General features: G+C 46.1%; 1 protein-coding gene across 5 annotated transcripts; it reads right to left on the reverse strand.

The window, feature by feature from the left end:
- Nucleotides 1–130,272: 130,272 nt before the first annotated feature.
- ZMAT4 (zinc finger matrin-type 4) lies at nt 130,273–397,222 on the reverse strand. 5 transcript variants are annotated; one of them, XM_081921383.1, is made up of 8 exons: nt 396,790–397,219; nt 324,702–324,803; nt 267,849–267,938; nt 227,831–227,987; nt 197,603–197,830; nt 185,448–185,525; nt 159,579–159,675; nt 130,273–132,193 (listed from the first exon to the last, which is right to left on the reverse strand). In XM_081921383.1, the coding sequence occupies exons 2-8, from the start codon at nt 324,801–324,803 to the stop codon at nt 132,175–132,177; spliced, it is 771 nt and encodes a 256-aa protein (XP_081777509.1). In that variant the 5' UTR covers nt 396,790–397,219; the 3' UTR covers nt 130,273–132,174. The 5 variants fall into 5 exon arrangements, with proteins under 5 accessions (XP_081777509.1, XP_081777511.1, XP_081777510.1 ...); XM_081921384.1 differs by lacking the exon at nt 130,273–132,193 and adding an exon at nt 132,532–132,697 and having other exon boundaries at nt 396,790–397,217; XM_081921385.1 differs by lacking the exon at nt 185,448–185,525 and having other exon boundaries at nt 396,790–397,207.
- Nucleotides 397,223–463,456: the final 66,234 nt, after the last annotated feature.

A 463,456-nucleotide genomic window follows, 5' to 3' on the forward strand; every position in this document is an offset into this window, starting at 1 on the left:
TCCTCGCCAGGGAAGGTACCCCGGCAAGCGCCAACTGCTGGGTGCCATACTATGAGGTGGAGGAGCACTACCTCAAGGACGAGTTCCACGCACTCTTCCCACACAGACCTATGCCAGCAGATTATTTCGACGAATATCTTTTCACACCCACACTTTCCGCCAGCACGTTCCAGGGGTTCTCCTCGGACGAGGAACCAGCACCCGACACAAGTTCCCCAGAGGGATCACCCTCGGGGTCTGCCACAGACCGCTCTTATTGGTGGGACAATCGACCTGAGGGGAGCTGGAGCAGGGAGCTGCTGGAAGGGCCTTGGCAGCAAGCATCCCCCGGGGCGACGGGGGGGGGGGGGGAGACGGACATGGACGTGTTGGGAGAGGACCTTGGGTTCGAGCATGGAGGCCAAGAGATGGAAGCAGAGGAGATCGATGTCGACGAGAACATGGAGGACGATCTGGACTTATCCCGCTGGATGCACGCCACGGGAGACGAACTGTATCCGGCACTCACCCCCACAACGATGGAGCGCCCAGTACCCACACCTGAAGAAGGGGAGGGGGGAAGGGGGGGCTTCGAGGGGGGGATGGATGTCAGGGGCTCAGGAGCAGAGGCACAGGAAAGGGAGGAAATGGAGAGCGAAGGGGAGGAATCCGAAGGGAATGTAAGCGATGACAGTGGTCCGAGGTCTCTGAGTCTGTCCAGCGAATCGGAAGACTCATAGAAAGGGGCTCCCATGGTCAGAGCAAGGGGGACACCCCAGGGAGAAGGGACCAGAGGAGACTCAGAGAGCAGCAGCTGGAAATCGGGACCAACTTCCCCACCAAAGAGCAGTAGGGAGGAGGAGTCCCAGGCATCGGGATCAGGCTGCTCACCGCCAGCGGGAGGAGATGAGTCAGGATTGACCACGCCTCCATCGTAGAGCGAGGAAACGGTCGAGAGGAAAGTTGGAAGCTGGGCGCGCGCGCCAAGTTCAAATGTACAGGCAAGCGGCACAGTTGGTAGCCCGGGTAGGGAGCCAGGTCCTAAAGCCCGCCGAAAGGAGGGGCAGGAGTCAGGGGGGTCAGCGTCAGAAGAGTCCAGGAAGGAGGAGACACCGGGGGGCAGAAGGACCCAGAGGAGAAAGGAGCAGCGGAAAAGGTGGAGTAAGGCTAGGGTCTTAAACTGGTGTACAGGGAGTGGAGACTCAGACGAGGCTTCGCCGATCTAGCATCTAGACGTAGGGCTGCACGCTGCGGCTGGTAAATGGAAACTGAACCTCAATAAAGACTTTGGCACATTACTACCGGCTAGCGTTGGTCCTCTGTGAGCTGGGACCTGGAGGCAGCCCTGACAATAACCTTGTTAGCATGTGAAATGAGTGCTGTCAGAGCTGCCTCCAGGTCCCAGCTCACAGAGGACCAACGCTAGCCGGTAGTAATGTACAAAAGTCTTTATTGAAGTTCAGTTTCCATTTACAAGCTGCAGCGTGCAGCTCTACGTCTAAAAGCTAGATCGGCAAAGCTCCGTCTGAGTCTCCACCCCCTGTACACCAGTTTAAGACTCTCGCCTTACTCCACCTCTTCCGTCGCTCCTTTCTCCTCTGGGTCCTTCTGCCCCCCGGGGTCTCCTCCTTCCTGGACTCCTCTGACGCTGACCCCCCTGACTCCTGTCCCTCCTTTCGGCGGGCTTTAGGACCTGGCTCCCTATCCGGGCTACCCACTGTGCCGCTCGCCTGTACATTTGAACTTGGCGCGCGCGCCCAGCTTCCAACCTTCCTCTTGACCGTTTCCTCGCTCTCCGATGGAGGCGTGGCCAATCCTGACTCATTTCCTCCCGCTGGCGGTGAGCAGCCTGATCCCGATACCTGGGACTCCCCCCCCACTGTGCTCTGGTGGGGAAGCTGGTCCTGATTTCCAACTGCTGCTCTCTGAGTCCCCTCTGGCCCCTTCTTCCTGGGGTGTCCCCCTAGGCACCCCCCTTGCTCTGACCATGGGAGCCCCTTTCTGTGAGTCTTCCGATTCGCTGGAAAGACTCAGAGACCTCGGACCACTGTCATCGCTTACGTTTCCTTCGGATTCCTCCCCCTCGCTCTCCATTTCCTCCCTTTCCTGTGCTTCTGCTCCTGAGCCCCTGACAAGTGCAATTGTGCGGTAGTTGGAGCATACTTTAGCACTGCCCTTCTTTGGGATTGGGATGTAGACTGATCTTCTCCAATCCTCTGGCCACTGCTGAGTTTTCCAAACTTGCTGGCATATTGAGTGTAGCACCTTAACAGCATCATCTTTTAAAATTTTAAATAGTTCAGCTGGAATACCATCACTTCCACTGGCCTTGTTATTAGCAGTGCTTTCTTAAGGCCCATTTGACTTAACTCTTCAGGATGTCTGTCTCAAGGTCAGCAACCACACAACCTGGGATGTACGAGACATCCATATCTTTCTGGTATAAATCCTCTGTGTATTCTTGCCACCTCTTCTTGATGTCTTCTGCTTCTGTTTATGTCCTTACTTACCACTTTTGTCCTCTATTATGGTAATCTTTGTACTAAATGTTCCTTTCATATCTCCAATTTTCTTGAACAGTTCTCTGGTTCTTCCCATTCTGTTGTTTTCCTCTATTTCTTTGCATTGCTCGTTTAAGAAGGCCTGCTTGTCTCTCCTTGCTATTTTTTGGAAATCTGCATTCAATTTCTTGTATCTCTCTATCTCCCTCGCATTTCGCTTGCCTTCTTTCCCCCCTATTTGTAAGGTCTCATTGGACAGCCACTTTGCTTTCTTGCATTTCCTTTTCATTGGGATGGTTTTCGTTGCTGTCTACTGTATAATGTTGCGAGCCTCCATCCATAGTTCTTCAGGCACTCTGTCCAGCAAATCTAAATCCTTAAACCTGTTCCTCACTTCCACTGTGTGTAAGGGATTTGATTTAGATTGTATCTTACCGGCCCAGTGGTTTTTCCTACTTCAGTTTAAGCTTGAATTTTGCTATAAGAAGCTGATGATTCGAGCCACAGTCAGCTCCAGGTCTTGTTTTTGCTGACTGTATAGAGCTTCTCCATCTTTGGCTGCAGAGAATATAATCAATCTGATTTCGATGCTGCCCATCTGGTGATGTCCACGTGTAGAGTCATCTCTTGTGTTGTTGGGAAAGCGTGTTTGTGATGACCAGCTTGTTCTCTTGGCAGAACTCTTTGCCCTCCTTCATTTTGCTCTCCAAGGCCAAACTTGCCGGTTGTTCCTTTTATCTCTTGATTCCCTACTTTAGCATTCCAATCTCCTATAATAAGAAGAACATCCTTCTTTGGTTTCACTTCAGTAAGGTGTTGTAAATCTTCATAGAATTGGTCAATTTCAGTTTCTTCAGAAACTGAAAAGACACAACTTAAGAACTACCGCCCCATCTCCCTTTTAAACGTGGATTACAAAATATTTGCTGATGTTTTAGCAGGCAGACTTAAAAGAGTTTTGAATGAAGTAATTCACAAGGACCAGGCCGGCTTTCTCCCAGGTAGACATATGTTTGCAAACACAAGGAATATTATCGACATTTTGGAACTTTTGCAAACAGACATAAACACTAAAGCAGTGCTGATTTTTATAGACGCGGAGAAGGCCTTTGACAACATCTCTCGGAAATTTATGAAGGGAAACCTAAAAGAAATGGGAGCGGGGCGGGGTTTTCAAAATGGGATTGATGCAATATATTCAGAACAAAAAGCTAAATTGATAGTTAACAATGTGGTAACGGAAGAATTTAAAATTGAAAAAGGAACACGACAAGGCTGCCCGATTTCCCCTCTGTTATTTATTTCAGTTCTGGAGGTGCTCTTGAACTTGATAAGAGGTGACCGGCTGGTGCAGGGGATTCAGGTCGGAGCGAAACAATATAAACTTAAAGCTTTTGCAGATGACCTAGTTTTGACACTGCAGGAGCCAGAATCTAGTACGAAAAGAGTATTACAACTGATACATGATTTTGGTCAGGTGGCGGGATTTAAGCTAAATAAACAAAAAACGAAGGTGTTAGGGAAAAATATGACAGACACAGAGTCAGAACGGTTTCAGAGAGAAACAGAATTATCATTGGTGAAAAAGGTAAAGTACCTAGGGGTCAACATAACAGCCAAAAATCTGAGTCTATTTAAGGATAATTATGAAAAATGTTGGTCTGAAATTAAGAGAGACTTGGATAGCTGGGTAAAACTGAAACTTTCTTTGTTAGGCCGAATTGCTGCCATTAAGATGAATGTGCTGCCAAAGATGTTGTTTTTGTTTCAAACATTACAAATTGTGGACAAAACGGAGTGTTTTCGGAGGTGGCAGAGAGATATTTCCAAATTTGTCTGGCAGGGCAAAAAGCCCAGAATCAAGTTTAAGATATTAACAGATGCAAAGGAAAGAGGGGGCTTTGCCCTGCCAGACTTAAGGTTGTACTATGAAGCCGCAGCTTTCTGCTGGCTAAAAGATTGGCTACTTCTTGAAGACACCGATGTGTTAGATCTGGAAGGCTATAATAATGCTTTTGGCTGGCATGCATATCTGTGGTATGATAAAGCCAAGATTAATAAGGCCTTTAAGAACCATATTGTCAGAAAAGCAGTGTTTAATGTCTGGACAAAATATAAAGACTTATTGGAAAATAAAACTCCAAGGTGGCTCTCACCTTTGGAAGCTAAGGCTTGGAAAAGACCCAATATGGAAGCCTATTGGCCAAAATATTGGGAACTGTTAGAAAAAGAAGGAGATAATTGGAAATTGCAGAGTATGGAGAAAATGAAGGATAAAGTGCGAGACTGGTTACACTACGCTCAGATTAAAGAAATTTTTAAAAGTGACAAAAAGTTAGGATTCCAGGTGGAGAAATCGAAGTTGGAAACAGAATTGTTAGAACCTAAGACTAAGGTACTTTCAAGAATGTATAACTTGCTGTTGAAATGGAATACACAAGACGAAATGGTTTAGTCGGCTATGATAAAATGGGCTCAGGATATTGGGCATAACATTATGTTTGAGGACTGGGAAAGGTTGTGGACCACTGGGCTGAACTTTACTGCATGTAATGCTTTGAAAGAAAATGTAATGAAAATGATATACAGATGGTACATGACCCCGGTTAAACTTGCCAAAATATACCATTCGTCTGATAACAAATGTTGGAAATGTAAAGAAAATGAAGGAACATTCTTCCACCTCTGGTGGACTTGCCCTAAAGTGAAGGCCTTCTGGGAAATGATATACAATGAGTTGAAAAAAGTATTTAAGTATACCTTTACCAAGAAACCAGAGGCCTTTCTTCTGGGCATTGTCGACCAGAAGGTGTTAAAGAAAGATAGAACATTTTTTATGTATGCAACAACAGCAGCAAGGATATTACTCGCCAAGAACTGGAAAACCCAAGATCTACCCACACTGGAAGAATGGCAGATGCAACTGATGGACTATATGCAACTGGCGGAGATGACTGGCAGAATCCGAGACCTGGGAGAAGAAAGGATTGAAGAAGATTGGAAGAAGTTCAAGACTTATTTACAGAAATATTGTGATTTAATGGAATGTTAAGAAGGATGCTTGGTTATAAATAATTGGCCATCATTAAAATAGTTTAGAATTTGATGATAAGAGAGATTAAGAGAAACAAATTTGTAGGGGAATTATTTTATTGTATTTAAATAAGCGATTACAAACTTGGAAATAAGATGATAAATTGCTTGACAAAAATTTATTAATGATGCAAATGGGAGCGGGAGACGTGAGGAAGTTCAAGGATGTTATGAAATATTGTTAAAACAAAACAACATTGTTTATTATCATTGTATTTTCTTTTCTTTCTAAAAACTTCAATAAATATCTTTAAAAAAAAAATCAGTTTCTTCAGCACCAGTAGTTGGTGCATAAACTTGGATTACTGTTATGTTAAAAGGTCTGCCTTGGATTCGTATCGAGATCATTCTATCATTTTTGAGATTGCATCCCAGTACAGCTTTTGCCACTCTTTTGTTGACTATGAGGGCCACCCCATTTCCTTTGCGGGTTTCTTGCCCACAGTAGTAGATATGATGGTCCTCCGAACTGAATTCCAGTGAGCACTCAGGGCTGATTTCCTTAAGAATGCATGGGACTCTCAAGAGTCTCCTCCAGCACCATAATTCAAAAGCATCAATTCTTATTCAACCGAACTGAATTCGCCCATTCCCATCCATTTTAGTTCACTGATGCCCAGGATGTCAATATTTATTCTTGCCATCTCAGGTTCATGGTTCTTACATTCCAGGTTCCTATGCAATATTTTTCTTTACAGCATTGGACTTTCCTTTCGCTTCCAGGCATATCCGCAACTGAGCGTCCTTTCAGCTTTGGCCCAGCCGCTTCATCAGCTCTGGATCTACTTGTACTTGTCCTCCGCTCTTCCCCAGTAGCAATGTTGGATGCCTTCCGACCTGAGAGGCTCATCTTCCAGTGTCATAACTTTTATATGCCTGTTGTCTTTGTCCATGGAGTTTTCCTGGCAGGGATACTGGAGTGGTTTGCTAGTTCCTCCTCCAGGTGGATCACGTTTGGTCAAAACTCTCCACTATGACCTGTTCATCTTGGGTGTCCTGCTTGGCATAGTTCATAGCTTCTCTGAGTTCTTCAAGCCCCTTCCCCACAGCAAGGCAGTGAAATGAAGGGGTGAAAGTAATATATTAAGATGCTATTATTGAGAGAGAGTTTACTAACTATAGTAAAAGTTGAATTGCATAAAGGGTGTGTGTAACCAGCGACACACTGGTGTCAAAGTCTTGCATGTGCTGTTAAAATGCAATCAGATTCTTGGTAGAGGTTTTCATGAGTAAAACCAGCTTATAAAGAATTCTGAATTAAGAATTAAGAATATAATATATTATAGATCAGCCCTCTTTTTGGCTGGCTTGTCAGCTAACCATAAATTAACAGCAAGAGTAGGGACCTGGAATATTGTTTGTGCTCTTTTTAGTATGTCCCTCCCATCTATTAATTGAAAATTGAGATGGGCCTTTTTGATTTCTAAGTGTACATGCCAGGAGAGGTCGTAGGCAAAATAACTTTTATTTCCCTGTTCACATTAGGCTATGGAAAGTGTCCAATGCTTTGGAAATTTTCTGAGACACACATATACTCAGGGTAGTTGCCAGAATCAAAAGTGTCAAATGCATTAGTTACAGCAGAATCAAGATGTTGATAGACAAAATACCCCAATGCTTATTGATAGTTACCCAGTAGGTGATTCCTCCTAGGTTTCACTTGGGTGAAAAGCAATATTGAACAAAGTTACCTTATGTATGGTTCCTTTGAAGGAAAAGTGATTTTTAATGTTTGCATGCAAATTGATGTATTAAAGTAAATGGAGAAAGTATGTACAATGAATGAACTGGTATGCTACTGAACCATGGTGAATAATTGGAAGAGGAAGAATTTTGTGTTCTGATTATAACTGCATTTTTTCCAGAACCATTTCTATCTGAAGTATGTAAGGTGTAAATGAAGTATGTAAGGAGTACAGGGATAGGAATGTATCAAAAGATTTTCAAGTTTATATTTGCGACCACCCAGGGGAAAATGATATGAGTTATCTGGGCATTGTTTGAAATCTCCGAGTAATATCTGCCAGTTTCTGACTCCTGGTGGGGATTATATGTTCTCTTGGAAAATTGTCCCCTTTATTGTTTAATAATATACAATCTTGCAGGAAGTGCAGAGAAAGTGGAATTGGGGTTTCAAACCAAAATGCTAAGTAAAAGAGGATGATGTGAACACTGACCCAACTGAATGAATGAATGAATGAATGTGTGAATCCATTTTGGAAGAGTGTTGGGGTGAAATAGCAATTGTGTGTATTGGGAAACTGGGACCTTAATTCATAACGCAAATAACATACACCAAGCAAGATGCCTGACTGTCTGTATTTGTTCGTGTGTGGTTTGTGCCTTTCTTTGTGGTTTCAAATATGAAAGTTATCAGGCACTTCTTATCAGGGCTGCTGATGTCATATGCTTTCGTAGCCTTCTCCGACATGGTGGTGTTCCCTAAAATGTTCCTAGTTTCACATTATGAAAAGGAAAAAGCAGGACCCTTTCCCCTAACAGTGTCTTGGTACCTGCTCTCTCAACCCCCCCGACCCCCCATCTAATATATATATAGGATTGAATTGAATAGAAATGCAAAAAAATTGGTGTTAAAAGTTGTTGCACCCTTTCAAACTGTTATCAGATTTTTTTTATAAGAAAATTGAGCCATATAGCAGGTGACACAGCTGTACCCTAATTTAACTGAACCACTGTCCCAAGTCAATTAAGTACATGTATATGTATGTCAGGGGCTCAGGAGCAGAGGCACAGGGGAGAGAGGGAATGGAGAGCGAAGGGGAAGAATCTGAGGGAAGCGTAGGGGAGTATGACAGTGACCCGAGAGATTCCATGAGCTTCTCCAGCGAATCAGAAGATTCCCAGAAAGGGGCGCCGATGGCCAGGGCAAGGGGAGTGCCAGGGGGTACGCACCAGAAACAAGAGGCCAGCGGGGACTCCCAAAGCAGCAGCTGGAGATCAGGACCAGCTTCCCCACCAGAGCGTAGTGGGGGGAAGGGTCCCATGGATCAGGGCCAGCGTCTCCCCCAGCAGGGAGAGAAGATGAGTCAGAGCTGGCCACGCCTCCATCGCAGAGTGAGGGAACGGAGGGGAAGGCAGTTTCAGCTAGCCTCCCCGAAGGGGAAAGCAGTGATAGGAGCAGTGTAACGGTTAGGAGGAAGGTTGCCGGCTGGGCGCGTGCGCCAAGTTCAAATGTGCAGGCGCGCGGCACAGCAGGAAACACGGATTGGGAACCAGGTCCTAAAGCCCGCCGGAGGCAGGGGGAAGACTCAGGAGAATCAGCGTCAGAAGAGTGTAGAAGGAGCGAGACCCCAGCGGACAGGCGGACCCAGAGGAGGAAAGAGCAGAGGAAGAGGTGGAGCAAGGCTAGAGTCTTAAACTGGTGTCTGGGGGGAGGAGATTCAGATGGAGCTTCAGCGGTCTAGAGTTTGAGACGTAGAGCTGCGCGCCGCGGCTTTGAAATCGAAACTGAACTTCCATAAAGACTTTTGTAAATAGTAACTGTCAGGGGTTCAGGAGCAGAGGCACAGGGGAAAGAGGAAGTGGAGAGCGAAGGAGAACAATCCGAGGGCAGCGTAGGTGAGGATGACAGTGGGGGAAGAGATTCCATGAGCCTGTCCAGTGATTCGGAAGATTCCCAGAAGGGAGCACCGATAGCCAGAGCAAGGGGGGTCCCAGGAGGGACACACCAGAAGCAAGGGACCAGCGGTGACTCCCAAAGCAGCAGCTGGAGATCGGGACCAGTTTCCCCACCAGAGCGTAGCGGGGGGGGGAAGAGTCCCATGTGTCAGGGCCGGCTTCCCCTCCAGGGGAAAGAGAGGATGAGTCAGGGCTGACCACGCCCCTATCGCTGAGTGAGGGAACAGAGGGGAAGTCAGATCCAGCGAGCCCCCCCGAAGGGGGAAGCAGTGACAGAAGCAGCGTAACGGTCAGGAGGAAGGTTGCCGGCTGGGCGCGCGAGCCAAGTTCAAATGCACAGGCGCGCGGGACAGCTGGGAGCAAGGATTGGGAGCCAGGTCCTAAAGCACGCTGGAGGCAGGGGGAAGAATCCGGGGACTCTTCAGCATCAGAAGAGTCCAGAAAGGGCAACACCCCGGCGGGCAGACGGACCCAGAGGAGAAAGGAGCAAAGGAGGAGGTGGAGCAAGGCTAGGGTCTTGAACTGGTGTCTGGGGGGAGGAGATTCAGATGGAGCTTCAGCGGTCTAGGGTTGAGACGTAGAGCTGCGCGCCGCGGCTTTGGAATCGAAACTGAACCTTAATAAAGACTTTTGTATATAACAAGAACTGGCGTTGGTCCTCTGTGAGCTGGGACCTTGGGCAGCTCTGACAGTAAGCTCCGTCTCCCTAAAACCTTCGCAGCGTGAGTTGGCGCAGCGGGGGGCAAAACTTGGCGTTTTGCGAGCTCACGAAGATCGGCAAGGATGGCTACAGAGGAAAAAGTGACAGCCCTGCAAGAAGCAGTCACGAGGCTTTCCATGGAGGTAGCAGCATCCAGAAAGAGAGAGGAAGAAACAGCAGCGTTCTGCCAGGATCTGCAAAACAGGTGGGAAATTTTAAAGAAAGAGGGGCTGCCGGGGCCCAAGCCGGAAGGAGTTGGCCTCGGAAAGAGGGGGGGCAGCATCGTATCCCATTTCGACGGGAATCTGCAGCAGTATCCTAACTTCAGGGCAGACATAGTTTTCGTGCTCAAGTTGCTTCGGAAAGACTTTAGAGATGAGGAGGAGAAAGTGGGGTTCATAATAACTCATCTGCATGGGGAAGCTAAATCGTGGGTGCGCAATTTGTGGCGCGAAAATGACCCCGCCCTCAAGGATTCAACAGCTTTTATCAAGGCGATGGACGCTTGTTTTCAATCAACAGTTGATGTGGATTTGGCCAGAAGGGAAATGCATGGGTTGAAGCAGGGGAAAGCCACTGTGAGACAATATCACTCCCGCTTTTTTGCGTTGGTAAATGCGCTGGGCTGGGAAAAGGACTCAGCAGCCGTCCGAGACCTGTTCTGGGAGGGGCTGAAGGGGGCTGTGAAGGATGAAATTGCACGGGGGGACAGACCCAGCAGCACCGCGGAAGTAGTCCACAGAGCGCTGGCGATAGGAGTGCGTCTGGAAGAACGCCCTTGGAGCAAAGATGACGGACGTTTGGGACACACACCAGCCAGATCAGCTCCTTTCCTACCCAGAGAGCCAGCGCGCGCCCAGTCCACGCCTCCACTGGGAGGGGGAGAAGAGCCGATGGAGATAGGTGGTGCCAGGGCTGAGACAGCAACCAGAGCCCAAACACCAGGAGCGGTCAAGGCGAAGCCTCCTAGAGGAAGCAGGAAGTGCTACATCTGCGACAGTGCACAGCACATGGCCAAGGAGTGTCCCCAGAGGCTCCAAAAGCACACTGCAGCCTCAGCTACAGTAAAAGGAGCAGTGCAGCAAGAGGAACAGCTACAGGGAAACGACGAAGCCTGGCTGGAGGCGGAAGCCCTGGGGCCCAGCCAGGCGAGTCAGTGAAGCAGTCCCCAGAGATTTTACAGCCCACAGACCCACTCCCGCCCAAACCAGTGGTGCAACCCACTGCATCGCTCCAGCTACCCAATGGATTCACTATGGAAGTGCCCATTACCATTGACTCTGGTGGTAATGCAGACTTTATAGGAGTGGATTTCATCAAGGAACATCGCATAGCGCTCCTGCCAGCCACGATGCCCCTGAAAGTCGTCACGGTCGATGGAAGAGAATTGCTGGGGGGACAGGTGGTCAAGCAAACGCCACCGATGGTGATGCAAATTGGAAATCACCGGGAAGTCATCAGCTTCAATGTCACCCAGCTGTCGGACACGCCCGTAATATTGGGCATGAGTTGGCTGCACAGGCACAGCCCGGCATTGGCATGGTACCAGCGTCAATTAACTTTCGGCTCCTCCTACTGCGCAGAACACTGCATCCTGACTAGCCCGGAGGAAGAGGGGCAAGAGGATGACCCGCAGCTACACTTAGGCACGCTGCAAGCGGTACCCCACAAGTACACGGCGTTTTTGGAGGTTTTCTGCGAGAAGGAAGCGGACAAGCTGCCTCCCCACAGGCCCTACGATTGCAAGATTGACCTCCTGCCGGGGGCGACGCTGCTGACCGGGAAACTGTATTCCATGTCGGAAGACGAACTGCAAGAACTCAGGGAGTTCATAGATCAAAACTTGAAGCGAGGTTTCATCCAGGAGTCCAAAGCAGTGGGGGGCAGTCCCGTGTTTTTCGTGAAGAAAAAGGACACGCCCCAAAAGAGGCTTGTAGTTGATTACAGGGTCATAAATTCGAGGACGAAGCCCACGGCATTCCCCATGCCCAAGATCGACGACCTACTCGCGACGGTGAGGAAGGGACGCATCTTCACCAAGTTGGATCTTCGAGGGGCGTACAACCTCATACGTTTGCGAGAGGGCGATGAGTGGAAGACGGCCATGTTTACGCCTTTGGGCACCTATGAATACAGAGTTATGCCATTTGGTTTACAAAATGGTTCCCATTGTTTTCAAGCCTTCATGCACCACGTGTTGGCGGGACTCCTTTACAAGAAGTGCATCTGCTTCCTGGACGACATCCTGATTTTTTCGGAATCACAGGAGACTCACGAGAGGGACGTCAAAGAGGTCCTGCAGAGACTACGGGAGCACAGACTGTACGCCAAACTGGAGAAGTGCCAGTTCGACATGACGGAGGTGGATTTCCTGGGCTACAAGCTGTCCGACAAGGGGCTCGCCATAGACAGCAACAAGGTCCGCTCGGTGTTGGACTGGAAGAGCCCGCGCAATCGGAAGGAGGTCCAGAAATTCGTCGGCTTCGCCAACTTTTATCGCAAGTTCATCAAGGGGTTCGCGATGGAGACGGCAGCCATCACGGACACCCTCAGCTCCAAGAAGAAGAAGTTCACCTGGACGGACCAGGCGGAACAGTCCTTTCAGAGACTCAAGCGTCTCTTCACGTCCGAAGAACAGCTGCTACACGTCAACCCCAGCAAACCAATGAGGGTTGAGACGGACGCCTCGGACAGAGCGGTGGGGGCGGTCCTGTTGCAACAAGATCCGCAAGGGGACTGGAGGCCGTGCGCATTCTACTCCCGAAAACTCAGCAAGTCGGAACAGAACTACACCATCTGGGACAGGGAGTTGCTGGCCATTCATGCAGCCTTCAAGGCGTGGCGGCACTTCCTCGTCGGAGCCAAACACACGGTGCAGGTACGCACGGACCATAAGAACCTGGAGTACTGGTGCACGGCGCGGTTCCTGAACCAGAGACACATCCGCTGGGCGGAGTTCTTCACGGATTTCGACTTCAGGATAGAATACATCCCGGGAGGCAACAACGTCATGGCAGATGCGCTATCCAGGAAGCCGCAGTATCTCGAGGAAGCGGCACCGGTGGCAGCCAAACACATTTTCGCAACGGAAGCGTGGGCGTGCGCTTCGGCCACCGTGGACCTGGACGCCGTACGTCGCGCGCTGCAGACGGATTCCTTCACACGATCCAAGATGGAGGAGGTGCGGAGAGGCACAGCGAAGGACGACGAATTCCAGATACGCGACGGACTGCTCATCCGCAAGGGGGCCCTCTACGTGCTGGGGGATGACCTCCGCGCGAAAGTGCTGTAGCAGTTACACGACGCACCCAGCGCCGGGCACTTCAGCAAGGAAAAGACGGCGGAATTAGTAGCCAGAGACTTTTGGTGGCCCAAGATGAGGGGAGAAGTCGTGGATTACGTCACGAGGTGCGACACATGCCAAAGGGCCAAACCAGTACACAGGCCACCAGCGGGATTGTTGGAACCGCTACAGACGCCTCTCGAGCCGTGGGAGAAAGTGGCCCTGGACTTTGTCACAGATCTGCCCAGCTCGCGAGGCAAGACAGCGGTACTAGTGGTCGTAGACCTCTTCACCAAGATGGCACACTTCATTCCTTGCGCGAAGGTAGCCACAGCGGAACAGACAGCCAAGGTGTTCATAGACATCGTGTTCAAGGTTCACGGCTTACCGCGGTCCATCTTGTCCGACCGGGGTCGCCAATTCACCTCGAGCTTCTGGCAGAAGCTGCTAGGCATCCTGAACGTCAAGATCAACTTAGCGTCGGCAAGACATCCGCAAACCAACGGACAAGCGGAGAGGGTCAACGCCATCATGCAGCAGTACCTGCGATGCTACGTGAATCAACAGCCCTCGACCTGGGTGGACTACCTACCGCTAGCCGAGTTTGCCTACAACAACACGAAGCACGTATCCACAGGGGTGACACCGTTCTTCGCCAACAATGGACGGCATCCCTGAACCTTCCCGGGATTAGAGAAAGTGGGGGAGGGGGAGACACAGGGAGCAGAGGCTTGGGCAGAGGAATTGCGGGAGGTCCACGAGCAGCTCCGAAGGCATTTAGAACGGGCAAAGCAAGCATACAAGGTGCAGGCAGACAGGCACAGGAGAGTCGGGGAAGACATACGGGTGGGAGACTGGGTCTGGTTAGCAGCCCAGGCAGTGCCGGCCAGGACGTTAGCTCAGAAGAAGCTCAGACACAAACAGCTAGGACCTTACCAAGTCGAGGCACAAATCAATCCGGTAGCCTTCCGGTTGACACTCCCGGAGGGCTCCAGAAGGCACCCGGTCTTTCATAGATCAGTGCTTACACCCTACAAGGAACCCCACAGGTTCCAGGCGCCAGGGAACGTACCAGACCCACCCCGCAGTTCTCCAACAGGAGGAGGGTCGCCGAGAGCAGGGCCACTCAACGAGGTCACGGAGATTTTGGACTCGAGATGGGGGGAAGAGGGGGGTTGAGTATCTCCTCGCCAGGGAAGGTACCACGGCCAGCGCCAACAGCTGGGTACCGTACTATGTGGTGGAGGAGCACTACCTCAAAGACGAGTTCCATGCACTCTTCCCATACAGATCTATGCCGGCAGATTATTTCGACGAATATCTTTTCACACCCACACTTTCAGCCAGCACGTTCCAGGGGTTCTCATCAGACGAGGAACCAGCACCCGACACACGCTCCCCAGAGGGATCACTCTCGGGGTCTGTTACGGACCGCTCTTATTGGTGGGACGATCAACCGGAAGGGGGCTGGAGCAGGGAGCTGCTGAAGGGGCCTTGGCAGGCAGAATCCCCCGAGGCGACCGGGGGACGGACGGACATGGACGTGTTGGGGGAGGATCCTGGGTTCGAGCACAGCTGCAGAGAGATGGAAGCAGAGGAGATCGACGTCGATGAGCCCATTCCGGACTGGCTGGACCCAACCAGCCGGATGCACATCAGAGGGGAGGAACTGTATCCCGCACTCACCCCCGCAACACTGGAGCACCTGGAACCCGCACCCGAAGAGGAGGAGGGGGGAAGGGGGGGCTTCAAAGGGGGGATGGATGTCAGGGGTTCAGGAGCAGAGGCACAGGGGAAAGAGGAAGCAGAGAGCGAAGGAGAACAATCCGAAGGCAGCGTAGGTGAGGATGACAGTGGGGGAAGAGATTCCATGAGCCTGTCCAGTGATTCGGAAGATTCCCAGAAGGGAGCACCGATAGCCAGAGCAAGGGGGGTCCCGGGAGGGACACACCAGAAGCAAGGGACCAGCGGTGACTCCCAAAGCAGCAGCTGGAGATCGGGACCAGTTTCCCCACCAGAGCGTAGTGGGGGGGAAGAGTCCCATGTGTCAGGACCGGCTTCCCCTCCAGGGGAAAGAGAGGATGAGTCAGGGCTGACCACGCCCCCATCGCTGAGTGAGGGAACAGAGGGGAAATCAGATCCAGCGAGCCCCCCCGAAGGGGGAAGCAGTGACAGAAGCAGCGTAACGGTCAGGAGGAAGGTTGCCGGCTGGGCGCGTGCGCCAAGTTCAAATGCACAGGCGCGCGGGACAGCTGGGAGCGAGGATTGGGAGCCAGGTCCTAAAGCACGCTGGAGGCAGGGGGAAGAATCCGGGGACTCTTCAGCATCAGAAGAGTCCAGAAAGGGCAACACCCCGGCGGGCAGACGGACCCAGAGGAGAAAGGAGCAAAGGAGGAGGTGGAGCAAGGCTAGGGTCTTGAACTAGTGTCTGGGGGGAGGAGATTCAGACGGAGCTTCAGCGGTCTAGGGTTGAGACGTAGAGCTGCGCGCCGCGGCTTTGGAATCGAAACTGAACCTTAATAAAGACTTTTGTATATAACAAGAACTGGCGTTGGTCCTCTGTGAGCTGGGACCTTGGGCAGCTCTGACAGTAACACACTGGCCTTGGTCCTTTATGAGCTGGGACCTCGGGCAGCTCGGACAGTAAGCTCCGTCTCTTAAAAAATTGTACCCTCGCAGCGTGAGTTGGCGCAGTGGCGGGCAAAACTTGGTGTTTTGCGAGCTCACGAAGATCGGCAAAGATGACTACAGAGGAGAGGATGAAAGAGCTGCATGAAGCAGTCACGACGCTTTACGCAGAAGTAGCAGCATCCAAAAAGAGGGAAGAAGCAGCAGCAGCGATATGCCGGGATCTGCAAGCCAGGTGGGAACGTTGGGGCAAGGAAGGGCAGCCAGGACCCAAACCGGAGGGAGTTGGCCTCGGGAAGAGGGGGGGGGCGCATCGTAGCTCACTTCGACGGGAATCTGCAGCAGTATCCTAACTTCAGAGCACACATAGTTTTCGCGCTCAATTTGCTTCGGAAAGACTTTAGAGATGAGGAGGAGAAAGTAGGCTTCATAATAACGCATCTCCACGGGGAAGCTAAAGCGTGGCTGCGCAATTTATGGCGCGAAAATGATCCCGCCCTCCGAGATTCAGACGCCTTTATCAAGGCTATGGACGATTGTTTTAAATCAACAGTAGATGTGGATGTGGCCAGGAGGCAAATGCATGGGCTGAGGCAGGGCAAAGCTACTGTGAGACAATATCACTCCCGCTTTTTTGCGTTAGTAAATGTGCTGGGCTGGGAGAAGGACTCCGCTGCCGTCAGGGATCTGTTCTGGGAGGGGCTGAATGGAGCTGTGAAAGATGAGCTGGCGAGGGGGGAGAGGCCCAAAAGCACTGCAGAAGTCATCCAGAAAGCGCTGCAGATAGGGGTGCGCCTAGAAGAACGCCCCTGGAGCAGGGATGAGGGACGTATGGGACGCACAACAGCCAGAACACCTCCTTTCCTGCCCAGAGAGACAGCGCGCACGCAGTCCACGCCTCCACTGGGAGGGGAAGAAGAGTCGATGGAGATAGGTGGTGCCAGGGCTCAGACAGTAACCAGAGCCCCAATGCCAGGAGCAGTCAAGGCGAAGGCTCCTAGAGGGAGCAGGAAGTGCTACATCTGCGACAGTGCACAGCACATGGCCAAAGTGTGTCCCCAGAGGCTCCAGAGGCAAACTGCAGCCTCAGCAACAGTAAGGGGAGCAGTTCAGCAGGAGGAACAGCTGCAGGGAAACGATGAAGCCTGGTTGGAAGCAGAGGCACTGGGGCCCAGCCAGGCGAGTCAGTGAAGCAGTCCCCAGCAATTTTGCAGCCCACAGAGCCCCTCCCGCCCAAACCAGTGGTGCAACTCACTGCATCGCTCCAGTTGCCCAATGGACTCACCCTTGAAGTCCCAATTACCATTGACTGTGGTAGTAATGCAGACTTTGTAGGAGTGGACTTCATCAAGCAACATCGCATAGTGCTCCTACCAGCCACGATGCCCCTGAACGTCGTCACGGTCGATGGCAGAGAGCTACTGGGAGGACAGGTGGTACAGCAAACACCGCCAATGGTAATGCAAATTGGAAATCACCGCGAAGTCATCAGCTTCAACGTCACCCACCTGTCGGACACGCCCATAGTGTTGGGCATGAGTTGGCTGCATAGGCACAGCCCGGCATTGGCATGGTACCAGCGTCAATTGACCTTCTGCTCCTCCTACTGCGCAGAACACTGCCTCCTGACCAGCCAGGAAGGTGAGGGGCAAGACGATGAACCACAGCTACACTTAGGCATGGTGCAAGCGGTACCCAACAAGTACAAGGAGTTTTTGGAGGTCTTATGCGAGAAGGAAGCGGACAAGCCGCCTCCCCACAGGCCCTACGACTGCAAGATTGACCTCCTGCCGGGGGCGACGCTGCCGACTGGAAAACTGAATTCCATGTCTGAAGACGAACTGCAAGAACTCAGGGAGTTCATAGATCACAACTTGAAGTGGGGATTCATCCAGGAATCCAAAGCAGTGGGGGGCAGTCCCGTGTTTTTCGTGAAGAAGAAAGACACGAACCAACGGAGATTGGTTTGTGATTACCACATTATCAATTCCAGGACGAAGCCCACGGCATTCCCCATGCCCAAGATCGACGACCTACTCGTGACGGTGGGGAAGGGACGCATCTTCACCAAGTTGGATCTACGAGGGGCGTACAACCTTATACGCATGCGGGAGGGCGATGAGTGGAAGACGGCCATGTTTACGCCTTTAGGCACCTATTAATATCGAGTTATGTTGTTTGGTTTGCAAAATGGCTCCCACTGTTTCCAAGCCTTCATGCATCACGTGTTAGCGGGACTCCTCTACAAGAAGTGCGTCTGCTTCCTGGACGACATCCTGATCTTCTCGGAATCGCAGAAGGCTCACGAGAGGGACGTCAAGGAGGTCCTGCAGAGACTACGGGAGCACAGACTTTATGCCAAACTGGAGAAGTGCCAGTTCGACATGACGGAGGTGGATTTCCTGGGCTACAAGCTGTCCGACAAGGGACTCGCCATGGACAGCACCAAGGTCCGCTCGGTGCTGGACTGGAAGAGCCCGCGCAATCGGAAGGAGGTCCAGAAGTCCGTCGGCTTCGCCAACCTTTATCGCAAGTTCATCAAGGGGTTCGCGATGGAGACGGCGGCCATCACGGACACCCTCAGCTCCAAGAAGAAGAAGTTCACCTGGACAGACCAGGCGGAGCAGTCCTTTCGGAGACTCAAGCGCCTCTTCGCGTCTGAAGAACAGCTGCTACACGTAAACCCCAGCAAACCAATGAGGGTTGAAACGGACGCCTCGGACAGAGTGGTGGGGGCGGTCCTGTTGCAGCAAGATCCGCAAGGGGACTGGAGGCCATGCGCATTCTACTCCAGGAAACTCAGCAAGTCGGGACAGAACTACACCATCTGGGACAGGGAGTTGCTGGCCATTCATGCAGCCTTCAAGGTGTGGCGGCACTTCCTTATCGGAGCCAAACACACAGTGCAGGTCCGCACGGACCATAAGAACCTGGAGTACTGGCGCACGGCGCGGTTCCTGAACCAGAGACACATCCGCTGGGCGGAATTCTTTGCGGATTTCAACTTCAGGATAGAATACATCCCGGGAGACAGCAACGTCATGGCGGATGCGCTATCCAGGAAGCCGCAGTATCTCGAGGAAGCGGCACTGGCGGCGGCCAAACACATTTTCGCACCGAAAGCGTGGGCGTGCGCTTCAGCCACCGTGGACCTGGGCGCCATACGTCGCGCGCTGCAGACGGATTCTCTGCTCATCTGCAAAGGGGCCCTCTACGTGCCGGGAGACGACCTCCGTGCAAGTGTACTGCAGCAGTTACACGACGCGCCCAGCGCCGGGCACTTCGGCAAGGAAAAGACGGCGGAATTAGTAGCCAGAGACTTTTGGTGGCCCAAGATGAGGGGAGAAGTAGCGGATTACGTCACTAGGAGTGACACTTGCCAAAGGGCCAAACCAGTACAGAGGCTGCGGGCGGGACTGCTGGAACCGCTACAGACGCCGCTCGAACCGTGGGAGAAAGTGGCCCTGGACTTTGTCACAGATCTGCCCAGCTCGCGAGGCAAAACAGCGGTACTTGTGATCGTAGACCTGTTCACCAAGATGGTGCACTTCATTCCGTGCGCCAAGGTGGCCACAGCGGAACAGACCGCCAAGCTGTTCATAGACCACGTGTTCAAGGTTCACGGCTTACCGCGGTCCATCCTGTCCGACCGGGGGCGCCAATTCATCTCGAGCTTCTGGCAGAAGCTGCTGGGCATCCTGAACGTCAAGATCAACTTAGCGTCAGCACGACACCCGCAGACCAACGGACAAGCGGAGAGGGTCAACGCCATCATGCAGCAGTACCGGCGATGCTACGCGAATCAACAGCCCTCGACCTGGGTGGACTACCTACCGCTGGCTGAGTTTGCCTACAACAACACGAAACACGTGTCGACGGGGGTGACACCGTTCTTCGCCAACAATGGACGGCATCCCAGAACCTTCCCGGGGTTAGAGACGAAAGGGGAGGGGGAGACACGGGGAGCAGAGGCCTGGGCAGCGGAGTTGCAGGAGGTCCACGAGCAACTCCGAAGGCACTTGGAACGCGCAAAACACGCCTACAAAATGCAGGCAGACAGGCACAGGAGAGCCGGGGAAGACATCCAGGTGGGGGACTGGGTCTGGTTAGCAGCACAGGCAGTGCTGGCCAGAACATTAGCTAAGAAGAAGCTCAGACACAAGCAGCTAGGGCCTTACCAAGTCGAGGCACAAATCAATCCAGTGGCCTTCCGGTTGACACTCCCGGAGGACTCCAGAATGCACCCGGTCTTTCATAGATCAGTGCTCACACCCTACAAGGAACGCCACAGATTTCAGGCGCCAGGGACCGCACCAGACCCACTCGGCAAAGCCCCAACGAGGGAGGGGTCACAGAGGGCGGCGCCACTCAACGAGGTCACGGAGATTTTAGACTCGAGATGGGGGGAAGAGGGGGTTGAATATCTCCTCGCCAGGGAAGGTACCCCGGCCAGCGCCAACAGGTGGTTACCGTACTACCCCGTGGAGGAGCACTACCTCAAAGACGAGTTCCACGCACTCTTCCCACACAGACCTATGCCGGCAGATTATTTCGACGAATATCTTTTCACACCCACACTTTCAGCCAGCACGTTCCAGGGGTTCTCATCAGCTGAGGAAACGGCGCCAGACACAAGCTCCCCGGAGGGATCGCTCTCGGGGTTTGTCACAGACCGCTCTTATTGGTGGGACAATCAACCGGAGGTGGGGTGGAGCAGGGAACAGCAGAGGGGGCCCTTACACGAAGCATCGCCCGAGGCAACAGGGGGAGAGACGGACATGGACGTGTTGGGGGAGGATCCTGAGTTCGGGCACAGCTGCAGAGAGATGGAAGCAGAGGAGATCGACGTCGACGAGCCCATCACGGACTGGCCGGATCCAGCTGGCCGGTTGCACACCAGGGGGGAAGAACTGTATCCCGCACTCACCCCCACAGCACTGGAGCACCCAGAACCCGCACCCGAAGAGGGGGAGGGGGGAAGGGGGGCTTCGAGGGGGGGATGGATGTCAGGGGCTCAGGAGCAGAGGCACAGGGGAGAGAGGGAATGGAGAGCGAAGGGGAAGAATCTGAGGGAAGCGTAGGGGAGTATGACAGTGACCCGAGAGATTCCATGAGCTTCTCCAGCGAATCAGAAGATTTCCAGAAGGGGGCACCAATGGCCAGGGCAAGGGGAGTGCCAGGGGGTACGCACCAGAAACAAGAGGCCAGCGGGGACTCCCAAAGCAGCAGCTGGAGATCAGGACCAGCTTCCCCACCAGAGCGTAGTGGGGGGGAAGGGTCCCATGGATCAGGGCCAGCGTCTCCCCCAGCAGGGAGAGAAGATGAGTCAGAGCTGGCCACGCCTCCATCGCAGAGTGAGGGAACGGAGGAGAAGGCAGTTTCAGCTAGCCTCCCCGAAGGGGAAAGCAGTGATAGGAGCAGTGTAACGGTTAGGAGGAAGGTTGCCGGCTGGGCGCGTGCGCCAAGTTCAAATGTGCAGGCGCGCGGCACAGCAGGAAACACGGATTGGGAACCAGGTCCTAAAGCCCGCCGGAGGCAGGGGGAAGACTCAGGAGAATCAGCGTCAGAAGAGTGTAGAAGGAGCGAGACCCCAGCGGACAGGCGGACCCAGAGGAGGAAAGAGCAGAGGAAGAGGTGGAGCAAGGCTAGAGTCTTAAACTGGTGTCTGGGGGGAGGAGATTCAGACGGAGCTTCAGCGGTCTAGAGCTTGAGACGTAGAGCTGCGCGCCGCGGCTTTGAAATCGAAACTGAACTTCAATAAAGACTTTTGTAAATAGTAACGCACTGGCGTTGCTCCTTTGTGAGCTGGGACCTCGGGCAGCTCTGACAATGTATATCAAGGATTAAATTATTTGCAGATAAATAATAAATAATAATAGGGAAAACTGGGAAGGACTGTCCTACAGTTTATCGAAAAAGTCAATCAACTTTCAAATGCAGCCCAACAGAACCCCCTTTCTCAGTGAATATTCTGCAGAAAGAACAGAAGCATATCTTAAAAGGCAAAGGAAGGGTAATCACGGTTATATGCTACCTTCCAAGAGGATCTCATTCTGCTTGCAATTTGTGCGTATATGCTACAATCACATTTAACCCTGAAGAGCTTTCTGTTTGTGTGAATGATTTCAGATGCCAGATCATCACCTGTGTCACCTTGTTAACGTACTTCATCTTTGTGTCAGTGCAAAAAAAAGAAAGAGAGAGAGGATGAGAAGGGGAAAAATAATAATGATGATGATGTTGGGACTGAAGAATTTAGAAAGGACCTAAGAAAAGGGGGTGAAGTGGACAAAAGGACAGTGCAAAAGGGTGTTTCAGTATATAAGATCATATAGTGATAAAGTGGGCATAGCGCCTTTGGTCCTGAGGGCAGCAGAGTACAGGGATAGGAATTGGCTGAAGAAACAGAAGGCATTAATGGGGTAATGGGGCCCTTTGGATGTCCAGCAGTCCTTTGTTGGGCTCAAATTGTCGTTTTCTTTATTGAATATATGTTATATGGTGATTTGTGGACCTTGTAGGTATCCAAAGCCATTTGCACATGGCGAAATATGTTTTTTATCAAGGTAATTCTATCAAGGTAATTGTTAGACCCTGATGATGACCAACCCATAGCCTATTTGTCTGAAAAATTAACCACTGCGAAACAAGGTTTGCCTCCCTGCATGCGAAGAGCAGTGACTGCTGCCACTGATTAAAAAAGCTGACAAGTTCACCTTTGGTCACTCCTCACGCTGGGCCAGCATTGTTGAAAGGAACTTATTTTTCTATCTCCCTTTGCCAAGCACTGCTCATGCACCTGCAGTTGCAGCTTTGAGTTACTTAGGTTCTTAACCCGGTTACGCCACCACCTATGGGAGAGAATGGGCCTCCAACACCTGACTGCATATATTCCAGCAGGCCTGATTTGGATGAAGCAAACCCCAGGCAGTACCAGATTGGACTGCTACGATAGATCTAAACCAACCCCTTCGACTCACCATCTCTCGATGCCCTATAGACGCCGCCTCACGCTTCTCCTCACCACATCAGCTCGGCGCCCACCAGATGACCGCCCTGCAGGTTCCACTTATGCACGGCAAAAGAAGAATCCAGCGTGGACTAAAAGAGGACATTTTCTTTTCTTTCCCTTTGAATATATAGCTTTGTATGTAGCTTTGTGGGAGGTACCCCAGGTGTTAGAAAAAGAAGGTATTAGGAAATAGAAAGATCCCTGTGCCCAAATGATGCAGGTAGGCATGAAATGGGAATCACCTTGTGCTGAAATATCTATTGCCTCTGAGGCCACAAGCAGAGTGGCTATCCAGAAGGAAGCAGCAACAAGGGTACTGATTGTTAGTTGACACCAAAGATTAATGCCTAAATGTTGCTTTTTTGCATTGACATGTGGGAAGATGGAGCAGAGGGCACAGGATGATGCTCTCTGCACAGATGGAAGAGAGGGCTGCTGGTTTTGATGGGAGGCAGTTCCACCCAGATCTCCTGAAGGCTATTGTTGACCACAGAGGCACTTTAGCATCCAGCCATGAGATACTTGGCTCCTCCACTTTTATACCCGATTGTTGAGAATGACAGACATAATGGTCTTTCTTGGGTGGGAGTGACAGAAGCAGTGAGAAAGAGAAGAAAAGGTGAATGGAAGCAAGTGAGAGTAAGTGAGTGAGAGAATGAGGATGAGAAGGTGTGTTCTGGAATATAAGCAAGGAAGTGCACGAATGTGTGAGGGAAGGTGGAACAGAGGAGGAGGAGGGAGAAGTCTAGAAGTCAAAGAGGAATTAGGCAAATACAAAGAAAAGCCACAGGAGATGTGGTGCTTCACTGACCACGTAAGGAATTACAGAGGATAGTGCTGGAACAGAAAAGGGGTAGATAAGCATTACCAAAGTGGACAAAGGCAGAGGGTAGAAAGAGATTTGAAATATCTGTAGCAGCATACCTTGGTGGCGAGCCAATTATTAGAGGAGGTATCTACTGATCTATTGATTCATTGATCAGTTGATATAGTGGTTGATATCTGTCTCAGGAGACACATACATATATAATGCCTCCTGGTGACAAGAGCTTGCCAGGGGTCTCTGAATGTAAGAGGCATGCTGGGGGTCTTACACTTTAAAACCCTTAAATGTGTAGACTATGCACATGTCTGAGAATACATTCAAAGAAAAAGAAACAAACATGGTAATTACTTTACACTTCCCCATATTTCCTTTCTCCTTTCTGTTCTGTAGGCTGTTAGATCACCTCCTCTTAGAAACAGCGGGTCACTGCTCAGCCTCTGAAAGAACAACAAACATAATGGTCTCCTGCATTATGTAGGAGCATTAATCCAATGCCTGTGGTGTTGAAAGGCAGCGAAAGGTGTTGTAATTTTTTTTATTGTTTTTCTAAAAAGCCGGTGCAAAACAAAACAAAAATTCCAGGAATGATTATGTCAAGGCGGCAATGACCATAGGTCATGCAGAAGGTACCAGTTTCAAGTTCTACCTGCCTCTCAAGCTGCAGGTGATGAGAATACTTTCATAGAATCATAGTTGGGCCATCGAGTCCAACCCCAAGCAGGAAACGCCATCAGAGCACTCCTGACATATGGTTGTCAAGCCTCTGCTTAAAGACCTCTAAAGAAGGACTCCACCACACTCCTTGGCAGCAAATTCCACTGTCAATCAGCTCTTACTGTCAGGAAGTTCTCCTAATGTTTAGGTGGAATCTTCTTTCTTGTAGTTTGGATCCATTACTCCGTGTCCGCTTCTCTGGAGCAGCAGAAAACAACCTTTCTCCCTCTATATCCTTTTATATATTTGAACATGGCTATCATATCACTCCTTCACCTCCTCTTCTCCAGGCTAAACATGCCCAGCTCCCTTAGCGGTTCCTCATAAGGCATCGTTTCCGGGCCTTTGACCATTTTGGTTGCCCTCCTCTGGACACGTTCCAGTTTGTCAGTGTCCTTCTTGAACTGTGGTGCCCAGAACTGGACACAGTACTCCAGATGAGGTCTGACCAGAGCAGAATACAGTGGCACTATTACTTCCCTTGATCTAGAGGCTATACTATTGATGCAGCCCAAAACTGCATTGGCTTTTTTAGCTGCTGCGTCACTCATGTCAAGTTTGTGGTCAACCAAGACTCCCTCCTAGATCCTTTTCACATGTACAGCTCTCAAGCCAGGTGTCACCCATCTTGTATTTGTGCCTCGCATTTTTTTTTGCCCAAGTGCAATACTTTACATTTCTCCCTGTTAAAATTCATCTTGTTTGTTTTGGCCCAGTTCTCTAATCTGTCAAGGTCGTTTTGAAGTGTGATCCTGTCCTCTGGGGTGTTAGCCACCCCTCCCAGTTTGGTGTCATCTGCAAATTTGATCAGGATGCCCTTGAGTCCATCATCCAAGTCGTTGATAAAGATGTTGAATAAGACCGGGCCCAAGACAGAACCCTGTGGCACCCCACTAGTCACTCTTCTCCAGGATGAAGAGAAACCTTTGGGTTTGGTCAGTCAGTTACAAATCCACTGAGTGGTAGCATAGTCAAGACCACATTTTACCAGCTTCTTTACAAGAATATCATGGGGCACCTTGTGAAATGCCTTTCTAAAATCAAGGTAGGCTACATCCACTGCGTTCCTGAGTTCATTCTGTGCTTTAGCTTTTCTGACTTTGTGTCTACACGTGCTGTCTATTTGTTTGAATTCCTCTTTGGTGGTTTCCCCCCTTTTCCATTTTTTTTACATATCCTTTTTTAATCTTAACTCAGTTAAAAGTTCTTTAGATATCCACCCTGGCTTCTTTAGGCACCTTCCATGTTTCCGTCTCACTGGTATTGCCTGAATTTGTGCTTCTACTATCTCCCTCTTAACAAACTCCCAGCCATCATGAACTCCCTTTCCTTTTAGTATTACTGTCCATGGGATCTCACCCAGCACTTCCCTAAGTCGGCTTTATTAAAGTCAAGAAATTGAGTCCTAGTATGCTTGACTGTATAGTATGCTTAGTATGCTTAGTATGTATAGTATGCTTTCCGCTGTATAGTAAACTTCAGAAGAGCATGATCACTCGCGCCTAATGATCCTTCCACTTCTACCCCACTAACCAGGTCATCAACATTGGTTAGGACCAGATCTAAAATGGCTGTTCCTCTTGTTGCTTCTCCCACTTTCTGGACAATGAAGTTGTCTGCAAGGCCAGTGAGGAATCTGTTTGACCTTATGCTCTTGGCTGAGTTTGACATCCAACAAATATCCGGGTAATTGAAGTCCCCCATTACTACTATCTCCCTTCCTTTTGCATGCTTGGCCGTTTCAGGAAGGCATCATCTTATATCCTCCGTTTGGTTGGAGATCTATAGTAAACTCCCACAATGAGGTCCCTGTTATTCTTCTCCCCCTTAATTTTGACCCAAATGCTCTCACTTTGGCTTTGAGGTTCTAAATCTTGGATCTCTTCACAGGTATACACATCCCTGACATATAACCCCACTCCTCCTCCTTTCTTGTCTGGTCTGTTTCTCTGAAATAGATTGTATCCCTCCATTATTACATTCCAATCGTGGGACATCCCATCAGGTTTCAGTGATGCCTATTATGTCATATTTAGCTTGCTGTACCAAGAGGTTTCTGAGATTTTTGGCAAAAACATTCCTCCCAACTGTTGTGAGGTGCAGCCCATCGCTTGCCAGAAGTCCATCTTCAAGAAACTGCAGACTGTAATCTAAGAATCCAAACCGTTCCTGTCTACACCATTTGCGAAGCAAGCTGTTCACTTCCACTATTTTTCCCTCTCTCCCTGGGCCACGTCATTCAACTGGGAGGACAGATGAGATGACAATTTGTGCATTTAATTGCTTCAAGTTCCTGCCCAGAGCCTCGTAGTCTCTTTTGATCTTCTGGAGGCTATTGCTTGCAGTGTCATTGGTTCCCACATGAACCAAGAGGAAGGGGTATTTGTCAGTCGTTCAGTTACATCTTGGATCTTAGCCCCGGGGAGACAGCACACTTCCCGAGACATCTTGTCAGGCCCACAGATCACTACTTCTGTTCCCCTCAGTAGGGAATCCCCTATCACCACTACACGCCTCCTCTTAGGTTTGGTCGGGGTTCTTCTGTGAGCTGTCCGTTCCAAGGTCACCTGCACATTCCCTGAGGACTGACTTTGCTGCTCATCTTCATATACCTGATCGACTGTAATGAGGGAGAGATCCTCAAATGGAGTCTGCCTAAAGTCTCTGCCTGTCCTGAGCACTAACCAGAGGTGTAGTGGGCGGGGGGAACTGGGGTGGGTCCTTGCCCCAGGTGCATTGCGGGGTGGGGGACATTCCTCACGACACCCTGCAAAGTGGCATGAGGTTGCTCTGGGAGATCGATCGATCTGCCGTGACACCTGATTACTTTATGATCGTCAATCAGCAGTTTATAACGGGTCCGGCACACTTATTCACAGCTGCGCCACTGTTGCTCCCTTCAGGTCACGGCTTAGCAGAGTTGAACAGCGGTGTAAAGCAGTCCTTTTCTCGATGCAAGCATACACAGACAGGTTCGTCTATTTACAGCTCTTTATTAAAACATTTTACCAACAAAGACCGGGGCTTCTTTCAGCCATATCCAAAGGCACGTCTTTCTCTCACAGATACACAGAGAGAAGAAGTGAAAGTACAGGGAAAAACTCCTCCTTCTTAGCTTCTAAAGCTTCTGTCTCCGCCCAGCTGTAAGCTGACGTCAGCAGGTGACACACACCAGGGAATTTAACCAGATAACTTCTGAACCATCACACCCCCCCTTGTGTCCCTGCGTGATACCTGTGCAACATCTTCAGTAACACCTTGTGAGATCGATCCCTTCCCCAATGCCTTGTGCCCTCCCTTGGCATACCTGTTTGGCATTTGTGGAACCACCTCACAACTCTCAGAATCGCACTGTGCGAAACTTACCCACGCACCTGTGGCCTGATACCTCTCTGGTGGGATACCTTTAGTAGTGCGACTGGACCTCCTAGGCACAAACTCAGGTGTTCCCTCTGACTCACTTTGATCAGTAGGTGTGTCCTCTGCATCATGGGACTCTCCTTCTGACTTAAAGCGTCTTCGAATCCTCTCCATTACATTCACAGGAGAACTAGGCGCACTCTTGGGCTGTCTCTTAACAACTTGTGGAGATGCCACTTCCTGCTCTTGACCCTGGTCAGTGACCTGGTCGTCATCAGCAGCCTCAGCCTCCTCTTCCGCCTCATCAGAACTGTCTTCTGGGTCAGAGAGACATTCTGAGAGAACATCACGCCTGACAGGAGTCTTTGACTTTACCTCCTCCTCTAAGAACTCAGCGTGTTTACTGATCAGCACCTTACTCTGATCACCTGACGGGTAAGCAAAACGCCATGCACGGGCTTCTGGCTCATACCCACAGAAGATCATTTCCCGGACTTTGGCTCCATCTGGCCCTTGCAAAGCCTTAGGCAAAGCGACAAGCGCAGGAGTCCCAAAAGTCCGCAGAAAGTGAACCTGGGGTTTTCGGCCATTTAACAAAGAGAACGGTGTGTCGCCTACCAGTGAGTTGTAGACACGATTCCAGGTGAATGACACAGCCCTAGTAGCCTCCAGCCAAAACTCAGGAGGTAACCTGGCTTCTTCCAGCATCACCTGTGCAGCCTTAACCAGAGCTCCACTCCTCAGCTCTGCCACCCCCCCTAGCTGGGGTGAATTAACTGTGTGACGTATCCCTCTCTTCAGCAAGAACTTCTGCAACGCAGAACCAGTGTACTTAGCATTTCTGTCACTGATGATCACTTGAACCCTGGTGGAGAACCTCTGTTCCACCCCCTCAATCCAGCTCTTGATCAGCTGTGCTGCATCCTCCCTGGATTTGAGACCGTGAGTCCAGGAATTCTGCGAGAAAGCATCCAGAAAAGTTAGCAGAAATCTGGCCCCCCCTAGACTCTGTGCCTTGACAGGACTGGACAAATCTATGTGTACCAGATCAAAAGGTTTAGTGGCTACACGTTCCACCTTTGGGTAACTGCACCCTCTCGCCTTTGCTTGCTTGCAAGTGTCACAATTAATGGCACTTCCACAATTTTGAATCCTACACCCCGTGGCAACCTCGGGCAGAGTCTGCAAGTCCTCCACCGACCCATGAATTATTCTCTGATGCCATACGCATGCACATGTAACATTATGAGCGGGAACTGTAGTACGCTGGTTGGGAACTGTAGCACGTAACGCTTGTGCTTTCTCAACCTTCCCCTCACCCCCAAGAGACGTTTTAAGAATGAAAAGATCATTCTGTCCCTTCCGCACTTTGGCCAGTAACCTCCCCCCTTTGGAGATTGTGCAGACATCATTTTCAAAACAAACTTTGAACCCCTTACTTAACAAATAAGGCACAGATAACAAACAGTGATGAATCTCTGGAACAATACAAAAATCCACCGTCTCCTGTAAAACAGAAAGATAGGCATTAGTACATTTGAGAACTCTAGTTTTCTGTCCATTCGCGAACTTAATAGTTTGTCCCTTCGGAACTGCCGTGCAATTCCACCTCTCGACTGCAGGGGTCTCTGGAACCATGTTGCGGTTAGCTGCAGAGTCTATTACAAAGGCCATCTCGGAATTTTTCACTCGATCGTCTTCAAACACTGCCATACTCGCAGAAACTTGATAAGACTCTTCCTGTTGTTTACCATGACCACCTGGCTCAGCTCCACGCCTGCCTGTCTTCCCAGGCCTGTTGCCATGGAAACCTGCCTGATTCCCATGGGAAAAGTCTTTGCAAACATCCTGCCTTGGCTCTCTGCTCCGGTGGGGGCAACTGCCACGCCGACGTTGAACTCCAGTGGAAAAACACTGCCTGGGGCTCCTCCCAGCTGGCTTGGCCTTCCTCCTTCTGGAACGGCGCCTTCCACCAGTCTGGCCCCCCCTGAAGCTCCTCTCTGCTTCAGCACAAAGGGAAAGTTGTTTAAACTTGCCTTTGGAACTCTTCGCCCCCCCGATCTGCTCACTAGCGCTCCTAGAGGCTAAGACATCGGGAACAGGGCCTGCCAGTCCAGCCTCTCCAGGACTCAGTCCATCACACAGACGTGTAGAAGCATTGCAACAGCTCCCCAACACTGTCTCAGCCCCCATTGGGCTTTCTGGGCACCCTTCAGCCTCTCCTGGGCTCTGGCCTTTCGCTGATGCCTCACACAAGCCCTTCAGCAAATTCCAGGCAGCCCACGCTGTCGTTACGCCCTCCAAATGAGGCCTCAGTGATGCATCAACGCATGCTTTGAGCATCTCTAGCTCTTGATGCAGCCTCTGGCTATCTTCAGCCAACACAGCCCCACAGCTTGCTTCACCTGCTCCAGCTGCTGGCCGGCTAAGGGGTGATTTTGGCTCCCATTGGCTTGCTTCCCAGAGCCCTTCGACCAAGAACCATCCCCTTATTTGTCTGGACCACGTTGCCCAACTCTTTAGAGTGAGCTTTTCCAGCGGTATATTCTGGCTTTCAGCCATCTTCTCCCGTTCTCCCAAGGTGCCCCAAGCTGTACTTACTCCGTACCAGCTGCTTGGCTCTCCCTTCCGTGGAGAAACGTTATCGGCTGCGTCTCAGCCTCCAGCTCTTAGCTGCTTTTTAGCTCCAGCTCTCTGTGTATCAGAAGCTCTCACTGTCTCTCGGAAGCAGGCAATTAATCATCCTTGCTCTCCGGCACCCACGCTGACTTCAAAGCGTTCCTGGAGCTCACACCGACTGCTTTACGAGCGTTGGCTGACCTCCATAACCTCTGGGAGATCGATCGATCTGCCGTGACACCTGATTACTTTATGATCGTCAATCAGCAGTTTATAACGGGTCCGGCACACTTCTTCACAGCTGCGCCACTGTTGCTCCCTTCAGGTCACGGCTTAGCAGAGTTGAACAGCGGTGTAAAGCAGTCCTTTTCTCGATGCAAGCATACACAGACAGGTTCGTCTATTTACAGCTCTTTATTAAAACATTTTACCAACAAAGACCGGGGCTTCTTTCAGCCATATCCAAAGGCACGTCTTTCTCTCACAGATACACAGAGAGAAGAAGTGAAAGTACAGGGAAAAACTCCTCCTTCTTAGCTTCTAAAGCTTCTGTCTCCGCCCAGCTGTAAGCTGACGTCAGCAGGTGACACACACCAGGGAATTTAACCAGATAAATTCTGAACCATCACAGTTGCATGGTGTGGTGAGAAGGATGCAGCAGTTCACAGCTCTGAGCTCGCAGGGTACCCCGCCACGTTGTGTCTTTCTCACCTGCTCTCGAGCTAGAGGGCACTGTGAGAAGGATGCAACACCTCACAGTGCCCTGCAAGCCCAGCACTGTTTTTGTGAGTCTTGCAGCATGACGTAGGGCTCATAGGGCGCCATGAGCACATCCCTCAATGCAGGGTGGCATCAGCTGCTGAACTCTCCTTTGCATGGCTGGGTAGGCGATGCAGCGCAGCCCCGCTTTGCTGCAGTGGGCGGGGGTCAATCCCGCAGCATGCCCTGCCCTGGACAGGGAATGCTCCGCCACTGACAGTGACTGCTAGTCAAAAACAGGCTAGATCAGGCCTGCACAACAGTGCCCTCCAGATGTTGCTTACAACAACTCCCATCTTTCCTGGTCATTAGCCATTTGTCATGTGACAAAGGTATTTGAGAGCAGAAGCAGTAAAGGAAGCAGTAAAATAGAAATGTTGTGAAATGCTGAAAAGCTGCAGAATCATTCAGCATGCTGAATCACTGTGAGTCATCTTGAGGATGATTCATTCTCTGTATAAGTATTGTATCTGGTTGCAGGCAGACTCAGTCAGTGTGTGTGCCTGTGCTCTGTGAAGCCTGTGCTCAATGGAGACTCTGTGACTCAGTAACTCTGTGTATGCTCTGAAGCTAGTTTGCACACAAGTTTATTTTAACAGTAAAGCTTTTATTTTTTTTAATGAAGAAAACTTGCATTATTAATTTACGCTGCGCATCACCATGGGGGAAATGTGTTGAGCTGTGGAAGCAACCTTGACAGGCTTTACAAATGGAGAGGCCAAGGAAAGTCCATCATTATTTGCCTCCTGATTTTTTTAAAGCCCGGAATTCTACTCTGCCTTGGATTTTAAATCAATGGGAGCATTGAATTCCAGGGCTTACAAAGCTCACATCTGCTTTGAGGCTTTAATTAGTCCCGGAGGTTCCTTTCCTGTCTGCTTGGGAGACCTTTGGATCTCTACTAGGGATGCTTGAGGCATTTTATTTTTTTCAAATTCTGCTATTAATGACTTGATCTGCACCTCCCACATATTAATATCACTACAGCATTTCAGAATTTAAGTCACATCCACATGATATATTTAAAGTACTCTTATAGCACTCTGACAGTCCTAAGAACTGTAGTTTGCTAATAGTGCAGAGCAGTGCCTTTTTTCTAGTGTTACAGAAAAATTCCGGGTGCGGAGTTACCCTTGCCACCTGGCTCGTCGGACGAAGTCCGCGGGTCCTAGCGGAAGAAAATGAGCTCAGCCGGAGACAGGAGCAATAAACGGAGATCCAAAGTTTATTGCGCAACAGGTTCAAAATGGAATTGAACCCCGAGAATGGGGCGACATAAACTTTTAAAAGTTCCCTCCAAGTCCCAGAATACAGTGCAACAAACGTCATGAATACATTATGAGAAGGTTGGGTTTCACAGATTACATCATGAATATATTACAGAAAGGTGGGGTTACATGGATTAGCATTTTAAGGAAGGGAGGGGGGAATATGCAGAGTAAGAGATATGCATAGATAAACATAGATAAACGTTTCCTGAGTACAGGTGATGGCAAGACAATGGCGCAGATATGCATCGTCTGCCACCTGGCATTGCCCGGAGGAAGGGTTTGGCAGAACGATCCAACAGGATTAGGGTCTTCCTGAGTACGTGACTTGCCGCTCTGGGGATTATGGAGGTAGGGGCAGCATCATGGAGTCCAGAGGGAACTGAGTAGAATGACGTCAAGATGGAGAAAATCGGAGCGTTGGTTGATTTTATATTATTTTCCAAAGTTCCAGCACTTTGCCGGTCAAGTGTATATTGAAGATCAAAAGCGGAAATAAAATGGATACATTGTAGCAAGACTTTGACAGTTTTACAAGGTCGCTGGTTTCGGTTCCATTGTTCTCGCAGCGGGGAGCTGTCAACAGCTTGTCAGGAGGTTAAATGAGGCGTGCAAGAGCTCCCTGAGCTAGCTCCTGCAGGGGAATGCATGGTCCTGATTGGCTGAGGCGCAGCCATTATAGTCAATGGAGAATACAGTTCGATGCGGTCTACCCATGTTAGAAATAGAGTGAAAGGAAGGCTTAAGAAAGAAGGGCTTATTTCGCCCTTATATAGAAGGAAAAGGATATTATTTTATAAGGCCAAGGGGTATAGTGTGGTGCTTGTGCAACAGTGTGGGGGCTGAGGGGTCATGGCAGAGTTGGGCGCTGTTGAGGTCATCGCCTCGGGCCCCTTATCAGGAGGAGGAGGGGTGAGGAAAGGTATGTTGGGATTTGCAGGATACTGGATAAGCCTGCAGGCTTCAGGATGATGCAATACTCTGCTGGGTCAGAGTGACTCAGCAGGAGTGTAATTAGTATCACCTGCTTTAAAAGGAAAGCCTGTGTAACAATGGGTGTGGTTGGTGTGGTGGTTGTCCTGTATGGTGGTTGTGCTGTAGAGCTGTGGTGGAGGAGAGTATTCGTTTGTAAGTACTCTGTATGGACTGTTTCTTTTGTATATGCCTGTGTAAATAGCTCACATTAAAAAAGACTGCACTGGAAAACCCTGGAACTCTTAGCGTCTCTGCTGAAAGCTTCGCGTAGAATACGCGACAGGGTTATGGGCCCAGTTCGCTTCCGCTGCGCAAGAGTACAGGTGGCAGGTATCTAGCCGTGGGTGCTGGAGGTGAGCTGCAGGGATGGAGCAGTCCAGAACTGGCGTGTTGCTGGAGAAGCTGACGGCCACTAACTACAGCATCTGGTCGGTCCGCATGCAACACTTCCTCAAGCGTGAGGGACTGTGGAAGGTGGTGGAAACTCCACCGCAGCCCCCTGAGGAAGATGAGGACGACGACGAAAAGCTGGCACTAGCAGAGGCCCAGCTAGAAAAGGATGAGAAAGCTTTGGCTACAATCATCCTTGGAGTGGACGACAGCCAGCTAGTCTACGTAGCTGATAAGGTGACGGCAAGTGAGGCGTGAAATGCGCTCAAGGCTGTCCATGTGCGAGAGACAGCTGGCTCACTGATAACACTGACCAGGAGACTGTACCGGTGTTGGAAGAAACCGGGGGACTCCCTGGTAAACCACCTAAAATTCCTAACAGGCTGTTTCCAGGAGCTAGCCTCAAGAGGGAGGCCTGTGGGGGAAGAGGACAAAGTCTTTATAGTCCTGAGTTCCCTTGATGACAGCTATGATATGCTAGTCAACTCCCTCGAGTCTGTAGAGACTGATAAGCTGACTCTGGAATACGTTACCGGACGGTTGTATGCAGAGGAGGACAGGCGTGCAGAGCGAAAGATGACCTCAGCCCAGCTGTTGGAGCATCCCAGAGGGAACAACAGCCGGGAAGAGCAGAGGTGTCGGGAGCCGGAGAAACAGCCAGGAGGAGCTGCTGCAGACCAGCCGGTGGTCAACAAAGTAAAAAGGTGTTTTTGCTGCAAGTCCAGTGGACATCTGCTGCGGGACTGCCCGAGAAAACAACAAAAACAGCAGAAGCACAAGAGGCAGCAGAGAGAGTCTACCGCTTGGGTGTCTGCAGATGGTCAAGAAAATGAAGAGCTGTGGGTTCTGGACAGTGGAGCTTCTCAAACCTTTTGTAAAAGAAAAGGACTGCTAACTGATGCTAGGGCTTCAAACAAAAAACATGTAAGTCTTGCTACGGGCCAGAAAGCTAATGTGGTTTGTGAGGGGGAGGTTGTGTTCCCACAACTGGGACACACATTCAGGAATGTGTTGTGTGTGCCTAGTTTGCAAAACAATCTCCTAAGCATTCCTGACTTGGCAAAAGCAGGCTTTGAAGTAAACTTTGTGGGAGACCAGTGCCAGATAAAGCAAAATGGGGCAGTGTTGGCAAATGCTAACCTTAGAGCTAATATGTATGTACTGCAGTGTGAGTCTAAGGTTGCTAATGTGCAAAATGTCCCAACCCATGATATGTGTATTCATCTCCTGCACAGGCGTCTGGCTCATGCTAGCTATAAGGTGCTAAACAAAACATTGGAGTTGTGTGGGGGGATGAAAAACATAAAAAGTTGTGATAATTACTTAGACTGTAATATCTGCAAGGAGGTTAAAAGCAGGGCTTGCCCAGTAGCAAGAGCAAGCCAGAGAGAAACCAAAAAACCACTGGAGTTGATTCATGCTGATGTAACTGGTCCTTTTCCACCAAGTGTCTCCCATAACAAGTACTGCTTGATCCTAGTGGATGACTATTCTAGATTTGGCTGGGTCTATCCATTGAAGCAAAAGTCTGACGTTGCCCAAACTTTGAAGTTCTGGGTAAGAAGGGTAGAACGGCAACTTGGCGAAAAGGTGTGCTCTATTCAGTCAGACAGGGGAGGAGAGTTTATGGCAAGCTCCCTAAGAAACTGGTTGCGTTCCCAAGGGATCAAACATAGGCTTACCAATGTGGCGACGCCTCAGGAGAACGGAGTAGCAGAACGTAGGGGAGGTGTCTTGCAGACACAAATGAAAGCATTGCTAGCAGATGCAAATCTCCCAATTAAGTACTGGGCTGAGAGTATTAAGACCGCAAATTATATTGGGAATCGCTTGTGGTCAAGGGTACTAGATGACATACCCTATAAAATTCTCTATAACAAAAGTCCCAGTTTGCAACATTTGAGAATCTTTGGGACAAAGGCATGGGTTGACATACCTGTAAAGAACCGAAGAAAAGGTGGGAAAAGGGCACAGCAGTTGCTATTTCTTGGGTATGAAAGTGGTACGAAAGCTTACAGGTTTGAAGATGATAAAAATCTTTTGAGTTATAGTCGATCAGCCAGCTTTAATGAGCAAAGAAATTGGCCCAAGATACATGCAAACCTGCTGCCAGAAAAAGTTTTACTGCCGAGCATACCTGATAAGGCAGTTGAAACAAAGCTGAGAATTGGCAACTCTCCCAGAGAAACTGAAAGGGAGGAGGTAAAGGTTGAGCATTTTTCTCCAGCTGCTAGTATGGAGCAGGGGAGAAAAGAAAGTGCAACAGGGACAGGAGGAGGTAGATCTACAGAGTCAATCCACCCCAAAAGCAGTCCTGAAGGTAGCCCAAGGGATGAGATTAATGAACCAAGGAGGTCTGCAAGAAGTAATAAAGGTCAGCCTCCAGACCGTTATGGGTTCCCAGCCACCATAAACCAGGTTTGTGTAACTGAGCCAGAAAACTTTGAAGAAGTGCAAGAGTTACCTACTCTAGAGAAAGAGGCGTGGTTAAAGGCAATGCAGGCAGAGTATAACTCTCTGCTAAACAACAATGTGTTTGTCCCTACAGAATTGCCTGAAGGTAAAAAGCCCATAAGCTGTAAGTGGGTTTTCAAAGTGAAAAAGCTGGCTGATGGTAGTTGTCAGAGGAAAGCCAGGTTGGTGGCAAGGGGCTTTACACAAAGGAAAATGATACATTATGATGAAGTGTTTGCCCCAACAGCAAAGGCTGAAACAGTAAAATCAGTTTTAGCAATGGCAAGTCTGAGAGGGTTAAAAGTTAATCATTTTGATGTTGCCTCAGCATATTTAAATGCTCCTATAGACGCCGAGGTGTATTTACAGCAAATACCAGGTTATGAGCTGGAAAAAGACAGCATGGTGTTAAAGCTGCAAAGGGCACTATACGGGTTGCACCAAAGTGCACGTCTATGGCATGAATGCATAGACACAACTTTGAAAAAGATGGGATTCAAACAAAGCCTGGCTGATTCCTGTTTATATTCAGCAGTGGTGCAAGGAAGTGTTTGTTATTTACTTTTGTATGTTGACGATATCTGTCTGATAACAACTGCACAAAAGCAAGTGTCTTGGTTTATGAACAGCCTAGGTAACAAATACAAACTGAAGTATTTGGGAGAGATTCAGAATTACTTAGGAGTAGAAGTTCAGAGAAATGAAAAGGGCATCTACTCTCTGAGTCAGAAGGAAAAAATCGAAAAATTACTAAAGACATATGGAATGGAGAGGGCAAATGAGGTTGATACTCCCATAACTACCCAGTACAAAAATGAACCAGAAGGGCAAAAATGTGAGAATGCAACAGCGTTTCATTCTCTGTTGGGTTCTCTGTTATATTTAAGTTGTTGGACAAGACCTGACATAACATTGGCAGTGCACATGTTAAGCCAAAGAAGTGCAGACCCAGCTCAGAGAGATTGGCTAGCACTTAAAAGAATCCTAAGGTATCTGAAAGGCACAAAAGATTACAAACTGGTGCTGGATACAGGATATGATCAGCAAGTGTATGCATACGCTGATGCCAGCTGGGGGGACAGAGAAAATGGAAAGTCTACCACTGGCTATGCCATATATATTGGAAATGCCCTGGTTCAGTGGAAATCCCAGAAACAAACATTTGTTGCCACAAGTACTTGTGAAGCAGAGTACTCAGCCATAAGTGAATGTGTATCACAAATAGAATGGTTTGCTTGCCTAACAAAAGAACTTGGAATACCTTCTGAAATGCCAATCACTGTGCTAAGTGACAACATGGCTGCACAACAGCTTGCTAACCAACAGAACTTTAAAAGCAAGAGCAAACATATAGCTATAAGATACGGAAATGTGAAAAATGCTTTGGAAAGAAATGTGTTAAAGGTACAGCACTGTAACACAAAATGTAATGTGGCAGATTTGTATACAAAATGTTTGGATGCTCCTAAATTTCGAGACTTAAGAGAATTATTAGGTCTCAAGCCTTTGACTTAAGGAGGAGTGTTGGGATTTGCAGGATACTGGATAAGCCTGCAGGCTTCAGGATGATGCAATACTCTGCTGGGTCAGAGTGACTCAGCAGGAGTGTAATTAGTATCACCTGCTTTAAAAGGAAAGCCTGTGTAACAATGGGTGTGGTTGGTGTGGTGGTTGTCCTGTATGGTGGTTGTGCTGTAGAGCTGTGGTGGAGGAGAGTATTCGTTTGTAAGTACTCTGTATGGACTGTTTCTTTTGTATATGCCTGTGTAAATAGCTCACATTAAAAAAGACTGCACTGGAAAACCCTGGAACTCTTAGCGTCTCTGCTGAAAGCTTCGCGTAGAATACGCGACAAGGTACCCCCCTCTCCTTCCGTATCACTAGCAAAAAGGAGCCATTACTCCCCATGAACAGATCGCACTGTGGGTTGGGCTCAGTGCAGGATGAGTGCCCACCAAGCACCTGGATCTGAGCTTGCTGCTACCAGGAGGTGAAGCCTTCCACCTCTGCACCATCTGAGAGGCCTTCGAGGAAAGCAGTCCTCTTGGCGCTGCCAGCCTGGTTGCTGCTGCCACCATGGACCCAATCCACCTGATGCCTGCCAAGCACCTTCCACAAGCCTTGGAGGTGGCTGAGTGGTGGTAGTGGGTGCAGTGGTACAGACTGGAAGCTTCCTGCAGCTGTGCTACTGTTGCAAAACAGCAGCTGGGCCGAGGGAAAACATGCAGCAAATGAGGAATAACAAAAGGTTTATTGCTTGGCTAGCCAGCAAGCTGACTCAGAGGAATCAGTTCCAAAGTCTGAGCCCCCTATAAAGGGAGGGGCTCCTTCAAATATACATTTCTGTTATCTCTTAAGGCACTACATATGCATAAAATGTGGCAAAATCCTTCCAAACCTATACTGCCAGAAAAAAGCACTAGAGCTGAGAATTGTAAATTGGAAGGGGTCTCCTCAAAACTGACACAATACAAAGCCGTTTCTAAATTTGCACTAGTGTTTTCTGATTTGAACTGTTGTGAAAAATTTCTCATTTACAGAAACTTTATTTCTCTCTCCTCAAAACCCTTCTGCTATGTAGGAATCCACTTTGAAAATGTTGCATTAGGTAAAAACTGATGGCAATTGATAAGTGGGATTTACTTTTGGGCAAAGATTCTTTGGATCAGGCTTTTACATCATTCTCAGTCTGTTTGGCCAGCCTATTATTTTTTCAGATGTTTCTACTTTGGATATTTCAGTCAATTTATAAAAATATAGGCCCTGCAGAATTGTGTAATTATCTGGAAATGTCATGGACCCCTGTCCATGCCCAAAGGCCAACATGAGCAGCAGATTGGAAGACCAAGGCCCTTCAGGAGTAAGCAGGACTGTTCCTTCCAAAATGTGGATGGTATGTTTTAAATTTTAATTGAGGACAATGGCTTATTTATCAATTTTTATTTGGCCAAGAGCCAGGTCACAGATGCAGAAAACATACGAAGGAGCATGGCTCATGCAATCTTTTCAGCCTCCGTATACAGTATACAGGCTAGTTCTTGGGTTCAGGCCCTGTTGCATGCATTCTATCCCCCAGGGGCGCAGAAGGAACCACCAGGAGGCTAGCTGTACTGGCCCTGCCTCCGCCAGCATCTGCCACAGGCGGTGGTCCCTGTACTTTGCCTGTCTTGCCCAGCACTGTCCCCTCCCCTCTCTTTCAGTCACTTGCTCTCATGGTCCCAAGGTGGGTTTCAAAAATACTACAATTATGCATCTTTGGTGGTATTTTACATACCTTATGGCCAAACATTTTAACAGAAATAGGTCAAATGTACAACACAGCTATTACTATGTCCCCTCCCTAGCACTATGAGACATTAGATGCTACTAACCAATATGTGTTTAACAAAGAACCACGGGCATGCCTGATTGTAATGGTGGGACTGGAAATTGCCATATGCTGGAAATAAGAAGATGGCCTGTCAATTGATTTGTGGCACACACATCACAGCTGTCTCACCAGGACACTGGAATTCCATCTGGAAATTACAGATCTTGTGAAATCACAGCTGTAAATAATCCTGGAAGTAAGTAAGACCTGGAGAGCAAAACAAAGCTATATTGAAGCATTTCTAGAGTGGAATTTAGTGGTGCCATACAGTTGCTTTGCTGTGTCAGACCAAAGGTCCACCTAGTTCAGCAGTTCCAACTGGCCTACCAGATGCCTCTGGGAAGGCCACAAGCAGAGCCTGGCACAATAACACTCTCTTGCTCATGATCTCTGGAAAGTGGTACAAATATAATCCCACCTTCCACAGTCTTTCTCAGTCATGTTAGCCTGCTTGCTTGGGAAAAATAATAGTGTTGTAAACACCTTCTAATTCCTGGACCCAACAAAGAACCAATTGCTACAATAGCCATACAAGTTACTTGGAATCATAGAATTTTAGAGTTGGAAGGGACTATGCAGGAATCTTTTGCCGAACATGGGGCTTGAACCCATGACCCTGAGATGAAGTCTCGTACTCAGTTATTAAATTGAGCTATCCCAGGTCACTTAGGCAATGGTCCCCTAAGTTTGTGTTCTTAAGGTAACAAAAGAAGTGGCTCTGTGCCAGAAAACAAATGGGTGGGGCCCCACTCCCTCAACTGGCTTATCGTTGGAAAGTGTCATGGACATGACAGCCCAAAACCGAGAAGGGCAACCTGAGGTAGAAAGCAGGCAGGCAGCAGGAGATCAGAGAGTCTTGCAGAGTTCCCAGACAGCTGGAAACAGTGGGCTGACACCTCCCCCCCCCGAAGCTGGCAGGAATGCAGCTTATCAACATAGGGAAGGTGGGCAAGATGGGAGCCAGCTCTCTGAGGATTCACAGTCCCTTACGGCACAAGGAAGGGAAGGAATTTCCTCACCGGAAGAGGAGGTAGATGACCCTATCAGTCCCAGAACTAGGTGAATGGAGAAAGTCCAAGACAGACGATGAACCCAGAAACGTAGGGGGAGGAGGTTTACGATATTCTGCAGTATCCGGAAGTATTCTTCAGAAGAGTCAACTTGATTATGATAGATGGTCGCTTGGACAGTGGTCAGAGGCTTGAGGAGATTTCACCCCTCCCATACCCAAGAATCTCCTGATAATCTCCTGAAGTCTCTGCTGACTCTACAGAGAGGAGGAGCAATGTACTGCTCTCTACTTAATTAGTCAAGTGAGTGAGTCTGTGTGTGAGAGAGAGAGTCAGTCAGTTTGTCGGAGAGTGAGTGCAAGAGATAGTATTTAGAGATAAGATTGCTGCTAAGAGCAGCTGCAGGCACTCAGAGTAGCATTGATGTATGCTCAGAATATTTAGCTCTGTATATAGTTTGTATTATAGCTGTAGTTATAGAATAAAAGAAGATACTTTACAGAGCTGCTCTCCGAGTGGTTTATACTCTGCAAGACTCTGCAAAACGCTGCTGCGCAACGACTGCATTATTGAGACAGTGAATCCGGTGCTCTCAGCTCCAAGCTGTGAGTCCACAGCACTGTGACCAGTTCCTGTGGGAAAGGAGGTCTCCGGCAGTGCTACCCAGCTCGCCTAGCCCTGTCGGGGCTGTAGTGCATGAGTCCAGTTGGTACACTGGCTCAAGGGCGATGCTGACATCGGTTATGGGCCCAGTCGTCTGACCAGTCATTGTTCCAGTCATCCCAGTCGTCCCAGTCGCCAGAGGTGTCTGTTGCTGATTGCTGGACGGCGGAACGGAGGCTGCATGCTGGACTGATTTGTGGTGCCTAGAAGCAGAGCTGTGTTGGAGCAGAGTGCTCAAGCTGCCGCTGTTGCTGTTGCTGCTGCTTGAGGTATGTTGCTGACTGCCAAAGAAAGAAGATAGCATCCCTGTTTGCCTGTTAATTGCGCTTTGAGTGGGGGAGAGAGTGGCTGAAGAAGTTCAAGGCTTTATCTGTGTTTGCACGAGGGAAGTGTCTTGCTCTAAGTAATAGCAGACATGGCCTGTGCACATTCTGGCCAGATGGCTATGTCCTTTCCCCTCCTCATGCCTGAAAACTATGCAGTTTGGCAAGTTAAGATGAAAGCGCTTTTACAGAGGGAAAAGCTATTTCACACCATAGAAGATGACCCTCCAGATAAAGATGATGATGATTGGGCTGAGTGGCATGCTGCAGATATGAAAGCCCGAGGGACAATTGTTTTGAGTGTTTCAGACCACTTGCTGGTGAACTTAGAGGGTCAAGAGACTGCACAAGCTGTTTGGCATAAGTTGAGAGAGATGCATCTGAGACAAAATGCTGGTGTGTGTGATTTTCTTCAAGAAGCTGTGCAGGTTGCAGTTGCAGAAAGGTGGTGATTTGCCTAGCCATCTATCTCAGTTAAAGCGTCTCAGACAGGACCTTGTTCAGCGAGACCTGGCTATTTCAGAGGCTGTGTTTGCAATGCTGATGATAAATAGCCTAGATGAGTCTTATGATGGAGTAGCTGCCCAGATTTCTACACTGCCTTCTGACCGGCTAACAGAAGATTATGTGTCTAGCGTGCTCTTGAATGAGTGGTGTCACGGCCACCCAGGACGGGTCCCAGCTCACAAGAGACCTCACTCCGTTGCAGTTTATTTACAGGAAAAGTTTATTGAAGATTTCTGCTTCTCGTACAGTTCAGCATCGTGGCCGTACGTCTGTCACGTTAGACCGCTGAAGTCCCCTCTGACTCCTCCCCTCTTCCACACCAACTTAATAGCCTGGCTCTAGACCACCTCTTCCTCTCCTTTCTTTTCCGCAGGGTCTTCCTGCCCCCCTGGGTTCCCTCTCTCCGTGACTCGCCTGAGGCTGAATCCTCTGCCGCCTCTTCCCCCCTCCTTCTGGCTTTAGGGCCGGGCTCCTCCCCTGAGCTCTCTCCACTTCCGCGCGCCTCTACGTTTGAACTTGGCGCGCGTACGTTGCTGCTGACCTTTCTTTCGACCGCTACACCACCCCTTGTTCTGCTCTCCACCCTTTCCGGCTGAACACCTTGCTCCAACCCCCTTTCTCTGTTCTCTCCTAATCCTGCTCCCTCCGAGAGGCTGACGACTCCACCCCCTTTACTCCGTTCCGGCTGAGACGCCTCTTGCTGCGTCTGTCTTCCACTGGGCTCCTCTCCGCTTCTCCCTTCTCCTCCCTTTTGCTTGATTAAGGTAACCCCCTTTTGAGAATCCTCTGACTCGCTGCTCAGACTCGTGGATTCCCTCAGAATTCCGTCATCTTCTTCCTCATCCTTCTGCCCCTCCTCCCACTCGCTCTCCGTCTCCTCTGTCATCTCCTCCTCTCTCCCAGAAACCCTGACATCCATCCCCCCCTCGAAGCCCCCCCTTCCCCCCTCCCGCTCGCCGGGTGCAGGTTGAGGAAAACGTGGTTCTTCCGGGGTCGGTTCAGGATACAAGTTGTCCACTTCAACGTTCTCCTCTGTCATCTCCGTATATGTGTGTTCGAATTCGGGTTCCCCACCCACAGACCTCACAGCCTCTTCCTCCATCACTGCTTCTCCTGGCGCTGCCTGCCAAGGACCTACCATCCATCTCTGACTCCATGCCTCCCTTGGCTGATCCACCCACCAACAAGGGCCTGTCTCCTCCCCCCCCAGTCTCGGATCCCTGGTCGGGCTTGTTTCGGGCGTATGGCCCTCGGGTGAGGAGAAACCCTCGAACGTGCTGTCTGACAAAGTGGGCGTGAAAAGCCAATCATCAAAATACTCCTCGGGCATGGGCTTGTGCGGAAAAAGTGCATGGAACTCCTCCTTCAACAGGGGTTCGTCCAACGCGTAACCCGGCACCCAGCTATTGGCAGAGGCCGGAGTGCCTTCCCTGGCTAGAAAATATTCAACTCCCTCCTCCCCCCATCTCGAGTCCAGTATCTCTGTGACCTCGTTAAGAGGTTCTGGTCTTGGCGATTCCCCCCCCTCAGGCGCCCTCCTACGTGGCTCTGGGAGTGCTCCTGACTCTTGAAACCTGTGTGGGGTTTTGTAGGGAGTGAGCACCGACCTATGAAAGACCGGGTGCACCCTGGAACCCTCCGGAAGGGCTAGACGAAAAGCCACCGGATTGATCTTAGCCTCAACTTGATATGGCCCTAGCTGCCTGTGTCCTAACTTCTTCTTGGCCAATGACCTGGCCGGCATCGCGTGGGCTGCTAACCACACCCAGTCCCCAATCTGGATGTCCTCTCCCGCCCTCCTGTGCTTATCGGCCTGCACCTTATACGCCTGTTTTGCCAGCTCCAAATGTCTCCGCAGCTCCTCGTGCACCTCTTGCAACTCCGCTGCAAACTGGTCGGCATCTTGAGGCCCCCCCCCTCCTGGTGCCGCAAATCTCGGGAAGGTTCTGGGATGACGGCCATTGTTCGCGAAGAAAGGCGTCACCCCGGTGGATGCGTGTTTCGTGTTGTTGTAGGCGAATTCAGCCATCGGCAGATAGTCCACCCACGCCGCAGGTCGCTGGTTGGCGTAGCACCGCAGGTACTGCTGCATGATCGCGTTGACCCTCTCCGCTTGACCGTTGGTTTGTGGATGTCTCGCCGATGTCAGGTTGATTTTGACGTGCAAGATGCCCAGAAGCTTTCGCCAGAAAGTGGAAACAAACTGGCGCCCCCTGTCGGACAAGACGGACTGCGGAAGTCCATGCACTCTGAAGACGTGATCGATGAAGAGCTTTGCGGTCTGTTCTGCCGTCGCCACCTTGGCACAAGGGATGAAATGCGCCATCTTGGTGAACAAGTCCACCACCACTAACACCGCCGTCTTACCTCTGGAGCTGGGCAGGTCCGTAACAAAGTCCAACGCTACCCTCTCCCACGGTTGCTGCGGTGTCTCCAGCGGTTCTAGCAATCCCGCCTGCTTCTGGTGCACTGGTTTGGACCTCTGGCAGATATCACACCTGGCGACGTAGTCCGCCACCTCTCCTCTCATCTGGGGCCACCAAAAGTCTCTAGCCACCAACTCCATCGTCTTCTCTTTGCCGAAATGGCCTGCACTAGGGGCGTCATGCAATTGTTGCAGAACCTTGGCTCGAAGATCGTCGGTGGGCACGTAAAGGGCACCCTTACGAGTCAAAAGTCCATCTTGCAATTGGAACTCATCGTTGTCTCGCGACCCTCCGCGTAGCTCCTCCATCTTGGACTGTGCAAACTGATCCCTTTGCAACGCGCGTCGCACCGCGTCCAGGTCGACTGCGATGGTAGCGTACGTCCACGCCTGCGGTGCGAAAATGTGCTTTGCTGCGATTGGAGCTGCTTCCTCCAAGTATTGCGGCTTTCGGGACAGCGCGTCTGCAATAACATTGGAGTCTCCTGGGATGTATTCTATTTTGAAGTCGAAATCCGCAAAGAACTCCGCCCAGCGCATGTGTCGCTGGGTCTGTAACTTAGCCGTCCGCCAATACTCTAAGTTCTTGTGATCCGTGCGGACTTGCACCGTGTGCTTGGCTCCTATTAAGAAGTGTCGCCACGCTTTGAAAGCTGCATGAATGGCCAACAACTCCCTGTCCCATATGGTATAATTGCGCTCCGTCTTGCTGAGCTTCCGGGAGTAGAACGCACCCGGTCTCCAGTTGCCTTGTGAATCCTCTTGCAAAAGAACGGCCCCAACCGCTCTGTCTGACGCATCGGTCTCTACCCGCATGGGTCTGCCGGGATTCACGTGGAGCAGCTGCTCTTCGGAGGCGAAAAGACCTTTAAGCGTCCGGAAGGACCGCTCCGCTTGTTCGGTCCAGACGAACTTCTTCTTCTTGGAACTGAGGGTGTCAGTGATAGCCGCCGTCGCGTTCGCAAAACCTTTAATAAACTTGCGGTAAAAATTGGCAAAGCCGATGAACCTCTGGACCTCTTTCCGATTTCGAGGGCTTTTCCAGTCCAACAGCGCTTGAACCTTAGCCCTGTCCATGGCCAGTCCCTCGTCGGACAACTTGTAGCCAAGGAAATCAACCTCTCTGACATCAAACTGGCATTTTTCCAACTTGGCGTACAACCTGTGGTCCTTCAGCCTCTGCAGGACCTCCCTCACGTCCTTATCGTGATCCTCCGGCGATTCCGAGAAAATCAGGATATCGTCGAGAAAGCAGACACACTTCTTGTAGAGGAGACCTGCTAGCACGTGGTGCATAAATGCTTGAAAAACGTGGCTGCCATTTTGGAGACCGAAAGGCATGACTCTGTATTCGTATGTGCCCAGAGGGGTGAACATGGCGGTCTTCCACTCATCTCCTTTCCGGATGCGGATGAGATTGTAAGCTCCACGTAGGTCCAGCTTGGTGAAAATCTTGCCCCTCCTGACGGTCGCTAAAAGGTCGTCAATCTTGGGCATGGGGAAAGCTTTGGGCTTAGTCAAGCTGTTTATGAACCTGTAATCCACTATAAGCCTTTTTTGGGGCGTGTTTTTCTTCTTCACAAAGAACACAGGGCTGCCACCCGCTGCTTTAGATTCCTGGATGAAACCTCGCTTGAGGTTATGGTCTATGAACTCCCGAAGCTCTTGCATCTCGTCTTCCGACATGGAGTACAGCTTGGCAGCAGGCAGTTGCGCCCCTGGCACTAAATCAATCGCGCAGTCGTAAGGTCTGTGAGGCGGCAACTTGTCAGCTTCCTTCTCACAGAAAACCTCCAAGAAGTCCTGGTACTTGTGAGGCACTGTTTGCACCATACCCAGATGCAACTGCTGCTCGGCTTCTCCTCCCTGATCGGTCTGAAAGCAATGCTGAGCACAATACGATGAACAAAAGGTGATCTGCCTCTGGTACCACGCAACCGCGGGACTGTGCCTCTCCAGCCAACTCATGCCTAACACGATGGGTGTGTCCGATAAGTGGGTGACATTGAAACTAATAAGTTCTCGATGGTTGCCAATCTGCATCATCATGGGAGGGGTTTGCTGCACCACTTGCCCCCCCAGCAACTTCCTGCCGTCTACCGTGACCACGTTTAGAGGCGTCGTTGCAGGCAGGAGCGCCATGTTGTGCTGCTTAACGAACTGCAGTCCCACGAAGTCGGCGTTGCTTCCCGAATCGATCGTTATTGGAACCTCGAGGAGTCTCCCATCAGGCAACTGGAGTGTTGCTGTGAGCAGAACTGCCGGTCTGGGAGGCAAAGGGTCCACGCTCTGCAGTGATGCTGGGGGCTTGTCTACAGATCCGCCTGGCTGAGCCCCAGTAGCTCTGCTTCCAGCCAGGCACTGTCGTTTCCCTGAAGCTGCTCCCCTGGTTGCACCTCTGCTGTTACAGTTGCCAGTGCTGCAGTGTGCTTCTGGAGCCTCTGGGGGCACTCTTTCGCCATATGGTGCGCACTGTCACAGATGTAACACTTCCTGGTTCCTCTAGGAGGCTTCGCTTTGGCTGCACCAGGGACAGGGCTCTGGGATGGCTTCTGAGCCCTAGCACCACCAATCTCCATTGGCTCCTCGCTGTCCTTCCCCATTGGCGAGGGGTGCGCACGGCTGAAATCCCTGTGCACAAAAGGGAGAGTCCTCGCTTGCGCACGCGCTTGGGGCCCGTCCTCCTCGTGCCACGGACGTCCCTCATGTCGAATTCCAATAGCTAAAGCCCGGTGCACCACGTCTTCTAGGGTCTGGGGTCTGTCCCCCCTAGCGATCTCATCCTTGATGGGGGGGCTCAATCCCTCCCAAAAAAGATCTCTGACCGGCTTACTGTCCTTTGGCCAATCTAAGGCGGTGAGCAATGCAAAAAATTTAGAGTGGTATTGGCGCACAGTCGCTTTCCCCTGCCTCAGCCCGTGCATTTGACGGCGCGCAATGTCCACATCCACAGAGGATTGAAAACAAGAATCCATCGCTTTGATGAACGCAGTTGAATTGCGACGGGCCGGTCCATCTTCGCGCCACAGATTGCGTAGCCAAGCCCTGGCCTCCCCATGCAGGTGCGAAACAATGAACCCCACTTTCTCCTCCTCATCTTTAAAATCGTGACGGAGTAAATGCAGTGCATATACGACGTCCGCTCTGAAATTGGGATAGTCTTGCAAGTTGCCATTAAAATGCGGAACCAGGGCACCCCCCCTCCGTCCAAGCGCAATGCCCTCCGCTCTGGAACCTGGGGCCCCCGCCCTGTCCGCGTGTTCCCACCTTGCCTGCAAATCCTGGCACGTCTTCTCCAAGTCGTCATTCTTCTTCTGCGAAGCAATGACTGCCGATGTGAGAGCGGTAACCTGATCCCGCAGTGCAACCAGCTGCTCCTCAGCGCTCATGGCTGCTCCCGTTCGTGAGCTTCGCAAAAAAAATTTTTTGCTTTCAGAGAGGGGACTTACTGTCACGGCCACCCAGGACGGGTCCCAGCTCACAAGAGACCTCACTCCGTTGCAGTTTATTTACAGGAAAAGTTTATTGAAGATTTCTGCTTCTCGTACAGTTCAGCATCGTGGCCGTACGTCTGTCACGTTAGACCGCTGAAGTCCCCTCTGACTCCTCCCCTCTTCCACACCAACTTAATAGCCTGGCTCTAGACCACCTCTTCCTCTCCTTTCTTTTCCGCAGGGTCTTCCTGCCCCCCTGGGTTCCCTCTCTCCGTGACTCGCCTGAGGCTGAATCCTCTGCCGCCTCTTCCCCCCTCCTTCTGGCTTTAGGGCCGGGCTCCTCCCCTGAGCTCTCTCCACTTCCGCGCGCCTCTACGTTTGAACTTGGCGCGCGTACGTTGCTGCTGACCTTTCTTTCGACCGCTACACCACCCCTTGTTCTGCTCTCCACCCTTTCCGGCTGAACACCTTGCTCCAACCCCCTTTCTCTGTTCTCTCCTAATCCTGCTCCCTCCGAGAGGCTGACGACTCCACCCCCTTTACTCCGTTCCGGCTGAGACGCCTCTTGCTGCGTCTGTCTTCCACTGGGCTCCTCTCCGCTTCTCCCTTCTCCTCCCTTTTGCTTGATTAAGGTAACCCCCTTTTGAGAATCCTCTGACTCGCTGCTCAGACTCGTGGATTCCCTCAGAATTCCGTCATCTTCTTCCTCATCCTTCTGCCCCTCCTCCCACTCGCTCTCCGTCTCCTCTGTCATCTCCTCCTCTCTCCCAGAAACCCTGACAAGTGGGATCGCAGACAGGCTGTTAGAGAAAGCCGGGACAATGGTGCTGTTAAAAATGTGCCTGAAAATGTGCCTGAGTCTTCAGCAGGGGAAAGTGAAAGTGAAACTGCTGCTGTTAAAGCACTAAAGTTGAAGCGGTGCTTTTCATGTGGAGCACAAGGCCATTTGAGTTTCCAGTGCTGCAAGAAATCTTCAAAGAAGAAGGGAAACTTCAGAGGCAGAGGGGGAGGAGGACGAAATCCCCAAGCACCTGCTACTTCAAAGGTTTTGCTCTCTCACTGCTGCAATCAACGTGGGCGGAGTTTCTTCATGATCGACTCTGGCTGTACCAACCACGTAGCCAAAGATAAGGATCTCTTTGTTCAGCTTGAGAAGCAAGAGAAAGAAATTCATCAAGCAGATGGGACAGTTCTCAAGAGTGAGGCTAAGGGAACTGTGTTCTTAAAGAGCCTGAATGCAACAATTCAGAATGTCCTGTATGCGCCTGATATTCAGGACAATTTGTTGAGTGTTTCCCAGCTTGATCATCAGGGTTTTAAGGTGGTGTTTGCTAAATCTCGCTGTGAAATTCGTCGAGATGGCAAGCTCATTCTATATGCAAAATGTGTCAATGGTCTGTATCAACTGCCTTTTGTTTCAGGTACAGGTACTGCAGAAGCAACTGAGAAAGAGTGTTGCAATTTGTCTGTTGATAAGAATGAGAAGATGCATGACCAATGTATTCATTATTACCACCGTGTTTATGGTCATTTGAATTTCCAGGCTGTGGCAAAAATGCCTGATATGGTTCAGGGTATGAAGCTGAAAGAATGTCCCTACCACATGAAATGTGTTTCTTGTGCTCAGAGTAAGGCAAGGCAAGCTCCCAAAGGTACAGAGTCTGGGAGAGAGGCCAAGAAACCATACGAAGTAATTCATGCAGACTTAGTGGGGCCTCTAGCGCTCTCTAGAGGCAATTCAAGGTTTTTCATGGTTTTGATAGACTCCTACTCTAAATATGCATGGGTCTATATGCTGCAGAAAAAGTCTGAAGCCTTTACTAAGTTTCGTCAGTTTTGTAAATGGCTCAGAAATGTACATAATGAGAATGTACATTGTCTTTTCACTGACATGGGTGGAGAGTTTTGTTCAGAAGAGTTTGAGGCTTTTCTTTCTGAACAGGGCATTGAGCATAGGACCGCCACGCCCAGATCGCCCTGGCAGAATGGTTTATGTGAGAGATTGAACCAGACCCTGCAGCAAGGAATCAGAACACTGTTACATGATTCGGGGCTGCCCAATCCTTTTTGGGCCGAAGCTCTTTCGTTTTTCTTTTACGCGTATAACAGGAGGTACCAGTCTAGTATAAATTGCACCCCATATGAGATGCTTCACGGAAGGAAGCCATGTGTGAAGCACTTTAAAATTTTTGGTTCGAAAGTTTGGGTGCACACCTCGCAGGGTGACAAACTGAGTAAGCGTGGAGAACATGGTATTTTCCTAGGATATGAGAAAGGGTCTTATCGTGTCCTGATCACAGACACGAAAACCATAAGGCTGACCAGGAGCATTGACGACAATCCACAATGGGACAAAGTTGGCGTTTTTCAGTGCCATCCCATTTGTGATGATGGTGCAAAAGGGGCAAAGAAAGTTAAGAGGGAGGCAAGTTCTGATGTGATTGATAATTCTGATGCCAATGTTGATCCAGATGATGGCATAGATTATCAGAGCCCAAAAGCCTCAGGTGAGTCTGACGCTGATTTAGACTTAGCAGCTTCATATACTTTAGCTCCCCATTCTCCCGAAGAGGAGGAAGCACCAGAACAAGAGGATCAGAGAGTTTTGCGCAGATCTGAGAGAACAACCAAGGGGGTACCACCGAAAAGGTTTTCTGAAGAGTTTGCAAAGGCTGCGGTCACATGCAACTCTGGTGGGGGTTTTAAACTTAGCATGAAGTGTGCTGAGAGTAGTGGCACAAAACGCTGCATTTATTTCCTTACCTGACATTTGAAGAATCAGGATTGAAGGAGCAAGCATGTGTTTAAAATGGTTTGTTCAAATCTGCCTAATTAGAAATGTCAATTTGTATTTGAAAGGAAGAAATGTGTGTGAAGTTTTTCCAGAAGCTGCTTATTCATTTGTGTGTTCACAATGTGTATTTTGTGTAAGCTACAGGTTAAGGTTTATGTTTTAACTCTTTCCTAATAGACACAGAAAGGTTGAAGTAACTGTTTAATGATGTGATAAAGTGTCTTAGATAAGGGGGGAGAGAGATACCTGCAGATATGTTAACCAAGGTTGTAAGCAGAGAACAACTTTTGGAGTGTGTGTGCAAATTGCAGTTATGTTAAAGATTCTTGAATGGTCGGATGAAATGGGGGAGGATGAGGAGATTTCACCCCTCCCATACCCAAGAATCTCCTGATAATCTCCTGAAGTCTCTGCTGACTCTACAGAGAGGAGGAGCAATGTACTGCTCTCTACTTAATTAGTCAAGTGAGTGAGTCTTTGTGTGAGAGAGAGAGTCAGTCAGTTTGTCGGAGAGTGAGTGCAAGAGATAGTATTTAGAGATAAGATTGCTGCTAAGAGCAGCTGCAGGCACTCAGAGTAGCATTGATGTATGCTCAGAATATTTAGCTCTGTATATAGTTTGTATTATAGCTGTAGTTATAGAATAAAAGAAGATACTTTACAGAGCTGCTCTCCGAGTGGTTTATACTCTGCAAGACTCTGCAAAACGCTGCTGCGCAACGACTGCATTATTGAGACAGTGAATCCGGTGCTCTCAGCTCCAAGCTGTGAGTCCACAGCACTGTGACCAGTTCCTGTGGGAAAGGAGGTCTCCGGCAGTGCTACCCAGCTCGCCTAGCCCTGTCGGGGCTGTAGTGCATGAGTCCAGTTGGTACACTGGCTCAAGGGCGATGCTGACAAGGCTAATTGCTTGTCTGCAACAAATCTTCTGTAATTACTCTTGTGTGCTGTTTTCTCAAGCCGGCTGGTTAGCCCCGCTGAACCTCCAGTTATTTCCAGACCCTGGGATCGATGGAAGACTGGCTATTCCTCCTGGCAAACTGCCTGGTGCGCGCTGGATAACCAGTCCTTCCTCGCTTCCAGAATCCGGGTAACCAAAAGTCCCTTCGTGCGTGGTCGCCATCTGTTGTAAATAAAATATGCCCTTTTCCCTTATGGGGTATCCAAGAGCCCATATAGAGTCCTTACATAGGTTCCCTATTGGTAGGAGAAAATAACAGAGGCCAACCAGAGAATATTGAGAAGCAAAGCAGCTAGTAAGCTTGATCTTTATTGATCTGTTGCAACAGGGTACTCCCCTCACACGCAGGAGAGGAAGAGGACCCAGAACAATGCTGTGCAAGGGTTTATAAAGACTTTTGAAATTCCCATTCTGTAGATCAAGACCACCCCCAGAAACATTATGCATACATCACAGAAGGGGTGTAACCTAAGACCACCCCTCAGATACATCCCACCTACATCACAGAAATTTAAATGTTGTTTTTCTCTTGTCCTTGTTTATCTCCTGTCTGGCAGGTTACTTGATTGGATTTCCTGGGGAGCCTGGCCATTCTTTTGTAGTGGTAAAATACTTATTTCCTGGGCCAGGTCACAGGCTCACACCTTGTATCTTAAATGTGTCCTTAAGACAGGATTTGTGAGGAAAGAGACAATGGGGAGACTTTTCCATTTTGACCATGCAGAGAAACATTTGCTCAGTTTAGGAATCAAAATGGTTCCAGGTTGGCTTTCCTGTGCTGATCTATGTACATGTGGTTATGAACGTTGCCATATATCTAAAACCATAAAATTCCTATCACATTATCCCTCCTTTGGGGCTAGAATTTTTCTTAAAAAATTTTGCCCCACAAATAATAACATCGTATGTTGTAAATGGATGCCTTTGTATAAATATATCTTAAAAATAACATATGTTGCATTTTGTTACTAAATTACTTGTGGCATTCTAGCTCTTGGGAGAAACATTTCTCAATAGTGGCTATGCTTTACATTTAGCAGGAAGGTCCACTACTGACTGAAAAATGCAATTGGTGTTTTGTCCTTCGCCATTTTTGTGTGTTTCTCAGGTGTCAAGCTAGCTCTTCTGTGGTCTCACACTGGCATAGTGCTACAGCAACACATCCTGTCTGTTGAATCCCCTCGGGGCTTTCATTTAACCATGTCGTCTGGCACTCACCATAGCTGCCACAGGTTTGGACATATCATGAGAGAGATGTCTTTGCCTTGGCCTTTCTATGGGATTTTATTTTATTGGCGTTGGTCTTGCACTCATGGAAAGTTGCTCACTTGCACTTAAAGGACCAAAAAGCTAATTGCAGCCTGGATACACTTGCCCAATTCAAACTGAGTCCAATTATAATTTATATATGCCCATGGTTCTCAACTTATCAAAACAAACTGTTAAAAGAAAACCATTCTTAAAAAGGGCACTTGTCCAAATAAGTCAATTTAACTCTATAAGGGATCATTCCTGCTAAACCAAAGCATATACACTTTTCTTGTTATCTGGGCTTTCATGGATCCTGAAGCTTCTCCTTGGTAAAATTAAAATTCGGTAGAGAAGAGTAAGCACACAATTTGGTTGTCCAATTGAGATAAAAAAAATGAGAGCAATTATGCGGAAAAAACCTTAAGATTCACTGTGTGCAATCTGGGGGAAATACTATATGAAAATGATATGCAGATGTTAGCAAAATAAAATAAAATAAATAATGTGTTGGAGATATAAACAAAGTGAAGGAACCTAATTCCACATATGGTGGACGTGTCCTCAAATAAATAAAATTTGAGACATGATCTACACCCATTTCCATTTGGCATTCTAATCAAAACATCCTAAATAATAATAAAGAGTGTTGCTTCAAAACTACCTGATAAAATATGGTTCCAAGAATAATACTTGGTTGTGGTTAGATTAATTTCACAGCTATATGGGAAATCCAAGATTAATAAATAAATACAGAACAATTTGCTACTTAAAGACAGTACTGAATCTGCAAGGGATTCAGAGAAGTCATAGAAGGGATTCAAAATAGTTTTCTGGAACATTAAGAAAGTGACTGCAAAGAAAGAAAGAAAGAGTAAAAACACAATTTCTTTCTGGGAACTTTGTGTATAGAAAAAACAAAGCAGACAAGCAAATATGATCAGTTGACTTAATCTAAATATAGCCTGATCTATCGGAAAGCATGTAATATATGAGAATCCTCCATGAAAAAAACTTGGGGTGTAAGGAATAAGACATTAAACATAAAAACAATTACACACAAAAATAACCCCCCCCTTTTGTGGAAATAACACACTGTCAGACACATTTCGACATTCCTACGTAATAACACATAATACAAAACAAACTAATTAAATATCAGTTGCATAGCTTGACACAATTGTGATCTTTTACGTATGTATCTTTTGAATCTTGGAGCACAGAGGCTTGAGGTTCCAATGAAAAAAACGTCCTTGCAATTCAACTCCACCCCCCCCCTTTGTCAGCCCCCCCCGTCAGTCTATATCCTTTGAAAGAGATAGCTGTGGGCATTTTGAAAACTCTGGTGTCTGTTGCAGGTCTTGTGATGGTGAAGAACTGAGTTGAGGGGTTGTTGCTGCTTTTTCATCATTGCACATCTGTAGAAGTGATATCCTGTAAGGGGGCAGGGTTTTTTTGAGGACTTAAGACAAGAGTTAGAAAAGGAAGGGGCAAAAGCCCCCCCAAATCTCCTTGAGTTATTAGCTGCAAATCATAAAATCTTAGCATGTTAAGCATTTTACTCATTTTAATATTATTATCACATTTTCATATAATTACTGTTATTATCTGCTAAGTTTGTTTGCTTTCCTTCACTTAGTTTTTTTTGTTGTTGTTTTTTTCATATTATTAAAAAATTACTCCACATGTAAAAAATACAACAAAGGTTAAAAATAAATAAAAAGAAAGCCAAAAATTAGATTACCAGTCAGATGAAAACAGACTTGACACAAAGACATCAGATTTAGAAAGGAATTATTATTAAATAATACAAAGATATTATCAGAACCACAGATTACTACTGGACTGAAAGAATGAGAAAACAATGGAAAAGGGCTTAAAATGACTTTCAATATGTGATGGACATGTCCCCAAAGTAAAACACACACACAATGACCTATGAGGAACCAAAAATAATAATACTCAGGCAAAAAGGTAAACAAATACAATTCCACAAACAATGTTTGGTTGTGCTTTGATTAATTTCATAGACATCATGGAAAAACTGATTAAATAAATGAAAAGAGATTATTTGTAACTTAAAGTGTCCAAGCCACAAAGAGATGGAAGTCACTTATATAGCAGGGATTCAGACTTGTTTCACAGAACAGAAAGAAAGTTGCTGTGGGAGAAAAGGGACAAAAACTTTTTTATCGGGGTTCACATATCCTGTTAAAAAGGAAAATTATTTCATGTGAGAAGTCTGTCAGGAGATGCTGTTCCTAAAATGCACACAAAGTCTGTGATTTTAATCCCTTGGGGGGGGGGTGCTCTGATATTTACCTGTGAAAAGAATTTGGCATGTTAATCATGTTAAGATTTGAAACTACTTAACACCTTTTGTCTTACGTAGCCCCTGGAGCAAAAGAGACATTAAGGGTGATTTCCCTCAGTGGCTCCAAGTTTTTTTTACATAAGGAAATTTGGATAAATTTTCCCTTTCAGCCCAAGCTCCTCTCACTCCCTACAGTTCCCCCTCCTTCCTCTATCTCTCTCCCCCCTTTGTTGCTGATCTAGCCTCTGTGCATGTGCCGAGTTCATATCTCAGCAAACCTTTTATACTATTGAAAATGTTGAAACCTTTGGCTAAATTACCATTTGAATAAAGGAAGGGAAGGGTAAGGAGTAGATTTTAAAAATAGGGTTAGATTTTAAAACAAAAAAGAGAAACTCAGCAATTTAAGCTAGCAATTGCAGCCCAAGCAAAAGACTGCTTCCTTTATGTACAGGAAAGGGCTAATATCTCTCTGGCCATTCGCGGAACAATCTGCCACGCCCTTATATATGGGAAAAAATGGCCAGAGTCAGAATTCATAAGATTTTAACATTCTCAGTCATTTCAGCCTTACCATTTGCAGACAAAATCTTCTGCCCTTTATTTACAGGTATGGTCAAGGCGCATTCTACCTGATTATATTAATTTGTATGTGCTTAAACTTTGAGTAGACTTTTAAGTCTGATTTTTGTAAATAATAGACAAAATGATAAACACTGTAATCACTCAAATGCCTGATATCACCAGTTCTGCTTCAAAACATCACGGCTTTCACCTCTCACCTTTTAAAACCAAAGAGCAAATCTGGGCTGAATTTCAACTCATCAGCCACAAATTGAGAAAGTTGAAAGGGACCTGGGGTCATCTAGTCCAACCCTAAAATACAGGGTTCATAGCAAGATTTGTACTACCAGAAACACACACATACTTATGTACACAGACACAACTGGGGAAGAGACCACAAGCCATGCACCTATCACAAGCCATGCGCCTATCATGTACTAAGGAAGAGGAAAATAAAAGTACCCAACTTTATACAGAACCCTTTTAGCAGATCTTGAGATTAGTTTGAGTTTACTTCCTTAGACGTGCAAGTTCCTTAGAGTGCAAGTTCCTAGACAAATGATCTTTAAAGGAAGATTGAAGTGAACATTTTTCCTAAGATAGGGAGAGGATCTCTTATAAAACATAGTTAAAACAGCCATAGATTTGATTTAAAAGGAATACAAAAGTGACAATTTTTCCTGAACTTGCAGAGGAATAGTAAGCCTAATCTATGCCCCTCCCTTTGCAGTTTCCTTTAAAGGAAGCTTACTCGGGAGTAAATTTACCTGGCACAGAAGTAAGAAGAAAAAAACACCCTGAAAGAGACAGAATGAAACAGGGGGGGGGGCATTTTCTAAGAAAAGAGGCCAGGAAGTCTTATAGAGACTGATATCAGGAGCCTTACAATAACTCTTCTGTCCAACCAAATTAAAGTTAAAACTGGACTCAGATATTTTTCAGACCATATTGTCAGTCATATGCTTAAGGAAATACAGACACTGCATTTTAGCTTGAGAGAGCAATTGTGCTCAACTAGGCTTTCTGCAGCAGAAACATTAGGTTAACTTCACATTCCAAAATAGACTGGAACACAGGTGTACTCACAAACTCAAAAGTTACAACAAAACATTTACCATTAGACTTAAAATCACCCTCCTCACTTAAACTAGAGGAAGGAGGTGGGGTAATCCTCCTTTCAGAACACAAGTAGCACGTATACAGGATTTTACCACGTGGGAGGAAAACTCTCTTTTGGAGCCTCTCTCAAATAACAAACATTTGCACACTTCATTCTCCATTTTGTCTTGTTTAAGATTGATAAGGCCCAACATGGCTTTCTTACGATTTAGAATTTGGAGCAAGCTTGCATTTTTATTTTAGATGGCACATTTAAGATAAGCAGCTGCTGGATGTTACCTAAGTACAATTTAAACACAGAAAAAACGTTTCTTAAACACAAATTGAAGGGGACTGTCAGAGTCCAGGCCGGAAATAAGCACCACTAGGCTTCTTTCCCATCAGGAGTCTGCAGGTTCATTTCTTTTGATTGAGGTGCACCCATTTTAAGAATTTTAATAGCGCTAGCTTTTACTTTTATACTGCAGCCGGGGTTTTATCCCCACTTTTCAGGAAACACAATAAATAACCCACAGTAGACTCAATTTGGACAACTCCGAGAATTAGTACTGTGACACACCGCCGTTCGTCTGGCCTGACTTACTAGGCTGGTACAGCTGTTGGCCTTTCCTGGCTACTAAGCTAACAGTGCGGTCAGCGATCTCAAACCCCCCTTTGGTCATTTCTCAGCCAGGGAGCCCACAGCAACCTCCTGCCTCTTACAATCTAACCTGAGAGTTCCCTACTGGACGCTTGCGTAGCGCAGTGCCAGATTGGGACTCAGAAATGACAAAGAAGGAAAGGAATCAGGTGCCCTTGCTTTCTCTGCTCACAGGTCATCTCTAACAAAGATCGCCATGGCAGAGGTGCGGCTGCACCTGGGAGTTATAGTTTTCAGTACAGAAGAAAAAGCACGACCTTTTTTCTGGGCAAAACTCCGAAGGAGTAGGTCGGCATATAGACTGTAGAAGGGAAATGAAAGAAGTCACACACAACTTTTGCCTGGGCATACTCCGAAGGCTAGGGCTGGTGTTGAAATCAAGGGGACAGAAAGGAGGAGAAGGCAATTTTTATATGAGGAAAAAAGTAGAAATTTTAGATTTGAAGGGAAAAGGAAGAATTAAAGAATTTTGGTTGCTGTGGTTTAGAGAACCCAACCCACTACCCGTGTTTCCTACTTAATACTCACTTCCGCATGCGCTGTTCCTGGTGATCCCACGATCTCTTGACTGGTTGTTTAAGGCTGGCCTGATCAAGCGTTGCTTCCTCTGGTTAGCCCCGCTGAACCTCCAGTTATTTCCAGACCCTGGGATCGATGGAAGACTGGCTATTCCTCCTGGCAAACTGCCTGGTGCGCGCTGGATAACCAGTCCTTCCTCGCTTCCAGAATCCGGGTAACCAAAAGTCCCTTCGTGCGTGGTCGCCATCTGTTGTAAATAAAATATGCCCTTTTCCCTTATGGGGTATCCAAGAGCCCATATAGAGTCCTTACATAGGTTCCCTATTGGTAGGAGAAAATAACAGAGGCCAACCAGAGAATATTGAGAAGCAAAGCAGCTAGTAAGCTTGATCTTTATTGATCTGTTGCAACAGGGTACTCCCCTCACACGCAGGAGAGGAAGAGGACCCAGAACAATGCTGTGCAAGGGTTTATAAAGACTTTTGAAATTCCCATTCTGTAGATCAAGACCACCCCCAGAAACATTATGCATACATCACAGAAGGGGTGTAACCTAAGACCACCCCTCAGATACATCCCACCTACATCACAGAAATTTAAATGTTGTTTTTCTCTTGTCCTTGTTTATCTCCTGTCTGGCAGGTTACTTGATTGGATTTCCTGGGGAGCCTGGCCATTCTTTTGTAGTGGTAAAATACTTATTTCCTGGGCCAGGTCACAGGCTCACACCTTGTATCTTAAATGTGTCCTTAAGACAGGATTTGTGAGGAAAGAGACAATGGGGAGACTTTTCCATTTTGACCATGCAGAGAAACATTTGCTCAGTTTAGGAATCAAAATGGTTCCAGGTTGGCTTTCCTGTGCTGATCTATGTACATGTGGTTATGAACGTTGCCATATATCTAAAACCATAAAATTCCTATCACAGCCTTCAGGTACTAGACATCTTCTACAGTTAATATGTGTAGGATTTCCCTAGTTCAAATCTCACTGGGACCATGTAGTCACCAAGGAGCCCATTAATCTGTATATGCATCACTCAGATTCTCCAGGAGGCTGCCTGTGAGAGCAATCTTAGAGCAGCTTTGTCTCCTCTATGCTTCCCCTTTCATCCGTCTGTTGTTTTCCTTGTACTACTCAGGACTTTTTAAGAAGGCATCAGTTTAGGGAAATTTAAGGAAAGCTTCTTATTTTAAAACCGCATTAGAAGGGGTTTGAAACACCAGGGTTTGTGAACAGGCACCAGTCAGAGGGCTTACCTGCTTTCAGTCAGCCCATCACTTTTTGATTCTTTCCCCCTGGAAGTTATTTCCCCAATTTTTAGGCTGTCTGTGAATATTGAATGCTCTGGGAGAGGCCTCATTGCAAGCTGGAAATTCATCAGATGAGCTGTTCTAAAATAAATTGGGACTTTCACAAAAAAAATTGCATTTTTTTCAATCCGTTGCAGAGCTAAATTATTCATCTTCCTCATTCATAAGATGGGACCCATTTGGTGGTGTAGGTTATCTTCCATCATCCACATAATTTGAAAGTCTCTCTTCTGGGACCCAAATCCATTGCCAGGGCACAGAAATAACACAACAAATATAAGCAGAAGAAGAGCTTATTTCTCTGGAAATTACTGGGACTGAGCATGTTGAATATTCCAAGATTTCACCAATGAAAATGTTTTTTTTCTATCTGCTTCACCCTTCACCCTTCCTTCCTCCAGGCTGCCTCCTGGATGCTGTTGAACTACAGCTCCACCATCCCGACTGTAGGTCATGCTGGCTGGGCTGATGGAAGGTTATGCAGCAAGAAATAGTGACATTTGTTCTTGGCTAGGAAAGGTGTGGGGCTTGTGGTCTCAAGCATGTTGTGAGATGGACTGCTGGTGGCAGCCTGATTTTGGAGCTGGCATACCAAGGACCAAAGAACCAGAGGTGGGTCCCATGATTGAGGTGAGGCCAAAGGTCAGGATCCAGATCAGGAAAACAAGGATCAAAGAGCAGAAGCTGGAGACATGGTCACAGGCAGGCAGGGGGTCACATATCAGATTGGGGAGAGACAAAGCCCTGCTGGTTCAGATGAAAGGTTCATCTAGCACTGTATCCTCTTCCAGGTACCTGTCTTTCTTACTCACACCCAATCCAGCTTTCTCCTCCTTAGTCTCAGTGCTGCCTTTGTAGGACAGCAGGATGGAGATATTAGTTGGCTTCACCTATATATGAACAAATGAAATAAGAGCCTGCTGGATGAGGGCAGTGACCCATCCAGTCCAGCATCACGTTCTTACTGTGGCCATGTAGATGCCTCTGGGAAATCTGCAAGTAGAACCTGCACACAGGAGCACTCTTCCATCCCGTGCCTTCCAGCAACTGATATTCAGAAGTGTTTGTGCCTCTGACCATGGAGGCAGGGCATAGCCATCATAGCTTGTAGCCATGAATTTGTTCAATCATATTTTACAGCCATCAAAATTGGTGGCCAGCACTGCCTCTTGTGGAAGTGAGTTCCATAGTTTAACTATGCACTGCAAGGGAAAGTACTTTATTTTATCTGTCCTGAATTGTCGGCATTGAACATGGAATGACCCTGAATTCTTATGTTATGAAAGAAGAAAAACTATTCTCTATTGTCTCTTTGCCACCTCTCTCTCTGCAGTTTCTGTGCAGTTTCCTATTCTACCAATCTGCTAGGGATGGTGGAAGAATTTGTTTGACCTACTTTTCACAAGCAGACCAACCCAATCTGGAACCAGGAAACTTGCCTGCATATTAGAATGCAACTCCCATGGGGATTAGGCAGTTCTATGGATTTTCCACTGAACTTTCAGTGGGAAAAAGTGTGTGCAAAAATAAAAAAATTATGGTGAATGCATTGAAAAGTGTATTTAAATTTTTAAAAATGCACTCAATAGGACAGAATAGCATACAGTGGAACCAAACAGGATGAAATGTAGATATGGCATAGTTAAAGAAAGACCAAAATGCTGTTTAGCCCTTCCCTAATAACAACTCATAGGGACATGGGTGCCACTCTGTCTAAACCACAGTCTAGGGCTTGCCAATCAGAAGGTCAGTGATTTGAATCCCCGTGACGGGGTGAGCTTCCATTGCTCAGTCCCTGCTCCTGCCAACCTAGCAGTTTGAAAGCACATCAAGTGCAAGTAGATAAATAGGTACCGCTCCGGCGGGAAGGTGTCAGGGAATTGGAGGGTGCAAGGGAAACCACGAGGGAGGGAGACAAATATAGAGAGCCCAAGTCGGTATTCAGCAGTGTCTCTTCCTCGTCAGAAGGGGAGACTGGCAGGGGGGAGCCTAAAGCAGGACCCAACCATTCACAGGGCAAAATGAAAAGGAGGCGTCATTTCCGGGAATGGGCATGTTGGCAGCATCACAGACGAAAGTCAGATGACTCATCTGGGTAGCTGAGTATGGATGTATGTGTTTGATCTCTCGTAAATGGCTTTGAAGCTGAACAATAAATCTTGTGAAGAGATGGCGCGAAGCCCGGAGTGTTGCTTTACTAGCTTATCAGCACCCTCACCCCTCACAGAAGGTAAACGGCATAAGGGGGACTTATTCCTCAGCCTCTGTGGGCCTGAGGTGTTTGCGACGGCCCAAGCATTGGTTGCACCTGTAGCAGTCAAGGCAGCACCGTGGGACACGATTAAAGAGAAGCCCTGCAACCACTACACACCAAAGCCGTCCAAGATTGCTGCCCGCCATGCGTTCTACCACCAGAACCAGGCAGAGGGGGAGTCAATCAACAACTACCCCACCGCCCTCTGACAGGCTGCAATGCACTGCGAGTTCCGAGACTTAAATGATGCCCTGATGGATCGAATCGTCTGCGGGGTTTGGGACATCTGTCTGCAATGGCGTCTCCTCGCCAAGCCAGACCTCACGCTGCAGAAAGCCATTGAGGAGGCCGTGGCCCCCATCCCAGGAGATCCGCAACGCCAGCAGCCCGTCTCTTGCAAGAAGCCAGTTCCAGTGAAGAGGCCAGCAGTGATGAGGCATCCTTCAGTGAAGACGATGACGTGCACTAGACAAAGCGGGAGTGCAGGAAGTTCCAAAAGAAGTCCAAGGGCCAATCGGAATGTGCCGGCTGCAGAGGCAACCATTCCCGTGCCGTGTCGATTCAGAGACGCCATCTGTCAGAGGTGTTCCAGAAGGGGCCACATCGCTAAGGTCTGCCGATCGGCTCCGTCTGACACCCCCCCTCACCGACTTGCAAGTCCAAGTCTTCACTCCAGTCTGCCAAGGAAAGCTGTTTCGCTCTCACCAACTGCCACTGCCCGTCTGGAACCACGATTGGCCAAACCGACTCGCCTACTCGACGCAAGCTGAACGTCACAGTGCACATTGAAGGAGCTCCATGTGACATGGAGATCGAGACCGGGTCTGCCCTGTCCATTGTGTCTTGGAGCACCATCAAAAGACTGGTACCCAGAGTGTCCAAAAGGCAACTCGACTCTCACCGCGTACACCTGAGAGACTACCAGGGAAAGGACATTCCCGTGGTAGGTGTTGGCTGGTTCCGGATCGCCTTCAAGGATTTTTCGGGCCTGCTCCGACTGGTGGTGGTTGAAGGTCAGCGGCCAAGCCTCCTAGGGCTAGACTGGTTTGATGCCCTCGGCCTGGAAGTCACCAGCATCAACTGCATCTCTAACGCAGAGACTGAGGGTCTGGTCAAAGACTTTGCCGAGGTTTTTGACGGCACTTTGGGTCAATATACAGGTACGCCCATCTCCTTTAGCCTTGATCCACAAGTCGCCCCCATCAAGCTAAAGCCACGCCGGGTTCCCTTTGCTCTCAAGGTGGATGGACAACTGGAAAAGCTGATCGCCCAAGGAGTTTTGGAACTCGTTGACCATGCCAAGTGGGAAACCCCCATCGTAACGCCTGTCAAGCCGGACGGGTCGGTGAGCATCTGTGCCGACTACAAGTGCACGATCAACAAGGCACTTCAGCAGCATGCTTACCTGGTTCCTGTTGTCCAACACCTGCTGCATTCCCTGGGTGAGGGTAAGGTCTTTGCTAAGCTGTACCTTGCCCAAGCCTATCCACTGCTGAAGCCCAGACAATCGTCACCCACCGAGGGGCATTCTGTTGCTGCCGTTTGCAGTTCGGGGTGAGTGTGGCTCCTGGCACCTTCCAAAGCCTTATGGAGTGTCTCCTGCAAGGGGTTCCGGGTGTGGTGCCGTATTTCAACAATGTCTTGTTGTCCGCAGACTCACACCAGCAGCTGTTTGAGCACCTCCATGCCGTGCTGACCAGGTTCCAGGAGGCCGGGCTCAAGGTAAAGAGGGAGAAGTGCCAGATCACTGTTCCACAGGTGGAGTTCCTGGGCTATCTTATCGACACCTCCGACCTTCACCCGACCACATCCAAGATCCGCGCGATCCATCAGGCCCCCATCCCAAAAAACAAGACGGAGTTGCAGGCGCTCCTGGGACTGCTGAACTTTTATAACATGTTCCTGCCCCACAAAGCCACGGTGGCTGAGCCTCTTCACCGACTCCTCAGCATGAAGACACCTTGGTCCTGGGGCCATTGGGAGACGGCGGCCTTCAACGCAGTCAAGGCTCTCCTTTCAGTGGACAGTGTGCTGGTACAGTACAGTGAAGCCAGGCCGCTGGTCCTTGCCTGAAATGCCTCACCTTTTGGCATCGGCGCTGTCCTTAGTCATCGTACAAAATAACTTCAAACATTTGCTTAATTGCACAGAGGAAATGCATGTTCTAGGTCTCATGTAACAACAACAACAACAACTCTTTAAACTGAACCAAAGTAAAACAAAAGCTTCTTACTGGACACCAGACATTCCTGTCTGGAAAAACTGCTACTTCCACAGAACAAACAAGTTTCAAGTCGCTTGGTTTGAGATGCTCCTCTGCAATCCATGAATGCTAACATTCCTCATTACCAGTTTTCATTCCCTTCTGTGCAAAAAGCTGCTGGTTTTGTAGTTCCCTTATCATGTCTGCTGCATCCTTTACAAACACCATATGGATGCTAATATGCCACAGCTGCCCCCACAGAGTGGGAAGCCAGGGGTAAAGGAATTGTGTGTGCTTAATGAAAGCTCTGTTTGGCAAGGAGACACTGAGTTGGCTTTATCTTTAGAAGCTCCATGTGGCTTGAGAACATATTACAGTAATTGAAAGCAGCTCTACAAACCTGTTGGGGAAGTTTAAAGGGTTGTTGAAAGGTCTGGTCACAGAAGCATGCCCTTATTTGAATAGCAGGTAAAGAAACTGTAGCAGGGCAGGTGGTGGCATGGCAGGGGCTGGAGAGAGGTGTTGGCAGGTAATTCAATCTACACTTCTCCATTTGGGATCTCTTACAAATTCCTCTTAAAGTTACCGGTATACCTGAGATACAGCCATTCTTTTGAAAGCCACATTTCCTCTCCATTTCCTACCGTCTTGGAGTGAACAGCCTGGACTGCCTCTTCCTCAATGCCTCCCCTGTTTGCTGTAAATAGGGGTGTAATAGCATAGCCTTGCAGAAGGAGAATAGCTTCTCGTGGGTTTATTTACAGCATTTATATCCCACTGTTTAGCCAAAGGTTCTCTGAACAGCTTAGAAAAAAACGTTTCTAAGGCACTCCCTGCCCTTCAGCTAAAAATATATTGCAAAAAAGAGAGAAAAGAATGTGAGGGTTTGTGTCTAGCCAGGGGACAAAATGGATGCATAATATGCACTCTCACCAACATACTTTGCACAATCTTTGAACAAAGTTAGATGCTTGGTTGCTTTCTGCAACTTTAAGTAACATCTGCTGGGGAATGCAAGGGAAATCACAATTAGTGAGTGAATGAGGCCGTGAATTCTTCATTTTGGCCCTAGAGAGATCTAGCAGCCTTGACAGCTCCATAGAGAAAGAAATTGATAAACCCAATAGGGTGGGTGGCAAAACAAAGGCAGGAATGGCTCATCCGAAGTGTCTGTCTGAATGTAGCAGCACAGATCTAACAACTGCACCTAGATCTCACTACAGGCTGGCAAGATGCTCTCAAGCTGCTCAGATTGCCTTTCAAAGATATGTCTGCTGACATCTCTATGATACCAGAAATATTCATTGAACTGGGTCTTTGTCAGAAAGTACATCTAGATACATTAGCGGATCAAACCATTGCTATATCCAGATTTGGCTAGAAGATCAGAAGGATCAAAACTGCAAGTAGAAACTTAACCTAAGAAGGGTCCCAGAGAATGAGTAGAAAGGAAGTTGTGGCTTTTGCTGTTGACATGGCTCAAACCATGTTTGAGTCACATAGAGAACTAGGGTTGCCACCTTTGCTCTGGCAAAATGCAGCACAGGACAGTGGCAGGTGGGCAGTGACCGGGGGGGGGGGAGAGGATGTTGGGGGCAATTTCCCCCCCACCTGGTGCTGAAATGATTTAAAGGCAATCCATTACAATCTATTTCAGCCTAACCAGATGGCCCCTCTGGAATTTGTCACATGCACACACACACACACACACACACACACACACACAAGTTTGTAAACCTGTGCTTTGCTGAAACACATGACCTTTCAACACCCTTTCACACACATGCAGTACAGTGGTGCCCCGCAAGACGAACGCCTCGCAAGACGAAAAACCCGCTAGACGAAAGGGTTTTCCGTTTTGGAGGCGCTTCGTAAAACGAATTCCCCTATGGGGTTGCTTCGCAAGACGAAAAAAATCTTGCATCCCCCTGCGGGTTTCCCCCCGCTTTTTTCTTCCTTTTTTTAAGCCGCTAAGCCGCTTATCAGCTGTTCCGCTGATAAGCCGCTTAACAGCTGATCGCTGGAAGCCGCTTGACAGCTGTAGCGCTAATCCGCTAAGCTGTCAATGGGCTTGCTTCGCAAGACGAAAAAACCGCTATACGAAGAGCCTCACGGAACGGATTAATTTCGTCTTGCGAGGCACCACTGTACTGTAGAGAAATACATGCAGGCCAAGGCAAAAAATAATTGGGGGGCATATTCTGATGTGGGGATGAGCTTTGCTCCATATGTTATATTTCTGAAGGAGAACAGAAATATTAGGCGGGAGGGGGAAAGGCAGTCCTGGTGAGGAGCTACTTCTCCTGCACCCTCCTCTCTCCAATGTAATGCAGAGAACCATGTTGCGAATAGGGACTTCTGAGCCTCGGATCCTATTGCTCTCTGAGGGATGGGGCCTAGCGCTTCTAGGCTGCAGCTCTGCAGATGGCCACCTTAACCCAGCTGGAGCTGACAAGAAAGCTGTGCTCTGGTTTGCTCCACCTTAGGGGTGGGATGAGAAGAGGGAGCAAGGAGAAAAAAGGAAAGTAAAGAACTGAGAAGCAGGGATAGCAAGAGAGTGCAGCAGCAGAGTGGAAACAGGGGAAATACAGGACAAACAGCTTTCTGAAGGAGCGTCTCCACCCCCATCGTCCAGCCTTGGGCACTGAGGTCCAGTTCCGAGGGCCTTCTGGCAGTTTCCTCACTGCGAGGTTACAGGGAACCAGGCAGAGGTCCTTCTTGGTAGTGGCGCCTGCCCTATGGAACCCCCTCCCATCAGATAAACTTTCCAAAGGCAACCCTAGACCAGGAAGTTTTTAATGTTTGACATTTTATTGTGTTTTTATATGTGTTATTGTTACTGTTATTCCTGTATTGAATCAATACACGACATAGCATTTTACATTAAAATAAGGGGCCATACTGTATTATACTGGACAGGTGGCAACCCTAGAGAGGGCATGTTATTGTCAGCAGCTCATCCTACTCTCAAGTAGGACCCTGGCAGAGACACATGCCCGACTGACATGTTTTCTCCCTCTTGGTCTTTCATTCAGGAGCTCCATAAGCTTTCTTCTGCCTGAACATCACAGGACCGATTGCAACAGACATCGGCACACTTAGGGATCCACAGAGTATGCGCAGTTCGCGTGACAGACCTCTGCAACTCAGCATTTTGGCTAATCTACTTTATCTACATATAAACATACAGAGCACTGCAACATGGCTCCCTATATCTCTAGCACCAGACAGCAAAGAGAGAATGAACAAAGGACAATAGTCCCACTTCACGGAACACAGTAACACAAACATCCTGATTCTGTCACTTCCCACTTTGTGGAGTCAAAATATACACCATCATGTGATAGACAAAATCCCATGACTGCAATCATGGAGCAGGAATTCTAACAGTCACCCTGAGGCATAAGCTTCAAGATGGTGGACCCCCAAGAGACATTGTTATTCATTTTGAAAGTTATTGAATGTGTGAAGAAATCTATGCCCATTCGGCAGCTAAAGCACATTCCCTATAAGCATGCTGAACTCCAAATCTACCAGGATGTATGTCTTGAAACTGCCGCCTCAAGAAATTTTAGCAGGTTCACCAGAAAGCAGGTATCCACTACCACTGGGGATATCCTTTCAAGGGAACCCACTTTCTACAGCATTGTAAGTGGGAGAGGCAGCTATCCTATTAAATGATCTCATATTGGACTTATTTGATCCCAGTTGGTGGGCAGTCACAGGAGTGAACCACAAAGTGAAAAAGTGGGGTTCCTCCAAAGACCACAGGGCCCATTGAACAACAAATGATTCCTTAATTAACCAGAAAACCTGATGATCCTGATTGAACGGCAGTAATAGATAATTTATTACCCTTTTGAGCTAATGCTTCTTCAAAGGCTAATCTCTCTCGTGCATACTACAAGGACTGCTCTCCTTGGTTTTTTCACACGTCTGCCTCACTCTTTCCAGGCACAGGTCTGCACTTTAATGCTACATGTCCAAATAGTTTTCGTTTGGTTTTTGTGGCCTGAGCTATCCCCATGTAAACTTGCTACTTAAAGCTGAATTGGAACAAACGTCAGATTGGGTTTTCCATGGATTTACATTTGCTCTGATTGAACTTGTAAGAGCAGGTTTTCAGGGTGAAAGCTCTGGAGGAAAAAAAGAGGGGAAATGAAATTTAAAAGCATTAGGATATAGAGCTTTAAATTGTAGACCCTGCCTGGAGAGAGCAGAGGAAAGGTAACTATGGCTAAACTTCATGAGTCCTACATGTGTCTACTGCTTTTTGAAAACAATGCTGCTGCACTTTTTTGGTATTTGCCACCCTCTCATTTTGGTGGATGTAGACCTGTGGGCAATACCAGTCCAGCAGTCTGCATTGTGAGACTTCTCCTTGTCTGAGACTTAAAATAATAATATTAACAACAGCAACAACAACTGTTTTTACAAAAACTTTTCCAGTTGTATGACCCTCTCTTCCTCAGCTGATCTGCATGAATCAATTGAGGTAATGGTAAAGGACCCCTGGACAGTTAAGTCCAGTCAAAGGTGAATGTGGGGTGTGGCGCTCATCTCGCTTCATTCTGAGGGAGACAGTGTTTGTCCACAGACAGCTTTCTGAGTAATGTGGCCAGCAGGACTAAACTGCTTCTGGCACAACGGGACACCATGACGAGTGCCAGAGCATGGAAATGCTGTTTGGAAATATGGAAAGGCTGTCTACCTTCCCCAACACAGCAGTACCTACCGTATTGGCCCAAATATAAGCCACACCTTTAAAATTGGAGGGGAAGGGGAAGAAAAAAGAAAGAAAAAAAATACCTGAATATAAGCCACTCCATTCCTCACTGCTCCTGGCCGCATCAGTAGCAGTGTGGTGTAGGGTCTGGGAGACTAGGGATCACATCCTGACTCAACCAAGAAGCTGACTCGGTTGACACTGGACCTGTCACTGTTTCTCAGCCTAACCTCACAGGGTGGGAGTGGGGAGAACCACGTACTTCACTTTGAGCTTATCGGAGGGAAGGTGGAATATCAATGTAATAAATAATATTTTTTTTTAAAAAAATAATACTTTATTTTGCAACACACACAACACTAAAAAGAAAAAAGAAAAAAGAAAAGAAAACTAAAAAAGAAAACACAAAGACAAATATGAAACAAATAATGAACATGTAACATGCTCGGGTTCATGGGGTCACAGAGAGTTGAACACAACTAAGATGACTAAACAGCAACAAACCATATTTCAGTTCTTCTTTTCTTCTATTGATTTCCTTCATCCTCAGCGTGGTTCTGCTTTCATATTTAGTATGTTTCCTTCTCACTTCATCCCCCCTTTCTTTCTATTTTATGATTTTACACCATATTTTGTTTTGCCAAAGTTAATCAAAAGTCCAGGTATTAATTTGAGGGCACTGCTTTTTAAGGTCATCTCTGTATTTTTCCCATTCTTTTTGAATTTTTTGTTTAGACTGACCCCTAATTGCGCCTGTCATTCTAGCCAACTCAAAGTAATCACATATTTTTTCTTGCCATTCTTTTTTTGTTGACGCCGTCTCATTTTTTATTTTTATTTTTTGCAATTAGGGTTCTTGCTGCCACTGTTGTGTAAAGTGATGTTTTCTTGTTTTTCCTAGTGATATCTGAATCTAGTATACCCACTAAAAAAGCTGTTTTTTAAACATAAGTTTGTTCAAATATTTTCTTTAGCTCTTCATATACAATATCCCAGAAGCCCTTAATTTTAACACAGGTCCACCACATATGTAGTAGCATCCCCTCTACTTGGCTGCACCTCCAACACATTTTTTAATTTGTTTTATACATTTTGAATACCGGTATTTTGCTTGGTGTTAAATACCATCTGTAAAACATCTTTAACAGGTTTTAGAAATTACCTTTGTCTTATTTTGTATTAATCATTATCTAATATTGAAATGTCACTTGCAAAACCTTTTTAAAAAATCTGCTTTAAACACCTCATTTAGCTGGTGGTACTGAATCCACCCTGTCAGGCAATGCTTTATTTCCTTATAATTTTTCAATTTCAATTTGTTATCATTTTTTGCCCAACTTCCAGAACATGCACTCAGAAAACGGGGCCTTCCCAATAGGACGCCTGGTGCAAGCTAATGACTTCCTAAAAATTATTGCAACCCCACCTCCCTGCCAACATGACCTGAGTTGCTGTCCGTAAGAGAGACCTGGTGGACAAGCAGCGGTAAGGACAGGCCCAATAAAGTTGAACTGTTGTTGTTTAGTCGTGTCCGACTCTTCGTGACCCCATGGACCAGAGCACGCCAGGCACTCCTGTCTTCCACTGCCTCCTGCAGTTTGGTCAGACTCATGTTAGTAGCTTCGAGAACACTGTCCAACCATCTCGTCCTCTGTTGTCCCCTTCTCCTTGTGTCCTCAATCTTCCCCAACATCAGGGTCTTTTCCAGGGAGTCTTCTCTTCTCATGAGGTGGCCAAAGTATTGGAGCCTCAGCTTCACGATCTGTCCTTCCAGTGAGCACTCAGGGCTGATTTCCTTCAGAATGGAGAGGTTTGATCTTCTTGCAGTCCATGGGACTCCCAAGAGTCTCCTCCAGCATTCAAAAGCATCAATTCTTTGGCAATCAGACACCTTTATGGTCCAGCTCCCACTTCCAAACATCACTACTGGGAAAACCATAGCTTTAACTATATACAGATCTTTGTCAGCAAGGTGATGTCACACTCTTAAAAATAACTGGGACATAATATGCCTACAAGAGACTCATGTAATTAGAAAACATAAAAGAGTGCTAATTAAGGGGGAAAAATTAGGTGATGAATTTATTTCCTCAGATGTTGTAAAAAAAAGAGGTGTAATTGTTTACACAAACCCAAGATTAAATCTGGAGTATGTATTTAAGGATGAAGAAGGAAGAATGATGGTGATAAAGGAAAAGAAAAAAGAAAAAAAAATTGTTGGAATATATGCAGCAAATGATAAGAAAGTGGAATTTTATCAAAAACTGGAGGAAAAGTTACTGGACGAAAATATTATATTAATGGGATATTTAAATGGAGTTACTTCGCTGGAGATGGATAGGACAATGCATGAGACAGAGAGTAAAGAAGGAAGATTGCCGCTAACCTTTTTGCAGTTGGTAGAAAATCTCAAGCTCCAGGATGCATGGAGGGTTAAACACCGAAATGAAAAGCAATTTACACACCACTCAGAAGCAAAAAATTCAGTGGGGAGAATTGATGCAATATGGGTATCGAAAGGTTTATTATTAAAGATTAGGAAAGTGGAAATCTATAAACAGTATCGGACCACAACCCTACTACATTAGAAATAAGAGAAGGAAGGAAAATAACAAGAAGATGGAGAATCAATGAATCCATCCTAAATGATGAGAAAATATTAGAAAAGGCGAAGGCGACCCTAAGAGAATATTTTGAAAACAATTTGAATCAGGAAACAGATCTTAATATCGTTTAGGATGCAAGTAATATGAGGCTTCTTCATCCAGCAAAATATAATCCAAAGAAAAGAAAGGGAAAAGAATTTGGAAAAAATTCTCAAGGAGATAAGGGAGAATGAGAAAGAATTGGCTAAAAACCCAAAGCAGGAATACCCCCCCCCCAAAAAAAAAAATTACCATAAGATATTACAAATGCAGCTTTCCATGATTTTGAATTATGAAATAGAATAAAAGATAAAAATATTAAGACAAAATATTTTTAAATTTGCCAAAAACCAGACAGGCTGCTTGCTTGGCAATCAAAGAAAAAACAAAAGGAGACAATAATAGAGAAATTGATAGAGGAAGGAAAAACAATAGAAGAACCCAAAGAAATTTGCAAAAAATCTGCAAACTATTATAGGAAACTATATCAAGCAGAAGAGGGAGATCACAGAACAGACTTCCAATGATAGCTTGTGGGAAAATGGAGCAATTAAACTTACCAATAACAATGATGGTGGTGCAACAACCAATTTCAAAAGCAAAGACAGGAAAATCTCCAGGTACAGACGGCCTGTCGGCAGCATATCATAAGAAACTAGAATATATATTGTCAGAACCAATGAAAACAGCTATGAATGGAATTTTAAAAGAAGGAAGCAAAATCATGGGAAGAAGCATTTATCACTCTGATACCTAAACAAGGAATGGACCTGACGTCAATCAGAAATTATGGACCTATATCATTATTAAATCATGATAAAATATTCACTGATATCCTAGCCAACAGATTAAAAAGAGTATTGAATGAAATCATATATAAGGATCAGGCAGGCTTTCTCCCAGGCAGACATGTGCATAGCAACATGAGATATAATAGATATCTTAGAGTATCTGGAAGGAAGAATTGATTTTTTAAAAGGCCAACTTGATGCTGGTAGATGCTGAAAAGGCCTTTGACAACATCTCTTGGAGATTTATGAAAAAATCTATAGACACAGGATTCGAGGAAAATTTCAGCAGGGGTATCAAGGCCATATACCGAAATAAGAGAGCCAAACTGATTTTAAATAATGAGGTAACAGAAGAATTTAAGATAAGCAATGGGACTAGGCAAGGCTGCCCTCTTTCACCCTTATTATTCATTATGGTATTAGAACCTCTAGCGATTGCAATAAAGAAAGACCAAGACATAAAAGGTATAACAGTGGGCACGTACAAAAAATAATAGAAAGGATCCTTGAATTTGTAAAAGTGGTAGGTTTTAAATTTAACAAAAACTAGACCAATATGCTAGCAAAGAATATGCCTGTACAGGAAAAAGAAGAATTACAGAAGTTTTCAGGATTGACAATAGTAAATAAGAGTAAGACTAAATATATGGGAATCTCATTGACGAATAAAAACAGCAACTAATTTAAGGATAATTATATACAAATCTGGAAAGAAATTAAAAGGGATCTGGAAATTTGGAACAAACTAAAATTCAGTGGTAGGATATCAGTAGTGAAAATGAATGTGCTTCCTAAAACGATGTTTTTATTTCAAATGATACCAATTATTGGAGGGGTAGGATGCTTTGAATTATGGCAAACAGATTTATCAAGATTTATTTGGCAATATAAAAATACCAAGAATTAAACACAAATTATTAGATGGAGGGTGAGGGAACAGCTGCAGTCACCTGCGGTTCCTGCGCAATGTTTGCCATCTTGCCAAAGGTTGCAGGCAGCTTTACCTGCAGCAATTGCATGTTGATTGCCCTCTTAGAAGACAAAGTCCAGCAACTGGAGGAACGTGTAGCTACGCTCCAAAGAATTAGAGAGCTGGAGCTCTTCTTGGAAGCAACAGAGCACACCGTCTCCACCAAGGAGGAGACAGGAGACTCCCCTGAGAAGGAGGCTAGTTCACCAACACAGGAGCCAGATATATGGAGAAATGTGACTCAAAGAAGTAGGAGGCTGATTTCCTTAAGAATGGATAGGTTTGATCTTCTTGCAGTCCATGGGACTCTCAAGAGTCTCCTCCAGCACCAGAATTCAAAAGCATCCATTCTTCGGCAATCAGTCTTCTTTATGGTCCAGCTCTCACTTCCATACATCACTACTGGGAAAACCATAGCTTTAACTATATGGACCTTTGTTGGCAAGGTAATGTCTCTGCTTTTTAAGATGCGGTCTAGGTTTGTCATTGCTTTTCTCCCAAGAAGCAGGCGTCTCTTAATTTTGTGGCTGCTGTCACCATCTTCAGTGATCATGGAGCCCAAGAAAGTAAAATCTCTCACTGCCTCCATTTCTTCCCCTTCTATTTGCCAGGAGGAGATGAGACCAGTGGCCATGATCTTCTTTTTTTTGATGTTGAGCTTCAAATCATATTTTGCGCTCTCCTCTTTCACCCTCATTAAAAGGTTTTTTAATTCTTCCTCACTTTCTGCCATCAAGGTCATCTGTCATCTGCATATCTGAGGTTGTTGATATTTCTTCTGCAATCTTAATTCCGGCTAGGGATTCATCCAGCCCAGCCTTTTGCATGATGAATTCTGCATATAAGCAGGGAGACAATATACAGCCTTGTCATACTCCTTTCCCAATTTTGAACCAATCAGTTGTTCCATATCCAGTTCTATGATATGTATTTTGTATTGTTATAACTCTACCCTTGTAAAATCAGATAAAAATTATCTCAAAAAAGGAAAAGAAAAAAACTATAAATCGAAATCTGGAGCAGATCCCTGAGGTCAACAAAGCAGCTCAGATAATAACTAAATCAATAAAGAACAAGCTACTTTAAACACCAGTTGATGGGAAGACCATAGAACTTTAAAGGTTGCCTTGAAGAAAATGACTGGGTTTCTATCTTTTGGAATGCCTTCTTCATCTTGACCAGCCGTAAAATGTGCTTTGCCCTCGTGCCCCCCAAATGATGCTAGATTGCAATGCTTGTCAGCCCTGCAGACTGGGATTAATGGAAACTGTAGGTCAATAACATCTGGAGAGTCACAATTTCCTTGCCCTTGTAGTCTTCCAGATGTTGCTGGACCGCTATTCCCACCACTTATTACCATCTGAGCTGCCTGGGATGGGTGCTGGAACCACACAACACCTGGAAGGCCACAGGTACTGTAGGTCAACCTCTGCCCTAGTTCCTAAAGATATCCAGTGTCACTTTGCTGTGGGCAGCAAAGGAAATTTGACAGTACTGCTTGAGTCCGAGATGCGCAGGGATGGGAGTGGACAGATTTCAAATAAAAGGAATGCAACCATTGGGCTAGAAAAGGTTCTTGCTTTGTAAATTGGAAGCCAGCAAGAACTGTGAAAATACCTCTTGCTTTTCTGGATGGGGAGGTGAGTGTAGAAACCTTTGGCTTCTGCATGGCTGGGTTGTAGCCTTTCATTCAGATTGGTCAACCCACTTTTATCCTCTGGGCCTGGTCACCACTAGCAGTTGGCTCTTGGAAGGATGCTCAGAATGGAATGCTCTCCTTAGGATGATATTCTAATTAATCCCTCCATTTTTTTATTTTTTATTTTTTTGTTGGCTGTCAGGGAACTGCCATCGGAGAGTCAGGTGGTGGAAGGGCTCAAGGAGGCTAGCAGACCTTCGGATGCTGAGGAAGGAACCAGTAGGGGGAGAGGGAGAGTTCCTGCAGAAACTCAACCGGAGGAATGGCTCCAAGATGTTTCCAGTGAGAACAGCGGGGAGGGCTCAGGACCTCCGCTGGGGACGCCTACTCCGTGCAGGAAACTGTCACGCAGAGAATCCAGAAGGAGAGTTTCCGTCAAAGAACTCTTATGTTGGCGTAAATTCCGGAACCGCCCACTGACAGATTCTGCCAGCGATTGAGGCAGCCATGCACCCATGGCTCCGCGGACTGGGAAAGTTTAGGAACTAATGGTAAAGCTTTGAGGGCTTAAACGCTTACGCACAAGCAGGCCCCTTTTCCCATTACAGCAATCCGTCAGTCCTTGACGCTGCTTGTGCGAAGGAAAGGCATCATGAGCAACCCAACCGGAGCCGGAGGAGCAGGAGGAGATGGAGGGGGACCAACTCTGGAGGAGAGAAACAGAGCTTTGGAGCACCAGCTGGCACTGCTAACGGCGCGGCTCGAGGAAAGGAGGGCGCAGGATGCACAGGGGAAACCCACCCCCATCGCAAGGAAGGTACTGCAGTATGCACTGAACCTGCAACACGATGACTTTGCCGATGAGGAATCGAGAGTGGCTTTTGTGATTGGGCACCTCGAGGGAGGGGCTAGAAATTGGGTGAGGCCCCTGATGGCAAATAATAATGACGCCTTAAAAGACTTGAGGAAATTCTTTAGTGCGGTGGACTTGATGTTTTCCAGCCAGATTGAACAGGGCGCGGTACGCAGACAGTTAATGGCGTGCAAACAGGGAAATCAATCCGTCCGCGAGTATTGGACACAGTTTACCATGCTTATACATAATTTGGGGTGGGACCTGTCTTCGGACCCGATACAAATGCTATTCGAAGTAGGCCTAGCCCCAGCGGTGAAAGATGAACTTTCCCGCGCACCCCGTCCGGAGTCCATGGATCAGGTGACCAAGGCAGCGCTTGCGATTGGAGCGCGCCAGGAGGCGAGAGCGCTGGAGACGCGGGAAGGGAGAGGAGAGCGTTGGAATGATTTCCGCATTCCTGAGATGCCGGCGCAACCTTCCCCGCCAGTGGAACCGATGGAGATTGGAGGGGCGAGTGCGCGCGGAACTTCAAATGTTAACGAAGGGCGGAAGAAGGAAGGGAAGAGCGCCAAGAAATGCTTCCTTTGTCAACAGCCGGGACATTTTGCCAGGGTCTGCCCGCAAAGGAAGGGGTGGCAAGGAATGGTGGGGGCTGTTGGGAGTGAGGAGGAGGGGGTTAAGGAGCAGGTAAAAGCCAACGCCTGACTGCCAACGACAGGGCACAGCAGTCAGGCCAAGGATCAGTGAACGTGCCCAAGCCTGAACCCCCAAGAGCTGCTCTAGTCGTAGAGGTGCTGCTAGAGCTACCCAACGGACATCCACTCACGATAAAAGCCCTCTTAGACTCAGGCAGCTCCTGCAATTTCATGAGCAAGGAGTTTGCGTCAGAGCACCAGATACAAACGCTGTCCTTAAGTCCTTCCTTGCAGGTGACAACGATTGACGGGAGGGAACTGCTGGGAGGGGAAGTAAACCAACAGACGGTCCCCATGACTATGAGAGTGGCAAGGCACACGGAAGTCATTGCATTTCATGTAGCCACACTAGCGGGACCTCCCATCATCTTGGGAATGAGCTGGCTGGCGCTACATGACCCGCTAGTGGGATGGCACCAGCGGACAGTCTCTTTTGGGTCAGCTCATTGCCTAGAGCACTGCAAGGGAAGAGAAATGCAGGGGCTGGCTAGGGCCAGTCTTGCAGGGATGGCGGTGGGGGAAAAGGGAGAAATACCCCGACAATACGCCGACCTGAGTGACGTCTTCAGTGAGAAGGAAGCAGATAGACTGCCCCCGCATAGACCCTTTGACTGTCAAATTAACCTACTCCTGGGAGCCCAGCTACCAGTGGGCAAGCTGTACGCCATGTCAGACAGGGAGATGCAGGAGTTGAGGGAGTTCATAGACAAGAAACTTAAACGAGGTTTCATCAGGGAGTCAAGAGCGGTGGGGGGCAGCCCAGTGTTTTTTGTGGACAAAAAAGACACTAATAAACCCAGGCTGGTCGTGGACTTCAGGGCCGTAAATTCGGTGTCAGAACCTGTGGCCTTCCCCATGCCAAGGATTGACGACATTTTGACCAGGGTGAGGAAGGGAAAGATTTTTACCAAGCTGGACCTGAGGGGGGTGTATAACCTGATACGGATGAGGAAGGGGGATGAATGGAAAACTACCATGTTCACCCCCTTGGGGGCCTTTGAGTATCTCGTTATGCCCTTCGGATTACAGGGGGGCTCAGCCTGCTTTCAATCCTTCATGAATCATGTGCTGGGACCTTTGCTCTATAAGAACTGTGTGGCCTTCTTAGACGATGTGTTGGTCTACTCAGAGGACGAAGAGCAGCATGTCCGAGATGTCCGAGAGGTCCTAAGCAGACTGCAAGCAAACCAGCTGTGGGTCAAACTGGAGAAGTGCCAGTTCCATACCATAGAGGTGGAATTCCTGGGATACCGTTTGTCAGACAAGGGATTGGCCATGGATCCTAGCAAGGTCCAAGCTGTACTGGAATGGAAGACACCCAGAACCAGGAAGGATGTGCAGAGATTCCTGGGGTTTGGAAACTTCTATCGAAAGTTCATCAAAAACTTTGCCCACTTAACGGCTCCCATCACCGATTGTCTCAGTAGTAAGAAGAAATTTGCATGGACGGAAGAGGCGCAGCGAGCGTTTGAAAGGCTAAAGAAAGCGTTCACTTCGGAAGAACAGCTCTTGCACGTGGATCTACAGAAACCGATGAGGGTGGAAACAGATGCATCAGATCGAGCGGTAGGGGCGGTTCTGCTCCAACCGGGGAAGGATGCGTCGGACTGGAGACCGTGTGCCTTCTTCTCGCGGAAGTTGAATAAATCCGAAAGGAACTACACAGTGTACGACAGGGAACTGCTTGCCATTTATGAAGCGTTTCGACGATGGCGGCACCTGCTAATAGGAGCGCAGCACAAGGTCCAGGTGTGCACGGACCACAAGAACCTGGAATATTGGCGAACGGCCAGAGTACTGAACCAGAGACAAGTGCGATGGGCACAGGAATTTTCCAAGTTCCATTTTGAAATTCGCTACGTACCGGGACCTGAGAACGTAAGGGCGGACGCTCTGTCTCGAAAACCAGAGTATATGGAGGGGGAGGGAGCGCCCAAAGAGAGACATGTCATCCCCGAGGACCACTGGGTGTGTGGGGCAGCATTGGTGGGGCAACGAGAACTGGTAGAAAGGACAGAGAACGATGAATACGCCCAAGATAAGCTCAGAGGGCTCAGGAGAGCCGGGGAGATCACCGGGGAGTTTGAAGAAAGGAACGGGGCCTTGTACATACCAGAAGGGGAATTGAGGGGTAGGGTACATACCAGAAGGGGAATTGAGGGGTAGGGTACTCAAACAACTGCACGACAGCCCCACTGCAGGGCACTTTGGGCAACACAGAACAATGTGGTTAGTTACCAGGCAATTCTGGTGGCCCAAGGTGAGGGAAGATGTACGAGAGTATGTAAGGGGGTGCGACCGCTGCCAGCGAGCAAAGGGGGAGAGGGCAGCACCGGCGGGGTTGCTGGAACCATTACCCACACCCGAACGGCCATGGGAGGCAGTTTCCATAGATTTTATGACGGATTTACCAAGATCCAAGGGGAAGACTGCGGTAATGGTAGTGGTAGACCTGTTAACCAAGATGTGCCATTTTATAGCTTGCTCACATGCGGTAACGGCGGAAGAAACCGCCAGGTTGTTTGTAAAACACATTTTTAGGTTGCATGGCGCCCCCTTGAGGGTGGTCTCAGACAGAGGGAAACAATTTACGTCCAGGTTCTGGAGGAAGCTCATGAGCTTACTGCATGTGGAGGTCAATTTCTCAACAGCCAGACAGCCAGAAACTAATGGACAGGCGGAAAGGGCAAACAGTATTCTGCAACAATATCTGAGGTGTTATGTAAATGACAGAGTGAATGATTGGGTAGAGAAATTAGCCCTGGCCGAATTTGCCTACAATAATGCGGAAAATGTGTCCACGGGCATGAGTCCATTTCTGGCTAATTATGGGTGTCACCCCAGGGCCTTTCCAGGGGAAGGAGGGGAAAGATGGAGCGTACCGGCAGCGGAACATTTTGTGGAAGAAATGGAAGCAATACATCAACAGCTCAAAATGAATTTGGATAGGACCAAGGTAGAATACAAGAAGCAGGCAGATAGGAGCAGAAGGGAAGGAGAGACCATAAGGGTGGGGGACTGGGTGTGGTTTTCAACACAAGGGTTGCCGTTCAAAGGGGGTTGCAAAAAATTGCGGCCAAAACGACTGGGACCCTTCGAGGTTATACAGCAGGTCAATACGGTGACCTTTAAACTCAGGCTGCCAGACAACATGAAGCTGCATCCAGTATTATATAGGTCATTACTATCGCCATACTGGGAGGGGCGGGAATTTTGGGGACGTGAAGGTGAGGTTCTTGCAGCACCGCAAGTAGAAGAGAGGGAGCGGAGCAGTCATGTAGCAGAAATACTCGACTCTCGATGGAAGGGGAAACAGGTGGAGTACTTAGTGGCATGGGAAGGGGAACCGGAGTCCGAAAATACCTGGTTACCGGCAAAAACGGTCAAGGATGAGGTCTTAGTAGGAACATTTCATCGCCGGTTCCCAAGGAAGCCCCAGCCCTTGGCTAGGTTCTGGGAGGAATACTTCGGCACCACTGATGAGGAAGAGGAGTTCGAGGGGTTCCCAGAATCAGGACAGGAAGAGGAAGAAGAATCAGATGGGGAAGAATATGGGGGAAGAAGGGACAGTAGTAGGTGGAGAGCGGTTTTCGAGTCATCCGAAGATGAGGAAGATTCCTTCTGGGGGTTCCCAGCCTCACCACCCAGAGAAGAGGGGGGAATGGGGGGTGAGGGGGGTCCTGGAGGGGAGGTGGATGTCAGGGAACTGCCATCGGAGAGTCAGGTGGTGGAAGGGCTCAAGGAGGCTAGCAGACCTTCGGATGCTGAGGAAGGAACCAGTAGGGGGAGAGGGAGAGTTCCTGTAGAAACTCAATCGGAGGAATGACTCCAAGATGTTTCCAGTGAGAACAGCGGGAAGGGCTCAGGACCTCCGCTGGGGATGCCTACTCTGCGCAGGAAACTGTCACGCAGAGAATCCAGAAGGAGAGTTTCCGTCAAAGAACTCTTATGTTGGCGTAAATTCCGGAAGCGCCCACTGACGGATTCTGCCAGCGATTGAGGCAGCCATTCACCCATGGCTCCGCGGACTGGGAAAGTTTAGGAACTGATGGTAAAGCTTGGAGGGCTTAAACGCTTACGCACGAGCAGCCCCCTTTTCCTATTACATTGGCCAACTGCTTGGCAATATTCAAAGAAATATGAATTGCAAAAGATAGCTAACCATTATTTCAAATCACATGATAATTCAGATGTAGGTTAAAGTAAAGGGACCCCTGACCATTAGGTCCAGTCGTGGCCGACACTGGGGTTGCAGCGCACATCTCACTTTATTGGCTGAGCCAATACAGCTTCTGGGTCATGTGGCCAGCACGACTAAGCTGCTTCTGGCTGTTTACCTTCCTGCTGGAGCGGTACCTATTTATCTACTTGTACTTGATGTGCTTTCGAACTGGCAGGAGCAGGGACTGAGCAATGGGAGCTCACCCCGGCGCGGGGATTTGAACTGCTCACCTTCTGATCGGCAAGTCCTAGGCTCTGTGGTTTAACCCACATCGCCAGCCGCACCCCTAGGTTAGGGGTGTGAATTAGATGGGTTCATTTTGAAATGCAAACAGAAACAAATTTCTCTCCCCCAATCCTCAGAAAGGCCTCAGAGCCACATTCAGAAATTGTTCTCTTGCTCTGTGGGAGAGGCAGAGTCTTGTATCCAAGGGAGCACTAAGCAACTCAATCCACTTGTGCAACAGGTCTAAATCCACCACTAATCCCCCACTCATGCACATTTTAATCTGTCCTGGGGTCCCACCCCCTGCAACCCTCTGGAATACATTTGGTGAGGGCACAGTGCCTGCATGGGGGAAGGAGAGGGGAGAAAGTTCTGTTGCAAATCTTTACGCTAATGAAATGAGTGCATTGCATACCACAAGTAATGACTGTGAACTAGAGCAGTGTTTCCCAACCTTGGGCCTCCAGCTGTTTTTGAACTACAATTCCCATCATCCCTGACCACTGGTCTTGCTAGCTAGGGATGATGGGAGTTGTAGGCCAAAAACATCTGGAGGCACAAGGTTGGGAAACACTGAACTAGAGCATATTACCAGCATCATAAATGACAAATCCTTTGGGGAAATGTGGCAATATAATGCCATACATGGCTTGGAATTTAAAGAATGTTATTAGAAAGACAATATTGCAGAGAACATTGTTCCAAGTTTATGTGATCAGTGTCTTCATTTCCTCCACTCCGTCTTGGTTTGGAAGAGAATGTTTCATTCTTGCAGGTGGGCAGGCGGGAGAACAACCCCTTCCTCTTCTTAGATTTTTTATCAAAGTACTGCTTCTATTTTTATAATCCTCCAAGGAGAAGGATGCATACTTTATCAAAATTACCAGCAGAATATGTATAATTCCTGTTACAATAAGTGAGATCATATGGTGCGGGGGGTTTAGTCTGCCTTGGGGCATCCCAACTCTCACCCAGCATCTAATCCAGCTTCTATTCACCTGGTTCCAGTAGAGGAGGAAGCACAATGTGTTTGCCTAGGAACCAAAAGATCTAAGGTGGCTGAGGAGCATGTCAGCTAAAACAACATGTTATCTTCAGCAAGTGGTTTTCTGGGCCAGTGGCCTGGGCAAGTGGTGTGACTCAGAGTGAGTTTCGAGAGCCAGACAAAGAGGCATTTGGCCCCTGGCCTGACCACTTGGGACTAGAATGTGACTAAAATTAACAAGGACATGAACCTAGATCAATGAAACCATGGACATCATTTACAGATTTTAGTGGGTCCTGTATCTGTTTCTCATTATAATAAATGTTTCTTGCTAAATGGCCTGATACATTAGAACATCAGAAAGAACAACTGGGGTGAGATGATCTGCTCCCCACCCAAACACACCTACCCACAAAAAGTGCCCTGGGAACAATTAAGTCTGATTTACTCAAATGTAGGTATGGATTGCCAAATCCAGAGACCCAACCCCTTTGAAAGAGAGCTCTTTATGGGCATCAGTTGCCTGAGGAGGTCCTGGGCTCTTCTTCTACTTCCAGTTGCCCAAAGGACTCCTGCCCCTTTAATGACTGCCAGTTCTCCTTTGCTCTTCCTTATGGCCAGAACTGTATATAATACCTTGAAGAACCATCTCCTCTCATGTCTGCCTTTTATGATCTACTGCAGAGGGCACCCTCCTGCTAATTTTTTTTTGCCAGACCTCCAGTACAATCTTTACAGAATTTCTGGATAATGGGCTCTCTTGGTCTTTTTCTCTGGGGTGCTAGAGTTATTGCACGGATATCATTAGTTTAATTCACAATGGGAGGCAATTCATGGAGGGGAACTTGGCAGGATAAATTGTTTCAGCAAACTAGGCTGACGTGTAATGATGCTCTGAGGCATTTGCTCTAATCTGGCACAAGGTGAATTCAGTCTCTGTAAATCTGCAGCTTAAAAAAATCATCTCTTAACCTAACTGGGGAAATAAACAGCTATCAGTAGCCAAGATGGGCAGGCAGCACACATGCAGCCAAGCTGATAGTGATCCTCCATTCATTCCAGTTGGATTTGATTGCCTACTTTTCAGCCAGGTTTCATAGCCATGGTTTGATTTCCAGGTATTATAGTGGTGGTGGTGCTTATGTTGTGAAAGCACCTGCAGATGTATGCAAATCAGTCCACTGCAAAAGGCAAAAGGCTCAGGCTGTTATTTCCTGGTCAGTTGACAGTCCAGTGGGCCTTGCTGTGAGATATTTACAATGCAGTCAAATCAACAATGCCTGTTTGCTAGACAGGTACATGATAGGAGCTGAAGCTCACAGAGTTTTCCTCTAAATTTGCTAGAGAACTCTGAGAATCACTCCCACAGTGCCATGACATGGCAAGGGTGTAGCCACATATCATCTTCCCACCTAGCTGGACACTTGCTCTTTGCTCTTTGACCTGGTTTCAGCAATGTAAGAACACTTGCATGGTTGAGCTTCATTGCTCAGGCACCATCTTAAGCTAGACTTAAGAATGTCTTTGTAACTGAAATACCATTCTAAGCGTGCCTGAAAAAAGTTGCTGCATCTGCTAAAATATTATTTTTACCTTTTACAAGGTTGTTTGTGTAATCATTGTTTTAAGGGGGAGAAAAGGGGAAAATAGCTGGAGAATCCAGTTTGCCTTAAAGCATCCTGGAATAAACAAAAAAGAATGCACTCTGCTGAACTCAAACATGAGGAAGGAAGGAAGGATAGCTCATAAATCTATTCTCTCCTCAGTGGCAGAGCTTCATGCTCCAGCACCGGGGGGCGGAGAGCAGGTGGGGGTGGCTCGTGTCCTGGGAGCATGGCCCGCCTCCTGTAGGGGCATGGTGTGTGTCCTGGGGGTGTGGCACGCTGCCCATAGGAACATGGCACCCAGCGTGGGCGGGGGGGCAGCCATGATGGCACCCCGCCAAGATCGCACTCCCATGGGCGGTGCACTCCCCACACATGCCTCTTCCTCTGCCAGTGCCTCTCCTAGCATCTATACACATTCCTCCCTACATTTGCATGTCAAAGAACTCACACAGAGATATTAATCTGGCAAAGGAATTCCCATCCCATTTACCTCCATGTCAGTGTTACCTGTTTAATTTGGGGGACCCTATCACTTTGTCACCCTTTCCAAAATTGTATGATTGCAGGGTCACCTGGTCAAATTTCAACATATCTCACTGCTGATAAAAACAACATTCTTTTCTTGACAGTTGGTAAACCTAACAGCACAATCAGGTAAAACTTTTCCCAGTGTGAAGATAATAAACCTTAGGCCTGCATGTCAAGTTGCTTCAAAAGGCACAACTATGGACATCAGCTGAAAAGTCAAAACAGAAGTCAAAACAGATTCTGACTTTTCAGTGTTTGCCACGTTTCTGCCTGCTGGGGTGGGGAGTTCAGTGGCTCAAAGCATAATCTTCTCCAAAATGTTAAAATGGTGCTGCCCATTTGAATTAATTTGAGCCAGATTTTTGGTTACCAGATTTTTTTCAATTAATCCGGGGACACTTTTTTTTTTTTTTAAGCTGAGTGGCAGCAGGGAGTCAGTAGTGGGGAGGGTGAAGCAAAAGACCCTGGGCCCAAGCACACATGCATATTGTATAAAGGTGCAAAGCCTTTCTTTCGCACCATATGAAACATAAATGCGCAGAGTTTTTTTAAAAACTGGGCAATGGCACGCCGCACGCCCATGACTCCCAAGCCTTCCCCAATCTCCTTTCCCCTTTGTTTTGACAGATATGGGGAGGCTCAGGAGTCACGGGCTGGCGGCTGTTGTCCAGGAGGGGCCAGCCTGATAGTGCAGTTGGCTCCGGCTGGCTTCAGGAGCTGCCCACTGCCGTGGCACCACGGCAGCGGGCAGCTCCTGAAGCCAGCCGGAGCCAACTGCACTATCAGGCTGGCTCCAGGCTGCTGAGGCTGCCACTGCCACGTTTCCGGGGGATCTGTTCCGGGGGACAGATTTGCAAATCCGGGGACTATCCCCGGGAACCAGGGATGTCTGGTAACCCTATCATAAAACCAGCCACAGAAAGCAAGTTTTTAATTTAGGAAATGTGTGCTCCATTCAAACTGGGCTTCTATTGAGGCATCTGATCAAGGCCTGTATTTTAAAAATAAGCTTAAAGATGTTTTTATGCCAGGCAGAAGACCAGCTGGGTTTGGCATATGTTTATCTTCCTGGACAAGGGCCCCCTGATTTATAGCAGGAGCCAAAATTCTCAGTTGTAAAAAGGGAATTACAGGCTGAGAGCAAAGGTTACTAGGTTGCTGACCCTACAGAATACAATCAAGCTGCAAAAGCACTCATTGTTTAACAAAATATAATACCATGTGTCTTCCATTAGAGACTTGAGCCACAGGTTAAAGGGCAAGAGCTAATGGGAAAAGCAGCTGGCCAGGAAAGGGGTTGTAAACTGAAGAAGTTTTTACTTTGAAAAGGCCTTTGCTTCTAAAAAAATCTATATATGTCATTGTCAGGGGTTCAGGAGCAGAGGCACAGGGGAAAGAGGAAGCGGAGAGCGAAGGGGAACAATCCGAAGGCAGCGTAGGTGAGGATGACAGTGGGGCAAGAGATTCCATGAGCCTGTCCAGTGATTCGGAAGATTCCCAGAAGGCGGCACCGATAGCCAGAGCAAGGGGGGTCCCAGGAGGGACGCACCAGAAGCAAGGGGCCAGCGGTGACTCCCAAAGCAGCAGCTGGAGATCGGGACCAGTTTCCCCACCAGAGCGTAGCGGGGGGGAAGAGTCCCATGTGTCAGGACCGGCTTCCCCTCCAGGGGAAAGAGAAGATGAGTCAGGGCTGACCATGCCCCTATCGCTGAGTGAGGGAATAGAGGGGAAGTCAGATCCAGCTAGCCCCCCCGAAGGGGGAAGCAGTGACAGGAGCAGTGTAACGGTCAGGAGGAAGGTTGCCGGCTGGGCGCGCGCGCCAAGTTCAAATGCACAGGCGCGCGGGACAGCCGGGAGCGAGGATTGGGAGCCAGGTCCTAAAGCACGCCGGAGGCAGGGGGAAGAATCCGGGGACTCTTCAGCATCAGAAGAGTCCAGAAAGGGCAACACCCCAGCGGGCAGACGGACCCAGAGGAGAAAGGAGCAAAGGAGGAGGTGGAGCAAGGCTAGGGTCTTGAACTGGTGTCTGGGGGGGGGGGAGATTCAGACGGAGCTTCAGCAGTCTAGGGTTGAGACGTAGAGCTGTGCGCCGCGGCTTTGGAATCGAAACTGAACCTTAATAGAGACTTTCGTATATAATAATAACTGGCGTTGGTCCTCTGTGAGCTGGGACCTTGGGCAGCTCTGACAGTCATGTATGAAATATATTGGCTTAAATGTAATTATGCAAAGGATTTAGAAAGTAAGAAATGTTAGATTCTTATGTTAGATTCTTATTTCATAGAATCATAGAATCATATAGTTGGAAGAGACCACAGGGGCCATCGAGTCCAACCCCCTGCCAAGCAGGAAACACCATCAGTCCACTCCTGACATATGGTTGTCAAGCCTCTGCTTAAAGATCTCCAAAGAAGGAGATCTTTCATTGATGATGTGTGAGAATGTGAACCCAAGATCTCTGACCTCTGTTTAAGATAAAAAATTAAAACCATTAACCATCTGTTTTGGAGGGCAAAAGGGCAAGAAGGGCAAGAGGTGAGCTGGTAATTAAGGTGCCTTGTTGAGGCAAATGTAAGATATATGATTACTTATTTGCCATTTATAGATAGAAGGAAATATAGCTCTTTGTCTCCCATAAAAGGCAATAGGAAATGGGTGTATCTTTTATGATTGGTTCTAGCAAACAGCCAATAGGAATTTCAACCAGGCTGATTGGACAGAGGCAGCCAAAGGAGGAGCAAGGGGGCTGAGCTGAGGAAACATAAGTGCTGACCATCAGGGCTGGAGTGGGCAGAGCTTTGGTAATCATATACCACTGTGTCTCTCATTTATTTGTCTGACAAATAAATTATTATTTTAATTTCCCTATTGCTGCGTTGAATATTTCATTCCAGCTAAGCCTTAAACACAAGCAGGGTGCTACATTATCTCAGAAATTGGCAGGGCTCAGAACTCAGAACTCAGAAATCAAGGATCCTTTGAAGTGAAAGGTAAATTACAATGAAGTCAGTGTCTGGATTTGGAATACAAAGTAACAGTGCAAGAACAATCATCCTGTCTCTCTCCCCAACCCACCTCCATCCATGCACACACACAATTCCCCCCCCCACTAAAAAAAACACTTCACACATGCACACACAATTCTCCTTTTAAAAACCTCACATGTATACTGTTATGTATTCAGTGGTCTTTGTTTGCCTGAGCTTGAGTCTGGACTAAGGATTCTGAGCTCCTGTATTCTAATTCGATGCATGATGTCCAATCACAGAACATTTCAGGATTTGGGCCTCTGCCATTGGCCCTTGAATTCTGAGTTGTGATTCACAGCTTGGAAGTTTAGACAGCCAATCACATTGGGAGTGATAGTGGCCCAGGCTTTCAGAAATGTAAATAAGCAGTTGCTTTGCCCCTGTTTCCCAGTTATGTAGTTCAGTAAAGGTTCTTGCTGTTATCACTGTGTCTTGCCTTGTGGGAACCCACCTACACTTCATATACAAATACAATTCTCCTAAAAAAAACAACCATGCATGCCAAACACAATTCTCCCCCAGGACAGCATACAGTTAAATTCCTTCTGCAGTGTCCTTGCCATTTGTTTTGATCAGAGGTTTTAAAGTCCCTTCTGCCAGTGGCAGGAAGAATTGGAATAAGATATTGGGTGGGGCCAAAGTGGGTGGAACTACAGATGCCACTCTGATCTTCATATCCCCACCCCCACCCCATCTCTCCATTCTCCTTCCAGGAAAGCAAGAGGTATTATTTCAAGGACACATTCCTGCCAGTCTCATTTTCGGAGTGGTTCTAAAATTGCCCATTCTTGCTGCTCCTGGAAACAGAAATATCTCTAAAGGACTTTGACTTCGCTCTGCTCTCAATTTGCTTTCAGATATGCATTGCACTGCCTTCTATCACAAATCATGGAAATTCTATTTACCATCCCTAGGCAAGTGCAAAATGTGGCCCTTTGCCCATCTGTACTTACCTATTTTGGATAATCCCTTCTACTGCTTAGATCTGAGGAACAGCAGGCAGTTCCTCCACATAAGGAGACCAGAGGCATCCTTCAAACACCAGAGCAGCTGCATAATTCATTCCCCAAAAGGCTGTTGGTGTGGAAGACTCTCGCCTGGAAATGCTGCTTGTTATTTTCCCAGTGTTTATTATTCTGCAAGCACAAGGGAAATCCACCCTGGTGGGTGTTTTAATGAATGCAAAAGCTACTGTGTATCATTCCTAAGTAGTTTTAAATATTCCTTAAAACATTTAATTAAATGGGACTCTTGTGCTTTGTATTAAAATCACATCAGTGAACGAGGGTTTCTCTTCCAGGCGCTGGCTGAACCTCTGAAGGCGCCTGCTGGAGATTTCTGGGAACAAGGAAGCTGTAGCTGATCATATCAATTATACAAATGAGCAGAGAACTGATGACGCTTGCACCAGACATCCTATTGGGAGGAGCCAGTTTTCTGAGTGCATGTTCTGGAAGTGGGGTAGTAGAGGATTCCCTGGCCAAGCTGCTTCAGGTCGTGGTGGATGTTCTCTTGGAGACACCTAGTTTGTTTGTTTTTTTTTAAATGATATTTTATTATATTTCACAAAATTTAACAACAGTAAAAACAACCCAAATCACAAAAAACCAACAAACACATATGTCAGAGCTGCCCAAGGTCCCAGCTCACAGAGGACCAACGCCAATTCTTGTTATATACAAAAGTCTTTATTAAGGTTCAGTTTCGATTCCAAAGCCGAGGCGCGCAGCTCTATGTCTCAACCCTAGAAGCTCCGTCTGAATCTCCTCCCCCCAGACACCAGTTCAAGACCCTAGCTCCACCTCCTCCTTTGCTCCTTTCTCCTCTGGGTCCTTCTGCCCGCTGGGTTGCTGCCCTTTCTGGACTCTTCTGATGCTGAGTCCACGGATTCTTCCCCCTGCCTCCGGCGTGCTTTAGGACCTGGCTCCCAGTCTGCGCTCCCGGCTGTCCCGCGCGCCTGTGCATTTGAACTTGGCTCGCGCGCCCAGCCGGCAACCTTCCTCCTGACCGTTACGCTGCTCCTTTCACTGCTTCCCCCTTCGGGGGGGCTAACTGGCTCTGACTTCCCCTCTGTTCCCTCACTCAGCGATAGGGGCGTGGTCAGTCCTGACTCATCTTCTCTTTCCCCTGAAGGGGAAGCCGGCCCTGACACGTGGGACCCTTCCCCCCCGCTACGCTCCGGTGGGGAAGCTGGTCCCGATCTCCAGCTGCTGCTTTGGGAGTCACCGCTGGTTCCTTGCTCCTGGTGCCTCCCTCCCGGGAACCCCCTTGCTCTGGCTATGGGTGCCCCCTTCTGTGAATCTTCCGACTCACTGGACAGACTCATGGAATCTCTTGCCCCACTGTCTTCCTCACCTACACTGCCCTCGGATTGTTCCCCTTCGCTCTCTGCTTCCTCCTTCCCCTGTGCCTCCACTCCTGAACCCCTGACAACATACAACAAAAAATACCGACAAAAGACAAAAAAAAACCAAAAAACATAACAAAGAAAATTCAAGATAAAAAACAAACTTTGTTTCGAATTAGTAACCTTCCAGATCTTATTTTCCTTGCTTCCACCCGCTTTCCTTTCATGTATTCCATTTTAAAATTAGTTCAGCAATTATCATATTATTCAAATTCATTTTTTATCTTTACCTTTATACTCTTATTTATCTTAATCACTGGAACCCCTTCATTTCATTTACAATGCCCTTAACATTCATAAATTTTACAATGTTTTTGTAGATAAACTTTAAACTTCTTCCAATCCTCTTCCACCTGCTCTTCTCCTTGATCTCGGATTCTGCCGGTCATTTCTGCCAGTTCCATATAGTCTATGACTTGCATCTGCCATTCTTCCAGGGTGGGTAAGTCTTGCGTCTTCCAGTGCTTTGCGATGAGTATTCTTGCTGCTGCTGTGGCATACATAAAAAAGTTCTATCCTTCTTTGGCACCAATTGGCTGACCAAGCCCAGAAGAAAGGCCTCTGGTTTCTTCAGGAAAGTATACCTAAATACTTTTTTCAGTTCATTATAAATCATTTCCCAGAAAGCCTTAATCCTTGGGCAGGTCCACCAAAGGTGAAAGAATGTTCCTTCCATTTCTTTACATTTCCAACATTTGTTATTGGGCAAGTGATAAATTTTTGCTAGCTTGACTGGGGTCATGTACCACCTATAAATCATTTTCATAATATTTTCTCTTAAGGCATTACATGCCGTAAATTTCATACCGGTGGTCCATAACCGTTCCCAGTCAGCAAACATAATGTTATGACCAATATCTTGTGCCCATTTTATCATAGCAGATTTAACCGTTTCATCCTCAGTATTCCATTTCAACAGCAGGTTATACATTCTCGACAATGTCTTAGCACTGGGTTCTAACAATTCTGTTTCCAACTTAGATTTTTCCACCTGGAAGCCAATTTTCCTGTCCGAGTTATAGGCCTCTCTTACTTGAAAATAGTGTAACCAATCCTGCACCTTATCTTTAAGTTTCTCATAACTCTGCAATTTCAGTTTGTCCCCATCCTGTTCCAAAATTTCCCAATATTATGGCCAATTCGATCTCATATTAAGTTTTTTCAAGGCCTTAGCTTCCATTGGTGAGAGCCACCTTGGGGTTTTATTCTCCAAGAAATCTTTATATCTGACCCAGACATTAAACAATGCTTTCCTGACAATATGGTTTTTAAACGCCTTATGTGCTTTGTCCTTACCGTACCACAAGTATGCATGCCATCCAAAAACATTGTCATGTCCTTCCAAATCAAGAATGTCTGTGTTCTCAAGAAGTAGCCATTCCTTCAGCCAGCAAAAGGCTGCCGCCTCATAATATAGTTTAAAGTCCGGCAGGGCAAACCCCCCTCTATCCTTTGCGTCAGTAAGAATTTTATATTTAATTCTGGGCTTTTTGCCCTGCCAGACAAATCTAGAAATTTCTTTTTGCCACTTCTTGAAACAGTCCATCTTGTCAATTATTTGTAAGGTTTGAAACAAGAACAATTTTGGCAATACATTCATTTTAATAACTGCAATTCTACCCAGTAAGGAAAGCTTTAGGTTTGTCCACATTTCAAGATCTTTTTTCACTTCAGACCAACACTTTTCATAATTGTCTTTAAATAAGTTGGCATTCTTCGAAGTCATGTTCACCCCTAGGTATTTTACTTTTTTCATTACTGTTAAACCTGTTTCTCCCTGAAACCTTTCCTTCTCTGTTGATGTCAAGGTTTTTTCCAGAACCGTAGTTTTTAATTTATTAAGTTTAAACCCTGCCACCTGACCAAATTCTTGTATTATTTCCAAAGCTCTTCTAGTACTAGGGATTGGCTCCTGTAATGTCAAAACTAGGTCATCTGCATAAGCTTTCAGTTTGTAATGTTTGGCTCCAACCTGTATACCCTGAATCTGTTGGTCCCTTCTAATCATGTTCAGCAAGACCTCCAGGACTGAAATAAAAAGCAAAGGGGAAATTGGGCAGCCTTGTCGTGTCCCTTTCTCTATCTTAACTTCTTCTGTAACCGCATTATTCACTATCAATTTTGCCTTTTGTTCTGAATAAATCTCCCCTATACCGTTTCCAAACCTTTCTCCCACCCCCATCCCTTGCAGGTTTTTCTTCATAAAACTCCAAGAGATGTTGTCAAAGGCTTTCTCTGCATCAATAAATATCAGTACTGCTTTTGTGTTAATGTCAACTTGTAATTTTTCCAAAATATCTATTAAGTTCCTTGTGTTATTTGACATATGTCTGCCTGGGAGAAAGCCTGCTTGATCTTTATGTATGATTCCTGCCAAGACTTTTTTTTAATATTTTAGCTAAAATGTCAGCAAAAATTTTGTAATCCACATTAAGTAGGGATATGGGGCGGTAGTTCTTGAGTTGTGTCTTTTCTGATTCATTTTTCGGTATAAGCATGATATAAGCATCTTTCCACGACTCCGGCGCTCTTTTCCCCTTCATAATTTCATTGCAGACCTCCATTAATGGTTGAATTAAATAGTCCTTCATTACTTTGTAATATTTGGAGGAAAGCCCATCCGGGCCTGGAGACTTGCCAAGCTGCATATTCTTAATGGCACCTTCAACCTCCTGTTCAGAAATTCTCTCATTCAATATTAATTTGCTCTCTTGAGATATATTTTGTAATCCATTTGTTTTTAAGAATTTCTCAATCTTGGTCTCATTCTGTGGTCCATTAAAGTCCATTAATCATTCCCCGGTGTCTCTTATTTAAGAATTTTTTCCTCCCACCACTAGGTCTGCGTGCTGTTTGCTCCATTTGGTCTATGACATTTGGATGATCATCTTCATCAATTGATAGACTCCTACTTTCAGGAGCTCTGTCTCCCTCCCCCACATGTCAGTTTAAAGCCCTCCTGATGAGGTTTCTGAGATTTTTGGCAAAAACATTCCTCCCAACTGTTGTGAGGTGCAGCCCATCGCTTGCCAAAAGTCCATCTTCAAGAAACTGCAGTCTGTGATCTAAGAATCCAAACCGTTCCTGTCTACACCATTTGCGAAGCAAGCTGTTCACTTCCACTATTTTTCCCTCTCTCCCTGGGCCACGTCGTTCAACTGGGAGGACAGATGAGATGACAATTTGTGCATTTAATTGCTTCAATTTCCTGCCCAGAGCCTCATAATCTCTTTTGATCTTCTGGAGGCTATTGCTTGCAGTGTCATTCTTTCCCACATGAACCAAGAGGAAGGGGTATTTGTCAGTGGGTTTTATGATTCCTTGCAGTCGTTCAGTTGCATCTTGGATCTTAGCCCCGGGGAGACAGCACACTTCCCGAGACATCTTGTCAGGCGCACAGATCACTGCTTCTGTTCCCCTCAGTAGGGAATCCCCTATCACCACTACACGCCTCCTCTTAGGTCTGGTCGGAGTTCTTCCATGAGCTGTCCGTTCCAAGGGCGCCTGCACATTCCCTGAGGACTGACTTTGCTGCTCGTCTTCATATACCTGATCGACTGTAATGAGGGAGAGATCCTCAAATGGATGCTCTTCGTCTTCCATGCTCGGGAAGAGGACCTCAAAGTGATTGTGTATTTCTAAACAATCAGAGCGAACCCAGAGCCTCCTACTTCTTTGAGTCACATTTCTCCATATATCTGGCTCCTGTGTTGGTGAACTAGCCTCCTTCTCAGGGGAGTCTCCTGTCTCCTCCTTGGTGGAGACGGTGTGCTCTGTTGCTTCCAAGAAGAGCTCCAGCTCTCTAATTCTTTGGAGCGTAGCTACACGTTCCTCCAGTTGCTGGACTTTGTCTTCTAAGAGGGCAATCAACATGCAATTGCTGCAGGTAAAGCTGCCTGCAACCTTTGGCAAGATGGCAAACATTGCGCAGGAACCGCAGGTGACTGCAGCTGTTCCCTCACCCTCCATCTAATAATTTGTGTTTAATTCTTGGTATTTTTATATTGCCAAATAAATCTTGATAAATCTGTTTGCCATAATTCAAAGCATCCTACCCCTCCAATAATTGGTATCATTTGAAATAAAAACATCGTTTTAGGAAGCACATTCATTTTCACTACTGATATCCTACCACTGAATTTTAGTTTGTTCCAAATTTCCAGATCCCTTTTAATTTCTTTCCAGATTTGTATATAATTATCCTTAAATTAGTTGCTGTTTTTATTCGTCAATGAGATTCCCATATATTTAGTCTTACTCTTATTTACTATTGTCAATCCTGAAAACTTCTGTAATTCTTCTTTTTCCTGTACAGGCATATTCTTTGCTAGCATATTGGTCTAGTTTTTGTTAAATTTAAAACCTACCACTTTTACAAATTCAAGGATCCTTTCTATTATTTTTTGTACGTGCCCACTGTTATACCTTTTATGTCTTGGTCTTTCTTTATTGCAATCGCTAGAGGTTCTAATACCATAATGAATAATAAGGGTGAAAGAGGGCAGCCTTGCCTAGTCCCATTGCTTATCTTAAATTCTTCTGTTACCTCATTATTTAAAATCAGTTTGGCTCTCTTATTTCGGTATATGGCCTTGATACCCCTGCTGAAATTTTCCTCGAATCCTGTGTCTATAGATTTTTTCATAAATCTCCAAGAGATGTTGTCAAAGGCCTTTTCAGCATCTACCAGCATCAAGTTGGCCTTTTAAAAAATCAATTCTTCCTTCCAGATACTCTAAGATATCTATTATATCTCATGTTGCTATGCACATGTCTGCCTGGGAGAAAGCCTGCCTGATCCTTATATATGATTTCATTCAATACTCTTTTTAATCTGTTGGCTAGGATATCAGTGAATATTTTATCATGATTTAATAATGATATAGGTCCATAATTTCTGATTGACGTCAGGTCCATTCCTTGTTTAGGTATCAGAGTGATAAATGCTTCTTCCCATGATTTTGCTTCCTTCTTTTAAAATTCCATTCATAGCTGTTTTCATTGGTTCTGACAATATATATTCTAGTTTCTTATGATATGCTGCCGACAGGCCGTCTGTACCTGGAGATTTTCCTGTCTTTGCTTTTGAAATTGGTTGTTGCACCACCATCATTGTTATTGGTAAGTTTAATTGCTCCATTTTCCCACAAGCTATCATTGGAAGTCTGTTCTGTGATCTCCCTCTTCTGCTTGATATAGTTTCCTATAATAGTTTGCAGATTTTTTGCAAATTTCTTTGGGTTCTTCTATTGTTTTTCCTTCCTCTATCAATTTCTCTATTATTGTCTCCTTTTGTTTTTTCTTTGATTGCCAAGCAAGCAGCCTGTCTGGTTTTTGGCAAATTTAAAAATATTTTGTCTTAATATTTTTATCTTTTATTCTATTTCATAATTCAAAATCATGGAAAGCTGCATTTGTAATATCTTATGGTAATTTTTTTTTTGGGGGGGGGTATTCCTGCTTTGGGTTTTTAGCCAATTCTTTCTCATTCTCCCTTATCTCCTTGAGAATTTTTTCCAAATTCTTTTCCCTTTCTTTTCTTTGGATTATATTTTGCTGGATGAAGAAGCCTCATATTACTTGCATCCTAAACGATATTAAGATCTGTTTCCTGATTCAAATTGTTTTCAAAATATTCTCTTAGGGTCGCCTTCGCCTTTTCTAATATTTTCTCATCATTTAGGATGGATTCATTGATTCTCCATCTTCTTGTTATTTTCCTTCCTTCTCTTATTTCTAATGTAGTAGGGTTGTGGTCCGATACTGTTTATAGATTTCCACTTTCCTAATCTTTAATAATAAACCTTTCGATACCCATATTGCATCAATTCTCCCCACTGAATTTTTTGCTTCTGAGTGGTGTGTAAATTGCTTTTCATTTCGGTGTTTAACCCTCCATGCATCCTGGAGCTTGAGATTTTCTACCAACTGCAAAAAGGTTAGCGGCAATCTTCCTTCTTTACTCTCTGTCTCATGCATTGTCCTATCCATCTCCAGCGAAGTAACTCCATTTAAATATCCCATTAATATAATATTTTCGTCCAGTAACTTTTCCTCCAGTTTTTGATAAAATTCCACTTTCTTATCATTTGCTGCATATATTCCAACAATTTTTTTTCTTTTTTCTTTACCTTTATCACCATCATTCTTCCTTCTTCATCCTTAAATACATACTCCAGATTTAATCTTGGGTTTGTGTAAACAATTACACCTCTTTTTTTTACAACATCTGAGGAAATAAATTCATCACCTAATTTTTCCCCCTTAATTAGCACTCTTTTATGTTTTCTAATTACATGAGTCTCTTGTAGGCATATTATGTCCCAGTTATTTTTAAGAGTGTGACATCACCTTGCTGACAAAGATCTGTATATAGTTAAAGCTATGGTTTTCCCAGTAGTGATGTTTGGAAGTGGGAGCTGGACCATAAAGGTGTCTGATTGCCAAAGAATTGATGCTTTTGAATGCTGGAGGAGACTCTTGGGAGTCCCATGGACTGCAAGAAGATCAAACCTCTCCATTCTGAAGGAAATCAGCCCTGAGTGCTCACTGGAAGGACAGATCGTGAAGCTGAGGCTCCAATACTTTGGCCACCTCATGAGAAGAGAAGACTCCCTGGAAAAGACCCTGATGTTGGGGAAGATTGAGGACACAAGGAGAAGGGGACAACAGAGGACGAGATGGTTGGACAGTGTTCTCGAAGCTACTAACATGAGTCTGACCAAACTGCAGGAGGCAGTGGAAGACAGGAGTGCCTGGCGTGCTCTGGTCCATGGGGTCACGAAGAGTCGGACACGACTAAACAACAACAGTTCAACTTTATTGGGCCTGTCCTTACCGCTGCTTGTCCACCAGGTCTCTCTTACGGACAGCAACTCGGACATGACTGAACAACTAAACAACAACAACTCAGAGCTCATTCCCATCCAAGTTCAGCTGGATGTGCCTCAAGGTAAATGGGTATAGGATTGCAGTCTTAAACTGTAATCCGAACCCCCTTTAACTGTGAGTAAACCCATTGAATTAAATGGGACTGACCTCTGAGTAGCCATTGTTAGGATTTATATATTTATTTAGAGCATTTGTACCCTGCTCTTTAGCTCTTTATTGTTCCCTTACAATAAATTCCTGCACACAATATCAAACTCAGGCCCCAATTCTTAAACAGCTGGTACAATTCAGAAGTAGGATGCATAGGGTGACATTAACTAACGCGAGGTGGTTCTATCATTAGGCAGATAGGCTTGAAGCTGCTCTGTCTCATTGCAGAGCATGCAATCCTAGGTTAGAAGTGAGTAGTTGCAAAGGAGCTTTCTGACATTTTTGAGTAAGACCCGTTTCTATAACTCCTGCTATTTCCATAAATGATATTTTTACTAGAGGTTTATGTAAATTGCTGAAACAGGCTCACAGCATACAAGGTAAATACAAATATATGTGTATATTGCCAATTTTAGGGCAATTTACTGTTTGCTTTGAGCCTTAATTTAAATCTCTAAAGTTCAGTTTACATTGCTAGACATCATGCAAGAGGAGTTTTTCAAAACTAAAATTAATCAAGAGTTATCTTAGGTCCAGTATGAGTCAAGCTCGGCTCTCTGACTTAGACATCTTGTCAATTGAAAACAAAGTAGTGAAAGGAATTGATTTTGATGATGTGATTTCAAAATTTGCAGAGAACAAACTTGGGGGGGGGGGGAAAGGTTTTAAGTGCTTGGACTGCGATCATTGGCCAGTTCAGTCCAGGCCTGGCAAATGGCTAGCAATTGCCAGAAGGGGAGATCAAACTAAATTTTCACATTCTTTGGATTTATGGAATGTGCTTTTTAAAGGTCAGGAGTTGCTAATTAAGTGGATGCAGCAGGAAACTGACAAAGATGAACTGCTTAAAATAGTCACTAAATAGAAATTAATCATTGGAGGGAAGCAACATCATAATATATCACAGACTGGAGTTACTTTCATCTACTGTGGCCGCGGAGTTCTCTGTCTTCCTAGCAGCAAGACATGGGTGGCTAATAAGAGGGAGTTATTATTTCTGCTAAGCTGTACTAAGGCAAAAACCTCTTTGTGGAGTTTGGAGCCAAACTTACCTGTCAGGAGCCCCTGAAAAGAGACGCAGACTTCCTGGATGGGCTCTAAGTCTGGTCCATATTTTTAAGCAAACCAACCAGATTCGCACATCCCAAAATAACATTCAGCATGGAACGGAGACGGGATGGGCAAATTTCTGTTTCTCTAAGTTTCTCATTTTTTCAATCTTCCATTCTCCACATTTCAACATCAGCCATGGTGTGGATTTCTCTTTTTTGTATGCAGCTGCTTAATATACTCATTTTTACAAAGCATTTCCCCCTAATATAATGATTTTTTGTATTTTATATTTACTAGTATGTGCATGTATATGCACTGTCAGTACTAATGATTTTTGCATGTCTTAATTAGCTGGAGATTGCATTGCAAAATTAGGAGATGTGCAGATTTTGAGGGCTGACTGTGTTTCTGTTCACATATTGTTTTAGAAAGTGTGAATTAGGTAAATTTACCTTTTATTGTGAACTGAATGAGATATATTCCCCATGCCTAGAATGGAATTGTCCATGTGGTTTTGTGCATCTCTGAATTTTGCAAAACAGAAATCTAATACATCTCATTGTAGGAAAGATTGTGACAAGATGGCCCTTGTGCCTGCTCACTCTTCTGCTGTTCACTGTTGATGGGCAACTTTGAGGCACCTACTTAACAAAGAAGTTATGGGTTTTTTTTGTGGGATGTAACATAAGCAGTCAAATACAGTGGTACCTTGTTTTGCAACTGTCAGGGAACTGCCATCGGAGCTAGAGGTGGAGGCAAGGCTCCAAAGTGATGCTGCAGAAGGGCCCAGCAGGGAGAGAGGCAGCTCATCGGCTGGGGAAGGAAATCAGCGTAACACCAGGGATAAAGGGGGGCAGATGGGGGAATCGGTGAGGGGGCTCTAGGACTCCTTGCCGGAGACCAGCGGGGAGAGCACGGGTCCTCCGCTGCCCACACCCACCCTGCACAGACTTCCGTGCAGGGAGAGTAGGCGGAGACTTGGCATCAAAGAACTTCTTTGCTGGAAGAGGTTCAAGAAACGCCCACTGATGGATTCTGCTACCGACTGAAACAGCCACGAAGTGAAGGGCTGTCCAGACAGAAAAGGTTTAACCAGGCAACCTAGCCAGGAGTGGCAGCAACTTACGCACGAGCAACCCCTATAACCATTACAGCAACCATTTTGGATTACAACTGTTTTGGATTACAACCATGTCAAACCCGGAAGTGCGGGTCCCTTTTTTTTGGATTACAACCCACTTTTTTTTTTTTTTGAGGCCCCATTGGTGAAAGCATTCCTTGGGTTACAACCTGTTTTGGTTTACAGACCTCTGGAACGGATTATGGTTGTAAACCAAGGTACCAATGTACAACATTTCCTGTTTGCCTAGAGTGGACATGCAGGGGAATGTTGATCCAGCCAGTTGAACTTCCTGTTACACCTGGTCTGGAGCATCCTTCCTTTGCATGTGACCAGGTAGGAGAGCGTGACCCTTCCAGACCCCACAAAATGTCCAGTCACACATCCATCTTCCTCTTTTGATGCCTTTTCTTCTCTTGGACTGCACTGCTGGCTCTCAGCCAGCAGCATGTGGTATGAGTTCCTATATGGGATGAACTCAAACCCTCTTCTGTAACTTTAAGCTAAAGCCTGCCTTCAGGGATCCAACTGTGAACTGAATGTGAGTAAACTTATTATTACTTTTAAAAGACTGTTGTGTCTTTATCCTTTTAGGAGGGAATCAAAGGGGTCTCACCAGGAATAATAGAATTTAAGAGACTATGACGAATCTGCAACTAGCTTCCTGCTGTGTAAAAGGGAGAATGTACTCTGATGTATGAATAAACTCACCAGCGTGATTTAGGAAGTATAATATTTAATCAATATATCCTCTCCTGCTACCTACAGAATTCCCTCATTTTTTTCAAACTGAGCTTGGACCAGGCAGTTCAGAAGCTGATGCTGTGCAAGCAGAGCTCGCTCCTGAAAAGCAATAGTGGCCCACCTGCTACTAGGATAGTGGTGGCCTTCCCCACCTAGGGAGCCCCTTCTGAAAAAGGATTCCTTAAAATAGAGGACTGCCATCTGACAGATCTCCAGAGAGAGGATTGTATTGTGTAAAAGACACATGGCCATCCTACCACTGAGGTGGTCCCCCAAAGAAGCCTAATTTCTTAAGAAACATGAAGTGTTCACAGTGTGGCTCAGTGGCAGTAAATTTCCTCTGTATGTAGAAGGTCTCAGGTTCAGTTCTTGGCATCTCCAACTAGAACTAGGAAAGTGCCCTGTATGAAACCTTGGAGAGTTGCTGCCAGTTGGTATAGGCAATACTGAGCTAATGGAACATAATAGGTTCCTATGTTCCTAATGAATATTTCAGAGGGGGTTGGGCAGAACAGGTAGTCTGTGTCCCAAATTTGTTCAAGCAATGTGTGGATGGCCTGTGTTTAGAGGGAGAATTGTGTATGCAAAAAAGGAGACATTTTCCATAAAAATGGAGGGATATTGCATTTTATAATCGTAAAACAGTTTTCTCGAACCTGGCCACACATATTTACAGAGTTTTGACTGAATTGTAATGGCTTTAAACATGAATGCACCACAGATTGCATAGCCTGGAAAGAAGAACCCTGGGGGTCAGTGAGTTCTCATTAGGACATTTGGCCTGTGATGCTGGGCTTGGGAAGCCTTTGCGCAGCTCAGGCTTTCAAGGATTTGAGATCAAAGGCCTAATGATGCTCCAGAACATTGCTGGCTAGCAAAGGGCAAAGATCTCACTTTGGCAGACGGGGAGGACCCAAGGCTGTATCTCAGCTTCTCTTATTCTCTTGGACTTCTCTTTGACACACATGATCTCATGAGAAATGGAAATCCTGGAGAATTGCTGTTGATCCAGGAAATGCAAGTATTTATTACATTTACTGGCATATTAAATTTACAACCTGCCTTGGCGGCAGCATGTTCAAAACAACATCAGTGATGGTTCTTCAGCTGATTGCACAAAATCCATAGGGAAGTCCTTGGTTTCTTACTTCTGCCATAGAGTGGCTAAATATGCTTTACCTTTGCTTCGCATTTCGAGGCACAGGTCTGGCCTGTGTGGTTTTTTTTGCCCTGGCACTTTCCCCGTGAAAACCCACTCTTAAAAACAGAATCAGAGCAAACAGCAATTGACAGAAAACCAAAGTGTGTGTGTTCCTGGGGAAAGTGGTGGGATCTGCGCCAAGAAAGCGTGGAGCAAAGGAAAGTGGGCATGAGCCCTCAGTTTTTGTTCCCCATCACCTAGGTAGCAATCTGAGATAAAGGCAGGCTACTGGTTAAGAACTGCTCCTCTATTGGTCAATAATGTTTTGAATATTCAAAGTATCATAGTGTAAATGTACAGTGCGGTTCAAAGTATAAGAGTAATGATACATATACAGCTCTTGCTGGTATCTCTAGGCCAGTGCCCATGAAATCACTGGAAGCAAGGAAGGCATTCTTTTCATGGCACAGGGCACTTTCCCAACTGTTACAAATGGGCATGTGAGATGGAGAGGATTATAGAGTGAATCCTTCACCCCAATTTTGCTTCTATCTGGTTCAAAGGCTTTTGCACTGCATATTCTGTGATGTTTTTGTTTTTTTCCCTTAAAAGCATGCCTCTTCTAGCACCACATTTCCCATACTGCACTGGGTTTCCACACATTACCTTTTTTTTAAAAAAAAAAAGATTACATGCAGACAGTTCATGTGAGATTTTCCACCTTTCAGGTCCCAGGGCTCATTTCAGTGACTGCCCTCTACTTCTGCAAACAAATCCAATAAAAGGCCACACTGGCAATGTCATGAAATGTCATAGTAACACTGGATGTCATTTGGTTGCACCCATTGGAAACAATAACTTAGGGACTTCCGGGTTGGCGCCATCGTTTAATGGCGGATTCCCTCCGAGCTCCGGAGGGAATCGGCTCCGTAGAGTTTGGGTCTTGCCGCTGCGGCGAAGCGGGGACCCTTAAAATCACAGGCGCGAAAGCCTGTGAACACAGAGACTCGGCGGGCACCATTTGTGCCCCCCAATCCGTGAAGGAGCCTTTTTAAAGGCTTCGGAACGGGGACGGGGTGCGGCGCGGAGCTGAGAGTACTCCCTCTTCTACGGAGTGAAGCCGCAAGCCATTGACGGAGAGCGCTGACTTTTTCCTTGGATCAATCAGACTTTAAAACATCAACCCGTGAGTAATACGGAGATTGGAACTTTAAAAAATTTCTTTTTTGGATCAGGAACGAGCGGGGAAGGGTTAAAAAGGAAGTCCAACCCCCCCTCTTTGTAAACAATCTAAAGCAAAGGACCTGTTAGCTAAGGTCAAGATAATTTTTCTTTGTTTTTTAGTATAAGATTTTAACTTCATGGTTCTGACATTATAAGAAGATTTACTGGAGGATAAAAGATAAATTTTGGGAGCTGAAATTTCACCCCCCCCCAGACCCGGGAGCATCCTGCGAGAAAGCCTGCTGATGTAATATTGAAGAGTTTGACAGCTGTCAAGTTAGCTGTCAGACAGTTAGCTGTCAGCCGGAAAAAGATAACTTTGTTTCTCTTGCTTCTGCTGGTTTATTTGTTACAACTTGCTGAAAATAAGGAAGGGCTGATACAAAATAAGTGGACTTTCGGTTTTGAGCTGAAAGGAATATTAAGGAACTAAAATCCCCCTAGAGGGGTTTTAGTGACAGTACAGGAATGGCTGGAGGATGGAAAGTTCAAGCAGAATTGGACAGAGCATTTGTTCTCTTGGGAAAGTTACAAGGTCAATTCAATGTTTTGGCTACAGAGGTTTCAGTACTACGCTTGACAGTAAATAACAGTGTTGAATCTGATAAGGACTTGAAACAGGAAGCCCATCCAACTGAACAAACAGATGAAACTGAAAGTTTTGACAAGATGGAGCAATATGTTGCTTTAGAAGAAAATGAAGGAGGAGCTGGAATTCTGCAGATGCCAAAGGAGAGCTGCAATTTGAGGCCTAACATGATGACAAAAAAGGAAAATAAAAATTTGATGTGGAAAGCCTGGCCTGAATTGGAGACTGAAAAATGGAGAGATCTCCTTTTGTGGAGATCTGAAGACCTGAGGATTACAAATTTGCTGAAGGTGAAAGTTGGAGCTTTGGGGACATTTGGATTTGAAAGGAGTATGAAACAAGAGTTGGAGTACCCCACAGGCTTCGTTTTTAAATATGGAGGTCTGGCTGGAAGCAATATGGATCCTGTTGGGCTGGAGCTTCTCCGAGATTTGGGGTTTAATATCAAAGACTATCAAAAAGACTGGCATAGAGGAACTGAGAGAGATTTAAGTGCCTCGGACGTGAGATCTCCAGGCTAAATAACATATAAAGACTGATGGATATTGGTTGGGGACTGGAACCGGGAAAAGGGTGGGTGGAGTTTGGGAATCCAAAGGGTATACAAATATAATTTGCTTTGTTTTTATATTTTTGTTAGTTGTATGGAAATTGGGAAAACTGTGGAAGGGAAATTTTGGTCGACTTTAGGAAAAAGGTTTAAGAATAATTAATGAGGTATAAGTATTGATGTGTAAATTTGGATAAGTTAAAATTGGTTTTTAAATCAAAGAGAAATAGGTTTGCAAAAATAAATTGAGGAAATGGAAGAAAGAAGAAAAGTAAAATAACAGCAGGTTAGAACAAATTATTAAGTTAAAGTGGAGAAATAAGGACTTGCTGAACTGACAATTTAAATTGGAATACAAGAAGGGGAGGTGTGAGGAGGTCTGAGAAATAAGGTAAAAGAAAATAAGTAATTGAAACTTTATGTGTTTTTAATTGTTGTTAAGTTTTGAATTTTTTGTATTTTTGTGTTTTTATTTTGTTTATTTTTGTTTTTGATTTTTATATGTATGCTGAAAATACCAATAAATATTCATTAAATGGAAACAATAACTTAGATTAGCCATGTCTATTAATTTCAATGTGTCTAAGCAGGACTAGCAGTGGATACACCTCATTCTGTTCTACTTACACAGAAGGAGTAGCAAAAAAGGAGTAAATGTGCCACTCAATAAGAGGACATAGAGCTGTACAAAATTTGGCGAAGATTGTGACTAGGTGACTTGCATACTGTCCAGCTGCTAAATTTTGCTGGGCAGCTTCAAGCCCCTCCCCTCTCTCTCTCTCTCTCTCTCTCTCTCTCTCTCTCTCTCTCTCTCGTTCTCTATCATGAAACCTGATGTTCAAATAAGGCACTAGTGGCCAGTATGGTGCCCTCCAGATGTTGATCGGCTCCATCTCCCACCAACCTTCACCAGCATGGCCAATGGTCATGGCAGCATCTGGAAGGCAGCTATCCCCAAAAGAGCCTTCAAATAAAGAGCTGTCCTCTGTAAAGCTGGGCACCTGGCTGCGCTGTTCCAATGTGGCTTAGGACCAGAATATTTGAAGTACTGACGATTATGGTGATCACCCAAGGCTGCTGTCTTCTGACGCCAAGAAAGGTGTGGATGGTGGGAACACAAAGCAGGGCCTTGGCAGCGTCAGCCCTAATTTATAGAACTCTCTTGCAAGTTAGTTTGTCCTGCTGGTGGTTTTTAGGTAGGCATCAGAGACATTTTCATTTCCATAGGCTTATAATGTGGGCCAGATCCTGCAAAGCGAAATCACAGAGCAGAGCAAAGTGTCAGTTGCACCCAACATGGGGGGGCATTGCACGTGCATAACGTAACACATGAACAAAGAAGAACAAAGAAACAGTGGGGTCACTCAGAGGAGAAGATGGTGAAATGCAAACAGGGGACACAGAAAGGGCTGAACTCCTCAATGCCTTCTTTGCCTCAGTCTTCTCCGATAAAGAAAACAATGCCCGACCTGAAGAATTTGGAGCAAATGATTCAGCAGAGGAAACACAGCCCAGAATAACTAAGGAAATAGTACAAGAATACTTGGCTAGTCTAGATGTATTCAAGTCTCCAGGGCCAGATGAACTGCATCCAAGAGTATTAAAAGAACTGGCCGATGTGATCTCAGAACCACTGGCAGTTATCTTTGAGAATTCCTGGAGAACAGGCGAAGTCCCGGCAGACTGGAGGAGGGCAAATGTTGTCCCTATTTTCAAAAAGGGGAAAAGAGAGGACCCAAATAATTACCGCCCAGTCAGTCTGACATCAATATCAGGGAAGATTCTGGAGCAGATCATTAAGCAAACAGTCTGTGCGCACCTAGAAAGGAATGCTGTGATCACCAATAGTCAGCATGGATTTCTGAAAAATAAGTCATGTCAGACTAACCTGATCTCGTTTTTTGACAGAATTACAAGCCTGGTAGATGAAGGGAACGCAGTGGATGTAGCCTACCTTGATTTCAGCAAGGCATTTGACAAGGTGCCCCATGATATTCTTGTAAAGAAGCTGGTAAAATGCGGTCTTGACTATGCTACCACTCAGTGGATTTGTAACTGGCTGACTGACCGAACCCAAAGGTTCCTCTTCATCCTGGAGAAGAGTGACTAGTGGGGTGCCACAGGGTTCTGTCTTGGGCCCGGTCTTATTCAACATCTTTATCAACAACTTGGATGATGGACTCAAGGGCATCCTGATCAAATTTGCAGATGACACCAAACTGGGAGGGGTGGCTAACACCCCAGAGGACAGGATCACACTTCAAAACGACCTTGACAGATTAGAGAACTAGGCCAAAACAAACAAGATGAATTTTAACAGGGAGAAATGTAAAGTATTGCACTTGGGCAAAAAAAATGAGAGGCACAAATACAAGATGGGTGACACCTGGCTTGAGAGCAGTACATGTGAAAAGGATCTAGGACTCTTGGTTAACCACAAACTTGACATGAGCCAACAATGTGACGCGGCAGCTAAAAAAGCCAATGTGATTCTGGGCTGCATCAATAGGAGTATAGCATCTAGTTCAAGGGAAGTAATAGTGCCACTGTATTCTGCTCTGGTCAGACCTCACCTGGAGTACTGTGTCCAGTTCTGGGCACCACAGTTCAAGAAGGACACTGACAAACTGGAACGTGTCCAGAGGAGGGCAACCAAAATGGTCAAAGGCCTGGAAACAATGCCTTATGAGGAACTGTTGGTGCTCAGAACTTAACGGGTTAAGTTGTTCTGAGTAGTGCGTCACATTCTGACGTCAGTTTTCGAAGGTGGGAGGAGTTTTCTCTGTTCCTCTTTGTCTTTGAGGGAGAAAGCAGCTTTTTGCCATGGCTGCGAGAAGCCCGGGAGTATTTTGCTGAGAAATGTCCCAATAAAGAACTGTAAATGGACTCACAACGTGCTTGGTATGTTTGTCTAAGCTAAGCGACAGCTTTCGCCGCTGTGTTTACTCTGCAAGGCATGACTGGACGGAGCAGAATTGCCACAGCTTGTGAGGAAGCGCACCGGGCGGCTGTAAAGAGCTGATGGAGATCGTAAAGAAATCAGCTACGTCACGCCAAATTAATCAATAAATCTTCACAGGAATGACTAAGGGAGCTGGGCATGATGCAATCAATCAAAATGTTTATTCGGCTTTACGCCCATCATGAAACAGAACAAAACAAATCAATAAAACAGCGGACTCATACAAACCACAAATAGTATAACACAATTCACAACTCACAAGGACAGTGTCAGGGGCTCAGGAGCAGAGGCACAGGAGAGGGAGGAAATGGAGAGCGAGGGGGAGGAATCCGAGGGGAGCGTAGGCGATGACAGTGGTCCGAGGGATTCCCAGAGTCTCTCCAGCGAATCGGAAGATTCACAGAAGGGGGCGCCTATGGCCAGGGCAAGGGGGGTGCCTAGGGGGACACCCCAGGAAGAAGGGGCCAGAGGGACTCAGAGAGCAGCAGTTGGAAATCAGGACCAGCTTCCCCACCAGAGTGCAGTGGGGGGGAGGAGTCCCAAGTACCGGGATCAGACTGCTCACCACCAGCGAGAGGAGATGAGTCCGGATTGACCACGCCTCCATCGGAGAGTGCGGAAACGGTCGAGAGGAAGGTTGGAGGCTGGGCGCGCGCGCCAAGTTCAAATGTACAGGCGAGCGGCACAGCAGGTAGCCCGGATAGGGAACCAGGTCCTAAAGCCCGCCGGAAGGAGGGACAAGAGTCAGGGGGTCAGCGTCAGAAGAGTCCAGAAAGGAGGAGACCCCGGGGGGCAGAAGGACCCAGAGGAGGAAAGAACAACGGAAGAGGTGGAGTAAGGCTAGAGTCTTAAACTGGTGTACAGGGGGCGGAGACTCAGACGGAGCTTCGCCGGTCTAGGTTCTAGACGTACAGCTGCACGCTGCGGCTTGTAAATGGAAACTGAACTTCAATAAAGACTTTTGTACATTACAACCGGCTAGCGTTGGTCCTCTGTGAGCTGGGACCTGGAGGCAGCTCTGACAGACAGATATTAGCCATTCATAAGAAAGGTTTAAGATTAAGATTAAAAATTTTAGGCACTACACTAAACTCAATATCTGATGTCATTATAGAAAATTCTTATAACTATCAATAATCAGCTAACATTCCATTCCGTCTCTTGTACAAGAGGACGGCTGTTAGGAATTTGGCAACCTGTAGGGTAATATAAGGATCCACATCTCGAAGAACCCAGGCAAGCTGTAGGTCTACTGGTTTGTCAGCCATAGGCTGGATTATGGAGTTTAGTATACTGGCACGGGCTGAACTGTACAAAGGGCAGATAAACATAACATGATGTAGAGATTCAGATGTTTTCATTTCACAGGCACACATTGAAGGGACTTGGCCCTTTGTGAATCTATGTCTCAGCAGGTTTGTTGGAAAGACATTGAACCTAGCTCTAATGAAGGCATATCGGTGAGACGCGGTCATAAGCGATGTTAAGTAGGACGGAGCGCGGTAGATAGGGGTTATGCCGAAATTTAATGGCGAGCAGGCTCCACCACCAGCTACGAAATTTTGGTATAGCTCCGTATCATGCAGCCTTTGATTTATACACCTTTTTGCCACATTTAGATCCAGTTTGAGCAGATCAGTGGGCGAGATCTCATAGGACAGCAATTTGGCATGGATTTTTCCTGACCACAAATTTGTGAAGTCATCTCGCCACATGCATTGAATGAGATAGTGGTTCGGGAATTTATGCCATAGGGATATCCAATAAATCAAAACTCTCCTCCATATAACTAACTCCACTGAGAGGATCTTCATTTCTAAGCGAATAGCCGCATTACTTACGCATGTTGGTAATTTTAGAAGTCGGCGTAAGAATTGGCTTTGAAGTGACTCTAAAGGTGAGAGGTTTGCAAAGGCAGCCCATAAAGGTGCAGCATAGGCCATTGTGGCCATCACTTTGATGCTATACACTTTCAAGGCCGCAGGGATGAATAAGGCCCCCTCAGAGTAGAAAAAACGGAGGAGGGAGTGTGATAGGGCTTTTGTCTTGTTTTGAAGATATTCAACGTGCGCTTTCCACCCTAAATTATATTGAAAATAAATTCCTAAATATTTAAATTTATGTACTTGTTCGATTTTCGTGTCCTCCAGTTTCCATGAATAAAGTTTTCGACTCCTTGAAAATATCAGTACTTTGGACTTGGTGTGGTTGATAGACAGATGATTAGAATGGCAATATGTCGCAAAAATCTTTAGTGCCCTCCTTAAACCCACTCTGGAGTAAGAGAGTAGTACCGCATCATCTGCGTAGAGAAGTAAAGGACAACAATAATCTGCTATACGAGGTGTGTGGATAAATTTTTGTGAGATGACTAATGGGTTCCTCATATCACTGATAAATAAGTTAAAAAGAAGAGGCGCTAAAATACAACCCTGGCGTACACCCTTATTTACTGGCAATGGGTTAGTCAGGTCTCCAGCAGGGGATATTCTCACCCTGGCCACGGTCTTGGCATGAAGTTGGGAGATAAGCCACAGGAGCCTTCTATCTATTCCCCAACAGGCAAGTTTATCCCATAGTAATTTCCTCGGAATACTATCAAACACAGCTTTCAAATCTATGAAAGCTGCGCAAAGTTGGTCCCGTCGAGGTGTCGAGTATTTACGGGCTAGGTGATAAAGAATAATTGCCTCGTCTGTTGTGGATCGGTTTAATCTAAATCCAGCTTGCTCATGTCCAATCAGGTCAGCCTCAACTGACCACTTCATCAACCTTGCCAGCAAATACGGGCATATATTTTCCCAATGGACGATAGCAGACTGATGTTCCGATAATTCCCTGGGTCACCGGGAGGGCCTTTTTTGTAGATAGGAATTATAATGGCCTCCTTCCACATTCCTGGTATTAAGCCCGTGGCATTTATTGCGTCGAACGTTTTAGCTAAAATCCCTGCCCACCATGCAGAATGAAGCTTTATAGCCTCAACAGGGACCAAATCTGGCCCAGGGGCCTTACCAGTTTTCAGCTCAGCTATCAATTCTAGGATTTCAGCAGGGTCGGTATTGGGCCAGACAGGAAGGGGATTCGAAGGTCTCCAATGAGTGGCCGGAGCTTCTGCCACTGAGAAATATTTTCTCAGGAACTGCTCCCATGTAGGGGCCGGGATCACCGTTAAGGGATATTTCGTGTTTCTTCCCTTTATTAAGGACCAAAATTTCCGGGAGTTATGAGATTTTGAGGCAGAAATTATAGTCTGCCAACGATTTAAATGCCATTCCCGTTTGGCTGATTTCTGGGCCTGTTTGTATGCTTTTTTACCCAGGGAATAAGATGGAGGTAAGGCCGGAGCGCCAGAAAGTTTATAGTCATTAATTATTGTATGTAGATGAAGTCTGGCTAGTTTGCAAGCAGAGTTGAACCAAGGGGCGCCAAATTTAAAATAATCATTTTTAACTCCATAGGTTGGAGAAGTAAAAAAGCGAGTTAAAACTTCTATCAGGCAAGAAAAAAAATTCACACAGGTAATAGGATCACGCGGGACTGTTCCTACATCCGGCTGATCACCAGAAAGCTTTTCTCGGATAAAATCCGTATATCTATGAGCGAGGGCAGGGGACCATGTAGTCCCCTTTGTTTTAGTGGAAGACTCCACAATCACAGGGATTGGGTGGGAGCGGTCGAGCAACTGCCAGTCAACACATAACTTGGTTGTCAGGGGAAGATGGTCACTAAATTGGGCATTATCAATTTTAAAAGAGGTGACATTCAAAAATAGATCCCGGGAAACCAATACATAGTTGAGAACACTGTTTGATTTTAGCCCCAGGTGGGTGAACTCTCCTGGTATGTCTGGAGGACACCTGCCATTTAATATAATTAAATTAAGACGTAGAGTCATCTGATATAGCATCACTCCCGCCTTATTGACTTTTACATCCTTTGATATTCTAGAGGGGGTGTATACTAGATCGTAAGTTTGAGCGCCGGGGTCAACCCACCACTTGGACTTTTTAAGAGCCTCCCGATTTGAGGCTATCCGAGCGTTAAAATCGCCTCCAGTAATGGAGGGGACATTGGGATATTTAAGATAACAAGAAAGTAAAAAATCCTCTAGGGATTCCCATCTAGAAGCTGCTAACCCTCCCGGAAGGAAATAGACATTTGTAACCAGTAAAGAGAAGTTTCCACCAGAGATCAGTCCGGTAATAGCATAAGGCGGAAGTGCATGCACTAGTGAAAGTTTAGCCCAAAGTTTAAGGGAGATACCAATTGTAAGGCCACCTTTAGGGCGGCCACCATTCGTTGACGGGCTAGCAGGCAGGCATATAAACTCAAAGCCATTTAACTCAATTTCCTCCTCCACCCAAGTTTCTTGTAATAGTATGATAAGAAATGAATTAATATATGTCAGAGCTGCCCAAGGTCCCAGCTCACAGAGGACCAACGCCAGTTCTTGTTATATACAAAAGTCTTTATTAAGGTTCAGTTTCGATTCCAAAGCCGCGGCGCGCAGCTCTACGTCTCAACCCTAGACCGCTGAAGCTCCGTCTGAATCTCCTCCCCCCAGACACCAGTTCAAGACCCTAGCCTTGCTCCACCTCCTCCTTTGCTCCTTTCTCCTCTGGGTCCTTCTGCCCGCTGGGGTGCTGCCCTTTCTGGACTCTTCTGATGCTGAGTCCGCGGATTCTTCCCCCTCCCTCCGGCGTGCTTTAGGACCTGGCTCCCAGTCTGCGCTCCCGGCTGTCCCGCGCCCCTGTGCATTTGAACTTGGCGCGCGCGCCCAGCCGGTAACCTTCCTCCTGACCGTTACGCTGCTCCTTTCACTGCCTTCCCCTTCGGGGGGGCTAGCTGGCTCTGACTTCCCCTCTGTTCCCTCACTCAGCGATAGGGGCGTGGTCAGTCCTGACTCATCTTCTCTTTCCCCTGAAGGGGAAGCCGGCCCTGACACGTGGGACCCTTCCCCCCGCTACGCTCCGGTGGGGAAGCTGGTCCCGATCTCCAGCTGCTGCTTTGGGAGTCACCGCTGGTCCCTTGCTTCTGGTGCGTCCCCCCCGGGACCCCCCTTGCTCTGGCTATAGGTGCCCCCTTCTGGGAATCTTCCGAATCACTGGACAGACTCATGGAATCTCTTATCCCCCTGTCATCCTCACCTACACTGCCTTCGGATTGTTCCCCTTCGCTCTCCACTTCCTCCTTCCCCTGTGCCTCTGCTCCTGAACCCCTGACAATATATTTTTGGAATTCTGGATCTAATTTTTTACTTTTCCATCCAGCAATGTTCCAACTTAATATTGAAGGCTGGGGTTTCCCCGTTCCTCCAATTGACTGCCATTCGGAAAATTGGCTCGACTTTAATACGGGAAGACGGGAGCCAATAAAGAAATCAGTTAACTTCCTCTGATGAAAAACCTCTCGTAAAGGCTGAGTGGGATTTACAAGGTCATCTGACTGTTGAGCTTGGCCACTCGATCTACTAGGAGTAGGACCTTGAACAGGGGCGGACCCCTTTTCCAAAAGAGGTTGGTGGGCCACCCGGGGTGGACCAGCTATCTCGTCAGAAGTTTGGTCTCTCTTTAGCCCGCTACTGGTCTTTTGGGCTACCTGATTTATGTGGCCTGTTGGGTCTTCAATCAGTTCCATCACTGGTCTTGCTGTTGAATCCATAATACTCCGCAAAGAGGGATAAGGCTGGGCGAGAGGGCTATTTGGGAAGGTTGGCAAAGGCACCTCTTCTCTTGATTGGTCAGTGCTATAAGAAGGTTCCAAGTCTGGCATCGATGAATGTGTAGAAGGGGATTTTTCCTGTTGTGTGCTGCTTTCTTCAGGTATGTTTTTCGATGGACGGTCATGTAAATCTATTAAGAGCACAGAGGGTTGTTCTGCTTGGAGGGAAGGACTGGTAGTTGCTTCTTGGGGTTGTATCTTATCCTCCATTGCCGACATACATTTAGCATTAGATATTGAGAGATCCATATGATCTGGTTCTTCTAGGGAGTCATGTTCGCTGTACGTGAGTATTCTGGTGCTGAGCTTCCTAATAAGTTGGGTTTTAAGCGATTCCAGTCTATTAATAATTTCTTTTTGTTCCGCCACTGGTAAATCTGCAAAGGAGGCAATGAGTTCGATCTCTTCTGGTGGTGTCAGGCCACTTTCCGGATGGTCATTGTTCTTTGCTAGGGGAGTGGAGGCCACATAACTCTTCTCCTGGGGTAGAACACCCACTCCGGTGTCCACTGGTGGATCGGGTTTAGCAGATTTTGAGCCCTCTTTGGTTATTGCTTCCAACAGTAAGGGTTTAGGCGTAGGGTCTATAAAGGTTCTCGTTGGTGCTATCCCCCAGCGAAACAAAAATGCTTTCTTTCGTAATATGATAGTAGGAATTTTTGTGGATTGGAAAGCAAGCAGGACTCTCTGGGATTTATGATGATGGACAAGGGGGAGGACTGCACAGAGATCAATTTGTGTTGCCTCCATATTTAAAAGCACCTTTAGGAGTTCCTTGGCACCACCCAGAGTTCTCCATCTTGGGTCCCCATTTTGTATAGTTAGGCTCACTTTCCTTGGTGTTAAGATCAAGGATTGATGACCTAATTGAAGGTTAAGGTTGTATTTAAATTTTCCAGTACGTTTGTTATTTAAGGACAAACTCCTCGTCCCCTTCCTCTCTTCAAGGGACACCAGCTGATGCTGGGGAAGTAGTAACTAGCTTTTGTTGGAGGCTGTGCAGCTGGGACGAAAGATCATCTAGTCTTTTGAATATACAGTGCAAGGTTTTGATTATTAAATGGGACAGTTCAAATGTCATATGATTAGCCGTGCCGAGGACCAGTTCCTCCTTCTGAGGAGAGACTACACTCTTATTGTTGGCCACATCGCATGTTATTTGTGGAATTATTCGCTCTTCGTCTTTAAGTGCTGACGCGCAATCAATCAATGGGTTGAAACGGTTCTGAGTTTCTACCATGTAGGAACAATCCAGTAGATTACTCCCTTCTTTAAAGTGACATGGTTCCACCCTTGTTTGCTTAGATCTCGGAAAGGGAAAGGGGACTATCTCCTCAGAATCTCTAAGACGTTTCCCATATCCCATAATTCAGATAACGAGAAGAGGGGGGATAATATTTCAACGTCAGCTCAGGAGATAAATATTTCCTTCTAGTCTACCAGCACTTGCAGTGGGGGTATATTTCACTGCCTGTTCATATGAAAGTCGGCGTCTTCACCTTCACCCTCACAAGCCGGCAAACAGGGAGACTACCGGTAAGCAACACAGACCATTCCTTTGAAGTCCTACTCTGACCAGGAGTAAGACTAATATAGGATTCTCCTTCAAAGCTTATCGCAGGGCCCACCACGGGTCGGTCTCAGATGAAAGGGAAACTCCCAAAGGCCTCACCTTAAACAGGGAAGTTTCTCTTCGTGTAGCTTAAAGATTTTTCTCCAACATCTAGGTCACCAGGAACAGGCTGACAGAGGATGGTGAAGGGGTGAAGGTCCTTTCTCTGACGACTTTCTCTTGCTCAGCGAGTCAGTAAAACAATAAAACAATAAACTAAAACAATAAAACAATAAACTAAAGGCAAAGAGAAGCGAGGAGGTGATAAAACAGCTGGTAAGACGTTAAAACTGAGAGTTTAAAACCAAGAAGTGGCTAAAAACTACTTAAAAACTACTTAAAAACTTAACTAAAAGCAGAGGACTCTGACTAGGCTGCTTTCTCCGTCGCCATCTTGGTTCCTCTGCAGCTGGGCATGTTTAGCCTAGAGAAGAGGAGGTTAAGGGGTGATATGATAGCCATGTTTAAATATATAAAAGGATGTCACATAGAGGAGGGAGAAAGGTTGTTTTCTGCTGCTCCAGAGAAGCGGACACGGAGCAATGGATTCAAACTACAAGAAAGAAGATTCCACCTAAACATTAGGAAGAACTTCCTGACAGTAAGACAGTGGAATTTGCTGCCAAGGAATGTGGTGGAGTCTCCTTCTTTGGAGGTCTTTAAGCAGAGGCTTGACAACCATATGTCAGGAGTGCTCTGATGGTGTTTCCTGCTTGGCAGGGGGTTGGACTCGATGGCCCTTGTGGTCTCTTCCAACTCTATGATTCTATGATTCTATGATGCCCAGGCCAACTAGGCCTGCCATCCCCCTGGTGAAGCTGCATCCCCCTTTCCACGAAGCCTGCCAAAGCGCTTTGGCATGTTTCTTTGAGATTGTCAATGTGCGTCGCCCCGCTGCATCCCAATGGAGTTTGCCAATGCGCCTTCCTCGTAGGTCCTCTGGCAATTGTCAAAGGGATGCACCAGCACAAAGGCGCCCTCAACATTGAGGGGGCTGGGCCCCTGCCAATAGATCTTGAAGGGCCAAAGACACCTTGGCCCCTGGAGTTGGCACACCTGATGAATGTCCTGGGAGTAGCAGTTGATCCTATCCTCTGCTGTCTGACCTGTAGCGACTGCCTCCTCCATGTCTGCATGGCACTTGCAAAGTGGGGTGACAATGAAGGTTCCTGGTTGCACATGCCTCCCTGGCAGCCATGGTGCCTGAGTCCCTGAAAAGTGCTTGTCATTCTTGCAGTATGCAGGGTTGGGAGGTGTTGCTGGGAGGCCTCAGCATACCCCTCCTCACAAAGGAGTAGCTCTTCTGGACGCTGCAGGGCAGCCTTGGGGCAGGGAGGTTCATTGCTGTCGTCAGCCCACTATATTAGGGATGGGAGTGTTGTTGGTCCTTCCATTTAGGACCATCTCTCCTGAACTGACCTTATTTTCAGGCTCTGTGGCTCCTCCTCCTTGTGGGTGGTTGCTGGTGTTTCTGGGTGTGCAAGGTGCAGCTGCTGCCATGTTTCTATTTGTGGGGAAAGCTTGGGAAAGACAGGTTAGTAGGGAGGCCTCCTTTACTCCCCATTCTCCATTTTGGAAGTGCTCAAGGTGCCCAGTGTTTGTGGAGCATGTTCCCTGGGTACAAAGTGCCTTTTTCCAGGTGCCCTGAGCTCCTCCCACAAACATGCAAGGTCCTAGGCAGCATGCCACACTGCGGGAGGCAAAAAGTAGAACCTGACTGGAGCAGGTTCATCTTATATCCCACATACTGCTGCTGTGTGAACGACCAGGAGTTATGCTGGATTCTGAGTTCTCCTTTGGAACTGCGCACACAGGGCTATCAGGAGAAGCATGGCCCAATTTCTGATTAGGCCCTTGCCATTGACTGTACGCTTTGATTTAACACCACCCTTTTTCCCAGGTGGACTTAGGCCAGGTTGCCAGATCACATGCCTAAGCTGTACAGACTTGGGATCCAGTGCAAGCCCCCTACTTCTGCACCACCACTGACTCTCTCCTAGAATCTCAATTTTTAAGGGCTTATACAAGTTTAGGATCTGCCACGCTCAGCTCAGCCAGCTGAGCCACAGCTGAGCCTGCCTGCAGAAATTCCACTGGCTGAGCTATAACAACTTTTAATAACTCTGTTTGGTCCAACAGCCTTCTCAGCTTCTGAGACACCAGAAAGACTGGAGCAATTAGATAATTCATTTGAAACGTTAAAAAGTCAGTGATTATTTTTTATGGATATGTATTGTCAATAAATAAGTTTGATAACCAGACTTTAAAAAATGATTGGAATGTTCATTATTACCCAGACAGTGAGAAAGTGTTTTAGCTTCAGTTTTGAATGTGTCGATGGATCTTAAAGACTTATACAGCAGAAAATACTATATTGAATCTATTCGACTCCTTTATACTTGCATAAGAAAGGACTATCTAATGTAGCCCTTTGCTGGAGATGTAATATGGATAATGCTTCTTTGAAACGCAAGTTTTACAATGTTCTGCACTTACTAAGTTTTGGGAGAAAGTGTTTGGGAGAAATAATATGTTACAGAGGAATTTAAGACTTTCAGAGGTGAACATTCTTTTGAACTATATAACTATTGTATGGAATGTAACAATGGGAGAGAAAATGGATTCTACATGTCCTGGTGGCTAAGACATTGATACTGATGAACTGGAAGAATAGAGATATGATTCCCCTTAATTACTTGACAATATGACAATATTAGGAACATATGAATGGGCTGCAGACTTTCTTTGGATAAATGAAATTATTCTAATAAAATATTAATAATAATAAAAATAAAGATTTCTGGCAGAGTCAGGGTTGGGGCCTCATGCTGGCATGGTCTACGTGAGCCAGAGATTCATTGGCTCCTCAGCCCGGAAGAAGTGAGCTTAGAATTTATTGCCCAATGAATGTGATGGACAAATATCAATTCATAACATTTTCTTCTTCTTCTTCTTCTTCTTCTTCTTCTTCTTCTTCTTCTTCTTCTTCGGCAATCCCTCATAGCTGAGTAAGATTGTTTTCCATGGACTTCCGGTGCTAACCGCTATGGCAAACAGTGGGTCCCAAGATAGTGGACACCGGCCGTGCAGCCAATTAAGGATAATTTGAGAGTAATTATCCTTGCAAGCGCCCCCCCCCCCAGGGCAAAGGGGTGAGCTTTCATTCACAGATTGTCCAATAACTGAAGGAGACAAGATAACCTGCTAAATGAATCAGCCACTGAGTCCCAAGGTTTTGATCTGAAGAGGATTTTTGTCATAACCGGATTGGTATGTAAATGAAGTTAAGCCTTTGTTCTCTTTTTACATTATATTTGCTGTTTTATGATTCGGCAAGCCTTCACTGATGAAGAATTAATTACTAATGGAATGTAAATATGAATGGATCACAACTATTAATGGAATGCAAGAGGGAATCAACAAGAACTTAATATTTTTCAATTGATTATTTGAACAAATAGACTGTTGTGAGGATTGGTGGCATTATGCTGAAATTGATTGATTGATTACAACATGAAGGGAAGGACAAATGTAAGCAAATATTTCCCACAGAAAGGATATAAACTCCACTTGCAAATTAATGGAGATGGAATAGTTAAATACAAATGAAAGTCATCACATCAGTGGCTGTTAAAATAAAGGATTAAGATTGGAACTGTTGTATTTGGATTAATTAAGAGGATTGGAGCAGGACCAAGGAATAACATCATCTCTGGATAATCAGAACACAGGAAGTCATCCAAAATTGTTTAATTTGGAACTGGATAATTGGCTTTTTTATTTGTATTATGATTTGGTATTGTATTAATGTGGCTTACATTGGGTTAGGGTTATTAATGAAAAATTAATAAAAATGATAAAAGAAGAAGATTGTCTTCCATGAACAGGGTTTTAACAGTTTTAACTCACAGGTGACTGTGGATGTCAGTTCTGCATCCGCACATCCTTCCACAGTGGGGACAATAGGTTCCAGATGGGAGTTGATTATGGTGAGGGTTTGCCAAGCGTGCCTTCCTCTTAGCATGTTTCTCCCCATTGTCCTGAGTTTGAGCATCTTCAAAGTCCATGACACCTTTGGTATAAATTGTTCTCCAATTGGAGCTCTCGCAGGCCAGTGTTTCCCAATTGTTGGTGTTTATACTACATTTTTTGACATTTGCCTTGAGATTTGTCTTTAAACCTCTTTTGTTGTCCCCCTGCATCATGCTTTCCATTGTTAAGTTGGGAATAGAGTAGTTGCTTTGGAAGACGATAATCAGGCATCCCAACCACATGACCAGTCCAACGAAGTTGATGTTGAAACACTGGTGATCTTTGCTTCTTCCAGTACACTGGCATTAGTTCATCTGTCTTCCCAAGTGATATGTAAAAATTTTCAGTGACACCTTTGATGGAATTTTTTGAAGAGCTGAAGATGGCATTTATAAGTGGTCCATGTTTCATAAAAGTAAAGTTAGTAGTACAATAGCTTTGTAACAGTTTTATCTACTAATCCATAGCACTGAAGAGAGTGAAATCAACTATCAGCATTTGCAACTTCTGTTGTCCTGGCATCATCAGAGATCAAGGACCTTTCAGCCAGGCAAAAACACTCAGCTAGATGCACCAATAATCTGACTTGATACAAAGCAATTTCATAAGTGTCATTATGCAAGCCTGAACTCAATTTCATTCTGCTTCACCCATTAAAAAGAGATAAAGCAAAAACTGTTGATGACTGTGTGCTCGTCTTTGTCCATTTACAAATGTGCTCCAGGATGTACTACAATACAGGAGAACCATTATCCTATTTCTGAGCTGCCTCCTGCAGTGTGAAGAGTAACTTACTAGCAGGGAAATAAAAATAAATCAGTCATCATTTGGGATTATACCCTTTTGGAATTGCTTTAAAAGTGCTTATACTTGACCGTCATGTGTCTGTCTGCAGGGTTCCAAAAACACTTTCTAGAAAATAGAAGCCTTGGGAGACTGAGCTGTAGTGACTGGGTGAGAGGCTCATAGGAAGGGAGCCAGAGAAAGGGGGCCTGGGGGCAAGACAGAAGGGGGAAGCAGGATTGAAGACCCTTCTCCCATAACAATGTGACCTTTACACAGCTCTTATTCTAGTTTATGAAAGGGAAAGTTTTTCTTGAGGTCACATCCTCCCTGGCTAGAGAAGGGCATTAAGATTAATTTTATTTGTATCCCACCCTTTCTGCCAAAAGAGCCCAAGGTGACAGGCACAGCAATAACAAAACATCTAAAACCACAAACAAAAACAATTTAAAAACATGCTTTAAAACCAGTTTAAAACATTCTCAACCAGTGGTCTCAGAGTTGCCAGGAACAGTTGTCTGTTTATTGAGCATTCATCTTGATTTCTTTGCAGGAAGCTTTGATGGCATTGATTATTCCCCCCCCCTCAATTTTTAAATTGGTTTTGCAATAATATTGCATTAATTGAACACAGTAAATCCCATACAATATATAAAGCCTCTGTTGCTATGGATTTTCCTGGCAGTACCGTCTTTGGCAGGCAGTAACAGTGATACCAAGTAATTTCAATTTCTCATGGTGCCCTGGAGTCACATTGCACATTGCACAGGGGCATGGAGGAACATCAGCATTGCTGTTCCCCCAGTCTCAGCCACTCAGCACTCAGAGCATAATGCCAAAGAATAAAGAGGTGTGTATCAAAGATGGCTATTTTCTGAGACCCTGGCAGCTGCCCAAAGATGACATAGGTTGATGCTGGAACTGGTTTAAACAATTAAGGAGGCCACATTCCCTCATGGGGAACCTTCCAGAAGCTACATGTTGGTGGTGGGCACCACCAGAAGTAAAAGGAGGTGGATGCTACTTTCCCCTTTGTAAGGAGGCTCTTTTCCAACCATGAAAAGCTCAGTTTGGACTTCCGGGTCAGCGCCATCGATCAATGGCAGATTCCGTCTGAATCTCGAAGGGACCAGCTCCGCGGGATCGGGTCTTACCGCTGCGGCAAAGCGGGGACCCTTTAAAAATCACAGGCGGGGGAAGCCTGTGAACGTGGGGACTCAGCGGGCACCATTTGCGCCCCCCAAACTGCAAAGGGACCCTTTTAAGGGCTCCGGAGCGGGGCGGGGGTGAGCGGCGCGGTGCTGAGAGTTGACTGCTTCTTCTGTGGAGTGAAGCCACACAGCTGTTATCGGAGAGTGCTGACTTTTTCTTGGGACAATTGGACTTAAAAGCAATTAACCATGAGTAGGATTAAATTGAAATAAACGGAGAAAAAAACGAGGAAATTCGACACTGAAACGGGAAGGTATAAACAGGAAGTCTGCCTTCCCTGCTTGTAAATAGATCAAAGCAAAGAGACTGTAAAGCGGAAACTTTGAAAGACGTTCAGAAAAGACTTAAATCTTAACATCAAGAAAGTGGTTTCCCCTCCAGATTGCAGGAGAGGAGGGGAAAAGAGTTGAGTATATTTACCTGCAAGAAAAGGGGAGAAAGAAAGTTAATATCCGCTGCCTAAAACCTGGGAACGGGCTGCCCCCAGACAGGAAAGCCGACCAGTGGAAAGCCTGTCGGCAAGTTAATGACTTTTGAATTAGCTCTGCGAGAGAGATACAGTGTTTCTGGACTTCTCCTGATTTTAAAGTAACTTTTAACTATATTGAAACTGTTGTTTTTAAGTGAGTTGGGGGACTTACAAGGACTATTTTTGTTTCTAAAAAGTTGCGAACTTTGGCTGTAACTGTGTCCCCCTAGAGGAGCACTGACATTGTTGTAACAACAACTGGGCTATAGGAAAATTCCTTTCCAAAACAAATCTTTCAACCGTAGGATTGACCTTGGATTCTCATGAGAGTGTTATGGCAAATGAGAGAGGAAAGTTAGAGTTGGCACAGGAAAAAACTACTAGGTCTGGCAGACACTACCGGACTGATATTGTGCAGCAGTGAAGGGCTTCAACATCTGGAGCATCTGGCACATCAGGGGCTGCTCCTCCACAGGTTAAACCAAAAGTTATGTCGTCTGAAGATGTTTTGGCACAGGCACTTGGAAAAATTAATGAATTTTTGGAAAATTTAGCTAAGCAAGTAGCTGAGACAAATAAACAAGTAACTGAAGCATCAGCTAAAATTGATTTGAACACCACAGGCATTAACAATTTGGGACAGAAGGTGAATTCCAATACACAGTATCGAAAAATTATTACAGGAATCTGCTTCGACCCAAAAGATAGCTGAAAAAGCAAAGGAAATAGCAATTGCTACTCAAGAGAAGATACCACCAGTATATAGGCATTTGGAGGACCACAGCCTGACAGAAATTGACGACTCAAGTGTGGAGATTTTTAAGGACATTCCAAAACATCTTTTGGACTTAAGGACCAACTACGGAGATCTAGTTGCCCTGCTGAGAAGAAATAGAATCCTCTTTAGGTGGGAATCTCCCCAAGGCCTATCTTTTAAATATAAAGGAAGAAAGATAAAAATAAGAACAGTTAACGACAAAGACAGGTTTTTGAAAAATCACGAAGAAGACCTACAAAAAGAAGCGGAATCCGGAGAAGACCCAAGAGCACTGGAAAAAGGAATACTAGACATAGCAAACTTATCTTTTGGATTGCACGGTCCAGGTAAAGAGACCCGACCGACAGAACAAGAACAGTTACTTGGAGCAGTCGGAGGTAAAGTGAAGTAACCCCATCATGGCTCTGCAACTTCTAAGGAATACTAGACATAGCAAACTTATCTTTTGGATTGCACGGTCCAGGGAAAGAGACCCGACCGACAGAACAAAAACAGTTACTTGGAGCAGTCGGAGATAAAGTGAAGTAACCCCATCATGGCTCTGCAACTTCTAAGTTGGAATTGTAATGGCCTTAACTCCCCTCGGAAGAGAAAAAGTGTTTTTCATATACTAAAAAAGGAACAATTGGACCTGATTTGTTTACAAGAAACACATGTGTCAGAGCTGCCCAATGTCCCAGCTCACAGAGGACCAATGCCAGTTCTTGTTATATACAAAAGTCTTTATTAAGGTTCAGTTTCGATTCCAAAGCCGCGGCGCGCAGCTCTACGTCTCAACCCTAGACCGCTGAAGCTCCGTCTGAATCTCCTCCCCCCAGACACCAGTTCAAGACCCTAGCCTTGCTCCACCTCCTCCTCTGCTCCTTTCTCCTCTGGGTCCTTCTGCCCGCTGGGGTGTTGCCCTTTCTGGACTCTTCTGATGCTGATGCTGACGAGTCCCCGGATTCTTCCCCCTGCCTCCGGCGTGCTTTAGGACCTGGCTCCCAGTCTGCGCTCCCGGCTGTCCCGCACGCCTGTACATTTGAACTTGGCGCGCGCGCCCAGCCTGTAACGTTCCTCCTGACCGTTACACTGCTTCTGTCACTGCTTCCCCCTTCGGGGGGGCTCACTGGATCTGACTTCCCCTCTGTTTCCTCACTCAGCGACAGGGGCGTGGTCAGTCCTGACTCATCTTCTCTTTCCCCTGGAGTGGAAACCGGTCCTGACACCTGGGACTCTTCCCCCCCACTACGCTCTGGTGGGGAAACTGGTCCCGATCTCCAGCTGCTGCTTTGGGAGTCACCGCTGGTTCCTTGCTCCTGGTGCCTCCCTCCCGGGAACCCCCTTGCTCTGGCTATGGGTGCCCCCTTCTGTGAATCTTCCGACTCACTGGACAGACTCATGGAATCTCTTGCCCCACTGTCTTCCTCACCTACACTGCCCTCGGATTGTTCCCCTTCGCTCTCCGCTTCCTCCTTCCCCTGTGCCTCCACTCCTGAACCCCTGACATCCATCCCCCCTTTGAAGCCCCCCCTTCCCCCTCCTCCTCCTCGGGTGCGGGTTCCAGGTGCTCCAGTGTTGTGGGGGTGAGTGCGGGATACAGTTCCTCCCCTCCGATGTGCATCCGGCTGGTTGGGGTCGGCCAGTCCGGAATGGGCTCGTCGACGTCGATCTCCTCTGCTTCCATCTCTCTGCAGCTGCGCTCGAACCCAGGGTCCTCCCCCAACACGTCCATGTCCGTCTCCCCCCCGGTCACCTCGGGGGATGCTGCCTGCCAAGGCCCCTTCAGCCATTTCCTGCTCCACCCCACCTCAGGTTGATTGTCCCACCAATAAGAGCGGTCTGTGGCAGACCCCGAGAGTGATCCCTCCAGGGAACGTGTGTCGGGTGCTGGTTCCTCGTCTGATGAAAACCCCTGGAACGTGCTGGCTGAAAGTGTGGGTGTGAAAAGATATTCATCGAAATAATCAGCCGGCATAGGTCTGTGTGGGAAGAGTGCATAGAACCCGTCCTTGAGGTAGTGCTCCTCCACCGCATAGTACGGTACCCAGCTGTTGGCGCTGGCCGGGGTAACTTCCCTGGTGAGGAGATACTCAACCCCCTCTTCCCCCCATCTCGAGTCCAAAATCTCCGTGACCTCGTTGAGTGGCCCTGCTCTCGGCGACCCTCCCCCTGTTGGCGATCTGCGGGGTGGGTCTGGTACGTTCCCTGGCGCCTGGAACCTGTGGGGTTCCTTGTAGGGTGTAAGCACTGATCTATGAAAGACCGGGTGCATTCTGGAACCCTCCGGGAGTGTCAACCTGAAGGCTACCGGATTGATTTGTGCCTCGACTTGGTAAGGTCCTAGCTGTTTGTGTCTGAGCTTCTTCTTAGCTAACGTCCTGGCTGGCACTGCCTGGGCTGCCTACCCGTATGTCTTCCCCGACCCTCCTGTGCCTGTCTGCCTGCACCTTGTATGCTTGCTTTGCCCGTTCTAAATGCCTTTGGAGCTGCTCGTGGACCTCCCGCAATTCCTCTGCCCAAGCCTCTGCTCCCTGTGTCTCCCCCTCCCCCACTTTCTCTAACCCCGGGAAGGTTCTGGGATGTCGTCCATTGTTGGCGAAGAACGGTGTTACCCCTGTGGATACGTGCTTCATGTTGTTGTAGGCAAACTCGGCTAACGGTAGGTAGTCCACCAAGGTCGAGGGCTGTTGATTCGCGTAGCATCGCAGGTACTGCTGCATGATGGCGTTGACCCTCTCCGCTTGTCCGTTGGTTTGCGGATGTCTTGCCGACGCTAAGTTGATCTTGACGTTCAGGATGCCCAGCAGCTTCTGCCAGAAGCTCGAGATGAATTGGCGACCCCGGTCGGACAAGATGGACCGCGGCAAGCCGTGAACCTTGAACACGTGGTCTATCAACAGCTTGGCTGTCTGTTCCGCCGTGGCTACCTTCGCGCAAGGAATGAAGTGCGCCATCTTGGTGAACAGGTCCACGACCACTAGCACTGCTGTCTTGCGTCGCGAGCTGGGCAGATCTGTGACAAAGTCCAGGGCCACTTTCTCCCTCGGCTCGAGCGGCGTCTGTAGCGGTTCCAACAATCCCGCCGGTGGCCTGTGTACTGGTTTGGCCCTTTGGCATGTGTTGCACCTCGTGACGTAATCCGCGACTTCTCCCCTCATCTTGGGCCACCAAAAGTCTCTGGCTACTAATTCCGCCGTCTTGTCCTTGCCAAAATGCCCGGCGCTGGGTGCGTCGTGTAACTGCTGCAACACTTTCGCGCGGAGGTCGTCCCCCGGCACGTAGATGGCCCCCTTGCAGATGAGCAGTCCGTCGCGTATCTGGAACTCGTCGTCCTTCGCTGTGCCTCTCTGCGCCTCCTCCATCTTGGATCGTGCGAAGGAATCCGTCTGCAGTGCGCGACGTACGGCGTCCAAGTCCATGGTGGCCGAAGCGCACGCCCACGCTCCTGGTGCGAAAATGTGTTTGGCTGCCACCGGTGCCGGTTCCTCAAGATACTGCGGCTTCCTGGATAGCGCATCAGCCATGACGTTGTTGCCTCCCGGGATGTATTCTATCCTGAAGTTGAAATCCGCGAAGAACTCCGCCCAGCGGAGGTGCCTCTGGCTCAGGAACCGTGCCGTGCGCCAGTACTCCAAGTTCTTATGGTCCGTGCGTACCTGCACCGTGTGTTTGGCTCCGACGAGGAAGTGCCGCCACGCTTTGAAGGCTGCATGAACGGCCAGCAACTCCCTGTCCCAGATGGTGTAGTTCTGTTCCGACTTGCTGAGTTTCCTGGAGTAGAATGCGCACGGCCTCCAGTCCCCTTGCGGATCTTGTTGCAACAGGACCGCCCCCACCGCTCTGTCCGAGGCGTCCGTCTCAACCCTCATTGGCTTGCTGGGGTTGACGTGTAGCAGCTGTTCTTCGGACGCGAAGAGATGCTTGAGTCTCTGAAAGGACTGTTCCGCCTGGTCCGTCCAGGTGAACTTCTTCTTCTTGGAGCTGAGGGTGTCCGTGATGAAATCCACTCCTATAAAGTCTGCATTACTACCAGAGTCAATGGTAATGGGCACTTCCATAGTGAGTCCATTGGGTACCTGGAGCGATGCAGTGAGTTGCACCACTGGTTTGGGCGGGAGTGGGTCTGTGGGCTGTAAAATCTCTGGGGACTGCTTCACTGACTCGCCTGGCTGGGCCCCAGTGCCTCTGCCTCCAACCAGGCTTCGTCGTTTCCCTGTAGCTTTTCCCCTGGCTGCACTGCTTCTTTCACTGTTGCTGAGGCTGCAGTGTGCTTTTGGAGCCTCTGGGGACACTCTTTGGCCATGTGCTGTGCACTGTCGCAGATGTAGCACTTCCTGCTTCCTCTAGGAGGCTTCGCCTTGACTGCTCCTGGTGTTTGGGCTCTGGTTGCTGTCTGAGCCCTGGCACCGCCTATCTCCATCGGCTCTTCTCCCCCTCCCAGTGGAGGCATGGACTGGGCGCGCGCTGGCTCTCTGGGCAGGAAAGGAGCTGATCTGGCTGGTGTGCGTCCCAAACGTCCGTCATCTTTGTTCCAAGGGCGTTCCTCCAGACGCACTCCTATCGCCAGCGCTCTGTTGACTACTTCTGCTGTGCTGGTGGGTCTGTCCCCCCTTGCGATTTCATCCTTCACAGCCCCATTTAGCCCCTCCCAGAACAGGTCTCGGACGGCTGCTGAGTCCTTGTCCCAGCCCAGTACATTTACTAACGCAAAAAAGCGTGAGTGATATTGCCTTACAGTGGCTTTCCCTTGTTGCAACCCATGCATTTGCTTTCTGGCCAGATCCACATCAACTGTTGATTGAAAACAAACGTCCATCGCTTTGATAAAGGCTGTTGAATCTTTAAGGGCGGGGTCATTTTCACGCCACAAATTGCGCAGCCACAATTTAGCTTCCCCATGCAGATGAGTTATAATGAACCCCACTTTCTCCTCCTCATCTCTAAAGTCTTTCCGAAGCAAATTGAGCGCGAAAAGTATGTCTGCCCTGAAGTTAGGATACTGCTGCAAATTCCCGTCGAAGTGGGATACGACGCTGCCTCCCCTCTTCCTGAGTCCAATTCCTTGCTCCTGGTGCCTTGCTCCTGGTGCCTCCCTCCCGGGAACCCCCTTGCTCTGGCTATGGGTGCCCCCTTCTGTGAATCTTCCGACTCACTGGACAGACTCATGGAATCTCTTGCCCCACTGTCTTCCTCACCTACACTGCCCTCGGATTGTTCCCCTTCGCTCTCTGCTTCCTCCTTCCCCTGTGCCTCCACTCCTGAACCCCTGACAATATGTAACGAGGTTACACAGGAAAATACTCATTAATAAGAGACTGGGACAAGAGTTTATCTCATCTGATAAAGTTAAAAAAAGAGTTGTGGTATATGCAAAGGAGAGATTATTACCGAAACTAATTTTTAAAGATGAGCAAGGAAGGTTTCTGGCAATTGAAATTCAAGTTCAAGGAGAGAAATTTTTGATTGTAGGAATTTATGCACCGAATGAGGGGAAATCTGAATTCTTCAAGAAGTTGCATGAGACTTTATTGGACTATTTGGGCTATAATTTGATTCTGATGGGGGATATGAATGGAATAGTATCTACAAACATGGACAAGGCACAAAGACAGGTAGTCACCAAAGATGGTAGACTACCAAAAACCTTTTTTGAGATGACAGACAATATGGACTTAGTGGACATTTGGAGAACAAGGAACCCCCTGGGGAGAGAGGGAACCTTCTTTTCTGAAGCCAAGATGACATGGACTAGAATTGACCAAATATGGGTAACTAGAGGAATGGCACCAAAGATAAAGAAAGTGGAAATCTGCCCAAAAACCTGCTCCGACCATAACGCTGTAAGGATGGAGATGAAGCAATTAACAACTGGCTCCTTCAGATGGAGGATGAATGACACCTTATTTAGAGATGAAGAAGTGTACAAAAAGGCCCAAAAAACTTTGAGAGATTATTTTGAAAAAACATGAACACTAATGTTGAAAAAAGAGTAATCTGGGACGCAATCAAAGCTGTTATGAGAGGGTTTCTGATACAACAGAATGCAGTAAAGAAGAGAAGTCAAAATGAGAAAAAAGACAAAATTCTGGAGAAAATAAAAGAAGGGGAGAAGAAATTGAGAGCAAAACCAAAGTCGCAGGAGATTTTGAGAGAAATAAAATTATATCAAGTACAATACATAGAATTGATAAATCAGGAAATAGAATGGAAAATTAAACAAATGAGACAAAAGACATTTGAATCAGCGAAAAAATGCGGGAAACTGCTGGCTTGGCAAATGAAAAAAAGACAAAAACTAAATACTATTACAAATTTAGAAGTGGAAGGAAAGAACATACATAATCCAGTTGAGATTAGAAACTGTTTCCAGAGGTACTTTAAACAATTATACCACAGAAAAAAATGGACATAGACCGATTTCTGAAGACAAATGGATTACAAAAAATCTCTCAAGAAAGTAAATTAATGTTGAACGATAAAATATCTGAACAGGAAGTAGAAGGTGCCATCCAAAATATGCAATTGGGCAAATCTCCAGGACAGGATGGGCTGACTTCCAGATACTATAGATCTTTGAAGGAGTGGTTACCTTTGAAGGAAGTCTGCAATGAAATCTTGGAAGGGAAAAGGGCACCAGAGTCGTGGATAGAGGCGTATATCACACTTATACCGAAAACAGAGACTGAAAAGACTCAACTCAAGAACTACTGCCCCATATCGTTACTAAATGTGGATTACAAAATCTTTGCTGACATTTTGGCCAAGAGATTGAAAAAAGTACTGATGGAAGAGATTCATAAAGACCAAGCGGGCTTTCTCCCGGGAAGACATCTGTCTGATAATTTGAGGAACATAATTGACATTCTGGAAAAATTAGAAGTGAATATAAACACTAAAGCAGTTCTGATATTTGTAGACGCGGATAAAGCTTTTGACAACATCTTTTGGAGTTTTATGAAAAAGAACCTACAGGGGATGGGGGTAGGCCAAGGTTTTGAAAATGGTATAGGTGCAATATACTCTCAACAAAGGCTAAACTAATTGTAAATAATGTGGTAACGGAAGAATTCAAGATAGAAAAAGGGACACGACAGGGTTGCTCAATTTCCCCATTGCTCTTCATTTCGGTCCTGGAGGTTTTGCTGAACATGATTAGAAGGGACCGGTTTGTCAAAGGTATACAGGTCGGAGCCAAACAGTACAAGCTGAGAGCATTTGCAGATGACTTAGTATTGACGTTACAGGAGCCAGAATCTAGTACTAAAAGGGTTTTAGAACTAATTCAAGAATTTGGTCAAGTGGCAGGATTTAAACTGAACAAGTTAAAAACTAAGGTTTTAGAGAAAAATTTAACATTGATTGAAAGAGAGAGGTTTCAGAATGAGACAGGTTTGACCGTGGTTAAGAAAGTGAAATACCTGGGGATTAATATGACAGCTAAAAATGGGAACTTATTTAGAGATAATTATGAAAAATGCTGGACAGAAGTGAAAAAAGATTTAGAAATTTGGTCAAATTTGAAGCTTTTCTTGTTGGGTCGAATTGCAGCTATAAAGATGAATGTATTGCCTAGAATGTTGTTTTTGTTTCAAACACTGCAAATTGTGGACAAGATGGACTGTTTCAAGAAGTGGCAGAAAGATATTTCTAGATTTGTCTGGCAGGGCAAGAAGCCCAGAATAAAATTCAAGATATTAACTGATGCAAAGGAAAGGGGTGGATTTGCCCTGCCAGACTTTAAACTTTACTATGAATCAGCAGCATTCTGCTGGTTGACAGACTGGCTGCTTCTTGAGAACACAGACATTTTGGATTTAGAAGGCTTTAACAATGTTTTTGGGTGGCATGCATATTTGTGGTACGACAAGGTTAAAGCACATAAAGCATTTAAAAACCATATTGTCAGGAAAGCATTGTTTAATGTCTGGATAAGATATAAGGATTTATTGGAAAATAAAACCCCGAGGTGGTTGTCACCAATGGAAGCAAAAGCTCAGAAAAAGCTCAATATGGCCAAATGGCCGAAATATTGGGAAATTTTGGAACAAGAAGGAGATAGACTGAAACTGCAGAGTTTTGAGAAATTAAAAAACAAAGTGCGAGATTGGCTTCATTATTATCAGATAATGGAGGCATATAATTTGGACAAGAAAATTGGCTTCCAGGTGGAAAAATCAAAATTAGAAACAGAACTGTTAGAACCTAAAACTAAGATTTTGTCAAAGATGTATAACTTGCTGTTGAAATGGAATACTCAGGATGAACCGGTGAAATCTGCTATGATTAAATGGGCACAAGATGTTGGCCATAACATTATGTTTGCTGACTGGGAACAGTTATGGACCACAGGTATGAAGTTTACGGCATGCAATGCCTTAAGAGAGAATATTATGAAAATGATTTACAGGGGGTACATGACACCAGTCAAGCTTGCAAAAATATATCATCTGCCCAATAATAAATGTTGGAAATGTAAAGAAACTGAAGGTACATTCTTTCACCTTTGGTGGACGTGCCCAAGGATTAAGGCTTTCTGGGAAGTGATCTATAATGAAATGAAAAAGGTATTTAAATATACCTTCCTGAAGAAACCAGAGGCCTTTCTCCTGGGCATGGTCGGCCAATTGGTGCCAAAGAAGGATAGAACTTTCTTTATGTATGCTACAACAGCAGCAAGAATACTTATTGCAAAGTCCTGGAAGACACAAGACCTACCCACCCGGGAAGAATGGCAGATGAAGGTGATGGACTATATGGGATTGGCAGAAATGACTGGCAGAATCCGAGATCAGGGAGAAGAGTCGGCGGAAGAAGATTGGAAGAAATTTAAAGACTATTTACAGAAATATTGTAAAATTAATGAATGTTAGAATGAGGTTGGATAGAAATTAAGTGGTTTCCAGCTGTAATGCTTTAAGAGAATATGAAAAAAAGGTTTAGAAATAGGTAAAAAATTAATGGTAAGGATTTCCTGAACTAACAATCCGAATTGGAATACAAAAAAGGGAGGTATGAGGAGGTCCGGGAAACAAGCTAAAGGAAAATAAGTAATGGAAAATCTGTGTGTTTTTAATTATTTTTTCTTTTGTATTTTTGTTATTTTTTCTTTTTATTTTCATTGTATTATTATTGAAAATTTTAATAAATATTCTATAGAAAAAGAAAAGCTCAGTTTGCACCCACAATCACACCCACGCGCCCCTCCTTCAACCAGACAGGCAAGAAACTTTCTTACAGTTCTATCAAGGATGCCTTCCAGCAGGCAAAGCATCTGTGGAGCGTACAGACCAACGCTAACCACAGACCCAGGACCTTGGGTTTCCCATCGTTGCTGCAACAGGGCATGAGCTTCAGGATGAGATTAAGTAGTGCATTAACCACCAGATTCCAGCTAATTGAAGGAAAAGCAGTATGGTGACCTGTGTAAAAGCTTTTGGTTCAGTCTGGCTCATTGCTCTGGGCAATGAGGGGAGTTTGTTGTATGTTGTGATAGAACCTGACTGCTTTTGCTTTGGTGCCTCCAACAAAGCATTCAGCAAAGTTGAGCAGGTCTAATAAGTTCACTTCCCTTGGATGGCATTGGCAATCACTGTACATGTAGAAACATTGGCAGCAATCCTGATTTTAATTTTTCATGTTATGTCTCCCTTGCTGCCAGAAGTTCTTAAATAGGTTTAAAAACATGTGTCCAGAATGTTTTCTTTTTAAGTGTGCTGTACTCATTTAAAGTTTTAAATGGACTGTTTAAAATCTGGCACTTTATCCTCGGGATGGAGGAGACTCCACTGCTTAATGTTACCTGCTTTTGAAGTACAGATGTTCTTGCATTTCCCCCTAGGTTAAGTGCTTTTAAAAAAAACCCTGCACACAATTGCTCTCACTTTCAGAAGCCTGTTATGCCTGCAAGGATGAATCAGCACTGGGAAATTACACTGAAATTCTGGGTACCCCCTTGTTTCATGGAAAGCAGCTGCCTTATTAGAAAGGCAACTAAAACAAAGCAGGTCCTCAAGAGTAAGAAAAGCAATATACAAAGTCACAAGAACTCCCAAGAGCAATGAATATTGCATCTGGAGACCCAATATTTCAAGTATTTAGATAAATTGTAATTGTTATGCAATTGTGGCAATCATTTCTGCTTGTTGATATATCTCTATCTGTATGTATGTATGTAAAACATGTTCATTTTACAGCCCAATTCAAACCTAAGATCTGCCAAGATGAGCTTGGATTTGGTGGATCTTGGCCTCTTGGGCTTTCCTGCCTGTGTCCTTTGTTCAGCTGGCAGAATTTACATGTGACCTAGCAACCCAGTGGAAGAAGTTAGCAAAAATGGTGGTGTGTCAAATTCCTCCCAAACAGAGAACTTAAACTGGCATCAGTTATGACAGCTTTCTATAATTAGGACTGCTCTTTCAAAATGTTCAATATAAAACCTTTTTTAAAAAAATTCCATGACTTTTTGGGTTCCTGTGACCTTGTCTGCTGATTTTTTTTTAATTAGGACAACCATTGAAGCACATCGTAACCCATCAATTCTCTAAATTCCAAAAGAAGGTGGCAGAGGGCCCTTGACCCTAAAGTCTCCTTCCTTTGTAACCACAACTCAGTTAATGATTACAGGAGAATCAAGCAAATTGGAATATATGTCTGCATTTATAAATTATGCAAAATTCCAGAACATTTACAGTATTTCATATTGCATTGCTTGAAGACAGAGATGTGGAGAGTTCTGCTTTTGCCAGAATCTAGACCATAGTCCAGGGTCCAGGGTCCAGAGTCCAGAGTGCTATTGTTTCAACAATAAATCCAGATCTCACTGGCTCTAGTAAGTTCTGAGTCTGTTCTGGAAACAGCTGGCTATATGGAGAGTAGCACAATGTTGCCACATGGGGCAAATAAGTCTCTTGTCACTACTTAGGTGAAACATCTGAGAAGCTCAAAAGAAGCCAAGAGAGTTTCAATAAGTCTATTGACATTTCTCAGGGGCTGGTTATGCATCTTGCATCCCTAACTGCAATTGTTATGTGGTGGTTGTTTCCATCGCTGTGCAAAATTCTGGAGGAGCCTGTAAGTGCACCCCCTGGAGAAAGGTAATAAATACCTTTTAAAAAGGTTTGAAGGTTTGAGAAATGAGGCATTGCTCATAAAGTGTACACACATCCCAGGCTCACCACTGCTTAGTGATGTAAGAATGTATTGTTTTCTGTTTTGCACTGTATTTGTCACATGCAGCAGTGTTTCCGTTCTGCTGCAGTTTGTCTTTTGCCAGAAACTTAGTTCTTCATCTCACTGCTGCTGTGGCAAAATCACATAACTTACTTAATCATGTAGTTAAGTTATATTGTCATTAAATCATTCCACTCCATTAAACTCAATGCAAAGGAAACACAAAGCAGTGTGCATAATCAGTTACTGTGTATATTGTTTGTGGGCTGAAAGCAACAACAGAAGCAGAGAACGACTGTATGGACAGATTAGATTCCCATTCATGGAGCAAATAAGCAAACCTCAGCCATTTCCACTCCTACTTCTGTTTTCGATGGTTTTTGCAGTGTTTCCAACACCTTCAATATCCTGTTTGACCAGAAGTCACAGTGTTTCGGGGGGAGCAGGGCACTGATAGGGATGGCAAAGCTGTGGTTTTCCACATGTTGTTGGATTGAATTTTCCATCATACCTGATGATGGTTCGTCATGCTGCCTGGGACAGATGGAAGTTGAAGTCCAACAACTTCTAGAATGACACCAGGGGGCATGACTCCATTATGTACTACAGGGAGTGATGCTTCTCTCCATCTACTTCCAAATCTTTTCTACCTGTCTCCAGTCTACATTCCAAAGGTCAAGAGCCATTTTTTTCTCCCCCTCTCAGTGCAGATGACAAGAAGTATGCAGAATGTGGTGAAGACATCATGTTTATTTCTTGCTGAAGACTCGTTATTTACATCACATGGACTATTTAATAGGATCTTATACTCTCTGAAGAAATCTAAGAATAAATATGAAAAAAGAAAAAAATATTTTATTCCAATGGTCTCTGAAGATATATTTTACATTTTTAAACATACTCTCTTGATTGCATGTTGAATATATATAGACTTATCTCCAAGGGTAAAAAAATCCATCTGAATCTTGTTATGCACCACAAAATAAAAATAAAATTAAAATCCATTCATCATTAGTAATGTAATGTAAAAGTGTATTTGAAAGTTGGATTGTTTATTCTTTCTTTTTTTCTTGTTTGTTTCTATTTTCTACCTGTTCTCTCTAAGATTTTATATCTCTGACTTTGTAAACAGAAAATGTAATAAAAATTTCTTTAAAAAAAAATCCATTCATCGTCCAAAGCAAAGATTAGCTACACATTAATGATGCCACACAGGAAGTGCTCATTGTCCCAGAAGGCCTCCTAGTCATAGTCAACATAGCTCTTCTCTGGAGAAGAAACTGTGGTGGTAAATTGTCTTGGATGACCTCCTACTGGTTCTTCAGGCTGCAAAAAAAAGGGGGAGGAAGAAGCTTCTTACTCATTTGCAACAGGAATGAAAGCACAAAATTTGAGGTCTCTCTGGAGAGAGGTGGGCCAAAGAACAGGCCTTATCTGTAGCCCTTTTTTATGGGATGCTCTCTCCAGGGAGGCTAACCTGGCACCAACCATGTCATCATTTTGGTTATTGAGAGCTGTTTGTTTTCCAGAGTTTTGGGGCAGCACCATAATATATATATCATTGCATAGTTAAATCCGCTTTCAATCATGTTTCTGTGGTTTTAATGTAACATTTACATTTTTTATTCTAAATTGCTTTGGGACTTACTTAGTGTGAAGTGAGGTACACATTTCACAAACCTAACCAAATGATAAGCTAAGTGGCCATGCTGTGGCAAAGCCCACACACTGTTTTTGTGAAATGCTTCACTCCCCTGGGGAGGGGGAGAACTGGCATATTAAATGTTCAAATTACCTGGGGATGGGGGTCCAACATCTTCAAAATGCCCTTTCCATTCAGGTTCCTTGCCTGCAGGACTTTTAGCCATGTGACCACCAACCCCCCTCTGCAAAATTTCCTTTTAAATTCTCAAATTAACTTATGTTATGGCATAAACAGCTTGCTGGACCATTTCAATGTTTCCTGCTTGTTTGTATCTTCCCACTGCACTTCACGCTACAAACAAACAGGACCTAAAAAACTCCTCAAACTTATAGAACAAAAAAGGAGAGAACTAGACTCCTTAGAAATCAACAAAACAATGATCAACATTCTATACTCTAAACAACGTTTCTATGAATACGGAGGGAAAAACTCCAGATTACTAGCAAATAGATGTAGGAAAAAAGCACTCAAAACAAGAATACACTGCATCACCAAAAAAGACGGCAACATAACATTCTCCCCCAAAGAAATAATCTCAGAAACCTATACACCTCCCATAACCCACCAGAGAGGGAAATCAAAAAATTCCTAGCAGGACTGACCATGCCTACCTTAACCAATGAGGAACAGGAATTCATGGACAGTCCTATCACCCCAGAGGAAATAGATGCAGTCCTCAAAAACCTGAAACCACACAAAGCCCCAGGCCCAGATGGCTTCACAGCAGAATTCTATAGGAAATTCAAAGAACCCTTGATGCCCTACATGACCCGCCTATTCAACGACATCATAAAAGGGGGCCCCATCCCCAAAACCTGGACCCACTCCAAAATAGTCTCCATCCCAAAACCACTAAAAGACAGCCTCAAAGTAGAATCATACCGCCCAATCTCATTAATAAACCAAGACTACAAGATATTCACATCAATCTTGGCCAACCGCCTAAAAATCTTCCTACACAAGTTAATAGCCCCAGACCAGACTGGCTTTGTCCCTGGCCGCAATATAACAGACCCCATCAGGAAACTACTGAACCTGATCGAACACAGCAAGGCAACTAAACTCCCATTGACAATTATGTCCTTTGTTGTTGTTGTTGTTTAGTCGTTTAGTCGTGTCCGACTCTTCGTGACCCCATGGACCAGAGAACGCCAGGCACCTCTGTCCTCCACTGCCTTCCGCAGTTTGGTCAAATTATGTCCTTAGACATCCTCAAATTATGTCCTTAGACATCCTCAAAGCCTTTGATTGCTTAGAGTGGAAATACATATTAGCAGTACTAACTAACATGAAATTTGGCCCCAACTTCCTACAAATCCTCAAACAAATATACTCCCAAGCCTCAGCAAGATGCAGAACTAATAATATGGATTGTAATACTATAGCTATCCAAAGAGGCACGAAACAAGGATGCCCACTGTCTCCCTTCTTATTTATCCTGGCTCTGGAACCCTTAGCAATCCGCATCCGAGCAGCCACAGACATCAAGGAGTGGAAATAAAAGGCAGAACCTATAAATTAGGGCTCTTTGCAGATGACCTAATGGTCACAACACCAGACCCCATAAGCACAGCAACCTCCCTAGTCAGAGAACTCAACACATTTGCAATGGTGTCGGGCCTACAGGTAAATTTTACAAAGTCAGAAGCTATGTGCTTCAACACCCCTCCTCACACCCAAACAGAACTCACTAAGAACTCACCAAAATAAAACTTTGCCACACCAAGTTCAGATACCTAGGGGTACAAATAACCAGAAACCTCAATAAATTGCACCTCCATAACTACAAGCCCCTGTGGCGACAAATTAACAAAGACCTAAAGAGATGGAATAACATGAATTTCACTCTCTCAGACAAAATAGCCATGATCAAAATGATCACACTCCCAAAACCTATTCCAAACCCTCCCAATCTGGTTCCCCCCAACCCAACTCCGCAGTTGGCAGAGAAAACCACTCTTTTATCTTCTCACATAAAAAACCAAGAATAAGCCCCAAATACCTGCACCTCCCCACCTCAGAAGGAGGATGGGGAATCCCCAACAGAGAAGCCCTAACCCTTTCCCCATGTGCATGTGAAGACTGAATGCAGCCTGAGACTGGGGGAGAAATGAGTACATTTTAGGCGCATCCAATTGACATGTGACTGCCAATGCACAGGTCCTTTTGGACCCAGAAGAGGGAGGAATGGGGGGGGAGAGGGTGGGATGCTACCAGAGAAGAGCAGGCTTAGGCAAACACTGCCGACCCACACAGGGGCCAGGAACCAACATGTGAGCAAAATGGCTGGTGCCTGGTGCAAGTAGGCATTTAAAGATGAATGCACTTTACAAAACAATATGAAAACAGATGCACGGCTATCCTTCAAAATTCACACTTCTTCCAATTTTTGCGATTCAGTTTTCCAGCCAAGTAACTGGTAAAAAAAAATGCATATGCTGGAGTAGTGTCTACAAAAATGTCTATATTAGTGAAAATAATATGCAAAAATGCATATATAGGGGGAAATAATTTGCAAAAATTACACACAAATATATTTGGAGAAATAGAATCTCAGGTAGGTGAACTGCCCAATTCCTAGAGGGTTGAATTAGGACGTGGGTGACCAGGGTTCCAATCCTTCCTCAGCCATGAAGTTCACTGGGTGGCCTTGGGTCAGTCACTGCCTCTCAGCCCAACCTCCCTCAAAGGATTAAATGAGCCAGCCTGAGATCCTTGAAGGAAAAGGTGAGGCATAAAGGCAAGCAAAAAAAATTTTCCGTGCTCTGCTGGTTTTGCACCAGCAGGACAGAAGGGCCAGAGCATAAGGTCCCAGACACCCCAGAGGACACCCTGGAGAGCCACTGCCAGTCAGTGTGGAAAATAGTGAGCTGTATGAACCAATGGTCTGGCTCAACACAAGGCTGTTCTCTATATTGTTCCTTCTGTGGGGTTCATTATTTTGTCTATTCTTCTTTTCTCTGGTGCTTTCTGTCCCAGTTTTTCCCTCCCACTGGTTGCAATGGGGAGAACAATTGGCACGCCAACGCTGATGCACTTTCCCCCCATTCTTGGTCTGTGTGTCTGGTGAATGGGAGGATCCAATGAATGCTTTCTTCTTGATGGTGCCACTGTTGGACCACAGATGGCAGATTGGTGTAGGGCAGATGGTGTAGTTGGTGATGCTGGACATGAACATCATCTGTGAACATCTTCTCTGGGGTTGGAGGGGAGACACACTCTACCTGGTGGCCCCTGGGCTGGGATGCCCTCCCAAAAACCACAGGAGAGCATCTAAACAACTAACAGTGAGAGAACAAATGTTTTCTTTTGGGTGCAAAAGTCATTCCATCATTATAATATATATGCCTCTGAAATCCATTACACATTTAGTGATTTTCAAAATGTGATCAAAATACTTAAACAAATCAAGATAACTATTTCCCCCTTTCAACAAAAAAGAAAGATCTTTAAATCTCATCATGATGGAACTATTCCAGCCTCTTTCTAGCAGCACAGTATTAAAGTGCCTTTAAATCCCAATTAGCTTTTATAAATATTCATCTGCTAGAGTTATTATTGCACTACAGACCTCTTTTTCATATATTAGTCAGTTCTCTGCATGAAGCATGAAGCTCATCGAATAAACGTGGCTATTAATAAATGCTGCAGCAATTCAAATTACCCCCCAAAATAACAATCTTTTAGAAAAAAAATGGGGCAGATGTGCTTTAATGCTTTGGTGCTTAACAAAATTTCCTTAAGTTTTATAGAAATCTAACTGGGCAGAGTAACTTGAACATCTCTCAGGAATATATTTTGATTATGTGGGATTTTTACTTTAAAGGCAAATGAAGATGAAGGCAATGGAGGAAAACATTGTCTGCCTAGAAATGCAAGGTTATAAAAGCAGACAATGAAGACATTCGATTTTAGTGGCCCTTGTAAAGGTATAATGGGGAAGCTGAGCAAACTCTTTGCTTGACAGCAAATTTTAAAATCTGGGGGGTGAGTTAAGGAATAGCATCCCCCACTCTTTTTTTCTGTGTAGTGGAGCCGACTTTGGAGAAATCAAAGCTAAATCCCAGAAGCTCTTAGCAATGGTGCCATGGGCTCAGGGTGCTGGCCTAGGGATGTGGGAGCCATGATGCTCACTGGGTGAGCTTGGGCCAGTCTCTGTCTCTTAGGCTTGTTGTAAGGATAAAATGTGAAGGGGAAGAACTATCACCACAGCGGTGGTGCGCGGGGTCCAGCCCCAGGTCCCGTGCACCACACAGTCCAGAGGAGGAAAGGAGCAGGGAAGCTGCTGCCCTCTTCCTCCTGCTCCAGAGTAGCTGTGAACAGGCGAGAGGTGCACTGCGGCTGAGGAGGATGGGTGGCAGGATTGCTGCCCACTCTCCTGCTCTCCTCCCCTAGAAGGATGAGGAAAATTGCAAAAGAAGCATCCCTAGAAGAGTGGATGATCTTGGATTAAAGCAATCAAGTGGGCACATATGAGGCAAGTAGACTGATTCCAAGCAGTGGAGGGTTTTATATACTAATAGTTTCTTGGGTTCTTCTGTGCTGCAAGTGCTGGCTGGATGCCTGGCTGCAGGTAGTGGGAGACTCTCAGCTGCTCTGTATTAATTCCATCTCAGGGTCCTGGGCTAATTATGAGTAATGCCAGGTGCACTTCAAGGCAGGCTATAAAAGCCATATGTGGGAGGAGCCCGGGGAGCTTCTGCCCAGGTCAAAGGACCTGATGCTGGGAGAGTGACAGTCGGGGTCTTTTTCCTGGAGCTCCGGGCAGCTGAAGGGGAGATTGGGTAGCCCCTGTTGGGTATGTTTTAGTTTATGCTTTGCATGCCTGCTGTTTATTTGTTAATAAAACTGTTTTGGTTCCCCTTCCACCACCTCATTCCTTTTGTCCTGATATCCTTGGAAAGAACTGCTCTATTTGGCAGCACACTTGTTGAGCAAAAATGACAGCCCGAGCCACTGCCAACCTGTCGGGGAAAGGGGCTCCCGGTTTGGGCTGGCAGCAGCCACAGCATGTCAAGCAGCCGGAGCTGCCCGAACCGGAGCCCAGGCCACCTGAGCCCAAGCCCCCAACCCCCTAAAAACCTGGACATTTCCTTTAAAATGTAAAAATCCACCCAGATGGGCATGTTGCCCCCCCCAGAAGAGGACATGACCAGGTTTCCTCAGATGTATGGTAACTCTAATGTGAAATTACTAATGCCTGAACTACAGTGGTAGTCAATCCCAGCTTGGCTAACAAAATCCACTCCTCAAGACCTGGTACCCTGAGAAGACTCTCTATCCACAAAGACCCCTTAGCACTCTTCATGGTTCTGAGGGTTCCACTTGGCTGCTGTGGTGAATCCAAGGGGCTCCTGGCACATAGAGGTGTGCTATGCAGGAGAATGTGCCATTCTGGATAGTGACCCTTGAACATGACACGCACGGTGCTCTGCCTCACAGAAGGATAGTTTCTCAGTCATCACGCGGCTGGAGTTATGTGTGAAGAAGCAAAGTCTCCCTTCTGCCCTGCAGCGTCTCTGCTCCACTACAGTTCATGTTCCATCATCTTGTTATCCACCGTGGCAGAATTACATAATTAATTACAGACATTACATAAGCCACATTCCACCACATATACTACAATGCAAATGCAAGGCAAAATAAAAAATATACAGTATCTTATTTGTGGACTGAAAGCAAAGCAGCAGCAAATGTCATTCGTATTCACTGGACACAGGACAAATAAGTGAACATTAGCAATTTTTTCTCCCCTTTCTGTTTCCATTGGAATGCTCCAATGAAAGACCAACCCCAGAAATTTTGGCACCTGAGATTTTTCATTATGGAACTGAATTCAGTTAAAATATAGCATTAGTATTATTAACTGACAATGCACTGCCTTTAAATATTGCTCTGCAACCGTTGCCTGAGGTGACTGAATCATTCCTCTCTTAACAGTAGGCTTGGCCTTGCATGAGTCGCCTTCAGCATGGTTTCTACTGCCTGCCCCTCCCCCTTCCCTCAGAAAGTGGGTCAGGACACAAGGGCTTGGGTCTCTGTCTGCCAGCTATTACCAAGGAAGAAGATTCCTCCAACTTCTGCAGCCTGCCTGACCCTATTGTGGGAGTGGCACATGACTCTTGCCGTCCACTGACTGCTGGTCCCCATGGAAACCAGGCTGCTTACGAGTCCTGCGTTCAGCACAAACAGCCCTCTCCACAAGTGGCATGGCCTCTCCTTGCCCCTGTGTCTCACTCTGCTTTGTCTGCAGGGAAAAGCCAATTTCAGTCCCAGTCACCATGCCCAATTGACAGGGGTGATGGGAGTTGTGGTTCAACACCTAAAGGACTCCAGGTTAGCCTGACTAGCAGCAGTTCTTCAGTGTCTCAGTGAGGGTTCCCCCCCCCCACTCGTGGTCTTTTCAACTGATTATATGAGGGACTGAATCTGGGGCCTTGTGCACATAAAGCATCAGCTCCACCACATGGTTCTGTGAATGTCTGTGGGTATTCCTGTGCAAAGGGTTTGTGTGCAGAGGACTACAAACATGCAGGGGAATGACTGCACTCTACATTATTTTTAAATTCATCCCCCAAAATAAACTTTCAAAAGCAAAAATTACAAATGTTTGAAATTCAATCAGTTTGAATTCCAAAATGTTTCCAGTGTCATGTGTGCAAATTGTTGCTTTTATATAGATGAAGATGGACCATGTCTTTAAATTGTGACTATTGCACAATAGCAATTATGTTAAACATCAACTCATGTTTAAATCAATGATTAATAAAATGATTAATAAAATATATTCTAGTTTTCACTAATCTATTGTATTGTTGTGCGTGTGTGAGTGCCAGACTCCCCTGTGTACTGAATTTCAGACTCCCCTGTTGTGAATATCTGGGTGCCAGATACTGAACCTTTGGATTCAGCAAATGTTAAAATATAAGCCAGGCCAGTTTTGTGCTGAGGAAATCACCTGGGGTCATGGGCCATTAGGAGAACAAAAGGTGACATGCCATGAGGAAAGAGATGGGGCTCTGTGGTACATGGCAAATGGGATGAGCCCCTCCCTCAACTCATAGTTAGTTAGAAGACAAAGGCAGAGTTTGAGGTGAGCTTTTAGAGTTGAAGGGAAAAGGTTACAGTTGGGTAAAGGCGGTAAGCTAGAGCCATCAGAGCATGATGGTTGATTCTGTTTTGAATCTACTGCAGTGGGGGAAGCAAGACCCTCTTGGAGTGATTATGTTGTGAACCCCTCCATTGTAGGATCAGGTTGTATATATAAACCATATATCATAAAGACACCACAGTCTCTGCTGTGCCTCATTCCCAAAAGGAAGCACCAACTTCCTGGAACCACTGGAAATCTTGCAGTGCTCAGAGATTGGGGTGTGCAACAACAGCATGTTCACCCGTCTTCTGATTATTAATTTGGGGATAATAATGTATTTTCCCATTCTCCAAGAGAGTTAAGGTCAGCTAGGGTCTACTATTTTTATTTCTTATTCAGGATGTTGCAATCATAAGAAATCCATTCACCAAACCTTGTATGAGTCATCAAAACCAAGTGGTAAAGGAGGAGCTGTAAATCAGACATTTTAGTAATATTTTTAACACTGTTCCCATTTTTTCCAAGACACTTGGACGCATCCATGATTAGTGAAAATAATTCTCTTTGACATTCCCAGTGCTCAGGTGGAGCACTTAGTTTATGCCAATTTTAAAAATTAATGTACTACATTATTATTATTATTATTATTATTATTATTATTATTATTATTATTATTATTTAAATTTCTATACTGACCCTCATCTGAAGATCACAGAGGTGTTTGAAACATAAAAATACATCATCATAATAATTTATATCCCGCCCATCTGGGTTTCCATAACATAGTAAAAAACAAAAACAATAATCCACAAATACAGTTTAAAATGCTACAGATTTTTTTAATTAGCCAAAGGCCTAGGAAAAGTGAAATATGTAGTAAAGACACTAGGCAAGCTTTCCTGGGAAGAGCATTCCACAAGCAGGAAGCCACCTAAGTAAGCTTCTTTTTTTAAAAAAAAAATCCTCAAAAGTTCATCAGGTATACCTATTTAGGAATATGGGACTGGGACGGGAACACAAACAAGCTTGAAAATGTGATGTGATTTTGCCCAGACCAAACATGAGCTCAAGCAGGACCGACTCAAGACATTTTGGTACCTGAAGAAAACCACAAAATTTTGCCTACCCCCAACCTGGAAAGAAGGGGAGGGAGTGAAGCTCTACATCAGGAACAAGGTGAGGAGTGGAGAGCTATATCAGAAACAAAGGAAGGAACATTCACATGTTCCTAGTCTTTGGAAGCCAAATGTGCTGTCCCCTACCTTGCCTCATTGGTGGGCCAGCCCTGAGCTCAAGTGCATATTATAACAGTCTCCTTCTAATTCTTTCAGTTCCAGAATCTATCTTAGGCTGTGCTGTGAACCAAAAAGCTCTTCAGACCCATCCAGGAAAGACCCATCCAAAGACTCTTCAGAGAAATGTGTCTTCAAATCCAGGGGCGGGGGAACAGGGCAGCATATGAGGGTGTGCATATGAAGTGGCAGCCACAGCCTCACAGAAGCCATGTTCTGGGACAGGGATGGAGCAGGGGTGAGGCAACACAGGGGATCCCCAGGTCTTGCTGCTACCACATCTCCAGCCCAGCACCACTGCCAGGAGGGTGCCACTTCTCTTCTGTACCCCCTTTCAAGTGCCACTGCTGGAGGCAGTAATAGAGGGATAAAATGGCTCCTGAATTTTGAGTGTGTACACATTCCTACTGATAGACAAGCAATAGATAAGGCATTAGCAGAGAGTGGAAGGGAGAGAAGTCAGCTTGCTCAAGAAGCACAGGCAGCTTCAGAAAGCAGGGGGTAGCATTCCTCACTGGAAGAGGCAGCAATTAATTCCCTGAGCCCAAAGAGTAGATATATGGAAAAGGTATTAGACAGGAAACAAACCCAGAAATGCAATAAAACTTCTAGCTAATTTCAACTTATGCGCTGTGTTATCAAGACGGCAGCCTGAAAGGGAGAGTGCTCTTTTGCTTGGATCTGGGTCGCCAGATTCCCACAGGCATCTGTTTGGCCACTGTGAAACTAGGATTCTGGACTAGATGGGCCATTGACCTAACCCAAAGGCTCTTATGTTCACATAGCATTAACCCAGAGGCACTGGAAGGGGATGGAGGTCTAGGGCCTATTTGGACATCTCTTCAGGTTCCGGCAAATGCCAGTTCCCTAGCAGTATGAGTCTCAAGAATATTGCTTTAATACCATTGGCTTTTATCTGTTCTCTCTCTATTCTGGGAGGCTGGAAGTTGGTGTCATGTCACATTCATGGTTTTTGTTGAATGCAACAGTCATGTATCTTCTTATCTTCTCAGCAATATAAAAACCTGTGATGGGCACTTCCGGGTTGGCGCCATCGTCGAATGGCGGAGTTCCTCCGACTGGAGGAACGGGCTCCGTGAAAATTGGGTCTTCCCACCGCGGCGAAGGTGGGGAAACGCTAGAAACCCCAGGCGGAGAAGCCTGGGGATGTGGGGTTCGGCGGAGCACCGAGAGCGCCTCCCCTACTCGCCGGGAAACCCTTTTTTGGGGCTCCAGAGTGAAGTGGTGTGAGCAGCGTGGTGTAAATGAACCGATTGCTATTTTCACGGAGGGAAGCCGCACAGCCATCGACAGAGAGCGCCGGCTTTTTCCTGATGACATTTGGACTCTAAACAAGCACCCGTGAGTAAAAACGGAGGATTGGATTAAGGAAAAAAAAAATTTGGAATTAGGCATGAAGCGGGAAGGTATAAAAAGGAAGTCTGCCTCCCGTTTTTTTTTTTTTTGTAAACAGATTGAAGCAAAGATCGTACAAACTAATTAGCCTTGAATTTGATTTAAAGATTGAAATTTCCGGCACTTATGACCAATAAAACCCCCTTGACAGCAGGAGGAAAGGGGGTAAAAGAACTTTGATTATCTAATCCTGCAGATAGAAAATAAAGGAATAAATTTCCATTGCCCCCAACCTGGGGACGGGACGTCGGGACAGATTCTTTGAAGGAAATGGATATGGACAGATAGAAACAAAAGAGAAACAAATAGACTTTAATGTCGCTTTCTGCTTGTGCTTTTTGCAAGGAAACAAAGTATTGGAAAATTGAAAGTAAACTTTCCTTTGTTTGAAACATTTTAAAGATGGAGGTTAACAGAAGTTCTGCCCTCTAGAGGGAGTTTGTTAGCTTTTTTGTTGCAGTTCACAAAGAGACATAACAGCTGTGGAAATCAGTGTGAGACCAGATATTTGACCTTGACTAAAAATGAGCAGGAAGGAAGTTTTTCTTGCTGCCCTTGGTAGAGTGTATGCTATGCTACAGCAGCTGCAGGAGGATATGAACTTGGTAGATGAGAAACTGGATGCCATGACTGCTGTAGCTAGAAAGGAGAAGAAGAGAGTGAAACCTTACAACAACTGACCCAGGAAATTGACCTAAGGCAAACCCAAGGGCAGGGGGAGATGGAAGAGACTGCTATTATACCTCAAAAGTTACAAAACGAGAGACCTAACGTTGTTGAACCCAAAGGGTGTCTGCAAACTTCTGGAGTTAAGGGGATTCTTAGCCCTAGTGGGACTGTGAAACAAGAGAAGAAGTACTTTTGGAGCAACTACCGTTTGGATTATAAATTTAACAATGGGGAGTGGAACTGGGGGGAATGGAACAACCTGACAAATGGAAATGGAGACTATGACTGTATGGAACTTCCCAGAGATGCACTCCCCAAAGAGAAGGGGAAGAAAGTACGAAAGACTTTAACAAGGGACAAAAAAGTCACGTATCACAACCAGGAGCAAGAAAATCTGCAGAGGTGGCATGGAAGTGGCTTGAGAGCCTCAGACATTAGAACACTGGACTGAAAATTAAGATTAAAGGGTAGAAAGGACAGACGCAACCCGAAACCAGGAAGAAAGGGACGATGGACAAAACCAGAAGAGAACTTTTCTTTTTATGTATATATATTTGGTTAATTTTGAGTAATATTTGTGAAATAAGAGATTGTGGCGGAAAGGAAATAATTGGCTTTAGTAGAAAGATTTATGGGTAATAAGTTTAAATATAATTTAAATTCTAAATTTAAAGGTTTATGGTTCGGAAAGTAAAGATAAAGTTAAAGATAATATTGATAAATTTGAAATAGATCGTTAAGATAAACTAGTCTATTTTTGATAAATATGGGAAGAATTTGCTGAAACATTGATTAAATTGGAATACAAAAAAGGGAGGCATGAGGAGGTTTAAGACACAAGATAATGAAATGAAGCTATTTTGAATCTTGTATGTTTTTTTTCTTCTTCTTTCTTCTTTCTTTTTTCTTTTTTCTATTTTTGTTTGTGTATGTTTTAAATGTTTTTGTATTTTGAAATTTTTGAATAAATATTTTTTTTTTAAAAAAAAACAAACCTGTATTGGGATTGGGAATAGAGGAGGAATTTGCTTTTTGCAATAGAACAGCTTGCTCCAACACTCCAAAATAAATCAGAATGTGACTCCAAATTGGATTATATAATCCAGATTTTGTGATGCAGTGTGCCTGAAAATATGTATTTTAGGTTTAAAACTGTAGTTCATTGAAAAACATTGAAAATGTACATTTAAAATAACAAATACATGCAAAATGTGTAATTTAAATAGAGATTTTTCATGCATTCCTCCAAAACATCTGCACACAACAGGATGGAAAACCTAAGACTGAGCAGCAGCAAAATTAGAATTAGGCTATTCAGTGCATTTCTAGATGTGGTATCATTATATTGCAAACTCCTCAACTCCTAGGAGTGGCACCAATGAAGTGAAGTTGGGACACAGAAACTTAAATTTAAGAAGAGCATTCTGGAACAGTTCAAAAGCCCGTCTAATTCAACACCCCCCTGTTCTTATAGTGTCTGACCAGATGCCCGGGGCAAGCCCCAAAGCAGGATCTGAGCACCAGAACACCCTCCCCATTTGTGCTTGCCAGCCACTGGCAACTCAAAGGCATGCTGCTTCTGAACCTGGAAGTAACATAAAGCCATCGTGCCTCGTGCTCACTGATGGACTCATTTTTGATGGTGTTGCCACGTGGGAGCTAAGTTCATAGATAATATGTGCTGGGTGAAGAAGTCCTTCCTTTTTCTGAACAAAAAAATTTCCTTCCAGTAGCACCTTAAAGACCAACTAAGTTAGTTCTTGGTATGAGCTTTCGTGTGCATGCACACTTCTTCAGATACTTCTTCTTCAGGTGTATCTGAAGAAGTGTGCATGCACACAAAAGCTCATACCAAGAACTAACTTAGTTGGTCTTTAAGGTGCTACTGGAAGGAATTTTGTTTTGTTTTGACTATGGCAGACCAACACGGCTACCTATCTGTAACTTCCTTTTTCTGGTCTTGGATCCACTGTCCATTTCATTAGATGACCCTAGCATTATGTCAGATAAATTAAAAACACTTCTCTCCACACCATAAATCATTTTTGGTAACCTTTAATCATATCCATTCCCACCACCCGCTGTTTGCTTCCCCCCCAAACTAAAAAGCCTCCGACATGGCCTTTCCTCATGTAAGAACTGCTGCAGCCCCCTGATCATATGGGTTGCTTCTTCTGAACCTACAACTGAATCATATTGTATTTATCCATAGCTCTCAGGGTGGTTCATAGCATAAAAACAGAAGATCAAAACATAAAATACATAATGAAAAGAAGAACGAAAACAAAACAAACCAATAATGCCCATCACCACCTTTCACAAGCACATTTAAAAGCATATCGCCTGATCACCTCATCTGTCTCCTGAGAAATCTCTATGCAACAGAACTGGATATGGAATAACTGATTGGTTCAAAATTGGCAAAGCACGACAAGGCTGTATATTGTCTCCCTGCTTATTTAACTTATATGCAGAACACATCATGTAAAAGGCTGGACTGGATGAATCCCAAGCCGGAATTAAGATTGCCAGAAGAAATAACAACCTCAGATATGCAGATGACATGACCTTGATGGCAGAAAGTGAGGAGGAATTAAAGAACCTTTTAATGAGGGTGAAAGAGGAGAGCACAAATTATGGTGAAGCTCAACATCAAAAAAACAAAGTGTTGGGATACTGCCAGGGGGACAAAGGCCATCATGCCCCCACGTCGATGCCGGACGATACACCGATCTCTCGTAGAAACGCAGTATCAGTCAATTAGTGACACGAGCCTCAAGAAATAGCTTGCCACATTCCAGAGCTCGTGCACGCTCTATCAGCATTCGCACAGCAAAAGATGCTCAGGAGAGTATTATTTACAACTTTATTCAGCGTTGATCAGAACAAAGAAAAAACATGACTGCCTGCTTCGATGTCTCAGGCACAGAGAGAGAAACAAAAGCAATAGACAAAACAAACTTCCTGTGAACAGGAAATACGCAAGCTGTGACACAACAACCTGCTGCCTTTTTAAGGTGGAACGGAAATATCCTAACATCCTCCCCCTTTCCGTGTAACCTGTAGTACCTGTGGTTCAACCCAATTGCAACCTCTGTACATAAACCTTAAGTTGTTCTCTGTTAACAACCTTAGACAACAGATCAGCAGGAATTTCATTTCCTGCCATGTAGGACACCTGAATGAGTCCTTTCTGAATACACTCTCTTGCACGATGTAGCTTAATCTGCAAGTACTTGGTTCTTTGCTTGCAACTCTCTGAGTTCAGCAAAGCCAATCAGGATCTATTGTCTTGATACACTTGTATAGGACATTTCACAGAAACTCTGATGTCCTTAAACAGTTGCATCAACCATTCACAATCCATGAGTGAAAATGACAGAGCATTGAGTTCTGCTTCACAGGAACTTAGGCTTACTGTCATCTGCTTTTTGCACAGCCAGTCAAACAGACAGTGGTTGTACATGTAGCATACTCCAGAAGTGCTTGTACCATCCGTGGTGTCACTTCCAAAACTAGCATCTGCAAAGATTTCAAGACCTCCAGTCTTCTGACTGGTGAACCTCAGCCTGTAGTGCAAAGTCCCTTTCAAATAGTGGGCTATGCGCTTCAGAGCTTTCCAATCCTGAACAGTAGGATTGTTGGCATGTCTGCTAAGCAGGTTAGTGCTTACAGCTATGTCAGGTCTTGAGCATCTAGCAATGAAATTCATCTTGCCTAGAATGCATCTGTACAGCGTAGTGTCAGAAAATGCTTCAGCAGTACTATCTACCTGGTAACCTGTCACCATTGGTTTGTCTGCTGGGTTTGCATCAACCAAATTCAACCTGGTTAATACATCAGCAATTTTCTGTGTTTGGTGTACCAGAAAATTACCTGCTTGGTCCCTCTCCACCTGCAGAGAAAGATAGTTGGATACCTCACCAAGATCCTTCATGTCAAAGTGCTCCTTCAGCTGAGCTAGGTGCTTTGGTACAAAGCCTGATTCTTCCAAAACATCAGAAGATCATCAACAAAACATAAACAATACAGTTTGTTTTGCCCCTCCTCTTTGACAAACACACATGGATCAGCTTTGCCCTGGTGAAAACCTAACCCTAACCCTAACCCGGATGGGCCAGGATGGGGGCAGAGGTAAAAGCCTCCTTCAGGAGCTTGAAGGCCTCTTGCGCTGCTGGCGCCCACTGGAACATGGCATCCTTCTGGACCAGGGTGCAGATGGGGGCAACCACATGAAAAAACCCCTGTGGCGGTGGAAGTTGGCAAACCCGATGTACCGTTGCACTCCCTTTACATTCCGAGGGGGGGGGGCTGCAGTCCAGCACCATCTGCACCTTTTGGGGGTCCATCTGGAGGCCAGCAGGGGAAATGATATAACTCAGGAACTCCATGTGCTCCTGGTGGAACACACACTTTTCCAGCTTGGCATACAGCTGGTGCTACCTAAGGTGCTGCAGGACCAGACGGACATGCTGGCGATGCTCCTCTGGGGACGTTGAAAATATCAATATGTCATCCAAGTACGCGACCACAAACTGGTCCAGTAAGTCACAAAAAAACGTTGTTTACAAAGTGCTGGAACGTGGCCGGTGCATTGCACAGTCCAAAGGGCATGACTCGGTACTCAAAATGGCCATACTGGGTTGAGAACATTGTTTTCCATTCATCCCAGCCTTTCGAACAATTCAGCCTCACGAACAATTCAGGAATTAATGGCAAGGAGTAGCGATTCTTGATGGTAACCTGGTTCAGCTTTCAGTAGTAGATACATGGACGTAGCCCATTGCCCTTCTTTTTAACGAAGAAGATGGCGGCCCCAGCAGGGGACGTGGAGTGAACCCCCTGGCAAGGTTGTCGTCTAGCTCCTCTCAAAGGGCCCCTAGCTTAGGAGCCGACAAGGCATAAATGTGGCCAAAGGGAATATCTGCTCCTGGCTGCAAGTCAATAGGGCAATCGTAAGTCCAATGGGGTGGCAACACCTCAGCCCCTTTCTTCTCAAATACATCCGCCAAATCCCGGTAGTGCTCCAGGATTAGGTTGGCATCCAGTGGCCCTGCCCCGTCTGGGGCAGTCCCATGCAAAGTGGAAGAACTGGGGGATGGTCAGTGGGACTGAGCAGGTTCTGGCTGTAATGGAGGCAACATGGGGGGGGGGGCTGGGCACAGATGTTGTGGCAGGAAGATGATGAGAAACACAGCGTTCGCTGTGCCCAGGAAATGGCAGGGTCATGCCAGACCAACCAGAGGCTCCCGAGGACCACCGGAAAATGTGGGGTCTGGACCAGCTCAAATGTTAACAGTTCCTGGTGCCAGGGTGCCACTAACATGGCCAGCAGACAGGTTTCATGGTTAATGAGTCCCGATGTGAGGTGGGTCCCGTCCAGGTCACCAGTGGAACAGGTGATGCTTTTACCACCTGGTACTTCTTGGCAAAACTGATGTCCATGAAGACTCCAGAGGCTCCGGAGTCAATCACTCCTTACACTGAGGCTCCAATACTTTGGCCACCACATAAGAAGAGAAGACTCCCTTGAAAAGACCCTGATGTTGGGAAAGACTGAGGTCACAAGGAGAAGGGGATGACAGAGAACGAGATGGTTGGACAGTGTTCTTGAAGCTACGAACATGAGTCTGACCAAACTGTGGGAGGCAGTGTATGACAGGAGTGCCTGGCTTGCTCTGGTCCATGGGGTCACGAAGAGTCGGACACGACTAAACAACAACAAAAGGTTTGTTTCCGGGCACAAATTAAAGTGCTGGTGATTACGTCAATTAAGCCCCCAACAGCTTGGGGTCCAGACACTGGAAGGACCACCTTCTACAACATGGTAGAATCATCAAGGGCTTCTTCATATTGCCCTTTCTCCACAACCAGCAGGCAGATACAGTGGTACCTTGGATTACATACGCTTCAGGTTACAGACTCCGCTAACCCAGAAATAGTACGTTGGGTTAAGAACTTTGCTTCAGGATGAGAACTGAAATCGTGCGGTGGTGGCGCGGCAGCAGCGGGAGGCCCCATTAGCTAAAATGGTGCTTCAGGTTAAGAACATGTCAGGGAACTGACATCGGAGCCAGAAGTGGAGGCAGGGCTCCCAAGCGATGCTGGAGAAGGGCCAAGCAGGGAGAGAGGGGACTCATCAGCTGGGGAAGGAAATCAGCGTAACACCAGGGATAAAGGGGGGCGGATGTGGGAATCGGAGAGAGGGCTCCAGGACTCTTCGCTGGAGACCAGCAGGAGAGCACAGGTCCTCCGCTACCCACACCCACCCTGCGCAGAAGACTTCCGTGCAGGGAAAGTAGGTGTAGACTTGGCGTCAAAGAACTTCTTTGCTGGAAGAAGTTCAAGAAACGCCCACTGACGGATTCTGCTAGCGACGAAGTGAAGGGCTGTCCAGCCAGGAAAGGTTTAACCAGGCTACCTAGCCAGGAGTGGCAGCAACTTACGCACGAGCAACCCCATATAACCATTACAGAACAGTTTCAGGTTAAGAACGGACCTCCGGAACAAATTATGTAACCAGTGTAGTGGCTAGGGAAGGGGGTCATAATAGCTCAGATTTCTTCAATTTTTAAACCCTGTCCACATTCATGTCCAGAAATCCAATTTAAGGCAGGCTAATTTTTTATAAATCTCTTTGAAGTGAAGGTCAACTTCCTCTTAACAGAACAGTCACTGCTGCTTTGGCTCAGAGGCAAAAAAGCTGAGAGAGAAATCGTTTGCATTGTCTGAAGAATGGAAGGAATAAAAATGCAGTGAGGGGGATCTAGTCTAGGCCTTTCATACTCATAGATGCTGAGGAAAGGTGAGGTGTGCAGAGGAAATTGCAAGTGAAAAAATATAGAACAAGAGAGCAGAAAGGGAAGATTATTGGTGCATGTGATGTTTCCTTTGCCAAAGGCAAAGTGAGAAACCTTAAGCACAAGTGGAGCTCAGTGGTGTTGCGTCAACTCACGGCACTCGGAGTGGGAACGTGCATCTGGGGTGTGTGCATGTGGGTTGTGAAGGGTGAAGGATCCTGCCATGGCAGTCCAGGCCATACTGGGAGCACCTGCTTCATGCTCCCTAAAAAACCCACGGGGGCTGACTTAAAATGGTCAGCTGATGAAACAGTGAAATAGTGGGATTTTACAAATTATGGGGTGGGGGTGGGGGAGAACATAAAACTGTTATTTCAAAGTTCTCTTTAAGTTTTCATGAAGAGCCAAACAGACCATAGAAACTTCTATCTCCTGATACCTGTTGTCAGGGGTTCAGGAGCAGAGGGACAGGGAAGGGAGGAATTAGAGACCGAGGGAGAGGAATCCGAGGGAGAAGTCAGCGATGATAGCCGTCCGAGGTCTCTAAGTCTCTCCAGCGAATCAGAGGATTCACAGAAAGGGGCTCCCGTGATCAGAGCAAGGGGGTTGCCAAGGGGAACACCCCAGGAGGGAGGGGCCAGAGAGGGCTCAGAGAGCAGCAGCTGGAAATCGGGACCAGCTTCCCCACCGGAGAGCAGTAGGGGGGAGGAGCCCCAGGCATCGGGAGCAGGCAGCTCTCCGTCAGCGGAAGGACAGGAGTCAGGGTTAGCCACGCCTGCATCAGAGAGCGAGGAAACGGTCAAAAGGAAGGTCAGGGGCAGCGCGCGCGCGCCAAGTTCAAATGTACAAGAGGGTGGCGCCATAAGCAGCCCGGAGAGGGAGCCGGGTCCCAAAGCCCGCCGAAGAGAGGGGGAGGAGTCCGAGGGGTCCGCATCCGAAGCGTCCAGGAAGGAAGGCACCCAGGGGGGTAGTAGGACCCAGAGGCGGAAGGAGAAACGCAGAAGGTGGAGTAAGGCTAGAGTGTTGAACTGGTGTACAGGGGGCGGAGACTCAGATGAGGCTTCGCTGGTCTAGGGTCTAGACGTAGAGATGCACGCTAGGGTTTGAAAATGGGAACTAAACTTCAATAAAGACTTTGTACAGTTCCGCTGGCTAGCGTTGGTCTTCTGTGAGCTGGGACCTGGAGGCAGTCTCTGACAGTAAGCCTCATCTCAGATTTTCACCGGTTTTCTTCGCCTCAAGCATCGCTACGGGAGCGAGGCAGGGAGGGCAGAAGACTGGTGCCTTGCGAGCTCACAAAAGTCAGGCGAGATGACTACAGAACAGAAAATAGCTTCCCTGCAAGAAGCGGTGACACAACTCAGCGCTGAAATAATCGCATCCAGGAAGAGAGAGGAAGAAGCGGCGGCTGCCTGCAGAGATCTTCAAGCCAGGTTAGAGGGGCTTGCGAAGCAGGGGCTACCGGGACCCAGATCCGAGGGGATTGGGTTGGGGAAAAGAGGAGCCAGCATTGTATCTCATTTTGATGGGAATTTGCAGCAGTACCCCAATTTCCGAGCAGACGTGCTGTTTGCGCTGCAGCTGTTGGAGAGAGACTTTAGAGATGAGCAAGAGAAAGTGGGGTTCATCCTGTCCCATTTGCATGGGGACGCGAAAGCATGGCTGCGAAATCTGTGGAGGGACAAGGATCCAGCGCTCCAAAGCGCAGATGCATTCATTAAGGCGATGGATTCCTGTTTCTTATCAAACATAGACATTGATATTGCCAGAAAGGACATATTTGGGCTAAGACAAGGGAAAGCCAGCGTCAGGCAGTATCATTCCAGGTTTTTTGCATTGGTCAACGCGCTGAATTGGGATAAGGATTCTCCGCCAGTTAGAGACCTTTTTTTTGGAGGGATTGAGCCCACAGATCAAAGATGAGATGGCACGGGGAGAGAGACCCACAACCACTCAGCAAGTGGTGGAAAGAGCGCTGTCGATTGGGGTGAGGCAGGAAGAACGGCCATGGAGCAAAGAAGAAGGACGTTGGGGACGCACACCAGGGAGGGTGCCCCCCCTCTTGTCTAGAGAGACAGCGCGTGCGCAGTCCACGCCTCCACAGGGAGGGGGCGAAGAGCAGATGGAGATTGGAGGTGCTAGGGCTCTCTCAGCTAATAGAGCCTTAACACCGGGAGCAGTAAAACCGAAGCTGCCTAGAAGGAACAGGAAGTGCTATATATGTGAGAGTGAGGAGCATCTGGCGAAAGAGTGTCCCCAGAGGCTCCGCAAGCAAACTGCAGCCTCAGTGACAGTATTGGAAACAACTCAGCAGAGAGAACCACAGCAGGGAAACGACGAAGTCTGGCTGGAATAGGAGGCACTGGGGCCCAGCCAGACAAGTCAGTGAAGAAGTCCCCGGAGATTTTGCAGCCCACAGACCCCCTCCCGCCCAAACCAGTGGTGCAGCTCACCGCATCGCTCCAGCTGCCCAATGGACTCACCTTAGAAGTGCCTATCACAATTGACTCTGGCAGTAATGCAGACTTTATAGGACTGGAGTTCATTCAACGACACAACATAGCTTTACTGCCAGCCACGCTGCCCCTGAAGGTTGTCACGGTGGATGGCAGGGAACTGCTAGGGGGGCGGGTGGTGCAGCAGACGCCGCCGATGGTGATGCAAATTGGGAATCACCGGGAGGTCATCAGCTTCAATGTCACCCAACTGTCAGACACGCCTGTAGTATTAGGCATGAGTTGGCTGCACAGGCACAGCCCAGCGTTGGCTTGGTACCAGCGCCAACTAACGTTTGGATCCTCCTACTGTGCAGAACACTGCATCATACCCAGCCCAGAGGAGGAAGAGGAGGACCCGCAGTTACAGTTGGGCACGCTGCAAGCGGTACCCCACAAGTATGCGGAGTTTTTGGAGGTTTTCTGCGAGAAGGAGGCGGACAAGCTACCTCCTCACAGACCCTATGATTGCAAGATTGACCTCCTGCCGGGGGCGACGCTGCCAACGGGGAAACTGTACTCCATGTCTGAGGATGAACTGCAGGAACTCAGGGAGTTCATAGATCACAATTTGCAGCGTGGGTTCATCCGGGAGTCGAAAGCGGTGGGAGGCAGTCCAGTATTCTTTGTGAAGAAGCGGGACACCCCCCAACGGAGGCTGGTGGTGGATTTCAGGATCTTAAACTCGAAAACCAAGCCCTCAGCTTTCCCCATGCCCAAGATAGACGACCTGCTCGCGACGGTGCGGAAAGGACGCGTTTTCACCAAGTTGGATCTACGTGGGGCGTACAACCTGATTCGCATGCGCGAGGGCGACGAGTGGAAGACGGCCATGTTCACGCCACTGGGCACCTACGAATACAGAGTTATGCCCTTCGGATTGCAAAATGGCTCTCACACTTTCCAAGCCTTTATGCATCATGTGCTGGCGGGGCTCCTTTACAAGAAGTGCGTATGCTTCCTGGACGACATCCTGATTTTTTCAGAATCGCGCGAGGCGCACGAGAGGGATGTCAGGGAAGTTCTGCAGAGACTGAAGGAGCACAGGCTGTACGCCAAGCTGGAGAAGTGCCAGTTCGACGTGACGGAGGTGGATTTCCTGGGCTACAAGCTGTCAGACAAGGGGCTCGCCATGGACAGCGCCAAGGTTAGCGCAGTTTTGGACTGGAAAAGCCCACGCAATCGGAAGGAAGTCCAGCGGTTTGTCGGCTTTGCCAACTTTTACCGCAAGTTCATCAAGGGATTTGCCATGCAGACAGCGGCCATCACCGACACGCTCAGCTCCAAGAAGAAGAAATTCATCTGGACGGAGCAAGCGGAGCAGTCCTTTCAGAGACTCAAGCGGCTCTTCGCGTCAGAGGAGCAGCTGCTGCATGTGAATCCCAGCAGACCCATGAGGGTGGAGACAGACGCCTCAGACAGAGCCGTGGGAGCTGTCCTGTTGCAACAAGACCAGCAGGGGGACTGGAGGCCGTGCGCCTTCTACTCGAGGAAGCTCAGCAAGTCGGAGCAGAATTATACCATCTGGGACAGGGAGTTGCTAGCCATCCATGCAGCGTTCAAGGCATGGCGGCACTTCCTTATCGGAGCCAGACACACAGTGCAGGTCCACACGGACCACAAGAATCTGGAGTACTGGCGCACGGCTAGGTTCCTCAACCAGCGACACATTAGATGGGCGGAGTTCTTCGCGGATTTCGACTTTAAGATAGAGTACATTCTGGGCGACAACAACGTGATGGCGGATGCTTTGTCCAGAAAGCCGCAATACCTGGAGGAGGCGGCACCGCCGGCGGCCAAGCACATTTTCGCACCGGAAGCGTGGGCATGCGCGTCGGCAACCGTGGACCTGGAGGCCGTCCGTCGAGCGCTGCGGGAAGACCCCTTCGCACAGGCCAGGATGGAGGAGGTGCACAGGGGCACAGCGAGGGCCGACGAGTTCCAGATACGTGATGGGTTGCTCCTCCACAAGGGAGCACTCTACGTGCCGGGAGACGACCTCCGCGCAAGGGTTCTGCAGCAGCTACACGACGCTCCCACAGCCGGGCACTTTGGCAAAGAAAAGACTGTCGAACTAGTAGCCAGAGACTTTTGGTGGCCCAAGATGCGGGGGGAAGTCGCGGATTACGTCGCGAGATGTGACACCTGCCAAAGGGCCAAGTCAGTTCACAAACCGCCGGCGGGATTGCTGGAACCGCTGCAAACACCGGCTGAACCGTGGGAGAGGGTGGCCCTGGACTTCGTCACGGATCTGCCCAGTTCGAGGGGAAAGACAGCAGTGCTAGTGGTGGTGGACATGTTTACTAAAATGGCACACTTCATTCCGTGTGCGAAGGTAGCCACGGCAGAGCAGACCGCCAAACTGTTCATTGACCACGTGTTCAAGGTTCACGGTCTGCCACGATCTATTCTCTCCGACCGGGGGCGACAGTTCATCTCGAACTTCTGGCAGAAGCTGATGGGCATTCTGAACGTCAAAGTCAATTTGGCGTCGGCGAGACACCCACAGACCAACGGACAAGCGGAGAGGGTCAACGCCATCATGCAGCAGTACCTGAGATGCTACGCCAATCAGCAGCCCACGACATGGGTGGACTACCTGCCACTCGCTGAGTTCGCTTACAACAATACGAAGCACGTGTCGACGGGGGTGACGCCGTTCTTTGCCAACAACGGGAGGCATCCCAGAACCTTCCCGAGTTTAGAGAGAGTGGGGGAGGGGGAGCCACAGGCAGCGGAAGCCTTAGCGTCGGAGTTGCAGGAAGTCCACGAACAGCTCAGGAGGCAGTTAGAACTCGCAAAACACGCATACAAAGTGCAGGCAGACAGACACAGAAGAGTTGGGGAAGACATACAGGTGGGAGACTGGGTCTGGTTAGCAGCGCAAGCAGTGCCGACCAGATCGTTAGCGAAGAAGAAGCTAGGACATAAGCAGCTAGGACCTTACCAAGTCCAGGCACAGGTCAATCCAGTGGCCTTCCGGGTAGCGCTTCCGGAGGGTTCCAGGATGCATCCGGTGTTCCATAGATCAGTGCTCACGCCCTACAAAGCACCTCATAGATTTCAGGAGCCAGACACAGCACCGGACCCGCCCAGAGAAGGGCCCAGACAGGGGGGGTCGCCAAGGAGGGGGCACATCAACGAGGTCACAGAGATTTTAGACTCGAGATGGGGGGAAGAAGGAGTAGAATATCTCCTAGCCAGAGAGGGTACCCCGGCCACTGCGAACAGCTGGGTTCCGGACTATGCTTTGGAGGAGCCTCTGCTCAAAGAGGAGTTTCATGCCCTCTTCCCACACAGGCCCATGCCAGCCGAGTATTTCGACGACTGGCTCTTCACAACCACTCTTTCGGCCAGCACATTCCAGGGGTTCGACTCGGACGAAGAACAGGCCCCAGTCCCGAGCTCCCGGGTGGGTTCGCCACCGGGGTCTGCCTCAGACAGCTCTTATTGGTGGGACGATCGACCAGAGGAGCAGTGGCGCAGGAAGTGGCTGAGTGGTCCTTGGCTGGGATCACCCGAAGAGGGGGAGGGGGCGAGACGGACATGGACGTGTTGGGGGAAGACGTGGGGTTCGAGCACGGAGACAGAGAGATGGAAGCAGAGGAGAGAGATGTCGACGAGTACATGGGGGACGAACTGTATCCTGCACGCACCCCCGCTACGACGGAGCACCCAGTACCCACACCGGAAGGAGGGGAGGGGGGAAGGGGGGGCTTCGAGGGGGGGATGGATGTCAGGGGTTCAGGAGCAGAGGGACAGGGAAGGGAGGAATTAGAGACCGAGGGAGAGGAATCCGAGGGAGAAGTCAGCGATGATAGCCGTCCGAGGTCTCTAAGTCTCTCCAGCGAATCAGAGGATTCACAGAAAGGGGCTCCCGTGATCAGAGCAAGGGGGTTGCCAAGGGGAACACCCCAGGAGGGAGGGGCCAGAGAGGGCTCAGAGAGCAGCAGCTGGAAATCGGGACCAGCTTCCCCACCGGAGAGCAGTAGGGGGGAGGAGCCCCAGGCATCGGGAGCAGGCAGCTCTCCGTCAGCGGAAGGACAGGAGTCAGGGTTAGCCACGCCTGCATCAGAGAGCGAGGAAACGGTCAAAAGGAAGGTCAGGGGCAGCGCGCGCGCGCCAAGTTCAAATGTACAAGAGGGTGGCGCCATAAGCAGCCCGGAGAGGGAGCCGGGTCCCAAAGCCCGCCGAAGAGAGGGGGAGGAGTCCGAGGGGTCCGCATCCGAAGCGTCCAGGAAGGAAGGCACCCAGGGGGGTAGTAGGACCCAGAGGCGGAAGGAGAAACGCAGAAGGTGGAGTAAGGCTAGAGTGTTGAACTGGTGTACAGGGGGCGGAGACTCAGATGAGGCTTCGCTGGTCTAGGGTCTAGACGTAGAGATGCACGCTAGGGTTTGAAAATGGGAACTAAACTTCAATAAAGACTTTGTACAGTTCCGCTGGCTAGCGTTGGTCTTCTGTGAGCTGGGACCTGGAGGCAGTCTCTGACACCTGTACATACAAACAAGCTTAGGGGACGAGCCCAAATTTCATCATTGCACAATTGCAGGGTTTTAACAACAGAGAAAAATAAATAAATGAACAATAAAAGTATATAGCACCTGTATGGCTTTCCACCAGGTATTTGGTAATCCAAATTTCCAACTGAAATTAAAACCAGAGTAGCACTGAGTAGTTTATACACACCTCCATTTGACCTGCCTCTTTCCCCCAGGGAAACTCAATCTTTAGCACTGGATCATCATCATTTCAGTAAAAATAAACAAAATCAAAACTTTAAAACATTTAAAAACATTTAAGAACGGCCTAATCTTTGGAAACAGGTTGCCAGAAATTGCATATTTTAGCCATCAAATGAACAACCATCAAGGACATTTATAAATGCCCCTGAATGCTAATAATGAAGGGACAGATGTACCCCACCATGAGGGGCGTTCCAGAATCAGGGGACCACTAAGAACCCTAAGGCCCATTCATGGATCAGCACCAACCGGACAACACTAAGGTGGAATCTACACTCATATAAAAACTATTCTGAAAATGCTTTTTAAAAAGCGTTTTTTAAAAATACATTGAATTTTCCATAAGGCCATCTAGTGTCACAATATATATCGCACTTAAAACACACTTAAAACGTTTTATTTGCAGCTGTATAGCTGAGTCCCAAGTGACACGACTGCCAACAGGGGCTCATCTGCCGGCCATACGGTCCAAGATGGTTGATACTGGGGGAGGCAATCTTTTAGGTACCTGGATTCCAAGCTATTTTGGAGTTTGCATGCAAGTACTAATGACTTGGGACGTGGGTGGCGCTGTAGGTTAAACAACAGAGCCTAGAACCACCGATCAGAAGGTTGGTGGTTCAAATCCCCGCGACAGGGTGAACCTAGCAGTTTGAACACGTCAAAGTGCAAGTAGATAAATAGGTACCGCTCCGGTGGGAAGGTAAACAGCATTTCCGTGCGCTGCTCTGGTTCGCCAGAAGCGGCTTAGTCATACTAGCCACATGACCCGGAAGCTGTATGCCGGCTCCCTCGGCTAATAAAGCGAAATGAGTGCTGCAACCCCAGAGTCAGTCACGACAGGATCTAATGGTCAGGGGTCCCTTTACCTTTACCTTTACTAATGACTTGAATTGGGCCCAGAAACTCACTGGACAAATGAAGCTTGTGCTCTTAAAAAGAAAACCTTATATTAAAAAGAAGCTGTGCTATGGCATTTTCTAATGGTGAACTCCACCCCTAAGCAACTGCTAGAGTATTTCTCTTCTCCCCCTGGAGAAATTTAGTGAAATGATCCTCCTGATTTCTCTGACACCAACAGGGTGGATAACTTTTGAGATGCTGCTTACACATAGTTCTAATGTTTTGGCAACAACCCTTCACACAGCCTTTCTGTCTGTGACAAGTTAGCATGTCAAGAAGAAAGAAAGAAGATTCCACCTAAACATTAGGAAAAACTTCCTGACAGTAAGAGCTGTTCGACAGTGGAATTTGCTGCCAAGGAGTGTGGTGGAGTCTCCTTCTTTGGAGGTCTTTAAGCAGAGGCTTGACAACCATATGTCAGGAGTGCTCTGATGGTGTTTCCTGCTTGGCAGGGGGTTGGACTCGATGGCCCTTGTGGTCTCTTCCAACTCTATGATTCTATGAAAGACTCAGCCTTAACCTTCTCTCCCATGTTCCTGGCATTATGAAGAAAGAAAGCTTCCAAGTACATGGCTCCTTCTGCTACATTCTGAAGTGATTCCAGGAGAGCTACACCATGTAGCAGTTTGAAACCTCTCTCATGCAAGAGAGAGGATCAAAATAGAACTACAGGAAAAGTGAAAAGTGGAATGAAAGGTAAACAAGGAAATTGGTTCCCAACATGTTTTGAGATACTCTCAAAAAATGCATGCTTTTGTTTTGTTCCCAGATTTCCCTTGGGTTCAAATCTCTAAATGCAGTGGAAGCCAACTTGCGCAGCTGTCTACTTTCCTGTTTTTAAATGTCTAAATCTCTCTCTTGCTAGGAAAACCCATCTTAGGTTTCCTGTATTTGAGAGTGCAATCCAAAAACTTTCCTCCATGCCTGTCTCTCCATTATGATCATACTCAAAAGTCAAGGGCACAACCCTAATTTCCAAAATAGATCTGATTGAAGATGGGGGGCAGTGCCCTTATGCCCCCTCTCTCAGATTTACTCACCAAAATGTCACACCCAGCCAGCCAGCCAGCCAGCCAACAAAGGGTTACTCACTTGGTCTGATGTTTGGACCCCTTCAGGTGCGCATGATACTGTTCTATGGAGTTTAGAGTGACATTGCAGATGTTACAGGTATAGCTCCGCTTAAGACCTGTGGACAGAATGCATCAGAATTAGATGCACTGTGTTATACTCACAGTGAATTATGGCAACATTTTGCACACACTCTTTGTCTGGCTTTCTGAGCGGCTATTTTGAGCTACAGATCTGCACAAACCTCTGCGAATACATTCAGAACAAGCAAATGTGCCCTTTGCTAATTTTTAGGATCTTCAGATTGATCTGTATATGACAAATTGACCTGAGTTGGTTCATGATTTGACCAAACACAGCGCACATCCCGAGTTTTATATCCCACTGCTCTCATACTTAAATCCTTCCATTGAAGCTTAATGGTGCTCAGTTGTGACTGATGATTCCCAAAATGTATAATCTTACATTATGTCTCCCCATTGCTGCAACAGATGGTTCTGCAGCCATTATCAGCTTAACATATGTTACAGTGAATGCCTGAAATTTGGTGACAATCCCAGACAAATTTTGTAAATGTCTAAAAACTTACAAGATTCAGAAGTAAATGTTGACAGTCACCTAAAATGTGATTGTCACCATTCACTTGCATATAGGTCTGAAAAGCAGGGAATAGTGTCCATTTGCACATGCTCAGAAAATTCATTTTGGACACTGCATTATAATACATGTTATTATTAGAAATTTGGCTGCGTTTATTAGCATGAATTCACATACTGGAATGATATCACCCGACAAACTCTTGTCTGGTCAGCTACTTAACAAAGGAATGTTAATATTCCTTAATGGTCTGACATCTCTGTCCAGTCTGTAAAAACAGAGCTGTGCGAACATTTTGAAAATTCTTTTTTGACCGTTTGTGAAATGAACAAGAATGCAATGAAACTCTCCAGATTTATTTATTTTTTGAGGAGGGGGAGAATGCTGTTATCCTGACTTAACTGTAGGAGGTGGCTAAGGCTTCTGTTTTCCTCCCTTGCTATTTCAACTTTTGAAAAAGCTTCTCACGGGATAATGAATGTTCTCTCTGCAGCTTCCCATAGGTCACACTTCATGGAACACCTTGGGGACTGATGTAGGGATGTGGGAGAACATTACCAAAAATGGAAAAGGGAGTAGAAATGGTTTCTTCAACCCATGTCCAGAATGGGAATCAATCCAGCTGCTGTTTTCATTCCACAAATGATATGTAATTGATTCCCCCCCACCACTGGATTGCATCATTTGCACTGAAATTAATGGGGTGGAATGCCAATATAATTTGTGCAATTTTGTCATAGCAGACAGTGAGACAAATAATGGTTTTTTGGCAGAAAACAAAGGACAGTGGAATGGAAACAGTGCTTCATGTGACACAAGGTGGGATGGAAAATGACACCTTCTTGCATCCCTTGAGTGATGCCACATTATGTTGCTCCCAAGGTATCCCAATAAATGCAGTTAGTAATGTGAGGCTCTCTCTGCAGCATCTCTTTGGTCACACCTTCTGGGGAGACCTGTAAGATCAGCAATAACTGCCTCCCAAAATCTTTGGGGAAATTTCTCTCACCTCCAAAAAGCAGTAGAAAATAGCAAGATAACACACACATTTCCACAGGGAGACTATTTTCACAAAACTGGAGGGAGGGGGGGATTGGTCAAACCCAGAGGGAAAGTGACAACTATGAATTTGGACAGAGACAGAGAGATGCAGACAGAGGCAGAATTTTCTGCTGGAGTTGGTTTTGACAATATAAAGCCCAGTGCTCCTTGCTTGCCGAAACAGTTATTTTGCTACCTGCCATAGATGTCTACTTGCTTCCACGGTGCTCTGCACCTCTGATTGTACATAAACCAGATATTATAAAGCACCACAAGTCTCCACTGTTTTCTCACTCCATGAAATCAAAACTCAGCAGCAAGCAACACCCTCACTGCTCAGGGGGATGGGTAGCATATAACAGTATTATCACAACTAATGGTTTAAATAATGAATTGTGTTAGGGATGGGGAACCTTTTTCATCTGAAGGACCATATTCCTTTCTGAGCAGCCTTCCTGGGGCCACATGGAGTTCCAAAAAACCCCAACATTTCCAAATGGACTGGAAAAACCTTACTTTTTATTTTATTTATTAAGATAATTTCTACATCTCTAAGTGGAGTACAGAAAACTAAATCAACAATAGACAACCAAAATAATGAACGTTACAAAAAAAAATAAAACATTTAACACAAATTACTAATAAATCAATCTGTATATAACATTTCCTTCTACTGCTTAAGTGTTTCTCCACTCAGCACCCCTCAGCATCCTGGCTTTCAGGACTCCATGCCTCCATGCTGGCTCTCACTGAGGGCCCAAACAAACTCACAAATCACCCCCCAAATCTCACAATGAAGGAAGTTCCTGAAACCTGCTGACATCACCTACATAGGTTTGTTTTTAATGGACTGGTACCCAAGTGAATGCAGCTTCCTCAGTTGCACGGCGAGTTCCCACCTCCCACCAGTAGAAATAAAGACACGTGACACAGATATTTAAGGTTAATGGGCGAAATTAGGCCACAGCTTTATTGGTTACAGGTAAAGAGTGGTATTGGCTTAGGCATTGGTCCTATCAGACTACCTGGCTTCAGCCTGCTTGCTTGAAGACCGGGAAGGGTTAACACCAGCAGGGGGAGCCCTGCTGATGCACATCAACTAGGGACTCCCCCGGGGTCACCGCTCGGGGGCGCACTTTAGACCCAGGCCTCCATAGGCTTCGGACGAGGCCACGCCCCCGGAATCCTTTACCGGACTACTCTTCAATATTTGGGGGAGGTGATGGCACTCCCCCCCAACAGATCTGCATAACAATACCCCTACCAATGCCTAATCGCCAAGACCAAGTGAGTTGTGACGATTTGCTACAAGGTAGGTGAAAAACCAAATGGCCTGTGCTAATTTGCCGTGGAAAAATTTCCTACCAGGCCCCTTAATGGCGACCAACCAAGGTCCATAGCAAGGTCGAAAGGGGAACCTTAGAGGGTGGGCAGGTGGGAAAACCTTACCAGCTGAGCAGACCCAAATAGGGAGATCCCGGGGCCGTACTTGCCTTAAATGAGGCAAGCCATGTCCCCAGAGCCAGCTGATTGGCTGGCTCAGGGGATGACGCGGCCCCGAAGATTCCCCTGTTCGCGCGGGGGCTGAAGCCAGCCACCGCACGTGTGTTGGGGACGTGAGCCCGCAACACCACCTCCTCCTTATGTCGGAAGTGGCTTTTCCCAACAGTTCAGTTGCACCCCACATCGAGACAGTTTTATTTGTTAAATAATTTTTTATTAATTTTTCATTAATAGCAATCCAATATAAGCCACATTAATACAATACCAAATCACAATACAATTAAAAGAGCCAATTATCCAGTTCCGAATTAAACAATTTGGGGTGACTTCCCGTGTTCTGATTATCAGGAGATGATGATGTTATTCCTTGGTCCTGCTCCAGTTACCACAGTTCCGATCTTAATTCTTTATTTTAACAGTCACTGGTGTGATGACTTTCGTTTGTATTTAGCTATTCCATATCCATTAATTTGCAAGCGGAGTTTATATCTTGTAACTTACTGTGTGAAATATTTGTTTATATTGGTCCTTCTCTTCATGTTGTAATAATCAATCATCTTCAGCCTCATGCCCCCCCTTCAAGGGCTGAATTCTCAATTATGCCACAGCTTCACGCCATCTTGCCTTTTCAAACTGAAAGTGAACTGGCATCTGACCATGGCTTTGGGAAGACTTCCAGCATTTTCTTCTTTCAACCTTTCCAATCTACTAACAAGCTGGTGTCTTGCCAAAACCATAACCATAATAAATCAAAGTTAGTGCCCTCTTTAGAAGGTAATGCCACCAATCCTCACAACATTTTCACAGTCTATTTGTTCAAATGATCCATAAAAAATTATGTTCTTGTTATTTCCCTCTTGCATTCCATTAATAGTTGTAATCCATGGATAATTAGATTCATTAGTAATTAATTCTTCTTCAGTGAAGGTTTGCTGAATCATAATGCAGCAGGTGTTTTCAGTCAAACAAAGACAAAGCAGGGGTTCGAGCAAATGCCTTTATTTTATAGCTACAGCTAGACCCCAGTCCTAAACAGACTGGAGTATTGATCTCAGTTCAGATAAAACTTATATACCGTAGGTTTTTCAGAAAGCAAATCTGCATGATGTATGAACATATTGTATTGTAGTTCAGAACTCTGACATGATTTATGAAGCAGGACGTTCTGTTAGCCAAGAAACTGACATGATGTATGAGACATTTGACATGTTACAGATAGGATGTAAAGTGGTACCTCAGGTTACAGATGCTTCAGGTTACAGACACTTCAGGTTACAGACTCTGCTAACCCAGAAATAGTACCTCGGGTTAAGAACTTTGCTTCAGGATGAGAACAGAAATCGCACGACGGCAGCAGGAGGCCCCATTAGCTAAAGTAGTACCTCAGGTTAAGAACAGTATCAGGTTAAGAACAGACCTCCAGAACAAATTAAATTCTTAACCTGGTATCACTGTACAGGATTTTCTGACTGCCAGGAAGGTTGACGACATTCTACTTCCTTGATAAGGTACTTCAAACAACACAAACAGGCTGGACATGTCAATTACTGTCCAGATTAAAGCATTCCAAAGCTGAGATACTGTTTGGCAAGCAAAACATACAAATCCTCATTAGTCCCTTCCTGAAGCATTCTTACAAACTCCAGTCAAAGTAAACTTTTCACCCCTTCGTGAACTGCAGGCCTTGCAGAGAGAAAGTTTCTCCTTTTTACAGGCTTCAGTCTTGCAAACCCCAAATAAATTCTGTTTGCTCCTTCCCTCAATAAAACAGCATTTATTATATTATATTATATTATATTATATTATATTATATTATATTATTATATTATATTATATTATAATTATATTATATTATATTATTATTATATTACACATGGAGCCAGTTCTAGGCTGAAGAAGGTTCAGTTTGGTTTCTCAGGGGCTCCAAGGAGATAGCAAATGGGACACCCCTCCACTCATCGCTCGTTCTCTGGCCTCTGCACACCTCTCCTCCTCCAACCACTACCATGCTTTTCAGGGTACAAAATACCAGTTTCCTTTCTGTCTGCAAAAGGATTACTTGAGCTGCAATCAGCAGTGATATGTCTCTGGGGCTGAATAGGAGCAGAATAGCACTAAGCACTCTCCTTGTTCAAACAACAGCTGCCATTACCTCCTGCGCATTACCTCCTGGAGTGTAGCTCTTAATCAGCATGAAAATATGGTGCACTTTAAGTGCAAGGCATTATTTCTTCCTTCTCTTTTCCCCTTGGCAGAGGCTTCAGCCCAACCAAGTTGCCATCCTACCCTTGCTCACTTGCTTGGGCCAGAAATGCATGCAGGTTTGCAGACAAAGAGGCAAAAATATCCCCTTTCTTTTCTTAAAAAAGCAAGAACTAGGAGGAGTTGGCCTGATGCTTTGAAGTGAGCAGATTAAGGCTCCCCCTCAGAACCACAAAATTCACCAGCCAGAGCCAAGTGTAAAAGAGCTGTTCGACAATGGAATGGTCTCCCTCAGGAGGTGGCAGACTTGATCTTGGAGGTTTTTAAGCAGAGGTTGGATGGCCACCTGACATGGATGCTTTAGCTGAGATCCCCGCATTGCAGGGGGTTGGACCAAATGACCCCCAGGGTCCCTTCCAACTCTACAATTCTATGATTCTATGTACAAGTTGAACAATAACAAAAAAAAAAGAGTGCCTCTGAGAAGCTTCTGATACTAGGAATTTTCATTCCTGTATTTTCCAATATTAAATTTATTGCTTGCTCCCAATAGCTGCATACTTTAATAGCTCTAAACAGCCAGCTTGTTTCTTTGGTTTTTGTTGTTTTTAATTGGGAGAGCATGGGTCTCCTGCTAAAAGTGTCTCTGGATACTGACATTACAGATCTCAGATTTAGCTTTTAAATCTCCCTTTTTTCCTGTTCTTTTTTGGTAATGGAGTGATCTAGGCCAGAAAATGGGGCATTTTCTCTGTTCACAAAATCTTTTATTTTGGAAATCAGTTGCTTCTGGCAGAGCAATAACAACACTTTGTGCTTATATAACACCTTTCACTGGAGGCCTTCAAAAGGGCTTGGATACATGCATCTCTGAGAACCTTTGTGGCCTGTCAGGTTGATGCTGGAGTTTAGAACTGTTGCCTGCTTCTGAGCACACAAGGAAGGAGCAGGTCTTTGGCACTCAAACATTGTTAAGTAGAGTTCATAAGGCTACTTTTTATTCAGATGTGAGCCTTTACCTGTCCGAATACAGATGTAAGGATCTCCAAAAACCTTCTGTGCCACCAGGGCCTTTGGGGCCGTCCCCTGAGAAACCAAAGGCTCCGTGCCTGAAAGAGGCCACCTTTGTTGCAGGCCTGTGTGTCTTCAGGTCAGAGCACTGATCCTTCAAGGACCTGAGAGAGGTGGTTGGGAAGCAGAGGCTTAAAAGTGTTCAGTTTGCTCTCCATCATTGTTGGAGCAATTTTTTTCCATGGACCTACCTGTGCTCAGGGGATATGACAGTCATGGTATGAAGGAAGTTTCCCCCCTTCTCTCATAGCACTAGAACTTGTTGGCATGCAATGAAGCTGAATGTTAGAAGGTTCAGAATTCTGAATCTTAAGAAATAGAGACAGCGAAGATTAGACAAACCATGGAGGAAAAGGCTATGGGACTGGGGGCACATTTGGAATTTTGAGAAGGTGCCAAGGGTGCCAGTTACAAAATGGCTGCCACCTGGGATGGAGCCTGAAAAAAATATCTGCCGCCTCCAAAAGTGGGAAAGAAAGAAAAGATATGGGAGCGTAATATGGTTCAAATATGGAAAATCTTTTCAATTCACTTCTTTTCCAGACATTGCTATGTTTTGTAGTCTGTTGCTGTAGATGACAGCTAGAAAATAAAAGATCATTGAACCCAGGAATAATTCTGAACTACAACCGCTGGTCATACACACACTTGCACAGCAACACAGCATTGGCAGTGCCTGGGGTGTGCAGGCACACGTTGGACGGGGGATCTACCAGTCCAACCCTTGCTGCCACCACCGCTGGACTGATGCCACCGCCACCGGAGCAAAGCTACCTGCCTGCCTGCACAGCGGGCAGCCTGCCAGGCAGATGCAACCCTTGGTGGGCAGAAAGGGGCACACAGCACACAGCACACAGAGGGGCTGTGCTGGTGTCACCTGTGTGGGGGTGACTGGTTCACCTCCCACAGCTCCCCTGGCACCCCCATACTACACCTTTCCTGCACATGCATAGTCACAAATAAAAAGAAAAGGTTGGCAGACAAGAAAAAAGATACAGGAAATACAAACCATCCCTTAGAATACAAACAAACCATTGCTTAGTTCAGGAGTGAAGTGACAGACTCATGGAAAGTCAAATAGAGTGCTGCTCCTTCCAGGTTTGGGTCAAACCAAATAGCAATACAAAGCTATGCATATAATATGCAATATTTTTCTTACACTTGTAAATCAGTCATTTTGTTATTTTTTTAATTGAACAGAGCACTGTAAACCACATGTGTCATTGGAGTCATTTTAGAACCAGGTAAAAAAAAAATTGTTTTGCCCCTCCATCCCCATCCCTGCTGACCTGTCCTGTATTTTGGCTGAACAAAGGTGGCAATCCCAGTAGCAGTTTCAACAATACTGGCCCAAACTAGTGTGATGTTTGAGGCTGAATGTCATGTACAAGTTCTGAAAATTGGAGGTGTATGAGATGAAGACATTAGCGTTTCTGACTTTGCCCTGTGCTCTGCCCTCTCCAGACAAGTGGGGAGCAATCCATGCAGGGGGAAAGTGCTGATGGGAGCAAGGATTCCTCTCAAAGGTGCCTTCAAACAGCAAGAACTTCAGAACAATCAGGAAAAAGGTGGCCCTTGTCACATTTTCTGAGGGCCACAGGGTTAAATTGGTTTAATTTGTCAAGTAAAGCTGATTTGATCCACGGGAGACAATTTGAATATATGAAAACACATTTTAATAGGTGGGACTGACATTTCAGAGAACTTTTGTTTATTTTTTTTAGACCTAGTATGCTACTCTGCTGGGGAGTGTGTAAGGAGAGGTCTTTTGTTTCTGAAAGCAACCTCTGTTTAGATTTTTCTTATGAAATTTTAAGTTGTTTCATATTTTTCTCAGTATCTCTCCAAGTTGTCTTCATTGTTTTGGTAACACGTGGTAAAGCAATTAAAATGCTGGTGATTCATCAAATAAAAAATATTTAATCAGTGGACAGCCTTTCAAATATCAATTGCCAGGATTTGAATATTCAGTGGGCATCTTCTGGAGGTGATGGCTTTGAAAAAAAATATAGTAGATATAAAACTTATTCCCCAAATCCACAGCTCAGTATAATATAAATGGTACACACAACTGTAAACTCAACAAACTACCTTCAAATGCCAACAGTGTCCTTCAGCTCTCTATATTGGACAAACAGGCCAGACATTACGCCAAAGAATAAACGGACATAAATCGGACATCAGGAATCACAAGACAGAGAAACCAGTAGGAGAACACTTCAATCTCCCAGGACATTCTATACAAGATCTCAAAGTAGCTGTTTTACTACAAAGGAATTTCAGAAATAGACTGGAAAGAGAAGCTGCTGAATTGCAACTTATCACCAAACTGAAAACCATGGAGAGACCTGGTCTGAACAAAGACATTGGATTCTTATCTCATTATACATGACAAAGCCACTTTTCACCTTCTCACCCCTTGCTTTTTCCTGTAATACCTATTGCAGTCGTTAAGAGTCGTCAACAGGCTCATCACAGCTATCTGCCAATCACCCATTCCCACCACCCTTCTGAGTAATACCCCTCCCCACCTTCTCACTATATAGAAGGGTCACTGAAACTTTTGTTTCAGTGTATCTGAAGAAGTGTGCATGCACACGAAAGCTCACACCAAGAACTAACTTAGTTGGTCTTTAAGGTGCTACTGGAAGGAATTTTTTTTGTTTCAACAAACTACCTGTTTGTTGAATGGATTTGTTACCACCAGTATTTATTTATAACAATCTAGTGCTGTTGACACCCCATTTATGGGTGTTCACAGTGGGGGCAAGGGGAACAATTCCCCCAATGAACCTTCATGCCCAGATTCCCAGATTTCATTAAGAAAAAGAAAAAGAGTAAGGTTCTATCATTCTTAAAACCTGAGATAGGAGACAAAATATACAAGCACTCTTGTGAGAAATTAGCCTGTTCCCTTTCCAGTGTTTTACTCCACTCCCTCAAATAAATAAATAAAATAAAATACCCCACCCTGTAAAAATCCCTGCAGACATCTATGCCCCCATCCCCCCCCCATTTCTTATCACGGACAAACAGGACACCTTCCCTTTGCAGCAAACTGCTGGTGTTAAAATAATTTATCACTTTTGGTGGGAAAAAGAAATAACAGATTTCCCATGTGTCTGCTTTTGTGTTTTGTTGTAAAATCACAGGTTTCGATCCAAATGCACTCCTGGAGGCTTAATGGAGGATATTCTTTGTGCAGGGAGACACAAACACACACCTCTGTATAATCAGAAATAAGCATGGTTTGTTGTATTTTAAATAGGGGTGCTTATGGTGCTGGCATCTGCCAGTTTCGTCTGCACTGGAGATGTTCACCCAAGATGGTTACTGGATATTTCTGACTAACTGTTGCATCCCCTTACTCTTCTAGAAGTACATTTCCAGAATCAGTGACTTTCAGGGGTGAACACTGTTGACTTCCAGAGGCTGGGTATTCCACTGTTTCCCCACTAACAAATGTTTCGCTTGGTGATACTCCTAAACTGTGCTCCTAAAATTTTCCTCAAAAAGGGAGCGGTGCTATGCGATGACATAACTTGGCTTTGTTTTTGTTTTTTTAAATAATTTTTATTAAGTTTCATATTACCAAATTAAACACATCAAACCAATTAATCCAAATTATATCAATACATATCATGTAATCCAATTGTTTTCCAAATTATAAATTTTTGTGGGGGGTACCCATGCTTCTTGATCAGCAGGAGTCCAATCCTCAAATATTTCTGCTGCTTTCATATTAAGAATGATATTTCCAGTCCCCTCTTCTCAATCCTTGTCGTTGCTCATTTTCCTTTTCATTCACTTCCGAGTTGCTCCGCCAAGTGGGTTGAAAAAAAACAGTCTTATTTGTATTTCTGTGTGGACTTTGTACTGCTCTCTCATAAATCACTCTCATCCAATAGTCCAGGCATTTCCGCTCGAGCAAGCAATCGCCATCTTGTCGTTCCGATGAAATGCAGTCTAAAAGCTCTCTCATTAACTTTCCCGACCTGTTGCATCGTAAATTAGTCTTTTTCCAGGAGGGCTGCCCCTTCCAGTTCACAATCTCATTGAAATAATAAATCTTTGGCTCGCCCTCCCCACGACCAAACCTCCTGCAACACAGGTCTATCTTTCCACATCAAATCTCCATTCTTACTGTGTCACAAAGAGAGCCTTAATTCTTTCCAAATCCTTTACAGAGTAAAACCTTCAAATTCATATTATTCCCACACAGTTCATTTTTAGTCCCATTTGCCAATTAGTTGTTGTGACGGATCTTCTAAGAGGGAGGGTTATTAGTTAATCACATAGAGCAAAAATAATAAAAAGTTATTCCCCCCCCTTTCAGTTCCATTGCATTCCATTCCACATACCAGCTTATCTGTAGTACTTTGATGTAATCTTCCATCTCAATCTTCTTCATTTCAGTGGCAAAATTGTTAGCAGATAAAAACCTCCTGCCTCTCTTGAAGCATGTGCATTATCTTTCTCCAATTTTTTTTCCTTTTAAGTAACGCAACTAGTTTCACTCCTGGAAGTAGCTTCGAAGGAGTTCCGAAACTCGCAGAGGGTTGTACACCCAGTGCCTCACCCCCTCCTTCTTCCAAACTCGGGGGTGATTTATGGCAACAGCGGGTGAAAACTGCATCTCTCCCCCCTGGAGAGATGAGGGAGACTGATTTACTCCCCATAATCAGCCTCTAATTACCTCGTCCGAGCTGGATAGATGTTAATATCCGCCATCTTCCAAGGCGCCCCTAGCGCCCAATAACTTGTCTTTGCTAGGAAGGAAAGGATAGAATACTGCCACTCCCAAAGTTACTGTATTGTGTTGTCCCTGAAATTTGTTCCTTTTTTATTATTCTTCAGCAGTTTTAGCCCCCACACAATTGAAATAAATCAATGGGTCAGATATTTCAGTCTAGCACTAGTAAATCTGTGGCTGTCACTGGATTGGTAAAATGTGCGAGGGGGAAGGCCTTACATTCTTCCACCCGGCAGCATGGATGCAGCCTTTGCCAATTTGGTGCCACTATGCTGGCAGGGATGAGAGTTGGAGCCCAAACTGCCCTATTTGGCCTTCCAGTCCTTGCTCCAAACAAATATAAACATTTCTATGGTGTAAAAGTAACCATGTTAATAAAAATCAGTTAAAATAGTAAGTTCAGAATTCAATTAAAATGCCTGCTGGAATTTAAAAAAAGAAGTATTCAATAGGTAGCAGAAATTCAGCAAGGACAGATCGTGAAGCTGAGGCTCCAATACTTTGGCCACCTCATGAGAAGAGTCCCTGGAAAAGACCCTGGTGTTGGGAAAGATGGAGGGCACAAGGAGAAGGGGACGACAGAGGACAAGATGGTTGGATAGTGTTCTCGAAGCTACCAGCATGAGTTTTACCAAACTGCGGGAGGCAGTGGAAGACAGAAGTGCCTGGTATGCTCTGGTCCATGGGGTCACGAAGAGTCGGACCCCTGCAAAGTTGATGGGCATTGCCATTCAAATAGTGTGCACGCACCATATAATGTGATTGATTTTGTGGGGTGGGGCTTACCTGGGCCACCGCAATATTTCATTCTAGTTGGCCACCGATCCTGGGAAGGCACCTGCAGCTCCCATTGCCATTCCAGTGCATGATGGCCTTGCAGAGACCCAGCTATAGTGGAGGCAGCAGCAGCTGCACCACCAGCGGATGCCATCTCACAGTGGCTAACCAGTGGTCTATGGGAAGCCTGCAAGTCAAACTTGAGCACACTAGGACTCTTTCCACTTGTGATTCCCAAGAAATCATATTCAAATGCATGCCTGCTTGATACTGGAAATAGCATGCAGTTAGCCATCATTACTTTACAGCAGCAGAACGATTAAGTTCAAACAAAAGAAGGGGCGGGGGAGCAAGCTGGTGCCATCATCACTTGTCTAAGGAAATCTCCCAACCCTGAATTTTAAAACATTTTTTCGTCCTGGTCCTCCGCCAATTTCTTCCTCCTTTCCTTCATGCTCCCTCCCCTTTGTTTCCAAAAGCTTCAGCTCAGCTCTAAATCACCCTAGAATTTGGCCTCTGTCCTCAGTGCTTCAGGATTAATACAGGCACATTCACCCAAAAGAGCATATCTCATGTCGTCTTAACATCTCCTCCTCTGCTACCCCAGGAGTGTGGGTGGGAGATGTCAAAGTGTCTGGCTGCTTAATTCCAGATTCCAGCCCTCTTCCCCTTCACCTGCAGTCTCCCTGCAAACCTCCCCTAGCAAATCCTCTCCACAATATAGCAGGGCCTCAGCCTCTGGCAAATTTCAGGTGCATAATGAGTCTGAGATGCTTCTGTTTATTTTTCATGCACACTCTCAAATATGCCTCATGCATACCTCCAGTTCCTTGATAGTTCCTGTTGTATAGTTTATTTCTTTGTAGAGGCATATTTGATTATCCATCCCCTGCTGGTTGAGTCATCTGAAATGCATCTCAGACCATGTGGGGATTTGTAATGTCTCAACAGGATTTATATTCTAATATTCAGTAATGTTCTCCTTCCCCCTACCTCCTCTCCCTTACAAGCTTTAGGATTTTAAAACACACACACCTATGTCTCACATTAAGGGGAGTTAGAGGCACCAATTATTTAGCTTCCTTATAAAGCAAGAGGTGAGGAACTAGGGAGGAAGAAAGGTTAAATGCTCAACAGTGCAAAGGACTTCTCATTTGATGGCTGAGAACAGTTTTTGCTGCAGGGGCCACATGTGTGGGTGGCCACTCACAGGCTCATTGAGGGCATGCTGAGATTTTGTTTTTTTCTCTGCCTAATCAAAACACAAATCTAGATCTATTGCATATTTTATGCCACTGAAAGCTACATTTTCACAAGCAGCTTTCATTCTGAAAATAAAAACTCAACACAGATTATTCAATTCCCCTGTTTGAAAATGGATGGAGGCAGTCCCAGCTGAATACAGGATTAGACACTATAAAGGATAAAGTAGAAGCAAAAATATTGTTGCCTTCCACTCCCATCTCTGAGTAGTGCCAGATTCCAGGGGTTCCAGGCGCTTTCCCAGGGTCCATATTTCCTTTTGGAAATGAGGCACAGTGGAGATTGTGGTGTCTTTATGATATATGGTTTATAGGGTTCAAAAATTCATTATGACATAGTGTAGTTAACGATGATCATCCTGGACAAATCTGGTTTTTAATTCCATGTGAAACATTTTATAATGAATAGAGTACTTTTCACAAAATGTTTTCTGAGAAACCTTTGTACCACAACAAATTTTTGAATTTCCTTTTTATCATAATTCTTCTGCTTCTAGAATTCTATTGTTTGAGAACCATTATTTAATTTAATAACCTACTATGTTTGAAATGTAATATCAGTTTCTGACATTTTACCAACATCAGTGGTGACACTAATAGAGGGATACTTATAATTAAAAATAATATTTTGGCAATGTATATTTAATCACCAATATTCTTCCAAACCATGATATTAGTAATGATAACTATATCTCCAGTTTTTCTGTTTCTTTATATAATTTCCCATGCTTAAGCTTTTCCATCTCTTCAAAGTTATTTGTTATCATTTTCCCTTGTTACGTTCCCCCGTTCTCCTAGAAATCAAGTTCCACACATCTTCAAAACAAAGGCACATGCAACAAAAGAAAACACAACTTGTCCCCCTAGGCACATTATTTAAGAACCTGTTTGTGCTCCCCCTCCCCCACACTGTATGATGACACCAATGACAATCTTAGCTGCAGTGAACATTCATTTACCAGCTGATGTACATGTTCCTGCACAACTTCAGCCATCAAAACTGTGTCAGGAGCTCATCCTACTCTCGAGTAGGACCCTGGCAGAGACACGTACCCGACTGACATGTTCACTCCTTCCTGGTCGATCGTTCGGGAGCTCTATAAGCTTTCTTCTGCCCGAGCATCACAGCGACCGATGCCAACAGACATTGACACACTTAGTTTCTTGCCTCTCTGAAGAAACAGTGTCTACCCTTACAGCCTTTGGGCCTGGTTTCCCGTACCTTGAGGTGAAACCCTGTACCCCTTTGAAGACTCTCCCCAGTGAGACCTGTGTCGAGCCACTAGCCACAGCTAAATCTGCAACAGCTGTGTTAGCAAACTCCTGAGCATACCTGGTTGCCTTCTCACCCTTCGTAGCTCGTCCTGATCTGCGCACCTGGCGCATCTCCTCCACTGTATCAGTGGAACTCACCTCAGTGCACCTGCTGTTTATAACAGCAACAGACTTAGTATCTATGGGGCAATGGGGTAGCCTAGGAAAATACACACATTTCCCCCCCACACACACTCTGCTCTGCACTCAATATCCCCAGTGAGTAAAATTAGCTTGGTATGAGGCTTTAGTACTCTGTACAAGCCTCCATACCACAGGAAGATTCTATGCTCCCTGCCTTGTGATGTCTCAACCCACATGTCAGACCCATCCATTGGCATCCTGGCTTTTTCCGGGTTTATCTTGTCACATTTCCCATCAGAAACTGTCTGAATCCAGGGAAAGACCTTGCAAACTATGTTTGCCGAGCATATCGCTCTGTGACTTTGGAACCCACATGTCAGATCCAATCAATGGCATCTTGGCTTTTTCCGGGTTTGCCTTTTCACTGTCATCATCACCAATAGGGTGCTTTTGTAAAATACCCATATTGCTTCCCCCTTTTGCTTTGTCCTGAGCACTGGTACATCTGACCATCTTCATGTCAGACAGCAGCAATCTGGGAGCTTCATGCTTACAACCTGCATGAAAAACATGGTTAACAGACAAAACATTACATGTCTCTTGAACCATTCCACCATCCCCTATGTTAACATTATAACATAGCAAGAACAAGCCATTTACACAATAAACATCACAATGTAAAATGTCGCTTTCGGTCTTCTGGGTTGTTTCACTCTGTTTGTTGCCATAAACAGAACGGCCACACTGCACCAGCTGGGCTTCTTGACCTGGAATGAAAAACATGTTAGACATCATAGCATTACAGCTTTTCAGTTCTACGATCCAGGTGCTATGTACCCCCAACGAATCTCCACTCAACAGGTGGATCGAATCCTTCTGTGGCGTACGCCTGGTGAACCAGTCCCATCTTCCACAAAGGTGTGCCTTCGCTTCAGATTCTAGTACAAGAGATTCTAGCACCTCTGCCCTGGAACAGTTAGTCACCATCTCTGCACTGAAGCTCTGTATTTCTGGCATTACTTCATGTCACCTGTCAGAAATGCTGCAAACCTTCCTGGCTTTTGGAATCTGTCCAAACTTCTCACAGGACAAACTTTCCACTGCTTTCCACTGGTTGCAGTGATGGTTGCGATGATGTCACAGCCAGTTCCCCTTCTTCTCCTTCCGTTCTGGAGAGTCCTCTCCCCGAATAGGAAACAATGCAATTTCCCTCTAAAACGCCTCCAAACACAACTGGAGCTTTTGCTTTCAGGAACCATTGCCTCCCATATAATGTGGGCATCGGAGACAGCAAAGTCCACCTCTCCAAACTTCTCTGGCATCCTAGATAGCCTGTCGCCATCTTGAAATGTCCAAGTGTGTTGCAGATGAAATTCCTGCTGATCACACACTCTGGCTGTTGGCATCAGACACAGCATCATACTGCTTTTGCAGCTTTGGGAACAAAATCACTGCTCCCCCACATTCCCAAACTCACAGGGAGAATCAGAAGAATCCTGTCTTCTCAAAGTTCATTCCTTGCTGCTTCAACGCAGCATTGGGGGAAATTGCTCCCTCCCCCATAGCTGATGTTTCACAAACAGCTATTGCCTTGGCAAAGCTTGCTGCTGCGCGAATCCAGCTTCATAAGCATCGGAGTATGTCCTCCCTTCTGTGGCACATAAATCAAGGCTACTTTCTCGGCAAAGACCTGCCACATCAGGTATTCCCTCTATGTAACTCAGGGACTTGGGATTTTAATTTTTTTTTACCCCTCCAAAAGGTCCATTCTGCAGCTTAGTCTAAGCTGTTCTTATCAGATGGCTATAAATCAAGCCTTCTTCTGCCAGCTTGCCCTGGGCCCATGACTGTTGTCAGGAGCTTGTCCTACTCTCGAGTAGGATCCTGGCAGAGACACATGCCCGACTGGCATGTTCTCTCCCTCCTGGTCGTTCGTTCGGGAGCTCCATAAGCTTTCTTCTTTTTTCTTCTTTTTTTAAAAAAATAATATTTATTGCTTTTAAAAATTACAGAAAAGGAAAAGAAAAAGAAGAAAAGACAAAAGAGAAAAACAAAAAAGAAAGGAACAATACAATACAATATAAAAACAATACAAAACACAGCCTAAACACATTAAACTAACCACATTAAACTAAGCTAAACAGAACCCTAACCCACCCTAACCCTAAACAAAATAAGACAAAAACCATTAAAAAACAAACAAACATCACAGCTTTTCCATGCTCTATCTTTCATTCCCTTGTTTCCTCGACTTCCTCTCACCTCCCTTTTTGTATTCCACTTCTATTAATTGTTTCAGCAAATCCTTTCCATCTTTCTCTATTTTCTGTCATATTATAAATATCTTAACATATTTTTTATCCTTATTTTCCATTAAAACTAAAATACTTATATATGCTTAACTCCTTATAACATTTCTGCTAAGACCATAAAATTTCTTTCCACCAATTTTCTATCACTCATTAATTTTACAATATTTCTATATATAGACTTTAAATTCTCCAATCTTCTTCCACCATCTCCTCTCCCTGGTTTCGGAATCTGGTTTCATCAATTCCATATAATCCATCAACCTGGAGATCTTATGTCCGAGGCTCTTAACTCTTTTCCAGGTCGCTTCTGCTGATCTTCTTCATATTCTTTAATGCCAAAGAGCAGATCTCGGGAAAACTCCAACCTAACAACACATTTATTCCTCCTAGACAGATCAGCCAAATTTCCATAGTTGAAACTGAGGTCTATAAGATGTTTCATGGCATGTTTCAAAATTCCTCCAAATCCAAAAGCCCCCAGAACTCCAATCTCCTACAGACCCAAGTCCATGTCCCAAAAGTCAGTTAATCCCTGCATAGAGGGATCTTTCCAACTTTCCTTCTTCTGTCCAAGCCGGGATCCAGTCTTTTCTGGATTCAATTATAGAAGGCCTCAACTTGTAATCCTCAATTTGCTTCTGTAGGACTGAGGATCCCGCTTGTATTACTTTAGAGTCAACAACCACAGCTTTCTCTTTCTCCTCCACAATTTGTCCTGCCAAAGTAGATTCTTGTACCAAGTCCTGAATTGTTTCTATGTTGGTGCTCACTTTTTGCCTCAAATTGGTCGCTTTTTGTTCCAAATTGTCAATTTTAAGAGACATGTAATCCGTTCCAGCGAATAACTTATCTTACATAATACCGTCACAATGGCTTCTCCTATCAACATTTTGAATGGTCCAAGGTCAATCTCTGGTTCTCAGAATCCTTATCTTGCAGCTGGAGATCTCCCAGTTACACTCCTGTAACAGTTTCAAAAGCTCCCTCTAGAGGGAAACAGTCCCCACTTGTATCAGTTCTTTCAAGCACAACTCAAGCAATAAAAATAGTTTCAATTTTCAGTTACTTTTCCTCCTTTTTAAACGCAGAAGAGGATAATGGAAACAGTATCTTACTCTTATTTAGCTAGCTGTCAAATCCGTTCTGTCAATGAACTCTCCCCAAACGTCATCTGGCAACCCGTTTCCAGGTTCAGAGCAGAGGCAATTTGATTTTTCACTCTCTCCTGCAGGCTCACTAGGTCCAAAATTTCCCCCCTCTTCTCCTGCATCCAAGGGTTTTTTTGTATTTTTAACCGATGGAAATTTAATCCTTTGCCAAAAGCTTTCAAAGACTTTAGCTTGTAACGTCTTTGCTTCAGTCTATTTACAAAAGCGGAAGGCGGACTTCCTGTTTATGACCTTCCCACTTCGGTGCCAAATTAAGATATTTAAAGATCCAATTTTCCGTTCTACTCACGGGTAGTTGTTTAAAATCCAATTGTCCACAGGAAAAAGTCAGCACTCTCCGGCAACAACAATGCAGCTTTGCTCCGTGAAAGAAGCAGTCGATTCAAAGCACCGCGCCACTCACCCCGCGTCACTCCGGATCCCCAAAACAGGGTTTCCCCGCGAGTAGGGGAGGCCCAAAAGGTGCCAGCCGAATCCCAGGTTCACAAGCTTCTCCCGCTTGTGATTTCAGTGGGTCTCCGCCTTCGCTGTGGCAGTCAGACCCTGCTTTCTACGGAGCAAGTTCCTCCCAATTGGAGGAGCTCTGCCATTGCCGGAGGCGCCAACCCGGAAGTCCTCCATAAGCTTTCTTCTGCCCGAACTTCACAGCGACTGATGACAACAGACATTGGCACACTTAGGGATCTGCAGAGTCTTCGCAGCTTGCATGACAGACCTCAGCAACTCCGCATTTTGGCTAATCTACTTTATTTATATACACGGAGCACTGCAACATGGCTCCCTCTCTCTCTAGCATCAGACAGCAAAGAGAAAGAACAAAGGACAATAGAACACAGTAACACAAACATCCTGTCTCCGTCACTTCCCACTCTGTGGAGTCAAAACATACACCATCATGTGATAGACAAAAATCCCATGACTGCAATCATGGAGTAGGAATTCTAACAAACTGATCATAGCATAACTTGTCTTCCAGTAAAAGCCTCTCAAATACCTGTTGATGATAGAGACAATCATGTTGGAGAGAATTCAGCTTGATTTATTGGTCTATCTTGTTTTGTACAGCTGCATCTTGTCTTATAAATGGTCATCCTCCCTTCCAGTTCCTTTCAAAAGCAGAGTCTAAATTTATGAACTTGAAAAGTCTCTTGGAAGGTCAATCTGGATTTTAATGTGTTACATCACAACTAGCACTTGGTGTAATAAACAAAATTTCACAAGATTGCAAATTGAGGCTGCTCTCAGTTTGTTCGTAAATTTATTGTGGCATCTGATGCTCTTGAGCAGTTCACTGTTAATTTTAAAATTAGACCAATAATGCCAGCAGTAAAGAGGAGGAGGTGGAATTTAGATTCACCTAAAAGGAGCAGGTGGCACTGTGGGTTAAACCACAAAGCCTAGGACTTGCCGATCAGAAGATCGGCGGTTCGAATCCCCGCGACGGGGTGAGCTCCCATTGCTTGGTCCCTGCTCCTGCCCACCTAGCAGTTCGAAAGCACGTCAAAGTGCAAGTAGATAAATAGGTACCACTCCGGCGGGAAGGTAAACGGAATTTCCGTGCGCTGCTATGGTTCACCAGAAGCAGCTTAGTCATGCTGGCCACATGACCCAGAAGCTGTATGCTGGCTCCCTCGGCCAATAAAGCAATGAGTGCCGCAACCCCAGAGTCAGTCACAACTGGACCTAATGGTCAGGGGTCCCTTTACCTTTACTTAGAGTTGCATGGGGATTGCTACTGCACACCCAGTGGAAGAAAAAACTCTTGGGTAAAGTTACAACAAAGTTATTCTAGAGATTGAAGAGCAACATTCAGAAATGACCAGAGACCTGGAGTGCTTGCCAGCCATCTCCTCCTGGGCTTCAGTTGGATCTACCACCCAGCAGAGACAGCATCCTCAGCAACTCTTGTAGCAGGACCCTTTAGAACTCTCCGAGGTCCTGTCTACTCTTTGTGTGATCTGGACTTCTGACCTGGATTCTGCCTGTTTTGCATTTGAGCCACAAGCACCCTCCATGCTGGGCAGTAGGAAGCTGCCTTATTCCAGATTAGATTATTTTTTCATCTATTACAATATTGCCTGCTTTCACAGCACATACTACCTGGTCTTTTTACCTGGAGATACCAAGGATAAAGCGGGACATTATAATAATATAATAATTTATTATTTATACCCCGCCCATCTGGCTGAGTTTCCCCAGCCACTCTGGGCGGCTCCCAATCAGTGTTAAAAACAGTACAGCATTACATATTAAAAACTTCCCTGAACAGGGCTGCCTTAAGATGTTTTCTGAATGTCAGGTAATTCTTTATCTCTTTGACATCTGATGGGAAGGCGTTCCACAAGGCAGGCGCCACTACCGAGAAGGCCCTCTGTCTGGTTCCCTGTAGCCTTACTTCTCGCAATGAGGGAACCGCCAGAAGGCCCTTGGCGCTGGATCTCAGTGTCTGGGCTGAACGATGGGGGTGGAGACGCTCCTTCAGGTATACAGGACCGAGGCCGTTTAGGGCTTTAAAGGTCAGCACCAACACTTTGAATCGTGCTCGGAAACGTACTGGGAGCCAGTGCAGATCTCTCAGAACCGGTGTTATGTGGTCCCGGCGGCCACTCCCAGTCACCAGTCTAGCTGCCGCATTCTGGATTAATTGCAGTTTCCGGGTCACCTTCAAAGGTAGCCCCACGTAGAGCGCGTTGCAGTAGTCCAAGCGTGAGATAACTAGAGCATGCACCACTCTGGCGAGACAGTCCACGGGGAGGTAGGGTCTTAGCCTGCGTACCAGGTGGAGCTGGTAGACAGCTGCCCTGGACACAGATTTGACCTGCGCCTCCATGGACAGCTGTGAGTCCAAAATGACTCCCAGGCTGCGCACCTGGTCCTTCAGGGGCACAGTTACCCCATTCAGGACCAGGGAATCCTCCACACCTGCCCGCCTCCTGTCCCCCCAAAACAGTACTTCTGTCTTGTAAGGATTCAACCTCAATCTGTTAGCCGCCATCCAACCTCCAACCGCCTCCAGGCATTCACACAGGACCTTCACCGCCTTCACTGGTTCTGATTTAAAGGAGAGGTAGAGCTGGGTGTCATCTGCATACTGATGAACACCCAGTCCAAACCCCCTGATGATCTCTCCCAGCGGCTTCATATAGATATTAAAAAGCATGGGGGAGAGGACAGAACCCTGAGGCACCCCACAAATGAGAGCCCAGGGGTCTGAACACTCACCCCCCCCACCACTTTCTGGACACGGCCCAGGAGGAAGGAGCGGAACCACTGTATGACAGTGCCCCCAGCTCCCAGCCCCTCTAGACGGTCCAGAAGGATGTTATGGTCGATGGTGTCAAAGGCCACTGAGAGATCCAGCAGAACTAGGAAACAGCTCTCACCTTTGTCCCTAGCCCGCCGGAGATCATCAACCAGCGCGACCAAGGCAGTTTCAGTCCCATGGTGAGGCCTGAATCCCGATTGGAAGGGATCCAAATGGTCCGTTTCCTCCAGGCGTGCTTGGAGTTGTTCAGCAACCCCCCGCTCAATCACCTTGCCCAAGAATGGCAGATTTGAGACTGGGCGATAGTTGGCCAAATTGGCCGGGTCTAAAGATGTTTTTTTAGGAAGCGGTTTAATGACCGCCTCTTTCAGCGGGTCTGGGAAGGCTCCCTCACAGAGGGAAGCATTCACCACCCCGCAGAGCCCATCGCCCAGCGCTTCCCGGCTCGCTTTTATCAGCCAGGATGGGCAAGGATCAAGGAGACAGGTGGTTGGTTTCACTCGTCCAAGCAGCCTGTCCACATCCTCGGAGGTAACAGATTGGAATTGATCCCATATAACAGGACCAGACAGAACTCTAGCACTCTCCCGCCCTGGCCCTGCTCCCACGGTGGAGTCTACCTCCTTCTGAATCTGAGCGATTTTATCTGCAAAAAACTTTGCAAAAGCATTGCAGGAGATCTTGGGGTCCCTACCAGGCCCCGGTGGTACAGGTGGTTCCGATAAACTGCGAACCACCTGAAAAAGTCTCCTGCTGCTGTTTTCTGCAGATGCAATGGAGGCGGCGAAGAAGGCCCTCTTCGCCGTCGCCATTGCCACTTGGGAGGCTCAACGTTGAGCTCTAACCCGTGTCCGGTCTGATTCAGAATGAGTTTTCCGCCACCGGCGCTCTAGCCGTCTCAACGATTGTTTCATCACCCTCAGCTCCGGGGAAAACCACGGGGCTGTCCGGGCTCCATGCAATCGGAGAGGGCGCTTCGGAGCCAGACAGTCAATTGCCCTGGTTAACTCCGCATTCCAGCGTGCCACCAGGGAATCAGCTGAAAGGCCATCAACTTGGGATAAAGCATCCCCTACCACTCTCTGGAAGCCAATTGGATCCATTAAGTGGCGGGGGCGGACCATCCGAATCGGTCCCACCTCCCTGCGGAGGGGAAGGGTTGCGGAGAAGTCCAGTTGCACCAGGAAGTGATCTGACCATGGCACTTCTTTTGTTTCGCTTTTAGTTAATGTCAGATCACCAACATCCGTAGAGGTAAACACCAAGTCTAAGGCATGTCCGTGGCTATGAGTTGGGCCAGACTTATTCAGGGACAGCCCCATGGAGGCCATGTTTTCCACGAAGTCCCGAGCGGCCCCTTGTAAGGTCGTGTCGGCATGGATGTTAAAATCCCCCAGGACAACCAAGCTAGGTATCTCCAGGAGCATATCCGCCACGACCTGAAGCAGCACGGGCAGGGAATCCTTGGTGCAGCGGGGAGGTCGGTACACCAGTAGGAATCCTGTACTGCCCCTATTGCCCAACTTCCAGAACATGCACTCAGAAAACTGGGTCTTCCCAATAGGACGCCTGGTGCAGACTAATGACTTCCTAAAAATCACTGCAACCCCCCCTCCCCGCCCACATGACCTGGGTTGCTGTGCATAAGAGAAACCTGGTGGGCAAGCAGCGGCAAGGACAGGCCCATCTGCTTCATCCAACCAGGTCTCTGTCACACATGCCAGGTCAAATCCTCCATCCACAATCAGGTCGTGGATGGCAGTGGTTTTATTCATCATTGACCTGGCATTGCACAGCAACACTTTCAGGTCATGTGGGTTTCCCTTGCTGATTACTGTATCCTTCCGGTCAGGACCAGACCTGGAGGCAGGGATAGTCCTCAAACAACGACTAAACCTGCCTCCTCAGTAATGACATGGTCTGGTCTTAGCATAACTCCTCCTCCTGCCCGTAATCACTGAGATCGGGTGTCCCAATACATCTCCCCCTGTGGAACCTGCCCCATCCAATCTATTGGCTGAGGCCCACTCCCAGGCAGCCATGACCCTTCCCCTTAAAAGGCAAAATACAAACTATATAATAATTTAACAGAATAATAATAAAAAAACAGAACAGAACAGAACAAAACAAAACAAAACAAAACAAAGCAAGGAACAATTGTGCTGACTCAGTGCTTATCCCACCCCAAGCAAAAATAAAATAATGAAATAATATAATATTATAAAAAACAACAACCACCATTCAAAGTGCTGCAAATTAAAAGCGATTAAAACATTTAAAACCATTTTGTCCATTGCTGCCGGTAGCTGCTCAGGCCTCTAAACTGTAGTGGTAGAGCAGGCCCCGCCCCCTAGGCCGGATGGAGTTGGCAGGAGAGGGAGTGGTCCTCCCAACACTCACGGAAGCAGCAGCAGCAGCAGCAGCCGTGTCCCAGAAACCTCTCTCAGGCCTCTTATGCTGTGGCAGTGAGTGCAGGCCCCGCCCCCTAGGCCGGATGGAGTTGGCAGGAGAGGGAGCGGTCTTCCCAACACTCACGCAGGCAGCAGCAGCAGCAGCCATTCTGCATGTAAAACACACACTCTGCTACAGAGCGACAGTCTCTCCCCATAGCCTGGGCTGTGGTTAGGATTGGCTAAGGTGCAAGGTCACAAGGAACCTTTGTGCTCCCAAAGAAGCAATTCACATAAGCAAGTTGACTTATATGCAGCGAGCAGACTGCTGCCGTGACTACATATCCCCATCCTCTAAACCACATTTCTTGCCTTGCTGTAGGGAAATCATAGGAAGCTGAGGCTGAAAGATTTGTCTTGCCTAAGGCGCCCTTGCAATGAGTGAGAGTTGAAAGGAAGGCCTCCTGCATCCTGTAACTCCCAGTGGATGCAGCTGCATTCAGGGACTGGTACAAGGTCATACCATGAACCACCCCCCCTCGACTGACCAGGTGTGTGAACCCAGGTCTCTCCAGCCAAAGTCCAGCATGCCAATTCCTACCTCACCCTTTGCCAGCTCACTTTTCTCTGGCTGTCAGCTGATCCCATTAATTTGGTATATTGGGTTGTATCCAATGCTAGTCCTAGAGACGAGCCACTGAAATGAATAGGCATGGTTAACTTAGGTCCATTAATTTCAATGGCTCTACCCTGAGTAGAAGTTACTTGGCTATACCTTTTGCTATCTACTCCTATTTGGGTATCCTGCCTTTTTCTTTGGCAGGGACTCAAGATGGTTCAGAGATAAAATAGAACCAGCTAAAAACTTAAGAAAAACCCCAATAATTAAAAACAATTAAACATTAATAGCTGTCTGGTATGTTTCTTTGTACTTTGAACTTTTACCACTACACTGCTGCTAAGTTCAAGAAATAGCTTAGCTCTGTCAGAGGTGACTGAGTTATGATGGCTGTTTTCACACATGCAAAGTATACAATCACTTAAGTTTGCAGTCCCCAAACTGACAGGGAACCCAGTGATAGGGTACAATTATCAGAGGGGACTGTGCATAGATTGGGATGAAGCTGTGGCTTAAAGATGAGCTTGTTCAGCTATGTAGTGTCTCTCTCTGTGTGTGTTTGCTTGGGCAGAAACAGATATGCAGATGCAGAGAAATTTACCGTATTTTTCTCTCTATAGGACGCACCGGACCACAAGACACACCTAGTTTTTAGATGGGGAAATCAAGAAAAAATATTATTCCCCCCAACCTCAAAGAGCAACGGACAGGTTGCGCGCAGCCTGTCCACTTCTCCCAGAGCTTCTCGGGGCTGCGGGGGAAGCCTGGGTTCCCCCTCCAGCCCCAAAGAGCAAAGAAGCCAAGACAGCGAGCGGGATCCATCCCGCTGGCTGTCTTGGCTTCTGCCATAGCCGTGCAACCTCTCCAGCCAGGAGCTAAACCTCTCCAGCGCGGCTAAAGAAGCGTGGCCAAAGAAGCCAAGGCAGCCAGCGCGATCCATCCCACTCACTGCCTTGGCTTCCTCTTTAGCCTTGCGCAGCCTCTCCCGACTGGAGAGGCTGCGCACAGCTATGGCAATTCCCCCACCTACCGCCAAAGCCCACAGGAGCCGAGCACCCTTTAAGGAGTGTGCAGCTCCTGCGGGCTTTTCTATGAGGAGGGAGAAGGGACTGACTGGCCGTGTTAGTCCTTTCTCCCTCCTGGGGAAAAGCTTGCAAGAGCTGTGCGAAGCTTGTGTGCAGCTCTTGGGGGCTTTTCCTGCCTGCCTCCCCCCTGCATTTGCTCCATAGGATGCACAGACCTTTCTCCTTAGTTTTTAAGAGGGAAAAAGTGTGTCCTATGGAGTGAAAAATACGGTAATATAAGAGCATTCACAGATGGAACACTCCAATTCTAACTGGGTCAGTCAGAACTAAATGATCTCTCCCTCATCACAGCAGGTCACATTCGTGTTCACATACGAAGAGATTAACTTTACTATTAATAATCTTCTAAGTAAAAAAGGGAGATAAAGCCTAGGCAGAAGGCAATTTGAATATTTAAAATGTTTTATATCATTTTAAGGTGATAAAATGAAAAATCTTGTGCTAACCTTTTTTGCCAGCAGCTGCAGAATCTTGATGATAAGTCTCATGAGGATGACAGCAAGACACGGTGGTTGGATAAGGGGCTTTATTTTTAAAAAAGAAACATATGGATTTGATCTATTTTAAAAAAAGCTTTTTGGTAAAAATATTCCTTTAATTATTATTTTTTTACAACTGTCTAATCTTTATCATAGGTAAAAATAGCCACTTTCTGTATATGGCAATAATAAAAAATAATGTTTTACAAAAAGCATCCCACCCATCTAATATAGTCCCAGTTAGGGCACCAAGCACAGTATCAGCAGGTGGCATTCTCATGCAGAAAGAGTCTTGCATAAGCTGGGGGGGTGGGACTGCTGTTACTGTGGGACTTACACTAAATAAGGAAAGCATATCTGCTCATCCTGTATATTTCACTATACAATAGAAATGTAAGAATGTCTTTGTGCAGCCTCAAATAGAGGATTTGTAGTGCTGCAACACAATCTTGGATTTGCTCGAGGCCAAGGTATGTTAGGGGTGCAAAAGTAAATGCATGTTGCACAACAATGGGGGGGGGGTTGTGTGCAAGAGGGGAGTTGCACAAAGGAGAGGAGGATGCATGGGCATGGGTGAAAGTGGAAAACGAGTGCCAAGCTGGCTGCAAGCAAAATAGAAAAGATAGGTGACATCAGTAATGGAACTGGGAAAGTGAAAAGTGAGCTTCATAGTTGCATGACTTGAGAATGGGAAGATCTAGGGGATTAATGTGGGGGGTGGGAATGGCAGGAGGGTTGGTGAGAAGAGCAAGCAGGGCCACAGCCTCCAGTCTGTCAACAGACATTTATAAAAAGCCATCACTGAAGTGAAATCTGTGGATTTGGTAGGTTCGCCTTTAAATTTGAAAGGAGTCAAATTTCTCCCCATCTCTACTCTGAATACCAGTAGCTGGGAATCACAAGTGAGGAAAAGTGCTGTTGTACTGAAGTCCTCCTTGCAGACTTCCCAGAGGCTGCAGCATCATAAACGCACAGATTCATAGAGTTGGAAGGGACCACAAGGGTCATCTGGTCCAGCCCCCGGCAGTAAGGAATCTGTTGCCCAACATGGGGCTCAAACCCATGAGCCTGAGATTGAGAGTCTCAGGCTCTACTGACTGTGCTATCTCTAATCTTGAATGCTGGACTAGATGGAGATTTGGTCTGAACGACCAGGGCTCTTCTTACACAGTGTTAAGAAGATGTTAGCTTAAGACTCCTCCCTCATCTCTCCTAGCATTGCTGGGAGTCTTAGGGGAAAAGTTCCCACTGGCAACCAAAAAGCTACAAGCCACACTAGATGAGGATGATTTCAATTCCAATCACAGTGGAGGAGTAAAGACACCCATCTCCTCTCCCCATATGCCTGCCCTGTAATTAATGAAGGAAAATCAAACTACATAGCCACAATATTAAGCAGTATCTTTCCCTGTAGATCTGAGAGGAGAGAGGATGCCTATGCAGCAGATATGTTCCTTAAGCTCTGTAGACTTGGGATTCTTTGGGACTTCAAAATGTCATTTGGCAGCACTTTGAGCTGGTTAAGCAGAATGCTAGTGCAACTGCGTCAAAATTGGAGTCAGGATGTGCTATTTTACACTCACCCATGTCAAGAAGCAAACTATTCTGCACTAAATGCAGTTTCCAAACCATCAAAAGTAGAGTGTATTTCAATCATCCCAGTGGGAAGCTTACAAAAGCACTGATGACAGAGGTCCAATCCTGGTCCAAGGTCTCTGCCTTTACCAAACTTTGCCCCACTTTCAAACTTTCCTATGCAGCGTCTAGTTGGGCTGGATCTCTCAGCAGCCTTTGATACCATCAACCAGACATCCTTCTGGACCGTTTAGAGGGGCTGGAAGCTGGGGGCACTGTTATACAGTTGTTCCTCTCCTTCCTCCTGAGCTGTGTCCAGAAAGTGGTGTTGGGGGGATGAGTGTTCAAACCACTGGGCCCTCAATTATGGGGTGCCTCAGGGTACCATTCTCTGCCCCATGCTTTTTAACATCTATATGAAGCCACTGGGAGAGATCATCAGGGGGTTTGGGCTGGGTGTTCATCAGTATGTGGATGATACCCAGCTCTACCTCTCTTTTTAATCAGAACCAGTGAAAGCAGTGAAGGTCCTGTGTGAGTGTCTGGAGGCGGTTGGAGGATGGGTGGCGGCTAACGGATTGAGGGGGCGGGTGGGGGTGGGGGACTCCCTGGTTCTGAATGGGGTAACTGTTCCCCTGAAGGACCAGGTGCACAGCCTGGGAGTCATTTTGGACTCACAGCTGTCCATGGAGGTGCAGGTCAATTGTGTGTCCAAGGCAGCTGTCTACCAGCTCCATCTGGTATGCAGGCTGAAACCCTCCCTGCGCGCAGACTGCCTCACCAGAGTGGTGCATGCTCTGGTTATCTCCCGCTTGGACTACTGCAATGTGTTCTACATGGGGTTACCTTTGAAGGTGACCCGGAAACTACAACTAATCCAGAATGTGGCAGCTAGACTGGTGACTGGGAGCGGCTGCCAAGACCTCATAACACCGGTCTTGAAAGATCTGCATTGGCTCCCAGCAGGTTTCCGAGCACAATTCAAAGTGTTGGTGCTGCCTGGTCTGGTAGTGGCCTCGGCCCAGTATACCTGACAGAGCGTCTCCACCCCCATTGTTCACTGAGGTCCAGCTCTGAGGGCCTTCTGGTGGTTCCCTCACTGCGAGAAGTGAGGTTACAGGGAACCAGGCAGAGGGTGGTCTCAGTAGTGGCGCCTGCCCTGTGGAACACCCTCCCATCAGATGTCAAGGAAATAAACAACTATCTGACTTTTTAAGACATCTGAAGGCAGCCCTGTTTAGGGAAGTTTTTAATGTTTGAAGTTTTATTCTGTTTTTGGTCTTCTGTTGGGGGCCTGCTCAACGCCCTCCTTGAGTACTTCTGCCTGGCTGAACTGAGGAGTTAAGCTTGCTAGAGGGGACCCTCTTGATATTTCCACTGCCTTCAGAAGCTTGCATGGAGCAGCCTGGGGGAGGGGATTCTCTGTGGCAGCCCCTGAGCTGTGGAATTCCCTGCCTACAGAGGTGTATCTGGTACATTCACTAGGGGGTTTCCATCACATGCTGAAGGTGCTTGTGCGCCCGCCCCCAGAGAACCCACCCTATTCTCTGACTATAATTTATTTTAAACTGAGAGTATGTGTGGGTGTGAAAGCCACCCTGGAATCTTACGTTGCGATTCGGCACTTCTGCACATGTGCAAAGCACGATTTAGTGCTTCTGCGCATGCACGATTACCAAAACCCAGAAGTAATCCGTTCCGGTACTTCCGGGTTCAGTGCGGTGCACAACCCAAAAACACACAACCTGAAGCATCTGTAATCTGAGGTATGACTGTAAAAATAATATAGAAATCTCTGGTGTTTGTGTGGCTGAAATGTCACCCCCTGTGCAGAAGTAACAGTCACCCACATTTTGCCCCTGCCCCCCCGTACTGCATGCAGGTTTTCTCCTTGATTGTGTGTGTATGTGGCCCCCCCACATACACATGTGGCAGGCTTATTTTTTAAAGGCAGGGTAAACAAATAGAGAATGCCATGCCTTTAAAATGCTTCTTTAAATCTTGACCTGTGCTAAACCAGTTAAATCAAAAGAGGCACTTAAAGAGGACATCGTGAATCGTGAAGCTGATATCAGATTTATAAAAGAGGATTGTGGTAGTTAACACTCTTTCCCATATTAAACAGCTTCTAAGAAACTGAAACTTTTTTTTTTAAAAAAAGGTTTTATTTCACCCAGCACTAACAAATCAAATAGCTTTGCAGATATTAATTAATAATTCACCCCATCACTTCTTCTGCTTTATGCATTGCTTCATCCAGCAAAAGGCGAGAAAGAGCAGAGCCACCAAGGAAAAGAAGGGTGGAGAGAGAGAGAGAGATGGGGGTAGGAATGCCCTCTAGACATCTTTTTTATTGTGTGTTCATGATGAATTGTGCCCATCGTGGCCCTGGGGCAGTTACACCTGACCCCATTTTCAATACTGTTGGTGCCTGAGAAAGTTTTGGAGAGGACATACCACTTTGTTTCTGTTACATGCCCTGTCACTTCCTGATTATATCCTGCAACTTTTCATACCACAAATGTTCCTGGAGGTTCCGTTCTTTTTATCCCACTTTTGCTTTGCCTCACCATAGGGCAACAGTGCAGACACATTGGGGGATGCATCCCAGAACAGCTAACAAAGGGCAGTGGTATGTCAATGGTCCAGTATAGATCCACCACTGATGCACAATGAATGTCTCCATTACATGTTATTGCCTACACGAGCAGAAAAACACCCATCTGGAGGGGCCCTCATGTAGTCCTGAAGAGAGGAAGTAGCTATATTTGTTTATAGAGTATTTATTTCTCAAGCTCCTCTTACACAAGGAGGCAACCTTGAGCTAGTCACTGTCTCTCAGCCTAATCGACCTCCAAAGGTTGCTGTGGGGGAAGATGGAGGCAAGGGACCCAATACGTGTCACTTTATGCTCCTTTCAGGAAAGATGGGATATAAATGGAATAATAATCATCATGCATAACACTTAAGGCAGCCTTCTCCAACTTAGCACCCTCCATATGTTTATTGGACGGAGCTCAAAATATCTAGAGGTCACTAGGCTAGGGAAGGCAAGTCCACGGAGGCTCTCTCTCAGAAAGTTGTTCCAAAGGAGAACCAGGAGTTTATATGGAGCATCTTGCATAGTAAATTGGAAACTGGATAGGAAAAAAAATAAAAATCTTTCATTTTGGTTGCCAACTTTACTCCCTGCCAATGTGCTTGTAACAGTAGGCTGCCATGGATCTCCTCCTTCAACCCTCATGCAAACAGATCTTTGTGAACTTAGGCACTGTCCCTCCCCACCCCCTCACTCACTTCTCCAAGTGGCCCTCAATATCTGTAGAATAGTGTTTGAAAATACAATATTTGAAAGATTGTCTCTCATTATATACTCAACTATTTGCTGCACTCTGCAGGTGAGGGCCTTCTACAGGTACCATCTTATCAGGCAGTCCACAAAATGCAGGACTTGGGCCTTGAGTGTTGTGGCATCTGCCCTTTGGAACACCCTCCCCTTGGAAATTAGGCAGGCGCTGCTTCTGTTGCTTTTTCAGCACCTGCTGAAGACCTTCCTCCTCCCACAAACCTTTTAAGTAGAGATCTTTCCCAGTCTGCACCTGTACTGAAATGGATTTAAGGTTTTAAAAATGCTTCCATTCTTTAATCTTTTGTTGTTTGCCACCTGAGGCGCCTTTGAAAGGAATAAATAAAAATAAATAAACAAACTTGCTGCTGGCCACGAATGTGAAAGAAGAAACTAGGGCAAGCACAAAGTCTGATGCAATGCTGGAATATTAAGTTTATGGCCTAATTTACCAAGTTCTTCACAAATCTGGTCAAAGCAGCACCAATCTTTATTACTCAGCTTTACGTATTGTTTCCGCTTAATTTCTTATATTTCTATATTGCTTCACGTAGCCAGAGATGTCCTGGTATGATTTATCATAATAAATACAATCTGGATCCCCTTGAGTTTTTAGCTGGCTTCTCTGGAAGTAGCCATGTAAGAAGGGATGAATCTATCAATCTCTCATTTTTCCCATCTTAAATTCAGTATTAAAAATCCTCTCATGAAAATTCATCAGCATTTCACTGCTAATTTCCCTTTATATACATATTTCTGTATGCAATTTCCCCCAATATGCAAGTTTTCAAAGCAATTTCCTCTAATATAAAGCATTTTTATTTATTTTCACTAATAGGCATTTTTATGCACATTTTACCATATTGCATGCATTTCTGTATGTAGTACTTGACCGGAGAACTGTGTTGTAAAATTTTGAGATAAATTAATTTTGGAGGATGGCTGTGTTTTGGTTCAGAAGGACCTCTAAATGAGAATTGAATTGAATTCCCTCTCCCCAAGGTACTTGTAATCTGGGGAATCAGGTTCGGGGAATCAGGTTCGCGTCTCCGCTCCTCCACATGCAGCTGCTGGGTGACCTTGGGCTGTTCACACTTCTCTGAAGCCTCTCAGTCTCACACACCTCACAGAGTGTTTGTTGTGGGGGGAGGAAGGGAAAAGAGAATGTTAGCCACTTTGAGACTCCTTTGGGTAGTGATAAAGCTGGATATCAAATCCAAACTCTTCTTCTTCTTCTTCCTGCCAACCTAGTAGTTCAAAAGCACATGAAAGTGCAAGTAGATAAACAGGTACCACTCCGGTGGGAATGTAAACAGCATTTTCTGTGTGCTCTGGTTTCTGTCACGGTGTCCCGTTGAGCCAGAAGTGGTTTAGTCCTGCTGGCCACATGACCAGGAAAGCTGTCTGTGGACAGACGCCGGCTCCCTTGGCCTGAAAGTGAGAAGAGCACCACAACCCCAGAGTAGCCTTTGACTGGACTCAACTGTCCTGGGGTCCTTTACCTTTTTATTATTATCTAGAAATAAACAGATCTTACAAAAATGCCATAAAGCCTCCAGGATTCCTCTCATCACAAGGGAATGAACCTTCATACTGCCTGGGCATGGAGTTATAGGTGCAATAGCATCATTATTTAATTAAACTGATGAAATCCCAAATATTAGATTTGGGAAGCAATGACTATTTCTGAATAATAATAATAATAATTTATTATTTATACCCCGCCCATCTGGCTGGGCCTCCCCAGCCACTCTGGGTGGCTTCCATAAAAACCAAAAATACAATAAAATCACACGTTAAAAACTTCCCTGAACAGGGCTGCCTTAAGATGTCTTCTGAATGTCAGGTAGTTGTTTATTGCTTTGACATCTGCTGGAAGGGCGTTCCACAGGGTGGGCGCCACTACCGAGAAGGCCCTCTGCCTGGTTCCCTGTAGCTTTGCTTCTCGCAATGAGGGAACCGCCAGAAGACCCTCGGTGCTGGACCTCAGCGTCCGGGCAGAATGATGGGGGTGGAGACGCTCCTTCAGGTATACTGAACCGAGGCCGTTTAGGGCTTTACACGCTGAAGAATGACAGCGTTATCAAAACTGGAGAGGATGTTTCATATGAAATTAAATACAGCTGGGCCTGTAAACATTGTTCAAGTGAAGCAACTCATTGGGAAAACAAAAGCAAAACAAAAATATTTTTTCTTGTATTGCTCAGGGACAGATTGTTACAAAACTTTGAAGCTTGTCAACAGGCAGAAAAAGCTGTCAGTTGGTAGAATTAGGGTGAGATTCTTCCACCCCCACCCGGTTGTTGTTACTTAGATCTTCTGGCTATTAGAGCAAGAGAAATTGACTTGGCAGATGTGAAAACCTTTGGGAAAAATTCAAAAGAGATATTTGTGCTGGATTGTAATCGGAAAGATGCGGCAGTTCTTTGCAGAACCACCCAGAAATCTTCACAGGTCTCATGATCAAGCAAAGCACTTGATTTTTCTGGAATGTGGACATGTGCTACATGCATAGAAAGTTATGTTCTTTCACAGAATCACAGAATCACAGAACTGTAGAGTTGGAAGGGACCCTGAGGATCATCTAGTCCAACCCCCTGCAATGCAGGAATATGCAGCTGGTCCATACAGGGATCGAACCTGCAACCTTGGTGTTATCAGCACCATGGTCCACTTTTTGTCTTTTTTTTTTAAGAGACTGAATAAAAGAAATTAGGAATAAGCTGAAACGCCTTACATTATTTTGGGTTCATTTTAGTTAATACTGGAAAATATGATAGCCATGTGCCTTATTTTACTAAGAACTGTCTGTTCAAAGGCTGTCCAGTTCAAGTCTTTCCTGGCTTGATAGTTTTTTATCACAAGTGTCCACTTGTTATGGTTTTAGTATTGTTTCAAAAGTTTCTGTGTTTTTAACTATTTTCAATTATATATAAATCTAATTGAAATGGTGTCTTAGAAGGTGATCAATAAATTAATGACACGGATGATAATGATGAGGATAATAATAATAATAATGCTTTCCATTTTTTATTATATCACTGCAGTTATGAGGCAAAGGCTTTTCAGCTAGCCATCCACATTGTGGAAACCCTTTCTCAGGGACACTTGACACATCTGCTCTGTTCTAGTTTTTAAGAGGCTATTTTGCACCAGTGAGCAAAACTTAGTTTTATTAGATTGCACTGAGATCTTTCTGACATGTTCTCTCTCTCTCTCTCTCTCTCTCTCTCTCTCTCTCTCTCTCTCTCTCTCTCTCTCTTGTTGTCCAACATTTTGCTGCCTCAGGTCCTAAGAGTCCCCTTTCTTTTCAGCCTCCCTCATTTCCCTTCTGATTGGCCCCATCACCTGCTCCTAAGAGCTATATTGCTTCTGTTCCCATTGTCATAGGGCCCACTTCCTCTTGTACTGCCACTTTTCCCTGGGAAAACCCTACTGTTTACCACTGTATTGGGATGAATGCCAATCCAGTTTCTTCCAATTCATCAGGGTACTTTCCCGGGGAAAGTAGAGGAGCAAATGGTAAACCACTCAAACTCATGACAAGTGGAAGTGTGGATGAGCCCATAGTTGGCCATGGAACACCAGGAGCAAATCGGGGTTGATATGACTAGATAGAGGTTGTTGCTGCCATCCCTCTGTCTCGAGAGACAATGGACTGTGCCTCCAGGGGTGAAGTCACACCACTCTGTGATCTCCCCGATGTGCAAGTCTGGGCTGTGTGGACAGAGATTCTGGGCTGACCAAACAGCAAGACACCCTTTTTGGCCTCTCTGATGTGGTCCCAAGGAAAGCAGAATTTTTGCCACAGTTGCTGGAAAGGGGCGCACACGGCGCCATCCAGCCATCTTAGGGATGCCACTCTGGATTTGTGGAGGGTTTACTCCTGAGCCTTTTCTTCTCCTGAAGATACCCTGCAAGGCAGCAGAGGTTAAGGAGCAGAGTTATCCTTTTCCTAGATGGGCTCCCTTCCCAGGTGGATGAGCCCCACTTGTCCCTCACTTCCTGGGGAGGGCGGGATACAAAAAAGGTTGTTTAATAATAATAATAATAATAATTATTATTATTATTATTTACAGCACATGCAGAAACAACCTTCTTGACTGCTGGACCCACTATTGGTCTCCTCTGCTCAATCTGCCAGCACCTGTCTTCACATTCAGGGAAGTCTTTGACTCACCAAGAGTTTGAAACCCATCGGCTTCCCTCACCTGGTTTAGCCGGCCAGTCAAAGACATTCCCTGGGGTGTGGCTGCTGTCACCTGCTGACAGCTTCCTGGAGCCGCAGGTGAGAGCTGGGAGCAGGGTGAGGACAAACTACCCCAGAAGGAGCATGACATGTCCCCCACCAGAGGTACTACCCCTCCCCCAACACACCATACACCCCTATTGACTTGAGTAGACTTGGATCATTCAAGGAATTTAATACAAAGGTGCTGGGCAGGAGCTCAAGACTCCCTTGGCAACCACCTGTGCATCCCAAGGGAAGGTTAAAGCAATGGGCAGCATAGTCCTAAACCACTTTAACATAGAGAAAAGAAGCCCGGGAAGCCACTTCATGCTGCAGTTGCAAGAGTTTTGCACCAGAGGGCGCTGGAGAATAAGGCCCACGGGGGTGTCTCGGTCAAGGCTGTTGGTTTTTCTGGAATAAGACATAAAAGGAAATTCTGCCTGAGGCGGGAGACGCAGCAAATAAAAGAGAACCACCTTTTTCCATCTCACATATAATCATACTGTTAGGGGTTATGTTGCTAAATTTGCTGCCTTGGGGCAGATGAGAGGATAATGCTTCAATCTCTGTGTTTTACATATATTCTGAAGAACACTTGTGGCATGTGCTTGTTCCAGAGGGAAGGATGCCACCCATTCAAGAAGGATTTAATAACAGGAGATTCATCTAGAAACTCAACCTGCATTTTGTGGAGCTCAGGCAGGGAAAGGGGAAAGGAACACAGCACATTAAAAAAACTATATATAATGTAGCACTAGGAAACCCTTCTGTTTTCAAATCCCTTTAGTGAGACATAAATGGATAAAACATTCCATATTTGATGGGCTTCCAGCTAATAGTACTTGACTGCAGGAAGTTAAAGGGAAAGAATGTTTCCCCAACTCAGGAGATGTGTTTTGTCAAGATTTTACATAATTAACAGATTTCAGCGGAGAAGGAAGGGAATTGGGTGGGCAGTTCCTGTAAAAATGAGGAATGAATGGGCCTTGGCAAAAGTGGCTGCAGACCCTCCCTCCCCCAGGGAGACCTCACCTGCTGGGATTTTGTGGGAACAAGGTAGAAAATGGGCCATATTCTTCAGTCTGCAGCCGTCCTAAAGTAGGATATTCTAGACCAAGGGTGCCTAACCTGTGGTCTGTGGGATGCATAAAGCCCCATCAATGGTTCATTAGTGGCCCCAGGCAAGACCCACCAGAAGTGTCTGAAGGCAATTCACACATAGGAACCTGCCTTATACTGAATCAGACCACTGGCCCATCTAGCTCGGCACTGTCTGCACTGAATGGCTGTGGTCTATTCCAGCCAGCCCAGGGATGTCAAGGATTTAAGCTGAGAGCTCCTGCATGCAAAGCACATGCACCACGACATCAAGGAGTATAGGAAGCCACCTTCTACTGAATCCAACCACCAAGCTAAGCCTTGTCTAAGCACTGACTGACAACTCTCCAGGGCTTGAGGCTGGGTCTCTCCCAGCCCCACCTGGAGCTGATGATTCATTTACATTTATTGAAGGAATGGGTTTCCCAAACCCCAAAACATTATTATCTACTAATAATAAGGAGCCTGGGCTGATGAACAACAAGTGGTAAGGTAATAAAAGCATCTTGAAAACAATTGCTGTACACATGCAGAATGAGAAAGAGGAAGGTCTTGTATGCGCTGAAAAGACAACAAAGATGGCACTTTTTGGATATTCAAGGGGAGGGCATCCCAAAGGGCAGGTGTCACAACACTAAATGCCTGATTTCTACATTGTGTGGAACAGACCTCCTAATAAGATGACATCTGCAGGAGGCCTGAACCTTCTGCATGCAGAGCAGATGGTTTACCACTAAGCTACAGCAGCCCTGTCCCAACCATTAGGAACATAGATACATACCTTCCAAGTGTCCCAGAATTATGAAAGCCTTCCCAGCTTCTGATTTGATCCCAGAATGTCCCTATTTCGCCAAGCTCAGGGAGGAGGTTGAACTGGTGCTTGTCCTGAGCAACAGCAGTGGCAGCAGCAGCAGCAGCTGCAGCTGCGGTGGAGCCTCTCCATGGCCTCCTCCCTTGGGCACCTTGTGGCAGATGCTGGAGAGCAGGCGAGGAGGAGGAGAGGCTGCTTTTGCTGCTGTCGCCCAGTCTCGCATGAGGCGCCAGCCCTGAAGTGCAGACAGAAGGCAGGGCTGCCCTGGGTGGGAAAAATGGGGCAGCAGAGTGCAGTCTTGATTTTCTTTATTTAAAAAATGCTTTGTGTGTCTGCATCTATTTCTGCCCCTTTATAAGATTAATTTAGGAGTGGTTGTTTTTTTTTTTTTTGTAAATCTACCAAAGAATCAAATCAAATCAAGATTAAGGGTTTTTCTCAGGATGGTGAAGGGGTGTGTGATGTATCCCTTTGGACTAGTGGTGGCAACATTTGCCCTTCTTCTCATAGGAAATGCTTTGCAGGGGACAATGACAAAAAATGGGGGTCAAGGAGGGTCAGTTGCGGCCAGGGGGGAGTGAGAAATGCCCCTATTTTCATCTGATTAATGTTGGAGGGTATGTAGATAGGAAGCTGCCTTGTACTGAATCAGAGCCTAGTGGCACCGCCTGGCTTTCCAGGTTTCAGACAGACTTCTCTCCCAGCCCCCTCTGTGCTTTTCCACTGAGCCACAACTCTTCCTCAATATAAGAAGCACATAACTGGAGGCAAACATCACTCACTCCTATGAGGCAGCAGACCTCATAGATCTCACATCAGATCCCCAGGAAAAGAGAGACAGACAGACAGACAGACAGACAGACAGACAGACAGACAGACAGACAGATGCTGCACCCTAAGATGCCTTGAGCCCCTGGGGTAGGGCATTCAACTAGTGTGATGGAAATCACTGGAATTGCATGGAGCCCTCCCAATGGCTTGCTACATGGACGCTTGACGGACTGGGGAGAGCACACAGGGGGTTCCCACGTTGATGCTTTTAGAAAACCAAAGGCTCTTACCTCTTAACTCGCCTAGATCCAGTGTCTTCCCTAGTTGCTCTAGTAAATCTGCCCTGGCTGCATTCTTTTTGTGCTTCTTCCCGTCATAGTGTTGCTGTGCCATCATTGGGTTATTAAACCAAGCCGTGCAGAGCTGGCAGTACCTGTCAGAGTCTCTTCTCTGATGGGGCGAAGACACCACAGGAGAACTATCCAGGTGTGGCTGCTTTAGAGAACTCAGGTTGGTCTCTGCAAGAGAACAAAAGCAGGTCAGGTGAGCTGAATAAGAAATAGTTTTATTACATAATTATGCCTAACAGGCATTCCCACCTTTCATAGAATCATAGAATCATAGAATCATAGAATCATAGAATCATAGAGTTGGAAGAGACCACAAGGGTCATCGAGTCCAACCCCCTGCAAGCAGGAAACGCCAAGCAGGAAACCTTTAGCTAGAACAACAACAATTTATTTATACTCCAACAATCTGGCTGGGTTTCCCCAGCCACTCTTTCTCACTCCACTTTCTCACTCCACTTCCAGACCCACCTCCAGCTTGGGCCTCACTTCCAAAACTAGGTAAGGGAGGTGCCCTTAATGGTTTATCTTTCACATTTATCTTCATAGTGGCCAATGGCAACTATAATTGTGGGGTGCATGCAGCCATGTGGTGAGCGCTCATCTTCTGTGGCATCTTGCCACTAGCAGAGGAAGAGCCTCTGTGGTCAGATAGGGCTGGCAGGGCCTGCCATTGGACAAAATGAGGGAACTGCTTCAGGCAGCAGATACTGAAGCCTTTCTTCTCTGTTGGAGGAGAGAGCTGGGGAAGAATTGCAGCACAGGGGTGGAGAATTTGCTTTGCAGGCAGAAGGTCCCAGGTTCAATTGCTGGTGCCTCCAGGAACGGCTGGGAAAAACTGCTCCTTGAAGCCCTGAAGAGACACTGCCAGTCAGAGTAGATAATGCAAAGCTAGAAGGACCAGTGATCAGATTTGGCATAAGGCTACTTCTGCACTATACATTTGAAGCAGTATCATGCCACTTTAAACAATCCCGGCTCCCCACAAGGACTACTGGGCACTTTGCAGTTTGTTAAGGGGACTGAGAGTTGTTAGGAAACCCCCATTCCCCTCACAGAGCTTCACTTCTCAAAGTGGCTTAATAGCCTCTTCCTCTTCCAAGGGAACTCTAGGAATTGTAGTTGTGAGATGAATAATGGGGTGGCCTCCTAGCAATTCTCAGCACCCTCAAAGACTACAGTTCCCAGGTTCTTTGAGGGGAAATCCATGGCAATTGATATGACAACTGCTTTAAATATACACTGCTTCCTATGTCCTGTGTATAAGCTACACAGTCAGTTGTTTGTTTCTCTGCCCCCAAAACAGCTTGTTACTGGTGTAATGGAGGACACTATCCTAACCCCGAGTTTGAATTAAGGTTCAATGCCCACGCCAGTTGAGTGGCATATACACTGAGAAATAAATAAGTGAATGAATGAAAAAATGCCTTCATGCTAGTGGTGGGTGGGGCTAAGGCCAAAATTGGAGGGGGCAACAAATGTAAATGTTGCCTTCATGTAGTCAGCTAGCTTTTACACCTACTCCCCTCCTTCCATTCAGAGAAGCAGAAGGCATTATCAGAGTGCAAGGACACATCACACTGAAAGAAGGTGCAAAGCAGACTTCTGGTCGGCTGTAGGAGCCATTACTGGCGTGGATTTAGCCTCTACGGGGAAATCTGAGTTTAACAGGAGATTGGAGCTTCACAAAGGCGCTGTGAGCTCCAGAAAAACCCCAAAAGGGAGATTTGGGTGCTGGGGACCCAGTGGCATCCCTGGTGTATCTCCCCCAGGGCTAAAGATCCTGTAAAAAGGCTCGGAAGCCCAGGGGGATGGAGGCGTGGGTGCATAGGGGGTTTAATCGCTAGGAGAAATTTGAAACAGGAGGAACTTAAATTAGATATTGCAGAGACCTTAGCAGAAATTAGAAAAGATATAAAAGATACTTGTAATGGTTCTAGGGGTTGCTCGTGCGTAAATTGTTGCCACACCTGGCTGGGTTACCTGGATGAACCCTTTCTGTCTGGACAGCCACCCACCCGTGGCTGTCTCAATCGCTGGCAGAATCCGTCAGTGGGCGTTTCTTGAACTTCTTCCAGCAAAGAAGTTCTTTGACGCCAAGTTCCTCCTACTCTCCCTGCGCGGAAGTTTTCTGCGCAGGGAGGGTGTGAGCAGCGGAGGACCCGTGCTCTCCCCGCTGGTCTCTGGCGAGGAGTCCTGGAGCCCCCTCACCAATTCCCCCATCTGCCCCCCTTCTCCACTGGTGCTACGCTGATTTCCTTCCCCAGCAGATGGGCTGCCTCTCTCCCTACTGGGACCCTCTCTGGCATCCCTCTGGAGCCTTCCCTCCGCCTCTGGCTCCGATGGCAGTTCCCTGACATCCACCTCCCCCCCAGGACCCCCTCCACCCCGGCCCGATTTTCCGATTCAACCTCGTCCCTTTCTTCAGCCGACGATGCGGGGAATCCCCTGAAGGAGCTGTCACCATCCTCTGAGGATTCAAAACCCGCTTCCCACCCGCTCCGATCTCTTCCCGCGGGGTGGGCCTCCCAGTCTGATTCTTCTCCCTCTGACACCTCCCCTCCCTCCTCTTCGGAGGCAGGAAAACCCACAAAGTCCTCTTCTTCGTCTGTGGTTCTAAATTCTTCCTCCCAGAATCTCGCTAGTGGTTTTGGTTTATCTGGGAACAGGCTGTGGAATTCTTCCACCAGATACCCGTCATTGATCAACTCAGCGGGGACCCACGTATTTTCTGACCTGGGTTCTCCCTCCCAAGCTACCAAGTACTCCACCTGGCGACCTCACCACCTTGAGTCAAGTATTTCTGTGGCTTGGTTGCTGCGTTCCCTCTCCTCTACCTGCGGGTGGGTGATGACTCCTCCCTCCCGCCCCGGAAATTCCCGTCCCTCCCTGTACGGTGAAAGTGGGGACCTGTGGAACACCGGATGTATCTTCATGCTGTCAGGCAACTTGAGCTTGAATGCCATGGGGTTCACCTGCTGTGTTACCTCAAAAGGCCCCAGCCGTCTCGACTGCAACTTTTTGCACCCTCCCTTTAGGGGTAACCCTTGGGTTGACAACCACACCCGGTCTCCCACCTGTATGGCCTCCCCCTCCCGATGGTGCTTGTCCGCCTGCCTCTTGTAAACTTCCTTGACCCGTTCCAAGTTCATCTTGAGTTGCTGGTGCAAGGCCTCCATTTCTTCTACACCCGCTCTGCCGCGGGTATACTCCATCCTTCCTCCCCCCTCCCCGGGAAGGCCCTGGGATGACACCCATAATTGGTCATGAACGGGCTCATTCCTGTGGACACATGTTCAGCGTTATTGTACGCAAATTCAGCCAACGCTAGTTTCTCTACGCAATTGTTCTGTCTCTCGATGACGTAAGAGCGTAGGTACTGCTGGAGTATACTGTTTGCTCTTTCTGCTTGTCCATTGGTTTCCGGATGCCTCGCCGTTGAGAAGCCCACCTTGACCTGTAGCAAGCTCATGAGCTTCCTCCAGAACTGGGAAGTAAATTGTTTCCCGCGATCCGAGATGACCCTCAAGGGAGTCCCATGCAGCCTGAAGATGTGATCCACAAACAACCTGGCTGTCTCCTCTGCCATCACCGCATGTGAGCAAGCTATGAAATGGCACATCTTTGTCAGTAGATCGATTACTACCATGACTGCTGTTTTCCCCCTTGACTTGGGCAAATCTGTCATAAAATCGATGGACACCACCTCCCAGGGTCTTCCCGGTGTGGTTAAGGGTTCCAGTAACCCTGCGGAGGCAGCCCTCTCCCCCTTTGCCCTCTGGCATCGGTCGCACCCCCGTACATATTCCCGTACATCTTCCCTCACCCTTGGCTACCAGAACTGCCTGGTGACAAGCAGCATGGTCTTGGGACCCAAGATGGAGAACTCTGGGTGGTGCCAAGGAACTCCTAAAGGTGCTTTTAAATATGGAGGCAACACAAATTGATCTCTGTGCAGTCCTCCCCCTTGTCCATCATCATAAATCCCAGAGAGTCCTGCTTGCGTTCCAATCCACAAAAATTCCTACTATCATATTACGAAAGAAAGCATTTTTGTTTCGCTGGGGGATAGCACCAACGAGAACCTTTATAGACCCTACGCCTAAACCCTTACTGTTGGAAGCAATAACCAAAGAGGGCTCAAAATCTGCTAAACCAGATCCACCAGTGGACACCGGAGTGGGTGTTCTACCCCAGGAGAAGAGTTATGTGGCCTCCACTCCCCTAGCAAAGAACAATGACCATCCGGAAAGTGGCCTGACACCACCAGAAGAGATCGAACTCATTGCCTCCTTTGCAGATTTACCAGTGGCGGAACAAAAAGAAATTATTAATAGACTGGAATCGCTTAAAACCCAACTTATTAGGAAGCTCAGCACCAGAATACTCACGTACAGCGAACATGACTCCCTAGAAGACCCAGATCATATGGATCTCTCAATATCTAATGCTAAATGTATGTCGGCAATGGAGGATAAGATACAACCCCAAGAAGCAACTACCAGTCCTTCCCTCCAAGCAGAACAACCCTCTGTGCTCTTAATAGATTTACATGACCGTCCATCGAAAAACATACCTGAAGAAAGCAGCACACAACAGGAAAAATCCCCTTCTACACATTCATTGATGCCAGACTTGGAACCTTCTTATAGCACTGACCAATCAAGAGAAGAGGTGCCTTTGCCAACCTTCCCAAATAGCCCTCTCGCCCAGCCTTATCCCTCTTTGCGGAGTATTATGGATTCAACAGCAAGACCAGTAATGGAACTGATTGAAGACCCAACAGGCCACATAAATCAGGTAGCCCAAAAGACCAGTAGCGGGCTAAAGAGAGACCAAACTTCTGACGAGATAGCTGGTCCACCCCGGGTGGCCCACCAACCTCTTTTGGAAAAGGGGTCCGCCCCTGTTCAAGGTCCTACTCCTAGTAGATTGAGTGGCCAAGCTCAACAGTCAGATGACCTTGTAAATCCCACTCAGCCTTTACAAGAGGTTTTTCATCAGAGGAAGATAACTGATTTCTTTATTGTCTCCCCTCTTCCCGTATTAAATTTGAGCCAATTTCCAAATGACGGGGAAACCCCAGCCTTCAATATTAAGTTGGAACATTGCTGGATGGAAAAGTAAAAAATTAGACCCCGAATTCCAAAAATATATTAATTCCTTTCTTATCATACTATTACAAGAAACTTGGGTGGAGGAGGAAATTGAGTTAAATGGCTTTGAGTTTATATGTCTGCCTGCTAGCCCGTCAACGAATGGTGGCCGCCCTAAAGGTGGCCTTACAATTGGTATTTCCCTTAAACTTTGGGCTAAACTTTCACTAGTGCATGCATTTCTGCCTTATGCTATTACCGGACTGATCTCTGGTGGAAACTTCTCTTTATTGGTTACAAATGTTTATTTCCCTCCGGGAGGGTTGGCAACTGATCTTACTTCTAGATGGGAATCCCTAGAGGATTTTTTACTTTCTTGTTATCTTAAATATCCCAATGTCCCCTCCATTACTGGAGGCGATTTTAACGCTTGGATAGCCTCAAATCATGAGGCTCTTAAAAAGTCTAAGTGGTGGGTTGACCCCGGTGTTCAAACTTACGATCTAGTATACACCCCTACTAGAATATCAAAGGATGTAAAAGTCAATAAGGCGGGAGTGATGCTTTATCAGATGACTCTATGCCTTAATTTAATTATATTAAATGGCAGGTGTCCTCCAGACATACCAGGAGAGTTCACCCACCTGGGGTTAAAATCAAACAGTGTTCTCGACTATGTATTGGTTTCCCAGGATATATTTTTGAATGTCACCTCTTTTAAAATTGATAATGCCCAATTTAGTGACCATCTTCCCCTGACAACCAAGTTATGTGTTGACTGGCAGTTGCTCGACCACTCCCACCCAATCCCGGTGATTGTGGAGTCGTCCACTAAAAGAAAGGGGACTAGATGGTCCCCTGCCCTCGCTCATAGATATATGGATTTAACTGAGAAAAGTTTTCTGGTGATCAGCCGGACGTAGGAATAGTCCCGCGTGATCCTATTACCTGTATGAATTTTTTTCCTTGCCTGATAGAAGTTTTAACTCGCTTTTTTACTTCTCCAACCTATGGAGTTAAAAACGATTATGTTAAATTTGGCGCCCCTTGGTTCAACTCTGCTTGCAAACTAGCCAGCCTCCATCTACATACAATATATAATGACTATAAACTTTCCGAAGCTCCGGCCTTACCTCCATCTTATTCCCTGGCTAAAAAAGCATACAAACAGGCCCAGAAATCGGCCAAACGGGAATGGCATTTAAATCGTTGGCAGACTATAATTTCTGCCTCAAAATCTCATAACTCCCGGAAATTTTGGTCCTTAATAAAGGGAAGAAACACGAAGTATCCCTTAACGGTGATCCCGGCCCCTACATGGGAACACTTCCTGAGAAAATATTTCTCAGTGGCAGAAGCTCCAGCCACTCATTGGAGACCTTCTAATCCCCTTCCTGTCTGGCCCAATACCGACCCTGCAGAAATCCTAGAATTGATAGCTGAGCTGAAAACTGGTAAGGCCCCTGGGCCAGATTTGGTCCCTGTTGAGGCTATAAAGCTTCATTCTGCATGGTGGGCAGGGATTTTAGCTAAAACGTTCGACGCAATAAATGCCACGGGCTTAATACCAGGAATGTGGAAAGAGGCCATTATAATTCCTATCTACAAAAAAGGCCCTCCCGGTGACCCAGGGAATTATCGGAATATCAGTCTGCTATCGTCCATTGGGAAAATATATGCCCGTTTTTTGCTGGCAAGGTCGATGAAGTGGTCAGTTGAGGCTGACCTGATTGGACATGAGCAAGCTGGATTTAGATTAAACCGATCCACAACAGACCAGGCAATTATTCTTTATCACTTAGCCCGTAAATACTCGACACCTCGACGGGGCCAACTTTGCGCAGCTTTCATAGATTTGAAAGCTGCGTTTGATAGTATTCCGAGGAAATTACTATGGGATAAACTTGCCTGTTGGGGGATAGAAGGCTCCTGTGGCTTATCTCCCAACTTCATGCCGGGTCCGTGGCCAGGGTGAGATTATCCCCTGCTGGAGACCTGACAAACCCAGTGCCAGTAAATAAGGGTGTGTGCCAGGGTTGTATTTTAGCGCCTCTTCTTTTTAACTTATTTATCAGTGATATGAGGAACCCATTAGCCGTCTCACAAAAAATTATCCACACCCCTCGTATAGCAGATTACCGTTGTCCTTTACTTCTCTACGCAGATGATGCGGTACTACTCTCTTACTCCAGAGTGGGTTTAAGGAGGGCACTAAAGATTTTTGCGACATATTGCCATTCTAACCATCTGTCTATCAACCACACCAAGTCCAAAGTACTGATATTTTCAAGGAGTCGAAAACTTTATTCATGGAAACTGGAGGGCACGAAAATCGAACAAGTACATAAATTTAAATATTTAGGAATTTATTTTCAATATAATTTAGGGTGGAAGGCGCACGTTGAATATCTTCAAAACAAGACAAAAGCCCTATCACACTCCCTCCTCCGTTTTTTCTACTCTGAGGGGGCCTTATTCATCCCTGCGGCCTTGAAAGTGTATAGCATCAAAGTGATGGCCACAATGGCCTATGCTGCACCTTTATGGGCTGCCTTTGCAAACCTCTCACCTTTAGAGTCACTCCAAAGCCAATTCTTATGCCGAATTCTAAAATTACCAACATGCGTAAGTAATGCAGCTATTCGCTTAGAAATGAAGATCCCCTCAGTGGAGTTAGTTATATGGAGGAGAGTTTTGATTTATTGGATATCCCTATGGCATAAACTCCCAAACCACTATCTCATTCAATGCATGTGGCGAGATGACTTCACAAATTTGTGGTCAGGAAAAATCCATGCCAAATTGCTGTCTTATGAGATCTCGCCCACGGAATTGCTCAAACTGGATCTAAATGTGGCAAAAAGGTGTATAAATCAAAGGCTGGATGATGCGGAGCTATTCCAAAATTTCGTAGCTGGTGGTGGAGCCTGCTCGCCGTTAAATTTCGGCATAACCCCTATCTACCACGCTCCGTCCTACTTAACATCGCTTATGACCGCGTCTCACCGATATGCCTTCATTAGAGCTAGGTTCAATGTCTTTCCAACAAACGTGCTGAGACATAGATTTACTAAGGGCCAAGTCCCTTCAATGTGTGCGTGTGAAATGAAAACATCTGAATCTCTACATCATGTTATGTTTATCTGCCCTTTGTACAGTTCAGCCCGTGCCAGTATACTAAACTCCATAATCCAGCCTATGGCTGACAAACCAGTAGACCTACAGCTCGCCTGGGTTCTTCAAGATGTGGATCCTTATATTACCCTGCAGGTTGCTAAATTCCTAACAGCCGTCCTCTCGTACAAGAGACGGAATGGAATGTTAGCTGATTATTGATAGTTATAAGAATTTTCTATAATGACATCAGATATTGAGTTTAGTGTAGTGCCTAAAATTTTTAATTGTAATCTTAAACTTTTCTTATGAATGGCTAACATCTGTCCTTGTGAGTTGTGAACTGTGTTATACTACTTGTGGTTTGTACGAGTCTGCAGTTTTATTTGATTTGTTTTGTTGTGTTGTGTTTCATGATGGGCGTAAAGCCGAATAAACATTTTGATTGATCATGGTCTTGTGTTGTCCAAAGTGCCCAGCTGTTGGGTTGTCGTGGAGTTGTTTGAGTACCTTCCCCCTCAAGGTCTCCCCCAGTACATACAGAGCCCCCTTATAGTACAGTAGCCCTTCTTTTTCCTCAAACCCTCTCTGGTCTTCCCTTCCATCCCGGAGTTCCCTGATTTTCGCTTGAGCGAATGCGTCGTCTCTAGTAAGCCCGGTCAGTTCTCGTTTCCCAAACAACGCTCCCACACACACCCATCGGTCCTCGGGAAACATGTGTCGGACCTCCGGCGGTCCCTCTCCTTCCATGTACTCCAGCTTCCTGGAGAGAGCATCTGCTCTTACGTTTTCCTCTCCCGGCACGTATCGTATCTCAAAGGAAAACTTGGAGAACTCCTGAGCCCATCGAATCTGTCTCTGGTTGAGTACTCGCGCGGTCCTCCAGTATTCTTGTGGTCAGTACAGACCTGGATCTTATGCCGCGCCCCTATCAACAGATGTCTCCATCACCGAAAGGCTGCATAAATCGCAAGCAGTTCGCGGTCATACACAGTCTAGTTTTGCTCCGACTTGTTCAGCTTCCTTGAGAAAAAGGCACACTGCCTCCAGCTCTGCTTGGCCCCTGACTGCAAAAGGACCGCTCCAACGGCTTGGTCGGACGCCTCCGTCTCCAGTTTCATGGGCTTCTCCAGATCAACGTGCAGGAGCTGCTCCTCCGAAGCAAACGCCTTCTCCAGTCTTTCAAAGGAATGCTGGGCACTTTCTGTCCACGCGAACTTTTTGCTACTGAGACAATCTGTGATGGGCACGGTTAAGTGAGCGAAGTTCTTTATGAACTTCCTGTAGAAGTTGCTGAACCCTAGGAACCTCTGCACATCCTTCCGGGTTTTGGGGGCCTTCCATTCCATCACTGCCTTCACCTTGCTTGGGTCCATAGCTAGGCCCTTGTCTGACAACTTGTACCCCAGAAACTCGACTTCTCTGGCGTGAAATTTGCCTTTTTCCAGCTTGACCCACAACTGGTGCTTCTGCAGTCTCTGTAGTACTTCCCTGACATCTCTGACATGTTGCTTCTCATTGTCCGAATAGATTAACACGTCATCCAAAAAGGCTACGCAATTCTTGTACAGCAGGGGCCCCCACACGTGGTGCATGAAAGCTTGAAAGCAGGTGGAGCCTGATTGTAATCCAAATGGCATGACTAAGTACTCAAAAGCCCCTAGGGGGGTGAACATGGTAGTTTTCCATTCGTCCCCCTCCCTTATCCTAATCAAATTGTATGCTCCCCTGAGGTCCAGCTTGGTAAAAATTTTCCCCTGCCTCACCCGTGTTAAAATGTAGTCAATCCTGGGCATTGGGAAGGTCACGGGTTCTGACACCAGATTTATCTGGGCTGATTAGTCTCCTTTTTGTTCACAAAGAACACCAGACTGCCCCCCACTGCCTTTGATTCCCTTATGAACCCCCTCTTCAGGTTCTTGTCAATAAATTGCCACAACTCATGCATCTCCCGGTCAGACATGGCATACAGCTTACCCACCGGCAGCTGAGCCCCTGGGAGTAAGTTGATTTGGCAGTCAAAGGGCCTATGGGGGGTAGTCTATCTGCCTCCTTCTTGCTGAAGACTTCCTTCAGGTCAGCATATTGTGGTGGCACCTCCCCTTTTAGTTCCACGGCAAGCCCAGCCACCCTGGCCACCATCATTCTTGGGTTCTCCCCCAGACAGTGTTTCAAGCAGTAAGCTGACCCAAAGGTGACTGACCGCTGATGCCATGACACTACTGGATCATGCAGTGCCAGCCAGCTCATTCCCAGTATTACTGGGGGGTCCTGCCAGTGTGGCCACGTGAAAAGCGATGGTCTCCATGTGCCTGGAAACCCTCATTCGCATTGGCGGGGTCTGGTGTGTCACTCCCCCCCCCCGAAGTTCCCTGCCATCGATGGTGGTTACTTGCAAGGGAAAATCCAGGGGCAGCAGGTGGAGTTGGTGCTCCAGAGCGAAGTCCCTGCTGAAGAAATTACAGGAGCTGCCCGAATCCAGCAGCCCCTTAACCTTGACTGGGTGCCCATTCAGGAGTTCTAGCACCACTTCTATGGCTATAGCTGCCTTGGGAGGGTCAGGCTGGGGCACTTCTATTGGTTGCTGGCCTGGCTGCTGCCCCTGCTGGTTGGCAGCCAGGCGTTGTCATTTCCCTGTGCCTGCCCTTCCTCCCCCTTCTCCTCACAGCCAGCAGCCCCACCATCCCTTGCCAGGCTTTTCTTTGAGGGCAGACCTTAGCAAAATGTCCTGGCCGCTGGCAGAAGAAACACTTCTTGGTAGTTTTCCAATCCTTCCCCTCCCTCTTGCGACCTTCACTGGAGTTTGAAACCTTGCGCATGCGCGCGCCATCAATTTCCATTGGCTCAGCCGCCTGGGAAAGCTGTCTCGGTATCTCAGGAATGCGGTAGTCATGGCAACGTTCCCCTCTCACTTCGCGTTTCTCCTGAGCCCGCGGTTCCTGCCGTACTCCAATCGCAAGCACAGCTTTGGTCAGCTCATCCATCGACTGTGGGCGGGGTGCGTGGAACAACTCATCTTTCACCGTTGGGGAGAAACCCTCCTCAAACAACATTTGTATCGGTTCAGAGTCCAGATCCCACCCGAGTCGGTGGATCAACATCGCAAAGCGCAACCAGTAGTCTCTAACAGACTGGCTCCCTTGCCTGCACCCCATCAGTTCCCGCCGAGTAGCACTTTGCTCCACTTCGCTGGAATACATCGCTGGAATACATTGTGTACTAGCTCCAGTACTTTCCTTGTGATGGGGGTGGGTCTGACCTGTGCATCCTGAGCCCATCTTTCGTCCAGCCGCGCCGTCAGGATAGCTACATGCTGTTCCAAGTCTCGATTTCTCTCTACCAGACTCGGCATCGCAGCTGGTTGCTCCGGCTCTCCGGCTGTCCCTGTTCGGCTCATCATGCTGCCTCTCTGGGGCTCCGCACAAGCAACGTCAGTGACTGACGGATTGCTGTAATGGTTCTAGGGGCTGCTCGTGTGTAAGTTGTTACCACACCTGGCTGGGTTACCTGGCTGGGTTACCTGGGTGAACCGTTTCTGTCCGGACAGCCACCCATCCGTGGCTGTCTCAATCCCTGGCAGAATCCGTCAGTGGGTGTTTCTTGAACTTCTTCCAGCAAAGAAGTTCTTTGACGCCGAGTCTCCTCCTACTCTCCCTGCGCGGAAGTCTTCTGCGCAGGGAGGGTGTGGGCAGCGGAGGACCCGTGCTCTCCCCGCTGGTCTCCAGCAAGGAGTCCTGGAGCCCCCTCATCGATTCCCCCATCTGCCCCACTTCTCCACTGGTGCTACGCTGATTTCCTTCCCCAGCAGATGGGCTGCCTCTCTCCCTACTGGGACCCTCTCTGGCATCCTTCTGGAGCCTTCCCTCCACCTCTGGCTCTGATGGCAGTTCCCTGACAATACTGAAAAAAATTTAGATAACAAATTTGATAAAATGGAGGGGGGAAATGATAAATCGGTGGCAGAACTAAGAGGCCAATTAGGAGAGGTCAGGACAAAAACACAAACCCTAGAAGAGACTGTAAAAAAGACACAGAAAGAAGTTAGAGAAAATAAAAAAGGGGGGAATAAAACCAGAAATTGCTGATCTAGCTAAAATGCATGAAGAAACTATGGATGCTCTTGCCTTTATGGAAATGAAGGAATTAAATCTCCACTTCAGAGGAGTAATAGAGCAGGAAGGAGAGACTATAAAGGATAGACTAATAAAGGAAATTGCAAATTGGCTAGAACTAGAGGAAGACCAAGTTGGAAAAACAATAGATAAGGCTTTTAGGATTAAATAGAAGACAGAAAGAGGTAAAAAAAACTGCCTGGTGACTGCCTTGTATATTTGAACTCGAGAGAAATGAAAGATTTGATTTTAAGAACAAATTGAGAAAAAAGGTTACACATAGATGAAAAATTCATTATAATTTACAAGGAAACACCAAAAAGATTTCTGAAACGCCATGAAATGTTACAATATGAGAACATCGCAGCTGCAGACAGCCAGCTTGTTGGCATCATGTGATATGGCTAGCTGTGGGAAAGTAAATTCCCGGACGTTCACAGGCTTTGGGAGTCTGTGTCCAGGGTGTAATTTGAGACCTTCCTGTTGCGTTTGTAAAGGAAGTCTTTGTCACTTGCTGGATGGAAACTGAAGTGATCGGACACGTTTTCTGTAGAGCTGTAATGTCAGAAATAAACAATATGTAAATACATTTCTGTCTACTCTTCTTTCCCATGTGAAGGGGGATAAGTGGGTGTGCATTTTCTATGCTGGGAAATGTCGCCTATATCAAGATCTCTGGAACGCAGCCAGAGGCAGATCACCGGTAAACCAGCTCCGGGAGCAGGGAGAGGGGACAGCTTCTCCAGATGGGGCTAGTTTTCCAACATGAAGATTATAGAGAGATTACCTTAATTTTAAGAAGAAATGAAATATGGTACAAGTGGGAATTCCTGGAGAGAATATCATTTTTTTACAAAGACAAGAAATTCAAAATCAAATCCCCCCCCAAGAGATGGGAAAATTTATGAGAACGTACAGAAAAGAGCTGGGGGGGGGGGAAAGAAGAGGACATACCACTGGAAGAAGAAGAAGAGGAGAAAGAAATTTAAAAATATAACAATTTTGTATTTAATTTCTGACAACAATGGGGTTGGAAATAATATCATGGAATGTAAATGGTTTAAACAATAAAATTAAACACAATAAAACTAAACACATACTATCAAAACAGAACTGACGTAATTTGCATATGAGAAACACATGTCGCGAAAAAACATAACAAAATTCTAAAAATAAAAGACTGGGTAAATAATATATATCAGCAGATGAAAGTAAGAAAGGGGGGGTAGAGTTGTATATAAAGGAAAAATATGAGTCACGCCAAAGATTTAAAAATGATAAAGGAAGAATTTTTGCAGTTGAAATGGCAATACAGGGCGAAAAACTAATTATAGTGGGAATCTGTGCACCAAATGATAACAAAGCGAATTTCTATAAAGAGTTAGAGGACCAACTTTATGGACCAAAAAATAATATTAATTATTTAATGGGGTGGTTTCCCTAGAAACGGACAGAACAGAAAAGAAAAGGATAACAAATCAAGGGAAGCTAAAAGAGCGTTAGAATTAATTTCTGACTTTGGTCGGGTGGCGGGATTCAAGCTGAATAAACAAAAAACTAAAGTTTTAGCAAAAAACTTGACAACTACCGAAATAGAGGAGTTCAGAAAAGAAACAGAACTAAATGTGGTTAAAAAAGTAAAGTACTTAGGGGTGCACTTGACCTCCAAAAATTTGAATTTGTTTAAGGATAATTATGAGAAATGTTGGTCAGAGATCAAAAGAGACTTGGAAACATGGTCAAGACTGAAACTTTCCTTGTTGGGCAGAATAGCTGCTATAAAGATGAATGTTTTGCCGAAAATGCTATTTTTGTTTCAGGCCCTCCAGATCGTGGATAAGGTGGAATGTTTTGGAAAATGGCAGAGGGATATGTCTAAATTTGTCTGGCAGGGCAAAAAGCCCCGAATAAAGTTTAAAATACTAACAGATGCGAAAGAAAGAGGGGGATTTGCCCTGCCGGACTTGAAGTTATATTATGAATCTGCAGCCCTCTGCTGGTTGAAGGATTGGATTTTGTTGGAGAACACTGATGTCCTCGACCTGGAGGGATTTGATAATGCTTTTGGGTGGCATGCATATTTGTGGTACGACAAGGTTAAAGTTCATAAATCGTTCAAAAACCATATTGTCAGAAGGGCAATTTTTATGGTCTGGTCAAAATATAAAGACTTATTGGAGGTGGCTCTCACCGATGGAGGCCAAAGCACGTAAAAGACTCAATATGGAGGCCCATTGGCCTAAATATTGGGAAATAATTGAAAAAATTGGAGATAAATGGAGGTTGCAGAGTATGGAAAAGTTAAAAAACAAGGTGCGAGATTGGTTGCATTATGCTCAAATCCAGGAAGTTTTTAAAGCGGACAAAAAAGTGGGTTTCCAGGAGGAAAAATCGAAACTAGAGACAGAGTTGCTTGAGCCAAAATCTAAGTTAATTTCGAGAATGTACAACTTGCTGCTTAAATGGAATACACAGGATGAGATTGTTAAATCCTCCATGATAAAGTGGGCACAGGACTTGGGGCACAACATTATGTTTGAAGACTGGGAAAGGTTATGGAACACCGGAATGAAATTCACGGCATGTAGTGCCTTGAAGGAAAATATCATGAAAATGACATACCGGTGGTACATGACCCCAGTCAAGCTTGCAAAGATATATCACCTGTCTGATAATAAATGTTGGAAATGTAAAGAGGAGGAAGGGACATTTCTACACCTCTGGTGGACCTGCCCGAAGGTGAAGGCCTTCTGGGAGATGATACATAATGAACTAAAAAAGGTGCTTAGACTCACCTTACCCAAGAAACCGGAGGCCTTCCTCCTGGGCATGGTAGACCAGAGGGTGGCTAAGAAAGATAGAACTTTCTTTATGTACGCTACTACAGCAGCAAGGATCTTGATGGCAAAGCACTGGAAGACACAAAATCTACCCACACTGGAAGAATGGCAGACGCAGCTGATGGATTATATGGAACTGGCTGAAATGACTGGCAGAATTCGAGACTCGGGAGAAGAAGAAACGGAGGAAGTTTGGGAAAAATTTAAGGACTATTTGAAAAAGCATTATAAGTTGTATGAATGTTAAAAAATGCTTCTCTCTAGGAAACTATAGCTTCAGTATTGGTAAATCTTTGAATTGGTAAATAAGGCACAACAAGACAGAAGTGGTGTAATGAAATAATTTTATTGTGTTGAAACTAAAAATTAATGGATTTGGATTGAAATGTTCAGAGACCAGATATCACGATAAAATGGAAGATATATTATTATGTTTAAAATAAGTTAACAAATTGCTGAGGTTTTGGTTTTACAGAGAATGCAGTGTCCGGAAGATGGGGGGAGTCCACTAGATTTATGGAAACATGTATTTTGGAATTTGAATTTTGTATATTATAAACCTAATAAAAATTATTTAAAAAAAAAACAAATCAAGGGAAGCTGCCTAAAACATTTTTCAGTTTGGTACAAAATAATGATTTGATAGACGAGCAACCCCTAGAAGCATTACAGGAGTGGACATTAATATTGTATGGGATGCATCAAAGGCGGTAATAAGAGGATTTTGGATACAGCAGAACGCAATTCAAAAAAGATCAAGAGAGAGTAAAAAGGAAAAGATATTAAAACACATAATAAGTAATGAAAAAAATTAGTAAACAACTCCAAAGACAATCAAGCTAAAACTGATATAAAAAAGTTACAAACACAATTTTTGATATTAATAAATCAAGAAATAGAATGGAAAATTAAAATTTTAAATTTTAAAGCAAAGAAATTTTGCATCTGTGAATAAGATAGGAAAATTACTCGCCTGGCAACTTAGGAAGAGACAAAAACAGAATACAATAACGAAATTGACGGTTGAAGGGAAAACAGTTGAAAATCCAGATGAAATTAAGAAGAATTTTCAAGGATACTATAAACACTTATTTAGTAAAGGAAAGGAAGAAGAAGGTAAAATAGAAGAATATTTGGAACAGAACAAATTGAAGAGAATATCAAGCTAGGAGAGAATTCAACTCAATAATAATAATACAATAGAAGAAGTTAAAATGGCAATAAAACAAGCAGTAATTGGTAAGGCAATGGGACGTGGGTGGCGCTGTGGGTTAAAGCCTCAGCGCCTAGGGCTTGCCGATCGAAAGGTCGGCGGTTCGAATCCCCGCGGCGGGGTGCGCTCCCGCTGCTCGGTCCCAGCGCCTGCCAACCTAGCAGTTCGAAAGCACCCTCGGGTGCAAGTAGATAAATAGGGACCGCTTTCTAGCGGGAAGGTAAACGGCGTTTCCGTGTGCAGCTCTGGCTCGCCAGAGCAGCGATGTCACGCTGGCCACGTGACCCGGAAGTGTCTGCGGACAGCGCTGGCCCCTGGCCTCTTGAGTGAGATGGGCGCACAACCCCAGAGTCTGGCAAGACTGGCCCGTACGGGCAGGGGTACCTTTACCTTTTTAATTGGTAAGGCATTAGGCCCAGACAGATTGACATCCAAATACTATAAGAAATGCTCGGAATTCTGGAGACCTGGAGAGAAGCCCATATCACCCTGCTTCCTAAACCTGACACAGACCCGACTCAAGTCAAAAATTATAGACCAATCTTTCTCCTAAATAATGACTATAAATTATTTGCTAGTATTCTAGCCAATCGGTATAAACAAATATTAGGAGAGAGAATTGGGAAAAACCAAGCCAGCTTTGTGCCTGGTTGACAACTGAAAGATAATGTTAGAAACATTATTGATATAATTGAATTTTTGGATGGCAGAAGGGATATGTTCTTGGATGCCGAGAAGGCATTTGATAATGTGTCTTGGCACTTCATGAAATTATGAACATGGGAACGACATTTATAAATGGAATTAAATCTATTCAGAACAATATCCCAGATTAATGATCAATAACACACTTACGGAAAGAACTGAAATATCAAAAGGGGTGCCCATTATTCCATTATTATTTATAACAACATTAGAAATCCTGCTGAAAAAAATAGACAAAAGAAATAAAGAGCATTGGAATTGGCTATAGAGAGTACAAGAATAAAGCATTTGCAGATGATGTTGTGTTGACGTTGGAACAACCAACAACTAGTGCAGTTGAAGCAGTGAAAAGGATAGAAGAATATGGTCACCTAGCAGGATTCAAACTTAATAAGAGCAAAACAAAATTATTAGCAAAAAATATGGACAGTAAGGAAATAGAAGAGACACAAATGAAAACATGACTAATGACCGCAAAAAGGTAAAGTACCTGGGCATATGGCTTACAACAAAAACATTAACCTCTACAAGGACAATTATGAAAAGGTATGGAACGAGATAAAGCAAGACCTAGAAATTTGGACTAGAATGAAATTATCGCAGCTATTAAAATGAACATGTTCCCAAAATTGTTATTTTTATTCCAGACCATTCCCATCGTATGCGGAACAAAGCAATTTGATATTTGGCGATAACGAATCTCTAAATTTATCTGGCTGGGGAAGAAGCCTAGGATTAAATACAAAATTTTGACAGATGTAAAAGAGAGAGGTGGCTTCTCACAACGAGATTTAAAAATTTATTAAGAGGCATCTTGCTTTAGTTGGTTGCATGAATTGATGACACTGGACAATGAGGAGGTATTAGATCTAGAAGGATTTGATAACAGGTTCGGATGGCACGTTTACATGTGGCATGAAAAGGTTAAAGTACATAAAGGGTTTCTGTACCATATCACCAGAAAATCCTTGTATGAGGTATGGAATAGGCATAAAAATCTGTTAGAATGCAAAACCCCTTGGTGGATTTGACCACTGGAGGCATTTGCAGTAAAAAAGAAGAATATGGGGGAGGAATGGGTGACATATAGAGATTTATTGGTGGAAGTCGATGGTAAATTAAAATTAAAATCTTTTGAAGAGTTGAGGGAAGCTAACTGATTGGTTACAGTACCACCAATTGCAATATGTCTTTAGGAAAGATTATAAAAGTAATGGATTTGGTAACACTAAATCAAAAATTGAGACAGAACTGTTGTGTAGTTAAAAAGAAAATGGTGTCAAAAATGTACAAGGTACTATTAGAGTGGAATACAAAGGACGAGGAGGTAAAGAGTGTGATAAGATGGGCACAGGATTTGGGACATAATATTGATTTTGAGAGATGGGAAGTAATGTGGAATAAAACAATCAAATTTACTGCATGTGTGGCTCTCCAAGAGAACTTAATGAAGATGATGTATCGTTGGTACATTACCCCGCGAAAGCTTGCTAAAATGTATAGGTGTCAGGATAAATCATGCTGGAAATGTAAGGTGAAGGAAGGGAACTTCCTACATATGTGGTGGACCTGCACCAAAGTTAAGGTTTTCTGGGACACTGTTTACAATGAATTAAAAAGGATACTAAAATACAACTTTAGTAAAAAAACCCAACCAGAGGCATTCTTAACTGGGGCTAATTAGTGAAGAAATTAATTAAAAAGATGTAAATTTATTCATGTACACCACAACGGCAGCAAGAATCCTCCTGGCCCAAAGATGGAAACAGCAAGAACTCCCCACACTTGAGGACTGGCAGATAAAGATGGCAGAATTTGTGGAGTTGGCGAAGTTGACAGGGAAAATCGGGAATCAATCCGTGGAAGATTTCAAAAGGACTGGAGCAAATTTATTTATTATTTGAAAGAAAATTGTACTTATCTGAAAACGTTTGTAGCTTTAACATGAAATGTTTAGTAATGTGAAATTAAGATGCTAATTTACAAATGAGAGAGTGATTTTTAAATGTTGATATAAAGTAAAGAAGTGATTATGGAAATGTGATAGATATGTTAATGTCATAGGGAAGTCAGAAAAGAGGGCGGGAAGGAGGTCAATGCTCTTTTTGAGCAAATAATATATGTTGTGAATATGTGTATTGAATTAAAATGAAATACAGTGGTACCTTGGGTTACATATGCTTCAGGTTACATACGCTTCAGGTTACAGACTCCACTAACCCAGAAATAGTACCTCGGGTTAAGAACTTTGCTTCAGGATGAGAACAGAAATCATGCTCCACTGGCGCGGCAGCAGCAGGAGGGGGAGGCCCCATTAGCTAAGGTGGTGATTAAGAACAGTTTCAGGTTAAGAACAGACCTCCGGAACGAATTAAGTACTTAACCTGAGGTACCACTGTATGGAAAACTCAATAAAAATTATGTTAAAAAAAAGAAAGAAGGTGAAAAGCAGGACATGGGAGGGGTGCGACTCGGGAAGAGGTGGTGGGACTAGGAAGCAGTGGGACTGGGGAGAGACTTGAGGGCCTGACGTACCCTCTTCCACAATCCCAAAGTGGCATAGCATATCATAGGTAGCTCACTGAGACTAAACAGTTCCTGGTCCTCAAACCCATGGAGTCTACAATAAAATCTGACTATGAATGGTGTCAGGGAACTACCATCAGAGCAAGAAACGGAGGCAGGGCTACCCAGCGATGCCGGAGAGGGGACGAGCAGGGGGGAAGGATTTCAGCGTAACACCCATAGAGAAGAGAGGGAGATGGAGGAATTGGTGACAGGGCTCCAAGACCCTTCCCCCGAAACTAGTGGAGAGAGCGCTGGGACGCCCCTGCCTTCCCCTTACTTGCGCAGACGCGTTCCTCGCAGAGAACATAGGAGGAGACTCAGGGTCAAACAGCTTTTATGCTGGAAGAGGTTCAAGAGACGCCCACTCTCGGATTCTGCAAGTGACTAACAGGTCACAGAGGGCGAGCTCCGACCCTAAGCATGGTTGGGCAAGCAAACTAACTGAACTGAAGTAAGGTTACGTACAAGTAACCCCTCACAACCATTACAGTAATCCGAGAGTCACTGCTGTTACTTGTGTGCAAGCAGTGGAAACATGAGCCAGACTGGAGGCGCCGGGGCAGCGGAGCCAGCTGCGGGGGCGCAGGACCTACTAAAGAGGAACCAGGAGCTGGAACGGCATGTAGCACTGCTGATGGCGCGGCTGGACGAGAGGCGCACCCAGGACGTGCAGGTTAGACCCACCCCAGTGGCAAAGAAGGTGCCAGGACTAGTACACAAATTTGGGGGGAGCCCCAGAAATATAATGGATTCCGAACAGAAATAGAGTATGCCTTGCAGCTGCAGCACGATGACTTTGCTGACGAGGCAGCGCAGGTGGCGTATATCGTGGGGCACCTTGAGGGTAGCGCGAGGGAATGGGTTAGACCCCTAATGGCTGCGCAGAACCCCGCCATGAAGGACGTTCGGAAGTTTCTTCAGGCAATGGACGCAATGTATTCCAGCCAACTGGGGGAGAGCGTGAACCAAAGGGAGCTGCTGAGATGCAAGCAGGGGGAACTTTCCGTGAGAGACTACTGGTCCCGCTTTGCGATGCTAATACACCGGCTCGAATGGGATCTAGATAGCCCTCCCATACGGATGCTGTTTGAGGAGGGGTTGTCCCCAACTATGAAAGATGAGCTCTCCCGTGCGCCCCGCCCAGAGACTATGGATCAGCTGACAAAAGCAGCGCTGGCGATAGGCGCTCGCCAGGAAGCGCGCGCTTTGGAAAGGCGGGAAGGGAGGGGAGAGCGCCACTCTGACTACCGCATTCCAGAGATGCCTAAGCTGCCTGCCGATGACGTAGTGCCAATGGAAATCGATGGAGCGCGGGCGCGCGAGGTTTCTGGCGCCAACCAAGGAGGCAAAAGGGAGGGAAAGGCTGGGAAAAGCACCAAGAAGTGTTTCCTCTGCCAACGGCCAGGACACTTTGCCAGGGTCTGTCCTCAAAGAAAGGCTTGGCAAGGGATGATGGGAGCCGCTGGAAGCGAGGAGGAGGGGGCAGAGGAAAAGGTGCAGGGAAATGCCAGCGCTTGACTGCCCACAGGGGGGTGCAGCAGCCAAGCGAACAGATAACAGAAGTGCCCCAACCGGACCCACCCAAGGTTTCTATAGCGATAGAGGTGGTGCTAGAAGTCCCAAATGGACACCCAGTTAAGGTGAAAGCAATGCTGGACTCAGGCAGCTCCTGTAATTTTTTTAGTAAGGAGTTTGCATTGGAGCACCAGATCCACCTGCTGCCACTTGATTTCCCGTTCCAAGTGACCACGATAGATGGCAGGGAGCTGCTGGGAGGGGAAGTGACACATCAAACCCCACCTATGAGAATGAGTGCATCCAGGCACACAGAGACCATTGCCTTTCACGTGGCCACACTGGCGGGACCCCCGATAATACTGGGCATGAGCTGGCTAGTGCTACATGATCCAGTGGTGGCCTGGCACCAACGGACAGTCACCTTCGGGTCAGCACACTGTTTGGAACACTGTCTAGGGGGGGAGAAACCCAGGGTGAGGTTGGCCAGAGTGGCAGCAACTACACTGAAGCAGAGAGTGGACATGCCGCCACAGTACGCGGATTTACAGGAAGTCTTCAGCGAGAGGGAAGCGGACATGCTGCCGCCACATAGGCCCTTCGACTGCCAAATCAACCTGCTCCCTGGGGCGCAGCTACCGGTGGGTAAGCTGTATGCCATGTCGGACAGAGAGATGCAGGAGTTGCGAGACTTTATTGACAAAAACCCTAAGAGGGGGTTCATAAGGGAATCTAAGGCAGTGGGGGGCAGCCCTGTGTTTTTTGTGGACAAGAAAAACACGGATCAGCTTAGGCTGGTAGTGGACTTTCGAAAATTAAACCTTGTATCGGAACCCGTGACCTTCCCAATGCCCAGAATTGATGATATTCTGACTAGGGTGAGGAAGGGCAAGATCTTCACCAATCTGGACCTCCGGGGAGCATACAATCTGATTAGAATAAGGAAGGGGGACGAATGGAAAACCACCATGTTCACCCCCCTAGGGGCTTTTGAGTACCTAGTCATGCCATTTGGATTACAATCGGGCTCAGCCTGTTTTCAAAGCTTCATGCACCATGTGCTGGGACCCCTGCTGTACAAAAAATGTGTAGCATTTCTGGACGACGTACTGATCTATTCGCACAATGAAAAGCAGCATGTCCAGGACGTCAGGGAAGTGCTGAAGAGGCTACTAGAGCACCAATTGTGGGTCAAGCTGGAAAAGTGCCAATTTCACGCCAGTGAGGTGGAATTCCTGGGATACAAGTTGTCGGACAAAGGACTTGCCATGGACCCTGGCAAGGTGCAGGCAGTGCTGGAATGGAAGGCCCCTAAGACCCGGAAGGATGTGCAGAGGTTCCTCGGGTTCAGCAACTTCTACCAGAAGTTCATCAAGAACTTCGCCCACTTGACCGCACCCATCACGGATTGTCTCAGTAGCAAGAAGAAGTTCGTCTGGACGGAAAGTGCCCAAAGGTCCTTCGAAAAACTAAAGAAGGCGTTCGCCTCGGAGGAACAGCTCCTGCACGTGGATCTGCAGAAGCCGATGAGGCTGGAGACCAACGCATCAGACAGAGCTATTGGAGCAGTGTTGCTACAGCTGGGACGGAGCCAACACACCTGGAGGCCGTGCGCCTTCTTCTCATGGAAACTGAACAAATCGGAGCATAATTACACGGTGTATGATCGCGAACTGTTAGCTACTTATGCAGCATTTCGACAGTGGAGACATCTCCTAATAGGGGCACAGCACAAGATTCAGGTTTGCACGGATCATAAGAACCTGGAATATTGGAGAACAGCTCAAGTGCTCAACCAGAGACAGATTCGATGGGCACAGGAGTTCTCCAAGTTCAACTTTGAGATCAAGTACGTGCCGGGGGAAGAGAACGTGAGGGCAGACGCGCTTTCACGGAAGCCCGAGTATACGGAAGGAGAAGGACCGCCGGAAGCTCGACACGTGTTCCCTGAGGAACGATGGGTTTGCGGGGGAGCGTTGGTTGGGAAACGAGAACTAACCGAGCTGATTCGCCAGGACGAATTCGCCCAAACCAGAATCAGGGAACTCAGGGGAACTGGGGGAGATCAGGGAGGCTTTGAGGAGAGGGAAGGACTGCTGTATTACAGGGGAGCAATGTATGTGCCCGGGGAAGCCCTGCGAGAAAGGGTTCTCAGACAGCTTCATGACAACCCAACAGCGGGGCACTTTGGGCAACACAAAACCATGTTACTGGTTACTAGGCAATTCTGGTGGCCAAGGGTGAGGGAAGATGTACGAGAGTATGTACGGGGGTGTGACCGCTGCCAACGGGTCAAGGGAGAGAGGGCGGCCCCGGTGGGGTTACTGGAGCCCTTACCCACACTGGGAAGACCATGGGGGGAGGTGTCGATCGATTTCATGACCGATTTACCCAAATCTAGAGGGAAGACAGCAGTCATGGTAGTAGTAGATCTGCTAACCAAAATGTGCCATTTTATAGCATGCTCACATGCAGTAACGGCCGAGGAAACCGCCCGGTTGTTTGTGGATCACATCTTCAGGTTGCAAGGGGCTCCTTCGAGGGTTATCTCCGACCGAGGGAAACAATTTACCTCGAGGTTCTGGAGGAAACTCATGAGCTTATTGCAGGTGGAAGTGGGATTCTCGACAGCGAGACACCCGGAGACCAACGGGCAAGCAGAGAGGGCAAACAGCATTTTACAGCAATATCTACGCTGCTACGTCAACGAGAGACAGAACGATTGGGTAGAGAAGCTAGCACTAGCGGAGTTTGCGTATAACAACGCTGAGCATGTGTCCACGGGGATGAGCCCGTTCATGGCTAATTATGGGTTGCACCCCAGGAGGTGGAAGAGGTTCAAGAGACGCCCACTCTCGGATTCTGCAAGTGACTAACAGGTCACGGAGGGCAAGCTCCGACCCTAAGCATGGTTGGGCAAGCAAACTAACTGAACTGAAGTAAGGTTACGCACAAGTAACCCCTCACAACCATTACAAATGGCTACGTGCTCTGGCCAGATTCCATCAAACTTGATTTAAGGCAAAATGTCTAACAATCATGTAGTTTCTCAACAAACACCTTGCTTGGAAGAAGGCTCAAAGAGCTGCATTTTCAGGTTGAATCTGATACATGAAAGAAGGCATAAACTTGATGGAACCTTGATCATTTGAGTCTGGAAGTGCAGAGGAACCCCCACTGCCAGAAACATATCCAACATGCATAACCAAGACTTTTTCACAAGGAAACGGCATACATCCTTCCTCTAGGTCAGGGGTTGGGCAAATGCAACCCTCTGCATGTCACTGGGCTATTTATTTGTTTTATTAAACAAAATTCATGCACCACTTAATTGTAATGAAAAGTCTAAGCGGTTTACAACAAAATAAAATCAAACATTAACATTAGCATTAGCAGACTGTTAACTACAGTGGTGCCTTGGGTTACATATGCTTCAGGTTACATACTCTTCAGGTTACAGACTCCACTAACCCAGAAATAGTACCTCGGGTTAAGAACTTTGCTTCAGGATGAGAACAGAAATCATGCTCCACTGGTGCGGCAGCAGCAGCAGCAGCAGGAGGCCCCATTAGTTAAAGTGGTGCTTCAGGTTAAGAACAGTTTCAGGTTAAGAACGGACCTCCAGAACGAATTAAGTACGTAACCAGAGGTACCACTGTATAGCCCATTGGTTGTCGAACCAGTGCACCATGGCACCCTGGGGAGATTGAGGACACTAATTTCAGAAAAGGCAAGCTGGGCTGTCATGTGCAGTGTGTCAGCTGGGACCTGCAGAACAGTGGTCTTGCTTGGGTTCCTGTCAGCATGCGCGCTCCCACTTTACATGTGCGCCAAAAATGTTGCCCAAAAGGGGCAGGGTGGTACAGGAATCCCCACATACGAACAATCTGTAATGGAGCCCCAGTGTAAGCAGTTCCCACAGGGGAGCTGCAGAAAGAATGTGGTTGGTCAAGGGAGCCATGGACTCAAAAGGCATTCAAACATTCAGCAATAGGCTAAAAAGGTCTGTGTTTTAAACTCAACTTCTATTATATCTTATATCTTATATCATTTCAGACCATTAGAGTCTAACAATGGTTGGAAGGCACCAGGTTCCCCACCCCTGCTATAAAATCATTTGTAGCCATATTAATTTCTTCTTTCCAAAAGAATTTTTTTTTTAGGTTCTGAGTGTTTTGGATGGCAAGCTTCCCCTCTCCTCCAATTATTATTATTGTTCTAAAGCTGCAACCCATGAGGCAGTGAGGGTGAAAGGAAGGAACTGCCCTACTGGTGAGACCATTGCTCATTAGCAAATTGAGATCCTTGGAGCATTTGGCAGTGAAAGGATAGGGACATTTTCTTTTCCATGGCATCATTTGCTCTTCCCTTCCAATTACCCGACTTTATTCCTTAGTACTCAACTTCCCTACAAAGCAATGACCTTGTCTATTTGTCGCATAACTGTTGTTGCTATGGTAGATCTACAAAGGAGGAGGAGAGGAAGGAGGAGGGAAATGCTAATTAATACAATCATCCTACTATTTGTCTTGGATCTGAACTCTAGGTCACACATCAAGCCAAGAGCAATGCTTAAATAGCATTGTGGTAGAAACATGCTTCTGGGAGGAGCAGGGCTTAAATAACATGGTGAACCTCCTCCCCTCTGTAACACAGATAGCCTCCGCATGTGGTGGCCTGGAGGACAGGATCTGCATGATTTCTCCAACTCCAAGAGAGGGAGAGACTAATGTGAGCCAGGCTGCTGCACAATTGCGTGCACATGAATTTATTTGTTCCAATATTCTGCCTTTCGGAACATAAATCCTCACCATTAAATTCACCTGAAGCACCTTGTCCATTAGGCACCACTCAGATTATTGCAATTCACCTGGAGAAGCCCTCCTAATGGACCGACACTTGTTGCTGTTATTAATTAATTAATTGAATTTGCCCTTCACCTGAGGATCACAGGGTGGTTCACAATATAAAAACATAAAAATGTGTGACAGTAACAAGCAAAAAGAATACCCCTCTCCCACAGTATTATTATTCTCATTTTAGCAATTTTAGCCTGGTTGGCCCACTCAACTGTGGCCGTGCCTCTGCCCTGCCTGGACTTGGGGTGGTGAGGTGTGGAAACCTCTGACCTTTGCATGGCCAATTGTACAAAGTCACATCCTACTGAAATCAGACAATTCGGATATTTCGCCACCTGCAGAAAACATTGTTGTTTCATCAAACATTTTTAGAGAGTGAATTTGAATAACCTTCTGCATTTTATTATTCTATGGTATTTTAATGATTTTGTTATACCATCATAAATTATATTTGTCCTATGAGTTGGTGCATTATAACAAAGGAACATAGGAAACTGTCTTATGCAGAGTCAGACCATTGGTCCATCCCGCTCAGAACTCTTTACACAAACTGGCAGCAACTCCATTGTGTTTCAAAACAAAATCCCTCTGAGCCCCACCTGGAAATGATGGGGATTGAACCTGGGACCATCCCATGTGAAAAAGCCACTGAGTCGCGACTCTTCTTGAAATCTGCTGCCTCTGAACAGGGAGTTTCTATAAAGCCCTTGTTACTAATGCCATCTGTCCCCCACTCTGGAGTTGTCTAAGGCTATGTACACACCATACATTTACAGTAATGCACACTTAAAGCACATAACTTTCCCCCAAGAATCATGGGAACTGTAGTTTATCCCCATAGACCCAGCGTGGGGGGTGTAGGGGGGCCCGGCCGCACCGGGCGCAACATCTGGGGGTTAGGGATAGGGGGCGCAAATCCACGGGTTAGGGGGTGCAAATCCACGGGTTAGGAGGCGCAAATTACTTGCCTTGCCCCGGGTGCTGACAACCCACGTTACGCCACTGCATAGACCTACAATTCCCAACACCCTTAAAAAACTATAGCTCCCAAGATTCTTTGGGGGAGGTAATGGGATTTAAATGTGCACAGCCTAATCTTAATTCAAAACTATTTCAACAAGTGGCCATTGCCGCATCCCTAGATTAATGATGCGTTCTGTGAAGAAGGAACCCTCTTTTGTCTGACTCTTGCAGGATTCCTCCACACTGGCATAGCGTGACTGGGGCTGTGGGGTGGTCGGCCCTGGGCACATTATTCTGAGGGTGCAAAAGGGCATAACCAGGTGCCTCCATGAACAGGCAACCTATGGAGAGGGAAGCTGCACCAGGGGAAGCCTGGCTGGCTGGTGTGGAGCCGTGCTCTCCTCTCTCTCTAGGAGAAGGAGGCACCATCCCAGCCCCAAAGGCCTGGCCCTGGCGCAGCTTGCTTCCCCTCAGGGTGCCTGTTGCATCCTCTCAGAATCTGGTGGTGTCAGCGTTAGAAGATCCTGGGTGCCAAAAAGCCACAGTACACCACTATTCCTCCATCCCAGAGAGCGATTTGTGCTACAGTCGCTCTCTCCTCACCCCTTTCTATCTGGTCCAAGTTTTCCCTTTTACATGCACAGGAGTTGCTACCATAGCATTTAAAGAGGAAAAAATGCTTTGCACTCTGCACATCTTAAAGAAAAGGAATGACCCTCTTCTCTCCTCTCCCCTTGCTAGCATATCTGATTATTAGTTGTGTGTGTGTGTGTGTGTGTGTGTGTGGCATCTTGTAAATAAATAAAACATTGCCACAACTCTGTAAATCTGCAGACGTTTATCACCAGATAGCATAAGAGAGAAGTTGTTTCACTATGTCTTGGGCCATAAAGCTAAAAGTTTTGCTCTTCTGGGCAGACAACTCTTTGTTTATCATCTTGCTTCTGCCCTGCAGGGAACTAGGCTAGCAGCCATTGCCAAAGCTGGTAGTAGTAACCTCAGAATTTATATTTGATGAAAGCGGGGGAAAGTGCGAGATTGGCTACATTATGCTCAGATTAAAGAAGTTTTTAAGTTGGACAAAAAGATAGGATTCCAGGTGGAAAAATCAAAGTTAGAAACAGAATTGTTAGAACCCAGTTCTAAGATACTTTCAAGAATGTATAACTTGCTGCTAAAATGGAACACACAAGATGAAACGGTCAAATCAGCTATGATAAAATGGGCACAGGACATAGGGTACAATATCATGTTTGCTGACTGGGAAAAGTTATGGACCACCGGTTTGAGATTTACGGCATGTAATGCCTTGAAAGAAAACATTATGAAAATGATATACAGGTGGTACATGACCCCAGTCAAGCTTGCAAAGATATACCATTTGCCAGATAATAAATGTTGGAAATGTAAAGAAACTGAAGGAACATTCTTTCACCTCTGGTGGACCTGCCCTAGAGTTAAGGCTTTCTGGGAAATGATATATAATGAGCTGAAAAAGATATTTAAGTATACCTTTTCTAAGAAACCAGAGGCCTTTCTTCTGGGCATTGTCGGCCAGAGGGTGCAAAAGAAAGACCGAACTTTTTTTATGTATGCCACAACAGCAGCAAGGATACTCATTGCTAAATACTGGAAAACTCAAGATTTGCCCACACTGGAAGAATGGCAGATGCAACTGATGGACTATATGGAACTGGCGGAAATGACTGGCAGAATCCGAGACCTGGGAGAAGAACTGGTGGAGGAGGATTGGAAGAAATTTAAGGACTATTTACAAAAACATTATAAATTGTATGAATGTTAAGAAAGATGTAAGATTTGCAATAACATGGTACCAACAAACTAGCTAAAAGGAATAAGAATTTAAATGCCATTAAAAGAAAAGACAAACTTTGGATAAATATCACGTTAAATTATGGTTTAAACTTTTTAAAGTTTGAGATTTAATAGTGGAAAATTGTACTATTAGAATTGAAACAAGTTAATAATTTGCTGGTAAATTTTATGAGTTTAGAATGCAGGAACGAGAGTCGTGAGGAAGTCCAAGGAGGAGAATGAACTGTGGATAATGGAAATCTATATGTTACTTTGTATGCTTTTTATGGTTGAAAACTTTTAATATATATATTTGATGAAAGCGGAAGAATTATGTACTTCCCAGTGGCTGTGCTGTGCCTAAGCCAGGCATAGGTAGATTTAGGTGGGTTCTGTTAGTATTTGTATTGTACAGTATTTGCATTGTTGCAAATTGTTTGCATTGTTGCATTGTTGTTGTTGTTTTATTTGTACCACACCCATCTGACTGGGTTGCCCCAGCCACTCTGGGGGGGCTTACAGAATATGCAAAAACAGAACAAAACGTTAAACGTTAACAATTCGCTATATAGGGTTGAATTCAGATGTCTTCTAAAGGTTGTGTGGTTGTTTATCTCCTTGACCTCTGAAGGGAGGGTGTTCAACAGGGAGGGCGCCAAGAAGGCCCTCTGCCTGATTCACTGTAGCTTCAATTCTCACTTCAGCTTCCCTGGGTGACTGTGAGTTCTAGTACTCTGAGAGAGGGGAGGAAAGGTTTGCAAACAATCGCTGACATTTGACTTTTCTAAATGTGAGAGTTAAGAGGGTCCGCATTACTGAAGGCACAGTGGGAGCAAGCAAATATGGCAAAATGCAAGAAACCAACCCATCTTCCTCCCTCTTTTAAAAAAGGAGGAAGAAAGACTAGATTCTCCACCAGCAGCAAGGAGCAAAATGATATTCTGTATGAGTGCTGGAAGGAGAAATAAACGTCTTTGTTGAGATGTCAATTAAAGGCAGTTCCAGAATTGGTTATACATGGCCAGAGGGTACAGCAACAGCTTCCATCTTACAAGCAAGTGTTCAGAAAATAGGGAAACAGAGACACTTTTTGAGTGGCATCTACAGGAATAAAGGGGGTCCTCATGAGCCTGTGTGGATGGGTGTTTCTAAGATTGCCACAGCAAAGCGAGCAATGAATAGCTGCTTTCCTTCAACTTTCTTTCTGTGCTTCTTGTCTGCTGTCCCGAATCCACAAGGCCAGTCAAAGTGCCACCCTCACCTCTGCTTAACAGGAAACTGATGCATGGATCCAAAAAGACAGAGTATTCCACTCCTTAAAAAGAAAAGGGGGAAAAGGAAAGCCTTTATCGTCAATGTATTTGGACCTACCTGTGGCCTTTAACGTTGGCTGCTCTCCTAGCAACAGTTTTAATCTTTTGGCATGAATTTTCCCTTGATAGTGTGACTCAGCCACGACGGCTGAAGTAAAGGACATGTTACAGAGCGTACAGCATTTGTTCTTATCCACCGATTCATTGTCGCTGCCCTGGAGGATGAGAAGGAAGAAGCAAGGATGTTATGCATGTCAAAGGCAGCAGTCGCAAGAGGGCCAGACTCAGATGCAAATTCTGGTAGCACCAGATCTTGGGGCTGGATTTTGAGGACTCTGGGTCTGATGGATCCATTTCAGACATCCGCCTGAAATCATGAGGCATCTGAAAGGGGGAAGGAATAGGAGAAGTGGGCTGGGATGAAAGGCAACTGGCTAATGTGGGACTCTCCAGATGTTGTTGGACTCCAGCTCCCATCAACATCTGGAAAGCACCAGGTTGGCTACCCCTGATATCAGGGGTATAGTGGGGGGAGCAGGGGGGCTGTAGCCCAAGCCGTGTTTAGGGAAGTTTTTAATGTCTGGTTTTTATTGTATTTTAAATATTTTGTTGGCTGGAGAAACCCAGCCATATGGGAGGGGTATAAATAATATATTATTATTATTATTATTATTATTATTATTATTATTATTATTATTATTATTATTATTAGGCACAGGCCAGGTGCCCCCCACAGGGATCCCTGTTCCACCCTGCCTGCTGCCAGTCTCTGTGGGCCTTCGAGCCTGGCTGAATAGCTGCCCAGCCAGCATCAGGGGGGAGGATTGCCTGCCAAGGGCCATGTCAGCCAGCCAGGCTTCTCCCTGCATGGATGGGCAGTGACACAGCACAGCCCCACTTGGGTCTGGTGGGCAGAGCTGAACAGGCACATGCACCCCATGGTGTTGGTGGCAAGGGCTGGCCTGGCGTGGTGGGTTCTGTTGACCCTCCATGCCCTGCTTGGGGCATGTGCCCCAGGCAACAAAAAAGGATGCAACACTGCTGCCTGATATAAAGAACAATTACTTGTTGCATTCCTGCCAACATGGAAACTGTTGGACCTAGAAGCACGGCCTTGTCAGTGAAATTACCTAGCTAGGAAGGTAAGAAGACTAGCCCTGGCCTGGCTCCAAATAAGAATGTTTGTGTTTATTAAGGGAAGTGTATTCTTGATGAGAAATAGTTCTATAGTCCTAGCTAGCTAAGTAGCTGGAGAAACAAAGAAGCCATGCTTGCCCCTTTGTTCTCAGAAAATACATCCAAGAGAAGGAGGCAGTTGTAAAAAGGATATAAGCTAACACATTATCAGTCTAAATTTCAAAGGGCAGAGAGAGGTTAGCATACCAGTTAAAGGTACAGGGTTAGCCTGTGAATCTGGAGGCCCCTTAAGCACCACGCAGACCCTTTTCTGCATGCTGGATCACACCCAAACTTCCAACAGAAACAGCAGAGGAACTCTCTGCAAGCCACTTCAGCAGCTGAGGGTTCTCATAACAGCCCTTCATCTGCCTGCATCTAAATCAGGGCTGGCAACTCACTAGCCGAGGGGACAAATGCAGCCCTACAGGCCTCACTATGGTCTTCAGAAGGTTGCCCAAGAGGGAATGTGGCCCTTGGGTAAAAAAAAAAAAAACCCACCACAATTTAAACAACCACAACAACAATTTTATTATTTATACCCTGCCCATCTGTCTGGGTTTCCCCAGCCACTCTGGGCATCTTACAATAGATGCATTCTTGTCCTGCCCAAACATTTGATTTCAAGAGGCTCAGGAGAGGAGACAAGACTTACAAGACTCTAGTGCACATGTGTATACTTCATCAGCATTTTCAAAAAGCATCCTCAGAAGTCAAACAGGGACAGGTAGCAGAAAACCGGGTTAAGCTGGAATAGATGGACAGCTTTGACAGTGGACTCGTTTCCTGTGAGCTGCCTCTTACAACTCCCAAAGCATCCCCCAGTGTGAGTAACACTGATGCTGCAAGCTTGTATCAAACACATTATGCTAAGCTTGAGCCCAAATTTCTCAAGGACATTTTTCAAGGGGTGTGTGGCCTGAGATGTTTTTATTTTTCTCACTATGTCCCCCTCCCCAGAAAGAGAAGACCATGCTGCAAAATTACAGCTGAATATAGTCTACCATCTAATCATAGTGGATGCTGTTCCCTGACCCAAAGAAGCAACAGCACCCCATAATGACACACAACATCCAGAGCATTGTGAAGGATGTAAAATGGTGGCCTGACAGCTTCTGCCCTTTGCCCTGACATCCCACCAAAAAACCTAAAACAAACTTTGGGAGCGGGGAAAAAGAAATTTCTGTTCCCCCTGGAGGAATTTAAGAAATTAGTCCTCCCAGTTCCTTTGTCCACACACAGTGGTGATGAATTTCGAGAGGCCATTTATACACAACAGCTACATGGGAAAAGCAGAAGCCAGGACAACAGCAGAGTAGGTAAACCTTTGCCATCTCTCCCTGCTCTGCATTTTGGTTGCTCTCTCAGCAAGGACAGCCGAGCTGCCAGACTGGAGTTGCCATATTTCAAACAGTGAAAATCCGGACAGAAAAGTTGAGTTTTTAAGGGAAATCAACCCAAATGACACTGCTGGCATGGATTGCCATTTAAACAAAATTGGCATGTTGATGTGTCTTATTATTCTGGGCTAGGGAGGGTTGCAGGTCATTTCATTGCTAGGGTGGTACCAAAATTTTCTATTTCTCTTCGGTGGAGTATCATCATGTTTTAATATTTTATATTGACTCTTAAAGTTTATATGAATTTCTCTTCTTTTCTGTGGCATAATGTTTTTATGTATATGTTTTCCAATGCAAGTCACTTGGAGACTTATAAGTAAAAAATAACTAATATGCTTAAATAGTAATAGTAATAATGCTTTAAATTGTGCTTTAAATTGAGCTTAAACAGATGACCAATGGAGATGGCATGAGATCAGAAACGACTGCTCCAATCTTTAGGCCCAGATAATAGTCTGTTGACAGGAGTACGCCAGCAGTAAATTGCACTGTACATGTTGGAGTTAACCCTTTATTAACAAGAAAAGGATCTGCACAGATTTGGCAGAGTGTCAGGCCTAATGAGCGCAGGAACTCATCCCCACTAGGTCTTGCTGCATGGATCAGTTACCAAGACAAAAGGTCCTCACCTCCCCACAGCTGTGTTTGTCTCCTCCTCTTCTGGTTTTCCCCCAAGCAATCAAAGACTGTGCCTGTGTGCCTCCTGTCTTTGCTCCTTCTACTTCATGCCTCTTCTGGTTCTGGGAGACCAGCAGAGAGGGGAGCTTGTTGCAGCAGCAGGAGGAGACACCTTCTCCAGCCTGACTCCTCTCTGCCTCTTGGCTTCCCTCCCCTCCCTCCCCTGCTTCAGCTTCACCCTCCGATTCTGGACTTATCCCTGCCACACACTCTCCCAGCTCACTAAGCCCTGTTACCCATTCAGTGACACCTCCTCTTCCCAGTCTTTTCCCTCTGACCACTCATCATTGTCCCAGCACCGCTCCCCATGCTCTGAGCCTTCTTCTCTTGGCGGTTCCCCAGCTGGTTCCTCCCACTATTCCCCTACATCCAACCAGTCCATGACATCTGGACTCCATATTTTGGATCACTTGAGGTTTCTGGAATGCCTTTGAAAGACCGTGGATCCAGTCTACCATTATTGGCCCTGAAAATAATGGACATGTTTTGAGTGTGAGAGGTGAGCTGCATGCCATATTGAGGCCCTTTATGTTGGGCACCTCTTATTTAGTTATTCTGCCATCTTTCTCTCACTCCATAAACACAAGCACAGCTTCCATCAGTAACAGCCATGACAGTTAGACCACCTGCAAACAGAACCTGTCATAAATTAGAAGATGCTTCCAGCCACATTAAAAATTAAAACTCTAGGAGATTAGTTTATTTTTAAAAAGATCACAAAAAATAGCAGCCTTCCAGCCAAAAATACATACCCATGCTGGGCTTCCATTGCATTCAAGCTCAGTGTTCTGGATGACAAATGTAGCAAGGAAGCCCGATTTGTATGTAATGAATATTCACCAAGCCCTACCAGATTTGTGAAATGGTAAGCCTGAACTTTAGGAATATAAGAGAAAGTGAAATGCTGTGATGTGTCCAAATTGGACAACAAACCTATAAACTAAGGGCATTTGCAGATGACATAGTTCTTTTTGTGGTAAACCCTCTGGTTGATGTGATAAAGCTATTTGAAATGATAAAGCAATTTGGTGATTTAGCTGGTTTTTATACTAATAGGGATAAAACTAAAATGTTGGTGAAAACTATGGATCAGCATATGAGAAAAGTTCTGCAAGAGAACTTGGGCTAAAGGAGGAAAAAAAGTGAAATATTTAGGTATAAAAATGCAGTGTTATATTAAAATAATTATGCAAAAGTGTGGAACAGCATGAAATTAGATTTGCTAAGATGAGAAAGAAGGAAATTTTCATTGTTGGGAAAAACATCGGCTATAAAAATGAATGCGCTCCCTAGGATGTCTTTCCTATTCCAGACAATACCAGTAATAAGTAATATGAACTGCTTCAAACAATGGCAAAAAGAACTATCTAAATTTATCTGGCAGGAGAAAAAATCCAGGAATAAATTTAAAACTTTAACGTATGCTAAAGAAAAAGAAGGATTTTCACTGCCAGACCTAAAATTATACTCTGAAGCAGCCCATTTGAGTTGGATGAGGGAATGGATGGTATTGAAAAACACGAGGTTACTTGATGTAGAAGGTTATGGGTGGCATGCATATTTATGGTAGGAGAAAGTCAAGATCCACAGAGAATTTTTAAATCATGTTATAAGAAGAAGTTTGTATAGCGTGTGGATCCAATATAGAAAATTTATTGAAGGAAAACACCATTGCAGTTATTTCCAACAAAGGCATGTGCTCAAAATAAATTGACTATGGAAGCAGAATGGGGTACATAGAGAGAGAGGTTTTCTGGAGATGGTTGTGAATTGAAAACACAGGAAGAAATTCAGGAATGGGTGACGGGATGGCTTTAGTACCACCAAGTAAATGAATTATTTAAGAAAGATAGGACATATGGTTTAATAGACCAAATATCTGAATTTGAATTAAGAGTGCCAGAAGGCAAAGAAAAACTGATTCTGAAAATGTATAAAACGTTAATAGAATGAGAAACAAAATATGAACTGATTAAGCCCGCAATTATACATTGGGCTAAAGATCTGTGACATAATATTGATATGGTGGCATGGGAAAAGTTGTGGAAATTAGATATGAAATATACTGCCTGTATAATGTATAATGTTATGTACTGAGTTGAATAGGATCCAAACTGCAGCAGTCTGATTGGTCCTAGAACAATAGGATTCAGAATGCAGCAGTCTGATTGGTCCAAGAACAATGCAGCAGTATGATTGGTTGGCAGGAACCACCCAATCATGCTCCAGATAGAAGTGAATCCACAACCTGATTGGTTTACAGTAGAATTCTGGAATTAGCCAATCATGTGCAGCCCATTGTGTAAATAATAATAATAATAATAATAATTTTTTATTTATACCCCGCCCTCCCCAGCCAAGGCCGGGCTCAGAGTGGCTTACAAGCAATAATAAAAACAAGATGAATGATTACAACTTAAAAACAAAAATAAAATACAACATTAAAATAATGGAACATTAAAATATTAAAATGTAGCCTCATCGCAGGAGGTGAAGGAAAAGAAAGGGGGAAAAAAGAGAGGGAGGGAATCAAATTGGCTCCAAGCCAAAGGCCAGGCAGAACAACTCTGTCTTACAGGCCCTGCGGAAAGAAATCAGATCCTGCAGGGCCTTGGTCTCATGAGGCAGAGCGTTCCACCAGGCCGGAGCCAGAGTTGAAAAGGCCCTGGCTCTGGTTGAAGCCAATCTAACTTCCTTAGGGACAGGGACCACTAGGGTGTTGCTATTTATGGACCTTGAGGCTCTCCATGGGGCATACCGGGAGAGGCGGTCCCGTAGGTATGAGGGTCCTAGGCCATGAAGGGCTTAAAAGGTCAAAATCAACACCTTAAATCTGACCCTGTACTCCACCGGGAGCCAGTGCAGCTTGAAAAGCACTGGGTGAATATGCTCCCATGGCAGAGACCCCGTGAGGAGCCTCGCTGCAGCATTCTGCACCCGCTGGAGTTTCTGGGACAGCTTCAAGGGCAGCCCCGCATAGAGCGAATTACAGTAGTCAAGCCTGGAGGTGACCGTCGCATGGATCACTGTGGCCAGGTCGGGTATACATTAAATAATGTATATAAAGCAGATACTTTGAGGGAACTTCCATTCATTCCTCCTCCAATCGTCGCCCCTCGCTGCGTCCACTCACGTTGCGAGGTTTTATGGAGACGGAGCTTACTGTCAGAGCTGCCTCCAGGTCCCAGCTCACAGAGGACCAACGCTAGCCGGTTGTAATGTACAAAAGTCTTTATTGAAGTTCAGTTTCCATTTACAAGCCGCAGCGTGCAGCTCTCCGTCTAGAACCTAGACCGGCGAAGCTCCGTCTGAGTCTCCGCCCCCTATACACCAGTTTAAGACCCTGGCCTTACTCCACCTCTTCCGTTGTTCTTTCCTCCTCTGGGTCCGTCTGCCCCCGGGGTCTCCTCCTTCCTGGACTCCTCTGACGCTGACCCCCCTGACTCTTGTCCCTCCTTTCGGCGGGCTTTAGGACCTGGTTCCCTATCCGGGCTACCTGCTGTGCCGCTCGCCTGTACATTTGAACTTGGCGCGCGCGCCCAGTGGGCAACCTTCCTCTTGACCGTTTCCGCGCTCTCCGATGGAGGCGTGGTCAATCCTGACTCATCTCCTGTCGCTGGTGGTGAACACCCTGGTCCCGATACCTGGGACTCCTCCCCCCCACTGCGCTCTGGTGGGGAAGCTGGTCCTGATTTCCAACTGCTGCTCTCTGAGTCCCCTCTGGCCCCTTCCTTCTGGGGTGTCCCCCTTGGCACCCCCCTTGCCCTGGCCATAGGCGCCCCCTTCTGTGAATCTTCCGATTCGCTGGAGAGACTCTGGGAATCCCTCGGACCACTGTCATCGCCTACGCTCCCCTCGGATTCCTCCCCCTCGCTCTCCATTTCCTCCCTCTCCTGTGCCTCTGCTCCTGAGCCCCTGACATCCATCCCCCCCTCGAAGCCCCCCCTTCCCCCCTCCCATCTTTCAGGTGTGGGTTCTGGGTGCTCCATCGTTATGGGGGTGAGTGCAGGATACAGTTCGTCCCCCGTGGCGTGCATCCAGCCGGATAAGTCCGGATAGTCCTCCATGGTCTCGCCGACGGCGATCTCCTGTGCTTCCATCTCTTTGCCTCCGTGCTCAAACCCAAGGTCCTCCCCCAACACGTCCATGTCCGTCTCTCCCCCGGTCGCCTCGGGGGATGTTGCCTGCCAAGGCCCCTTCAGCCACTTCCTTCGCCACTGCTCCTCCGGTTGATTGTCCCACCAGTAAGAGCGGTCTGTGGCAGACCCCGAGGGTGATCCCTCCGGGGAACGTGTGTTGGGTGCTGGTTCCTCGTCCGATTAGAACCCCTGAAACGTGCTGGCTGAAAATGTGGGTGTGAAAAGATATTCATCGAAATAATCTGCCGGCATAGGTCTGTGTGGGAAGAGTGCATGGAACTCGTCCTTGAGGTAGTGCTCCTCCACCGCATAGTACGGCACCCAGCTGTTGGCGCTGGCCGGGGTACCTTCCCTGGCGAGGAGATACTCAACCCCCTCTTCCCCCCATCTCGAGTCTAAAATCTCTGTGACCTCGTTGATAGGCTCCCCTCTTGGTGACCCCCCCTCTCCGTAAGCGTTTCCCTCAGCGGGTCTGGTGCCGTCCCTGGCGCCTGAAACCTGTGAGGTGCCTTGTAGGGCGTGAGCACTGATCTATGAAAGACCGGGTGCATTCTGGATCCCTCCGGAAGTGTCAACCGGAAGGCCACTGGATTGATCCTTGCCTCGACTTGGTAAGGCCCTATCTGCTTATGTGCGAGCTTCTTCTTCGCTAACGATCTGGCCGGTACTGCCTGGGCTGCTAACCAGACCCAGTCTCCCACCTGTAGGTGTTCCCCAACCCTTCTGTGTCTGTCAGCCTGCAGCTTGTATGCGTGTTTCGCTAGTTCTAACTGCCTTTGGAGCTGTTCGTGGACCTCCTGCAACTCCGACGCGAAGGCGTCCGATGCCTGTGGCTCCCCCTCCCCCACGCTCTCTAATCCCGGGAAGGTTCTGGGATGCCTCCCATTGTTGGTGAAGAACGGTGTCACCCCCGTGGACACGTGCTTCGTGTTGTTGTAGGCGAACTCGGCGAGCGGCAGGTAGTCCACCCATGTCGCAGGCTGCTGATTCGCGTAGCATCTCAGGTACTGCTGCATGATGGCGTTGACCCTCTCCGCTTGTCCGTTGGTCTGCGGGTGTCTCGCCGACGCTAGGTTGATCTTGACGTTCAGGATGCCCATCAGCTTCTGCCAGAAATTCGAGATGAACTGCCGCCCCCGGTCGGATAGGATAGACCGTGGTAGAGCGTGAACCTTGAACACGTGGTCTATGAACAGTTTGGCGGTCTGTTCCGCTGTGGCCACCTTCGCGCACGGAATGAGGTGGGCCATTTTGGTGAACATGTCCACCACCACGAGAACTGCTGTTTTGCCCCGCGAGCTGGGTAGATCCGTGACAAAGTCCAGAGCCACCCTCTCCCACGGTTCGAGCGGGGTCTGCAGCGGTTCCAGCAGTCCCGCCGGCGGTCTGTGTACTGGTTTGGCCCTTTGGCATGTGTCGCACCTCGTGACGTAATCCGCGACTTCCCCCCGGGCTAGGCAGGATGCAGTGTTCTGCGCAGTAGGAGGAGCCGAAAGTTAGTTGGCGCTGGTACCATGCCAATGCCGGGCTGTGCCTGTGCAGCCAACTCATGCCCAATACTACAGGCGTCTCCGACAGTTGGGTGACATTGAAGCTGATGACTTCCCGGTGATTTCCAATTTGCATCACCATCGGCGGCGTTTGCTTGACCACCTGCCCCCCTAGCAATTCTCTTCCATCGACCGTGACAACTTTCAGGGGCATCGTGGCTGGCAGGAGCGCTATGCGATGTTGCTTGATGAAATCCAGTCCTATAAAGTCTGCATTACTACCAGAGTCGATCGAAATGGGCACTTCCATAGTGAGTCCATTGGGTAGCTGGAGCGATGCAGTGAGTTGCACCACTGGTTTGGGCGGGAGTGGGTCTGTGGGCTGTAAAATCTCTGGGGACTGCTTCACTGACTCGTCTGGCTGGGCCCCAGTGCCTCTGCTTCCAGCCAGACTCCGTTGTTTCCCTGCTGTGGTTCTTTCTGCTGAACTGCTTCTGTTACTGTTGCTGAGGCTGCAGTGTGCTTGTGGAGCCTCTGGGGACACTCTTTTGCCATGTGCTGAGCACTGTCGCAGATGTAACACTTCCTGTTCCCTCTAGGAGGCTTCGCTTTGACTGCTCCCGGTGTTAGGGCTCTGGTTGCTGACTGAGCCCTGTCACCACCTATCTCCATCTGTTCCTCTCCCCCTCCCAGCGGAGGCGTGGATTGAGCGCGCGTTGCGTCCCTGGGAAAGAAGGGAGGTGCTCTCGCCGGCGTGCGTCCCCAACGCCCTTCTTCTTTGCTCCACGGACGTTCTTCCAGACGCACCCCATCCGTTAGCGCTCTCTGGACAACTTCCTGAGTGCTTTGGGGTCATTCCCCCCTTGCAATTTCGTCTTTCACAGCTCCGTTCAACCCCTCTCAGAAAAGGTCTCTGACCGCAGCTGAATCTTTCTCCCATCCCAGCGCGTTGACCAATGCAAAAAAGCGGGAGTGATACTGCCTTACAGTGGCTCTCCCTTGTTTCAGTCCATGTACCTCTTTTCTGGCGATATCTACGTCTATTGTTGATAAAAAACACGCACCCATCGCTTTAATGAAGGCATCCGCACTTCGGAGAGCGGGATCCTCATCACTCCACAGATTGCGCAGCCACGCTTTAGCTTCTCCATGGAGATGAGTTAGTATAAAGCCCACCTTCTCCTGCTCATCTCTAAAGTCCTTCTCCAGCAACTGTAGCGCAAATACCATGTCTGCTCTGAAGTTAGGGTACTGCTGCAGACTCCCATCAAAATGAGACACAAGGCTGCCTCCTCTCTTTCCCAGCCCAATCCCCTCTGGTCTGGCTCCCGGTAGCCCCTGCTTAGTCAACATTTCAAACCTGGTTTGCAGATCCCTGCAGGTAGGGGCGGTATCTTCTTCCCTCTTCCTGGATGCTAGTATCTCCGCGTTAAGTTGTGTCACTGCATTTTGCAGGGCTACCATTCGTTCTTCGGTAGTCATCCTGTCCTGCTTTTGTGAGCTCGCGAAGCACCAATCTTCGCCCCTCGCTGCGTCCGCTCACGTTGCGAGGTTTTATGGAGACGGAGCTTACTGTCAGAGCTGCCTCCAGGTCCCAGCTCACAGAGGACCAACGCTAGCCGGTTGTAATGTACAAAAGTCTTTATTGAAGTTCAGTTTCCATTTACAAGCCGCAGCGTGCAGCTCTACGTCTAGAACCTAGACCGGCGAAGCTCCGTCTGAGTCTCCGCCCCCTATACACCAGTTTAAGACCCTGGCCTTACTCCACCTCTTCCGTTGTTCTTTCCTCCTCTGGGTCCGTCTGCCCCCGGGGTCTCCTCCTTCCTGGACTCCTCTGACGCTGACCCCCCTGACTCTTGTCCCTCCTTTCGGCGGGCTTTAGGACCTGGTTCCCTATCCGGGCTACCTGCTGTGCCGCTCGCCTGTACATTTGAACTTGGCGCGTGCGCCCAGTGGGCAACCTTCCTCTTGACCGTTTCCGCGCTCTCCGATGGAGGCGTGGTCAATCCTGACTCATCTCCTGTCGCTGGTGGTGAACACCCTGGTCCCGATACCTGGGACTCCTCCCCCCCACTGCGCTCTGGTGGGGAAGCTGGTCCTGATTTCCAACTGCTGCTCTCTGAGTCCCCTCTGGCCCCTTCCTTCTGGGGTGTCCCCCTTGGCACCCCACTTGCCCTGGCCATAGGCTCCCCCTTCTGTGAATCTTCCGATTCGCTGGAGAGACTCAGGGAATCCCTCGGACCACTGTCATCGCCTACGCTCCCCTCAGATTCCTCCCCCTCGCTCTCCATTTCCTCCCTCTCCTGTGCCTCTGCTCCTGAGCCCCTGACAGTACGCCTCCCGTTTCACCTTCCTCCTAGAAGCCAAAGGGATCACCGATGAAGAAGACACCAAGAAGAGGGCAATATTCTTCAGCATCTGCGGAGAGGAGGCGTTTGAAATCGCCCGGGCTCTCCTTGCGCCTGAAGACGTTGCTACTGTTCCATACAAAACAATATTGGAACAGCTGAAGGGGCACTTTTAGCCACAGCCCTCAGTGGTGGCTCATCGAAATGCCTTCTACGCAAAGCGGCAAGCCCCTGGGGAAACCATAACTGGGTTTGTGACCTCTCTCCACCAAGCTGCCCGGTTCTGCAACTTCTCAGAGCTGGAGAACATGCTTCGTGACCGCCTCGTCAGTGGTCTGAAGGATGAGAAGCTGCAACGACGCCTCTACGCTAAGAAGAACCTAACATTCCAGGTCACTCTGGAGCAGGCCGAGAGGTCGACGCAAGAGGCACGGCCGAGCCAGCCGTCCCAACCGAGGGTCCACCATGAAGACCTCACTGACGACTCAGGATCCAACAGGGAGGAGGTGCACTGAGTACAGCAGCGCACTCAAGCAGCCCACATACCTCAGCTGCCTTGACGAGAAGGGGGGAACTGCGCAAGCTGTGGAGAAAGTCACGAGAGGAGGACCTGCCGTTTCCGCAACGCAGAGTGCAGGCAGTGCAGAAAATTGGGAGACATTGCCCGGGTGTGTCGGGCTCGGCCCACCCGACGCCAGGCATCAGATGACCAATCCAAGAGCCCCAGGTCCCTGGGCCCAACGCACCAAGGCAACTCGACGGAGCTCACGGACTTCCAGGTATACCAGTTGCCCCACCCCAACGTAGAGAAAATTTATGTAGAGGTACAGATAGAGTGGGCCCCATGCCACATGGAGCTTGACACGGGTTCAACTCTATCCATAATCTCGGCAAGGACCTTAAGGAAACTGTGTCCTACTGGGGGTCCCACACTCAGGCCGGCCCCATTCACCCTCCGGGACTTCCAGAAACGCAATACCGAGGGCAGACGCAGCAACTGGACTTGCTTGTGGTCAAGGGCCCCTACATTAGCTTACTGGGATTGGCATGGTTTGGACCATTGGGGCTAGCCGTCACCGGGGTGAACCACACCAGCTTACAAGTGGATGTGGACGCTATATGCAAGGAATTTCTGGGGGGTTTTGATGGGAAATTGGGACAGTATACGGCCCCCCCATTGCTCTACAGCTTGACCCCACAGTACGACCGGTCAGGCTCAAGGCCCGCTGGGTCCCGTTCGCCCTGAAACCCCGTATAGACGAGGAATTGGACCGGCTTGTGGAGCAAGGAGTGCTGGAGCCGGTGCCTAATGCCCCCTGGGAAACCCCAATTGTCACACCCGTCAAGCCTAATGGTTCGGTCCGCATCTGCGCAGACTACAAATGTACCATAAACAAGGCCCTCACGGCCCATGCATACCCAGTGCCAGTGGTCAGCCATGTCCTTGCCACCCTGGCTGGGTCAAAATTTTTTGGCAAGCTGGACTTGGCCCAAGCATATGAACAGCTGCCAGTAGATGAGGCCACAGCAGAGGCACAGACGATTGTGACGCACAAAGGAGCATTCAGGGAAAAGCGGCTGCAATTCGGTGTCAGCGTGGCACCAGGCATATTCCAGAATCTAATGGACTCTCTCCTAAAAGGGATTCCTGGCGTCACCCCCTTCTTCGATGATGTGTTGATTGCCGGCCCACACCAGAGGAGTTTGAGGACCGCCTCCGCACCGTTCTGCACCGTTTCCAGACGGCGGGTCTCAACGTGAAGCGGGAAAAATGTCTACTAGGAGTGCCTCAGGTGGACTTTCTGGGATTTATGGTGGATGCAGAAGGGGTCCACCCAACTGGGGACAAGGTACGGGCCATTTGTGATGCTCCAGCGCCCAAGAACAAGACTGAACTTCAGGCCTTCTTGGGACTATTGAACTTTTACCATTCCTTCCTTCCCCACAAGGCGGCGGTAGCGGAGCCCCTACACAGACTCCTGGACAAGCGGGCCCCTTGGGTGTGGGGCCAGCGCCAGGAGGCCGCATTCCAGGCAGTCAAGGACTTGCTTGTCTCAAACTCGGTCTTGGCACACTTCAACGAGAGGCTGCCGGTGGTGCTAGCATGCGACGCCTCGCCCTATGGCATCGGTGCTGTCCTGGGACACCAACTCCCGGATGGAAGAGAGGTACCGGTGGCATACTTTTCCCAGACACTCAACAAAACTGAGCGGAACTTCTCGCAAATCGACAAGGAGGGTCTGGCAATCGTGAAGGGAGTAAAAAAATTCCATGATTTCTTGTACGGGCGGCCCTTCACCGTGGTGACTGACCACAAGCCGTTGCTTGGCTTGTTTGCCCCCGAAAAGCAGACCCCCCCCAAGTGCTGTCTCCTCGCGTCCTCAGGTGGTCAATTTTCCTTGCCAGCTACCAGTATGCACTGATTCACTGCCCTGGAAAGGCAATGGGCCATGCGGACGCCCTCAGCAGGCTACCAGGCTACCAGAAAGAGGCCACGACCCAGCACCTGCACAAGAGGTTATGAGCCTGGAGCTGCTTCCCGACCGCCTCATTCAGGCACAAGAATTTGCACGCCATTCCAAGAAAGATAAGGTCATCTCCCGGGTCTTGGACTGGGTGTGGAGGGGATGGCCCAGCAGCAGCCCCGGGCCAGAATTCACCGGCTGCACAACCTGCAAACACGAACTGTCGGCCCACAAAGGGTGCCTGTTATGGGGAAGCAGGGTTGTTGTTCCCCAGCCCCTCCGCAAAAGGGTCCTCACAGCCCTACACGAGACACACCCAGGGGTAGTAAGAATGAAGGCCCTTGCCAGGAGTTATGTGTGGTGGCCGGGGATCGATGGAGAGATTGAGGCCTGGGTCAAACACTGCCAGACCTGCCAAGAATCCCACCCAGATCCCCCAAGGGCCCCAGTCCAGTCCTGGGAGTCCGCCCGAGCACCATGGTCACGCCTCCATGTGGACTTCGCTGGCCCCTTTCAGGGGAAAACATTCTTCATAGTGGTGGACTCCTACACCAAATCTGGAAGTCGCACTGGTACCGTCCACTTCTACGTCCGCAGCCATCCAGGTACTACGCAGGCTGTTTGCAACCCACGGGCTCCCTGACACTCTCGTCTCAGACAACGGGACTGCATTTACGTCAGGAGAATTCCAAACCTTCACAGCGCAGAACGCCATCCACCACATCCGTTCGGCGCCATTCCACCCTGTCACCAATGGCAAGCAGAACGCATGGTGCGGACCACCAAGGACACCCTTCGCCGCATGACGCAAGGGGATTGGGAGTACCCCCTTGCCACATTCCTTCTAGCACAGCACAGCACCCTCAGCTCAACAACTGGCCGGAGCCCCGCTGAACTACTAATGGGTCGGCGCCTTGCAATCAGATTGGACTGCCTTCACCCCGATAGAGCTCAGGATGAGGTAGTGGTGGGGGAAGGCAGGAACCCCCAGACCTTCGAGGCCCAGGACCCAGTGTACGCAAAGAATTTTGGGGCAGGCCCTGCATGGGTACCCGCCACAGTCACCAGGGTCACTGGCCCCGTGTCATACGAGGTGCTAACAGATGGGGCGCAATGCTGGCGCCGCCACTGCGACCAGATACGGCGACGATTCCTGGGAGAAAACCAGGAGGAGGAGGACAGGTCAGATTAGTTCCAAGGGAACAGTGGGGCAGTGAGGCCCATAGAGCAGCAGGGGCAAGCAGGAGAGGCAGAATCAGTAAATACAGAGAGGACCTGTGAGGCCGAAAGGACACCGGAACCAGAACCACGACTGAGCGAGCCGGTTGCGCCAGACCAAACAGCCTCATCACAGCCAGCATCCTTGGAACATGAGCCAGAACCTGAACCCCGGACCAAGGAACACCCCAGGCCGCAACGCATACGTAGGGCGTACCTTGAGGACTATGAATGCGACCTCCCGGGCAGGACTGGAACTTAGAGGGGAGGGGTGTTATGTACTGAGTTGAATAGGATCCAAACTGCAGCAGTCTAATTGGTCCTAGAACAATAGGATCCAAAAGGCAGCAGTCTGATTGGTCCTAGAACAATAGGATTCAGAATGCAGCAGTCTGATTGGTCCTAGAACAATGCAGCAGTATGATTGGTTGGCAGGAACCACCCAATCATGCTCCAGATAGAAGTGAATCCACAACCTGATTGACTTACAGTAGAATTCCGGAATCAGCCAATCATGTGCAGCCCATTATGTAAATAATGTATATAAAGCAGATACTTTGAGGGGACATTCATTCATTTCTCCTCACCACTATGAGCTGAATAAAGAGCATGAAATCACTTTGCGACTCTGAGTATATTTCATATAAGGAAAATGATTTGAAAATGATATACAGGTGGGTCCTTAACACCTAATAAACTGGCCAGGATGTGTAAGATTGTTTCAAGTAAATGCTGGAAATGCAAACAGTCTGAAGGGACATTTTTTCATATGTGGTGGACTTGTAAAAAAGTAGCAGGCTTTTGGGAAATGATACATAATGAATTGAATAAATGTTTAAAATAGACATTAGCAAAAAGCCTGAAGTATTTATTTTGGGAATAATCAGTGTTTTTTTCTGGGGGGACACGGGGGGACGCGTACCCCTAAACATTTGGAGGAGCAGCAGCAGTAGTAGTAGGGGATTTGGGTAGCTTACACGCCCTGCAGAAAGAGGATGAGGCATCCTTTTTGTGGGTGAGTTCCTTTTTTTCCTTAGCGCATCGTATTTAGTTGGGGATCCTGGCTGGCCTTTGGGAGAGGGGGCGGGGGCGCATTGGAACCGAGCGGAGTGACTGAGTGAATGCTGCCAGTGGCGTCCTCTCTCTCTGCCCCCATGCACCACTTTCTCCTGGGCACGCACGCGCCTAAGGCTGAATGGAAGCAGCCTGGAGGCAGGGCAGCCTCTCAGCGGCTCATGAGGAGCAGCTCTGCAGTGAGAGATGTTGAGCAGAGGTTCTGTGAGAGGGCGTGAGGGATGCGTGGCAGTGCCTGTGTGCATGCGACTTAAGAGGGCGACCTACTGTCTCTCCCCTCTCCCCCCACCGCCCCTCACAAAGTCCCTGGCACAGCTTGGTGCTACTACAGCTGCTGCTGCTGCTGCTGCTGTTTGGATGAAGGTGGCTTCTTCTGAACGCTGAGCCAATGAGGGACCGCAGTCTCCCGCCCTCTTTTTTTAGTGGGATGCTGAGCTAAAGGCAGTGTTTTTCCCCACATACTGTATTTATTTTCCCCAATTTGAACTATAAAATGGTGATTTTCTTGAGTCAAAATGAGAGAACCCCCCGAACATTTTTTAAGAAAAAAAAAGCACTGGGAATAATAGTAACACAGGTCCCAAAAAGTTGCTTAAATTGTTTATGTATGCCACCACCGCAGCCAGAAATCTCTAGGCACAGAAATGGAAAGAAGAAGTTCCAACAAAAGAGGAGTGGGATTTGAAATTATTGGACTATATGGAAATGGCAAAATTGACAGCAAAAATAAGAGAACTTTTTTGAATTAATTGAGGAAAATGTTAGTCAAATGAAATTGCAGGCAGGACTTGAAATATAAAAGGAATGAGAATGATAAATGAATGTAATGTAGGATACATGTTTTAGCTAAATATTACATTTGTGGGTGTAGATGAATGATTTGAATAGAAACATCATGGAACTAAGGGTGGGAAGTCAAAATTTTAAGGGAATATTGTACTGAAATTGAATTGGATTTGTTAAATTGTTTGAAAACTAGTAAAAATTTGTGGGGGGAAAGCCTGAACTATACATACTACTGAGGGAAATGGAAAGACACCCCCAGCACAAGACAAGTGGTGACTCTGAGGTGCCATTAGCGTTTATGTTCTGTATCATTGCATGCAGCACTGTTTCTGTTCCACAGCAGTTCATCTTCCACCCAAAACTATGCAAAAGTGCTAGGATTTTTGAAGTGTAAAAATACCTCACTTTTACTGCCACATTCTGCACAATGGGTGGAGACTCTTAGATCTCTTAGAGACTCTGCTCAAGTTGTTGCTACTGCTATTGTTAGTAATATCAATATTAATATTTCTCATCATTTTTTACAAAATACCTCAAAGAAGCAACTTACAAAATATTCAAGTACTGAAAAACTTAACAAACTTCAAAATTCATAACATAGAATAAACCATAAGAATAATAAAAAGTATTCACCCGTCAGCAAGAATAAAAAGACCAATCCTATTCCACTAAAAGATGAACTACCAAAACAGGCTGGAATAAAGTTATATTTGCAGCACGGCAGCTTCAGTAACAAGTGAGTTTGACAACATATGGTTGAGGAGTTCACAGCATTTGCCCCTTACCATCATTGCACATTAGGACTGGTCCAATTTTACTCCCTGAAGCAACAGGTGAGATGGTGCCCTCCCTTTCTACATATAAGAGCCAAATTAGGCTGTGTAGGCAGTAGAGGGAATGCTCACCCCTTGCCCCCTTGCCCAGCACCTGCCACCTAAGGCTGTTTTCTCACCCTGCCTAATGATAGGGCCTGCCTTGCTGCCCAGGGTACTCTCATCCTCTCCCAAATTTGGGCCTTCTGACATTGCTTCCATAGTGTAGGAAGGAGCTGCACAGAAGCAGCAGGCATTCTCAAAGGTCATGCCAGGAGGGGTCTTTGGTTGCGGGATACTTACAGTCTCAGCAGTAAGAGCAAAACCAACAATTTCCATAAATCTATCCGACTAGTAAGAAACTTCCTTTTTGATTCCTGTGACTGTATGAAATCCTTCCCTCCCTAATTTCCAAGCCAAATTAATTAACGTTCCATTTATAATCATTAGTTCTCATACACGCAAGCTTCTTTAACCTAAATTACTCTTCCACCCCTGCTGTGTTACTTCCTCTGATGTATCGGCTATAAAATAAATCACTCCCTCCTCTCTCCAGAGCTAAATAGGCAACACTTTTTTAAATCTTTAATCAGATAAACTCTCTGCTCTTATGCATTTTCAGAAGTGTTCACACATCAGCTGTGAAATTCCAGCAATAATCTGCCTGCTTCTTATGCATAACTGGGTTGCCTTAAGTTATCACTGAGGCTGTGCCCTACAGAGGCTGTGAATTTCAAGTGCACATCTGGTATGTTTTTATTAGCTTCACAACAATTTTCTTGTAGTACCTTTATGAGGACATAATAGGGCTGGCAACAGATTGCCGAGCCAATAGCTATGAGTCACATGTCACAGCTGATAGCCATAGCCAAGAGTCAGCTGATCGCTCCCTCTAACAACAAACACAGGTGGTGAGTGTTGACAGGATTAAAGCCAGAAATGGAAGCAAGAGGGAGAGAACACTGAAAAAGTCAAGGGGGGAATCTCTACCCGCAACCCCCAGCCCAGGGAGGACTGAGGATGTCATGCAATGCTAACTGAAGAAAGAAAAGGGCGGGAGAGAGAGACTGACTGGAGAGCCAAACAGGTACCTACTGGACATATCTGCAGGAAGCTGCCTTATACTGATTCAGACCCCTGGTTCATCCAGACCAGTGTGGTCTCCAGTGGGACTGGCAGTGGGTTTCTAGGATATCTGACCAGGAGTCTCTCTCAGCCCCTCCTGGAGATGTCAGGGATTGAACCTGGGTCCTTCTGCATACAAAGCAGATGCTGCACCACTGAGCTACAGTCCCCTCCACCCTGGTTAGGATGGAGGATACACTAGGTTGCTTCATTACAGTGTCTGCTTCTATTATATCACTGACAATCTACTGGAAGGCTCAACATCACTAGGACAGATGGTGTGAGGTTCAATCTCCCTACATGGGAGCTATCCTCAGGGTGCCACAGTCTTGGTACACCATGAAAGGGCAATGGACCTGAAAGACTGCCAGCCCCTGTATAAACCTGAAAGATGACTTAGACCACCTGGGGAAATTCTACTTATGGTACCGCACCCCAAATAATATGGGGCAGGGACCTGAGAATGGGCATTTTCCACGATTGTCACTGTAGCACAAAACACCCTTCCCTCTGCCGTATGTGTTGATCATTGCTTGCTTCAGATGCCTTAGTATCGTTTTGCTCAGGCTTTTCCTGACCCACAAGATTGGACCCTGTCTTCATTTGCCTGAATTTTAATAATAATAATAATAATAATAATAATAATAATAATAATAATAATAATAATAAATTTTATTTATATCCCGCCCTCCCCAGCCGAAGCCGGGCTCAGGGCGGCTAACAACACCAAAATAGTGCGACATTATAAAAACATTATAAAAATTAATTAAAATCAAGATTGATGGCAGACATAAAGTTTTGTAAAGGTTGCCAGAGGAGGGAGTCAGGCTGCGCCCTAACCAAAGGCCTGGCGGAACAGCTCTGTCTTGCAGGCCCTACGGAAAGATGTCAAGTCCTGCAGGGCCCTTGTCTCTTGTGACAGAGCATTCCACCAGGTTGGAGCCGCAGCCGAAAAGGCCCTGGCTCTAGTTGAGGCCAGCCTAACCTCTCTGTGGCCTGGGACCTTCAAGGTGTTTTTGTTTGAAGACCGTAGGTTCCTCTGTGGGGCATACCAGGAGAGGCGGTTTTTTTAAGTTTTTGTTTTCATATATTTTTGCGCTACTGTTCTCCTGGCTTTTGTTGTACATTGCTTTGAGGTTTGTTTGTTTTTACCTGTTTTAGAAATGCTTTTAAATAATATAATATAATATAATATAATATAATATAATATAATATAATATAATAAATATAATATAATATTTGTGGGCAACCCTGGAGGTGACAAATCTGTTTCTTTCTTCCTTGTTGCTGTGACCAGTATTTGATGCAAAGGATCCTTCTCTTGAGGCGAATGCCGCCGGTGGCTGGTCTGAGTTGCAGAGCACCGACTTTCATCCATTTTCAGACCCCTGTAGCAGTGGCAAGATTTGCTTTTAAAGCTTGAGCCAATTTCCTACTTTCTCCTAGTGTGATGAATAAGTAAGATTGTATTGCTATGGTGACTCCCCCTCCCAATTGTTATTCTAATCCCCCCCCCTGCTTTTACCTATGGTTGAAACAATAAAGACTGACTGACTGACTGACTGATTGACTGACGGACTGGTGTGAAGGCTTGATGTTGTTCCATCTCAAGTCCCAGGGGTCACTTCTAATGCAGCTCTACATTAGAGTCAGTCAGCAGTATACTTGTTCATTTGGAGAAATGTTTTGTGCCAGCGGAAGTTGGCTTCCCAAAATAATTCATGAGAGGCTTGCTGGTAACTTTGCTGCAGAATTGATTGCACAATCTGTTGCGTTATAAGTTGCTGCTAATGCAACTGTTGCACTGGATTCCTCTGTTGTGCAACACTGAAACTCACCCCTCCATTAGTGAAAGTGCTCTTGTGCTAGTAGAGCAAAAACATTAGTTACAGTCTCCAGATTGTGGCCCCTTTTTATATTCTTCCACAGAGCTGAATGGGAACTATGAAGAGCTAACCCACCACACTCTGCATAGACCTTCACTTTATAGCCCCAGAAATCAAACATTGCTGGCAAAGGATGCTTTAAACCCTCCTTCCCCAAGGACTGTATACAGTTGAAAATCATGCCTCCCCTGTAACATGTCTTTTATTAAAAAAAATTAAATGCCTGATGTGCTTCCAAGTGACACATCTAGTATTATATCTAGTTTTGGCCTTCACTTATATGCTTTCCTACGTTGTTACCAAAAGAAACTTCCCTTTCCCCAGCTAAAAATGGTTCCCCATCCCGGATCTAGAAGAAGCTGCAGCTGGGGCACTAGCCTAAACTAATGAAAGACTGCTGTGGATGTATCAAACTATGGAAAATGCATAAATAAATAATAAAAATAAAAATAAAGACTGTTGCATGGATTGCTGAAGCAACATATGTGATGCTCCTTTGACATTTGATAAATATTCTATATAACAAGCTGCATATTATCAATAACCAGGCAAGTTATATTATAAAGTCTTTTTTTCACCTTGAAAACCCAGGGACTAGAAAATTAGAAAATGTTTTAAACTGGATTTTATCATATTCTTGATTTTATCATACAGAGTATTTTGACTACTGAAGGTGTATCTATCAACATGCATCCTAGTCCTCTCATGCATGTTTATGCAGAAATAAGTTCTGGCTTCTTCCTCCCAAGAAAACATGTCCATGGAAAGGCAGCTCTAACGTCAGGGTGTCTCTGCACTTATTTACAGTGTCCACCACAAACCGATCTGATGTTTCATGGGAAGTGGCAGCAAGTCCTTCATTAATGGCACAAAATGCCTGTGCTGAGAGTCCAGCAGCTTCAGAGCTATTTTTAGTGGTGAAGTTGCTACTGGGTTTAATTAGCTTGCCTGACAGAAATATTTCCTGCTATTGATGTACCAGGAGAATTTATTAATAAGAGCTCCTAAAGGTCCCCTTGTGTGTGAAAACATTTTTTTAATCTTCTTGTTTTCATTACTGTTTAAGCGCCAACAATCATATCACATTCTTTGCCATAAAAACCCGTCTGAAATGGACATCTTTGTGGGTCTACAGCCCTTTCGCACAGAAATGTGGGGAGAAGGCCACAGGGTGGTGGCAGAGCATGCGTGCACACAGAAGGTTCCTGGCTCATTCTCCAGGCAGGGCTGCAAATGCCCCTGGTCTGGAGCCCTGGAAAGCTGCTGGCAGCCTGGGTAGACAACACTGAGCTAGATGGACCAATGGTCTGAATCCGCATGAGGCAGCTTGCTATGTTCCTATGGCCAGGGTGCCCCACATGCCACTGCAATCAGAGTTGTATCCAAGCTTCTCGGCCAGAGCTCTCGTGCTGGCAGACAGATGGATTCTAATTTTGTGCAACAGAAACTTGTGCAACAGATTGCACAGACTATTGTGTCCTGAAGTTATCAGCAGCTTGCTTATGCATTCTTTTGAGCAACTATGTTCCACTTGTGCAAAACATTTCACCAGCACAACTACTATATCGCTGAGTAACTTTAACTTAGTGTTCCACTGGATATAACCCATACAGCACAAACCGCCTAAGGAGGTGGACTTGGGAGTATCTCCTCCCAAGCGAAATGCACAAGACTGCTCTATCTTGGAGCTGTAGACATGACAGCGCCAGCTTGGGATCTCAGAAAACCCCATTTGGGAGAGCTTCCCACTTTGGATATGTTTGCTGATTCTCACCGGCAGGGATTCCAGCCCTTCTGCCTGCCTGTGAAAAGGGGAGCTCCAGGCCAGCAGAGACCTTGGTGTCACTCCAGAGCTGGAAGCCAGAGAGAGGCCAAAGGAGGCTGGCTGGGCTGTGGAAAGGGAAACCTGCAACCCATCGGCACACACCATTTGTTGTTGTTGTTTAGTCGTTTAGTCGTGTCCGACTCTTCGTGACCCCATGGACCGCTGCATGCCAGGTACTTCTGTCTTCTACTGCCTCCCGCAGTTTGGTCAGACTCATGTTTGTAGCTTCAAAGACACTATCCAACCATCTCGTCCTCTGTCATCCCCTTCTCCTTGTGCCCTCCATCTTTCCCAACATCAGGGTCTTTTCCAGGGAGTCTTCTCTTCTCATGAGGTGGCCAAAGTATTGGAGCCTCAGCTTCACGATCTGTCCTTCCAGTGAGCACTCAGGGCTGATTTCTTTCAGAATGGAGAGGTTTGATCTTCTTGCAGTCCATGGGACTCTCAAGAGTCTCCTCCAGCACCATAATTCAAAAGCATCAATTCTTCGGTGATCAGCCTTCTTTATGGTCCAGCTCTCACTTCCATACATCACTATTGGGAAAACCATAGCTTTTACTATACGGACCTTTGTTGGCAAGGTGATGTCTCTACATTTTAAGATGCTGTCTAGGTTTGTCATTGCTCTCCTCCCAAGAAGCAGGTGTCTCTTAATTTCGCGGCTGTTGTCACCATCTGCAGTGATCATGGAGCCCAAGAAAGTAAAATCTCTCACTGCCTCCATTTCTTCTCCTTCTATTTGCCAGGAGGTGATGGGACCAGTGGCCATGATCTTGGTTTTTTTGACCATATTTTGCTTCAGACCATATTTTGTGCTCTCCTCTTTCACCCTTAATAAAAGGTTCTTTAATTCCTCCTCACTTTCTGCCATCAAGGTTGTGTCATCTGCATATCTGAGGTTGTTGATATTTCTTCCAGCAATCTTAATTCCGGCTAGGGATTCATCCAGCCCAGCCTTTCACACAATGAATTCTGCATATAAGTTAAATAAGCAGGGAGACAATATACAGCCTTGTCGTACTCCTTTCCCAATTTTGAACCAATCAGTTGTTCCATATCCAGTTCTAACTGTAGCTTCTTGTCCCACATAGAGATTTCTCAGGAGACAGATGAGGTGATCAGGCACTCCCATTTCTTTAAGAACTTGCCATAGTTTGCTGTGGTCGACACAGTCAAAGGCTTTTGCATAGTCAATGAAGCAGAAGTAGATGTCTTTCTGGAACTCTCTAGCTTTCTCCATAATCCAGCACATGTTTGCAATTTGGTCTCTGGTTCCTCTGCCTCTTCTAAATCCAGCTTGCACTTCTGGGAATTCTCGGTCCACATACTGCTTGAGCCTTCCTTGTAGAATTTTAAGCATAACCTTGCTAGCGTGTGAAATGAGTGCAATTGTGCGGTAGTTGGAGCATTCTTTAGCACTGCCCTTCTTTGGGCTTGGGATGTAGACTGATCTTCTCCAATCCTCTGGCCACTGCTGAGTTTTCCAAACTTGCTGGCATATTGAGTGTAGCACCTTAACAGCATCATCTTTTAAAATTTTAAATAGTACAGCTGGAATACCATCACTTCCACTGGCCTTGTTATTTGCAGTGCTTTCTAAGGCCCATTTGACTTCACTCTCCAGGATGTCTGGCTCAAGGTCAGCAACCCCACTACCTGGGGTGTACGAGACATCCATATCTTTCTGGTATAATTCCTCTGTGTATTCTTGCCACCTCTTCTTGATGTCTTCTGCTTCTGTAAGGTGCTTACCACTTTTGTTCTTTATTATGGCAATCTTTGAACGAAATGTTCCTTTCATATCTCCAATTTTCTTGAACAGATCTCTGGTTCTTCCCATTCTGTTGTTTTCCTCTATTTCTTTGCATTGCTCGTTTAAGAAGGCCTTCTTATCTCTCCTTGCTACTTTTTGGAAATCTGCATTCAATTTCCTGTATCTTTCTCTATCTCCCTCGCATTTTGCTTGCCTTCTCTCCCCCGCTATTTGTAAGGCCTCATTGGACAGCCACTTTGCTTTCTTGCATTTCCTTTTCATTGGGATGGTTTTCGTTGCTGCCTCCTATATAATGTTGCGAGCCTCCATCCATAGTTCTTCAGGCACTCTGTCTAGCAAATCTAAATCCTTAAACCTGTTCCTCACTTCCACTGTGTATTCATAAGGGATTTGGTTTAGATTGTATCTTACCGGCCCAGTGGTTTTTCCTACTTTCTTCAGTTTAAGCTTGAATTTTGCTATAAGAAGTTGATGATCTGAGCCACAGTCAGCTCCAGGTCTTGTTTTTGCTGACTGTATTGAGCTTCTCCATCTTTGGCTGCAGAGAATATAATCAATCTGGTTTCGATGCTGCCCATCTGGTGATGTCCACGTGTAGAGTCGTCTCTTGTGTTGTTGGAAAAGCGTGTTTGTGATGACCAGCTTGTTCTCTTGACAGAACTCTATTAGCCTTTGCCCTGCTTCATTTTGCTCTCCAAGGCCAAACTTACCAGTTGTTCCTTTTATCTCTTGATTCCCTACTTTAGCATGCCAATCCCCTATAATGAGAAGAACATCCTTCTTTGGTGTTACTTCTATAAGGTGTTGTAAGTCTTAATAGAATTGGTCAATTTCAGTTTCTTCAGCACCAGTAGTTGGTACATAAACTTGGATTATGTTGTGTTATGTTAAAAGGTCTGCCTTGGATTCATATCGAGATCATTCTATCATTTTTGAGATTGCTTCCCAGTACTGCTTTCGCCACTCTTTTGTTGACTATGAGGGCCACTCCATTTCTTTTGCGGGTTTCTTGCCCACAGTAGTAGATATGATGGTCATCCGAACTGAATTCGCCCATTCCCGTCCATTTTAGTTCACTGATGCCCAGGATGTCAATATTTATTCTTGCCATCTCACTTTTGACCACATCCAACTTACCCATCCAACTCACACACCATTATCTACTGATAAAACACACATTGAAACACATATTTAAGTGCAAATGTTTCTACTTAACAAAATAGATTAATATGGAAATAGGACCACTCCTTTTCTTCTCACACTGGTCAATTCTGCTGGGGTCCTCATGCTGTGATTTAAGGAAAGGGAGCTGTGTTTAGACGAAGCACTCTGGCAAGGGGACGATAATTTTCTGACCCCCTCAGACTGATTTGAGAAACGTTTTTCCTCCATTATTTTTTTTTGCAAGAACCTCAGAAAACTGCATACATTGGGGTGATGAGAGTTGTAGTTACATTAGGGACAGAGGGCTGAGAAAGGTTGCATCAATTTGATACTCATGAAGGACACACTGCAGAAGATGACAGTGGTGTTGGTGCCACCCCCAACGCCTCCTGCAGCAGGCTTGCTACTCCTGCTAAGGCCACAATGGGTGGAGAACAGTTTCCCAATCTTAAATTCATCTCACCACATTGCCATACCATTTTGAGATTTGTTTACCTTGTGAAAATTCATAAGCATTTTAGTTCGACTCTCTCCCTCCTATACAAATCTTTATTTGCAAATTTTCCAACACATAATATTCATTTGTTTGCAAGGTAATTTCCCATAATATAGTGCATTTGTGCGTGTTATTTTGCCAATATATTGTTGCACGCCACCCCAATCTCTGAACTATCTGAGATTCCAGGGGTTCCAGGTGCTTCCCTAGGGATCATGTTTCCTTTGGGGAATGAGGCACTGTGGAGACTGGGGTGTCTTTATGATATATGGTTTATCTACACATATATACAACCTGAGTCTATGATGGGTATGGGTATGGGTGTGTGTGTGTGTGACAACATCAACACCCCAAAAAGGTGTTGTTTCTTCTATAGCCACAGCCTTGGATTCAAACAAATCCAACATTGCTCTCAAACATTGTTCTGGCTCTCTTTCCAGTTGCTACTTTACATCTAGGTCACATCACTCCCAAACTCTCTATGCTAAACACTGGCTTTATCTCTTGGGGGGGGGCACCCATTTGCCTCTTGCACCAAGACCCTTAATCCCCCATCAGCTCAGGAGGGAGCTAGCTTGGCTATTTCCCAGAATTAAAAGGCTTGATTAGCTTTGAACACTAGCTGAATCCAGGGAATACTTTCTTTCAAAGCCAGGGCCTAACCTGGGAGAGAGGGGTTTACATGACAAAAGAGGTTAATGGCCCATCTGAGAGGAATTTTGGGCCTGGGCAGAAAGCGGTTGTCGGGGATGTGGTGTGTGAGAGAGGTGACAGAAAATGAGTCTTTTTAGCAAGGTCCTCTGGGGCAAAGAAGTGGGGGAGAAGAAAGACCCAAGGGGCAGACTGCCTGAAGACTGGCTGGGAGAGATGCCTTGGACTCCAGGGCTTCACCTCTGTGGGGAACAAACCCCTCTTGAAATGACCATACTGTAAGATCTGGACTCCCTCCATGCAGAATGAAGGTGTAAATAGGTGAATAAACTATAGTTCTTAAAGCTACAACAGTGTCTGCCATGTCTTCAATTCTCCAAAGGAGCACAGACCCTGGCTGAGGGCCAAGACCCCTGGAATCCCCTGTGTGGCACAATAGGGATTGTGGTGGCTGGTAACAAAACACACCTTGCTTGACTGGAGAACTGCACTGCAAAATTTGAAGAGTGAAAATTTTGAAGGATAGCTTGTGTTTTGGTTCACATGTTGTTTTGGAAAGTATAAATTATTTCCCCCTTTAAATGCAAACTGAATAGAATTTCTTCCCCAATGCTGGTGTGGGAGGGTGCAGACTGGCTGCAGGTAGAGGAGTTCTGAGGGCACTTTGGCAGTGATTTCCTATAACCTGGAGCTGATGCTGCTATTCTGTTACCAGTTGAACCTTGATGCTGACACATAGGCTTCCTTTTTTCTTCCTTGATAATTCCAGTTCAAGCCCACCTGAAGTTTGGGTTTCTGAGAGTTGCAAACCTGGTTTATTATGCAGTCAATTTGTCTCTCACCTGGGTGAAAGGGACTGAAAAGGAACTCTCCCCACATAAAGCATGTTTACTGCTCATCAAAATCTAGTAGGGAAAAAGACGATGTTCTAAACTACAGGGGCCATAAATGCTTATTAGCAGAGAGCCTTGTTTTTCATGCCCTGTTTTTATTTCTTCTTCTTCTTCTTCCCTTCCTCTTCTTCTTTTTACATCAAACTCTACTCTGCTCTAAGACCCCAGGGAATGATTTCAAAGTCATTTCAAAGTTGAAGTGCAATGAGAAATGCTCTGGATTAATGGATCGACATCCACTGTAACTCTCAAAAGAGCCACCCACGAAGGTCTTGTTTGAAAATCTGATTTAAAGGATGTTTGTGCTCTGGGATTCTCTCTCCCTCCCCCCCCCTCTCTCTCACACACAGACATGCTCGAGATGTGTTTGTTCTGAGCACCAGTGTCATTGTTTCTCTTCAACCTACTTTCAGAGAGATATGTGATTTAAAAATTAAAAATAAAAATCCTCCTGACAAATCAGATGCATCTTATTTCAAAATCCAGACTGTTTCTTTTCTCCTCTCTTACTGTTAACTCATTCTTCGTCTTTGTTCAGATGTTATGTTGAAGATTATGGCAAGTGCCTCACAGGAATGCTTAAAAACAACCTTATCCCTAGCAAAGAGTGCTTTCTTTGCATATTCCTCTTCTGTATTTTAGGTGATGCTTTACTATTCAGAAGGGGTGGGGGAGGATTTCCCCCCTCCACTTTTTGCAACAATCTGACTCCCAATCTTAGACTCCCAAACTTGCTTGAGAATTGGAACTCAACTCCCAGTTCTCTGGAGTTTGCAGTGGATTTTCAGTGCACAAAAAGTACAGACTAAAAGTCCTATTTTACTGGTGAATGCACTGGAAATCATTGAATAGGATGATCTTTCCGTAAAAGGGGTGGATTTTACATAAATGTGTGCACAAAATGGGACAGAGTGAGTTGGGATGGATCTATGACTATCATTGATGGCTCATCCCAGCAAGATTAAAACACGATGGTATTGAGTCCTCAGCCCTTGCTCCTTCCCTCCTTTTGCAGTGTGGTGCATTTTGTTATTAGCTGCTTTGTGGTTTTATGATTTCAGTTGGACTTTTAAAATGTGTGATACTTTTGTAGCCTGCCCTTGAGGCATTAGGTGAAGTAATAATAATAATAATAATAATAATAATAATAATAATAATAATTTATTATTTATACCCCACCCATCTGGCTGAGTTTCCCCAGTCACTCTGGGCAGCTCCCAATCGAGTATTAAAAACAATACAGCGTTAAACTTCCCTGAACAGGGCTGCCTTCAGATGTCTTTTAAAAATAGGAAAGCTACTTATTTCCTTCACACCTGAAGGGAGGGTGTTCCACAGGGTGGGCGCCACTACCGAGAAGGCCCTCTGTCCGGTTCCCTGTAACCTTACTTCTTGCAATGAGGGAACCACCATAAGGCCCTCGGCGCTGGATCTCAGTGTCCGGGCTGAACGATGGGGGTGGAGACGCTCCTTCAGGTATACAGGACCGAGGCCGTTTAGGGCTTTAAAGGTCAGCACCAACCCTTTGAATTGTGCTTGGAAACGTACTAGGAGCCAATGCAGATCTCTCAGATTTCTGCAGATCACTCAGTGTTATGTGGTCCTGGCGCCCAATCCCAGTCACCAGACTAGCTGCCGCATTCTGGATTAATTGCAGTTTCTGGGTCACCTTCAAAGGTAGCCCCACGTAGAGCGCGTTGCAGTAGTCCAAGCGTGAGATAACTAGAGCATGCACCACTCTCCGCGGGCAGGTAGGGTCTTACCAGGTGGAGCTGGTAGACAGCTGCCCTGGACACAGAAATAACCTGCGCCTCCATGGACAGCTGTGAGTTCAAAATGACTCCCAGTTACCCCATTCAGGACCAGGGAATCTCCCACATCTGCCCGCCCCCTGTCCCACAAAAACAGTACTTCTGTCTTGTCAGGATTCAACCTCAATCTGTTAGCCACCATCCATCCTCCAACTGCCTCCAGGCACTCACACAGGACCTTCACCGCCTTCACTGGTTCTGATTTAAAGGAGAGGTAGAGATGGGTGTCATCTGCATACTGATGAACACCCAGCCCAAACCCCTGATGATCTCTCCCAGTGGCTTCAAAAAAGCATGGGGGAGAGAACGGAACCCTGGGGCACCCCACAAGTGAGAGCCCAGGGGTCTGAACACACATCACCCCCACCACTTTCTGGACACGGCCCAGAAGAAAGGAGCGGAACCACCGTATAACAGTGCCCCCAGCTCCCAGCCCCTCTAGACAGTCCAGAAGGATGTTATGGTTGATGGTGTCAAAGGCCACTGAGAGATCCAGCAGAACTAGGAAACAGCTCTCACCTTTATCCCTAGCCCGCCGGAGATCATTAACCAGCGCGACCAAGGCAGTTTCAGTCCCATGGTGAGGCCTGAATCCCAATTGGAAGGATCCAAATGGTCCACATCCTCCAGGCATGCTTGGAGTTGTTCGGCAACCACCCGCTCAATCACCTTGCCCAAGAATGGTAAATTTGAGACTGGGCGATAGTTGGCCAAATTGGCCGGGTCTAAAGATGTTTTTTTAAGAAGCGGTTTAATGACCGCCTCTTTCAGCGGGTCTGGGAAGGCTCCCTCACAGAGGGAAGCATTCACAACCCCGCAGAGCCCATCGCCCAGCCCTTCCCAGCTCGCTTTTATCAGCCAGGATGGGCAAGGATCAAGGAGACAGGTGGTCGGTTTCACTTGTCCAAGCAGCCTGTCCACATCCTCGGAGGTAACAGATTGGAATTGATCCCATGTAAGAGGACTAGACAGAACTCTAGCACTCTCCCGCCCCGGCCCTGCTCCCACTGTGGAGTCTACCTCCTTCTGAATCTGAGCGACTTTATCTGCAAAAAACTTTGCAAAAGCATTGCAGGAGATCTTGGGGTCTCTACCAGGCCCCGGTGGTGCAGCTGGTTCCAATAGATTGTGAACCACCTGAAAAAGTCTCCTGCTGCTGTTTTCTGCATGTGCAATGGAGGCAGCGAAGAAGGCCCTCTTTGCCGTCGCCATTGCCACTTGGTAGGCTTGACGTTGAGCTCTAGCCCGTGTCCGGTCTGATTCAGAGTGAGTTTTCTGCCACCGGCGCTTTAGCCATTTCAACGATTGTTTCCTCGTCCTCAGATCCGTGGAAAACCACGGGGCTGTCCGGGCTCCATGCAATTGGAGAGGGCGCTTCGGAGCCAGACAGTCAATAGCCCTGGTTAACTCCGCATTCCAGCAGGCCACCAGAGAATCAGCTGAGAGGCCATCAACTTGGGATAAAACATCCCCTACCACTCTCTGGAAACCAGTTGGATCCATAAAGTAGTGGGGGCGGACCATCCGAATCGGTCCCACCTCCCTGCAGAGGGTAAGGGTCACGGAGGAGTCCAGTTGCACCAGGAAGTGATCTGACCATGGCACTTCTTTTGTTTCACTTTTAGTTAGTGTCAGATCACCAACATCCGTAGTTGCAAACACCAAGTCTAAGGCATGTCCGCGGCTATGAGTTGGGCCAAACTTATTCAGGGACAGCCCCATGGAGGCCATGCTTTCCACGAAGTCCCGAGCGGCCCCTTGTAAGGTCGTGTCGGCATGGATGTTAAAATCCCCTAGGACAACCAAACTAGGTTTCTCCAGGAGAACATCCGCCATGACCTGAAGCAGCTCAGGCAGGGAATCCTTGGTGCAGCGGGGAGTTTGGTACACCAATAGGAATCCTGTACTGCCCCTATTGCCCAACTTCCAGAACATGTACTCAGAAAACTGGGTCTTCCCAATAGGACGCCTGGTGCAGACTAATGACTTCCTAAAAATCACTGCAACCCCCCCTCCCCGTCCACATGACCTGGGTTGCTGTGCGTAAGAGAAACCTGGTGGGCAAGCAGTGGCAAGGACAGGCCCATCTGCTTCATCCAACCAGGTATCTGTCACACATGCCAGGTCAAGTCCTCCATTCACAATCAGGTCGTGGATGGCAGTGGTTTTCTTCATCATTGACCTGGCAACACTTTCGGGTCATGTAGGTTTCCCTTGCTGATTCCAGTATCCGTCTGGTCAGGACCAGACCTGGAGGCAGGGATAGTTCTCAAACGATGACTAAACCTGCCTCCTTGGTAATGACATGGTCTGGTCTTAGCGTAACTCCTCCTCCTGCCCGTGATCACTGAGATCGGGTGTCCCAATACATTCCCCCCTGTGGAACCTGCCCCAGCCATTCTATTGGCTGCCCACTCCCAGGCAGCCCTGACCTGTCCCCTTAAAAAGCAAAATACAAACTATATAATAACTTAACAAAAAAGAAAGAATAAAAACAAAGCAAAAACAATTATACTAAAATTAAACAACTCCCCTCCCTGACTAATTATTTATCCCACCCCAAGCAAAAATAATAAAATAATATATTATACAAAAAAAAACACCATTTAAGGTGTAATAAATTAAAAACACTTAAAACATTTAAAACCATTTTTGTCACTTGCTGCATGGAGCTGCTCAGGCCTCTTAAGCTGTGGCGGTGAGTGCAGGGCCCGCCCCCTAGGACCGATGGAGTTGGCAGGAGAGGGAGCGGTCCTCCCAGCACTCACGAGAGGATGTGTAAACAGATAAATCCGTAAGAACATAGGAAGAGCCTAAAAATAAAGAGAGAAATAACTTAAAGAAAATAGAAATTTTTTTAAAAGACAAAAAGGTGCAAAAGATCCCGACAGAACAAAAAGACCAGCTGAATACCCCAATAGAAGTGGAAGAGATCAGAGAGACGATAAAAGAATTGGAGAGAGGCGAAAGCCCCGGGTCCAGATGGATTTAATTCAGGATATTATAAAGAGATGAGAGATGCCTTGTTATTTCCAATGAAAGTAGTTATGAATAACATCTTAAAAGCAAGAGAAATCCCAGAAACGTGGAAGGAAGCATTTATTACTTTGATTCCAAAACAAGATGCAGATCTGACACAAGTTAAAAACTATAGGCCTATCTCTTTACTGAATACGGACTACAAAATATTTGCAGGAATTTTGGCGAAGAGATCGAAAAAGATTCTGATAAATATTATCCACAAAGATCAAGCAGGGTTCTTGCCAGGCAGACAAATGAAAGATAATGTAAGGAATATAATGAACAATTTAGAATATTTGACTGCCAAAAATGAGAAACAAGCGATACTGATGTTTGTGGACGCTGAAAAAGCCTTTGATAACATCATATGGGATTTTATGCTGAAAAATTTAGAGTATATGGAAGTGGGAAAAGAATTTTTTAATGGAATCAAGGCAATATACACAGAACAGAAAGCTAAATTGATAGTTAATAATGTTGTTACAGAAGATATAAAAATATCTAAAGGAACAAGGCAGTTGCCACTGTTACAGTGGTGCCTCGCAAGACGAAATTAATCCGTTCCGTGAGGCTCTTCGTATAGCGGTTTTTTCGTCTTGCGAAGCAAGCCCATTGACAGCTTAGCGGATTAGCGCTACAGCTGTCAAGCGGCTTCCAGCGATCAGCTGTTAAGCAGCTTATCAGCGGAACAGCTGATAAGCGGCTTAGCGGCTTAAGAAAAGGGCGAAAAAAGCAGAAAAAAACCCGCGGGGGGATGCAAGATTTTTTTCGTCTTGCGAAGCAACCCCATAGGGGAATTCGTTTTATGAAGCGCCTCCAAAACGGAAAACCCTTTCGTCTAGCGGGTTTTTCGTCTTGCGAGGCGTTCGTCTTGCGGGGCACCACTGTATTTATAATGGTCCTGGAGGTTCTGTTAAATACGATTAGACAAAACAATTCAATTAAAGGGGTGACAGTAGGTTGGAACGAATATAACGTAAAAGCCTTTGCCGATGATCTGGTTATAACGATGGAAGAACCAGGGGAGAGTGTCAAAAAAGTGTTAGAGGAGATTGAACAATTTGGGAAAGTGGCCGGTTTTAGGTTAAATAAGAAAAAAACCAAAATAATGGTGAAAAATATGGAGCTTAATAAGATAGAAATATTGCAACAACAGACATAGATAGAAGTGGTAAAGAAAGTAAAATATTTAGGAATTTGGTTAACTCCTAAAAACATTGACCTGTTCCAAAACAATTATGTTCAGATGTGGAAAGGAATTAAGAATGATCTGGAGGTGTGAGGTAGAATGAAACTGTCCTTTTGGGACAGAATATCTACGATAAAAATGAATGTGCTTCCAAGGATGTTATTTTTATTTCAGACTATCCCTGTTATTAAAGGGGTAGGGATATTTAATGATTGGCAAAGAATGATTTCAAGGTATATCTGGCAGGGCAAGAAGCCAAGAATAAAATATAAATTACTTACAGATGTGAAGGAAAGAGGAGGCTTCGCCCTGCCAGATATGAAATTATATTATGAAGCAGCTTGTCTTTGCTGGTTAAAGGAATGGATCAAACTAGATAATACGGAATGACTGGACTTGGAAGATTTTGATAACAGATTTGGGTGGCACGCTTACCTATGGTGTGATAAGAAGAAAGTTCATAAATGATTTGGGAACCACATCTTCAGGGGTTCATTAATAGAAGTATGGGACAGGTACAAAAACCTTCTGGAGCCAAGAGTTCCACATTGGTTATCTCTGTTAGAGGTTATAAGTGTTAAGAAAATAAACATGAGAGGGAAATGGGCCACATAGGGAGAGTTAATAACTAAAGAAGGAGGAAAATGGAAACTAAAGCCATACGAGTTTGTAAAAGACTATGTGTATGACTGGTTACATTATTTCCAGGTAAATGAAATGTTTAAAAAGGATATAAAGGAAAGTGGATTTGCAGAAAAGGGTTCAAAGTTCCAAACAGAGATAATAAAAAATAAAAAATAATAAAAAATGAATACAAAATTCTGTCAAAAATGTATAAGATATTGCTAGAATGGTATACGAAAGATGAAGAGGTGAAATCGGTAATGATAGTGGGCCAAAGATCTTGGATAAAATATTCAATTTGAAGATTGGGAAAAACTTTGGAATGAAAAACTAAAATTTACTGCATGTGTGGGGTTGAAGGAAAATGTAATGAAAATGTTTTATAGATGGTATATCACACCGGCAAAACTGGCAAAAATGTATAAAACATATAATAAGTGCTGGAAATGTAAAGAAAAGGAGGGTACATTCTACCATATGTGGTGGGAGTGTAAAAAAGTAAAGAGTTTCTGGGAAGCAGTATATAATGAATTGAAAAAGATGTTAAAATATACCTTTGTTAAGAAACCAGAAGCTTTTCCTTTAGGGATTACAGGAAAAGAAATAAGAAGAAAAGACTGCAAACTTTTCCAGTACGCAGTTACAGCAGCAGGAATTTTAATGGCCCAAAAATGGAAACAAGAGGAAATACCGACGATTCAAGAATGGAGAATGAAACTAACGGACTATTCGGAACTTGACAAACCAAAAGTTCATCGAGGATTGGGGGAAATTTGTAGAATATCTGAAAAATATACGTGAGGTGCAAACAATGCTAGTGGGGTTCCAAGAAGCACTGTAAAGGTATTGTTTAAAGAAAATAGAAAAAAGGAAGGACGATAAATGGCAATACAATTAAATAAATGTGTATCGAATGGTAAAAATGGATGATTACCAGAGAAGCTGAAGGAAGACCAAAATTTGAACTTTGTTAAAATTAGGTAAAATTTGGATAAAATTGTATGACTGTATTGAAAACTAATAAAAAAAAATTTTTTTTTTTTAAAGAACATAGGAAGAGCCTGCTGAATCAGGCCAATGGCCCACCTAGTGAGGCAACCTGTTCTCACAGGGGCCAGCCAGGTGCCCCAAAGGGGAGCCCACAAGCAGCTCCCATGGAAGGCAGTGATGGCCACCAACCTGAATGTCTTTAAAAGAGGACTGGAATGATTCCTGGAGATCCATCTATGCTCCTGGCCACAATGGCTCTGCTGTGTCTCCATGGTCAGAGCTGGAAATCACCGGGGGGGGGGCGTGCTCTTGAGCTTGGGTCCTGCTTGTGGGCTTCACCAGTGTGAGACCAGGATGCTGGACTAGGTGGGCCCTTGGCCTGATCCAGCAAGCTCTTCTTATGTTCAGTTGGGAGGTGGGTGTTGGAGATGGCTGTCTCTGTCTCCTCACCTGATCAAAACAAACACTCAGCCTGAGGTGTTCTCACCCCCCGAGCTCTTTGCCCCTCTGCAGTGGCGTCAGAGTCATTTGAACATAATGGCCTCTGCCCCCTTCTTCACCTGTGACACCACACTGCTTACTTTACTGCACCCTTTGTGTCCTCAGCAAAAGGATTTACAACAGCATCAGGATCACATTATCCCAGAAGAAGTTAGCTTTCTGCTCTAATTTCTCTGTATTGTTAGGGACAGCTGCAAACAAGAACTCTAGTTCCATAAAGCATAAAAATGTATAGCTGCCATGGTGGGGAATCCTGAGGCATGAATACTCTGCACTGATTACGAAAACTGCCTTCCTGAAAATTGCTCTCTGTGAATTTTCACTTCATCTCCCCCACACCCCAATCCTGTTTGGTGATATTGTCTCCTCTGATGGCTATTTCCATCCCCTCCAACCACTGCTTACTTATCCTTCTTGGATTAACCATAGGGATGACACCAGACAACCAGAGATAACATTGTGCATATCTCTATGCTCTGTGATCAGTTTGGCTACAGTATGATATCACCAATATTGTCTGATGCTCCTGGCTAAGTGTCACAGATAAGTAGGAAAAGCAAGCCTTTCCCACGCAAAGAAAGTTGTGAAGGTCCTCAGGGAATTGCAGCAACCAGACTGGCTTCAGCCATGGCTGCCCTTTTCAGAAGACCCTGATCCCAGAGACTGGTGGGACAAGGAACAGTTGCTATAAACCTAGGAGGAATGAGGGCAAATAGTCCAGTGTCAGGGACTGGCTGGATACTGATGAATGGGCATCGGGAGAAAAGGCTTTGGAGACTGACTTGGAAGAAGGGATCAGTGAACTGGAGGAACCTGTAGCAGCCAGGAGACGAGAGTGAGAGGCAGGAGAAGCTGCAGGATTGGAGAGTGAAGAGCAGGGGCAGGAGCATGTAGAGAGAGGTCAGGGCTGCCCCATGTCCTCCTCCTGCCCCCACCTTTCCTGCCCCCACTGTCTCCCAGGACCAGGTGAGGACAGAAGAGGGAGGAGCAGAAGCAGGTCACATGCAGGCGAAGTCTTCACCTGCTTGTGTGAAGCGTCTAGGTTGAGGATGGGGCCCCTTTGCTACAGCAGCTGTTTCATCAGGTGCACACCTGGAAGTAGCCGAGAGATGTACTTTTGACAAGGGAACTTTTTCATCCCTCTGGGCATTCCATGCCTGACTGTGCCATGAAAACCAGAGGCAGCAGTTCATGGGGGGGGGGAGGAGGAGAGGCTGGTGTGCTGGAGAAGGAAAGAGAGGAGCAGCTTTGTGTCACCTCTCCCCCCCCCCCATCAACATGTCACCTCTTGGCTCCATTCATGCTTCTTCCCCAGCCTTCAGGGAGGTTCTGGGGGTTCTGATAAGAAGGTGGAGCTGCTGCTTGTGGTTCCACCAGTCTGGCGGTGCAACACCTCCTTAAAGCCTGGACACACATGTAGAATGGCCATTGCCCCTGGGCATCATGGGAATTATGTAGTTTCCAGTGCTTTCCAACTTACTCACCAGAAGTGGGAGGCAACGGACAGTAATTTTTTGGGATTCCTGGAATTAATTGATACTCCCTGAGCACATCTACCACGGCCAGCAGCACTCAAGCTGCCCATGTCCCCTCCTTTTGCAAGCAAGGAGAATCTGCCAATGTTGATCTCTCTCTGTTTCTCATATTTCTAATCTTTAGTTATCCACATTTCCACATCAGTTTATATTTTTTAAAAAGTCATCATGAAAATTCTTTAGCATTTAAACTAATATACACATTTTTGTATGCAATTTTGCCTGATGTACACATTTGGCAAAGTAATTTCCCCGAATATACTGTTCTTTTCACCAATAGGGTGAGCAGAGGCTTGACAACCATATGTCAGGAGTGCTCTGATGGTGTTTCCTGCTTGGCAGGGGGTTGGACTCGATGGCCCTTGTGGTCTCTTCCAACTCTATGATTCTATGATTCTGTTATGATTCTAGGGATTTTAATGCATGTTTTCCCCTAGTATATGCATTTTTGTACACAATACTTGATTGGAGAACTCAGTTGAAAAACTATGGATTTAAGATTGATGTTTTGGTTTGCACATTGTTTTGGGACTTGAAAATAGATAAGTTGACCTTTAAGTGGAAACTGAATTGAATTTACCCCCCCTTTTTTTTGCAAAGAAAACTTTGGGAACCAGCAAAGAGGTGGTGGTGCAGGCCTTCAACACTGTAAATCGTAATGCCCTGTGGACTGTCCTTCTGAAAATTGGCTGCCCAGATAAATTTGTGAACATCCTTCGGCTCCTCCATGATAATATGACAGCAACAATCACAGATAACAATGGCTCTCAAAGTGAACCATTCAAAGTGGGATCAGGTGTTAAACAGGGTTGTGTTATCACTCCAACTCTATTTATTATTTTTATTGCCATGATTCTACAATTTGTTGAATGGAAACTCCCTACTGGAGTAGAAATCGTATATCAAACAGATGGAAAGCTCTTTAATCTGAGTAGGCTAAAAGCAAAGAGTAAGGTTACCATAACTTCCGTCATGGAGCTTCAGTATGCTGATGACAACATAGTGTGTGCACACTAAGAGGATGACCTCCAAACCATCCTAAATATTTTTGCTGAAGCTTATGAAAAGTTTGGTGTATCGCTCAACATCCAAAAAACCAAAGTGCTGCATCAATAAGCACAAAACAACCCCTCTGCAACACCACAAATCCAACTCAATGGTGTAATGTTGGAAAATGTTGATCACTTCTCCTACCTGGGAAGTTATCTTTCCACAAGGGTCAACACTGATGCCGAAATCCAGCATTGCCTGAGCTGTGTGAGTACAGCCTTCTACTGATTGAAGTGCAGAGTGTTTGAGGACCGGGACATTCACAGGGAAACCAAAATGCTTGTTTACAAAGCTATTGTACTACCAACCTTACTGTACGCTTGTGAAACATGGACCACTTATAAACGCCATCTCCAACTCCTCGAAAGATTCCCTCAATGGTGTCCCCAAAATTTTTACACATCACTTAGGAAGACAGACAAACTAATGCCAGTGTACTGGAAGAAGCAAAGATCACCAGTGTTGAAGCAATGATTCTTCAACATCAACTCCGTTGGACTGGTCATGTGTTTTGGATGCCTGATTATCTTCTTCCAAAACAACTACTCTAGTCTGAACTTAAAAATGGAAAGTGTAATGCTGGTGGTCAACAAAAGAGGTTTAAAGACTCTCTCAAGGCAAATCTTTAAAAATGTAGTATAAACACCAACAATTGGGAGACACTGGCCTGCAAGCGCTCCAGTTGGAGAACAGCCTTTACCAAAGGTGCCATGGGCTTTGAAGACACTCAAACTCAGGACGCAAGGGAGAAACATGCGAAGAGGAAAGCACACTTGGCAAACCCTCACTGTGATCAACTCCCACCCAGAAACCTATGTCCCCACTGTGGAAAGACATGTGGATCCAAAACTGGCCTCCACAGTCACCTATGGACACAACGTTAAAACCGTGTTCATGGAAAACAATCTTACTCAGCTATGAGCGATTGCTGAAGAAGAAGAAGGTGGTGCAGGAGCCAAGCAAGTCTGCTATGATCCAGACTGCCTTTCAGAGTGCTTGGACTCAGCCTATAAGTAGCTTGATGTTTTCCAAATTGGGGAAGTTCATTTCTGAAAATTCGTCTCCTTGAATCCTGAGCTTCCTTGACATAACCCCCAAACACATGTGTTGTGTCAGCTTGACACTTTTTGTGGTAGAGTGACAGATGTTATCAATATACTTTACTAACTGCCAAATAAATATTAGCAAATACAACCATTCATTTTCAGCTCAGTGGTAAAGGTTAGCTCACAAATGATTTTGAATTGGGTCATTTATAACCAGAAGTGTAGAGTAGGAACACTAAATGTGCTTAATTGTAATAGGGTTGCTGCACATATTCATTACTTTCCTTCTCAGATATGAATATGGCATATTGACAGCTGTTGGAACATGTCCCAAAATTAAGAGCTGCTCTCCAAATCATTAACCTGAAAAGAAAAGAAAAGAAGGGAAGGGAAGAAGGGCAGCAACACAAAGTCCAAACAATTCATAGACTGGGGGCCCCATCACCAACCCCTTCATTAATTTTTTTCAGGATATATTTGTGCCTCCTGGGTTTTTCTCCCCACAAAGCTAGGATTTTCAGACTCAGATTATGAACAGCTGCTAGCAGCAGGGTGACAATGGTAATTCAGATCCCCAGAGCTGGGGAGAGAGACGTGTCCAATTCATAGCAGAGCTGACAATATATGCTCCTACACTTTCATGTGTTGCTTAGTGCTTCAAAGGTTGTTAAGGGCCCCATGAGCACACGAGGAACATTGTCTCCAAGAACACTAACAGGCTTAGTTCTTCATAGAACAGGTTGAATCCTACCCAGACTTCCCAGAATGCCCACACTTCCTGCATAGCGCATTGTGGGCCCCAAAGGATGATGGCGACCTTGACCACATCTTGGACCTGATCCATTTTAAGAGGTGTTTTGTAGTCCTGTTGGGTAGGTAACTGCTAACAGATATAGCAACAAAACTCACATTTTCTGACCGCAGCTTCTTCGCAGGACAGCCTCCATCTAGTGGGTGGAGCATATAGTAGAGACGAACTTTGCTGGCATGTTTCCGGCTCTGGGGAAGAAAACCCAAACATGTTGTTTGATATGGCATACTTGAATGATGACCCATTTTAAAAACAAAACAATACACCTCCTCACATGTGGAAAAGCAGCATGTCAAGGAGGAGGCTTCAGCAGTTCTGCCCTATTGAGGCACAGGAACATAGCACAACTCTGCTACAGGCTGGTCTGAGGCTACATATGAACCTGTGGCCTGTGGCTCACCAGCCCTTCTATTAGGCCCAGGAAGTCCTCTTCAGAAAAGGAAAGGAAACTCTAAGCCCAATCCAATGCTGTGTGCATTCCCAGCTCACTTGCACAGTCACCCCCCTTTTTTTTGCTATTGGAGATAGATGCAAGATGGCATGCTCTGACCTAATCTCTCCAAATGACATTAATTAGGCTAAACAAAAGAGCCAATGTGGCAGGTGCCCCAGAGGAACAGCAAAATCAAGAGACCCGGCTCTGGAAATTGTTTTATTGGGTCATCTGATCTCAGTGGATGTGGAGGCCACTTTAAGGGGGGGGCAAAATCTGAAATGCTGTGCCAGCTACATGCAGCATGAGCTGCGCACTGCAGCAGCCTTGGAAAGAAGATGATGGATAGAAATGTAATAACTGAAAACCCAATGGGAGTATTGAAGGGTGAAAGGGCTGCAAACACCTGAGTTCCATCAAATCCCCTGCCTGCCATCTGGGAATGAAAAATAATAGCATTATGGCCCGCACAGTGGTGAACAGAGCCCTCATCAGAATCGTTACAAAATATAGGCCCGGTCCAGCTGTGCTTCATTATTTTCTACTGATCTCAATGAGACTTCCACATGGGTTTCACTTAGTCCCACAGAAATCAATGGGACATAGAAGTATGGGTAGGGGAAGAAGTTCACTTTAGTTCACATTTAAAGGCAAACTTACTTAATTCACACTACCTGGCTCAATATGTGACCCAAAACATAGCATTCATTCAAAACCTTCACTTCTCTGAATTTTGCGGTGCAGTTTTCCACTCAAGTAATGTGTGCAAACATTATTTTTTTAAGGTAAAGTGTACATAAAGTGCTGCATATATATATTAGGGAAAGCAGCTTGCAAAAATGTATATATTAGGTAAAAATTCATTTAAAATGTGTTTATTTTGAGAAATCTACACCAAAATGCTGATGAATTTTCATGAGAACCTAAAAATAAACTCCATAAACTGATGTGGAAAAAGAGAGATTGAAATAGAAAGATTTGCCCATCTCTACTTAAAAGTGCTTAGCTTTGCCTGGAATGTGCACTGTGTATTAGGAGAGTGAGCGGGGGGGGGAGGTGTTTAATATGTACCCTCCAACAATTTCACAAATGAAACTAAAAGCATTCTTGCCTAGTAAGAAAAGTCCCTAACTTGTACCCAGCCAGGATCACTGGCAGACCACCTACCCACTATTAAGTATTACAGACAACTCTCCTTTCCCTGCTGGGTGTCCTGACTGAGCCTGTCCTGCCAACGCAGTGCATCATATTTGGTCCTCTAATATACCAACAATTCAAAAAGAGCAAACAGGTGAAATGACAAACTGACTACATGGTTCCTCAGCATTCATAGACTCATCAGGTTAGAGGGAGTTCCAAGAGTCATGTAGTCCTGCAATGTAGGAATCAGCTCTCAAACAGCTCTTATCAGGGCCGGATTTAGGTTTGAAGGAGCCCTAAGCTACGGAAGGTAACGGGGACCTTTATATGTCCAGCTGTCCTTTGTCACTGTTTTTTGTGTTGAATTTCTTAAATTACTTACATCATAGGAGCCCACACAACACAAAACACTGTTGCTGTATGTCGGTTTTATTTTATTTGTTTTTTTATCTTATATTTTGGAAATGTACATCCAGTTTTGTTGCCTTTACATTTTTGGGGGGGCCCCCAAGAGAGTGGGGCCTTAAACCAGTGGTGGAGCTAGGGGCTTTGCCACCCGGAGCGGGGGACGTGGCACATTGCCTGCACCAGCGACTCAATGGGAGCATCGAGGGAATTGTAGATGGCTGCAGCAGCAACGAGAATAACTTATGCAGGGCTTGCAATGCAAGTGATACTGCCAATGAAAAGCTCCTAGCCTGCTCTCCCGCTAGTACAAACACAAAGAAAGAAAAAAGAAAGGAACTCCCCCTCCACAAACAGCGAGGGAGGCAAAGAACAAAACACATGGAGAAAAGCCCCCTTAGTGCTCCATGAATTTGAGCGAGGGAAAGGGTCAAAACAGTAGGGGAAAGAGAGGTGGAGGAAAGAGAGAGGCTTGGGGATGCTGACAGGAAGTCAGTTGCGATTTAAAGCAACAGTAGGGAATGTAAGAGAATGGGCTACTGGGGGGTGGGGAGAGAAGCCCTGAGGCGCCAATCCACAGCAAATGTGTTCTTCTGAGGAGGGGCCTGGGGAGCTTTGCTCCTCTTTGTGTTTGTGTGTTGCATGTTGCTGGGCTTTAGAGGCTGGGAGAGACAGGGGAGCAGCTTTGCCACAAGCCAGGGAGCTTGGCTGGAGCGCCCGGTTGGGGACCAGCCAGTCAAGGCTGACCGTTGGGGACTCCCCTGTCCTCCCCCCTCCCCAGCAGAAGCTGGCAAGCGGCAAAGTGGAAGCCGCTTACAGAAATCTGGGGAGGGAAGGAGGGGCATGGAGCCATGTCCCTCCCTCCTGTAAAGTCCCTCGCTCTAAAGTGACAAAGCAGGAGCCACTTACAGCGAGCCAAAGCTTTGCCACTCATGGGCTTGGGGGTCGCAGGCGGGGCCCCTTGCCAAAATGTCACCCCCCTTCAGGATGGCACCTGGAGCGGACCACCCCCTCATCGGTACGCCTCTGCCCTAATCTATAGCTTATTTAGTTTACCTATACGTAAATCCGGCACTGGCTCTTACCATCCAAATTCATGTTTTGTTGGAATCTCCTTTCTTGTTAATTTGAATCAGTTGGTTTGAGCATTAGAAAACATGTTTGCTCTCCCTTCTATGTGAAAAGCCCTTCAAATAATTGAAGATGGGCACTATACTTTTGTCGATGCAGCCTAGAACTGCATTAGGTTTTTCTGCTGCTACATCGCATGGTTGACTCATGTTAGGCTTGTGGCCTATTAAGACCCCTGGATCCTTTTCATGTGCGCTCCTGTTAAGCCAGGTGTCGCCCACCCTGTATTTGTGCATCTGATCATTTCTGCCTAACTGCAGAACCTTACCATAGCCCCTACTGAAATTCATTTTGTTCTTTGGGGCCTTTTTCTCCAACCTGTTAAGGTCATCTTGAATCCTGTTTTTGTTTTCTGTGCACACATTGCACACTTTGGAACACCAGAAGCTTCCTTCTTCCACCATTGGCCCATCTCACTCACCACTAACTGGCATCAGTTCTCCACCCCCACCTTGAGGTTGAAGCTGGCGCCTTCCGTAACCAGGGCAGATGTTCTGCCACTGAGCTCAGGCATGCAAGTCAAGATGCATCAGAGCCCCAAAACTCAAAGAGATTTTAACTTTTAGCAGCCAAAATGAAAGGGTCCTAATGCCGGAAAACTGAAGCCTACATCAACCATAATGTTTTAATGTATTGTCAAACTCCCTCAATCTAATAGCAAACACGGGTGGTGAGTGCTGACGACTGAGCCAAAACAGAGCCACTGAGAAACATGAGGGAGACATTAATATTTGCAGAAGTAAAAGCCACCCCCTTTCAAAACAGTTTGTTGTAGGTCACACTTGTCTTTCCTAAAAGGCAAAGTAAAGAGAGTGATTTATCCAGATCACGCCACCCAGGATACTGAAATGGTCTCTGTCAAATTGGGAGAGCTGGAGAGTAGGCAAAGGCCCAGAGAAATGAAATGGGTGCATGCACCAGGTCCTATTGCTGAAAGTACTGTATATGGGAGAATTGTACTGGCCTGTGGTTCTAGGTTGTGCTATTAGCGGTTGAGTTATTCAGTTCAAAGAAAAGTGCAAATTTTGCATTTTGAGTGAAGTCATTTACCTTGCTTCAAACAGCATTAGGTTTTATGCTTCCGGGACTGGCTTTGCCCTCTTGTTAATTAAAACTTTGCCCTGCAGCATTCTTTGCTCTTCTAGAGGAAAAGGCACATTCGCACATGGAGGTCTTTGCAAGAGCCTGGGGACTTCTAAGAAGGAGAAGGCACAAAGCCTGGAAATTTGCATCTCATCTGAGCTGCAGAACAAACTTCTACATCTTTTCAGCCACACAACCCCCCCCCCCAACTGAAAGGAAATCTGAGGCACTTGGGGGCAGGAAACACCCCCATAGCTTGCTGCTATAATGATCATTGTCAAGTTTCGCTTGCAAAGTCCTACCACAACAATGTGCCAATGAAATGAGAGGACAGGCAATGGCGGAGCAAGCCGATTGGGCACCTGGGGCAGCGCACGTGCCTTGTACCCAGGGGCGGGGCCAGTCACCCGTGGGGGCGGGGCAAGGTGGGGCAGGACGCTCTATGAGGCCTCTGAGGAGTCTGCCTGCCTCCTCCCACTCAGCTGCCCTACAGCTGAGGTGGAGGCAGTGGGCGGACCATTTGGGGCAGCATGGGGGGGGCATTGCAGGCCCCATGGTGAGTGCTGCCAGACACTTTGTCACCCCCCCAGTGGTGACACCTGGGGCGGCCTGCACCCACTGCACCCACTTCCTCTGCCCCTGAGGACAGGGGTCCTAGAGGCCCCAGTGTCTCCTGGGGTAGCAGTGCCTTCTGCTAACTTTTTCTGGTCCACCAGCCATGACCATGCCTGGACATAGATAGTCTGACCGCTGCAAGCCCATCTTGAGCCTGGATTACTGCCATGCCCTCTCTATGGAGCTGCCCTTGCGCCTGGTCTGGAAGCTCCAGCTTGTGAAGACTGTGGCTGCTATATTGCTGGTGCAGGTTGATAGCTGGCAATGGGTGCCACCCTTATAAAAACAGCCGCACTGACTGCCCATTGGCTACTGAGACAGGTTCTAGGTTCTTATATGAATCCTCAAAGCAACCCAGGGGCAGGGTGCCTCAGGGACGGCCTGACCCCTGGTGCCCCCACTTGTGCACCGAGATCCTCTATAGGAGTAGTTCCCTGAGTTGGTGAGGCTCGCCTGATGTCATGAAACAGAGCAGAGCCTTCTGTGTTATTGCCCCCGTCCTGTGGGGCAGGCCTCTTTCGTATTAACATTAAACATTCTCTGAAAATGCTTTCTGCACTGCCAAACCTATGCAGACAGTTAAAAGGAATGGGTTGATATTATAATTAGCCAGTGATCTGTGATTTTGGTTCCTATTTGGCTTTTATTGTATATACATTTGTTGTGCACTGTTTTGACTTTTTAATTCTATTTATGGATTTGGAGTATTCAAGTATATTTTTTTAAAAATAAACTGACCAAGGTAATATTGAGGCCCATTGGCTACCCTCACCTGGTTTAATCAGCAAGTCAAAGAAGTACCGAAGGGGTGGTTGCTGTCGCCTGCTGACAGCTTCTAGGAGCCACAGGTGAGAGCTGAGTACAGTGTGGGGACCAAAGGTGGACAAACTACCCACCAGAGATACTACCCCTCCACTAACACCCCATACTCCCCAATCTATTCCAAGTGCTGCTCATATATTAAAAGACAGCCCCTGCCTAAAGGCTCACAATCCAATAGACGTGATACAAAAGGAAAAGGGGATGTGTTGGGCAGAGGAAAGCAAGCACTGGAGCAGCTGGAGCTTCAGTGACTGATGGACAGAGCTTGGCTGGTCCCTCCCAGGGAGACAGGGAAGGAAGCCTGCCAGTGGCCCTCCACAGATCACGGTAGCAGAAGCTAGACTGTGCCCCAGAATACCAGGTAACTGGCCTATGCAGCAGCAGGGGCAATGCAAACAGGTCTGTTTGGAATCCTTGCTTCTGATGGCACCACTCTGTTGGAATTTCAGATCACAGATCAGCAACTGGGAGGGGGCAAAATTAAATTGCCATTAAACTATGTTAGAAGAACATATTTCCCTCATCCAAGAGCAGAAGCAGCTCCATTTGTATGCATCACTGTGCCTGCACATTTTTTTCAGGAAGAAATTTGTGCATTAAATAAAAGATAAGAGTGCAAATAAGAGAACGAAACAAATTAGCAAGGATAAGTGGTGTCAAATAGCTACACTCTTTGGGGTGAGTGTTGGAGCAGAGAAGGAATGTATTTTCCCCTGACAGACGCTCAGATGATCTAAAGGGAAAAAATCACTTTTAGTGACATGTGAAAATATCCTTAGTGTTGCATTGCAGAGGAGCAGCAATGTCTCCAAATGTTGTGCTGCAGTTCTCCACCTCTCTCCCCCATAAATTGATATTGAAATTGAAAAATTCATATGGCAAAATATTAATAAGGAGAAATGTGCATATGTATATATTAGAGATATACAGAAATGTGTTATATTAGGCAAAATTGCTTAGAAAAATATGCATATAAAGAGAAACAGCCACTAAAATGCTGGTGGATATTCATTGGCTGCCCCTCCCTTTAATGGCAAACTGATGTGGCAAAGTGGCACACTGAACCTAAAACTGAAAGGAGAGAGAGAGATGGGGAGAAATTAAAATTTCTCCAATCTCTAGAGGTCTCTGCACCCAGTGGTGGAACTTCATGCTCCGGCACCGGGGGGGGGCGCGGAGAGCAGGCGGATTGGGGCTGGCGTGCGTCCTGGGGGTGGGGCATGCCGCCTGCAGGGGGGTGGCACCCAGCGTGGGCAGGCGGTGCGGGGCAGCCGTGATGGCACCCTACCAGGATCGCACCGCCAGGGGCGGTGCGCTCCCCCTGCATTCCTCTTCCTCCGCTGGTGTCTGCACCCAGTTCTGCCACAACAGGCACTGGGGCTTCCTTGAAACTTGGTTGAGTTGCATGAGTTGTAGTCAATATTACCCCTACTCAAAGTAGACCCATTGAAGATAATGAATGTAACTAACTTAGGGTCATTGTTTTCAATTGGTCTACTCTGAGTTGAACTGGGTAGAAGCCCGTGTCTTTTGGTTCTTCATCATGCATGTATCAACTTTATCACTTTATCCAGCTACTGGCCCTGATCCACCTACATTTAAGCACCCAACCACATTCCTATGCTCAGTCAGAAGCAGCCACCATTTGTTTCAACAGGACTCACTCCCAGATAAGTGTGTATAGGATTGCAGCCTGCACATGTAAGACCGCAATTCTAAGCACATTTACTAGGGAGTAAGCCCCTTTCACTTCTATAGAGTTTACTTCTGAGTTAATAGGCTTATGATTGCCTTGTAAGGCTGCAACCCTGTGCATGCTTACCTATGAGGAAGGCTCACTGCAGATAATGGGCTTTCCTTCTGAACAAGCACACATAGGATTAGGCTACATCTCCCACTAAAATCAATTGAACTAGTTAGACGTCCAGATGCTTTTGGTGGGACAGAGCCATTACTGACTATGGCCAGACTAGGTCCACCGTTCTCCTGCCCCCACCCACCCACTCTTTGCTTGTGTGTAATGGTCTTGTATTAATTTTAGACTACTGGGGGTGGAGGGGGGCACCTCAGTACCAGGGACCTGCGATTATGTGGGGAGGGGCTTATCTGTCCTCCAATATTTTATTCAAGTTGGCACCCCTGGTTATATGTCAAGAACACATAGGGGAGGGGAGGAAATTTAAATTTACATTTATTTATTAAAGTGAAGCTTTAAGGTGGTCAAAAACTGGGCAGTTAAAAGACTAGGACTTTCACCATGCCTGTCAACTGTCCTGGAAAAACTGGGGCACCCCATTTTTCCCCCATGAGAGCATGGCGGTCAGTTGGGGTGTCTTGCTCTTGTACAATTTTGGGCCAAGATCTCACCCTGTTCCGTGAACTCGCACAGTGCACCAACACATGCTTTTTCCCCAGTCTGAGATTTTGTGCAGTATCCCAAATGCACATTTTGGGTGCCTGCCAAAACCCCCACTTTTTCTGCACCCATGATCTTGTGCAGGTCACGTGACTCATATCGGAGTGCAGACCCGGAAGATAGTGTCCCGGATTGGAGCAATGTCATGTTGGAGGGTGTGCTTTAACCAGGAGCACAGATAAAATCCATGGGTAACAAAAAAGTCACTGTTGTTGATTGTAAGTGTTTACTCAAACCCTGCTAATGAGTCTATTTCTTTACATTGTTTCTGTAAATACAACATAAATGATTCCCAATCTTTTTAAAATTCTCTATTGTCTTTGTCTCTGAGTCTCTCTGTTAGTTTCGCCATTTCAGCATATTCCATCAGTTTATGTATCCATTCTTCCTTAGTTGGTATTTCTTTGCTTTTCCATCTTTGGGCTAGTAGCATCCTAGTCGCAGTCATAGCATACATAAATAGTTTCTTCTTTTCTGTTGGTAGTTCTTGACCCGAAATGCCTAGTAAAAAAGCTTCTGGTCTTGTAATAAAAGTCAATTTAAACATTTTTGATTTCATTATAAATCATATTCCAATAATTTTTAATCAGTTTGCAAGTCCACCACATAAGGAAAAAATGCCTTCCTTTTCTTTACACTTCCAACATCTGTTGGAACCTGTTTTGTACATTTTTGCCATTTTTTCAGGTGTAATATACCATCTGTACATCATTTTCATATAATTCTCTTTTAATAATATACAATCCATAAATTTCAAATTCACTCACCACAATTTTTCCCAATCTTCCATTTGTATATTATGTCCTATATCTTGCACCCATTTTATCATCACACTTTTCACCTCTTCATCTTTTGTTTCCCATTCTAATAATAAATTATATGTTTTCTTCAAAAGTTTGGTATTGTCCTCTATGTCTTTCCTTTGGAATCTAGAATAGTGTAGCTAAAACCTTTCTTTTTGTCTTCTTTGAAAACCTCATTTAGTTGCTGATATTGCAGCCAATCATAAACATATTCTTTGATCTCCCCAAGTTCTTTCAGCTTTAAATTCCCTTCTATTTCTGTCAGTAGGCCATGTTTTCCCCATATTTATTTTTTTAATTGAAATTACTTCTGTTGGAGAGACCCACCATGGAGTCTTTTGTTCTAACAATTCTTTGTTTTCCTCAAGCTCTTAAAAGAGATCTCCTGATTATAAAAAGCTTTGTGTCCTTTCCCTTTATTATACCACAGATAGACATGCCATCCAAATCTGTTATCATGTCCTTCCAAATCTAGTAAATCTGTATTTTCTAATTTTATCCAATCCTGGATCCAAGTAATACAAGCAGCTTCATATCTATCTTTAATATCTGTGAGTATTTTGTATTTTTTCCTTGGCCTCTTTTCTTTCCATATGAATTTTGAAATATCTGTTTGCCATTTTTTAAAGCAAACTTGTGATGGCCTGGGAATCGGATTCAGAGGCTGAACCTGAGGAATCCCAGACTGCACAGGAGTACCCGCCTCCAGGGCCGGCTGAGCCGGGGCTGGGGCTTGAACCTGAAGGGCCCTCACCTGTGCTGGATCCTCAGGAGCAGACACCAGCTGAATCCGCTCTGGCTCCAGAGGTGCCTGAGGACCCATTGCCTGCAGGTGCTCCTCTCCCAGCCCTGTCAGGGGAAGGTGAGGTTGCCTCTGGGTCCAGGAACCCTCCAGCCTCTCCTGAGCTGCAGAGGCTCAGGGCAGAGAGGCAGAGGGAACTAAGTTCTTGCAGGAGGAGTGCTCACCTTCAGGCCAGGAGAGGCGAGTCACCTGTGGACTGGGGTGGCCCATGCCTCAGAGGAGATAAAGGCCAGCCTGCCCAGTCCCAGGTTGCGGGGGTAACATCGTTGGTTACCTGTTCCTGCCGGCACCCTGTCCTGCTTTCTGCCAGAGTTCCTGACCACGCCTGACTCCCTGCCTTGGACCCCGCTTCAGCCTCGGACCGGACACTGACCACGCCGCACGGTAACCCCCCCCCCCAGGACCAGCACAATACTGTATTACTTAATGCCTGTATTGTCTGAAACAAAAACAACATTTTTGGCAATGTGTTCATCTTAATGGCTGCAATTCTTCCTAATAGTAACTTCCTAGATGGCTTTGTGATGGACCAGTAGAAGAGCTGCACCTTGCCTGGGCTACCTGTGGGATTGGCTGTTACCTGCCCACATTTTGGACCTGAACTGCTTCCCTGTGCTTGATATTTCTTGGATTGCACTGTACCGTCATCCCTGCTCTTCTTGGTAAGTGTTTTGGTAAGAGGCTTATACCTCCCGCCACTTGGATGCTAGATCCCAAGGGCAACCACTGGAGCAGGAAAGCAACTGGGAGTCAGTGAAATTGAGGCAAAATCAGTGCTACGTACGATGAACAGCTCACTTCAGCTAAAACTCTGGCAATTGCAAACTGGGACAAAATGTTGTCCTCTAAGGAAGGTCAAATGTTTAGGTACAGCCTCCTGCTGTTTCTTTGCTGGGTGCTTTGTACATGACTTTCTCTTTTTATTGCCCGGTTCATTTGCAACTTATTACTGGGTGTTTTTGGGTGTTTTTGTTTTTGCATCCTGTGTAATGTGCTCAGATGTTTTACCTGACTAATGAATCTCAGAATAGATCCTTGTTTCTCTTTAAATAGCATCCAATCATTGATTCTTAAAGGGACTCTTTGGACTCAAACCCTTGGTTCCTCTCTCACCGAGGAATCCAATAGCATCTTAAATGGATTCATTTTAATGATATTATCAAATGGAATGGCAGCGTCTGGATGCACCTAGGGAATGATAGCTGAATCCTTTATCTGTGTCAAATACCGTATTGACGTGAATACAAGCCACACCTTTAAAATTAAAGGCTTATTAGTGGGTGCGGCCCACCTCCCAGCTCTACCACCCTGAATAGGGGGCGGGGGGCAGCCAGCACACCCATCTCCTGACACTACCACCTCCCGGCACTACCTCCCCCATCTGGCACCGGGGGAGGCCTGGGAGTGGCAGGCGGGCTGCTTCTTGGGGGGGGGGAAGCCGTGCCGCTTTGCCAGCAGCGTAAGGTTGCAAATATAAGCCACACTTTAAGTTTTCAGGGTTGGAATTGGGGCGGGGGGAGGAGTGTGGCTTATATTCGGGCCAATACGATAATAGCTGAAGCCATTTGCTACATAACTGGTGATTATGAAATTACAGCAATGTCTCCCAAATTCCCCATTGTCCCTGCACATGAGATAAAACTGGAGCCCATTTCATGCTCACATTTCCCCCATTCTGTTCCTTTGTTGTTTTCAGTGGTGCCATTGGGGTAGGAAACTAGCGCAGATGCGGAGAAGGCTGCTTGGCAGAATGAACAGGTGGGCTCCTATATACAGGAGGACTAGCCTAGCCATTTGTAAGCAACTGCAGTAATGCATCTGTGTCCATTAGGGATGAATGAACCTGTCCCAGAAGAACATTCCACTCTCTCATTGGCTGTTCTGTTTCTAATATGCCTGTATTACCAGTGGCAGGGTGTGTGTGTGTGTGTGTGTGTGTGCGTGCGTGCACTAAACCCTAGAAACTAATAAATGGTAGGATTATGATTATTTTGGCTTAGAGGGAAGAGATACCAGCTGCAGAGGAATTGCTGGGCTAGCCTATACAAGATGACCTGACCGAACTGGGGCCATTAAGAAACAATACAGGGCCAACACTGCCCTTCCCCTTGCCCCGAACAGGGACTGGGTTCAGAAAGTGGCCACAATAACTGGGTGTGAGGAAACAGGAAAAAGAGTTTGGTAGCAAGGGGTTTCTTGGACAGGCTGGCTGAAGGCTGGCTGGGAGTGATGCCTTTGACTCCAGGGCTGCACAGCTGTGGGGGTCAAGCCCCTCTTGAGGTGACCATGCTGTGAGCTCTGGACTCCCTCCATGCCAAATGAAGGTGTAAGTAGGTGAATAAACAATGTTTCTTAAAGCTACGACAGTCTCCACCGTGCCTCAATTCTATACAGGGACACAGACCCTGGGTGAGTGCTGGGAACCCCCCGGGATCTTGTCACCACTCGGCAGAGAGAGGGGCAGGCACCCAACTTCTGTGACATCATCATCATTATTATTATTATTATTATTTATTTATTGCAATGCCAGCCCAAAGAGCTGATTCGTGATCCAAACAGTTAAACTGATTGGCTTGCAATAAGTAACAGAAGGGTTACAGTGAAATACCATTCTGTTCTAGTTTTTTCAATTGTCTTTACCATTTCAACTGTTTTAACTGTTTTTCTTATTGCACATTATAGTGTTGTAACCTGCCCTAGGTGAAGAGCAGGTAAGAGATCTCATAACTGAAATGAATAAATGAATAAAATATATGAAAACCATTTGCAAATGAGGCATTGTTCCTTAGAAGGTAAAGAGCTACAGGAATCAACATGTGAGCTGAGCAGGCCCAAAGATGCACCGGTCTGGATACTTACTCATGAACACCACATATGCTCAGAGGCTGAAAACTAAATCATAATCAAACTCTGTTTGCATTCCAAAATGTTAAAGTTCGTTCAATGTTAAAATGGTCCTGGTGCACATCCCGGCATTTACAGACCTAGCTGATTCATCCGCTGAGGTGCCTGTTTTCATGACCCATATTCCTCTGGTGTTTTTACTGTTGCTGTCACTGATGGAAGTATTGAGGGTGCTGTTGTATTAGCATATTGATGATTGCTATGTTTAAACTCTGTACTTTTGTTCTGTTTGTGAGTTGCCTAGAGGCTATTTTTGTATTGGGTGACTAATAAATCAAATAAATAAACAATTTCGAGTTTCAGCTGCATCGCTAATTACTATCTAAAGAGAGGGAGCTGTAAGACCATTACATTACCTAACTGCCACTGCTCATGGTTCCAGTGGGAGGCTTTCTAAAATAAATTCCAGTACTGGAGTACTAAATGCAGCTTTTTTGTTTTCTATTCCATCACTGCCTGGGCCATAATGGGAGGCAAGGGAACAGGCAGCAGGAATAGTGAATAGCCAGGAGCAACTCCAGGGAGATCCTGTCCATGAGCTCTGCTCGGGGGTCCTGGGCAGAATACCAGACTCCTGGGGTTGCCAGGTCAGGAGCATCCCAAACCCTGGAGCATGTTGGAAATCAAGCCTATATAGGTAGAAACTGGCAACTCTCCCAGGCACCTGGCTTGGTCTCCGGTTGACCTCCCTGGCTGCATTCCCCAGCAAGATCTAGGCTAGGTCTCGATAGGCGATTCTTCCCAGCGTGCGAAGAACACACCCACTCCCTCCTGCTCCCCCGGCAGGGAAAGGAGATAGACAGAAACGTATTTACATGCTTTTATTTCTGTCTCTTCAGCATTACAGAAAACGTGTCTGTACTCTTCAAACTCCAGTAATCAAGTGACAAAGACTTCCTGTACTTCCTGTACATACGCAAGAGGAAGGTCTCAGATTACACTCTGAGCAAATTCCGGTGCATTGTCCTGTGAATTGACTGTCCCACTGTTTCCCACGGACAGTCCCAACATTACCACCATGTGATGTTTTCAAGCTCGCAGTTTGCAGCTGTGTTGCATCCATATCGTAACATACTCCCACATATGAATCAATGTGAGCTGCGAACAAAGCTTGATCCAGAGAAGAAAACAAACAGTTCTTATACATATAACAATCCCTTGTTGTTTCAGTTCCCCCCTTGGAACTACCCGCCACTGGTTTCCCCAATGTAACTCTCTGGTTGTCTGACTTCCAAGGAATGAATGCTTCTGCATTACCTTGGCTAGGGAATGTAGTGTTACGCTTAGCAACTCCCTGTTGTGTCTTTGTCTCTGACTTGGACACACCTTTAACCTGTCTTGAGTTGTTAACAACAGTAACACATGCAACAGCTGAGTTAGCAAACTCTTGAGAATACCTCTTGGGTGGTACGCCCTTTGTGATTCTCTCAGACCTGCGTATGAGGTGCTGATCCTCTTTGTTGACTGGTTCGTTCTCAGGACTCTTTGGAGAACCAGTTCCAATAGTAAACAGTGGTTCAACCTTAACCTGTGAAAGTCTAGCCATTGTGTGAGATTTCCTCTCAATGACTGTGTCAACTGAGCTCTTTGAGCTATCTGTGTCACTTTCAGTACCACTATAATCAGCAAAATCATCATCATCATCTGAATTGTCCTCAGTGGGAAATGTGTGAACAGTTACTCTCCTGTTCAGGAGCACTCTAGAAATTTTGTGAGAATCACATGACCAGAGTCAGACAAAATTACTCTGTAGAGACCCTTTTCATAACCCACAAAAATGCCTCTGGCAATCCTCACTCCACCTGGAGCTTCAGTCTTCACAGGAGATCCAAAAACCTTAAAATGGACAACAGAAGGTTTTCTATGGAATAGCCTTTCAAAAGGAGAACATCCCATACCTTTTGAAACCTTTCTCAACCAAGTGTAACAATAACACGATAAAGATTCAGCCCAAAACTCATGTGGCAAATGTGAACTCAGCAATTGTGCCTTCATGCCATTTTGCAATTCTTTGTTCACTGTAACACAAACACTTTTGTTCCATGCACCTGCAGAAACAGCAACCTTGCTTTTCCAGGAAATCCTGAAAATCCTGTAAAAGAAAAACTGGCTTTTCATCTGTGAAAAGACAACCAATGTTAGCCAGTGTGGTGTAGTGGTTAAGAGCGGTAGTCTCGTAATCTGGGGAACCGGGTTCGCGTCTCCGCTCCTCTACATGCAGCTGCTGGGTGACCTTGGGCCAGTCATACTTCTTTGAGGTCTCTCAGCCCCACTCACCTCACAGAGTGTTTGTTGTGGGGGAGGAAGGGAAAGGAGAATGTTAGCCGCTTTGAGACTCCTTAAAGGGAGTGAAAGGCGGGATATCAAATCCAAACTCTTCTTCTTCTTCTTCTTCATGAACATTTTTAACCTTATCACAATACTCTTTAAACCTTGTTAAGGCTTCCTTTGGACTCTGCAAAATGTATATTCACACATAATGAGAGAAATATCGTAACAGGCCCTGCTGGTGACACATCGATCATTAAGCACAGCCGCTGATTGCATATCATTCAAATAAAAACAGAATGTCTAAAAAACAAACAAATATGTCGCTTGTTGGAAATTAACCTCAGCTAATGCAGTGAGTAATGCAGGGATGCAGGTGGCGCTGTGGGTTAAAGCCTCAGTGCCTAGGACTTGCCGATCGAAAGGTCGGCGGTTCGAATCCCTGCGGCGGGGTGCGCTCCCGCTGCTCGGTCCCAGCGCCTGCCAACCTAGCAGTTCGAAAGCACCTCCGGGTGCAAGTAGATAAATAGGGACCGCTTACCAGCGGGAAGGTAAACGGTGTTTTCGTGTGCGGCTCTGGCTCGCCAGATGCAGCTTTGTCACGCTGGCCACGTGACCCGGAAGTGTCTCCGGACAGCGCTGGCCCCTGGCCTCTTAAGTGAGATGGGCGCACAACCCCAGAGTCTGTCAAGACTGGCCCTTACGGGCAGGGGTACCTTTACCTTTACCTTTAATGCAGTGAGTTGGGGGGGGGTTCTCAGGTAGAGCTGAAGTAAGGGGGTCCTTCTTCCTCACCGGCTGAGGTAGAGGCAGCCCAGTGGATAGGAAACGTTTAATGTCAGCTCCTCGCTTCTGGCCAGATGATCTGCATGCCCTGAGACCCTTACGCTTGGACAAAGGCTATAGCAGGAAGTGAGGAGCCTAGCATGGTAGCTTGAGATGAAGACCCTCTCTGGCTCACAGGCTGATGCCCCTGCAGGCTGCAATTCTAAATGCGCTTTCCAAGTACCAAGCCCCACTGGACTTCAAAGGACCTGCTTCTCAGAAGATGCGCTTAGTTTTGTGCTGCTGGCAGGGCTTGTCAAGGGATCCTCCCCAAAGCTATTCCCCAAAGCAGTTCTCAACAAGCTCTCATGATCAGCCGCTGTGAATGGGTGTAAATGGCAGCCAGAATTGCAGAATTGCCTTGAATTTCCTTCTGACCTCAGTATCTACTCAGTATCTACGCAGTATCGACCTGGCCACAGTGATCCATGCAACGGTCACCTCCAGGCTTGACTACTGTAATTTGCTCTACGTGGGGCTGCCCTTGAAGCTGTCCCAGAAACTCTAGTGGGTGCAGAATGCTGCAGCGATGCTCCTCACGGGGTCTCTGCCATGGGAGCATATTCACCCAGTGCTTTTCCAGCTGCACTGGCTCTCGGTGGAGTACAGGGTCAGATCTAAGGTGCTGGTTTTGACCTTTAAAGCCCTTCATGGCCTAGCACCCTCATACCTATGGGGCCGCCTCTCCTAGTATGCCCCACGGAGAGCCTCAAGGTCCATAAATAGCAACACCCTAGTGGTCCCGGGCCCTAAGGAAGTTAGATTGGCTTCAACCAGAGCCAGGGCCTTTTCAACACTGGCTCCGGCCTGTTGGAACACTCTGCCTCATGAGACCAGGGCCCTGCAGGATCTGATTTCTTTCCGCAGGGCCTGTAAGACAGAGTGGTTCCGCCTGGCCTTTGGCTGGAACCAATTTGATTCCATTCCCCTATTTCTTTTTTCTTTTTCCTTTCTCCTCCTGTGATGAGGCTGCATTTTAATATTTTAATGTTTCAATATTTTAATTGTTGTATTTTAATCTTGTTTTTAAATTGTATTCATTCAACATGTTTTTTATTATTGCCTGTTATCTGCCCTGAGCCCGGCCTTGGCGGGGTATAAATAAAAAATTATTATTATTACTCCCACCTTCATCAAGACTTATGCCGTTCTACAAGACGTTCTTGTTCGTTCAGAAGAATACACAGCATTAACTTTTGATTCTAAAATAATCATTTTCCAAGCTTTTCATTCTAGTATGTAAAAATACAGAGCCCTACAATCTCAAATTTGCTAACAGCAACAAAGGTGTTAATAGCAAAAAGACTGGGACATATAAAAGCAATCCCTTCAAGGTGGATGAATGATAGGGCTGCGCACAGTCCCCCTTCCTGACCCGACCCAAAGGAGGCCAACCCCTCCTTCCTGTCTCCCGACTAGAAGCAGAAGTGTTTGATCCTGCAAGGTACAAGGTGCTTCTTTGCAAGAAGCACCTGCAGGGATGTTGTCACTTGCAATGGAATGTCATGCAGGATTGAATCCCAATTCACTCTTCCTCAAATACCTCCCTGCCAGACCTCCAAACCTTCCAACATTCCTTAGGTGAAAATAGGGACATTACTCACTCCCAGCAACTGACTCTCCTCGAGGCCCCAAAGCATTTCCAATCAGAAGAAGGGGGGTGCCGCCACCACCACACCAATGGGACACAGCACACATGGCCTTCACCGTCCTGAGAAAGCCCCTTCATCCCAATTTTAATTTACGCTTTGGTGGATTGACAAAAAGACAAACACACCATTAAATACACTCTAGAAAGGGGCAAGTAAAGGGACATGGGTGGTGCTGTGGTTTAAACCACTGAGCCTTGGGCTTGCCGATCAGAAGGTCGGCGGTTCGAATCCCTGTGATGGTGTGACCTCCTGTTGCTCAGTCCCTGCTCCTAGCACTTCAAAAGCATGCAGTGCAAGTAGATAAATAGGTACCGCTCTGGTGGAAAGGTAAACGGCGTTTTTCGTGCGTTGCTCTGGTTTCGCCAGAAGCGGTTTAGTCCTGCTGGCCACATGACCCAGAAAAACTGTGAGTGGACAAATACCAGATCCATTGGCCAGTAAAGCGAGATGAGCGCCGCAACCCCAGAGTCATTCGTGACTGGACTTAACTGTCAGGGGTCCCTTTACCTTTAGAAAGGGGCAAGATTAGACACAGATGCACAAAAAAATTATTTAAAAAATCAAGGCTCCTTCCGCTCTGCCCCACTCCCCCTTTCTTCTCGCCAGGCTGGCCCTGCCCTCTGCCTGCCCCTTAGGGCCAATGCATCACACAGGGCTGGACCTCAGAAGCCCAGCCTTTCCTCCTCCGCGCCTGCTCTTCAGCAGCCACTATGAGCTGCCCAAGGGAGGTGGCCAGCACTGGTGGCCCTGGAGAGGAAATAGGATGCTCTCTTGCAGCCACTATTGCTCAGGTCATCCTGCTCACTGAGTTCAGCAGCAGCAGCACTGGCAGGGGAAATAGGGACATTCCAGGATCAAATCAGAAGATGGGATGGCTTTTGTAATTCTGGGACTGTGCCTGGAAAATCTGGAAACTTGGAGGGGATGGACCTCACAGCCCATTCCCAAAGTCCCATTGTTACAGCAGCTGCCTGGGCATACCTCAGCGACACCCTAGCTCCCCCCAGGTTCCAGGTTCTCTGGAACTCCTGCAGCACAGCAATGGCTGATGGTAGTTGGCTGGGCAGTTGCTATGGCAACAGGACCTTAAGGATGGGCAGTGAAGAGGCTTGGGGCTGGGTTCTGCAGAGTGCTCTTTTGCAAGATCCTTCCACTCATGAAGAAGCACCCACCGGCTGGTGAGTGGATGATTCAGTCCCGCTATGCCCTCCCCCTAACACTCCAGGGTGCCTGACCAAAGATGATCCTGTGGGTGCCAGCAACCATCTTGGCTGAAGCCTGAATTTCCCCCTCCCTACTCTGAATCAGCATGATTTGGCTTGGGATTCAGGCTTTGGCCAAATCTGGTGCACAGTTCTAATAAAGAACGCATGGCAATGGACACAATTATTGGAAATTTATTGGAAAGAGTAAAAATAAAATTTTAATTAACTATTGGAAGATAAATTTTCGATTTCAGGAAGCTCTGTGAAAAGAATGGATAGGAATGTCGCTTAAAAGAGAAGATAAAATAAGGATTGTTAAAGTGCAACATAAATTTAGGAAATGTGAGAAGTTGTGATAAATATGAAAATTGTCAGATAGGCTGATGGAAGTCTAAAAGATGTATAAGTTAAATTGGATGTTAAATTATAAATGGAATGGTTATTGGAAATTTGAATAAAAATTAATTTTTTTAAAAAAAGAAGATAACTTTTGGAAGATAAATTTTGGTGCAGAAATTAATGCATTCATGTTTTACTGCTATATAAGCCACAGTTTAATATAGTTTGTATAATTTTTAAGTGGATTGCTTATGCTGTCCAGATATATATTGTCTAATCTGAGTTTTCATATTTATAATTTTTTAAAAACAGTGGTGAATGGACAAGAGAAGCTATAGCAATCTCAGGAGGAAGGGCCGTAGCTCAGTTACACAGCATCTGTTTTGAGTGCAGAATTCCATCCCTGGCATCTCCAGGTAAATGCTGGGAGGGACTCCTGTCTGCACCCCAAGAGAGTGGCTGCCAGTCAATGTACACAATGCTGAGCCAGATGTACCAGTGGTCTGACTTGGAAGAAGGCAGCTTTCTATGTTCCTCATCGTATCTCCTACTTCACTGTGGGTTTTAAAGGGACATACACCTTCTCCAGACCACAACTGGGCAAAATGAACTTTGCACACAGAGATAGTACTCAAGAGGAATGATTGATGGTGGTAATGTTACACTCATTCCACTTCTGCAGGGTTTGGTTTCCTTTGGAAGGTCACTGGAGGCGCATAGCATTTTGTAAAATTTGCCTTTATACACAAATATCCAGGCTGGGCAGAAGAGCTACATACCCTGCTCCACATCAGATCTCTGGGTAGAGGCAGGCTGCACCCCAAAATGCTGTGAGCTTACAGAGCCCCCAAACATAATCCTTTGTTCCCTTTCACAGATCCCTGAATCACACCATCCTTCCCTTGGAGTGAAGTGAGGTCTGCTTTGCCCTATGCAGAAGCCTTAATAACCAGCTCTCAAGAGCAATCACCGGACAATGAGCTCTCATGGCGACACATTGCATTTAATTTCCCTGGCAAAAGTTGTACCTGGAAATTTCACCACGACTGTTAGCCATTTCTTCCAGCAGTGTTCCTACTAACCTTCTCTGTCCAAACTCCTCAACTTGCAGCCATTCCACTCTTAAAGTCAGTATCCATGATTGTGCCTTGACTACGCGCATTGGACTAGGCTAGACTACTTCTGCATCCCATCCACACTCCATTTTGGGCTGTGAGAGAAATAGAACAACCATAGCAGGACAGGCTAATACATGTGTGACACTTCTAATGGGCTATGTATTCCTTTAGAGCACCTTCTTTCCAACTTTGGAGCCCCAGAAATTGTTGGAATGCAACTCCCATCATCCCTGGCCACTGGTCCTGCTAGCTATGGATGAAGGGAGTTGTAGTCCAACAACATCTGAGGACCCAAGGTTGAGAAAGGCTGCTTTAGAGAGGCACAGAAGGGACAGTGTGAGTTGCCATGGGGGCAGGGATGCAACTCCACCTATGAGAAGCCAGAAAACATTTGTGACCTTATGCACGTGGCAGATGTGGGTGGGAAGAGTCACCTGAGATTGCTGGGAGAGAAGAGGAGGCATCAGGTGCTTCTGACCCCTCCCCACTCCATTTCTGAGGCTAGGGCAGAGGGTTGAGAAGCCAACAAAAAAGAGCCAGAATAGAGCCATGTTTCATAAGCCTTCCTGCCACCACTGGCAGAACTTTAGGATACTACAGTTGGGCAAAGAATTCACAGGAATGTTTCTGCCATCCACTCCAAGAGAGATGTGACAGAATTCCATGGGAAATGGAAGCAGGAGCAGAAATTGCAGCAATCCCATTGGACATCTGAGGTCAGAAACAAAAAATCATGCAATAAAATGCAAGCGGAATGACGGTCCCTCCTTTCTTTTAGTACACAAATATTATGTACATAATAGTGTTATTTTCTGAATTGTTTTAGTTGTTTCCCTAGCACTGAAATTATTTATGTAATTAATTGCATCCATATTGGCCACAGTGGATTGCAAGGCTAATAAGGGGTTATAGCAGAAGCTGGATTTGCAGCAGAACAGAAGCAGCCCTGATTGCGATGGTCACAGGACAGGAGAGATATCGCTACCTCCCAGTGAGAAAATGAACTATTCCTAAAACCACCACCTCCCTCACCTTAAACTTCCTCTCCCCAAAGTTAGAGATAAGTTTCTAGTGCATTTATATTTTTCTTCTGGTGAAGGTTAGTGGATGGGGAGAACAGACTTGATTTTAATTAAACTTGTCAGACATTCACTGGCTGCCTCGACCTTCTAGCTTTTACAGGCTGACAAGAAAAGGCAGATAAAACAGCTTTGTTCAGACCCGTGTGGGCTCAGGACTGGAGTTCACTTGTCTTCAACCTTTGTTTTAGCTTTTTTAAAAAATCAGAACAACTCAGACCTCATGCTTCCCCACCACTTCTTACATTGCAATAATGGAGGAGGAGAAAAGGGCACTCCAGTTTGCAAGAGGCAGGAAATGCATTGTAGGATTGAAGTAAGATTGAACCCAAATATGTAATAATAAAAGATAGATTGCAGCTATGAAGCAGGGAAGTGCAAAATATTTCCTATTTCTCTGCATGTTTCCATCTTGCCAAAGAATGACTCTGCATGTTTGGAATCTCAAGATCATGGGTTTGCGACTTATGTTGAGCAAAATATTCCTTGCGTTGCTGTGGGTTGGACCAAGGGTACTAAAGCAGCTTGCAGGTGTAATCTGAGAGCCTCTGTCTATAGTCTTTGAGAATTCTTGGAGAACAGGTGTGTTTCTTGCAGATTGGAGGCGGGCAAATGTCCTCATCTTCAAAAGGCAGGGAGAAGGAAGTCCCCGGTAACTACCAACCAGTGAAGTTAACATCAATACCAGAAAAGGTCCTAGAACAACAGACAGTTTGTGAGCATTTAGAAAAGGATGCTGTGATTTCTTAAAAAATAGGTTTCTCCAAAATAAGTTTGGTGGATTCAAGGGAATGCTGTGGACATAGTGTATCTTGACTTCAACAAGGCTTTTGACAAAGTCCCCCAAGATATTCTTGCAAGGAAGCTGGTAAGAACTGTTTGACCTTGGAATGGTCTCCCTTGGGAGGTTGTGAACTCTCCTTCCTTGGAGGTTTTTAAGCAGAGGTTGGATGGCCATCTCTCATGGATGCTTAAGCTGAGATCCCTGCATTGCAGGTGGTTGGACTTGATGACCCCCGTGGTCCATTCCAACTCTACAGTTCTGTGATTCTACAAAATTCTCAAGATATTGGTATCCTAGGAAAAGTGGGCAACATTCCATGTTGAAGTGCTAATGTGGTTCATTTTGCTTTCCTTGTTCACCCTCAAAGCATCAGGAGGCTAGCTTGGGGACTGCGTATGCTTCCTCATTCTATCCCACTGGCTTAGAAGGGCAAACAACTTACCAATGAGGGAAAATGGGCAACCTCTATCTGCCTCAGTCAGTCCCTGTGACCATACATGTCATTCCTTCCGGCTCTACCTCAGATTGGGCTGCATCCACACCACAGTTCATTCCATTTCCCTGACTTTCCCCTAACTGTTAATATCTGCATTATTTCTGAGCTTTCATGTGTTGTAAAAGCCACTCTCAGAAAAAACTGAATGTTGATATGTTGACTGTTCTATTCTGTGTTATTAGATTCCAGAAAATTTTTGTTTTGCAGTTCCTTAACCTGGAAAATCATGGGCATAAAGTGATGAAATCTGGGGTGGTATACCAGCAAACAGTTCTTTCCTGCTGTTTCCATGGGGGAACAGATGCATGAATGTGCATAAAGAGTGGGGGAACAGCAACACTGTCCAAAGACGCTGGTTGCTGTGCCACACCGCATCCACATGAAATTTAGTGTGACATGCTGGCATACTGGTCAAAAAGCTGCAGTTACACAACACGAATACTGCAGTTTGTGAAAAGAACAATAGAAAATGGGAAAGTGGCAGTAGCATTATGATCAGCCAAAATGAGTGCAATGAAGACCCCTTCCCAGCTTCCCAGTCCTGACAGGCACCACCACTCGCCACCTTCTTTTGAATGATAATTCTGTGCAAACTTCTTATTGACTGGTTCAACCAGCTGAGTGTCTAAATGCCATACCTTGGAGATTCAAATGGTCACAACAAGGAGCCTTTATCCATGCTGATGACGGGATCCAAGAAGGCTTTCTCTCCTTTAAGTAAATGAAATGCGCCTGAGCTTTTAAAATGTCCTTTCCACTTGGATCAAAAAAACCTCCCTTTCCAAGCTTTGCTTGAATATGTTGACCATGTTTTCCACAACATGACATCTTAGTGCTGTATTTTAGTATTCCACATTATGGGCTACACCTGTTTGGGTCATATGGGCTAACATAACTAGCAGGCATTCCAACATGGGACACTCTACAGAGCAGCCTGAATCCCCCTGGGTTCTCCTTACCCCATGGATATATGTGCCCTAGGCCAATTGTAAGCAGTTTTTCTATCTGCAAAAAGCCACTTGTGTCAACAAGAGCTGTGAGCATGCCCTTAGAACAGCCTTTACCAATCTGGTGCCCTCCAGGTGTTTTGCACTACAACACCTAGACAGGAGATGTAGTCTGAACATTCTGGGAGGTATCAGGTTGAAGATGTCTACCTTACAGTGTGGAAACTAGTGAAAAAGTCATTTGTTGGGTGGGATGAAGCTGCAATACTGGTTTTTCAGCAGGTGGGTTGATGTTGCTTACCAGCAGGAAAAACAAGGCAGTAGTGAGGTCAGTGCAGTGTAAATGCACCAGCAGAGTCCATCTATACACCTACAAGTGCAAATGCACTGTCCAGGATTCTCTGCTGCCTTGTTCCTCCCTCTCTCCTGCCCCGTCAGGGATAATGACCCACCTGTCAGAAAGCGAGCACAGCAGCCCCACCCCAACCAGCGAGTAGCTTCCGATTACTGTCACTAATTTATGAATTGTCTTCCACATGAATCTCAAAGTGATGTTCATAAAAGCAACTAAAAATAGCTTTAAAAACAGCTCCAAAACCCCTCCAACTAAAAACGAAAGGGAATAAACACCAAAGTCAGACTTCTTTGCACCCAGCTGGAAAAACTCAATGAAACTGCTTTAGAAGCCTTGGTGTTAACCAGCATAAATAATAATTTTAAAGTATTAATTGCTTTGTCTAGATGAAGTTTTGCTGACCATTTGCTGTTATTAATTTACATTATGCTTCATGTATAATTACTTTGTACACTGCTTTGTGAGGGCAACTGACTTGAAAGGGGTTTATTTAATCATTTAATAAGTAACTAAATTTTTAAAAAGCATAATGGCTCAATTTAGCAATACTTAATAGGAAAGATCCAACTCCCTCCAACCTGACTGAGAAATTCCTAGGAAGCAGTGGCGAAACTGGGGCACAGGCCTCCCTTTTCTTTCCTGTTGCACACACTTCCTTGAATCTCCTGTTCTCTAACAAATCAACTCTCTGCATAATCCAAAAGTATGTCTATGGCAATGACGTCCCTCCCACATGACTTGAAGAAGAAATAAACATGTAACTGGCTCAGCTACAGGGAAAGTCAGTCCTGGGAAGAAAGCTCTGACTCCACCTGTTCAATCTAAGGCTTGTCAAGGCTGGGTTCAGATGCAGGTCAACACACAAGCAGCAGAGTCTTTCAGTGCAGTTAATTCTTCATTCAATAAAACAGCACACAACTCAGCCACACTCCTGGCGGGTCTTGCCCCTAGAGAGAAGTTGCCAGGATGGACAGTGCCCTCCTTCTTCCCCACTAAGGCTCCTCCCCTGCAGCCTCAAACTGCATCTGGGTACCTACTATCTCTCCTCTCCTCTATCATCTTGCGCATCCTGGGAGACAAGTGGGGAGGGGAGCTTGCTGCAGTAGGAAAAGCAGACTCCTGGTATTCTCCTGCAGCCTCCTGCTCCCCACCCTCTGCTTCAGTCTCTGAGTCTGAACTACTTCCTATCACTGGCTCTCCTTGATCCTGTGGCCTCTTCAGCATCAAACAATGCCCCTGACTCTTCCCCCTCTGACCTCTCCTCAGTGTCACACCACCAATCCCCGGGCTCTGAGCCTTCCTCCTCTGGGGAGTCCCTTGGGGGTTCCCTAGCTGGGGCCTCCCACCACTCTTCTTCATCCAGTCCGTCCCAGCCTTCTCCAGCACAGTAGATACAAGAGGAGTCAGGACGGCTTTGAAAACAGTCCCATGTGGTAGCATTAGCCTATCAGAATGTGTGTGTTGGTTGGAGCACTTTGTTTTTTTTTGGGGGGGGGGTTGTTTTGGATAATGTATATTTAAATTGATTTCAGGGGAAGAAAACTGCATGAAGCTGGAAGCAAGTTTTCCTCACTTTTTAAATAATGTGTTTAGGGTTGGTTTTTGTTTCATTTTTTAAACAGACATGCACATGTAAACAATTGTAAGTTTAAAAATTGTAAGTTGTGTGATACAGGTTAATTTCTAAATATGAGGGATGGAATCAATGTTGCCTGGAAATCCTACTTGGGCTTTCCTATGTGGGAGCTCTTTCCTTATCCAGAGAGGTGCCAAAAATAATTGAAAATATATATTTTTAAAGATGAGAAGGGAATGGCACTCTGCCCATTTGTAAAGGCACACTTTCCTATGTAAGTGCTGTACAAGCCATGTTGTGATTAAAACAGCAAGCTTAAAAATGACAGCCCTACCAAGTCAAAACTTTACCAGCCTGTACTGCAAGGAATCCTACTTCAAGGGATCCTCCTTCATAGATCACTGCCTTGCCGTGGCGAAGGGGCTTGAATAACTCAGAGAAGCTATGAACTATGCCAAGCAGGGCACCCATAGTGGAGAGGTCACAGTGGAGAGTTTCGACCAAACGTGATCCACCTAGAGGAGAAACCGGCAAGTCACTCCAGTATCCCTGCCAAGAAAACTCCATGGACAAAGACAACAGGCATATAAAAGTTATGACGCTGGAAAGTGAGCCCCTCAGGTCGGAAGGCGTCCAACATGCTACTGAGGAAGACCGGAGGACAAGTACAAGTAGATTCAGAGCTGATGAAGCGGCTGGGCCAAAGCCGAAAGGACGCTCAGTTGCGGATATGCCTGGAAGCGAGGAAAGTCCAATGCCGTAAAGAAAATTATTGCATAGGAACCTGGAATGTAAGAACCATGAACCTGGGTAAGTTGGATGTGGTCAAAAATGACATGGCAAGAATAAATATAGACATCCTGGGCATCAGTGAACTAAAATGGATGGGAATGGGCAAATTCAGTTTGGATGACCATCATATCTACTACTGTGGGCAAGAAACCCATAAAAGAAATGGAGTGGCCCTCCATAGTGAACAAAAGAGTGGCGAAAGCTGTACTGGGATGCAATCTCAAAAATGACAGAATAATCTTGATACGAATCCAAGGCAGACCTTTTAACATCACAGTAATCCAAATTTATGCACCAACTACTGGTGTTGAAGAAACTGAAATTGACCAATTCTATGAAGACTTATGGTCTGAAGCTCAACATCAAAAAAAGGAAGATCATGGCCACTGGTCCCATCACCTCCTGGCAAATAGAAGGGGAAGAAATGGAGGCAGTAAGAGATTTTACTTTCTTGGGCTCCATGATCACTGCAGATGGTGACAGCAGTCGCGAAATTAAAAGACGCCTGCTTCTTGGGAGAAAAGCAATGAAAAACCTAGACAACATCTTAAAAAGCAGAGACATCACCTTGCCAACAAAGGGCCGTATAGTTAAAGCTATGGTTTTCCCAGTACTGATGTATGGAAGTGAGAGCTGGACCATAAAGAAGGCTGATCGCCGAAGAATTGATGCTTTTGAATTCTGGTGCTGGAGGAGACTCTTGAGAGTCCCATGGACTGCAAGAAGATCAAACCTCTCCATTCTTAAGGAAATCAGCCCTGAGTGCTCACTTGAAGGACAGATCGTGAAGCTGAGGCTCCAATACTTTGGCCACCTCATGAGAAGAGAAGACTCCCTGGAAAAGACCCTGATGTTGGGAAAGATGGAGGGCACAAGGAGAAGGGGACGACAGAGGATGAGATGGTTGGATGGTGTTCTCGAAGCTACCAGCATGAGTTTGACCAAACTGCGGGAGGCAGTGGAAGGCAGAAGTGCCTGGCGTGCTCTGGTCCATGGGGTCACAAAGAGTCGGACATGACTAAACGACTAAACAACAACATGAAGACTTACAACACCTTACAGAATTGACACCAAAGAAGGATGTTTTTCTCATTATAGGGGATTGGAATGCTAAAGTAGGGAATCAAGAGATAAAAGGAACAACTGGCAAGTTTGGCCTTGGAGTTCAAAATGAAGTAGGGCAAAGGCTAATAGAGTTCTGTCAAGAGAACAAGCTGGTCATCACAAACACTCTTTTCCAACAACACAAGAGACAACTCTACACATGGACATCACCAGATGGGCAGCATTGAAATCAGATTGATTATATTCTCTGCAGCCAAAGATGGAGAAGCTCTATACAGTCAGAAAAACAAGACCTGGAGCTGACTGTGACTCAGATCATCAGCTTCTGATAGCAAAATTCAAGCTTAAACTGAAAAAAGTAGGCCGGTAAGATACAATCTAAATCAAATCCCTTATGAATACACAGTGGAAGTGAGGAACAGGTTTAAGGATTTAGATTTGCTGGACAGAGTGCCTGAAGAACTATGGATGGAGGCTCACAACATTATACAGGAGGCAGCAACGAAAACCATCCCAATGAAAAGGAAATGCAAGAAGGCAAAGTGGCTGTCCAATGAGGCCTTACAAATAGCGGGGGAAAGAAGGCAAGCAAAATGCGAGGGAGATAGAGAAAGATATAGGAAATTGAATGCAGATTTCCAAAAAATAGCAAGGAGAGACAAGAATGCCTTCTTAAACGAGCAATGCAAAGAAATAGAGGAAAACAACAGAATGGGAAGAACCAGAGATCTGTTCAAGAAAATTGGAGATATGAAAGGAACATTTTGTTCAAAGATTACCATAATAAAGGACAAAAGTGGTAAGGACCTAACAGAAGCAGAAGACATCAAGAAGAGGTGGCAAGAATACACAGAGGAATTATACCAGAAATATATGGATGGCTCGTACACCCCAGGTAGTGTGGTTGCTGACCTTGAGCCAGACATCCTGGAGAGTGAAGTCAAATGGGCCTTAGAAAGCACTGCAAATAACAAGGCCAGTGGAAGTGATGGTATTCCAGCTGTACTATTTAAAATTTTAAAAGATGATGCTGTTAAGGTGCTACACTCAATATGCCAGCAAGTTTGGAAAACTCAGCAGTGGCCAGAGGATTGGAGAAGATCAGTCTACATCCCAAGCCCAAAGAAGGGCAGTGCTAAAGAATGCTCCAACTACCGCACAATTGCACTCAATGAGAGAAACTACCCCTAATAACACTTCTAAATTTCTTTGGAAGATCTTGCCCATCTCTCCTGACCTTCTTTTCCAATGCACAGTCACAACACAGCATTGGCTGAAGCACTCATGCTTCAGGTGCTCTAACTCTGAGCAAGAGAACTCCCCTTGCCACAGAGGGGAGTCAGCCACATTCCTGGTCTAGCTTTCATCCTATGCTGCAGATGCTCCTCTTCACCTTGGCCTTTGACAGCTGTACATTTTTTTTAAAATGATATTTATTGAAGTTTCCATTAACAACATATAAAAACAAACAACAACAATAACAAACATAAACAAAACAACAAGTATAGTTTCAGACCTTATTTTCTCAGCCTACTTTCCCCGACTCCCTCATACCTCCCCGTTCTGTATTCTAATTTAATTATCCAGTCAGTAAATCCACTCCCTTATTTCACAAAGTTTTTTGACAATTCCATTCCTTTTCTTAATTAACATCTCTGAACACCGTATTATTTTCCAACCCATGTCTTTCTAGCCTTCATTAATTTTATAATACTTGTCAAGATAATCTTTAAATTTCTTCCAATCTTCTTCCACTGTCTCTTTCTCCTGGTCTTGGATTCTGCCCGTCATCTCTGCCAGTCCCATGTAGTCTGTCATTTTCATCTGCCATTCTTCCAAGGTGGGTAGCTCTGGTGTCTTCCAATACTTTGCAATAAGAATCCTTGCTGCTGTTGTGGCATACATAAACAAAGTTCTATCCTTCTTTAACACCACATGGCTAACCATGCCCAGGAGAAAGGCCTCTGGTTTCTTCAAGAAGGTATATTTAAATACCTTTTTCATTTCATTATATATCATTTCCCAGAAAGCCTTAATCCTTGGGCACGTCCACCAAAGGTGAAAGAATGTTCCTTCAGTTTCTTTGCATTTCCAACATTTATTATCGGGGAAATGGTAGATTTTTGCCAGTTTGGCTGGGGTCATGTACCACCTGTAAATCATTTTCATAATATTTTCTCTTAAGGCATTAAATGCCGTAAATTTCATCCCGGTGGTCCATAACTTTTCCCAGTCAACAAACAAAATGTTGTGACCAATATCCTGTGCCCACTTAATCATTGCAGATTTAACAGTTTCATCTTGTGTATTCCATTTCAACAGCAAATTATACATTCTTGACAAGTTCTTAGTATTGGGTTCTAACAGTTCAGTCTCTAACTTTGATTTTTCCACCTGGAAGCCAATTTTCCTATCCATCTTATAGACTTCCAGCATTTGATAATAGTGAAGCCAATCTCGGACCTTACCTTTTAATTTCTCAAAACTCTGCAATTTCAGTTTATCACCCTCCTGTTCCAAAATTTCCCAATATTTCGGCCATGTACATTCCATATTAAGCTTTTTTACTGCTTTAGCCTCCATAGGCGAAAGCCACCTTGGGGTTTTATTTTCCAGCAGATCTTTATATCTAATCCAAACATTGTACAGTGCTTTTCTGACAATATGATTTTTAAAACCTTTATGAGCCTTAACCTTGTCATACCATAGATATGCATGCCACCCAAAAACATTATTAAAACCTTCCAAATCCAAAATATCTGTGTTCTCAAGACGCAGCCATTCCTTCAACCAGCAGAAAGCTGCTGATTCATAATAAAGTTTCAAGTCTGGCAGGGCAAATCCCCCTCTTTCCTTTGCATCAGTTAAAATCTTAAATTTTATTCTGGGTTTTTTGCCCTGCCAAATAAATTTAGAAATATCACACTGCCATCCCTTGAAACACTCCATCTTATCAATAATTTGCAGTGTTTGGAATAAAAATAACATTCTAGGCAATACATTCATCTTAATAGCTGCAATTCGACCTGACAAGGAAAGCTTCAAGTTTGACCAAATTTCCAAATCTTTTTTTACTTGGTTCCAACATTTCTCATAGTTATCTTTAAATAAATTCATGTTTTTCGCTGTCATATTGATCCCCAAATATTTTACACTCTTAACCACAGTTAAACCAGTTTCATTGACAGCTGTACATTTTAGGACCTACCCTATTCTTTTGTTTGTAAATTGTTTAACTGCTTTTAGTATTTTTTAAAAAAATATATTTTTGCAACCTGCCCTAGGCTCTTATAGTGAAGGAGTGAAGGGCAGGTAAGAATCTAATAAAGACTGCTACCCTTACAGCTAACAACAGCTGCTCCATTAAAAAACCCCCAGCTCACAAGCATGCAAAATCACATCAGCTCCACAGTTTATTCACATGGTAGAACCACATGAGCACTGATGGCAAGGTAGCCAAGGCCACCAGCCCCAGCCAGGATGGCCAGTGGGCAGGAATGATGGGAGTGATAGTGCAACAACATTTGAAAGGCATTTGATTGGCTACCCCTGAGCTAGCCATCTTTATGGCTGAAATTCCATCTGGCAAGTGCCTCTTGCTAGTTCTTTATCAGTGTGGCAGTGGCCCATTTCCAGCACCAATTTTACAGGGGAGCAGCTGCACCAGCTTTCCTTAGCAACTTCCACATTTGTTGCTTGCCAGCTGCAAACTTCTCAATGGCACCCAGCATCTCTGTGTCACTTTAAAACCATGCAGACCATCACTTCCCTCTCTAGGTTTTTGTTGGACAGTTTTTGCTGCATGGCTGCTGCAGATGCCTAAGAAGCAAGTCATTCCATGTCTCCATGCCTCGTATTTTAATCAAAGCCCTTCCAAGCTCCTCCCTCAGACTCTGCACTAGTGGATGGCCATGAAGAGTCCATGTGTTTCCCTCACCTGGGCTGGATCTAGACACATCAAAGAAGCATTTCAGTTAAACGCGTTGTAAACTTTGTATGCAAAATTGGGTTGGCAAAAACAGAAAACAGCCCCATCTGGTGTCACAGTTTTATAATGCATATACAGCACATATAAAGCGCTTTTTCTATGCCAATGTAGCTGCATCCCTGTAATAAAAGGAGAGGGAGCAAACCACCAGAACAGAATTGCTGGTATCCTGCTTTGGGAAATATACAGTGGTACCTCAGGTTACAGACGCTTCAGGTTACAGACTCCGCTAACTCAGAAATAGTACCTCAGGTTAAGAACTTTGCTTCAGGATGAGAACAGAAATTGTGTGACTGTGGCACAGTGGCAACAGGAGGCCCCATTAGCTAAAGTGGTGCTTCAGGTTAAGAACAGTTTCAGGTTAAGAATGGACCTCCAGAATGAATTCAGTTCTTAACCCAAGGTACCACTGTATAGTGAAAGTTGGTTGTATTCAATCAAAAGCCTGCAATGAGTCATAAATCTGTTATGGAAGGAGCATAACAGAGTACTCACAAGCCCATCAACATTCCCTGATGACTGTCTGGCTTTCTCTGCATTAATGGATTTATCTGCTTAATCACGGTCTCTGTTAGATCAAGAACAAGATGAAATAGCTACAGATGTCTCTGGAGTCATTCCGTTCCTGTTAACAGCCTGGAACATGGACGTCGGGGTGGGGGGCAGTTGATCCCTTGGTGAATCTCTTCAATTAGCTTAGAGTAATATTTTAATACAGATAACTGTTTTCTTCCTCCTGCTCCAGCATAGGGCAAACCCAGTCTTGGTAAGGAAATAAATGAGATTGAGCTCTGTTTCTTTCCCCACTCCAGCACTACCATCATTGAGCAGGGGAGCTCACCATTAGCAGCCATGGATGCAATGATGATGATGAGGATCAGTGGCGTAGCGTGGGTTGTCAGCACCCGGGGCAAGGCAAGTAATTTGCGCCCTCTAACCTGTGGATTTTAGCACTCGAGTCTCTTCCACTAGATTAGCCCCCCCCCATTTTGTGCCCGGTGCGGCCGCCCCCCCTGCACCCCCCACGCTATGCCACTGATGAGGATGATGATTTCATTTCCTCCATGTTTCTCAGCAGCAGCACAAAAGGCAAAGCTCCTCTAAAGTAGCCTGCCCGCCATGTTGCTCACCCCATAATGCCTCAGGTGTCGTATCATACTGTGTAAAAATGGTAGCCCCCCACCTGGCTGTCATTTCTCCCTAGAGGGCCCTGGAACAGGTGTAGGGAACCTTTGCCTCTTGAGATGTTGCGAACTACAACTGTCATAATCCCTGGCCATTAGTTATGCTTGCTTGGGCTGATGGGCATTGGAGTTCAACAATATCTGGAGGGCCAAAGGTGCCCCACTCCTGCCCTGGAACAACACTGCACCTCTTGAATTGTGAGGAGATGAAAATGGAGACTGGTCTGATGAAGAGAAAGTTTGCCATGAGGGCCTCCATTGCCTAGGGTGGAGGCAAATAATAATAATAATAATAATAATAATAATAATAATAATAATAATAATAATAAATGCAAAGAGACACTAACCCATACCACAAGTAAAGGTAAACTCCTCTCAACTGCAAATAGTTTGTGAATTTCACCCTCCTGCCAGAAGCACCTAGCTGTTTTTTGTGGGGAGGGAATATTCTCTTTGGGGAACTTTTTGTAGGATAAAACAGCCTCATATAACCAACATGCTTAAGTTTAATGAATGCATGAAGGTACACATGATGCATAGAGGATGCTGTTCAGTCAGGCTTAGCTATGTCACTTCCCTTGGGAGGAAAGAGGCCATTAATCCTATTGTCCCTCCCCCAGTCTAGCTGAGAAACTCAGCGGGTGAAGAGGTCTGAGCTGTTGTTCTAGCTGAACCACATGGCTCTTGAGTTCCTATACCAATAATCTAGGAACCTTTACCACTCTGTAACTAAGATGAATTCTACTGCCTGTGCAACTTTTTCTGAATGCTGTATGGAATAGCACATGAACCTGACCTTTTTATTATGCATTCATGATGAATTGTGCTCATGATGGTATTGGTGCAATTATACATGATCCTGTTCTCATGTTTATGTTTCAAAGGCTTTAAGGTGGACCTGTGGCTTCCTTTTCCAATCAGTGCACATCCCATAGTTTCCTGTTGAAATTCTGTAATTTTTTTAATGCCTCCAATATTCTGAGAGGGGTTTCTTGGTGCAGAAAAGAGTGCTCCCTGAGGTGGCAATAATGTAACATTGAGGAAGAGTTGCAGAACAACTAATGAAACAAAACGATGTGTGGACAGTCCAGTAAAAATCCACCACTAACACACTATTTTTGCATCAATTGTATCTTACAAAAAAACTTCCACCAGTCTGGAGAGGCACCCTTAGCGCTAGTAACCAAGGATTTCAACGTCCCTATTTCACACTGACAAGAGCTACCCTTCAGTTTTGAACATTTCTTCTGCTGTTTCAAAGTTATCCAGCTATAGACTCTTCCTCTGGCATCAATCTTTCAGTTTCAGGAATGTGATTCCTGCTTCTTGATCCTTAACACATTATTGCATCAACAGAAAATGGTACAACTCATTCATTTAGGCAGGAGTGGTTTTGCACGCCATTCTGTCTACAAATGGACAAGCCAAGTGCCAGGAGATTAACTCAAGGCTCATCAAAGCTATTCAGACATTGATCACGCTGCCAAAACTGATTGCCCAAAGTGCTCATATATGACAAGACGAGGGCTCCCAGAGGCAGCACAAACTCAGGCACCAGCAAGAAAAGGACAGGAGGCCTTGCTTGTGTCTATGCAGGGAAGCAGCGTTCACATTTTAATTGACTTCCCATTCACATTCCCCAGAATTTTGGTCAGCCAACTGACAGCTGGATAGCATGAGCCAGGCGATCCCAAAATAACATACCTTTCAAAAGTACACCTTCTCTCTCTCTCTCTCTCTCTCTCTCTGTGTGTGTGTGTGTGTGTGTTTAAACCATAGCAAAATAAAATAGTAGCAATTTTTAGACATGGTGTTGTTGTTTTAAATGGCACAAGAGGAAAATGTTAGAAGAGCAGTTTAAAGAACACATGTGTGCTTGAATAATTTGGCTCAGGGCTGAATCTGAATTTGCCTGAGTAATTTGCCTGTAGTATTTTTGCAAGGAGAGACTCAAGCCCGGCAGGAAGCTGCCTTCTGTTGAATCAGACCATTGGTTCATCTAGCTCAGAAGTGTTCTCAGAGCCAAGAGGCAAACTGCTCCCTGGACCCTGTCACAAGCAGAATAAATGCCATGTGAGTGCTGTGGGCTTAGGGTTCCTGAGTCATGGAAGCTGTTCCAGATGGTTTTCCACTTCCCTCCAAGAAGGAGGTGTGCAGCTTCAGAGCATCCCATGGGGCCCATTTGGCCTCAGGGGCCCACAGCACCTTTGCTTTATTCTTTTCCATTTTGTTGTATTTTGTTTAATTCTCTAGGTTTGTTAATATTGTATGGCAGGTTTTCAAGTTTTATGTACACCATCCTAAAACGCACCATCCTGAAATTCTCCTCCCACTCTGGAGTAACCCCCTGGGGGCCGGACTGGAGGCAAGTGGAGCCAAGGTCAAAAGTAGTCGGGATGCTCCCATTTCTACCTGCCTCTCTCCCCCCCCCCTCGGGAACATTTTCTTCCTCACGCTTTCTGGCCCTCCTCTGCTATCTGCTTCTTTCTCTCTGCCAGATGCGCTCTCACTTTCTTCCACCCCCTTTTCCTCTTTCTGCCACGTCCCTCCCCATACCAGGCGACCCATATGATTTTGAGACCATCTTGGTTGCCTCTTATTGCAGACCCAGGTCATGGAACCTGAGGGCTTATCTGCACTTACCTTTGCTCTGCTCTTTCCAGGCACAGCCTGCAATTTCCCCATGAAAATATGCTCTTTAAAGCTCAATTGGAGTAAATATAAATCCATGGAAACCTGAATTGATGTTCGCTTCGATTCAGCTTTAAAGAGTGGGTTCTTGCAGAGAAAGTTTGGGGCAAAACAAATAAATAACTAAATGCTCAGACATGGTGCATTCAGGGGCAGACCTCTGCCTGGAAAAAGGAGGGCAAAAGCTAAGTGTGGAGCAACCCTCAGCTTCCACCCACCACCATGAACTACCCTGGTCAGGACTGGCAGCAGCAGCGGCAGAGACGTTCTCTTCGTATGATAATATTTTATTCTCGTGTTAATTATGCTGTTTTAAATGTGCATTTTATATCTGACTTCATTTAGTAATGTTGTCTTTTGAAACATTCAGGAGATTTATTTGGTTAAATTCACTATGCTAAATGTGCATTCTGTAGCTGACCTCCTTCGTAATACTGTATCTTTCAAATCTTTAAGATAATGTTTTAGTTTCCTGTTAGCCATATTGTTTTGAATGTATACTTTATATTTGACATTCTTCAACAATCTTCTACTCTGGATTGTTTTATGTGATGGTTCAGAATTTATCTGGTTAAATTTTCCCTGGTGTGTGTCACCTGCTAACGTCAGCTTACGGCTGGGCGGAGACAGAAGCTTTTAGAAGCTAAGAAGGAGGAGTTTTTCCCTGTACTTTCACTTCTTCCCTCTGTGTATCTGTGAGGGAGACATGGCTGAAAGAAGCCCTGGACTTTGTTTGCTGTAATGTTTTAATAAAGAGCTGTAAATAGACGGAGCTGTCTATGTGTGCTTACAAGAAGCAAGACTGCTTTACACGCTGTGTTCAACTCTGCTAAAAAAAGCCGTGACTGAAAGGAGAGACAGCAGGAGTTATTGCGCAGCCAGAGAGGAAGCCTGCCGGACCGCTGTAGGTGATTGATGCGGATCGTAAAGCTGTCTGACGTCGCGGCTCTATCGATAAGGCAAGATTGATAGATATCTCCAGAGGTTATGGAGTGTCAGAAAACGCTCGTAAAGCAGTCGGTGTGAGCTCCAGGAACGCTTTGAAGTCAGCGTGGGTGCCGGAGAGCAGATGATTCATTGCCTGCTTCCGAGAGGCAGTGAGAGCTTCTGATACACAGAGAGCTGGAGCTGAAAAAGCAGCTAAAAGCTGGGAGCTGAGACGCAGCTGAAATATCGTTTCTCCACGGAAGGGAAGGCCGGAGGAAGCTGGTACGGAGTAAGTACAGCTTGGGGCACCTTGGGAGAACGGGAGAAGATGGCTGAAAGCCAGGATATACCGCTGGAGCCTCTAACTCTAAAGAGTTGGGCAACGTGGTCCAGACAAATAAGGGGATGGTTCTTGGTTGAAGGCGTCTGGGAAGCAAACCAGTGGGAGCCTAAGACACCACCCCTTAGCCGGCCAGCAGCTGGAGCAGGTGAAGCAAGCTGTGGGGCTGTGTTGGCTGAAAATAGCCAGAGGCTGCTGCAAGAGCTAGAGATGCTCAGAGCATGCGTTGATGCATCGCTGAGACCTCATTTGGAGGGCGTAACGACAGCGTGGGCTGCCTGGAATTTGCTGAAGGGCTTGTGTGAGGCGTCAGCGAAAGGCCAGAGTCCTGGAGGAAGCCCTGGAGAGGCAGAAGGATGCCCAGAAAGCCCAATGGGGGCTGGGACAGTGTTGGGGAGCTGTTGTAATGCTTCTACACGTCTGTGTGATGGACTGAGTCCTGGAGAGGCTGGACTGGCAGGCCCTGTTCCCGATGTCTTGGCCTCTAGGAGCGCTAGTGAGCAGATCGGGGGGGCGAAGAGTTCCAAAGGCGAGTTTAAAGAGCTTTCGCTTTGTGCTGAAGCAGAGAGGAGCTTCAGGGGGGGGCAGACTGGTGGAAGGCACCGTTCCAGAAGGAGGAAGGCCAGGCCAGCTGGGAGGAGCCCCGGGCAGTGTTTTTCCACTGGAGTTCAACGTCGGCGTGGCAGTTGCCCCCACCGGAGCAGAGAGCCGATGCAGGATGTTTGCAAAGATTTTTCCCATGGGAATCAGGGAGGTTTCCATGGCAACAGGCCTGGGAAGACAGGCAGGCGTGGAACTGAGCCAGGTGGTCGTGGTAAACAACAGGAAGAGTCTTATCAGGTTTCTGCGAGTATGGCAGTGTTTGAAGACGGCGGAGTGGAAAATTTCCAGCTCAGCCTTGTAATTGACTCTGCAGCTAACCGCAACATGGTTCCAGAGATCCCTGCAGTCGAGAGGTGGAATTGCACAGCAGTTCCGAAAGGACAAACTATTAAGTTCGCGAATGGACAGAAAACTAGAGTTCACAAATGTGCTAATGTCTATCTTTCTGTTTTACAGGAGTCGGTGGATTTTTGTGTTGTTCCAGAGATTCATCACTGTTTGCTATCTGTGCCTTATTTGTTAAGTAAGGGGTTCAAAGTTTGTTTTGAAAATGATGTCTGCACAATCTCCAAGGGGGGAAGGTTACTGGCCAAAGTGCGGAAGGGACAGAATGATCTTTTCATTCTTAAAACGTCTCTTGGAGGTGAGGGGAAGGTTGAGAAAGCACAAGCGTTGCGTGCTACAGTTCCCAACCAGCGTGCTACAATTCCCGCTCATAATGTTACATGTGCATGCGTATGGCATCAGAGAACAATTCATGGGTCGGTAGAGGACTTGCAGACTCTGCCCGAGGTTGCCACGGGGTGTAGGATTCAAAATTGTCAAAGTGCCATTAATTGTGACACTTGCAAGCAAGCAAAGGTGAGAGGGTGCAGTTACCCAAAGGTGGAACGTGTGGCCACTAAACCTTTTGAGTTGGTACACATAGATTTGGCCGGTCCTGTCAAGGAACCAAGTCTAGGGGGGGCCAGGTTTCTCCTAACTTTTTTGGATGATTTTTCGCAGAGTTCCTGGGCTCACGGTCTCAAATCCAGGGAGGATGCAGCACAGCTGATCAAGAGCTGGATTGAGGGGGTGGAACAGAGGTTCTCCACCAGGGTTCAAGCGATCATCAGTGACAGAAATGCTGAGTACACTGGTTCTGCGTTGCAGAAGTTCTTGCAGAAGAGAGGGATACGCCACACAGTTAATTCACCCCAGCAAGGGGGGGTGGCAGAGCTGAGGAGTGAAGCTCTGGTTAAGGCTGCACAGGTGATGCTGAAAGAAGCCAGGTTGCCTCCTGAGTTTTGGGTGGAGGCTACTAGGGCTGTATCATTCACCTGGAATCGGGTCTACAACTCACTGGTAGGCGACACACCGTTCTCTTTGTTAAATGGCCGCAAACCCCAGGTTCACTTTCTGCGGACGTTTGGGACTCCTGCGCTTGTCGCTTTGCCTAAGGCTTTGCAAGGGCCAGATGGAGCCAAAGTCCAGAAAATGATCTTCTGTGGGTATGAGCCAGATGCCCATGCATGGCGTTTTGCTTACCCATCAGGTGATCAGAGTAAGGTGCTGATCAGTAAACACGCTGAGTTCTTAGAGGAGGAGGTAAAGTCAAAGACTCCTGTCAGGCGTGATGTTCTCTCAGATTGTCTCTCTGACCCAGAAGACAGTTCTGATGAGGCAGAGGAAGAAGAGGCTGAGGCTGCTGATGACGACCAGGTCACTGACCAGGGTCAAGAGCAGGATGTGGCATCTCCACAAGCTGTTATGAGACTGCCCAAAAGTGAACCTAGTTCTCCTGTGAGTGTAATGGAGAGGATTCGAAGACGCTTTAAGTCAGAGGGTGAGTTCCATGATGCAGAGGATACACCTGCTGATCAAAGTGAGTCAGAGGAAACACCTGAGTTTGTGCCTAGGAGGTCCAGTCGCACAACTAAAGGTATCCCACCAGAGAGGTATCAGGCCACAGGTGCGTGGGTAAGTTTCGCACAGTGCGATTCTGAGAGCTGTGAGGTGGTTCCACAAATGCCAAACAGGTTTGCCAAGGGAGGGCACAAGGCATTGGGGAAGGGATCGATCTCACAAGGTGTTACTGAAGATGTTGCACAGGCATCACGCAGGGACACAAGGGGGGGTGTGATGGTTCAGAATTTATCTGGTTAAATTTTCCCTGGTGTGTGTCACCTGCTAACGTCAGCTTACGGCTGGGCGGAGACAGAAGCTTTTAGAAGCTAAGAAGGAGGAGTTTTTCCCTGTACTTTCACTTCTTCCCTCTGTGTATCTGTGAGGGAGACATGGCTGAAAGAAGCCCTGGACTTTGTTTGCTGTAATGTTTTAATAAAGAGCTGTAAATAGACGGAGCTGTCTATGTGTGCTTACAAGAAGCAAGACTGCTTTACACGCTGTGTTCAACTCTGCTAAAAAAAGCCGTGACTGAAAGGAGAGACAGCAGGAGTTATTGCGCAGCCAGAGAGGAAGCCTGCCGGACCGCTGTAGGTGATTGATGCGGATCGTAAAGCTGTCTGACGTCGCGGCTCTATCGATAAGGCAAGATCGATAGATATCTCCAGATTGTTTTATTGTTGTTTTATTCAATGTTTTATTCAATGTTTTAGTGTGCTGTTAAACCACTTTTTATTTTTTCTTACAAATATAAAACAGTATGGAAATGAAACATAATAATAATAATAATAATAATAATAATAATAATAATAATAATAATAATAATAGAAGACAAAGGGCCACATGGAGCTTGATGTCCACAGCTTACCTACCTGTTATTCAATGCTTCTGCTCTCAGACATTTTTCTACATAATGGCGGTGAATTTCAAATTCTCTTAGGCCCTGTCCTTGTTTGGAAGTTAATGCTTTTGCCTGTCTTCCTCCCTCCTGAAATGTTCCTTATTTTTGGTTCTTCGGTTACAACAGTAGCCTTCAGACATACTTGCAGAGAGACCACATCCCAAATAAAGGAGAGAATGGTTGATATGAGATACTAGTGGGCTTGGGGTGGCAAAAGTTCTCAGCCCATGGTGCCTTCAGTTGTTTTTTTTAAAAAAATGGGTACTTGGGGGTGCTCAAGAGATGTCCCTGCTGTGCCAAAGTTCCCAGATAAAGGACATTTGCACCCTAGCCCCAAATCCTCCTGGTGGAAGTGCCACATCAAACCCTCAAAGTGTCCCTATTTTCCAGGAATGTCCCTAATTTAGAGAAGCTTCTCCTGGTTTCTGATTTGATCTTGGAATGTCCCAGTTTTCCATAGGATGTCCCTATTTTCATAGAATAGAATAATAGAATCATAGAGTTGGAAGAGACCACAAGGGCCATTGAGTCCAACCCCCTGCCAAGCAGGAAACACCATCAGAGCACTCCTGACATATGGTTGTCAAGCCTCTGCTTAAAGACCTCCAAAGAAGGAGACTCCACCACACTCCTTGGCAGCAAATTCCACTGTCGAACAGCTCTTACTGTCAGGAAGTTCTTCCTAATGTTTAGGTGGAATCTTCTTTCTTGTAGTTTGGATCCATTGCTCCGTGTCCGCTTCTCTGGAGCAGCCGAAAGCCACCTTTCTCCCTCTTCTATGTGACATCCTTTTATATATTTGAACATGGCTATCATATCACCCCTTAACCTCCTCTTCTCCAGGCTAAACATGCCCAGCTCCCTTAGCCATTCCTCATAAGGCATCGTTTCCAGGCCTTTGACCATTTTGGTTGCCCTCCTCTGGACATGTTGCAGTTTGTCAGTGTCCTTCTTGAACTGTGGTGCCCAGAACTGGACACAGTACTCCAGGTGAGGTCTGACCAGAGCAGAATACAGTGGCATTATTACTTCCCTTGATCTAGATGCTATACTCCTATTGATGCAGCCCAGAATTGCATTGGCTTTTTTAGCTGCCGCGTCACACTGTTGGTTCATGTCAAGTTTGTGGTCAACCAAGACTCCTAGATCCTTTTCACATGTACTGCTCTCAAGCCAGGTGTCACCCATCTTGTATTTGTGCCTCTCATTTTTTTGCCCAAGTGCAATACTTTACATTTCTCCCTGTTAAAATTCATCTTGTTTTGGCCCAGTTCTCTAATCTGTCAAGGTCGTTTTGAAGTGTGATCCTGTCCTCTGGGGTGTTAGCCACCCCTCCCAGTTTGGTGTCATCTGCAGATTTGATCAGGATGCCCTTGACAGAACCCTGTGGCACCCCACTAGTCACTCTTTCATTGGAGAAATGTTGGAGGGAATGTCACATGATCCCCAAGAGCCAATCCAGGCAAAGATATGGCAGCTGCCATTAGTACTGGCACCAGGATTTTCTCAGTGTAGCCAATACTTAGCAATAGACCACTGGTCTGACTCAGCATAAGCTTCCTATGTTGAGCCAGTGTGAAACAGTGTTTGGAGTGCAGGATTGGGGCCTGGGTGATCTGATTCAAATCTCCATCCAGCCCTAGGGAGATTTGGGGCCAGTCACTGCCTCTCAGCCTAACTTCCCTCACAGTGTTGTTGTGGATAAAATGGAGAAGGGAAGAATCGTGGGCACCCTCCTTGGAGGGAAAGTGGAATATAAATGCTTAAATAAATAAAGGTTCCTGCTTGCGTACCAAGCACATGTCATTCCAGGGCTTCCGGTGGAGCGCGTCTTCGGAGCGAGAAGGGATTCGGCTGAGAGCGCGGACCCGGTCCTACAAGGGAGGTAAAAGGGGGTGCAAAAGGGCGCAAGCACCCCAGATACACGTCCGGAGGGTGTCCGGAGATACAGGGGCCCAGCAGGGACTGGACGCTGCTCGCCCCACCGTCAGGTAACCTTTTAAAAAGGTGAAGAGAACGGCGGCGCTGAGCAGCAGGTACAGGGCAGCCATTTCCTCCCTCCCTGGTAGCGGACAGCCCAGATCTCGCAGAAGACTAGCGCTCTGCTTCCATACAAAAAGGAACCGGGGAGTGAGCTGTGTTTGAGGAGATACAACGATTTGGAATAGAGAAACCCGGTGAGAAACAGACTTTTTACGGGGGTTCAACTCTTATCCGGAATCAGCGAATACGCAGGGAAGCCTCAGAGCCGGGAAAATAAGAGAGTTTCCGCCAGTGAGTTTATGTTCCCCTGAAAAGACTAACTTTACAAAACTATCCGACCAACAAATTTGTCGGTCGTTAAAAACAGGGGACAGAGGGCAAAGTTATCAGCCCAGAACCGGCCAAAGGAATAAAAACCAAAGGGGAAGGTGGAGAGGTGGCGTTGTTCGTAGCAAGGGTGAGCGGAAGAGAAGGAGCCGTCGCCATTAGGAGAAACGGAACGCGGAAGAGATTAAACAACAAAGGCTACCTACTTCAACAACGCGGTTCAGCGCGATTCTCAACTCTTGGCTGTGCCTCGCCTACCCGATGAGGTTTTGGTGCTGATCTAAACGGAATTATTAATCTCAGAGGGCGACTCCAAGGACTATATAGCGTTTGGCAACAGTCTCCCATTCCCCAGTCTAAACGGGAAGAGAGATCTCTCCTGGAGTCGAGCAGCAACAGCGAGCGCCATCTAGTGGATAAAGTGTACTACTACAACCAGATCTCCTTTTTCTCTCCCTTTTTCTTTTTCTTTGGTCTCCCCCTTTGGACGTGTTACTTCTATTTTCATATGCTCTTGATTTTTTCGATTTTCTTTTTTTCCTCTGCTTGAACTGAAGGGGTTTTGAAGAGCGTCCCTTTTTTTTTTTTTACCTTATCTTTGTATACCCTCAAGGAGCTTATCAAGAGTATTTTGCCTACCATCCTCGCAGCTACCTTTGGTACTTTGGTAAGCCCATGACAAATATATGAAGACTCAACGTGAAAGGGACTAGTTGACTAAGTTTGACAATATAAAGACATACACTTATACTGACCGATGTGAACATTTATAAGGACTCTTAGGAGGAGTTGACAAGGACTGCCAAACACGTTGTCCCTGATCCACTAAGGGTTTAAGGGGAATTGGCCAACAAGCTCCTAAGTTAAGATTGTCTCCCGTACGAAGTACCCGGAACCCTCAACTAATTAAGATGTCTAATACGGGGAAAAGGCCTGAAGGGGGAACTCCAGGGGATAGAAAGGGATCTAAGCAAGAAGGGGAGTTTAGGGCAGAGATTCTAAGAATGTTTGGCGAGATAAAACAAAGTGAGAAAAACGTTGAGCTTAAATTAGAACAATTAGAAAATAGAATGGAGAAAATGGATAAAAAAATAGATGAAACTGTTAACGAATTGAAGGGCCAATTAAAAGAGGTATTTAGAAGGACACAGGCAGTGGAAGAAAGTTTGAAAAAGACAAGATCAGAAATGAAAGATGTGAGACGTGAGGAGGATAAGATAAAAGCCGAGATACTGGAATTAAATAAAAGTCAAGAAGATATGAGAGATTTAATTGCTATGAATGAACTCAGACAAAGAGAAGCCAATCTTAGGATGAGAGCCGTTCCCGAAGTGCAAGGAGAAAACATAAAAGAGAAATTAACAACCGAGCTAGCTCTCTGGTTGGGAATTCCAATAGAAGAGATGGGAAAGGCAATACAATCTGCATTCAGACTAAAAGCAAAACCAACCAGAAATAAAAAATTTTTAGGAGACTGTTTAGTTACATTTAAGGATAAGGAAATGAGAAATATGATTCTCCAAAAAAACAGAGGGAAAAGGCTGAATATAGGGGGAAACTACATAGTAATCTTTAAAGATATTCCAGTTAGGCTTTTAAAACGCAGGGAACCATATAAGGAACTGGCCCAGACATTGAAAAGGAACAATATAGAGTTCAAGTGGGAGTTTCCTGAAGGAGTCTCCTTTACTTACAGAAGTAAGAGACAGAAATTGACAAACTTAGAAGAAACCAGTAAATTCCTAAGGAAATACAAAGAACTAAAAATTCAAAAAGAAGAAGATAAATGCGAGGAGGCAGAAGATGAGAAAGACCTAGAGGGTGAAACAGAGAGGAAAGAGGGGGAGGAAGAAGAAGAGGAGGAGGAGACAGCGGGAAGGGCTTAAGGGGAGACAGTAGGCTCATATAAAAATAAACAATCATGGCGTTAAAAGTTTGGAGCTGGAATGTTAACGGATTGAACGACAAAAGCAAAAGGAATAAAATTGAGCACATCCTAAAGAAAGAATGTTTAGATATCATTTGTCTACAGGAAACCCATATAGCAAGAAAGCACAAAAGAATCCTGATTAATAAAAGATTAGGGAATGAATTCGCATCGTCGGACCGAAGCAAAAAAAGGGGGGTGGTTATTTATATTAACAAAAAAATCGAAGCGCAACAGCTCTTTAAAGACGAGGAAGGGAGGGTAGTGGGAGTACAGATTAATTGGCAAGGAGAAAACATAATAATAGTGGGGACATATGCACCCAATGACAAAAAATCGGAATTTTATAAGGTGATAGAAGGAATGTTATCCGATTACCTTGACCAGAAAATTATATTATTAGGAGATATGAACGGGGTGGTGTCCCTAGAGATGGACAGGCTAAGGGACAGTTCAGGTAAAGAAGGAAAGTTACCCCAAACCTTTTTCTCAATGGTTCAAAATTGTAATCTGGTAGACATTTGGAGGTTTAAACACCCCCAAGAAAGGCAATACACCTTCCACTCAGAACCAAACGACTCATCTTCGAGACTTGACCAGATTTGGATCTCAGCAGAATTAGTTCCAAGATCGGTACGAGTGGAGATCCAGGCTAAAACAATTTCCGACCACAACCCAATAAAAATGGAACTGAAAGGTCTGGAAAGAAGATCATATAGATGGAGAATGAAAGACTACTTGCTAGACGACCAAGAGGTAGTAGAGAAAGCTAAAAAAAGGTTAAAGGAATACTTTGAGGATAACTTAGGAAATGAAATTAGACCAAAAGTGGTGTGGGATGCAGGAAAGGCGGTGATGCGGGGCTTCTTCATTCAACAAAGTGCAATCAAGAACAAAAAAAGAGAAAAAGGGAAAAAAGAAATCCTCCAGCAGATATGGGAGAACGAACAAAAACTGATTAAAAATCCAAAAAATAAGAGAATAAAAGAGAACATTAAAGTTCTGCAAGCTCAGTATGCGATGCTGATAAATAGGGAAATTGAATGGAAAGTCAAAAAAATAAGACAGAGAAGTTTTGAATATGCTAATAAATCAGGGAAGCTACTAGCTTGGCAACTCAAAAAAAGGAAGGAACAGAACATAATAAACAAAATAGAAGTGGAGGGAGAAGAAATAAACAAGCCTAAAGAAATAAGGAAAGCCTTCTTGGATTTTTATAGAGGGCTCTTTAGTAACACCGAAAAGAACAACTTGAGGAAAATAGAAAGATTTCTAAGAGCTAAGAATATAAAAAAGATCCCTATAGAGGCGAAAGGAAAATTGAGTGCTCCAATAGAGGAAGAAGAAATCAAAGTAATAATAAAGGACTTAAAAAAAGGGAAAGCCCCAGGACCAGATGGGTTTACTAGTAGATTCTATAAAGAGATGGAGTCAGTTGTGCTGAAACCACTGCAAGAGGTAATGAATAATATCCTTAAAGAGAGAGAAATCCCAGAGACATGGAGGGAGGCATTAATCACACTAATCCCCAAACAGGACTCAGACTTACTACTGATTAAGAATTACAGACCGATCTCCCTATTGAATATCGATTATAAAATTTTTGCAGGAATTCTGGCAAGGAGACTAAAAGAGGTTCTGGTAGAAAGAATAAATACAGTTCAAGCGGGCTTTCTGCCGGGTAGGCAGATGAAGGACAACATAAGAAATATCGTAAACATTATAGAATACCTAACGGACAGGTGTGATAAACAAGGTCTGCTGCTATTCGTGGACGCTGAAAAAGCGTTCGACAATATAATTTGGGACTTCTTATTAAAACAACTGGAATACATGGAAGTGGGTACCGAATTTTACAACGGGATAAAGGCAATCTATTCGGACCAAAAGGCAAGACTAATTATAAACAACGAGGAGACAGCAGAAATAACAATAACAAAGGGAACAAGACAGGGATGTCCACTGTCCCCACTGCTATTCATAATGGTGTTAGAAGTTCTATTAAATTCAATAAGAGAAAATAAAGGTATAAAGGGTGTTACAGTTGGGCGAAACGAGTACAAAATCAAGGCATTCGCGGACGATCTGGTTGTTACAATGGAAGACCCAAATGATTCACTAAAAGAGGTACTTGCAGAATTTGATCAATTTGGGAAGGTGGCAGGCTTTAAACTAAATAAAAGAAAAACAAAAATGATAGTCAAGAATATGTACACGGATGAAGTAGAGGAGTTGCAAAGAGAAACGGAAATAGAGGTGACCAGGAAGGTAAAATACCTAGGAATCTGGGTAACGCCAAAAAATATAGACTTATTTAAAAACAACTACGAAACAGTATGGAAGGGAGTCAAGAAAGATATTGAAACATGGGGTAGGCTTAAACTGTCATTTTGGGGCAGAATAGCCACAATTAAGATGTCCGTGCTCCCAAAAGTACTGTTTCTATTCCAGAATATCCCTGTGATTAAAGGCATGAAGGTATTTAAGGACTGGCAGAGGGTGATTTCAAAATTTGTCTGGCAGGGCAAAAAACCGAGAATAAAATACAAATTGTTAACAGATGCGAAGGAAAGGGGCGGCTTTGCCCTGCCAGACCTGAAATTATACTACGAGGCGTCATGCCTATGCTGGGTGAAAACATGGATAAAACTGGAAGATAGGGAAGTGCTAGATCTAGAGGGACATGACAACCGGTCTGGGTGGCATGCCTATTTATGGCACGGCCGCAGGAGAACACATAAAGAATTCGGAAATCATATTTTTAAGGGCCCATTGATCGAGGTATGGGAGAGGTATAAAGATATGCTAGAGCCCAAAACACCGCATTGGCTGTCGCCACTAGAAGTTATGAGTGTTAAAAAAACAAATATGAGGGCTAACTGGGCTACTTATGAACAACTATTAATGAAAGAGGAAGGAAAGTGGAAAATGAAGCCGTACGACCAGGTTAAAGAGCACGTTCACGATTGGTTGCACTACCTGCAGATAAATAACATGTTTAAGAAAGATAACAAAGAAAAAGGATATATCGATAAACCCTCTAGATTCCAGATTGAGACACTTAATAATAATTACAAAACCCTATCTAAAACATATAGCCTGTTACTAGACTGGAACTTAATAGACGAAGAAGTCAAGCCGGCAATGGTACACTGGGCTAGAGACCTTGGCCATAACATTTATTTTGAAGAATGGGAAAAACTTTGGAAACAACATATTAAGTTTACGGCTTGCGTGACACTGAAGGAGAACCTAATGAAAATGTTTTACCGCTGGTACCTGACCCCCGCAAAATTAGCTAAAATGTATGGTTCCTGCAATAAGTGTTGGAAGTGTAAGATATGGGAGGGGTCTTTCTACCACATGTGGTGGGATTGCCAAAAGGTTAAAGAGTTCTGGGAGAGTGTGTATAACGAACTGAAAAATTTTTTAAGATACACCTTTGTTAAAAAACCCGAGGCCTTCTTGCTGGGCCTACTAGGGAAGGAGATAAAAAAGAAAGACCACAAGCTGTTCCAGTATGCAACAACGGCGGCAAGAGTCCTATTGGCTCAAAGTTGGAAATCAGAAGGTCTGCCGACGATTGAGGAATGGAGAGCAAAATTGCTAGAATATGTGGAGATGGACAAAATGACAGGGAAAATCAGATACTTAAAAGATCAGAGGTTTATCAAGGACTGGGAAAGTTTTACGAACTATCTGGAAAATTTAAGTGAGGGCCAAATAACATTGGTGGGTTTTAAGGGAGTTCTGTAAAGAGTAAAGGGTATTGTCGAAAGAGAAATGGTAGAATCAAAATGTTTAATGACATTACAAACTAACAAATGCGAAATCTTATAAAGAAGTTAGTACGGATGATTTGAGGAAAGGTTGAAGGAAGTCATATTTAAAATCTGTGAAAATGAGAACTTAATTTTGTGTATTATGTTTCTGTATCTTTTATTTTGAAAATCAATAAAAAGCATGTGGAAAAAAAAAAGCACATGTCATTCCAAATCCCCAGGCAACCTCGTCCTTTCTTTAAAGCCTTCTAGGTTAGAGATATTTCCTACAGCTTTTCATGTGGATGAGAGATGAAATCCAATTGTCATTATTCCCAGAGACCAAGCAGGAGGAGGAGGAGGAGGACGGCTGTCACAAAGAGATGTCCCACAAGGGCAGCGTGTTGTTGCATGTCAGGTCAAAAGCAAAGATTTGCAGGAAACATTCTGATTCTTTTGTCAGCTCCTCATTGCATTTGCCTTTGGAAAATAAATATGACTATAATATCTGCAGGATTGTTGACAAATTATGACCAGAATCCATTCTGGCCCTACTAAAATGCAATGTAGGCAGTTGCCCTAGATGGCAGTCTCTAGGCACCAATCAGACCGTCAGAGAGGGAGACAGATAGATCTGACCCATGGGGCACAATCCACCAAGCAGTCTCCTGGTGCAAGCCCCCTAGAAATGGCTGGCAGCATCGTTTCAATGAAGTCTACATGGGAGAAATTCCTGGCCCACTGCTCATCTGAAGCAGGTTTGTCAGTGTATTTCGCTAGACACTCTTACAAGCCTTCTCATGACTCTGTGCGTTATTGTAAGCACGTTCAACCACACATGAGTACAGACTTTCCTGCAGGGATGGAGTCCTCATGCCCGGTGAGCATTGGGAACATAAGGAAGAGCCTACTGGATCTGGTCAATGGCCCAGCTAGTCCAGCATCCTGCTCTCCCAGTGGTCAACCGGATGCCTGTAGGAATGCCACAAGCAGGATTCAAGCACAAGAGCCCTCTCCCCTCTTGTGGTTTCCAGCAACTCGGATTCAGAGGCACTGCTGCCACTGACCAAGCCATCTGACCAAGCCCACTCCTCCTCCAAGAATTTGTCCAATCCTCTTTTAAAGTCATTCAAGGCGGTGGCCATCTCTGCCTCCTGTGGGAGCAACTGCCATGCTTTATGACCTGTGTGGTGGTGGTGGGGAATTATGCTGCCTCTTCCAAATTTAAGCCCTGATATATATTTTTAAACGCATGAAAAGGACTCTCATCAGTTCGTACATTTGTTCTGACAGAAGGCCAAGCAAGACATTTGGGGGTAGAAAAGAGCTTGCGACAAATAGATTTGTGTGACAAATGCAAGGTGGAGCAGAAAACACCTTCCTATGTTTCCCTTCTGGCAAATAATGCCCCACAAATGCACACTAAGATGGACAGGTCCATCCCAAAAGCTCACAACCATGGTTTCTAACTTGCCTATATTGCTAGGCATGTCATTGTTCAAGAAACTGTGGTATGTGAAACACATAGCAGTCAAGTACAACATTCCTAGAATGGATATGCTAGGGGATGCTTTGTACGAGCCAGGAGAAAGCTTCCTATTTACTCCTGAGCTGGGACCGATGTGGGTGTGGCCTAATCTGGGCAAGAAGGAGCACACGTTCTTCTTTTGCTCTCTTCTCCATTTTGCTTTTCCATGTGTTAGCAGAGGTGACTGCTGACTTGGAACTAACCCCCTTATGGGATAGTTCTACATGTGTATATAGTTTTGTAACCTAAGTCTGCCTTCAGGGATCTGTGAACTGAATGATTGTCAGTAAACTACTTTTATATTTGTTATGTATTGAAGTTCTCACCCTGGCCACCAGGAGTATCGTGTATATAGTTTTCACTCAGGTACACGTCAGTTACTTTAGGCAGGAAACCCTGGGTTGTTGTTGCTACAATGTTGACAGCCGGCTGCCTATAAAAGCAGGCCGGCTGAGCTGTTTGCTGTTTGCTGTTCAGTTCTGTTCCAGCTTACCAATAAAGAGCTGCTTTGGAGAAATCACTGCGTTGTCTGCTATGTCTACCCACTATTTAACACTGGCGATGAGGATGGGATCGATGGACATCAGAGCACAGCCAGATTTGGACATTCACTGAGCAGAATAACTGAGCGGAATCACTGAACAGAACCAATTCAGAGCTGACCGTTCTGGCTAGAGCACTGTGTTCCATCCATCGCCCTCCAGGTCAGCATCGGAATCATGGCTTTACTCGTGCCTCTACCGCCGTTTGCCCCAGACTCTGAATCATGGGACTCTTACCTCGCTCGGTTCGACTGCTACCTCCAAGCAAACGTGCTGACAGCAGTGTCAGAATTGCGTAAGCGAGGCCTCTTCCTCAGCCTTTGTGGCCCCGAATTGTTCGAGATGGCCCGAGCACTGGTTGCACCTTTAGCAGTCCAGGAAGCACCCTGGGACACGATTCATGAGAAGCTCAGCAACCACTACGCACCAAAGCCGTCCAAGATTGCTGCCTGCCATGCGTTCTACCACCGGAACCAGGCAGTGGGGGAGTCAATTAACAACTACACCACCGCTCACCGGAAGGCCGCGCTGCACTGCAAGTTCCAAGACTTAGACGATGCCCTGATGAATCAAATCATCTGGGACATCAGTCAACAACGGCGTCTCCTCGCCAAGCCAGACCTAACGTTGCAGAAGGCCATTGAGGAGGCCGTGGCCTCAGAAGCTGCTGAACTCTCCGCCCAGGAAATCCGCAAGGCCAGTAGCCCGCGTCTTGCTAGGAAGCCTGTCCCAGTGTATCACGAAGAGGCCAGCAGTGACAAGGCATCCTCCAGTGAAGATGATGATGTGCACCAAACAAAGTGGGAGCACGGGAAGTTCAAACAGAAGTCCACGGGCCAATCAGAATGTGCTGGCTGTGGAGGCAATCATTCCCGTGCCAAGAGTCGGTTCAGAGACGCCATCTGTCGGTGATGTTCCAGGAGGGGTCACATCGCTAAGGTCTGTTGATCAGCTCCGTCCAACACCTCCCCCTCACCATCTCACAAGTCCAGGTCTTCCCCCCAGTCAGCCAAGGGAAGCTGCTTCGCCCTCACCTCGCCACTGCCCGTCCGGAACCATGATTGGCCAAACCGACTCGCCTACGCATCGCAAGCTACACGTCACCGTGCTCATCGAAGGAGCTCCGTGTGACATGGAGATTGACAACGGGTCTGCCTTGTCCGTCGTATCCTGGAGCACCATCAAAAGACTCATGCCCAAGCTGCCCAAGAGGCAACTCGGCCCACACCGCATACATTTGAGAGACTATCAGGGTAGGCGTTGACTATCAGTGGCAGGCGTTGGCCGGTTCCGGCTCACTGTAAAGAATTTTTCAGGCCTGCTCCGACTGGTGGTGGTCGAAGGCCTGCGGCCTAGCCTCCTAGGGAAGACTGGTTTGAGGCCCTCAGCCTGGAAGTCACCGGCATCAACTGCATCTCTGACACAGAGGTTGATGGCCTAATCAAAGGCAGGAAACCCTGGGTTGTTGTTGCTACAATGTTGACAGCCAGCTGCCTTTTAAAAGCAGGCTGGCTGAGCTATTTGCTGTTCAGTTCTGTTCCAGCTTACAAATAAAGAGCTGTTTTGGAGAAATCACTGCATCGTCTGCTATGTCTACCCACTATTTAACAATATTGACTTTAATAACTTTGTCGTGTATATTCTTTTTAAGAGGGACAAGAAGGGATCTTACCAGGAATCTTATATAGAGAGGCTCAAATGAGCCCAGAACAAACAAACTGTTGTGTGTTTAAAGGGGAATGTTGAAACTGCTAAGATATAGAACTTGCTAACACAAGTTAGGAAGAATATCATTAAACAATATATCGTCTCTTGCCTCCCTGAACATTCCCCACAGACACAACATGCTCCTGAGAAATGCCTTGAGGAGGAAGAGAAAAGGAAGTGTTCTCTGTTAAGCCTCTGGTTCTCAGAGAGCAATTTCATTGGCAATAATGAAAGCACATTTCAAAGCTTTACCAGTGCAGATAGAGAAATGGGGGGGGGGGGGAGAGATGAACCTCATTGCCAACAGCTCCATTTTTTGAATACTGTAAGTGTGCGGCTCCTTTTTTTTATTCCTCACTTCATATGAGAAATGACTTTATAGGTCATTTTTTAAAAAATCAGTACATTTGAATTTTCGACACTGGGGGACAAAGTCAGAGAGAGAGTAAGGCAGCCCTTGACAATTGGAGTGGGAAGGGATGAAAGAGGGACCAGGTGGATGGATTTGTTACAGAAGGAGGTGCTGGTAACTGTGGAGAAAGCAGAATGTTCTTTTAACTCTCAAACATGTTCTGCTTGGGCATCCATGCTTCCCTGATATGTGCCAATTACTTCCAACAGCCACCTGTTAAGCAGTCTGTGAGTTTAGCTGCCTATCTTGGGAAGGAGATTAGTAACGCACATGTATTTTGATTTTTTGACAAAGGTTGGCCTGACATTTTTCTACCGTCCTTCTCCCCTACACACCAGAGGCCATGGGAACACCCTTCCATGGAATCAGGTGGAGGAAGGGCTTCAGGGTGCCATTCAGAGTGACAAGGTGCATCTAGGATACCAGGAAGCTCACCCATGCGGAGTCATTGCCGATTTGCAAGATTCAGGGTTTTGGGCGGTGGGGTTGCTTTTGGTATTTTGTCTTTCTGGGGAAAGTGTCATGACATCTCTATGTAATTTGCAGCCCATTTCTTTGCACTGAAATGAAAGGGGTGGGATAACAACAATATAATTTACATAATTAAGTACGTATATTACATCAGCTATGGATAATTTGACACAGTGGACAGGGAGGCGAGTAAAGTCTTTGGCAGATGGTGAACTGCAGTGGAGCAGAAATGGTGTAGCACATTACCAACAGGCTGGAGCAGAAAACACCTTCCTCTTCTAAAAAAAAGTTCTTTGCTCTTTAGAAACAACACATTTTAAAAAACTTGGTTGTTTATGTTTTTTACAAATCTCTTTGCCCCAGGGGTGTGGATTGGATACAACCACTGTCCTCCGTTGCTGAGGAGCTCAGGTGTACTGTCACTGAGTTTCACTTTATAGGCAACTGCTAAAAGCATGAGAATTTTGCAAGCTGGAGAAAGGGAACACTTTATAGATAGCCTCCATAATAGGCATTAGTAACTTTCTACCTGGGGGAAGCAAGGGGGAATGTAAATGCCTTTCTCTGGACCTGTTTCCCCCCCACCCTACAAACTACCAATAAAAAGCCACTTATTAGTCCTGGTGGGAACAAAAGTGCCTTTCCAACAAAATTCTCCCTCCTGGTAAACTTGGCAACAGATGCTTTCATTTCTTCAGGTGAGGATCCACCACCTCCATTTTGCACAGAGAACCCTTTTGCACTCACTACTGGTGCTTCAGAAGCAAGCTTCTGTAGCTGTGGGGAAACCACAGAAAAGGCCACCCCCTAAATGCACATGGAGGAGGACATCCGTAGACACAGCATGGTATCTATGGGAGAAGGAGAAGGTCTTCCATTAGGCACTGTGGTCCCAAGCTGTGAAGAGATGGGATAACTCAGCTGGCGGTACATGAGACGCTTAATCTCAGAGTTGTGTGCTCTAAAAAGAGCTAGCTTTCTAAAAATTCCTGCATTGCAGGGGGTTGGACTTGATGACCCTCGTGGTCCCTTCCAATTCTATGATTCTATGAAATGGATCTGGAACTGAATCAGAAGCTAGCAGCAGATGGGTGTCCACTTCTTCATCCACAAGATGCCAGTCTGAGATCAGGATGCATCACCCTCACCCCCAATAAAATATTTGAGAGGGCCGCCCCCCAGGTGGATGGGCATTGCCATTTCAATGGTGTGTGTGTGCTGTATCATGTGACCTGGGCCCCCCACTATTTTCAAGTTGGCATCCCTGAGATGCAGGATAACTCTTTCTGCTGTTTCTCTAGCATCATCTGCGTAAAGAAAGGGTGGGTGGGTGAAAAACAGAGCCAGCAGGAATAGGGAGTGGATTCCACCACTGAGTGGAGAAAAACCCACCCCCATTTCCACACACCTCCCCCAAGAAAATCCACACTGCTCAGGCAGAGCAGCAAAAATGGTAGCAGTCATTAGGCTTATTCTTGATAATGAAAACAAATCAGTGCTTTTTACAATGATTTGGCAGCAGAGAGCATTTGAGCAGAAAAACTGGTTGTGAGATTATAGCATTCTTCACTAAACTGTCCCCATGATGCAGGTCTGTTTCAGGTGGGGAGGTGAGGGTATCTTTCTTTCTCTCTCTCTTTAGCTGTCTTCCAAAACAGAAATAGCAGGTGTTGCTCTTAGAATTTGATACTTCCTTTGCAGTCAGAGCAGGGCTGGATGAACCATAAAGCAAAATAAGCAGGTGCTTAGGGCATCAAGGGAAGGGGGCACCACAGAAATTTTCTACTGCTGGATTTTTAACATTAATGGTCACAAATTGCTCAGCTGAGCATTCATTTTCTCAGCTGAAGGATATAAAAAATCCCAGCAGAACAACTGTGCAACAAGGCAGGCTGGATGCCTTACCTCTGCTAAGTACAGAACCAGATGCATTACGTAAGATTAATTTTGAGGATCAGATCAAACACTTTGAAATTAGAAAAGTACAGAAATTTTTCAAGTATAAATAAAGGGGAAGTATACAAAAAAACTTTTTTTTCACTGTACTGTAGGTTTTGTTTCATTTTGGAAAATAAAATTTTATTTTATGGTTTCTTATTTAAAATTAGATATATATGGGGGCACCAAAATCTTTTAAGTGCTAAAGGTCTTATTCCAGTCCTGAGTTAGAGAACAGCATATCCTGCAATAAAATTGTTATAAAATGAAACCACTCCTTTTTGTCTGTTTGTTGGTGGCATTAATTTACATTAATTAGCATCAGTTATGACAAAGACAAGCTGTTAGGTCAGTTTTCCCCATGCATTCCTTTGTTTTACCAGTTTCGGTGATTAGCAGTAAGGAAGGCCAGACACCCCTGTTATTGCCTCTGCTGTGATTACAAAAGTTAGCCCCCCCCCCGCCCATTTGTATTTTACCCTTCCCCTTCCCTTCGTGGGCAATTCAGAGTAGAGAGAACAGGAGGTGCAAGCTGGCTTTGTCACAAGCTGCTGGTGTCCCAGCATTAGCGTGAGCAGGCACTGCAGGGAGCAGAAGCCAGCTCTCAGGCAGCTGGTGCGAGTTCCACAACCACAGCAATCCTGCTTCTTCCTCCGCTGTCATCCAGCTTGCCTCTCTGCCAACCCAATAAAAAGCTGCTGCTTACCACCATTCCACTTTTCCACAGGTGGATATGATTTGCATTCCAGCTGCCCAGAACCATCAACCAGAGATGGGCAAATCTGTCAGCATTTCCACATGAGATTTATTTTTAAAGTCAGTTGAAAATGATCAGTGTTTTGGCGCAAAATTCTCCTAATAGTTAATATTTATTTATATCTCCTCCCCAACCAGGATCCCATTTTATATACCCATTTCTTAATACAATTTTGCATAAAACACACCTTTTCCCATAGTGATTTCCCCCTAATATAATGTATTTTTGGCTGCTATTTGCACCAATATGTAGATGTTTATCCACAGTTTACCCTAGTATATGCATTTTTACACACATTACTTGGTTGGATAATTGCATTGAGAAATTCATAGAAGTGCACATTTCAAAGGATGGTTTTGTTCTGGTTTACACATTATTTCAGAAAGTGTGAATTCGGTTCACCTTTGATTGCAAACTGAATCAAATTAGTCACCCCTACAGTCAAACGCCCTTTTGTTTCCATTAGTGTCACTCATCAATGACCAGTCTCTCCTCTGGGTCACATGACACCATCAATAGGGCATTCTAAGGGCTCCTTCCAAACACTTTCTCTTGGTCATATTGTTCTGAAGTTGCCAGGCAGACCAGGACAGGTTTGTGGAAACAGGAGGAGCAAAAACATATAGAAACCCACTGCTCACACTTCGCAGGGACCCCTCGCTCAAGCCATGACCTGCTGATCATCAGGACAGACATGCTCTCAGTTGTATTATTACAATGAAGTCTGAAGTGTGTTGCTACATGTTTTATAGCCAGTTGATAACACCCTTTAACATGTCTTTTAGCAGACAGTCACACAAAAACCCTGAATGTATGTTTATCCTGTGAATTTTTAACATTTATAATAGAAAGCTGAAAACATCTGACACACCATTGAGGATGAATGAGATATTCAGTTCAGTTGACATCTTAATGCAAAATTGCATAATCTTCACTTTCCAAAACAATATGAAATGTAGCTATTCTTCAAAATTCATACATCTCCAAATTTTGCAATGAAATTTTCCAAACAAATAAACTTTCCAATTGCTTTAAATGCTCACCATCCCTAAACATACATCCCTGTACAATCCAGCATATACAGGGATAGAGCCAAATTTGCAGCACAATCCCAGGCTACCCAATTTAAGTTCTATTGAGCTTAATGGGGCTCACTTTCAGATGAATGAGCATTGGCTGTGAGGAGGAAGGCAGTTCAACTATCCACATCCAAATGCCAGCAGGATAGAAATGAGGTTGGAGGAAAAATCAGGAGGAATATCCAACTTTCCCTGCTGCATAAGGATGTGCCAGGAGACTGGGGTGGCTTTGGATCCTTTGGCACCCAGCCATTTCTCATCCCTCCCCTGGCACCCCACAGGCACACCCCCCCCTTTGGGCTCTCTTGTCACTGCTCAGATGCCAATTGGCCCAGGAGGTTAGAATTCACCATTGCATCTCATTCTCTGATGTTGCAGCCTCTCACACAGCAGATATAAAATAATCTCTAATGTCAGAGCAGGATATCTGAGATTTCCCATGTTCCTGGGAGCCAGGGTCATAGAACTGCACCCAAATTTAGGTGACTTTAGTTCCCATTGAAAACAATGGGGCTTAGGTCATGATGAATAATTTGTCCCATTGATTTCGGTGGGACCTAAGACCAATTTACAGAGGCTGCTTCCTTATCACACATTTAGAGCACAATGCTTCCCACACAAAAAAATCATGGGAACTATAATTTACCCCTCAAAGAGCTACAATTCCCAGCACCCCAACAAGCTACAGTTCCCAAGACTCTTTGGTGGAAGTCATGTGCTTTAAATGTATGCTGTGTGCACAGCCTTACTCTGGATCCTACCCATTCTCCTTATTTTCTTTTTGTGGATCCAACAATAAGATTCTCACCCTGCTGTCCATTGAGAATGCCTATTCACAACAGCAATTGTACAAAGTTTGCACTGAGCAGTGGAAAATCATTTGAGAGCACCCCTTACAGACCTCTTTGTAGCCCAGAGGTACTGCAGCCCTCCAGATGTTTCTTACCTCGTAATGAGCCACACGCTGCGATTCTGATATTAGCTGAGCGCTGCACACTTTGCAGTAGCTTTCTGTGAATAATTCCTGGTCAATATCTGATGACTTCATCTGCTTATAGGGAAAAAAGAAAGGAAAACAATAAAAAATATGTGAATCATTGTTGTCGCTGTCTTACTTGCAGCAGTTATAAAATAGCATTTCACAAAGACCCATGAAAAGAGCTGTGCAAATAACTTTTCTGAAAAGTTGGAGATAAAATCAAAATTGTTGTTACAATTGAATTAGACTATTGGAAGAAAGTCTGTGCAATTATGTAGAATGTAGAATTGTAGCAGACACTCAAACTCAGGACACAAGGGAGAAACGTGCTAAGAGGAAGGCACACTTGGCAAACCCTCACTGTGATCAACTCCCACCAGGAAACCAATGTCCCCACTGCGGAAGGATGTGTGGGTCCATAATTGGCCTCCATAGTCACCTAAGGACTCATTGTTAAAATCCATGTTTTTGGAAGACAATCTTACTCGGCTATGAGGGATCGCCAAAGAAGTAGTCGTCAGTCCGATCCATCTGAGAAGAACTTGCTTCTCGTAGGTGAAGTACAGAATAGAGTGAAAATGAGCTTTAAATGTGAAAGTTACATTTTATGCTACTTCTGATTTCAGGATTGAGAATGTCATAGAACATGCTTTAAATTAACAGACTTTAAATCCCTCTTGCAAGTTAATGGATATGGAATTTTTGAATATGAGTGGAAGTCATTATACCAGTGGCTGCAAAAACAGAAGACAGGATCAAGATTGGAATTGCTGTATTTGGATTATAGATAAGACTATGCGCAGGACCTAGGAATAATTATTTCCGGACGATCAGAACACAGGAAGTCACTAAATTTGTTTAATTTGGAATGTATAATTGGCTTTATAAATTGTATTATGATTTGGTATGATTTGACATTGTAATGTTGTTGTTTAGTCGTTTAGTCGTGTCCGATTCTTCATGATCCCATTGTAATAATGTTACATTGTAATAATGTGGCCCATATTCATGACAAATTAATAAAAATTATATATATTTTTAAAAGAGAATGTTATAGAACCATAGCATTGTGGACTTGGAAGGGACCCTGAAGATCATCTAGTCCAACCTCCTGCAATGCAAGAATCTCAACATGTGCCCCCCCCAACCAGTTTGAAACCATACTGGCCTCTAGCAGTTTTATTGCTATATGTCAGTGATGGCAAGCCTTTCAGAGACCAAGTGCCCAAACTGCAACCCAAAACCCACTTATTTAACGCAAAGTGTCAACACGGCAATTTAACCTGTATATGTCATTTTTTCTGTGTGTTTCATTTTTAAAAAATGCTTTATTAATCATTTTTCATGTATATACAACACATAGTTATCTTCATTTCAGTCAGTCCAATAATCTATGCTCACAAAGAATATTACATATAATTTCAACTATGTGTTTTCTACCCAAACATAAGACCTCCCATTCTCTCCATGTTTCGCTTTGTAATAAACATATTACTTTAATTTGTTATTATTTGTAAAAATTCTCTTTTCTATTTTGATGTCATTTTCCTTTATATATATCATTTACAGAAATCATTCAAAGGGAACTACTGCGCTTACATTACAACTATTTTTCAAGTAGTTCTTGAAGTTATCCAATTCTAGAATGAACTCCTGTCTAGGTTTGTCTCTGATTCTTTCAGAAAGAGAGGCTAATTCTACATATTCTGTAAGTTTGAGTAACCATTCATCTCTAGTAGGAAGTTTGTCATTTTTCCAATATGACGCAATAAGCACCCTCGTGGCCGCAGTTGTGTACAGAAATTTTTTTCTTAAGCCCTTGTGAATATCTGTACCTGTAATACTCAAAAGAAATGTTTCTGGTTTTTAAGGAAAATTTACCTTTAGCATTATTTTTAGTTCTGAGTATATGTCATTCCAGAACTCTGACTTTTCGGCAGGTCCACCATATGTGAAACATGGTGCCTCCTGTTTCCCCACATCTCCAACAAACATCTGGTGTGTTTTTATACATCTGAGAGAGTTTATGTGGCGTCAGGTAAAGGTAAAGGGACCCCTGACCGTTAGGTCCAGTTGTGGCTCTGGGGTTGCGGCGCTCATCTCGCTTTACTGGCCAAAAAAGCCGGCGTACAGAGGGGCCACTAGGTGGCGCATCTGAAGATGGCTGACAATAACATCTCTCTGACCCACACGAGGTAATTTGGAGGCTATGATGGGGGTAATTAGCCTCCTTAACCCCCCCAGGATTGTGGGGGGGACAGCCCTTGCCTGCTGTGCCCTATACCACCCCCGAATTTGTGGGGGTGGGGGCACTAGGCACAAAGCCCTCCTGTGGGATTCCGGCACTCCTGGACGCCGTCCCTGATTCGCGCCGCTAGTTGCAAGAATCTTCAAAATAAACAATTTGGACGAGATAAATTGCACATGCTTCAAGGAAAAAGGGGGAGTAAAGACTGCTGACAGAAGAGATCTCTGATAACAAGACAAGAATAAAATATGAGAAGATACGTCAAGATATGGTACGACAAATGACTGAGGGGAGAGGGGGGAAACCTGCCTTCCCCTTTTTTATGTGATTTAACAAGAATCCCCTCCCCTAATGAGTCAGAAACTAAGGACTTAAGCTGTGGATTTAAGGCTGTGTGGAGATAAACTTTCAAACCAAAGCAATGTTTCAAGATGAAGCTGAAAAGCTAAGAGTTTTGGAATGACGCAGTTAAAAATGCCATCGCCATTTTGGGAGGCATTGTTGGAGCTCTTGAGTCTGGGAGGAGAAAGAGAGAAATAGAGTTGTTTACATATTGTGGATCAACTCCTCGGTGGGACTTAAGAGCGACAAATGCCAAATTTATGATGGAAAGAGTGATGCTATCTACGAAGGAGATATATGGAAACCATCTGGACTTAGTGGAGGAACGGGAAATCCACAGAGGATTATTATTTTGCTTATCGGCTTAAAGAGACTAACAGAAGAGATCGTAAAGGAAAAATAGAAATTATATGAACAAGATATGCCGTGGAAACACCAAGATAAGACTGGATAGAATTATGAACTTTGTCTGGACTGATTGGGACTGATTTGGACATTAACGCAGTAATAAGAAGATGATCTGAATCCCCCTTTGGATCTTGAAGTATGGGTTCCCCCAACAAAATTTAAAAATTTGGCTTTGTAATTTGGAATTTATGCGATGTGATTTAATTTGATGTGATTGGCCAGTTAATAAAAATTAATTTTTTTTAAAAAAAGGAAGCCGGCGTACAGCTTCCGGGTCATGTGGCCAACATAACTAAGACGCTTCTGGCGAACCAGAGCAGTGCACGGAAACACTGTTTACCTTCCCACCGGAGCGATACCTATTTATCTACTTGCACTTTGACGTGCTTTCAAACTTCTAGGTGGGCAGGGTCAGGTACCACCGGTATAACATTTTTTGCATATTTTCCTTTATGGAGTAACAGGCAGTAAACCTCTAATTTACCTTCCACAAATTCTCCCATTGGGACATCTGTATAGTGTGGCCTAGATCTTGGGCCCATTTAATCATAGCCGACTTAACCACCCCTGGGAAGTCAAGGAGGAGTCGGTAAGCCTTAGAAAGAGTTTTAATTTTGGAATTAATGACATCTGTTTGAAATCTTGTATTTTCTACCTCAAACCTTTTTTTTCTCAACCTTAAATCTTTCAAGCAATTGATAGTACAGTAGTACCTCAAGTTACAAAGCCCCAGGTTACAAATACTTCAGGTTACTAATGCCACTAATCTGGAAGAGTTGAGAACTTTGCCCCAGGATGAGAACGGAAATGGTGTGCTGGCGGTGCAGTGGCAGCTAGAGGCCCCATTAGCAAAAGCGCACCTCCTACATTACCTACAAATAAATGAAATGTTTAAGAAGGATGTAAAGGAAAAAGGATATAGAGAAAGAGACTCGGAATTTCAAACAGAAATAGTGAACAACAAACACAAGGTGATCTCAAAAATGTATAAAATTCTGTTAGACTGGCACACGATGGATGAGGGGGTGAAAGATACGATGATCCAATGGGCCAGAGACTTGGGACATAATATAGAAATAGACGAGTGGTATAAAATATGGAATGAAAACATAAAATTTACAGCTTGCGTCTCCCTAAAAGAGAACCTAATGAAGATGGTGTACAGATGGTATCTGACGCCAGTGAGACTAGCCAGAATGTACAAAATTAGTAATAAATGCTGGAGGTGTGGAGAGAAGGAGGGTACATTCATGCATATGTGGTGGGAGTGCAGTAAAATAAGGGAGTTTTGGGGGATAATATATAGCGAACTGAAGAAAATACTAAGATATAACTTCGATAAGAAACCCGAAACTTTCCTATTAGGAATAACAAGAAAAGTTATAACAAGGAAAGACTGTAAATTTTTCCAATACGCCACCACGGCGGCAAGGGTGCTGGTGGCCCAGAATTGGAAGGGAAAAGAGGTCCCGACCTTGGAAGAGTGGAGGGCAAAGCTTACGGATTATGTAGAACTAGACAAATTAACAGGCAAAATAAGATATCAAAAAGATCAGAAATTTTTGGAGGACTGGGGGAAATTTACCGATTATTTGGAAACAGTATGTGAGGAACATACAACGTTAGTGTGCCTAAAAGAAGCTTTGTAAAAGAGTGAGGAGCATTACGTGAGAACAAATAAAGATATTACTGTAAGACCTAATGGTAATGTTGAAATTAAGAAATGTGTAGATATGATAGAAATTGCGGAAGATTGTCGGGAAAGTTGAGGGAGGTCCAAATAGGGAAGAGCTACGATATGTACTTGGATGTAAAAAAAGCTTTTATCTTTCTGTGTTATCAAAAACTTAATAAAAACGAATAGAAAAAAAAAAAAAGCAAAAGCGCACCTCTAGTTAAGAACAGTTTCAGGTTAAGAACGGACCTCTAGAACGAATTAAGTTCGCAACTAGAGGTACCACTGTATTGAAACCAGTCACTCATTTGATCCCTTACTTCTTCAAATGTTTTTAATTTTAATTGGTTTCCTTCCTTCTTAAGTAATGTTCGGTAGGTGGGCCAATTCCTACTTGAATTTTTCCTCTTTATGGCTAATGCCTCAGTTGGTGAGATCCACCATGGTGTCTTCTGTTCTAGAAGGTCTCTATATTTATCCCAGGCTTTAAATAAGGATTTTCTAATGATGTGATTGGTAAAATCCTTGTGTATTTTAGCTTTTTCATAAATCAGATATGCAATGCCAATCATATCTGATATTGAATCCTTCAAGATCTAATGTCTGGGTTCACCATTACAGTGGTACCTCAGGTTTAATTAAGTACTTAATTAATTCCAGAGGTCCGTTCTTAACCTGAAACTGTTCTTAACCTGAAGCACCACTTTAACTAATGGGACCTCCCGCTGCTGCTGCGCCGCCGGAGCATGATTTCTGTTCTCATCCTGAAGCAAAGTTCTTTTTTTAAAAAAAATATTTTATTAGATTTTAACAAGAAAAAGGTTACAAAGACAACAAAAGAATGAAAGAAAAAAAGAAAAACACAAAAAAAAATACAGAAGCCAAAAAATTTAACACAAAAACAAGAAAAAAGTAAAAGTAAAATAAAAATCCCTCCTTTCAATTTCTCATCGTTCTTTTACTTTTTTTCTGACTTCCTCTCACCTCTCTCTTTGTATTCCATTTTTTTTTTAGCAAATTCATCTTATTTTCTCAAACCACTTCATTTTTTGCATTAATATCATTAATTTTAACTTGTCCTCAAATCTCTAAAATTTCTAAATTCAAACCATATTTAACCTTTCTGCGTAAGCCAATTACTTCCTTTCCAACATCCCTTAATATTTCATTAGTATTACACTAATTCCATAAATATAGGTTTATTACAAAAAGCATTTCTCATTCTAGATTTATCCAACGTCCCTTTTCCTGGTTCCGGGTAATGTCAGTCCTTATGTCATTATATCCTCATCAGTCCGGTGTTCTAATATCTGAGGCTCTCAGGTCACTTCCAGGCCCCCCTCTGCGAGTTTCCTTGTTTCTGTTTGTATTTGCATACATCCTTGTTCCCTGTTGGGTTCTTTCGAATTCTCTTCTCTTTCTCTTTGGAGAGCCAATCACCGGGGAGTTCTGTACAGTAGTATTTTTCATTTCCTTTTATCCAATTGTCCCATTCCCTGGTGTTGCACTGCCCAGTGTTTAGTTTGTAATCCAAAAAGTGATTGTTCCAAAGATGATCTTCCACTTGTCTCACAGTCCCACTAGAGATAAGAATTTTCTTAAGTCCAAAATTTAGCCAGTATCCTCCAAGTTCCATCTCCCAATGTTGCAGCTTTTGGTCATGTAGGACTTGAAGTCTCTGTGTCTTTTGAGGTGCATTCAAAACCTCTTCTATCTTTCTCTGCCCTTGCACTTGCCCTGTTAAACCAGTTTCATAAGTAGATTGTTGTGCAGTTTCTGTAACTGCATTTCCCATTGGCATCTCTTTGTTAACTGCAGCTGTTATATAGTCCATCTTTTGATTCATCAGAGACACTTTCTCATCCAGCTGTCGCAGCACAACATATATTTTGTCCAGGGCAGATAAAACTTCCTCTCTAATCATTTCTGTCAAGGTCAGGGAACAGGTCCCACGGTCTGATTTTCACAGTTACTATATTCTCTTTTTAGATTAAAGCAGACACACTGGCAGGCTTCCTCTAGGGGGTGTAGTTACTTTTTAACATCCATTTTCAAAATGTATCCAACAAGGAAAGAAAAAGTTACTTTCGATTTTCAGATATTTTGTTTCCTTCAATATAAAGCAAACAGGCAGAAAGCGGCGTTGGAATTATTTTTTTTTCCTTTTCCAATTCTGTCAATTTTTCTATATTCAAATTGTAAACATCACCGACAGTTTCTTTCCTGTCATTCCGTCCCCAGGTTAGGGACAATGGAGACTTATGTTCTTAACTCACTCTCTGCAGGATTAGAAAGTCAAATTTCCCCCCCTTTCCTCCTGCTGTCTAGGGGGATTTGGTAGTTAAAAGTGCAGGAAATTTCAAGCTGTCATTTTTTCCGGCTTTCAGCTTGTAAAATCTTTGCTTTGATCTTTATACAAAGAACGGGAGGCGGACTTCCTGTTTGTGCCTTCCCGTCTCGGGTCAAATTCAAAGGTATATTTTTAATCCAAAAGTTTCAATTGTCCTACTCACGGGTTGTTGTTTAGAATCTGAATTGTCACAGGAAAAAGGACAGCGCTCTCCGACATCAGCTGTGCAGCTTCGCTCCGCAGAAGTAGCGATTGACTCTCAGCCCTGCGCCAACCCCCGTCTCACTCCAGACCCTTTTGTGGGGTTCCTTTGCCAAATGGGGGGGGTGCAAACGGTGCCCGCCGAGTCCCACAGTCACAGGCTTCTTCCGCCTGCGGTTTTCGAAGGGGTCCCCGCTTCGCTGCAGCGGTAGGACCCAATTTCTGTGGAGCTATCTCCCTCTGAATCAGAGGGAATCCGCCATTATCGGAGGCGCCGCCTCCGGAAGTCCTGAAGCAAAGTTCTTAACCTGAAGCACTATTTCTGGGTTAGCAGAGTCTGTAACCTGAAGCGTATGTAATCTGAAGCATATGTAACCCGAGGCACCACTGTATACACCATTCCCTTAACCAGACTGCCTCATAGTACAGTCTTATATCTGGCAGTGAGAAGCCTCCTCTGTCCTTAGTGTCAATGAGCCTCTTCCCCTGCCAGATAAATTTTGAGGTGTATCGTTGCCATTCCCTGAAGCGGTCTGTCCCACCCAGTATCAGGATTGATTGGAAAAGGAATTATAATTTGGGGAGCACATTCATTTTTATTATAGAGATCCTTCTTAAAATGGATAATTTCAATTTGCTACAGGTATCCAAGTTTCTTCTAATTTCAGCCCAAGCTGGGACATAATTATCCTGGTATAAGTTGATATTCTTTGAGGATATCCAAATGCGCAGATATTTAGCTTTTTGGCAGATCTTTAATCCTGATGTTTTTTCTAAGTCTGCTCTTTCTTCATTTGTTATATTTTTGACTAATATTTTAGTTTTTGTCTTACTCAATTTAAAGTCTGCCACCTCGTCAAAATTTTCCATCATCTGGTTTTCTGTCATCACCAGCACGTCATCAGCGAATGCCTTCACTTTATACACCCTTTCTCCTAGTGTTATTCCTTTAATCATATTATCTTATCATATCATCTTATTTAATACAGTGGTACCTCGTTTTGAGTCCGCCCCGTTTAGCATCCATTTCATGGAATGTCTGCGGCAAACCTGGAAGTACTGGAATGGGTTACTTCCGGGTTTGCCACTCGCACAATCGCACAAGCACAAAATCACACTTCAAGCATGCGCAGAAGCACAAAACCGCTCCACACGTGTGCTCAGAGCGGCACTTTGTCGAGAGTCCCTTTCGTTGGGTTAGGGTCCCTTTCGTTGAGCATCCGAGGCTCCGGAACAGATCCTGGACTCAAAACAAGGTACCAATGTACTTCCAAGATCAAAATAAATATTAAAGGAGACAGCGGGGAGCCTTGGGGTGTTCCCTTGCTTTTTGGTCATTCTTCTTCTTTTCTGTGTGTTTCATGCTTCTTTTTTATGACTGCTGTTGTAATAAATAATCCTTCTTAAAAGTTATTGCATTACATTCTTCATTAAATTATTTTCCCATTGATATATAATTTTATGGTATAACTCAGTGCTTTTTTTCTAAAATAAATGTTTAGAGGTACTCTCATTTTGACTCAAGAAAATCACCACGGGGGGTGGGGTGGAATAAATACAGTTCAAATCGTGGGAAATAAATACAGTGGTACCTCAGTTTTCAAACAGCTTAGTTCTTGAACTACTTGGAACCTGAATGCTTCAAACCTGGAAATGAGTGTTCCAGTTTTGGAACTTTTTTCGGAAGTCGAACATGCTCTCTTCTGGGTATAACTTCCATTTTGAATGCCACACTTCCATTTTCCTAGTGAGAAAAGGCACCTGCCACCCTCCAACGCTGGGTTCTGCCGTTGCAGCCAAAACATCAACCACCCCCTCCTCCAGCTCTGGCAGCTCCGGCACTGAGTGAGGGAAGGCTGGGCCAGGGCAGAAAGCGAGCATGCAAGAGATGTTGCCACTGCCACCCCCCGCCTGCTCCTACTTGCAGGCGAGTAGGAGTGGGATTGGGCTGCTCCGCTAGGCAGTGTTGCTGCTTACATGGTAACAGGAGCTGGATCAGGGCTGCTCAACTAGGGAGGTGCAGGATCCCTCACACTTTCCATTGAGGGGTTCGCGGCTGCACTCCCCTCAAGGGAGAAGTTTAAAGCAGCCCCCACCTCCGCATCAGATCCCCTGCAACCCCGTGAAGGCAACCAGGCTAAATAGTTGCTGGAGTTGGGGAAGGTGGAGGCAGCCCAGAAGCTGCATCTGAGAGCCCCTGCACCACCTGAAAGCAGCCAGGCGCTCCTTAGATGAGCTGCCCGATCCTGCTCCTACTTGCTTGCAAGCAGGAGTGGAGGCGGGGATCTCTCAGCACAAAGTGCACTCCACTTCTGAGAGATCCCCGCCTCCACTACTGCTTGCACTTGAGCCCTACTCTCCCCCTCACCCCCAGCACAGAAGTAGCTGCCCTGCTGGGGCGATGCGTGCCATATGTTCACCACCACTGCTATATGTTTTGTCACCCAAATTCCACCAAAGAAATCCTTTTTCATTGTACTTTTCAGAACAAAGGCATAAATTGGACATTACAAAAACCATTTCCAGAGGGGCTGCTGTGTGAGCCTCTTGCAGAAAAGACAACAAAAAGCTTTGTAGCACATTAAAGGCTACCCAATGTATTATGGCATAAGTTTTCCTATACTACAGTCCACTGCATCAGATGTATGCAGTGCTTTTTTCCTGGAGGGACGCAGGGGTACCTTAAACATTGTGTGAATCTTTGTACTTTTGTCCATTTACTGTATTTATTTTTCCCAATTTGAACTATAAAATTGTGATTTTTCTTTAGTCAAAATGAGAGTACCCCTAAACATTTTTTTAGAAAAAAGCATTGTGTAGATGGATACTGATTATGTCTTTTGACATGGTGCTATTCTACTTTTGTGTGTGAATATATGTATATACACTCTTAGCTAGTAAGTGGAAATAATTAAAAAAACCAATAAGCAAACTAGCAGCCTTGACTTTCGCTTTTCGTAGGAAACACGAGACAGAGATAACAGAAATGCTGCTAACTCCATGCTGGAGCTACAAACATTAATGCAAAGTTGTTTACTGCAGATGTAAATGAAAATTTGATACTGGCTCAGTCACAAAGCAATTTGCAGAGACAATTGTTTGGCACACTGTTCACAACAGGGCTGTGACTGAAGAGCCCAGGCGTCTTTCTTAAGAAATGCTCAACCAGAAGTGACAATACTGTAGTTTTGAATCCCTCGCCCAAACATGTTCTCTCCAGCTAGAGAAAAGTGCTGTGGTGGTTCTGTATTTCAGGATTTTCTGTCAAAGGAAACAATGAACATGTACCACTCACTTGAGCTTACCAGAGCCTTCAAAATATTTGTGTCCTCCTGCAGTTTTCAGTAAAGATTCCCTCTCATTCATGGATGACCTGCTTCAAGGAAAGCTGGCATCGCTGTTCCTTCCTCCCTTGTTATCTGGGTGACTGGAGATCACCCACTGAGAGCAAGGGGGAGCCCAGGGGGAGTAGCAAATTGCTCCTTAAAGAGTGAGACTCCCTTCTAAGCAGATTCGAAGATGAGGTTAGAAGCTAGAAACCAAGGGGTGGGTGGAATGGGGGTGCTGGGCTCATTCAATCCTTCTAATGAGATACACAAGTGTTTAATGAATTCACAAGTGTTGTTGACTCAGAAATGAGTAGGCATCCTTTTATCAGCCAAAGAGGTGGTGGAACTTTTGCAGCCCAAGGGCCACATTCCCTTTACAAAGTACAGCTTCCAGAATTATTTGGGGCAAGACACAAGATTATAAGGTGATGTAATAATATTTTCAATGCAAGGTGTGAATGTGGCCTATATGATGAGGCTGCAAGGTCACATGGATCAGACTTGCCCCATCACTGATGCACAGAGTGGCCACAAACAGACCATCCATGCTTTTGCCACTGTGTGCCAGGATATGCCCTCACTTAAGCTAGGGTTGCATCTCGTTCATTTGGAAGAGATCCATGTGTGTACAAGACTCCCTTTACATGCTGTGTAGGCATTAGGGGATTGTGGCAGCCCTGTGCAATGGGATTGGGACTAGAACATATGCCCCTGCAGCCCCACTCATGCATTTTTCTATTCTTTTTTTGGGAGGGGTGACATCTGAACCTGCTATTAAGGCTACCTAAGGTTGAGTGTGAGTAAAGAAAAGGCATTCCCAGCTTACATTCTAAGGCTGAAATTCTATACAGAAGAAGGTCACGAGATGGTTCATAGCTTGGTTGTAGACCATCTGCTTTGCATTCAGAAGATACCAGGTTCAATCCCAGCATTTCCAGATAGGGCTGGAACTGTAACCCTGGTAAGTCAGTGTGGACAGCACTAAGCTGGATGGACCAATGGTCTAACTCAGTATGAAGGTAGCTTTTTATTGATAAATCAAGATGCAAATCCGAGTAAGGACCTGAGAAGCGAACTGAAGACTCCTACATGTCTCACACTTCTTACCTTATGACATGACCCCTAAATCTAGCATGGAGCCAGAGTCAGAGATGGGAAGTCAGGTCTGGGTCAGGGCTCAGAGCTGACTTCTGAAGTTAGGAAGACCCTTGTGTCTGAGACTGTTGAACAAAAGTTCCAGAAGAACCTCCCAGGCCACCAAGGGAGCTCTGCAGGGCAGAGCCTGGACCCTTCTCAGGCACCTTCCCCATAGCTTGAAGAACAGGTGCCTCCCACTGCAAATCACAAGTCCAGCAGTGCAGGCGGGGCATCTGGAGGGAGGCTGCAGGAGAGAGGAGGAGTGATTGTCTTCAGGGCAGAGAGTTGGTCCTTTAAGGCTCTGAGGTTCTCTACAAGGAGGTGGAGTCTGGAGGAGATAGTCTGGAGATAGAGGCTTGGAAAGCCTTAGTCTATTTCTAGTGTTCCTGGGAGTAAGTTGCTACTTCCATGGCCTTGGAACCTATGATCAACTTTGCCTGACCTCTTTCTCCATGGGATTGGGAAATGCACAGCATCGTGACAGCCAAAGGTGAAGGTCTAAGGCAGCTTCCTTTATCTTGATTTTAATTCAATTTTCAGCTGTATTTCAGTCGATTGCTGGATTTTATGTCTTAATGTATTATATATTTTTTGATGTTTGCCGCCCTGAGCCCGGTTCTGGCCAGGGAGGGTGGGATATAAATAAAATTTATTTTTATTTTTATTATTTCTAAACTTGTTGCTCCATAGGAGAAGATGTGTGTTGAATTCTGCTGCAAGTTACTGTGCTAGATGAGGCCCATGTTGAATATTCTCTTTGTCTTTTTGAGGCCAGAAACAGTGTTGGGAGGGAGAGAAATCTTTTCCCTAACATCTTTTTGGTGAAACAATATTCACCCCCCCCCCAAAAAAAAATATCAATTGTCCACTTTCCAGCTATTTTCTGGTGTTTCAATGCCACCACCCCACCTTCTAGCTATGGCTCATTTCCTGTGCCTATATTATTTATTTGTTTATATACTCTATTTATAGACCATCCTAATGGCTCCCAAGGTAGTTTACAAAAGAGCCAAATTAAAATAATTCACCAATACAGCAATCTGAGTCTACGTATAAACAAATCTAGAAACAAAATGGGCATGGAGTCTACCTCTTGCAACAATGAGCGGAGCACAAAGCCACATGGGCAATTCCAACTAGCCTGGCATCATCATGTCACGACTGGTATACTGTCGCCCTGCTAGGTAGTCAGTCAGATCTGGCCAGGTGATTCTGCTGCATATACATCATATATTTGAAGTACATTTTAAAAACATGATTTTCCCCAAAGAATCCTGGGAACTGTAGTTTAGCCATCACAGAGCTACAATTCCCAGCACCCTCAACAAACTACAGTTCCCAGGATTCTTTGTGCTTTAAATGTATGGTGTATATGAAGCCAAAGTCACTGAGGTCAATGTACTGAACCAAAAGAGAAGTGGGTGGGGATGTCAATAAACAGGCAAAACATTTCTGAAGACCTTGTGGGGGAAATGTCAGAAGACGGTACGCAGTTGGTGATGTTGCAGAAATATTCCCAATTAGGAATGTGCACCAACCATAACATGAAGTTCAGACACTGATTCATTGTTTCAAAAACAGCCCACATTGGTTCAAGAGCTATACAGGCTCCCAGATTTGGATTACAGTCCTTCAAAGTCCACTTCATCTCTCCCTAGTGGGAAAAACAAGAAGTGCCATTTGTTTCTGTCAGGGAACTGCCCTCGGAAGGATAGGAGGTGGAAGGGCTCACGGAGGTTAGGAGAGACTTAGCAGCAGAAGAGGGAACCAGCAGGGGGAGAGAAGGAGCTCCGAGGGAAAGTGAGTCGGAGGGATGGCTCAGAGACACTTCCAGCGAAAACAGTGGGGAGGTTTCAGGACCTCCTATAGGGACACCCACTCCTCGCCAGAAACTGTCGCGCCGAGAGTCCAGAAGACGCGTTTCCGTTAAGGAGCTTTTATGTTGGAAGAGATTCCGTAAACGCCCACTGTCGGATTCTGCCAGCGATTGACGGAGCCATGCTTAAGGGGCTCCGTTATAGACAGAGGTTTGCTAACCTGGCCAAACTCTGGGGGACTAAGCTTTTACGCACAAGCAGCTCATAATCCCATCACAGCAATCCGACAGTCCTTGAAAGCAGCTTGTGCAAGGAGAGGCATCATGAGCAACCCAGCCGGAACCGGAGAAGCAGGAGGAGCTGGAGCGGGTCCAAGCCTGGAAGAAAGGTACAGGGTGTTGGAAGTCCAGCTAGCGCTGCAAACGGCGAGGCTCGAGGAGAGCTCAGGATGCAGAAAAGGGAAAAACCACCCCACTCACAAGAAAGATGCCAGGATTGGTGCAGAAGTTTGGGGGTGATCCCAGGAACTATCAAGCCTTTAGGACAGAGATGCAATATGCCCTCAATCTGCAGTTTGATGACTTTCCCGATGAGGAATCGAGGGTAGCGTTTGTGATTGGCCATCTCGAAGGGGGGGGGGGCGAAAGACTGGGTTAGCCCCCTGATGGCAGCTAATAATGACGCCCTAAAGGACTCGAGGAAGTTTTTCCGCGCCATGGATCTGATGTTTTCCAGCGAGATTGAGCAGGGAGTGGTGCGCAGACAGTTAATGGCATGTAAACAGGAGAGCCGATCTGTCCGTGAGTACTGGACTGAGTTCACCATGTTGATCCATAAATTGGGATGGGATCTATCGGCGGAACCGATACAAATGCTGTTCGAAGAAGGGCTCTCTTCGGCAGTGAAGGACGAACTTTCCCGGGCGCCCAGGGTGGAGTCTATGGGCCAGCTGACTAAATCTGCGCTGGCCATAGGAGCACGCCAGGAGGCGAGAGCTTTGAAGAAGCGGGAAGGGAAGGGGGAACGTTGGAGGGATTTCCGCATTCCAGAGATTCCAGAGCAGCCTTCCCCGCCAGTAGAGCCGATGGAAATTGGAACAGCGCGCGCAGTTTCAAACCCCAGTGAAGGGCGGAAGAAGGAGGGAAAGAGCGCCAAGAAATGTTACCTCTGCCAACAGCCAGGTCACTTTGCCAGAGTCTGTCCGCAAAGAAAGGAATGGCAAGGGATGGTGGGAGCTGTTGGGGAGGGGAGGAGGAAGGAGTCAAGGAGCAAGTAAAAGCCAACGCCTGGCTGCCACCATCGGGGCACAGCAGCCAGGCCAAAGAGCAGTGAAAGTGCCCACGCCGGAACCCCCAAGACCAGCGCTTGTGATAGAGGTGTTGCTAGAGCTGCCAAACGGACACCCACTAAAGATAAAGGCGCTATTGGACTCAGGCAGCTCCTGTAATTTTATGAGTAAGGAGTTTGCAGCTGAACACCAGATACAGACTATCCCTTTAAGTAACCCTTTGCAGGTGACCACGATTGATGGGAGGGAGCTGTTGGGAGGAGAAGTTAGCCAACAAACTGTCCCAATGATAATGAGGGTGGCAAGACACACCGAACTGATAGCGTTTAACGTGGCCACCTTGGGAGGAGCGCCCATTATTTTGGGGATGAGCTGGCTAGCGCTACATGATCCGCTAGTAGGCTGGCATCAGAGGGTGGTTTCCTTTGGGTCAGCACATTGCCTAGAACACTGCAAAGAGGGGAAGGCTCAGGAAGGGGCCAAGGCCACTCTAGCAGGGACGAAAGTAACGGACAAAAGGAAGGTGCCCCGACAATACGCCGACCTGGGTAACGTCTTCAGCGAAAGAGAAGCAGACAAACTGCCCCCGCATAGACCCTTTGACTGTCAAATCAACCTACTCCCTGGGGCCCAGCTGCCAGTGGGCAAGCTGTACGCCATGTCCGACAGGGAAATGCAGGAGTTAAGGGAGTTCATTGACAAAAACTTGAAGCGAGGTTTCATCAGAGAGTCAAGAGCGGTGGGGGGCAGCCCAGTGTTTTTTGTTGACAAAAAAAAACACGGATAAACCCAGGCTTGTAGTGGATTACAGGGCCCTGAATGCCGTGTCGGAACCAGTGGCTTTCCCCATGCCCAGAATTGATGACATTTTGACCAGGGTGAGGAAGGGAAAGATTTTTACCAAACTGGACCTGAGGGGGGCGTATAACCTGATACGGATAAGGAAGGGGGATGAATGGAAAACCACCATGTTCACCCCTTTAGGGGCTTTTGAGTATCTCGTTATGCCCTTCGGTCTACAAGCAGGCTCAGCATGTTTTCAATCATTTATGAACCACGTCCTGGGACCTTTGCTCTACAAGAATTGTGTGGCCTTCTTAGATGACGTGTTGGTATATTCAGAGAATGAGGAGCAACATGTAAGGGACGTCCGGGAAGTGTTGGGCAAGCTGCAAGCAAACCAGCTGCAAGCAAACCAAGCTGCAAGCAAAACCAAGCTGCAAGCATGTAAGGGACGTCCGGGAAGTGTTGGGCAAGCTGCAAGCAAACCAGCTGCAAGCAAACCAAGCTGCAAGCAAATCATTGACTCCAGGTAGAAGGGTAATCAGGTGGAGTATTTGGTAGCGTGGGAAGGGGAACCAGAGTCAGAAAACACCTGGGTAACTGCAGAGGAAGTCAATGACGAGGTTTTAATAGAAACGTTTCATCAAAGGTTCCCAAGGAAACCTCAGTCTGTAGCGAGGTTCCGGAGGGAAGATTTTGGCACCACCGACTAGGAAGAGGAGTTTGAAGGATTCCCGGAATCGGAGTGGGAAGAAGGAGTAGACTCCGATGAGGAGGAGTACTTGGAGACAAGGGACAGCAACCGGTGGAGGGAAATGTTTGAGACTTCGGAAGATGAGGGAGGTTCTTTCAGGGGTTTTGCATCCTCACCGCCCATAGAGGAGGGGATGGGAGGGGGTGAAGGGGGCCCTGGAGGGGAGGTGGATGTCAGGGAACTGCCATCGGAAGGACAGGAGGTGGAAGGGCTCACGGAGGTTAGGAGAGACTTAGCAGCAGAAGAGGGAACCAGCAGGGGGAGAGAAGGAGCTCCGAGGGAAAGTGAGTCGGAGGGATGGCTCAGAGACACTTCCAGCGAAAACAGTGGGGAGGTTTCAGGACCTCCTATGGGCAATTCCAACTAGCCTGGCATCATCATGTCACGACTGGTATACTGTCGCCCTGCTAGGTAATCAGTCAGATCTGGCCAGGTGATTCTGCTGCATATACATCATATATTTGAAGTACATTTTAAAAACATGATTTCCCCCAAAGAATCCTGGGAACTGTAGTTTAGCCATCACAGAGCTACAATTCCCAGCACCCTCAACAAACTACAGTTCCCAGGATTCTTTGTGCTTTAAATGTATGGTGTATATGAAGCCAAAGTCACTGAGGTCAATGTACTGAACCAAAAGAGAAGTGGGTGGGGATGTCAATAAACAGGCAAAACATTTCTGAAGACCTTGTGGGGGAAATGTCAGAAGACGGTACGCAGTTGGTGATGTTGCAGAAATATTCCCAATTAGGAATGTGCACCAACCATAACATGAAGTTCAGACACTGATTCATTGTTTCAAAAACAGCCCACATTGGTTCAAGAGCTATACAGGCTCCCAGATTTGGATTACAGTCCTTCAAAGTCCACTTCATCTCTCCCTAGTGGGAAAAACAAGAAGTGCCATTTGTTTCTGTCAGGGAACTGCCCTCGGAAGGACAGGAGGTGGAAGGGCTCACGGAGGTTAGGAGAGACTTAGCAGCAGAAGAGGGAACCAGCAGGGGGAGAGAAGGAGCTCCGAGGGAAAGTGAGTCGGAGGGATGGCTCAGAGACACTTCCAGCGAAAACAGTGGGGAGGTTTCAGGACCTCCTATAGGGACACCCACTCCTCGCCAGAAACTGTCGCGCCGAGAGTCCAGAAGACGCGTTTCCGTTAAGGAGCTTTTATGTTGGAAGAGATTCCGTAAACGCCCACTGTCGGATTCTGCCAGCGATTGACGGAGCCATGCTTAAGGGGCTCCGTTATAGACAGAGGTTTGCTAACCTGGCCAAACTCTGGGGGACTAAGCTTTTACGCACAAGCAGCTCATAATCCCATCCCAGTTTCCTTTTGACAGATACGTAAGAAATTTGCAAGCATGCAGTGGATAAATCCTGCCAAAATACAGTAAATAGGCCCAGGGGCTTTCATGCTGGGCACCTTTATTTTGTTAAACAAACAAATGAATAAAGTGTCAACAACATTTTTCCATTTGGGGGAGAGATTTCAAGTTTTCCTGAAAAGTCAGCCATTACAGTTTTTGAGTGTATAAAAAATAGAATAATAATCTCTCCGCGTGTTTTGTGGGCAAATAGGTTGTAAACTGTAGGCATCTGAGAGGAGTCCCTGAATAAGAAACCTGCCAAATTGCCGACAAATAGGTTGAGGGGCTTTTGAGCTACACATCTTTGAATATGATTTTATGGTGGGAAGAACTAGAAGGAGTTGATTTTTTGGGTAATATTATTCCCTGTGATTAACAAGCTAGACCTTCCAGTCATAAAAGAGCTCTCCCCACGCTGGCATACAGTGGTACCTCGGGTTACAGGTATTGGCCCATATTAACTTGCATAATTTCTATTTCTGACCTCCAACAAATGTGTGAACTGCAGCAGTTCCTACTGCTTTTTCTGATGGACATTTCTAACCAGTATGACCAATAGGTGAGGGTGGGTTGTATTCCAAAAACACTTTGGAATTCCCTGTGGGATGTGAAACACAGAGCAGTCAAATACAACATTCCTAGAGTGGACATAAAAGGGGATGTCTGGACCAGCCAATCAGAACTTCCTGTTTCCTCCTGGGCTGGGACAGACTTCCTCTGCATGTGACCAGAGGTGGGTGTGACCTCATCTATGCAGGTAACAAAATACCTCAGGGGAGGCAGCCATCTCTCTCTCTGACTCCATTCCTCGAAGAAGCAACATTTGCTTAGCCTGAGATGCTCTCTTGGCTTCAAGAGAGGACAAAGGAACTAACTCCTTATGGGATAGATTCAACGTGTACATATTTTGTAACAAGTCTGCCTTCTGAGATCCATCTGTGAACAGAATGTGTGCGAGTAAACTCTTTTATACTTTTATACAAGACTGTGTCGTGTCTATTTTTTCATGAGGGAATAAAGGGGAATTACCAGGAAACTTACTTTAGAGGCTTAAACAAGCCTGGCAAAGACGTTATCCATTGCGCAAGTTTAAAAAGGGGAATGTTACTCAGCTAAATTATAGAACTTGTTAACACAAGTTGGGAAGGATATAATTAAACAATATATCCTCTCCTGCCTCCCTGAACATTCCCACATTCCCCACATGCTCTACACTTTTATTCAACCTTATTCACCCTTCCCAAAGTTCTTAGGGCAGCATTGCTGGCAGTTGTCCAAGTTTATCTTCTCATTAACCTTCTGGAGCTGGTTAGACTGAGAGCAATTGGCTTGACCAAAATGAGGGTATCCTTCAAACTCACTGCTGCAGCTGATTGACCATTGAGTTGTTTTACTAGACAGTCATTTTGAGGAGGAAGTGGAGAGCAGTGAGCCAAGATACCACCTCTGTCCCTGGGGATTTCCACCTCACGCAGCGTTTGTTACAATCAGTGCTGCTTCCATGCCACTACACTTCAGCTTGGACTAAAACCTATGTCATTCAACTCTGCTATGGCCATACCTAATGCAATTAATTATGTGATTTATTTCAGTGCCCTTCAAGGGAAAACAATACAGAGAAGAAAGTAATTATTTACATTATATTGCAGTTTAAAACAACAATAACAAAGACCATTTGTATTTGCTTATATGATTTCTGTTCCTGACGATTCCTTTCTCCCTCCATTTCTGTTTCCAGTAGAATTCTCTGAGATCCCTATACTACACTGCCTCTTTCCAAAGTGAAAGGGAAACATCACAGTGATTTCCAGGGTGAGGAGGGGAGTGTGGTGACAAATGCCTCCAAAGCAGCGCACTGAAGGTAGCTTCCTATAGATCAAATCCCCCAAAATGCATTTCATAGACTTCAGGACTATTTCAACAGAACTGGCAAAAATGCATTCCATATATACCGTAGCCTGCATTTCTCTCCTCCCTGTAAGGTGTGTATTCCTCCAAAGCTATTATAGAGGTCCTGCTGTGGTGTTCTTGGGCTACCCAGAATACCTTCTAAGGGCTTAGAAATGCATCATCACAGCCCCCAAACACACTGAGCTAAAAGGAAAAGCAGAGGGTCTGGCAGCTGATGCAAGCAATTCCTGGTGTAGCAAGCCAGGAGGGGCAATACATGAAACTCAGAGCCAAATGCCTTGGAAGGAGTGCAATGGGAGGGCTGCTTTCCTCCCTCCCTTAATCCAGCCCCAAGTGTCCTTGCTGGTGAAATGCAGGGGTCTGTAGGGAGAACTGTGTGTTCTGAGAAGTTTCCTTTCCCTCCCTATATCTCTAGTATCTCTGAGTCAGAAGAATATTTGAGCTATAAGAACACAAGAAGAGTTTGCTGAATCAGGCCAGTGGCCAACCAGATGCCAGCAGAACCTGAGCACAACTGGCATTCAGCGGCATACTGCCTCCAACAGTGGAGATAGAACATAGCCAGCAGGACTGGTAGCCACTGGTAGCCGTAGATCCCACTCTTTCCTCTGCACCTCCTCTAACTTCCCTGGTCACTTTCACTGCTGTTCCCATCACCAATGGATGGGGAGGGGAGTTTGTGTTTTGAGGCTGAAGAATTGAAGGACCAATTTTTTTAGAAATGGAGAAGGAACCACAGATGGGCAGGTAATTTTTATAAGCCTCTGGGTTTGACTGTGTGGCAGCAGGGAATATCTGGGATATCTGATACTCCCCAGTTATTTGCATGGCAACTCGAATAACGTCTGAGTTAATCTAAAGCAATTCTTGGATAGCTTGCTCATCTCTGGCTGTTGGTATTCCTTGCATCTTGCCAGCACCACTGGCAATTGTTATCCAGAGCTGGCAATTAGCCAAGGATACTAGAGGATTTTGTTTTGCCTTCATTTTTAAGAGCAACAACCCAATTTGCATTTACTGAACCAATGCACAGAGTGGTGCAAATGCTCCATCCTTTGTAGGCACAGCCTCCATGTTTTCAAATATATTTCCATAATAAAGAGGACTAGAAACTCTGCTTGCTTTTCAAAATGAAATGCAAATTTCTCAGAATACTAGGTCAGGTGCTGGGAATTAATGGCACAAAATCTCAAGCTTTGCCAAATTTCCAAAGACAGCTGGAGATCTGACAGCCATGCACCAATTGATTTTTCAGCATACACATCTCTGATCTCTCAGCTCTTCTGGACCAGTCATCAAGTCCGAGACTCCCACTAAATTACTCAGGAGCAATAATAATAAGAAACCCCCAAGCACTTACTGTCTTAAACACTAAAAGCACCCACTAATTAGCCAGCCTCCTCCATCCCTGGGAAAAGTACTATTAGAACTTTTGACAGCATAACCCAACCCATTTGACATCATAGGAGTTAAATCCTGGTAAGTAAATCTGAGTGCATTGAGATACCACTAAAGCCTCCCTATATTTACAACTCAGCAACAAATTTCTCCCTACATACAGGGGGTCTGTAGGAGTGGTGGGAGAAACCATAGTTTTGCATGCCAAATGTCCCAGGTTCAATCCCCAGCATCTTCTGGTGGGGCTGAGATCAACTCCTATTTGAAAGCCTGCAGAAGCCAGTCAATGTAGACAAATGGATAGAACGGATGGACTCATGGTTGGGCTCAGAACAAGACACATTTCTCTATTGCTAAAGGACATCTGGGGATGGGCCATCACAGTGGTAGAACGCCCGCTATGTGAATCACCCTGATATCTTGTGATGAAGGGTGGTATATTAACAACAACAACAGCCCCAGCTTCAATCCAGGTTCAGCCAGGATCAGAGGTATAGTGGTCTTGGGTCACAAGGGCTCCGTCTCCAGCTTCCTTGAGTGCCTAATCAACATGAAAGTGACATTTCTGTTTGCCTCATGCCTAGAAAGCACGGGTCTGACCAATTTCCTGCTTGTCCTGTGCTTTCTAGGCATGGATCCAAGTATTTGTTTGCCTTTTTGCCCTGCCACTTCCCCCTAGAAAACCCACTGTTTATCACAAAATCAGAACAAATGGCAGCCCGCCGAACACCCAGTTGCCATTTGTTTCAATTCAGCACTAAACCATGAGTTATAGAATCATAGAATCATAGAGTTGGAAGAGACCACAAGGGCCATCGAGTCCAACCCCCTGCCAAGCAGGAAACACCATCAGAGCACTCCTGACATATGGTTGTCAAGCCTCTGCTTAAAGACCTCCAAAGAAGGAGACTCCACCACACTCCTTGGCAGCAAATTCCACTGTCAAACAGCTCTTACTGTCAGGAAGTTCTTCCTAATCTTTAGGTGGAATCTTCTTTCTTGTAGTTTGGATCCATTGCTCCGTGTCCGCTTCTCTGGAGCAGCAGAAAACAACCTTTCCCCCTCCTCTATGTGACATCATTTTATATATTTGAACATGGCTATCATATCACCCCTTAACCTCCTCTTCTCCAGCCTAAACATGCCCAGCTCCCTTAGCCGTTCCTCATAAGGCATCGTTTCCAGGCCTTTGACCATTTTGGTTGCCCTCCTCTGGACACGTTCCAGTTTGTCAGTGTCCTTCTTGAACTGTGGTGCCCAGAACTGGACACAGTACTCCAGGTGAGGTCTGACCAGGGGGTTTTTCTGGGGGAAAGTGGTGTGGCAAACAGAAGTGTGCATGAGCCCTAAGTCCGTTGGAGACAATTAGAATGAAAGGAGGTGAATCAGCCCCTGAGGCTCTTAGGGTCACTCTGCAGAAGCTGAGCAGGAAGAACCTCCAGGAGGAGTTGTTTTATGTGCTCTGAAGCCAAGCATTTAGGAACACTGAAAACACAGGCTCTTCCGTTTCAAGAGAATGGTGTGCAGTGCATGTTAAGAAGAATGGAACTTCAAGGAAAACACAACTTAAGTCTCTCTGACAGAAAATAGTGGAGCATGCCAATCATTTGCCCGTGCACAGAAAACAGTAGATCTGTTGGGTGTAAAGGGTGTAAAGGGGCAACACGTTAAGGTCTGCATTGATCACTGAAGTGCATCTATTGTTGTTGTTGTTGTTGTCATTGCCTCTGTGGTCAGTGGGGATGCTTGCCTCCAGGTGGCATGGAAGGATTCCATAAGGTACTCTGCAGCGACCAAGCAGATTGGCAGCTGCTGCAATGACAACAGTAAGTTGCTCAACATCCTCCCAGTCTCTGCCACTCTTCCAGATGCTCTTTTTAAAAATTCCTCTGTTCCAAAGCCCTGCCTGTACCTTCAGCAGGTGATAAGGAATGCAAGAAGTGAGGCATGGAGTGGTGATGAGCTCTGCTCCCTTCCAGGGAGTTGGAGTATTAATGCACAGCCACTCTTATTCTTGCCAGCTGGACTTTGACCATCCAGTTGAGCACAAAGCACTTTAGAGCTCAGCAAGGCCTGAATATTTCAAGTGTGTGCGCTCTCTCTCTCTGTCTCTCTCTCTCTCCACCCCCTCTTCACCTCCTTGGTTCTCTTCCTACCCCCCTCTGCTGTGGACAATGGCTGTTAACAACAAAAGAAAAACAAAAACGGATTGGTGGCCTGCATTCTGAACACCTCAGTGCAGGACCACTACTGTCTTGTGATTCCATATGACTACAGAAAAGCTTTGGTACTGGCTTCAGGATTCAGCATCCTGAAAATTTTGGCTTTCATTTTTTTTAAATTGCCACGTTTCTAGCCCATGTGGGAAAGCCTTACTGAATCAGAGCAATGGTCCATCTAGCCCAGCATCCTGTTCTCACAGTAGATGTCAGGGTTTCTGGGAGAGAGGAGGAGATGACAGAGGAGACGGAGAGCGAGTGGGAGGAGGGGCAGAAGGATGAGGAAGAAGATGACGGAATTCTGAGGGAATCCACGAGTCTGAGCAGCGAGTCAGAGGATTCTCAAAAGGGGGTTACCTTAATCAAGCAAAAGGGAGGAGAAGGGAGAAGCGGAGAGGAGCCCAGTGGAAGACAGACGCAGCAAGAGGCGTCTCAGCCGGAACGGAGAAAAGGGGGTGGAGTCGTCAGCCTCTCGGAGGGAGCAGGATTAGGAGAGAACAGAGAAAGGGGGTTGGAGCAAGGTGTTCAGCCGGAAAGGGTGGAGAGCAGAACAAGGGGTGGTGTAGCGGTCGAAAGAAAGGTCAGCAGCAACGTACGCGCGCCAAGTTCAAACGTAGAGGCGCGCGGAAGTGGAGAGAGCTCAGGGGAGGAGCCCGGCCCTAAAGCCAGAAGGAGGGGGGAAGAGGCGGCAGAGGATTCAGCCTCAGGCGAGTCACGGAGAGAGGGAACCCAGGGGGGCAGGAAGACCCTGCGGAAAAGAAAGGAGAGGAAGAGGTGGTCTAGAGCCAGGCTATTAAGTTGGTGTGGAAGAGGGGAGGAGTCAGAGGGGACTTCAGCGGTCTAACGTGACAGACGTACGGCCACGATGCTGAACTGTACGAGAAGCAGAAATCTTCAATAAACTTTTCCTGTAAATAAACTGCAACGGAGTGAGGTCTCTCGTGAGCTGGGACCCGTCCTGGGTGGCCGTGACAGTAAGTCCCCTCTCAGAAAGCAAAAATTTTTTTTTGCGAAGCTCACGAACGGGAGCAGCCATGAGCGCTGAGGAGCAGCTGGTTGCACTGCGGGATCAGGTTACCGCTCTCACGTCGGCAGTCATTGCTTCGCAGAAGAAGAATGACGACTTGGAGAAGACGTGCCAGGATTTGCAGGCAAGGTGGGAACACGCGGACAGGGCGGGGGCCCCAGGTTCCAGAGCGGAGGGCATTGCGCTTGGACGGAGGGGGGGTGCCCTGGTTCCGCATTTTAATGGCAACTTGCAAGACTATCCCAATTTCAGAGCGGACGTCGTATATGCACTGCATTTACTCCGTCACGATTTTAAAGATGAGGAGGAGAAAGTGGGGTTCATTGTTTCGCACCTGCATGGGGAGGCCAGGGCTTGGCTACGCAATCTGTGGCGCGAAGATGGACCGGCCCGTCGCAATTCAACTGCGTTCATCAAAGCGATGGATTCTTGTTTTCAATCCTCTGTGGATGTGGACATTGCGCGCCGTCAAATGCACGGGCTGAGGCAGGGGAGAGCGACTGTGCGCCAATACCACTCTAAATTTTTTGCATTGCTCACCGCCTTAGATTGGCCAAAGGACAGTAAGCCGGTCAGAGATCTTTTTTGGGAGGGATTGAGCCCCCCCATCAAGGATGAGATCGCTAGGGGGGACAGACCCCAGACCCTAGAAGACGTGGTGCAACGGGCTTTAGCTATTGGAATTCGACATGAGGGACGTCCGTGGCACGAGGAGGACGGGTCCCAAGCGCGTGCGCAAGCGAGGACTCTCCCTTTTGTGCACAGGGATTTCAGCCGTGCGCACCCCTCGCCAATGGGGAAGGACAGCGAGGAGCCAATGGAGATTGGTGGTGCTAGGGCTCAGAAGCCATCCCAGAGCCCTGTCCCTGGTGCAGCCAAAGCGAAGCCTCCTAGAGGAACCAGGAAGTGTTACATCTGTGACAGTGCGCACCATATGGCGAAAGAGTGCCCCCAGAGGCTCCAGAAGCACACTGCAGCACTGGCAACTGTAACAGCAGAGGTGCAACCAGGGGAGCAGCTTCAGGGAAACGACAGTGCCTGGCTGGAAGCAGAGCTACTGGGGCTCAGCCAGGCGGATCTGTAGACAAGCCCCCAGCATCACTGCAGAGCGTGGACCCTTTGCCTCCCAGACCGGCAGTTCTGCTCACAGCAACACTCCAGTTGCCTGATGGGAGACTCCTCGAGGTTCCAATAACGATCGATTCGGGAAGCAACGCCGACTTCGTGGGACTGCAGTTCGTTAAGCAGCACAACATGGCGCTCCTGCCTGCAACGACGCCTCTAAACGTGGTCACGGTAGACGGCAGGAAGTTGCTGGGGGGGCAAGTGGTGCAGCAAACCCCTCCCATGATGATGCAGATTGGCAACCATCGAGAACTTATTAGTTTCAATGTCACCCACTTATCGGACACACCCATCGTGTTAGGCATGAGTTGGCTGGAGAGGCACAGTCCCGCGGTTGCGTGGTACCAGCGGCAGATCACCTTTTGTTCATCGTATTGTGCTCAGCATTGCTTTCAGACCGATCAGGGAGGAGAAGCCGAGCAGCAGTTGCATCTGGGTATGGTGCAAACAGTGCCTCACAAGTACCAGGACTTCTTGGAGGTTTTCTGTGAGAAGGAAGCTGACAAGTTGCCGCCTCACAGACCTTACGACTGCGCGATTGATTTAGTGCCAGGGGCGCAACTGCCTGCTGCCAAGCTGTACTCCATGTCGGAAGACGAGATGCAAGAGCTTCGGGAGTTCATAGACCATAACCTCAAGCGAGGTTTCATCCAGGAATCTAAAGCAGCGGGTGGCAGCCCTGTGTTCTTTGTGAAGAAGAAAAACACGCCCCAAAAAAGGCTTATAGTGGATTACAGGTTCATAAACAGCTTGACTAAGCCCAAAGCTTTCCCCATGCCCAAGATTGACGACCTTTTAGCGACCGTCAGGAGGGGCAAGATTTTCACCAAGCTGGACCTACGTGGAGCTTACAATCTCATCCGCATCCGGAAAGGAGATGAGTGGAAGACCGCCATGTTCACCCCTCTGGGCACATACGAATACAGAGTCATGCCTTTCGGTCTCCAAAATGGCAGCCACGTTTTTCAAGCATTTATGCACCACGTGCTAGCAGGTCTCCTCTACAAGAAGTGTGTCTGCTTTCTCGACGATATCCTGGTTTTCTCGGAATCGTCGGAGGATCACGATAAGGACGTGAGGGAGGTCCTGCAGAGGCTGAAGGACCACAGGCTGTACGCCAAGTTGGAAAAATGCCAGTTTGATGTCAGAGAGGTTGATTTCCTTGGCTACAAGTTGTCCGACGAGGGACTGGCCATGGACAGGGCTAAGGTTCAAGCGCTGTTGGACTGGAAAAGCCCTCGAAATCGGAAAGAGGTCCAGAGGTTCATCGGCTTTGCCAATTTTTACCGCAAGTTTATTAAAGGTTTTGCGAACGCGACGGCGGCTATCACTGACACCCTCAGTTCCAAGAAGAAGAAGTTCGTCTGGACCGAACAAGCGGAGCGGTCCTTCCGGACGCTTAAAGGTCTTTTCGCCTCCGAAGAGCAGCTGCTCCACGTGAATCCCGGCAGACCCATGTGGGTAGAGACCGATGCGTCAGACAGAGCGGTTGGGGCCGTTCTTTTGCAAGAGGATTCGCAAGGCAACTGGAGACCGGGTGCGTTCTACTCCCGGAAGCTCAGCAAGACGGAGCGCAATTATACCATATGGGACAGGGAGTTGTTGGCCATTCATGCAGCTTTCAAAGCGTGGCGACACTTCTTAATAGGAGCCAAGCACACGGTGCAAGTCCGCACGGATCACAAGAACTTAGAGTATTGGCGGACGGCTAAGTTACAGACCCAGCGACACATGCGCTGGGCGGAGTTCTTTGCGGATTTCGACTTCAAAATAGAATACATCCCAGGAGACTCCAATGTTATTGCAGACGCGCTGTCCCGAAAGCCGCAATACTTGGAGGAAGCAGCTCCAATCGCAGCAAAGCACATTTTCGCACCGCAGGCGTGGACGTGCGCTACCATCGCAGTCGACCTGGACGCGGTGCGACGCGCGTTGCAAAGGGATCAGTTTGCACAGTCCAAGATGGAGGAGCTACGCGGAGGGTCGCGAGACAACGATGAGTTCCAATTGCAAGATGGACTTTTGACTCGTAAGGGTGCCCTTTACGTGCCCACCGACGATCTTCGAGCCAAGGTTCTGCAACAATTGCATGACGCCCCTAGTGCAGGCCATTTCGGCAAAGAGAAGACGATGGAGTTGGTGGCTAGAGACTTTTGGTGGCCCCAGATGAGAGGAGAGGTGGCGGACTACGTCGCCAGGTGTGATATCTGCCAGAGGTCCAAACCAGTGCACCAGAAGCAGGCGGGATTGCTAGAACCGCTGGAGACACCGCAGCAACCGTGGGAGAGGGTAGCGTTGGACTTTGTTACGGACCTGCCCAGCTCCAGAGGTAAGACGGCGGTGTTAGTGGTGGTGGACTTGTTCACCAAGATGGCGCATTTCATCCCTTGTGCCAAGGTGGCGACGGCAGAACAGACCGCAAAGCTCTTCATCGATCACGTCTTCAGAGTGCATGGACTTCCGCAGTCCGTCTTGTCCGACAGGGGGCGCCAGTTTGTTTCCACTTTCTGGCGAAAGCTTCTGGGCATCTTGCACGTCAAAATCAACCTGACATCGGCGAGACATCCACAAACCAACGGTCAAGCGGAGAGGGTCAACGCGATCATGCAGCAGTACCTGCGGTGCTACGCCAACCAGCGACCTGCGGCGTGGGTGGACTATCTGCCGATGGCTGAATTCGCCTACAACAACACGAAACACGCATCCACCGGGGTGACGCCTTTCTTCGCGAACAATGGCCGTCATCCCAGAACCTTCCCGAGATTTGCGGCACCAGGAGGGGGGGGGCCTCAAGATGCCGACCAGTTTGCAGCGGAGTTGCAAGAGGTGCACGAGGAGCTGCGGAGACATTTGGAGCTGGCAAAACAGGCGTATAAGGTGCAGGCCGATAAGCACAGGAGGGCGGGAGAGGACATCCAGATTGGGGACTGGGTGTGGTTAGCAGCCCACGCGATGCCGGCCAGGTCATTGGCCAAGAAGAAGTTAGGACACAGGCAGCTAGGGCCATATCAAGTTGAGGCTAAGATCAATCCGGTGGCTTTTCGTCTAGCCCTTCCGGAGGGTTCCAGGGTGCACCCGGTCTTTCATAGGTCGGTGCTCACTCCCTACAAAACCCCACACAGGTTTCAAGAGTCAGGAGCACTCCCAGAGCCACGTAGGAGGGCGCCTGAGGGGGGGGAATCGCCAAGACCAGAACCTCTTAACGAGGTCACAGAGATACTGGACTCGAGATGGGGGGAGGAGGGAGTTGAATATTTTCTAGCCAGGGAAGGCACTCCGGCCTCTGCCAATAGCTGGGTGCCGGGTTACGCGTTGGACGAACCCCTGTTGAAGGAGGAGTTCCATGCACTTTTTCCGCACAAGCCCATGCCCGAGGAGTATTTTGATGATTGGCTTTTCACGCCCACTTTGTCAGACAGCACGTTCGAGGGTTTCTCCTCACCCGAGGGCCATACGCCCGAAACAAGCCCGACCAGGGATCCGAGACTGGGGGGGGAGGAGACAGGCCCTTGTTGGTGGGTGGATCAGCCAAGGGAGGCATGGAGTCAGAGATGGATGGTAGGTCCTTGGCAGGCAGCGCCAGGAGAAGCAGTGATGGAGGAAGAGGCTGTGAGGTCTGTGGGTGGGGAACCCGAATTCGAACACACATATACGGAGATGACAGAGGAGAACGTTGAAGTGGACAACTTGTATCCTGAACCGACCCCGGAAGAACCACGTTTTCCTCAACCTGCACCCGGCGAGCGGGAGGGGGGAAGGGGGGGCTTCGAGGGGGGGATGGATGTCAGGGTTTCTGGGAGAGAGGAGGAGATGACAGAGGAGACGGAGAGCGAGTGGGAGGAGGGGCAGAAGGATGAGGAAGAAGATGACGGAATTCTGAGGGAATCCACGAGTCTGAGCAGCGAGTCAGAGGATTCTCAAAAGGGGGTTACCTTAATCAAGCAAAAGGGAGGAGAAGGGAGAAGCGGAGAGGAGCCCAGTGGAAGACAGACGCAGCAAGAGGCGTCTCAGCCGGAACGGAGAAAAGGGGGTGGAGTCGTCAGCCTCTCGGAGGGAGCAGGATTAGGAGAGAACAGAGAAAGGGGGTTGGAGCAAGGTGTTCAGCCGGAAAGGGTGGAGAGCAGAACAAGGGGTGGTGTAGCGGTCGAAAGAAAGGTCAGCAGCAACGTACGCGCGCCAAGTTCAAACGTAGAGGCGCGCGGAAGTGGAGAGAGCTCAGGGGAGGAGCCCGGCCCTAAAGCCAGAAGGAGGGGGGAAGAGGCGGCAGAGGATTCAGCCTCAGGCGAGTCACGGAGAGAGGGAACCCAGGGGGGCAGGAAGACCCTGCGGAAAAGAAAGGAGAGGAAGAGGTGGTCTAGAGCCAGGCTATTAAGTTGGTGTGGAAGAGGGGAGGAGTCAGAGGGGACTTCAGCGGTCTAACGTGACAGACGTACGGCCACGATGCTGAACTGTACGAGAAGCAGAAATCTTCAATAAACTTTTCCTGTAAATAAACTGCAACGGAGTGAGGTCTCTCGTGAGCTGGGACCCGTCCTGGGTGGCCGTGACAGTAGATAACCAGATGCCTCTTCTGGGAAGCCCCTGAGCAGCATCCAATCGCTCAGCACTCTCCTCCCCTGGTCATCTGAGGTCCGACAGATACAAAGTATGCAGGGAAGACCAAGCGAAATCTTCAAAACTGGGTGTTCAGGGGTCTGGGGGAGGGCTCCAGTGCCTTATGTAGCTCATTGCTCCTTCTAATGAAAAGCAATGGCAGAATATGGAGAAATTGAGCGGCCTTATATCCATTCAGACTATTTTAGCATCTAGCCCATATTACCTGTTCTGACTGGCAATGGACCTCCAGGTTCAAAGACGCAAAGCGTCTTTCCCATCACCAGCCACATGCACATGGGACCTTCTACAAAACAAAAAAAACTGGGATGTGTGAATCCCAAACTTGCTGCCCTATGTATAGACCAAATTCTTCCCCTGGTCCCCTGCCAAATGTGAAAAAGGATTTTGCCTGTCTCCCCAGCATCACCATGCAGCAGATTATAAATTGTTATTGTGCTATTCATCATGCTTACATTTAGACATCTTCATTACACTTTGCATTATACTGGTGCATAATTTGGTGGCTAGATTGCTCACAAGGTAATACGGTTTGTGCATTTTGCACTGATCCTGGCCCAACTGCACTGGTTGTCAATTAGTTTCCAGGCCCAATTCAAAGTGCTAGTTTTGACCTCTAAAGCCTTAAACAGCTCAGGACTGCCTCTCGCCATATGAATCAACCCAGACCTGCAATCGCTATCTGAGGCATCAGAGAAGAACAGAAGGTGGCAACACAAGAAAGGGTCTTTTCTGTGGTGGCTCCCCATTTATGTTGTGAACCCTCCTGTGATTTTCAGATGAAGAGTGGTATACCATATCCTCCAACATTTCTCCAATGAAAATAGGGACGTCCTAAAGAAAAGTGGCACATTCTGGGATCAAATCAGAAGCCAGGATAGCTTTTTTCTATGCAGGGACACTTGGAGGGTCTGGTATACCAATTTAAATAATAAGATGAGTGCTTATGGAATCATGTTCAAGCAGTGCCTATTTTAATCTATATTGCTCAAGTAGAGGATTGCAAAACTACTTTATTTTTCTAGGTAGACAGCCTCACTCATTCCCTTTTGTTGGGAGAATAGCTCATCTACGCCTCTGCTTGTGCTGCTGCTTTCTCCCAGGAAAACAACTGATTTTTCTCCATTTTAGCACTAAATATCAGGTTTCCAAGAGGAAAGCAGCAGGGTAGAGGCCAGACCCCTTGGACCCATGCCAAGAAAGCACAGCCCTGCTTTCTAAGTCTGGGACAAGCAGAAGTGGGGATGAGCCTAAGGTCAAGTAGAGGTCAGAGATGTCATTTGGGAGCCACAGTGTCAGCAGGACATACACTAGGTTGTTATGCTATGATTTGGGATGGAGAGACAAAAACCACCCGTTAATTCATGGTGGAATCTGATGGGCATATAAAATGGAGGGATAGTTCTGGAGCCAGGGTTCATGGTGTCGTAAGACCCCAGATTCAAATGTAAATAAAAAATTGGAGAAGCAGAGATGCAGTCACTGAACTCTCCAGCTGGACTAGTCTAACTTGCACAACTCACAAGACCCACCCAGTGAAGCAGCTGGTCTCCAAGAGAAGCAGCCCGGGGCCCTTGGGAAATTTTTGGGCAAAGTGGAGGGGTGATGGCCACCCAGCTCCACATCATGGTCAGTACAATCCACACCAGCCCAAGTGCATGGGAGCTGAAAACGTCCACTTTAGGCATTTTTTACAAGCCTTCTAGATCAGAAATAAGTGAAGACACAAACATTTTCTGCACACGTGCAAGTGCCATGGTGCTGCAATGGCTGCCCAGTGCTACTGGATCAGACGGATGGGTCTCTATTTTGCTTATTTCTTACATTTCTCTCCAAGGAACTTGAGGTGGCATGCACAGCTCTCTTCTCCCCCATTTTAGCCACACAACAACCCTCTGAGGTAGGTTGGGCTGAGCATGAGTTAGTGGTCCAAGGTCACCCACTGAGGTTCCTGGTTGAATGGGGATTGGAGCCCTAGTGTCTCCCAGGTCCTAGCCCAACACTCTAACCACTGCACCACAGACCAAAGGACCACCTGTGTCAGTGCTCTGTTCTCACAGGGGCCAACTGGGTGCCCACAGGAAACCAGCAAGCATAACCAGAGGGGAAAAAGCTCCCCCCCCTCCATGATGCACAACATGGCCGCAAAATTGCCCAAAATAGGTGCCAATGGTGGTGGCGCTTCTCTGCTGCTGGCAAAGGTGACAGGGCACCCACAGGAAGGCCATGGGGGGGGGCTTCTGCCACCCAAAACAGTGGCCTCACCTGCCTCATGGCTGGGCCAGCTCTGCTTGTCACCAGGCAGCATTAATAACCCAGAATATATGTGGCTGTTTTTCCTCTCACAATCACATTTTGTTATTAGAGGGGTGAGATGTCATTGCATTGCATTGCACTGCATTGCATTACACAGATATAAGTCAATGGGAGTCATGAAAAAGCCTACGGGGATAAAGTGGAAATATGCCCCAGCTGCCAGGGGCATGGAAGGAGCCAGAGCTTCCCCCACTCCAGGCACCCGCAGGTCTCCAGGAACTTCTCCTGCAGAGTCAGATTAAAAGCAGTCTACCCCTGCTTGAGGTTCTCCAGCTGTCTGGGACTACAACTGAAGTCCAAGACGTTTCCTGGGCATGGCATTGCAGAAGGCTGGATAAAAACTGAACAACAAAAACCAGACCAGCCCTTTCCCACTCTCCTCCTAGGGCTCAGTTTAACCAAAGGAAAGCCCAGCCAAAGCACACAGAGGCCTTAGAAGAAGCCATGTTTATGGACCCTGATTAGCAGCTATTGCATGCAGGAGCAGGGATGGAGAACCTTTCTCAGCCCTAGGGCCACATTTCTTTTGCAGCAGCCATCTGGGGGACATGTGACAGAGGTAGGCGGGGCCAGAGGCAAATGTGGGTGGGGCAGTGGAGGCAAATCCTGCCTTTGTACCATAGGCTTTTTCCTGCATTCTCTCTTCATCCTTCATCCAAGCAAGCAAGAGACGTGATCGGTGTTCAAGAACTTGTTGCAGGCGGGGGGAAAGGAGAGTGCAAAGCAGGGCAAGAAAGAGGGTGTGGCTGGGGAGAATTGGCATCCTGGGCCTGAGAGTTGGATCCCAGCTCTGAGATTTACCTCTGGTGTAAGGCTAAAGTGCTGGACTTGTAACCAGAGCATCAGCTCCCATCACCCCTGACCCTTGGCCACACTGGTGGAAGTGCCTGGGAGTGGAAGCCTACAACCTTTGGAGGGCAGCCCATTGGCTCCCCCTGATTTGCAGGATGCAAATAGACAAAGTTCGACTGAAACATCTCATCACCTCCCTCCCTCCTATTCCATGGTCCTGCTCACACATAAGCTGAGCAAGGAGGGTTTTGTGAACCCTGTTCACTCCCTTCAGAGCTTCCATTTCATGCTTACAATGTTTATTTTAAAGCATTTGGCTCAGCCCTTGCAAAATATAGCTTGTGGTGTCGCTGGAGCTGTTGACGGCAAGGGCTGCATCCAACACAGCACTAAGTGAAAGTCACCTAGTGGAATACTTGTTCTGCTGGCAAAATGTTTTATACCTCCGGAACATTTTTGCACAAGAGAATGCATAAGCAGGTTGCTGGTGACTTTATTGGGCAATTGTTGTACAATGAATTACTGCTAACACAACTGTTGTGCTGGGTTCCTCTGTTGTGCAACTTGCCTCTGCACTGGCAGACAGCTATCATTGGATAGAGCCCCGTAGGGTGGTGAGTTGTGTACTACCTGTGAATGGGTGCCTTCAATGCCCCTCCTGCTCTCCCTTCCTATGGTCCTCTTTAGTTTCAAACCAGACTGGAAGCTTCTGTTGACTGATTTTTTTTAATCTTTGGGGGTGTTTATATACACACATATATATATATGCTACCAGCTTTCATCATGCGAAAGGCTGGGCTGGATGAATCCCTAGCCGGAATTAAGATTGCCGGAAGAAATATCAACAACCTCAGATATGCAGATGACACAACCTTGATGGCAGAAAGTGAAGAGGAATTAAAGAACCTTTTAATGAGGGTGAAAGAGGAGAACGCAAAATATGGTCTGAAGCTCAACATCAAGAAAACGAAGATCATGGCCACAGGTCCCATCACCTCCTGGCAAGTAGAAGGGGAAGAAATGGAGGTAGTGAGAGATTTTACTTTCTTGGGCTCAATGATCACTGCAGATGGTGACAGCAGCCACGAAATTCTTGGGAGAAGGGCAATGACAGGCCTAGACAGCATCTTGAGAAGTAGAGACATCACCTTGCCAACAAAGGTTCGCATAGTTAAAGCTATGTTTTTCCCAGTAGTGATGTATGGAAGTGAGAGCTGGACCATAAAGAAGGCTGATCGCCGAAGAATTGATGCTTTTGAATTCTGGTGCTGGAGGAGACTCTTGAGAGTCCCATGGACTGCAAGAAGATCAAACCTCTCCATACTGAAGGAAATCAACCCTGAGTGCTCACTGGAAGGACAGATTGTGAAGCTGAGGCTCCAGTACTTTGGCCACCTCATGAGAAGAGAAGACTCCCTGGAGAAGACCCTGATGTTGGGAAAGATGGAGGGCACAAGGAGAAGGGGGCGACAGAGGACGAGATGGTTGGATAGTGTTTTCGAGGTTACCAGCATGAGTTTGTCCAAACTGCGGGAGGCAGTGGAGGACAGAGGTGCCTGGCGTTCTCTGGTCCATGGGGTCACGAAGAGTCGGACACGACTAAACGACTAAACAACAACAACAACCAGCTTTCTTTAGCACACTCAGTGACAAAGACAGCTTGCAACAGGTTTGTGTTTTCTTCCTCCCAAAAGATGTCAAAACCTGGGCTATGTTTAACAAAATGACAAATTTAGAAGGCACACATTAAACCATACATTGTGCTACAATCTCCCCTAAGGGCACAGGTGTGCGGCAACTGAAAAGCAAAATGGAGACAATTCATTTGTAACATGATTTTCTGATTAATTTTTTATTATTATTAAAAAAAGGTACCTCAAGGCAACTAACAGTAAAACTAACAAACCATCCAAACTGACAACTCAGAGAATTCAGGCCTTCATTTGAAAGCCTCAACACAATAACAATTTGAAATTGTAAAAAGCAATATCAGCCACAAAAAATCAACAGGACAAAGAATCACCAGCACTGTGACTATATAAGAACACATTCATGTGTAAAACCTTGCAGAAAATACCTGAAAATGAATCTGTTGGTCATTTCCAAATGCCTTGCAAAGCAATACTGGCTCAGGCAGGGGAGGCTGGCTTTACTGGCCCATGGCCCTTCCAACGAGGATGTCAAGCAGGAGGAGAAGGTCAGACACTCTGCAACAGCTGTTAAAGGGGCTGGATGATTACTGCATATCGGGGGAAAACAAAATTATGGCTGGGAATGCTACAATCTTTTTTAATGAGGTAACAGGACTGCTTATGCAGACTTTCCAAGTGTCCCTATTTTCCAGGGACAGTTCTGGATTTACAGAAGCCACCCCAGTTTCTGATTTGATCCTGGAATGTCCGGCTTTTCCTTAGGACGTCCCTATTTTCATCAGAGAAATGTTGGAGGGTATGGAGTTATGCAACCCCTGAGCCAAGGAGATAAGTAACTATACAACCTTTAGAAGACATCTGAAGGCAGCCCTGTACAGTATAGGGAAGTTTTTAAATGTTTTATGTTTTATTATGTTTTATATATGTTGGAAGCTTCCTAGAATGGCTGGGGCAACCCAGTCAGATGAGCAGGGTATCAAAAACAACAACAAAGCTGATGATGGAATAGGGCGTCCCTTTTTTCGTTGGAGAAATGTTGGAGTGTGTGCTTATGCCAGTGCACTGAGGACATCGGCAGCAACCTGTACTTGGGAGGATATCACAGACTCTTCAGAGACAGAATTGTCTGAGAGACCGTAGATCAGGATCTCAGTGGCAGACCATTGCAAGAGCCAGATTTAACCCTGACCCATTGTTTGAAGATTGGCAGAGCAGAAGCTTCTCAAGTGAGGCTCAGGAGGGCACCAGGAGCCACTCACATGGTGCAGGCGCATGCAATCTGATGCCAGACAGGTTTTCACTATGAGCACGCAGAGAGCCACAATGATGACTGCCTAGCACATGGTGCATATACTGTGGTAAGCAACGCAAAGAGAAAAGAGAAAAGAGCCCAGCAGGTGGAGAGAAGGGCTCAGGGTGTGGCAAACCTGATCACTTCCCAAGGCTCTGCAGGAGCCAGAGGAAACCTTGTGGGCTGGCCGGGAGAGCCAGGAAGGATGGAAGTGAGAAGTCCAAAGGGTGTAAGGATGTCTTCAGCCTTGCTCTGGGATCAAGGGAGCACAATGCCCACATAGGAGGGGATTCAGGGACCAAAGAAACCTGTCCCAGGTAATTTTCAACAGAATTGTGGAGCCAGCTGTAATGTGCTGCCATTAGCTCTAGTTGATGGAGAAACAAAGATTGAACCAGAGAACCCTGAAATGTGTCGTGAAGCACAGGCTTAAAATTCTCAGTCCGAAGTACAGTAAACTCTATTACCTACAGTTCATAATTATTAAGGGAAATGGCCACAGAGAACTGCTAGGAAGCACAGTAGTTCAAGACATGACATTGACTCAGGTGCAACAAGAGCACATCTTGCCTAAAGTACAATCCAGTGAGCAGATCCATTCTGTGGCATGGACAACAGAGAAAACGCTGGAGACATTTGGGGATGCTTTTCTTTTTCCTATACTAATTTTTATATAGAGATGCACATTTAGAAAGAAGTGCTACAACTGAAACACAGTACTGTATTTCCATATATTATTTTTTATGGATAGATGCAAATTTAGAAATAGAAAAGTAATATAATGTAAATAAACATGACACGTTCACCATATCACCATAGTGAGGGAGAGTGTGGCCAGTTGGCCTCCTCATCTGCTGTCCAGCTTCTCACTGTAGATGGGCACTTTTAAGGCCCATTGAGGCCTCTTTTCCTTCTTCTGGGTCTTTTTTTGGGGGGTGGGGGTGTTGCAAGTGAACAATATCACATTTGATTCTTGCAAGAAAATAACAAAGAGGGAGGAGGAAACAATGAGGACCAACATGTCAACATGGAAAGCCATTCTGAGTTGTCCCTGTTACACGTGTGAAAGGGGAAGGACATTTGGCCAGGAAACTCAAGCTTGAGGTGGATCCTTTGATCAAGCCAGTAAAGATCCCCCCTCCCCCGTCGAGTGCCTGCAGTGCTGGCAGAACCACGGAGGAAGGAACTGGCAAGCCTTCAAGCCATAACTGCTCCAGTAGAGAACAGCGCAGTTTGAATGAAGAGCTTAGCCATTATACAGAAGCCGCCTGGTAAATTGCTCTGGCTACAAATGCCAATGGACATCAGCCCAGCCCCGCCCCTAAGTATTTCAATGCAGATTGAATCAAGAGATGGAAAATATCCCAGGACTGAAGATAATTGCAGGTAATATCCTAATTATGGGAGAGGGAGATGCAAGAGCCCAAGGGATCATGACAAACAGTTGTACTGTTCCCTTGAGTGGTGCAGAGATGGAAACATAAAGTTGCATCAAGATAAGGCTAGGGTGAGACTGAAAAAAGTACCCTGCATTGGCCACCTGTTGACGGCAGGTGGTTTGAAAGTGGACCCTTGGAATATTAAGGTGAGACAGGAGGTGCCACTACCTGAAGTTGTGAAAGGTGTTTAAAGATGCCTGGGAATGGGAATCTACATGGCAACATTTTCCAAGGGGCTAACAACTAGCCATGAGCAGGTGACGCTGTGGTCTAAACCATGGAGCCTAGGGCTTGCCGATTGGAAGGTTGGCGGTTCGAATCCCCAAATGGGGTGAGCTCCCGTTGCTCGGTCCCTGCTCCTGCCAACCTAGCAGTTTGAAAGCATCAAGTGCAAGTAGATAAATAGGTACCGCTCCAGCGGGAAGGTAAACAGCATTTCCGTGCGCTGCTCTGGTTCGCCAGAAGCGGCTTAGTCATGCTGGCCACATGACCCGGAAACTGTACGCCAGCCCCCTCGGCCAGTAAAGCGAGCTGAGCACCGCAACCCCAGAGTCGTCCATGATTGGACCTAACGGTCAGGGGTCCCTTTACCTTATGAGCCACTGAGACAGCAGACACATGAAGAAGTGGCGTGGGAATGGTCAGGCATTTGCTAAAATAAAGGTTACAGTAACGAAGGACCCCCCTCACAACCACCACCAATTGCTTCTCCCAGTAAGACACTGTCTGAATCTGCAAGAGGATGTGCCCAAATGGGAAAAGAACGTTGGGCTGTGCTTTCCAGTACAGTGGTACCTCTAGATGCGAACGGGATCCATTCCAAAGCCCCATTCACATCTAGAAGCAAATGTAACTAGTGACAGCACATCTGCGCGCATCACTTTTCGTCGCTTCTGCGCATGCATGTGATGTCACTTTGAGCATTTGCGCATGCGCAAGCTGCGAAACCTGGAAGTTCCGGGTTAGCTCCGTTACTTCTGGGTTGCCATGGAGCGCAACTCAAACGCGCTCATCCCAAAGCACATTCAACCCGAGGTATGACTGTATGCAGTGCTTCCACCAGCTCCCTTTGGGACAGACAGTGTGCATGTGCAATCTGATCACAAGTCATGATGCAGAAACCATTGTTTGACAGCCCTGAAGAGGCTTCAGAGGATGTTGATGAGACTTCAACATCAACAAGTATGATGTGCATATCAAGTATCATCCAGGCAGGGGTGCCAGGTTCTGCCCCACTTTGTGGGTGCCTGGCACTGGCCTGTGATGTCATGCGGCAAGAGGAGGCCACAGTGGACCTTCCAGAGGCCACGGTGGGCCCCAGTTTCATGGTATGGAGTCACACGGCGGGGTAGTGGGGGATAGTGGTGGTGGCAAGCGGCAGCAGCAGTGGTGGCACACATTGGCGTTGCACATTGTGGCGGCAGGAGGGGGCTGAGCACCTACAACAACAAAAATGTGGGTGCAAGGGCCCCCTGAACTTGGGGCCACTGCATCTAGGCAAGCACCTTCGAATGGCAGACACACTGAGCAGAGTACCTCCCTCAGAGCCCAATGAAGATGGTTCAGTAGAAAAGGACATAGAATTAAACAAATGTGCTGCAGAGCCTACCCATTGCATTGCCAGACCAACAAGTGATCCTGGGTCCAGAGTTGCCAATAGCCAAATGTATTATCCTAGACAATGAAGTCTCCAGAAGAAATGGATGACACTTGCGCAAAAGCAACTGGCCTCTGTGGCATGCAGATGTACCAAGAGTATGCAAAAATTTTCAAATGGGAGAAACCACTCCTTGGGACACCCTGAACCAAGACCACATGGGGGTTTACAGGCCAGGACCTATACATTAAAACTGACCAACAGGTCAACTGAAACCAACATTATTCCTACTGGTCAACATGTTAGGGCCATATGCCAGAGGAAGGAATGGTCAAACTGAAAGTGAGCATTGCAAAGTTGAAATCTCCACCCTGCTCTCACTCTCTCCTCTCTATCCCAAGCCCAGGGCTGCAATGGGAATTAAGATACCCAGCCTCCTGCTAACCTAGCAAATAGCTCAGTCAGTGGAGCATGAGACTCTTAATCTCAGGGTTGTGTGCTCAAGCCCCATGCTGGGTATAAACATTTCCTGCATTACAGGGGCTTGGACTTGATGACCCTTGTGGTCCCTTCCAACTCTACAATACTATGATTCTACAAATATCTGTCCTTCTTCTCGCACCATTGCAAACAGTTAGGAAAACAGGAAGGAGAGAAGTTATGATTCTGGAGCACACACAATGGCACATGAGGAGGAGAAAAGGCACCTTGGCCAGATTAGAAGGAAGCTGGAGTAACAGGAAGCTGGTTGGTTACTGATAGTTTTCTACTGCAGCTCCGGAAGAGGAGTCTGAGAGCTGGGGTGGGTGGGTGCTGGACTTAGTGCCACAGAGACTATGGGGCTGCATTAAAGGAGAGAAGTTATTCACTCTGATGCTTGCAGGACCCATGGAGGCTGTTTGCAGAGGTATAGATTCTACATCCATGTTGCCACGGATGTCATGTTTCCTCTTGGCCTTTTATTGGAAGGTGCATTGTGAGTTCTGTTGCTAGAAATGTCAGCCTTAACCTTACAGAACAGTACCATACTACCTTGGCAGAAAATAAAATAAAAGGAATACAAAATTGTTTACATGATGTTAACATCCTAGATACAATGTTCATCTGAATCCTATTCTACATCAGCCTTCCCAACCTGGTTCCTTCCAGATGTTTTGGATGACAACTCCCATCAGCCCCTGGAGCCAATGGGAGCAAATAGTTCAGAACATCTGCAGGAAAGCAGGTTGCAGAAAGCTGTACTGAAAAACAGCTTGAAAGCAGATATTTTTAGTGTCTGAGCCAAATATCTATCTATCTCTCTCCCTCCCTCCCCCCCCCCTCTCTCTCTCTCTCTCACACACACACACACACACAATTATCATGGGGCACAAACAGCAGCAGTGATGATGAACCTGTTGCCCTACAGATGATGTTGGATTCCAGCTCCCATCAGCTCCAGGCTGCACTGCCAATTGTCAGGGATGATGTGAATTGTAATTCAGCAACTCAGCAGAATCTGGGCAGACATTGGTTCCCCACTTCTGAACCTCACCCGCATTTCTCAGGACCCCAATTCAAATGAACAGGAACTCTACAAGAGCATGGAAAGAGCATCTGGCTGAGCCTATGGATTCTAATCAGAGTGAGCCATGGGAAATTACTTCTGACTTGCTCAGGATTCCACTGCAAATGAAGCAAATCCTAAGCAAACATGGTATCAAGTCAGAAATGCTTTCCTTCCTCCAGCTCCTTCCCGACCCATTTAGATACAGTCATCCCATAATGTATCTGTTGCTGTGGCAACCAAGGTTTTGCACAAACAGCAGCATAAATAATTTTGTGAGAGCTTTGCCCAAATGTTTGGATCCTTGCTGCCGGGTATCAGAATGCACCTTTGCAGCTGAAGGTTTTCAGTGCACTTGGATTTTCTCCTAGCATAGCATCACTTGATGACCAATCCTGCTAGCCGGTCCATAGGAGGTGCTCAGCCCATGGAAGCTGCATGAAAAGTGTCTTCAACAGAGATGCTGGGAAAGCACATTTAAGTGAGAAATAGAAAATCAGTTCGGGGCATGTCTCCTGCCTATAAAATTTCAGCGCAGTTATTGTCCAGAGGAAGGACTTTATTTTTCCAGAGAAGCAGAACCTCCTTGTTTTCATCATCTTGTGCATCCCCCAAATACTTCAAAACAAGTGGAGCTGAATCCTTTCTTTCTTGCTTCAACAGGACTCATAGCCCCAAGTGCTCTGCATAATCCATCCCTGCCAGTCCTCATCAAAATCAACTTGGAAACCCAGGAGGCAGAGTGATGAAAGGTGGCAATGAGCTCAGATGTGGAGAAAGCCTTTCGGGATCAAATGTGACTCACAGCATTTAAGCAATTGTTTTAATACTGGTTTCCTGGCTTGCTGGCTGGCTGGCTTTATTTGTTTATTTACTTATTTTTAAGCATCTTCTGTGGTCTGATACTCTGGCTTAGATAAACAGAGCATACACTGGCAACTGGAAGCTCAGAGGAGCAGATCAGTCCCTGAAAGGCTTCCCACATGGGCTCCATCATAGCTTGCCATCTCAGGCAGAAAAGTCCACAAGTGTGTGAAAGTCCATCCATGTTCATGCAAGTTTGAGTCACACAGGACTTCATATGGACTTCCTTTACAGAGAATGCCTTACTAATTCCTTACTATTCCTTACTATTTGGTCCTTGGGACTGAGGTTCCCCATTCTGCCCATTTCCAAATGCTCTTTATTTTAACACTGCATTTTAACATTGCAAAATGGAGGGAAATAATTGTGAACAGTAACAGAATGTAAAGACTTGCAGCTCACTGGATCAGCTGCATTGCAAATTCAGCTGCATTGTTCTCTTGCTCAGAATTTAAGCTGAACTGTTCCCTCCCTCCTTCCCTTCCTGGCACTTTGAATTTTCCTGTTTCAGCAGCCAGGTGCTAAGGACACATGCATGTGTAGCTTCTCAGGTCACTTGAGCCCTTTGTCTGAACATTAGACACCCTTGAAAAGAACATATCCGGAGGCTTTTTGCTCATGACACCATCTCATGCACAAAAAGTCCTGGGATATGTCATTTCCAGAGTGACTGATGGAAAACTACAATTAAGAAGGCATTTGACAATGTCTCCTGGAGGTTTATGGAAATAACACTGGAGTTGACAGATAATTTCTATAAGGTATAAATTATTTGCAACAAAGAGTTAAACTAGTTATAAATAACAATCTAATGGAAAACTAATATTAAGAGAGGTAAGAGACAGGGGTGTCCTTTATCCCCACTGTTATTTATTTTGGTGTTGGAAATTCTGAATACAAACATCAGAAAAGAAAAGAACATAAGGGGTGTAGTTGTTGGAAACAAGAGCTTCAAAGTTAAAGCCTTTGCTGACGACCTAACTATAACAATGGAAACCCCAAAAGAAAGTGTGCCAATAGTAGAATAAAATCATAGAATCATAGAGTTGGAAGAGACCACAAGGGCCATCGATTCCAACCCCCTGCCAAGCAGGAAACACCATCAGAGCACTCCTGACATATGGTTGTCAAGCCTCTGCTTAAAGACCTCCAAAAAAGGAGACTCCACCATACTCCTTGGCAGCAAATTCCACTGTCGAACAGCTCTTACTGTCAGGAAGTTCTTCCTAATGTTTAGGTGGAATCTTCTTTCTTGTAGTTTGGAACCATTGCTCCGTGTCCGCTTCTCTGGAGCAGCAGAAAACAACCTTTCTCCCTCCTCTATGTGACATCCTTTTATATATTTGAACATGGCTATCATATCACCCTTTAACCTCCTCTTCTCCAGCCTAAACATGCCCAGCTCCCTTAGCCGTTCCTCATAAGGCATCGTTTCCAGGCCTTTGACCATTTTGGTTGCCCTCCTCTGGACACGTTCCAGTTTGTCAGTGTCCTTCTTGAACTGTGGTGCCCAGAACTGGACACAGTACTCCAGGTGAGGTCTGACCAGAGCAGAATACAGTGGCACTATTACTTCCCTTGATCTAGATGCTATACTCCTATTGATGCAGCCCAGAATTGCATTGGCTTTTTTAGCTGCTGCGTCACACTGTTGGCTCATGTCAAGTTTGTGGTCAACCAAGACTCCTAGATCCTTTTCACATGTACTGCTCTCAAGCCAGGTGTCACCCATCTTGTATTTGTGCCTCTCATTTTTTTTGCCCAAGTGCAATACTTTACATTTCTCCCTGTTAAAATTCATCTTGTTTGTTTTGGCCCAGTTCTCTAATCTGTCAAGGTCGTTTTGAAGTGTGATCCTGTCCTCTGGGGTGTTAGCCACCCCTCCCAGTTTGGTGTCATCTGCAAATTTGATCAGGATGCCCTTGAGCCCATCATCCAAGTCGTTGATAAGGATGTTGAATAAGACAGGGCCCAAGACAGAACCCTGTGGCACCCCACTAGTCACTCTGCTCCAGGATGAAGAGGAACCATTGATGAGCACCCTTTGGGTTCGGTCAGTCAGCCAGTTACAAATCCACTGAGTGGTAGCATAGTCAAGACCGCATTTTACCAGCTTCTTTACAAGAATATCATGGGGCACCTTGTCAAATGCCTTGCTGAAATCAAGGTAGGCTACATCCACTGTGTTCCCTTCATCTACCAGACTTGTAATTCTGCCAAAAAACAAGATCAGGTTAGTCTGACATGACTTATTTTTCAGAAATCCATGCTGACTATTGGTGATCACAGCATTCCTTTCTAGGTGCTCACAGACTGTTTGCTTAATGATCTGCTCCAGAATCTTCCCTGGTATTGATGTCAGACTGACTGGGCGATAATTATTTGGGTCCTCTCTTTCCCCCTTTTTGAAAATAGGGATAACATTTGCCCTCCTCCAGTCTGCCGGGACTTCGCCTGTTCTCCAGGAATTCTCAAAAATGACTGCCAGTGGTTCTGAGATCACATCTGCCAGTTCTTTTAATACTCTTAGATGCAGTTCGTCTGGCCCTGGAGACTTGAATACATCTAAACTAGCCAAGTATTCTTGTACTATCTCCTTAGTTATTCTGGGCTGTGTTTCCTCTGCTGAATCATTTGCTCCAAATTCTTCAGGTCGGGCATTGTTTTCTTTATCGGAGAAGACTGAGGCAAAGAAGGCATTGAGGAGTTCAGCCCTTTCTGTGTCCCCTGTTTGCATTTCACCATCTTCTCCTCTGAGTGACCCCACTGTTTCTTTGTTCTTCCTTTTAGAATCATAGAATCATAGAGTTCGAAGAGACCACTAGGGCCATCGAGTCCAACCCCTGCCAAGCAGGAAACGCCATCAGAGCACTCCTGACATATGGTTGTCAAGCCTCTGCTTAAAGACCTCCAAAGAAGGAGACTCCACCACACTCCTTGGCAGCAAATTCCACTGTCGAACAGCTCTGTCAGGAAGTTCTTCCTAATGTTTAGGTGGAATCTTCTTTCTTGTTGTTTGGATCCATTGCTCCGTGTCCGCTTCTCTGGAGCAGCAGAAAACAACCTTTCTCCCTCCTCTATGTGACATCCTTTTATATATTTGAACATGGCTATCATATCACCCCTTAACCTCTTCTTCTCCAGGCTAAACATGCCCAGCTCCCTTAGCCGTTCCTCATAAGGCATCGTTTCGAGCCTTTTTTGTTGCTTTTAACCTCTCTAGCAAGCCTGAGTTCATTCTATGCTTTAGCTTTTCTGACTTTGTTTGAATTCCTCTTTTGTGGTTTCCCCCCTTTTCCATTTTTTGTACACATCAACAACAACAACAATATTTATTACGGCCATAGGCCCATACAAGTAAAAACAACACATAGATAACAGCTTGTGTACGTGGGAAGAAAAAAAAAACAGCCGCTAAAACACCACAATAACACTAAAATACTATAAAATAGAATGGCATACTACGCCTTAGTTAGCTTGTAGTGCTCCTTGGCGTCGCTTTTGGGTAAGGACAGCGACCAGGAACCTTGCCACTTTCAGGGTCGTATGAGTATCCTTATCCTGCAAGATTTGGGCAAGGTGGAATTTTGGTGGGGTACCCTCTAGTTTCTGTATGATTGATCCCAACAAATTTGCCCGTGGCACATTGAACAGGGGGCAAGTGAACATGATGTGCTGGAGCGACTCCGGCGTCTCCTTATCACATTCGCACGTGGCGGGGGCTTGGCCCTTTGAGAATCTATGTGTCAGGACGTTAGAGGGAAAAACGTTGAACCTCGCTTTGGTGAAGGCCAGTCTATGGGCAACAGTCGAAAGGGAGGAGAGGTATGATGGAACGCAGTAAGTTAAAGTGATACCAATGTTCTGGGGCGAACAAACACCTCCCCCCAGCATATAGTTTCGCTGTAGATCGATGTCATCCAGTCTTTGGCGGATCAGTCTTTGAGCAGTAATTTGGTCTAGTTTTAGGGAATCTGAAGGAGAGATTCCGTAACTCAGGAGTTTGGCATGAATTCTACTAGTCCAAAGGCTAGAGAATTCATCTCGCCATAAGCATTGGACAAGGTAGTGGTTTGGTAATCTATGCCACAATGATAACCAATAATTGAAGACTTGCTTCCACAGGCAAGTTTCTAAGGATGCGATCTTCAGTTCTAGTCGCATGGCTGCGTTGCTTACGCACAGGGGGAGCATTAGGAGCTGACGCAGGAATTGATTTTGCAGTGTCTCAAGAGGAGCAAGGTCTGTCATCACGGCCCAAAGCGGGGCAGCATAGGCAAGCACGGCAACCACTTTTGCCTTGAACACCTTTATTTTATTTTTTTAAAATATTTTTATTGGTTTTTACACATATTAATAACAATACAGAACAAACACAAACATCAAAGACAAACAACAAAAATTGACTTCCCCATGCCTTCCCTTCGCCACATCCTTATTTTACCATTTTTTCGAGCAACTCATCAATCAGTCTTTGGTTAAATCCCTTTTGAGTTTCCTTACAATTTAAGATTTACAGCTGTAGTTCTTTGTTTCCTACCCCTTAACATCTTATCAGTCCACAATTTTGCAATAATTTTTTAGATATACTTTAAATTTCCCCCAGTCCTCCTCCACAGTCTCTTTCCTCTGGTCACGGATTCTGCCGGTCATCTCTGCCAGTCCCATGTATTCAATCACCTTCGATTGCCATTCTTCCAGAGTAGGTAATTCTTGCATCTTCCAATACTTTGCCAACAGGATTCTTGCTGTAGTTGCATACATAAAAAATGTCCTATCCTTCTTTGACACCAATTGGCCGACCATGCCCAAGAGAAAAGCCTCCGGTTTCTTTACAAATGTCCACTTAAGGACTTTCTTAATTTCATTATAGATCATTTCCCAGTAGGCCTTAATCTTTGGGCAGGTCCACCAAAGATGATAGAAGGTACCTTCAGCCTCATTACATTTCCAACATTTATTATTGGGCAGATGCCTTGAACACCTTTAGGGCCGAGGGAACATGCAAAGCTCCATCCGAAAAAAAGAATCGGAGCAGCGCATATGACAGAGTTTTGGCCTTGTTAAGTAGGTGTTGAATTTGAGCTTTCCACCCCAAATTGTGTTGAAAAATAACTCCTAGGTATTGAAATTTTAGGACTTGCTCAATTTTTGCTCCGCCAAGCTTCCATTCGTATAATCTCCGGCTTCTGGAGAAAATCAGAATCTTGGATTTAGCATCATTGATGGTTAATTGGTTGAGTTGACAATACGTGGCAAAGATCTTCAAAGCTCTGGTTAGTCCAACACGTGTATAAGATAGAATTACCGCGTCGTCCGCATATAAAAGGAGAGGGCAGCGGTAGTCCGCAAGTCTAGGCGCGTGTGTACTTGGAGATGAGTTAACTAGGGATGCTCGCATGTCGCTGATGAATAGGTTGAATAGACAGGGAGCCAATATACATCCTTGGCGCACTCCCTTGTTTATTGGTATCGAATTAGTGAGGTCACCCGCAGGAGTAAGTCTCACTCTAGCAAGGTTACACATCCTTTTTAAATCTTAACTCAGTTAAAAGTTCTTTAGATAGCCACCCTGGCTTCTTTAGGCACCTTCCATGTTTCCGTCTCATTGGTATTGCCTGAAGTTGTGCTTTTACTATCTCCCTCTTAACAAATTCCCAGCCATCATGAACTCCCTTTCCTTTTAGTATTACTGTCCATGGGACAGCACTTCCCTAAGTTTCATGAAGTCGGCTTTCTTAAAGTCAAGAAATTGAGTCCTAGTATGCTTGGCTGCTCCTTTCCGCTGTATAGTAAACTTCAGAAGAGCATGATCACTCGCGCCTAATGATCCTTCCACTTCTACCCCACTAAGCAGGTCATCAACATTGGTTAGGACCAGATCTAAAATGGCTGTTCCTCTTGTTGCTTCTCCCACTTTCTGGACAATGAGGTTGTCTGCAAGGCCAGTGAGGAATCTGTTTGACCTTATGCTCTTGGCTGAGTTTGACATCCAACAAATATCCGAGTAATTGAAGTCCCCCATTACTACTCTCTCCCTTCCTTTTGCATGCTTGGCCATCTGTTCCAGGAAGGCATCATCTATGTCCTCCGTTTGGCTTGGGAATCTATAGTAAACTCCCACAATGAGGTTTCTGTTATTCTTCTCTCCCTTAATTTTGACCCAAATGCTCTCACTTTGGCTTTGAGGTTCTAAATTCCGGGTTTCAGCACTCGCGCATGCGCAGAAGCGCTAAATCACGCCACACGCGTAGACATGGCACTTCAGCTTGCGTCAGTTCTGTGTTACAGATGGGTCTCTGGAATGGATCCCGTCCGTAACATGAAGTTCCACTGTACAACAACTTACAGGACTGACAATTTGTAAAAGATTCAAATATCTAGGAATCTGCATATCGGCAAAGAACATAAATCTTTATAAAGACAACTATATACCAATTTGGAAGGAGATAAAAAGAAGCTTGGAAATATGGGACAGGTTAACATTATCATTCTGGGGTAGGATCTCCACAATAAAAATGAATATGTTGCCTAAAATGCTTTTTCTATTTCAAGCTATCTCAGTAGTGGACAGTGCAAAACATTTTAAGACCTGGCAGAAAGATATAACAAGATTTATTTGGCAGGGCAAGAGGTCAAGAATAAGTTATAAATTATTGACAGATGGCAGAAAAAAGGAGGTTTTGCACTGACAAATTTAGAATTGTATCATGAAGCTGCATGCCTATCTTGGATTAAAGAATGGCTAGTATTGAAAAACACTGATATACTAGACCTAGGGGGCTTTAACAATCGTTTTGATTGGCATGCTTACTTATGTTATGACAAGGTGAAAGTCCACAGAGACTTTATGAATCATGTAAGAAGAAGGTCCCTATACTCAGTCTTGGTTAAAAAACAAAGGTATCCTGGAACAAAAGACACCCTGGTGGCTATCGCTGATGGAAGCCATGAAATAAAAAAAAGGTTAACATCATGAATGATTGGGTTACATATAAAGAAATTCTCTGTGAAGGAGGTAACTGATTAAAACTCAAGAACTTTGAAAGAGTTATGAGGGTCCCACCAATTCACATCCTCTAGTTAACCAAGTAAATAGTGGCAAGACCTAGCAAACGTTGGCTGCTCACACAGTCCTTAGGTACTGTGAGGCCACTGGATCCTTTCCCAAGAGGTGCAGATTGGCTTCTCCTTCAAAGGAACACACTGGATGTAATACAATGGGCCCCATCAATCTGTGACCAAAAAGGGGGTGGGGCTCAATTATGTTGTAAAGCAGGAGTTGCCACCGTGGTGTCATTGCATGCAATGGTGCCCTTGAGGTCTTCCTCTGGTGCCCAAATAGCCCCTGCTTTGGTCACATGGAGGTAGGGGAGCTGCTGCCCCTGCTTAAATCAAGTAAATAAATAAAAATACTTAACTAAAAGTAGAAATTGTAGAAAGATTTTGACAGATTTTTCTGAGCACTTGGGGCCAAAAGAAAGCAATTTAAAACAACTGTTGCTGAGACATTTCATTCCAAACCTGCTGCTAACAAGTGGGTATCCTGCCCCGTCCGCCCCCGGCCATAAATCCTGGCTATGCCCCTGGCTGGTCTTGAGATGGTGAGGGGGGCTACCCCATTCTCCCTTAAAAAGTGCTGAAGGGGAAAGTTGGAAGACTGACACACTTTCTTCCAGCTCAATGTACTTTTCAGGACTCAGATTAATTCTATTGGCTCTGAGGCTTCCCAGAACACACATTGTGTGGGAGTCTATGGAGTTTTACTCAGAGCTGACCTTTTGAAATCAATGGAGCCTAGGTATATTCATTCATTTCAGTGGGTCTACCTTTGACTTTTTCTGTCTCACTGGGGGTTGGGGGGGCTAATTCCAGGGAGGGAGACGAGAAGTGACCAGAGCGGAGGGTTTCCCCTGGCACTAGCTGAAAAATTTGAATGGGCCCACAGGCTTGAAAAGGCCAGCGCCCCCTGCCCATTCGCAAGGGACCCCATGCCATGCAGACACAGGGAGGGTGGGAGGACCCCCTGGCCTGCTCTTTAGCCTGCTCTGGTTTTTATTCCTCTTCCTTAGTGGCTTGTTATGAGTTTGATCCTGCACTCAGCTTCTCCTCACTCACAATTTCTTTCAAAAACAAGAATGCCACATGTGGCTAGCTTGAATGGTCCAGTTGCTCTTGAACCGTAAAAATCCTCCCTGTACATTTGTGGCCACAGGGCCATGCGTGAACGATGCTTGCAGTGTTCGCCGTCGAAAAAGAGCAAGCGAGCATTTCAAGCTTCACTTCTGCAATCATCTAGTTGCACTTCACTGATGCTCACTGGGACCAGCTCTGGCTTCGTGGCTCTGATCCCTCCGTCATTTCCTCTCCTGACCCTCCCCTCCCCCATGCATCCAGCCCTGACCCAGAACAACCAGCATGATCAATAAGAGGGACTCATGCCTGCTTTCCAGTGACTGGCTTAACTCTTTCCTCACCAGAGGAAGGCCATAGGGACTCTTGTGCTGAATCTCATTGAAATGTTGGCTAAAAAGAATAAAATTGCATTTTAGTGCAAGCTCATTCATTTGTCACTCAGATACATCCTGGCTCCTCTCTTTCAATTTGGGTCCTTCTCTTCATAAGGAATATGGATATTAGAATAAGAGCTGTGCAAAAAAAAAACCCCAAAAAAACTGTGGGGGGGGGGGTTTCTGTCATCAGTTGATGGGGGGAAATTTACACCTGAAAATTAACAAGGGAAGAGAAAATGTAAGCGACATTCTCATAGGTGGGGACAGAAATTAGCTGCGTTATACCAAGTCAGACCATTGGTTCATCTAGCTCGGTACTGAGTACACTGGCTGACAGCAGCTCTACAGGATTCCAGGCAGGAGTCTCTCCCAACCTTACCTGGAGATGCCAGGGAATGAATATGGGACTTTCTGCTTGCAAGGCTTGCAAGGCAGACTCTACCACTACGGGCTTTTCAATGCACTGAACTTGTAAGAACTTGTGAAGTGACCAAGGGCAATTTGTGAGTGTCATTCATTCTACAAATTGTTTCACCAACGTTCTATCCTCTGCAGCCTCCCTGGGTGTCCATGCATCAATTGAAGCCCAGGGAAAGACATTATTAAGTTACTCCTCCTGTGGGGCTTTCTCAGATCAAGAAAACCAGGCAACCAGGGAGGCTGCAGAGCACTGAAGAACAGAACAGATATTCTCTTTCTCTCTCTCGGATGAACACACACACACACACCCCTCAACCACACCTAGGGATGGCAATATGGAAAAATGGGATTGGTTCTCTCAATATCTCAACCCCCCCCCCCAATCTAAATTCAGTTCTCTAAATTTCTGCAGCAATTTGTGCTGCAGGGAAATGTTTATTCTGCTAGGATATGCTTTTGAACGCTGTCAGCTGCGTGTCAAGGCCCAAGACACCACTGGCATGGTGTGACTGCGGCTGTGGGGACAGCAACCCCAGGCGCATGATTCTGAAGGCACAAGAGGGTACAATTTAAGAAATGGCAAAAGATACTATCGAGGTTATCTTATAATAGATAAAAAGGAAAGAGGTGGATTTTCAATGCCAGATTATAAACTTTACTACGAGGCATCCTGCCTGTGTTGGTTGAAGGAATGGATAACTTTGGAAAATACGGATTTACTAGACTTAGAAGGATACGGCAACGGATTTGGATGGCATTCTTATTTTTGGCATGACAAAGTGAAAGTTCATAAAGGGTTCCTAAACCATGTGATAAGAAAGATTTATGAAGTGTGGGACAGCTATAAAAATCTGTTAGAACGGAAAACAGCATGGAGGCTTTCACCAACAGAGGTATTGTCTGTCAAAAAATTGAACATGGAGGGAACCTATGATGAGATATTGATGGAAACCGAGAAAGGCTTAAAACTGAAACCATATGACCAAATAGAGGAAGTACTTACGGGTTGGTTGCAATATCATCAAGTAAATGATATATTTAAAGGAGACAAAAAAACCACAGGATTTGAAAATAAAAAAATCGAGATTCCAAATTGAACTGCTGGAGAGCAAAGTAAAATTGTTATCAAAAATGTACAATTTTTTGTTAGAATGGTATACAAAAGATGAAGAGATCAAAGAAGTTATGATAAAATTGGCTATTGACTTTGGGTATAATATTGAGTTTGAATCTTGGTCAAAATTGTGGAATGAAATCTTAAAATTTACTGCACACATGGCCTTAAAAGAGAATGTAATGAAAATGATGTACAGGTGGTATTTGACACCGGTGAAGTCAGCCAAAATGTATAGGATGAGGAACAAACTATGCTGGAAATGTAAAGAGAAAGACGGAGATTTTTACCATATGTGGTGGACTTATATAATAATAATAATAATAATTTATTATTTATACCCCGCCCATCTGGCTGAGTTTCCCCAGCCACTCTGGGCGGCTCCCAATCAGTGTTAAAAACAGTACAGCAATACATATTAAAAATTTCCCTGAGCAGGGCTGCCTTAAGATGTCTTCTGAATGTCAGGTAATTCTTTATCTCTTTGACATCTGGTGGGAGGGCGTTCCATAGGGTGGGCGCCACTACCGAGAAGGCCTTCTGTCTGGTTCCCTGTAGCCTCACTTCTCGCAATGAGGGAACCGCCAGAAGGCCCTCTGCGCTGGATCTCAGTGTCTGGGCTGAACGATGGGGGTGGAGACGCTCCTTCAGGTATACAGGACCAAGGCCGTTTAGGGCTTTAAAGGTCAGCACCAACACTTTGAATCGTGCTCGGAAACGTACTGGGAGCCAATGCAGATCTCTCAGAACCTGTGTTATGTGGTCCCGGCGGCCACTCCCAGTCACCAGTCTAGCTGCCGCATTCTGGATTAATTGCAGTTTCCGGGTCACCTTCAAAGGTAGCCCCACGTAGAGCGCGTTGCAGTAGTCCAAGCGTGAGATAACTAGTGCATGCACCACTCTGGCGAGACAGTCCGCGGGGAGGTAGGGTCTTAGCCTGCGTACCAGGTGGAGCTGGTAGACAGCTGCCCTGGACACAGAGTTAACCTGCGCCTCCATGGACAGCTGTGAGTCCAAAATGACTCCCAGGCTGCGCACCTGGTCCTTCAGGGGCACAGTTACCCCATTCAGGACCAGGGAATCCTCCACACCTGCCCGCCTCCTGTCCCCCCAAAACAGTATTTCTGTCTTGTCAGGATTCAACCTCAATCTGTTAGCCGCCATCCAACCTCCAACCGCCTCCAGCCACTCACACAGGACCTTCACCGCCTTCACTGGTTCTGATTTAAAGGAGAGGTAGAGCTGGGTGTCATCTGCATACTGATGAACACCCAGTCCAAACCCCCTGATGATCTCTCCCAGCGGCTTCATATAGATATTAAAAAGCATGGGGGAGAGGACAGAACCCTGAGGCACCCCACAAGTGAGAGCCCAGGCGTCTGAACACTCACCCCCCCCCCCACTTTCTGGACACGGCCCAGGAGGAAGGAGCGGAACCACTGTATGGCAGTGCCCCCAGCTCCCAGCCCCTCTAGACGGTCCAGAAGGTTGTTATGGTCGATGGTGTCAAAGGCCGCTGAGAGATCTAGCAGAACTAGGAAACAGCTCTCACCTTTGTCCCTAGCCCGCCGGAGATCATCAACTAGTGCGACCAAGGCAGTTTCAGTCCCATGGTGAGGCCTGAATCCCAATTGGAAGGGATCCAAATGGTCCGTTTCCTCCAGGCGTGCTTGGAGTTGTTCAGCAACCACCCGCTCAATCACCTTGCCCAAGAATGGCAGATTTGAGACTGGGCGATAGTTGGCCAAATTGGCCGGGTCTAAAGATGTTTTTTTAAGAAGCGGCTTAATGACCGCCTCTTTCAGCGGGTCTGGGAAGGCTCCCTCACAGAAGGAAGCATTCACCACCCCGCAGAGCCCATCGCCCAGCCCTTCCCGGCTTGCTTTTATCAGCCAGGATGGGCAAGGATCGAGGAGACAGGTGGTCGGTTTCACTCGTCCAAGCAGCCTGTCCACATCCTCGGAGGTAACAGATTGGAACTGATCCCATGTAACAGGACCAGACAGAACTCTAGCACTCTCCCGTCCTGGCCCTGCTCCCACGGTGGAGTCTACCTCCTTCTGAATCTGAGCGATTTTATCTGCAAAAAACTTTGCAAAAGCATTGCAGGAGATCTTGGGGTCCCTACCAGGCCCCGGTGGTACAGGTGGTTCCGATAAACTGCGAACCACCTGAAAAAGTCTCCTGCTGCTGTTTTCTGCAGATGCAATGGAGGCGGCGAAGAAGGCCCTCTTCGCCGTCACCATTGACACTTGGGAGGCTCAACGTTGAGCTCTAACCCGTGTCCGGTCTGATTCAGAATGAGTTTTCCGCCACCGGCGCTCTAGCCGTCTCAACGATTGTTTCATCACCCTCAGCTCCGGGGAAAACCACGGGGCTGTCCGGGCTCCATGCAATCGGAGAGGGTGCTTCGGAGCCAGACAGTCCTGGTTAACTCCGCATTCCAGCGTGCCACCAGGGAATCAGCTGAAAGGCCATCAACTTGGGATAAAGCATCCCCTACCACTCTCTGGTGGTTGGATAGTGTTTTCGAGGTTACCAGCATGAGTTTGACCAAACTGCGGGAGGCAGTGGAGGACAGAGGTGCCTGGCGTTCTCTGGTCCATGGGGTCACGAAGAGTCGGACACGACTAAACGACTAAACAACAACAACAACCACTCTCTGGAAGCCAATTGGATCCATTAAGTGGCGGGGGCGGACCATCTGAATCGGTCCCACCTCCCTGCGGAGGGGAAGGGTTGCGGAGAAGTCCAGTTGCACCAGGAAGTGATCTGACCATGGCACTTCTTTTGTTTCGCTTTTAGTTAATTTCAGATCACCAACATCCATAGAGGTGAACACCAAGTCTAAGGCATGCCCATGGCTATGCGTTGGGCCAGACTTATTCAGGGACAGCCCCATGGAGGCCATGCTTTCCACGAAGTTCCGAGCGGCCCCTTGTAAGGTCGTGTCGGCATGTATGTTAAAATCCCCCAGGACAACCAAGCTAGGTGTCTCCAGGAGCATATCCGCCACGACCTGAAGCAGCTCGGGCAGGGAATCCTTGGTGCAGCGGGGAGGTCGGTAAACCAGTAGGAATCCTGTACTGCCCCTATTGCCCAACTTCCAGAACATGCACTCAGAAAACTGGGTCTTCCCAATAGGACGCCTGGTGCAAACTAATGACTTCCTAAAAATCACTGCAACCCCCCCTCCCCGCCCACATGAGCTGGGTTGCTGTGCGTAAGAGAAACCTGGTGGGCAAGCAGCGGCAAGGACAGGCCCATCTGCTTCATCCAACCAGGTCTCTGTCACACATGCCAGGTCAAATCCTCCATCCACAATCAGGTCGTGGATGGCAGTGGTTTTATTCATCATTGCCCTGGCATTGCACAGCAACACTTTCAGGTCATGTGGGTTTCCCTTGCTGATTACTGTATCCTTCCGGTCAGGACCAGACCTGGAGGCAGGGATAGTCCTCAAACAATGACTAAACCTGCCTCCTCGGTAATGACATGGTCTGGTCTTAGCAATAAAGTAAAGGTATTTTGGGAACTGATCTACAATTAGTTTTAAAAGATGTTTAGATATACCTTCCCCCCAAAACCAGAAGCATTTTTGCTGGGTGTGATGGGAGAAGAAATTGCAAAGATAGATCAAAGACTATTTATGCATGCCACGACTGCGGCAAGAACTTTATTAGGCCAAAGGTGGAAAATGCAGGAATTACCAATGATCAAGGAGTGGCAGACGAAAATCATGGACTATGTGGAATTAGCCAAGTGACAAGTAGAATCTGGGACCAAGACGACAAAAAATTTCAGAGAGACTGGAGTAAATTTATTGAGTATATAATTATTGTAAAAATCTGAAGATACTAGTGGGATTGAAATAAAGCCTGCAATGAAAAACCTGAAAAAACTTTAAACTTTCTAGACCAAAGAGTCTAGATAATAAGGATACAAAGATCAGAAGTTGAGGATTTAAAGTGTGATATAAAGACTTAAAAACAAAAACCTGTTGAAGGGATGGAGGGAAGTCACGAGCTCAGCAGTGCAAAGAGTTTATTTTGTTTGTTACTGTATTGCTATGTTGGAAATGTGTTAAATTTTTTTAAATTAAAATTACTTTTGAAAAAACCAAAACATTTGAAGGTAGACTTACCTAATTCACAAACTGAAACTCAGCCGTCTTTTGAAATCCACAATTCTCTAAATTTTGCAGTATAGTTCTCCAGCCAAGTAAGGTGTACACAGACACACACCTCGATAAAAGTGTACTTAGCAATACACACACAAAAATTCATTGTTTAGGGGATATAGTTTGCAACAATGTAAACAAAAATATTTACATTATGGAGAAATTCACACTAAAATGCTGGTGAATTTTCACGAGGACTTTTTAAAAAAAGAATTTACAAATTGATGTAGAAATGCAGAGAACAGAGGGGAGCCAAAATTGACAGATTCATCTGCTTGCACCTCTGGTGGCCTTGTGGTAACTTAGTAGTAAGCTTACTGCAGGGGTGAGATTCAGACCAAGAAATCTCCTGGCTCACCACTTGGTCTTTTGTCCACTTCCCATTCTGGCGAAGGAGTTTTGCTCATTGGCAAAGCTCCTGTGCAAATGGTCCCAGTTCAGTGGAGGCTACCACTGCCCACAGCTACTGGTCAGGATTGCTATGGAGCATCTCCAGTGCCAGCAAATACCAGGTGCTTGTGGCCAACCCAGAGGGATCTATTTTCCTTCTCTTCCATATGCTTTCTTATCTTATTCAGTAGAACATCACAGGTCATGCAACCCGATGTGAAACTCTCACAGCAACTGGGCATCACATGCTGAAACATGGACCGAGGAGGGTGACCAAGATGGTCAAGGGTCTGGTCAAGGGTTCCTAATGAGGAATGGTTGATGAAGCTGGGTGTGTTCAACCTGGAGGAGACTGAAAGGAGTCTCCTTCTTTGGAGGTCTTTAAGCAGAGGCTTGACAACCATATGTCAGGAGTGCTCTGATGGTGTTTCCTGCTTGGCAGGGGGTTGGACTCGATGGCCCTTGTGGTCTCTTCCAACTCTATGATTCTATGATTCTATGATATGATATGATATCTCAAGGGCTGTCACATGGAGGGGGGAACAAGCTTGTTTTCTCCAGTTCTGGAGGGCAGGACTCGAATCAATCGCTTCATATGACACAAAAGGAGATTCCAACTATAATATTTAGGAAACCTCTGACGGCAGCCCTGTATAGGGAAGCTTTTTAAGGTTTAATGTATTACTATGTTTTTATATATGCTGGAAGCCTCCCAGAATGGCTGGGGCAACCCAGTCAGATGGGCAGGGTACAAATAAAAAAATAAAAAATGATGATGCTGATGATGCTGATTAGAAAGAACATTCTGACAGGAAGAGCTGTTCGACAGTGGCGGTTGTGGACTCTCCTTTCTTGGAGGTTTTTAAGCAGAGGTTGAAAGGCCATTTGTCATGGATGCTTTAGCTGAGATCCCCGCATTGCAGGAAGTTGGACTAGATGATCCTTCTGAATCTATGATTCAACTGAAAGCACTTAATAGAAGGCAGCCTTCTTACCTCCTAAGCCCTGTCAACTACCGTTTGTGCCCCCAGGCGGAAGAATAACCATGAAGCAGAGAGGAGCACATCAGAGCGTGTGCCTAGGGATGCTACACATTGGTGCATTGAGAGAGGTGCTAGAACAGCCCCTCCTCCCCAGCCAGCAAGGCCCTATGATGGTGGGGCTCATGAGAGCTGTGATCCAAAGCGTTGGTGGAAGGGCTCCCACTTGGGGAAGGCCACACTATAAGGAAAGAACAGCAGTTTCATTTCCATAGGAAAAAATATGTTCTCTTTAGCCACCTTTTGCTAAATGAGACAAAACCGGTGATCAGGGAAGAAACAAGAGCATTGCAGTTAACAAGAAATTAAGCCAGCAATAAAATTAGAGAGGAATTAGGAATGGCTCCCCGGGGAGTGTTTCCTCAAGTCAAGGTCATTCTGTGAACTAGATATCCCTTGACAACTTTATTTCCTTCTAATTAATAAATATGTATGTGAGCAGCAAGACTCCCAGAGAAAACGGCACCCCACCCCACCCCCGCAGCCAACCTTGAGCCCCATGTCTGCGTTTTGGCTGCGCAGGTCATGTTACCTGGCAGCTGGCGCCAGCAGGGGCTCCTAATGCGGGGAGGAAAGTAAGAGCATCAGCACATTGAGCAGACGCGGTAAAAGTGCCAGCCGGCACTTTCATGCCAAGGTGACCAGGAGCGGACGGAGCTTTGGGCAAAGCTGCAGAGAGTCAAACATCAAAGACTGGGGGACTCTTTCAGCAAGGCGGGGGGGGGAGGTTTTGTGCACCCTGAGGGCCACCTTCCCGTCTGGGCAACCTTTCAGGGGCCACATAGCAGTGGGGGTGGGTGGCAAGAGGCAAAACTGGGCAGGCAATTGAAGTAATGTTCACCTTTGCCCAGTAGGGTAGTTTTTGCACACTTTCTCTCTCCTCCATCCAGGCAGGCATTTTCAGAGTTCAAGGACACATTCCAGGTAGGCAAAGACATTCCAGGAGGCTGCAAGCAGGGCAAGGGAGGGCTTGGCCTGGGGAGAGGGGGGGTGGCTAGGGTGGCCTGGAGAGAGTTCCAAGGGCCACAGAGAGAGACCTTGAGGGCCACCTTAGCAGTAATCTGCCTCATTTGGAGATGAAATGTGGAGGGGGGTTACAAGCATCATAAGATACTTGCTACAAAATAGCAGGGGTGAGCCAAAACTTACTTGCCTATTCAGCACAGTAGGAAGGGAGGGAGACCCTTACTTGTCCTCCACAATGTCACCACGTGATCAATGTGATAGCTCTCTTTTCGTTTACTGAAGCCCAAGCCCCCTGTAACTGAGATGTAGGGTCAGGATGCTGTCCATTCATGAGGTAGCCTCTGGTCAGATGGTGGTCATCCACATCTCTAACACAGGAATGCAGAAGGAACAGCAGGCAAGGAGGGGGCAGGGCTAGAAGAGCCAAGAAGAAAACAGGCAGCCGAAGGGGAGGTACCAGAGAGCTCTGAACAGGTTCAAAAATAGTAAATATGCCTAAAACCTTCTCCAGAAGAGGAACATTGGTAATTTCAAGGGCAGAAGCAAAGTGCTTCCTCTCTCATGCCTCCAAATACCGCCCTTTACTGCTACTCTGAAAACAGAAATAAGATCAGAAGGGGGAGGGGATCTACACACCTCTCTATAGCTGTTGGTGAGTGACTCGCATCTGCCACCATCACGTGTAGTCCCACCACAAGTAACTGGTGTCTGTGGAGGGAGCACCCGGCTCATAAATTCTCCCAGATCAGATCTGCCCATATTCCCTGGAAGAGTTTCTATGACAAAGATCTGGCTCATCCATGCAGTACATCACTTTATCTCTTGCCATGTGATTGCACTGAGCTGAATCGGCTAAGTGTCTCTGTTACAAGCATTCTGTTTGACTTGACATTGGATGATACAAATGTTCTTTCCTTGGTGATTAATGTAGGATGGCTCATTTTCACACACATGACAAAGGATGAACTTGCACAACCAAAATGCAAGTAGCTTTTTAAGGAGAGTAGCAAACTGTAATGGGCATCACATAAAAGGACCTGTGCTCCTTCACGCTCCCTCACTTATAGTCACATTTGTCCCTGTTTCTGTCTTTTAGTTATGTAGGATATAATCACATTTTAACTACTAGTGTTTATCCCTTACCTGTTTTAAGTCTTATTTGCTCGGTTTATCCTCATATTTTTAATCTTATGCTGGTCTGTGACCAAAATAAAGTTTGATACTGATACTGATACTGAATGGGCATCACGAAAGGGGAAAGGGTTGTTGTCTTTGTCCATAATTTGAGCACTGCTTACATGGTCCAAAACATCCACTGTCCACTTTTGCCTCTGATCTCACCCACTACTGGAATGTGGCCTTTGGACTGAAAAAGGTTCCCCATTCCTGAATTACACATAGCCAATGCACAGCAACACACAGCCTAATACCCAGTTTGTTAGGATCAGCATGACCGAAATCCTATGCATTGTTTTTTCCTGGGAATAAACTCCATGGAATCAGGAGAGGTTACTTCTGACTGCAGAGATTCTACTTGTAAAAATGTGTTAAGAAAATACATTTGCTGCACTGAAACAATATCTTTAGCTTTTAATAATAAATGTAAACCATATTGCAAAGAAGTGCTACCATTTAAAATGCTAGCCTGAAATAGAAACTCCAGGGAAGAAAAGGAAAAATATCCATCTTCTGCTTGATTGTTTTTCTGATTCTCTGGCTTCCTCAGACCTAATCTGTCACAAGCAAACTTGAAAGACTCCTTAACACCTCACATATGTGCTGGGACAAAAGATGTTTGTCAGTTGTGTTGATGCTCTGGCAAATAATGGCATCACTCCTGCTCTGAAAAAAGTCCCAAAGCTGAGTCCCACTGTACTACACCATTGCAAAAGATGGGGCAGAATTTTGATTCAGTTTTGCATTAGAAGGCAAACTTACTTAATTTTTGCTTTCTGGAACCATATGGGAATCAAAACACTGCCATCCTTCAACATTCACACTTCGTCTAATCTTGCAGTGCACTTCTCCGGCCAAGTAATGTGTATAAAATGCATATTGTTGTGAGTTTCTGGATGCCAAACACCCTAAATAGCCAGACCTGGGTGTATTAAGCCAGACTCATGTGTATTAGGCTTTGTATGAGACATCTATAATTCCCCAGACCTGTGTGTATTAAGCTGTGTGTTAGACACCTTTCTAAACCCTAGGAATCAGGATGTGTTAAAAACAAATTAGATGATAACCAGGGGGCAGGCCATTAAATAAACCAAGCATCAAAAGGACTCTGACTGAGATGGCCAGTGGATGGGGCCCATCCCTCCTTCTGCAGTTGAGTTATGTGACCGGGAGACACAAAGCAGCAGACAGAACATGATGTCTGCTTGGATCAAGGGCTGCACCTATGGAGGAAGCAAGACCCTCCTGGAGTGCTGATGCTCATTTCCAAAAGAAAACACAGACCCTGAGTAAGTGTGACTGGAATCTCACATTGCTCAGAGATTGGCGCGGGCTGCAACAATATACTAGGGTAAGGTGTTAATAAAAATGCACATATTAGCAGAAATAACAAAAACATGTGCTATGTTTTGGGGAAATGATTTGCAAAAATGTGTACATTAGGCAAAATTGAAGACCATTTTGAGAAATTTGCATTAAAATGCTGGTGAATTTTCATGAGAATTGGGGTGTACCTGCAGGTGTGTGCACACAGGAGAACAGCGTTTGCAAGTGATATAATTTCTTTCCAGGACATACTGTGATCAAGCCACAGATAAAAACACAGCAGCAAGGGCTGGTTAAAAAGCTGGCAACTATTAGGACCAGAAGGCAGAAATAGGTCTCCTGCAGTTTGTAACAGATTTAACAACAACACAGTCCTATTTTAATCTCAGTTGTTGGAGATCTGATGGGACTGATTCAATTGTTTCTTTAAAAAGGTGCATGGATATAGCACATGAATAGCAGAAGGCATGTGTTGAGATCAACAGGATCTGAAAGAGTATTATTCTCCTGCCCTCCTTCTCTCTCTCTCTCCTCCCCCCCACCCCCTCTGCCCCCCGCCCCCCGGCTGTGGGGTTACATCTATGCCGGATGCAACAGCCATTGGGAGGTGGGGAGGGGGTGAAATCAATGCTTTGTAGCAATATATGGGACTGCATTGCATTTTTATGAATTATGAAATGCCCAAGGCAAGCCCTGAACATCAGACTAACCTAAGTTGGGAAACAGAGCTTTGGGGTGAGCCAACATGAACCTGAGAATATTATCATGGAGATAGCAGTATAGTTTAGGAAATATGGAGCATGGAAATGCTTCAAAATTTACAACAAATCAGCCTGTTTCTGGTCTGGGCAGGTTCTGCCTGTATCCATGCATACATCTTTTCCATCGTACTTCCAATTATTAGCTGCATTTTAAAAAAATAAAGCCTCATGAAGATGCATATTTAAAATGTTCTTTCAAAATACTATTGAAATATGTACTTTATCTCAATGTATGCATTTCTAAACAGTGCACATTTTAAGAGCATTCTGGTATCTTTCTGAGCCACAAAAATGGCTCAGAATCCAAGACACTCCACAGACATCCAGATCCACATGTTGGTCCCCGATGTGCAGAGTGGATCAGTTTGCTTCAGGATTCATATAAATCAAATTCTGTGAGCATGCCTAATGGACAACAACTACTACAACAACATAACCTTAAGCAAACCTTCTGTCTTGCACAAAGGCACAATCTCAAAAGCTTCTGCTGCCGATTCCAGGAGGCTTCAAATGTAAAACATGCTTCCCCTGGCAATTTGGGGAGAGGGGACTGAATTAAGGACTTCTGTATAGAAAAAAAAACCTGGGAGAAAGGGTGATAATTTCACTGGGATGGGGAGGTCTCAGAGAGACTGGCAGCAGAGTAGAGGAAAGAACAAGGTGTTAGTCTTTCCAGGTGACTCTCCAGGGATTGATGGAAATTACTCAGCATAACACAATGCAAGCATCAAGGGATAACTATGGGCCAGCCCTGCGCTTGAGGATGAGACACAAAAGCTTCTGTTTAACAGGAAGACTTTATTATACAGTTTAGCCAAACTAGACAGCATCTTAAAAAGTAGAGACATCACCTTGCCAACAAAGGTCCGTATAGTAAGAGCCATGGTTTTCCCAGTAGTGATGTATGGAAGTGAAGGCTGGACCATAAAGAAGGCTGATCACCAAAGTATTGATGCTTTTGAATTATGGTGCTGGAGGAGACTCTTGAGAGTCCCATGGACTGCAAGAAGATCAAACGTATCCATTCTTAAGGAAATAAGCCCTGAGTGCTCACTGGAAGTACACATCGTGAAGCTGAGGCTCCAATACTTTGGCCACCTCTGAGAAGAGAAGACTCCCTAGAAAAAACCCTGATGTTGGGAAAGATGGAGGGCACAAGGAGAAGGGGACTACAGAGGACGAGATGGTGGGACAGTGTTCTCGAAGCTACCAGCATGAGTTTGACTAAACTGCGAGAGGCAGTGGAAGACAGGAGTGCCTGGTGTGCTCTGGACCATGGGGTCACGAAGAGTCGGACACAACTAAACAACAACAAAAATTCCTTCCAGTAGCACCTTAAAGACCAACTAAGTTAGTTCTTGGTATGAGCTTTCGTGTGCATGCACACTTCTTACCAAGAACTAACTTAGTTGGTCTTTAAGGTGCTACTGGAAGGAATTTTTTTTGTTTTGACTATGGCAGACCAACACGGCTACCTATCTGTAACTACAACTAAACAACAACAGCCAAACTGGAGAAAGGCCAGAGCCCAGTGGTAGAGCATCTCCAGTTTGGGTTGGGAATGTTTCCTGTCTGTAACCCTGGATATATGCTGCCAGCCAGTGTTGACAATACTGAACTAGATGCAACCAACTGTCTGACTCCGTACAGGACAGCTTCCTAAGTTCCTAAATTCAGCAAAGGCTAGAGATGGAAATATAGTCCGGGAGAGGTGGGAAGGTGGTATGACACAAACTACTGGGCACATGGCTTCTCCTGCAAGCCAGCTGCATCAGTGAACGGCAAAGCTGCTATGGAAAACTCTCTGTCTGCATCTGCCCACTGGCCACACTTCCTGGAATGCCTTGGGAGCAACACCATGTCTCTTTGCATCTTGTCACTCAAGGTATTCTGGGAAGGGGGGCTAGCAGGAAGTGGCACAAGGCTGTCTCCACAGCTTCCCACCAACTGCATTTTGGACCAAGAGCCAGCAGACATAGCAGGAACCCCATCCCAAACATTTCTAAATGCCTTCCAAAAACAGCAGAAGATTTGCACTCTTTTCCTTAGAGAAATGTTGTCAAGAAACTGGAAAAGAACCCATGGAAAGCTGGGTCTTTAGTGGAAGACTGACTGTATGATTTAGAAGGGGCTGCTTAACACGTTCCTGGCAAGCTGCTTAGTTCTTTTCTCCCACAAGCAAAAAAGAAGTTGAGTAGAAAATTGGGTGGTGGGGAAGAACATCAGAAGATGGATCAGGCCAAAAGGAGTCCATCTAGTCTAGAGTCCGGTTCTCACCTTGGCCAACCAGATGCCACAACGGGAAGCCTGCAGCAGGCAGCTGAGTGCAGCAGCAGCAGCAGCAGCAGCAGCACTCTCCTCACTTGTGATTCCCAGCAGCTGGAACTTATGGCAGTTCTCCAATGAGCTCCAAGTGGCATACATGGTTCTTCCAATCCTCATTTAATCCCTACAACAAGCCTGTGAGGTGTGTTAGGCTGAGAGGCAGAATGACTGGCCCAAGGTCACCCAGTGAGCTTCATGGCAGAGCTGTGATTTGAACCCTGGTCTCTATAATGAAATTAAGAAAGTCCTTAAGTGGACCTTTCCTAACAAACCTGAGGCTTTTCTCCTGGGCATGGTCGGCCAATTGGTGTCAAAGAAGGACAGGACCTTTTTCATGTACGCCACCACAGCAGCAAGAATTATTCTGGCAAAGTATTGGAAGATGCAAGAACTACCTACTCTGGAAGAATGGCAGACAAAGGTGACTGACTTCATGGGATTGGCAGAGATGACCGGCAGAATCCGCGACCAGGGGAAAGAGGCAGTGGAAGAGGACTGGAAGAAATTCAAAATATATCTTAAAAATTGTTGTAAAATTGAGGAGTGTTAAGATGTCAAGGGGTAAGAAGCAGAGAATTACAGCTGTAACTAACAAGTTAAAGAAAACTCAATGAAAGGGAATTAAATAGATAATTGACTAAAGGAGTTGCTAAAGAATTGTAAAATAAGGATGCAGTGAAAGGGAGGTATGGGGAAGTCGGCAGAAAGAAGGTGCAGGAAAATAAGATTATGAAATTATACATGTTTAAATGTTTTGTATGTCTTTGTTTTGTGTCTTGTTTGTTTTTTATTATGTGTTTGAAAAATGAATAAAAATTATTTTTTTTTAAAAAAAAGATTTGAACCCTGGTCTCCCAGAGTCCAGTGCTCTAATTGTTACACCACCTTGGCTCTTAGGATTCAGCCACCCCTACACACTCCAAACTGATTTTCCATTTTCCTTCTGGGGATGGTAGGTGGCAAGGAGAGAATCACAGAATTACACATAAGGCGCAATCTGGTCCTAAATTTAGAGAGCTGCAAACATTACCAGAGGGAAGGTGAGGGGGGGCATTAGGACACCTATGCCTTGATGCAGATGCAGGCCTTCAGTTTCTGTAAGGAGGTGATGACAAAGGAGCAGCGTCAACTGCTTCACCTGAGAGGTAGGTTTTGAGCAGAGATTTTAAGGAAAGCTGGCTTTGTGCTAAAGCCATAAAGGCTACACACGCACCACACATTTAAAGACTGCAACTCCCTCCAAACAATCCCAGGAACTGTAGTTTTCTAAGAGTGCTAGGAATTGTAGCACCGGGGAATATAGTTCCCAGAATTCTTTGTGCTTTAAAAGTGTGGTGTGTCCACGGTCAAAGTCTGCATTGGTCTCGGGCATGGTGAAGAAGGGCCGTGACTCAGGGGCACAACATCTGCTTTGCTGGCAGAACGCCCAAGCTGGTCTGGGATAGCACCCCCCCCCACACACACACTCTGAAATCCTGGAGGGCCACAGCTAGTCATATGCACGACTGAGCTACAGAGGTGGACCAATGGCCTCTCTCAGTCTGAGGCAACTTCCAATGTTTCGAAGAGGGTAAAGGAGGTAGCAGACTTTATAGATTAGGCACTCCTAGATGTTTATGCAAGTTCCAGGTTACACTAGGGATTCAGAGATGAAAAAACACCTAACAACCAATTCTCTGAATTTGGCAGTGGGGGGGGAGGGGTACCCACCCTTCTCTAAATTGCCAGGCCCACTTTCTTGTCCCCTTCCGTGCCCCTTTAGTCACCAAACAGTCTGATGAAGAGTTTTGGAAAACGCAAAAGTTGCTTAAAATTTTGTGACATTTTGGCTGGCCTAATAAAGTCATTCGGGATGCGGGGGGTGCTGTGGGTTAAATCACAGAGTCTATGACTTGCCGATCAGAAGGTCAGCGGTTCGAATCTCTGAAACGGGGTGAGCTCCCATCGCTTGGTCCCTGCTCCTGCCAACCTAGCAGTTTGACAGCACGTCAAAGTGCAAGTAGATAAATAGGTACTGCTCTGGTGGGAAGGTAAACGGCGTTTCCGTGCACTGCTCTGTTTCGCCAGAAGCGGCTTAGTCATGCTGGCCACATGACCCGGAAGCTGTACGCCGCTCCCTCAGCCAGTAAAGCGAGATGAGTGTTGCAACCCCAGAGTCGGTCACGACTGGACCTAATGGTCAGGGGTCCCTTTACCTTTACCTATAATAAAGTCATTGCCCTTCAGTGAGGTCTTCGCAGGACACAGCTAGTATGGTGTAGTGGTCAGAGTGCTGGACTAGAGCCTGGGAGACCTGGGTTCAAATCCCCCTCTCAGCTACAAAGATCAGCTGACAGACCTTGGACCTGGCACAGTCTCTCAGCCTAACCCAACCTAACTCACCAGTAGGAAAGGAGATAAACAAATACAAGAAAAACGGAGAAGATACATAGACAGCCCCCAAACAGAGCATTCTGAAGGTGGAGAGAGACTGGTGTGATTTAGGATCTTATGTTCATATACACTCCCCATTTAATCTTCATCTGGCTTTCCCCCAATACCTGATAACCTCCTCAAAAACCTACTGAGCAAGCACCAACTGGAACTCTGGGTCAAACATGGCAAAGTGAGTCTCTAGAGCAACATCCATGACGGTTCACACCAATAAATCCTGAAACATGCAACAAGAAGGATTTGCCCCAGGAATGTTGGCTGTCTCTACTATTGCTGTGCCAAAATTTTCTCGTACAGGCCCCTGCTCATCAATTAATAAGAAAGCAAATTGTATTTGAAAATTATGACCAGAGAGGGAAAATTTCAGTGAGATTCTCATGGGTAAGGTACAGAGTTATAGTTGAGCTCACTTTACTTTTGAATTTTTGTGAGTGGCCTTTCTCTTGGTCCACAGTTCATCTCACCTGTGATCTATACTCTGCTGTCTTCCCAGGTGCTCACACTTCAGTCAGAGCCCAGGGGAAGAGCCTCCCAGGAGGCTTTTTTGAACCAGGAAGTGTAGGCAGCTGGAAAAATGCTAACTGAAAATAAAAACACAGGTGCAACACTTGACCACCTCACAAGGGCAAGGGCTCAGTCACAGAAATGATAATGAAATCACCAAGTGTGCTGTGAAGGAAGCGGGGGTGGGGTGAGGAATGGAAGTCTTTTTCGCAGAGGCAGAAAACATCTGAGAAATCGAGGCACAAATTTCTGCACAGCACTTGTTTCTAGATTTTTTAGCGCACTCGCCATCCTTCTGACCTTCACATGCTCTGCTGCACACTGCTCTCTGACAACGCCACACTTCCAGAGCTGCAGCATGGAACACCTACAACAGATTCTGCCACCAGACTTTGCTCCCACCTTTTGCACCACTTTCCCAGGAGGTTGTACAGGAGGTTTTCTTCTTGTTAAAATATCTCTCCCCCCCCCCCACACACAAGAAAGGTGGGAAACATCCAAAGGTATAATAGAAAAATAATTTATTGTATTTTATTTTAAAAGTTTATTCATTGTGTCACTGTTTCCAGTGGGAAAAGGCATGTATAAAGATTAATTACTCAACAGTGTTATAATCTAAAAAGGAAAGAACGGAAAGTCAATGTTTTGGGCAAACTTTTTTTTAAAAAAACCACACCTACATGTTTTCCTTCTGTGAATTAGTACAGCTCTTGTTTTTAGAATCACTAAACATCCTCTAGCAGATAAGGTAATTCTGCACAGACCTGCAGAGGAGGAGAATCACTGCGCCGAGCAAAAAGTATCGTACAACATCATCGCAGCAAGACTCCAGACTGTCTTCAAGGGGTAAGATTTAGAGAGGTGCAAAATTATCTTGGGGAATTTTATGAGACCTGCTAGAATTGTCGTCTTCTTGTTTCCCCCCGTGAGAATCCTCCAGGGTTGCACCAAGACACCACATTGCCAAAGCAACATTCAGCAGCATAAGGCTTGCAGTGCTGTGCACATCCACCTACAAGGAAGCCTCTGATAACTCAGGGGGACTTACTTCTGAGTAGACATGCAGAGGCTCAGAGTGTGCATTTGACTTGATTTCTTCCACTGAAATCCACCAGGGCTGCTGCAGCTGGCTTTGGAGCAGGTTTAAGGTGACCAAATGCGGAGAGGACAGACAGGCCTCTTGCCACACCTCTCATCAACTTCCTACACACCATACATTGAAAGCACATTATGGCTTCCCCCAGTGACTCCTGGGAAGTTTCATTTATACCCCACAGAGACATCAGAGAGTTGTGGAGTTTGAAGGGATCCTGAGGACCCCCAACCTTGTGCCTCCAGATGTTTTTGGCCTACAACTCCCATCATCCCTAGCTAGCAAGACCAGTGGTCAGGGATGATGGGAATTGTAGTTCAAAAACAGCTGGAGGCACAAGGTTGGGAAACACTGATCTAGAGCAACCCCTTGCAATGCAGGAATCTCAACATGGGTCTCCCATCCAATTTGAAACCATACTGGACCTTGCATAGCTTTGCAAATGTGCTAGTGGTTTTATTGCTGCACAATTTGCCCTGTCCTCCTTTGCACCTCGCCAGCCAAAGTGGCCCTTTACTTTTTTAAAACATTAGAACAATATTTTTATAGCTTTTACTCATCTTATGGATATCTCCTTGATAGCTTCAGAGAGGCAACCCAGAAGCAAAATGGATCATCAACTGGCGGCTCCGAGAGCGAGGCTGAGCCAGATGCAGGAAAAGGGCTTGTCTACTTCTTCTACTGACCTGTGTGGTAGGCAACACCTCCTGAAGTTCCCTCGGCTACACAGCTACTTTGGGGATTGGACTAGATGACCATTTGGGTACCCTTCCAACTCTGTGATTCTATGATTAAAGGTACATAAGCCTCGTCCTCATTTGCTGCTTCTGGGCCACCCTACTGAGAGCACTGCCTGCAGTGAGCACTGCCCCCACCAAACAATATGCCAGAGGTGACAAGTGACAAGTGCAGAGGGAGTGGCATCTGAGGCAAGGGGACTTGCTTAGCACTCCTTTTCTTGGGTGGATCAGAACATCTATGGCCCACCAGGGCTCTCCCCAAAACTACCTGCCAACTCAGACCCCTCACACGAGAGCAATTTAAAAAGTGATCCGGGTGAAACTCCCCCATGCCTGTGCTGCAGCAACCCTCTCGGCAGGTGAGCAGGTGTGATCTCTGTGCAGCCACAGTTCCTGCTGCAGCTCACTCTTCAGCTACAGACAGGTATTCTCCCCATCACCCCCACCCAGGAAAGTGAGAGATACCCTTTGCTCCTTTCTCAAGCTCCGCCCCCCATCCTCCTGTTGTTCTCTTCCTACAGCAGATGAGTCATTTGTCTGCAACCCTCTTTCAAAGCATCTCTCCTAATATTCTGTCTCAAATCAAAAGCCTTTCCCAGTTGGCAGCCGAACAAATCCTGCAGAGTCTCCGGAAAGCAAACACAGACTCTCAAGGAGGAATCCGTCCACTGCCTTCAGAAACCCGCAACTCTCTTACGCTTCATCAAATGCTCTGCTTTTGCCCATCCATTGGAGCCACTGATACAGCCAAAGATTGGGGTGGGGTGGGGGAGGAATCGCTGGGGGCGAGAAGATCGCCCTGCACTCTCCGACTCTCTCTGCCTTTCTCTCTGGCCTGCGGGGGGTGGGGCTGCCTGTTGAGGCATATATGAACACATTTGTGCAAGAATACACACAGGCGAGGGGGGGGGTCGGGGCAGCAAGCAGCCAATTGCTGTTCTTCTTTGTTACGGCTTCTTGATTGATGGTGCTGATTATTGGTAGTATTAGCATTTCAGTTTCTGATCTGCCCTTCACCCAAGAGGTCCCAGGGTGGGCTTCAGAAATTTAAAACACACAATATTAAAATCAGTGCAAAGCTAATGCAATTAAAAGAAGGTGACGGGTCCTAAAATATAAAGATCTCTGGTGCCAGGATGAAGAGGTGCATCTTCAGTGTTTGGATCAGTTCAGGTTGGAAACATCAATGTCATTCCTGCACCTGACAAAGTGGAAAGCCCTTTCTTGGGGAAAGCCTGAGTCTGTGCACAGATTATTGCTTGTGTGGGAGGAGGAGGGGTCTTCCCAGAGAACCTGCATGCAGAGGCATCATTGGCAATGGTGTGCTCCCTCATCCTCCTGTGGTTGCTGAGCAAATAGGTTCAACAGGTTTTGGTAGTGCTTCAAAAACCTGCCTCACCCATTGGAACTGGGCTTGCAGCTGACAATATAAAAATGAGCATGCTGCAGCAAACATTGCCTCCCCCAGACCACTCTTAAAGAAGACTCCTCATTCTCTAGCCCAAGAGTATATGGGACACACCAGATCAATCTGAGCAAGCATACTCAGGCAGTGCTGCTCTCCATTCCTATATGGATAAGCAAGCCAATATGGGGAGGTGAACCAGAAACCATCAGCCTGGGACCACAAATGGACAGGCCATAGCTCAGAAGCAAAGCATTTGCTCAAGATCGTAAGCTGCTGGATTTCAGAGCAGATGATAATGCTGGGATAGAAATGCAGACCAGCGTTCTAAGTCAATGTAAGGCACGTTCAGATGCTCAGCCCCACACACATGGCTGTGGGCTTGGCTTGGGTGCAGATTTAATGTTCTGTTTGCCTCAGACACATGTTGAAAGCTGGTTTTATTAGGTAAAAGGACCCAAGTTCAAATCCAGCCCATTCCACCTATGAAAACACAGCTGCTATAATATTGCCCAATCTGTTTTTGCCCTGCCAGGCTGTATTCACACATGACGCATAAGAAAGCCATTGCCCTAAATGTCCCACAATTGCAATTCAAAAGCAAAATCTATCCTGGCTAGAACATACTTTCTAATGAGAACTGGTGCTTTCTACCCCACATTGGAAATGTCCACACATGCGCTGAAACAGTGTGAGGCTCATGGCCATTTTATGAAGCTGCATGTGTGAAACCTCTTCTCCAGTCTTTTGGTTTTTATCCTTTTTCCCTCAGCCCCAAGTTCCTTAAACTGAGGTTTCATATTACTGAGGGTTGGCAATTCAGAGAGTGAGAGTGGATACCCTTTGCATAATAGTAATAGCAGTAATCATCCTCACCTGACTTTTCTTTAAATAAGTAACCTTAAATATATTTGGCTGGTGACACTTTTCCTAGGATGGGGAGAGGTGCTGAGCAAATATTTACCTATTAAATTTCTGTGGGTCAGGGCTCTTAAAGACACAGGAGCAAGCCCAGTTAGAAAAAGACAGCATGCATACCCACCACAGGCACCCCGCTGAGATGTGCTCTGAGCTCCTGCCTATATCCAGGCTGACAACATGGGCTCAACTGCACAACTGCAGAAGCAAAATGCCAGGAGCTCTCTATACCCAGCCCTCTGTGGGTCACTTCAAGGTGGCTTGGGGTGGGGGTTCCAGAGGGGTTCCAGGTTAAGTGCAGGACAGGCATGCTCAAGCAACATTTGCTATCCCAGAAGGGGATAATACTTTGCACTTGGAGTCCTCTTGATGCTGCTGTGCTACAACTCTCAGAAGCCAGCGTGGCCAAGGATGAAGAGTGAAGGATGGTGGGAGCTGGAGTCCAGCAACATCTGGGAGGCCCCACAGGTTCCTCACACCTGGTTTAGAAGCATTGTGACAAAAAAAGCTTTCCCAAATTCCTCATGTTGTTTTAACTGTTCTAAGTGCAGGATGCCCTCACTTCCTTGCAAGAGTGGCTTTCTAACAGCCCTTGAATGGTCCCTGAATGTCAACATTTTTTGGCTTGCAAACCAGAGAGCACCGTTGCATGGCTGCCTGTCTGCAGACATCTGCAATGTACTAAACAAACTTCACGTGGACAAGCCAGGATCTTGGGGACGGACCAGTCCAAGTTTGACAGCTCACACGAGGCCCCCTCTAAAGTTCTGAATTCAAATGGTGCCCATATTTACTCAGGAGTAAGCACCACTGAACACAGTGGGATTTACTTCTGCATTAGCACACATTGGAGGATTGCATACTTTAAAAAAAACACTCACACACATGCCAGGTCTAAATAGATTTACCTCTCATGGCACAACAAGGATGATCAGACTTGGCAACGCTTTGGACCTTGCTGCTGCTGCTCACTCACACACAGCATTAAAAATGCTCAGACTAGTAGTTGCTGCTGTTTTTACAGGCACCTACACTGCCAGTCCTACACATACCCCTGCCCCCCATTACCCTCATCTTAAAGTTAGGAAGGGGAAAGCAATACAGAGGTACCATATTGTTGCTGCTGTTTTTCAGGCAAAGAAGAGAAGCTAGTAGACCATTTTCCTTTTCCACACAAGCGGCAGAAATTTTCCTAATAAAAACTTTTCTCTGGCTGCTAAAGCATCACAGACCCAGACCATATGATCCACCCAGGTGGCAGTACCTTTTACCAAGGAAGACAGGAAGGAGGCAGCAGGAGGCAGTCCAGGGTTGATGCTACAGCAGCGTTCCACAAACACCGGTGCTTAGATTCCTGCTTCCCCTCTCACTCTGCAGCCAGATCTTTCAGCAGCCCAGACCAACTGGGCTGGAAATGCATTTAGTAATTATTTGCCGGATCTCAAGCCCCACCTCCAGGGCTCCGATTGGTTGGTTGATCCAGTGCTGGCCCATCTCGGCTTTAGTGCAGCCTCCCTCTCCGTTTAGCTGCTGTTGTTATCAAGAGCTTTGGGGAAGGCTAATTATGTGTTCTGTAGACAAGCTTTGGATCTTGCGATGTGCCGACTGGTGTCAAGGGAAACAAAGGAAGTTCTCCGAGGTTGGAATGGAAGCAGGTCACGTGCCCTGCGAGCCCCTTTGAGAAATGGTAATCATGTCAGCTCCTCAATAGTATACATGTATTCTCGTAGCATTGGTGCCCAGCTGATTTCTGCAACCTGCATATTTTATGCAAACCGAGCAAGTTTTGCATAATTTATGGGGGGGGGTGTTTGCTTTTTTGTATAAATTTACACCATTTCTTCTGACCATGCAGAGGGACAAGGGATTATTATAAGAGACACTGAACTGCCTGTTTCTAACAACCGACAACAGCAAAACCTCCTTGAGCTGCCCCTCAGGCTTCAGAGATTTCAGCAAGTGTCACCTGCCTCTGCAGGAATCTGTAGATTTCACTTTCCCTGACTTTCTCATTTCCCACTTGAGTTTTCCACATTTCCAAATCAGTGAGCAATTTTCCACAACTTTGCTTCCTAAGATAATGCATTCTTGCTTCTCATTTTCACTAATATGTGCATTTCTATGCACACTTTACTCCAGTAGTTTTTGGACTCAAACATTTTTGGACTCAATACCTGGCTGGCGACATGCATCACAAAATTCACAGAAATGCACATTTCAATGGACAGCCGTGTTTTGCTTCATGTATTATTCTGGAAAGTGTGAATTAGGTCAATTTGCCCTTAAATGTGTACTGAAATGTATTTCTTTCCTATCCTTATTCTTCACAGCCATTAGAAGAAAGTTACTTCTAAAAAACAGAAGCTGTAAATCTCAGGAAGCTGGACTTGCCACATAGTATATTTTCTTCCATGCTCCCCCTCCAAATCAGAGCAGACCCTCCCTTTAGATCTTCTTCATTTTCTGCTTTTAGCGTCACTTTTTTTCATTCTGAAACTTGGAAGAATGTAGGAAGGTGCCTTCTAACCAGGTCAGACTATTTGCCTATCTCCCCCAGGATTCCCAATTCTAGCCTTCTGCAAGCTGATACCCTCCAGATGTTTTGGACTACAGTTCCACATGCCCTCCAAGTGTCCCAATTTTCCAGGGACAGTCCCAGAATTACAGAAGCCATCCCAGTTTCTGATTTGATCCCAGAATGTCCCAGTTTTCCTTTTTCCTCCCCTCCACGTCTTGGAGAACAATTAAAAGTGGTGGGTGTGGGTGCAATAATGGAGTCTGTTACAGAAAATAAAATACCTGCACCTAAGCAAGGAAACTGTGAAGCAGGCATACGAAGTCCTTCCTATAATGTTGAAGGAAAATGTAACCACTTTAAATTATTTAATTATAATGCTTCAACAGCCAGCCATTGATTCCTTTATTGTAAATGGAGCCTTACACTGTCTTCTCAGAAGTATTCAATGGAGCTTACTCCCAGGTAACTGGGTCAAGCCTGGGCAGCCTTACACTGCAATCCTAAGCATTTTTCCTCAGAAGTAAGTCCCACCAAGTTCAATAGGATTTACTCTGTTATGTTCCTAATCATTCTAAGTTGTTGCTGTTGATGATGATTAGATAAGCACTAAGTAAAGCTATCTCCTTAGCCCCTCAAAAACCCAGGGTGGGTAGTTTGAGGTTGTTAACACTCAAAAAATAGTATTTATGAAAGTTAGGGACGAAGGCTAAAAGGTAAAGGTAAAGGTACCCCTGCCCGTACGGGCCAGTCTTGACAGACTCTGGGGTTGTGCGCCCATCTCACTTAAGAGGCCAGGGGCCAGCGCTGTCCGGAGACACTTCCGGGTCACGTGGCCAGTGTGACAAAGCTGCATCTGGCGAGCCAGCGCAGCACACGGAACGCCGTTTACCTTCCCGCTGGTAAGCGGTCCCTATTTATCTACTTGCACCCGGGGGTGCTTTCGAACTGCTAGGTTGGCAGGCGCTGGGACCAAGCAGCAGGAGCGCACCCCGCCGCGGGGATTCAAACCACTGACCTTTTGATCGGCAAGCCCTAGGCGCTGAGGCTTTTACCCACAGCGCCACCCGTGTCCCATAGGGACGAATGCTATACAGTGTCAAATTAATGTAGTTTGGCTCCTCACTTTCCTCATAGCATGTTTTAACATTTCCATGTGAGCAAGATGCTGAACATGCTTATACCAATGTGCAATCAAAACTCCCAGGGATGTTTTCCAGTCTCCAGATATTGTTGATGTGGCTGCAACCAAGAGGGATTTATTGAGATATTTATGGAGGCGTTTAGGGCTAGTGAAAATAGAAAGAAGAGCTGAAGGGGCTACTTTTGGGGTGACTTTGTTTGCTATTTTAGAAAAACAAGCAAAGATTCAATCCCAAAAGCTACAGATATGGGGCAGAACCACCACATGTGGAAGTAGGAGCCTTGTTCTGAGGATTTGTCTATGAGATTTTTCCAAGCTATGTAGCTTTCAAGGGTATAGTCTCAGGTACAAGTGGGGGAGAAATTCTATTCAGTTCACATTTAAAGGTGAACTCACCTTATTCACACTTTCCAGAACAATGCACTAACCAAAACACCAAACTGAAATCTGTCAAAATTCACTCTTCTCCAAATTTTGCAATGCAGTTCCCCTGCGAAATAAAGCATAGAAAAATGCTTTACTGGGGTAACGCGTCCACAAATATGCATATATTAGTAAAAATAACATACAACATGCTTTATATTGGGGGAATTGCTTTTCAAAGAAATGTATTTTAGGCAAAATTGCATGCAAAAAATGTGTATAGCAGGAGACATTTGCACTATAATGCTTGCAAATTTTTATGAATTTAAAATTTAAAATTTAATTTAATTTTATGAATTTAATATTTAAAATTAAAAACTAAATAAATGCACAAACTGATGTGGAAATTTGGAGGGCTAAACTTCAGGTCAAAAAAATGAGAAACTGGGAAACTGAAATTGACAGATCCACCCAGCCCTAGGCACAGGTATTACATGCCTTTTACAAATGGATTTTAGCAATCTCCAAGAAAGGGGATAGCCAAGGCACAGGCAGGAAAATTGAATAAAGAGGAAAGCTATAGGCAGGGAACTGGCAAAATGGGCTGGAGGGATACATAAAGCTAAGGTCTCCAGAAGGATGAGTCCAGCATTGTACCTGAAAATAGGGACATGCTTGTACTCCTTTGAGTCATTCCTTCATTCACTGGTGGATTGGATTTCTAACACATCTGTCACCATAAGATCCCGGTGGTGAGTTACAACAAATCAATGGCACAATTTAAAACCAATAGAGAGTATAGTACCAGGTTTCCCAGACCAGCACTGAAAATACTGCACTACACTCCCTTTCAGGTATGAATGAATCAGCCAAGGTACAGTCCATGTCAGTTTCACATGTGCACATAAGTTTAGTCTTGTTTCTTCATCAATAAATGCAGAAAAATGTGCCTTGTTCTTGGAGGTCTAGCGGTCACATTCTGGATTAGTTGTAGTTTCCGAGTCGCCTTCAAAAATAGAGTCCAAGCGGGAGAGAACCAGATAACTAGAGCAATTGCATATATAAAAATTATTTCAAATTCAAAACAGATACCAATAGGTATGCAAATCTCTACTTTAGAAGGCTTGTTGAGAGAGGAAAGAGGAAAAAGCAGCCCAAATGGAATAGGCCAATGTCCCATCTAGTTCAGCATCATGTTCTCACAGTGGCCAACCAGATGCTTCAATGGGAAGGACCTGAGTGCAAGAGCAACTCTCCCTATTTATGATTCCCAGAAACTGAAACTCAGAAGCATTACTGCCTCCAACTGTGAAGGCAGAAGGTAGTTTCTTGTTGTTTAGTCGTTTAGTCGTGTCCGACTCTTCATGACCCCATGGACCAGAGCATGCCAGGCACTCCTGTCTTCCACTGCCTCCTGCAGTTTGGTCAGACTCATGCTGGTAGCTTCGAGAACACTGTCCAACCATCTCATCCTCTGTCGTCCCCTTCTCCTTGTGCCCTCCATTTTCCCCAACATCAGGGTCTTTTCCAGGGAGTCTTCTCTTCTCATGAGGTGGCCAATGTCTTGGAGCCTCAGCTTCACGATCTGTCCTTCCAGTGAGAACTCAGAGCTGATTTCCTTAAGAATGGAAGGTAGTTTAGTAGGCGCTAATAATCTTTTCCTCCTTCGTGAATTTGTCTAATCCTGCCTCTTGGGGGAGTGAATTCTGTACACTGAATTAGATGAATGGAATTTCTGTTCTTATAAGTGCTGCTTTGAACTACTGGGAACAGAGTGAGCAGTAAATCTCACTAACAACAAAATTAATGAAACAACAGATCTCCTGACTTTCTTGGAGGCTTTCTGAGAATTGCATGAATTTCATAGTTCATATTCAGGGCTTATTTGGACAGACAAATGCCAAGCCACAGGTTTGGGGCACCATTAAAGGGTAGAAGAATGAGAAACAGATTTTGAGTGCCACAGGAGGAGGAGCAGGATAGGGGGCAGACAGAACACATGGGGTGCAATGTCTTGGGAAAGTAGCTCAGGGGTAGATAAGGATAGTTGCTTATTTATTGCATGCCCAGAACATAAATCAATCCACTGAATACAATCAATCCTCATTCTTCTTGTTTTCAGTCTGCAAATGATATATACATTATCATGACCCCCTTTCCCCATTTGCATTGTGTTTCCTTTTTACTGGATGGTGTGGAATACCCTATTTATTTCATAAAATTTATATGCTGCTTGACTGCAAAACCCTCAAAGTAGTTTACAAAAAGAATAAAACAAGAAAATTATCAGTAAAAGCAATAGAAAATAACTATTTAAACATTCCCAAATAATTAAAATTAAAATTATAAGCTACAAACAGGTTAAAACACATGTCTGCATTCTGCGTAGCTGGATGTTGTTGTTGTTTAGTCGTTTAGTCGTAATCGACTCTTCGTGACCCCATGAACCAGAGCACACCAGGCACTCCTGTCTTCCACTGCCTCCCGCAGTTTGATCAGATTCATGTTTGTAGCTTCGAGAACACTGTCCAACCATCTCGTCCTCTGTCGTCCCCTTCTCCTTGTGCCCTCCATCTTTCCCAACATCAGGGTGTTTTCCAGGGAGTCTTCTCTTCTCATAAGGTGGCCAAAATATTGGAGCCTCAGCTTCACAATCTGTCCTTCCAGTGAGCACTCAGGGCTGATTTCCTTCAGAATGGAGAGGTTTGATCTTCTTGCAATCCATGGGACTCTCAAGAGTCTCCTCCAGCACCATAATTCAAAAGCATCCATTCTTCGGCAATCAGCCTCCTTTATGGTCCAGCTCTCACTTCCATACATCACTACTGGGAAAACCATAGCTTTTACTATACGGACCTTTGATGGCAAGGTGATGTCTCTACTTTTTAAGATGCTGTCTAGGTTTGTCATTGCTTTTTCCCAAGAAGCAGGCGTCTTTTAATTTTGTGACTGCTGTCACCATCTGCAGTGATCATGGAGCCCAAGAAAGTAAAATCTCTTACTGCCTCCGTTTCTTCCCCTTCTATTTGCCAGGAGATGATGGGACCAGTGGCCATGATCTTCGTTTTTTTGATGTTGAGCTTCAGACGATATTTTGCGCTCTCCTCTTTCACCATCAATAAAAGGTTATTTAATTCCTCCTCACTTTCTGCCATCGAGGTTGTGTCATCTGCATATCTGAGGTTGTTGATATTTCTTCCGGCAATCTTAATTCCGGCTAGGGATTCATCCAGCCCAGCCTTTCGCATGATGAATTCTGCATATAAGTTAAATAAGCAGGGAGACAAAATACAGCCTTGTCGTACTCCTTTCCCAATTTTGAACCAATCAGTTGTTCCATATCCCGTTCTAACTGTAGCTTCTTGTCCCACATAGAGATTTCTCAGGAGACAGATGAGGTGATCAGGCACTCCCATTTCTTTAAGAACTTGCCATAGTTTGTTGTGGTTGAGCGTAGCTGGATAGGCTCACCTAAAGAACAATGTTTTCACTAGGGAAGAGGGCAGGGAAGGGAGGGAGTCCCAAAGTGTAGGTGCTGCCACACTAAAATACAGATTCCTTACAAATATGGAATGAGTATTATGTGTCACCCGTAACACTGCCAGTTCCACAGATGGAAGCGGTTGATCAGGTATATATGGAGTAATGTGATCCCACAAGTAATCTGGTCCCAAGCTGTTAAGGGCCTTATATACTAATAGTAACACCTTGAACTAGTTCAGGTAGCAAATCGGCAACCACTGCAGAACTCTGAGCAAAGATGTTATATGCTGAAGGGTCTCACTCTTGTCAGCAGTCAGGCTGCAGCTTTGCGCACCAACTGCAGTTTCCAAAGCAAGCACAATGGAAGTCCCACACTGAGTGCATTGCAGTAATCAAATCTCGAAGTAACCAGTGTGTGAGCTGCTGTGGCCAAGCTTTCCACAGTAGCTACTACTTTCCACTATGACTAATAATAGCAAAATTAATTATGTACAATTCAACCACAGTAAACAGAGAGACGAACATTGTTTTTGTAGGAAGCTAAACTGTGGTGTAATTAAAATAGCACTGAATGTGATGAACATGGGTCAGAACAGAAATTGATGCCTTCTTACATCTCATGGGAACGGTGCAATCCCTGGCACCTCTCTGACTTCTGTCTTGCCTAAATTCTGGAGAGCCACTGCTAGTGAGTACAGACATTACTGCACAGTAGACAAAGGTGCAGAGGGTACACCAGATGGGAGAGTACAGAGTGCAGGAAAAGTGCCTGTCTATAGGCCAGAAGGTTACCCCTTGAAGAGATCTTCGTTCTTCAAAAAGGATCAGAGTTGATTTAGTTGAACCCTGAAGAACAGCAGTGCTAAACAAACACTTCAACAAGGCATTCTTGAAAGGCAATAATAGAGATAGGAATTTCAGGGGGACAGGTAACTGAAAATATGGAAAGTTTCTGATGCATGGGAACATTTGGAATGTACTCAGGCATGAATGAGTGTGCATGTGCTCATTTGATTTCACCAACCATTGTTTCCATATTTTGCTATTCTGAAGTGTTGTAGCCAGAGACCCAACTGTGGAATTGTGGAATATGGGATACAGTAACAGCAAACATAGTTCTGGCTGGATCAAATAGCACATTTTCTCATTTGACCAGCTTGCCTCTGGACAAGAAAGAATATAGCCTTGAGTAAAACCTTCTGATGAAGCACTCTTTTTATTAAAAAATAATAATTCCCCCCCATTAATAAAACTCCAACATGGGCCACATTATTACAATATCAAATCATGCCAAATCATAATTGTTAAATGTTCGGAAGAAGTCAGAAGCCCAAGGCAGTATAAGTTCCTCAACTACGTTTATTTAACATTTGTCAGTGACAACAATTCACTCATAGGAAAACAAGAACCGAACTGACTGCACAACACAATAATAATGCCGAGCAAGAACTGACCATTGACAGTTGACAGTTGAAAGTGCATGCACTTACTTGCCATTGGAACATTTGTCTTCCACCGCTTATACGATTGATTAGAACGCGCCTTGTAACATAAAATGTGTTAAACCCTGTAATGATTATAGGGGTTGCTCGTGCGTAAGTTGCCGCCGCTCCTGGCTAGGTAACCTGGTTAAACCCTTTCTGTCTGGACAGCCCTTCACTCCGTGGCTGTTTCAGTCGCTGGCAGAATCCGTCAGTGGGCGTTTCTTGAACCTCTTCCAGCAAAGAAGTTATTTGACGCCAAGTCTCCGCCTACTCTCCCTGCGTGGAAGTCTTCTGCGCAGGGTGGGTGTGGGCAGCGGAGGACCCATGCTCTCCCCGCTGGTCTCCGGCGAGGAGTCCTGGAGCCCCCTCGCCGATTCCCCCATCTGCCCCCCTTTACCCCTGGTGTTACGCTGATTTCCTTCCCCAGCCGATGAGCTGCCTCTCTCCCTGCTGGGACCCTCTCTGGCATCCCTCTGGAGCCTTCCCTCCGCCTCTGGCTCCGATGGCAGTTCCCTGACATCCACCTCCCCCCCAGGACCCCCTCCACCCCTGGCCCGACCTTCTGATCCAACTTCGTCCCTTTCCTCGGCCAACGATGCGGGGAATCCCCTGAAGGAGCTGTCACCATCCTCTGAGGATTCAAAACCCGCTTCCCACCCGCTCCGATCTCTTCCTGCGGGGTGGGCCTCCCAGTCTGATTTTTCTCCCTCTGACGCCTCTCCTCCCTCTTCGGAGGCAGGAAAACCCACAAAATCCTCTTCGTCTTCTGGGGTTCCAAATTGCTCCTCCCAGAATCTCGCTAGTGGATTTGGTTTATCTGGGAACAGGCTGTGGAACTCCTCCACAAGATACCCGTCATTGATTGCCTCCACGGGAACCCACGTGTTTTCTGACCTGGGTTCTCCCTCCCAAGCTACCAAGTACTCCACCTGGCGCCCTCGGCACCTTGAATCGAGTATTTCCATGGCTTGGTTGTGGTGTTCCCTCTCCTCTACCTGGTGTTACGCTGATTTCCTTCCCCAGCCGATGAGCTGCCTCTCTCCCTGCTGGGCCCTTCTCCAGCATCGCTTTGGAGCCTTACCTCCGCCTCTAGCTCTGATGGCAGTTCCCTGACAAACCCAATACATAACAATAATACAATTTATAAAGCCATTTATACATTCCAAATTAAACAAATTGGATGACTTCCTGTGTTCTGATCGTTCAGAGATAATTATTCCTAAATCCTGCACATAATCTCATATATAATCCAAATACAGCAATTCCGATCTTGATCCTTTCTATTTTTGCAGCCACTGCTGCAAATAATGTCTTCACTCGTATTCAAAAAATCCATATCCATTAACTTCCAAGAGGGATTTCAAGCCTGTAGTTTTCTGTGTAAAATATTTTTCCTTTGTACTTCCTTTCCTGTTATAATCCATCGTCAGTATTCTGTACTGTCTCCCTTCAAGAGCTATTTTTCAAACTGTGTCAGAGCCATCACCATCTTGTTTATCTGAACCAAAAGTAAACTGGCATCAGGCTAAGCTCTGGGCGGACATCTAGCTCTTTGTTCTTTAATCTTCCCATCTTTTTTAACAAGCTGATATCTCACCAAAGCAATTATAAATCCAAATTAATGCTCTCCAGAGGAGACAGTGCCGCAAAACCATACAGTATTTTACACAGTCTCTCATTTGAAGAACTCTGTAGGGAGATTCTAAAGTTCTTGTAAAGTCCCTGTTACATTCCATTTATAATTGTAATCCAATAGTAAACTCAATCCAATAATAATTACTTAGTTCATCTTAAGTGAAGGTTTGCCAGATCATAAATCAGCAAATATATTGTAAATATAAAAAGTGAACAGAAGCCCCCCCCCTCACTTACATAATAATCCTGTTACGGCAAATTCCTCTCCAGATCAAAACCTTGGCACACAGTGGCTAATTCATTTAGCAGGTTATCATGTCTCCTTCTTCCCAAACACACCTGTTTCTTAAGTCCAGATTTTATCTTAAAAAACAGAAGTACTTCCACTCATGGCTGCCGCATTGGAGAGATTCTGATTCATGCAGTGCCAAGCACTCAGGGCCCCTGACCCTCGTATTCCGTCGGAGCGAGAGACAGTTAACGGACAGTTCATGAGTGAAAGCTCACCCTCCCCAACCCTGAGGGGGTCACAAGGATAATAACTCTCATATTATCCTTAATTAACTGCACGATTGGAGACTGTTATCATGGGTCCACTGCACGCCATGGCAGTCCGTGCTGGAAGTGGTCCAATGAAGCACTCGAGGAATTTCAGTAGCAGCACTAGGAATGGAAAATTTCAACATGCCCATTTCTTGGGAAATGTTTTGATTGCCACCAGGGATGGATGGTGAAGATTCTTTCAATAGTGAAGCTTGCACCTGAGCTGGCCACTGGTTGCTTGCCTGCAGCCATTCACAAGCATGTGAGTGACATTTAGCAGCACAAATTTCTTCAGTCGTGAAAAAAATAATGAACTGATTGGCAACTTATTGAACTAGACTATTATAACTGTGCAACACAATTTTATGTCAGGTCTATTGTGCTGCTGAAATATGTATTCTCTTGAACTCTGTTAAATTGAGGTGAGGACAGTGGCCGTTAACACACCTTGTTATGTTTCTAATCCTATCTCCTATCATGGTATTGCCAGGGGGTAGGGGAGAGTAGCTGTGCTTGGGGGTACTCATCAGGCAGCTCAGTTATTATTGTTGTTGTTGTTTTGTAAAAGTCGTGCAAACAAGAGATGCTATGCAGTACAAGATGTCATTGCTGTGGTGATGTCACTACTTCCAATAGCAGCTGATTATTATTATTATTTTTAAAAACCATTTGCGTACATTTCTGGGTAACTATGTCTGCCTGCTGTAAGCCACATTTAGAACAATGGTTCCTACTCCCAGGTAAGTTGGGTTAGTATACAACCCTTAATGCATATTTTTTATTAACACTAAATGCACACCATAGAAAAATCTGACCACTTTTGCTCTCTGATCCTCTTTAACATTTTATTATTAAGAGTGGGGGGGGGGAGGAATGCAGGTGGGGTTTAAAAGGGACAGGACTGTTGCTGTGTTCGGCACTGCAGGAAGCCAAGAACAAGACAAACAAATTGCAATGCCCCTGGGGGCAGGCCAATGGATACTTGATGATAGTGAGCAAGGATTTGCAGTAGCAAAAGTGCAGATAGCAAAATCTATTGTACAGTACAAGGAATTCCCTCAACACAGCCTGGAGAATCAAAGTCAATTATGTCATGTTGGCAAAATTTGAAAGCATGCCAATCTAACAAGCATTTTATGAGCTGTGCACCAAAAGGAACTGAGTTTATGCAAGGACACACACAGAAAGAGAAGGAGAGAAAGAAAGAGAGACAATGAAGGGGTACATGACTATGAACCCCAATCCCAGTTGCTACTGAGTTTTACCTAAAGCAAAATTCCAAAGCTAAATTGAAACAATTCAAGGATTTTTTTTTTTAAAAAAAGGATTGAAAAGGCGGGTGAGATACTTCATACCTACCATTTCAAAAACTTAATTAAGTGCCTGCCATGCTCAACCCCACCAGGGATAGCCAAAGTGGTGCCTTCCAGAGGGTGTGGACTATGTCTCCCATCAGCCCCATCTATTGCATGGCCAATGGTTAGGGTTGGTGGGACTTGTGATCCGAAATATCCCAATACCCTCCAGGCACCACCAGAGCCGGCCCACCAATGATACAGGGCAAACTGCCTGCCTCAGGCAGCGGAAGAGCCAAAGGTGGCACATGACCTGCCTGCCCCACTGCTTCCGGTGCTGAAAGGGAGGCATTCCAGCAAGCAGCAACACTTGGAGGAGCACCCCAGCTCCTGCCAAATTTGGCAAGAACTGGGGTGCAGCAGCAGGTGCACGGCAGGCAGGGCCAGGAGGCAGCAATTCCCATTTCACCTCAGGTGGCGAAGCAGGACAGCCACCCCCTGGGCAGCACATTGGCCACCCTGCAGTAGACTAATGACCTCAGTGATTAAGCCAGGATTCAGTCTATGCACCACCACGTAGCTCTGCCCAAAGGAGGAGACGCGAATCACATCAGCTGAGGAAGCCTCTTTGCATCAATAGGCTAGAGCAGATCATGTGACAATTCCTGATATGCATGCAAGCTTCTGGAATCATATGTGTTGACAGTTTTAAGCAGCTAGAGATCACCTGTTGCCTTTGCTTTGCCTTGCCCTGCCCTCAACTGCACAAGAGCCAAGTGCGTTGGGCCAGCTCCAAATGCACCATTCATTATAATGAAAAGACCAGAGATTGGCTGTACCATTTACAGTGCATTTTTACAGTACTGCAGTTCTAAACTGCTGTTACACCCACTGCGTGATGCATGGGGATAAAGCAACAGTATGCACAGGTTTAGAACAGGAATGGAACTGCTTACAATTGTCACAAAGCAATATGCCATCACTGGAAATGCCTTAAAGCAGGGAGGAGGAGGAAGACTTGCTGATGGGTTCATTATTGATCCTGTATTGGAGAAAACATTAAGAGGGGAAATTCCTGGCCTAATGGGAATCTAATAATAGCAAAGGTTCCCAAATGCATCCCTACAGAGATCGTCCAATAAAGGAAGAGGTTCAAGTTGCATCCAAACCAAACCTCCTGGGCCCTTTATTTCCATTGCAATGCAGTTTTGCTGTTTGCTGACCGTACCAAAGTACAATACACTTCCAGCAGAACAATTAAAGATGGGAAAGGGCCATAGCTCTTAATTTCATTATACTGTATATCATGTTCTGAAAGGCCTTTGGTTAGGCAGGTCTAGGTTTTAATCACAGCAAATGATCTTGTCAGAGCCACCCGTGGTCCCAGCTCACAAGAGACCCAAGTCCAATCCAGTTTATTTACAAAAGTCTTTATTGAAAAACATTGCTCCTTTTACATTCCATCTCCGTGGCTCTACGTCTGTGACATCAGACCGCTTGAAGTCCCCTCTGAATCAGTCCCGCCCCTGCACCAGTTTAAGAGGTTTGTGCTGGACCACCTCTTCCTCTCCTTCCTTTTCCGCAGGGTCTTTCTGCCCCCCTGGGTTCCCTCCCGCCGGGACTCCCCAGAGGCTGAATCCTCTGACGCCTGTTCCCCCCTCCTTCGTGCTTTGGGGCCGGGCTCCTCCCCAGGACTCTCCTCACTTCCGCGCGCCTCCACATTTGAACTTGGCGCGAGTACGTTGCTTCTGACCTTCCTCTCGACCGCTACACTGCTCCCGGTGCTACTCTCCGCCCCTTCCGGCAGAACGTCTTGCCCCGATCTCCTTCTCCTGTCTGCTTCCTGCTCTGCTCCCCCTGACACACTGGTAACTCCACCCCCTTCACTCCGTTCCGGCGGAGAAACCGGCCCCAATCTCCAACTCCCCCTGGGGGCTCTCCCTTCGCTCCCCTGCTCCTGACTGCTTCCCCCTTGGGCTCCCCTTGGTCTGACCAGGGGGGCTCCCTTTTGGGAGTCCTCTGACTCACTGGACAGACTCATGGACGACCTTTGGTCATTGTCATCCTCCTCCTCGTCTCTCTGGGATTCTTCCCCCTCGCTCTCTGTCTCCTCCCTCATCTGCTCTTCTCTCCCTGAAACCCTGACATCCATCCCCCCCTCGAAGCCCCCCCTTCCCCCCTCCCGCCCGTCGGGTGCAGGTTGTGGGAGCTGCGGCTCTTCGGGGGTAGATTCGGGATACAGGTCGTCTACGTCAATGTTCTCTGCTGGCAGTTCTGTGTATGTGTGTTCGAACTCGGGTTCTTCACCCAACGCGTTCTTAGTTTCCTCTTCCATTGCTACTTCGTCTGGTGCTGCCTGCCAAGGCCACTTCACCCACCTCTTACGCCATTCCTCCTCTGGTTGCTCCTCCCACCAATCCGAGGGTAGTGTGTCCACTCCCGAACACGATCCTCTGGGCGGGCTCGATTCTGCCGTTCCTTCCTCGGTGGAAGAGAAGCCCCGGAACGTGCTATCTGACAATGTGGGCGTAAAGAGCCAGTCATCAAAGTACTCAGCTGGCATGGGTCTATGTGGGAAAAGTGCATGGAACTCGTCTTTCAGAAGGGGTTCGTCTAACGCGTAACCCGGCACCCAACTATTGGCACTGGCTGGGTTGCCCTCTCTGTCGAGAAAGTATTCAACTCCCTCTGCCCCCCATCTTGAGTCCAGGATCTCTGTGACCTCGTTGAGTGGTTCGGCCCTAGGCGACCCCCCCCCCTCTTGGGTGACTCTTTGCGTGGGTCTGGTACTGTTTCTGACTCCTGAAACCTGTGCGGGGCCTTGTAGGGAGTGAGCACCGACCTATGAAAGACCGGGTGCACTCTGGATCCTTCTGGGAGGGCCAGGCGAAACGCTACAGGATTGATCCTAGCCTCAACTTGGTATGGCCCTAGCTGCCTGTGTCCTAGCTTCTTCTTGGCTAACGATTTGGCTGGCATCGCTTGGGCCGCTAACCATACCCAGTCCCCCACCTGGATGTCTTCTCCCGCCCTTCTGTGTTTGTCCGCCTGCACCTTATAGGCTTGTTTGGCCAGCTCCAAATGTCTCCGCAGCTCCTCGTGCACCTCTTGCAACTCTGCTGCGAACTGGTCGGCCTCTTGCGGCACCCCCTCTCCCGTTGCTACGAGCCTCGGAAAGGTTCTGGGATGACGGCCATTGTTCGCGAAGAACGGCGTCACCCCCGTCGATGCGTGCTTCGTGTTGTTGTAGGCAAACTCAGCCATCGGCAGGTAGTCCACCCATGCTGCGGGTCGCTGATTGGCGTAACATCTCAGGTACTGCTGCATGATCGCGTTGACCCTCTCTGCTTGGCCGTTGGTCTGTGGATGTCTCGCCGACGCTAGGTTGATGTTGACGTGCAGGATACCTAGAAGCTTCTGCCAAAAATTGGAAACAAATTGGCGCCCCCTGTCGGACAGGATGGACTGCGGCAGCCCATGCACTCTGAACACGTGGTCGACGAAGAGTTTGGCGGTCTGTTCTGCCGTCGCCACTTTGGCACAAGGAATGAAGTGCGCCATCTTGGTGAACAAGTCCACAACCACCAGTACCGCCGTCTTGCCCCTGGAGCTGGGCAGATCAGTAACAAAGTCCAGGGCTACCCTCTCCCACGGTTGCTGCGGCGTCTCCAGCGGTTCCAGCAATCCCGCTGGCTTCTGGTGTACTGGTTTGGACCTCTGACAGGTGTCACACCTGGCGACGTAATCCGCCACCTCTCCCCGCATCTGGGGCCACCAAAAGTCCCTGGCCACTAATTCTATTGTCTTCTCCTTGCCGAAGTGGCCCGCACTGGGGGCGTCGTGCAACTGCTGCAGAACCTTTGCGCGGAGCTCGTCGCTTGGTACGTAGAGGGCACCTTTGCGAGTCAAGAGCCCGTCTCGTAACTGGAAGTCATCGTCTCTCTGTGAACCCCTGCACAGCTCCTCCATCTTGGATTGTGCAAACTGATCCACTTGCAACGCGCGTCACACCGCGTCCAGGTCGACTGCGATGGCAGCGCACGCCCACGCCTGCGGTGCAAAAATGTGCTTAGCTGCTATTGGTGCCGTCTCCTCAAGATATTGTGGTTTCCTGGAGAGCGCATCGGCTATAACGTTGGAATCCCCCGGGATGTATTCTATTCTGAAGTCGAAATCCGCGAAGAATTCTGCCCAGCGCATGTGTCTTTGGCTCTGCAGCTTCGCTGTTCGCCAATACTCTAAGTTCTTGTGATCCGTGCGGACCTGCACTGTGTGCTTGGCTCCTATGAGGAAGTGTCGCCATGCTTTGAAAGCTGCGTGAATGGCCAACAGTTCCCTGTCCCATATGGTGTAGTTCTGCTCCGTCTTGCTGAGCTTCCGGGAGTAAAAGGCACCAGGTCTCCAATTCCCTTGCGGATCTTCTTGCAGGAGGACAGCTCCAACCGCTCTGTCGGACGCGTCGGTTTCTACTCGCATGGGCCTGCCGGGATTCACGTGCAGCAGCTGCTCCTCGGAGGCGAAGAGGCTTTTAAGCTTCCGAAAAGAGTGCTCCGCCTGTTCCGTCCAAGCGAACTTCTTCTTCTTGGAACTGAGGGTGTCCGTGATTGCTGCCGTCTCCTTTGCAAAACCTTTAATGAATTTGCGATAGAAATTGGCAAACCCGATGAATCTCTGGACTTCCTTCCGATTGCGTGGGCTCTTCCAGTCCAACACCGCTCGGACCTTGATGCTGTCCATGGCCAGTCCCTCGTCGGACAGCTTGTAGCCGAGGAAATCCACCTCCGTCACATCAAACTGGCACTTCTCCAACTTGGCGTAGAGCCTGTGCTCCCGCAGTCTCTGCAGGACCTCCTTTACGCCTTTCTCGTGAGCTTCCGGCGATTCCGAGAAAATCAGGATGTCGTCGAGAAAACACACACACTTCTTGTAGAGGAGTCCTGCCAGCACGTGATGCATAAAGGCTTGGAAAACGTGGGAGCCATTTTGGAGACCAAACGGCATAACTCTGTATTCATACGTGCCCAGAGGCGTGAACATGGCAGTCTTCCACTCATCGCCCTTCCGGATGCGGATGAGGTTGTACGCTCCACGCAAATCCAACTTGGTGAAGATCTTCCCCTTCCTAACGGTCGCTAGGAGGTCGTCAATCTTGGGCATGGGAAAGGCCTTGGGCTTAGTCAGTCTGTTTATGAACCGGTAGTCCACAATGAGTCTTTTTTGGGGCGTGTCCTTCTTCTTCACAAAGAAAACAGGACTGCCCCCCACTGCTTTGGATTCCCGGATGAAACCGCACTTCAAATTATGCTCTATGAACTCTCTGAGCTCTTGCATCTCGTCTTCAGACATGGAATACAGCTTTGCAGTCGGCAGCTGCGCCCCCGGCACCAGGTCGATCGCACAGTCGTAAGGCCTGTGAGGCAGCAACTTGTCAGCTTCTTTCTCGCAGAAAACCTCCAAGAATCCTTCGTACTTGCGAGGCACTGCCTGCACCATGCCAAGTTGCAGCTGCTGCTCAGCCCCCTCCTCCTGGTTGGACTGGATGCAATGTTGAGCACAATACGATGAGCAGAAGGTGATCTGCCGCTGGTACCACGCTACAGCGGGACTGTGCCTCTCCAGCCAACTCATGCCTAATACTATGGGAGTGTCTGACAGGTGGGTGACATTGAAGCTAATGACTTCTCGATGATTTCCAATCTGCATCACCATGGGAGGCGTCTGTTGCACAACTTGCCCTCCTAGCAATTTCCTGCCATCCACCGTAACTACGTTCAGAGGCGTTGTTGCGGGCAGAAGCGCTATGCGATGCTGCTTGACAAATTGCATCCCCACAAAATCCGCATTGCTCCCTGAATCGATCGTGATGGGAACTTCCAGGGTGGTTCCATTCGGCAACTGAAGCGTTGCAGTGAGCTGCACTGCTGGCTTGGGTGGTAAAGGGTCTGTGCGTTGCAAAGGCGCTGGGGACTGCTCTACAGATCCGCCTGGCTGAGCCCCAGCAGCTCCGCTTCCAGCCAGGCACTGTCGTTTCCCTGAGGTTGCTCTCCTTGCATCACTTCTGCTGCCACTGTTGCTAGAGCTGCAGTGTGCTTCTGGAGCCTCTGGGGGCACTCTTTCGCCATATGCTGTGCACTGTCACAGATGTAACATTTCCTGGTCCCTCTAGGAGGCTTCGCCTTTACTGCACCGGAAACCGGGGCTCTGACTGGTGTCTGAGCCCTAGCACCACCAATTTCCATCGGCTCTTCTCCCTGCCTCCCCAAGGGCGAGGGGTGCGCCTGGCTGAAGTCCCTGGGGATAAAAGGGGGTGTCCTTGCTGGTGCACGCGCCTGGGGTCCTTCCCCATCGTGCCAAGGGCGTCCCTCGTGTCTTACTCCTATCGCAAGAGCCCTTTGCACCACGTCTTCTAGGGTCTGGGGTCTGTCTCCCCTGGCAAGCTCATCCTTGATGGGGCCGCTAAGACCTTCCCAGAACAGATCTCTCACTGGTTTGCTGTCCTTTTCCCAGCCTAACACAGTTAATAATGTGAAGAATCTGGAATGATACTGACGTACTGTGGCTTTGCCTTGCCGCAGTCCATGCATCTCTTTACGCGCAATATCCAGGTCCACAGATGACTGGAAACAGGCATCCATCGCTTTAATAAATTCATCAGAATTGCGGCGGGCAGGGCCATCTTCGCGCCACAAATTGCACAACCAAGCTCTGGCTTCCCCATGCAAATGCGAAATTATAAATCCCACTTTCTCTTCCTCATCTTTAAAATCATTGCGAAGCAAATGCAGTGCATACAAGACGTCTGCCCTGAAACTAGGGTAGTGCTTCAGGTTCCCATCGAAGTGGGTGACTAGGGTGCCCCCCCGCCGTCCAAGTCCAACTCCCTCCGATCTGGATCCCGGGAACCCTGCCCTGCTTGCATGCTCCCACCTTGTTCGCAGGTCCTGGCAGCTCTTCTCCAGTTCGTCATTCTTCTTTTGAGATGCAATGACTGCAGCTGTGAGTTCGGTAACCTGATTCCTCAGCGCTTGCAGCTGTTCCTCCGCACTCATGGCTGCTACCGTTGGTGAGCTTTGCAAAAAAAATAATTTGCGTTCTTGGAGAGGGGACTTACTGTCAGAGCCACCCGTGGTCCCAGCTCACAAGAGACCCAAGTCCAATCCAGTTTATTTACAAAAGTCTTTATTGAAAAACATTGCTCCTTTTACATTCCATCTCTGTGGCTCTACGTCTGTGACATCAGACCGCTGAAGTCCCCTCTGAATCAGTCCCGCCCCTGCACCAGTTTAAGAGGTTTGTGCTGGACCACCTCTTCCTCTCCTTCCTTTTCCGCAGGGTCTTTCTGCCCCCCTGGGTTCCCTCCCGCCGGGACTCCCCAGAGGCTGAATCCTCTGACGCCTGTTCCCCCCTCCTTCGTGCTTTGGGGCCGGGCTCCTCCCCAGGACTCTCCTCACTTCCACGCGCCTCCACATTTGAACTTGGCGCGCGTACGTTGCTTCTGACCTTCCTCTCGACCGCTACACTGCTCCCGGTGCTACTCTCCGCCCCTTCCGGCAGAACGTCTTGCCCCGATCTCCTTCCCCTGTCTGCTTCCTGCTCTGCTCCCCCTGACACACTGGTAACTCCACCCCCTTCACTCCGTTCCGGCGGAGAAACTGGCCCCAATCTCCAACTCCCCCTGGGGGCTCTCCCTTCGCTCCCCTGCTCCTGACTGCTTCCCCCTTGGGCTCCCCTTGGTCTGACCAGGGGGGCTCCCTTTTGGGAGTCCTCTGACTCACTGGACAGACTCATGGACGACCTTTGGTCATTGTCATCCTCCTCCTCGTCTCTCTGGGATTCTTCCCCCTCGCTCTCTGTCTCCTCCCTCATCTGCTCTTCTCTCCCTGAAACCCTGACAGATCTTCACAGGACATTAAGGTTAAGGGGATTCGAGGGATGGATGCTGAAATAAGCATTTGAAATGGCATTCGTTTTTCACACGAATCTATGCTGCTTTCCCCCCATATATATGCCCCTGCCCCTCCCACAAGTCAGTGAAGATCTCTCTCTCTCTCTCTCTCTCTCTCTCTCTCTCTCTCTCTCTCTCTCTCTCCATGCTTTCCCAACATTCACTGGTGGTAGATAGGGGGAGAAGTCTTGAGGAAACCGAGCTCTTGCTGAGAGGTGATGTTTTCCCTAGGTCAGGTTTTCCCCAGGAATCCATGATTCTCCCAACACAATGCAAGTTTTTGGAGAGAGCTTTCGCTGTCCTGTAGAAAAGGCTGCACCCTGAAATGTCCATGGTGGGAGTGGAAGCCCACTCCCCTGAAAGACCCTTGGAGTAACATGTCCTTCCTGGGGTGATTTTCTCCATCCCAGTCTTTTTAGGGGACCACTCCTATTTTTATTGAGAGCTGGACCATAAGGAAGGCTGATCACTGAAGAATGGATGCTTTTGAATTGTGGTGCTGGAGGAGACTCTTGAGAGTCCCATGGATTGCAAGAAGATCAAACCTCTCCATTCTGAGGGAAATCAGCCCTGAGTGCTCACTGAAAGGACAGATCCTGAAGCTGAGGCTCCAATACTTTGGCCAGCTCATGAGAAGAGAAGACTCCCTGGAAGAAACTCTGATGTTGGGAAAGATGGAGGGCACAAGGAGAAGGGGACGACAGAGGACGAGATGGTTGGACGGTGTTCTTGAGGTTACCAGCATGAGTTTGACCAAGCTGCGGGAGGCGGTGGAAGACAGAAGTGCCTGGCATGCTCTGGTCCATGGGGTCATGAAGAGTCGGACATGACTAAATGACTAAACAACAACATGTGTTTATTTCCAATATATATATATATATATATATATATATATATATATATATATATATATATGCATTTAAATCATTTTCAATTTTTTACACATCTGAGATTACTTGAATCCCCGGACTTTCCCCCACCCCACCCCTGGTTTCCAATATTTATCTATTCTTTTTACTGTATGTAATTACATTTTTCAAATTCATTTTATATCCATTCTTAACTTTAGTCTTATTACATTATAAGTGCTATAGAATCATAGAATCATAGAGTTGGAAGAGACCACAAGGGCCATCGAGTCCAACCCCCTGCCAAGCAGGAAACACCATCAGAGCACTCCTGACATATGGTTGTCAAGCCTCTGCTTAAAGACCTCCAAAGAAGGAGACTCCACCACACTCCTTGGCAGCAAATTCCACTGTCAAACAGCTCTTACTGTCAGGAAGTTCTTCCTAATGTTTAGGTGGAATCTTCTTTCTTGTAGTTTGGATCCATTGCTCCGTGTCCGCTTCTCTGGAGCAGCAGAAAACAACCTTTCTCCCTCCTCTATGTGACATCCTTTTATATATTTGAACATGGCTATCATATCATCCTTTAACCTCCTCTTCTCCAGCCTAAACATGCCCAGCTCCCTTAGCCGTTCCTCATAAGGCATCGTTTCCAGGCCTTTGACCATTTTGGTTGCCCTCCTCTGGACACGTTCCAGTTTGTCAGTGTCCTTCTTGAACTGTGGTGCCCAGAACTGGACACAGTACTCCAGGTGAGGTCTGACCAGGGGGTTTTTCTGGGGGAAAGTGGTGTGGCAAACAGAAGTGTGCATGAGCCCTATGTCCGTTGGAGACAATTAGAATGAAAGGAGGTGAATCAGCCCCTGAGGCTCTTAGGGTCACTCTGCAGAAGCTGAGCAGGAAGAACCTCCAGGAGGAGTTGTTTTATGTGCTCTGAAGCCAAGCATTTAGGAACACTGAAAACACAGGCTCTTCCGTTTCAAGAGAATGGTGTGCAGTGTATGTTAAGAAGAATGGAACTTCAAGGAAAACACAACTTAAGTCTCTCTGACAGAAAATAGTGGAGCATGCCAATCATTTGCCCGTGCACAGAAAACAGTAGATCTGTTGGGTGTAAAGGGTGTAAAGGGGCAACACGTTAAGGTCTGCATTGATCACTGAAGTGCATCTATTGTTGTTGTTGTTGTTGTCATTGCCTCTGTGGTCAGTGGGGATGCTTGCCTCCAGGTGGCATGGAAGGATTCCATAAGGTACTCTGCAGCGACCAAGCAGATTGACAGCTGCTGCAATGACAACAGTAAGTTGCTCAACATCCTCCCAGTCTCTGCCACTCTTCCAGATGCTCTTTTTAAAAATTCCTCTGTTCCAAAGCCCTGCCTGTACCTTCAGCAGGTGATAAGGAATGCAAGAAGTGAGGCATGGAGTGGTGATGAGCTCTGCTCCCTTCCAGGGAGTTGGAGTATTAATGCACAGCCACTCTTATTCTTGCCAGCTGGACTTTGACCATCCAGTTGAGCACAAAGCACTTTAGAGCTCAGCAAGGCCTGAATATTTCAAGTGTGTGCGCTCTCTCTCTCTGTGTCTCTCTCTCTCCACCCCCTCTCCACCTCCTTGGTTCTCTTCCTACCCTCCTCTGATGTGGACAATGGTTGTTTTGTTTGCTTCTGTCATTTCACTAGAGTTGGTTTATTATTTGTTTGTCCTCACTGTTAAGAACTTGCTGGAATTGACCTGCTATACTTCACTTTTCTCTAATATGTAACTTCCCTGTGTGGTGGTTCAGCAGCCCTGATGGTAAATTGGACAGGATGGGGGGGGGGGGGCTAATGGCACAGCTAATCATTTCTCAGAAGTGTCTGATTTCTGGCAACAGTTAGGGTTAACAACAAAAGAAAAAGAAAAACGGATTGGTGGCCTGCATTCTGAACACCTCAGTGCAGGACCACTACTGTCTTGTGATTCCATATGACTACAGAAAAGCTTTGGTACTGGCTTCAGGATTCAGCATCCTGAAAATTTTGGCTTTCATTTTATAACAATCCTGCTAACGTTTAAATATGTACAGTGATCTTTAAGGTACTCTATAATTTTCCCCCACTCTTTACTGAATTTCTTATCATCTTGGTGACTGATCTTCATGGTCATTTTTGCCATTTCGGCATAATCCATCATCTTAGTTATCCATTCTTCCTTGGTTGGGACTTTCTCTTCCTTCCATTTCTGGACGAGAAGCATTATTGCGACTGTCAATGCATACATAGTCTTTTCAAGTCCTTTGGTATTTCATCTCCTGTTATTCCTAATAAGAAAACTTCTGGTTTTTTAATGGAAGTTGTCTTAAACATTTTTTGAAGTCATTATATATCATTTGAAGGAGTGTCTCCACCCCTGTCATTCAGCCTGGACACTGAGATCCAGCATCGAGAGCCTTCTGGCAGTCCCCTCATTGCGAGAAGTGAGGTTACAGGGAACCAGGCAGAGGGCCTTCTCAGTAGTGGTCCCTGCCCTGTGGAATGCCTTCCCAGCAGATGTCAAGGCAATAAACAACTATTTTACTTTTAAAAGACAACTGAAGGCGGCCCTGTTTAGGGAAGTTTTTAAATATTTAATGCTGTGTTGTTTTTAACACACGATTGGGAGCCGCCCAATATTAAAGTCTACCACCGAGGGATCGCCTCTGCAGCCATCATTCTAAACCTTGCAGCTTCTTCCCCTCAGAAGAGGTAACCATGCCTGCAAATTGCATTGACATCTGGCAGAAAATAAGGAAGACCTTTTCTTTTTCTTTTTTAAAAATAAATAATATTTCAAACTTTAACGATGCCATGCAAAAAATACCCTGGATATATCTGACTACAATCTAGCAGCCTTGGTCCACTCTGGTGGGACCTCTATGCCTGCAGATGTCATTTCCTGCTGTGCAAAGGAAAAACGTTACAACCATTTTTAGATTCCCCATTATAATGAATGAGGGTCAACAGAACTTGGTTTTTAACCGATCTAATTTAGTCTCAGATAACAAGCAGAACTGGAAAGCTATAAAATGGCTTGGAAATAGATCACACTGATTCCCCAAGTTACAGATAAAAATAGAATCTTGAGCCTGGTTCACACACCCTTTGTTTATAGCCACTGGGTAGCCTTGTCTCATCCTCTTCTAAGGCCATGCAAAGTGGCCAGCACTGCCTCCTGGGGAAGGGAGTTCCACAGTGCTTTATTTTGATGGTTACGAATCTTTCATCATTCACTTTCCTTGGATGGCCCCAAGTTGTAGTATTATGAAAAGTATGAGAGGAAGAAAAACGTTTCTCTATCCAGTATGCATATCATGCCCTCCTCTTACTTGCCTTTTTTCTAAGCTAAAAAGGCCCCAATGTGCAGCCTTTCCTCAGCTTTGCTTGGTTGTTATTACAGAAACCAGAAATTCTGCTCACCAGGGCAGGGCTTAGCAGAAGTCAGAGGGCAGCACTAAGCACAAACACAATTCACTCCTTGTGTGCTAGGAGCAAAAAGACCCTCGATCCCGGCTTCTCTAGCAATCGTCTCTAAAGGGCAGTGAAGTCTGATTCATTAAAATGAATGGGGCACTGCCCCCCAAACCTCAGCCTGCCCTCAGACAACACCCACCTGCCTGCCTTCTCGGGGGGAGGAGGTCCTCCTGTCCCCTTCTTACTCCATAGTCTTAGTGTCAGCCAGGGGAACAAAAGCAGAATGAGTTGGCTCTACCAGTCTTTGGCCCTGGCTCCACTGACTGCTCAGGATCCCTGACTCCCCTCCCAGCCAGCCCCAATGGGCACCAGCCACCAGCCTCTTAAACATGTTCTTGATATCTCAGCATACCTTAACCATCCTCTCCTAGGGGCTCCAGGGCGCATGCAGGGGTTCAAATGGGAGCAGGGCTCTCCAAAACTTCAGGAGCGCCTGCTCATCATGCCAAGGATGGGAACTTTTTCAGCCCAAGGGCTGCATTTCCCCATAGGGAACCTGGCGATGGGCTGGGGGCAAGTGGAAAGGGGGCCCCGAGGCAGAAGCAGGAGTGATGGGTGGGGCTCTTAGCTTTGTGCAGTCGGCTGCATTCAGTGCTACTTTTCTAGAAAAAGTTAACCAGTCATCCTTCAAAATTCACAATTTTGCAGTGACAAATAAGCATAAATGTATATGCTAAATTAAAGTGTGCATAAAAATGCATATATTAGTGAAAATAACATAAAATTCATTATATTAAGGGAAACTGCATTGCAAGAATGAGTGTACTTGGCAAAATTGCATATAAAAATGAATTCATTAGGTAAGACATACAAAAGAACCAAGCATTACAGTTCATTTTAATTTCAAATACAAATATTTTTGTAAAAAAGAAAACTTTTGTTTATTAAGAAAAATTCTCACAAAAATGGTGACAAATTTTCATGATTTTTTTAAAAAGAAGAATTCGCAAACGGATGTGGAAATGTGGACAACTGAATTTAAGTCTGGATAAATGAGAAACTAAGAGAACCCAAAAACTTCCTAGTGCATAGAGGAACTTGCAGGCTGCACTTGGCTCAATGGCCAAAGGTCAGACAAGAGTTGATGCATTCAGTGTTGTGAGGAAATGCAGAATTTCCAAACCTTCACGACAGTGAGGAGCCCCTGCTCACCTGAACCCCAAAACTGCATCCCTGAAGTAGAAACATTTATAGCCAAGAGAAAAGATTTCAGCCCCCACCCTTTCCAAATTCTGACTTAATCTGCATGACAGGAGCTTTTATAAATGGTTAGGAGCTGTGATGTTCTATCATCCAGGCTGCCTCTTTAGCTTTTGAATAGCTGTTAAAGACTGGTTAAGCTCAACTACTAAGCCTTTGAAATTGACACAAGCTGCTTAAAGCAGCTGCCTGGAGCCTTGGATACTTAAATGCCAAGAACAGGGGCAAAAAAGACCAGGATATATTTAGTTAAGAGGGAATTTGGTCCCAATTTTTAAAAACTTTCATAGGTTATATAACTTGCAGCCTTGACAGCTGTTTCTGCTAAGCAAGATGTGTTAGAAATAACTTGCAAATTGGGAAATCCTTTAATCCCCTATCAATTCTTTCTTAAGAGTTTTGTTTAAGATTGCCGAGGAATATAATACCATTTACATTTTAAAAAAACATCTCACTAACTAGCAATGGACATGAAAGTACCAATCTTCCATGTAGAAGCTCCAGACCATCCACAGGCAACCTTAATAATAAAATATGTATAATTCCTTCTGTTCCCTGCCAAAGGAAGCCAGAACTGCCTTCGTAAATGTTACAAGCAAAGGATCAAGCTCTGCCTTTAGGGGAGATACACTTGGAGGATCAGGTGCACTAAAGCTCAGAATAAGCTCAGACTTGCAAGAGAGGTTTAAAATAATAAAAAAGTGTGGAAGAACAAGAAAATAGTAGGTTCTCTACTAGTAGGAGAAATGCTATCGGTTAACAGAGAGAAAGTGGAGCAGTTCAACACCTACCTTGCCTCTGTTTTCTCCCAAAAGGAAAGCAGTGCCAAACCTGATGATAACAGAATAAATGAGGCAAGGAGGGAGCTGCAGTCCAAGACAGGAAAAGAGGTGATAAGGGAACACGTTCCAGTTGAACGACGTGGCCAAGGGAGAGAGGGGGAAATAGTGGAAGTGAACAACTGGCTTCGCAAATGGTGTAAACAGGAACGGTTTGGATTCTTAGATCACGGACTGCAGTTTCTTGAAGATGGACTTCTGGCAAGTGATGGGCTGCACCTCACAACAGTTGGGAGGAATGTTTTTGCAAAAAATCTCAGAAACCTCATCAGGAGGGCTTTAAACTGACTAATGTGGGGGAGGGAGACAGTGCTCCTGAAGGTAGGAGTCTATCAATTGATGAAGATGATCATCTAAATGTCATAGACCGAATGGAGCAAACAGCATGCAGACCTAGTGGTGGGAGGAAAAAATCCTTAAATAAGAGACACGGGGGAATGATTAATGGACTTCAATGTATGTACACTAATGCGCAAAGCATGGGAAATAAACAAGATGAGCTTGAGCTCTTGGTACAGCAAACTAAATATGACATAATAGGCATCACTGAAACCTGGTGGGATAAGTCCCACGATTGGAATGTAAAAATGGAGGGATACAATCTATTTCAGAGAAACAGACCAGTCAAGAAAGGAGGAGGAGTGGCGTTATATGTCAGGGATGTGTATACCTGTGAAGAGATCCAAGATTTAGAACCTCAAAGCCAAAGAGAGCATTTGGGTCAAAATTAAGGGAGAGAAGAATAACAGGGACCTCATTGTGGGAGTTTACTATAGATCCCCAAGCCAAACGGAGGACATAGATGATGCCTTCCTGGAACAGATGGCCAAGCATGCAAAAGGAAGGGAGATAGTAGTAATGGGGGACTTCAATTACTCGGATATTTGTTGGATGTCAAACTCAGCCAAGAGCATAAGGTCAAACAGATTCCTCACTGGCCTTGCAGACAACTTCATTGTCCAGAAAGTGGGAGAAGCAACAAGAGGAACAGCCATTTTAGATCTGGTCCTAACCAATGTTGATGACCTGCTTAGTGGGGTAGAAGTGGAAGGATCATTAGGCGCGAGTGATCATGCTCTTCTGAAGTTTACTATACAGCGGAAAGGAGCAGCTAAGCATACTAGGACTCAATTTCTTGACTTTAAGAAAGCCGACTTCATAAAACTTAGGGAAGTGCTGGGTGAGATCCCATGGACAGTAATACTAAAAGGAAAGGGAGTTCATGATGGCTGGGAGTTTGTTAAGAGGGAGATAGTAAAAGCACAACTTCAGGCAATACCAATGAGACGGAAACATGGAAGGTGCCTAAAGAAGCCAGGGTGGCTATCTAAGGAACTTTTAAATGAGTTAAGATTAAAAAAGGATGTGTACAAAAAATGGAAAAGGGGGGAAACCACCAAAGAGGAATTCAAACAAATAGCCAGCACGTGTAGACACAAAGTCAGAAAAGCTAAAGCAGAGAATGAACTCAGGCTTGCTAGAGAGGTTAAAAGCAACAAAAAAGGCTTTTATGGGTATGTTCGTAGCAAAAGGAAGAACAAAGAAACAGTGGGGTCACTCAGAGGAGAAGATGGTGAAATGCAAACAGGGGACACAGAAAGGGCTGAACTCCTCAATGCCTTCTTTGCCTCAGTCTTCTCCGATAAAGAAAACAATGCCCGACCTGAAAAATTTGGAGCAAATGATCCAGCAGCGGAAACACAGCCCAGAATAACTAAGGAGATAGTACAAGAATACTTGGCTAGTCTAGATGTATTCAAGTCTCCAGGGCCAGATGAACTGCATCCAAGAGTATTAAAAGAACTGGCAGATGTGATCTCAGAACCACTGGCAGTCATCTTTGAGAATTCCTGGAGAACAGGCGAAGTCCCGGCAGACTGGAGAAGGGCAAATGTTGTCCCTATTTTCAAAAAGGGGAAAAGAGAGGACCCAAATAATTACCGCCCAGTCAGTCTGACATCAATACCAGGGAAGATGCTGGAGCAGATCATTAAGCAAACAGTCTGTGAGCACCGAGAAAGGAATGCTGTGATCACCAATAGTCAGCATGGATTTCTGAAAAATAAGTCATGTCAGACTAACCTGATCTCGTTTTTTGACAGAATTACAAGCCTGATAGATGAAGGGAACACGTGGATGTAGCCTACCTTGATTTCAGCAAGGCATTTGACAAGGTGCCCCATGATATTCTTGTAAAGAAGCTGGTAAAATGTGGTCTTGACTATGCTACCACTCAGTGGATTTGTAACTGGCTGACTGACCGAACCCAAAGGGTGCTCATCAATGGTTCCTCTTCATCTTGGAGAAGAGTGACTAGTGGGGTGCCACAGGGTTCTGTCTTGGGCCCGGTCTTATTCAACATCTTTATCAACGACTTGGATGATGGACTCAAGGGCATCCTGATCAAATTTGCAGATGACACCAAACTGGGAGGGGTGGCTAACACCCCAGAGGACAGGATCACACTTCAAAACGACCTTGACAGATTAGAGAACTGGGCCAAAACAAACAAGATGAATTTTAACAGGGAGAAATGTAAAGTATTGCACTTGGGCAAAAAAAATGAGAGGCACAAATACAAGATGGGTGACACCTGGCTTGAGAGCAGTACATGTGAAAAGGATCTAGGAGTCTTGGTTGACCACAAACTTGACATGAGCCAATAGTATGACGCGGCAGCTAAAAAAGCCAATGCAATTCTGGGCTGCATCAATAGGAGTATAGCATCTAGATCAAGGGAAGTAATAGTGCCACTGTATTCTGCTCTGGTCAGACCTCACCTGGAGTACTGTGTCCAGTTCTGGGCACCACAGTTCAAGAAGGACACTGACAAACTGGAACGTGTCCAGAGGAGGGCAACCAAAATGGTCAAAGGCCTGGAAACGATGCCTTATGAGGAACGGCTAAGGGAGCTGGGCATATTTAGCCTGGAGAAGAGGAGGTTAAGGGGTGATATGATAGCCATGTTCAAATATATAAAAGGATGTCACATAGAGGAGGGAGAAAGGTTGTTTTCTGCTGCTCCAGAGAAGCAGACATGGAGCAATGGATCCAAACTACAAGAAAGAAGATTCCACCTAAACATTAGGAAGAACTTCCTGACAGTAAGAGCTGTTTGACAGTGGAATTTGCTGCCAAGGAGTGTGGTGGAGTCTCCTTCTTTGGAGGTCTTTAAGCAGAGGCTTGACAACCATATGTCAGGAGTGCTCTGATGGTGTTTCCTGCTTGGCAGGGGGTTGGACTCGATGGCCCTTGTGGTCTCTTCCAACTCTATGATTCTATGATTCTATGAACACCAAGCTACTTAGAATGAATTCAGTCTCCAGGGCCTGATGAACTGCATCCAAGGGTTTATCGGAGCTTGCGCATATAATCTCGAAGTCTCTGTCTACGATCTTTGAGAATTCCTGGAGAAGAAGTGAGGTCCCTGTAAAGTGGAAGCGGGCAAATGTCATACCCATCTTGAAAAAAAGGGGGAGGGGAGCGAGAAGACCCAGGTAACTATTGACTGGTGAGCTTGACATCAATACCATGTAAGGTTCTAGAACAGATACCGTAAATAAACAGTTCGTCTGTGGGCATTTAGAAATTACTAAGAGTGATTACTAAGAGCCAGCATGGATTTCCTAAAAACAAGTCTTGCCATTCTAATCTTGTTGTTGTTTAGTCATTTAGTCGTGTCCGACTCTTCGTGACCCCATGGACCAGAGCAGTTTGGTCAGACTCATGTTTGTAGCTTCGAAGACACTATCCAACCATCTCGTCCTCTGTCGTCCCCTTCTCCTTGTGCCCTCCATCTTTCCCAACATCAGGGTCTTTTCCAGGGAGTCTTCTCTTCTCATGAGGTGGCCAAAGTATTGGAGCCTCAGCTTCACGATCTGTCCTTCCAGTGAGCACTCAGTTCTGATTTCCTTCAGAATGGAGAGGTTTGATCTTCTTGCAGTCCATGGGATTCTCAAGAGTCTCCTCCAGCACCATAATTCAAAAGCATCAATTCTTTGGCGATCAGCCTTCTTTACGGTCCAGCTCTCACTTCCATACATCACTACTGGGAAAACCATGGCTTTTACTATACGGACCTTTGTTGGCAAGGTGATGTCTCTACTTTTTAAGATGCTGTCTAGGTTTGTCATTGCTTTCCTCCCTAGAAGCAGGCGTCTCTTGATTTCGTGGCTGGTGTCACTAATCTTACTTCTTTTTAAAAGAATAGAGTTACAAGCTTGGTGGATCAGGGGAATGCTGTGGATATAGAGTTATCTTGATTTCAATACAACCATGGAATTATAGAATTGTACAGTTGGAGCATCTAGTCCAACCCCCTGCAATACAGGAATCTCAGCTAAAGCACAGTACCACATGATATTATTGTAGAGAAGCTGGTAAAATGTGAGCTAGTTGATGTTACTTTTAGATGGATTTGCAGCTGGTTAACTGACCAAACTCAAAAAATGCTCTCCAATGGTTCCTCGTCATCCTGGAAAAAGGTGACAAGTGGGGTGAAACACCATAGTGTTGTGTCTTGGGCTTGTTGTTGTTTGACATCCTTATAAGTGACTTGGATTAAGGAATTGAGGGAATGCTCATCAAATTTACAGATGACACCAAACTAGGAAGGATAACTAATATCTCAGAATTCAAGATGAGCTTAATAGACTGCTAGTTTGGGCCCAGTTCTCCAAAATGAATTTCAATAGGGACAAATGTAAGGTTCTGCACTTAAGCAGAAATAATCAGATGTGTAAATATAGGATGGGGGGATACCTGGCAGCAGAAAAGAAAAGAAAAAAGGCTTATGCAATTCTAGGCTGCATCAACGAAAGTATCGTGTCCCGATCAAGGCAAATAATAGTACTGTTTTATTCTGCCTTGGTCAGACCACACCTTGAGTCTTGTGTCCACAGCTTAAGAAGGATATTGACCTGTGCAGAAGATGGTGACCACTGTCAGAAGAGAGTGCTGTGCTGGATGATCCATTGGTCTCATCTAGCAGGCTCTTCTTATGCTCTTATACTGAGCTAGATGCACCAATGATCCAATGTGGTTTAAGGCAGTGTAATAAACTTTGATGTTCCTCAGGCATCTTGCCCAACCTATGTGACTTTACCTTTTCACAGAGATCTTTTGCCAGTTGCTACAGTATAAGCCCCAAATGTTCCTTAGGATTCTTAACAGGCTTCTGTTTTTTGACACCCACCACTGGATTGGTTTTCTGTTTCTAAAAAAGGCAGTTTCTAGACAAATGGCTGTCTTGGGATTTAACAATCTCCCCTCTTTAGTGGGCAAAAGAATCCTGAAACGTTTTAGCTCTGATGTCATAATGCCAAGTGCCAAGCACATTCAGAGAAAAATCACTACTTCCAGAGCTGAAATAACTCACATGAACATATCACATCCAAATTCTCATCCTCAAATATTGGTGGTGAATATTATCTGAATATATTCTATCATGCAGATATTTAGAAACTATTTGACATTCTACTGCAGCATTTTTTACACCTGATGGTTTTGCAAACATTTGCAGTGTTTGATAGCCAACATTTGGTAGCACTTAATATTGGACAGTTTTTGGACAACCATCAATCGGTATTTGACAACTCTTAGCACTGTGTAGTAGAATTCAATATCTAACTGCTGCTTTGCAGTTGCATCTTGTAAATTTATACTAGGGATAGGGAAGCTGGGTTGATTCCAGCTTGAAGGAAATTTGGGTTTCTGCACCTTCATTCACAGTTTCCCCAACAGGTGGGAAGGGAGACGTTGGACATGTGAATGGGCAGGAGCTGCAGAAGTAGCATGCCTGAATGTAACGAGTAATCTCCTATAGAATGGTCTAGTGGTCCTGTCTGATGCCCATGCACTGGGGATGCTAAGGATCCACACTAGGGATGGGGGACACCTGCCTGTCAAGATGTCACTAGACTCCAACTCCCATCACCCCAGACCATTGACATGCTGGCTGGAGATGATGGATGTTGGATACATTTGGAGGGTCACAGGTTTCCTACTCCTGACTTCTACTAATTCCATTCATTCATCCACCCCATCAGAAAATACTCCCTTGAATGGGGGGTGGGGGTGGGAGGGAGAGATTTTAAATTTTGATGTCAAAATCTGAGTGACAAATTGGGGTGGGACAAATTTCAGACTCACAATTCAATGTTGTTGGGCAGTATATAAATTCTAATGATGATGATGATGATGATGTTTCTTTAAAAAAGCATTTCCATTGTATTGCTATTTTATTGTTATAGTAACTGAATTTTAACTTGTTTGTTTTATGTTGCAAGTCACCATGAGAAGTTGTCAATGGGTGCCCTATAAATACTGTAAAAACAAACAAACAAACAAACAAACAAACAAACCATACAGTCTGATATATGTTTCCCATAATGGATTATCCATTGAATTCAATTGCATCAAGTTTACATTGCACTGAGCTTGCATTGCATGACATTGACTTGAGTTCAACTGCATTGAGTTCAATTAGGATTATTTCCAGGAAAGTGCAAGTGGGATTGCAGCCTTAATGACACATGCAGGAGTGAAGTCACACTCCTCTCATCTTGTGTGTATTACTGTGCATAGGTTAGGCTGATAGCTGTCAGGATGACCCAGCAAAATTCCTGGCAGAGCAAGGACTTGAAGGCAGCCCTTGTGGCCTCACACTCCACACCTTAGCTCAGGAATCTCTGGTTGCTAAACTACACTGGCTCCCAACAGCCTAGCCAGAAAAAAACCTTTAAATCCCTACCCCTTTTATGAAAGCCAAGAGACCAGGCTTTCATTATTGAGTTTTCCATTCCACGTCCACACAGCAGAGGATAATCCACCTGCCTCTATGACATTAAGGCTGTTAAATATTTCAGGTGCTTGATATCTTAATGGGAACGGTCCAATTTTCTCTTCCAGAAGGAGAAAAGGAAACATCTGATTCTATTTGGTTTGACTCCTTCGCTGTTACCAGTCATATTGATTAATCTGAATCTTACTCTCTGGCCCAGATAGCTTCCTAAGGCACAAGATATGAGTCGAGAGAAGCAAACTCATTTGGACATTCACTCATCAACCTCCAGGGCCCTTTTAAAGTCAAATATTTTTCAACTTCCAATTATAGAAAGGCACCATCTTCTGGTTAGTAATTAATCAGCTTAAATACTTGAGAGCATGTGATGTGTGCCACGCAGAAAGAGCCTGCAATAGTGTTTGTTCAGGATGCTTGCAAAGGCTGTGGGCTGATTCCAAGGGCGAGGAACCGAAAGGGCGAGGACAGCGTCGCTGGGCCAGATCTAAGGTCCACCTTGACCAGCACCCACCTTTCCAATAGCCATCTTCCACTGTAGCTCCCCAGCCAGACTCAGCACCGCCACCCAATGCCCCAGGGCAGATGCAGGAGCCTTAGTACAATGACTATTGTTGTTGTTACAACAGAGATATTGTACAGGCGGAGATATTGTGGTTCAGTTCCAGCCCTTCACAAGGAAGTGAATATTGCAATAAAGCAAGTCACACAATCCCCCTGCTGCAGTACATATAAAAGTTATGTTTACACTTTGCAGGAATTTATTAAGCCAGGTCCCCTTCATGGATCACTGCCTTGCCGTGGCGAAGGGGCTTGAATAACTCAGAGAAGCTATGAACTATGCCAAGCAGGGCACCCAAGATGAACAGGTCATAGTGGCGAGTTTTGACCAAATGTGATCCACCTGGAGGAGGAACCGGCAAGCCACTCCAGTATCCCTGCCAAGAAAACTCCATGGACAAAGACAATAGGCATATAAAAGTTATGACGCTGGAAGATGAGCCCCTCAGGTCAGAAGGCGTCCAACATGCTACTGAGGAAGAGCGGAGGACAAGTACAAGTAGATTCAGAGCTGATGAAGCGGCTGGGCCAAAGCCGAAAGGACGCTCAGTTGCGGATATGCCTGGAAGTGAAAAAGAAAGTCCAATGCTGTAAAGAAAAATATTGCATAGGAACCTGGAATGTAAGAACCATGAACCTGGGTAAGTTGGATGTGGTCAAAAATGAGATGGCAAGAATAAATATTGACATCCTGGGCATCAGTGAACTAAAATGGACAGAAATTGGTGAATTCAGTATGGATGACCATCATATCTACTACTGTGGGCAAGAAACCCGTAAAAGAAATGGAGTGGCCCTCATAGTCAACAAAAGAGTGGCGAAAGCTGTACTGGGATGCAATCTCAAAAATGATAGAATGATCTTGATACGAATCCAAGGCAGACCGTTTAACATCACAGTAATCCAAGTACCAACTACTGATGCTGAAGAAACTGAAATTGACCAATTCTATGAAGACTTACAACACCTTATAGAAGTGACACCAAAGAAATATGTTCTTCTCATTATAGGGGATTGGAATGCTAAAGTAGGGAATCAAGAGATAAAAGGAACAACTGGCAAAGAATGCTCCACCTTCCGCACAATTGCACTCATTTCACACACTAGCAAGGTTATGCTTAAAATTCTACAAGGAAGGCTCAAGCAGTATGTGGTCCAAGAACTCCCAGAATCATAGAATCATAGAATCATAGTTGGAAGAGACCACAAGGGCCATCGAGTCCAACCCCCTCCAAAGACCTCCAAAGAAGGAGACTCCACCACACTCCTTGGCAGCAAATTCCACTGTCAAACAGCTCTTACTGTCAGGAAGTTCTTCCTAATGTTTAGGTGGAATCTTCTTTCTTGTAGTTTGGATCCATTGCTCCGTGTCCACTTCTCTGGAGCAGCAGAAAACAACCTTTCTCCCTCCTCTATGTGACATCCTTTTATATATTTGAACATGGCTATCATATCACCCCTTAACCTCCTCTTCTCCAGGCTAAACATGCCCAGCTCCCTTAGCCATTTCTCATAAGGCATCGTTTCCAGGCCTTTGACCATTTTGGTTGCCCTCCTCTGGACACGTTCCAGTTTGTCAGTGTCCTTCTTGAACTGTGGTGCCCAGAACTGGACACAGTACTCCAGGTGAGGTCTGACCAGAGCAGAATACAGTGGCACTATTACTTCCCTTGATCTAGATGCTATACTCCTATTGATGCAGCCCAGAATTGCATTGGCTTTTTTAGCTGTTGGCTCATGTCAAGTTTGTGGTCAACCAAGTCTCCTAGATCCTTTTCACATGTACTGCTCTCAAGCCAGGTGTCACCCATCTTGTATTTGTGCCTCTCATTTTTTTTGCCCAAGTGCAAGTTGGATTTAGAAGAGGCAGAGGAACCAGAGACCAAATTGCAAACATGCGCTGGATTATGGAGAAAGCTAGAGAGTTCCAGAAAGACATCTACTTCTGCTTCATTGACTATGCAAAAGCCTTTGACTGTGTCGACCACAGCAAACTATGGCAAGTTCTTAAAGAAATGGGAGTGCCTGATCACCTCATCCGTCTGCTGAGAAATCTCTACGTGGGACAAGAAGCTACAGTCAGAACTGGATATGGAACAACTGATTGGTTCAAAATTGGGAAAGCAGTACAACAAGGCTGTATATTGTCTCCCTGTTTATTTAACTTATATGCACAATTCATCATGCGAAAGGCTGGGCTAAATGAATCCCTAGCCGGAATTAAGATTGCCGGAAGAAATATCAACAACCTCAGATATGGTGCTGGAGGAGACTCTTGAGAGTCCCATGGATTGCAAGAAGATCAAACCTCTCCATTCTGAAGGAAATAAGCCCTGAGTGCTCACTGGAAAGACAGATCGTGAAGCTGAGGCTCCAACACTTTGGCCACCTCATGAGAAGAGAAGACTCCCTGGAAAAGACCCTGATGTTGGGAAAGATGGAGGGCACAAGGAGAAGGGGACGACAGAGGATGAGATGGTTGGATGGTGTTCTTGAAGCTACCAGCATGAGTTTGATCAAACTGCGGGAGACAGTGGAGGACAGAAGTGCCTGGAGTGCTCTGGTCCATGGGGTCACGAAGAGTCGGACACAACTAAATGACTAAACAACAACAAAATGTGGTGATATTATGTGGGGTTGGAAATATTTTACTTTGTTGGTTTTTTCCTTTTTTCTTCTTTTTTCTTTTGCTGTTATATTAAAGTTATGTTTTTATATGAAACTTAATAAATATTATTGTTTTTTTTTAAAAAAAGAGGAGCGGGGGGTAGGGCATCCTTCCCCTGGAAGCAACCAGGCTGCCTGCAGCTGCACTCCTGTCCTTGTAAGGAGCGCAATAAAATGAGTCATGCTGTGCTTCCCTGAGATGCTGCAACACGCAGTTCAGTTGCTCACCACAAGGGGCACACAGACCCCAGGTGCTCCTGGCAAGTGGATACCTGTTAACTGCCCCGAGACCTGCAGCTATATGGCAGTATATAGATTCAAATAATACTAATAATAATACCCTGAGGGCTGACCCATTTGACTGTGTTCATGACCAGGACTTCTTTGTCTTAACACTGTCAGCCCTCAACACAGCAAAAAGGATAAAACAGGCTTACGCTAACGGGCTGTGTTAAGAAAAAGGGGGCCAGGACTACAGAGCCGTGACCTGCAAGACTCCCCCACAGCCACCCACCCCATTTTCCAGAACTGATGGAAACAGCAAGGTGAGTGGGGAATTGTTTCAGGAAAGATTTTGCCCTGTCTTCCAAATTACACTGTTCCCCCAACCCCCCAGAGAAGATCTCGGGAAGGTGTAGGGAAGGGAAGGAGAGGGGGGAAGTCCAACCATGCAAGAAGATATCCTTGTGCTGACGGGATGCGTTAGTTGGATACCTCCCCAGCACTGCAAGAATCAATGTACCGTATATTTCGCCCTATAGGATGCACTTTTCCCCCTCCAAAAATGAAGGGGAAATGTGTGTGCGTCCTATGGGGCGAATGCAGGCTTTCGCTGAAGCCTGGAGAGCGAGAGGGGTCGGTGCGCATCGACCCCTCTCGCTCTCCAGGCTTCAGGGAGCTATCTGCAAACCTTGGGAGCCCAGCGGGAAGTCGCACCGGGCTCCCAAGGCTTGCGGACAGCAGCCTGCACCCCAAAGCGCTGAGCAAAGCGCCCCGGGCTTCGGGCAGATATCTGCAAGCCTGGGAAGACCGCAGGAGTTCCCGCCAGGCTCCCAAGGCATGCGGATAGCAGCCTGTTCTGGGGGCTGGGGTCGAGGGAAGCTCGGGCTTCCCCCGCCCCAGCCCCATGCCTGGGGGGAAAATATTTTTTCCCCTTTATTCCCCCCCAAAAAAAAACCTAGGTGCGCCTTATGGGCCGGTGCGCCCTATAGGGCGAAAAATATGGTATATACAATTTGGCATGCATGGTGTTCAGAATGCTAATACTCCCCTCTCCCAATGAGTGAAGCCTTGGAGTGACATAGTGATGTTGTTGGTGCAGAGATCCCACAATTCAAAACAGGGCAGGGAGTAGGATGGCCAGATGCACCTTTAATAGTTGTGTAGAAGGGGAAATGTCAGCTGATGAGTAGTTTGTCATGCAACCTACAGCTGCTGAAATTCCCTCCTCTGCACAGCTATTCTAAGTGCTGGAGCTACACCCATTTTTGCATCCAGCTACCCTAGTAGGGGGAACAAAGTATTGCCAGTTACACATTCCCCAAAAAGATGGCACATACTTGCTTAAAATGTAAATATATATGCTACTTTATATGCATGGATGCACATTTAGAAATAATTGCTACCTTAATATATAATAAAAACATAAGGGGGTCATCATGCTGCAGTTTGCTTGGCCACAGGCAAGAAGCACTGCAAACTGCAGCATGACAAGAAGTGGTGGATGGGCAGTTTGGGGGAGACATAGGGGGCAGCCAGAACAGGCTGCAGCAGGCCCCCCAGATCCAATGGGTCCTCTGCTTGGAGCTCCAGTGTCCCCAGGTTGGCCAGCACCACTACTGACCAAAATGTCATGTGTGGAAGTAGCACTGGATGTCCTGGATTGGTCACAGCAGGTTGAAGATGGCACTGTAGTGCAACCATATTCTGCCAAGCCTTCCATAGTGCTGCATTTTACAACATACAAAAGTCAAAGTATGCAGGTTCTGCTCATTATGTAATACAGCAATGGGAGATAATGCTTGTTTTGTTCAGAGACATATTTAATAAGTGTGTGAAGATTCATGCTGGGTTCGTGGTAGTCAAGGAGACTCTGAGCTATTGAATCCATTAGAGCCTGCAGGATCTAACATTCCAATTAGCAGCACAGCCTATCAGGGACCCATAAGGAGTGATTTACACCTAGCTTGGCCTCTTTTAGTTGCACAGGGCAATGGAGAGAACAAGGAAGTCTGGCTTCTCCACTGACATGACAGAAGGGCAAGCTTTTCAGGTGTGATTCAATGAGTACTTTCTTTCCATTACTTCATTCACTTTCTCCCCATTACTTTCTCTTCAGCATCACTTCTGGTCTTTGATGAGACTCACTTCCCCACGAGGACACCGGAGACAAGTGGCTCTTAGCTACTGACGACATTCCACACACCAATCACAGCTGAAACTGCCCAGGGCTGAAATAGCCCACACAGTTTCAATAGTAGCTATACATTGTGCCATGATGGCTGGTACTCAATGGAACAGTTGGACAGGAGGCAGATGAGCAACCATAGGTAGACACAAAGCCACATGTACAAAATTCAGCCAAGACCTGCACATTCCTCAAGGCCTCTTGTGGATTTGGTATATTGACCAAGAAATAGGCACAATTCCCTCTTCGTGTGACGCTTATTTGCACGTTATCCATGAGGCCCAGTGAATGTGCACATTGGTTACATATTACGCATATTATTAAGCACTCAGCTTACATTCCCCTTAACACACACATACACAAATATTTGTTATAATATTTATATTTCAAAATGTATTTATAAACAATTTTTCTCTCAACATACAAATTTCTAAATGTACATTCTCTCAAAATACCCATTTTTAAAACAGGAACATTCAAGAAGTGCAGAAGCCTGCAGATGACTATGTCATTCATCCAGGAGACCCAGATCAGGGTTGGCCATTTCAGAATTCCCAGTGATCAAATCCTTCAGGCATCTCTATTTCCCATTAGGGTTTACAACAGGGTTGGGGAACGTGTGGCTCTTCAGATGTTGTGGGACACCAGCTCCTGTCTGCCCCCCCCCCCGCCAGCACAGACAATGGTCAGGAGTGACTGGCGCTGGACTCCAACAACATTAGAACTCAGGGACATGCAATGAAGCTGAGCAGAAGAGAAGCCTGCTGGTTCAGGCCCTGGCAGTATCCTGCTCTCACAGTGGCCAAGAAGATGCTGCAGTGAGAATAGATGCTGGACAAGGTGGGTCCCTGGCCTGAACCAGCAGACTCCTCTTCTGCTCTTATGTTAGGGTTGCTGTATTTTGAAAAGCAAAGAAGAGGACACATTTGCCAACTTCTACTTTTAACTATGAATCACTATGACAACTCTACCCCCAAAAAAGACGATGTGTCTGGTGGAAAAGAGGAAATATGGCAACCCTATCTTATGGATGTCCACAGGTTACCCTTCTCTGCGATCTAGGTACTACCCCTCTCTGTCTCAGTTACCTGTATGTGCTTCAAAAATTAAACAGTATTGTATTCTAGGCAGTTTGGTGTGCTGGTGAGTGGATCAGCAGATTGACACCAGTGGCTTCATCACAGTTACAAGCACAGCACAAACCGAACAGGCATCGTTTTACAATTTTAGAGTAAGTTTAGGGCCTCAGACAAGTGACGCCAAGCTGGGCTGATCCATATCTACTAGGAGATATTTGGTGATCTGCAGTAAATCTGCAAGGGTGTCTGTCTCCTGATAGTTTAACAATGCCAAAGTAAAAAGAAAATCTTTTGTCATGACTGATTATCACTTCTCTTACAGACTTAGAATTTCCTGGCTACCTCTGACCAGATCTCTGCTGTCTGCTGTGTTGCATTAGAATTCCTGGTCTGTAATAACTCAGATATAGATTCCTGCTTGAGAGGACACCTTATCCCCGTGTCCTTCCATGGGGTCAGGGAGGGAACTGGCTCACTCCTTGAGTACCTAGAGCCACATGTCAATCCACAATTTTGCTCCTGTTTCCGGTTAGTTGGATCTGGAGGTTTGGGGAAGGGAACAAAGCATATCCCGCAAGACTGTAGCCTGCCCACTTCATATTAAGCTATTCAGACTTCTAAAATATAATGTAAAGAACCTATACTTCTGTGTTCCAATGATAAGCAAAATGCCCATTAGTATCATGGGCTGCATTAAGGGTTGGCCAAGATGTTATATTGAAGGAATGGGTTTCCCAAACCCCAAAACTGACTGGGCAGGCAGTTTTTAAATGCACCAAAATCCCCATTTCTCCTTAGCTAAAATGCATAAACTTTAGCCGTTGAGCAAATGCAAAACAAGAACACAGCTCTCTCCCTTATCAGTTTGACGGCAAGACTGGCCTTGACTTTACTCCTGACCACAAATGACGCAGAGACCCAAGTCTGGGACTAACGCCAGAGCATGTTCTCGGAAGTAGTGACCTCTTGCTCCAAGATAGGAGTAGGAACAGGAATATCCTTTTATGGTCAGAAGTACAGGAAGGAAGATGATTTTATGGTTGAGAGTACCAGAGCAGGAACATATGTGATGTCAACCTGTGTACGTACGCCGACGTGGTTGGGCTCCTAGGGGAGCAGTGAGAGGGTGCCTGGAGGATATATAAACTGCATGAAACCTGTCATTTCTTTGTACTTGCTGTGGACTCACCACGCAGGTGCCTTCTGCTATCCGGAGAGCAGAATAAACTCTTTCTTTGAACCAACCTCAGTGTCATTTTGACTTCCTTCCTCCTGTCCCGGAGCAACGCAGACCCAATCGGTGAACTCCAATAAGGCTACAATATTTATCACAGGCATGCTGCTGAAAACCTTGTTCAGCTGAGAGAAAGTAACTTGACTGCAAGGAGGCAGATTTACCAGAAGAAAATTAAATGAAACCGAGATAATACAAAGCACAGCTGACATTTATTTGGAACAGCAATGCTCTTTTTTTCTTCTAGGGGTGGCTGCTGGCCTTTGTCCTATACAGTTGGCCCTCACCTTACATTGGGGGTTTGGTTCCAAGTGTAACATGTATATGCAAAAATCATGGCTGAATCTTCACTTATATAAAAACACTGTGAAAATGCTTTTTTAAAAAAGTTTTTATATATATGTGGAATTTGACATTAGCTCACTAGCACCATCTAGTGTCACATTTGTATAACACACGTAAAACACACTTAAAACGTCATACAATGGTACCTCGAGTTACAAACGCCTCAGGTTACAAATGCTTCAGGTTACTAACTCCGCTAACCTGGAAGAGTTACCTCGAGTTGAGAACTTTGCCCCAGGATGAGAACGGAAATGGTGTGCCGGCAGTGCAGTGGCAGCAAGAGGCCCCATTAGTGAAAGCACGCCTCTAGTTAAGAACAGTTTCAGGTTAAGAACGGATCTCCAGAACGAATTAAATTCGTAACTAGAGGTACCACTATATTTGAAACTATATAGCTGAGTCCCACGTATATCAAAAGTTGTGTTACGCTTATAGCTGTTTTCTGGCTTTGGGGATGTGCATAGATGCTAGGAGAGGATATATTTATTAGATATTATCCTTCCTTCCTCATGTTCTTGAGTTCAGCAGAGTGCATCATTTTGCAGCTTAAAAGGGAAGCTTTGATAGGCCAGTTTTAGCCTTTTAGTTTAAGTAATCCAGGATGCTTTAAGGCAGGCTGGATTCTCCTGGTATTTCCCCTTTTCTCCCCCTTAAAACAAAGATTACACAAACAACTTTGCAAAAGGTAAAAATAACATTTACTCACCCAGGCAGCTCTGTATCAGGAAGCTTTCAATGTTTGAGGTATTACTATGTTTTTTTATGTGCTGTAAGCCACCCAGAGTGGCTGGAGAAATACAGCCAGATGGGCACAGTATAAATAATAAAATTGTTGTTGTTGAAGAGTAACTAATACTGCAGCTTTGATCAGGCAGGCTTAAAGTGGTAATCCAGTTACAAAGTCCAGTTTAAGATGATGCCTGAATAATGGAGCTCAGACATGCAGATGTTATCACACTGCTGGAACGAGGTGAAGGAGAAAAGAGCAAAAAGCAGCTGAAGAGATTATCTGTGGCTACGCCCTCACTCTGTCAGGGCACTGTGGGAGTGGCTCTCAGAGTTCTTTCTAGGGAACTTACAGGAAAACTCTGTGAGCTTCAGCTCCTATCATGTGCCTATCTAGCAAACATGCATTGTTGGTTTGACTGCATTGTAAATTTTGTGTATTGAGTCAAAGGATTTTATGTCTGTATTATTATTGTCTGTATTTGCATTAGGGTAAAGTAACTGCCTTTTGGTTCCAGAGGGTACAGCTACTATTGGTTCATTTAAGCTGCTGTATTTGGATCCTCTGTCTTATTGGTTTCCTCCAAAAGGCAGGACTGTGATTGCCTGATATTGTTCCCTCCAAAATGTATCCTTTCTAGTTAGTTCCCTGTCCCTATAAATGTAGCTTTCCCCTCCTCAGTCTCAGTCTTGTTTGCTTGAATAAAGAAGTGTTACTAGAGAACTGTCTAGCGGTTAAACTGTCTCCAGCATATTATGTCAAGAGAGCTGAAATCACAAACCCCACGTCACAACAGCTGGCGACGAGGAGCGGTTAAACGCAGCCCTGCCTCAGAGTCTGGATTGCAGCTAAGAACAAGACTCACTGGCCAGCTGAGAAGACGACCCTGCCCACAGGACGATGGAGAGTCCAAGGGTACTGGAGCCCTTCCAGCTATCAGAGCCCCACACGTGGGAAGACTACGTCGAACGCTTCGAGTTCTTCGCAGTGGCTCAAGGGATCACCGATGCCAGCAAAAGAAGGGCCACATTCCTGAGCTACTGTGGGCCTGAGATCTTCACGCTGGCCAAGGCATTGCTTGCTCCAGCGAAGCTAAGTGAGACATCTCTCAAAGATATTCGTGCCTGCCTAACAAGCCGGGGAGCCACTGCAGAGAAGGCCCATTCTCATGTTGCCACCCTCCGGGCCTCTTCAGGAGGAGGCACACAAAGAAGGGCCTCAGAAGATGTTCCAAGTCAAGCCATCATTTGCCTTATTAAGTCATTATATTAATTACTGGTATAACAGTGAGCATTACTATTAAATTCTCCTTAGGCTGATGAGAATTGTAGTGCATGAACATCTAGAGGGCACCAGGTTGCCAAAGTCTGCCATCATCCATTTAGTATTCTTTAAGGTGCCCCAAGACTCTTTGTTATTTATGTATCCTACTGGTTATTTAAATTGGATTTGTAATATCAGACTAATATTGGACCAACGTTTCTTAATAATAGGACAAACTCCCAGGCAGGTGCTGTTGGGGTTTGCAATTCCAAGCATCTGGAGGGCATCAGGTTGACAAGAATCATAGAATCATAGAGTTGGAAGAGACCACAAGGGCCATCGAGTCCAACCCCCTGCCAAGCAGGAAACACCATCAGAGCACACCTGACATATGGTTGTCAAGCCTCTGCTTAAAGACCTCCAAAGAAGGAGACTCCACCACACTCCTTGGCAGCAAATTCCACTGTCAAACAGCTCTTACTGTCAGGAAGTTCTTCCTAATGTTTAGGTGGAATCTTCTTTCTTGTAGTTTGGATCCATTGCTCCGTGTCTGCTTCTCTGGAGCAGCAGAAAACAACCTTTCTCCCTCCTCTATCCTGTGTCACAGGATGCTCCAGAGGACAACAAATGGTTTGCCCAAAGTAGATGACAGCTGCATAATTGGTTGCAGTGCTGAGGGGATGTCAGGCTTGTCTACCAGCTGCTTCTTCCCATCTATGTGCAATTATGGTGCATTTTCTGATGCCCACTCTGTCCTGTCTCCTGAGAGCACATCAGTCTTTGTCATTGAGCTTCTGGAAATGAAGCCTCCATGAGAATCTGGCGAGGCCAAAAATTTGTCATGCACCTTCACAAACTGTTGGAAGAATTTTGTCTCGTTTCATTCACCCTCTCCCTGGAAGAACAATATATTAATGCCTCCCTTTAATTTCACCACCTGCAAAACGCTTGGAGAATTTTTGAAGGCTATTTTCTCTCAGGCTGTGATTGTTATATTATTTCAGGGAGGAGGACTTTGCAGTCTCCCTGAGAGGACACACAGCAGTCTAAGGGGCCAAGGATAGGGCAATAGGGCACTATAAACGGAGACTCAGATATCAGGATGTGCAGTTCCGCATACCCCTCTGGGTCAACTGAAGATTGGCCTCAGGTGCACCTGGAGATGAGGCCCACACAAACATATCTATTTTCTGGGTTCCTTTTCCTAAGCCAACCTAAAGGAAGTAGTGGAGAGGCTGCCCTCAGCTTCAGGAATGGCCCTGAAGGGATGGTCCCTCCCTGTCAGTTTCTTCTTCCGTAGTCTCAGGCTGCATTCCAACAGCAGTTTATTCTGTTTTCATGACATTTCCCTTTCTATTAATTTCAGCATTATATCTAAACTTTCTCACCATATAAAATCCACTTCCAGAAATATTGTGGGATACAGCACATATAACACTAATTTCCACGATACTTGGTTCCAGAAAAAAACACATTTGCCTCTCCTCGTATGAAATGACCTATGATCATCATCCAATTGTAGGTTTGGAAGAGACTCCAGGGGTCATCTAGTTCAACCCCCATGATGCAAGAATCACAGCTAAATAATTCCTAACAGATAGCCATCCAACTTCTGTTGACAAACCTGCAATGAAGGAAGGTCCACCACCTTCTGAGGTAGTCTGTGTTGCTGGCAAGGAAAAAATGGATATGAAAAGGATGGCAAGATCCAGGTTTGGGGCAACTGCTCTTTGGTGAGAGAACCCCAGAAAAGCTTTAAAATTATAAAACATGCAGCAAATAAAGTGTTGAAATAAGGCTGTTAGATCTTTAAAATATGCCATTGTGAGTTCCCTCTTCTTCTAGCATAGGGAAAGACCATACATTTGGTAAGTTAAAAATGGTTTACCTACAAACTTTCCAAAGGTCAGATTCATGTGCTTTTTCATACAGCATTCAGAAAAAGTTGCATAGGCAGTAAAACTTGGTTTAGTTACAGTGGTGAAAGTTCCTATATTATTGGTATAGGAATTCAAGAGAGGCTTCTAACAGCAGGAACATAAGATTGCAACATTTTCTGTGGGACAGCCCTTCAGGTAGTTGGAGGCACTTGGAGGATGGATGGCGGCTAACAGATTGAGGTTGAATCCTGACAGGACAGAAGTGCTGTTTTGTGGGGACAGGGGGCGGGCAGATGTGGGGGACTCCCTGGTCCTGAATGAGGTAACTGTGCCCCTGACGGACCAGGTGTGCAGCCTGGGAGTCATTTTGGACTCACAGCTGTCCATGAAGGTGCAGGTCAATTCTGTGTCCAGGGCAGCTGTCTACCAGCTCCATCTGGTACGCAGGCTAAGACCCTCCTTGCCCGCAGACTGTCTCGCCAGAGTGGTTCATGCTCTGGTTATCTAGACTACTTGGACTTGGACTACTGCAATGCACTCTACGTGGGGCTACCTTTGAGGGTGACTCGGAAACTGCAATTAATCCAGAATGCGGCAGCTAGGCTGGCGGCTGGGAGTGGCCGCTGGGACCACATAATACTGGTCCTGAGAGATCTGCACTGGCTCCCAGTACGTTTCTGAGCACAATTCAAAGTGTTGGTGCTGACTTTTAAAGCCCTAAACAGCCTTGGCCTAGTATACCTGAAGAAGCGTCTTCACCCCCATCTTTAAGCCCGGACACTGAGGTCCAGCTCCGAGGGCCTTCTGGCGGTTCCCTCCCTGCAAGAAGCGAAGTTGCAGGGAACCAGTCAGAGGGCCTTCTTGGTAGTGGCACCCACCCTGTGGAACGCCCTCCCATCAGATATCAAGGAAATAAACTATTATCTGACTTTTAGAAAACATCTGAAGGCAGCCCTGTTTAGGGAAGTTTTTGATGTCTGATGTTTTATCGTGTTTTTAATATTCTGTTGGGAGCTGCCCAGAGTGGCTGGGAAAACCCAGCCAGATGGGCAGGGTATAAATAATTTATAATCATCATCATCATCATCATCATCATTATCCCCAACTCCCTCAGCTGTCCCTCATAGGGCTTGGTTTCCAGATGCCTTATCATCTTGATACCTGCTGCTGGTGCTGGCTCCATCAACTGTTGGCCTCCCTACCTTCTGTCCCACAAGTTCCAATAGAGCAGCCACTATTGCAGCATGGTCAGAGAAGCCATAGCTCATGTGCACTGCCTCTTCTTCCCATTCAGAAGGTGCCAGCTTAAATCCATGGCATCCCCCACAAAAAGGGATCAGATAACAAGCATTGAGAAAGTCACCAGCCCATGGGCCCAATTAAGCTCATAAGTCCTGGTGATGTGGCCCGCAAGGCTGTTCTAGTCAAGCCATGCCCACCTGCCCATCACATATGATAACAGGAGTGAGGAAGTAAAGGAATGGCTGGATCTGAGGAGGAGTTTGCCAGCACTGCTGAGTAGCTGATTGGCAGCAGCAGCAGAGCCCCGCACACAGGATTTTGCAAACCCTGAGGATCACCTGAACCATGGAGCTTGTCAAACATGGCCCACGGAAGGTAGAAGAGATACGGAAGTGGGGAGATAAGACAACACTGAGTTAGACAAAACCTTGGCCTGACTCAGTGTAAAGGCATTCCTGTGTTTCTAGCAATCAAAATAAATTCCCTGTTCTCAATTCCTGTTCAGTGAATAAGCAGGCAGGGTGGGTGGGAACAAAGTGCCTCTTTGGTTGCCAAGGTTCTCTCATCTTTATAGATCACTCTGTGTATTTATAGTGCCCCTTGCAACAGCTGTCAGTAAAGGAGAAGTGCGTGAGACAGCCCTTCACCTTCAATCAGAGTTATCCCCCAACAAAAATACGCATTTCTTTTTCCAGGACATGTCTTCAAGTGTTTTGTTTTGTTTTGTTCTCCACCCCACCCCGAGTTCCACACTGGGTTTCAAAACCAGATTTCAAAGACATTTTCATGCTTAAAAGCCAAAATTAAGTGCCATTTCTTGTTGCTTGCAAGCTGTCGTGATGATGTGGCCCATATTAGAAGGAAGGGATTTTGTAAGTATAATGTTTTGGAAACAAGTGTACAAGAACAAGAACAACAACTGATACGTTAAAATATAGGGCTTCAGGTATCAAGGAAAACCTGCCTAACCATCAACTTTGTATCAGCCCTGGAAAAGGGCTAATTTTCTAGAATCGTTTTAAAAACCTTACAGTGCCCCCCCCCAATGTCTCCTGTTCAGGTTTGCAAGACTCCTAGCAAGAACATTCACAAACATTCCTCAGCTGCTGCGAAAGTAAAGTAAAGGCATCTCAAACCCTGCATCCCATCACCAATGACAACTTCACCAACATTTTATCTCCTTTTTAGTAATTTTGAAATGCAATTTCTTTTTGTTAAGTTGTGGGTGGACATATCAGACGACACACCGATTCTTCAAACAGCTCTTGTTTATTCACAGGCCAGAACAGAACTGAACTGAAGGGTTCAGCCAGCCTGCTTATATAGAGCTCCACTACAACACAACAGTAACCACTTTCTGTAACTATCCAATCACTGAAAGTCACTTTTAATCCCTTATTTGCATATGTGGACCTGAGTCAAAACTAACTACAGTATCCCCCTGCTGGCCCAGGGTGAGAACTTCAGTACATAACACCCCTCCCCACCGAGATAAGGCGTTAGTTACAATCGTAATAGTTTCCTTATATACAGCACTACACGTAATGGTTTAATTAGGCACAAAAGTAGATTGGTTACATTTCACATACTTCCATTAGACCAGCAGTGTTACATGTCCAACAACATAGTCCTTTAAATAAGTTGGGCGCTTGGAAACTCTGCCAGACCGCCAGGGACCAGTAGCCAGGTCTGGGGGGCCACCCAATTCTTGCTGAGGCTGTGGCGCAACCCTAGGTGGCATTGAAACCAAGTCCCCTGGATCCGCTGCTGTGGGTGGAACCTCCGCAAGTGGAGTTGGCGGAATGTCAGGCATGGCAGTGGTCTGAGTCTGTGCTAAGTGTGGCAGACCCTCTGAAGTGGCTTTGTTCGGCTCCACGCCGGCAGTTTGCGAGAGAGGTGTAAGTGGAGCCTCACCATCTGTAAGTGTCTGTTCCGGAGCCACGAACGCAGTTGGGGACACCATGGTAGTGTCCAAGTCCCCAACCCTGTGCCTAAGCCAGCGCCACAAGCGTCTGTCTTCGAGTGCCACCTGGTACGAGCGAGGTCCAGTGACTCCCACTAGTGTGGCTGGAACCCAAGGAATGTTCCCTACAAAGTTCCGGGCAAAGACCTGGTTTCCTGGAACAAATGATTGTGGTGCGTTGGCACAGCCTGGGGGTTTGGCCATGGTAAAGTCCGGGTGCAGCCGGGCGGGCGGGGACCTGAGGTGGCGGCCCATAAGCAGTTTGGCAGGACTCCGCCCTGTGGCCGCATGAGGGGTGATGTGTTGCACAAACAAGTATTCGGCGACCCACTCGTGCCAGTCTCCCTGGTCTAGGCGTGCCAGTGCCTCTTTTGCCGAGTGTACCATTCTCTCCGCTTGCCCGTTGCTGGATGGGTGAAATGGTGCCATTAGGGCATGGCGGATGCCCAGTCCCAAAAGGTACCACTCAAAAGTGCCTGACGTGAACTGTGGTCTGTTGTCGGAGACAAGGACACCAGGATACCCATGCATCGCAAAGAGGCCTCGCAGCACCCGGATGACGGCCTCGGTAGTGGTGGAGGGCATCAGGGCCACCTCCAGCCATTTGGAATAGGCGCCCACCACTACCATAAAGGTCCGGCCGTGAAAGGGGCCAGCCAGATAGATGTGCACCCTCAACCAGGGTGTCTTGGGTGTCTCTCAGGTGTGTCCCTTAGCTGCCGGTGGTGCAGGCCTAGATTCTTGGCACGCTTGACAGGCGGAAACCCAGGCAGTGATGGCATTGTCTATGTTAGGCCACCAGACGTAACACCGAGCCAATGCCTTCATTTTGACAATTCCTGGGTGGCCAACGTGCAGAGCCTCAAGGACGCGTTGACGGAGTCTTTGGGGAATCATGACGCGGTCTCCCCACAGCAGATATACACAATGAGCCGAGAGTTCATGTTGTCTGGTTGCGAACGGCTGGAACTCTGATGCAAAAGGCCCTTGTGGCCACCCCCCCCCCACACGCAGTTGAGCACACGGCTGATGATGTGATCCTGGGCAGATGCGGAGGCCACCGTGGCAGCCGATACAGGTGCTTCCGGAAGATCCTCAATCAGGAGGAGCGATGAAGCAGGAGCCGGGTCTTCCACAAACGCTGGAAGAGGGCCACGGCTGAGGGTGTCGGCATCGCCCATCGATTTCCCTGGGCGATGGAGGAGCCGGTAGTGGTAGGCAGCTAGGAAAACAGTCCATGACAGCATGCACGGCGAGAGGACCAGTGGAGTTGGTCGATCACCACCGAGGAGGCCCAGGAGCAGCTTGTGGTTGGTGATGAGGTCAAAAGTTCTTCTGCAGAGGTATTCTTGGAACCTCTTCACTCCAGCCACAAGTGCCAGTGCCTCCTTGTCGAGCTGGCTGTAATTCCATTCCGTTGGAGATAGGCGTCGCAGGCAAGGACCAGCGGCCTGAGGACTTCCGGGTTGGCGCCATCGATTAATGGCGGATTCCCTCCGAGCTCCGGAGGGAATCGGCTCTGCAGAGACTGGGTCTTACCGCTCTGGCGACGCAGGGACCCTTAAAATCACAGGCGCAGAAGCCTGTGAGCGTAGTGACTCGGCGGGCACCATTTGCGCCCCCCAATCCGTGAAGGAGCCTTTTTAAAGGCTTCGGAACGGGGACGGGGTGCGGCGCGGTGCTGAGAGTACTCCTTCATCTGCGGAGTGAAGCCGCAAGCCATTATCGGAGAGCGCTGACTTTTTCCTTGGAACATTCGGACTCTAAAACATCAACCCGTGAGTAATACGGAAATTGGAATTTTAAAGAAAAATTTGGCGGATCAGGAACGAGCGGGGAAGGGTTAAAAAGAAAGTCCAACCCCCCCCCTTTGTAAACAATTTAAAGCAAAGGACCTGCTAGCTAAGGTCGAGAGAATCTTTTCTCTTTTTTTAGTAAAAGACTTTAATTTCACGGTTTTGACATTATAAGAATTTTTGCTGGAGGATAATAAGATCAATTTTGGGAGCTGAAGTTTCAACCCCCCCCCCCCCGGACCCGGGAGTGTCCCACGAGAGAGCCTGTTGATGAAAGACTGAAAAGTTTGACAGCTATCAAGTTGGCTGTCGAGACAGAAAAGGAGAACCTTGTTTTGTTGCTTCTGTTGGTTAATTTGTAATAATTTGTTGAAAATAAGGAAGGGCTGATACAAAATAACCTGACTTTTGGACTTGAGCTGAAAGGAATATTAAGGAACTAAAATCCCCCTAGAGGGGTTTAGTGACATTACAGGAATGCCTGGAGGAAGGAAAATCCAGGCTGAATTGGACAGAGCATTTGTTCTCTTGAGAAAGTTACAAGGCCAAACTGATGTTTTGGCTACAAATGTTACAACTCTGGACTTAGCAGTAAAGAACATTGTTGAATCTGATAAGGACTTGAAACAAGGAACCTATCCAACTGAACAAATTGAGAAAACAGAGAGCTTTGACAATATGGAGCAGGTGACATATGTTGCCCCTGAAGAAAAGGAAGGAGGAGCTGAAACTTTGCAGAAGTTAAAGGAGAGCAGCATTTTGAGGCCTGACATGATGACAAAAAAGGAAAATAAAAATCTGATGTGGAGAGCCTGGCCTGAATTGGAGGTGGAAGCTGGAGCTTGGGGGACATTTGGACCTGAAAGGAGTATAAAACAAGATTTGAAGTACCCCATAAGCTTTATTTTTAAATATGGAGGTCTGGCTGGTAGAAACATGGATCCTGTTGGGCCGGAGCTTCTTCGAGATTTGGAGTTTAACATTAAAGACTATCAAAAAGACCGGCAGAGAGGAACTGAGAGAGAATTGAGAGCCTCGGATGTGAGATCTCCAGGCTAAACAGTATATTGAGACTGATGGATTTTTGTTGAGGACTGAAACCGGGAAAAGGGTGGGTGGAGTTTGGGAATCCAAAGGGTATATAAATATAGTTTGTTTTATTTTTACTTTGCTTTGCTATTGGTATGAAAATTGGGAAAGACATGGAAGGGAAATTTTGGTCGACTTTAGGAAAAATGTTTAAGAAAAAATAATGAGGTATAAATATTGATGTGTAAATTTGGATAAGTTAAAATTGGTTTTTAAAATGGTCTAAATTAAATGAAAATAAGGTTTGTAAATATAAATTGAGGAAATGGAAGAAAGAAGAAAAGTAAAATAATAACATGTTAGAATAAATTAAATTAAGTTAAAATGGAGAAGTAAGTTAAGGATTTGCTGAGCTAATAATTTAAATTGGAATACAAGAAGGGGAGGTGTGAGGAGGTCTGAGAAACAAGTTAAAAGAAAATAAGTATTTGAACTTTTAGGTGTTTTTAATTATTTTTTTAAGTTTTGTATTTTTGTATTTTTTATTTTTGTTTTTGTTTTTATATGTTTTGTCCTTTTTTGAAAATGCTAATAAATATTCATATTTTTTTAAAAAAGGACCAGCGGCCTGGGTTCACTGTACTGTACCAGCACACTCTCCGATGAAAGGAGAGCCTTGTCTCCCGATGACCCCAGGACCAAGGTGTCATCGTGCTGAGGAGTTGGTGGAGAGGCTCAGCCACCATGGCTTTGTGGGGTAGGAACATGTTATAAAAGTTCAGCAGTCCCAGGAATGCCTGCAACTCTGTCTTGTTCTTTGGGATGGGGGCCTGCTGGATAGCGCGGATCTTGGATGTGGTCGGGTGAAGGCCGGAGGCGTCGATAAGACAGCCCAGGAACTCCACCTGTGGAACGGTGATCTGTCACTTCTCCCCCTTTACTTTGAGCCCGGCCTCCTGGAACCTGGTCAGCACGGCGCGGAGGCGCTCAAACAGCTGCTGGTATGAGTCTGTGGTCACCAAGACATTATCAAAATATGGTACCATGCCCAGAAGCCCTTGCAGGAGACGCTCCATAAGGCTTTGGAAGATGCCAGGAGCCACACTCACCCCGAACTGCCCCTCAGTGGGTGACGATCGTCTGGGCTTCAGCAGTGGCATCATCGACGGGCAGTTGTTGATAGGCTTGGGCAAGGTCCAGCTTAGCAAAGACCTTACCCTCACCCAAGGAATGCAGCAGGTGTGGAACAACAGGAACCGGGTAAGCGTGCTGCTGAAGTGCCTTGTTGATCGTGCACTTGTAGTCGGCGCAGATTCTCACGGACCCATCCAGCTTGACAGGCATGACGATGGGGGTTTCACACTTGGCGTGGTAAACCGGCTCCAAAACTCCTTGGGCGATCAGCTTGTCCAGTTGTTTGTCCACTTTAGCCTTGAGAGCAAAAGGAACCCGGCATGGCTTTAGCTAGATGGGGGCAACTTGTGGATCAAGGCTAAAGGAGATGGGCGCACCTGTATATTGACCCAAAGTGCTGTCAAAAACCTCGGCAAAGTCTTTGACCAGACCCTCAGTCTCTGTATTAGAGATGCAGTTGATGCTGGCGACTTCCAGGCCGAGGGCATCAAACCAGTCTAACCCTAGGAGGCTTGGCCGCTGACCTTCGACCACCACCAGTCGGAGCAGGCCTGAAAAATCCTTGAAGGTGATCCGGAATTGGCCAACTCCTACCACAGGAATGTCGTTTCCCTGGTAGTCTCTCAGGTGTACGCGGTGAGAGTCGAGTTGCCTTTTAGACACTCTGGGTACCAGTCTTTTGATGGTGCTCCAAGACACAATGGACAGGGCAGACCCGGTGTCGAGCTCCATGTCACATGGAGCTCCTTCAATGAGCACCGTGATGTTCAGCGTGCGTCGCATAGGCGAGTCGGTTTGGCCAATCGTGGTTCCAGACGGGCAGTGGCAGTTGGTGAGAGTGAAACAGCTTTCCTTGGCGGACTGGAGTGAAGACTTGCACTTGCGAGTCGGTGGGGGGGGGGGTGTCGGACGGAGCCAATCGGCAGACCTTAGCGAGGTGGCCCCTTCTGGCACACTTCCGACAGATGGCATCTCTGAATGGACACTTGGCACGGGAATGGTTGCCTCCGCAGCAGGCACATTCTGATTGGCTCTTGGACTTCCTGCACTCCCGCTTTGTCTGGTGCACGTCATCGTCTTCACTGGAGGATGCCTCATCACTGCTGGCCTCTTCATGATGCACTGGAACTGGCTTCCTAGCAAGACGCGGGCTGCTGACCTTGCGGATCTTCTGGGTGGAGTGTTCAGCAGCTTCCGAGGCCACGGCCTCCTCAATGGCTTTCTGCAGCGTGAGGTCTGGCTTGATGAGGAGACGCCGTTGCAGACGGATGTCCCGGACCCCGCAGACGATTCAATCCATCAGGGCATCGTCTATGTCTCGGAACTCGCAGTACATTGCAGCCTGTCGGAGGGCGGTGGTGTAGTTGTTGATTGACTCCCCCTCTGCCTGGTTCTGGTGGTAGAACGCATGGCAGGCAGCAATCTTGGACGGCTTTGGCGCGTAGTGGTTGCGGAGCTTCTCTTTAATCATGTCCCATGGTGCTGCCTGGACTGCTACAGGTGCAACCAATGCTCAGGCCGTCTCAAACACCTCAGGCCCACAGAGGCTGAGGAACAGGACCCGCTTCCGCTCCTGTGATACTTCTGTTAGCTCGTTGGTTTGGAGGTAGCAGTCGAACCGAGGGAGGTAGGAGTCCCATGATTCAGAGGCTGGGGTAAATGGCGGTAGAGGCACGAGTGAAGCCATGGTTCCGATGCCGGCATGAAGGGCGATGGATGGAACACCGTGCTCTAGCCAGAACGGTCAACTCTGAATTGGTTCTGCTCCATGATTTCGCTCAGTGATTCAGCTCAGGTCAGCTCAGAGAGTGGCCGCATCTGGCTGTGCTCTGATGTCCATTGATCCCATCCTCATCGCCAGTGTTAAGTTGTGGGTGAACATATCAGATGACACAGCGATTCTCCAAACAGCTCTTGTTTATTCACAGGTCAGAACAGAACTGAACTGAAGGGTTCAGCCAGCCTGCTTATATAGTGCTCCAGTACAACGTAACTGTAACTATTTTCTAAAACTATGCAATCACTGAACATCACTTTCGATCCCTTATTTGCATAACTATCTACAGTATCCCCCTGCTGGCACAGGGTGAGAACTTCAGTACATAACACTTTTCTCATTGATTGACAGAAAATAGTAAAACAAAAACAACAAACCAAGAGGAAGGCGAAGCAAATAATGTTTATGCACATCTCTAATTTAAAGTAATGTACACATTTGGGTATATTCAAGATTCCCAAGCAAAAATAATAATTATGTAGCATAAAAGCATTTGCATTGTTAGCTTTTAAACCTCATGAGCTGGGTCTGAGCACCTTACCCCCCTTTTTTGCCCAGGCATCTACACACACACACCCCAAACACCCCCACTTCAATCAGTGCTGAATCAGAACAAATGGCAGTTCAGGTTTGCACTGGATTGCCAATTGCTCTGATTTGGCGGTAAAGTGGGTTTTGGGGGGTTAGCACTGGGGCAAAAAGTGCTCGGACATGACAGTTTAAAGCACAGACCTGTGCCTAGAAATGTGGCACAAAAGGAAATCTGGATGGACCTTAAGCCTTAGCCATTTCCTTCTATTGATTGATTGATTGATTGATTGATTGATTGATTGACTGATTGACTGACTGACTGACTGACTGATTTAGTTTCACACAGTTGTGTAGTGGCAAATGCTGAAATGCAGGAGCTCAATCTGACAGTCCCTGCAGCCATGCTCCATTCAACTCAGTGGTGCTGACAGTACAGATTCCACTTGCAAAACACATTGGGCTGAATCCAGTGCTAGTCCTACTCAGAGTAGATCCTTTGGACAGGGCTCACTTTTGGCTCATACATTTCTATGCATCCATCAGGGCGAATGAAGCACTGCTTGCCAACTTACGTCTGTCCTCAGCCAGCCTTCTCCTCCCTGCCATCTTACTTGCCGGGGGGGCGCTGCCTGCCTACCTGCCTCTTCCTTCTCAGTCTCAGGTGCTGGCCTGGTGCAACTCAGCCAGAAGGAGGAGGTGGGCAGGGGCAGAGGCGGGGCGGGGGGCGGGGAGGAAGCTGGCTCTGCTTCCCACTGGCTCTGGCTCCACCAATGGTTGGGCTCCTTACCCTCTGCCCAGAGGGTGTCAACCACCACTGAATGGGTCTACTTGGAGTAGAACGTACTTGGACACAACCCACTAAGCTTCAGCAAGACATCTTCAGCTAGTTGAAAGGCAACACTAAACTTTTAAGTAGAAATGCAATCAATCTTGCAAAGAAGTGTTTAGGGTTTAAACTCCTAGTAAGAAGCAGAAAAACACCAACCAAGCAAAGGAAAGACATAGCCATTCTTTTCTTGATTATTGTCCTCATCTGCAGACTTCTGATGTGTCACAAATATTGGGGAATCATGAAAGCCTGGTTAAGAAAAAAGTTCCAGAGCTGCACCCCACTGCACCCCTCCTTACTATGCTTTTGTTTTTACACTTCATAACTATTTACATTAAAAGCAAAAAATTCACCATCCACATACAAATTAAACTACCATCATCCATTACAAATTAATATCTACCTAAAGTATCCATCTGTTCCATCCACTAAAATTAAGATCAAACTGTATTTCAGGTGTTGGGGGTAGGGGAGAGAGATAGTATTAAAAGCTGTCTAAAATGAGTGGTTTTTTCCCCATAAGTTGCAATGCCAGCCTGAATTTTAAACTCTGCCCAAGCCACTCCAATTTATTCTTGGTGTTCCGTCCTAATGAGGTGATTAATTGACAAATTATGAATCAGAGAGAGGCGTCTCATTTCTGTTTCCTTACAGCGCTGGAGATTATCAATTTCAGAATGTTCTGGGGACTGAGTTTTACCTTTTCATCTCGAAAAAAGCAAACACAGCAACGTCAAAAAAGCAGGGAGCAATTAGAGAAACAAATACAGGAGACTCCATGCTCCAGAAAGAGGCAGACTGCTAATTGGTACCTGCGCTTATGTGACGCAGCCATTGCACCCATATGCAGTGCCCTTGCGCATTCCCTGAGTTGGTCTGATGGCTGGCTCAGGAGGCATCCCAAATTCACCACAGGACACTTCGAGGCCCATGCTGTGTCCAGAAATATAATTCCAATGTTTCCCCCATCCCAACTATTTTCAATTAATGTAAAATGGATGGATGGCAGCTGTGACTGGTGCCCATTTGGGCTGGCAGGGTGAAGAGCAGGGAGCCAGGGGTCATGAGAGGCAGAGTCAATAAATTCTTGCTAACTAGCAGCAGCCCTCAACCCTGGGTAGCCAGATGAGCAATGCCACCCTGCCTGGCTGCCCTGCTGACTTGTGCATGAATGAGGGTTCTTTTCCCTCACAAAACTATGATTTTCACAGTTCCCTGGGGAAGAGGGACTGATGGTTAAATCAGACTGGGAACTGTAACTCCATGAGGAAGATTCCCTGGTCCTGAATTGGTTAACTGTGTTCCTGAAGGGCAGGGCAGCTGTCTACCAGTACCATCTGGTACGCAGGCTGAGACCCTACCAGCCTGAGGACTGTCTCACCAGAGTGGTACATTCTCTAGTTGTACATTCTCCCGCTTGGACGTCTGCAATGCACTCTACATGGGGCTACCTTTGAAGGTGACTCAGAAACTACAGCTAATCCAGAATGTGGCAGCTAGGCTGGTGACTGGGAGCAGCCACTGGAACCATATAACACTGGTCCTAAAGGATCTACACTAACTCCCAGTATGTTTCTAAGCACAATTCAAAGTGTTGGTGCTGAACTTTAAAGCCCTAAACAGCCTTGGCCCAGTAGACCTGAAGGAGCATCTCCTCCCCCATTGTCCAGCCTGGACACTGAGTTCCTCTTCCAAAGAACTTCTACTGGTCCCCTCACTGCAAGAAGTAAAGCTACAGGGAACCAGGCAGAGGGCCTTCTCTGGAACGCCCTCCCATCAGATGTCAAGGAGATAAACAACCACACAACCTTTAGAAGACACCTGAAGGCAACCTTGTAAAGCAAAGTTTTTAATGTTTAATGTTTTATTATGTTTTTGTATATTCTGGGGCAACCCAGTAAGATGAGAGCGGTACAAATTAAAAAAATACGATGATGGACTTCCGGGTTAGCGCCATCGGCGAATGGCGGAGTTCCTCCGAGGAACGGGCTCCGTGGAATTTGGGTCTTCCCGCCGCGGTGAAGGCGGGGGCCCACTAGAAATCCCAGGCGGAGGAGCCTGGGAACATGGGGTTCGGCAGAGCACCAAAAGTGCCTCCCCTACTCGCGGGGAAACCCATTTTGGGGTTCCGGAGCGAAGTGGAGTGAGCAGCGCGGTGCTGCAAACTGACTGGTACTTTCACGGAGGGAAGCCGCGCAGCCATCGCCGGAGAGCGCTGACTTTTTCCTGTTGAAAATTGGACTCTAAACAAGTACCCGTGAGTAAAAACGGAAAATTAGACCAAGAAATTCTTGAATTAGGCATCGAAGCGGGAAGGTCTAAACAGGAAGTCCGCCTTCCACTTTTTGTAAATAGACTGAAGCAAAAACCTTGCAATCTAATAGCCGGGAAAGTTGTTTTAAAGACTGAAATTTCCTGCATTTACAACTAATAAAACCCCCTTGGAAGCAGGAGAAAAGGGGGGGGATTTGACTGTTTAGGCCTGCAGAAGAGAGAGTAAAGGAAAATAAATTTCCATCGCCCCAAACCTGGGAACGGGGTGTCAGGACAGAAATTCATGGAGACTTCCATTGACTGAAAGTGGAGCATTTTGACAGATAGTCAAGAAAGAGAAACAAATTAACTTCAATGCTGCTTTCTGCATTTTAAAGAAACAAAGTATTTGAAAATCGAAAGTAACTTTCCTTTGTTGGATACGTTTCAAAGATGGATACAAATAGAAATTGTGTCCCCTAGAGGGAGCTTGTCAGTTTGTTGCTGCAGTTTATTTGGAGACCTTACAGCTGCGAGATTGAGATTGTGGGACCAGTCGTTGACCTTGAATAGAAATGTGCTGGGAGGAAGTTTTGGTGTCTGCTCCTGGCAAGACAAATGCTTTGCTGGAGCAGTTGCATGAGAGGATAAATCTGATGAATGAGAAGTTGGACTTGATGACTGCCATAGCCAGTGAATTAACGGGAAATAAGGATAAAGAAATTATACAGGGACCAATTCAGGAAACTGGTTCGACTGGGCAAGTCCAAGGGCAGTTGAAGATGGAGGAGGCTGTGACCGTATCCCAAGCAACACAAATGGAGAGCTGAAGCCCTGCAGGAGCAAAAGCCGCTGTATTGGAAGATTGAACTTGGAGTGGGCTTGGAAGTGCCTGGAGTTAAGGAGGCTCCTAACTCTGGTGGGACTATGAAACATGTTGAAAACTATTTTTTGGATGACTACCTTTTGGATTATAACGACGATGATGGGGAGTGGGACTGTGGGGAATGGGCTAGTTTGATGAAGGAAAATGGAGATTATTACCGGTTGGAACTCCCCAGAGACCTACTCCTAAAGGAGAAAGGGAAGAAATTAAGAAAGAAACCAATAAAGGACAAGGAAGAGTGTAAGCACAAACAAGAAGAAAATCTGCAGAAGGGGTATAGAAGAGACTTAAGGGCCTCGGACATAAGATCACCAGGTTGATGGACTGGATATGGACAGAAAGGACTGACATAACCCGAGACCAGGAAGAAGGGACGTTGGACAAAAACTAGGGGGGGGGGAGTTTATAAAAAGGGAATTTCTTTTTATTTTTAGAATTAGTGTAATACTAATGAAATAGTAGGGGAAATGTTGGAAAGGAATTATTTGGCTTTAGTAAAAAGGATTTAAGGAGTTATATATAAATATGGTTTAAATTTTGAATTTTAAAGTTTTTAAGGTAAGATAAAGTTAAACAAATTAAGGTAAACTGAATAACAGAACATGGTAAATGATGGAAAGGATTTGTTGAGTTAATTAAATAAGACAGACTGTTAAGATAAAATATTTAAATAAGAATTGAGATATATGGGAAGAATTTGCTGAAACAATGAATTAAGTTAGAATACAAAAAGGGAGGTGTGAGGAGGTCAAGAAACAAGTAAATGAAAAGATGTAATTTGGGATTTATGTTTTCTTTTTCTTTTTTGTTTTATCTTTTTATTTTTCTGTTGTATTTTTCTGTTTTCTTTCATATATGTACTTTTGAAATTTTGAATAAACATCATTTAAAAAAAATATGATGATGATGATGATGATGATGACCTCCTAACAACTCTGAGCACTCTTAACAAACCTCATTTTCTAGAATTCTTTGTGGGAAGCAGGACTTCTTAAAGTGGTATCACAGTGCTTTAAGGGGGGCCTTGAACTGCCTGGCTTACTGGCATACCCTCTTTCAGAAAGGCCAGGAGAAGCCCCTGTCTTCCCTTCTGCTCTCCCTTCCCTGAAAGCCTATAGAGTGAGTGCAGGGCAGTGAAGGGTGCACAGAGCGCTGCCATCCTGCACCCCAGTGCTGCTTTTCACACCAGGAATTGGCCGCTTAAGGCGTTCAGCTCCACCAAGGGAGCAGAGTGACTGGCATTTCTTGTGGGGAGAAAAGGCCATCTTTGGCAACTTGAGGAGCTAGGCAGGGTGGAACATGGAGCTTTTTGATTTATTGAAAGCCATTGACTCAGACAAAGACAACCAAGAGTTTTGCTTGTGTATGTGTGAAGATGAAATAGAAAAGGTCATTCGAGTACCTGCTGACCACTCAGAAGTTCTGACAAGCACAAAGCAGGGCATTTTGCAAGCCTCAGCACCAAAAGCTTCTCAATAGTGCCACTGCCAGTGCCACCCAGCGCCACCTGGCCCTGTTCACAAAGGATGTGCTTACAAAATTGACTCTACCTGGCGGGGGGCAGGGAGCAGAAACACCCTCTCCCTGCAGGTTTGCTTTCCCTACGCAAGTGGGTTTTTTTTGCTTTGCACTCCCTGGAAACATTCACAAAGCCATCGGTATAAATAATGGTACATTATTCCGGACATAATAAATACTATTTATTGTGTGTGACCCTGATGCACAGTTTCCACAGAGAAATTGGTTTATGTGCAGAGTTTGCCATCAGGTGGCCAATATTAGTATGGCAGCGGTGAATTATGATTATTTTTTAAAGCATCGGGATTTTTTCTTGTGACATGCAGAACTTCTGGAAACACCTGTAGCACCTGAGCAAGGTAGACTCCAAGTGGAGCCTCTCCTTCAGAGTCCCAGTGCTGCTTGCCGAAGAGGCAGCCCATTTCCCCATTTCTATCTCAAGGGTCTTGAAAACTATGTTTGAAGGGGTCATGGGCAGAGTGCGCCCTGGTGGGCTTATCTGGCAGCAGCAGCATCACTCCAAACAGTGAATCTAACACCCTTTCAGCCTCCCACAACACCTCACAGGGATGTGGGGATGTCCATTCCAGTTGCCCTCTTATTCTTCAAGTCTTAACTTCTCCACATGTCTTGCATCAGTTTGTAAAGTCCTTGTGAAAACGCAGCAGTATTCTTGCATGCAATATTCCCCAATATACCGTATTGCCCCAAATATAATCCACACTTTTTTTTCCAAACTCCGACTGTGAAAAGTTAAAGTGCGGCTTAAATTCGTGACCTTAAAAAAATGGGCTTTTATGATGTTGCTGCTGAAACAGACATACGGTAAAACAGAAAGGGTGTGAGTGCCTACAGAATTTTAAGGGAGCAGCTTATATTTGGGCATTGTCTTCTTTCCCTCCTGGAATTTTAAAGGTGCAGCTTATTTGTGGGTGCGGCTTATATTTGGGCTACAATAATGAAAAACCACAACTCGGTTTTAAAAATTGTTCTTTGAAGTGCAAGATTTCTTTCCATTCCCTATACAGTGGTACCTTGGTTTAAGAACAGCTTAGTCTATGAACAACTTGGATTAAGAACACTGCAAACCCAGAAGTAGGTGTTTTGGTTTGTGAACTTTGCCTTGGAAGCAGAACATGTTCCACTTCTGGAAAGCACACCTTGGTTTAAGAATGCTTTGGTTTAAGAACAGACTTCCAGAATGGATTAAGTTCGTAAACCAAGGTACCACTGTAATTATGTCACATCAGAAATATTGTAGAGTATGAAAAGGAGCACAAGATGGACCACAAGCACTGGGTGTTTCTCAGAGTGCTGCACCTGAAAAAGAATTGGGGGGGCAGGATGGGTGCCAGCCTTGATCAAGAGTGCCTTTACTATATTTTTATGTATTTTATTTTATCTGACAAGATATGTATGCTGCTTAATAATCACAAACCTCTAAGTCAGTCACATAAAACAATATAAAAATACCACTAAAATCCAATGATTATAAAAATTGACATAGAATTTATCAAAATAGAAATAAATTCAGTTGTTTCAGAACTAAAAATTGTGCTGTTATGGTCTAAGAACTAACACAATAAAAATTATTCAACTCACACAAGGAAATGGCATGCTAAAATAACATGTCTACTGAACATTGCTGTGTGGCACAGAAATACAGCTAATTGATTGATTACTTAATTAAAGACACAAATGGGTGCAAAATAGGAACAGCTGTTTACAAAGGACAGGTAACAGAAAATGAGGACTTTGTGATAAACAGGACTCCCATGGCAGGCTCCTTCACCTCAGCTACGTGGCTATCTCCTTCTGGAGCCATGGGAAGGCAAGCTGTGCCCAGGTTGGGCCTTCAGGGCTGTGGTGGCGCTTCCTTCTCCTCACAGCCGGCAAAGGGATGCCCACCCCTGGGCAGAACTCCTGCTGGCTGGAGCCTGGACTTTTCTTAGGGCTTCCCTCACAGCATGTGTCCTTGGGCAAGGTGTGCACCCCACAGCAGGAGTGCAGAGAGGAGAGCCACCTCCTCGCCAAGGACCCACCTGCACCTGCCTTCACACTACTCAGCCAAGGAGAGGCGGCTGGGGAAGGGCTGTGCTTGGCACCTCGGCCTGCTCTCCGCCTGCCTCCTCCCAGACCTGCTGCAGCTGTGGCTCCAGCACTGATGGGACTCTGCCAGGCCTGCCAAAGAGTACCAGCTGCTGCTCCTGCCAGTCACTCACAGAGCAGAGAGGCTGACCGTGCTGATCCCATGCGCAACAGAATTTTTTTCATCAAGGATTTCTGGTTTCCAACTCATTGTCTGTTGTTGTATGCCCCTCATGCATGACAAGAAGGAAGCCTTGAATGTGCTTATCCATTTCCAAAACCAGTGGAGTTTTGTTCTTAACAAAGGTGAACGGCTGTGCTTTCGCTTAGTCCTCTCTCATTAACAGTAACCCTCAGCGGGGCTGGATTTGTCCCATGGGTTTCTAATTTATTTAATTACCATATGTTTTGCTCTATAAGACTCACTTTTTCCCTCCTAAAAAGTAAGGGGAAATGTGTGTGCATCTTATGGAGTAAATGCAGGCTGCGCAGCTATCCCAGAAGCCAGAACAGCAAGAGAGATCACTGCTTTCGCTGCACAGCGATCCCTCTTGCTGTTCTGGCTTCTGGGATTCAGATTTTTTCTTTTCTTGTTTTCCTCCTCCAAAAACTAGGTGCGTCTTATGGTCTGTTGCGTCTTATAGAGCGAAAAATACGGTAATTCATTCTATAAATCATCCCTCCAGTGTTCTGAACTCTGCAGCCCCCCTGGATGCTGACCCTTCACTTGAAGCCCAGGAGAAGGCATCATGATGTAGCCCCTCCCATGGAGCTTTTTCAGGAAGCCCAGGGAGGCTGCAGAGAAATGTTTAATGGGGAGAAAAAGACACAAACTCACTCACAGCCTCACACACCACCTTTGGTCACCTTGTAATGTTTATAAGGCAAGCTTAACCCCCCACTCACCCACTGAAATTTTAAAGTGCCCTGAGAATGAAGCAGAAAAACTGAAGGCTCTTTTGAAAAGGAAGAACATTTTTTTGTGAAATTGAAAGATACAACACTGGTCCCACCCCCTCCCCGTGCAGGACCACAGCAGACAGAGAGAGAACAAATAAGAGTCCATGGCTCTTATTTACATAACTAAAATATGCGCAATGAGTCCCTTCACATAATTAACACCACAACTAGTTGACCCAAGTCACCAACTCTGATCTCTCCTGTGCCACAAATCTCCCCTGGGAGAAGCTAATCTCTCAGCTGCTGTCCTCATCATAGCCGTCTGAATGTGGGGATAAGGACAGCAGTCTATCTGACATAGTTGTGTTGAAGGTCGTATGACAGGATAACTGCCATTTTCAGAAGCAGCTTTGCACACAGCCAGTCATCATTCTGCTGGCTAGCAGAACACAAAAACTCTCCTTTCAAGACACAGTTCCTAGAAGATGTTTCTAATTAAAGTGATTAATGATTTCAGCTCCAGACAGACTGAAGCATGTGGGACACAGTCACCTTATCTTGAAATGGACACAACACAGACACTTCATTGCTAACCAGGGTGAGCAGCGACTCATGGCAGATGGGGTCACACACACAGAGAAGGAGAGATGGAGCGAAAGAACTTGTAAATCAGCATGCAAGTTTGCACACAGTCCTGCAGTCTGAAGGACTGGTGAGGAACAAGCTGATCCAACAACTGAGGATGCAGCTCTTGATTCTGAAGTTGGAAAGAGTTCCATCCAGATACATGGTCAGGGGCCCAGATACTCTTAGGGGCCACAGTCCCTACGTCTCTGGTCTATAACTGAGCTACACATTATGCCGATCATGAAGGGTTAACCTATTGGCGGGAGAAGAGGGAGCACCAGGTCCCTGGGCAAATATAATAATCACCCCACACCCATTGCTTGGACTTCTGTGGTTACTTGAAGGAAAGGCACTTTTCACTTACAAATTATAACTGAATCAAAAAATGGAAAACAAACAGCTCACTGAGGTCTGAGCATGCTCAGCAGTAGGAATGTCAGAGAATTCCGATAAAAATGGAAGCGGGAACAGAAATGGATGATATTTGCTTATTCATCCCATGTCCAGAAAGGAAATCAATCCAATGAATACAATCAGTCTTCACTGTTGTTGTTGTTGCTGCTGTTGCTGTTGTCTGTCCTCATATGCATTGTGTTTCCTTGCATTGAAATGGATGGTAGAATAAAATAATGATAATGTAATTTATGAAATTTATACATTTACACAAGTTATGTAATTTTGCCAAGGCAGACAGTGAGACAAGTAACACAGATTTCCATGGAAGATGAACTTTGTTTGAACTGAGGCTATGCTGCTGCATGCAACAAACATAGGACAGAATGGAAAATGATGCTGTCTTACATGCACTGAAAAGTCACAGAGAACTGGGGAAGGACAGGGGAGGCAGCATCTTCAGAGAGGGCATGGCTGGCCAGCCAGCAAAATAATACCAACAGAAGCATCTGGGGAGCAGGGTGTGAGAAGAAGTAGTAACCATTTCTTCTATTTCTTAATATTTCACTATGTATTGGCATGGTGGCTGTGCTCCACTTGTGAACCACATTGGAACAGGCCATAACCCACTAGTAAGTCCTTACACACCTGGTGAAGACCAGTTGAAGTCATCTATTTGATTGTATTGTGACTTTAAAAAAACCCACCAGTGCTTATTGTAATAATCTTACAGAAACTGCTTTGTGAAAACAGTATACAAGAACTTTACATCCATAAACTCTACGCAGGAACACATTTGCTAACCGGTGAGGCTTGCCGCAGTTCTCTCTTGTGCACAACTTGAAAACTGACTGCAGAGGAGTCTACAGATAGGAACCTAGAAAACATAGGTAACATTAAAATCACAGATCACGCCCCAGTAGAAGTTACCCTTAAATTAGGAGAGAGAACACAAACCACCCCACAGCCCCATCCTAACCACAAATAAACAAATTAGAGAGAGTCTCACAAAAACTCTCCAAAACTACTTCAAGGAAAATGATGTAGACATTTGTTATATTTAACAACTCCCCTCCTATGGGATGCAATGAAAGCGGTCACCAGAGGAGTTTGCATAAAAGAGAAAGCTTTCCTTAAAAAACAAACCTCCTCAAAACTTAGCAAAATAGAAGAAGACATCACAGCCCTCTCATCACACTACAAACAAACAGGATCTAAAAAAAACTCAAACTTATTGAACAAAAGAGAGAACTAGACTTCCTAGAACAATGATCAACATTCTATACTCTTGTTGTGACGTGGGGTTTGTGATTTCAGCTCTCTTGACATAATATGCTGGAGACAGTTCTCTAGTAACACTTCTTTATTCAAGCAAACAAGACTGAGACTGAGGAGGGGAAAGCTACATTTATAGGGACAGGGAACTAACTAGAAAGGATACATTTTGGAGGGAACAATATCAGGCAATCACATTCCTGCCTTTTGGAGGAAACCAATAAGACAGAGGATCCAAATACAGCAGCTTAAATGAACCAATAGTAGCTGTACCCTCTGGAACCAAAAGGCAGTTACTTTACCCTAATGCAAATACAGACAATAATAATACAGACATAAAATCCTTTGACTCAATACACAACACCCTTCCCCCCCCCCCCAGTGAGCACAGCAGACGTAATCTCTCAGGTACTGTGGGGTCCTACAACTTCTACTTGATCTCCTGACAACAGGTGTTGCCGGTTCTGGATTGGGTGTCACCTGTGGAAGGGGGGCTGCTATTGGGGTTTCGTCAGGAACAGATGGAGTCCCAGACATCTCAGGGTCCCCTACCTGTACCTCGTCATCCTGAGGACTAGCAGACCCTGGTTCATTTGCTGAAGCCCCTGGTGACTGCACCTCTGGGCCATTTTCACTCTGGTCTTGCAGCTCTGCATCGTTAGCCAGGGATGAATTATCAGATTCCTCCCTGCTGAGCGCCCGGCGCCTCAGCTGATCTATATGTCTCTTCCAAACTTGCCCATTTTCCAAGGTCACATAATAGGACACAGGTCCACTAGTCCGGGTGACCACACCAGCCACCCACCGCGGACCTCGTGAATAGTTCCTCACCCAGACCAGATCTTCAGGGGTGAGATACCTTGTTGTGTCAGTCTCAGCCTGGGGGGTTGCTCTTGAATTACGGTTTGGCATTTTATCCGGGTGGACATAATCCAGCACCGTTACCAGTCTTCTACCCAAGAGCAGCTCAGCTGGCGACTTGCCCGTCGCAGTACACGGTGTCACATGCTGCAAAAATAACATTCGCGCGGTGCGAGCTGACCAGTTACCCTCCATTAAGCGCGCAATGGATTCTTTGGCTGTTCTTACCATGCGCTCCGCCTGCCCATTGGAGGATGGGTGAAAGGGCGCGGATGTGACCCCTCTTATGAAGTTATCAGCCAAGAATGCCCTGAATTCTTGGGATACAAAAGCTGCCCCATTATCTGATACAATGGTCTCAGGTAACCCGTGGGTTGCAAACAGCTGCCTCAACACCTTGATTACGGCAGCTGATGCCATGCTAGGGACCATCGCCACTTCTAACCATTTGGAATATGCATCGACGATAACCAAAAAGACCTTCCCCTGGAATGGCCCAGCAAAATCTAAGTGCAGCCGGCTCCAGGGAGATCTGGACTGCTCCCACCAGTGAACTGGTGCTCTGGCCACTTCTGGCCGCACCTCTTGGCATGCCTTGCATGTTCGTACCCATTGTTCTATGTTCTGGTCCATTCCAGGCCACCACACATAACATCGGGCTAGCGACTTCATCCTGACCATTCCCGGGTGTCCCATGTGAAGCGTCTCAAGAACCCTGTTTCTCAGTGGTGCTGGGATGATCACCCTATCTCCCCACAGGAGACAACCCTTATGCATGGACAACTCGTGCTGCCTTGTCGCATAAGGCCTGAATTTGTCTTCATGCGGACCACCTGGCCACCCCCTCCCCACCCAAGTGAGCACACGGGAGAGAACAGCATCTTTCCTCGTTTTCTCAGCTATATCAGTAGCCGTTACAGGAGCCCCTGGAAGTGTTTCCAGCATCATTATATGCTCCACTGGAGCAGGATCCTCATTGCTCCCGCCAGGAAGGGGCAATCGACTCAGCGCATCAGCGTGGCACAACCGTTTCCCCGGCACATGGGTCAAGGTGTACTGGAACCCGTTCAGGAATATAGACCAAC

The sequence above is a fragment of the Podarcis melisellensis genome, assembly GCF_964234715.1.
Source record: "Podarcis melisellensis genome assembly, chromosome: 8".
Classification (NCBI taxonomy): domain Eukaryota; kingdom Metazoa; phylum Chordata; class Lepidosauria; order Squamata; family Lacertidae; genus Podarcis; species Podarcis melisellensis.

Excerpts from the sequence above, each read along its gene's own strand:
- ZMAT4 (XM_081921382.1), bottom strand. The coding sequence starts at position 324,803 with ATGAAGTCATCAGATATTGACCAGGAATTATTCACAGAAAGCTACTGC. Across the intron at positions 267,939-324,701 it reads AGCGTGTGGCTCATTACGAG|AGCCGGAAACATGCCAGCAA; the intron begins GTAAGAAACATC and ends TTTCTTCCCCAG. Across the intron at positions 174,719-197,602 it reads GGATCTAGGCGAGTTAAGAG|GTTGTAAGCATGAAGCTCCC; the intron begins GTAAGAGCCTTT and ends TTTTTCATGCAG.